General features: G+C 38.5%; 49 protein-coding genes, 1 long non-coding RNA gene and 4 other non-coding genes across 78 annotated transcripts; 25 read left to right on the top strand and 29 right to left on the bottom strand.

Moving 5' to 3' along the window:
• The first annotated feature begins 5,622 nt into the window (after positions 1-5,622).
• LOC6650688 (titin homolog) lies at positions 5,623-42,224 on the top strand. Its single transcript, XM_023179874.2, has 7 exons — positions 5,623-5,981; positions 21,293-21,397; positions 32,308-32,346; positions 33,390-33,587; positions 33,650-33,904; positions 33,965-41,657; positions 41,756-42,224. Exons 2-7 carry the CDS (start codon positions 21,301-21,303, stop codon positions 41,856-41,858), a joined length of 8,385 nt encoding a protein of 2,794 aa, XP_023035642.1. The 5' UTR covers positions 5,623-5,981; positions 21,293-21,300; the 3' UTR covers positions 41,859-42,224.
• Positions 42,225-43,881: 1,657 nt separating this feature from the next.
• On the top strand, positions 43,882-46,181 carry LOC6650687 (FAST kinase domain-containing protein 4). 3 transcript variants are annotated; one of them, XM_023180325.2, is made up of 7 exons: positions 43,882-43,952; positions 44,135-44,343; positions 44,403-45,125; positions 45,182-45,431; positions 45,489-45,763; positions 45,824-45,893; positions 45,948-46,181. In XM_023180325.2, the coding sequence occupies exons 2-7, from the start codon at positions 44,160-44,162 to the stop codon at positions 46,156-46,158; spliced, it is 1,713 nt and encodes a 570-aa protein (XP_023036093.1). In that variant the 5' UTR covers positions 43,882-43,952; positions 44,135-44,159; the 3' UTR covers positions 46,159-46,181. The 3 variants fall into 3 exon arrangements, with proteins under 3 accessions (XP_023036093.1, XP_002073740.2, XP_046867667.1); XM_002073704.4 differs by having other exon boundaries at positions 44,397-45,125; XM_047011711.1 differs by lacking the exon at positions 43,882-43,952 and having other exon boundaries at positions 44,047-44,343; positions 44,397-45,125.
• Positions 46,182-46,350: 169 nt separating this feature from the next.
• On the bottom strand, positions 46,351-49,000 carry LOC6650686 (IQ and ubiquitin-like domain-containing protein). Its single transcript, XM_002073703.4, has 7 exons — positions 48,477-49,000; positions 48,161-48,416; positions 47,373-48,101; positions 47,184-47,316; positions 47,009-47,121; positions 46,766-46,950; positions 46,351-46,702 (listed from the first exon to the last, which is right to left on the bottom strand). Exons 1-7 carry the CDS (start codon positions 48,935-48,937, stop codon positions 46,438-46,440), a joined length of 2,142 nt encoding a protein of 713 aa, XP_002073739.1. The 5' UTR covers positions 48,938-49,000; the 3' UTR covers positions 46,351-46,437.
• A 1,344-nt stretch (positions 49,001-50,344) lies between these two features.
• On the bottom strand, positions 50,345-50,927 carry LOC6650685. The gene has a single exon (XM_002073702.3). The coding sequence runs from the start codon at positions 50,894-50,896 to the stop codon at positions 50,345-50,347; it is 552 nt and encodes a 183-aa protein (XP_002073738.2). The 5' UTR covers positions 50,897-50,927.
• A 5,773-nt stretch (positions 50,928-56,700) lies between these two features.
• Positions 56,701-56,782, bottom strand: Trnas-gcu. Its single transcript has one exon. It is a non-coding gene; the product is annotated as a tRNA-Ser (tRNA).
• A 469-nt stretch (positions 56,783-57,251) lies between these two features.
• Positions 57,252-57,333, top strand: Trnas-gcu. The gene has a single exon. It is a non-coding gene; the product is annotated as a tRNA-Ser (tRNA).
• A 1,391-nt stretch (positions 57,334-58,724) lies between these two features.
• Positions 58,725-58,806, top strand: Trnas-gcu. Its single transcript has one exon. It is a non-coding gene; the product is annotated as a tRNA-Ser (tRNA).
• Positions 58,807-59,438: 632 nt separating this feature from the next.
• Trnas-gcu lies at positions 59,439-59,520 on the bottom strand. Its single transcript has one exon. It is a non-coding gene; the product is annotated as a tRNA-Ser (tRNA).
• Positions 59,521-63,763: 4,243 nt separating this feature from the next.
• LOC6650680 (histone-lysine N-methyltransferase 2D) lies at positions 63,764-64,876 on the top strand. The gene has a single exon (XM_002073701.2). The coding sequence runs from the start codon at positions 63,764-63,766 to the stop codon at positions 64,823-64,825; it is 1,062 nt and encodes a 353-aa protein (XP_002073737.1). The 3' UTR covers positions 64,826-64,876.
• A 1,102-nt stretch (positions 64,877-65,978) lies between these two features.
• LOC6650679 (phosphoglycerate mutase 2) lies at positions 65,979-69,170 on the bottom strand. Of its 2 annotated transcripts, none has more exons than XM_023180279.2 (4): positions 68,647-69,170; positions 66,839-66,951; positions 66,288-66,782; positions 65,979-66,218 (listed from the first exon to the last, which is right to left on the bottom strand). In XM_023180279.2, exons 1-4 carry the CDS (start codon positions 68,676-68,678, stop codon positions 66,055-66,057), a joined length of 804 nt encoding a protein of 267 aa, XP_023036047.1. In that variant the 5' UTR covers positions 68,679-69,170; the 3' UTR covers positions 65,979-66,054. The 2 variants fall into 2 exon arrangements, with proteins under 2 accessions (XP_023036047.1, XP_002073736.2); XM_002073700.3 differs by lacking the exon at positions 68,647-69,170 and adding an exon at positions 68,494-68,563.
• A 1,442-nt stretch (positions 69,171-70,612) lies between these two features.
• LOC6650678 (carbonic anhydrase 2) lies at positions 70,613-72,494 on the top strand. Its single transcript, XM_002073699.3, has 4 exons — positions 70,613-70,676; positions 71,491-71,694; positions 71,754-72,016; positions 72,080-72,494. Exons 1-4 carry the CDS (start codon positions 70,613-70,615, stop codon positions 72,440-72,442), a joined length of 894 nt encoding a protein of 297 aa, XP_002073735.1. The 3' UTR covers positions 72,443-72,494.
• A 19-nt stretch (positions 72,495-72,513) lies between these two features.
• Positions 72,514-84,828, bottom strand: LOC6650859. Its single transcript, XM_047009431.1, has 12 exons — positions 84,639-84,828; positions 83,631-84,035; positions 82,582-83,566; positions 82,358-82,514; positions 78,907-79,063; positions 78,162-78,855; positions 77,767-77,962; positions 77,522-77,696; positions 76,882-77,461; positions 76,674-76,827; positions 76,519-76,611; positions 72,514-76,461 (listed from the first exon to the last, which is right to left on the bottom strand). Exons 1-12 carry the CDS (start codon positions 84,678-84,680, stop codon positions 72,564-72,566), a joined length of 7,536 nt encoding a protein of 2,511 aa, XP_046865387.1. The 5' UTR covers positions 84,681-84,828; the 3' UTR covers positions 72,514-72,563.
• LOC6650858 (protein suppressor of variegation 3-7) lies at positions 77,799-79,343 on the bottom strand. The gene is made up of 2 exons (XM_002073697.4): positions 79,122-79,343; positions 77,799-79,063 (listed from the first exon to the last, which is right to left on the bottom strand). Exons 1-2 carry the CDS (start codon positions 79,154-79,156, stop codon positions 78,148-78,150), a joined length of 951 nt encoding a protein of 316 aa, XP_002073733.2. The 5' UTR covers positions 79,157-79,343; the 3' UTR covers positions 77,799-78,147.
• On the top strand, positions 80,177-81,982 carry LOC6650857 (fatty acyl-CoA reductase wat). The gene is made up of 5 exons (XM_002073696.4): positions 80,177-80,267; positions 80,333-80,445; positions 80,514-81,027; positions 81,094-81,793; positions 81,858-81,982. Exons 1-5 carry the CDS (start codon positions 80,192-80,194, stop codon positions 81,940-81,942), a joined length of 1,488 nt encoding a protein of 495 aa, XP_002073732.2. The 5' UTR covers positions 80,177-80,191; the 3' UTR covers positions 81,943-81,982.
• A 2,042-nt stretch (positions 84,829-86,870) lies between the features above and the next one.
• Positions 86,871-88,736, top strand: LOC6650855 (tryptophan--tRNA ligase, cytoplasmic). The gene is made up of 4 exons (XM_002073694.4): positions 86,871-87,130; positions 87,209-87,620; positions 87,685-88,264; positions 88,332-88,736. Exons 1-4 carry the CDS (start codon positions 86,947-86,949, stop codon positions 88,434-88,436), a joined length of 1,281 nt encoding a protein of 426 aa, XP_002073730.1. The 5' UTR covers positions 86,871-86,946; the 3' UTR covers positions 88,437-88,736.
• A 644-nt stretch (positions 88,737-89,380) lies between these two features.
• On the top strand, positions 89,381-91,248 carry LOC6650854. The gene is made up of 2 exons (XM_023180431.2): positions 89,381-90,727; positions 90,790-91,248. The coding sequence occupies exons 1-2, from the start codon at positions 90,063-90,065 to the stop codon at positions 91,073-91,075; spliced, it is 951 nt and encodes a 316-aa protein (XP_023036199.1). The 5' UTR covers positions 89,381-90,062; the 3' UTR covers positions 91,076-91,248.
• Positions 91,249-91,616: 368 nt separating this feature from the next.
• LOC6650853 (ATPase H(+)-transporting accessory protein 2) lies at positions 91,617-93,408 on the bottom strand. The gene is made up of 3 exons (XM_002073692.4): positions 93,290-93,408; positions 92,712-93,064; positions 91,617-92,648 (listed from the first exon to the last, which is right to left on the bottom strand). The coding sequence occupies exons 1-3, from the start codon at positions 93,354-93,356 to the stop codon at positions 92,076-92,078; spliced, it is 993 nt and encodes a 330-aa protein (XP_002073728.2). The 5' UTR covers positions 93,357-93,408; the 3' UTR covers positions 91,617-92,075.
• A 16,412-nt stretch (positions 93,409-109,820) lies between these two features.
• LOC124459759 lies at positions 109,821-116,675 on the bottom strand. Its single transcript, XR_006953778.1, has 3 exons — positions 116,478-116,675; positions 116,130-116,388; positions 109,821-110,015 (listed from the first exon to the last, which is right to left on the bottom strand). It is a non-coding gene; the product is annotated as an uncharacterized LOC124459759 (long non-coding RNA).
• Positions 116,676-117,918: 1,243 nt separating this feature from the next.
• Positions 117,919-163,148, top strand: LOC111519519. 2 transcript variants are annotated; one of them, XM_047011659.1, is made up of 3 exons: positions 117,919-118,120; positions 161,824-162,260; positions 162,322-163,148. In XM_047011659.1, exons 1-3 carry the CDS (start codon positions 118,085-118,087, stop codon positions 163,025-163,027), a joined length of 1,179 nt encoding a protein of 392 aa, XP_046867615.1. In that variant the 5' UTR covers positions 117,919-118,084; the 3' UTR covers positions 163,028-163,148. The 2 variants fall into 2 exon arrangements, with proteins under 2 accessions (XP_046867615.1, XP_023036561.1); XM_023180793.2 differs by lacking the exons at positions 161,824-162,260; positions 162,322-163,148 and adding exons at positions 118,177-118,613; positions 118,675-119,501 and having other exon boundaries at positions 118,016-118,120.
• LOC111519518 lies at positions 120,162-121,455 on the top strand. The gene is made up of 3 exons (XM_023180792.2): positions 120,162-120,185; positions 120,242-120,663; positions 120,725-121,455. Exons 1-3 carry the CDS (start codon positions 120,171-120,173, stop codon positions 121,428-121,430), a joined length of 1,143 nt encoding a protein of 380 aa, XP_023036560.2. The 5' UTR covers positions 120,162-120,170; the 3' UTR covers positions 121,431-121,455.
• LOC6650851 (homeobox protein slou) lies at positions 124,240-134,516 on the bottom strand. The gene is made up of 4 exons (XM_023180511.2): positions 132,885-134,516; positions 132,276-132,546; positions 124,676-124,965; positions 124,240-124,612 (listed from the first exon to the last, which is right to left on the bottom strand). Exons 1-4 carry the CDS (start codon positions 134,223-134,225, stop codon positions 124,397-124,399), a joined length of 2,118 nt encoding a protein of 705 aa, XP_023036279.1. The 5' UTR covers positions 134,226-134,516; the 3' UTR covers positions 124,240-124,396.
• On the bottom strand, positions 143,444-186,808 carry LOC111519517. Of its 5 annotated transcripts, none has more exons than XM_047011667.1 (3): positions 186,630-186,794; positions 146,301-146,722; positions 143,444-144,186 (listed from the first exon to the last, which is right to left on the bottom strand). In XM_047011667.1, exons 1-3 carry the CDS (start codon positions 186,663-186,665, stop codon positions 143,481-143,483), a joined length of 1,164 nt encoding a protein of 387 aa, XP_046867623.1. In that variant the 5' UTR covers positions 186,666-186,794; the 3' UTR covers positions 143,444-143,480. The 5 variants fall into 5 exon arrangements, with proteins under 5 accessions (XP_046867623.1, XP_023036559.1, XP_046867618.1 ...); XM_023180791.2 differs by lacking the exons at positions 146,301-146,722; positions 186,630-186,794 and adding exons at positions 144,248-144,669; positions 144,726-144,805 and having other exon boundaries at positions 143,445-144,186; XM_047011662.1 differs by lacking the exon at positions 146,301-146,722 and adding an exon at positions 144,248-144,669 and having other exon boundaries at positions 143,446-144,186; positions 186,630-186,793.
• LOC6650808 (cilia- and flagella-associated protein 161) lies at positions 155,593-156,871 on the bottom strand. 2 transcript variants are annotated; one of them, XM_002073689.4, is made up of 5 exons: positions 156,798-156,871; positions 156,647-156,737; positions 156,069-156,593; positions 155,912-156,013; positions 155,593-155,853 (listed from the first exon to the last, which is right to left on the bottom strand). In XM_002073689.4, the coding sequence occupies exons 2-5, from the start codon at positions 156,713-156,715 to the stop codon at positions 155,677-155,679; spliced, it is 873 nt and encodes a 290-aa protein (XP_002073725.1). In that variant the 5' UTR covers positions 156,716-156,737; positions 156,798-156,871; the 3' UTR covers positions 155,593-155,676. The 2 variants fall into 2 exon arrangements, with proteins under 2 accessions (XP_002073725.1, XP_046867650.1); XM_047011694.1 differs by having other exon boundaries at positions 156,647-156,740; positions 156,798-156,869.
• On the top strand, positions 163,660-165,230 carry LOC111519516. Of its 3 annotated transcripts, none has more exons than XM_023180790.2 (3): positions 163,660-163,831; positions 163,888-164,157; positions 164,396-165,230. In XM_023180790.2, the coding sequence occupies exons 1-3, from the start codon at positions 163,796-163,798 to the stop codon at positions 165,089-165,091; spliced, it is 1,002 nt and encodes a 333-aa protein (XP_023036558.1). In that variant the 5' UTR covers positions 163,660-163,795; the 3' UTR covers positions 165,092-165,230. The 3 variants fall into 3 exon arrangements, with proteins under 3 accessions (XP_023036558.1, XP_046867645.1, XP_046867644.1); XM_047011689.1 differs by having other exon boundaries at positions 163,888-164,324; positions 164,386-164,463; XM_047011688.1 differs by lacking the exon at positions 163,660-163,831 and having other exon boundaries at positions 164,095-164,324; positions 164,386-165,230.
• Positions 174,911-178,691, top strand: LOC26529392. Of its 3 annotated transcripts, none has more exons than XM_047011657.1 (3): positions 174,911-174,987; positions 175,044-175,465; positions 175,527-176,269. In XM_047011657.1, exons 1-3 carry the CDS (start codon positions 174,952-174,954, stop codon positions 176,230-176,232), a joined length of 1,164 nt encoding a protein of 387 aa, XP_046867613.1. In that variant the 5' UTR covers positions 174,911-174,951; the 3' UTR covers positions 176,233-176,269. The 3 variants fall into 3 exon arrangements, with proteins under 3 accessions (XP_046867613.1, XP_046867608.1, XP_023036557.2); XM_047011652.1 differs by lacking the exons at positions 175,044-175,465; positions 175,527-176,269 and adding exons at positions 177,360-177,796; positions 177,858-178,691 and having other exon boundaries at positions 174,930-174,987; XM_023180789.2 differs by lacking the exons at positions 174,911-174,987; positions 175,044-175,465; positions 175,527-176,269 and adding exons at positions 177,280-177,303; positions 177,360-177,796; positions 177,858-178,691.
• Positions 186,809-191,404: 4,596 nt separating the features above from the next.
• On the top strand, positions 191,405-192,598 carry LOC111519515. Its single transcript, XM_023180788.2, has 2 exons — positions 191,405-191,428; positions 191,485-192,598. Exons 1-2 carry the CDS (start codon positions 191,414-191,416, stop codon positions 192,448-192,450), a joined length of 981 nt encoding a protein of 326 aa, XP_023036556.2. The 5' UTR covers positions 191,405-191,413; the 3' UTR covers positions 192,451-192,598.
• A 29,610-nt stretch (positions 192,599-222,208) lies between these two features.
• On the bottom strand, positions 222,209-223,524 carry LOC111519425. Its single transcript, XM_023180344.2, has 3 exons — positions 223,502-223,524; positions 223,024-223,445; positions 222,209-222,962 (listed from the first exon to the last, which is right to left on the bottom strand). Exons 1-3 carry the CDS (start codon positions 223,514-223,516, stop codon positions 222,257-222,259), a joined length of 1,143 nt encoding a protein of 380 aa, XP_023036112.2. The 5' UTR covers positions 223,517-223,524; the 3' UTR covers positions 222,209-222,256.
• A 1,188-nt stretch (positions 223,525-224,712) lies between these two features.
• On the bottom strand, positions 224,713-234,514 carry LOC6650805 (homeobox protein Hmx). Its single transcript, XM_023180345.2, is given in 3 exon segments — positions 224,713-226,343; positions 227,594-227,703; positions 233,321-234,514. Coding segments are annotated over 3 exon segments (2,202 nt in total). The 5' UTR covers positions 234,202-234,514; the 3' UTR covers positions 224,713-225,132.
• Positions 234,515-243,751: 9,237 nt separating this feature from the next.
• LOC111519514 lies at positions 243,752-245,205 on the top strand. Its single transcript, XM_023180786.2, has 3 exons — positions 243,752-243,831; positions 243,888-244,309; positions 244,371-245,205. Exons 1-3 carry the CDS (start codon positions 243,796-243,798, stop codon positions 245,074-245,076), a joined length of 1,164 nt encoding a protein of 387 aa, XP_023036554.1. The 5' UTR covers positions 243,752-243,795; the 3' UTR covers positions 245,077-245,205.
• Positions 245,206-249,259: 4,054 nt separating this feature from the next.
• Positions 249,260-250,478, bottom strand: LOC111519469. The gene is made up of 3 exons (XM_023180521.2): positions 250,455-250,478; positions 250,028-250,398; positions 249,260-249,966 (listed from the first exon to the last, which is right to left on the bottom strand). The coding sequence occupies exons 1-3, from the start codon at positions 250,467-250,469 to the stop codon at positions 249,261-249,263; spliced, it is 1,092 nt and encodes a 363-aa protein (XP_023036289.2). The 5' UTR covers positions 250,470-250,478; the 3' UTR covers position 249,260.
• A 7,887-nt stretch (positions 250,479-258,365) lies between these two features.
• Positions 258,366-259,654, top strand: LOC6650804 (peroxiredoxin-2). The gene is made up of 4 exons (XM_002073685.4): positions 258,366-258,520; positions 258,656-258,719; positions 258,782-258,923; positions 258,985-259,654. The coding sequence occupies exons 1-4, from the start codon at positions 258,488-258,490 to the stop codon at positions 259,445-259,447; spliced, it is 702 nt and encodes a 233-aa protein (XP_002073721.1). The 5' UTR covers positions 258,366-258,487; the 3' UTR covers positions 259,448-259,654.
• An 8-nt stretch (positions 259,655-259,662) lies between these two features.
• LOC26529164 (splicing factor 1) lies at positions 259,663-264,252 on the bottom strand. Of its 2 annotated transcripts, XM_015176710.3 has the most exons (6): positions 263,957-264,250; positions 263,252-263,877; positions 263,058-263,192; positions 262,347-262,422; positions 261,122-261,274; positions 259,663-261,053 (listed from the first exon to the last, which is right to left on the bottom strand). In XM_015176710.3, the coding sequence occupies exons 1-6, from the start codon at positions 264,082-264,084 to the stop codon at positions 259,844-259,846; spliced, it is 2,328 nt and encodes a 775-aa protein (XP_015032196.1). In that variant the 5' UTR covers positions 264,085-264,250; the 3' UTR covers positions 259,663-259,843. The 2 variants fall into 2 exon arrangements, with proteins under 2 accessions (XP_015032196.1, XP_023036656.1); XM_023180888.2 differs by lacking the exons at positions 259,663-261,053; positions 262,347-262,422 and having other exon boundaries at positions 261,169-261,274; positions 263,957-264,252.
• Positions 264,253-264,514: 262 nt separating this feature from the next.
• Positions 264,515-267,410, top strand: LOC6650803 (nucleolar protein 14 homolog). Its single transcript, XM_002073684.4, has 3 exons — positions 264,515-265,125; positions 265,196-267,176; positions 267,238-267,410. Exons 1-3 carry the CDS (start codon positions 264,615-264,617, stop codon positions 267,341-267,343), a joined length of 2,598 nt encoding a protein of 865 aa, XP_002073720.1. The 5' UTR covers positions 264,515-264,614; the 3' UTR covers positions 267,344-267,410.
• A 114-nt stretch (positions 267,411-267,524) lies between these two features.
• Positions 267,525-268,260, top strand: LOC6650802 (28S ribosomal protein S24, mitochondrial). The gene is made up of 3 exons (XM_002073683.4): positions 267,525-267,604; positions 267,659-267,848; positions 267,909-268,260. Exons 1-3 carry the CDS (start codon positions 267,587-267,589, stop codon positions 268,196-268,198), a joined length of 498 nt encoding a protein of 165 aa, XP_002073719.1. The 5' UTR covers positions 267,525-267,586; the 3' UTR covers positions 268,199-268,260.
• On the bottom strand, positions 267,850-269,290 carry LOC6650801 (TBC1 domain family member 7). The gene is made up of 2 exons (XM_002073682.4): positions 268,406-269,290; positions 267,850-268,344 (listed from the first exon to the last, which is right to left on the bottom strand). Exons 1-2 carry the CDS (start codon positions 269,210-269,212, stop codon positions 268,261-268,263), a joined length of 891 nt encoding a protein of 296 aa, XP_002073718.3. The 5' UTR covers positions 269,213-269,290; the 3' UTR covers positions 267,850-268,260.
• A 2,405-nt stretch (positions 269,291-271,695) lies between these two features.
• On the top strand, positions 271,696-276,440 carry LOC6650800 (zinc finger protein 629). Its single transcript, XM_002073681.4, has 3 exons — positions 271,696-272,727; positions 272,812-273,295; positions 273,362-276,440. Exons 1-3 carry the CDS (start codon positions 271,967-271,969, stop codon positions 275,930-275,932), a joined length of 3,816 nt encoding a protein of 1,271 aa, XP_002073717.1. The 5' UTR covers positions 271,696-271,966; the 3' UTR covers positions 275,933-276,440.
• Positions 276,441-277,064: 624 nt separating this feature from the next.
• On the bottom strand, positions 277,065-281,297 carry LOC6650799 (TBC1 domain family member whacked). Its single transcript, XM_002073680.4, has 4 exons — positions 281,089-281,297; positions 278,926-279,162; positions 278,508-278,872; positions 277,065-278,447 (listed from the first exon to the last, which is right to left on the bottom strand). Exons 2-4 carry the CDS (start codon positions 279,130-279,132, stop codon positions 277,925-277,927), a joined length of 1,095 nt encoding a protein of 364 aa, XP_002073716.1. The 5' UTR covers positions 279,133-279,162; positions 281,089-281,297; the 3' UTR covers positions 277,065-277,924.
• Positions 281,298-281,403: 106 nt separating this feature from the next.
• LOC6650936 (bifunctional arginine demethylase and lysyl-hydroxylase PSR) lies at positions 281,404-283,028 on the bottom strand. Its single transcript, XM_002073679.4, has one exon. It carries the CDS (start codon positions 282,926-282,928, stop codon positions 281,726-281,728), a length of 1,203 nt encoding a protein of 400 aa, XP_002073715.1. The 5' UTR covers positions 282,929-283,028; the 3' UTR covers positions 281,404-281,725.
• A 243-nt stretch (positions 283,029-283,271) lies between these two features.
• Positions 283,272-283,912, top strand: LOC6650935 (biogenesis of lysosome-related organelles complex 1 subunit 5). Of its 2 annotated transcripts, none has more exons than XM_047011630.1 (3): positions 283,272-283,350; positions 283,412-283,672; positions 283,742-283,867. In XM_047011630.1, the coding sequence occupies exons 1-3, from the start codon at positions 283,329-283,331 to the stop codon at positions 283,768-283,770; spliced, it is 312 nt and encodes a 103-aa protein (XP_046867586.1). In that variant the 5' UTR covers positions 283,272-283,328; the 3' UTR covers positions 283,771-283,867. The 2 variants fall into 2 exon arrangements, with proteins under 2 accessions (XP_046867586.1, XP_002073714.2); XM_002073678.4 differs by having other exon boundaries at positions 283,273-283,350; positions 283,412-283,683; positions 283,742-283,912.
• A 14-nt stretch (positions 283,913-283,926) lies between these two features.
• On the top strand, positions 283,927-284,988 carry LOC6650934. Its single transcript, XM_002073677.4, has 2 exons — positions 283,927-284,539; positions 284,601-284,988. The coding sequence occupies exons 1-2, from the start codon at positions 283,927-283,929 to the stop codon at positions 284,897-284,899; spliced, it is 912 nt and encodes a 303-aa protein (XP_002073713.1). The 3' UTR covers positions 284,900-284,988.
• Positions 284,912-286,409, bottom strand: LOC6650933 (zinc finger protein-like 1 homolog). The gene is made up of 4 exons (XM_002073676.4): positions 285,969-286,409; positions 285,714-285,907; positions 285,449-285,647; positions 284,912-285,390 (listed from the first exon to the last, which is right to left on the bottom strand). The coding sequence occupies exons 1-4, from the start codon at positions 286,180-286,182 to the stop codon at positions 285,092-285,094; spliced, it is 906 nt and encodes a 301-aa protein (XP_002073712.1). The 5' UTR covers positions 286,183-286,409; the 3' UTR covers positions 284,912-285,091.
• An 877-nt stretch (positions 286,410-287,286) lies between these two features.
• LOC6650932 (GTP-binding protein SAR1b) lies at positions 287,287-290,223 on the bottom strand. The gene is made up of 6 exons (XM_002073675.4): positions 290,166-290,223; positions 289,114-289,265; positions 288,694-288,813; positions 288,554-288,619; positions 287,715-287,950; positions 287,287-287,615 (listed from the first exon to the last, which is right to left on the bottom strand). Exons 2-6 carry the CDS (start codon positions 289,154-289,156, stop codon positions 287,499-287,501), a joined length of 582 nt encoding a protein of 193 aa, XP_002073711.1. The 5' UTR covers positions 289,157-289,265; positions 290,166-290,223; the 3' UTR covers positions 287,287-287,498.
• A 597-nt stretch (positions 290,224-290,820) lies between these two features.
• Positions 290,821-295,250, bottom strand: LOC6650931 (farnesol dehydrogenase). The gene is made up of 5 exons (XM_002073674.4): positions 295,024-295,250; positions 294,805-294,970; positions 294,559-294,685; positions 291,211-291,346; positions 290,821-291,105 (listed from the first exon to the last, which is right to left on the bottom strand). Exons 1-5 carry the CDS (start codon positions 295,159-295,161, stop codon positions 290,929-290,931), a joined length of 744 nt encoding a protein of 247 aa, XP_002073710.1. The 5' UTR covers positions 295,162-295,250; the 3' UTR covers positions 290,821-290,928.
• A 9,094-nt stretch (positions 295,251-304,344) lies between these two features.
• On the top strand, positions 304,345-305,353 carry LOC6650930 (RNA polymerase II degradation factor 1). The gene is made up of 3 exons (XM_023180785.1): positions 304,345-304,433; positions 304,504-305,031; positions 305,128-305,353. The coding sequence occupies exons 1-3, from the start codon at positions 304,345-304,347 to the stop codon at positions 305,309-305,311; spliced, it is 801 nt and encodes a 266-aa protein (XP_023036553.1). The 3' UTR covers positions 305,312-305,353.
• A 1,416-nt stretch (positions 305,354-306,769) lies between these two features.
• Positions 306,770-310,415, top strand: LOC6650929. Its single transcript, XM_002073672.4, has 2 exons — positions 306,770-306,985; positions 309,831-310,415. The coding sequence occupies exon 2, from the start codon at positions 309,831-309,833 to the stop codon at positions 310,308-310,310; it is 480 nt and encodes a 159-aa protein (XP_002073708.1). The 5' UTR covers positions 306,770-306,985; the 3' UTR covers positions 310,311-310,415.
• A 4,147-nt stretch (positions 310,416-314,562) lies between these two features.
• LOC6650928 lies at positions 314,563-315,202 on the top strand. Its single transcript, XM_002073671.2, has 2 exons — positions 314,563-314,589; positions 314,652-315,202. Exons 1-2 carry the CDS (start codon positions 314,563-314,565, stop codon positions 315,147-315,149), a joined length of 525 nt encoding a protein of 174 aa, XP_002073707.1. The 3' UTR covers positions 315,150-315,202.
• A 274-nt stretch (positions 315,203-315,476) lies between these two features.
• LOC6650927 lies at positions 315,477-315,782 on the bottom strand. The gene has a single exon (XM_002073670.1). The coding sequence runs from the start codon at positions 315,780-315,782 to the stop codon at positions 315,477-315,479; it is 306 nt and encodes a 101-aa protein (XP_002073706.1).
• Positions 315,783-316,604: 822 nt separating this feature from the next.
• Positions 316,605-317,815, bottom strand: LOC6650492. The gene is made up of 3 exons (XM_002073669.3): positions 317,792-317,815; positions 317,531-317,722; positions 316,605-317,386 (listed from the first exon to the last, which is right to left on the bottom strand). The coding sequence occupies exons 1-3, from the start codon at positions 317,813-317,815 to the stop codon at positions 316,607-316,609; spliced, it is 996 nt and encodes a 331-aa protein (XP_002073705.2). The 3' UTR covers positions 316,605-316,606.
• Positions 317,816-324,318: 6,503 nt separating this feature from the next.
• LOC6650490 lies at positions 324,319-338,782 on the top strand. 2 transcript variants are annotated; one of them, XR_006954467.1, is made up of 8 exons: positions 324,319-324,853; positions 330,355-330,899; positions 333,919-334,197; positions 334,353-334,530; positions 334,742-334,848; positions 338,195-338,272; positions 338,333-338,533; positions 338,591-338,782. XR_006954467.1 is itself a non-coding variant. In XM_002073667.4 (7 exons), the coding sequence occupies exons 2-7, from the start codon at positions 330,528-330,530 to the stop codon at positions 338,468-338,470; spliced, it is 1,152 nt and encodes a 383-aa protein (XP_002073703.3). In that variant the 5' UTR covers positions 324,319-324,853; positions 330,355-330,527; the 3' UTR covers positions 338,471-338,782. The 2 variants fall into 2 exon arrangements, 1 of the variants encoding a protein (XP_002073703.3); XM_002073667.4 differs by having other exon boundaries at positions 338,333-338,782.
• Positions 338,783-347,401: 8,619 nt separating this feature from the next.
• LOC6650488 (carcinine transporter) lies at positions 347,402-350,485 on the bottom strand. Its single transcript, XM_023180106.2, has 9 exons — positions 350,063-350,485; positions 349,877-349,995; positions 349,514-349,676; positions 349,218-349,394; positions 348,972-349,121; positions 348,651-348,875; positions 348,380-348,507; positions 347,879-348,300; positions 347,402-347,640 (listed from the first exon to the last, which is right to left on the bottom strand). Exons 1-9 carry the CDS (start codon positions 350,371-350,373, stop codon positions 347,530-347,532), a joined length of 1,806 nt encoding a protein of 601 aa, XP_023035874.1. The 5' UTR covers positions 350,374-350,485; the 3' UTR covers positions 347,402-347,529.
• Positions 350,486-357,089: 6,604 nt separating this feature from the next.
• LOC6650487 (homeotic protein female sterile) lies at positions 357,090-518,653 on the bottom strand. Of its 8 annotated transcripts, none has more exons than XM_047011603.1 (18): positions 517,640-518,646; positions 473,796-474,638; positions 375,642-375,932; positions 374,719-375,038; positions 374,417-374,466; positions 374,220-374,326; positions 372,433-372,519; positions 371,676-371,732; positions 368,338-368,395; positions 367,627-367,847; positions 365,561-365,724; positions 363,106-363,187; positions 362,384-362,596; positions 361,170-361,362; positions 360,000-360,142; positions 359,642-359,922; positions 359,445-359,566; positions 357,090-359,301 (listed from the first exon to the last, which is right to left on the bottom strand). In XM_047011603.1, exons 2-18 carry the CDS (start codon positions 474,153-474,155, stop codon positions 358,865-358,867), a joined length of 3,186 nt encoding a protein of 1,061 aa, XP_046867559.1. In that variant the 5' UTR covers positions 474,156-474,638; positions 517,640-518,646; the 3' UTR covers positions 357,090-358,864. The 8 variants fall into 8 exon arrangements, with proteins under 8 accessions (XP_046867559.1, XP_023035780.1, XP_023035781.1 ...); XM_023180012.2 differs by having other exon boundaries at positions 367,627-367,832; XM_023180013.2 differs by lacking the exon at positions 375,642-375,932 and having other exon boundaries at positions 367,627-367,832; positions 517,640-518,645.
• Positions 430,261-435,367, bottom strand: LOC6650843 (poly(A) RNA polymerase gld-2 homolog A). Its single transcript, XM_023180011.2, has 3 exons — positions 432,198-435,367; positions 431,869-432,129; positions 430,261-431,800 (listed from the first exon to the last, which is right to left on the bottom strand). The coding sequence occupies exons 1-3, from the start codon at positions 435,009-435,011 to the stop codon at positions 430,427-430,429; spliced, it is 4,449 nt and encodes a 1,482-aa protein (XP_023035779.1). The 5' UTR covers positions 435,012-435,367; the 3' UTR covers positions 430,261-430,426.
• A 1,537-nt stretch (positions 518,654-520,190) lies between the features above and the next one.
• On the bottom strand, positions 520,191-530,327 carry LOC6650842. 2 transcript variants are annotated; one of them, XM_002073661.4, is made up of 12 exons: positions 527,619-530,325; positions 523,904-524,055; positions 523,508-523,642; positions 523,191-523,448; positions 522,854-523,132; positions 522,730-522,790; positions 522,581-522,667; positions 522,365-522,515; positions 522,001-522,310; positions 521,847-521,946; positions 521,014-521,157; positions 520,191-520,874 (listed from the first exon to the last, which is right to left on the bottom strand). In XM_002073661.4, the coding sequence occupies exons 1-12, from the start codon at positions 530,303-530,305 to the stop codon at positions 520,424-520,426; spliced, it is 4,815 nt and encodes a 1,604-aa protein (XP_002073697.1). In that variant the 5' UTR covers positions 530,306-530,325; the 3' UTR covers positions 520,191-520,423. The 2 variants fall into 2 exon arrangements, with proteins under 2 accessions (XP_002073697.1, XP_023036476.1); XM_023180708.2 differs by lacking the exon at positions 521,014-521,157 and having other exon boundaries at positions 527,619-530,327.
• A 21,830-nt stretch (positions 530,328-552,157) lies between these two features.
• LOC6650840 lies at positions 552,158-553,719 on the bottom strand. The gene is made up of 2 exons (XM_023180784.2): positions 553,464-553,719; positions 552,158-553,398 (listed from the first exon to the last, which is right to left on the bottom strand). The coding sequence occupies exons 1-2, from the start codon at positions 553,688-553,690 to the stop codon at positions 552,258-552,260; spliced, it is 1,368 nt and encodes a 455-aa protein (XP_023036552.2). The 5' UTR covers positions 553,691-553,719; the 3' UTR covers positions 552,158-552,257.
• Between the last annotated feature and the right edge of the window lie 19,162 nt (positions 553,720-572,881).

Raw genomic sequence — 572,881 nt, 5'->3', positions numbered from 1 at the left:
TGTGTGTGTGTGTAAGTGAGATCATGGGGGTGGGAAAATTAGCATTTTTTGCAAAAATGATATATGGCCCTGCATATGCATGAGGAGTTTTCCTGACTGGCGCCAAAACTAAATCCATGGCCAAGTCCTTTTCAGCTCAGTTCAGCTCAGTCATTCATTAAAACTCTGACTGGGTGCTCATTTCATATGCGAAATGCATTTTTAGATTTGCAACTGCAACTGCAACTGGCTTATCCCCATCAATTTTTGTTGTTAACTAATTCGTAGCACATTCAAGGCGATGAAACAAACTTGGCTAACATGGCGCCGCCAAAAGTTGTGTGTGTGTTTGTGTGTGTATGGAAGAATTAGTTCTAGCAAATGTAATTATGAATGAAAATTAAATCAATGGTAACATAATTATTTAATGTTCGACTGCAAATGTACTAAGTTTCATATAAATATAAGTTCTCTACTTTAATTTTGTATATACAGAGCTTGAAAATTGTTAATATTAGTCCAAATTGTTCCCGACTTTCAATGGTTTATTATGTTTTAATAAAACTTGCCATTCATCGAGAAGACTTGAAAGTTACCAAGAACATTAAGATGCAGTCAAGAGTATGTATTCCTGATTTCTTGTTAACATTTGGCCATATGCAGATGATTATGGCCAATGGTCGCTGGTAGTTGGTGGGGTATTCAGACTGATGACTTGATTGAATTTCGTATAGAGCAGGCGCTAGAACAGGCCCTTTCTCATAAGCAATGCAATTGGCGTAGGAGAGTTACATAGTACATAGATGATGGCAACGATGCGCCGACTATGGGGACTAGCCTCTTGTTATGCACGAGCTGCGTTCTTGTCTGGGGCACATTAAAGACACATGAATGGCCTGGCCATAAATATTATTAAATAAAAAAATAAAAAACAAATGCTTGCCTTTATGGCATTCTAAACAAGTCAGCAGCAGCAGCAGCAACAACAACAACCATTGACAACAATTGCGACACTAAGCCACCATAAGCCTATTATTTAATTTGCCAAAAGGAAGAACAATTGTAATGGAATGGGATGGATGGATGGAGGATGGGGTAAGGGCAAAGCAAATGAACTTTTAAAGCAAAGGAAAAGTAGACAACAAAAAGTTTTTGCCACCAAAAACTGCAGACAGAGACCGACAGCGATGCCGATGCCGATGCTGACGCCGACGTCGAGAACATTGGAGACGCGACGGCATCATCATCAGTCATCACCCTCGCTGCCTAGCTCTAAGGCATTTTTCGCCATTTTCCGAGGGTTGCAAAAAGGGAAAACGACAACAAAAATGCAGAGAGAGAGAACGAGCGATAGCAGAGCAGAAGATACTTTTCTTTCTTTCTTTATTTTGTTTTTTTGGCAAACAAAAGCGAAACAGACGCAATTCGTTACGGTCAACTTCAGATACATACGTATAGATAGATGGCTAGATAGATGGATGAATGGATGGATGGATGGATGGAGATGGAGGATATGTATCATATAGATAGATACATCATGCCTCTGATACTAGCCCTACTATGAATCCGGTCACTTGGCAGCAGCATAAAACTTTGATGACCTCGCAACTGGTCAGAGATAGAACAGAGTTCGTTTCAAGTATATTCTCGAAATCAATTTACCGAGCTACACTTTCATGTTCACGTTAAATCAATTGAACTCAGGCGTGCGTGGACTGTCATTCATTTGGAATTGTTGTTCGACCATTCCTTCTCATCCTGTTGTTGTTTGTTGTTGATGTGACACACACACACACAGAAGAGAGATGAAAATTGAGATAGTAAATGTGAATTGCTACCGCTTGTGGGCTTGTGGGCTGGCCCACAGTTTATCCCACTAACAAGGCTAATTGGTCATGAAGCCTCGACTTGACTCTGGCTTCTTGTGTTCCTGTTTCCTGTGTCCATGTCCATGTCCACCCACTCTCTGTGACACCTGTCACATCACACAATGAAAATCACTTGACATTGTCGCTTGGCTTTAACCTCCTACAACAATTTACTTGGCAGGGGTAAAACACACAACACACACTCGCACACAATAAATAAATGAAAATAGGAAAAGCCAAGCCAAAAACAGGAAAAAAGAAAGACAAAAAAAACCTGAAAACTGTCGCTGGCTATTTATTTAGTCAAGCGTTTTGCCTTGTTGTCCTGGTTTCTGCCTTTGCTCTTGGCCTGCTCTTGGACCCTGATGGATGGCACTTAGTTTGCTGGTCAGTTTTCGGTTCGTCCGCAATGGATGTGAATGTGGTTCAAGATTTCGTCCAATATTATTTTAGTTGAAACAGGGTGAAGTATAGCGAAAATGATCAGAGTAGTTGTAAGAGATGTTAAAACAAGAAACTAATAAATTAAATAAATTTACTACCTTGGCATTTAATAAAACGTTCTATTATTCTAAATATGTAGCTAAATTGAATGAATGAACATATTTCAATGTTAAGCCAACAAAAATACAACTCCAGCTGGGCACTATAACCAAATAAGTTTAGTTAAGGTTTTTTATTTCACCTTGATATTGAACTAGTTTAAAAAAGTAAGCCACTTAAAGATGATTTAATTAAACTCCTAGAAAGATTTGTAGATGGAGAATAAGTATTAGATAAAATTTTCATAAAGCCAAAAGAATCCTAGACAGAACAAAATTTAACAGTCAACTTAATTTCCATTTATATTGCATAAAATTGTTTTTGGTTTTAATCTTAATGTTTCCAGAGAAGTTCCAAATGATTCAAAACAAGATTCTCTATATGTAGAGAGAATTTACATGAATCACACTTCATACAAGTGTCGCAGTCTGGAAATTCTGATTGCATTTAATTATCAACCACAAAAGTGGGAATTGGCAACGAAAAAAAAAACAACCTTTATTCTCATATGGTTCAGGGAACATATCTTTGCCGTTGAGTAAGTTTTGTCTTATAGTTTCTTTGGCAGCTTTCCACAAATTGCACCCTGTACAATAAATGTTAGAAATAGAAGCCCGGCAACTCAATTCAACTAACAGCAACTCTGACACTAACCGAGCGACCAACCAGTTAACCACCCAAAAAAAAAAAAAAGAAAAAGAAAACGAAAAACTCCCACACAATGGCAGAAAGTTTTTGGCTTCTGGTCCTGCTCCTGGCAAGCGATTTTGTTGCTGCTGCTGCTGCTGTTGCTGCTGTCATTCCATTCAATGCTCTCTTTGCATGTCCGGCATTTCGCACCAATTGTTGCCATAAAATTTGCACGTATAAAGCGAAAATGCCAAAAATATTTCATGACAACGAGCAACTAGCAACCAGCAAAGACCAGTGACCAGAGTCGGAGAATGGAAACAACGGAGACGGAGACGTAGTCGGAGTCAGGAACAGAAATACAGAACAACAAAAAAAGAAAAGCACACACACACACAATCAGAAAACAAGAACGACAAGCGACAAATGCCGGCAACACGTAGCCGGCAATTGCTGGGATTGGGATTCGGGCTCAAAAGAGTTTGGAATGATGCTAGGCTAGGTTGTGGGTAGATGATTGTGCGGGTGGGTTTTTGTTTTTGCTTTGCTCTTTGCTTTTATTTAATGGCAATGCGACAAATTTCACGCTCAAATGTTTGACACGCGCCGGCGCATTTGCAGCATCCACCAGCAACTGGCAACCAGCAACTTGGCAACTTGGCAACGAGCCACAAGGCAACCAAAGCCGATGCTGAAACTGAAAGGAACGACACATTCATCCAAGAAGCAAGCCAAAAACGGTCCAAAGGATGCCGGCAAAGCGGAAATGTTCAGTTCATTAGCGAAACGTGCGTATCGTGCAATGGACGTGCTGGCCCAGAGAGCTCTTCGAATCGAAATCGACTAGTCCACGTCTTGTTGTCTGATGTTGCCCAAAGTCAAAGTGTGAGTGAGTGAGACAGTGAGTGAGTGAGTGAGTGAGTGAGTGAGGAGAGCGCGCGCGCAACTTCTATTCAATCCAAGTGCGAAATTGCCAACTTCAAGCGTAATTAAATAATTAATTAAATCAAACAAAAGAATTTTTTGCAAACAATTAACGACGACCAACCGATTTGATGGTAAACTAAGGTGGCAAAAGGAGGAAGAAAAGGTCAATAATCACACGCACAATACACAATATTGTGGGTACACTTGGGGCAAAAAAAAATCCCAAATGCTGGAAATGGCTTAAACCGGTTGACCATCTTTATGCCTTATTTGTCATCATCATCATTATCACCATCATCATCATCATCATCCTCATCATCATCGGTACCAGCCAACGTAGTTGTTCGTCATTGTTTTTGTTTTTGTTGCTGCTGCTGCTGCTGATGTTGTAGTCAAGTGCGTGTGCGAGTCTTGGAGTCAGAAACAACTAGCTTTGTTTAATTAGAAGCGGCGCTGTTCCAACACCTGTACACGAAAACATTGTTGAGAGCAACAGCAACAGCAACAGCAACATGAGCCGCAGAAGCAACTTCAACAGCTGAAATAGAAACCGCAAAGCGCCGCTCGATGGCCAACTGACTGACTGACTCTGACTCTGACTTTGACTATGACTTGTGGCCACAAGAAGATGCTGCAGCATCATCATCATTTCTATCCTCATCATCATCATCATCATCCTCATCAGCAATAGCAACAGCAGCAGCAGCAACATCAGCAGCAGCAGCAGCATCAATGCGAGCCGAATGATTTTCTTCTTTGTGGCCATGGCCAAGACCAAGACCAAGAACTTGCCGATGTCTCTGCCAACATAAACGAACATTGGCCAAAGAGAGTTGAGGCCGATTGTGAGAGTGTTGCTTGTTGAGTTGGCCAAAGTCGAGTTGGTTACATGGTCTCAGTTAGCGTCTCGGTCGCGTCTCAGTTGCCGGCTTGCGCTCTTCTCTCGCCAAAGCGACGCGTCGCTGCTCCCAATGTGTGTATGTGTGTGTGAGTGTTTGCGTGTGTGTGTGTGTGTTAGGGGGACATGCCAACTTGCTATTGCTTCTGCGAAATTTCAGTTTTTAAGCTTGGGGAATTCTTGCAATGCATTGAAAATGCCAGCGCTTACTCATTGAATGCAGCGCAGTTGCCATTGACGTCAAAGTCAACGTTGACGCCAGCGTCGCAGCTTAGTTGCTGGTGTTGCTGTTGGCAGAACCAGCGGCAGCATAGCGAGATCCAAATGATGAGCAACTGAGCATTTGAGTGTGTTTGCTTTGTCTGTCTGTGTTTGCGCGAACGTGTGAGCGTGACTGTATGTGAGTGTGTATCTGTGTGTGTGTCTGCGGTTCACGTGTTGTGCGTATGTGTGAAGTTCTTTGGCGCTCTCAGTCGCTGTCGCGTTGCTGCTGCCGCTGCCGCCACTCTCTGCGCTGCGCTGCGCTGTTCTGCTCTGCTCTGCTCTGTTGCTGTTTGTTCGTTTGATTTTCTCCAAATCGCCGCTCGACGTAGGCTATATAAATAAGCGCTGAGAAGCTATTGGGTCCGAGTCTCTTTGAATTTTATGAAGCGGTTGTATCTTGGTGGTGCCAACCAGCCGAGGAACAACGGGCCAACAGAACTTAAGTTGGTCTTGCCACACCAGCAGCAACAGCCATCAGCAACAGCAGCAGAAAACACCAGCAACATCAGCTATACAGCAACAGCAACAGCCATCAGCAACATATTGAGCTTCTTTTGAAATTTCTTAGCATTTCTTCGAAGCTAACGAACCATTTTTAACACAGTGTGGATTATTTCTAATGCCAATTTTTGTTGTGAATTATAAATGAACCGAAAGTTTAAAAAGCAACATTTAATATCAAATCAAATTTTGTGCGTGGAAAAAAAATATATAAAAAAAAATATATTAAAGGATCAAAATATATTGTGCTAAAAAGCAAAGGACTGCTAAACGTGTGGACGAAAAAAAATCAAAGTGCAAATACAGGAATTTCAAAGAATTCCAAACGATAATAATAATCTTTCATTTGTGCGGTTACTTAAGTGAAAAAGGTGAGTTATAAAAAAATAAATAAATAAAGATAAAATATCCTGAATGAGAAAAGTAAATGAGAGTTTTCCAAAATATTTTCATTAGTCTAATAAATTTAATCTTTGAAAAAAGAATATAAAATTTCCCTAAATTCAAAATTTAAATAAATGATTTTGGTTATTCCCTTGACTAAGTTAATAGATGAAAACCAATTTTGTAAAAAGAAAAAAACCGATAAGCAATTTATTGATTTGCAATGTAAACTTGGGCCAGTTATTGCGCAATGGCTTAAACTTGATTCTAGAAATATTATACATTTCCTTAACAAGTTTTTCCATTCCAAAACCCTCCCGAACCCCCCGCCCTCTAAGTAAACTGTTTGAAGTCAAGTCTTTGTAAGGTTAGAGAAAACCAGACCCGATTTTAATTTAGTAATCGCACGTCTGGTATATTTCAATTAATTTTCACCATACTCTTTAATCTTAATGGCTGGCAATAACTGCAAAAAAAATTAATTTAAAATAAATAAGCCAAAAAGTTAACGGGCCGTTAAAACGGTCGCAAATTTATTCATTCATGAAAAGTAAAAAAGAAAAATGGAAAAAAGCAACAAAGAAGCTTCGGCTCGATGGTTGTTGGTGCAAATTGCAACGATTCATTCATTCATTCATTTACAACTGGCTGACTTAACGGTTGCACAACTAAACCTTCCTGTCCCCTCGCAACCGTCTTTAGCCTTTGGGCTTGAGTCTGGCGGAAAATAGTTTTTCCATGCATTTGGAATTTATGTACGGTAAGGCAGGCCAGTCTGGAGTCCTAGGAGGCTGTTTGCCTACTACTAACTAATTAGAACTTACGACCACCTTGTTCACCCTCTTTGCCTGTGCCTGTGTGTGTGTGTGTGTGTGTGGACCTTTTAAAGCGTTGCCGACATTTGCCAGACTCGTAAAAAAACTAAAATTCCTTGCATGTAAAAGCTTTTAGTTTGTCATAAATAATACAAACTTTTGCAGGACTATAGAAATAGTTGCCAGATGAAATAAAAGGCCAAAACGATATATTTATAGTAGTTACAACTGCCTTATGGCATTCCCCCCTGATTCTGTGTGTGTGTGTCGGGTGAGCCAATAAAAAATGCAAATAAAAGCTGCAATATGTGGCCACATATTCCTCCCTCCCTTCCAAAACTCCAGTCCATGGTCTGCCTGGCAAATATTACCAAACCTAAAATGACTTTGAGTGTTATTTGGTTTGCCAGTGATTTCATTGGCAGCTAGCCAGGATGAATCTGGGAGAAAGAGAAAGGACAATCATGGTCAGGGCCACTGGCCAGCAGCAGGTGTCCCTTTGGTTCTCTCCTGGCAGACACAAAAATAGTGTGTGTGATTTATAGACACCACCCCCCAAAAAAAACCAAGGGATACCCAACAAATTTTTGACAGAATTTGTCTGCCATGGGCGCCACTGGCCATACAGATTTATTGATGAGCCAACACACACACACATATACATAGGAAACATGGCAAATACGAAAATCGGAAATAGGAAATAGGATACAGAATCTAGTTGTCCCCCCATACCACAATATTTTTTTGGATAGATAGATTTTGTGGTTTCAGCATTTCTTTTTCTATTTTTTTTTCTTATTTTGCACACATCTGCTGCAGCAATTTAATTAAAAATTCTCGAAATGTCTTTGACTTCTTTCTGGCTTTGGCAATGTCAATAATCGCCATAAACGTTTCGACTTAAAGCACTTTAAAGCATTGCGGTTACTGCGGTAAGAGATTGAATACAAAACGAATTAAAGCTAAGTACAATTTGCCTTAACTATGCTTACATCCGCACTGGCAAGCAGCAGAGGTAAAACTTTGTTTGGAACTTCATCTGGGCTAAAAGATTCTCACAAGTTTCGACAGTTTGCTTGGCAGTTTTCGTTTATCACTTGCCCCTTTACAGATATGTGTCTGTTGTGTGTGTGTGTGTGTGTGAGAGAGTACATGTTAGTTATGTGGCCCTTATGGGGCTTTAAGATAACATGGCGTATGCTTAACACGTGCTAGCCACAGCATAATGTTGATGAAGTTAGATCTGAATTTCAGGAACTTTCTATACGAAATTGATTCATTTCGGTATGTCGTTTTGTTGGCCAAGGCTGAATTATTTATTATCTTTAATGGTCATTCTATAGAGTGTGTATTTGAGTTGTGTGTGTGTGATCAGCTTTAATTTTATGCCTTTCAGTAACGCACTTGGTTTCCTTTTCTTTCTTGGCTTCTCTTTTATTTTTGGCAAAACCAACATAAAACAAAATTATCATAACAATTAAAAGGCGGCTGCAATCAACAAGGCCAGGCCAACAGCAGCAGTTAGAACAATGATATGCTGGGTTTCTTTCTCTCTATCGTTTTGATGTTGGTTTTTTTTTTTTCGTTTTTAATTGTACATTATGTTAATTTCATGTTAATTTTCATGTTTTTAGAAAGAAAGAAAAGAAGAAGTATAAATTTACCTCTACCTCTCTTTCTCCACATACGAATGTGCCTTATGTTATGCGCAAAAATAAAGAAAAAGAAAGAAGACAAGAAAAGAATTCTTTAAAATATTTAATTGGCTGCGACTATTTTAAGTTATGATGATGCGGGCACCATCTAAGCGGTAGCTGGGTGACTGCGATCTGGGTTCTGACATCAGCACCCAGAAAGGAACCCTATAAGCCTAACCTGCCATTGAGAACCTCTGACAGATTACATAATTATGGGCTGGCCAAGCTAAATGTCTCATTGTTGGTGGGGTTCTTCCGTTAGAAAAGATACATTTTATATATATTATTAGACGACCATTATGCAAATGATATGCTACGATAATTGACTAAAATGAGGTGGCATGAGATAAAACCATATGGCCAAAGATCAGGCAACTTTCATGGGGGAACCTTCTGTTTGGCTTTTCCTTGATCGGCAAATGTTTTTGTGGTGGAGCTATAAATAGTTGATATCTATTAGATACAGATAGTGGCAGCAAATGCATGTTCAAGCGTTCAAAATTTTTTTTTTTGGCGATAAGATGCCAAAATAATTCATTTGTGACGTTTCCAGCTTTTGTGTTTTTACTTTTTTCTTGTTGATTTTTATTTACTTACCTTGGACATTTTGGAAAAAAAAATGATTTGGCTTTTTCGGCACCCACACAATGCAAAGACACTTGAAGCAAAAGCAAAATCTAGCAAAAGGCGTTTCTTTTTTTTTGTATTTTGTGTGTGATTTTTATGTTTAATTGAGTAAATCGGTTTATGTGTAGCATTAGCATTGTTGTTGCTTTTGTTTGTATTGGAGAGGCAAAGAAAGTAAGCGCAACTAAGCACATTACGACTAAGCGGCGACACTTGCCTCTCGCATTACGCCCAACCGAAGCCAAGGTTAAAACTTGGTCTAGAACCCATGGAACATGCCACAGAAAAACAAGACTCTACTTCATGCCATGGCATTGGCTAAGGCTAAGTGTGTCGCGGGGCGCGAAAAATTTCTCCAACCCAAATTGTGGTTGTCTTTGGTTTTTGTTGCTGCTGTTGCTGTTGCTGCTGGTGTTTCGGGGCAGCGATCTGGTTTGCTGGCTGTGCTGATGCCTTTTGAGTTCAATAGCCAAAGAAAGTGTCGAATGGCCAATAGAAAGAAAAAGTGTGCAAAATCAAGCCAATCATCTAATGGGCCAACGACACAGATTTTATTGCCTAGGCCATTAATGAGTCAGATGAGAAAGATGGGTCGTAATGTATATTATCAGTTTAAAAATGCATTCGCATTTTATCTCAAGTGCCTGTTAATGGCATTTCAATTTGGCCAGCAACCCCCCCGAAAAAGTGTTAATGCAATGATAGTCATTTGGCATAAAATGCATTTTACGAGGCCCGCAAGGAATGGCAGGGCGGTTTAGCCAAATGGTGCCATAATTTTATCATAGACCATTAAAGTGGTTCGAGCACTCCACTTAAAGGAAGTTTATAATACGTTTTGATTTGACTTAAATGAGCGCATATAATGACCAATAAGGCCAATATCAATAGTCAAAAGGCAATAATGCAATTTAATGCGTCAATTCGGTCAAGGTACCAGCAATTTCTGTTTGTTTAGTGTAATTTTATATGATTTGACCAAAAAAACAGAAACACAGAAACACACACAAGCCAAGCCAAGCTAACAGCGAACAACTAATGTGGTCCAAACGAAACGGGTTCGAATAGTTCGAAACAGTTATAAGGCTAGCACAATTAAAGCAACGGTGTCTCGGATACCAAAACTCACCAAAGCCCATAAATTAATTCCAATCGTCAGCCAGTCAACCAGTCAACCAGCCAACCAGTCAGTCAGTCAGTTAGCCCATTCAGCCATCATCTGCAATTGCCCTCCAGTCATAATGGCAAACAAATTCAATCTTTCCAAACGTGTTTGGCCATCTATCGATTCTATCGCCAATCGGAACAAAGATCAGCCAAAAAAAAACCAAACTTCAAATGAGAAATTCTTTTGTGAGAAAATACGCGAAAAGCGTTCATTCGATGCCTCTGGCATTTGGCCATCTCTTGAGCTAAATAACTAAAAGAAATTGGTCAGAAAAAAAGAACCAAAAAATAACGAAACAATATCTCGACGATTCGTGAATGAAATTAATTTCCATTGTATGGCAAATAATAAATATAAAATAACTACAGTTATGTATGAATATATGTAGAATTGTAAATTTCACTAACTAACTAAATAACTTAGCTTAGGACACGCCAAGTTAATGGATTGCTTTGCTATAATGTTAAGGGGTGTACTCATACATGTATCCGTTAATAAATCTCAAAGTCAATTGTTCCAAATAAAAAAAAAAAAAAACAGAGCAAAATATACACAAAGAATCAAATTAAATTAGCAACCAGTTTTGTTGATTGTTTGAAAAAGTAAATTTCTCCTCGGTTAGTCACTGGCTAAATAAAATGAAACAGATAAATATGTACATAAATCAGTTCAATTAAATAAAATCACATATTAAATATTATGCATACAACAACAGCAACAACAACGCATTTATGACGTATATACTTATTAACCAGTGAGAGGGCCAATGGGCTCATTTCCAATTAGCATATGTAAATGTTTTGCCAAAGATAACTTTGCTATTTAGTTAGCCAAAATGAAACCTAAAATTTCTAAAAAAAAGAGTTACTTCTTTTCCAGAGAAATATACTTTTCATAGAAAATAATTTTCAGAAAAGTTAATTAATCAAATGTGATGGGAACTCAAAACGAAAGTATTTGAAAATGAATGAAAGTATTGCAATATTTGGAATGGTTTTTAGCCCGCATAACTATATAGACCTATATCGAGACGTCTTGGGGGGTGTTCGAATTGCCCCCCTTCCCCCCACCAACCAACCGTCTCTGTTCTTTTTTGAGGCACACGTTTAACTTGAATTGTTGTTGAATTTTTGTTGTCTGTTGACCCAAATTCGTGGACTTGACTCTTGTTTTCGGTGGCATGAGTTAGTTTTTTTAAGGTCTCTCTGGGGTTTTTAGCATTTTCTTCATGTAGATTTCAATTGATTAACTTTAGATTATTATCATTCAGATGGTATAACTTTTCTCATTCAGATTGTTAAGCGATTAAAGTCAACTAATGACTTTGCATAATTATGTTATATAGATACACTATAGATATATGTATTTTTAATCAATTCCCTTTATTTCTCTTGTCTTTTTTGCAGGTATGTAAATTGAGACATCAAAAACTTGTGCCCCCCACAGTATGCAATGATAAATTAGCCAACCAGAGTAGCTGCTGACTGCACTTTTTGTCGTTTGTCGTTGCTGCTGCTGCTGCTGTGATTTAACTGCTTCAATTTGCATAAATAAATAATTTAGCAGTGCATTCGTTTTGCGCTGAAACAATAAAAGTCAGCAAATTGAGTCGCATACAGAGCAAAAAGGGATATAAAGACGAAAAAGAAGCAGAAGTAAACAGGAGAATTGTAGAAGAAACGAAGGGGGACAAAGGGTATATGATGTGTCCATGACACGGGGAACTTTTTCTGCATCTAATTTATTCAGCATGAAACAAGCAATGGAAGCAAGTGATTTGGCACGGGACAAAAGTGGTTGGGTAGGAAGGTGAGGGGTGGGGAGGGGAGGGGTGACAGTGCGTGCCTGTGCTCAAATGCCTGCAATCTGCAACAAACAACAACTCGACACAAAACACTGACTGGTAGACGCAGCTTCAGCTTTGTGTTCCTTATGAGGTAATAAAAAGTGGCGTGGCACAGCTTTCATCGCCCCCAGACGCCCCGCCCTTTCCGATAGACAAAGACCACAGCCATAGCCATAGCCATAGCCGGGGCGTTCATTATTGAAGTCTGCACCAGATCACAAACACACAGGTGCAGAAGCAAAAAAAACACACAACACACACAAACACACTCTGACATCCAAACGCATCCTTGTCATATCTTATCTTCCTTGTGGAAATTCCGACGCTTTTGCATTGTTTGCATACTTGACTTCATTGCCTTCAAGTGCTCTTCCCCCATTCAAGCCATCTACTGCTCATGTAGCTGAGTTTTCTTTTTCCTTGTGCTCTACTCCATTCTATGTTCTATGTTGGTTTTTTTCTTCATCTCCCCCCCAAACTCTTTATGTCGAATCTTAAAGCTTAATTAAGCTTTAATCGAGACTGAGTCAAACCGAGAATTCATTAATCTGATTTCGAGATGAAAATGCAATATAAATGTTTTGCCATTTTCAATTGGACAGCTCGCTATGTAGCGACAGTTGGGCAGATGGCCAATAAAAATTGATGGCAAAGTTAAGTTTCATGTTTTAAATGCCATTGCATAAATTATACATACATATACATACCAACTAACTGAAATGCCAGTCGAAAATATTTCGAGAAGTCAATTTAAATTCTCTCCTCCTCTCTCTCTCTCTCATCCTTGTTGGCCATGTCAATTACCTAGGCATTTATTTTTTTTTGGTAGTGGGGGAGGTCGTTCGTATGGCAAAATCAAATTTAAAGCCAATTTGCAGGCGCTAATAAATTACATTAGACGAAAAATTTTCCAAAAATAAATTCCTTTTTGATATGCCAAAGTAATTTTTACGTTTTTGCCAACCCTCTGTCGAAAATGGCCTTGCTCTAGCTCCTGCTGCTTGGCTTTGGCATTTCATCCATCATTCTACTCATCACATTTTATACATATAAACTTCTGATTCATCCGGTCGTTTTTATATTTTTTTTTTTTTGTTTTTTGGGTGCTTATTTCGCATATTACTTAAATGAGGTATTATGGCCAACTATTTATACTAGGTACATCTCATAAATTGAGATATTGTAGTCATAATGCGGAAACTCTTATTTGGTTCTAAGAATCCCGACATCTTTAATAGTCACAAAGAAACAAAAAACTGGTTTTTATTACCCCTCCCCACCTCCCCAAAAAGACCACATAAGAGGGAGAGAGATGAGCCAGCGTAATAATGTTCATTTCATATTGTTTAATTTCATTTTTGTTTTTACCCCAAAAACATTCTCGGAAGTGCGCAGCAAATTTTAAGTATAAAACTTCAAAAGTGTAAAGTGCAATGAACAGCGTTCAACTGTCGGTCTAACCGTTAAATGAAAGGTTTCCCCTCTAGGTCTAGAACCCTTTTTTCGGGTTTTAGTACTTAAGGCATTACCCTTTGTGGCTGAGACTAAACTTAAAACGGCCAACTTGACCACTTTCCATTCGACGGCCCTTTTGGAGTGCCTATTATAGTATTTATACACGAATCATTTTTCGTTTTTTGTGTTTTTTTTTTCTTTTTTTGAGGAACACTTTCCTTTGCTTACAAAACCAAAAAAAAAGACAGAAAATGTAAACTTGTTTGGCCAAATAAAAGTGAAATTTGTCTTGACAAGAAGCCGTGTAAACCCTGCTGGGGCGAGGGGACAGGGGTATTTATACTTTCTTGACTTTATAAATCTCACGTTCATCTCTTAATGATGGAACATCATTTTAATTACTTTCGTGCACGTGTAAAAATTTCATAAACCGTGCAATGAAAAGAAATATGTCTATGGTCTATGCATAATTAAGTATTTTATGCAGGTTCTCTGTACTAGCATACCTAGTATTAGTATCTAGGCATTTGATTAATGCAATCAACTTGGGGCATAGACAAACACACACACACACACACACACACACACACCTGTGATCTGATGAGATTTTAGTAAGGATAGATGAAGACGAGGACGAGCACCTAGGAGGAGATGTGGTTTTTGGTGAATCTTTGGTGGCTGAATCTGATTTAATGCTGCCTTGGGCGCCGTTCGATAGTTTCTCAAGTGGGAATCAGGCGGCCAGGCATCGATTGGGTTGGCTTGGATTTCATCGGATTTTGGGATTTATTTGTGTGGAAATGAGCAACTAACGGTATATGAATCATGACTTTGGCAGGCAGCATGATTTAAAACACTCACTCATATGAGCGGCTGCTCGGTGCTTGCTGATGGTGGTGGTGAATTGTGGCGGCGACTTCTACGACTGTGACTAGAGTTCTCTATGGTGTGAGTGGCATGACTTTCTGAGTCTATGCCCGGCCTAGCCAGGGCCAAGCAAAGGCTAGACTAGGCCGGGCCTATCTGCTATTTGCGCATATTTTAGCACATTTTGCGGCATTCGTTGCCTGGGCCATGGGCTGCCACCCTCGGCATCTTCTTCTTCTTCAGCTCCTGCTCCTCCTTCGACTTACTACCATAGGCTGGTTGTCGATCGGCGACGCGACTTTGTAGCGCGTAGAAAAACGTGCGATTTCAAGTTGACAGCACAGCTAAGAACCCTGCCCAGTGACTCCGTCTCCAACTCCAGCAACGACCCCGTCTGACTTACTCTTACTCCCAGGCCTAAAATCAGCTGAAAAAGGCAACGTTTTTCATTTTCTACATTTTAATGCAATTTTTTAATTTATTTGTTTTGTTATGGCATAGACATAGTCAAAGACTCCCTCTCTCTCTCCCCCTCACCATCTCTTTTTCACTCTCTAGCCAAAACGCATGTATTCCTCATTGATTGGCATTTCCTGGTTGCTGGCAGCACCAGCAGCAGCAGCAGCAGCAGGCCAAGTTAAGCGAATTCCTCGAAGCCGCAGTGTCGGCTACGACTTGACCAAGGACCAGACTTGTACGCATTGGTTCTGGCTGGTCTATGTCGGCTGCCTGGGGGACAATTTGTTGCATTAATTTAAAGTTAGTTCCTGTTTGCCTAACTGACATTTGTATAATTATCTGGCCAATGAGTCATTGAAGAATTTCAAATACATTTGAAGACGATCTGACAAACGGCACTGACTTGCAGAAATCAAAAGAGAAGCTAAATCCGAATCCCATGACATCATATCTCTCAAAATAAGCAAACACACACACACACACACAAACTCTGACATATATGCATAATGGTAGTAGTAGCTAGCTAGCTATCAGATCCGGGCATTTCCCATGCCAGACCATGGTTAGCATCCCCAATAAAATATTTTGGCAAATTACATGGCCATGAGTAATCATATTAATGAGACTCAATTGACGACTGGGGCCATCAAGTAGTAGCCAGGCCAAAAAAAAAGCGAGCTCATTGATCCACTTTTCAAAAAATTCTACTCGCAAATCACGTAGTTTGAGAAACGTTTACGAATTGGCTAACTGTATATGGGCCTGGTCGGTCTATTCAAATTGCGTTTTATTTGGTATTTTGTTTGCCAGCATAATGAGAACCAGTTTCATTTGATAGACAATCAGACACTTTGCATACCCTTTAACGGTTTCTTCTTTCACTTTGATTGATTTTATTAGAAAGGGTATTGAATTTAGACTTGATTTGAATTTCATGTTTTGTGTCTTCTCCTTTTGTTTTATAGCCACAGAAATTTGCAAAACAGACTTGAACATTGTATAACATTGTTCGAGTGACACGTGTGGGCGCAAAAAAAAAGTTAATGATTGCAAAAATTGGGGGGGTTATTCGCATAGATTTTTATTGGTATTACTACTCCCACAGGGTGTTTCAAATTCATCATCACGTACATATGTACATACTTGAAGATTTGCAGAAAATTTGAACCCACAAAGAATAACTAATTGAAAATGACCCCAAAAGTTGAAAAGTCCAAATCCTATTTGTATTGCGGAGGGGTGAGGTTTTCTGTTATTTTCTATTTTTAATTAAGAAAACAAAAAATGGAGAAAAAGTTGAAAAGCTCATTAGTCAGTTTTGTTGTCGTTGTTGCTGTTTTTTTTTTTTTTTTTTTTGGAAAAACTAGAATAAAATGCAACTTAGTTGCATGCAGCTGCAACGAGTGAAATCAGAACGCTTCTTCTTCTGCTTCTTCTTCGGCTTGGTAACAAACTTGACCCCAAGAAAAAGAGAAATTTGTGGCAAGCCAAAAGAGCAATAGAGAAAAAAATGGAAGCTGAAACAAAATCAGCTCACGATCTGCTCTTGCTCTTGCTGCTGGTGTTGGGTCAGTCTCACCAGCACAAGGCACATCCATTTCCACATATATGGCATTGCATGCTGCAGGCGAGGCAAGCACACGGTAGCCCGCATCATCAAGATTTGTCACAAATCAAAGCGGGCAGGCAACTAATCCAGTTCAAGTGGTTGGCCAAGTTGCATCCAGCATAGGCACAGCCACAGTCATGGCAAATTGCCGTCAAGTTGCACTTGGTCTTGGTTTCTTTTGGGTTTTGGTGTTGTGAGCGTTGGCGTAGCAGATGAAGTTGGAGCTGGAGCTGAAGCTGTAGCTGGAGTCGTGCTGGGCAGCTCAGCTTCCGCATTGCCGCCGACAAGTGACTCAGTTTCAGAGAGTCGGTAGTCCAAAAAAGAAGAAGAAGAAGTTTTTTTTTTTAATGCCTAGTTAACATTTGGCGCACCGTTAGGCTGGCGAATCGTGCTGGGGGCTCAGCTGCCTGAGCTTTATTAATTTCAAACAAACTCCTTCAACATTTGGCTCAAGTAAGTGGAGTGGCCCCCCTCCTGGCACTTGATGATGATTATCATAAAGTTGCCGCCGCTTCTTACAAGGTCAGACATTAAATCAACCGAAAATTTCGATGAATTTTTTGGCTTATATTCTAAGTGTATAAATTTCTAAATTCATGTCAATTTCAATGTTGTATTTGGCCAAGTTCGATTACAAAAACTCAATAATTTAGCCTCTGGTTTGTAGTTATCACCTTACTGAATGGGTCTTTTGCAAATTGCAAGGTCGAACATTCCTAAGGCCAACTTCAAATTGCCTGAACTTCAGCCATCTTCAGGTTCAAGCCGCAACAATTTAGCCAACAATTGGCCACAACTATGCACGATAGATAGCTGGATGGATGGATTTTGAGTTGGCTAAGGCGTTAGTTAGCCATACACACACACGTGTGAGGGCCCCGCGGCTCAGTTAGATTTATGAGAATGACGTGCTCTAACCAGGCCTGAAAGGTTGCCAATTGTAAAACCAAAAAGAAAGAGAGACAGAAAGAGAAAGAAAAAGAACAACCAATTGCAATTTGCAATTGCTGCCACTGCACCGTTAAATGTGTGGCAGTGGCAATTGAAGAAATACAAAACCAAATTAACGCCAAATAGCAAGAACAACAACAAACAATAGAAATTGCAATGCCATAATGTGATATCGAAATTGGCTACAGAATCCAATAGATTCTGATTCTCCCGTATACCATCTTATGCTCGATCAACGCATGAGGTTAGGGTCATCGTTGGCATTCTAATGGCATTTCTAGAGAGACAGAAGGCTACTTATGGAGAATGGATATCGGGTTTGGTTCGCTTTTGGTTTGGTTTGGTTTGGTTGTGTGCTAAATGTCAATTTGATACCAGGCCTGAATCTGAATCCAATTAAATCTCCTGCTCCAACAGCAGCAGCAAATTGCCATCGATCGCCTAGGTCATCGAGACTGTCTGTCGTTTCCAACGATTGCCATGCGTACGATGCACCGATGGACCGATGCACTGATGCCGATGTCGATGCCAAAAGCTGATGTCGATACAATGTATATTTGTGGGTCATGGTACAAATTTGAAAGAAGGCAACTGAGACAGAGACACGACTGGGGCCGACATAAGACAGCTAGCTGCTATCCCTCTCTCTGACAAGAGACACCTTTTGATATGCTAACGAAGGCTGAGATCTTCTCTCTCTGTCTGCCTGTCTGTTCCTTCTCCACTATGGGCATCTCTTCTTCGTGCCTTGACTGTCAAAATGCTGGCCCGTTGGAGGCAGCATGTGAAATTTTCCCACCCTCCATTGAGGAGGCCTCGACTGCCTTTTGGAAAAATGTAAATTTTCCTTCTTCTTTTTTTTTTTTTGTTTTTTTTGTTGCTCCCTCATTCTGTCGTACATTTATATTAGAGCTGCTGCATCTGTTGCAGCTGCCCCACAATTGTGACTTGCTCGTAGGGGAGGGGCTGGGTTTGGGGCGGTGCAACCTACACGCATGCGTTATGGATATGTGCAACAAGGGGCAGGGCCAGCAGCAACAACAGGCACAGCCTTTGCAATTTTTCAAACTAAAACAGTTGCCTGTCCAGTGCTTACCCTTTCTGTATGTAGGTAAATGAACACAGAGAAATAGAATAGCAAGAAGGAGAATGAGAATGAGGAGGAGCTGGCCACCATGGCGGTTCATTGCAAATATTTGCATTTTGTTGCTGTCAGCAGCTCTTCACGCATGCTTGGACATAGACCTATATGCATTTATCATAACGCATTGTTGTATGACAATGAGATGGGAAAGAGACGAGAATGGATATGGAAATGGAGTTGGAGTTGGAGATAGAGATGGAGATGCCTGGCCCTTGCCAGAGAGAGGTTTTCCCCCAAAAATCTTGCAAATTTCCCATGACCGATATACATTTCTTTGTGCCGTATTTTGGCCATTATGGTGACCGACTGATGGTCAACAGTTGCTAGCAGCCATAGAAGAAGAAGAAGTTTTGGCTGTTTCATTCACAATCTGAATTTGTGTCACACACACACACACATGCACACATACAGAGAGCAACATACACTGGCCAGCTGGTTGGTGACCACCCCTTTATTTGGTCTTAACCCAAATACTGAAAAGAAATAAAAATTGTTTACCATTTAGCCTCGACAACAGCAGCATCAACAGCAACAGCAACAACAACAACAACAACATTGGCATCTACTCTTACAACAAACAGGAGAATAATTACCGCAACAAGTTGCCAGTTGGCAGCAACATGTTGCTAGCTGTTTGCGTAGTTTTGTGTGTTGCTAATAGCTTTAGAACAAGTGCCATTTTGGCCAACAACTAATAGCCAGTTTGTGTCGCTTCCGTTGTCACTCACGGACAGACGACCATCAGCATCAGCATCAGCCTCAGATTTAGCTTCAGTTGAAGCCAGTCCGTCAGTATCATCATCATCATCATCATCGCCGTTGTATGAGATTATCATTATTGTTATTGTCGCTCGTCATGTCAACTCGTCATCAACATGCCGCACAACTACGAATCGGCATCAACATCAGCATCTGCAACAACAGCTACAGCATCTTGCCGGAGCAATCTTTCAACTATATAACCAAGGCGGCGGCTTGTTCTTACTTGCCACAGCACGATGCAATGCAATTTGTGGGATCCCGAGGCGCGGCTCCTTGGTCTTCCTCCATTTGGCTGCATTTTAATGAGCACATTTCGCGCATTTATGATGAGCACAGTGTACAGAGATGGGGCAAGGTGGGGAGGAATGTGGTGGGGGCATTAGCTGATTTTTATTTGCTTGTTTCGTTAGCGAACAAACGACACTGTTGCCTAAGGGGGCCAATGGAATGGGGGGGGGAGAGGAGGGGAGGAGAAACAGCTAATATGGGAAGCGGGAGGTGTAACAGAAACCACTCAGATTTCAGATTTCAAACGAAGGGAGCACCCAACTCGACAAAGATGGAAAGCTGAAAGTAAGAAATGTGTCTTCCATTCAACAAAGCAACACTCAGGAGCTAACCAGAATGCCATTTTATTAGACAGTGGTTGTCATTCCCCTTTTTTCGTTTAAATATAATCACATATCATATAAATTTCACTATATCAATCGGAAATGTACTTATTTTTAAAGCAAAATGAGTTTTTATGTGGAATGCCATTCATGTTTTAGCCCACTGTATGAAAGACCAGAAATTTTATTGCTTTTTGAAATGTATGAAATTGTATAACTTACGCACTCACCGCCCCACCCATCCACCACCACCTCCGCCTCCGCCGCCACCTCCTGCCAAAATGTTGTAAGCAACCCCTCAATGAGTATGGTCTGGCCATTACACTCACGTGTTGCATCTCTTGGGACTTGATTAAAGGACCATAAAGCAAATAAAACCAACAAAAAAAAAAGGGAAATAAAGCGAAACTTGGCTAATAAATGAAAATATGAAACGTATGCCAATTTACGACCATATATATACCACGTATATATGCGAGTATATAAGACCCATAGAGAGCACCTTTGGTTTCGCTTAGGATTTGATATGTGGCTGCTAATTATAACGATTGCCTTGCGTCGCCTCGACTCCAGGACTCGATTCAGGATGTAAGTTTTTCTTTTCGTGGGCGTGTTGCTGACATTTTCAATCAGCGAGACAAAACTTCAGAGAAACTTTTACCAATGGTTTTTGTGTATAGTATAAGGATTTTTGACCTTTGCGTGAGGTCTGCGGGTCCTGAGTCCTCAGTCCAGAGCAACAATTGAGCCCTGCGAGCATGTCAGAGAAAATTGCACATCTGTCAAATCAGCAAACAAGTGATTTCCGCAAACAATTGAAGAAAAACAGCCAGTCAGGCCAGTCAGGACATCATTTTGGAGGGGTGCGGCTCAGTGGTTGTTGGCGATGGTGACGGTGACGGTGGTGGCTACGGTTCACATGTCAACAGACCAAACTCACCCACCCACCCATCCATTTCTTTTGCTCTCCTCTTGCTGTTTGTGCACGTAAATTGCTTTTGAAAAAAAACACAAAAATTTGTTCTCAAAAAAAGAAAGTAAAAGGAATGGAATGGAAACCAAACACAATGAGAATGAGAAAGATGACGGCGGCATGCGCCATGTCATGCTTTTTTAATGAAGTGATGTCGTTTAAGAAACATATTGTGGCTCGATTTGATTGTTATTTAAGGGTTAAATGAGCGCTCAGGGTAAAAACATACTCATACTATATTTAAGTACTTATCACGTACCAAACATAACTTCAATTTCTCATTCTCCAACTCTTTGTTTTTTTTCTTTTTGCAGTAACCAAGATGACAAGAAAACGTTCGAGTCCATTGGGACTCGAGGAGTTAGTGTCTCTGACACTAGTCCTGATGGCCATGATACTGATGCCAATAACACAAGCTGGTAAGTGGTTTATTATGTCAACATAAATTAGGTTTAAGCTGGCCAAATATATCTTGAATATAAAAGAAAAATTCTCACATATGCCCTGAGATTGGATCAATGATGATTATTTTGCCATAAATAGAAATGACTGACCTCATGTTTAAATATTTTGGGTATTTACCACCAAAATGTTGCTGCTGCTGCTAATTAAAGCCATTGTGACAAATTACCATCAGCTGGCAACAGCTGTCCGAATGACTCTTGTCCGGGGTCAGGGGTCGATTCTGTTGCATTTGAGTGTTTCGGGGCACAAAATTCAATTAAGAACAATGTTCCGCACCCATGAGAGGGTGTCCAAATGTTCCAATTGAATCATCTGCACAAGCCAAAAGCCTGAACATAATTAAAACCCACGAGTGCTAATGGTATTCACTATCTTTATGGGGTTCCCCCCTCCCACCACCACCACCTTTCGGCCTGAGGAGAGTTAGTTGCATCTGTAGCTGCATGTGTTAACTTTCACATTTCCCTTATGGCAATCTAACAAAGGCGAATATGGCCTAACGGGGTCTGTATTTTGGGGCGTGTACAATTTAACGACTTGTTTAAACAAAACTTCAAAAGCAAATAAACCTAAAAAGACTAAACAATTTTCCATACTGCTGCGGTATATCGGTCAAAAGAATGAGGCAATGTGCTTTTGGACCATTGTTTAATGGTCTTTCAATAAATGGGCAACAGCTTCGACAGCTGCATACCTGGGCTCTAGCTCCGCCTTCTGCCTCCATCCTAGGTCTGTGACTGATTTGGCTTAGTCAGACTTACATATGTATGTGTGTACGTTGGGCGACAATAGTCGTAGAGATGGGGAATCCATGTACCTACATATGTATGTCTGTCAGTCAGAGAGATACAGACAGATTCAAAGTCGGTTCTGACTTGCCTTGTTGACCCACATTTGGCTGCACTTCATGCTCAATGATTGCATTCTGGATTCTAGGAATTTTCATTAACACATCTCCAAACCAAACCAAAGTCAAGATGGAGTATGGAAATGTGGCCAAAAAAGAAAAAAAAAAACGAATCGAATAAAATTGAAAAGAAGAATTTTTTTGTGAATGGCAGAGACCGAGACAGAAAGAGAGAGAGAGAGAGAGACAGAAGTGGAGGTTCCCCGCCAGTTTTTCTCACCTATTTATTGATTATTACATACAGGCACAAATCTGTTACACTAACAAGCCAACAAAACGGCCTAATGGATGTCCAAACCAATATCCAACTGTGAGTCTTGCTCTCTGCGTGTGCGAGAGTGTTTTTCTGCAGAGGGGGAGGTGAGGAGGGCTCCTCCACTTGAGTTTGATGAACTTCGGCTTCGGCTCATAAGTATTTCTCAGCTGGCTCTGGGTAATTGAATTGTTCCATTATAGACTACATACATATACATATGTATGTATGTATATATAGAAATCAAGTATGAGATGGCATGACTCAACAGTTGGCAGGAACCATCATCATCCTCTCCTCTCTAAGTCTATTGACAGCCGCTAGTAATAAATCAATAACGCAAATATTGGACATGATTAATATCTATATGGCGAAAAACAAAAAAATTTACTAACAAAATTGAAACATGTTGAGATATCTACTTCACAACAAGTGGCTTTTGCGTCATAACAAAAGCTTACCCCCCCACCCAACCCCCCAAAATCACAATCCATGTGAATTTGTTTGCTTAGCCATTTAAAAAACTATCTATGAAGTACACTATCGCATTATGGCCAACTCTTTTGATATCGTGCCAATAGTTTACAGTTAAATTGCACTTGCTTTTACTCCCCCCCCGAAAAACAAAACGAGTTCAAGTCTTATTTCAAGCTCAAGGTCGGTCAACGGAGCCAAAAGTCGGTAGCCACAAGACATTATCATTATTTTATAAGCCATACACACACATAAGAGAGAAGAAGAAGTCAATTTCAATTCGTGTGTTGGCCACTTTTTCTACTTTTAGCTGGTTTTTGCCTTTCCTCTTGATTCGCTTATGTTCATTTTTTTTGCTGTTTTGTTGTTTTGTTCATGGGGCGTTTTCATCAATCAATTTTTGAGCATGAGTTCGTTTCTGCCATTTTCTCATGCTTATTATAGGTATATCATCTTTTTTTTTGTTTTTGTTTTTGTTTTTGCTTTAACAAGAAGAACATCAACAGCATCACCTGTTTCTCTACCTTCATGGCTGGATTTCTGTAATGTTTGACACCTACTATGGGCTACTACTGGCCAAAGTAGAAGTCACTGCTAAGTCAGTGAACTTTGATTCCTTAAAAAATTTTATTTTATACTTAAATACACGCAACAACATGTACACTGTGAGAAATCTAAGAAGGTGTAAAGTATCTAAATTTGATCTTCGGTCTTTTGAGCTTAATATGTTTATATTTCGATGAGCCGTACAAGTGTTATGTTTTCTTGATTTCCAGTTTTTGTTTTTTTTTGGTTAAGGCTTCTTAATTTATAGCCAATTACAAAAGCATTAGTCGGGCAATGTGGAGATGTTCAATATTTTTGTTTATTGCGCATATATTTATACATATATGGCATATAGTTAGATAAATCGCCTGTTGGCAATTTGCGGAAGTAACGATCACTACTCACTCACTCACTCACTCACTGTTTGGCTGACTGACTGACTGTGCCTAATTAACTTGTATTAGCAGCCTGACGAGTCAGAGGCATACACAGAGTTAACCATCTATCGATGGCTTAAAAGTGTTGTGCGTGCCAGATGAGGAGAAGAACTTTCTGGCCAGGCTCACATCATTATTGTTAGGTATTAATTGCATGGCTTGGCTGATGTCATCAGCATCAGCTTCAACGTCGTCGTCGTCGTCATCATCACTGGCAACAGGCCCTGGGCAGAACTTAAAGGCAGCAGCGTTAATCAAGATTTGATGTTGGCCAGTCATCAGCTTAGCCACGCGCATATAATTAACATTTTTAGCCAACAGCAGGCGAAGCAGTCGCAACCGCAGCAGAAGCAACATCATCTTGGCATCAACATCGGCATCAGAGCCAGGTTCAATGTCAAGTGGCAAGGCGGATTTGCTTATCAGGCAGCAGTTGCCATTCCCCATCGCCATTCCCCATCGCCTTCGTGTTGATAGGCAACGGTTTGGGTTTGGTAGTCTCCTGCCAGGTGATCGTAAATATTTCGTATGTAAATAGACACAGAACTGAAAACTGGGTAGAGATGGCCATCCCATTCCATCCCCATAGCATCCATCCATACATTGTATGTGGTATGCAAACAAACTGGACAAAGTCCGCTGACCACGCTATCGAAGACGCTGTGTGTGTGTGACTGTGGAATTTCATAGCCACTTAGAGAACAAGTACGCAAGTTAGAGATCACGAACTTGCGGGTTAAGCAGCCCGCACGAAGCCACCAAAATAAAAACCGCCATCAAACGTGAGACTGGGCGTACTGCGTATCTGTGTTCCTTTTTGGCCAGATTTTGGCCAATGAGGCGGAGAAAACTTTCCACGGGTGACACAATTAGATGCCGCCCAAAAACACATAGCACATGACCGTGAAGTTTACCTCCACCTTCTTTCATTCTTTGGCCATAAATAAACGTTTTATGCTAAGCGGTTCGACGACTTTCCTTTCCTTTACTTCTCTCTGGGCCCACCAGCATTGGCCTCCTAGTCGCTTGTTAGATGTACATAGATGTACATCAATTTGTCAAAATCGGCTTTTTGTTTGAGGCCAAATCTGAAAATGTGTGACTCTGTCTGTGACTTTAACTGAGAGAAAGATCAGGCAGATAGATGTATCTACAACAGATAGACATATAATATGATAAATTGACCATGAATTTGAGAGATACTCGTAAAGCGGGGCATTTTGTATTGCTTAAAGGCCCCCAGAGATGGCGGGGCACTTAATTTGTTTTGATTTCACCCACGCAAAAGCCCAATTTTTACTCTGTACTGTAGTGTGGGGGCGAGGCCAATGACCAGACATGGATAGATCCACAAGATACCTACACAGACATACATTTATATATGTGTGTATTTGTATGTGTGTGTGTACATACATTTGGATTTAGGGCCAAAGCGGTGCACTTGATTCAACTCCAATTTAATGGTTAGCAGAGAACGAGTCTGCGGCGTGTGAACCCAAGAATTGGAGGCGGAAATTCAGACAAGTCAGAGGCAGAGATAGGTTTGATTTTTATCAGCATTAAATTTTCAACTTCCTGCGACAAGGTCGGCGGGGGCTAATTTCATTAAGAAGAGTAAATAAGCTTTCGGTTAACCAGTCGGCAATTTAAAATGTAACGGTACACATAAAGAGCCACATCAAAACCCCCGAAAATGAAAAAAAACCAAAAACCGAAGCCCACAAATAAAATGAAAACAAAATAACAATTACAATTACACAATTTGCCCATTAACGCCTTGACTCTCTCTCTCTCTCTCTCTCTCTCTCTCTCTCTCTCTCTCTTTATCCCCCTCGACGACCCTCGTGGCCATCTCATTTTGGTGATGGCTAATGCAGTGCACTGCCCTGCCCCCTTTTCACCTTGACAATGAAATGGTTTTCAATGAAATTGCAGTAATTTACCACTGTCAAAGAGCTTGGGGGGAGAGGGAATGAGAGGTAACCCAAACCTAACCAAACACTGTCCGTCTCTTTCAAGCTCTCTCTCTATCTAATATGCAGGTTAAAATGCAAATGAATTTTGGGTTCAGTAGAGTAAAACGACAGCGCTAAAGTTAAGTAATACAAAACATAATAATCTCCGATTTCTCATACTGATATGCAAAATGACAGAGAGACAAAGCAACAACAACAACAACAAACGCAAGAGTAAAGCGGGGCCAACACCTGTTACAGGTATCATCCAGGGACGGATTTAGGAGAGGGCCAAAGACAAAACTAAAACGTGGTTACTAGGCGGGCAACATCAAACCATATTTAAAAAAATAATCACTCCGACCCTCATTTTTTCGTAAATCCAGCACTGGCCTTACTTTAGTAGCTATAGCTCATACATAATATTTATGTATGTATGTGTGTTGTCTGCTACCATTTCCCTATTATTGTTTTGATGTCATTGAACTTGAACTTGTCTCTGTTTTTACCAGATACCCCACATACCATATACCTACATATGTATATAAATATGTATACACAAGTTAGATATATCAATTTCGGTATTTCGGCATTTTATGCAATTTCTTTGGCTTTGGCGTGAATATGCTAATTTTGATTTGTCTAACACGTTATTGTCGTCTTACCAAAAAAATAACCAAAGGAAAAAACGTGTTCAAAATGTTAATTGAATGACAAACATTTCCAGCTGGTTTTTTAGTCACATTTATGGCAATTAGCAGACTGGCTGACCCAAATTTGGAGCAAGTTTAGCTAAATTTTTTGCTAATTAGAGTTCATGATAGACTGAGGCCCTTTTAATTGAAAGACATTGGCAAAAAATATACATAAATGCATTAATATGCAATTCTTGACATTCACAAGATTCCATTTAAATGCATTTTCATTGACTTTCGAATATTGTGAATATATGAATACATGAATTCCTATGATGAGAATAATCTCATATCAAATTGAATTTTCTTTGAGTGTATACTAATCGTTTTAAGCTAGCACGCTAACAAGATTTGGCTCGATCATCTGACCAGTAGAAAAGGTTTTTTGCGGTTCGTTGAGTATCAGGGAGCAGGCAACTGGAACTTGGACTTTTTGTTGGCGTGTTAGAATTCATTTTGACACTATTAAGATGAAAGCTCTCTCGGTGGGTAAAGAATGGTAATTAGCAATGGCTTGCGCTTCCTCATTTTTCACAGAGATCGCTATCACAGGTGCAATGACTTATGTGCGAGTGAGTGACTAAGTCAGTGAGTAAGTCTTTCAATTGTGTAACTTTAGTACGTCGACTATATCAAGCAGTTCTTTGGGTTCAGTCAACTCAATTCTGTGGTGGCCTGGCTGGCACCTTTACGCATGGCAACCACAGACAGTGTCTCTTATGTGTCCCCCATACAACGAACGAGCAAAAGGCGGCTGGGGTGGGGGGGTAATGCCAAGTCAGACTTGATCTAATATCTTTGTTTAATTATCGCTCTTTGCTCAATCTCCTTGCGTCCGTCATCATCATCATCACATCGTCATGATGTAGCAAGTCGACTTGGAGTCATTGAATTTTATGATTCTCTTATAGTTTTCTATGTTTTGTCCTGGGCAACACGCAAGTTTAGAGTCATAAGATACAAATCGCAATGGGAAAGAAACCAAACAACCGACTTGCAATTAATTCTTAACTAATTGAAATGAAAATTTTGCCTAAAGGCTTTTAAATGTGAGAATTTGTCATGAAAATGGTCATCTTTCTCTGGCTGGAGTTAAAAAGGCACGCGCTTTGATAGCCCAAAGTAACATCAGCAACATAATGATTCAGGAATCTCCAGCAACATCTACTTCAACTCAAATTAATAAACAGTTACGCATGCGCAATTGAAAACTTGTTGCCGCTGATTGCCGGCCATGGCCGTGGCACGTTGGTTGGATAGATAGATGGATGGATGCATCAATCACTTGTCAGAGGAGAGGCAGAGCCAACGTACAATCTGTATCTGAATCTGCCGTTGGTTGATCATGACTCTTACCTGTTATTTCGGCAATTGCTGTAATCAATGCGGCGCTGTTATCAATAGCAGCTAGCGGTGTAATAATTGAATGCAGAGCAAGGAGAAGCCACATTCAAAAGCCAGTTCGGTTTTGGGGCCATAAGAATTTGTCGGAAATTGCGCAAACAAAAATTATGATACATCCCCAACAACATTCATCCACCCATCCACTCCATATAGGAGCTGTAAAATCTAAAGAGCTAAATGCCACAGACTGTGTAGATATGTGTTTATGTTTATGTGATTAGCCAAGACTCGAGACATAGGCAGACAGACAGACGGACAGACTGACTGATTGATTGCTAGTTGAAGGACTCATTATAGCCACGCTAAGCCATCAAAACAAATCAAAGCCAGGATACATTAAAGTGAGCAAAACTCTAGGATTTACTTAAACTGTGGGAAACTATTCCTCTGGAGACTCCGCCTTTAACTGCTTAATTACAGCGCCCCAAGGCCAACTCGGTAGAGTCATTATTATCTATTAAGCAGTCAGGAGGAGTCCCAGTCGGACTCGAACTTGGATACGGACACGGGCAAAAACAAAAGCAAAAGTTGACTGACTGACTGTCTAATGACATTGCCACAAGACCAAAACCAAGGAGCCCCCATTTTGGTCGAGCAATTACAATGTCCACGTCCTATCCTACATACATACATACATATAAGTATGTATAGACAGGCAAGATTGTTGTGGTCTAGCTCTTTGGTAATTGTTTCATATGCACGGCAGCAACATTGCTCCATTGCAGCAATTTAAAGGCATCCACGTCATGACCATCGGGCATAATTTACTTAGAACGAATCATGAGTCTATGGGGCTAGGGCATCGCATCAGCTAGGTAATAAAACACAGTGTTCTAGCTAAGGTAACGTCCTAGCCTTGCGCAACTGCATCCAATTTGGTTTGTTTGCCTGGCTCTAGGAGATGCTGCCGATGTCTACATTGCTGCCTGATGCTGCTTCTGCTACCTTGTCGCCGACATAATCATGTTAAATTACTCGCAAATTCATTTGCCGTGCGGCAGCCCCTGTTGCAGTTGCAGTTGTTGCATTGTTAGGGCGCCTCTCCATATTATGCCCCATGTTTCTTAGGTTTCTGCAGTGGCTGCCGGCGGCAACTTTCAGCACTGATGCATGGACATGATATGCCGCAGAAGTCTAGGTCTTGGTTCTGGGTCTGGCACTGGGTTTGGGTTTGAGTCCGACTCTGCGGCTTGGGCTGGGTTGTTAGCTTGTCGCTCATTCCATATTGATCGACTCTCGGCATTATGGAAATTATGTGATCAAGGCCATAGAAAATGGAAATTGTTTTTCGCAAGCAAAGTCCATTAAAAGCATTTGCATGCTTCTGCATATTCTTCTTCGACTACTACTTCCTTTTCATCTGGGATAATTTTCGTTTCTTTTGCTGTGAGATGGCAATTATAAATCGATTTATAGCCATTCCCCTGGAAGACATCAAACGGAGTAAAGAACTTAATATTGATTAAATTTACATAGCTCAACAATAAAAAGTGAGAAAATCCGAGCTAAGGAAACCTCAAATAGCTTTTTCATTAAGAAACCCCCCACTGAACTTAATCCGTCCCTGCCCATCATATGGGGGCGAAAGCGATAAAAATGTAAAGAACTTTTCTATTGCTGGTGAGAATCAGCTCGATCAGACTTTGTTATTGTGGGTGTGGTCTTTGTCGTCGTCGTCGTCGTTGCAGCTGCAAGTAGCGGTAAAATACACACGCATACATCACACACACACACCTCACACACACAATCAACTGAAGAAGATTTGTGTTTATTTTGTAATCTGTGAAATATTTGTGGCATGGCAAATATTTTCACTTCTGCCTTTTGCGCGTTTCCGCATAGAGTCCCGAAATGGAAAAGTCAAAGATTAAGCTACAGAACGAGAAGGAGTAGTATATATAAAAACAATTGCCATCAACCAAATATTTTGAAAAACTTCTACTTTTTTTCACAATTGCTTGGGAAGGTCCCCCAACCGACCATAGTATTGGGTCCACCTACATCACTAAATAATAAAGCGTAACCAGCAAAAGGCGTGCCTGCGCCTTGGCCTGTGACTATGTGACTCTGGACTCTGAATTCTGTTTCTATCCATTCTGGACAATATAAGCTCTAGCTAGCCAGCTCCAGCTCTAGCTCCAGCTCTGGCAACTACCACTAACTAACCAGCTACGGCACCTAGGCCTACTTATGCTGCTTGTGTTTGTGGCTTGTATTTTATGGTTTGTGTACACATTTTTGCACACATGCGCGCCCGGGTCATTCAACTTGGTGGCAGCATCAGTTTTGGCCCAGACCATCCAGCCATGGCCACGTTTAGATGGAGATGGTGAAGAGATGGGTTGGGGTGGGATGGGATCGGATGGGATGGGATGGGATGGCACGGTGGAAGAGTCGATGAGGAGGCGATGTGAGCGCGCTTTCCTAGAATAAACTAAATGCACGACTCGCGCGACCAAACCAAGACCGCGAGCAACAACCAACGCCGCCGCCAACAACTTTGGCTGCAGCTTAAGTACACGATGCAGAGTAGAGAGTAGAAGAAGTCGATGGAGAAGAAGAAGAAGAAGAAGTTGTGCCATGTTGCTGGAGCCGCACTAGCTTCTTTGACTAACTGACTAGCTGACTGACTAACTGACTGACTTCTGTTTGTTGGACCGACACGACCATGTTTGATGTGTACCATCAACTTCATCATGATCATCATCATCCTTGTCGCCGTCGCCGTCGTTGTAGTCGTCAACCAGCCGCCGTCTCTTGGTCATCATGATGATGTATGTTGCCTTGTTTTAGTTGTTGCACTTGCACAGCAGAAAATTGTTGCATAAGTTTGCATTACAACAAGATTGCAGGGTGGGTAAATGTGGTAGGCTCTGTGGAGGGGTGGAGAAGAGAGGGCGACTGCGAACCGGCTACATGATTGACTCCCATTGCCTTCTCCTCCTACTCCGCCAAAAATTCTTCACACTGCCAGAGCCAGAGCCAGAGCCAGTCAAGTGGCGAATATCTCTTCCTTCTCGAGCTCCTCCATCTTCCTCTTCATGTCTGGCAATCCTTAACAGTTAATGTGTGAATTTTTATGCGTTGCCAGGTTCGTTCGGTCGGTCGGTCGGTTGGTTGGTCGGTCGGTCGTGTTGTTGTTCTTACCGCATAAAATGTAATTTACATCCGTTAGTTTTGTACTCTGATGGAGCCCAAGAGTTAGAGAGAGAAAGCAATTGCTACTTCTATTTGTAACTTGATGACTTGGTCATAAGTTGGTCTCATACACGTCCATATACTAAACATAATTTGCCGTTCACATTGTTGCCAAACAAAATTCTAAAGGGTTTGCATTTCTATTAAATGTAAACTAGAGACCCGCTCTCATCTTCATCTCCATCCTCCTCTTAGGATGCGGAAATTAAATCACTCCTATGAAATATGTGTTAAATTGTCCACTCTTCAACTGCAGGCAATTAATCATCGCTATGGTGTAGACCACAGGGAACAACAACAACAACAGCAGCAGCAACAAACTGCAATTCATAAAAATGCAATTTGTCAAATCATTTTTACCTCTGGACACCAGCAACAGCAAGTTGACCAAAGAGGCTAACTGTCAGCTTAAACAATTTGTTTCAGCCATTTTTCAGAGGCTCTCGCCTCTTGGCCCAGTGTGGGACACACGCAGGTTAACTATGTTTAGAACCAGCTACATGTATGTGCCATTATTTCTGGGATATTCTGTTGTTGTTGTTGCAGGCAGACAGCAACAGCAGCAGCAGCTTGGCTACATTTTGATTATGTGGTAATAACACGTTGCACGCACACAAAGCCAACCTTGGGGCAATGCAATTTCATTGCTACCGGCAACCAGCGGCATCTGGTGGCCCTGTTATCAGGCCAAGGCACAGAGAGTTGCATTCTGCCATTCTGCTCAACAGGAGCTGGAGCCTGTTGCTGCTGTTACTGCTGTTGGCCTACGCAAGTTTGGCCAAAGCCATGTCCAAAGTCTAATTTCAATTGCATGCAGCCACAATTAGAGTTTGGCATTTGCTGCAATAGATAAATGAATTTATTATGGCCATGGCTAACGGATATGGCCATCATAAAATTCTATCGTAATAGAGGCAAAAATAACTATGGCATTTCATAAAATAACAATAAAACAACAACAACAACTACAACAATTTCCTTTCTTCTATTTACAGCACCGTTGCAGGAATACACAGAGATCCAACAGTATTCGGGTAAGAAAACAAGGGAATTTTTTTTCAATCTCATACAACAAAACTGGAGGGACACTTTAATTAGGGCCTAAAAGCACTTAGCCTTAAATTTTAAATCTTCTTGTAATTAGTTAATAACCAGGAAATATCCTACTTAAAGCATTTAAATAATTAAACAGTTAAAACGCAAAAAAAAACGCTTGCCATCTAATGTTTCCAAAAGGCTGAAAAATTATAAACAAATATTAAGATTTTTTCCATTTAAATGGCTAATTAAATAAATAAACTGCTTAGCATTTTGTCCGATTGACATTAATTTTGAAATATTAAAACGCGTTAAGCCGCTAATCAGGCTCAAATCAAATCAAATCGAGCGCTGACCATTCTCAATCACAGAGCTGTCATAAGCCCTGACCGCAGCGCCATTAACCAGTTAGATGAGGTGTGAAAAGTAGACACGGAGCAACAAATTGAAACATAAAGATCTAAGCATAGCTGTTTCTGTTTTTTTTTTTTACGAGTTATGTGGAAAACGTGAGCGCCAGACAGACAAAAGACGCCAAAAGATTTCAATCAAAAAAATGGTCTAGCCATGCCGTGAGACAGGTTGTCGGAGCTTAACGTGTTAATGATGAGTGGATGTGAAATTTATTGCGGGTGGACGTCACTAAATTAGGTAGTCAGAGAGACAGACAGACAGACAGGCAGACCGACAGACCGAGTGTGCATATGTTAAATCGCGTTAAACTTGGTGGAATTTGCGTTTTTGTTTAACGACATTGATGAGCAATAAAAAATTGTCGACTACTTGGCTTGGCACGTTTAATGGAGTTATGACAGTTGATGGCGCTAAGTTTAATTTATAGGCTCATTTGACATAGTAGCCCACATGAATGGGAGTGTAAGTTGGCCCGTTTGCATGGCTAATATATAGAATCTATTAACTAGGCAAAGACCCAGCCATTGTTTTGGAGAGGGGCTAAATCTTCCCAGGCTCTGGTCTAGTTAGAGGCATGCATCATGCAGTTCATAATGTGAGATTGTATTTTCTGAATTACTTGCAGAAGGCTGCTACTATAACTATGCCCACTATAACGAGGGCGATCGCATCATGACCAATGAGCCGTGTCTTAACTGCACCTGCCACAATCGTATGCTCATGTGCTATCTCCGCGTCTGCCCGTTCACAAAACCGATTGGGCACGATTGCATTGTTGAGAAACGGGAGGACCAATGTTGCCCCATTATAACTTGTCCAGAGGGTAAGTTGTGACCGGATTTGGGGGCTACTGAAATACTCATCGTTATTTCTAATCTTATGCAGTTCCTGTTGATGTACCTTATCATGTGCCCGAACCGGGTACTGAATTGAGCATACCCGAGAAATTTGGTTGCAGTATTGAGGAGAAATTCTATCCAGAAGGCGCCCAAGTCCCATCGAATCCAAATAAACCATGTGAGCTATGCTATTGCATTAATAATCAGACGAAATGTGTCATGCAAGAGTGCACACTGCATGTGGAGGGCTGCACACCCATCTACAATAAGGGCTCTTGTTGTCCAGTGCGTTATAGCTGCGGTAAGTTATTGAATCGTGTTGGTGCGATTAGCAATATGCTCATTAATATCGAAATTGCAGATCACGAAAACGATGTACTGGAACTGGAGGATCATTCCACCACAACGACTACTGTGCGTCCTACACCTGGTTTTATACTAACATCGACCATGACGCCTGCCGTCTCCACCGATTGTGTACACAATGGTGATGTCTTTGCCGATGGAGCTTCGATTAAGGGCAAAAACCCATGCGAGCATTGCTATTGCATGCGTGGCGATATTGTTTGTGCCGTCCAGCAATGTGAAATGCCCATGGTGGCCTCATTCGGCAAGTCCTGCAAGGCTATGCCAGCAGCCGAAGGCGAGTGCTGTCCAAGCAATTATATTTGTGAGGATGACAGTGCAACTACAGAAATCATTGCGGTTACTTTCGTGCCAAAGGATACTGAGGAGGATGAGGCTGAAATCACAACTTCAGCTCCTGCTAAGGACATACACGGTGAGATACCCAAGGAGGATCTTGATCTGCAAGAACACATCGATGACGAAGAAAAGGAGAAAGATAAGGAAAGCGCCACTGACATACCATCTGAGGATTTGGGTAGCGGTGAAGCTGAAGAGGATAATGATACTACCACATCCACCAGCACAACAACAAGCGCTCCAATTCGGGCAACCGATGAGAAGGACTTCACCTTTGAACCAGAGTCTTCAACTGTTGTCGCTAATAGCAGAATTGATGTTCCAAGCTCAACCGAAAAGGCGCCTTCAGTACCAGTTGAAGATGCCAGCGGAGAAGGAGAAACTGAAGAGGAAGATATGGTCAAGACAACACCACCTGCTGAATCAAGTGAGAAGGAAGATGAGTCCCAACCATCTAAGGCTGATGAAGTTGGTAGTGGCGAGAAGGAAATTGTTCCACCCACAACACCTGCTTCCACAGAAAAGGTTAGTTCTGACGAGGAATTGGTTAAACCCACAACATCAGCATCCGTTGAGGAAGGAAGTGGTGAAGACGACGAAGAAGCCAGTGGTGAAAAGAAACCAGACGAAACCGTCAAGGCTACAACTCCCTCTGTCGCACAAGATGAAACGGTCAAGGAAACAACTTCCTCTGCTGAGGAGGATGATATCGTCAAGGAAACAACACCTGAAACAGAACAGTCTAGTAGTGAAGCTGAAGAAGACGAAATTAAGACATCAACACCCGCTGGTGATAGCAAAAAGGACCTGGCTAAACCTACAATTGCCTCAGATCTGGGTAGCGGTGAACGTGAAGATGAAATTGTTACAACTGCATCGCCCATATTTGCAGATGAGGAAGTTGTTAAGGAAACTACTCCTGCCGGCCAAGTGTCCGATTCAAGCGAAGATGACATTGCCAAGCCTACAACTCCAGCTACTAGCAGTGACGAAGATGAGTCTGCTAAGCCAACCACACCGAAATCTGTGGAGCAACAAACAGACAAAATTGAGAGTACAACTGACTTGTCCGCAGAACAGGAAGATGAAGATGACACAAAGGATAAGGAAGAAGACTCAACAACTATTGGCTCTCCGGTCGCCTCATCTACCGAAGGTATTAGCACCGAAGAAGTTCCCAAAAAAGATGAACCTGTCACAGGAAGCACTACAAGTGCACCGGTCTATGCTGATGATAAAGAAACAGCGACATTGCCCACCGAGACTGACAAACAGGAAACCGATAAAGAATCATCCCATGAAGAGGAACAAACTGAAGCACCTAAGGATACTGAGGAATCCACAGAGCGTTTGCCTGAAAGTGACGATTCTTTGGCGACATCAACTGAGAAACCTAAGGATGGCACATCAACAACTTCAGCAGAGAAAGAAGATGAAGAAATTGTACCATCCACAGATGCACCACTCGACAAACACGAGCAACCCACTGTGGAAGAAGAAGAAAGCACACAACAAATTCCCACTAAATCCGAGATTGCGCCATCGGTCCTTGAAACTGAAGACACCACTGCAGTTCCAGAGCAAGATGAGGCTGTCTCAACCGATAAACCAAAGGGAGTTTATCTACCACCTGCTGGTGAGTCAGATTCAACTGAAGTCCCAGAGGCTGTTCCTAGCACCGATGCTCCTAAGCTTGATACTGAGGAGGCCAGTACAGAGGCATCAGCTGAAGAAATCCCATCGAAACCGTCAAAGACTACCACCAGCGATGTGGAGGGCGAACCAAGTAGTACTGCTCAGCCAACCGTTGCTTCAATCGACAACCGTGATGACTTTGTGCCTGAGAAAACTACTGTGGAGCCAAGCACTGAAGAAGAAAGTTCATCCGAAGAACTTCCTGACATGCACCTACCTGCTGTCATACCCGGAGAAGGTGACTGTTTGGTTGAAGGTAAAACGTATGCCAATAACACAAGCGTACCCACAACAACACCCTGTGATGTGTCCTGCAAGTGCGTCAGCAGCATTGTTTCTTGCCAGCCAATGGAATGCAAAATTCCCGAAAACAGAGAGAAGTGCATCCTGGCTACTGACCTTCTTGATGGTTGCTGCCCAACTTACATTTGCGAGGATGAGAAGGAGGAAGCCACAACTGCTAAGCCTATCGATGACACTGAATTGGATATTAGCACAGAAGAAATTCCCAAGGATGTTATTATGCCTTCTGGCATAACTGAGAAACCAATGTCTCATGTCAAGCCCGATGAGGAAGTACCAGAAGCAACCACAGTTGCTGTAGACGAAAAACCATCTGATGAGAAGCCAGAAGATAAGAAAACAATTAAACCAGATATTCAACAGAAGGTTCATAAGCCTGTTGAAACGAAGCCTGAGCACAAACCTGAGGCGGATGGAGAAACTGAAGAGCCAACTATTGATGAAGTTACCAAAAAGACTCCAGAAGAGCCTTCTGCTCAGACTCCACCTCCATCCACAGATCAAAAGCCAACTGAAGAGGAGGCGCCGAAGAAAGAAGAGGAAACAATTGCACCAACTACCGTTAGCCCCGTATCTGAGGAAGATAAAACAGAGTCTGCCACAGATAAGCTTGACGAAAAACCAGAAGGAGAAGTTCCAATTGATGAAAAGATTCCAGAGCCATCTACCAGCGAACCAATTGAATCTCAAGATTCGGACAAACCCACGACAATCGCTCCATCGACATCTGAAGAGATACCAAAGGCTACAACGCTTTCACCTGAAATTGAAGATGATGACAGCGCCAAGAAATCTAAGCCCCTTCCACCATTGCCTACTACGGCTGCTCCTGCTAAATCAGAGGATGATAGTACGAAACCCATTGAAGAAGAATCCGCTACTGAAACTGGTATCGAAGAGAAACCATCCGAGAAAGAGCCGTCTAGAACAACTGTATCACCTCCTGAAGAAGGTAAAGAAAAACCTGTCGAAACATCGACCCCGTTGCCTGCAGAGTCCGATAATGAAATCAACGATGATGAAGGCGATACAGTGGGCGCTACGGCTGTTCCTGTACCTTCTACTGATAAGACTTCCACTGATGCACCATCGTCTGAAGCAGAAGAATCTGCTGAGGTTACCAATGTACCACAAGCAGCAGACAAAGATGTATCGCCAACCACTGCTTCCTCAATCTCAGAAGAAAGCTCACCGGCAGCCTCTGCTGAAAACGAAGTCGAACCAGAAACAGAGCGGGCAACAACCGTTTCTCCAGCTCATGTTGACAAGTATGTTCCATCAACTGATGAACGCAAAGAATACCCAGACAAGGAATTGGACGCCACAACATCTGCTCCAGTTTCGGACGAAATCGCCACTAAGAAACCTTATGACGAGGAAGCTCCGACATCTACTGAAGAAAGTGAAAAGGACAAGGATGATAAATTGGACGTCACTCCTGGCTTGCCTTCTGAAGAAGAAGATGAGATATCCTCAACGGAAGAAATTTCTGCAGAGAAACCTGACAAGAGGACACATGTACCATCTAAACCAACAGAAGAAGATGCTTTGGACATCACAACTGCATCGCCATCTGTTGATATTAAAATTCCCGAACTTCCTGTCTTTGAGGAAATTATACCTTCTTCAACTGAGCAAGAAACTAAGCCTGAGATTGAAACAACTAGAGCTCCAATTGACAAAAAACCAGAATCTACTTCAGGACCAGCACAAGATGACAAAATGGATGTTTCTACGGATATTCCAACCATTGTCGATAAGCTATCTGAAGATTCGGACAAGACTCCTGAAGAAAAGGTTGAAGCCACAACGGTATCCCCAATATATGAAGAGAAACCATCTAAGGTGCCAGATGATTTTGCTGAAGATTCTGACAAGCCTACAACTACATCTCCTGTTTCTGAAGAAGATACTTCGAAGCCAACGGATGAAAAGGCGTCATCTGAAGAAAAGGAAGAAAGCTCAGAAGAAGCCTCGACAACCATTACACCTCACGATAGTAAGATATTTGTTCCATTACCCACAACTGCATCTCCAGAGGATAAACCTGCATCAGAGATTGATACTGAAGAGAAACCAGGCAAGCAAGATGAAGCCACAACTGTGCCATCTACTTCAGAAGAAGAGGGTGAAGATTCTTCATCAACGTCTCGTGCTCCAGCAGCTGATGAGAAAGACGAAAAAGTACAACCCACAGTTGCAACCCTTCCAGAATCGGAAGAGAAACCATATGAGAAGGAACCCTCTAAGGAAGAACCAGAATCCGCTACTGTCCTGCCTGCTGAAGATGACAAGAAGACAGTTGAAGTTGAAGAAGCTACAACTATTCCATCCACTGAAGAATCTGACACGAAACCTGAAGAAGACAAAAAACCGTTTGAGAAAGAGCCCTCTAAGGAAGAACACGAAGCGACAACGGTTCCATCCGCTGAGGAGTCTGACGAAGAGCGCGACGATGACATGCAGACAGCTGAAAAGGAGCCTTCTAAGGATGAACAAGAAGTTACAACTGTTAGTCCCGCAGAAAGTGACAAGGAGCCATCCGATGACAAGAAGTCAGTTGAGCCAGAGATTTCCAAAGGAGAGCAAGAAGCAACAACAGCTATCCCAGCTGAAGAGAGTGAAGAGAAGCCAGCTGGTGATAAGAAACCAGTTGAAAAAGAGCCATCCAAGGAAGAAGCTGAAGCAACAACTGTATCATCAGCTGAAGAATCTGACGAAGAACATGACGATGACAAGAAGACTGTCGAAAAGGAGCCTGCCAAGGAAGAGCAAGAAGCAACAACTGTTCCATCACCTGAAGAATCTGACGAAGAACGCGACGATGACAAGAAGACCGTTGAAAAGGAGCCTTCTAAGGATGAACAAGAAGCAACAACTGTTAGTCCCGCAGAAGAAAGTGACAAGGAGCCATCCGATGACAAGAAACCAGTTCAGCCAGAGATTTCCAAAGGAGAGCAAGAAGCAACAACAACGATCCCAGATGAAGAGAGTGAAGCTGGTGATAAAAAACCAGTTGACCAGGAGACACCCAAAGAGGAGCATGAAGCAACAACTGTTCCATCAGCTGAAGAATCTGACGAAGAACGCGACGATGACAAGAAGACTGTCGAAAAGGAGCCTGCCAAGGAAGAGCAAGAAGCAACAACTGTTCGATCACCTGAAGAATCTGACGAAGAACGCGACGATGACAAGAAGACCGTTGAAAAGGAGCCTTCTAAGGATGAACAAGAAGCAACAACTGTTAGTACCGCAGAGGAAAGTGACAAGGAGCCATCCGATGACAAGAAATCAGTTCAGCCAGAGATTTCCAAAGGAGAACAAGAAGCAACAACAGCGATCCCAGCTGAAGAGAGTGAAGAGAAGCCAGCTGGTGATAAGAAACCAGTTAAAAAAGAGCCATCCAAGGAAGAACAAGAAGCAACAACTGTTTCTCCAGCTGAAGAATCTGATGAGGAACGCGATGATGACACAAAGACTAATGAAAAGAAGCCTTCCGAGCAAGAACCTGAAGCAACAACTGTTCCATCGACTGAGGAGTCTGACAAGAAGCCAACTGATGATAAGAAGACCTCTGAAAAGGAACCATCCAAAGATGAACAGGAACCAACAACTGTACAACCAGGACAAGAAGTTCACCATGTGCCTTCGGACGAAAAAGAACCCTCTGAAGAAGGACAAGAACAAGAAACAACTTCTGCACCCAGTCCATCTGTACCAATCGCTAGTGATGATGATGATTCTGATTCTGATGATCAGAAGCCCACAACAGTGTCACCCATTGATGACAAGAAAGAAGCTGGTGTCACAGAATCAAGCACCTCAGCAGCTCCCTCAGAGAAGGATGAAGAAAGCAAAGATGGTGCGCCCATTGTTCCTACAACTGAGTCACCTGTCGCCATTGAAACTGGCTCCACTGTTGCTCCATTTGATACTCCATCTGCTGAAGAATTCGACAAGAAGCCAATGGATGACGTCATGTCACAGACTGTGGCTCCTCACTCTGGAGAGGAAGAATATCCTACTGTTCAGCCTGAGGCTGCCACAAGTTCTTCCGAAGACTCTGAAAAGACTCCAGTCACAGTGGCTCCTGTTGATGATGCCATTAAAGTAACAAGCAAACCTAGTCAACAACCTCAACCATCAGAAGATGTGGGCGAAGAGAGTACCGAATCAGGCGATGTTGAATCTGAAGACACAACTGAGAAGGCTCCAGGCGGAAAACACAGGCCTCCAGTCCAAGAGCAAACCACAGACAAAATTCCAGAAGCTCCAGTCAAGGCAGATGAGTTCGAGTCATCAACAGCTAGCCCCGCATCCGAGTTTGAAAAGTCAACCGAAATACCCGAAACGGAAATTCACACCATCAAGCCATCACACAAGGAGGATAAGACCACCGAAGCTTCAGTTGGAGTTCAGCCTAGCCTTGACTCCACCGAAGACGGGGGTGAATCGGTCGAATCCGAAGAGGAAAAGGTTCCAGCCACTGAACCCACACACAAGGATGAAGATAGCGACGATTCTGCAGAATCTGAAGAGCCAGTCACCGAAACCGGTGAGAAGAAACCCGAAGATCATGAGCCTGAAGTGCCCGCTGTGGTTTCCGAGATTCCTCAGACTACAGCAGCGCCCGCAGCCCATGATGAAACATCTGCCGAAACCTCAAGTGAAGAAGTTGCCACAGAACATGTCGAAACGCCTCTTGTTTCGACAGTGCATCCACTGTTCCAATTGCCCAGTACCACAAAGATCCCAGCCATTGACGATAGAGTCGGTGAAGAAGGCGAAACTGAGACCGCTCCTACCAAGCAGATCACAGAAGAGCCAACAACCGCATCGACTACAAGCACCACAACAGAGGAACCACACAGTACCACGACTGCAACGTCTAGTCCACACCACGAGCCCATTACGCCACCAAGCTATGGAAATCCACCACAATACGAGGACGAATATGATGAAGAAGAAGTATTCGGTCCAGGCACCTGCCGATATGCTGGCAAACTTTACGTGTCCGCCCAGCAAATACCACGCGACGATCCCTGCGACTTCTGTTTCTGCTTCAGAAGTGATATCATCTGCCTGCAACAATCTTGCCCACCTCCAATTGCCGGCTGTCACGAAGAACCAATCTCTGGATTCTGCTGTCCTCGCTACGAATGTCCCGTTTCGATGGCGGCTGTGCTCAACATAACGACGAGCACGACAACCACAAGCACCACACTGCCCCCGCATTTCCTGAACTACTCCCACGGTGATGCTGTGAAGCACACCGGTTGCCTCATCAACGGCCGTTCCTACAGGGTGGGCGAGCCCATCGAGTCGACGAGTGGTCCCTGCATCAGCTGCACGTGAGTATAACTCTCAACAATTGCTGTGCCCCCCATCCCCAAAAGTCGAAATATGTTATTAATTATCCATTCTTCCCAACCCCTCTAACTATTTTCAGTTGCGGCGGCGATGGCAAGATGAAGTGCGACCCACAACAATGTGTCCCTGAGCCAACAATGCAGCAAGTGATGGCAGCCGTGGCATCGGGACGCAAAAGATGAACCACCAGCCATGCTCACTAAATATAATTTTAACTAATTTTTAAGCCCTGCAGACAAACAATCACAAACCAACCCAATATAATGCACACACACAAAAAGACCCCCCTCAAAAAAAAAACCAGGCAATAGAAAACCGATTTAGAACCAGAACAGAAGATACAGAATAACTTAGGTGCCAAAACTAATGGAATAATGGGAAAAAAAAAATATCGCATGACCCCCTTCGTCGATATCATCCGCACTCGTTCAATTGAGTTACGCCAATTTGTTTCGGATTAGGTTACGTTGACGAAGCAACCAGTGATATTGTACTGTATACTTAGTATAGGTGCAATTAATTTAGAATGCGCTCACTAACATAACAAAGGAAAGAAAAATATGATGATAAAAATGATGAATTACTTAATGTATTTGTAAACCAATAGCAACGTCGCGCATGCCTTGTAAGGCCGTTCATTGTGCAATCGCCCAATCGCTTTCAGGAGACTCTCAAATATCAAATCAAATATATTACCATCATCCGATCAGGTGCAATCAATGGCGTTACGAAGCTAAATAGGCGCGCCGTTTGGCTACTGGCAAATCGTTTCTATTTTTTTGTTTGTTTTTTAATAGCAATATCTTTTCTTCAAATGCGCTTTTGTAGTATTTTAGTCACTATATTTTTTAAACATTATTAATTTTTTTTGTGTATAATTGTTGCTTCTAGTCTTCTTTTGTTGTAAGAGCAACGAGATCCGCCTAACGAACATACGCATCAGATTTGAATTGAAAAATTTAGTTGAAGTTTAGGACGTGGAAACAATCTTCTATTTAACTTTTCCAAGCTTTTATACTTTTATATACAAAATATATAATGTGTACGTGTATAATGGAGAAACGAACGAAACTAGTTTTTATAGCAATTTTACAAAAAAAAAAAAAGAATTGAAAACGAATCACGAACAATTGCATAGTTTTTAAAGGATTGATTTTAAAATTCGCTTGAAAGCATTTGAGCTGAATTCTGCACAAATGCCATTTTTTGGTAGTGAATGAAGAATGGTAGTTTACATAATAGAACTTTTTTTAGATCAACTGATAAAAACTAAAAACGTAAAATATGCAAATACAAAAATTGTAAGCTATGGCTATTGCTCGACTGACTGAAAACCCTTAGTTGAGAACACAATTTTTTTTTAAACTATCAGCAAGCCGCGTTGATATTAAAAAAAAAATTAATAAATATTAATCGTAGAGACATATTAAATTGAACGATTTTCAGTCACTTGAGCTTTAGAAATGCGCTATAAATTCATGAATAAATATGAACAAACCCCCTTTAGATATATATTATCTCCTAAATATAGTTATAGCTCTTAAGTATTTAATTTAATAAAAACAGAAGAAAAAAAATGAATAAAAATAAATAAATAAATTTTAATTTAGATCTTATTTATTTCGTATGTCTTTTAAGAACAGCTCTTGTGTTTCCATACCTTATGATAATTTATATGCAATCTTTTCATTGTAATCTTATAAATAAATACAACGCTTTTTATTGAAATGTATGAAACATTGTTCTGATTTACCGTTAAAATTGAACTGATTAATCATTTGGAAACTCATTAACTCACACTCTTAAACGGTTTAAATGAAAATTTGATCAGGATAAAGACAATCAATTCAGGATAATCAATCATCTCTGAGTTAAGGAGTCATTAAAACTTGCATCACACAGCTTACTCGATAGTTTTTTTTCTACTTCTGTTATATTCCCAAAGTGGAATAGCCAATTTTGCTGGTATTCTTCACTTTTTAAATACCTCATTGGTATTGATTTATTTATTTAAAGACAAAGGTCCATCGAATATAATAATCATAAGAGCTTCAGTGGCTTACGCTGAACATTTGAAAAGTTCGCCATTACCGGCAACTAGCTATCGGTATCGAAGCAAAGCGTGGATATGTTATCGGGACGAAATCGTTGCCTACTTTTGGAGTCAAAATGGTGTGGTGACACTGTTAGAGCTAGTGGTGGCACCATTGTTGTTGTTTCGCCCTCGCCGTGCAATCAGCTGAGCCGCAAAAAATAATTCTTTTTTCTAACAGGAGGCAAGTTTTTAAAATTATTGTTAAAATCGTGAATTATTAAATGAAACCCGCGATATAATTTGAAGATTGGTCTGTAATTGAGCAATTGGTGTCAACTGCATCCTGCCTCGATGGGCGATTTTGGACTGTGAAAAAAACGTAAACAAAAAGGTTATGTAAACTTATTGCTCTTGGTCTTGCAGCGTAAAGTGGAATTTCGAATTGAACATGTGGGGGCTCCAACGCTTTGCCGGTCGCATATCTACGCAACTATATAGACATGCCGCATACAGCAGCAACGCCCGGACGGCTGCGAGTGCTTCACTGGCGCCTACCGGTGGTCAGGAACAGGAGCAGGGCGCAGAAACACGTTCCAACACGCCGGCACCGGACAATGATAGGAAACCAAAAGGTGACGTATAGTGAGCGAAATTGACGCCTGATCTGTTCTGATTAGTATTATAGTTGCAGGTCAAATGGTAGCCGCCGCCTTCGAGTCCCTGCGCAATGAGAAGAATGACAAGGCTAGCCCCGCCGCCGTTGCCGCCTCTAATAACATTGACGAACGAATTGTGAAAGCAAAAACAGTTAATGGACTCCTGGGCATAACCGAGAACAACAGTGGCTTTTCCCGCAAGCATGCCCTAAGGATTGTGTCCATTCTGGCCGAATGGAGCACAGTAAATCGTGTAAAAATATCCGAGTTTGAGAATGACACGAGATTTCTGCGTATCTGCCGAATGCTGGGACGAACAGTGCCGAAGAATGGAAGCGGCAACAAGGCGGCTGCAGGCGATGGCACTGGAAATGGGTCTAAGCGCATTTCTGGCTTTCGTACAGATGATCTAAATACAGTTCTCGGCGTAGCCGGAGACGATGAGGCTGCCAAACTGATAGCCAGCATAAGCCTGCCTCAAATGGTTAAAGTTATGAGCACTCTGGCCCAGCGAAAACGTCGTAGTACACCACTCCTACGATCCTTGGCGTTCAATATAAGCAGTTCCTCTGAACAATTGGATCTGAAACAATCAGCGGATGTGCTCTATGCCATGTCCACCCTCAATTTCCAGGACTCTGTATTGGGCGCTAAAGTATGTGCCGATGTGCAGACAGCTTTGCCCAAAAATCTGGATAAGTCGGCAGTTGTTGGATCCATTTTAACAAGTCTTGGAATTCTACGTTATCGTGATTTGGGTAGGTTTTTTCAGTTTATTACAAAATTCTATTTTTATAACGAATTCGAATTTCAGACATTTTGGAGTCCCTGACACAATGGCTCTTGAAAAACAGCGAAATCTGTCGACCTCAAGATCTCAGCGCGTATTTCCTTACATCGGCTCTCCTGAATTTTAAGAGCTCACAAATCGAGGAGGTGAGCAAGAGTCTTGTGAAATCGATTGTACGAGACGATTTCACAAAACAATCGGATTGGTTAAATTATATCTGGTCGCTGACAATGCTCGGTATAGTCGACCACAGCCAATTGGAATCCGTTCTAAAGTAGGTTTATATATATATTATAAAACATCGATTTAATTGATTTATTTTTACATTTAGCGAGGAATTCTTGCAGAAACTGGAAAAGGACAAGAGCGGCCTAACGCCTACATCCAAAATGAGGCTTTTGAATTTGAATAGTTATGCCCATTTATTAACTAAAGATTATAAAGGTGGACTCCTACCAGCTGACAGTCCTGTCTACAATGTACCCATGGCGCATACCAAATCCAAACAGATTCTGGTCAATGGCATGTTAGATGCGCTTAAGAGTTTGCTGCCGGCCAGCAATTATGTCCAGAGTTCGGTGGACAGCAAAATGGGATTTCTGATAGGCAAGCCAATTGCTTAATCGTTTCCTAGTTTCTTTGATGCTAATGAAATGTATTTTACAGATGCCCTTTGTCAGTTTGATGCAAATAGAAATCCCCTGCCTTTGGACAAGGAAAATGCCCAAGCTATTCGGTATGTTGGTATACTTAATATCTGAAACTTGTATTAATTTTCTTTTGCTTTCAGAGTCGCTTTAATGGTGGTCGATTTCCATGACATTTGCCATGGTGCCCATCGCAGTGCCAGCGGAATAACGAATCTAGCATTTGATTTGCTGGAGAAGAGTGGATATCATGTTATACCAGTGCCCTATAATGAATTCAACACTAGTGACAAATTACTGAAGCGTGTCCAGTATTTGGAGGCAAAGTTTAAGGCCATTGTTAGTAGCAAATAAATGAGTGCAGATTTTTAATTTTATCTATTTTTCGTAATGTTTTTCTCTATAAAATGAACTTGTTTAAACAACATTTGTTTTGTAAATTAATAATTAGGCGAGTGAATTCTAAACTAAACAAGCAGATTGTTTTTTTTTTTCCTCAAATTTAAATTAATATTTTAGCATTGTCAAAGAGAAGATTAATCGAGATAGCAAATGATCACTAATTAAAGTGTCGTTTATCTTTGATATTAGAACATAAAATTTATATATTTTATGGTAAAATTCTGTTAATATTTATTCCTCATCCAAGTTACTCGAACGCTGTTTATTCATGCCCACTCTCCACCATTGGCCAGTTTCCTGGAATTCAGTGGCCACGGCAGCCAGTGTATGGAATAAACTGCGGGCCAGCATATGGCAATTACTTATATGGAGAATAAACTTGGGATCATATATCTTTTCGATGTCGTCGATCTTGTAATGATCGCGAGTCTCTCGTTCGGTAAGACAAATGCAATTCCAGGGGGCCCAATCATCGCTTTTAATCCAACGAGGTAATCTAAACATTTGATAAATGTCTTAAACATGTCTATATTAATTTATTTCATTCTATAGAACTTACCTTAACTCACTGAGATTCTCTGATTTACTGACTGCCGAATGGCCATGCCAGATCTTATCAATGATATGTCGCACATCGTCCGGCTGAAGCACAAAGGCAAAGGATGTGGCGCACTTTCGTTTACGCTCATCACGCTGAATGCAACGTAGAATCGCCTGATACACCGTATTCTCCGTGGCAGTCAACTACTGGGACAAGAGCCTCATCAAAGAAAATTGTTGACAATCTGTATACTCTACTCACCTTAAGGTAGTAGCAACTCTTGCAAGTGTCCACATGACTCTGCCGAGTGCGTATAGCAAAATCGCTATAAGATTTTACCTTCTTACACACAATGCACATGCGCGAAGGAACCTCTGCCATAAACGAGGGAGAGAGTAAGGATTAGAAACTGTGGCAATAGTTTCCTTCTACTTACTTTTAGTTCGTTCGCGCTTCTGAAACTTTATCAATTCAAAGAAGAGAATATTTTGACGTTTGCGCAATATTTCAACATCACTTGACTTTGCATAGAGAAGTAAATTCTTCTCGCGATCGAACAAATCAAACAGCTGAAACAGTAAAATATTGAATGGAAAATCTTCAAGTAATTGACTGATGACCGAACCTCGGGAAATTTGGGAAAACATGTTTCCTCCATTAGCAGCTCCATGACGCGTCGTAGAAGCTGCAATCGTTCGTCTTTCTTTAATGGTTTTCTCAAATCTTTGTAGACTTCTGTGAGAAACCGCACACGCTGTGTGCTTAGCAAATCTAAATGTATCTTGCAATCTTTATAGCCTATCCATTCAATGGGTTTGCCCATTTGCTTCAGCAATTGATCTTTGCGGAAATCCTCCATGGCCAGATAGACCAATCGACGCTGACGATCTACACCATTGAGCATTTGAATTTCCTTATCCAGCAGAATGTTCACCTCCGCAATGCGAGCTGGTCCATCATATTGGGACACTATGCGTTTTAGTTCTGCCCGCTTCCAACGACCAACTTCTGCATAAAGGAGATCAAAGTCGTCCTTGGTGCGAGGGAATTGCTTTATGGCCTGATGGCGCTCAACACGCTGTTCCACACACTGTTCATAGCGTTTTTGTTCGTCCTCCCGATTGCTTACCAAGCGACGATATTCCTGGGCACGTAGGTGTATATATTTCCACAATATCCAGCGACGCCAATTTCGCTGTATGAGCAGAATCTTTTGAAGTTTGCGTTCGGCGCGTTCCTTTTGGGCAAAACTTTGATATTTGCCTGGGACAATGGTAAAGTCTGTGGCAGCGGATACATATAGAACATTGACACCATCGAGAAAACATTGCACAGATTGCTCATGTGCCGTATTCTAAATTAAAGACGTTTGACTTTAATCACCTCAAAATTATTGGTTTTATTTTTGCTTACCAAAGTCTTTTCTTTGTGCTCCCAGGTTTGGGTATCTCGAGATCTATAGCGTCTGTACTTCAGTTTATCAAAATATGGTCCAGTTTGGGTGAATGCATCTAGATACTCCTTACCGCTGACCTTGTCCCGGTAACCACAAAGAAAAGGCTTCACAATGGCAGCATTTTCAATCTCAACCAGCACATGCCTAGCCTGGCCATCCTCGGTGTCTTCTCCAGGTATATGCACGGTAATGAAATCCGGCAAACGATGTTTGCTGGCAAATCAATTTACGAATTCAAAAATGGGTCTTTCAATCACTCACTGTTCTACTCACTCGTAATACACATTTAGATCCAATTTGGGAATCGAAATTGCACTGTCCTCGCCAGCTTTTGTATCCCCTTCTCCACGCATCTCCAAATTGAATTCGTGTATACCGAAACTATCAAATTTAGTTGAGTTTATGGCCAGAGAATCGCATAGAATGCGTCCAGATTGCTTAAGCACTAATGATTCGGGTGACACTTCAAATTTGCGAGCCATGTCTTGCTTAACCTCCGACATGGTCATACAATTGGGATAAACCTGGGCAACAATCTGTGACTCGGAAATGTGAAACTTGACCGTCACATTCTCCAATTCCACGCAACATTCCTCAGTATCATGAGGCTCGGATTCAGTACTGCGTCCATCATATGCCGGTCCACAACCCGCTTCCACCTTTGGCCGTTCCGACGGATCCACATTTAGCTGGACATTGCACACATGAGATGGTGGGCATTCCTGCAGACTCATTTTGTCTGTCTTATCAAAATATGATTTCTCACTAGGTTAATAGATCTCTTATGTAGAAGTAAAAGTTACCAACTGCCTACTATGTCAGCCTTGTCTTGTCAGCGGGTGAAGTCTATCAACGCGTTTAATTTGTTCAATAAATTTGTTATTTTACTGCTGCTAGGCACCCTGTTGTGACAACAGGCTCCCCCTTTCCCTCCCCCACCATTTATTGGCCGCAAAAAAAGGCCATAAAAAAGCTTCAGTTTTTGTTTTTTTCTTCCAAATTAAAGAGAGATGTTTGTCTAGATTGGCTAATTGCCAAAGGAGACAAAGATTAAATTGACATGGTGAAGGAAGATTTCAATGATAAAAGAAACCTGAGGAAACCCTTAACTGTCTAGATACATATGTTTCTATCTAACTTTTTATAAAACTTACAAACATTTCTTTCTTTTTTTTTCTCACGCACAATTGTTTGCTTATATTTTTTCTTCTTTTTTTTTGGCAGTGAAAGCCGCCACTCATCTAATGAGACCATAAATTTGCATAGAAATTTTTCTTTTTCCCCCATTTTTAATTGCCCCAAATTTCATTTTCTTCTTCACAAATGTACACCCAAGTGTAAATAGACGAGAGTTATTTGCTAAAGTTGGTTTGTAATTAAATGTTGTTTATTATTTATTGCATAAGACTTTTGTTTTGAAATTTGTAGGAGAATGGCAAATGTCATGGCAGCGGTGACAGTTAATTACTTTTACTAAATACTCAAATAGTTAACAAAGAGATTGGCCATAGACACACGTGAAGATGATTAACCAAAAATTAAAAAGAAAAAACGGAAGCTACGATCGTAATCATTGTTAATTTCAACTCTTATATCATGATCTTTTTTGATCATCAAAATTAATGGTTTTAATGGCTTAACAAGAGCTTTCTTTATATGTTGACCCAATTTATGATGAAAAAGAAGAGAAGAAAAACATTGACATTATTAGGAAATCGAATACATTTAAGAAGATTGCCAACAGAAATTCAAGTCTAGTCTTTTTGAGGTGGAGCACTTTAGCAATAAGAATTCTAAGAAATCGGCTTATGCGGTTGGTAAGACACGAAAGCTTTATATAAACAGATATTAAAGTTAAGTCTTTTAACGGATATGAAAAGGCTATAGCAATTGCAAAACAATTATTCATATTGCAACATTTACATTTTATCTTTAAGTTATTCATATTCAACAAGTTATTCTCAGCAAATGGCATTCTTCAATTGTTTATACTTTATAAGAGTTATTTATTTAAAGAACCAATCAAACAATTTCATAGAGATAGAATCTTTTATCACCCAAATGACTCTCTAAACAGGAAGAATATAAAATTAAGCAGCCTCAACTCAAATAAAATGTATTTAAATTTTCGTTTTAATTGATTAATGAATAATATTTTTATTATAATAGAAATTTGACTTTAGATTTAGAGGTGTCAGTGCAGTGTGACGATTGGCATGGGCCACCTGCAATCGATATGGATGGCCATTGAAGTAGTAATCCTTAATATGTTGGACTCGAAACAGTTTACTCTCCAAATTCTGGACAGCATGGTCTGGCAGATGAGGTCGTGTTGGTGGTGCTGGAGTTGTGGTTGTGCTGGTTGCCTCCTGTGTTAACAAGGGTTTAATCTTCATGGGCTGATAGTCCAAACCGATGCCGGGTATATGACGAAAAGGCAGTGGTGGTATAGGTATATAATAGATTTTCGAATCCTTTTTCGTTTTCTTAGTCTTACTGCCGTTTTTGTTGTATTTGCGTAGATGCAATGGTTTTGATGTGACTACATAATCCATATAGATATTATGATCCAGAGCCGGTGATTGCAATATTAATTTATGATGCGGCGATGTGGCCTCTTCCAAAGGACTGGACAGTGTGGGAATTATCATTTTATAGCCATAGGGATGGGCAGGAATCAATTGGACTAGCATTAGCAGGACAAGTATATTTAAAAGGCAAGACATCGTGCTGTAAAGAGAGAGAGGGAGAGCTACAAATATAGATATAGATATATGGATAGAAGGGAAAGTGTCCAATGTATTGAGCTAAAAAAAACAATTGTCAAGGTAAACACAAAAGTTCCACTTCCACTCCCAAATTTGCGATTATTCTTTCTTTCAAGCATTTTTCATTTGATTGATGTGTTTTGCTCAAATATAATCCATAATAAAATGGCAAACAATCAAATAAATGCAAGTCACCAGCATGCCCAAAATCCGAATAATTTAATAACAAAAAATAATTCGTCTGGGGCGCATCAAAGCGCAAAATACTTTGCCTTTACATTGTAAAGTTTCTCACGTTCCCAGACAAAAAAAAAAACACAAAAAATTACTATAGCAGACAAAAAATTTAATTCAATTTCGTTGAGCGTTTCGATTTGATTTAAATGAAAGCATTTAATGCACGCTAATCAAAAACGTCGACAGCGACGGCGATGACGCTGACGCAGACGCCGACCGAGCAATTACGCTAATGAGCGCAGATTTCAACGCTTGAGTGATTAATGAGCAAGTAAAACATATAGATACATAAACTGATCGAAAAAATGATCGCCACAAAGTCAAAGTAAGAGAGAAAAAGCCAAAACATACGTGGGACCATACTGAGGCGGTTGGAATCAACTGCGAAAAAAAAATCTGCAGACAATCTAACATAGGCGATAAATGTTTAACATGACTTTTTTTTATTTGTTCTTCTTTGTTTTCCTTTTTGGGGGGGCGTAGTGTTTTAGCCTCGCCCACCCCACCAATTCTTTTTGAACAGGTTGTTCAAATATGCAAATATTTAACAAAATTCTGTTTGTCTGCCTAAAGGCAAATTCAAAAATTTGGCGCAAATGAAAAGAATCTAAGCAAAATTGATTATTCTAATAAATTGTCGAAAGTTTTGTTTTATCAGCCCGCATGATAAATGTATACACATAGTACAAATACAAATATATAAAGTTAGTTTTTTTTATCTGTTTCAAAACGTGGAAACTTAAGAGAAGAAACAAAATTGACTTGTAATCGCTGTGGCACTTTATTCCGGTAGGCATTTCAGAGATTATAGAGATTCATTTGTCCACTCACTGACTTCAATTATCTTCTCTGTTGTTTTCTGGTTTTCCTTTCCAAGGTCAAGTTAAATATGATTAATTGACCCGTGGGCACACGGGTGAAAACGAAAGACTTAGGCAACAAACTTGCCACTTGCCAAATGGCAATGATAATATTATTTTTTTTTATTATTTGCATAGATGAATTTCAAATTGTTTATTTAAATTGCACTCACTGTAAATGGCAATAACTTGCAGCTGGCTGGTTTGTTAATTAAATAAATATAATTGTTTTAAAGTGTCCTCTAAATGTTTATTTGTTGTATAATTTAAGCACGTTTCTTTAAATAGATTTTGGTTTGTGGTATGTCTTAATGATATTTTCTAATGTGTGTTTTTTTTTATATATTTCACAAAATATTTGCACTGCTTAGCCGACAATTTAGTGTTAACCGTTTCGGAGGAGCTCTCTTTTTAAAGACGTTGTGAACGCGCCAAAGAGCGGCAAATAAATGAGATCTTCGAGCTGTTTGTAATATGTTTTTTTTTTTTTGATATGCTTCTCAGCCTCAGTCTCAGCCTCAGCTCAGCCGGCTACCGTAGATAGGCGTCGACGTCATCAACAACAACAGCAACATTCACTTGCTGCCCCTCACAACTTTTATTGTTGTGTGTGAGGTCTCCTCTAACTGAACCGGCCGCCGACAGATCAACACAGACGAATCCACCAACCAGTTGACTCAATGGAAATGATGAGTGAGGCATAAATTTGCTTAGTTTATTGTTGGTCTTGGCATCCACTTGCATTTTACCAACCAGCCACTTACTGTTACACTTTGCTGTGTGTGTGTGTGTTTGCTTTTTTCCCATTTGCTCGACAAATTCAACAGGCCGGCCCAATTGATTCATCACCTCAACAGAGTGGCATCTAAGGCAGACATGGAAATTCAATATCGCCTCAACGGTCAGTTTAAATTACATCTTAACGATGCCACTGTCGTGCCTTTTGTCTTTCCGATTTTGTGCACAAATTAGTTACAAATGAACCTACGACAACAAAACATCTACTTTACTTCTTGCTTGGTAACACGAAGCGGCCTGTTGAGGCAGGGCTTACATACATAGGTTTACCTATACAAAAGGTAGTTTTTTTCTTTTAGCTTCTTTTTTTTATTGACAGACCAAAGCACGCCATTTCCACACATTAAGAGAGGGTCCATGCGTGTGGCGCTTGAAGGGATTTGATAGAGTATCTTGCCTCCTCACACTCTTTCTCTCTCTCTCTCTCTCTCTCCCTCTCTCTCTATCTCTATCTCTGTCGTGTCGTTAATTTAATTGGCTCTTACAGGCGTTGTTAAGGCAATTTTCTAAATATCAATTTGCGTGATTTGTTGTAGAGTTGTTTGGTTTTTTGTATTTTTTCATATTTCTTGACCTTCACCCAAGCCGAAATGGTTGACCCAATAAACTAAACTAACTAAATAAATTATGAAAATATTATTAAATTATTACAAAGTTGAACTTTGATGAATGAAAAGAAAAAATACTTAACATTAAATGCATTATAATTCTTCAAAAGTTCAAATTTCTAAACTGTTTTGGAATAGAAGTCATTTACTACACTATATTCTATTTCAAAATAAAGTTTTTGACTTAGTTGGCCTTTAAATTGATAAGAACAATTATAATGATTCCAATTTATAAATAATTTATAGATGGTTAATTCTAAAGTTAAATTCAAAAAGATTTTAGGGCCTTCAACTTAATGCAAAGCCAATTCATTAACTTAATTCAAAACCAATTCATTCCCATTAATTCATGCCAAGGAATCTTTAATTAAAGTGAAATTAAGTGGATTTTAAATTAAAAGCAAGTGATATAAATTACTTTCAATTGCTAAAGGAAGTCATAAAGCTTTGAGCCGGCATTATGTAAAACCAAGCCAAGATACTTTCCCATCCTGATCTTTCACCAACTTGAAGCCAAAATGAAAATTAACTACTAGAGTGAAAAGAAAGAGAGTTTAATGTGTAATTACTCAGACGATCTAGCCAAATGACGAATGACATAACCGCAAATTGTATCCGACAGACTGAGTACAGATATTTATTCAGACAGCAATAGCTATTAAAACACCTTTAAATATTAATTAGGCATGACAGGCAATTAGGCCCAAGCAGAAGTGTGTGTTGAAGCGCGTAAACTCTCTGACAGACACTTATGCCTACCAATCTCAAATATGTACAAACAAAGCTGTATAAATATATAGGTATACATATATAGATGGAAAAAACTGCACGCATCATCTATATCTTACAAGAACCTGGACATAATTGTTAACGATTAGACAACACAAATCACGAACACAGCTGTAAACGAGACAAGTATCTCAGCTCTTGTATTTTTGAAATTATAACGAGTAATATGTTTAATGCTGACGGAAGCAAAGATATTTACATACATATGTATTTATGTAGGTAGGTAGATCTTCTCTTAGCACGGGGCAACGAATCATTGCCATTACTGACTGGCGCTTGGCACTTGGCGCTTGCGTGTTTGACTACTGAATTTTTCAACTTCTTCTTTATAAGTCTGAACTGAGTCCATCCATTTACATGGCTAACGTTTTAATTAGCTGCTTAGATTTCAGATTCAGTTAGATTAATGACAGTGGAGTTGGAACTGGAGTCGAGGAACACCCACAGTTCAGTTTAGGTGGTTTCTATACGTCACTTTTAATGCCGGATGGCCAATCGGTTAGTTTAAATTATTTTATCATTTTATATACACACACAAGAGACACCGCACACACACTGACACACCGACTAATTATAGCAAATCTTTTATTGTCGATAAATTCACAAGTTCATTAAACTCGTTTGCCATAAAGTGGACGCAAATGAGTAGCCGCAGTTTGCTGGGAATTTCAAATCTGGATTTTTGGCATGTGGGCATAGCCTTTTGCATTTCTCTGATATGAACTTTTGACGGCTCTGTCTCTGTGTCTCTTATGCAATGTGACTAATCGGAAATATTTTTCCAGCTAAATGCCGTTAAAATATTGGTATTGAGGTCATTGCAGCAGACTTTCATCGAAAGTAAACTATTTGCAGATCAATTCAAAAGAAAATCTGTAACGAAAGGAAAAAAAAAATAAAGACTGGCCACAAAAATTCAATATTTACTCATCGAAGCTTTTGTGAAAGTGTAAAGAAAAAGAAGCAGCGAAAACTTTATACTCTTGCAAGCCAATTTATTAAATATTTGATAATAACATTTAATCCCTTTCAAGGATATTCATTCAAAGATCATATGGCCTTGAGCTTCTAAAGAGATTCAAACTGTTTGCCAATCGCTTGCCAAAGTGTTTAGATCCTTATGGAAGAAGAAAGTGTATTAAAAAAGTAAACTCAAGTGACCGCAAGAAGAAAAGGTTAAACTTGACCAAAATTTTGATTGGGGGCGTTTTTTTGGCTTATTAACTGGAATCGTTATTGATGTCAAGAGATTGCAAAGAGAACTTCTTGTCTCTAACTTGGTTGGCAAATAAGTATTTTGCCATGGCCAGAGTGGGGTAAACCCCGTCAGACACCCAAACACACAATTTCTAGTTTTAGTTAATGATCTGCAGATCATATAACTGCTAATATACTAAGTTTATAAACCACAACCATCACCCCCTAAAGTAATATAAAAACTTTCCAAATGCCGATAAATAGAGCAGACAATTGTATTGCCTGTTAATGATTGCTTTTTATGGTCAAAACAAAAACCAAATACCAAAAATGAAAGAAAATGCAGGACAAAAATTCTTTCAAACATTTGTAAGTAAGAATTATGGGTTATTAATTGAAAACCAGTTAGGAAAGAGAAAGACTCAATGTAATTGAGTCAAATACGAAATATAAACAATTAAAATGAAAGAAAATAAATATTTTTTTGAGGTATTCAAAAGGCAATTGTATTAAACGCATTAATTAGTTGGCAAAATGATTGAAAAAAGAAAAGAAATCTTTATTTGAAATGAAGTTAATTACTCTGATGACTGGTTTTTATTGTGCCTGTCGGTATTGTAGTGTCTCTGGCTCTGGTTATATGGCCAGCTATTATTTCAATTGACTATTCATTTGGCAAATGATTATTATTTGTTTTTGTTTTACGCCTGTGGTCACAGATTTACCAATAATATTATTGGCCATTAGTTTGCTCGACCTTGAAATGCAGATGTCTTTAAAGGAAGAGCTGAGTCCCCTCACTTCTTCCATCCCTCCATGCTACAGCAATGTCACCTCTTCTACTTGGTTGGTCATGTCAATAAACTTTTATTCCGTAGAATTTGTTTAACTTAAACGCAGCATGCAATGGCCCGAAGTCAGCAGCCAAGTTAACAGCAGTTTTTTACAGGCGTGGCGCAACACTTAACTTGTTATCAATGTATCTATTTTCATTTCATTTATATTGCCTCTTCGTCGGGCCAAGGCCATTATCTCGTCGGGTAATAAAAATTTAATTTCAATTGAAATTAGATACGCATCCATTCTCTTCTTTCGAAAGCGAATGCGATCTGTGTAGCATTCTAGCGTTACTCTCTTTTTTATAAGGCTAAACTATATAAATGCTAAGGTAAATTGTGCCATCATTAAATTATTAAGAATAAAAAAATATACAATTTAAGCGGCAAAAAAAAAATCATCTCGACGAGGATGGGATTCGAACCCACGCGTGCAGAGCACATTGGATTAGCAGTCCAACGCCTTAACCTCTCGGCCACCTCGTCGTTGGGCAACGCCAGCTCAATGTTCATTCTCGTTGTTAGTGCCTATGCACATTGTTAACGACAGCAAGCAGTTAAAGCAGTTTTAACCACATCAGCCAACAATTGATAAATTATTAATAAGGTAAGTCCAACTCTTTTGTTAACTGATTTCTTATTTTTAATTAAAAAAGCAGTGTTTTTTTAATGAATGAGTCTACTATATTTTGGACAGAATTCAACAACATACAATTTTATTTTATCTTATCTTATCAGTAACAACAAAGAACAACAATGCACAACGAACTAGTTCCCTAAGTACACTGCTGTCAGGATTGCGACTAAACCTTTTATTTTATTACTTTTTTTTTATTGATTTCATTTAATTATTTATTTATTTAGTGAGCAAATTTATGACATTTGCAAAAAGAACAACTAGTAGAACATTTCACGAAAGCCTCACCAAGGTCATTTGGTCCATGATGATACAGAAGACGAGGTGGCCGAGTGGTTATGGCGTTGGACTGCTAATCCAATGTGCTCTGCACGCGTGGGTTCGAATCCCATCCTCGTCGGAGGTTTTTTTTGTTTGTAAAATTATTGATTTTATTTTTTCTAGATCAAAATGATTTGGTTCACATGCAACAAAATATAAAGTTGATAATTATGCAGATAAGATATGATAATAATTCCAGAATTGTATGTATATTAATTGCACTCCTGTTTTAATGGTCTAATAATTAAACTCTAATTCCAAATAAAGTAAGAATAAAATACTCAAGTCTCTCATTCTGCCTTAGTCTACTAAATATTAAAAAGTAAATACGTCGGTATTTATCTCTATTTTCTTTTCAACATCTTAATTGGTATTATTAATCGATAGCTAATTTTGCAAATCTGATGATAACTATAGTTGAAATTTGCATAAATTTGGTTAAAGTTAGTTGTATTAACGTTTTGATATCACCTCTAAATATGGAAAATAAGCTTGAATTATGCAAAAACTGCAAAAAATGGCAAAGCTTGTACCGAAAGAGAAAATGAATTTTGTACAAAGTTCGTAAATTAATAAAAATTAAGGAAATTTTTTTTAAATATTAACAAATGACAGAAATAAATGCTTTAAATTCAATCCTTATATAAGCGTGTGTCTTTTAAACAAGTTCGTGAAGGGTTCATCACAAATTGTCTTCCCCTGTCTCAACATATTCGCATCCCTTAAGGATAAGGATATAATTTCTTTTCCATTACATTGCGCGACAACCAATCGAAAATGTCGAAATATGTAGAAAAATGGGATTCGAAGCGCATCACAAAATTTTTTATTGTTAATTCAATCTGTTTTTACTGTTTTGCCACCACGGCTAAATATGACTTCATACATCCTTTTGGGTAAAGAGTCATATGTTCAGGCATTTTTAATACCTTCTATTAGCTCTATTTCATTTGTATATTGCCTTCCTGATTTGTATATTTTACGTGCCAGCCATCCCCAAACACTTTCAGTAATGTTCAGATCAAGCGAGTAGCAAAGGTACGTTTTGACGTACAATCCACGACTTTATGACTTTGCACGTATGAATAGGTGCGTTATCCTGCTGCAACTTCCGCTTCAAGGATCCAAAAATTTCCTTTATTTCAGGAAAAACCGTTTGCAATACCCCATTGTATGCTGTGGCATTCATTCGTATGTATGTACATATGTATGTACTTATACATATATACGCATACATGTTTTAGTCTAAGGTCGAGTCAAATCCCACTATTAATTATATGATAATGTTGAGAAGAAATTTTTTGATTAACTGATTGGCAATTAAAGATTATTTAAAGAACTTTTGAATTTTTAACTGACTAATCAAATGTTCTTATGTTTATTTGGGCACTGCTTTAACTGCTTGTCGTCGATAACAGTGTGAAAAACATACATATAACTAGGATGAGTTCTGCTCAGCCGGCACACAACGACGAGGTGGCCGAGAGGTTAAGGCGTTGGACTGCTAATCCAATGTGCTCTGCACGCGTGGGTTCGAATCCCATCCTCGTCGAGGATTTTTTTTTTCCTAATATTTATTTTATGATATATATTTTTGGGTGTATCTACACTTTAATTGGTACCAGCGATTAAAAAATTAATAGACTTATAAGTCTACACAATTTATAGTTCTTCACTTTCTAGGAAAAGGTTTTCATTTAAACAGCAGAAAACACATTAATTTTAGGCCAGTATAAAAATGTTTAATTATTAAGTAGGCCACATGAGATTGCTCTTATCATATTTATTGTTAAATATAGAAATACAATATATAAAATAAATACACATATATCATTAAGATAAGAAGAAACTGGAGTAGGCACCATCTGATGATTAGGCATTTTTTATTGGCCTAAAATTAATAAAATTTGAAGAAATATAAAATATTACTCAGCAGCAAGACTGTCTTATGTAACTAATAACCCATCGTTTTCAAGAAGTAATACCCAAACACAGCAATTCAGTTCAGTTCGTTGGAATTGCCTCTATTATGCCCCCTCCGAGAGAGAAGAAGAATTGCAATGCAACATCTTGAAGCTTGGCTTTTTTGTTTGATGGGTTCGATAATATTTAAAATTTAAATATTGATCTTTAACAAATAACGGTTAAAGCTAACAAAACAAACAAAATATCAGAGAAAGTTCTCGACGAGGATGGGATTCGAACCCACGCGTGCAGAGCACATTGGATTAGCAGTCCAACGCCTTAACCACTCGGCCACCTCGTCATGTTTTCAAGCTGGGACCAAAACGACCTTCGTCAGAGTTTCCGGAAGTGTTCTACCTCTTGTTGTTGTTGTTGTTTGACAAACATCATTAAAATTGTGTTTATATAATAACTATGTCAATGAAATTGGCGAAAATAATAAAACAAATAAATACACAACAAATAGAACTCACTTCACATTGCCTATTTGCGATTAAAGAAAGTAGCCAAGTAGCGATGCGTGCTGTGCCGTCTCTCTTAAGTGTAACTTGAGTTCTTAACCGCAAGTTATGGTTAATAATATAAAGATGATCATATTGGGTCTCTCTTTGGTGTGTGTGTGTTTGTGTGTGGGACTTCAAATGTAATTCTAATGCTTCAAATTCACTTAATTTTGGCTAGGAAAAGTACAATTTAGGGTACTTTAATATTCGAGAATACATTTTGTGAGAAAGTATTTGTAAATATTTATAGAATATTTTATTTATTTACCCATTACCCATTTTTAATAATTTCATATTCAAGTCGCCGTCGTGCCATTGCTGACCTAGTTTTTTTTCATAGCCTGCATAAAGTAAAAACCAAAAGTGGTTTACTTTACATTTTCTTGAAATATTGCTCATTAGCTTCTTTTGGGATGAATATGAATATGAAAGATCGTCGTGACTACTTTGTTGTAGTATGTAGTAGTAGTAGGGACCAACAACAGGCAACAGTAGCTGACAATCATCTCAAAGTTAATGAACTCTTGTAGCACACACGTTCCAAATGCCGACAACGACATGGACACCAACACCCAATATCATCGTCTTCGTTAGGGAAGTGACCAAACTCGGTTTTGATGATCCAAAGGCACGCGCGTTTTATATTTAGCCCCTACAAGTGGTTAAGCTGGCCCAAAAGGGGGCGGGGGACGAGGCGACAAACGGCAACTCACTGCACAAGGACATTCCAAGGCTAATTACGTTGGCATCGGCCAAAAAGAATCTTGGTTGCATTTGTTCCCTGCTTTGGCTTTATTATAACACCAACCGTTCATTATTGTCGCCGCCGTCGTCGTCGTCGTCTTCGTCTTCGTGTTGCTGATCGTTGTTGCTGCTGTTGCTGTTGCTGCTGCTGCTGCTCCTCTTTATTCTGGCTGGCAATCTGCTGCATGTATCTGTATCTTTTGCATCTGCGTGGTAGCATTTGTAGCAGTAGTTGATGTTGCCAGTTGCAGAGGGCCGACGCTTAATTAGCTGCGTAATTTATTATTGCCCTAATCTGAACGCCGGCGCCAACGCCCGTTGGGCTTTGACAAATAAACAAATTATTTATATTAGGAATTATTAATAACGCCTGGGAGCGGCTGCCTCACATGTTTCATATGTATGTACATAGTTTATCTCTTCGTCTATAAAATCAACATAATTACCCAAGCCCCCCGTCATGTTGATCTCGTCTAGGGATTGTATTGACTACGAGCAACATTTACAGTAGATCCTGGCTATAGTTTGTTTTCCATTAAATCAAAGAGATTTCTAATTACTTAAGTATGAATTAGTAGTAGAAGCCTCGAAGTTTCGTTTGGAAGGTTCGAATTCATCTTTTTCTAATAATAATATTATATTATTGATTTATCTTATCTTATACAAATCTTTTTCGAACCATCTTTCTGCATAAAAAAGTCTTATAGGATCTTATATTTTTGTCATAAGTGGCACCTTTGTCAGGTGTATCCTATAATAATAATAATAATAGAGGTGTCTACACCTCTTGATAATCATGATATGATATGCTTTTTATCGGTTTCGACTCCTTTTTGAGTCCCTCGTTTTACAATTATTCTTTTATGAGTTGTACTTTAATGAAATATGAGAATAAAAACGAAAAAAACAAAGTAAATCACCTGTTAAAGCTATATTCTTATAGCTGTGTGGGATGTACATATAATATAGTTCGTATTTGGCATCGAGAATTACTCACTAATCACAACACTCTATGACAAACGATTTTGCTGATGACGAGAGTTAACCCTAATTTTTGGCCGGCTAAATCTGTCATCTAAATCTGGAATCGATCATTTTGGCGGAAGAATTGTGTTTCTATAACGAAATTTGACTAAGGGTTAAATCTGGGATTTAAAGTAAACATTTTCTTCATTTTCGTCTCCGAGTAACTGCCACAATTTGCTAGGTAGTTATTATTCAATAACTAGTTTTAGTTTCCTAAATTTAGTTTCCTTTTGGACGACTATATCGATGGACAACTGTTGATCTTGATCACATAAATAAAGATGCACACTTAGAATGCATGAATGTATGTATGTAGATGAAATCGCACAATTACGACCAATTATGTGGGCAGGGTTGAATCTAAGTTACAGGTGCTGGCCACAGATTGTTATAGTGGATGATATCATTGACTAATGAGGCCAATTCCTGACTCTGTTGCTTACATAACAATTAAAATGCCTAATCGCGGGAGGAACATTCATATGTACTCCATATGTATGTGTGTTCATGGCTCGTTATGAGGAGAGACCCTCTAAGATACTTGAGGGTAATTAACATTGCTCGCTTTTTTTGTGGTGTTGCTGCAACATTTGCAACAATTGCATGTGCATGTCGAAAATGTGATATTGCCACTTGCACCTATGGATATGCAACTGGCTGGGCCATTGACATTTAAGGCTAATTAAGCTGACGTTTAGGCTGCCAGCAATTAGCCGATTTATCACTTTTGTCTCCTAAACCAAAGCCTCAAAATCTTTCTGCACACTCTTCCCGGAATGGAGAAATAATGAGAAATGCTTCGACTAATGCAAACAAAGCAGCGAATACAAAAGCAGACAACAAACAAAGTTTTTGTTTTCATTTTCCCACTTTACTTTGCTTTGGTTTGGTTCATTTTTTTTTATTTATTTTTTTTGTTCTTCTGCTCTTCAAGTTCTTTAGATTCGCGACTGGCTGCCGGCAACGTCAACAGGTCTTTCTTTTCTTAGACTCTTGGCCAATATATAAAGCCTAGATTCTTGGCGCGCTTACAGTCATTTTCAGTTGATCTTCAGCGCGTGTTGTCGTCCGTGTGTATAAAGTCATTGTTAGACATTGGATCCTGCATATAGAATTTGTAACCATTAAAGGAAAAGAAACTCAAAAGTAAGCAAAATATGTTGTATTAAAAAATTATCTTTGAATTAAGTGTCTACACATGAATTCTATTAATATTCAAATGCACTTCTCAATATTTCTCAATAGTCATATTGTGAAAGTTATGAATACCTGTAGCTCATTGAAGTCAATTGATTATTTAAACATTTTTTTTTAAGAAAATAAATAAAACAAGATAAGTTTCATTAACTAAAATCAAGTGCTTAAAAATTTGTCTACTTTAATTATTCAATAAATTACATTAGAAGTGCTCACAGAACGGATCCATCTTAAATTGTTTGATATATTTGTGCATAAAAGTATTTAATATAACAAATTTATTGAAGTAAATCCCTAATTTGTCTTCAATCATAATTATTCTCTGATATTTTATTCTAATTCTATTATGTTAATTATAGTTAGAAGTGTACTTTCTTATTTAACACATTTATTGACGACCTTTTTTGAAATGTGTTAAATAAAAAAGTACACTTGATTTAGTTTCAGAAATTGGCATCAAAGACAAGAAATTTGAGCAAAATATCTAAATTTCCGAATTCCTTTAGCTATATTTTTAACGCCTATAAAAGGGTTAAAACCTATATTGACCAAAAATCTAAATTTCCGAGTTATCTTAGCAGTTGCTGTGCCACCTATTGGTATTCCTATACCTATAAAAGGCATGCATGTATGCTGGGGTGTTATTTCCTCTAACCAAACCAAAAATAAAATATTAGATCAAGGATTTTCAAGATAGGACTTAATATTTGCATGAATTTCTTTAAAACGTGCTTTGTCTCTAGAAGGATATAGAAGGAATGACAACTTCGACTACACAGTTATTCTTATTTTTATCATACCTTCGAAATCCCTTAGGTTTTTGAATAATTTAGAAAAACTTTCTCACTGTGTTATTCAAAACCTGCTTAAATTTATGTGCAATTTCTTCACATGTCTAAATTAAATAGTCATAGATCTAATTTTATAGTTGTTAGATCATCTCTATATCGACTAGTCTGCTATTAAACTAATGCTAAGCAGCTTGAACAAGATCTCATTGCCTAGTTAAGAATTAGCAGGTCATTTGGCTAGTTTAGTAGTTAACTTATAATTTCCATGTTTTTTTAGACGGTCATGCATATTTGGAGCATAATTGCGACGCTGCTCTTGTTGGAGCAGTTGCTGGTGATTTCCGAGGCGGCAAATCTCTCACAGATGGTGAAGAAACAAGCTCAGCAGCAGCAGCAACAACAACAAAAGGCAGGTCAAGCGTTGACGACAGCACAGCAACAACAACAACAGCAACAACAGCAACCCCAGCAAGGTCAAACACAAGGTTATGTCCATGAGGCGGAGATTTTAACCGATCAGCAGCAGGAATTAAAAAGCGAAGAAGATGAGGAGCATGATGCCTATCAAATGTTGCAGGAACTCAAACAGGATTCACGCCTGCCAGCCTGGAATCCATTTGTGGCATCCGTTAATCCCTATGAGAGCATGCCCCAGCAGCGGGTACCTCCACCGCCTGCACTGCCAATGCCCAAGATGCTACCCTTTATTGGCTATGCTCAGCCTCTTCTCATCCCAGTGCCGCTCTACATAGCTCCAGATATGTTCTATCCCGCCTATCCTGGCGCCAGCAATGACCTGGACGATGTCGTCATGTCACGGGCAGCTGGTGATCGACGTCCAAGCGTGCAAGGTCATCCCTCCCAGTCCCGCAATTCACCCATTTACTATGTTCGCCTGCCGCCCACACCATATATGTTTGTGCCGAACATGGCTCCAGGCGCCTTCGGCAGTGGCTTCTCACCATTGCTCACCTACCAGCCCATGCCATCGTTTTCCACATTCGGCTCTGTGTTCAATTTACCCGTCAATTTTCTGTCCAATGGCAAGCCCTCGGGTATTTATCAAATGAATGATATGACACAGTTCACGCCTGGTCTTGGCGGAGGCTCATTTGGTATGCGTCCGCCAACTCCAAGCAATCCTTTTAGACATCCGATGACCCAATCGTCGCCCAGCTATGGACACACTCAGCAAACTTTTGGCCTAGCTTCGCTGCCTTCACCCCAGCAGGACTCCAAGTTGACCTCTCTCAAACGTCCATTTGTATTCAATGGCCGTCCAGAGGATATATATATACTGCCCAACAGTCTGAGTCCGATCTACAATGATCAAAGCTATTATTGAGTTTCAATAACACGTTTAGCAGAATTCCAACGGAAAGTATTACGAAACGCATTTATCATAGACTAAAAGTATTTTAAACCACTTAATAATCATTAAGGTCTTATTTCCACGATTTACATCTACATATAAGCTTTTAAGTGTATGAATAAATATTAACTATATTTAATGTTTCTACTGCAAATGTAATCCATATTTCCTGATCAAAACTGGGTTTTAGCCGGCTTGGGGTCAATAATTCTAATGAAATTCTTAGATTTTAAATAATATTCCACAGAAAAGGTGAACAAGTTGCATGTATACTTGATTTTTGAAATAACTTTGCGCTTCCTAGGATTTAAAATCCTATATGTTGGTATATTCATTAGATTCAATGACCTTAAGCCGGCTAAAACTCAGTATTGATTAACTTTAAAAAGTTTGAAATCTAGCAGCTTAATCTTTTATTTTCCTAAACATAATGTTTCTTCAGCAAATGAAGTCAATCGAATATCTCGAGGATCTTATTCTTAATCTGTAACTGTTCACTTATTCATTCCAAAACTCAATTTTTTGAGTAATACAAAATTCATACGGATTATGATCCTTTTTCCACTGATTTTCTGACATATTTTTACATTTTTACTTTGAAATCTTTTATCACTACAGAATTTTTTTCAAGCTATTAGAGAAAATACATGATTTTTCAGTCAAAATGTTGAATTTGGTTCAACGCATAACGACAATGAAATAGGTATTAAATTTATACTAAATTTTCTTAGATTTCAGAATACAAAACCCCAAAATTCTCTATCTAATAAAAATAAAACTGCAAATAATTTATAGAAAATAATAATTAAAAAATGGAACTTTTACTCATAATCAGTTAAGTGAATTATATGAAACTTTTTTTTAGAAATATTCAGAGAATCAAGGCCATACTCTGCCTTAATCCAGCACCGTCTTCTAGGGAGTTTAAAATTAAATTCGTTCAAACTGCTAATAGGATTCTTTATATTCTGTTGACATAAATTAATCCGTGAGATAACTATTCACTTTATTTTTACAATTTCGCACTTATTCTTTTGACATTTTTTTTTTGGTCCAAAATAATGTTGTATAAATATATGTATATGTACCTATTGGTAGGTAGGTAGGTTTGTATATGTATGTGTAAAACTTAAATGTATTATATGTATAGGTATAGTGTGTAAATTTATAGAAAAATCTAATTGTCCAAATATTTGGTAAAGTTATTTGCCAATAGATGCCACCTGAGCAGTCATTTTCTTGATATACTCGGGATCTCCAAGGTATATGCCTCCTCCTATTAATTTGCCAGTCTTAAGATCATACTCATACACACGAGGCACGCTATTCGGTATATTAACATGCTGGATGTCCTCATCGGATAGTCCTGTAAACAGAAAAATCTTACCAATTAGCAAGGAGTGGGGAATAGGGAGCGAATAGTAGGTATCATTACCTTCAATGTGCTTAATAAGGGCACGAGCCACTGTGCCATGGATGCAGATCATCACACGATTACCCTTTAGCACCTCATCGAGGATATCATCCCAGGCTGGTTTGACACGCTCCACACACATGTGCAGGGATTCGGTTAATGGAAATTGCCCGGCAGGTACATCGCTAAAGACGGGATTGTTGCAAATGGCATAGTAATAGCGATTATCCGGCTGAATTGGTGGCGGTAATCCATCGTAGCCGCGTCGCCAATATTGCACTTGCTCCTCCCCATAACGATCGGCTATGAAACGTTTATTATAGCCCGTTAGATTGCCATAATGTCGTTCGCACAATCGCCAATCGGCCTTAATGGGCACATACGATGAATTCATTTTGGCCAATATAATATCAGCAGTATCTCGAGAACGTCTCAATACCGATGTATAGCAAACATCGAATTGCATTTTAGCCTTGATCAAGGCATCGGCCGCTATATCACATGCCTCACTGGCCCCTGGAATATCAACTATAATTAGTTAGTTCTTCAATTCCTTTTTCAGTAACACTTACCGTTTGGACTGAGGGAAACATCGTGCCAGCCACAGAATTTGTTCTCCAAATTAAATTCACTCTCACCGTGACGAATCACAACCAATCGATTCGTTTTCATCATGAATTGGGAGCTGTTGGTAAGAGAAAGAGATGAGAATTATAGATCCCAAGTTCTTGCTAAGACTGTTAGGTATTTATTATTGACAAGTTTTCAATGGAAGTGTTGAAATGTTACTACAAACTAATCCAAATATTTTGTAATTTAATCTAGTTACATAAGTGTTTTCTTTTTAAAACCTCTAACGGTTTTTGTTTTTCAGTTAATTAACTGCCTTCATATAGAATTTTTCGTTCGTGTTTACCTTCACCTTTCGACTGTCCATATATGATTTGCGGGTGTATGGTTTTTGATTTTGGGTTCCATTTTAAAGTCAGCCCAGACACATTAGACATGAATTATGTCGATTTTTTTTTTTATTTTTTTTCAAAACGCACATTCCACACATATTTTTTGGTAGTGTAACAAACAAAAATGCGCGCTCACATAGCAAAACAAAAACGAATTATAATTGTATCTTTGTGTATGGACATACACATAAACAAATGTATCTATCTATGTGTAAGTTTTTGTATCTGTGTGTCATATGCAGACGGTAAGCACACGTTTTGACTCTCTTTCATTCTTTGTTTTGGGCTTAGGTTTCAGTCTCTCTCTCTCTCGCTCTCTCTTTCTCTCTGTGTTTTGCTCGGCTCATTCGTCCCCAAAGCTTGAAAAACGTTGTGGTCAAAAGTATCTTATACTCTACTATAGAGATCTATATACATTTTCAGCAACAGTTTGACAAAGTATTTCACTTGGCTTAACCAAAGATGAAAATGTATATTCTTACCAGTACAGTTGATAAGGTATTAGGCCAAAGAAATTGAAAGGACTTCAAAAATGTTCAACATGTAAAAATTGTATGTATGAATAGGAACCTTTTGAAGTTCATCACGAACAATAAAATTTAAAAATATATATTATAGAAACTATAACTATTATAATTTTGTTTCATATTTGTATTTGTGACACGTTTATGTACACTATAAAAATCTTTTCGAATAAATTTCCAGTAAAAACGAAAGGAAAATCGGTTTAGATATTACAGAGGATTATACAAAAATATTAAGAACAAAGTATTTTTTAAGTCCAGAAGGATCAGAACACAGAACACACGGAAATTATTAACTGACGTTTATGTGTGTTAAAGTATTTAGGGGTGAAATAATTCGAAAATTAAATGAAATTTATTTTTTTTTAACTTTGACTTATTTCCAATAATTTTAAATTTACAACTATATATCTACATACAATGTAATTATAGGATTCGTTTACAGTTTTTTAAGTTTTCCACACTTATATAGTTTCATTTTTAAAGTTTACTCGATATTTTGTCAATTTGTGTTTAAAAATTGGCCAAAAAATAGGGTAATGCAACTTCGGCTTTGTTTTTAGTATACCAGAAATGTCTGGTTATAGCTATTATTGTTGTTATTGCATTTGTTATTACTTAATCGTATTAATGTTAAATTCTTTGCACATTCATTGAGCCAAAAACGGAACGAAAGGGAAGGAAGACTTGACCAGGTTCCCCCCTCCCTTGCTATTTTCTCTACTCCCCTATAGTACTTACGTCTTCCTAAGCTCACGCATTGTTGCTGTTGTTGTTGTTGTTGTTGTTGTTGGTGGTGGTGGTGTTGTTTTCGTTGTTGTTGTTGTTGCTGATGTGTAGCGTTGTTTTGTTGTAGTTGTAGTTCGTCGCCAAAAGTGTATTTCTATACATTACAGTTTGCTTTTTAGCAGCCTTATGAAAACCATTGTCTCCTGATGCTCTTGAATATGTTTTTTTTCTGATTTAAATTCGGGATGAATTTGGTTGCCACTGCATTCAGGGGCAGCAGCAGCAGCTAGAGAGATTTGTGTGTGTTTGCCTTCCTCTTTTGCCTGACACTACGACAAACTGCGCAAAATTCTTATAGGCAAAAACTGTATCGTTTTGTTTACGACGGCTACAACTCGCCACCCGCTCTGCTCCGCTCACTCCGCGCTTGGCTCTCTCTCTTGGCTCGACTCCACGGCACCCACGATATTTCCGTCTCAGCTGACATCCGATGCTCAGCCGGCTGCTCAGCGGCGACTTCGGCAGCGGTGAATGTTTCTGTTGTCGTTGTTATTGTTATTATTCAACGTTTCAAGGGGAAAATCAATATTAAAATCAAAGACTGCAATTTTGAATTTTATTGGTTTCTGAATACAAACAAACTACGGAAAATTGTATACATTTAATTTGTTGTTGTCAATGTATGTAGCTGCAGCCAACTGAGAGTATTTAAGAAAAAAGAGATCTGTATCGTAGCTCAATCTATGTCCGACTGAAATGGAATATTACAAAATATGAAAGAAATTACTTTCCTATCATTGCAACAGCTGAGATTGAACAGCTTTCAGCTGTCCCATCTGTAAAATTAAAAAAGAAAAACATTTTGGCCCTAAAATTTTAATGAAATTTACTTTATATAAACATATAAATCTATAGTGAAATGCTTGGACAAAAAAACACACGATTAAAAAGCATATAGAATAACATCATCAATGATCAGTTTTATAATGTTTTTATAATGAAGGATGTTGAATCTGTAAAATTAAATCTAAAATAAAAAGTTTGTTAGTTTAATTAACTTATTGTGGTATTAAGTTGGACTATTTTTAATGGAGGAATAATCCAGAAAAACTATGTGGATTTGCATGAAAATGGCACAGATTTCTATACTTTTTCGAATGTTTTTGAACATTTTTCAAACAAAAACAACTTCCAAACTGCTTTTTGATTAATAAGGTAAGGTTCTTTATGGTGATTTATAATTTGCTTACATTAAAAAGTTAACTTTTAAAGATTTATAAATACAAAAAAGCGTTGATTGATTTTTATTTTTAATAGTGAAAAACTTTGAAACTTCTTTGTTTTGTGGCAAACAAAAGAGTCATTGGCTAACTATAATATTCTAAGCTTAAGATCATTAAAATTAAATAACAAGTGAAGATTTTATGAAAAATGCCACCAATTTTCGAATTTTGTCAAATATTAACAAATAGGATTTAGATATCTCGTTTTTAGGATAGGTTTTTGAAATATCCCATTTATATAATTTAAGTTTGGATATATTCGTTGATATAATACTTTTACTTATTTTTGGCATTTCAACAAAGCCTGGAGAACCGATTGCGTCTAAGCTGAGGGCTAAGGGCATATGTAAATGTTTGAATCACTTCTTTTTTTTGTTTTGATGTTAAACCATTTGAATGACATCTTGACTCAAGGACCTACAGCTGCAAAATACCCAAAAAGAAGAAAGAAAAAAAAAACCAGCTCCAATTGCAGTTTGAACCCAACCGCAGATGTTGCCATGTTGTAATGGAAAAACTATGTCAGTAGAAAAGATCAAATTAAATAGAAACATTTAACAGCGATTGCCAGTGGTAAACGCATTCAGTTGGCAGTTCTTTTTCCTTTAAATAAAGGGGGAAACATTTCGGTAGGTAAAGTTAGATATTATTTAATACAATGATTAAATCTACGCCGAACTAATGCTGCTTCGTGGAGCGTTCGACAATTGAATGGAGCGCAGGGGGCCCTTTGGGCTTCGTTGGAGTTCAAGCCATGGCTATAAAGGTTTGAGCCAAAGATGCTTTTTGCTTAGTCTGCAGAGCAACGTGCGTGGAACTCTTTCGTGGATTTTTGTGACAGGTGGAAAATGCATTTTCCGGTATTTGATGACTTCTATCAGCGTTTTCTATTTCTGTTGCCGTTCGTTACAAGTGGGTATTAGTGCTACAAACAACAACAACAATACAACATATACAAAATTAAATATGTTTAATACATAGATACAAATGTATCTGCAAATCAACCAAGTGTATCGGTAGAATCCATATGTAAGCAATTGTCAATCAAGTTTCGAATATATCTCCTTGATATTGGTGACACAGTGATCAACAAAAAAAAAACAAAAAGATGCGCTGGAGCATTGAGGAATACGATTGCGTACTTTACTTTATTTCATTGTATTTCATTTGTGGTTTTCTTTTTTTGGAGAATTTATGAACCATCTCCAAATTCGAACTCTCATATGTACATATGTCACCCTAGACGCCCCATAAAACTGTCAAAAATAGGCTCAACATTGTCGCTGTCGTCTTGTCGTCGTCGTCTTCGTCTAATGGAAAGCAAACATATTTCAGTGGCTTGTAAATAATAACATTAATTAAATTTGCATGCACAAATGCTCCATGAAACTCAATGAGCGCGTCAATGTTTTAAGTCTGAGATGAATATGATGCCGCATTTATGGTAATTGCCCATTGGCCGTTATACAAGAGTCTCTGTGGACTCCTGGCGCACAATGTAAATAGCAATTATTTATCAATTATTGTGATGAGTGAAAGAGAGTTGACGTTGGGAATGGGAATGGGAGCCGGCACATTGCAAAAAAAAATTGGTCTAATCTAAATCACAAAACAACCATTGTCACTTAAACTGAAACAATGGGGGGAGACATTGCGTATACGCACCATGTGGTTAAGTCTATGTTAAGTTTTTGACCATTACATAATAATGACTGTATTATCTTAGATTTTTCGCCTCAAGATCGTCGTTTTACATACGATGCACCAGATCAGTGGCAATTTGATTTCCCACAATGTGGAGGACCCGAACAATCGCCAATTGCCATTACGGCCCACAAGGTGATACCAATTGGCTTGCCCCCGTTGTATTTCGGTTTATACGATGAGCCATTCGATCAGCTATTGAGCATTAAGAATAATGGACACACAAGTAAGCCACCACCACAAAATTATAAACTAAAAGATTCTAAACTATACGAAATTGATCAGTTGAATTCAGTGTGCCCACAACGGTATTTGGCGAACGACCCTACATCACGGGAGGTCTATTGCGGGGTTTCTATGAGACGATGGCCGTTCATTTTCACTGGGGTTCATCACAGTCCAAGGGCTCCGAGCACTTGATCAATGGTCGTCGTTATGATCTGGAAGTGCATATCGTTCATCGAAATATAAAGTATTCAACTGTTGAGGAGGCTCGCAATTACAATGATGGTTTGGCCGTGTTGGCTGTGCTTTTTAAAGTGGTTCGAGTAAGTCTGACAATCAGATATTTCCATTATCCCTGATCTTGTGATTAATTTGATTATTTTCAGACAAGTCACTCGTTTTATCAGCCTGGTTTGAATGAAGTCTTTGGCTCGTTGCTGCATCTGACAGAATTTAATAGCACGTACACGCCGGCGGCTCTATTAACTCTGGGCTCCCTGCTGGGCACCTTGGATAGAGGTAATTTCTATGCCTACAAGGGTTCATTAACCACGCCGCCGTGTTCACCGGCTGTACTGTGGCATGTGTTTGCCGAGGTATTGCCTATTTCCCATCAGGAACTGCCCAAGTTCTGGCAACTACGAGACCGACGTGGCCGTCCGTTGGTCAATAATTTTCGACCACTTCAATCACTGGAAGCGAGACAAATATTTCAGCGAAGCCCATTTCATGAGTATCTCTGGATTTAGCCAACAGAGGAGAGGTTCTTTAGAATAAATCGCTAGTTTAATATTAAGTAAGAGGGAGTAAGCTAAAGATGTAAATTTTAAAGAGAAACTTTATTAATTTGAAGGAGAATCATTTTAGAAACTATTTGTCATTCTGCTTGCGGCGTGCCAAAAATGATACCAATAGTCCCAGATGAATAGCAGAAGCTATTTTGGCCAACGAAGGGGATCGTAAAAGGCCCTTTGGTATTTGAAACGACGGACTCCGAGTTTGAGATGATTTCGGCAGATTAACGGTGGACAAATATTTCGATTGCGGCTTAGGGGCTAAAGCAACCATGGAGGACCGTGGCTGTTGCATGTTCGTCAATGAATGCAATCGCGACAGATCTGGTGGTGTACGATAGCTCCTTGCCAGGGTGTGGTACTCATGATCCCGGGCATCAAAAGGCGGATGTGGTGTGCGCACACGGGGATTAAGCGGCGGTAGGAATTGTGGCCTTGTTGGTGCCCTGCGACGATGACTTGATCCCGCTGCCTCTCTCAATTTTGGGAATTGCGGTAATTCCCTGGCAGACCCATCCAGTGGTTTCGTACGAGTTCTAGTCTCCTTGGATGATACCTTTTTCTCCACGGCTTGTACCTGACCTTTGCGCATGATGGTTTGAAACTTTTTACTGAGACGATTTATGGGGTTCTCCCTACGCTTGATGGGTGGTCTAGCTGTTAGCTGTGGTTCCTCAGCAATTGGCAGGGCTGGGCGCTTAGCAGGCGGAATGGATTTGTTAAGAGCATAAGGACTTTCATTTAGTGCCTCTGCACCTTTTACCAATAGATCATTCGATTTTCTATCATTATCAAAGTCTAGTTCTGCAGCCTCTGTATATGCAGCTTTTCTTTCAACCCGCAAGTTCTGAGTTCTCACTTTTCGACGTTCAAAACGATTTCTTTCTTCGTATTCTTGCCACTTATCACTTGGTCTGTCGTCATTAGCTGTTTCTGCTTTCATTACTTCTTCGGTGGCTGCACCAGAAGCATTCGATGTAATTGGCAACTCCTTACGCATGGGTTGCTGCTTTTGTGGATTCAATGGCTTGGTTTGTGGCAATGGCGTAGGAGTAAAATGAATAGGGACTGCCGGCTTGATAACGGGTGCAGCAGGGGTTCCCGGCGCTATAACATTACGCTTTGTCATTTCATGAACAGGACTTGGTAGTTGCTTTTCTTCATTCAGGACAGATTCCTCGGAATTTTGAGACATTTGAATGGCCGCTTGGCGGCTTTCCAATTGTTCTTCAGCTTCCTGAAGTTTATTTTTCTCCGTATTAGATGCGTCCTTCTGCATTTGGATGGCCGCTTGGCGGCTTTCCAATTGTTCTTCAGCTTCCTGAAGTTTATTTTCCTCAGTATTAGATGCATCCTTCTGCATTTGGATGGCCGCTTGACGGCTTTCCAATTGTTCTTCAGCTTCCTGAAGTTTATTTTCCTCCGTATCAGATGCATCCTTCTGCATTTGGATGGTCGCTTGGCGGTTTTCCACTTGTTCTTCAGCTTCCTGAAGTTTATTGTCCTCCGTATTAGATGCATCCTTCTGCATTGGCGCTTGGCGGCTTTCCACTTGTTCTTCAGCTTCCTGAAGTTTATTTTCCTCCGTATTAGATGCATCTTTCTGCATTGGGATGGCCGCTTGGCGGCTTTCCACTTGTTCTTTATTTTCCTCCGTATTAGATGCATCCTTCTCGCTACTATAGAACTCCTTTCGACGATCATCCTTAATGGTTTCATCATCATCGATAGTCACTTTATTAAGCAGCCAGCCCCATCCGTGATCCTCCTTCTTCTCAAGTTTAGATGGTTGAGTTTCCTTGTCAGTATAATTTCGCAGCCAATTAATCAACTGATCGTCGTCCTTAAGGTCAGCCACTAATCGTTGATTTGGCGCCTCCTTTGCATCCGGTAACTTATCATTCAAGTAAGCCTCTATGGGTTCAAACTTTTTAACGTCATCGTGGATTTTTCCTGATTCATCCTTTGCTTCTATCTGTTGAACATCTTCAACATTAGTTGTATTGATGAAGTTTCTTAATGAATTCTCTTCGAATAGTTTTACTTTTACTTCTTCGGGTTGAAGATCTTCAAAATTAGTTGAATTGATGAATTTTCTCAATGAATTCTCATCGAATAGTTTTACCTCCTGAGATTCGGGTTGAACATCTTCAAGATTAGTTGAATTGATGAAGTTTTTTAATGAATTCTCATCGAATAGTTTTTCTTGTTCTGTATTCTGTGTTGACTCTTCTTCGAACTGCACCTCATTCGCCTGATTCATGTTTTCCAGCTCTGTTGACAAATGTTTATCTTCAAATTTATTTGTGCTTTCTTCTAGATCTTTCAGCCTTTGGGACTCCAATTTAAAGGCTTCAGCATTTGCCAAAGCTGACTTTAAGAAAAATTGGTCCTTTAGGGGTTTCAACATGTTATTATCAAGGTAGAGTAAGTATTCCTGATCGGATTTATCAGTCGATGTGTCTTTGAGCTGGATCTTCTCGACTTTAGGCTCTGATGATTCGGTTGTATTCGAGTTGTCTTCCAATTGGGTGTGGTTTTGCGACTCGGTTCCAGATTCAGCAAGAGGCTTGAGCAACTCATCCTGGAAAGTTCGTTCCTCTGTAGATTCCGCAGAATTTGATAATCCAAGTTCAGTTTGAACTTTATTTTCCTGTTCTGATTGCTCCATTAACACATCCATGTTTATAGATTTGGAGCCGGAATTGTTCTCATGCAGTTTAGCCAATTCCTGTTGCAGAAACTCTGTCTCCTTTAGGTGCATTGTATTGGATAAATTGGTAATCTCTAGTTCGAGGTCTTTTAAGTCCGTCCCGAGCATGGCATCTTTATCATAGATCATTTGCATATCATTAGAAATGCTCGCGGCTGACTCTGGAAGTGCAGTTGAGTCATTATCTTTTAAATGATTGAGTTCCAGCTCTGCAATCTCTGCTTGAAGTGCCTTAAGTGTGGCTGCATCTGATTTTGATTCCTCTGGTCCGTAATTGTGGATGCCTTCGAATGCTGCAAACGGATCCTCTTCATTTGTCACCTCTGATTTAGCAGATATTTCGCTGTCTTCGAAAGCTATAATGGAATCATATAATGCTGCTGACGTTTCTGTTCCTTGAGGTGGTGAAGTCTTGGCCTTAACATTTAAAGTTTGGAATTGGTTTTCTTTGGGTTTCAAATGCTTTTCAATGCGTTGCGCCGCGCTACTCTTTTCCTGTTCATCTTGTTTGGATTCAGACTCATTCGTCGTGGGCTCAAAATCTGTCGTGGTTTCTCCCGTTAGGTTATCTTTCTTGCTTCCCAAAAGTGTTGGTGGCAATTGATCCGATAACCAGGCATTGTCTATTATAAACTCATCCATCTTGGTCTCGGAACTTAAGTCCAATGCATCCACATGATCAAGTTTTTGAGAACTAGTCTCTTCAGTACCGGAATGTGAAGTACTTTCAGAATGGCTAGAAGGTTCATTTGGAGGTCCTTCTTTGTTTTCGGTGCTTAAACTCTTTCTAACAATACGAAAATCGTTGTTTACAGATAAATTTTTGGCATTTTGAGTTTTCCCTGCGATTGTGCCCGAGGCAACAATAGGCTTCAACATAGCATCTTGAGCAGGTTTCTCTGAAAGCAAACTGATTTTTTGCTCATCATCCATACATTTAATTTTGAATGGATCTGATTCAAATGCAGCTGCCTTCTGCTCCAAGGGATAGGGTTCCTCAAATGGTGCTGAATTCATCATCGCTTGGGTTATTCGATTGGCTTCACTGGCCGTAAAGTACTGATAGAATGGACTCCAATCTTCTTGCATTTCTGAAAATGTAAGACATTCCTTTTCGGTGGACCCAGCCTCAGACATCATCTGCTCGAAAGAAAAGCTAGGCACCGATTCCATGTCGGCTTCATTGCCAAGCATGAGTTCAGTGGCATTCTTAAGTGCCATATGATGTTCCTCATCCAGAAGCTCAGAGATTGACGATGTGCTGGCGATAAGATGATTGATAATTACATATAGGCAGGGAGATATGTATGTATCTTACCTTAAGTCTGGATGATTGCGTAAGGCTTCCACAATTTCCATTGGTTGTACTTTGTTTTCACAGATCTTGTGTATAGTTGCAAACAGGGGGAATCTATAATGGGTAAAAAAGGATAAGATTTTATTTTGTACAGTGTTTAATCAATCATCACTTACTTGTCTAACATATTCCTTTTAATCAGGACGTCATTTACCTGTTGCGCCACCACTGGACCCAAAAGTTTCCGACCATTTAGGAGATTTGCCTCAATTTCTTGAATAGTCTTTCCTGATGTAACGAAGTTCTTGGCAAGGGTTACATTTTTATCAACTGTGCAAAACAATTATAAGAATATATTTTAATCTAGCTTATTTTGAAACCCACCATAGGAAGAAGCCACTGAATTTGCCACACCGCAGCTCTCGAAGAAGGTGGACATCTTCGCAGTTGGGTAGAAGGTCTTGACGAAACGCATCATTTCCTTCAGTCCCAAATGGAGGGCAGCCACACGAGCATTGTCACCCAAACGCAGGCCATCTATAAAACCAGCACCCAAAGCAATAATGTCCTTGAGTGTGCCGCACAACTCCACTCCATGCACATCGTTGGTGGCCACCACCTTGCAGTTGTCTGTCTGAAAAACTGTGGTCATCACGCGAGCGTGTTCGGCATTGTTACAGCCAATGGTAATCTCGCAGAGTTTACCCTGTGCCATTTCCATTGCGCTGTTGGCACACATCATGGAGTAGCAGGGTATTTTCAGTTGCTTGCTGATAGCTTGTGAGTAGAGTTCGATTTCGCCATTCTTATTGTGATTCAGGCCCTTGATCATTGAGACTGCGAATGCCGTACTCTTGATTTTTCCTTCCAAAATGTTGCAATAAGATTTCACAAAGGTCTGGGGTGTGGCAAATATCAATATATCGGCATTTTCTGCAGCTTCCAATAAATCATTAACCGCAATCTACAAAGGCATAGATCATGTTTAGTCAAAGGACAATACACCGTGCCCCAAAGAGCTTACCAAATTCTTAGGCAGCTGAATACCAGGTAAATATTTAATATTCTCATGCTGATCATTCATAACCTCGGACAGATAATTGTGGCGAACCAATTCGTCATAGACGTATATGTGAACGCGAGCATCGAAGTCACCCTTCAGGGCATTATTGCCAACAGCAGTTGCTATCGCAGATCCCCTAAAAGTGTCAGCCCACCAAAAACAAATATATATTATCCTAAATTAAATAAACCATTTGCTTGACCTACCATGCTTCTGCTCCAATAATGCATATTTTAGCATTCTTCATCTCCTCTACTGCTAATTTAGAGCCGAAATCGAATTTTTTGGTTTTTGGCCAAAAAATAAGTGTATGTAATTTTGATTTCCAAAAATTGTGTAGTAATTGATTTTCTAGGCCAGCACACACATCATTCTGAGGCTTGACAAGTGTGACTGATCGTCAGCTAATGCCTAGCCTGCTTCTGATGTTTCTGGATGAAACGAATAGATTTTATTATGGTTATCTCTGGATGGCATGTCCTCCAATCCTTTTTGAGTCAATGTAGGACGCTTAACTAGCTAAATTCAAGATACATTCCATCGTTTTGGTTTGATCTAATTTTATTATTTTCCAATTTATCTAAACTTTAGCTTGGTCCACCATAATGGGGTTGGAGTTGCTTGGTTATGGTTACACCAGTCTTGAACACGGGCACCTCAATAATGTCCTCATTTGTACTATTGTTTTCGGTCAAAGAGCGCAGCTCCAGCTCACATATTAGCTGAGAGACTCGCATCTTGGCTTCTGCTATCAATTTGGGCGTAAGAGCTTTGACACTAGAACTAACGCTCTCGAAGAAGAGATCCACATGGTTCTTGTCTCTAGTAGAGGTGGGCGGATGATATGTTGATTGGCTGCCCATTAGTTCGCGAAAGGATTCCATTAGCTCGTTTTTGTCCTGGTGAATTTGCTTAAGCATTTTGATTCCATCCTGGCTCGATTTAGTTGCAGTTACTTGTAGGACAGGTGCAGTTGTTTGCTTTAGTCCAGTATCTTTTTGGGGCAGGAGAGGTGTAACAGCTTCCGAATCTGCTTCCAAGTGTGAATCGTCTAGCTGATGGTTAACTTCGGACACCAACAAGTCGTAGTGCTCTTCAGGAGTTGGAAGTTCCAATTTTTCCTCTATCACTTTATTTTCTACAGATGCCTTCGCTTCCTTTTTCACCTTATGCAAGGTCCGTTTGCGTTGTTGATAGTATTTACTTCGTTCCTGCCGTACACGCAGTTCCTTCCGAACAGCTCCTTCCCCATTACCAAGGAATGCATCCAAGTTCCGTTTGTGCTTGGTCGTACTCTGGTGGCGAACTAGGTGACAGCGGTTACAGTCGAGTCTACATACACATACTTTGCAGAAAGGCTTGTCGGGATCATCGCTTGAACGCTGGAGCCACGGATCGAATACACTTAGCCACTTTTCACAAAATCTTTGATTGTATTTCGGTTTATTTTTGCTGCTGTTCTTGATGCTAGAGCGTCGATCAGCTGACCCCTTGGCATTTTTCCTGCAAATAGTAAAAGATATAGTAAGATTTATTCCAGAAAGACTTCTTCTTTACTTACCAATCCGAATCGGATGTGTTTTCAGAGAAACTCATTTCATCAAACCGTCATGCATTGTTATTACTATATTAACTATGTAAACGTTTACAAACAATGTTGGAAGATTTATTTGGCCTCGCCGTCGAAAGGATTACGCCCCAGCACATTAGTGTAATTCGAATTCCAGGATATCCTTATTATTTTTATTGTTAAAACAAAAATAAATCGCCTTTTCACTGAAAGTAATAGTTAAACAGTGACCGTGACCGCATCACGCTTAGTGTGGCCAGAAAACGAACCACGAAAGCACGGGCACACTGAAAGAGCGCGCGCTCTCTTTGAAATGCATCGGCTATCCAATTTTGAAAAATTAGAGAGATTGCCATTAAAAATATTGACTTTAAGCGGAAATAAGGGGATTCAAGGCATAAATACAAGCTCTCGCTCGAACAGCAGCACCAGCTGGATATCAACGCATATATTCGATTTTGTTTGTTCCCCAAACGTTTTCTGCCAGTGTACTTTTGGTTGGAGTTGCACCCATTAAAATGGGGTCGCTCGTCTAAAATGAGCATGCAAATGAAGCGGGGAAACTTTTGTATTGAAAAAGTTTATGTTTTAATCAGCTGAAACACGCTTCTAGTAAATCACATTGTTTTTAAGGTCAGAAATTACAGAATGACGTCTGCTAGTCTAACTAGTACGCACTATTCTAAATTCAACATTTGTATCTTAATATATGGTATTTTAGTTAGGTCTATTGAAAATTTCGGAGCTTTTTAAATTTTGTTTTACCGATTAAACTATTTTATTTTTGTTTTTATGTATCTGTCTGTTTCTAATTAACATTGCAAATTGGTATTATTATATAAATATATATTTGTATATAAATATATTCTATTGGAATAATGGCTCTCCGTCATCGCGCATTAGGAATATTTTATACAATTCTTTTAAGTAACAAGGTGTACAATGACATTTGCACTCAATTTCCATGTGCAATGCTTTTGCTATAAATATTGGAACCGAATAGTCCAAGCTTTAAGAACACAATTGATAGCAGAGAAGCAGACAACGGATTTAATAAGAAAATGGATACCGAAATTCAAAAATTTTACAAAAACAAAACTCTGTTTATAACCGGAGGAACTGGATTTTTGGGAAAAGGTAATGCAAAATACACCAAATGTCCTAGCAATGACATTTAAATCCTTCCTAATTTTAACAATTAGTTATCATTGCGAAACTGTTGCTATCCACGGACGTAAATCGTATATATATGCTAATCAGGAACAAACGTGGTCGTGAATTGCAAGAACGTATTGAAACTTGGGGCAAAGATCCAGTAAGTAGTTATACAAAAAAAAACATAATCAAAAATTTGAAGACTAATGTGTAAATTGTTTTTAAAAGGTGTTTAATGTATTGTTGGAAACCAAACCTAATGCCTTAGACCGCATATGCCCCATTGCTGGAGATTGTCTAGAATCGGAAAACTTGGGAATTTCTGAAAAGGATCGTCAGACTTTGGCTAGTAATGTTCAAATTGTCATACATTCCGCTGCCACTGTTAGATTTGATGAAAAACTCAGTTATGCACTGGCTATCAATGTGAGAGGCACCGAACAAATGCTAAGGATTGCCAAAACAATGCCACACCTGGAGTCCTTTTTACACATATCCACGGCGTTCTCCAACTGTGTACAGTTACACACGGAGGAGAAATTCTATCCGGATAATTTAACATGCAGTGCCAAAAGTGTTCTCAATTTAAGTAAACAGATAAGTGATGAACTATTGGACAACATGACATCCACATTGATGGGTGGGTATCCGAATACATATGCCTATACCAAGGGATTGGCAGAAAATTTGATCTTAGACGAGGCTGGCCAATTACCAATGTCAGTCCTTCGACCAACCTTTAGTAAGCTATAACCGATATTTTCTTAATATTCTAAACCCATAATGCTAATCTAAAATGATTTATTAGTTATGCCAGCTTATAAGGAACCGCTCCCTGGATATATTGATAACTTCTACGGTCCCATTGGATATATCTATGGCGTTGGCATGGGTGTTTTACGCGTAGCCCTGCACGATGTAAATGTCCGCTGTTCTTTCACCCCAGTTGATTATTCTGCCAACCTAGCTTTGACAGCGATCTGGGAAACAGCCAAAAATCCGATTCAATCCACTCCAAAAATTTATAATTTAACACCCAGTGATAATAATTATATACTTGCTGGTAAATTTAATTATCTTCTCCGTAAGCATGGCTACTCGTATCCTACTACGAAGATGATTTGGTACCCGTTCTGTCATTCCATTGCGACTCCTTGGCTTTTCCAATTGATATGTTTGTTTTATCACACAATTCCTGGGTTTATCATTGACACGGGACTTCGCTTCAGTGGGCGGAAACCGCGATTGGGCAATGTGTATAAAAGGATTCATGCAACCATGTTGTCGCTCTCTACGTTCCTATCAACATTTTGGCGTTTCGGCAGTGTTAATACAAATACTCTGTGGAAATCGTTGTCGGTTGAGGATCAGCGCTTGTTTAACTTTGATTTACCGTCCCTTGACTGGGACGATTTCACGGACACATCTCTACGCGGTATGCGCACATATTTAGCAAAGGAACCACCAACGGCTCAGTCCCTAGATAAGGCTCTGAAATTATTGGACCGGTGAGCACTTTAATAGAAGCCATTAAACTTGATATAATCTCAATAATCTCTTTTCATCTAACAGCTATCTCATCTTGCATCGACTATTGCAACTATTCTTTTGCAGTATTCTTGGTTACACTTTGTGGTTTCTGTATAAGTTGTTTTAAACTAATTAAATAATTAATTATTCTTGTGGTGACGACAAAACGTTTGGTTTTCTTTTTTTAACACTTTTGATAATTTAATACGATTCGAGATTATGACTTTATAAGTATATGGTTTTTATTATTTATTCTGCAGAACTCTATATTTAACAATGATAAATTATATTTGTGTGTTTTGTGTGTGCGGTTTCGTGTTCGGCGAACCGATTACGGGATTCCACATATCCAATTTCGATTTCCGATATATATTTTAATAAATTAACTTTTAATAACAGTATTCAACGCGTCTCAGCAAATGCTGCGACACAGAGGTACTTCACATAGCGGCAATATTTATTCAACGGTCCTATAACAAAAAAATAATTCAAAGGGATTAAATTCAATTCGTTGCTAGTTCACTTTATTCATTTATACTTACACAATGCGAATGGTGTTGGTGAAGCCGGAACCCTGCTTCCAGCCAGTCACAATGACCACGGAATCTCCGGTCTTGATGAAGCCATTCTTCTTACCAACCTGCAGACCGAATTGGACGCGAACATCGACATCCTTCAGCCAATCGGCAAGAGCGGGTTCTACAATCGACAATTATTTGATTTTAATTAGCAATTAAAATGGGTAAAGTAGAGTCAAATCGCTTACCCTTGTAGATAAGCGGCACCAGTCCGCGGTAGAGATGAGCCTGACGAGCGGTCTGAGGGAAACGAGTCACCGCAATGATGGGGCAACGTGGGCGGTATTTGCTCACTTGGAAAGCAGACTTGCCACTGGTAGTGATGACCACAATGGCGGCAGCCTTAGCCTTGTTGGCAGCCTCAACAGCAGCAATGGCGGCAGCATGGGCAGCATCCAAAGTGCTGGCACTGCGGACCAAATCGGCAAACAAGTTCTGATGCCAGAGAGCTGCCTCGGCCTCCTTGCAAGTCTTGGCCATTGTCAAGACACACTCCAAGGGGTACTCGCCCTTGGCTGTCTCACCAGACAACATGACACAATCAGCGCCATCCAGCACGGCGTTAGCCACATCAGAGATTTCGGCACGTGTGGGACGTGGCTTCTTCACCATGGACTCCAACATTTGGGTAGCGCAAATAACAGGCTTGCCGGCCTTGTTGCAACGAGCGATCATTGCCTTTTGGGCGAGGAACACCTTTTCAGCGGGAATCTCGATACCCAAGTCACCGCGAGCCACCATAATACCATCACCAGCTTCAATAATTTCATCCAAATTGTGCATGCCCTGTTGGTTCTCGATTTTCGAGATGATCTTGATGTTCTTGCCCTTCTCGCCCAACACCTTACGGATCTCAGTAAGAGCAGCAGCATTGCGGATGAAAGAAGCAAAGATCATATCGACATCCTGCTCCACACCGAACTGCAAATCGGACTTATCCTTCTCAGATACAGCGGGCAAGTCGACGGGGACACCGGGCAAATTGACACCCTTGCGGGAACCCAAAGAACCGCCGTTTTCGACCTCGCAAGTGATGGTGTCCTTGGACACTTCACGCACAACCAAAGAGATGAGACCATCATCAACGAAGACACGGTTACCGGGCTTAACGACATTCACAATGTTTTCGTAATCTACATAGACAACTTCCAGAGATCCCTTCTCTAGGAAATCCTAAAAAGAATTAAGATTAAGATTTCATTATTAGGAATTGAGATTTTGCATTTGGTATATCTACCTTGTTGGTTGACAATTTGATGGACTCTCCCTTCTTCAACTCAATTTCAGCTGTGCCACTTCCTCCAATTAGACCAGTACGGATCTCGGGTCCCTTGGTGTCGAGGGCAATGGCCACTGGATGTTCGTAGCCCAATTTGGCAGAATAGTTCTTAACGGCCTGACGGACATTGGCAACGGTTTCGGCGTGATATTCATGGGATCCATGAGAGAAATTCATGCGGGCAATATTCATGCCGGTGGCCATCATCTTCTCCAACATCTCGACGCTGCGCGAGGCAGGTCCAATGGTGCACACAATGCCGGATAGACGGACATGGGGCACTGGCGAATCGAACTGAAGGCGGCACATATGCTCCAGTTGGCTATCTGCTCCGGCTGCCATATTTTGCGGTACTTCGTTGGGCTAAAATACGGCGGAAGAAAAGGGAGTGAGAATACATATGTATGTATGTATGTGTATATGTACAAACATAATTAAAACAACGTCGCCAAGGAGCCAGAAGCCCCATAAACAAATTAATGCCGACATCAGCGACAGAAAGGTTTATTGTTGTATCGATAATTGAGCTATGAATAAACAATTGTGGGTAGAAAATTGAGAGCATTTCATAACGTGGGTGAAAATGAGAGAGAGAGAGACCCCGTTATGTACTTGCAGCCGGAATAGATTTTCTGCATCGGCTAAACTGCAACGCGAACGAAAACGAAGGTCAGTTCTACCAAACCGAAACCGAGACCGTCGAGAGGACGTCGGAAGAACTTTTGCAGCTGCATCTCTACACAGCGTAAGCGAAAAAGTTGCATAATTTTTATTTTATGAACGTATATTTTTTCCTTTTTATTTTACAACCCTCCGTCTTTACGCTGATACGGCATTCAGTCATTTGTTAATAATTCGCATACGTCTATATATATCTTTATGGTCCAGCTACGTCAGTGACATTGACACTGGATTCAGGGGTTACTTGCGGGGGCTTAATTGGAGGTGAGTTAACCACACTCATACCTTTAGTTTAGGTGCCTCATCATAAATGGATACGTTAACCATTTTGTTGCTTCGATATTCACCGGTTTGTAATCGTCGAAAATTAGTTAATCTATAAACAAACACTAAACGAGAAGCCGAATAACGTTGAATCGCCAAAATTGTTGGTTATTTGTACAAATTTTCTGCGATTTTCTTTGCCCTCTTTGCTTTTAAACAAAACCCACGAGAACGACGCAATGTCAGCGACTGACAGTGGAAAATTTGGCGAGCCGAATGTCAGTAGAAAAAAGCAGCCAACGGCTATACAAAGGCACTACTCTCTCTCCTCTCTGAGCCAAGTGAGTGAGAGAGAGAGCCATCAGCAACAGGCCACCCCTAAAGAGCTAACCGAAAAAAAAAGTTTTATCCCAAAGCTTTGAAATCTATATATTAGCCGGCTGCATAGAGAAAAATCAGCTGCGAGAGTTCAATGAATTCTCAAGGGTGGGGAATATAAACAAAATACATACGATCATCAGCTGTTGGCAAATCAAAATTTCTCTTATCAGCCGGCTAAATAAAAAAAAAAAAACAAAAAAACAGATGGTTTGATCACCACTATATACACTTTCCAGGTTCCCGTGTTACCCGCTCAGATTGGTATTATTAAATAGTTAAAATTAATAAAAAATAAGGAAGGCGAATCGCATCGCGATCTTGTTAAAATTCAACATCTTGTTTCGGAAGGGTAGTTATTTGAGGAAGGCAAATCTCTCTGCGTTTGCAGCTGACCTTGACAAAAAAGCACGCTCTTTTCCTGTTATCTCTCACATGTTCCATTATGCAAGCGCGTGAGAGAGCCGAAGATTGAGGGGTGCGTGGGGCACGCATTGAAAGCATGCGTTTGACGAAATTAGAGATGGAATTAAGAAAGAAATTTTTTAAACATTTAATTATTTTAGAAACTATGTATTCTAACCTACTAGGAGTTTGCTTGCATCTTTTTCTTTGAACTCTCTCTCCCAAAATCCCGTTACTGACGCTCATCTCTAGTAGAAAGGTTTCTGCTCTTTAGAGAAAGCTTTTATCGGATAAGCAAAAGATAAAAAGAGGGGAAATGTTCTGTTGGTATTATATACACCCGCACATACATTCTTAGATATATACAAACATGCATACATATGTACGAGTGTGTATTTGTATGTCAGTGGTTTTTGCAGCGAAAGTGAAAGCGCTTTTCACATAGCCGGCCAAAGAACCTTTGCCCTTGAACCAACTTCAACAAGGACATTTGTGTTATCATGAATTCTGAAGGTGATGTTTACCTAGAGAACCTTTGCGAAAACGACGCAATCAACAATGAAGAAATGCCGGCAACAATTATCACCTAATGAGCTCTCAGATTACTCATCATAGCCGCAATTCCGCGCCAACCCCAATTCACGCATTCACAATATTATATATGTATATACACACGTACATACATATTATACATGTATGCTAATATATTTTTTTTTTGCGATAAGACTCGCTCAGTTCGATTGGAAGGTTTACAACAATTAGAACCTTTAAAGATTATTGCTGCATTTCCCAGCGGCGTGTTTCACTTGATGTGTTGGTGTGTGCCTAAGCATCGTGGTGTGCGTGAACATGGAATGACTTCTATTTCACCTTTACAGTTTTTTTTTTTGCGTTTTGTCTTGTTTGCCTATCGTACGATTTAACTGTATGCGGCAAATCATTTCATTTTCACTCAATTTAATTTCAGCACAATGTGGAGAAATTGCTTGCATCATCACAGAAATAACAACAACAACATTATGAACAATTTATCGTCGCAAAAAGATTAATTTATTCATAAGGAAGGAGCGATAGAAAATTTATGGCATTTATGTGTCACAAATCGCTCTGAGGTCACTGCTAATTCTTAGTTATTTTTTTTTTTTTTTTACTGATTTACCTGTTACAAAAAAGGTGAAAAATTTGTAGAAAGATGTATTTGCTCTTCCTGTTTTGGAATTACTTCAATTTAAATGCACAGGCTACGAATACACCAAACAAACTTTAGCTGACTCGTGCTTCTTTAGCGGCTTGCGGGCGACTGAAAAAGCTGATTTTGTTTAGATCGGGCGACTATATAACATATGCACATACGTACATATATAATTTCAAAAAAGTCAGTGTGACCCATCTCACAAAAGTGATGTGCTTTAGTGTGGCCGTGCTTTTGGAAAGCTTCTCGAATTGCGCAATATGGGCTCAAATTGAGTTAGAAGCTTATTTCGTTGCACATGTGAAAGGCAACCAGTATTATTGTTAGCATTTTATTACAAAATTAAAAACAATTATGGCTGATACTAAGGAAATAGTTGTTGAAGGCGTCGAGGCACTGACACTGAATGGCAAAACCGAAGAGGCAAAAGAGGCGGGAGCAGCAACCACAACCGGTGCCGCCACGGATGATGATGTGGTGGATCCGTGGACTGTCACTAGTACCAACGATGGTGGCGTCGACTACGAGAAGCTAATAAGTAGGCAGTGAGAAAATTCTGCACTCTTATACGATAGAGATAAACATTAACTAATTTCATTTGTTGACACGTTTGCAGAACGCTTCGGTTCAAGCAAAATCGATGATGAGCTAATCGCACGCTTTGAAAAAATCACGGGCAAACCCGTACATCACCTTATCAAACGTGGCTTGTTCTTTTCACATCGCGATCTCCACAGCATTCTAACTCTTAAGGAGCAGGGCAAATCCTTCTATTTGTATACGGGACGGGGCCCAAGTTCCGGTTCGTTGCATGTAGGCCACCTGGTGCCTTTCTTTATAACAAAGTGGCTGCAGGATACATTCGATGTGCCGCTGGTTATTCAATTGACTGACGATGAGAAAGTATTGTGGAAGGATCTTAAAATCGAAGACGCCATCAAAATGGGACGCGAAAACGCGAAGGATATTGTAGCCCTCGGTTTTGATGTGAATAAAACATTTATATTCAACAATTTGGAGTTTATGGGGTGAGTCTAAAAGATTGCATCCATAATTTTTGAATCGGCATCTTCTATATTTTCTACACTCCAGTAAATGTCCGGCCATGTACCAGAACATTATACGCATACAGAGATGCGTAACTTTCAACCAGGTGAAGGGCATTTTCGGTTTTGGTGATTCGGATATTATTGGCAAAATTGGCTTCCCAGCAGCCCAGGCAGCACCCGCTCTGTCCAGCACGTTTCCGTTTATCTTTGGCAATAGAAAGACGGCTTGTCTTATACCCTGTGCCATTGATCAGGATCCCTATTTCCGTATGACACGCGATGTGGCACCTCGTTTGGGTTTCCCCAAGTGTGCGCTGCTCCATTCCACCTTCTTTCCGGCTCTGCAGGGTGCCAAGACAAAGATGTCGGCCAGTGATCAGAATTCAGCTGTCTTTCTAACCGATACTCCCAAACAGATCAAGAACAAGATAAATAAATATGCCTTCTCTGGCGGACGTACGACAGTAGAAGAGCATCGCGAATTTGGTGGTAACCCAGAGGTTGATGTCGCCTATCAACTACTTCGATTCTTCCTCGAAGACGATGCCAAGTTGGAGGAAGTACGCGTAGCCTACACAAAGGGAGAAATGTTGACTGGCGAAATCAAGAAACTGGCCGTCGAGGTGAGTTAACCAAGCAATGAGCAAATGGTAAAAAGGTGCTTTAATCATATTCTTTTCTCAATATTAGACCCTTACACCGATTGTGGAACAGCATCAGGCTGCCCGTAAATTGATCACCGACGAAATGCTGGATAAATACTATGAAATTCGTCCACTGAAATTTGGCAGTTAGAACTATTTGACGCAAACTCTTATTTCCTAAAGCAGGTACTTTATAATTGGACATCATTTCTGTAGTAAATCTATCTATGCGATATTGAATATATCGATTCAATCTTTTTGGCAATACTCGGCACAATTCCGATTATAAAGTAACTACCATTATGTATAAATGGAACAAGTCAAGCTTGAAGCTTCGATGAACTCGCTATATGTAAATTTAAATATTTATTTTTTTTACCATGCAAAAATGTACAATTTTGTTTACTATCACAGGCTGCAAAAAAATAAATGTTTTGGCTTCAATTTTCAATTGTAACGACTGACCCAGTTTTCCCAGTTTGCCCCTTTTTTGCTGGGCGGCCAAAGCTGTAAACCTTTAAAGCAATTCGATACCCGAGATCCATACCCCCCTGTTCGAATTGCTCTACTGGGAATAATACGACTATTAATTTCGTTATTCCTAGGCAATCCTCTGGCAAAGCAGCTAACAAAATAACTTTGTAGCTACACAAAAATGTAAATACCTTATAAAATGTGAGGTAATACGAGATGGTACAATTGCGTTTGGCAGTGGAGTTTAGTTTAATAATTCCCATCGATAAGAGGTGTGTGCTAGCTGCAGCTATCGAGTGACTACTGTAATTGTCTTAATTTAAACGGAAAATGATGATTTAGGCTGAAAATTAAATTGGTATTATATTTGGAGTACCTATACCAAGTATATAATGTGTTTATAAATATAGCTATAGGTATAGTTACCTCTCTAGATATGGATACATAAACGTAGTATGTATGAATTTTGTTTTTTTTTTTTTTTTAATTAACTCAAAACACTTGTGTTTACATGCGTCGAAAATATATACATATATGTATATATATATACGTATATGGATATTATGTATATACATATAGCTTATAGCCTGGCCTGCATGTGTGTGTGTTTGTGCATAACGATCAAAAGAAAAACTCAAAGTGAAGTTGTGGCGACAATCCAAGTCAGTCAGTCAGTCAAGTCCCAGTCACATTCCCAATTTCATTCTCCAGACTACAGACATAAGTGAAACGCGTCTTTAGCTTGGCACACGCGCTCTCGCCGCTCTCTGCCAGCGCTGTACGATCTTGATCTCGTTGTGGACACAATAGGAAGGAAATTAAGTAGCTTCATTGTTGTCACTTCGACAGGTACCTCCCGCTCAACGCATCCTAGACAACAAGTTGTTCTTTTTGTTGTTGTTGTGCATACACACTCACACACACACGGAGACACACACACAGCATCATTGTTTATCCTATTGACACACGTACAAATCATCAACTAAGGAGTAGAGTATATGGTGACGCCATAGAAGCCCTCTGACCGTTTGGTCCTAAGATGAATGACCAAAACGTTGAGGGGGGAAAAATCTTTGGATGAGCCATTCATCAGCCATCATTTAGCCAGTTTCTAATGTACTTCAAAACATAGTAGTGAAGGTGGTCCACGTAGTGACGCGACGGTAAAGCTGAAAGTATTCCACTTTTATTATATTCTTTCGTTTTTGCTCTGAAACTGAGCTCACCACAACGATCGGGTTCATTGCCGCTATCAGACGTGGATGAAAGACGTTCGCGCATCAAAATCGGCTTAGACTTAACGATGACGGATCAATTGTTGAGTGCAACGGCATCTTCAGTGTCACATAGTGAGCCACCTGCGCTGGTGCCGGTGCCAGTATCCACTAGTGGTTCCTATTTGGATGAATCTGAGCCAACGGAGCAGCCTGTGCTGCTGGAATTGGGACCAGCACAGCCAGCAGCTCCGGTAACCAGCATCAATTACACACTTTTGCCAGATGGAGGTGGCCTATTGACGTATGGATCGCCAACAACCCATTCCAATGGCCTCTCCTATTCGACAGATGGCAGTGGATTGAGTTTAATGACCAATTCCGGATACGGTGTTATACCGCAGCCGGTAACCATGTGGCCATTACCCCAACACACTACTTCGCAACCACCCCCCGTTTCCAGCATTGACAGCAAATCCAGTGAGCTAGTTCCTCCGCCCATGTATATGACCTACGGCGGATCTATGGGCGGCGGAACTAATATCACCAACAGCACAGAGGTTGAAATTACCAAAGAACATAATCCCGCCTGGCGGGAGAAAGCTTTGCAAATGGAGAAGGACTATAGACGGACTGCCTGCGATAGAGAGCGCACCAGAATGAGGGATATGAACAGAGCCTTTGATCTGTTACGCTCCAAGTTGCCCATCTCGAAGCCGAATGGGAAAAAGTACTCAAAAATTGAAAGCCTACGGTAGGTCCCAATATTCAATAATATGTTAATATCGGTTTATACATTTGGATATACATTTTCAGAATTGCCATCAACTATATAAATCATCTGCAGGCCATGCTACGTGAGAGTCATTTGCCCGATTCCGAAATGGTATCCTTTAGACATACCTCACGAGGCATGAGTGGTGGCAGTTCGTCTCTCCACTATGATAGTCAGTCGCATGGCAATGCGAACTCCTCGTCCTCCGCCTTTGATTACGAGAACGGAACGTCAACATCTCAAAATGGTAACGGTTGCTGTGGCTGGAGTGGCGGCAGTAGCTCCTCCCCCACTTATGATAATGGCAAGGACCATTGGGGATCGTAACTCTAATTGGTTTCAAATGTTATAAGTTTTGCCAAAGAATTTTTAAATTCCGATTTTTGTTAATAGTTTTTATGACAAGTAATCGGACTATGTATATATTTATATATATATTGTGAAAGTCGCATAGAAATTTAAATCGTATGCCATTTAATAAAGATTAATTGATTTTTAAATTTTTCGACCGTTATTTAACATTTGCCCCTATATTTATGCAACTTTTTTTGTTCTAATTTGGCTCTAAACTATTTATTTGCTTTGGGTTTCTATTTTCTTGGCTTTTACTAAATCGTTATTAGTTCTATTTAAGTATATACTATATAGACTAAACCAGACGCAATTTATGTGGAATGTAGGAATTCTTCCTAGTTTTGAACAGTGACAAGTAACTCTTGCCAACGGTTGAGGGTTTAAAATTTGATAGCCCGGAATGGACTGTGAACGAATTTGAGATGCAATTTAGAGAAACTAGTTAGTTTCTTAGTTAAAAACTGGAGGGCGATTAACAAAACATGCCAATTTAATGTAATAAAATCAAATGGACTGGTCTTTTTAGGTTATATATATTTAACGTGACGTTTAAATTTGTCTAACATTATACACTCTTGACAATTTACATATGATGCTTTTGAATAAAGACGAAACTGACTGACGTGAAGGTAGTTGTATGTATGTAATTAATATATAAGCCTAAAAAGTACAAACAAAACGAAAATATTTAACAAATTAATATGGAATTACTTTTTCTTTTTTGCTGCTAAACACTTCCAACTGCAACAGCAATGCACAAACTGAAAAGATGTTGTATAGTAATACTTATTATTATATTGAGCCAACAAACATTTGGCTGCACACACGCACACACAATTTGTCCTCTAATTTGAATAGAATTTGCTTGGTTGGTTTGCTTTTCTTTTTTGTTGGTGGTAAGGGGGGAAACTTAAAAGGAAAAGAGCAAATAACAAATGACTTGTTTTTGTTTTGGATTGTAAATGTGCTCCACTTAGTTGTCCTTCTTGATTCTGGTGGAGGTCATGCGGTAGATGATGGAATCTCTGCCGGGATCCATGGCAGCAATGGCATAGCATATGGCCAAAAGGGACAGACCAAAGATGACCATGAACCAAAGAATGATGTTGAAGATGACTGGATAGTCGTCATTGTAGGTGGTGGCCAAGTTGTAGGGATTGCTTGCATCAGCCTTCAAGACTTCGCGCCTGGCACGAGAAAGATTGGATGACGCATCCTTATCGGTAGACTGGACGAAGAGCACAGAGTCGCTGGACTTTTGAGCAGCGGCAAGCAAACGACCAATGGCAGCGGAGAGCAATTTGTTGGCCTCATCGACAGCAACTGACTTCTCGCCATGAGCCTTGGCAATACCATCGACGGACAGACGAATAATCAGCACATTCGAGGGCTTCAGCATCTCAGCCAAATTCTCGGCGGCAGCATTGATATAACCAATTTCCTGCAGGAACTGTTTGTCAGCGTTGTGGAGAGCAGGATTCAGGTTCTTGGTGGGGTTTGCAGCAACAGCCTCGGAGTTACCGAAACACGATTTGAATGACTGCACCTAAAAACGAAAATAGAAAATGTTATTTCTTGTATTTTACATAATACACAAAATGAAACTTACTCCACTATCGTATTGCTCGAAATTGATGTCGCAAACGGGCTCATTGGCTGCCTCCAACTCAGCTGCCAAGGCATTGAGTGAGGTGTGAGTGTTGGAGCCAACCAGTTCATAGGTTTTCGCATTGCCTGATGTCGTCACATGGCTTGCACCTTGCACATGAATGGCAATCACGCCCTTGGCTAGATCAAAGGGATCGTTGATTCTCATGCCACCCCATTTTGAGTCACCAGTGACGGCATTGCCCATGGCAGCGTAGAGTACATCGCCAACGTAGGCGCTCTCCAGTGCATCGCTGCCCTTGAAGCTGATTGCTTTGGGGCTGTTCAGCACGGTGAATTCGCCAGTGGCTTGAACTGAAAATAAATAAGTTATACTTAGTGAAAACACAATTTTCTCTACAAAAGTCGAAAATTGTGGATTCTGCGCATGCAGGTTACGCTTATCCACTTGACAGAATTTTTCTTTATCAAACACAACCACATCACTGCAGATGAAAAGTTCCAGTTGTCTTTGATGTTTTAACAGTTAATTTCTTGCAAATACTTTTGCCACACTTTGTTTAAATTGTTTTTACTTACTGGCTGCAATAAACAGCGAGAAAATTAGGCAACTTTGTAACATTTTAACTTTTCTGCTTTTAATCATATGACAACTGCGAAAAGAAAACGTCTCCACTCCCCGAACGGCCCGATGATATCTGTCATGTGACAGTCTCAGTGTGGCCAAACTTTGAGAATAGTATTTTTAGTATTTTTATTCTGTGGCAAAAATCATTTGCGAGCAGTTCAAAATAGGGGGGAAAATACTGGGCAGCATTAAATTGGCGCGTAAAGATTGGTCATATTATTTTTCGAACCAAAATAGTATATCAATAAAATGTGTTTTTTCCAATATATGTTTTTTATTTACAATCTATCCTTGGACAATAAATAAATTTGGAGATACATAAAACATAACAGGAATAGTCGGCTCCACTGAGTCAACTATTATAAATAAAATTTCATTTTATTTGATATTTATATTTATGTATATGTACATATATAAAACAGACGTTAACTTATACGGAAGATCTAATGTATGTAACCTTTTTAGCCTTCTTGTTGTTATATTATCGAGTAAATAAAGTGTACCCTAAAAATTTTCATATTTCTTGGCTCAACCAAGATTTTTACTGCCATTACAATTTGCTTACCGAACTCTTTTTAAATACGTTGATTAAGTTTTTCTATACATAGTTGACGCCATTTGAACGTCTTCCGATCGGAAAGCTGTATTTTATCCACTAACCATCATTCTAACAATTAGTCATCAAAACTTCTAGTTACGCCTAATGAAAAATTAGCCTCAAATTGCACAAATTTGATATCATATAGATTTTATCCACTTGAAAACAATCCAAATCGAAGAAAATAAAGACAACTAGTTTATGTAAAAACCGTTAAATAAATACAAGTTAAGTTTTTATTTAATATATAACAGTTTTTAATTAATAAAAATCCAGAGTTCCTCATCGTGGGAAATATGTATGTACCTTTATCTATATTAAATTATTGTTATTATTATCCCATCGGCAACACAACTTGTCAATGTCAAGTGGTGTTTTCTGACCTGATGATGCTTGTTTACATAAGTGATGAAAAAGGAAAATACAACAATAAAAAAATATGATAACCATTGAACTTCAACCCCCACACGTCGTGGACGTGGTGGAAATCAAAAATCCATTAAAACGCTACCGACATGGACCCTGCGATGATGTTGATGATGATGATGATGATGATGTTGATGATGAGAATCGGTTTATACATACATACATCAATTTTTTTGTGGAGTGTGTGTATTTCATAATATTGGACCTTTATTTATGCGAACTTTGGCCGAACTCTTCGTCCAGGTCCTCTTCTGTGTGAGTGCTGAACTTTTGCCTGATAAGAGCCACGCGTTGATTGCTGCTGCCCGTGTTGTTGTTGTTGTTGTTCTTGTTGCTGCTGATTCCTTTTCTGACCAAGCGTCCCAATATCATGCTAATGTTGGCGCACAGTTGCATCAATTGTTTTTCAATCAAAGTGTCATCAATCTTATTGGCTGTTTGTTTAATTAACGTACTGAACCCCCATCCATTCACCCTCAATACTTTGTCTACCTTTTGGGATCCATTATGGGGATGGACCAAAGAGACAGAGAGAGAGAGAGAGAGAGAGAGAGAGAGAGAGAGAGAGAGCGAAGAGCTCAACGTAAATACGTAAGAATATTTCATGCCAATCCATTTGACCCCCGGTCACGCCTGATTGCCAGGCATCCGAAAGGCACCACACCGCACCACCCCGCCACGCCCCACATCGCACCGTTGCAGTTTTATTTCCCTTCCATACTTCCACTTTGCCATTTTTCTTTCGCATTTCACTTCTTAACTTTGTCCATGTCTGTTATGTCCATTAAGTGTGTCTGTGCTAAGACTTGGAAATTGTCTTTTGAATGTTTCAATTACACGCCTTCTTAAGCACAGCTTCTCTCCTCAAATTGAACCGACTGACGCCCCAGAGTCAGGGACGATTTTCAGGGGTATTCGCTCTCGTTTCGTCTCTTCTTGGATGGATTGGAATGACTGCTGAACGGACGGACTTTATTTTTTTTGGTTGGCTCAGGAATTTCTGTTTTTTCTTTGCTTTGGTTTTTTCCGTTCGGTTTTTATGCGGCAATAAAGTGAAATATACAGATAGTCGATGAATTTACTGCCTTAAGAGTAGAGTATACTCTAGGTTACATGGTTTATCGTGTGTGTGTGTGTGTGTGTGTATGCTTAAACCGAATCCTTCTTCCTGGCTGCTCCTCATCCTCTCCTCTGGTTCACATTTAGCCAATTTCGTTAAACACTCTTTTGCCTTAAACCATTAATTTCCTATATGTTCGAGTTGTACGTGCTGCTGGAGCCAGCAGCATCATCCATACCGATGCCTGGGTCTATGGTAAGTTAATTTTATTGCTAAAAGAGGGTTAAGTGCTTGATGCACAGCTGAGTGGCTCCATTCTATGGCTCCATGGGGTGGTGGTAGTTCGCCTGGTGATAGAAATCAAATTTGCTTTATCGTATATATGCTAATTTGGTGTCTGCCTTTGGCTCGAAGTATGTAAATGATTTGAACTACATTTCGTTTGATGGGCATTTAATTTTGCATTGATCCAACAGATCGATAAAGATAAGGATTCGAGTATAATTCAATTTTTTTTTATTTTTGTTTATTATATTCTCCATTTGAACCAAAAGTGTTTAACCTCATGGCAAATAAATCAATTGAAATGACCGCAAAATCAAATGATGCATAAATAAGTTTCAAAAATTGTGCTGAAAAATATTTGTATAGACTTGAGGTCAAAGTGCATGTATGTATGTATATGTATTGTATATGTGCATTTTAGTAGATTAGATATCTTGCCAAAGATTAACCGAACTGACACTTGAAAGCAAATTAAATAGAAAATTGCGTTTTTGCCATAAAAGTCACAACGCAAAAATTTGTATTGTGTTTGTTATTTGGAAATTTTATACATAATCGAATTTTTGGTCAATCTGTGCATACAATTACCCAAAACATATAGACAGCTGAGGTCAAGGAAGGCAGGAATGGAGGGATGGAGAGAGAGAGAGAGAGATAGCGTTTCGTCCTGTGGCTATTGCACCGCATGCCAAACAATTGGAAACCGAATGTCATCTTCAATTTCAAATTCAATTATAAAACAAATTGGTTTGAGAGTGCAAATATAAATACGTATATCTATACATACATACATACATACTGCAGACTCATATCATAGTGGGAGTGGGCGTGGCAGGGTGATCCAGAGAGATGGAATGACACACTTGAGGCAACATCAAACGGCAAATCCATTCATCCACTTTGCAATTGTGTCCAGTGAAATAAATGTAATGAAATGTTAACAAATGACAACAGGCTGGCAAACAAGCAGGAAAAACCACAAGAGGGTGGCACATCCTTGTTGACCAGCCAAACACACACACACATAGAGAGAGAGAGAGTGAGAGAGAGACAGAGCTGAGAGGTCTCCACGTATCGAATTAGTTTGATGAGATTTATTGGCTCAAGTCCCACTTGACCAACGGCCAGACAATTATGGATTAGTGCCATTTGTTTGTGGCCTGACTGGGATTTGATATTTCACATGACTTGGACTACTTGAATCAAGGACTTCGATTAGGCCATGGCCGATGATGATGATGATGATGATAACGATGATTATGCTCCGAAAGTAATGTAGATTCGATTCGTCACTCCTTTAATGCAAACTCTCGATTACCTAAAACGCATCGGATTACCATGGTGGATGGACGAAGGATCCAAACGCAAACCCATACCCAATTCCAACTCACATCCAACTCACGCATGTCATCGCCAGTGTTAGGCCAGTGTCAGTCCCTTGCTGGTCCTTTGGGGAAATTTGTCAGAGCATCAGTGGCGTTAAGGTGCCAATTAAGGGCTTTTTAGTATCAATTACAAAATCGCACGTTTCCGCACCTTTATCAATGTGCGAACCTTTCCAGGATGGGCGTGAAATCTGCAATGTGATTGTGAATCGGGGGACAGTATGGAATGGCTGATGTCCTGATGAGCCTGCTAGAGAGACAAGGGGGCAGAAGCTGTGACATGTTGGTCAGCATGTGGATGAGTTTGGTTTACTCTCTCTCTCTCTCACTTTTTCTTTGTTTTTCTGTTGTTTTTTTTTCGGTAGATTTCTTGTGAAATTGTTTTGTGGCTTTGTTTTTATTGTCCTGATTGCTGTAGGTTTTGACAGTGTCATTTTGCCAGTGATTTATTGTCCTGACAATGGTAAATTGGATTTGTCATTAAAATAACTAGATGGATTTCGGTCATTGAATAATCCAGAGAATATTCTATTTGATTCGACATTTATTGAGAAGTCCTAATACTTGCAAAGTGAAGATAAGATTACGAGTTATTGAATATCAACAAAATAGAAAAGGAAGAAGAAAGGAAATAGGAAGGAAAATGAAGACTTAGTAAAACATTTTTAACAGTTTAAAATCTTCTTAACTCCTTGCAAAATCGTTCACTTGGTTTTAGACCCTTTCAAATCAATGTTATATATAGAATATTTGGAAAACCATGACCCACCATAACGAATGCTTCAAAAATAATAATTTCCAAATGTTTTTAAGGATCATTCCTTTTGGCGGTTTCTCATCAACATTTGACAAGTTTAGTCACACTTTTACATATTGTCTCTGCAAGTATGTATTTCGTCGTCTCCAACTTCAATTTTATTCACACCACTCCAGCGTGGAGTTTCAATACGCTTCTAGCTAGTTTTTGCTGTAATCCACACCTAAAATCCACGACAGCGTGTCTAAGTTACACCCAATTTCGACTCGTATTACAAATTAAAATGTGCCGCAACCCACATAGACGCACACAGCCACACACAGAAACACACACACACACACACACACGCAGGCATCCTGTGGCCCTTATCCATTGAATATTCAGAGAACAAGAGGCGTGAAAGGGAAATCCACAAACAGACAGTGGCATGACAGGATTTTAAACTGATTAGCTAGCACCTAGACGCCTCTCGTCTCTAGTCTCTTTGCGGCTGCCACGGGTCAATGAGATGCTAAGAGTATGACAGGCATTGAAAGGGTGTTTGGGTCAACCTACCGACAAAAAGAAAGATTGCTTAATTTTTAACAATATCAAAAAAAAAAAACGAAAAAGTCGAGAACACAAAGGGGAAAAACTAAAAGAAGTCGTTCAAGGATTTACGGGAATTTGTCAGACATTGCTTTGTGGCTTTGACATTTCAAGGGATTGATGGGATTGATTCAGTGCCTCTCTCCGGTGCAGGCGTTACCCACCGATACACACACACACACAGTTCAGTGAGCATATCCTGCCATCCCATTGATTTATTTGCTAGAATTTGTAATTGAGTTTTTTAAAGTTCTACCCCTCCAACCGCCCCCCTCTAGAAAACGCCCTTAAACTGTCAACAGCCAGTTTCTGACACCCAACTAGATTTAGTGTATATGATTAATCGCTGGTAATTATGTTGATTAATTGCCATATTAGAGGCATTTTCCTGAAGCGTGTGAATCCCCATGTAATCCTCATGCGTTGTTATAGATCATATTTTTGGTTGCTTGTTGTGATTTTCGGTTTAAAATAGAACTGACTTTCTCCATGGCGTCGGTCTGTCTGTCTAACTGTCTGCCTTTATCTGTTTCCCCCCCCTTTAATTACCAAAATGCCATTTGCTATATAAAACGGCGCCCCCTTTTCTTAGGTAAACAAGGCCAAAGAGAGGACCAAGAATGTGGCGAAGTTTGAATGCTCTCACAGAATACATAGAAACGAGGAAGAGAGAGAGAAAGAGAATCAGAAGTCATTTGTATTTCAAAAGTTATTATTCAGTGTGTCGAAAACTTGGGAGGGCAGTTTTAAATATAATCTACTATTGGTTACAGTCTAAAAACATCAAAAAAATTCTTGAAATAATGAAAGTATTCTGTTTTATGCTAATACAATTTCGGGTTGCCTTACAGAGAATCCCATTTTAAATAGTTTGGGGACTAAAGAATAAATGTCACTTGAGAAAGCATAAAAACTTGTGCTTTATAATTCAATTGGAAATTTGTATTCAAAGAACACATAACAATATGCATGGGCTTAGAGAAGATTTTAAACTTAATCCAAATATACTCATATTAGCCATAAATGGTTTTAAATATAACCTTCAAATCTAAAATCTACTTAGTTAAACCTTACGGAAGAAGCTAAGGAGCGAAAGAGATAGAGATTATTTATTCTATTTATTTACATCTTTTTGCATTAGAACAATACACAAGCCTTTTAATATTTAATCAAAAATATATATAAAATATCTCAAAATACTGTTTAAGTGGAAGAAGTCAGAAAAGACAAAAAAAAAACTACTCAAAGCTTTTTTAACTGCTATTTCAAAAAGACATATTTTATTCCCTGTAATTCGGTAGGGAATTAAAGATGGTATTAATAATTGATCCATACAAACTAAATTGCTTTAATAGAGACTACATAGAGACTATATAAAAGAATATAAGAAGCATCTAAAATAGTCAAAAAAGTCATAAAATTCGACATGATTTCAAAGATTTTGGAGTTAGGAGCTAATTCAAAATTTAGGACCCATTTTTAATTGGGTTTCTCCTAAAATCGATTGGGAAATAAATTTTATAAAGCTTCCTGGAAGTTTAAGTCGGCAGCTATGTATATGTTAAATCGCGTCCAAAGTCGTCCAAAGTCGCGTCCTTAAAAGTCAAAGTGAAATGCGTTATTGGTCAAAAGTATTGGTTTTGGCACTTTTCTGCAATTGGTATATAATTTTCTTAAAGTTGACGTAAGATTTTTGCCCCCCTGAGGTAAAATTTTCTTGGTCGGGGGACAGGACTTACGAAACTCAATAATAGACATTGAAATTGTAAACAAATTGTTCCGTAATATCACTCTTTAAGAAATAGGCTTTTGGATGAAACTTGATTTAAATTATTTTAGTAACTTCAAAAATTGTTGCACCAATATCCCCCCATATGCTGTGTCCATCAAACTGTAATATTCTAACGACAAAATAAACTATTAATTATTTTAAATTTATTGTGAGATTATTGCATTCGGATGAACTTTGTGAGTTATGGGTTTTGATATTTAGGCGTTGATGCAATTGTCTATGTATTTTTTTGATAGAAACTAATTTGCAAGTCTAAGAAGTTTGTGTATCATTTATAGAGTTAAAAATACGTTTGTTTGCCGCGTTTTAAAATTATTTGACAATCGTATAGACCCATTTTTAGACCAGAGTATAGAACGTAAATTGCTTTGGTCCTGCTTGACCAGAAAAAGTAATAATATTTCATTACAAGCAGCGGCACTGCTTTGTCTTTTTTTGATTCGCTTTTTGGTTGGTGGGCTTCTCACTTTTTGTTTTTTTTTTGTTCTTTGCCATTTCGACGAGGCACTTAAAATTAAGCGTGCTCAAATCCCCAAAGACCACAAGCCCAACATAAACAAACTAACCGAATGAATGCAACTTCCATTCTCCCCAAGGATTTGACAGGGTAGCGCGAGAGCAGGGCAGCAAGAAAAGGGGGTGGGCAACCGCAATCAGAAAAATAATAACCACATTATTGTGTTTAATAATGAAAAATATCATTTTCGGCATAACTTTTGGCTTCTGTTTGTGCAGGGGGTTGTGCCTGGGCCTGCCCCACTCCACTCCACTCCACTCCGCATCCATTCGACCAAGAGAGACGCCCGCATTTTGGTTGGCCATTCTGAGGTTGAACAACCCTTAAACCGGGTCTAAGCATATTTTCTAAATTATGTTCATTTACTTGCTGTTGCTGCTGGTTGTTCCTGTTTATTTTTACGGGGGAGTCTTCAGATTGAGTGGCTTTTACTTAATTTGTGGGCGCCACAACTGCCACGCCCGTCTCATCTTTGCCTCAACTTGGCCTCAACTTTGCCTCTGGCAGCCATCAAAAGGGGTGCGTCTTGAATTGGAGTACCAGTTTACCAGTTTACTGGTATACCACCCTCTAGTCAGACATTGTTTTGTTATTATTGGCATGTTGACTTTTGAAATTACTTTTTAATATGCGCAAATACTTTGCATATTTGCTGCTCAACAATTTCGAGTCCACAATTGCGCCATATGCCCTTATCGGTTGTACATACAAGTACATGCACGTTTAATGGGCGTAGGGGAAGGGGGTTTAAACAAATCCATAACGAGCTTATAAGTATATTGGGACGAACTCTTCTGTCTAGACTTCAATTCGAAAGAGTGAGTTATCACATTGCGATTCTTTAACACCAAAACTAAAAGCATACAAAAAATTCATTCATTCTTAAATCGAAAATGGTTTTTGTTGATTTTGTTTTGTTAAGTGCATATATTTAAAATCTATCCAGACTTGGACAATGATTGAATTCAATGAAAAACATATAAAGCATGGAATGATTATATTCTTAAAAAAATTGCATCAATCGATAAATTATTTTAAGAGATATAGCCACTCAATTAAATATTTTTTCAAAGCATGTGATCCTGATTTTTAAATAAAATAACCTGCAAAAATTAAGTTGCTTGTTTTAATTTAGCAAAAAATCTGGGTATACCTTTTAAAAAGATTTTAAAAGATTTTAAAATTAGCAAGAATGCTCAAAGATTTATTCAGAAATCCACATATGTATGTTATTAAAAAGATAAATATTTCCAAATATTCCAAATAAGGACTATTATATAATACTGAAGAATTCAATGTTAAGGAAAGTAATAAATGATTCCTATTCTAAGAACCTGAGTTATTACTTCTAAATAAATAACTCCATCAAATTTAATTACTAATGGCTAAATATTAATCCTAAGAATTAAAAGATTATTAGAAAAATATCAGAAAAATGCAAAACTAATTGCAATAATGAAAAAAATCATAATTACAATCTCAATCCAATTGCTTAAAATCGAAGTGCAAATGATTTAAGGGGATAAATCACTTGAAAATTTTGAGATAATCAATTTTGAGCTTCTTACATTTTTGGAGTGTATATACATACATATATTTAAATATATTTCTTTCAAAATGCAACGTCAGAGTTTTTCTCAAAATTATTGTTTTGAAATCGCTAAACAGAATTTCTCAAAAGCTAAGTTAATATTGAGATATTCACTTTTTGTCATAGGTCTTTTTTTTCGTTGGTTTGTTTTTTTTATAAGCGAAGTGTTTTAAAAATATGGGTTTAAAAACAGAGTTATAATTATATTATTAATTTTATTTTAAGCGAAATTACCAATTACCTTGTTAATTTTAATCTCAAGTTATATGTATATATTTAAGTATTAATTAAATGTACTTACATATGGGTAAGTAATGCATGAAAGGCATAAGGAAATACCTATTCCCAATTAATTAATGGACCCTCTAACTGAACCTCTGAAGTTCCGACCATGTATAAGTACTCAAAACTATTTGTACACAAATACCCGACGTGTTCTCCTCCTCTCCCCTCACGCTACAAAAAGAAAACAACAAAAAAAAATCTCTGCATATTGACATCAATTAAAGTGCATCAAGTCGACACTCAAACAAACAACGTAATTTACAACAAATGTGTTTGAAAATTGCTCAACTCGGAAATCGGAAAGCAACAACAACAACTATTCATTAGCTACCCCTGGGGATATAACAAAAATATACGTGTACAAAAAAAAAAAAAGAAGTGAAAAAGGTTGAACAACTGCACATAGAGAGGACACAGAGGACAGGCCACAGTTCCACAGTCCAGGGGGTCCTGGCAAGGGTTCTATGGAATCTGGAGTTTTACCCTTGTTTCGGCAACTTTATGCGGCTAGATAGCCGAAGGCGACAGGCGGCGGTAGCATTTGAGTGCGTTGATTTGAGCCTTTGGCTATTTTCTTGAAGCGGGCAATCGGGGGGAGTAGAGGTCAAACGGAAATAGTTCCATAATGAACAAAACACATTGTAAATTGTCCTGCTGGCAATGGTAAATGGGGGTACAAGTGTTTGACGGGTACAAGAACCCTTGGTTTGGATTACACTGCGCGAAAATGTTAATAAAATGTAGTAGGATGTTAGATTTTGAATAGTAATTTGCTTACAAGAAGCTAAGATGAAGCTTAAATTAAGGACTGATTGCTTCTTTTGACGAAAGTAAAACTATATTTAGTGAGGATAAATTTAGGTTAAAATAATAATAAGAATCTTGATTTGCTTTAAGTCGATTGGAGCGCCTTTAATAGACAGAAATTGTTTAGGTCTGATTAAGAGAAGTAAACTTTTAGATACTATGTTAAATTCTGTTGTAGATTGTTTATTCTCTCAGTGTACATTGCGACAAGTTTTATGCAGAATTCGATACGAAACTTGCTGCCAGTCTAATGTAAAAGGCAAATTAGCAAAAACCAGCCCGACAATTTAAAATAAAATGAGCCAACCAAGAGCATTAGCATCCTTTGCTGGCATCCTTAACTGCCTTTCTACTCTATTACAAAACATTGTCCCCAGACAATTCAATTTAACTACCACTACAGGCAAAAAGGCATTCGACTGTATGGAATGCACTCGAAATGCCATATTTGGTCCTCTTTCGGTGCCTTCAACCACCAAGAGAGGGTGGGGAGGGGAGGGGGAAGCATGCAAAACTGCTGCCGCAGTTAATTTAATAATTTATCATTTGGCTGCAAGGCAAGGCAACAAAAGATTATTTAAATTCGCCTGATATAGATCAGAGATCGCAAAAGGATCGAAATGGGAATGAGGGGGGTTGGGTTATGCAGTGGCAATAAATGACGTGTCAACCCGGTGGCAATGCAGCGCCATAATTTAAAAATTTCCACACCCCTTAGACAGAGGCTGAGAGAGATGCTAAAAAGGGGTGTGCATCATTTGTTAAATTATTTTAAATTAAATGATGTGGCAGAATTCAAATTTTTTTTGGTGTTCAAGAATGACAAGTCTCACACGCACACACACAGATGGACACACACTCACTTTCTAATTGCCGCATCGAATAGCAAAATGCAACGAATTGTAAAGCAAATTGCCAACAATAGGATTCGATAGAGAAGAAAAAGTTGTACAAAAAAAGCACTTGAAACAAATTTGTTTACCCAAAGTTGTGAAATATTTTGATTTATATATAGATAGCAAGTCCTAAGAAAGGGAAGGGGTGAAAGGGGCCACAAATTCTGGGCTTAGATTCAGTCCTAGACACCATGTGTAATCCTTTCGTGCCCATTTCAATTGTTCGATTTGACAAATTGATTTCCACTTTTACCGGCTCGTCCTGATTGCTTTGGCTTTGGTTTGTTTGCTTTGGAAATTGGCATTTTTTGTTGTTGCTGTTGTTGTCGTTGCCTGCCTCCTGCCTTTTGCTGATCCTGGCTCTTCTTTCCTTCTTTTATTTTTTTGCTCCTCACTTTGGCCACATGTGCGTAAATATTTATTTAGTTCTAGGCACATCAAATTTTTAGTTACACATTCTCGCCCAACCGCATTGTCACCCAGCCATTCAACCATCAGTTCGCCAGTCCACCAGTCATCCAGTCAGCCATCCACCCAACCCATTCCATCGTTTAAATGCATGCAAATTGTTCCTTGGCTTTGGCGCCCAATCTGAAAAGTTGGTTGAAATTTATGTGCCATTGGGCGACCACCAAGAGGAACAAAAAAAAAAAAGAAAGCAAAATTAAATTGCTTTTCCAAATAGAGTTCGTGGCGGTGTGTGTGTGTGTGTGTCTGTATGAGTGTGTGTGTGATGTGGCAACGCGACACTAAGATTGGCCGCCGACTAACAGAAAACGTTGTAACTTGACCCTTTTGGCCATATAAAGTAGGATTTTTCGTGCTCGTTTTGTTATTTCATAATGCACTGCGAGTCAAACTCAGAAGCTAATTGCTAATCATTCAAAGTTTGTAGGCAAGAAAACATTCATTCTTTACTCTCAATTATAAACTGAAAATATAAAAGATAATCTTCAGATGGATCAATGGAAAGCTTTAAAGAAAAGTTGATATATTGCTGAGGGGATAGAGAATATAAATATTGCCTTTGTTTGAGCTTTCTTAGGATCCAATTTATGAAAAACTCTACCCCAAAAAAGAAAGGATGGATTCCCTGACGATGATATTTAAAGTGATATAAATATATTGGCAGTGAGATCAAGCGATTTTTATATATTCAATGTACAGTCGATTGCAATAAAAGTTGGTAGAAGATTTTCAGATGATTATAATCATTTACAGATTTATTAAACCAAATCATGGATCTATGAATTAAGTAAAAGAAATTGGTATCTATCTAGATCAAAGATCTACCTTATATAGGGAATTGGTTTCAGAGTTCCTAGGATCCTTAGTGTAAAGGAGTTGGTATATCTAAATATGATGGGCCTAAGAAATAGGTAAAAATAAGTTTAAGTAATAAGAGTGGAAAAAGTAATTAAGTTAGAATAAGTAAAAAGAAGCTTGAGCTTTTTGCGGGAAAAACTAGTTTTGTGTTGGAAAAAGACATGGTAGTAAAAAAAGGTGGATAATGTTTTATCCCGTGAGATTCTCCACTATTAATTATTGTCCTTAAAAAACTATACTATTCCCAAGATAAAAGGGATCTGTTCTATTTTAACAAGGACTGTGGAGCGGTATAAGTATATAGGCTGTACTTTCTTAGATATCAGAATTTGAGCTGTTTCATCTGAAACTTTATATCTATAAGGTATGGAAAATTTCCCTAATTTGTCTCCCGATGACTTTACAATACAATATCCTGTATATTGTTTTTAAGGGTTTCAATATATATTAGATATGATTTTGGGATTGATATTTGTAATTCAATCCTTCAGACAATGTTTAACTCTTTCTTTCTATATCATTTCAGATATCTGGGATATCAAAACAATAATATTTCAAAGGTAAAAAGCCTAAATCCGAAATGAAATAGAAAGAAAGGTTAAACATTAAACATTAATCCCATTTCATCAATAACCTTGTAGTAATCAGTTTAAATTCAAAACTTGTCATGTGTAATATAGGACTCATATATTTCTATAATGGCTTAAAGTTACTCCAAAGATCTATGTAAATCTGATCATACTGACATGAACATGGTTTACTTAATACTACTGCGCTGATTTTGTCCACATATAAATTCGTACAGTGTAGTAATTGAGCTTAGCATATTTTTTTCGCCATCACGTATCTAAAAAAAAAGGACAGAAAAAAGATCGCCATCCATTGTTCTCGTAAACTAAACCGGGCAATTGCAGATTGCTTTCACAACTAGCTGCTCTTCTCCTCTTCCGCTGCCCCCCCTCTGTAGGACCATCACCTGCATATCGCCCGGACACGTCTGCGAATATAAATTGCGGCTTTTTCAAAGCGCACGTCAAATCTCGTTTAAATTAATGAGTTTGAGCATTTTTTTTCTTCAGTTCGTTTTGGCACTCGAGCGCCTCTAGTTCGAAATTCAGTTTATTTATGCGTCATAAATTGCAAAAACGACTAAAAACAAGAAAAAAGTAGACCTTGAAATGCAGCCAGGATGCGGTAGGATAGATCCTTGAATATGGCAAACACTGAAGCCGCCGGGCAAAGCGTTAAAATTATGAAACATTGTTTGGCACTTTGTGTTGAAAGCTGAAATCGATTACAGTGGGAAGGCCGTGAGGGGGAGGAGATGGAGGTTGACTGTCAGAATTTGAGGCAAGTGGCAAGTGGCAAGTTCCATGAGCCCGAGAGGCAAGTGTGAAATGAGCAGCAGTTAAGTAGTCATAAACCAACCAAAGGAATGAAGCCGGAAGTTAATTAAAATGTTTAGCCTGCTTGCCGAAGTGTCTTAATAATGGCAATCTATAAACAGGAGCGCCAACACGGCAAGGGGGGGGGGGGGGGGGGCCGAGGGACGAGTGACGATTTGAGACTAACTGCAAAGTTATTAAAGTTATTGTGGCGTGTAATTAACTGACGAGCTGTCAACAATATAAGAGGCTTTTCCTAACCTCCGACCACCTTTGCGCCTCTCTCTCTCTGCCGTCTTCTCATTGTCAGTCAGTAAGAAAATTGTGGCCTGAAGGCAGATCACTTTACAGGCATCCCGTTCTTGGTTTCACAAATTGTCCTATTGATAAATCAATTGCTGGCGGATGAGTAATTCTTTGGTTACTTTTCAGGATGCCTTTTGGGTGCCTCCAGTTGCCTCCAGTTGTTGTTTGTTTAATTGACTTGTGAGCATCGTGTCTGCCGGTTGTTTTCCCATCCTCCCCATGCCCTTTGTGTGCCGCATAACGAATTTGATGTTTTTTTCTCTCTTTTTGGTAATTTGCCATGCTTGGGCGTAAATTACGAGTCCAATTACAAGGCGCCAGGATATGCGGCATAACAAATGACAGCACAATTATGTCACATAGACGGCAGGCGGCATTTTCTCTTTATTTTGTTCATCATCATGCCATATCGATTTTATGCGCTTCATTTTACATTCTACCTTTTGATTAGTTATGAGTGCCACAAGCAATTCTCCACGGCGTCTCGAATGTCGTTTCCTATTTCCTACGATTGGACCAAAGTTGTGTGTTTCGTCTTAATTGAAATATTCGGCTAAGCTCTGGCTAATTAGCATAAGCAAAAAGTAATTTTTGTCTGGCCATTTTTGCAATTAGCAGTATAAATGTTTCAATTACTCATACTTGAGGCGTGAAATGGAAAGTTTCTCGAGTGGATCCCAAAAATAGAAAGTAACAGAAAGTTGTGTCCTTTAAATGACCGCTGTTGCAGTTCACAATTGGACACAATTATCCTGGGGTAGCATTGCTTGAGTCCAATCCTTTTTTAGTTCAAAAGTCTTTTAAGTTTACATTTACTTCATATGAATGCAGTTGATAAAAGTTGTTCTATAAATGGTGAAAATGGTTTGAAATTTGTATCTTAGGATGTATGAAGTGCCTCTTTAAGGGTATTAAAAAGTCGTCTCTACCCAAATTTCTTGCCTTACATCACTAACGTATGTATGGACGGATTTTTCGGTCATCTCCTGCCCAAAATGCTCTCACACACTCAATTAAAACTCAAGACCCATCATAATGCATGTGCCTTTTAGTCTTGATGTTTTTTAACCTTTTTTCCCCGATTTATTTGGGACGTTTTTTTTTTCTTTCAGCTGGACACAATTTGCTCGTTCGGTTTTGTCCTGTTGCCACGTTTTTCTCATCTAAAAGTGTGTAAAGTTTAAAGAGCCTTAAGGGATTATGTGCGCAAATGTGTTGAAATTCGGGTTTTTAATAAAAGAGAAGGACTCTGGAAAAAATAAAAGAAAAATGTTTTGTGGGTGGGGGGGTCAAAGCAAAAAAAATCAGAGAAAAAATATAAAGAAAAAGGGACAAACATTTTGGGCCGTGGTTTATGGCTATTTATAGATAAGATTGAAGTAGTCCGGTAAAATTGCCAAGGCTTACCATCGATTCACTGGCTGCTTATTAGTTGTCTGTCTCTGTTGGCTGGCTGTGTCCTTTCTTGGTCTCTGCCAGCTGTGACAAGGCTAAGTGGACCTAATCCATGAAGGACGAGTATACCAATTTTCTTTTAATATTTTGTCGTAATTTCACTTTATTTACATTTATGTATGTTTGTGTTTGCTCAGCATTGACTCGGTGACATTCATGAGCGTTTGAGAACAAAATCTGTCAACTTGTCATTGGAAATTCAAGTGGCGACTCAAGTAGTGGCAACTCGTGTACAAATATTATTGTTTATGCAGCTTGGAAATGAGATTAAGAATGGACAGAAGTCAGATATATGTACATATATATATATAAATCGATGGTCGGCATATTATTACAGCACACAACAGATTGAGAAGAGAAAAGGATACCAATTGGGATATGATATGAGTGTTGAACGAGGGAAGTGAATCATTTTAAAGCATATTATATATTTTGAAGAAGGAAACACTGATTCGTTTGGACTACTAATCAAGCAAATGTTTAAGACTGACTTAAAAAGAGTATATGTAAAGTATATATAAAAGTATATGTTAATTTGTTTTCAGAAGAAAGCATCTAGGCCACAACTTTGCCTCCATATAAGCTCTTGTTTAGCATTAAAAAATAAGTTCAGATGACTTTGAAGACTTGAATTAATACCAAATAGAAATAAAGTGATTCGTTTCGAGATTTTGATGGTGATTTAGAATATTTTGCATAAAGATTTTTAATACCTTTGTTGGAACATTGAAAAGGTGTAAACAGTTTTTTTGCAAACATCAATAAAAATTGTTTAATTACAATCTGGAAAATCTAAAAGATTCTTTAAATTTGCTGCCTAATCGGGTATTATGTACAAAATGGTTCCTAATCATAGTTCCTGAATAGTCAAAGGAAAACGAATAGAATAGAGTTTAATTTATACGTAAAAGAAACCCAATGGACCTCCTAGTTGTATTTGCTAATTGATCTAATATCTTTTTTTTGTTTAAATATCTTTGTATTTTAGCAAAAAATTGATTCACAAATGATCTTAACAAAGCTTTTAAATTAACATAATGTAATAAGCCAAACAGTTACTATGTACAATGAATTTTTAATCTTATTTACATAAATCTATATTTATAGTGGTTGTATGTTTTATATTTATTTATTTAAGTCAGTCAGCAACTTAGCGTATCATTGTAAGATATTGCCTTCTCTTTAGCCTGTGGATGGTCCTTTGGCTCGCAAGGGGATCTAATATCTCAGATTAAAAGACATTGGGAATCCAGAAAAGAAAGCAATTAATGATATGAAATGAAATAAGTAATTAAGTAATACATATTTTTAACTTCAAATATTTTGACAGAAAAAGGAGAGGCAATGTGATTTATTCCAATCATAAATTGTTATTTAAAAAGTTTTCGATATAATTGCTTATATTCATTATCGACTAGTAAAAAAGTCGATTGAGGTCCTCAAGAAATGTCTGTCAGATTTTGCTCAACTCATTTAAGACATGGACTAAGTTATTAATAAAGAATTTCAAATGCTAACAAAGTAATTATTCGATACAGTGCGTATAATTTAAAATACTAGTTAGTTTAGACATTTTCATTCCAATTTTGAAACGAATTTTTAAGTAAAGGTAAACCACTCTCTTTTCGGTCTGTTTCTGCTTTCTGTTTTTCCCTTCATGCTTTTATCAGCCCTCGCATTAAAGTAACACCCATTATGGACAACAACAAGAAACAGAAAAACAAAAAAAAAAAAAGGCAATCAAGGACAAAATAAAAAAGGCACAGGAGCTAAGACGAATAAAATACAAAATAGAAATACTTGCAGCCAAGTGTACACTTTTTATTGGACTTCTGTGCTATTGCTGCTTCTGTAAGTGTGTGTGTGTGTGTGTGTGTGTGTGTTTGAGGGTAAATTATACTGTGTGAGTGCACATGGTGAAATTCCCAAACTCTACTTAGTAGTCCTTGCTCCTGGAGCCTCATCAGCGGCAACAAACACCATGTGGCTGCTTCCTTCCGGTGGTGTGTAACCGTCATCAGATATAGAATACATTTAAAAAAGTAAACTTGTTGGTATTAAGTGGCAGCAGCAGAGTGAGCAGCAGAGAGAGAGAGAGAGAAGGACTGAAAAGACAATGCCAAGTATATAACTAAGTAGCTGAATAAAACGATGCAAAGGAGCCACTAAGTAGCAAATATCGACAAATGCAACTGACTCTTTGCCAAGTGGCTTACACATCGACCAAATGCCCCGCCCTATGCTACTATGTTAATTTTGGTTGTTACACAAACGAGATTGATTTCGGCATCCGCACACTTGACTTGAGTCGATTTAAGAATTTTTTTGCACCACAACAACATGAAATATTCAAATAGCATTCGGATTCGTATTCAGATTCAGTCATCGTCCACAGTTCGATTTTGTTTCGAGTGGATGGATGGATGGATAGAGGGAGGGCATGTTGGCAATGGCAATGGAAATCGAAAAGTAGAATCAGGCAACAGAACCAGAATCAAAAGTTGAAGGCAAGCAATGTATGTGGGGGGCAAATTGGGGGGTGGGGCGAGCAGAGTCATCTCTTCGCACTTAAGTGCGGTTGCAAATGTCAATTGGCCGAAGCACCGGTAACCGATTGCATTTTAATTTTCTTCTGCCAGCTTGGGAGCTGCTTCTCCTTTCTTTCTCTCTCTCTCTCTCTCTCTCCTTGACTATCTCTGTCTGTTTCTTCCTGAATGGCATCGATCTCGTTTTCTTATTTACATTAAAAGCTGTTTGCATTCACTTAAAAGGATAAGCAATGTCCTTTTAATGGGTTTCAAATTGAATAAAGGATTAAGTTGTTAGTTTAAAATTGAATTGCGTGCGCTCGTGTGTAAGAACTTTCTAAAAGGGGTTAGTTTTCCGCAATTCTTCCAACTTCACAATACTGGACAATAATCGTATATGTATATCGGAAATTGTATTTAATTGTATTGAAGCAAGTAAAAACCAATAGATATAACGACCAAAAACCCATGTTCTAATTAGCAACGGTTTGCACATTAGCGACGACAGTATAATAGTCCTGGCTATGGGTCCTGCTATGGGTCCTGCTACTGGTCCTGGCAACGCAAACTACAAAACAACGGCCAAACAGCCTCTGGCTGGCGAATCTGCCCTGTTTGAATGGATGGATGGCTGAGCGACATCGTCATCATTCATTAGGGGGTTGCCAGCGACAATTATTTGGCAATTTTGGCAAATCAAATTGATGCGCAACATTGTCATAACGACCACATGCGTGGATTTTCTCTCCCCTCTTGGCAGGTGACACAACCAACCAGCCAACAAACAACAGAGAATATCCTTTTTGCTCACTTCCTTTTCACCGTAAAACTTTAACGAGCACATTAACAAAAAGCGCTGCTCACAACAACTGTCCATTTATCAAGTGTGCCAGCTTAACCTCATGCTGGGCCATCTCACAATTAACTAGTATCATTCTTTTGCTTCTTCTGTTGCTCATTTTAAAACTGTTGCCAAGTTGAGGGAACTCCAATGCCAGCTTCTGCGCTTTGTATGTATGTATATTAAAACAAATCTGCTCATTATACTTTTTGGTAGATAATGCCCAAAAGTATGGTAGAGAAACCATTGCCATTTGCAAATGTCCAGACTCTTGAGGTTGTCGAGATGAGTCTATTTATTTGCGTCTCTAGCTGTGTGGTTCATTTCAAGTGCGACCCTAGGTAAACAGCAAAAACTGGGGGGAAAAACGAGCAAAAAAGATATATCCTTTGCTTTGTTTGTGAAATTGAACTAGTTTTGTTTGCTTCACTGACATCCATCCCCTTGGGGTTAGAGACTCTGTCTCTGTTGCCATCGTATGTGATTGAGAAAAATCTAGCGCAACAAATGAGACCGAGACATGAAAGGTGTAATCTTTAAGCCTCATTGAGAGCAAAGGAATTGTCTCATTTACACTCAGACAAACTTTATTGCATGGCCAACAATCTATGTTAATCGAAGAGGAAAAGTAAACTTAACTTGGAAGAAAAAATGTAGTAGAGAGAAATGGCAACATTTCTGCTGCTTTTCAACTAATTTTCATCAAGGATGTCAATTTTGGCATTAATGCTTGATGATTGACTCCTAAAACTTAATTGCGATTGCAGAAAATATTCAAATATTCAACTTAAGGATCTTTAGATTTAGATTGTTAATAGAAAGTTTATTAAGGAACTTCGCCTACATTCACATTTTCTTCAGTGTAGCCAACTGAGAGACCTGAATGAGTTTGGTTGTAAGACTAAAACGAATAAATTAAATAAATTGATGGAGGAATAAAGTGAATGGGGTAGCCAAAGATGAAGCAGCTGCCTCAATATAAGCGAAAACATTTGTTAGCCATCTTCTCAAGGATAATTCAAACAAATTTCTTCATCAAAGTTATATAGAAAATTGGTGGCTGGAGTTGTTTTTTGTGTTGACATTGTCCCCTCTGTCTGTGACTTTGCTGCGGTGTCTTTTATAAGTAATTGCTGTTTCTAGTTCTTTGGCCTTATGCTATTCACATGGCCAACTGCCTGATAGAGTGTCTGTGTTTGCTTTTACTGGTTGTTTTGTCTTAAATATGAGCTAACATCTAAGCGGATTTTGATCAAAAAACGATAGAAAAAAAGTAAAGGGTGACATTGAAACAAATAATCAAACAGCTTTTGATTTAAATTTTCCAATTGATAGTTTTAGGACAAGCGGAGAGAGAGAGAGAGGAAAACAGAGAGTTGTTTGTCTCGGCCAACACTTGCCCAAAAATTTGTGAACAATGATTTGGGCCGCGTGGCAGTTTGTGGCTTCAAAACAATGGCAACTATTGTGGCAAATGATTTGCCAACGGCGCGCACATAAGTATGCTACACCAACAACAACTAGCGCTCTGCGTCCCCGATGACCCATCGGAAAAGACCCGCCACACGCCCACAGTATAAACAACTCAATTTGAATGCATTTAACCGCGTAATTGAGCCACGTGTTAGAGAGTTACGCGTGCGCTATGTTTGTGGCCAACCCCCCCGTCTATATGTATAGGTATATGCCCTCCTCATCCCTTCACCCCCTACCGATGTGTGAGTCAAGCGAAGCAAATTGCAAACCAATTGGCATGCAACTGGTTTCGGTTGTTGGTCTGGTAATGCTTCGGGAATAGCCAGAAATTAGTGCGTAAATGTTTTCTCACCAAATAAAACGGATGAACTCTGTCTCTGGGCTTTGTGCCTCATTTCGTTACGCATGCTGGAAAATTAACTGCGAATTATTTGCCCAGTCATGGCCACACGTTCAATTCAGTTAAATTTTCAATGCATCTCACTGCTTGACAGGTGACTTGGTGCCTATGACATCATTGAGGAAGATGAATTGTTGGCTCATGTTCTCATTGACCAAAAAAATGGGGGAAAAAATTACCGATTACCCTCTTCAATTTACATAAAAAGCCTTTCCAAATGTGGGAAACTGATTTTCTTTATGTACCAAACATGTTTAGCCTAATGAGTCTAGTCAGATTTCTCTTTTAAAGTGCTCTTTGAGAGCTTTTAATGTATTTACACTAGAAGTAACAATAATAACTTGATTTTAAATTTATAGTTTTACTATATTTAATATTTTATTGACTTTTGTATGCATTATTAGATAATTGAAATACTTTGACTTAAGTCTTTTTCTAAAGCAAAATGCATCTACAAGAACTTGTACCTTATATTCTTTTCCTACTTTAAGAGACCTTTGGATTTGGGGTGAAAATTAGCCATATTTTTAATCTCATTAAAACAGCAACCTATTAAAGCATCTCTTGACACATTTTACTTACTTATACATTAACTGCTGAGGCGGGTTTAATAATAAATAGATGTTAGCATGCTTCTGTACTATTTTTCCTTACAGAAAGGAATCAAGCGGAAAAACATTTCCATAGAATATGTATTTGGTTAAAGATGCTTTTTTTTGCAATGGTGTAATCTGTAACTAGTTACGATGATACTAAAAAAATATGTGCCACATATGTAAAGTTGATCAAAATTAATTTACCCGCATTCTTCCCTTTATAATCACAAGAGGCTGTAAAATTCTAGTTCTTTGTTTTATGCTCAATGTTAATGCTGCAGAGCTATAACTAAAGCCTATCATGATGATTTATATATTAAAATCAGCATAGAACTTGGAATCTTCAGAAAAATTTTCAAACTTCAAAAATGTGTCTAGATAGAGCTTCATATAAACTCAAAACTTTTACAAAAAATTAGCATATAATTTACTTTCACTCAAAATGAACGGATCTAGAAAGTATTTTTAGGGGAGGGTCCGATTACCACTTCAAGGACTCATGATTTCTGGCTATAAAGTGACAAACTGGCATTTCGGGAGTTGCCCAACCGCCAGGACTTCCCCATTGATCCTTTCATGTAACTACATAAAGACTGGGTTACATTCATTCCCCCAAATACTTAAATACCTTATACCTTAATGAACTACCATAACTACTGTAATCGTTTGATCAACATATGTATCCTTATAGCTGCCATAATTTAATCTTTTTATGTGCGAACTGCAAACTGCACAATTGCAAAGGGTGTAAATCCTTTGCAACTTGTGGATAACGAATTCTTCCATCTATTTATACTTATATGTAACTAGCTCATACGCAATTTAAAAAAGTTTACAACAAAAAGAGCTATATACACTAACAGGTCATGGCTCTCGCTCTTGCTTTGGTGTTACATGAGCACAAATTGCAATTTAATCCACAGATGTCAGCATTGCGATCAGTGTACTCAGCCCTTTTGCACGTGCCTCTCTGCCACGCCCCCCCACCCACCAACAGCAGCCTCTGTGTCAAGTTGAAAAATGGCATTAAAGTCACATTGACAATCATCAAAATGTGATTCGGTTGGAAAGCAACCCTTAGCCCTAGCCAAGTTATGGCCATAGCTAGCGAGTCTAATACAAGACACATGTGCCAGGGCCAGAGGACTCTGAACCGCTCCCCTGTGACACTTTAGCGTTGCCTGCGCCCCTCACCCCAACCAACCAACCTCACCCCAAAGCGACTCTTCATCAAATTCTCTAAGCAAATCTGTCATATAACTTTGGCAAAAGGACTCTTGGGAGCTTGTTTATGTCAACTTCTGGTCATAATTTATATATGCACAGGACAGACATATACATTTGTACATGCATATATGTACATAGCCGAAAAGTGGGGCGTGGCTAACTGATTAAATTTTAATTGTCAGACGAGTTTGCTAGTAAATGGCAAAAAAAAAAAGAAGGAAACTAAATGAAGTAAACTAAGTCACAACTTTATCTACCACTCACAATTAGACATACTCCACCCATCCTTAGGAGCTGCTTGGCACTCTTGAGAGTTTCGCAATGGATTTATCTATGAGCTCCGGCAGAGCTTTTTAGAGTTCACTCAAACGCGAAATTGTCGTCGGCGTCGTCGCAATCCAAATTCAATTAAACAAACACAATAAGTTTCGATAAAGCTGCACTGATAAGACGGCAAACTAAATATTCGCATAAAATTTACTAGCACCAAGGGCGAGCACCAGCTTCCCAGTCGATGAGTATTCTGTGGGTTGCAGAGAAGTCAATGGTGCAGATTAAATGTTGCTCACACCAAACACACACCAACACACACACACACACACACTTACTTACTCGACATAAAGCAATTCAGGCGCAAAAAAAGGTCCTCGTAAAATGCGTAAACAGAAAAGAATTCAAATCCAAAATAAGTCCCATTGAAATAAAATTCAAAGTAGTTTACGTCAAAGACCCAGAAAATTCAGGCCGGATAGACAACACAACAACAACAACAACAACAAAAAATACAGCTTAATTGCGTGAGTATCGCGTTTTGATTCTACAACGAGTTTCCTTACCAACCTTACAATGGAATGAGGTGGAGTGGAGTGGAATCGTGTGATCCAGAATGAAATCCAACTGCTTGTCGGTGGTTGTGACACAGCAGGATTTCCCTTTCCTTTTGCCCTGTCTCTCTTACTCTCTCACATTGAAAAGCAATTGTCTTGGATTTGGCATTTAGGCGTTAGTCTTTATTGCCTGTTAAGGGTAGCCGAGCTCTGTTAATTTATCGTTTCACTGAATTGTATGGCTAAGCGAATGATATCGATGAGTGTGGGGTGGCGTGTGGGTGTGATTTGTGGCATTAGTTAAATTATAGCAAAAAATTTGTAAAAAAATTACCAAAGAAAATATCTTGAAATTTTTGAAAATCTATATTTGAAATTGTGTAATTCTTATCTTTTACCCTTTATATTAAGAACGCATTTTAAATTTAACATCGTTCAGTTGGGTTTTAATTTCTTTAAGCCTTAAATGTATGTACATATGTTTTAACTATGATGATGCCAATTAGTTGTTTAAAATGGAAGAGTGTTCTATAACAAATTATGACTTAATAAAACTTTTATTTGGAAAAAAGTTTAAGGAAATGCAGACTATAGATTGCAGATACTTCGATACTTGTAGTAACTAAATATGAAAGTGTTATATCAGAAGTCTTCAACTTGTCTTTATACCCGTGCAGAGTTTATTATAATTTTAGTCAGATGTTTGTATGAGAAGCCGGGTCTATATAGCCATATCCGTCTATCACAATTTCCTAATTTCCCGTCCTGTCCTACAACTTTACCTATTATATGAGGTATTTTCGATTAAAATCTAATAAAAATTCAACAATTGAACAATTTTGTTGTGCAATCAACTTAAAACCAGAGGGCCGGGGATAACTTCGACCGCGTCAAAGTTTGTATACCTTTGCAAGTTTTTATTACTCTTTCCTTACCTAAAGCCTTCGAAGTGGATAAACGTTTATAGATCAAAGTCACTGCTTACCACCAATTGTTCCTATGGGAGCTATATGATATAGTCGCCCGATCTTAGTTTAATTCGGCACAGTCATTAATGGTTATATTAAACTGGGTTATATTCAAAAATTTCTTTTTTTTTCAACTATTTTAACGAAAATTCTTAATAATTCACTTATTAAAAAGAGACAGAAAGATTTGGCAATTGCTTACTGCTTAGTTTATTTTCGAAAGTATCTAGTACTCTCAGCTGGACGGAAGTGATTCACACATTTTTGAGATCCAAGAAGGCCTGGGATGTTTGTAAAATTCGACCTGGTCAAGGGGGTACAGTACTTCAATCATTCTAATTCGTGAACTCATACAGTCAACATCAAAAATAAAACAAAAAGTTTACTTCTGAAAATCAAAAAAGAGAAAAACAAAAGTGAAAACATGTTGACTGTTCAATTGATCATGCAATCCGGAAAGGTTAGTAAACGTGAGGATATAACTTTTCATAATCGTGACCAAGTGGTCTTTTCCAGCAATTGGCTTTGAAGCTCCCAATCTCAGCTACCGTATACGAGCTAAAGACTGAGCTTCAGAGTCTTCTCGATATTCAGGCGGAAACATTGGAGATTTCTCCTTCTGATGTAACGTTTGCCGATTCAGATCTATTAACAGAAGTTGCTGGTCTAGGCAAAACCAAACAAATTAAGCCGGTTGTGTCTTGCTATGAAGGCAACAATTTTGTGGGCTTGATACTATTCTCTCTTCAAGCCGAGGATATTGCGGTTCCATTGGTCGATAATTCGGTGTCAGACCCAAGTATTGACGTTGTGTCGCTCGAAGGAAGTGAATCTTCCGGCAGTGAGCTATCCTCGGGATCTAGTGGCGAATCCGTCCTGCCATCCACTATTGATTGCAAGCGAGGTATTAAACGAAAAGCCCAAGGACATGAAAAACCCAAAGAGACTAAACGGTAAGTATTAGGAATAGGAAATCAGAATTCAGTGACTGAATATTCCGTCTTTTGAAAATAGGTTCAAACAGGTTCTAGCATCGAGTGAGGAGAGTCTAGAAAGCCCCTCGTATGGAGATATGCAGGAGGCATGCGGCATGGGAGGCTGCGGGATTAAGTCCCGACCATGCTCGGTTAAATCTGAGATGGAAATGGAACTAGATGTTATAAATGGTCAGCGGCCCCCGTACGTTAACATTCTCCCAGAAAACAGGCCGTTTGTTGTGGTTATATCTTCCTCAGAATGTGACAAAAATTTTTGCGATCTGTTGGAAGAGTTCTTTGGGATTTTTATGAATTTCAGAAATGTTCGCTGCTTGGATTTCAATGAGGTGACTCCGGTGATCGAATACAATGGCCGGCTTTACATTGCAGCGTCTAACGAAGATACTATGGACTGGGTGGGGCGCAACGTATGCGCCATGGAGTCGTATCAGGCCACCAGTCTCATAGACTTCCTACACTTGACACCGGCCAGAGTTACATGGCCAAAGGTCGAGAAGTGTTTGCAGTCAATTTTCGAGCTTCTGGAACTGCAGAATGCTGATATTTCGACGGAGAAGTGGGCTATGGTAAGCCGCGAAGATGCACCCCCCATAGTGACGAATATTTGCCCCAATGAACAGGTGGAGATCTGGATAGATGCTGAGAGTGTAAATATCATCAAGGGGAGATGCAATCAACTTAAACTATCTTTTTGGATTATCAAGTTTGAGTTCTGCGATTAGATGCTTATATATTTTTATTTAATGCAATTTATATATTTTGAAACGTTAAAAAAAAGGTTACGGTCAAACGATAGTTTATCGTAATAGAAAAATAATAAAACATAACAATTTATGGACGCAACTTTTTTGGTAACTTTCCTTACCTATAGCCAATCAAAGTCATCAAAGTGGGAAACGTTTTATCTAAAAAGGCGAAAGAACGGCCTTTAATCTTAGCATAGGAAATAACGAAGATATTGATCAAAGTCACTGTTCACCACCGATTGTTCCTATGCGAGCTATATGACATAGTCGCCCGATCTTAGTTTAATTCGGCACAGTCATTAATAGTTGTACTAAACTAAGAAATATAAATTTTTATGACATTTGCGTAGAAAGTAAAGAAGTTATTGACAAAAGTCACTGTTTTCGACCGATCGTCGAAAAATAAAACAGGATTTAGTCATTGGGTTCTATTCAATAATCTCTTAATTTTTCAACTATTTTAACGAAAATTCTTAATAATTCACTTATTAAAAAGAGACAGGAAGATTTGGCAATTGCATACTACTCAGTTTATTTTCGAAAGTATCTAGTACTTTCGGTTAGACAGCAGCAATTCACACATTTTTGAGATCCAAGAAGGCCTGGGATGTTTGTAAAATTCGACCTGGTCAAGGGGGTACAGTACTTCAATCATTCTACTTCGTAAACTCAAACAGTCAACATCAAAAATAAAACAAAAAGTTTACTTCTGAAAATCAAAAAAGAAAAAAACAAAAGTGAAAATATGTTGACTGTTCAATTGATCATGCAATCCGGAAAGGTTAGTAAACGTGAGGATATAACTTTTCATAATCGTGACCAAGTGTTCTTTTCCAGCAATTGGCTTTGAAGCTCCCAATCTCAGCTACCGTATACGAGCTAAAGATAGAGCTTCAAAATCTGCTCGATATTCAGCCGAAAACATTGGAGATTTCTGCATCTGATGTAACGTGTGCCGATTCAGATCTTTTAGTAGAAGTTGCTGGTCTTGCCAACAACAAACAAATTAAGCCGGTTGTGTCTTGCTATGAAGGCAACAATTTTGTGGGCTTGATACTATTTTCCCTTGGGGGCGAGGATTTCGCCGATCCATTAGTCGATAATTCGGTGTCAGACTCAAGTATCGAAGAAAGTGAATCTTCCGTCATTGAGCTATTCTCGGGATCTAGTGGCGAATCCGTCCAGCCATCAACTATTGATTGCAAGCGAGGTATTAAACGGAAAGCCCAAGAGCATGAAAAAACCATAGAGACTAAACGGTAAGTGTTAGGAATAGGAAATCAAAATTCAGTTACTGAATATTCCGTCATTTGAAAATAGGTTCAAATATGTTCTCGAATCGAGTGAGGAGAGTATAGAAAGCCCCTCGTATGGAGATATGCAGGAGGCATGCGATATGGGAGGCTGCGGAATAAAGTCCCGACCACGCCCGGTTAAATCTGAAATCGAAATGGAACCTGATGTTATAAATGGTCAGCGGCCCCCGTACGTTAACATTCTCCCAGAGAACAGGCCGTTTGTCGTGGTTATATCTTCCTCAGAATGTGAGAAAAATTTTTGCGACCTGTTGGAAGAGTTCTTTGGGATTTTAAAGCGTTTCAGAAATGTTCGCTGCTTGGATTTCAATGAGGTGACTCCAGTCACTGTCTACAATGGGCGGCTTTACATTGCAGCGGCAAACGAGGATACGATGGACTGGGTGGCGGGCAACGTATGCTCCATGGAGACATATCAGGCCACCAGTCTTATAGACTTTCTACACTTGACACCGGCCAGAGTTACATGGCCAAAGGTCGAGAAGTGTTGCCAAGCAATTTTCGAGCTTCTGGAACAGCAGAATGCTGATATTACCACGGATAAGTGGGCCGTGGTGAGCCGCGAAGATGCACCCCCCATAGTGACAGATATTTGCCCGAATGAACAGCTTGAGATCTGGATGGATGGTGAGAGTGTCGATATCATCAAGGAAAGATGCAACAGCCTCAAATTTTGTTTTTGGATAATCAAATTTGAGTTCTGCGAATAGAATACGATTATATATTTTGATTTTATGCAAATTATATTTTGAAATGTTAAAAAAAAGGTTACAATTGCTGCAGACTCATTTGTCCGCCGATTATTCTGACTGGCAACGGTCAAACGATAGTTTATCGTAATAGAAAAATATTGTTGCTTTACTAACGAAACGTTGATTGGTGGATTTTGTCATCAAAGTTTATTATGCCAAAAGTATCCATGTCCTTGTTTCACATCTACTTTGTATCGGCACTCTTTTGACTTGGTTAAGGCTGGAACAGGAATACGTAAACAGGGATTAACAAAACTTCCCAATAATCAATATTGCGCGATCTAAAATATTACGTTTCGAATTAGATTCATATATAAACCAGAGGGATGGGGCAAACTTCGACCGCGTCAAAGTTTGTATACCCTTTCAACTTTTTTTGGTAACTCTTTCCTTACCTATACCAAATCAAAGTTATCAAGGCGGAAAAACGTTTTATCAAAAAAGGCGAATGAACTCTAATAGCGAAGTTATCGAACAAAGTCACTGTTTTACACCGATTGTCCCTATGGGAGCTATATGATATAGTCGCCCGATCTTGATCAAATTTGGCACAGTCGTTTATACATAAGTGTAATAAACTCACTATTATTAAATTTTACGACAATAGTTCGGAAAATAACAAAGTTATTAAGCTATATGATATAGTGGTCCGATTCGGCTGAATCCGAGATATACAACGCCTGCAGTATATACAACAAGCCTACATGCAAAATTTCAACTCTGTAGCACCAACGGTCTAGGAGGAGTTTTCGTTGATCCAGACGGACGGACGCACGGATAGACAGACATGGTTATATGAATTTTTCTCGTCATGCTGATCAAGAATATATATCGGTACTTTATATGGTAGGAAATGCTTCCTTCTATGCGTTGCACACTTCTGACCAAAATTAATATACCCTTTTTGCAAGGGTATAAATATTTTAACTATTTTTTCTAACTGCAGCTCGTACAAAGACGTAAGGATCTCAACCAGTTTCTCTCTTTTTCTTTTTATAAAAGATACGACTCTGAATAATTCTCACATATAAATTTTGGAATTATGTGTTGCCCATTTGAAAGTGTTTTTATTTCGACTGAATTAGTTTTGTTTCTTGTAATTACAATACAAATTAATCTATATTTATTCTTCGTTGGATCACTAAAGATCTTCTCCAGAGTGCAATGTGGTCTTTTGTTTGTTCTGACAGATTTTTAGGGTTTGATGCATGTACAATTAATTAATTAATATCTAAATGGAATTCTGGTACATGTGCACTCGAAAATTTATGCAACTAAAATTGGCATTTAATTTTATGCAAATTAAACAGAATTGCTTAACACTCCCCCCGCCGACACAACCTACCGATCCCTCTCCCTCTCTCCCTCTCTCTCTCTCTGTGTGTGGCGCATTTACTCACATGTCTGCAACTGAATAATTTAGCGACTTACATTTACAGAAATTAACGCAGGCCAACTTGCAACACACACACACACAGAGACACACACACACTCACACAGTCATGCATATATGCATGTGTGGGTGCGCGGCAAATAGGATTTGTGCGACTAATTGCAAAGTACTTAAGCAAAGCTTTAAACAAATGTAAACGGGAAATTCTTTTTATTTTATAATAAATTATTTATGCAAATGGCAAACTGGGCAGCTAAAGAAAGGGAGAGAGAGATGGGGAGAGGAGATGGGGGGGAGAGAGAAAGAAACGATTTTCTCTATTATTTTCTTTTTTTTTCTGTTTTGTATGGCTTATTGCCGCCTTGCTTGCTGGGCGCAAAAGGTGTTTCATTTGGTATCCTTGTTCAGTGACTCGATTGTTTTTGTTTATTTTGCCACCGCCAACGCTGTCAATGGCATGCGACGCAGTCAATCCGCATCCGAGCTGGCCATGCATGGATTTCTGTTTCAATTATACGCACATCTTGGTCCAATGTTTTTTGTCTCGCTCACTTCGCATTCGCATATTATAATATCAATGGGTGAGAGCGAGGTGTGCACACGTGAATTTATTCATTTGCTTGTCTCTGTTTTGACAACCTCTCCCAGCAATCCATTCAGCAGACAGGCAAAATATCCCCTCTATATATGGCCAGAAATCGGCATTGTATCACACAAATCGGATTAAGAAATTTCGTATTCGTTTGCCACATAATTGAATTGAGCGGGCGAATGAGACACACACGCACAGAGATACACTCTGAGAATCAGTGTGAAAGAGATGGATAATGAAAAGGTAGAGATTGAGAGAGAGTGAAAAAAAAAAGTTATGTGGCGTGTGAGTGATTTGAGCCGCTCAAAGCAAATGAGAAGCAAATTTAAAATTTTACACTTGACTTGGCATTGTTGTCCTGTCATTTCACACGCCTCTTTCACATTCTGAGTCCTGTTTTTGCCTCATCCTTTTCGACTCCTGTCACCCTATTTGTCTGTGTCTGTGTGCGTCACTGCGATAAATTGTTTTTTGCCCTCTCTCTCTCTCTCTCTCACACATGACCAAAAAAAGAAAAGAAAGGTAGAAAAAAATACACTTTCCCCTTGTCGCTTGTTTTTTTTGGTAATTTTTAAAATGTTTATTTTTTTCCACTTGACATTTATGCAATTGTTTGTATATTTTTTTTTTGATTCTGCTTGCCGACTTAAGTGCTAAAAGTAATTGTATAATTTAATTCTAGATATGGCATAGTTTCAGATATTATTATTATTATTATTATAGGTATATAAAGCGCTAACATTGATTATACATTATACAGTTTTACTTACTATTTATCTCTCTACACAAACTATTTACAGCCAAAGAAAACATTACAAAATCAACTGAACTCAACTGATAACATTTACAGAAAGCATTTTAAGCTGCAGTCTTGGATGCTGCCGCCGTCTTGTCACGCTTTTCGAACAATTGCAACAATCTCTGTTGCATCTTGCAATTTTATGAATGCGAATGACTGAGATGATGTGCACCCAGGGGATGGAAATATGGTCCATAGGGTGGATAGGGCACAGCATGTGGATAGAGGAGACTGCTGGCATAGGCACCGGGTCCAAAAGAGCCGCCACCTGGCGGTGGAATTGTCGGACTATTGACATCCATGCCGGGATTCTGTTTTTTCCATTTGGTACGCCGATTCTGAAACCAGATTTTCACCTGCAAAACCATACATTGAGTTAGTATTGATTTCAATGCATTTCCTGACCAGTCACGACTCACCTGCGTCTCAGTTAGACTCAAGCTGAGGGCCAAATTCAAACGTTCACATACGCTCAGATAGCGCGTGGTCTTGAATTTATTCTCCAGTGACACCAACTGCTCATAGGTGAAGGCAGTGCGTGCTCGACGTGGCTTGGAGCCACCACCGCCGCCGCCACCGCCACCGCCTTGGGATTTGCCATCGCCATTGCGACTGCCACCCTTCTTGGAGTCGGTCTCACTGCTGGGATCATCAATGTCGCTGCCATCATCACACATATCATCCTGATCCATATCATTGAGATCCTGGGCTGCAATTGAAAACAGAAAAAGAGACACAACAGAGAATGAGTAAGAGTTTTGCATAAGCCTTCACAATACCAATTCGTTCATCAATCAAATGGTCAAAACCGAATGGGGGGGCCAATGGTCAACTGGTAAGGGTCAACGCTGGATATCAATCAAGTCGAATCATCATTGTGGATTAATTGGAATTTCACGCACATGTTGTTGCACATGTGATTGGTGGGCGTTCCAGCTATTGATTTCAGCCGAATTGATTGAAAAGATGTCGCTATCAAATATCAATTAAGGACGGCCACTCTTTGACCAACTGTTTCCTTCTCTAGGTGAGTGAAATTTAATATCTTATCCAATCGATTACATAGTGTAAATGTATATATGAAGTAATTCTATGTATTATTCGACGTGGCCTTTCATCTGCTCGTCAAATCTTTGTCCTATCCCAACCGTTAGCTAAGAGTACTGAAAAATTCATAGAGCCAGGTAATTGGTCCACACGATTGGCGGCCAATGTTTGCTTGTAATTAGCCAATGCGCCTAAAAGTGCTCCACCGCTCGCCGCTCACAGACGGTGCGCCAATTAAACCGAAAATTAACGTGAACGCTTCATTTAATATTTAACGAATTTTCCAAACAATCATCGTGGTTGTCGTTGTCGTTGTCGCTGTCCTTGCCCACTGGTAATGGTCTGTGGAGTGTTTGCAGCCACTTTGATATGCATTAATGGCACATTAGATACTGATGCTATGGCCAACCTTCAGTCTTAGTCTCACTGTCTCTCTCTCTCTCTATCTGTTCTCATCCTCTTGCTCAACATCAACAACATTGCAGCTAACCACAATCGACTGACCCTGAGACCACACAAAATTGGTTTGAGTCAATTGAATTAACAGCATCAAATAGAACATGAAAGGGGCAGCAATCAGACGTTCAATGCGTTTGCAAATAAACTCGTCGCGATAAACGTCACCCGAAAAAGGGGAGACACAGTTGGTTAATAAGCAATAAGCAAGCGTAAATTACAGACAAATCGATACCAGATGAGACTGCAGCTTGCCGGTCATACACATGGCGTATACGTAATATAATGGCAATAAATTAACTCTAATTATGTATTCAAAATGTGATTATGTTCACTTCGCTTGACAGCATTCATTCCGTAAGCTATTTACTGACTACAGCGATTGCTATTTAAGCTCAGAACGTTATATCCCTATATCTTGATTTACTTTTCAATTTAAGATATAAATATATATAGACATTTATTAGAGGATTTTAAAGCCATGGTAAAAATAAGAAAAGTTGTAAAGTGCAAAATGCAAAGGCAACTCTCAATAACAAAGGCAAAACTCTTTTTTTTTTGGAGAGGTTGTTATTAAGTTTTAGTCATAAATCAAAGTTGCTGATTTAAGTATCAGCATTTCTTATGGGTTGGATGGAGAAAATGTCACCCTATCAAACGATATCTTTTTTTTTCGTCCAAACCAAAAACTGACGAAACTACAGCTAACAAAATTGCATTTTTAGATTTTTCAAATTCAAATTCTAAATGAAATTCTTTGCTATTGATGACATTTTATCAAAATAAATCGCTCTCGCGACCATCTTTAATTAAAGTGTAAATAAAGAAAGAACAATTTCGTTTCCGTGTGTTTATATCTAATAAGAATTGCTTTTTATTAGTTTTGTATTTTTGTAGAAGTCCAAAAATGTTCATTATATTTTCTCAAAAAGTATCTCTTAGATAATGTAAAGTGGCACAGTGATTTTTAAGATATGACTAAATTTTAATATCATAGTCTTGAAAATGAAAGTTTTCTTCTAAAAGAATATTTAAGAATGTCCTGATCATATTTCGCTTAGTTTTAACACACTTTCAAAATGATTTGGGTCTTGAAACAATTTTCTCGTTCTATATGTGTCATAGAAATCAGAAATTTATGAAGAAAATGTTGTAAATATGGTGTAGCTTTTTTCTAATTGATAAGTCTAATGACTTGTAGAAGAAACTTGAAGGTTTTAATACGAAAAAGTATTAAAAGATCTAAGATCTATGCAGTTCAGTATCAAGTATCAAGTAGTCCTATAATTGTGAACTAAAATATATTAGGAAAATCAAGAGTATTCGGAAAATATATTTGTAGATTCATTAAATTAATAGCGAATAGGATACTTAAGTTGATTTTCTTCTATAGTAACCAAAAGTGTAATAAATTTTAATTGACGTCTAACTAAAGAGTGAACTAAAGAGATTATATAAAGAGATATTAAGACTTTTTCATTTTGTTTCAAGCATGTTTAAATAAAATACCTGAAAAATCTAGCTTACTTTTAAAATCATTGGTTTAAACCTCTTTACGATTTCTAGATTGTGGATTTTATTGTTGCAGCGTTTAGCCACTTGGCTCATAAAGCACCTTATCGTCATTATTTTGTGGCCTGTCTGTTTCTCATCTGCCACTGCATCTCAGTGAGCGATGGAGTGCCACAGAAGCCTATTATTATTCTTATCGTGTGACTGGGCATTGTATGCCATTTGTAAAATGACTGGTCTTAATTATAATTATGCCGAAAGCACTTCATAAGCAATTTTGATGATATGGCAAAATACAAAGGCTCAGACAAGGCTCATTTGCCGACACACAGAAGAGGATGCTCAATGGTGCAATTTAAAAAGCCAGAATTCAGTCTCCCACCGGGATTACCGACAACAATTTAAATTGAAGCGTATGAGTGACACACACACACACAGAGAATCTGATATATGTATATGTAGGTATATAGCCAATTTAAACTTAATTATGAAATTCGAGTGTTAATTACCACAAACTGTCGCATAATTTACCCACACACACATACACACACACAACCCGAATGAAAGTAAGGGAAAACGATGGAAATTTTACAAAATGGCTTATAAATTTTCAGTTCTTTTTTTGACAATGTCAGCAGGAGGTGGGAGTGGGTGGGGGTGGTAAAAGGATCTGTGGGTTGGAGGCTTCATTGTCGCAATCATTATAATCGCATACGCCGCTCCAATGCGACCCCGGGGAGCGTTTCTCGTCTCATTTTGCCATTTTCATAAAATAATAAATGAGTTGCTGATGGACGGATATAAAAACTCGAGCTCTGCTGCTTTTGCTCTTGGAAAATTGTCGCTTAACTTTACCAGAAAAGCAAAAAACCGAAAAAAAAGAAAAAAGAGAAAAACCAAAGAAGCAAAAGGCAAAGACGAAAACTTCCATTCAGAGACTTCTCTTCTCTGTATATATATGGGCATTTTAGTGAGTGGAAGCGAGAGCGCAAGAGTGCGCGCCAAATTGAGTGCTGAAAAGAATAAAAGTTTTTCGCAGCCATTTTACATTTTTGTTTGGGGGTTGCTCGGTCTGCCTGCCCGGCTGCCTGCCTGTCGGTCGTACGGTCTGCTGGTGGGTCGGTCGGTTGGTTGGTTGGACATGGCCGCCCCCATTTAAATGTTGCCACATAACCATTTTTTTTTTTGCTCTCTGCCCTTTTGGTTTTTGCAGCAGCAACTCTGCCTGCAATTTAGTTATCGCATGTTTTTTCATATGACTTTTGGGGAGCATTCTCTCAGTCTCTCGGATTATGGCTGGACTGGGGCTCTATATACAAAGTCATGTGGTGGAGAAGGAGTGGAGTTCCTGGTCTTGCTCTTGCTCTTGTCGTGGCAAATAGACGAAATTTCCTTTTTGGCCTATGTATCTGTTTATGTGTGTGTCTGGGTGTGTGTGTGTGTGTGTTATTGCCTAGTTTGTTAGTTTTATGTTTTGGGTTTTGTTTTGCAATTTAAATGAAATGCAAATTGGTATTGCGCCTAACAACATTAACAACAGCAAGAATGACTGAATGAATGTTGCCTTGGAGAATTGATGCACATATACATACATATGCTGCACCATGGCGTATGCGTGATATTTATGAAATATTAAATGCATCGTCATGACAAAGCCATAGAGAGAGAGAGAGAGAGAGAGAGAGAGAGAGTGAGAGACATAAAATCTAATTAGTCGCATTAACAAAAGGCTGCATAATTACGATAATCTAAGCTGAAGCTATCGCATTAGCACCTCCCAGCAGCAACTCGAAACAGGTCATAAAATTACACATTGGGCGGTCTTAATTTCCGCATTCGCCAACCATGTCTTTTACTCCTTTTCTCTTTAGGTATCTGTCTGTCTCTCTTTCCCTTTGTGTGTGTGCTTGTGTGTGTGTCTGTGTGTGACAGAGCCATTGAAGCGTCTAATGAATGTGCGGTAATTAAGTACCTTGCTAATTAATGACTACAGCAACACCAAGCGGTAATGGCAAGCCCACAAATAGGGTGTATATGCAAAGCATTTGTCTGGCTGTAAACTTGAACTGATAGAACGACAGTACACACACACACCCACACACATACCCACACAGAAATATATATATATATAATTATTTCGTATCTCTATCTCTCTCACTCTCTCTCTCTCTGCTGGTGTGTGTCTATTCATTCGCCCACATTTGTGTGTTGTTTGCCTGTCTGCCCACCTAACCCAAACGCTTTCATTTCCATTCCGTTTGGGGGTCGTTGGCGCGGCCATTCAGTTTGGTTTTATTAGCAGTTATGTTCGTAGAGCTCTTGCCCGCCATTGATGAAGTTAATTGTGTTTTATTAACACAAACACAAATGCACAAACACAAACCCAGCCGACGGACAACGGGCAACGGACAAGGGACATTGGCCAACAGACAGACGACACAAAAACCAGCAATGGCCGATAATGATGTGTTTGTTGTGGTTGTTCTTGTTGTTCCTACTCTTGTGTGTTTATAATTTCGTACATAAGCGCTTAACGAAGTGGCCAATTATATGGATGGAAATGCCATTACGCTTCGGGAAATAAATATCAGTCAATCAGTAAATAAAGTAATCTTTTACACGTAAATCTGCACTCTTTTCTTAAGTAATCCTTTGGACTATCAAAATAAAGAAATCTTTTCAATATGCACATTATACACAAGCTATATCTATAATAATTGTCACTAAGTGATGAAATTTCCAAGGTTTGAAATTTCTAAAACAAATTTCCGTGTAAAAATTTCCAAGGTTTGAAATTTCTAAAACAAATTTCCGTTTTTGAAGTAACGATAGGTCATAATATAAAAGTTCTTTATCGGCTTTGAATTATTTTCTTGGGTTTTCGAGTAGATAATAGACGAACAATGTATTATAAATCTAAAAAGGTTATAGTTATCTTTATAATTGTGTGCGGTAAATAATGAATGCTGAAAATCCATTCAATAGAAGCAGCAATATAAATTTAGAGGAGAACAATAGAATCATTTAAAGGTGGGAATATTCTTTGCCTCTCCAAACATTCGCGTTCTCTACATTAACTTTTGTAAATTAAGTCCAGACTACCCAATATCAACTTGCCCAAGAGCCCAAGGCTAATTCTAATTCAATAATATGTATACCTAAGTATATTTTCTGTATATGTATGTGAAGAGGTGTTGTACAGATCAGAATGGTTATGCCCGTCCCGTGTAAATTAAGTACAGACTACCCAATATCAACTTGCCCAAGAGCCCAAGGCTAATTCTAATTCAATAATATGTATACCTAAGTATATTTTCTGTATATGTATGTGAAGAGGTGTTGTACAGATCAGAATGGTTATGCCCGTCCCTGGCAATTGAGAGAGCGAATTGGAGCGAAAGTCGTAGTCGTCAGTTGTCAGTCGAAAGTCGTAGAGAATCTCAATCAAAGTTGTTCTCAGTTGTCTTTTATATAACCAATGTACTGTAACCTAACCACTCAGAATCATTCATGGTACTATTTTTAATAAACATAATCATTATAATAAATTTTACATGTATTTAGAGGTGGCAAAAGATTTGAGACATATATTTTCTTTAATTCTGATTCTATGCGGTTTTAAAAATGTGTTAGTTAACAATTGAAATGTTTTCGTTTATAGTTTTGAGCTAAACATTCTATTGAGATGGTAAGTTTTAACAACATAACTTAAGCCGCTTACTTTTTCAGGTGAGTTTAAAGGGAAACAAAAAATTTGACATGAAATTTTTGATTTTTGATTGACAATGAATCGGAAATAATCCATTCAACATTTGTAAAATTGCATAGAATAAGAATTAAAGAACGAATTAAAATTCTTGCCTCAAAAAAAAATAATAAAACTGTTCCCAACAATTTCCAAAGTCAATCTATAATGATTCATTATTTCATTTTCTAAAGGATGACCCATTTTGTAAGTTTTAATTTTTTCTCTTTCTTAGTATTCATATCAATTTAGCAATTTAATTGAACCTTTCAAACTTTTCTCATAATCAGATCATGAGCAGCGTTCAAACAAACCGCTGCAGCAATTCGATGAGAAAAAAAAACTTGACTTAATCTGCATCCTTTTCGCTCAAACATAACTTTTTTTCCCCCCTAACCCCCATAACTGGAACTTCAATCAAATTTGCAAATTTTTATTTGAGCAATTTCTTTGCAGCGAGCCAAGCATGAAAATCAATTAATTTTCAGGAACAATTTTTAGCCAGCTTACGAAAAGAAAACAAAAAGTACTAAAACCTGATCCAAAGGAAGTCAAAAAAAAAAAAAGAAAAGGCGGCAAACAGAAAAATATGTTGTATATGTAGCTTTCCATCCTGGGCTGCCATTTCCCCAATTAAAACATCAATCAATCAATTAAAAGGAAATTCTATTGAAAATCTAGAATGTATCCAAAAATTTTTTTTCTTGTTTCATCTAAATAAGTTTATGTACCTCTCTCAAAAATTGGTGCGCATTTGTTTGGTTTTTGGAAAGCATTTGAGGGGGGGGAGGAAAAAAAACAACATAAATGCTTTCATGGCTAACAGCACACACACACACACACATAGACATGGTGTACGTGACTTGCGCCTGAAAGCAGGCAACAAGAAAAAATCTTCCCATTCTCCATTTCCTATTGCCTTCCAAATGGCAACTTGCTATTCAAAAACAAGGGCGGCAAAGGTATAAAATGCGTAAAAAAGGAAGCAAATTTTTGAAATCAAAACATACCAAATGGTTGTATAAATATACCGTACGCATACACACACACAAATACATACACACACACACACACGAGACAGGAAACGAAAAAATGTTGGCAGACATGGCATATACAAAAGATTGCCAAAAGGAACATTATGATTGCAGGTGATGCTAGAAATCCTTGGCTGATGGCTTCTTTTTTTTTAGTTTTTGGTGCAATGAATAAAACGCCCGCCCATACATATATGTAGGTAGATATTTTAAGCTAAAACTCACCAGACATGTCCTCGCTTTGATCATCATCTAAACGCTCATGCATTTCCTCATCCCGCCCATCATAGCCCCATTGACGTGGATGGCCAAATGGTACAGACATGGTTGGCATTTTGTTGCCAGTAAACTTATTGGGATCGAGTATATTTTCCACCGAGAAGGCCAAACGCTTTGTGGCAGCCTCCCGTTCGCTTGAGCCACTCGTTGATGCCGAGCTGCCGCCATTATGATTGGAATTGGTGGGCACCGAACGGGTTAGGTCCACAGGACATACCTGAAAATGTGGACAGTGGAAAATATGTTTTAGAGTCACTTAAATACTTGTATTTAGGGTTATTTAAATACTTTTACCCTACTTAAAGTTTTCCAGTCTCTTAAAAAGTAATTATACAACTTTATTTAGAAGTAATGTACTTAAATTATTAATGCTTATAAGTTTATTCTTTGGTATGGCAAAGAAGCTTTAGAGGGGTTATTAAGGCCAATATTGGTGAGTGAATTAGTTAAGGACAAGAAAATGGAAAATGTAAGTAGCTAAAACATTTATATTCAAATTGAGACTTCTAAAATTGCATAATTTCACTTGATCCTCTTTTAATTGTGCTCACTTACCGACGGCGTACTGTGGGATCCATCGTTGCTCTCCTCATCATTGCCATCGACATTTAATTCCTCGCTGGTATCACTTCGTGCATAATTAGCGGCCGCAATTTGCCGCGATGTGGCCGCCGCCGCAGCTGCCGCTGCCGCCAGTCCGCCCAATTGTATTCTGAAGCCATAGTCACTTAAATCCCGGCCTGCTGGCGAGGCCATGGCTGAGGCAGACGACGAATTGGAGGTGGTGGTGGCAGTGGCTGAGGTTGAGGCGGAAGATGTGCCCGGTGCTTGATTGGTCTGGGAACGAGCCGCAACCGCAGCCACCAGCTTAATGCGCTCCAGATCCATGTCACTGGCCGACAATGGACTCACTGGATGCGTAGATGGAGTGGCTGGTGTTAGATGGAGTGGCGTTGATGGCGACGATTCCAGCGGTTGATGCTGTGAGGAATGTAATGGATTTGCTGGTCCAGCGGCGGGAGAATTTAGATGCTGTTCGGAATGTGTCGCTGGCGATGTGGGTGGCGAGAGTGGAGAGGCGGCTGGCGAAGGTGGAGCTGTGCTGTTGCTGCTACTGGCACTGGGTATGACAGTTGGAGCCCTTAAGTGGAAGACTGTTGCTCCTGGCAGGGAATGGGGATGCGCATGAGGATGAGGATGCGAATGAGGATGAGTGAGAGGGTGTGAATGCGGATGATTGTGTTGTTGATGATGATGAAGTTGTTGTTGTTGCTGCTGTTGTTGCATGTGCTGGGCAGCTGCTAGGAATTGTGGATTTTGCAATAGATGCGGATGTTGTTGCAACAATGCTGCATGTGGATGCTGCAATGGTTCCGGTCTTGCCAAATGACGTACTGCATTGAGATCGAGTAGTTTACGCTGTTGGGCGGGTGTTGGAAAATTGCTGACTGTTGTTGGCGGCGATTGTGATCGTCGCGTATTGTTGTTGGTTACGTTGCTATTGTTATTATTACTATTATTATTGTTGTTGTTGTTGTTCATATGGGGTTTATCCTTTTCCTTATCCCCATCATCCTGATGACTGGGACTGAGACGACTTAGTATGCCTGATTCGGTGCTCATTTGCTTTAAACGCTCCATGGCAGCAGCCTGGCCATTGGCATTGATTATGAATTTGGGTATTTTTGGTGGGATTGCAACATTTATGTTGCCACTGGCAGAACTAGGACCATTGGTGGTTACCTCATTTGCCGCATTATTGGCCACTTCCGGTGAGGTATTCGATTTAGGTGAATCGGGATTGGAATTAGGACTCATTAGACCACCGACGGCAGTTGCTGGTTGTTGGCCAATATTCTCGCTGGCCTTTTGGGCCGGTGATTGCAACATCACCATAATTGATATGGTTCGATATATTGTTTTCACTTGTGTGTTTATGCGTGTGTGTGTGTGTTTGTGTGAGTTCGTTCACTTGTATAGTTCACTTGCTTTTCCGCGTTATGTAGTTGTCACCTTGATGGCAGCCAATCGACTGTCACTGATGCCGGCGCGTTTCTCGCAATGCGATGATTCCGTTTGCTGCTTATCCCAGAGAGCGTAATCCAAACGCGCGCGACCCACAACACTCTCGGAAGAACTGTTCGCTGTTACAGCTAAAACCGTAATGCTCTCCGTCGGAGAGTTTGAGGGTTGCTAGTCAGTTCTTTTTTTGCTTGTCTCTGTCTGTGTGTGTGTGTGTATGTGTGTGTGTTAATCCAACAGATGCTGTGCCTTGTGCCCTGTTCTTGGCTGGCCTGTGGCAAGTCAACTAAATGGAAAGTGAACAAATCTGTTTGCTGCTGCTGATTCTGATGCTGCTGCTGTTTCTGTTGGTGATGTTGGTGTTGGTGGTGGTGCTCTTGGTTTTAGTGGTGGTGTTACACAAAAATTTTTGAGTGAATATTCTCTTATTCTTTCCTTTATCTAACTCTCTCGTTCTTGCACTCGCACTCGCACTTTGTGTTCTCTGCCCGTCCCCCATTTTGAGTGAGATTATTGAGTTTTGAGTGGCTTGGCTCCTCCTTTTTGTAATCTCTACTAGCATCTAATGATTTAATTTGCCTTGCACTCGTTAGCAAATGTAATGGTCTGTTCCAAAGACTTAGCCACAAAGCAGACCATGGAGAGGAGCGGAGCAAAGCAGCAGGAAGGGAATTTTGGGGAGTCATGGGGAAGAAAAAGTCGACTCACTGTTTTACATAGTTCTTCACTCAGTTGACAAAATGGTAACCTCTCTCCAGTCCCAGGACCAGACCCAGGCAAAACTCTCTCCTCAACCTCACTCAACTGTAAAAAAATAATATCTCCTCGAGGATGTGAGTAATTGTCAAATTATTTAGCGCAAAATTTGTTTGCTTATGCGCTTGGCTGACTTTGGAATGGTTTCTACTTCTACTTCTTGTGGGGTGTGTGTGTGTGTCTCCCTCTGTGTGTGTGTGTGTGTGTGTGTTCTTGTTTTTAGGTTATTTTTGCTTCTGTTTTCATTTTTCTTTCTTTTGTGGGTGCCTTATGCCTGGTTTGTTCTTACTCATATATGCATGAATGCTTTGTTCTTGTGTGTTGGTCAAGCTACATTGAAATTGTTTATTTTTGTTTGCATTTGTTGTTTTTGTTTTGTTTTTTTTTTGCTCAAATTTTGTTGTATGTTTCGCTAATTATGTTACTAATTAGCTGTAATGTTGAATTAAATATGCCTAGTACCAAGTTCTAGTAGACTTTATACTAGACTAAAAGTAAAACTCGAAAAATTGTTCGAAGGGTGAGCAAACCACCCACTTTATCACTCTCTCTCTCTCTCTCTCTGCCTTGTTTTTTCTCCCCCTGTCGCATGTGTAGCTTTCTCTCTTTCACACTATATGTTTGAGTCAAACCTGCGCTCTTGTCCTTTATATACATTTATATCTACTCTATATATCTCTCTCTTGCTCTTGCACCTTAGCTCAACTATCTCTTCATATCTTGTTCTCTATCATACTCGTTGAAGTTTATGCTTTCTTTTTTTTTTTAAATTGAACAAAAATTTATATGCGCTTTGGCACAGACAATTTAATATCGCATCCAATTTGCGGTTTATACGCATCAGAGCAATCTGGCCGAGGAGTTTGGGCTAAGTGAATAGAGGCTACCAGAGCAGCAACCGTCCCCCCACATCCCCGCAGATTTGGAGCCAGACTATGGTTCGGGTTTGAGAGCGCACAATGGGGCGTATAAGTGACATCGTTAAGTGGACGCAGGACGGCAAGGATACGGTTGCCTCTTCTGCTGCTGCTTAATGAACTTCAACGACAGCTCGAGTGCGGTTAGATTGGGATAGAGAATGTCATCTTCTCTTTCTCTCTCTCCTTTCCCCATTTTCCTTGTTGTTGTTCTTGACTTTTTTGTTTTTTACTTGCTCGTTTTATTGTTTTGCCGCCGCCACTGCCGCTGCTCGTTAACGGTGCTCGGCTTCGCTTTTCTATAATTAACCACAACATTGAGTGGGAGACGAGATGCTTAATGAGCAGCTTGTTATGCCTTCGTTTTAATTAGTTTTAAGTTCCTTGCCACCAACACAAATGCACCACATTCTCCTCTTCTATGCTGTAGGGGCACTCGTTTTAATTGGTCCATTGATGAAAATAAAGTAAATGCGTTTGTCTTAGTATATATGACTACACGGTGGCAAATATGGCTAGCATTATGCTTTAAGCATTATCCACATTGACAGGCAAATTTCTTGCAGTGTAATAAGTGCTTAACTCTTTTACATGCAAAATTAAATGATGCGCATACGCACGGTAAAACCGCAAATTATTTTAATTGCTTGTCTCGTCATTATTCATTATTTAAGTGCGCTCAAACAGTCGATATATACGGAATATGGGAGTGGTATATACAAACATGAATGTGTGTGTGTGTGTGTGCGTATATATGTATAATCACATATGCTTCCTCTGTATATAAGAGGTTTTCATGCTGGCAGGCAAATTGGCAGTCGGCCAGACTCGCACACACACACACACACACACAACAACAAGGAAAGCCGCTGTTTACATAGACATCAAAACTTTTTGCGCTGCGGAAAAGCGGAAAATTGCTGTCGCATGTCCCGTTGCCGCCGCTGCTGTTGCTGTCACTATTGCTATCTCATTTACTCCACCATTTAATTAGTGAAAATAAGTATTAAATGAGCAGCTCTTGTTAAAATAAATAGTGCATGCAATGGCAGCTTTTCTACCTCCCTCTCCTTCTCCTCTTGCCCACCACATACTCCTCCTTGCCATCAGTTTTTCCGTTTTCTCCTTCCTCTCTTTTTCTGTGGGCATCTCGTGCTTTTATGTCTGTTGGCTTTCAACAGGCTGCGCAATATTTACAGCTAATTAAAAGCTAATTTCTACTTAGCACAACAAAAAAATCGATCGATAAATTATCACAAGTTTTAAGGTTGTTTTTTGTTTTTTTTGGTTACCAGGCGACAACATGCAATTAAAACTGCGGTCATAATCTGCATAATTATGCGCTAATTAAATTATTTTCCATTAATTTATAACATTTCGACCATTCGAGTGCGATGAGAGTGCAAATGAGATGGCATGCACTCGACCATCTCGCTTGTTATGTTGATTCGGCCATTTTGTTGTTTGCACTCCACTTACCGTGAGCCTCACGTTAATTTGTTTGACTAATTAAACTAATGAGCGTTCAAAGTTAATACATAAATTAGTCACACAATCGTCCAATGGTCAGAGTGCCGAATGGGCGGGGCAGGGCGCCCATGGAATGCTCTGAATAGAAATGAATGAATGATTATGTTTACATATATCCCATGGCTTCTTTCTAAGCTCATTTTAATAATTGCTGATTGCACTTTTATTTTAAATAATTTATGAAATTATATTTCGAATTAAATTTTAGTAATTAGATAAAAAATGGGAGCAATTTAAATTTTGTAATTAGACAAAATGATTAGTAAAAAGATGAAAGAAATTGTGATGGAACCTTTGATGTATATATTTGGTTAGCTTAATTTAGAAATCTTGGCCTATTACTGGATGGAATAGTCTAGTCTATAATATAGTTTTGCCATTAATTTGAATAAGACTAGTTTTTAATATAATCCAGCTTTGATAGTATTTAATACATATACATACATATTTGTTTAGATTATGACCTTTTGAAAATTTAAATCAAACCTTATACAGTGATGGTCAGTAGGTTAGCCCCTTTTTTTATACCCTTGCAAAAAGGGTATATTAATTTTGGTCAGAAGTGTGCAACGCATAGAAGGAAGCATCTCCGACCATATAAAGTATATATATTCTTGATCAGCATGACGAGACGAGTTCATATAGCCATGTCCGTCCGTCCGTCCGTCCGTCTGTCCGTCCGTCTGGATCAACGCAAACTCCTCCTAGACCGTTAGAGCTACAGAGTTGAAATTTTGCATGAAGGCTTGTATATACTGCAGGCGTTGTATATCTTGGATTCAGCCGGATCGGACCACTATATCATATAGCTCCCATACAAATGGCAAAGTCACGAACAGTGACTTTTCTCAATATCTTCCTTATTTTCTGAGCTATTGTCGGGAAATTTAATATTGGTGAGTTAATTACACATATAAATGACTATGCCAAATTTGATCAAGATCGGGTGACTATATCATATAGCTCCCATAGGAACGATGGGTCGAAAACAGTGACTTTTGTCAATACCTTCGTTATTTTTAAAGTGATTGCTTTTAAATTAAATATTTGTTAGTTTTATATATCTATTAATGTCTGTGCCGAATTTGATAAAGATCGGGTAACTATATCTATATGGGAGCTACCCATAGGAACGATCGGTGGAAAACAGTGACTTTGATCAATATCGTCGTTATTTGCTATGCTAAGATTGTAGGCCGTTCTTTCGGAAACAGCTTTTTTAGATAAAACGTTTTTCCACTTTGATGGCTGTAGGTTAGGAAAGAGTTACCAAAAAAATTGCAAGGGTATACAAACTTTGACGCGGTCGAAGTTAGCCCCGGCCCTCTGGTTTAACTTTGAATTTGATTTTCTCGTCTCCCAAGAAATTTAATGAAGAAATTTTTTCAGTAATTTGTTGGTTATTGTATTTAGATGATTATTCGTAATTATTGTCATGTCAGCGTTCGACGTTTTTTTTACAGGTGCGTTTGAACAAAAAGCCCCCACCCAATAATCGGTCAATAGTTTAGCCCGGTCTTTCCAAAATCTTTAATATTATAGTTAGACATGTGTATTCTTTGAAGAAGTTGCAGATCTTTATGTTAACTAAGATAAACTGCATACCAAAAATGTTCAATTTGGCCTCAGTATTTATTTCGGGGCTCATCGAAATTTCTGGTTTTTCTATGTAATTCTTGAGGTCTCTGGGTTTGACGCCGTTTTACGATACCAATTTAAACTATACATATACATACATATGTATATACAAATTTGGTCTATTTACGGTTTCCTTAATCGTCAAGGGTGGGAAATTAAAGGAAATTTTTCCACTAGGACCGAGAATTTATCCCTGAGACTGTTTACAGATAATTTTATTCAAGAACGATTTCACTACGACGATTACCCGCACCAAAATTAAGAGTAAGATCCGCCACTGCTTTTCCTTCAAACTTTTACTACAAATTACTGCCCAATCTAGAGTACCTTTTGGAAATTTTGACTTTGAATATAAATAATCTATATAATATTTATTAGAATACCTTTATAAATATAAATTTTTTTAACAATTTGGTTGCCATTTACTTTAAAACTTGCACTTTTTTAAGAATTAACAAAAATGGAAACATTATGAAAAAACTTTCATCGTTATAACAAAAAGTAAATGGTCAAAAATGTAATTTTAAACTGGCCTTCAGGAACTTCAATCCAGGGCTTTCTCCATTTAAAATTCGGACCTGAATCAACTTGAATTAATTCATTAATGCAAGCAAAACTATTATAAAGTTTACACTAATAAATCAAGTAGCTAAAACCTTGCAGTAATTTCATCTGCCTCACCTCACCTGATATCACCAAGGAAGCGCATTTACTTTAAATGAGAAATCCCCAAAATCTAATGCCAACTTTCCATCTTGGGCTTTGTGGTCATTGGATCCATTGGAAGCTTTGGAGCGTGGCATTGATTGGCCAAACAGTTGGCTGGCAAAAAAAAAAAAACATTAAATATGCCGCGCTAATTCCTCCATCAATTTTCAGCTCATTTCATATGCCAACCAACCCATTTTGCAGGCCATCATAATCATCGGCCAGAACGCACGTGCAAAATGCCGACAGGCAAGGTCCAAGATGGCCTAAAGCTGTTTAGACCAAAAGCCAGCAAATGGCTGCTGGGCCACGCGGCGAGGCTAAAACTAGTTTGTATTCTCGGGTACACGTAATTAGAAAATTTCCATGACGAGCAGCGGGGGGGCGGGGCGTAAATGGAGGGCAGATGGAGTGTGGATGGTACGCGAGCAAAGTTGGTGAAATGAAAACAAAAACAGAAACGTGCTAATTGCAAATTAATTATGCACGATATTGAATTTGCACTAAACGCAAAAGCGGAAACGGAAACATTAAAACGGCCAGAACCAGCGGCAGCAGCAGCAATTGCCCGACGGGTCCTAAATATGGCAGCCGAAAAAAAGGAAAGAATAAAAGGAATGAACGTGATTTGCATGAAATGCAATTTTAGATTCTAGTCGAAATGAATGGAGGTAGACGATGGCCAGTTGGCCAGGCTCTCTGTTATGCGGTTAGCTGCCTCTAATGGCCGACACGATTAAGCGTCCACATCAGCAACAGCAACAACAACAACAACAGCAACAGAAACTGCGCAGCTACAACAACAAGAACAACGGCAACATCAGCGTATAAAGAGCTAAAGTGTTAATTGCCATAAATGCTTGTCATTGTAGCGGTAAACGACAGTTGCTATTTGCCACGTTGCCAGTGCGCCAGCGCCCACACACACACACACACACACACACAGAGACACAGTGTTACGCATACATAAGCAAATACTCGGAGAGACAACTCGCCATTATCAAGGAGGCAAAGCCATTAGGCGACATAAGACAAGGAGCGCACATCTCTGAGCATTGCACTCAAATGAATGAAATGAACTGCTAAATTATGCACGCGATTTAACCCTCATTTCGTTAGCCACAACCGGACGTACATATGACTTTAGACACCCACACTCACACTCACACCCTTCTCTCTCGCTCTGTCACTCTGTCGTCTCTCCTTCTCTGTCTCTCTCACCCTTTTGTGCTCTCACTACGCAAGCGTTCTGTTGGCAAGAAGAAAAACTCAACTCATAAACTAAACGCTTAAATGGCCACGCCTTGTCAGGACAACCAATAGAAAACACTCAAAACTGGCACTCACTCAAAACTCATTGATAATTTCAATATGGCTGCCAGGCGGAGGAGTTTCACTCACTCACACAAACCCACACAGAGAGCATCAGTTGGGATAAAGGTGAGTAAATGAGTGAAATGATTTCCCCTGCAACTTATTCTACGCTGCTTTCAACATTTGTGGGGGGAGGGTGGGGCGTTTGGGTTGGCATTTGCACCTTTTCTTTCTTACTTTCTTTTTCTCTCTCTTTTTTTTTGCTTTTTGTGTCATTTGTGTGTAATTTCGAAAAATGTTGGCGACATTATGCCGCCCCAAACGCATGACATAGCTGAGGGTTTTTGGGTTTGGGTTTGGGTTGGGTCGCACGCTTAAGTGTCCTCTGGGGTACTTACTTCGTTAGCAGAAGTTTTTCGTTTCGTCCTTCCCATTGTTGTTGTTGTTGCTGTTATTGTTGTTGCTTGTGTTGTGGCAGAGCCGACTGCTGTGCTTGTCGTTTTGCGGATATGTCTCTTATTTTCATAACTGTAAATTGCTTTAGATATTAAGTCTGCTGTACTCTCCTGGTTGTTGAATATGAGTTTCTCAGTTATCCCCTCGACCCACCCCCGCCGTCTACGTCCTGGTGAGATGGCATTTTGGTAATAAAGCTCATGTTGCTAGGATATTATGACAAGTGCAAGCGAGACTGCAAGAATTCCATTTTTTAAGTATGCGTGTGTGTGTGAGTGTGTGTGTGTGTGTGTTGTTGTTGTCTGTGCCATGGCTCCTGTGTAGCACTATATAAATAGTTTCAATGCTAAAGTCATTAGCAGGTAACAATATCTGGCTTACACCTGCAAATCTCGCATCATATCCTTATGAATTATTATCCTAATTGATGTAAGGACTAATTGAAGATTAAATAAGTAAAATATTAATATTAATATTCTGGATGCGTTCATATTTATAATTCATTTGATTAAATATAGTCTAACATAACAATGATTAATGATTTTATAAGCTAAAAAAATGTTCAATATTATTTTTTGATATTGACCCTCTAAGTGAATAACTTATGGCAACAAACTATTAAACTAAACTAATATAAACTATTCTACTTTTATTTTTCGAAAGTTCAACTCATTTTTAAAATTGTTATAAACTTGTTTATAGAAATATTTGTGACTGCATTTCGCAAATGTTCAATTTAGCCCCAGCATTCGCGTTGGCCTCATTCAAACTTTTCAATTTTGGGGATCTTTTGGCCTTACGCCGTTTTGAAGTCACTTGTTTGTAATATAGTCCTTTTTATACCCTTTAAGTAAAATAAAGGGTATATTAATTTTGGTCAGAAGTGTGCAACGCATAGAAGGAAGCATTTCCGACCGTATAAAGCATATATATTCTTGATCAGCACGAGTTCATATAGCCATGTCCGTGCGTCCGTCCGTCTGGATCAACACAAACTGCTCCTAGACCGTTGGAGCTACAGACTGGAAATTTTGCATGTAGGCTTGTATATACTGCAGGGGTTATATATCTCGGATTCACTATATCATATAGCTTCCATACAAATGGCAAAGTCACGAACAGTGACTTTTCTTAATAGTTTCGTTATTTTATGAGCTATTGTGAAATTTAATATTAGTCAGTTTATTACACCTATAAACGACTGTGCCAAATTTGATAAAGATTGGGTAACTATATCATATAGCTCCCATAGGAACAATCGGTGGTAAACAGTGACTTTGATCAATATCTTAGTTTTTTCCTATGCTAAGATTGTAGGCCGTTCTTTCGCAAACTTTAGCCTTTTTAGATAAAACGTTTTTCCATTTTGATGGCTATAGGTAAGGAAAGAGTTACCAAAAAAGTTGCAAGGGTATACAAACTTTGACGCGGTCGAAGTTTGCCCCATCCCTCTGGTTTATATATGGATTTAATTCGAAACGTAATATTTTAGATCGTGCAATATTGATTATTGGGAAGTTTTGTTTATCCCTGTTTACGTATTCCTGTTCCAGCCTTAACCAAGTCAAAAGAATGCCGATACAAAGTAGATGTGAAACAAGGACATGGATACTTTTGGCATAATAAACTTTGATGACAAAATCCACCAACGTTTCGTTAGTAAAGCAACAATATTTTTCTATTACGATAAACTATCTTTTGACCGTTGCCAGTCAGAATAATCGGCAGACAAATGAGACTGCCGCAATTGTAACCTTTTTTTAACATTTCAAAATATATATTGCATAAAATAAAAATATAAAGTCCTATTCTAATCGCAGAACTCAAATTTGATTATCCAAAAACAAAATTTGAGGCTGTTGCATCTTTCCTTGATGATATCGACACTCTCACCATCCATCCAGATCTCAAGCTGTTCATTTGGACAAATATCTGTCACTATAGGGGGTGCATCTTCGCGGCTCACCACAGCCCACTTATCCGTCGTAATATTAGCATTCTGCTGTTCCAGAAGCTCGAAAATTGCTTGGCAACACTTCTCGACCTTTGGCCATGTAACTCTGGCCGGTGTCAAGTGTAGAAAGTCTATAAGACTGGTGGCCTGATATGTCTCCATGGAGCATACGTTGCCCGCCACCCAGTCCATCGTATCCTCGTTTGCCGCTGCAATGTAAAGCCGTCCATTGTACTCAGTGTCTGGAGTCACCTCATTGAAATCCAAACAGCGAACATTTCTGAAATCCTTAAAAATTCCAAAGAACTCTTCCAACAGGTCGCAAAAATTTTTCTCACATTCTGAGGAAGATATAACCACGACAAACGGCCTGTTCTCTGGGAGAATGTTAACGTACGGGGGCCGCTGACCATTTATAACATCAGGTTCCATTTCGATTTCAGATTTAACCGGGCGTGGTCGGGACTTTATTCCGCAGCCTCCCATATCGCATGCCTCCTGCATATCTCCATACGAGGGGCTTTCTATACTCTCCTCACTCGATTCGAGAACATATTTGAACCTATTTTCAAATGACGGAATATTCAGTAACTGAATTTTGATTTCCTATTCCTAATACTTACCGTTTAGTCTCTATGGTTATTTCATGTCCTTGGGCTTTCCGTTTAATACCTCGCTTGCAATCAATAGTTGATGGCTGGACGGATTCGCCACTAGATCCCGAGAATAGCTCAATGACGGAAGATTCACTTTCTTCGATACTTGAGTCTGACACCGAATTATCGACTAATGGATCGGCGAAATCCTCGCCCCCAAGGGAAAATAGTATCAAGCCCACAAAATTGTTGCCTTCATAGCAAGACACAACCGGCTTAATTTGTTTGTTGTTGGCAAGACCAGCAACTTCTGTTAATAGATCTGAATCGGCAAACGTTACATCAGAAGCACAAATCTCCAATGTTTCCGCCTGAATATCGAGCAGATTTTGAAGCTCTATCTTTAGCTCGTATACGGTAGCTGAGATTGGGAGCTTCAAAGCCAATTGCTGGAAAAGAACACTTGGTCACGATTATGAAAAGTTATATCCTCACGTTTACTAACCTTTCCGGATTGAATGATCAATTGAACAGTCAACATATTTTCACTTTTGTTTTTTTCTTTTTTGATTTTCAGAAGTAAACTTTTTGTTTTATTTTTGATGTTGACTGTTTGAGTTTACGAAGTAGAATGATTGAAGTACTGTATCCCCTTGACCAGGTCGATTTTTACAAACATCCCAGGCCTTCTTGGATCTCAAAAATGTGTGAATTGCTGCTGTCTAACCGAAAGTACTAGATACTTTCGAAAATAAACTGAGTAGTATGCAATTGCCAAATCTTCCTGTCTCTTTTTAATAAGTGAATTATTAAGAATTTTCGTTAAAATAGTTGAAAAATTAAGAGATTATTGAATAGAACCCAATGACTAAATCCTGTTTTATTTTTCGACGATCGGTCGAAAACAGTGACTTTTGTCAATAACTTCTTTACTTTCTACGCAAATGTCATAAAAATTTATATTTCTTAGTTTAGTACAACTATTAATGACTGTGGCGAATTAAACTAAGATCGGGTGACTATATCATATAGCTCGCATAGGAACAATCGGTGGTGAACAGTGACTTTGATCAATATCTTCGTTATTTCCTATGCTAAGATTAAAGGCCGTTCTTTCGCCTTTTTAGATAAAACGTTTCCCACTTTGATGACTTTGATTGGCTATAGGTAAAAAAAGTTACCAAAAAAGTTGCGTCCATAAATTGTTATGTTTTATTATTTTTCTATTACGATAAACTATCGTTTGACCGTAACCTTTTTTTTAACATTTCAAAATATATAAATTGCATTAAATAAAAATATATAAGCATCTAGTCGCAGAACTCAAACTTGATAATCCAAAATGATAGTTTAAGTTGATTGCATCTCCCCTTGATGATATTTACACTCTCAGCATCTATCCAGATCTCCACCTGTTCATTGGGGCATATATTCGTCACTATGGGGGGTGCATCTTCGCGGCTCACCACGGCCCACTTATCCGTCGTAATATCAGCATTCTGCAGTTCCAGAAGCTCGAAAATTGACTGCAAACACTTCTCGACCTTTGGCCATGTAACTCTGGCCGGTGTCAAGTGTAGGAAGTCTATGAGACTGGTGGCCAGATACGACTCCATGGCGCATACGTTGCGCCCCACCCAGTCCATAGTATCTTCGTTAGACGCTGCAATGTAAAGCCGGCCATTGTATTCGATCACCGGAGTCACCTCATTGAAATCCAAGCAGCGAACATTTCTGAAATTCATAAAAATCCCAAAGAACTCTTCCAACAGGCCGCAAAAGTTTTTGTCGCATTCTGAGGAAGATATAACCACAACAAACGGCCTGTTCTCTGGCAGAATGTTAACGTACGGGGGCCGCTGACCATTTATAACATCAGGTTCCATTTCGATTTCATGTTTAACAGGGCGTGGTCGGGATTTCATTCCGCAGGCTCCCATATCGCATGCCTCCTGCATATCTCCATACGAGGGGCTTTTTTCTACACTCTCCTCACTCGATTGGAGAACATATTTGAACCTATTTTCAAAAGACGGAATATTCAGTCACTGAATTTTGATTTCCTATTCCTAACACTTACCGTTTAGTCTCTATGGTTTTTTCATGCTCTTGGGCTTTTCGTTTAATACCTCGCTTGCAATCAATAGTGGTTGGCTGGACGGATTCGCCACTAGATCCCGAGGATAGCTCAATGACGGAAGATTCACTTTCTTCGATACTTGAGTCTGACACCGAATTATCGACTAATGGATCGGCGAAATCCTCGCCCCCAAGGGAAAATAGTATCAAGCCCACAAAATTGTTGCCTTCATAGCAAGACACAACCGGCTTAATTTGTTTGTTTTTGCCTAGACCAGCAACTTCTGTTAATAGATCTGAATCGGCAAACGTTACATCAGAAGCACAAATCTCCAATGTTTCCGCCTGAATATCGAGAAGACTCTGAAGCTCAGTCTTAAGCTCGTGTACGGTAGCTGAGATTGGGAGCTTCATAACCAATTGCTGGAAAAGAACACTTGGTCACGATTATGAAAAGTTATATCCTCACGTTTACTAACCTTTCCGGATTGCATGATCAATTGAACAGTCAACATGTTTTCACTTTTGTTTTTCTCTTTTTTGATTTTCAGAAGTAAACTTTTTATTTTATTTTTGATGTTGACTGTATGAGTTCACGAATTAGAATGATTCAAGTACTGTACCCCCTTGACCAGGTCGAATTTTACAAACATCCCCGGCCTTCTTGGATCTCAAAAATGTGTGAATTGCTTCCGTCCAGCTGAGAGTACTAGATATTTTCGAAAATAAACTGAGCAGTATGAAATTGCCAAATCTTTCTGTCTCTTTTTAATCAGTGAATTATTAAGAATTTTCGTTAAAATAGTTGAAAAACTAAGAGATTATTGAATAGAACCCAAGTAAATTCGTTACTTTCTACGCAAATGTCATGCAAATTTGTTATTTCTCAGTTTAATATAACCATTAATGACTGTGCCGAATTAAACTAAGATCCGGTGACTATATCATATAGCTCCCATAGGAACAATCGGTGGTAAACAGTGACTTTGATCAATAACTTCGTTATTTCCTATGCTAAAATTGTAGGCCGTTCTTTCCCAAACGTTTTTCCACTTTGATGGATATAGGTAAGGAAAGAGAAACAAAAAAGTTGCAAGGGTATACAAACTTTGACACGGTCGAAGTTAGCTCCGGCCCTCTGGTTTCTCTTAAACTACACAAAAGAATCGAATTTTCAGTCGAATGATACAAGTTTTTTTAAAACCCGAAAAAATTAGATGGTTTCGCTTTACTTAATTAGATATTAAACAGAAGCAAAAGCAGATATTCAGAATTCCAATCTATATTTTCACATTGCGAAATCATTGTCAAGCTTATATGCAAAAAGTAAATAAAGATCAAACTTTTTGAAATCGGCGAGAAATCATCTGAATTAGAGGTTTAAAAAATATGTTTTTAATAGGAATTTGTCTAAAAAAAACGCCATATAATTTATTACAAAGAATTGCTAGTCGCTTAACAAATCAGAGGAGAAACGCAAAATTCATTGTTATATCTTATGATTTTATTTTCTTTGCTTTTTTTAAGAGACTTGCCAGGAAATTTGTTATTTGGAGTTTTTTATTACAACGAAGTTTGTTACTTTGAAGTTTTAATGTATTAATGTCAAAATGAAAAGTACTCAAATCGTTTCTCTCTAATTTTAAATGTAAAGGAAGCAAAATTTTCTAACTATAATAATAATAAACTTTGAAAAAGATAACTTGAACATTCGATTTTTGATTAAAAATCTCTTCCCTTGTAAGTATCTTGTAATTAATTTTTGGCAAATTAATCTGCCAATAGATTTATGTTGTAGTAATAATGAACAGAAATGATTAAGTTGTTTTTTTCTTTTCTTTTGGTTTTGCTTGTTGTTGCGCACCCTCAAAACCAAATTCAGTTGAAAATCACAAAATAAAGATTTTAATATGCGCAAAATTGAGACATAAATTAAACGCACATAATGCTCATTAAAAGGCCGTAAACGAGGCACACACAAAGAGGGCCAACAACAAAGAGTAAACCGAATTAGCGGTCAGTCATAAAAACAAAAAACAAAATGAAAAGAAATGTATACAAAAGATACATATGTATGTATGTATCTCGCAGATACAATTTGGCTGGCAGATCAAAGAGCAACAACATTTTGCTCATAATTTAATAGTTTCATAATACCAAAAGATATATAAGCATTAACTATATATATATTTTTGAAGCTGTCTGCTTAAGCAAATCAAAATAAACGAAGCGTAAAAAAAAGACACACACACGAACACACACACACACAGAGAGAGAATGCTAATTGGCAAAGTCTGATTGAAGAGAAGAAACTGAGGGGATCAGCCACCCAACTAGTGGGCGGCGCCAGTTGATTTCTTTTTTGCTTTTCTCTGCCGGGGCTAGGGTCTGGGCCCTGAGGCCCCTCAGCATGCGATTTTCATTTTCATTTCCATTTTTTTGTGTGTGTTTTTGTGTTTTGTTCATTGCGCGCGCAATTTAAGTTGAAATTTATGCGCATTAAATATGGAATAACCCCGAAATGCCCAGCTCAATGTGTTAAATGGCATATGCTATTTAAAAAAATAACAAGAACTTTGCTTAATGCTTTTATTATTATACTCGTATTTGTCATAACAATATCCGATGGGGTGGGGGAGGGGAAGGGGTGACATTTAGTTGCTACATACATATGACTCAGGCCATTTGTCTTCGCTGGGGCATGGAATATTTGCAGTGGCATAAAAAATTTGTTAATTTGTTTGTCTGTCTCTTATTAATGATTTCGCCACAAAAAAAAAAAAAAAAAAAAACCAGAGAGATGGAGGGGAGAAAAGAAAACAAGACAATAAACTAAACAAAATATACATACATACATATACATATAATTATTATATATGTATATATTTATGTACAAAACATATCCCTAAATGTGTATGTGTGTGTGTGTGTGTGTGTGTGTTTTGGTGTTGTGCAATACATGTGCATAAAATATTTAGCAACGCTCACACGAGCTTAGATTGCATAATGCATATTTTATGAATGTTGTTTTCTGTTCTCTTTCTCTCTCTGTGTGTGTGTGTGTGTTTTCTTCTCCTTTTTTTCGCACTCGAGTGTGGGAAATAAAAATAAAGTGCGCTATGACACAAAACAACAACAAAAAGAATGGTGGAGCAGCATCAGGAGAAGGAGAAGGAAACATCAGCGGAATAACACATTTTAAAGGCAATGCGGCAACAAAAGAATCAGCAGCAGCAGCAACAATAACAACAACACAAAACAAAAAATACAATTGTTGTTGTTGCTGTTGTTGTTGTACAATGTGACGTTGCCCTTCATTGTTGCCTGGCAGGATTTAGGATTTTCAGCGGTGTTTGGCTTGCTGGCTGACTAGTTGAGTGGGTTTTTGGTATTGGCCCTTTGGCTGCTTGCCTCCACCACCAACAACGTGATTCTGGGATGTGTGTGTGCTGGTTGTGTGTTGTTGTTGTTGGCTGTGGATTGATGTCAATCCATCATTTGTTTCAACACTGCCATTTCTTTATTTCCACAAACGATCATAAATATATAATTTTCTAATCAGACAGTATTAATGAAGGGCCATCAAAATGGATAGTGATTGCTATACACTTCAAAAAATATGTATTGGATTTCGTTTATTTACATGTAACGCGTTGGCAAAATTATGTAACATGGTTTATAGGGAACATACTTAATATATTTGGTAATCTTCCATATTGTCAAAAATAAAGATTAAAACACTGATAAGTTAAAATATTATAACTGGTTAGATTACGACTTATTTGAAATTTAAATCAAACTTTGCAATTTAGCCGGAAAAAACTACTTTATCCTGAAAAACATCATTCAGCAATTTAGCAAGAAAGCATTTATAAGGCTTTTATAAAAAATACAGTGAAACCTGTGTAAAAGAGCTTCGTTTTAAAAAAAAAATTCGATATATAATGAATTTTATGTTAAGTCCCTTGAAAATACTTATAAGTAAGAATAGCGAATCCATGGAAATAACAAAGAATTTTGTAATTCCCCTCTGATTTGTTGTCGTATATTTTCAAAACAAAATTAGCGTCATTATAGTAAATTTAGAAAATTAAATATTTAAAATTGAGAGCTTGTTAGTCTTCAAAAATAAGAAAAAGGCAGAAATTTATTTCAAAAAACTCTTTACTGTAGAATTTTTGGAACCATTCATTAAACAAGTGCAAGGGTAGTTGGTTTGAGAAAACATTTCTAAGGAGTAATCGGTATTAAAGTTATTAAAAACATCCTAGAAAATAAATTATACTTTTGAGGTATTTGTTTTGGTTTTTTTAATATTTTTTCTTCTTTACGTGCGAAAAATTAGATAATAATAAGATCCTATGCATTAAGGCGGTAACTGAATAGAATAGAACCCAAGTATAAGTATTCCGTAAAAAAGAAATAAAGAAAGGTCTCTGAGCTGATTACAGGATGAAGAATGTTTTAAATATAAAATCCACTTCATCAGCTCACAAATCTCTAACAAAACTCTCTACTCTGTTTAAAAATATGAGGAATACCGAATTAGACAGGGAATTTTATTCATTTTTTCGTAGTTCAAAAGAAATAATAATGTTGAATAAATTATTTTTGTAAGACCAAGGCAAATCTAACAATATATGGAAAATGATTACTTTAATTGTCCCCAAAAAGACAATCAGGCATAAATTAAACCTTTCATATATATATATTCTTTTTTTATTCGTTTGATTTGATTAGACTTAAAAACTTAAGAACATTATTTGGAAGTAAAAAACATGCAGATAGTTTTGCTTTCATATTTTTTGTTAAGAAATAAAGTTTTTTAAGCTAAAAAAATGTATTCTGTCTGACTGATTGGCCTGATTATTTCTGGAACACATAACATACTTAATATCACTTTCATCTCATTGCTAAGCGAAGAGACACCTGAATGTTTGAAATAAAATCAAATTGAATTTATACTCTAGTTGGGTTTTTTTTTTTATTTGTGGTTGTCTTTCTTTTTTCTTTTTTTGTTGTCAGGTCCATAAAAGCAAACAACTTCCTTTAATAAGTTCATAAAGTAACAGCCACTTAAAACTTGTTGTCAATAAGCCGTGAATGAGTTCCAACCCTCACGCCCACGCCTACACCCCATCGCCCCATCCCCCCTTGCCCCTTAACCATGGTGCTGGCACCACATAAACGTCAGTGCCACATCATAAGACGTTGTTGTTGCCTTCCCCTGAAGTGACTCTTCCTGCGCCTTTTTATAGAAATTAAATGCATTCAAAGCAAAATATGAAACGAAACATAAACTCAACACTTCAATGTTGGGGTAAAGGAAATAACGGGAACAATGTGTCATCCACCCCCCCTGGCAGAACAACAACAACAACAACTCATCATAAATCCCAGGCCACATTTGGTGGCAAGGGCTTTTTAACACTTTCGTTGCGACAATGCGACAGACGGCATCGGCATCGGCGTCGGCGTCGGCAGCCAAAGTTGTTAACATATTTTTAGTGTCATTTTAAAAATTTAAATTGTCGTAATCGTAAATTAATTTCATGGCACATAAAAATGCAACAACCATGCCCGAAACAATGTCTTCGTACGGTTTCCGTGGCAACAAAATTCAAACCAAAAACCACATCTCATTGTGTTTTATATGTCAATAGATACAAAATATTGTCATATATTTCTACATTTGTATCTTCTTCCGCTCAAATATATTGTGTATTTTTTGGGGGGTTTTTTTTATTTCTCTGATTGAGTGTGCTCAGTTGTTTCGTATGTGCATTTTTTTGTTGTTGTTGTTTATTTGTCTCTCTGTCTTATGGGATTGTGACCAAGACCATTTGGTCTTGTCTAATTGGCTGCTCAAAAATGCATGTAAAATTTAGAAAGTACATTAAAAAGTCATAAAAACATTATTTTCAACTGTATCTTAATTATGTAGATGTGCAAATTATTTTTGTTTTCGCTGCCATTTCATTGCACACGAGTCGCCTGCATACGATATTTATGTCATCGCTTCATAATCATTAAAAAAACGCAACACAAAGATACATACATATACCAGAAATGGCTCAAATGTGTTACAAATCAGTAAAAATTTATTAAATGATTTAACGAATAAGTAAATACACTAACTAAATCTTTTTTCTATGGGATATAATTATAAGCAAACCGTGAAAACCTTTTAAAAATCCTCTTTCTGATTAAAGTAGTCACAAATGATCTCAATTTCAGATCTTAAAAGAAGCCACGACTCCTCTAAATAGAGTTGCTTTTACTTCATAGTCTAGTCATATTTAGTATGATAAGCTACTTAATTTTCAGTCTTTTTTTTCATTTTTGGCTTAGGGTAAATTTATGTTATATAAATTAGATTTTGAGCATCTGAAAAAGTAATTTTCGATTCTTCCTTAAAAAATATGATAACCGATCCGGAAAACATGAAACTGGATCGGGTATAAGAGAAAGAAAATTAAATGAAAATAAACATTTTTAATTAACAAAATAGATTAATCAAGTTAAAATCTATTATTATCATTTAAATATTATCATATATAAATACAAATTCTGGAAAAACTAAAATATTATTTAATTAGTAAAAGTTTAAAACAATTCTACAGAGTCTTTAAAAAATTGGAATCCAGGAAAAGGCCGATTCGCCAGGATTCGTATCAGAGATGCAGCCATATTTGTTAATTAATTTATTAAATACATGTTAATCTAAATCGCTAAAAATAACTAACATGCAATTTATTGTTTGAATGAATTTTTATTATTATTAAAGTATAGGATATAGTTATAAACTATCAACCTAACTATATTTTAGAATGACTAGCAACTAAGGCCTTCGGCTTAGACGAAAACTACATCCGTACACTAGCCTGGGATTCGAACCCGGATCCTCTTTGTTCAGTTGACTAATGAATGAACTTAAACTAAATAAATTATTGAAAGCAAATATCTAAAAAAAATTCATATTAAATTCAATAAGCAGCTGCCCAGCCTTGGTCATACTTAGCTACGTTTTTTGTGGAATTCATTTCGTTGATGCCTTTTGAAATGTCTATTTCCAAATACCATTTAATTTCGGAAAACTAAGTATTAGAACATTCTTGCGCAATTGTTTTAACAAAAGTTTCATTATTTTTGATCTAAACCTAAATTAAGTAGAGCAACGAGTGATGCGACTTTTTGGAATCGACTGTTATAGCTTATATAGGGGGGAGTTATGACCCGGGATTTGAAAAACCTCAAAATTTTGTCCTCAGTTCCGGGAAATGAAAAATTAAGACGTTTAACATTTAAATATTAACCAAACGCAACTTTTTTCCAAAGAATGTATGTTTATTTGAGTTACTCAACAAATTTTGGAACAGATTTAATTTGGATAACTTTTTTTAGGCCGAAAAAAAAGTGGCCCAGTTATGAGTCACCTTAAGAAATTCACTGAAAATAAGAAAATCTGTAAGGAATGTCACACGAATTGTTGTGATTTAATGGTTTATTTATTATAAAGGCCTTCAATGCAAAAACAATGAAAAACACAAAGGAAACTTTCCTCCAATGGTCATAAATGACAACGATTTTAATTCCTCGTCGTCCATGTCACTTTCGCAGTTTTTCAACACGATGTTTGGTACGCGTATTTACAATGCGATTATTAACGTTGGTGTCTGTCCAAAAACTGCAGAACGTCTAACGAACAAGATTTACAGGGCTCAAACTCTCATTCAGTACCGCATTTCAAAAATATTTGAGAATGTCATAACTGATCCAGAGGCACAACTGGGCCCCCTTTCCTACATATTGTAGATTTTGTTAATATAACAAGATTTCAGAAAAGAATCTTTATAGGAAAAGAAAGGGTCAATCGATTGCGGATTTTTCCACCAAGATAAACAAATGGTATTTCGATTAACGTAATATAAGAAAGTTTATAATAAACTTGAAAGTCTTTAATTTAAAACAATCCAACTAAAATAGAGAGCATTTTAAGATCTAAACCAATATATAAAGATGCAATTTCAGCTCTAATGATGTGGCAGGTGTGAAAGAATACGTGGCACGTGAGAGAACAGGAAAAAGAATCAACTTGAACTTGCCTCTTTTAGAAACGGAAGTTTTTTTTTTGGCATTTTCAAAAATTATGTCTTTTTTCTAATAATTCCCCAAATGTCTTTTAACGATATTTATGATAAATTAATGTAGTAAATGCAACTTGTAAATCTGTCACGCGTCACAGTAAATCATTCTGCATAAGTAACATGCAGCTCGGAGACTCTAAGAAATAAGATACAAAAGATGAAAACGAAACACGCGCAGACACTTGAAGGACAAGAGGAGGGATACACAGAAGGAGAAGGAGGAGGAGGACTCAACAGATGCTCAACCAACAAAACGGTGGCAAGAGGCGGCACTTGAAGAGGGGCAGTGTGAAATTATGTGCGCTGCCTTGAGAGTGAAAACACGCCCAAAAAAAGAGGCTGTGCCGCGGTTAATCTATTACAGAAAACATGTAACCGGATCGGTTATAGGAGAAAGAGAGAGAGATCAGTGTCCAAAAATAAAAAATGGGGAAATTACATTTGAACTTTATTCAGCTTATTCCCAAAGGACTACCACAAAATCATAGCCATTTGGGTGGCGACCCTTGCCCTCAATTAATGCAGCATTTTACAATGAGATTTGTAGAAATTAATTATACTTAGTACATTGTACATGTGGTAAGGCAATGCCATGTGCGGCAGATCCCCAATTCTCAGCAGACTTTCTTCCTGAGATTACAAGGAGGAACACTGCGTCTTTAGTTTTTTCTTGCCTCTTATGTCTGCCGACGAATAAGTGAAGCGTGAACTAATTGAAATTTGTTGCGCTGACATGTTCGACAAGATGATGTCTACAGAGTTGGGATCTCTTGTCGATCGTCTCCAGCTAATTAGTATGCTTTCTCTAGCAGTTATTGTCTAATTTTAATTAATTTATCACAAACATAAAATGGCGCAACTTCTGACATTTCCCTCTGGTCCACCACTCGCCCCTCTCTTAGTCATTCAACAAATCACTCACATGGCTCGTTGACTCCACAAACTATATTATGGCATAGGCATAAATTTCCACTTTAGATTCTTGGCATTGCCACACTGGCAGGGCGACAATCAAATAAAATTTACGATGAGTTTCCTTGTGGATTCACCACGAAAGTAGAGTCTGTGTTTTGACATTGTCAACGGACAAGCAAACAGACAATATAGTCAGTTTTATGACACTCAAAACATATGTATGTATATATATCAGGTAGCATATGTGGAAGGTTTATTCTAAATTGAATTCCTATAAATATATAGAAGTACCCTAAATGTAAATGATTCATTTAACTAGTTAGCCATGTAGGTAAATTGCCAATGATTTTTCCAGGTTTCGCGTTTGAATATATTTCGATAATTCTGCACAGAAACCATTAACTCTGGTCCAAAAAGTGTATTAAGAACAACATTCTCAGAGGCCAGATTTCGATTGGTTACGGCATGAACAATAACCAGTGGAGTATCAATCTAAAAATTAAGAGAGTAATTCCATCAAGTTGAAAATAAACAAAAAGTGTAAACCTACAGGAATGGGAAGTCCTTCGCTCTCGATGCGGCGAGTCAAATCGTAGTGAATGCAAAAGAAATTGGCATTGGCGCCAGGTACTAGAGCATTTACTCCACAGTTCTGCAAAAGATATATTTAAATTTATGAAAGTTGAATAAGTTTCTGCTGCACTTACCTTGCCAGCTATAATACCAAGTGGCAGACTTTCTTCACCATTCTTCGATGTGGAATAACATCTATTGACGGCTGGCGTCAGATTGCATAGTTTCTGAGCACTATATAGATACATTGGATCATCGATTGGTTCCATGCATTGTAAACGAAACTTTTCGCCATAGGTTACATAATTCCCTGTCGGACGTTCGAGTCCATTGGCTGGACTGACAATGCGAAAGGAGTTACGTAAACAGGGATTCGGAGCTGGAGCTAAACTCAATTCGCAGAGTTCATTGATTGTCTGACTGTGTTTGTGCAGCATTTGCTGATTGATGACCAGCGAGAGGGCAAGTTTAATGTCCGACATGTGGGTATCGGTAAGATTTATTCGTACCGGTATCAATTGCATTACCCCGCCAAAGACCACATATTCCTGGGGTGGGCCCAAAATTGTCCTAAGACGAAAACGATCGTACAATGAGCGAGTTTCATCCAAAAGCAGCTTCTTGTGGCCACGTTGCTTTTGCATGTCGTTAACTTTCAACTGCAAATTAAATCGTATAGATATAATATCCTCTGATATCCTTTTCGACTTACCTCTTTAGCTCGCGCAGTTTCGAACCAGTTGCCAATAAGGACACCGGGACTATATTTCTTTAAATTCATCTTGGTTACTGGTATTTGATTACTACTAAAGAAGTGAATATTAACCAACTGGAAAGCGTTTAATGCAATTTACTAATCTTACCTTGGTGTGATTATGTTTTTTATAAATCTATATGTGTTCTATTTTCAAACTGGGGGCAAAATGTTAGTGAGATATATGTATGCCACACACATGGCCTACTCATTCGCTAGAAAATGCTTCGATTTGTCAGCTAACTGGGCATTAAATTTGCATACACCGACCGTTTTATAGGAGACTCTTTCGGCTTCTGTCTTTGATCCTGTCAGAGTCAAAGAGGCGAAAATAAATTGCTCAATTATGAAATATTAACTGCACACGAAGATGGCAATGAGGAGGAGAGAAGTTGGCTCCATCTTTAGCTCCCAGGCGCAAGTTAATTACTCATTTCTTGATTGTCGGCTGTGGTTAATGAAGTATCCAGCTAATTAGATTTCGGAGACAGGGCCAGAGCAAAGAGTTCGTACGAATGTCGTCAAGTGTTCTCCAAGGAATTTGTCGCATTCGTATTGACAAAAAGCCGACACCGCCGCCGCGGAAATGGGAAATGCACGCAGCATAAGAACCATAGCTCCGCCAGCTGTCCGCATCGGCGTAGTTAGCTCAGCTGAGTATCTGTTGACTTGGGAGATGCTATTTATTACCTTTCCCTTTGACATTTTGACATAGTGTCAATGTGTTTTCCTCCCTCTTTTAGTTGGTTTAGTTTCATTTGGGGCGTTGAAATTAGACGCATTCGTCTTTTGACAGCGAAAACTCATCTTACTAGCGGCTAATTAGATTATTTGTCAATCTCTATCTTTTCGTGGCATTTAACCTTTTGTCTGTATCGTTTGCTACTTATTGCCGCTTTAGTGTTCGTGTTCCCTAAGGTAAACACAACCAACGCAATGAGGCGTATACGTAATAAAAATAGTTAGAGAAACTTAAAATTTGTATTAACTTTTGTCTGATTTTAACTTATATTAGGTTTATATATGTGAGAGAGCGAGGGAGATCTCCTTCTGCAATCAGTCCGAGGGTGGACAAACAGCAGATTATAAAAGTTAGACGTGACATTTAAAAGGGCCGGAAACATATTTCTCTGTTGACTTGGGAGATGCTATTTATTAGAGAAACTTACAATTTGTATTAAAGTAATTATAAACTGAATGTTTAATACAAAAACATTTTATCGACTTTATAGAAACTATGTTTCACACAGCAGTCCTCGGTAGATGAGTTGTCTAAGTGGCCCAGTCATTTAGTCAACTGAACAACGAGGATCCGGGTTCGAATCCCAGGCTAGTGTATGGATGTAGTTTTCGTCTAAGCCGAAGGCCTTAGTTGCCAGTGCTTATAAAATATAGTTAGGTTGATAGTTTATAACTATATCCTATATTTTAATAATAATAACAATAATTTTTCATACAAGTACAAAAAACTTTTGCCTGATTTTAATTCATTTTAGGTTTATTTATATGAGATTGGGAGGGATTTTTTAAAATTACCGCCACTATCCGAGTAACATTCATCATTTTCCAACATTAATCTCGTCGCACTTCCCAACACTGTATTCGGGTCCAAAGAAGAATACAAATAATAACCCACTGTATTCTTGCTAGAGCGACATTTATTTGAATTCTTTAAAGGACCATCTACCTTTCATTCCAGCATTAACACGAACACTAGAGGCGCTGTTGTGTATTTCGAATGAAATACCAAAAAGCGCTGCTGTGCGGCGAATACAGTTCGAAGATCTGAGTCGAACCGATGACGATTTAATCTGAATGTTGCTAGTTTTGCTAGTTTGTCGAAATTGAAAGGATTGAAAATTTACTAAAATAGCAAAGAAAAGAAAGAACCTTATACTATTTGCTATCTGCTTATCACTTTCTAAAAATTTTTAACTTTTATCCTAAATGTACAATAAGCAGATATTGTCAAAGATAATCGTTAAATGGGGGTGGAATCACCAGTCCGTCTCTGGTCTAAATGGCAGATGAAGTGGGTGACTTGTCTTCAGACGTCTAATCCGCAGGATTAGTGCCAGTGCATTATCATTGGAGAGGTAACGAATGCCACATCTGCGGATCTTGCACTTAATTAACTGGATGTTAGGGTCTCTGTGGATGACTGAGTTACGCACGTAAGGACGCGCTTTAAGAATTCTGCGTAAAAACTTGTTCTGGAAATGCTGCATTTTGCAGAATTTTAAGTTTAGCTGAGTTCTCCAGACCTTTAGGTTGAACGCCTGTCAAGCGGAGAAGCGTTCAATTGAGGTTGACTGGGGGACAATTGCGCCTCCGAGTAGCAAAAGTCATATGCTGCGACTTATTCGTGTTGCCTGAGACATTCAATTTGCGAGGCCATGGTTTCAAAAGTTAGCGTTGATCCTGGATGATTTCCGATGCCACCGAGGAGTCTGGATAAGTGGCAATCAGGAGCAGCTCATCCTGCTGGTTGGCGGTGTATGAGGTATAATTGGGGGCCAAGTCGCTATCTCTAGGGACGCCTGATTTTAAGGGCTCAGTGCTGGAACAATCCTTAAATATAAAACAAAAAAATTTTTTTTTCAATGTATTCCGAAAATAAGTGTAAATAAACTGGGTTTATTTTAAAATTGAAAAATAATTTGGTGTTACATACTATGTTAAAAAAAAATATTCTCTTGGTTTTTTCAATTATTCAAAATATAAACCTATAGAATATAAAAATTATTTATAAATTTAATTAAAAAAAACTAATTAAATTATTATTTAATTAGAATTTATTAGTAAATTCCTACATATTCAAATTTGAAGTCCAAAAGAATATAAGTACAAAAAGTAAACTAGCAAAGAGTGTTAAACAAGTTTTAGGCACAAGAATCTTTAATGAAATATCACCTAATACATTAGTTTTATAACTATCCCACATTAAAATTGTAAAAGTTTCAAACATTTTAGGTATAAAAAAAAACACCTCTTCATTTAGTATTGTTAGCCAGAGCAACAGTTGACCAAATAAAATGGGACAAGGCATTCAAAAAGACACTTCAATCTACAGTCAAACGAAAGGAAATTCCATTTGAAGTTTTGTAAGCGGCGCACAGAAGGCACAGCACGCGATGGCATCGCATTCCAATGCGCGTCATCCGTGAGAGTCGCTGAAAAATGTTGGCATCGAAAGCGAAAGTCTCTCATTGTGCGAGGGGTGTGTTCGCATTGAAATGTCCTCTGTGTTTTAAGGGTGAGTTTTCAGAGCAGAGACGTGGTCGTTGCCTGAAACGAAACAACCACTGGCCACGTCAAAAGATGGGTGACGCCACTGCTTGCGAGTATAAGTGCCAGCTGACTCGCGGACTGGCAGACTGCCCGCCCAAGTGGGTGGGTCAGATGCGTAACCTTCATCAGGTCCAATAATGCTTAGTGCGGGGCGTCTCAATTAGCGCATTGCGGGCGTTGGGTGGCGTCAAAACCTTACCTAGCTGACCCGACTGGTTCTTTGGGTTTTTTGCCAAGAACCCGAGCACGAACCTCTGCAACAGCAGCAGCACTGCGGCAGCACATTAAAATAGACACGTGTCCATCAGCGGTTTAACCCTTCTTAAGGTAACGCCCAAGGATGAACAGGCGAACAGGAGGGACAGCACGTTCTGTTGCCTTGGCAAAGCCATTGCGCATGCCTCTGGCTTCATGCCCGTACGACAAGGGCGTGTACGATTGCGATTGCCTGCCCGCCCACCAGCTGGGCCGGGTTTTGACGTTACCACTGACGCTGACGCTGACATCTGGGTGGTGGTTGTGGGTCGATTACATAACGGCCAACGGGCGAGAGTAGTGCAGCTGTGCATGACAGTTACGTCGTAACTAGGAGCAACCTTAGTCTAACAGGCACTCAGAATGCCGAGACCAGAAGCTCATTACTACGTTGTTACAAAGAGCACCAAAGGTGGTGGTGGTTTTTTTTTTTAAACTCCGGAGTTAGGGTTGAATCCTCCTTTTACTCAAGGTCGCAGTACACTCACACATCCTGGCCTTGCATGTGTATTGCTAGTCACATACTCGTACACATTCTTTCATGGTAGATTTTTGATCAGGCGAGCATAAATTTCAGTTGGCATTTGCCCTGCGAGTCGTGAGTACATCAGCATAATTTCCACACGCACACGCACACCCCGATCTGTGTGTGAATAAGACACACACACACACATACACTTTTTCACATATGCAGAGAATTTGACATTTTTGGGGGTGGTTATGTGCCCTTCTACCCTAAAGTAAACGCAAAAGCTCTGAACTCAGAGCTCAAAAGCTCAGCGAAGACTCCAACCCCGGTTGGTGAAAAGGATAGCCTGCTAGGAAGTTGGAAACATTACTTATAGATAAGTATAAGGACCTTTTGATCTGTCCTATATACATTATTTTTTCTGTCCTATGCACTATTATACAAATTTTCTGTTTAGATGAAGATAGAACAACAAATTTTTTATTTTGTTTTACCGAACAAGAAGAATACAAAATTTGTTCAATGGAACGGCTTAGGAAATAACGAAGATATTGATCAAAGTCACTGTTCACCACCGATTGTTCCTATGGGAGCTATATGATATAGTCGCCCGATCTTAGTTTAATTCGGCACAGTCATTAATAGTTGTATTAAACTAAGAAATATAAATTTTTATGACATTTGCGTAGAAAGTAACGAATTTACTTGGGTTCTATTAAAAAATCTCTTAGTTTTTCAACTATTTTAACGAAAATTCTTAATAATTCACTTATTAAAAAGAGACAGAAAGATTTGGCAATTGCATACTACTCAGTTTATTTTCCAAAGTATCTAGTACTTTCAGATAGACGAAGTCAATTCACACTTTTTGAGATCCAAGAAGGCCTGGGATGTTTGTAAAATTCGACCTGGTCAAGGGGGTACAGTACTTGAATCATTCTAATTCGTGAAGTCATACAGTCAACATCAAAAATAAAACAAAAAGTTTACTTCTGAAAATCAAAAAAGAGAAAAACAAAAGTAAAAACATGTTGACTGTTCAATTGATCATGCAATCCGGAAAGGTTAGTAAACGTGAGGATATAACTTTTCATAATCGTGACCAAGTGTTCTTTTCCAGCCATTGGTTATGAAGCTCCCAATCTCAGCTACCGTACACGAGCTAAAGACTGAGCTTCAGAGCCTTCTCGATATTCAGGTGGAAACATTGGAGATTTGTGCTTCTGATGTAACGTGGTCCGATTCAGATCTATTAACAGAAGTTGCTGGTCTAGGCAAAACCAAACAAATTAAGCCGGTTGTGTCTTGCTATGAAGGCAACAATTTTGTGGGCTTGATACTATTCTCTCTTCAAGCCGAGGATATTGCGGTTCCATTGGTCGATAATTCGGTGTCAGACCCAAGTATTGACGTTGTGTCGCTCGAAGGAAGTGAATCTTCCGGCAGTGAGCTATCCTCGGGATCTAGTGGCAAATCCATCCAGCCATCCCCTATTGATTGCAAGCGAGGTATTAAACGAAAAGCCCAAGAGCATGAAAAAACCATTGAGACTAAACGGTAAGTATTAGGAATAGGAAATCAAAATTCAGTGACTGAATATTCCGTCTTTTGAAAATAGGTTCAAAAAGGTTCTTGAATCGAGTGAGGAGAGTGTAGAAAACCCCTCGTATGGAGATATGCAGGAGGCATGCGGTATGGGAGGGTGCGGAATAAAGTCCCGACCACGCCCGGTTAAATCTGAAATCGAAATGGAACCTGATGTTATGAATGGTCAGCGGCCCCCGTACGTTAACATTCTCCCAGAGAACAGGCCGTTTGTCGTGGTTATATCTTCCTCAGAATGTGAGAAAAACTTCTGCGATTTGTTGGAAGAGTTCTTTGGGATTTTTTTGGACTTCAGAAATGTTCGCTGCTTGGATTTCAATGAGGTGACTCCGGTTATCGAATACAATGGGCGGCTTTACATTGCAGCGGCAAACGAGGATACGATGGACTGGGTGGGGCGCAACGTATGCGCCATGGAGTCGTATCAGGCCACCAGTCTCATAGACTTCCTACACTTGACACCGGCCAGAGTTACATGGCCAAAGGTCGAGAAGTGTTTGCAGTCAATTTTCGAGCTTCTGGAACTGCAGAATGCTGATATTACGACGGATAAGTGGGCCGTGGTGAGCCGCGAAGATGCACCCCCCATAGTGACGAATATATGCCCCAATGAACAGGTGGAGATCTGGATAGATGCTGAGAGTGTAAATATCATCAAGGGGAGATGCAATCAACTTAAACTATCATTTTGGATTATCAAGTTTGAGTTCTGCGACTAGATGCTTATATATTTTTATTTAATGCAATTTATATATTTTGAAATGTTAAAAAAAAGGTTACGGTCAAACGATAGTTTATCGTAATAGAAAAATAATAAAACATAACAATTTATGGACGCAACTTTTTTGGTAACTTTCCTTACCTATAGCCAATCAAAGTCATCAAAGTGGGAAACGTTTTATCTAAAAAGGCGAAAGAACGGCCTTTAATCTTAGCATAGGAAATAACGAAGTTATTGATCAAAGTCACTGTTCACCACCGATTGTTCCTATGCGAGCTATATGACATAGTCGCCCGATCTTAGTTTAATTCGGCACAGTCATTAATAGTTGTACTAAACTAAGAAATATAAATTTTTATGACATTTGCGTAGAAAGTAAAGAAGTTATTGACAAAAGTCACTGTTTTCGACCGATCGTCGAAAAATAAAACAGGATTTAGTCATTGGGTTCTATTCAATAATCTCTTAATTTTTCAACTATTTTAACGAAAATTCTTAATAATTCACTTATTAAAAAGAGACAGGAAGATTTGGCAATTGCATACTACTCAGTTTATTTTCGAAAGTATCTAGTACTTTCGGTTAGACAGCAGCAATTCACACATTTTTGAGATCCAAGAAGGCCTGGGATGTTTGTAAAATTCGACCTGGTCAAGGGGGTACAGTACTTCAATCATTCTACTTCGTAAACTCATACAGTCAACATCAAAAATAAAATAAAAAGTTTACTTCTGAAAATCAAAAAAGAAAAAACAAAAGTGAAAATATGTTGACTGTTCAATTGATCATTCAATCCGGAAAGGTTAGTAAACGTGAGGATATAACTTTTCATAATCGTGACCAAGTGTTCTTTTCCAGCCATTGGTTATGAAGCTCCCAATCTCAGCTACCGTACACGAGCTAAAGACTGAGCTTCAGAGCCTTCTCGATATTCAGGTGGAAACATTGGAGATTTGTGCTTCTGATGTAACGTTTGCCGATTCAGATCTATTAACAGAAGTTGCTGGTCTAGGCAAAAACAAAAAAATTAAGCCGGTTGTGTCTTGCTATGAAGGCAACAATTTTGTGGGCTTGATACTATTCTCTCTTCAAGCCGAGGATATTGCGGTTCCATTGGTCGATAATTCGGTGTCAGACCCAAGTATTGACGTTGTGTCGCTCGAAGGAAGTGAATCTTCCGGCAGTGAGCTATCCTCGGGATCTAGTGGCGAATCCGTCCTGCCATCCACTATTGATTGCAAGCGAGGTATTAAATGAAAAGCCCAAGGACATGAAAAACCCAAAGAGACTAAACGGTAAGTATTAGGAATAGGAAATCAGAATTCAGTGACTGAATATTCCGTCTTTTGAAAATAGGTTCAAACAGGTTCTAGAATCGAGTGAGGAGAGTCTAGAAAGCCCCTCGTATGGAGATATGCAGGAGGCATGCGGCATGGGAGGCTGCGGGATTAAGTCCCGACCATGCTCGGTTAAATCTGAGATGGAAATGGAACCAGATGTTATAAATGGTCAGCGGCCCCCGTACGTTAACATTCTCCCAGAAAACAGGCCGTTTGTTGTGGTTATATCTTCCTCAGAATGCGACAAAAATTTTTGCGATCTGTTGGAAGAGTTCTTTGGGATTTTTATGAATTTCAGAAATGTTCGCTGCTTGGATTTCAATGAGGTGACTCCAGTCACTGAGTACTATGGGCGGCTTTACATTGCAGCGGCAAACGAGGATACGATGGACTGGGTGGGGGGCAACGTATGCGCCATGGAGTCGTATCAGGCCACCAGTCTTATAGACTTTCTACACTTGACACCGGTCAGAGTTACATGGCCAAAGGTCGAGAAGTGTTTGCAGTCAATTTTCAACCTTCTGGAACTGCAGAATGCTAATATTACGACGGAGAAGTGGGCTGTGGTAAGCCGCGAAGATGCACCCCCCATAGTGACGAAAATTTGCCCCAATGAACAGGTGGAGATCTGGATGGATGCCGAAAGTGTGGATATCATCAAGGGCAGATGCAACCAACTTAAACTATCTTTTTGGATGATCAAGTTTGAGTTCTGCGACTAGAAAACGCCATTATATTTTTATTTTATGCAATATATATTTTGAAATGTTACGATTGCTGCAGACTCGTTTGTCTGCCGATTATTCGGACTGGCAACGGTCAAACGATAGTTTATCGTAATAAAAAAATAATAAAATATAATAATTTATGGACGTTGCTTTACTAACGAAACGTTGATCTTAGCATAGGAAATAGCGAAGTTATTGATCAAAGTCACTGTTTTCCACCGATTGGGAGTCATATGATATAGTCTCCCGATCTTGATCGAATTTGTCACAGTCGTCTATAAGTGTAATAAACTCACTATTATAAAATTTTAATAAAAAAAATTTTGAGAAAAGTCACTGTTCGTTACTTTGCCGTTTTTATGGGAGCTATATGATATAGTTTTCTGATCCGGCTGAATCCGAGATATGCAAACTGTGCAGTATATACAAGCCTACATGCAAAATTTCACCTCTTTAGCTCTTATAGATGGACGATAAGTATAGCATCAAAAAAGTAATAGATTGTTGATAACTCTGTCTCGAGGATATTAAGCTTTTTTAAGGCTTTTAAAGACCCTTTTAAAAATCACTTTAATAATTTAAAATGGATTACCACTTAAACTCCACGTATTAGAATTATTAGTATGAACTATTTTCAATCTATTGCGTTTTGCCAAAGTTTTAGTTTAGATAATTAGTAATTATATACGTATGTTGTATCTTTTATACTATTTCTGGTAAAGTTAGTAAGAGAAATAGGGATTACACACAAAGGCGACATAATAATTGATTCCTAATATCATTAACTAATATTTGTCCTCTATTCCAAACAATGTCCTTAGTGCACAGTCGTCTATTGTGTTTTCTTGATTGATTAGGGCAATCTAGTAGGTAATGCTACGAATTTTCCCCTAATCCAATAATTATTAAATGATTTCCGGTAAAATCTTCAGTTTAATCTCATGTGTGTTAAAATTTAGCTGTGATTCCTTGTACCTAGGCAAAGTACAAGCTTTTGACTTAATAGATCCAATATAACTCGGCTAAAATGGAATAATTACAATCGTTTTATTTCAATAAGTCTTAATTGAACCAAAGGAATTCATTTTAAAATTATCCCCTTCCATGATACATGTCCATTCTTCTTAGTCACTTGTTTCGCTTAGTTATTGGCAATAATGAATTCTGGGCTCGCATTATCAAATGACAATAATAAAAGCCATTTGTTAAATTGTTTTGCACGATATAAATCGCAGCCAAGTAGAGATACATTTGAAGCCCAAGACATTCGCAACAATTGTGTGCCGGGCAACACTTTAAACAAAAACGAATCCCGGACTTGGGAGCTTGCCAAACTGTGTGTTTGGGCTGTTTAAAATTGCTTTTCATATAATCAGACAAAGCCATATACAAGAGCATAAAGACAACTTCATATATATGTATGTATGTAGGTGGTAGATTCAGCATTGGCTAAAGTTGTTGTTGCGTGTTTGCGACAAACTGGGCGACAAAGCTTATCTCCGATGGACACACACAAAGGCTGAATGAAGAGCCCGGAGAGTCAGTCAGTCAATGAGTAGGAATACATGACAAAGGAAGGAAGGATACATACATAGATAGATGACGATGACGATGATGATCTCGACAACACTCGACCAGATGTTTAAGTTTTGAAGCAGTTTTAAAACATTTTCTACTCGTTTTCTTTTCTCCCTTCCCCTATGTTGGGTATAATTAAACTTTGCAAGTGGCTTTCAAGTATCTGTATTTGTATCTGAGTGGTTTGGCTCGTCTTCAACTGCAGGTCATAAATTTTATTGTCCTTTCGCTTAGCGCGTCGCGTCTATCACGGCATACCCATGGCCCATGCCTATGTCCATGCCCAAGCCTTCTAGATGCCATGTGATGTGCCCCACCCACTTGACTTTGACTTTGCCCAGTTGTCGCTTATCTAAAGTCAAAACAATTTTCATATATTTTCCAACCAGCAACAACAACAACAACAACAACAACAAGAGCCCCAGTAATAGTAACAAGTTAGGAAAAAACGTTAGGAGAGCTTTTCATTGTTCGCTGACATGCTATTTTGCAATTAGCATTGGCGTACAAACTAATTTGCGCTGCGGGATGCGTCGAATTGTCTGTCCAGCTTATGTCCTGTCAGTCCTTCTGCACCCACATGTTAATTAACAGCTACGACGAACGACCAGGACACAGGTCCTGGGCTAACTGGGCGACGTCTGCCATCATTTGTAGTTAAGTTGAATTTTATTTTGTGAACAATTATGCTAATTTGTTAAATAAATAGGCACGCACTGCTGTGGCCCACAAAATGGCCGACATTCAAGTTAAGTTTTATTAAAACTTTTCTTTTATTTTATTACACTCGAACTCGCATTCGCAAATGTCCATTTGAATGGGGGGAGGAGGAGGCATTTCCAATTAACTATGCATTTGCTATTTAATTACTCTAACTAATATGCCAAATAGCCTTAAACGAACCAAAACGTATACCCAATTTCTTCCTCGCCTGCCACCCCCGTTCTAATCATTTTCCTTGTATTTGTACGCGTGCCAAGCATGAAAATTAGTTGGCTTTCTCTCTATTGCCAGCAGGCCAGGCCATGTCACGCCAATCCAATCCAATCCAGGCCAGGCCAGAACAGGCCACACCTTCAAATTGACGTTGGCCATTTGTTTAAAAAGCAACGCCACCGCCATTGCTTGTTACTTATCAAAGCTGTTTGACACCCCCACCAGTTTATCCATTTGTCAAGCTGTCGTCCCCACCAAATACAAATTACAAATCCAAATCCGACCATCCCACCCAACTGAATCTCTGCGAAAATGATGAAAAGCAACTTTGCTATAAGGCACATTTAATTAGTTTTAACCTTGCGCATTTGTATGCAAAGCAAGAACAAAAATTGTAAATTAAAAACTTTTTTACAACCCACACACACACACACACACACAACCAAAACCATCCAAAGAGATGAAACTTTCACCAAGTTGATCATAATAAAAATCATAAATATGTTAATTTTCCCTTCTCTGACACGTACAAGAAAACATAACGAAGAAACCAATCAGAGTTTTTATCAATTGAAATTGACTGACAAAATGTGAAATAAGACAAACAAAGCATAAAGATTCAAAACAACAAAAAAAAACACACACAAATACACTGGAAAGAACGAAAGTTTCGAATTAGTCTGCCTTAAATAATTTTTAAAGCTTTGTCATGGTAATTATAATTTTTAGGAAAATTCAAGATTTCGATCTATAAATATTAACCAAATTTTCCTTATTACTGTAATTTAGCATGTATCTTCATATTATCGATCAAATTAGTAATCATCAACAAATATCTTTATTGTTGTACTCACCATAAGCTGATCGAAAGACTTGATTATATTCCTGTTATAATTAGTTGTAATATAAGAGATAAGCCTGAAAAAAGTTAATTTTGTTTCTTTAGACTAGATTATAATTCGCTTAATGATAATGTAGGCAATTACTATGCTATTTATGAGATATTGATTCGAACTTATCAAATTATAATTTATAAACAATAAGCGCGATTAAATCCAATTTCTATATCTTTACCTCTCACTCTCTCATCTACTAATGTATCTCTTTAACTGCCACACACAATCTCCCTCTCCACAACTCCCACTCTCTCGATCAGAAATTATACGCACTCTGTTACGCCACCTCACACTCCGTATTTCTCCCATAGAAATTGTTCTTCCTACCAATTTGCACTCTCCCGATCAGCAAGTGCACGCATACTCTCACGCTACCTCACGCTCAGACGCTGCAACTCGCTCCCTCCCACAAACATGCTTATGCCAGAGAGGGCAAGCAAGTGGGAGAGGGAGCATTGCATTGGGAGAGGTACTCTTGTATTTTCTCCCGCTCGTTGCGTTCGCTGGGGCTATAAAAGAGCTTGCAGCTGAGGGGGCGCGCATCAGTTGTTGGGGCTGCATTGCCCCGTTCATTTGCGGCCGTCCCTGGTGCCATTTGCGTAAAGTAATTAATCGTGGAGATTACTGGGTTAGTAAATAATTACAATATTTGTATATTTCCATTATTACAATTTTACTACTAGAACTTAAAATAAATTAATCTTTTCAATATATTATTTTCAGTGGCGTAAAAATAACTTTTAACTTTTAATCAGATGGAGGATTTCGGTAAAAGAAAAGGATAGCTATATACACTCAACCAATCGAACCAAAGGAACTTCTCTGAGCATAGGATACACATTCTAATTGAATCTTTGTGGGTCTCCAATATCATTGCTTCAGATAGGTATTCCACGTCTTATTCTTTAACTCAATCGATCAATCTGTTGATTGCAATAAAGTTCGATAACTTAGTTTTTGTGTCAACTTAAGGAGCTGCAAATAAATGTGAAAACTTGTTCAATTTTTCTTTACAGAAAGCATAAATTTAAATAATCAAAGTGCAAATTATAATCAAAAATTCAACAAATTTTTGCAAGTGTACGAAGCATATGTGTGTTTGTGTGTTTCTATGTATGGGTTTGCATGTGACCGACTATAATGTCCTCGTCAGGATGAGAAACAAAAAAAAAAAAGCAAGAGGGAAATGCTGACAAGTAGCAAGTAGCAAAGTAGCAGCATCAAAAGTTTTTGCCTTTGGCCCACCGCAGTGTGTCGACAGTTTTGCCTTTCATCTTTTCAGCTGGACTAGAGGAGGAGAAGGAGGGAAAGAAGGTCGAGGCTTGGCAAATGCAGAGGTTTGGGTTTGGGTTTGGTTGGTAGCCAATTTTTGATTGCAACATTTCGCACCAAAGGCAAAATGAATGCACAGAAACGAATGAGAAATGTTAATGCTAATTTTAATATTTTTCGTGACATGGCGTTCACTTTGAATTCACACACACACACAAACACAACACTCAAGTCTATCTCTCTTTAGCTCACTCTGTCTATCTCTGTCTTGTTCTCTTTCAGTCATTTTGTGTTTTCTGTTTTCCTTTTTTGTGTGTTTTTCTCTCAAATGTAGTGGACTTACGCGTCAGTCATTTGCCTGAAGCGACAAGTAATTTTACTTGGCAAAATAAATTGCACAAAGTTTGTTCTGCTTTTTATCCTCATCAGCTTGTATGTGTGGGTACATTTGTGTATGTGTGTGTGAGTGTGTATTCTCTATTATATTGGTCACAATTCTAGCTACGTTTCGTATAATTCTGCCAGCGCTCGTAAGTATGCTACATATTTTTGCATTTTTTTCCCTTCGTAGAGATTGAATCAAATAAAAAAGTTTCTAATTTAGCTCTATAGAAGCCTGTTAATTTGAAAACAAAAAACCGAGAACCAATGTAATTCTAAATTCTATACAAAGTACAGCTTTGCATTTGAAATGAGAATAGAATAATGGCAAGGGGAAAAAATTATAAATCCATGAGAGTCAAAAGTCTCCAAGTTGCGTGCGATGAGTGACAAAACAAATAAACTTGCTACTTCTTTTCACCTGTAACCGTGTACCTGTACCTGCGCTGTCTGTTGTGTACACCTGAAGGTGCTTTCCATTTTGTATGCATAAGCAGCAGTCGCACACACATTATCTGGCAAAACAGACATTTTTCCATATTTCACACAACAAAAAGCAATGCCAGACACAACTTTTACCGCAACTTGCTGTGACATTTGCCTGTTTTTTTTCTTCGTTCTTTCGTTCGGTCTTAGCCTCCATCCATTCACCAACAAGAGAGCCCGCAATTTCAAATTTAATTCGCCATTTTCCAGGCCGAAGACAAAATCACCCACCAAGGCAACCACCCACATAGATACACACACACACCCATACACACACGTTCGCCATCTTGTGGTTTTCTTTGCTTTTTATTATTACATTTGCTGCTGCCTTCTTTTTGCCTTTCCTGCATAAAAATGTTGAAGTTCCTGAAGACATTTTACTTTGCAATTTCCTTACGAGTCGTTAAACATTTCCAGGCTATGCTGTGTGATAGAGACGGGGAAAGAGAGAGAGAGAGAGAAAGAGAAGGACAGACATAACGAGAATAAGAAAGAGACAGAATAAGATACAGAGTTGGGGAGAAAGAGCAAAAAGTTAACAAAACTAATTTAAAAATTCAAATTTTCTTTCCGTTTTTTATATGCATCGCAAACTGTGCATTTATATGGTTGACTAAGTGTGTGTGAGTGCTCTATATGTATATATGTGAGTACTGTCTGTATGTATGTGTGTGTGCTGTATGCTGTGTGTATTGCTTTCCTGTCTACCCCATTTTTTGACTTGGTAATTTGTATTCTTGTGGCTTTATTGTTGATCTTCTTGTTACATTTTATCTTGTGTGGATTTTCTGTTTCTCATTTTCCAGAATAAAATGTCGGCAAATTCTTTATAATTTACACACACCAACACACACACACATGTCGGAAAAAAGGAAAGTTGTTTTAAATTGAACTTCCTTTTATTTAGAAACAGTCTCCTCTACCCCCCACCCTCAATTTACATTTCACATTCATTCGAAAGCAAAGTCTTGTCAGAGAAATTTAATTACCCTTGTAATTTATGCAAACATTTTGGCAAATCTATCTAAGCACATGCTGTATGCAAATTTTGTGCTCATTAATATCAATCAAATGATTGATAACAACAACAACAACAAAGACAACAGCAACAATAACACTTTAATGCCCTTTATACCAGGAAACATCCCCCGTACAACTTTGATATTAATAAATCCTTTGACAATTGCTACATTAATGTCAATAAGCCGCACGCACAACAATATTCATGAGGCATTTACATTTGTTATCTCTATCCTTGTATCCCTGTATCTGTATCTGTATCTCATTTTCTCTGACTTAACCACAACCCCTTTTCATTTTTGTGGTTGATAAAGTGTCACAATATTTGACTCGTGGCTCCGTTTGGTGTTGGTGTTTGACACTTTTGCTGTGCCGACTGTTGTAAAATTTCATTTGACTTCATTTCCTCATGCAGTCTCTCCCCTTGCCCCTCTCCACTTCTCACACTCCACTCTCCTGCAATCTGTCAAAGTTTCCCTGATACACACTCTATTTTGTGGCCTGTCTCATCAATCAATTTGACTGAACAAACAAACAACTCATTGTCACTCCACTCAATGTTTGGCATAGCAAAAGTTAATGAAAATTCGCTTAAATTTAACTTTGATTTTTATTTTGATAATTTCATTTTTTTTTTCTCTTGTTGATTTTTCATTCACATACAATTCTCATCTATTAATCCAATTAAATTATTATTAACATTGAATAGGGATTCCCGGAGAGAAGGAAAATAACCCAATCTTCATTCGTTGAATTCAAAATATGAACTGATTTTATTTACTAAAGTACGGAGTTTATATAGGAAATCTTAGGCTCTAGGAGGTAACAATTGTTCTTAAGGAGATCTTATTCTAGTACAACTCACACCCACGCATTCGGGGGTTGAAAAATTATTATTATTTTGGGCACGGCATCGGCCACTTGACATCCTGCCGTCGTGATCATTTGGGTTAGTTTACAATTACAAGTGTTTTTCCCACAACGCGTGTGGCTGATTGTAATTCTAGTCATATGCTAGGTTAGTTGTTTGTGCCAAAGTACAGTTGTATTACATTTTCTTTAGTGCATCTGATTTGGTGAAGCCGCTTCAGATGAACACGATGTTTATTCTTAAACATTCTGCGAAGGGCAGCCAAATGGGACGTTTTGGAATTTATTTGTGTAGTATGTAATTAGTTTTTTATTTAAGCGACCTTTAAATTGTTAGAAAACCATGCTTTGCCTCCGCTCGCCTCTCCTTAAACTCGTTCGAACTCCGCTCGCCTCTCCGATCTGCTCCTGCGTCAACCTGGCACCATCCTTTTCGTCTCTGAAACTATGTTGTTGCTCTTCTGCTATCCTTTGTTGGCTAATTGCAACTGTTTCATTGCTCTGCTGCTGATCTTTGTTGCCTACTTGCAACTACATACAGCGTTTGCAACGATATTAGTGTACATACACACTGCCGAAATTACTACAGTTGCTCCACTAGCCAAACTGCCTTTAAGATCGGTTAAAAACTCTCCCGCCGCTGAAGATACTACAGTTGCTCCACTAGCCAAACTGCCTTTAAATTCAGACGCACGCATTTTTTATTTATTAAGCAATAATATTTTGCTTTAATTTTATACTCTGTCTCTTACCACTGGTGGGGGAAAACAAGAGTTTTTTATTTTGCTACCTTTATCTGATCTTATCATAAGAATTCAGACCTTAAGGAGCTGATTGAACCTCTGAGTCTCTTACCACTGGTGGGGGAAAACTACAGAGTTCTTTTTTATCGAAGGACCAAACATGATCCATCCGGCTCGAAGGACCAAACATGATCCATCCGGCTCGAAGGACCAAAATGATCCATCCGGCTCGAAGGACCAAAATGAATAGGGATTCCGGGAGAAGGAAAATAACCCAATCTTCATTCGTTGAATTCAAAATATGAACTGATTTTATTTACTAAAGTACGGAGTTTATATAGGAAATCTTAGGCTCTAGTAGGTAACAATTGTTCTTAAGTAGATCTTATTCTAGTACGACTCACCCCACGCATTCGGGGGTTGTAAAATTATTATTATTTTGGGCACGGCGTCGGCCACTTGACATCCTGCCGTTGTGATCGTTTGGGTTAGTTTACAATTACAAGTGTTTGTTCCCACAACATGTGTGGCTGATTGTATTTCTAGTCATATGCTAGGTTAGTTGTTTTGTGACAAAGTACAGTTGTATTATATTTTCTTTAGTGCATCTGATTTGGTGAAGCCGCTTCAGATGAACCCGATGTTTATTCTTAAACAAACATCTAATCTGGAAAATTGTCAGTTCAGTCTACAGTTCAATTACGTTGCCAATGAACATGCATAAATTATGAAATTTAATGATTTATATTCATAAACATGATTTCATTTCATATAATCATACATATAATGTTTGTAATCATACATTAAAGTTTCGTTTAAAGTCACGACTTATTTCAATATTTAAACCAATGATTCTTTTATTTTTATTTTCGTTTCAAGTACCAAATCAATTCGTGATCCACAAAATACAAATTCACTCAACAACTTTTATAAATTTTGCGTATTTTTTTAGTTATTGCAAGACCGTCTTAAGAATTTAACATAATAAATAACCAGAGGGCCGGGGCTAACTTCAACCGCCACAAAGTTTGTATACCCTTGCAACTTTTTTGGTAACTCTTTCCTTACCTACAGCCATCAAAGTGGAAAACCCTTTTTATCTAAAAAGTCTAATGTTTGCAAAAGAACGGCCTAAAATCTTAGTATAGGAAATACTGAAGTTATTGATCGAAGTCACTGTTTTCTATAGATCGTTCCTTTGGGACTATATGATATAGTCGTCCAATCTTAGTTGAATTCCGCACAGTCATTAATAGTTATATTAAACTGAGAAATATAGAAAGAAACGAAGTTATTGACAAAAGTCACTGTTTTCGACCGATCGTCGAAAAATAAAACAGGATTTAGTCATTGGGTTCTATTCAATAATCTCTTAATTTTTCAACTATTTTAACGAAAATTCTTAATAATTCACTTATTAAAAAGAAACAGAAAGATTTGGCATTTGCATACTACTCAGTTTATTTTCGAAAGTATCTAGTACTTTCAGATAGACGAAGTCAATTCACACTTTTTGAGATCCAAGAAGGCCTGGGATGTTTGTAAAATTCGACCTGGTCAAGGGGGTACAGTACTTGAATCATTCTAATTCGTGAACTCATACAGTCAACATCAAAAATAAAACAAAAAGTTTACTTCTGAAAATCAAAAAAAAAAAAACAAAAGTGAAAACATGTTGACTGTTCAATTGATCATGCAATCCGGAAAGGTTAGTAAACGTGAGGACATTACTTTTCATAATCGTGACCAAGTGTTCTTTTCCAGCCATTGGTTATGAAGCTCCCAATCTCAGCTACCGTATACGAGCTAAAGATAGAGCTTCAAAATCTGCTCGATATTCAGCCGAAAACATTGGAGATTTCTGCATCTGATGTAACGTGTGCCGATTCAGATCTTTTAGTAGAAGTTGCTGGTCTTGCCAACAACAAACAAATTAAGCCGGTTGTGTCTTGCTATGAAGGCAACAATTTTGTGGGCTTGATACTATTTTCCCTTGGGGGCGAGGATTTCGCCGATCCATTAGTCGATAATTCGGTGTCAGACTCAAGTATCGAAGGAAGTGAATCTTCCGTCATTGAGCTATCCTCGGGATCTAGTGGCGAATCCGTCCAGCCAACCACTATTGATTGCAAGCGAGGTATTAAACGGAAAGCCCAAGGACATGAAATAACCATAGAGACTAAACGGTAAGTATTAGGAATAGGAAATCAAAATTCAGTGACTGAATATTCCGTCTTTTGAAAATAGGATCAAATATGTTCTCGAATCCAGTGAGGAGAGTCTAGAAAACCCCTCGTATGGAGATATGCAGGAGGCATGCGATATGGGAGGCTGCGGAATAAAGTCCCGACCACGCCCGGTTAAATCTGAAATCGAAATGGAACCTGATGTTATAAATGGTCAGCGGCCCCCGTACGTTAACATTCTCCCAGAAAACAGGCCGTTTGTCGTGGTTATATCTTCCTCAGAATGTGAGAAAAATTTTTGCGACCTGTTGGAAGAGTTCTTTGGAATTTTTAAGGATTTCAGAAATGTTCGCTGTTTGGATTTCAATGAGGTGACTCCAGACACTGAGTATAATGGGCGACTTTACATTGCAGCGGCCAATGAGGATACGATGGACTGGGTGGCGGGCAACGTATGCTCCATGGAGACATATCAGGCCACCAGTCTCATAGACTTCCTACACCTGACACCGGCCAGAGTTACGTGGCCAAAGGTCGAGAAGTGTTTGGAGTCAATTTTCGAGCTTCTGGAACAGCAGAATGCTGATATTACGACGGATAAGTGGGCTGTGGTGAGCCGCGAAGATGCACCCCCCATAGTGACAGATATTTGTCCCAACGAACAGGTTGAAATCTGGATGGATGCAGATAGTGTGGACACCATCAAGGAAAGATGCAACAGCCTCAAATTTTGTTTTTGGGTTATCAAATTTGAGTTCTGCGATTAGAATAGGCCTTTATATTTTTATTTTATGCAATATATATTTTGAAATGTTAAAAAAAGGTTACAATTGCGGCAGTCTCATTTGTCTGCCGATTATTCTGACTGGCAACGGTCAAACGATAGTTTATCGTAATAGAAAAATATTGTTGCTTTACTAACGAAACGTTGGTGGATTTTGTCATCAAAGTTTATTATGCCAAAAGTATCCATGTCCTTGTTTCACATCTACTTTGTATCGGCATTCTTTTGACTTGGTTAAGGCTGGAACAGGAATACGTAAACAGGGATAAACAAAACTTCCCAATAATCAATATTGCACGATCTAAAATATTACGTTTCGAATTAAATCCATATATAAACCAGAGGGATGGGGCAAACTTCGACCGCGTCAAAGTTTGTATACCCTTGCAACTTTTTTGGTAACTCTTTCCTTACCTACAGCCATCAAAGTGGAAAACCGTTTTATCTAAAAAGTCTAATGTTTGCAAAACAACGGTTTAAAATCTTAGTATAGGAAATACTGAAGTTATTGATCGAAGTCACTGTTTTCTATAGATCGTTCCTTTGGGACTATATGATATAGTCGTCCAATCTTAGTTGAATTCCGCACAGTCATTAATAGTTATATTAAACTGAGAAATATAGAAAGAAACGAAGTTATTGACAAAAGTCACTGTTTTCGACCGATCGTCGAAAAATAAAACAGGATTTAGTCATTGGGTTCTATTCAATAATCTCTTAATTTTTCAACTATTTTAACGAAAATTCTTAATAATTCACTTATTAAAAAGAAACAGAAAGATTTGGCATTTGCATACTACTCAGTTTATTTTCGAAAGTATCTAGTACTTTCAGATAGACGAAGTCAATTCACACTTTTTGAGATCCAAGAAGGCCTGGGATGTTTGTAAAATTCGACCTGGTCAAGGGGGTACAGTACTTGAATCATTCTAATTCGTAAACTCATACAGTCAACATCAAAAATAAAACAAAAAGTTTACTTCTGAAAATCAAAAAAGAGAAAAACAAAAGTGAAAACATGTTGACTGTTCAATTGATCATGCAATCCGGAAAGGTTAGTAAACGTGAGGATATAACTTTTCATAATCGTGACCAAGTGTTCTTTTCCAGCCATTGGTTATGAAGCTCCCAATCTCAGCTACCGTACACGAGCTAAAGACTGAGCTTCAGAGCCTTCTCGATATTCAGGTGGAAACATTGGAGATTTGTGCTTCTGATGTAACGTGGTCCGATTCAGATCTATTAACAGAAGTTGCTGGTCTAGGCAAAACCAAACAAATTAAGCCGGTTGTGTCTTGCTATGAAGGCAACAATTTTGTGGGCTTGATACTATTCTCTCTTCAAGCCGAGGATATTGCGGTTCCATTGGTCGATAATTCGGTGTCAGACCCAAGTATTGACGTTGTGTCGCTCGAAGGAAGTGAATCTTCCGGCAGTGAGCTATCCTCGGGATCTAGTGGCGAATCCGTCCAGCCATCCACTATTGGTTGCAAGCGAGTTATTAAACGAAAAGCCCAAGAGCATGAAATAACCATAGAGACTAAACGGTAAGTATTAGGAATAGGAAATCAAAATTCAGTGACTGAATATTCAGTCTTTTGAAAATAGGATCAAATATGTTCTCGAATCCAGTGAGGAGAGTCTAGAAAACCCCTCGTATGGAGATATGCAGGAGGCATGCGGTATGGGAGGGTGCGGAATAAAGTCCCGACCATGCTCGGTTAAATCTGAGATGGAAATGGAACCTGATGTTATGAATGGTCAGCGGCCCCCGTACGTTAACATTCTCCCAGAAAACAGGCCGTTTGTCGTGGTTATATCTTCCTCAGAATGTGAGAAAAACTTCTGCGATTTGTTGGAAGAGTTCTTTGGGATTTTTTTGGACTTCAGAAATGTTCGCTGCTTGGATTTCAATGGATTTCATGAGGTGACTCCGGTGATCGAATACAATGAACGGCTTTACATTGCAGCGGCAAACGAGGATACGATGGACTGGGTGGGGCGCAACGTATGCTCCATGGAGACATATCAGGCCACCAGTCTTATAGACTTTCTACACTTGACACCGGTCAGAGTTACATGGCCAAAGGTCGAGAAGTGTTTGGAGTCAATTTTCGAGCTTCTGGAACTACAGAATGCTGATATTACGACGGAGAAGTGGGCCGTGGTGAGCCGCGAAGATGCACCCCCCATAGTGACGAATATTTGCCCCAATGAACAGGTTGAGATCTGGATAGATGCTGAGAGTGTAAATATCATCAAGGGGAGATGCAATCAACTTAAACTATCTTTTTGGATTATCAAGTTTGAGTTCTGCGACTAGATGCTTATATATTTTTATTTAGTGCAATTTATATTTTGAAACGTTAAAAAAAAGGTTACGGTCAAACGATAGTTTATCGTAATAGAAAAATAATAAAACATAACAATTTATGGACGCAACTTTTTTGGTAACTTTCCTTACCTATAGCCAATCAAAGTCATCAAAGTGGGAAACGTTTTATCTAAAAAGGCGAAAGAACGGCCTTTAACCTTAGCATAGGAAATAACGAAGTTATTGATCAAAGTCACTGTACTTTACTCGGGTCGGAAATTTCCATATTTTATGTTATAGTAACTTGTGATAAAAAAAAAATTAAACAAGTATTTCAAAAGAAAAAGAAGTACTAACTTACTTGATTTAAAATTTGATTGGAAAGATAGAAAATAAATTGCACAGAGGTAGCATAGATTCCGAAGAAAATTACAAGCTCTTTCAAGTGTTATTACTTAACTTACGAAAAAGTTTTATCCCAACAAGTCATAAGTTCATTTATCTGAACCGTAGTATAAGCTCATCAAAGGGCTTCAGTAGATAGTTGTAACAGGGGAGAAACCTGTCCCTCATTATTCTCACTCCTAGATATGTGGTATATGTTTCCCTTTATGACTTTGCAAATACTTTGTGCATATGTTTAACAAATTTACAACAATTAAGCCATCAGTTGACTGACTGCACACGCAATTGTAATTATCAAATTAGCCTCAATTCGAGAAAACAAATAAATGAAGTTTTTTTTTAAATTCCAAGTATATCTATATACAATATAAATATGATAATTGTAGACATTGGTATGATTGGTTACCTATAATTAAGTTGCTTGTGACTAACTGGAGGCAATGGCAGTCAGTGGCTGTGTCCTCTGACAGGCGCATAGGCTTGTTGTCAGTTTAATTAATATGTTTGCATTGCAAGATGCAATGGAATTATATTTTGTATGTGTCCAGGCACACCCAAAAGTGGTCATTCTCTCTCTCTCTCTCTGAAAATGCACTTAATTTTCCAGTGATATGAGAGGTACACCCTGGACTACTCCTAATGCATGTGTGCCTGCTTCTAGACCGTCATAGCTTATTAAACACACACAGCCAGTTGCCAGTCAAATCCTCCCTCGTTTACCTGAGTTTTCCCCAAATAAAAAAACACAAAACACAAAAGACTAAAAGGAAACAGAAACATATTTATGCGGTTTGAAGCATTCGTGACGTTTTTATAGTTTAATTAAATTGCTCTAATTTCGTAAGTTATAAAACTGGCCACGAGTTTGGCACTCTCCATCTATTCATCAAGCGTTCATCGGTCAATGAACCAAAGGACGACTCAAAAAACTCAAAAAAGGACGACACACATGCGTGTTAATCTCTAATTTGCTAGACGATCATTGTCATTGGCTTGGACTGAACTGACTTTTACCATATACATATTCATCAGCCATATGGGGGCAAAATGTCGGCGGGACACAGCGGGAGGAAACAGTTAAGAGAACCTTTTTAATTGCCAAAACTCGGCATGTTTCGAATTTTTGGTATCTAAAGTTGTTTTTCTCATTTTAATGGTGCTATTTTCATTAGGCAAATGTATGTTCTCTTCTTTATTTTTTTTTTTTCGTATTTTTTTCAGGCCTTTTTAGATAAAAAATGTTTCTTTTTGGTGTGTGTGTGTGTGTGTGCTACTCATTAGCATATAAACTGTTTGTATTGGGTTATGGCAACGAAACGAAACAAAAATTATCCTCTCACTCTCTGTCTCTCTCTCTCTCTCTCTCATTCTAGCATAAATAATACAATACAAACATTTTATATTGCATATTCATCATTTTAATTGCTTGTTTTCCGTACTAAGTAACTCGATAAGGCTTTTAGGGTTATTAAATAATATCATGTGGTGGCTTCTGTCCTTAAAATATACCAAATAAAAACTAAACTGTGACTCCAATAACACACAAAAAATTCTTCACAAAACTCTTCAATAATGGAAAACAATTGATGTAGAAAAATGCACAGTGAATGAATCATGGATCAGACTGGCAAGGACCAAAGGGCCGACTTGAGTGGGAGGTATATGATTACTTTTTTGTGTTTTTTGTGTGCTTTATGCTTTTGTCTTTTGTTTTAGACATAAAGAGGCAGAGAAATTACTTTGCCATCGAGTGAATGGATATGAATAAAAAAGTGATCAATGCAATGAAAATGATTGTCTGTGCATTGTAGCATATCACGGCTTTACAATTGAGTGCACAAAGTAATACAAAACAAGATGAATGAAACGTTCAAAGGATGCAACACTTTAATAAAACAACAGCAACAACAACAACAACAACCACCAAGTCTATTGATGGCAAACAATTTCGGATACGTACTCAAAGATTGCATTTGAATCCTGTTGCCAAGTATCCATTTCGTTTCAATTTAGAGGCCAACAGCAATTGCAGCATCGACAGACGCAGTTGCATCTTGGCCTACAGCCACATATTGGTTGGCTTTCATCGGTTACGACTCCTCCACAATCCGTTGGCGGACTTTGTCTCGGCCTGCAGCACCTACAGCAGTTGCAGCAAGGCGTTCCCTCGGGATCGCATGGATTCACACACGGCTGGCTCAGGCAACTGGACACTGCCACAGTGACCAGGATAAACAATTTCAGGCTAAACATGGCAATCCAATCGAATTCAGCTCAAGTGTCAGTCAAAACAGCCGTTGCAGTTGCTCGGCCAAGACATTTTATACAACAATTAGCATTGTTTGACCAGTTGATAATTTGGGTTCATCGATAGCAGATAAATTTTATAAGTAAATACTTAACCTTTTGCTATAGCGAGCGCAAATATTTGCACTTGTCGAATTGAGTTGTTTATTTGTGGATTTCATTGTTCGTAGCCAAGTTATTGACTTGACTTGAAGTTCACAATATATTTATTACGATACGATTTATCGGTATTGTAGGCTTCGCCAGCTTTTTTCGCTTCATTTAGTTGGCAATGTAATTCCCAACTAGTTTTAGCGTTGAAGACATGGTATGGCTATTGCAATTCTGGAGTTCTTTAGCAAAGTCTGCTGATGATAGAACTTGGTAGTTCTTGAAATAGCTATACAGACAACCTGCTCACCTTTTTGTGTGTTACCTTTGAAATAATCTTCTTTTGTAAGATTGACCTCGAGCCGGTTTAAATTCAATTTAAATTTCAATAGGTCGCAATCTCTAACCAGATAACACTAACGGAAGGCACGCCGTTATTTTTGGAATTTTATTCCAAAAAAACCCTTTTTCTATATGGTACAATATACCGTGTATAAAAAGAAACAGGTCTTGAATTTAGTTTGTTAAGGGCGAAGCTCTTACACTAATATTTCATAGCGCCTAAGGGTAATGCACAAAAGGTGGTCTTCGGTATTGTAGGCTTCGCCAGCTTTTTTCGCTTCATTTAGTTGGCAATGTAATTCCCAACTAGTTTTAGCGTTGAAGACATGGTATGGCTATTGCAATTCTGGAGTTCTTTAGCAAAGTCTGCTGATGATAGAACTTGGTAGTTCTTGAAATAGCTATACAGACAACCTGCTCACCTTTTTGTGTGTTACCTTTGAAATAATCTTCTTTTGTAAGATTGACCTCGAGCCGGTTTAAATTCAATTTAAATTTCAATAGGTCGCAATCTCTAACCAGATAACACTAACGGAAGGCACGCCGTTATTTTTGGAATTTTATTCCAAAAAAACCCTTTTTCTATATGGTACAATATACCGTGTATAAAAAGAAACAGGTCTTGAATTTAGTTTGTTAAGGGCGAAGCTCTTACACTAATATTTCATAGCGCCTAAGGGTAATGCACAAAAGGTGGTCTTCGGTATTGTAGGCTTCGCCAGCTTTTTTCGCTTCATTTAGTTGGCAATGTAATTCCCAACTAGTTTTAGCGTTGAAGACATGGTATGGCTATTGCAATTCTGGAGTTCTTTAGCAAAGTCTGCTGATGATAGAACTTGGTAGTTCTTGAAATAGCTATACAGACAACCTGCTCACCTTTTTGTGTGTTACCTTTGAAATAATCTTCTTTTGTAAGATTGACCTCGAGCCGGTTTAAATTCAATTTAAATTTCAATAGGTCGCAATCTCTAACCAGATAACACTAACGGAAGGCACGCCGTTATTTTTGGAATTTTATTCCAAAAAAACCCTTTTTCTATATGGTACAATATACCGTGTATAAAAAGAAACAGGTCTTGAATTTAGTTTGTTAAGGGCGAAGCTCTTACACTAATATTTCATAGCGCCTAAGGGTAATGCACAAAAGGTGGTCTTCGGTATTGTAGGCTTCGCCAGCTTTTTTCGCTTCATTTAGTTGGCAATGTAATTCCCAACTAGTTTTAGCGTTGAAGACATGGTATGGCTATTGCAATTCTGGAGTTCTTTAGCAAAGTCTGCTGATGATAGAACTTGGTAGTTCTTGAAATAGCTATACAGACAACCTGCTCACCTTTTTGTGTGTTACCTTTGAAATAATCTTCTTTTGTAAGATTGACCTCGAGCCGGTTTAAATTCAATTTAAATTTCAATAGGTCGCAATCTCTAACCAGATAACACTAACGGAAGGCACGCCGTTATTTTTGGAATTTTATTCCAAAAAAACCCTTTTTCTATATGGTACAATATACCGTGTATAAAAAGAAACAGGTCTTGAATTTAGTTTGTTAAGGGCGAAGCTCTTACACTAATATTTCATAGCGCCTAAGGGTAATGCACAAAAGGTGGTCTTCGGTATTGTAGGCTTCGCCAGCTTTTTTCGCTTCATTTAGTTGGCAATGTAATTCCCAACTAGTTTTAGCGTTGAAGACATGGTATGGCTATTGCAATTCTGGAGTTCTTTAGCAAAGTCTGCTGATGATAGAACTTGGTAGTTCTTGAAATAGCTATACAGACAACCTGCTCACCTTTTTGTGTGTTACCTTTGAAATAATCTTCTTTTGTAAGATTGACCTCGAGCCGGTTTAAATTCAATTTAAATTTCAATAGGTCGCAATCTCTAACCAGATAACACTAACGGAAGGCACGCCGTTATTTTTGGAATTTTATTCCAAAAAAACCCTTTTTCTATATGGTACAATATACCGTGTATAAAAAGAAACAGGTCTTGAATTTAGTTTGTTAAGGGCGAAGCTCTTACACTAATATTTCATAGCGCCTAAGGGTAATGCACAAAAGGTGGTCTTCGGTATTGTAGGCTTCGCCAGCTTTTTTCGCTTCATTTAGTTGGCAATGTAATTCCCAACTAGTTTTAGCGTTGAAGACATGGTATGGCTATTGCAATTCTGGAGTTCTTTAGCAAAGTCTGCTGATGATAGAACTTGGTAGTTCTTGAAATAGCTATACAGACAACCTGCTCACCTTTTTGTGTGTTACCTTTGAAATAATCTTCTTTTGTAAGATTGACCTCGAGCCGGTTTAAATTCAATTTAAATTTCAATAGGTCGCAATCTCTAACCAGATAACACTAACGGAAGGCACGCCGTTATTTTTGGAATTTTATTCCAAAAAAACCCTTTTTCTATATGGTACAATATACCGTGTATAAAAAGAAACAGGTCTTGAATTTAGTTTGTTAAGGGCGAAGCTCTTACACTAATATTTCATAGCGCCTAAGGGTAATGCACAAAAGGTGGTCTTCGGTATTGTAGGCTTCGCCAGCTTTTTTCGCTTCATTTAGTTGGCAATGTAATTCCCAACTAGTTTTAGCGTTGAAGACATGGTATGGCTATTGCAATTCTGGAGTTCTTTAGCAAAGTCTGCTGATGATAGAACTTGGTAGTTCTTGAAATAGCTATACAGACAACCTGCTCACCTTTTTGTGTGTTACCTTTGAAATAATCTTCTTTTGTAAGATTGACCTCGAGCCGGTTTAAATTCAATTTAAATTTCAATAGGTCGCAATCTCTAACCAGATAACACTAACGGAAGGCACGCCGTTATTTTTGGAATTTTATTCCAAAAAAACCCTTTTTCTATATGGTACAATATACCGTGTATAAAAAGAAACAGGTCTTGAATTTAGTTTGTTAAGGGCGAAGCTCTTACACTAATATTTCATAGCGCCTAAGGGTAATGCACAAAAGGTGGTCTTCGGTATTGTAGGCTTCGCCAGCTTTTTTCGCTTCATTTAGTTGGCAATGTAATTCCCAACTAGTTTTAGCGTTGAAGACATGGTATGGCTATTGCAATTCTGGAGTTCTTTAGCAAAGTCTGCTGATGATAGAACTTGGTAGTTCTTGAAATAGCTATACAGACAACCTGCTCACCTTTTTGTGTGTTACCTTTGAAATAATCTTCTTTTGTAAGATTGACCTCGAGCCGGTTTAAATTCAATTTATTACGAAAATTAATTCATTATACATTGAAACTTGAATGCTATAAAGCATATATCAGAAATTTTAAGATGAGCATTCTGTTGGCTTTATAAGAAGTGGACTGAAATATTAAATATAAAATCTAAATCTCTATATTTTCATACCATACACCCATAGGGTGAAATGGTATATTAAAGTCGCCAAAATGTATGTAATAGGCAGAAGGAAGCTTCTCCCCATAAAGTATATATCTTATTGATCAGCATCAACAGCCGAGACGATCTAGTCATGTCCGTCTGTCCGTCTGGATCGACGGGATCTCCACCTAGACCGTAAGAGCCAAAGAGCTGAAAGGCTGCATGTAGGCTTGTATATAGTGTAAAGGTTGTACATCTCGGATACAGCCGGATCGGACCACTATATCATATAGCTCCCATAGGAACAATCGGTGGTAAACAGTGACTTTGATCAATAACTTCGTTATTTCCTATGCTAAGGTTAAAGGCCGTTCTTTCGCCTTTTTAGATAAAACGTTTCCCACTTTGATGACTTTGATTGGCTATAGGTAAGGAAAGTTACCAAAAAAGTTGCGTCCATAAATTGTTATGTTTTATTATTTTTCTATTACGATAAACTATCGTTTGACCGTAACCTTTTTTTTAATATTTCAAAATACAAATTGCATCAAATAAAAATATATAAGCATCTAGTCGCAGAACTCAAACTTGATAACCCAAAAACAAAATTTGAGACTGTTGCATCTTTCCTTGATGATGTCGATACTCTCACCATCCATCCAGATTTCAACCTGTTCGTTGGAACAAATATCTGTCACTATAGGGGGTGCATCTTTGCGGCTCACCACAGCCCACTTATCCGTCGTAATATTAGCATTCTGCTGTTCCAGAAGCTCGAAAATTGACTCCAAACACTTCTCGACCTTTGGCCATGTAACTCTGACCGCTGTTAAATGGAGGAAGTCTATAAGACTGGTGGCCTGATACGACTCCATGGCGCATACGTTGCGCCCCACCCAGTCCATCGAATCCTCGTTGGCCGCTGCAATGTAAAGCCGCCCATTGTATTCGATAACCGGAGTCACCTCATTGAAATCCAAGCAGCGAACTTTTCTGAAATCCTTAAAAATCCCAAAGAACTCTTCCAACAGGTCGCAAAAATTTTTCTCACATTCTGAGGAAGATATAACCACGACAAACGGCCTGTTTTCTGGGAGAATGTTAACGTACGGGGGCCGCTGACCATTCATAACATCAGGTTCCATTTCCATCTCAGATTTAACCGAGCATGGTCGGGACTTTATTCCGCACCCTCCCATACCGCATGCCTCCTGCATATCTCCATACGAGGGGCTTTCTACACTCTCCTCACTCGATTCTAGAACCGAATTATCGACCAATGGAACCGCAATATCCTCGGCTTGAAGAGAGAATAGTATTAAGCCCACAAAATTGTTGCCTTCATAGCAAGACACAACCGGCTTAATTTGTTTGTTGTTGGCAAGACCAGCAACTTCTACTAAAAGATCTGAATCGGCACACGTTACATCAGATGCAGAAATCTCCAATGTTTTCGGCTGAATATCGAGCAGATTTTGAAGCTCTATCTTTAGCTCGTATACGGTAGCTGAGATTGGGAGCTTTATAACCAATGGCTGGAAAAGAACACTTGGTCAGAGCTATGAAAAGTTATATCCTCACGTTTACTAACCTTTCCGGATTGCATGATCAATTGAACAGTCAACATGTTTTCACTTTTGTTTTTCTCTTTTTTGATTTTCAGAAGTAAACTTTTTGTTTTATTTTTGATGTTGACTGTATGAGTTCACGAATTAGAATGATTCAAGTACTGTACCCCCTTGACCAGGTCGAATTTTACAAACATCCCAGGCCTTCTTGGATCTCAAAAAAATTGCCTCCGTCTAGCTGAGAGTACTAGATACTTTCGAAAATAAACTGAGCAGTTTGCAATTGCCAAATCTTTCTGTCTCTTTTTAATAAGTGAATTATTAGGAATTTTCGTTAAAATAGTTGAAAAACTAAGAGATTATTGAATAGAACCCAAGTAAATTTGTTACTTTCTACGCAAATGTCATAAAAATTTGTTATTTCTCAGTTTAATATAACCATTAATGAGTGTGCCGAATTAAACTAAGATCAGGCGACTATATCATATAGCTCCCATAGGAACAATCGGCAGTAAACAGTCGAACAGTTCGATCAATAACTTCGTTATTTCCTATACTAAGATTTTAGGCCGTTCTTTCGCAAACATTAGACTTTTTAGATAAAAAGGGTTTTCCACTTTGATGGCTGTAGGTAAGGAAAGAGTTACCAAAAAAGTTTTAAGGGTATACAAACTTTGACGCGGTCGAAGTTTGCCCCATCCCTCTGGTTTTTTATGTGGATTTGTTAAGTATGTCTGCAGTATTCCTTATTTAACATTTTTAATAAGCCAATTTCCGGCAGAGTATTCCAACAAATATCTCTTACAGCTTTTAAACTCTCGAAATTAAATCTAATATTCATTCTTTCATTTATTTACTCACACAATACAAACACACATAGTCGTTTTTATTATAAATAAAGAAAAGTATTTTCCAGTAAGATAGATATTCTAATTATATAATTTATAAAATAACTATATAGCTCATGGAAATAATCAAATGAAATTCACTAATTGCAGTCATTAATACTAATCGATCTACCTAACTTTAGTAAATAATATAAAGCAAAGTATAAACAGCCAAATTAAAGGTAAAATCATTATAAATTTTATAATAAATATAGCAAAAAGTAATCAGATGATAAATTGACTTAAACGACGTATCTTCAAAAAAAACATTTGGGATCAAGTTTTGATAAATTTTCTTTCCTTGACCAATGAATCATATGTATATACCACTTGATTTGGTTTGAAGCATGTCCTTTTTTTTTGTTAATATATTCATATGCTGGTGGCAATTATGAGTTGAGGACTCTTTTATGCAGCATGCAGAAACCGGTTTGATGGAAATGCATAGAAAAACCACATAAAATGTAAGTATGACACCTTTTTCTATTTTTGGGTTTGTTTTTGTATATATTTTTGTCTGCTTTGGCTCCTTTGTGTGCGGTGTCGTTAAATAATTACATGCAGTTGGCATTAGCTCATTAGAAGGATGCCGCAGAATAAACAGAAGCCAAAACAACTCAATTAACCCCTTTTTTTCGAAAAGCGAAACCAGGTTGACGACTGCTTAGTATGTATGTGTGTATGTACACACACACACATATACGAGGATAATAAAATAAAATAATAAACAAAAAGTGTCATCATTTTACAACTGAAGCTGAAGCTGCTAAGAGCAGGGGCAAATCCAGACGGATTTCGCATGTAATTACTTCAATTAAACCATCTGTGACAATTGCCGCAGCCGAACATGAAATTCAACTTTACTTTTGAAATTCCCAATTGAGTTGAGGCGCATTATCCTGGCAAACAAGGGCCCAAGTAGCAAGTAGTCAAAACGAGCTGCTGATGCCACGGCAACCAACCACCTCCCCTCTCACACTCCTTCTGGGAGCGGTACGCCAAGTCAACGGAAATTTTTACCTTTACCTTTACCATTTGTGGCGGATGCTCACGTTGTTTTAATGGGGTGACATTTATGGCACTTTATCAACTCAAAAGTCAATAATGCCAACCAAGTATCTTAAATGTGGCTTATGACGAAAAAGGAAAAACCCACGCACACACACGCACACGCACACACACAAACACATACATTCATCCACCCATATAAGAGAAAAAGGAAAAGACCAACAACAACGAGAGGACAGAAAAGAAAAACGGGCGAGATACTGTTAAGGAAAATTGCAATGCGATAAAAATGAAATTTTAAAATTTATGCCGCTTATTGTCAATTTTTTTATATTTTTTTGCTTTCCTTCTTATTTCTGTAACTTAAGACTTGGGATGATGCGGCTAATGCGCTTGCTCCATTCCAAAGAACCAGCCCCATGTCCTTAGTCCCCATTGGACTACTCCTCAGCAAAGTTGCTTATGACAACTCGTGAGACATTTGAAATGAGCAAAAGCCATTGGAGACGCCTCAAAAATTGTAGCAGAGGCATTAGGCAAATGGATCCCAATGGATTAGACCATCTTAAGCAGCCATTTGTTGACAGTTTGGGGAATTGTGAAGCAAAAAAAAAACAACAACAAACTTTTGCGTAATTAGAGGTATAATATGCAATGCTAGAGAGAGAGAGAGAGAGAGATTCAGAACCTCTTCATTGCTGACAACTTGATTACGCTTTCAACAACATTGTAAAAGTTAATTGCCAGTCGCTGCCTTAAAGGCTGATGAGCATTTATCACCCTACCAGAAACACGGTTTCGGTTTGCGTGTCGTGTAACGTCTAGGGAGGGAGGGGGTGAGAGGCTCATGCGCCTACCAAAAACAAAAAAATGCCAAATGGCCAGCAGGAAAAAAAGCGGCGCATTCATTAGCACCGCCACGGAGAGTCTTGTTACCACATTTTTCAATTATAGCACATTTCCTTCCCAGTTCCCTTTCTTACTTACTTGCTTGCTTTATTTCCTTGGGCAAATACAAATGAAGAATTATTGCATTTTAATTTGGCAGCCGTTGTATGCCAAAAAAGAAAACCAGCAAGAGCAACAACAACAACTTCTCTGTGAGACCGCAGGTGGCATGCCACAGTAATCGACTTACCAATGTGCAACATCTTATCGGCACAACAAATTCCTGCTCTAATGAAGCACAGTTCAAAGTTCAAACCGCAGCAACTAATTAGTGGTCACTTCATTAAAATAAGTGCCACCAAAAAAAAAGCAGAAAGAAAAACCAAATGCTAAAACCACAAAACCGTCTTCAGGTGAAAATGTTTGTGTGTGTGTGTGTGTGTGTGTCGGTCAGTCAGGAGGTCATTTAATTCAACCAACAAAAATTTATTGTTAAAAGCCGCTAATGAATTATTTACTGACCATTTTGCTGTCCTTTTTTATGCTGATGTCCTGACAGTCAGGCCATTGGGGCTTGGGGGTAAACAGAAAGTCAAGGGTTGATACGCATATGAATGTAGATGTCCATTCCAGAGTCCCCCTCCAGTCCCCTCCTCTTCGGCAGGCATAACTCAACCAGTTCACACCCTTAATTAACTGCCTGCGTGCGTGCGGATTGCCACATCCACTAGAGGACGAAAAAAAAAAATACAACCTGAAGACTAAATTAACTCTGGAGCACACGAAATCATGTAGTACCCTAACCATCTGTGTTGCCGACTCTACATAAAGTATAATAATTGGTTTAAGAATTTAATATCTGTATGAATTTGAATAGCAATTTCTTGTTTAACAATGAAAAATGAGATACAACTCTTTGATTTTGTTAAAACTTTTTCAATTTAAAGACTCACGATGTGGAATCTGTATAATATATATCTCATCGACAATATTTTAAAATATGTACATATATTTCTTCAATATGCCAATTTCAATTTCCTTATAATTTTGATACTTTAACCTCTAATTAGTACAACTCCCTTTTGTTAGGGTATAAAAACAACTAGCCCATTTGGTTAACTCTTGTTTAAGGTGGCCAAAATGTGCGTGCGTGTTTTCTTGTGGTACCGGAAGGAATTGCTTAAGCAAAATAATTATCTTTAATAAGCATTTAAAAAGCGTGACAAAGACACGAAACTATAAGCTAAAACTCTTAGGCCAAACTTATGGGCCATCAAAGTGAAACATTGCATTAAAAAAGAATAAAAGCAAATACTTGTCTTTGAAATTTTCATTTACAATGCAAACAGAAAGCAAAACAAATGAGTTGCCAATTTAAAATTATGTTAATAATTAATAATAATAATTAATTAGTAATAGGAACAAACAAGTTATTTGTAAAGCAAATTAAAGAAAATGCTTGTCCATTAAAGATTGAGTTGATTAGAGTGAACTTTTTATGAAAAAGTCATCTGTGGGGAAAACCAGAGGGCCGGGGCTAACTTCGACCGCGTCAAAGTTTGTACATCCTTGCACCTTTTTTGGTAACTCTTTCCTTACCTATAGCCATCAAAGTGGAGAAAGGTTTTATCTAAAAATGCGAAGCAACGGCCTTCAATCTTAGCATACGGACGGACATTGCTATTTGAATTCGTCTCAATAATCTTTTAGTTTTTTAACTATTTTAACGAAAATTCTTAATAATTCACTTATTAAAAAGAGACAGAAAGATTTGGCAATTGCAAACTACTCAGTTTATTTTCGAAAGTATCTAGTACGTTCAGCTAGACGAAGGCAATTTTTTTTGAGATCCAAGAAGGCCTGGGATGTTTGTAAAATTCGACCTGGTCAAGGGGGTACAGTACTTGAATCATTCTAATTCGTGAACTCATACAGTCAACATCAAAAATAAAACAAAAAGTTTACTTCTGAAAATCAAAAAAGAGAAAAACAAAAGTGAAAACATGTTGACTGTTCAATTGATCATGCAATCCGGAAAGGTTAGTAAACGTGAGGATATAACTTTTCATAATCGTGACCAAGTGTTCTTTTCCAGCCATTGGTTATGAAGCTCCCAATCTCAGCTACCGTACACGAGCTAAAGACTGAGCTTCAGAGCCTTCTCGATATTCAGGTGGAAACATTGGAGATTTGTGCTTCTGATGTAACGTTTGCCGATTCAGATCTATTAACAGAAGTTGCTGGTCTAGGCAAAACCAAACAAATTAAGCCGGTTGTGTCTTGCTATGAAGGCAACAATTTTGTGGGCTTGATACTATTCTCTCTTCAAGCCGAGGATATTGCGGTTCCATTGGTCGATAATTCGGTTCTAGAATCGAGTGAGGAGAGTGTAGAAAGCCCCTCGTATGGAGATATGCAGGAGGCATGCGGTATGGGAGGGTGCGGAATAAAGTCCCGACCATGCTCGGTTAAATCTGAGATGGAAATGGAACCTGATGTTATGAATGGTCAGCGGCCCCCGTACGTTAACATTTTGCCAGAGAACAGGCCGTTTGTCGTGGTTATATCTTCCTCAGAATGTGAGAAAAATTTTTGCGACCTGTTGGAAGAGTTCTTTGGGATTTTTTTGGACTTCAGAAATGTTCGCTGCTTGGATTTCAATGAGGTGACTCCGGTTATCGAATACAATGAACGGCTTTACATTGCAGCGGCAAACGAGGATACGATGGACTGGGTGGGGCGCAACGTATGCGCCATGGAGTCGTATCAGGCCACCAGTCTCATAGACTTCCTACACTTGACACCGGCCAGAGTTACATGGCCAAAGGTCGAGAAGTGTTTGGAGTCAATTTTCGAGCTCTTGGAACTGCAGAATGCTGATATTACGACGGAGAAGTGGGCTGTGGTAAGCCGCGAAGATGCACCCCCCATAGTGACGAATATTTGCCCCAATGAACAGGTTGAGATCTGGATGGATGTTGAGAGTGTAAATATCATCAAGGGAAGATGCAATCAACTTAAACTATCTTTTTGGATCATCAAGTTTGAGTTCTGCGATTAGATGATGCTAATATATTTTGATTTTATGCAATTTATATTTTGAAATGTTTAAAAAAAGGTTACGATTGCTGCAGACTCGTTTGTCTGCCGATTATTCAGACTGGTCAAACGATAGTTGATCGTAATAAATAAATAACAAAATATAATAATTTATGGACATTGCTTTACTAACGAAACGTTGATTGGTGGATTTTGTCATCAAAGTTTATTATGCCAAAAGTATCCATGTCCTTGTTTTACATCTACTTTGTATCGTAGTTCTTTTGACTCTTTTGACTTGGTTACGGCTGAAACAGGAATACGTAAACAGATATTCAATATATGTTGTCAGGGATAACGATAATGAAATTGCAGGAAAGATGCTTGCCCAAACAAAAATGAAGTAAGTCGTCTCGCCGACTTAGGTATACCATACACCAGTAAAGCAAATATTTCAACTTTATTAAACAAATGCATTTTCATATGCTTTTTACAAGCATATCTTAGTAGCTCGCTCACTCAATCATACGAGCACCCTTGCGGGGGCCGAAAGGGGCGTTGCAAAAATTTGAAATAAACTTGATCACTCTACATACTGCACGAGTCTACATACCAAATTTGGTGGCTCTAGCTCTTACAGTCTCCGAGATCTAGGTGTTCATACGGACAGACAGACGGACGGACGGACAGACGGACATAGCTAGATCGACTCGGTTGTTGATCCTGATCAAGAATATATATACTTTGTGGGGTCGGAGATGCTTCCTTCTGCCTGTTACATACATTTTGGCGACTTTAATATACCATTTCACCCTATGGGTGTATGGTATAAAAAAACCAACACTTCCCAATAATCAATAATTTAATGAGTTGATAAACATTTTGCACGATCTAAATTAATACTTAATATTAATATTAATACTTATGTATTACGTTTCTTTCCTTACCTATAGCCAATCAAAGTCACAAGGTGGAAAAATGTTTTATCTAAAAAGGCGAAAGAACTTTAATAGGAAGCGTTGGAAATAGCGAAGTTATTGATCAAAGTTACTGTTTTCCACCGATTGTTCCTATGGGAGCTATATGATATAGTCGCCCGATCCGGCTGAATCCGAGATATACAAACTGTGCAGTATACAAGCCTACATGCAAAATTTCAACTCTGTAGCTCTAATGGTCTAGGAGGAGTTTGCGTTGATCTAGACGGACGGACAGACGGACGGACGTACGGACATGGCTATATGAACTCGTCTTATCATGCTGATCAAGAATATATATACTTTATATGGTCGGAAATGCTTCCTTCTATGCGTTGCACACTTCTGACCAAAATTAATATACCCTTTTTGGCAAGGGTATAAATATAAAGAGTTGATTAGAGTATTAATAAGTTATATGAAAGAAACCAAGGGAATTCATAAAAAATGCCAATCTGGTATAAAGTTTTAAAACTATCAACCCAACTGTTTTTTACAGGCACTAGCAACTTATGGCTTTTGGCCTTAGTCGAAAACTCCTTTTAGCCTGGAATTCGAACCTAGATCCTCCTCGTTTGTTAAGTTGTCTATTTAACTAGGCCACTTACAATTAGACAACTCATCTACCTACACCTATTGTGTTTACATTATGTGCTTTAATTATGCAATTGATATTATTTCAAAGTTAACAACTAGAATAGTTGTGAATTGAATTTTAAATGAAAAGTTAAGATATAATTCAAAAACTTTATGTTCATTCAATGAATATGAAAAACCACACAGGGAAATCATTCTCAATTGAACGATTATATTCCCAACTCTCATCCATCAATCAAACATGCATATGAATAACATTTTTAATCATTCCACATTACCCATCAGAGTGCACATGATGAATTGCATATACATATATATATATAAAGGATAGCTATCCATCCACCGATACCTGCTATAGATAGAGTGAGTACTGTCGGTTAGAGGGAGTGGCGCATTCACTTGACAATCACTTTCGTTTTATTGTAAAGTCGGAAGCTGAAGCTGAAGCAGAGAAGCAAACACATAGAACAACTGAAAAATTTCCACATGGGATAACTTGTGAGCAATTGCAATTGCGAAGGCCAAAGACAATGAGTTAGCTGAAGGCAGCCAAAGCCAAATTGTTGTGGTGCAAAAATGCGGGCATATGTATGCACCACACAAACAGGGGAAGTGGCAGAGACAGGAGCAGCAAGTGCAACAGCAACAGAGAAAGAAAATGAAAATTTATTGTCAGAAAGTGAAAGAAAGCTCTTGACAGGCATTTAGCCAGAGAACATCTCTGGCAGAAGGCAAAGGCAAAGGCAATCAAGGTGTTTCATTGTGGCCTAAGGCAACTATCACTATATACAACCAACTTGCATGTGGTTTCCTTAGACTCGAGATTTCTTTCTACTCGAAAGCCAACAATTGCAGCCACAGTTTGCATTGTCATTGGAATCGCTTTCGATTTGTAGCTCAATAGACGCTGGGGACATCAAAGTGAAGCCATCTCAAACCAAATGAAACCAAACCAAACCAAAGCAACTAACATAACTTTTCCATAGAACTGCCGGAGAGTTTGTAAGCAAAAGGCAAAGCCATTGCTTTGCTAATGGAGACGATGGCCAAAAATAATAATGGCCCCCCTCAAACATTTAATGCACGTTATTGTTGAAGGAGCCAAAAAGCAATTTGCCGTAACGCGAGCAAGGATTTAGGCCAGCCAGCCAGCCAGCCAGCCAGCCAGCCAGCTGCTAATGCAGTGAAATATTTATTGAAATTGTACGATACCCAGGGGGCCAATGGGACAAAGATAGCAACTGCTGCCGCTGTTTGCTGCTATTAGGCGGGGTCTTTAGCCAAAAACTTGTGGCAGAGAGAATTGGATTCGTTGCTACAAAATGGCGGCAACCCTGGTCCAAGAGGAAGGGTGCTGGAGATAGGGAGTCGGTGGAGGAGGTTGGCCGCAATTTACGAGTCTCTGTTTGGCACTTTCCGGCATTATTGTCCGGGCCCGAAATGTTGGACTACTAGCATAAATATCCCAGCCACAGTTCACACAGTTTGGACCACTACAACCCAACTCCGTCCCCTTGATCCTCATTTGATTACATAAATTACATACATTAATGCAATTAGCAAACAAAATGGCAAGCAAACTGGCATATTATTCACCTGAAAGTGAACCACGTTCTCACGAGTTGTTCGTTACGTTACCCCACTTCACTTGAGTGGCACTTCAGTTTGTTTTTCGAAAAACATATTTATATTCTGGCCTGGCAAAATCTGGGCCACAATTATATCAAGGCGAAAGTCGATATGGTTATGGATACTTCTGAGAGTCCTTCAACGAGAGAGAGAGAGAAAGACAGGGAAAGAGCGAGCGAGTCCTGTTTTCTGGAGTCACGTGCCGCAAATGTGTTTGTATGGCAACATAACATAATTATCACACGCTCATCGTGGGTGCACGTTGCACGCACGCTAACCCACTTGAGTTCTTCCCTTTTTGAACAAATTGTTGCAATATAATAATGAGTGGGCGTGGCCAGGCCTGCGCAATACGCTTGATTGCATTTTCGGCAAACACAACACGCGTCAAAAAGCCGTTGATTATAGCATTTGGCTCCTAATTGCTGTTGTAGTTGTAGGGTTTTAAGCCCTTAATGGGCCACTTGAGGTTTAAGGTGAAGTGCCCATCCATAGAGCGCACTCCAGAGCATCTCCATTGCGGGAAAAGAGGGAGTAATGTCCCTTTTTTTCAGTTGAATTGTTTACGAACCAATTCCAATATTCACTTTAATTAAAATTGACACAAAACAAAAACAAACAAAAAAAACAGATTTAACGGCATGACAACCAGGCAGAAAATGTCATTTAATACCTATGACAGGTAAACAAACAAGTCCATCTGACTTTGATATCAATCCATATACCCCATCAGTTCATCACATCATTCCTATTGCCTTTCCGTTAGCATAGAAATGGGCAAACTCCATGAATGTTAAATATTATTGGTTCGTCAAGCAAGTCGCAGTTATTGTAAAAAATTCGAAATATTTTCAAAATGGTAAACCAACAAAAAATCAAAAAACAACAACCAAGAATTGTATACCCTTAACTCAGGCGGTATGTTTCATATAAGTTAAGGTTTGTCGGTTCAATTAATAATAAACTTTTAAGGTTGATGATATTTGAGAAACCTTATTTTTTAATCGGATAATTTTTTGTAGATAAATATACTTAAAATTGAAATCAATTTAGCATAAGCAGATGCGGACAAAATTCTTTCAAAAAGAATAGAATAAAGTCTTATTAATTTTAAACGAAAATATAATTAATTAGGTTTTCGAAATATAATTAATTAGGTAAAATGAAATCAAATTTCGGGTACTATCCGACGGGAGGTCAATCTTACCTTGACCATCTTGACCATCTTGACCATTATACAAATGTAAACCGAAAAAGTTTGTAACTCATTTTGTGCCATTTGAAAAATCGGACATTATACATATATTTAATGTTATAATGAAATGTTTAGTTATTCCCAGAGTAATTTTAACTGAAGCAATTAAATTTAAAATAACTAGGTTACTTAATAAAATCTAATGAAACAAATTTCGGACGAAACAGTGTTATAGAGCCATAAATTTATAGCATCAGCAGATATAGCCAAAGACCCCCAGGATTGCACAAAGTAGAATAACAATTTTTTGCTAATACTGTAGCAGGAGAGACGGTCACACTTGCGCTTTTGCTACTCTTTGATTCCAGTATTTTAATTGACTCTGAGAGAGAGGTTAGTTTAGCGCGTCTGTCGTGTGGGTCAGTCGTTGCTGAGCGTTGAGGTGTGTGAGACAGATAATAAATATAATAAACAATAACTACATAAATAATAATAATTACATTACGAAATAAAATAAACTACTATTAATCTAAAGCAAATAAAACTCGAATCTCCTAAACACTCTGACATCGGTTAATTCATCCACCGCCCACAATACTTTAATTAGATCTATAGGGAAACATTTTTTAGTTATTGCACTTTTAAAGATCAGAGATTTTTATCTGGTATCGATTCCGAATCCAAATGATTTTATCAGTTTTCGAATTTTAGATCTGTTTTCTTTTTCGTTTCTAAATCAAATTACTCCGAAAATTATTGACAATTTTTTTCTAAATGTTTACACAGCACCTTTTAAATATGTTGAGAGCATTATAAGCCATAAGTTTTGGAATTGGCTGAAAGCATTAATTTACCAGAATTTTTCTTAAAAAGCAACTAGAAAATTAAGTTGGCAAGATATATGACAGCAATCGAAACGACTCGCCCAAGAAGGACAGACCTGATAGGCGGATCTATGTATCATTTACATGTATTTTTAATATCAATTAATTTCGGGTTTCCTGGATATTCACCTAGAAAAGTAGAAAGGTTTCGGACTGCTCTAGTCAGAACAGAGATTCTAGTTTCGCTTTTTCTTACAGAAGTTTATAACAGATCAACCTTATATTAGCTCTTGTCTTCTGGACGTTTACCTTAGAGTTTTAGTATAGTACAGACCATAGTCTGTAGTTCCCCATTTACAATTTATACCCTTAAAAGTCTTTTTCTGCTTGAATATGTTTGAATATGTCTGACATTATTGAATAAAGCTAAATTAAAGTCGATTTCGCTGTTTGGGTTTAAAATTGCATTGCTTGGCTTTCTAAAAGAAGAGGAAAAAAAAGAGTGTACAGTCTGCACTCCAGATTTTAGTCTACTGTCCGGAGTTCTGAATTTTTTTTTTCGGGTATCAGAGGTTTTTCACTTTTTAAGTTTTTTTTCTGTTTTTTTTTTTTGCTTTTCTGTCACATCATGTCAACGAACCGCCAACTAAATGAATATGGAATGCTGTGTGCATAGAGTAGAATGCGGTAGAATGGTGAAGAAGGATTTTCTAAATAATTTGTGAATGCCACCGAGATTGGTTCTTTGGCATTGCCGCATTGCAGCTGCTTTATCATCGTCTCGCACGTATCCATTTGCCTTTCCCTCCCCCTATCCCCATTCCCATCCCCATCCTAAGCTGCAACCACCAACAGTGTCACTGAGTGAGCACAGGTACGTACATAAATCAAATCCATTTCCCGAGCCCATCCTGGGCTACGGCTTTGGCCAATTCTTTTGCTAGGGTTTTTTTTTCCACTTCGTTTTCGTCCCCCCCTCCTCCTTGTTCTTCTTCTTCTTCTGCTGCTACTCTCGTTTGTGGCGATATTATGGCATTTTCAGTCTACCATTTTTTTCCTTATACATGTATGAAATTTCCTTGCCGATTTTTGTTGGTTTTTTCAGCATTTGGTTTTGCACCCAGCTGTCAGCGAAAATGTTGAAAAATGGCAAAATACCATTGATGGAAAATAAGAAGAAAAACTGAAAGCAGCCAACAGTCAGGTTAAGGTGTGCATCTCTATACGGCAAAGTGAAAAGCAATGTTAGGCAATGTTTTTTTCACCTTTTTTTTTGTTCTTGTGTGCCTCATGTGAATTAATTGAGAAATGTGCCTGACAGCCAACGAGATAGGGTGAAAAAAAGAGCCAACATGAACAAGCCAATGAAATGAAATACTAGTTAAATCTAATCAGCATACACGGCGTATGCGTAACAACGATGGAGGGCTCACAATTACACAAGGGCCAAAGGCATGGTTGGCATGTTTTAGCCTTTTTATTTGTTGTTTCTTGGTTTTTAATGCCGTTGCTTGTCTTGTCAGTTTCTTTGTCTATTATTGTGTGCCATTATGCGGCAACTGCATTGTTTATACAGCCTCTGGGCTACCTGCTCGACAACTTGGTGCATTTTTTTAATGGATTTTCAGTCAACAGACCCACACACACAAACACACACTCATTCTTGTACACAAAAGCACAACACGGCCGCATTGAAGTGAAGAATTCGCACTCGCGTTTTAAGCGCACTGCTTTTTTTTCTTCCTTTTCTTTTTTTTTTTTGCTGTAACGCATGGGAAATGCTTTTGGGGGGGGAGCGACGACAAGAACAGGGCTTTGAATGTCTGTCAAGGCTATTATTGTCAGGGAAAATGTTGTTACCAGGACTTTTTGCCGTTCTGTCTCTGTTGTCAATTTGGCCAAAGTGGTTTTTCAGTTGCTTTAGCGCGAAAAAAGGCGCACAATTTGCTAGATGGGGCAATAAGATCACGGATCATGGAGATGGAGATGGTGTTTCGCTCTCTCTCTCTCTCTAAATTGCACTTGTGCGGCATTTTAATCACTTAGGCTATGACGCCCCCTACATTGGCCCTATCTAGATAGGGCGTTACTCATTCTATTTACTTAATGACAGCGAAAAGTGGCAGCCAAGGAAACGCCTACGAAAAATCTCTGTACGGCTCAACGCGTTTTGCTGGCAAGTGTTTCTTGTCCTTGGCATCCTCGGATGGTTTATGTAGTTGCTGTTGTTGTTGTTGTTGCTGTTGCTGCTGTTGCGGTGGTTCAAGGTAGTTTCATTAGACTAAAATGTTCAACCCACACACGCTCCACATACGTCTGTCCTTTCCATCTCTCTCTCTCTCACTCCCCTTCGGTGTGCGTTGGGCTTTTGTTTAACGAATTTTTGCTTTTAACAAAAAAGAAAAATTTGCATTTGCCTGTTGCCATTGAAGCGGGAACAATTGATTCTCCTGCCCAGTTATGTATGTACATAGTCCCAGCTGTTCCCTTTTCTTTAGTTTATTTTCTGGTGCTTTTGTGCGCCTTTTTTTGTTTTGTTTAAGCCGTGCGCCCAAAAGGCGCGCAAATATCTTTTGATTTCGTTTTTCCTTTTGCTGGGCTTATGCGGAGGCGGAGGCGTGATTCTTCCAATCAAACAAAAAAGACGCACACTTTTTCCATAGCATTTTATTTATGATTTTGTATGTACCTTAAAGATGTATAAATGTATGTGGAATGCTGCTGCTTGTCATCAATCAAAAAGTGCGCAAAATCAAAATGTCATTCACTGTGTGTGTGTGTGTCTGTGTGTGTGCGACCCACCCACCAGGCAGACAGAGAGAGAGAGAGAGAGACGCTTTATCCTTATTGTATTGTTTGATGATCTGAATGGTGAATTGCTTTTTGAATATAATTGAACCACCCTTATTTCGATTAACTGAAGGTCAGGCAGGTGCTTTCAAATAGATCAAACTTTCTGAGGCTTCAACCAAAGTTTCCCCTCTTTCTTAAAAAAGGGGCTTAGTAAAAGTCTTGTTTTAGTTGTAGTAAAGTTGAATTAAATTCACACTTCTTTTTGTAGTTTATGGTCTAAAATGAACTTAATTGATGTGTTTTTGAACTTCAATTCTGATTTTCGCCCAAGTAAACTTAATGTCATCGTTCTTTCCTGCAGCTAGGACAGCTTCCTCCTCATTTTGGCTTAGGAAATTGTTTACAATCTTTAATATTATAAATACACTAAAGTTGCCTTTGAAAAAATTGTAGATCTGGGAACCCTAAGATAATCTACACTTGACCGTTTTCACGATACAATTTTTCTTGTACCGCTCTCCAGAAAATCGGCGTACGTACGGCAAGTTATCGGCGCACTGCAGGTTCAATCGGCTTTCTTCCGACCATAAAACATTTCGCCATTGCTCTACTGTCCAATCTTTATAGTGTTTCGCCCATTTAAGACGCATTTTCCTCATTTTTTCAGTGAGCATCGGCTTTTTTGCAGGACGTCTTCACTTCTCGCAATCTGTGACGCACTGCTTCGACACTTAACTTTTCTCCATAATATGTCTCCAGGTCTGCCCTAATAGTAACTGCACTTTTAAACCGATCTTTAAGGCTTAACATCTTTATTAGGCCAAAACGCACTATCACTAACCATAGAACACATAGATGGGACAAACTCATGATTTTTTGATTGCAAACGCTAGCCTAGTCATGGAACCCCAGAGAACTTCGGGAAAACCCGAACGCTCTCACTCTCAATGAGAGTGAGTAAAATGGGGAGAGGGCAAAGCAGCTACGAAAAAATTTCAGTCTAGCACAGACTACCGAACGACGAAGGCAGGCCTACGTCGCTTGTGATTTCGTTCTGTCTATGTATGTGTACACTCGTCGGTACATGCTCAGGCTTCGTAGTGTGTGTGTGACGTGAAGTTGTACAACATCGCATTTCAATAGGTCGCTCGACCAAAATTTTTAATTTTCGACAAAACAGCGACAATGCGAATAAGAAGTGCCCCTGTGGAAAGAATATCAAGAAATATTGCCATCTTCTTCGTATGTAGGTGGCTGTAACGATAGAGTGCTCGCTTCGTGATGTGAGTTGGGGAATGTCCCTGGTTCGATTCCCAACTCAAAATCGTTGGCTTAAATAAGGTTTTTCTCTATTTTAAAATTTTGTTTTGTTTTCGTTGATTTACATATTTGTTTCTTTATTTTTTGCTTAATTTACTTTTTTATTATAGAATATATAAAATTAGTTTTATTAAAAAATATAAAAAAAGCTTATGGTCGGTTTCGAAATGGGAATCGAACCATGGACATTCCTATTTGAAAGCGAACACTCTATCAGCACAGCCACCGGGATACATATGAATCTGATGCCAATATTTCTTGATATTCTTTCGACAGGGGCATATCCTATTCGCATTGCCGCTGTTTTGTCGAAAATGAAAAATTTTCGTCGAGCGAGCTATTGAAATGCGATGTTGTACAACTTCACGACACACACACACTACGAAGCCTGAGCATGTACCGACGAGTGTACACATACATAGACAGAACGAAATCACAAGCGACGTAGGCCTGCCTTCGTCGTTCGGTAGTCTGTGCTAGACTGAAATTTTTTCGTAGCTGCTTTGCCCTCTCCCCATTTTACTCACTCTCATTGAGAGTGAGAGCGTTCGGGTTTTCCCGAAGTTCTCTGGGGTTCCATGACTAGGCTAGCGTTTGCAATCAAAAAATCATGAGTTTGTCCCATCTATGTGTTCTATGGTTAGTGGCACTATGGTCGAATGAGAGCATCCTATTCTATCAGCAATTTGCCTATAAGTCAGACCTTCTTTCACCAATGTGTCGACAATGATTTTCTTTTCACTGCTCAATTGCTTATATTTTGACACCATTTCGATATTAACTCTAAATGAAGTAAGTAAGTCGTCTCGCCGACTTTGGTATACCATACACCAGTAAAGCAAATATTTCAAGCATTTTCACATGCTTCTTACAAGCATATCTTAGTATCTCGCTCACTCAATCATACGAGCACCCTAGCGCCCCCACCAGCCAACGGCCAACTCCGGCCTTATGGAAAAACGTTTATATGCATAACTCGACTGTTTTTTGTCCGATTTTGATCAAACTTGGTATTTTGCTAGATATTAGTATTAAATTTAAGTGTGCCAAATTTGATTGCATAAGGTAAAAAAAAACGGGAGATAATCAAGTTTTTCAAATTACGGGGGCGGAAAAGGGCGTGGCAAAATTTTTATACATACAAAATGTGTGCACTTACTAAGCGAATATACATACCAAATATGGTGTCTCTAGCTAGAATAGTTTTTGAGATAAACGCTTTTTTTAAATTGCGGGGGCGGAAAGGGGCGTGGCAAAAATTTGAAATAAACTTGATCACTCTACATACTACACGAGTCTACATAAAAAATTTGGTGGCTCTAGCTCTTATAGTCTCCGAGATCTAGGTGTTCATACGGACAGACGGACAGACGGACGGACGGACGGACGGACGGACAGACGGACATGGCTAGATCGACTCGGTTGTTGATCCTGATCAAGAATATATATACTTTGTGGGGTCGGAGATGCTTCCTTCTGCCTGTTACATACATTTTGGCGACTTTAATATACCATTTCACCCTATGGGTGTATGGTATAAAAACAAATGTCTTTCTGGTTAATCACTCGCAAATGACGAAATCTCGATGCCAGCACATCGACAATACCCTAACGAGTGAAACCCCCTTTATTTAATTGAAAACCCATCATGGGTTTTCCATAAATTTCAAATTATTTGGCAGTGACTTTTTCATGACCGCCAGTGTATATATTCGATTCAGCATTCTTTTTGTAGTCAATCGAAATATTATGTATGTAATTTTTGGGTCCTTTGTCCTGAACCGATTCACGTCACTACTTTTTGTTAAAGTTCTGTTTTTTAACTATCAATGAAAGTAAATTAAATTCCCCATTGAATGAAACATTTTTCAATAAAATCCCATAAAAATTAGATAGATAGTTTTAAAGGCCTCACAAAATATTTACTCATTGTATTTATCACAAAATACCCAAGGACAAAGGGGCAAAGCCAAAACCCTTTGACTTTAAAATGTAATACAATGCTTAAGTTAATTGTTACTATACAAAATAGTTAATTACGAATGACAAGCAATATCTAGTAACTAAGAGTCAAATGTGATTTATAAGTAGGAATTAAACATTGTAATCAACATAGATTAATTTTTTAGATGACAAAGGACTAACCCAAAATGCAGTCATTGTTCTATCAAGGAAATCCCTGCAAATTAATTGAACAAATGCAGACAACCCTCTCAATGACTCGATGTCGAATCCAAGTGAATCAAACCACATGCACAATGTCCAACAGGAGAAGGAGAAGGAGGAGGGGGAGGAGGAGGAATGCACTTTAAAACTGAAATTTATTGCATGTGGAGATGTAGAGACACATTGGCAACCACAGGAATTATAACAATTTTACACGTTATAGCGACATAAGTCAACCCAGTCAGCTCAGCCAGGCAACCAACCAACCAGCAAACCAGTCTGCCAGTTTGTCGGATGTTGCCAACATATGTCGCTAACTTTCATTGGGGTTGCTCATCCTCAAGTAGCTGCAGGAACAGCAAACCGCCCACGCAATCAAATGATTCTGAATCATTAGGTTTTTTTTTTTACCAAGGGGGTGGCTCTTTTCAATCCAAATGCCCCGCTCCCCGCACCCATCTTCTATATATCCATTCGATTCGACGTCTATTGAGACATTTACCTCAACTGAATGTTCATTATAATCCACTCTGAGCCCTGCATAAATACCTTCTGGCCACTGAATGTTGCATGTATTGAGTGTGTGCTATGTAAGTAAACGAGCGAGTATTCCCGGAGGCCACTAAAGAACTCACTCACCGAACCACCCACCCATCGAACCACCGCCTGCTGCCTGCCCCACTTTCCATTCGACGAGCAGTTCTCTCTATTATTAAATGCACTTTTAATCTTGGCTACCTCGCACTCTTTCCCTTTATCTCCACCTCCCAACCTTCCTATTCCCTTCCCCCTGATGTCTGAAGTTTGCTTTCAATGATTTTTTTCCATTCCATTCTGCACCCTCAAATGGCGAACGATTATCACCCTTAAATGGTACTTTACACACACAAAGAAATCCCTGGCCCAGGCATTGTATAGAATTGGAATGGCAAAATGTACTACGAGTACTTCGAGTAACCAAACTTGAAACAAAGTATTCATACATACATGAGTACCTCCTGTGTTTGTGTGTGTGAGTGTGCTGGGTGTGTTTATCCTTTGGATTAGTATGCAATGTTTACTTAACTTTTGGTAGTGATTTGTTAGCCATGGTTGAGGAGAAGCGGTTAAAGCAAATTAATTACTTCACAGAGATTGCGGACATAACAAAGTGAACGTAATGAACTCTTTCCTTTTTGTTAACTTTCAATTAGGGGGAAAAGGAGTTTTTAATTTGCCTTGACTTAAACTTTTTATTTGCTTTTTTTAATATTATGATAATAAACATTAAATATTTAATTTATATAAAAATACGAACAAGTTCTATTGGACTACAAAAATCTCTATACTTCTTACAGGGTGTTCATGCTTTATACAGGGTGTATTTAAAGTAGTCTTAAAATGATGACTGTTTAATTATAATTAGTAGGGAAGAGGGCCGAGTTGTGCCCCAGGCCCAGTTATGACATTCTCAAATATATTTGAAATGCGGTACTGAATGAGAGTTTGAGCCCTGTAAATACGCGTACCAAACATCGTGTTGAAAAACTGCGAAAGTGACATGAACGACGAGGAATAAAAATCGTTGTCATTTATGGCCATTGGAGGCCACTTTCTTTTGTGTTTTTCATTGTTTTGACTTGAAGGCCTTCATGATAAATAAACCATTAAATCACAACAATTCGTGTGACATTCCTTTCATATTTTCTTATTTTCAGTGAATTTCTTAAGGTGAGTCATAACTTTTTTTCGGCCTAAAAAAAGATATCCAGATTTAATCTGTTCTAAAATTTGTTGAGTAACTCAATTAAACATACTTTCTTTGGAAAAAAGTTGCTTTAGGTTAATATTTAAATGTTAAACTTCTTAATTTTTCATTTCCCGGAACTGAGGAAAAAATTTTGAGGTTTTTCAAAACCCGGCTCATAACTGGGCCCTCTCCCCTATATATTTTATTTTACTAAGTTGGTTGATTATTTAATACACAATCAATTAGAAGCGGCTCATACTTTTGTATACTTTTGGGAGTAACGAACTGCAAATTACCAAGCATTATTTTATGAAATTTCAATTCATATTTATTTAATTTTTAAGTCCTTTATTATAGTTATATTAAAGTTATATACATTTTTTGTATTTATTCAAAGAATAACAAAGAAGGACAAAGTTTTAGACAAACAAAAAAAAATTCATAAACAGTCTAAAAAAAATTTAATTTATATTTTAAAAAGCCTATGTTCCCACTCCGAGTCCCGATCCTTTTGAGAGCTTTCTGTCCAGAACAAAGACTCTCCGATGATCTCTTATCTCTCCAGCCTATTGACCAGCATAAAAATTTCTTTACTATATTCATTTTTATTCTCCATCTCAATCTTCTAAGAACTTTTGTTAAAAATCAGTTTTCACATCACAATTTTACAATTTTTATTGCTTTTCTTGTACAATTTATTAAAACCAAGTTCATAATTTCCTTTAATCCTGAGTAGAGAGTTCTAAGAAGTTATATTAGCATTCTCCTCGTATTACCACAAATTTCTGGAGGGGGTTAAAGGAACTTTTGGAGTAACCTATTCTTAATAAGTTTCTATTTTAGTGAGTATCCTCATATATGAAATTTACTTCTTAACAGCCTGTCGTTTCGCATTTATCCTGTGAGGACAAACTTTCTGATGCCATTAAATGGTAAAGTAACTCACTCGTCTCACTTTGTCCTGTGCGTGTGTGTGTGCTCTTTGGTGTCGATTAAATGAACTCAGTCCAATCAAAGCAGCCTCCCATTCCCCTGTAGCAACATCGATCGACCTTCCTTCTACTTGAACCACCTTTACCCCCCGAATTGCCTGCCCAGCAGCAGTAGCAGCAGGCACAATTACATGCCGCAGTCCTTAATACATAGTACACAAACACACTGAACGAGGGAGAGAGAGGAGAGGAGAGGAGAGGAGAGGAGAGAAGAGCAGAGAGCAGAGTTAACACACAAAATTGTGCCTGATGGCCATACAGAGATGGATGAGGAGTATACGAAGGATGCGGATGACGAGTAACCGTAAAGGGGGAAAACAAACAGAGGAAGCACCAAATTTTCTCCCCTGCTGTCAGTGCTTTCAGTAACGGACAGGGGCAAGGGGCAGGGGCAGGGGGTTCTCGTAAAGAGCACATAATTGGTCTGTAATCTATTTTTGACAGATTGAATTTCGCTTTTATCTTGATTTTGTTTTGACTGACTTGGTTGCTGCTTTCCTGTAGTCGTAATTGGGTTGTATGTACGACACCAGCCACCCCACCAGGACAGCCAGCACCACCAGCCGCCAGTTGTGGTGCACAACCATCCAAAACGACCCATTTACAGGTTGCTGGGGGTTGTTTGTCTCATGGTTTCTTGTTTTTTTTTTTTGGTTTTTTGGATTGAAGTGAAGATTTGCTAAATGGTTGCTGGTTTTGTCTATAGTTTAATATGATAAGTGGGTTGTGCTGCTTTCCTATCTCAGGTTCGTTCGACGCTTGGGGAGTCTGATACAGGAGATACTGAAGGACAAGATTGGGATGGATGTTTCGCAATTGGTTAAATGCCAATTTATGCTTTCGAAAATTGGTAATTCAAAACCGCAAAAGATTTTCACAGTCAGATAGGCTAGAACCCAGAAAACCTTTGTCAGAAGTTTTCAAAATGTGTTGGCATCTTGTCATTTGCCACTGTTTAGCATTTATCATTTTTACAGTTCAAGTGTTTTGCATACACATTTTTTTTTCTTATGGTTTTTAAAATTTGTATTTGTTGTTGGAAAGGACTCATGGGATTTAGCTATCTAAATATCATTTGTTGTCTATTGTTAATGTAAAGCAGATTAGCCCATATTATTGGATTTACGACTGTTTAATTTCACACTTGAACGCGTTTGGTCCTTCTGACGTAGGTTCCTTTTTTTTTGGAGGGATGTTGGAGGGAGTTGTCAATCGGTTCATCCCCCTTCATATGTTTTATTTTGTCCCTTCCCCGTTTAACCCCTTTGATACAAAAGTCAATTATCGAAAATTGTTTGACATGTTGCATAACCTGTAATTTTCACACCATATTCGCCCCATTTTAAGTTTGCTTTTTTTCTTTTAACATGTCGCTTATTTATTTGCAATTCCATTCACAACCTTTTTGCTTTTTTTTTTGAATGGGCGTGATCTGAAACGTGCGCTTGCGGCAATTTTATATAAATATGTTTTTCTACTTTTTAATTTTTTCTCGCTTTTGTATGTTGTTCCTTGCTGAAATGGGGTCGACCATTACCATCCGGCCATGATACCCACTTGCTGTTAACCATAGTCCACGACACAATCAAAAAGGGAGAAGGGAAAGCAACCAACCAACCAACCAACCAAACGAGGCAAACAGCAAACAATCGTCAACTGGGCAACGGCTGCGGCACACAACTTTGTTCAATTTTTTGCAATTAAAATGATTTTGTTCACATGGCATCCAGCTAAGAGAAAGGATATAGCCTCCACGACTGTAGACTCAGCTGCAAAGACAATGCACTCGTTGCCAGCAAAGAAAAAAAGGGTGACTTCTGATAAATATTGCTTTATTCTCTGATCAGCTGTACTGTCGTTTCTTTGCTTTTAGACTGCTTCACTTGATTTACAGATGAGAAATATTATAATTTATAGCCAAACAAACAGAGAAATGTAGAACAGTGATCAAACTACGCTTTTTATCAGTTTTTTTAATGACTTTTAATCGATTTCAAAGTCTTACATTTTAAGTTTTAAATTTTATAAAGATACTCGAATTTTTTCACAAATTTTTCTTATAGGACTATATGATATAGTAGTCGATTCCGGACGATTTTGTACTTTATCTCACACAGGTAATAAATAGCTTAAACCCCAAGTTTCTATAGCTTAATCTGGCAGCATTATGTTGATTTGCACCGACGAACAGACGGACTGACAAGGCTATATCGACTCAGCTTCTCGTGCTAATCTAGAATATATATACATACTAGAAACCCTGCCACGCTTCGCTGTGCCAGCTTTTGAAAAATTAAAATTCCGACTATAATTTAAGATTTAAACTATCCTGTGCGACTTTTATTATAATCGGTTTAGTGGTTTAGGAGTCCATCGAGGACAAACATTGTGACACGAGGTTTATATATATTAAGATGTACTTTATGGGGTCGAAAACGTCTTTATATCTGCGTTCTGAAATTTTGTTTCTGAATAGTTGAAAAAGGTCAATGTGGAATATATTTTAAATATGATTTTGGACAGAATATTATTTTACCAAGGTTTTCATGAAAATGTATAATAAAAAAATTAAGTAAACAATTTCCAAATTCGGCTAAAAATGGTCAGAATTACAGATTCGCAATGTTATGTGTTTTTGGGAATTTTTTACAATCTCAGGAATATTTCTTGTTGATATTACCTATTTTCTTCGAGCCCATTTTTATTCAGTTTAACCGATTTCATATCGTGGTATGACAGTTCAATTGGAATTTGTTAGAATTTTTTCAAAATATATTTTGGTAAAACACCTATGTATATAATTTCAAAATGATATTAAAAAGTTACATCGTTATTTTCTAAGTAAAATAATTGTTACATTTTATTTCGATGCGATTTTTGAAACATGTGTACGTGTTTTTAATTAATATTCATTGTAGCCGTCTTAAAAATGCGAATTACTCACAACGATTGAAGAACTTTTTAAATGAAAACGTTTATTTTATAACATTTTATAAAAAAAGGATAATCTGGTTTATGCATAAGCCTTTAAGAAAGAGCAGAGATTTGTTCACAAAGTGGATAAAAGAATTTGAGTTGCTCTGTATACTAACTATATAAATAACTCCTTTTTGTATTTGAATGTTAAGGAAGTACATTAGCGGCAGCAACGTAATTCACATGGGCAACTACCATAGCAACATGGGACATTTGTACAATGTTTTTCTTTGGCCGCAGGCTAAATGACATTAAATTACAAAATGGCATTGAATCAGAAACAGGAGGAGGCAGAGAAAGAAATCAGAAAGGAGTATGAGAGTGAGCATAAGCAACAATCATCACCAGTCTGGGGTCTAGGAAAACGTTCAAAAACCATTTACACACTGCATCCTGAACACATCCTGCCAAGTGAGAGCGAGAGAGAGTACAGTGCAGTAACTCGTTGTTGGTTCATAGCCATTGTTGACTTCCTGTTACGTAACGTTGGATTTGCACGGAGAATTGCTACGGCCTACATAATTTGTAGGTACACACGGAAAGACGGCGATGACGACTAACACCAACAATGACATGGCATCAAATAACATTTACCAGGAGCAGGACCAGGAGCAAGACATCAGAGAGTCTCCTCTCTCTCAAATGTCGACAGTCAGCAGTTGAGTGCAAAATTTTTATTGTTATTCAATTGGATTCGAATTTAGTTAACGAGAGGCCAAGGGTCTCGTCTCGTCTCTTTTGGTTTTTTGTTTTTTTTTCCTTTTTGGTCTATGTGTGTGTGTGTGTGTGTGTGTGTTTGTGTGTGACAATTGACGCCTTACAAACAGGAAGCTTCCGGTTCACTCAGTTGATAGGCGTTGAAATTTGATCATTGAATGAATGCATTTAATTAGCCAGCGATGATTCATGAATGCGTATTTGAGTCCTTTTATCGCCAAATGGATTACAAATGTAAGTACACACTCACTTGTATGTGTTTGTAAGTGTGTGTGTGTGCGCGACAGTTTCTCTGTGTGCATTTCAGAATGTTGTGTAATTCGAGTTTGCTGTTTTGTGTACATTGTTTGTGTTATTGCATTAATTTATAACAATATGGAGCGTAATGAGATGGAATTTGATTATACCATTGAGTGTGTATGAGTGTCTCTGTCTCTGTCTGTGACTGTATGAGTGTGTGTGTATGTGTGTCTATAATGGAAAATGGCTTAATTATATGCCAAGGACTTATTGAAAGTTCGTGTTACAGGTTAAACGACTCAGTTACTCGTATTTCAAACACCCAAACAATGACAAGAAGATGCAATTTCAAATTTGATTTGACAGTTTTTCTTAATTTTAGATTTATATAGCTTAACTTTAATTGTAAACATATGGCGAACATAGAGATACTTAAATGTTATTTAGAGAATCCTAACAGACTAATTGAGATTTTCATACATTTTGTTTCACTTTTTGATTTGGATCTACTTCTTAATCTGTCATATTTCAGATTAAATTATTAATAATATTTAACAAGACTCGTAAATTTCGACTAATTTGAAACAACAAACTCATTTTTGTTATCTTTAACTTCTTTCAATACTTATTTACCTAATTTGAGACCTAAAAAATGAAATAAATTAAAACAAAACTACGACTCATATTTAATAATTTAATCAATAAAAACTGCATAAAATCTATAACAAATAACAAATTTTCTGAATTATCTAACAGCAAATACTAATGCTGAGATTAACTAAGTATTTAAATCAGAGAAATATTCAAAAAAGGTTAAAATCTTTCCGTTTTATCTGCAAAGCAGACATTTTAAAGAGAAAACGGAGATTCAAAGGGTTTCCAGTTGAAACCACCTCAAATGAAATGACTCCATCAAAATACATGACATCAACTGCAGGGACTTTAGTTTTAGTGAATTTCTATTGCCAGTGGGTAATGCCCATTAGCGATTATATCACAGTCCTTGATAAACTGCCGCTACAAGTCATAAAAAAGTGGACCTAGTCTGCCATTTGAAGTCGGAACTGGTAACAAATGTCGCTTGATTAATGTACACAAAAAATAAAAACAATAAATGAAAACGCTGATGAGCCCATTATGAGCAATTCCAAGGATCATCTCAACCTGAAGTACAACAACTACCTAACCCCCTGTTCGACCAACCACCGCATCTGTCCCCTCCCTTTTCCCTTGTTAGGCCACGCACTGCGAATGGCTTGTCATAAACATAAAAAACCGCAACTGGCGAAAAAAAAACCAAACAAAAAACTAAAGTGCACAAAAAACAGACATCAAAAAATAAAAATAAAGGACAAAGCGAAAAATTGCCAACATTTTCGGCTGACCAATACACACAGACACACACACACACACATATTCGCTGTGGGCCGCAATGACAAGAGCCTGAAATAAAAATAAATGTGCTAAATGGATAATAAAATACAAAAAGCGACAGGCATAATGGCCAATCTGACACAAAAGGCAACAAAAAAAAAAAAACGGTGAAACAACTTTCAGGCCTTTCCTATGTCTTCCTTTTTTTTTAAGTGTAATTTAACTGCCATGGCTATTGTACTTAATTGAACTGTCAGCCCAAAGAGAGAGATGGACATTATAGCAGCAACAGAGTCCAAAATCTGTGAGGACAGATAGTGATTTTTTATGCTGAAAAGAAAATAGTTACTTTAAATATTCATGTGGCAAATCAGAGAGAAAGTCAATTACAGGAAATGCCAAAAATAATTATATATCGACATTTGCTGATACCATTCGACCACCATTGAATATGGTTAAGTGAGTTAGCTATCAGACAAAAGTGGATCTAGTGCTATGAAATGGATGGAACTTTGCCCCTTAAAGCAAGCAACAAGCTATCATTGGGTAAATATTTATCACGACCTCAGGCCTTGGCCTTGGCGATTTATTATGTAGTTTTTGCGTAATTAGCAAAAGAAAAATTATGTTTTTATTATTATTATAGCCAAGAGTAGCTATTTCCGGCTAAAAGAAGCTGTCAAATTTTGATATAGTGTGTCAGATGCCAAATTTCGGATACTCGAATAGGCGGTCTTTTTGAAACTTTTGTTCGCACTATTCTCAACAAACGAAAATATTGTTAAGTTTACATTATTTCTTGATTTTAGAGAACAAATATAGTTCAAAATACAATATTCGGCTGTCAGAGAAGTCGCATATTCCATAATTCAATAATTCAGAGTAAAATATTTGTCTGCCAGGGCGGTCAAACAACGCGCCATATAAAAACTAGCATTTACCAACACTGAAATCTAGCTTTAGCCGATTTTTTGTCTTTGCAACACTGAAATCTCGAGTAGCTTAAGTATGGACTACTTATTGCATACTTCAGGGAGCAAAGTGCCCCAGTTTTAAGACTAGTTTTGCCACTTTTGCTACATACCATCTGCGAAAATACTAGGAACCTATTTATACTAATGTATTTAGGTTGTTGAATTGGGATTTATTTAATTTTAATTTGAATATTTAAAGAAATCATGTACTAGATCCACTACTGTACGAATTTAGCATCGAAATTTCTTTTAAATTATCGTAATATTAAGTCAAGTCAAGTAAATTTTTCCTGTCAACGGATGCAACAGATTCAAGAGAATTGTTAGCATCACCCATTAAACAAAGCCAACTTGGATACATTTTTGACAATTTTATTTGAAACATTTCTTGTTCTTAATGTTCTGTGAGTTGGAAATAAAAGTAAACTTTGTGATAAGCTGCAGCACTTCAGAAACCAAAAAGCTTGCAATTAAAATAAGTACCCCGCCGGTTGGCTTATACAAAAAATAACCTGCCTCCCCACCTACATAGGCTGATAGATACTAACAAAAAATAAAGTTGGCAAACTGTGCTCAGACCCAAACCCACTCACACACACATACACGGAGCAATCCATTTAAGTATATATATGTATACATATAAGCACATTGCACATCGCGAGCTAATTAAGAAATTACTGCAGGCAAAACAACATCTCCATAGCCACCCAAACACATTCGGGCCCGGCCCAATCCAGTACCAACAAATTGGGCATGTTAAGAGGCGAGCCCCAAAGTAGACTCCCGAAAGCCATTTCATATATGGCTACAGAAAAAGAAATTATCAAAAAAAGAAAAAAAACGAACAAGTATGTTGGTTAATGACTTTCATATACTCTATATTTAAAATTAATACATAATTTTTCCAGAAATTTTAACTGTAGATTCTATCTTTTTGGACTAGATTTGACATTTAATATATTAAAATTTAAATAGAAAACTAAAAAACTCAACAAAGAACTTGGCAAATATGTGAAATAAATTTGATGACCCGACAAAGTCCTTTGTTGAGTGTATCAAATGGTTAGTCTATAAAAGGATACAGGGCTATAAGAAGTGCTCCTTAAAGTATGCAATAGACTGGAAAAGTAATTATGATTTTCAATAAATTTATATTTTTCGTTCTCGTAAAAGTGATAAATTTTCCATGAATAATGTTCGTTTTGAAAATATTTTTCTTATCTAGAAAAGATTTTATGACTGTTTTTTGCATACATTTGGGAGCAAAATTGCCCCTATTTAGTAGTCCGCCTTTGGCTTTAATAAAAATCTTTAGAAAATTGTTTGTTAGTAGTATTTGTGTTTAAGTTCTTATTCAAGTCGAAATACTTGTCCTAAAAATTACCCTTTTAAAAACGGCTTTTGGAATTCGCCAACCAGTACACATACACAGCACAGCCGACGCCCACACCACCCACCATACACACACACACACACACACACACATTTATGTATACAGACTCATTCCTAGTCTGAACCACCCAAAACAATTCACTTTACATATGAGCAAATGTGGCCAAAAAGAAGCAATAAGCAAAAATTCTGAAAAGCAGCCAAAAAAAAGGGTTTTTTTATTTCCCTCATCTTTTTTTTTTTTTTTTTTTTCGAATGAAGCCACCCAAAGTGCTCGTCATCTGGCAGACAATTTTTATAATTTCGCTACAATTTTCAAGCATTTTACAAAATGAATTGAAATACTTTTTGCCGTCTTTTTTTATTTCGGGACTCCATTTCCTTGGCTGGCCCAAAATAGACAACAAACCGAAGGGAGAAGGGAGATGGCAAGAAAAACCATTAAATCCATTCATACGCTTAAATAAAATGCTCAAGCACTTGACTGCATCCATACAAAAAATGTTGGCAAAAAACGAGAAAGAACCGAAAAGCGGAAGAAATGAAAATGAAATACTATAATATGCAGGCATAAGCCATGGCCAGGGGCCGAAAAGGGAGGATGGCTCAAGGGGGCGGTAGGGGCGGCATGCCACACAAAAAGGCAGCCTAATTTGTTCAGTTAGCTTATGCCCCACACTGCCCCCTTAGATTTCCACCCGCTTTTCCAAAAGCGATGAGATTGCTTTCGCTCTATTGTTAATAAAATTCATTCTCAAATGCGCAAAAAATAAATAAAAGAAGAGTAAAACGTATCTGCAGAAAGCTGATTCAAATATATTAAATGCTTAATATTTCGTTTTTCCAATAAAATCCTTAAAAGTGTTGCTAATATCAGCCTACAGTTAATTCAATCAATTTAAGTAAATAAATACAAAAATTATTAACATAAATACTATGAAAAACTGAAGATTAAAGAAACTACAAAAATGAGACTATTTACAAATACCCTTCAAAATTAGTTTAAACTAGCAATTTATTAGACTGAATCTATAAATCTGAATCGTTATTAATTTAAAATCTTAGAGTTATTTGTACTAATCTACAAAACTTGTAAATCGTGTTAAAAGCTAGAGAGAAATATTCTTCATTTGGATTAAAATTTGCTTTTAAGTGACAACAATTTTTCCTACTATCAACGAATCAATCAAAGTATTAAGAGAAACTTTACAAGGTAGAACTGACAGTTAAAATTACTACTTCAATTAAGTGTCCGAACTTATCTGTAGAATCTAGGTAAGGCACGATGGAGAGTTACAGAGGTTTAACAGCAGCAATCGGACAGATGATCATGAACAGCAGAGTTTAACAGTAGAAAAACAGAGATTACAGCAGACAGCAGAATAGAAGAGCACAGGAGAGAGACACAGTTGAAGTTGCAGAGTCGACGAAGCACCAGTGAGAGAGAAAACAAGAGAACCGAAGCAATAATCGTAACTTTTTCAAACTACTTTTTAATTTAAAATAATCAATAAACTTAGTAAACCCTCAGTAAAATAAATGAGTAAACCCACTCAACTCACATCTATATAAGGAAAATTATTTGTTTGCATATTTATGTAAACTTTTTTACTCGAGTTGTAACTATCTTCATATGACTTTTAACCTACCAAGCATTTTTGAAAAATTTACACAAATGAATCTTTCTCTTGCTGATTAAAATTGACAGAAATGAGCCCCATTTTTATTCATAAATGACTCGATTGACGAAAAAAAAGATACCTTACCACGATTTCCTTAGATTAGTTGCCTATAATCTCGTTCCTTAGTCAATTTCATCTTCTTTTAGAGTCATATTTTTTAATCACAATCATTTTAGAAAGAAAATGCTTCTTAAAAATCCGAATTTGACCAGACTCTTGGGTAAAATATCTCTCCCGACTAGCCATACATTCTCTTATTACACCTTATATAAATCAGTTGTTGAGAGTCTTTTGTCTCTTTGAAAATTTCTCATTGTTTAATCAACAAGAGGACTGAAAATGGACTCATCTGAAGATTTCTGCTAAAGAGAACTCAAAATAGACTCGACCAGGTGATTTCTGTTAAAATAATCTTTTAAATGCTGGATGGGGGGAACCAATTTCTATTTCTGCTAATTCTTTCTTTTACCCAATTGAATTATAATTAATAAAATTGAGAACTTGAGTGTATACACTTTCATAGTACTTTATCATACTTAACTCTGTAATTCCAGATAAGCTTACAATTAAAATGCTTAAATTTTACATTTTATTTTGTTTTTATTTCCCAAATTCTAAATGCTCTAGTGTAATTGTTTAAATTGCTTTATTTGTTTTATCCAGCAGGGATTGCCCTATTTATTCCACATAAAACCGAGTTCAATCTTTTTGCAATATTATACAAATACCAGTGAAAACAATTGAGAGCACAAAACATTATATGCAAAGAGTGTGAAATGCAACACTCTGATCAATCGGCCATAATTTTTTACATGCCACACAATATATGTACATATATATAGAAATGTGTCTATATACAATTGTGGAAAACATGTAATTATTGTATTTGGTAATTCAAAACCAGCAATCGCTTATTTTTGCATAACTGCAAACACTTTTGCCCCATTTCGATTTTCGCTTTTTTTCCCCCCCTCTTTTTTATTGGTATTATTCGCTCAGTGCGCACAATTCGCAATTTATTTTTGCAATTTAACACGCGATAGGAAAAGCTGGCCTAAAGGATAAATATACATATAGATACATATATGTGTTTTTATGTATGTATGCCACACACAATAAAGCTCAGAGGCAAAAATATAATATATATGTATGTATGTATGTATTTCTGTCTGTATAGTCAGTCGACATTCAACGCGTGCATCGTGACTAAATTGCAACAAACTGCACAATAAAATGTGCAACTTAAAACGCCTCTGCCAGCAACAATAATAACAGGCAATTGGCATTGTTTGCCAGCGAATGCCAACATTTTACAGTTTTATCTCTCAATGTGCCACATGCATATCCACTCATACTCACACACATGCACACACACTTACATATATTGGATACATGTGTTTATATACAAGTATTTGTACTTCGCGTTGGCAATTAAACCTAAATAAATGCTTCTGCCACTTTGGAAAGGGCTTTCATTTTCATCCTCCCCGTTGACATTCCCCCATGTCAATTACAAAACTTGTTCAAATGTAAGCGGCACATTTTATTTCAAGCACTCATGATCATTTCAATTAGTTTCCATTTAACTAACTTCTTACCTAAGAGTTGCAACTTTAAGTACATTATTTGAAGACTTTTCATTTATGAATGGCATACAGTATTTTCAAAAAATATCAATATATAAATCTTCCTCTTATTTGGAACTTTGCCTAAGAATCGCTTGAGTATAAATTGAAAACTTGGAATTCAAAAAGAATCCTTTAACCTAATTTGGATGCCGGATCATCCATATATAAGACATAAAAAATTTTAAAGAGTTTTAGTTCAACTTTTTGACAATAAATCGGGAATGCAAGAATAATTTATATCTGAACTAAAGGTGGGCACGGGCCAAAATTTTGCACACAATCCGAAATTAGATTTTCCAGCCCATACCCACGGCTACCCAATGAAAAACTAGCCCATGGTATACCTCTAATCTGAACCTTACTGTGTGTTCTAGTTAGGTTTATTTTCGATCAAATTTATTTTTAAATGGAAATGCCAAATATCGTACTTGAAAGTAAAAATAGAAACAGCAAAGCGTCAAAAAAATTATATAAACCTGTATAAAACCACGATAATATTTATATATTTCTTTTCACACAACTACTTAAATATTTTGTTGTTTTCTGTAACTTCTTTATAAAGATGATTCGTGGGTCGATCTGTTAGAAGTTCAATAGGAAAAACTAGAAGAAAAATAACTAAATATGACTTTGTTTTTAAATTTTAAAGAGTCGACATAACATTTATACCCTTACAAAAAGATTATATTTACTTTAATGTTTTTTTAATGTTGGTGTGCTTACACCTATAAACGACTCTGCCAAATTTGATTAAGATCGGGTCACTATATCATATAGCTAGGAAAGATCGGTCGAAAACAGTGACTTTGATCAACATCTTCGTTATTTCCTATGCTAAGATTGTAGCACTAACCATAGAATACATAGATGCGTCAAACTCAAGTTTTTTTGATTACAAATGCTAGCCTGAGTCTGGAACCCCAGAGAACTTCGGCAAAAGCCGAACAGCGTAGAACCCCAGAGAGCGGTCGCAGCGAGAGCGAAAAACGTTCGCTCGCAGCACTGTCGCTACGCATCGAAAATAATTCAGTCTGCCACAGATCGCAGAACGATGAACACATGTCTGTGTCGCTGTGTTCTCGTTCTGCATATGTATGCGTAGGCTGAGTTAAGCAAGCGAAGATGTGACCGTAGCTTTTTCAGTCGCTGGCTCGCAGACTTTTTGAGTTTTCGACGAGCTAGCGAAAATGAGATGCGACGATGCCAATTTTCTTTTTACATACATATTTTATTAATACATTTTTATTTACTTTTTTTTTTAAATATATTTACTCTTTTAATTTATAATAATTATTAATTTATTTACTTTTTTTAATTATATTTTCTTTATATGTATACTTAATAATACATATATTAATGAAATTTAAATTTTATATGCTATAAACAATTTTAATAATAAGAACATGGCAACAATAAACAAGCAATTGAGGAGTGTGATCGGTTTTGTTTTGGTTTTAGTCGTGCCCCCTCTTTTTTTTTCTCTTCCTGCTTCCTGCACTATTCTTGACCGCGCTTTTTTTCATTCTTCTTTATTGCTTATCTTATAACTATTTATACTGAAAACCTGCATAATAAAGGTCGCCGCTCGAATTCGTTACCGATTGCAATGTACAGTATGTACAGTCGGTATCCAGGGAACACCACGAGGAGGCCATTGCAATAGCAATGGGGTCATTTACGAATGACCTTCGAGTCGACTTGAGATGATTAAATTCACATTAAATCTTCTCCATGTTCCCCACCTAAAAAAAAACTAATAAATAAATCCTGAGCAAATCTATATTTTAAAAAATTACCCATGACGGACGGACTTTCCCAGAATACCGACTCTGTAGCTTATCGACCTTTTTTTTTAAGACTCTAAAATTTCTATTTTCCTTTTGCTTTTGTGCTTTTCAGAAGCACCGCATAAACTATCCATCAGCCATTTGCTATTTTTCTTTAGCAAAACGAGTAGAAAATAATTTAGAATAAATTTTCGATGCTCGCTGCATTCATGCAATTCACTGTACCAATCTCGGTAATTCGGGTCCTCAATATTCGAAAGGCATTCATTAATAATTTTTTCTTTTATTTTTCGCGCATGTGGGAAATTTTTAAAGAACTGATGGAAAATCTTATAATGCTGCTTCATCAGGTTAAATAAATGATTTTGTGGGGCTTTAAGCTTTAGGTTGTTGTTTATAGTTTTAAAATGTTTGTTATTGATAAAAAATTCCGATCCCTCATAATTTGCGATCTCTTCTTTCAAAAGTTCTTTGCATTTATCGCAATTGAACTTTTGTTGGGCTTTATGCATAACAAATCCTACGAAATATCTCAATGAATTCTCAGTGGCTATACTGATTTCAGTTGGCTGTTCTTCATCAGACTCGGATACTTCCATATTTTCATCTAAGATTATGTTAAAATCTTCGTAATACACCTGATCTTGGTCATTTACGTTTTCAATTGCCAGTTCATGCTTTGTTTCTTCAATAACATTTATTAGCATATCTTCATCTGGCTCGCAATTACCTGTTGTCGTTTTTGAAGTTATTAATTTCATTGATAACATTTTTGATATTATTGCATTGAATTCGAATAACATAGGATTATTGTTTGTGCCACCCCTATTTCTTATTAGGTAAAATAGATGTTCTAGCGCATCTTGGTTTAGACGTGACAACATTAAAAAAAATACTCCGTGCCCTTCCGTCATGGGTAATTTTTTAAAATATAGATTTGCTCAGGATTTATTTATTAGTTTTTTTTTAGGTGGGGAACATGGAGAAGATTTAATGTGAATTTAATCATCTCAAGTCGACTCGAAGGTCATTCGTAAATGACCCCATTGCTATTGCAATGGCCTCCTCGTGGTGTTCCCTGGATACCGACTGTACATACTGTACATTGCAATCGGTAACGAATTCGAGCGGCGACCTTTATTATGCAGGTTTTCAGTATAAATAGTTATAAGATAAGCAATAAAGAAGAATGAAAAAAAGCGCGGTCAAGAATAGTGCAGGAAGCAGGAAGAGAAAAAAAAGAGGGGGCACGACTAAAACCAAAACAAAACCGATCACACTCCTCAATTGCTTGTTTATTGTTGCCATGTTCTTATTATTAAAATTGTTTATAGCATATAAAATTTAAATTTCATTAATATATGTATTATTAAGTATACATATAAAGAAAATATAATTAAAAAAAGTAAATAAATTAATAATTATTATAAATTAAAAGAGTAAATATATTTAAAAAAAAAAAGTAAATAAAAATGTATTAATAAAATATGTATGTAAAAAGAAAATTGGCATCGTCGCATCTCATTTTCGCTAGCTCGTCGAAAACTCAAAAAGTCTGCGAGCCAGCGACTGAAAAAGCTACGGTCACATCTTCGCTTGCTTAACTCAGCCTACGCATACATATGCAGAACGAGAACACAGCGACACAGACATGTGTTCATCGTTCTGCGATCTGTGGCAGACTGAATTATTTTCGATGCGTAGCGACAGTGCTGCGAGCGAACGTTTTTCGCTCTCGCTGCGACCGCTCTCTGGGGTTCTACGCTGTTCGGCTTTTGCCGAAGTTCTCTGGGGTTCCAGACTCAGGCTAGCATTTGTAATCAAAAAAACTTGAGTTTGACGCATCTATGTATTCTATGGTTAGTGATTGTAGGCCGTTCTTTCGCCTTTTTAGATAAAACGATTTTCCACCTTGATGACTTTGATTGGCTAAAGATAAGGAAAGAGTTACCGGAAAAGTATACAAACTTTGAGGCGGTTAAAGTTAGCCCCATCCCTCTGGTTTATTTAATTCGAAACGTAATGTTTTAGATCGTGTAAAGTGTTTATAAACTCATTAAATTATTGATTATTGGGAAGTTTTGGTTTTTTGTGCTTTGGCGAGCATCCTTCTGCAATTTCATAATCGTTATCCCTGACAACATATATTTATCTGTTTACATATTCCTGTTCCAGGTCAAAAGTGCCGATACAAAATAGATGTCAAACAAGAACGTGGATATTTTTGGCATAATAAACTTTGATGACAAAATTCACTTGGCAACGTTTAATTAGTAAAGCAACGTCCATAAATTATTATTATATTTTATTATTTTTCTAGTACCATAAACTATCGTTTGACTGTTGCCAGTCAAAATAATAAGTAGACAAATGAGTCTGCCGCAATCTTAACGTTTTTTTTAACATTTTGTTTAAGAATAAACATCGTGTTCATCTGAAGCGGCTTCACCAAATCAAATGCACTGAAGAAAATATAATACAACTGTACTTTGGCACAAACAACTAACCTAGCATATGACTAGAATTACAATCAGCCACACGCGTTGTGGGCAAAACACTTGTAATTGTAAACTAACCCAAAACGATCACGTGCCCAAAATAATAATAATTTTTTAATCCCCGAATGCGTGGGTGTGAGTCGTACTAGAATAAGATCTCCTTAACAATTGTTACCTCCTAGAGCCTAAGATTTCCTATATAAACTCCGTACTTTTGTAAATAAAATCAGTTCATATTTTGAATTCAACGAATGAAGATTGAGTTATTTTCCTTCTCTCCGGGAATCCCTATTCACATTTCAAAATATAAATTGCATTAAATAAAAATATATAAGCATCTAGTCGCAGAACTCAAACTTGATCATCCAAAAAGATAGTTTAAGTTGGTTGCATCTCCCGTTGATGATATCTACACTCTCCGCATCCATCCAGATATCAACCTGTTCATTGGGGCAAATATTCGTCACAATGGGGGGTGCATCTTCGCGGCTCACCACAGCCCACTTCTCCGTAGTAATATCAGCATTCTGCAGTTCCAGAAGCTCGAAAATTGACTGCAAACACTTCTCGACCTTTGGCCATGTAACTCTGGCCGGTGTCAAGTGTAGGAAGTCTATGAGACTGGTGGCCTGATACGACTCCATGGCGCATACATTGCGCCCCACCCAGTCCATCGTATCCTCGTTTGCCGCTGCAATGTAAAGCCGTTCATTGTATTCGATAACCGGAGTCACCTCATTGAAATCCAAGCAGCGAACATTTCTGAAGTCCTTAAAAATCCCAAAGAACTCTTCCAACAGGTCGCAAAAATTTTTCTCACATTCTGAGGAAGATATAACCACAACAAACGGCCTGTTCTCTGGGAGAATGTTAACGTACGGGGGCCGCTGACCATTAATAACATCTGGTTCCATTTCCATCTCAGATTTAACCGAGCATGGTCGGGACTTTATTCCGCACCCTCCCATACCGCATGCCTCCTGCATATCTCCATACGAGGGGCTTTCTACACTCTCCTCACTCGATTGGAGAACATATTTGATCCTATTTTCAAAAGACGGAATATTCAGTCACTGAATTTTGATTTCCTATTCCTAACACTTACCGTTTAGTCTCTATGGTTTTTTCATGCTCTTGGGCTTTCCGTTTAATACCTGGCTTGCCATCAATAGTTGATGGCTGGACGGATTCGCCACTAGATCCCGAGGATAGCTCAATGACGGAAGATTCACTTTCTTCGATACTTGAGTCTGACACCGAATTATCGACTAATGGATCGGCGAAATCCTCGCCCCCAAGGGAAAATAGTATCAAGCCCACAAAATTGTTGCCTTCATAGCAAGACACAACCGGCTTAATTTGTTTGGTTTTGCCTAGACCAGCAACTTCTGTTAATAGATCTGAATCGGCAAACGTTACATCAGAAGCACAAATCTCCAATGTTTCCGGCTGAATATCGAGAAGACTCTGAAGCTCTATCTTTAGCTCATATACGGTAGATGAGATTGGGAGCTTCATAACCAATGGCTGGAAAAGAACACTTGGTCACGATTATGAAAAGTTATATCCTCACGTTTACTAACCTTTCCGGATTGCATGATCAATTGAACAGTCAACATGTTTTCACTTTTGTTTTTCTCTTTTTTGATTTTCAGAAGTAAACTTTTTGTTTTATTTTTGATGTTGACTGTTTGAGTTTACGAAGTAGAATGATTGAAGTACTGTACCCCCTTGACCAGGTCGAATTTTACAAACATCCCAGGCCTTCTTGGATCTCAAAAAAATTGCCTCCGTCTAGCTGAACGTACTAGATACTTTCGAAAATAAACTGAGCAGTATGGAATTGACAAATCTTTCTGTCTCTTCTTAATTAGTGAATTATTAAGAATTTTCGTTAAAATAGTTGAAAAACTAAGAGATTATTGAATAGAACCCAATGACTAAATCCTGTTTTATGTTTCGACAATCGGTCGAAAACAGTGACTTTTGTCAATAACTTCTACTTTCTAAGCAAATGTCATAAAAATTTATATTTCTCAGTTTAATATAACTATTAATGACTGTGCCGAAATAAACTAAGATCGGGCGGCTAAATCATATAGCTCCCATAGGAACAATCGGTGGTAAGCAGTGACTTTGATCTATAACTTCGTTATTTTCTAATGTATACAAACTTTGATGCGGTCAAAGTTAGCCCTGGTCCTCTGGTTTTTTAAAGATATCGATCTGCAGTTATCCAACTTTATCATAAGAAGAGAAAATAATGTCAAGACTGATTTACATTATATAACATTGTGACTACCAAATAAAATACTAATAAAATACTAATAAAAGACATTTGAAATTAAAGGAATGCGTTTGATACCAGTTTATATTTCATAAATTAACCGTTAGCTACCAAGTTTATTAACAAATTTCCCTGCTCAGATCCTTCTGCACGAGTCAACGCGGAATTCGCCCAAAAAGAAAACAATTTTGTTGAGTTTTTCTGTTTTGCCATTTGTATAATAAGTATATATTTTATTAATAAGTATTTTATTATATTTGATTTTTATTTTGTCATATTTTCTTGTGTTTTGGTTTAATTTGATATTGTTAACGATTTCGTTTGGATTATGTCAACATTGAATTTATTTGTTAAAAATAATTTAACTAATTATTTGGTAATTGCTTTGACTTATGTTTGTTTTTGTTGTTGTTATTCTTAGTTGCTTTACTGTTGTTGTTGTTGTTGTTGGCTTAATTAATTAGTTTAAGCTTAAATATTAGAATTGAATTTCATTTGCTTTACATGTGTGTGTTTGTGTGTGTAAGTGTAAATCGAAAGCTAAATTAAGAAACTAAATTTTGACCAGCAATTAAATAATTTTAAAGCATAATTTTCTCATGTACAAATTCTTTTGAGTAAATTATATTGTACATAGAAGATGTCTTTCGACACAGATATATATATGTATATAGGATACAACTGATTGAGCAATTTGCTGACCACCCACCAAGTCGTTAAGTAAGAATTTCTATATATAGAGTTATATATTTACAAAAGCTTTAGGAACAAACTATCCAAAACAAAGAAAACAAATCCTTTTAAGCTAACTCTCTTTGTGGGCAGGGGAGGAGTGGGGCTTGGGGGTGGAGTGGTGGAGAGTTGTTAGCATTGAAACCAATTGATTGACACTACTCCTGGTCAGTGGAACCGAGAATGGATAGAAACTTAACCACCTCCACAATCCACGCTCTCTTTGCGTTCCAGGCAATTGTTGTGGTTTGTGCGCAGCTCTGGAGGTGCCTCCACAGGCATCTGTTCGGCATCGGGCTCTTCATCGGCTTCCACATCGATGGCCGAATCGTCCTCATCCTCCATTGTTCCGTTGTGAAGAGCGGGGAGACGTTCTTGTTCCGCATCTGAGTCCCCATCTCCATCTCCATCTGAGCTTTTAAGCGGCGGGCGCAATGATGGGGGCGGCGGCAGAGGCAGAGGCGGCGGCGGTGGCAACGACATCATCATTGACGTTGGCGTTGGCGGCTTCAGCAGCGACATGGGTGCCGCCAGGCACCCCACTCCCTATACCAGCGACGACAACGGCGGACGCGGTGGGCTTGTGTTGCGTGCCGCTGCCGCTGCATAATATTGCATGGGATGATGATGCGGCGGCGGCGGTGGAACAAAGCCAGCTGTTGTACCATCATGATAGAGCACCGGAACACGGACCAAACGCTGAGCCGCATGTGCCATATTGGCCATGTTGGCGGCCTCCAGTTCGGCGGCTAATTGACGTTTCCATTTGTTGCGCCGGTTTTGAAACCAAATTTTCACCTGCGTCTCGGTCAAGCGTAACGATGCGGCCAAACCGGCACGTTCCGAGGAGCTGAGATAACGCTTCATGTCGAACGTGGACTCCAGCTGAAAGACCTGGGCACGGGAGAATACAGTGCGTGTTTTCTTTTTTCGCTTCGATCCATTGCCATCGGCGTGCGGTGATGAACTATCCGAAGGACCATCCGTGCCATCATCTTCCTCGATGATTTCTTCGCCATCGTCGTCGGATTCATTGGAGCTGGTGGGCAGCAAATAGCTGGCATGAGAATGATGTGAGCCACTCAAATGATGAGGATGAACCACAGGGAGGACGCCTCCGCCTCCGCCGTTGCTGCTGGTGCTGCTTGTCGGTGTGCTGGGCTGAAGTGGATGCTGTGGATGCTGTTGTACATGTGGATGCTGTTGCTGTGGCTGGTATAATGCATGATGTGAGGGTGATTTACTCATGTTGTTGTTGTTGTTATTATTGTTGTTGTTGGCATTGGCAGTGTTGCTACTGTTGTTGTTGTTGTTGTTGCTATTAGTGTTGTTGTTGCCGCTACTGTTGTTGGGACTCAACGATGTGGGTGATGGTGGATTCTCCGTTGTATTTGTCGAGGAACTGTCTGCAAAAGAGAGAGAGAAAGCGAGAGAACAAAAGAGAGAGAGAGAGAGAGAAACAATTTTATTAGTTGATTTGTCAGTTTCTGTGCCACCCACCCACTTACTCACTCACTCACACTCTCTTTCTCTCTCTCTCACTTTCAGTGCGAGAGTTTATGTGTGTGTATGTGAATGCGGGAAAGTGGGTGGGTGGGTGGGTTGGTGGCCGAGTGGGTGGTGTCTCTTCATCAGGGGTTGCTACATGCACAGATTTAAGCTGCAACACTTAACCTCACACTTGTCTTCGTCTTTTTCGTTCTGTGTGTTTTTATTTTGTCTAGTTTACTGTTATGTCCTTGCCCTCTTAAGGAGCTTACGGCGCAAACGCGGAGAGCGTCCAACTCTACACTTACCTACATACATATATGTATAGGACTGTGTGTGTGTTTGTGAGTGTGTGTGTGTGTGTTGGTGAACGTTAAATTACCATTTAAAATGGCTGTCAGTCAGTGTTGGTCGATTTTGTTTTTATCGGGCTTTTAGTATTGATCTCATTTGAAAAAGTTTTAAATGGCCGTAATTTGCTTGAAAAGCATTTGATGTGGCACATGAAAAGCTTTTCTAAGTTCTCATCAACTTGCCTTCTCCCCCCTCCATCACCATCCCCTCACACACACACACACACAATGAAGTTGGTTGGTCGGTTGATTGCTTGAAAATTTTCCTTGCCTTTGTTTTTGGGGGAATGAGAGTGCAAAACTTAAGGGCAATTTACATGAACAAATGCAATTGCAATGGCCCCTAATGCCGATAGGGCCAATTAAATAGGATTACAGTTCCAATTGTATGTGGTGCAAACATATGTACCCATACATACACACATATATACATATATAGACGCTTTAGGGCGTAACTCAATACTCGATTACAAATTGCCATTAATTGAAAATGGCTATTAATGCAATACAGACACAATGCAATGCAATGGGTAAGGTGAAAGAAAATTCTTTGAAGCATTAGAGACGACTATAGACATTCAAAGAATGTCTAATCTTTTACTAAGCAGAGCTGCCCAGTATATATATGTATGTGTAGGAGGTGGTGCTGCCTAATCTGCAACAAAAATGTGGCAAATGTGAACACTCGACATTCCAGAGTGACGGGTCTTAATTCAATGGTAATTCAATTAGATCAACTATTTGGTTAATTGCAAGTAAGGAGTACCAGGGAGTTAATGTAAATCAATTTAGTTTCGTTTTTTGTCTTTACTTACCATGCGTTGGACTATGGAATGGATTACGTTGTGGCGCCCAAGGCCAGCCGGGCGGACATAGGGCAGCATAACGGCCAGCCAAGGCTCCCCATTGTGAGATGAAACCCAATCTGAAATTTAACAGTTTTCAATTAATAACATAATTTATGCATCATCAGTATTGCAATTATGTAAAGTCAAATGGATAAAATCTTTGGGTCAATGGAGTGAGAGAGAGAGTAAACCAACTTATGGCCATTAAAAGCTGAAACAAAAGCAACCCCAACAAAAGTAGCGCCATAACTGGCAACATCTGCTGTGAATTACCCAAAGCCCAACTTCTTGCCCCTTCCCCCGAACTTTTCCCCACAAAGAAACCCTCTTTATAAATGTGTGTGTCTGTATATGTGTGTGTGTGTGTGTATCTATATAACCTTGTTAAGTTGCTAGCTTAAAAGCATCTTTATAAATACATTTTATTTATTTATGTAGATAGAGGCAAAGTTTTATTTTCAAGACGAAACACTTTTTGTTTGCCTTTTTCTCCATTATAATGTGCCCCATATACATACATACCTAGATCTATATAGCACCATATATATATATATTTTTTATTTTTTTTGGGGTGGTAAACGTTGGGAGTATGAGTCGTAAGTGTCTGAGGGTTTTTCTGGGCTTAATAGAGCAAGTTAACAAATCAAAAGGCAAATATTTTCTTAAGATTCAAAACCGAATTTCATAAAATTCTCAAGGATTTTCAGGAAACTTTGAAAATATCAACTAAAATGTTTAATTGCTTGAGGGAAAAGATGGCAAATTTGTACGATTTTGGTATATCTCATTGTTCTTAGTCCAGAGAGAAATTTTGCACTTGTTTTGTATAAATGAAATTGGCATAGAAATCGATTGATTTTGTGTTTATTGTGCTGGGTGGATGGAATTGATTTCGTGCTTCCCACGCACTCAATGAACTTTGAGGTTTAAGCATGCTGAACGAAAGCAAAATGCATTTCTCACCGGTCTAGAATACCAATGTCAGGCATTAAACTAACAACAACCCCCTTTGAATTGGCTTTTTGGGAGCCGTTTTGCCTTTCATTCATTTCGTTTTTGTTTAGTGTTGTTAACCCCCATTTTGACCCTTGACCAGAGTGGGACAGACAGACAGAAAGACGGAGAGGCAGAATGAGAACTGTGGTGGACTGTGATTTCTTGTGAGTCGTGCACCCACTTTACCAGACAGACACAACAAATGCGCCCAACTTGGCCATGTGTGTGTGTGTGTGACATTAACATTTTGCTGACCTCTTTCGTTGCGGCCAAGGTACATACAGGTGTGGAAATCAATATCCAAGTGGTCTTTCCCCTTTCCCTCTGAGTAATACTTAATGCTTTTCGATTAGTTTTACTTGCAGTCAGGTAAATTATGAGTCGCCCTCTTTTCAATAGACTTTTTCTGGCTAGAAAGCCGTTCAAAGGCTTCCCCAAACGTGGAGCTCAAATCACTTCTAATGGGCTTCATGTTTACAGCGTCAATTGAGAGAAAGCCGCTTGGCTAGTTTGGCTGAAGCCGGCTAAAAAAATAAATAAATAAACCAACAACAAAAAAAGATGCCAAAAAGGCAAAAACTCAGCTCCCTATGTCTCAGATTACACGGAGACAAGAAACAAAAGAAATTACCTCAATTACTACGCTAATTTTTCCGCTGTCAGAAGGGGAATTTGCTAAACAGCTTGTAGCTATTTGCTCAACTAATTATTCAAATCAAACAAAAAATGTTACAGGAAAAGGTCCTCCCCCAACTGTCCGACCACTAATGAAATAAATACGAAATTACTTTGCCCAAGGCATCGAGATCCGCAAATCGCGGGCAGCCACCACAACGGCCGTGTATTCATTTACATTGGTGTCATTTTGTGGCGGAAGTGGACGGCCATGTTTAAAAAACCGTGAAGCATGGGTGCGGCCCCTCATCATCAGAGTCAGAGTCCACCCCCCCGACCGACCATTTCCGCTTCTCTCCTCTGTCAGAAGTCAACAAAACGGGTGGAGCGGTGGGTCTAGGCATTTCTTGCCGTCCTTGTTGATGCATGGCTGTTATTTTCCTTTAATGAATTGTTTTTGCGAATCCTCATGCCCTTTGCTTTTCATTCATTTTTCTTTTGCCTGCTGTCATAATTTGTCTTGGGGGCCCTTTTGTGCCATGATAAAAGTGTGCTATGCAATTGAGTTGTTTAACATGGCGTTCAACATGGGTTTTGCTTTGCTTTCGCCATGCAAAAACGCTTTGAAGTCCTCAATCTTACCGCATTCCACACAGACTGAAGTTGCTATTCAAGTGAAGATCTAAGTGAAAGTGAAATTCAAATCGTTGAGGGCAAATCTTACAAATAGCTTAAACATTTCACAAAGGGGAATTTCATGAGATCTAGAGGAGGGGAAAATTAACTTTATTTACTTCATCACCAAATAAACTAAATTATATTAAAAAATTAATGAAAAGTCAAAAGAAAATGAAAACCAATACATCAATTTATGGATAAGAAAAGAAGTTAAGAGTTATTAAACGTAACTAAAATCTTTAAATAATTTAAATAAATCTTTTAGCTAATTTTAAGAGAGTAACCTTAATCAAGACGCTAAAGTGATCTAGTGAAAAAATATTCACAGAAAAACAAAAAAAATATATACAGTGGATCACATTAATATTGAGTTTTTTCTTTTTTCAACTTTTAACCCAAGTAACTTTATTAAAATTAGGTAAAATAAGAAAACAAAAAATGGTAAATTATAGTTGGATTTATTACAAAATTTATTGTAAAACAAAAAAGGAAAATTAACAAAAACAAAATAGTGGGCAAAATTCGTGCCACATTAATATTCGTTTTTTTTTTGGGAAGTCGGTTTTGTAATAAAATATCATCAAAATATGAAAATGTTTAGAATGTTAATTCTCAATAATTTTTTGAAAAACATCTTAATGGTTAAAGAGACAATACACTGAATATTTGTTACTATCAGAAACAGGGACAGATCCAAGGGGTGGTCTAGGGAGTGCGTCCTTGGTAAAAAGTATTTGCATACCTTTCTGAAACTCTTACATTTACAGTCCTCACCGATCTTTCAAATAATACATATTTTTTGAAAGAAAATTTGCACTTAATATATAACTATGTAAATTTATTTTAAGCCTATTGACTCTTTAGTCAAATGTGATTCTTCCTATAAACCTCTTCAATTGCTTCCAGCGTCTTGATTAACCCGCACAAGTTCAATCCAATTGAATTGAATCATTAAAAGGCAGCTGTGACTGATTCTCTAACAGAAAAATTATTAATTTAAATAAAAGAATTTAGAACATGGAACGGAAATTTTAATATACATATACCCGCCAGGCGTAAACCGCTTAAAAATCGTTCATGTAAAAGAGATTTGCACACACTAATTGGACCTCATCTGGCCCCGATTGGCCCCTTTTTTTTTCTGCTAACTGCATTAGTTGTAAATTGTTGGTGACATTTTGAACGGATGGAAGGACATAGGTATAAATATATGTATATGAGTGCCCGCACTATAGGACACTCGACTCAGGCCACAAAGTAGCCAAAATATTGAACATTGTGCCAAATGGCTTACACTTGAATAAGCAGGAACAGTGAGAATATGCGATGGGATTAACGAACACATAATATATATGTACATACATATATAGCTTAATAATCTTATTCATAGAGTGAGAGAAAAAGAGGCTTAGCCCTCTCATGGACCAGAGTACAATAGTCCTTGAAAAATTGTGACATTTGTGAGGGATATAATATTAGTTTTTGGTTGCTCCACAGGAAGCCGAGCAAATGACACGCGTGTTCCAGGCAGGCAAAGTCAAATCTGAGATTTGGACATTAGATTTGTCAATTGTAATACAGAATATGCTTGATATTAAACGGGGGAACCCACAGCCACACCCAATTGCAATCATCTAGATAAGAGTGGGTAGAAATCAAAGGCAGAAATCATCAACCACTAAATGCCTCAACAAACTAATTCCCATTGTGAGAGATAAGATTCATTATCCTTGGACCCGACGCAATGCAATGGGACTGCAATTGTATTGTAATTACAGTCGTATATAATAATTATATCTGTATGTACTTTTGCGTCATCCTTTTTTATTTTGCAGGAAGAAAAGAACAATAAGCTTACAATATCCTGGAGGAGCACCCTTTTTGTTGTCGCATTGTTAACCATTTCACTCACAAGCGTATTGAGTTACAGCTCTAAAGAAAGAGAAGACAAAACAACTCCGACCATAATTAAGCAACCGCAATTGCAGAGAGAGAGAGACGAGAGTGAGCGGGAGAGAGCGAACCTTTGGCTAATTAAAAATACTGTCAAAATAAGTTAGTTAAGTGGCAAGAAGCCCAGGTGAAAGTTGTTATACAAAAATTTTAAACGATCACTCAGCGGACTTTTCAATGGACTTGAATTAAGCATTTGAATAAAAATGAGTTGAGTCGTCCCGTCCAATGCTGATGATTAAACGATAAGCCAGTCATTCAGTCAGTCAGTCAGTCAGACGGTCAGGCATTCAGTCACACGTCAGCTGTAAGCGCCAAACAGCAGGAGTCAACACTTGGTCGAGGGCGATCCTTTTTTTCCTTGGCATGCGCGACCCTCGCCTTATCGCCAACGATCAGTGGTGCGAGCACGCGTAAATGAAATGAAAATGATCATTATTTACCAGAAAAAAAAACAGCAACTACTGAAGGGAGTCCTTTTAGTCCTGCATAAAATAAAAGTGCACTTCTCTATCTCGCTCTCTCTCTCTCTTACTCTTTCTCTCCATTTAATTCATCGAACATGCGTTAATCGACCAATTTGAAATTTGATCTCTTTCGTTTGTTAAATGTCGACTAAGTTGGGTCTGCCTTTATTTTATTATTAATCAACTTTTATACTACACATTTATGTAGGTCAGTTTCATACATCGAAGAGGGTTCCAGGACTCTACTAAATTCTGCTTCACTTTTTTTTTTGCTTTGCATTCATTCATACAGCAATTGCATTGAATTTCATAAGCAAATGTTGTGTAATATGATATTAGAGGCCATAATTTGAGGGTCATGCCATCTTGTCTTTATACAGTGGGCCAAATATATGTAAAGTATGAGTAAAAAAGAATGCTAATACTAACTGCTTTTCCTAGAAGTAGTCTATTTTCCCATAGTACTCAAAAGAATTAAAGTTCTGTACCCACTTAAATAAAATTTGCCTGTCATTCTCAGTACGTAATATTATAAATACTTTGAATTTTATCTCAATAGTCTCCTATTGCTAACAGATCAATTTAACAATAACTACTCAAAACATTTCGTAAACTATCTAAAGTTCAATCAAAATTGTCCAACTGTCTAATATTTCATTTGTTTTTTTGTAAATTTACCTATCATATTACTCTAATCTATTTGAAATATCAGGATATTACTTAACTGTCCTTCACATTTAGTCGATTTCTTTTTATTGGACCCAAAAGGAACCTGTTTGAATATTTCTAGTTTCCTGCGAAGGGATTTGTGTCACCTGAAGAAAACCTTTTAGCCTTCTCTTTTGTCTTTCATTTCTCGAATGGATTATTTAAAAATTGTGCTGAATGCACTAGGAAACAAGTATCTAGACATTTGACTTTTTGGTTTCGGGTTGATATCCTAATCTGTCTGGCAGATCAAGGGACTAGTTTTTGGAGGACTTACCTTGAAAGCATTGCAGCATCCTGCGGTCCACCCGGACCGGGTTGCGGCAATTGTGGAATGGGCGTTATCAGTGTGGAGGAGCCATTCTTTTTCGGTGGCTCGCTGCGACTCAGGATGCTGGAGATGGAGAAGCTGGTGAAGCCATTGGAGCCAGTTGTTGCCTTATTGCCATTACTACTCCCATTGCTGTCGTTATCGTTGCTATTTTGGCCAACAGAAGCGGCTGCTGCTGCCACTGCCACTGCCGCTGCAGCTGCCACCGATGCCGCCGATGGGCTGGTATTATTGTGATTCAAAACCTTGGAGTTATTATTATTCAGGCTATGGCCACTCAATTCCTCGCTATCTGTGCGTTCTGGTGACTTGGGCGCTAAGGCAGGTGGCGGACTCAATCTGTCGCTGTGGTGCGGTTGTTGGTGTTGCTGTTGTTGCTGCTGTTGCGTGGGCACCATGGCATGTTGCAACAATGCTGCTGGATGCGGCGCCCCGTGAGCGCCGGCATGATGCAGATGACCAAAACTATGCAGGGCATGATGCAGAGCCACAGGATGTCCGCCCAGTGTGCTCAAGTGATGCTGCAAATGATGATGCAACACAGCCGGCGGCACTGCTCCGGTCGGACTATGATGATAGTGGGTTGCAGCCGAAACATTTGCCATCGATGATGAGGATAGAGTGGGCGTGCCGGCGGTTGTGTTGGGCGTGGAACGGTGTGTTGGTGTTGCCGGTGGAGTACTCCCGTCGGCCGAACGAGCCGGCGAACGTGCCGCCATCAATGGACTATCGCGGCCATTGGTTATGCTTAGGCCGACGGCGCCTAAAGGACTTGGCTCTGGACTCGATACCACACTAATATCAACTTCAGCTTCAGAGGAAGACATTGCACTTTTCTACGTATGTATTTCTATAAATATGTATGGGTATATATTTGTCCTGATTTTTATTGTTAAAATCTTTATACACTCGTTATATTCTTCACACTAAATTGCCAAAAATGCACAATTTTCCGTAAAAACAGTTTTGCCGTATATTCGTTTCACCGCGAGACGTCTGCACCGTTTGATCAACGTTTCGCATTTAAATTCAAATGTTTCTGTTAACAGACTCAAAGGTCCTGGTCCTGAGTTCTGAGTCCTTGCCGGCAAACCGACCTAGCTTCTGTGTGTGAGTGTCTGTGGTGTGAGTACTGTGTCTGTGTGTGTGTGCTTGTGAAAACGATCGTTAAGTATTTTTATTGTTTCAGTCTCTAGATTTTTAACCCCCGGTCGTGTCCGGAGAGCGTTCGTTCTAGCCCTGCTACCTCATGCGGCGCTCAACTGAAACTGAAACCAACTAAGGTGGTTGGTTGGTTAGTTGGTTGGTTGGTGGCCGTTGAAAAATTCTTTTGGTCTTTGGCACTAAATGCTTTTTGCACACACACACACACACACACACACGCACACGCACAGGGAGAGAATTATTCCTGCCTAACCCTCCCTGGGAGGGTGTGCTTGTGTAGTCTCTCATCGTATGCTCTCTCTCTCTCTCCATCTCTCTCTCGCGTTCTAAGAGGGTTGGCTTGTGCTCTGCTTTGCTTTTCCCACTTCCATACTATTTGCAGTTGAATTCCTTTTCGTTTATTTCGACAATTGCGCTGCAACCGCATCGACAGACACTTTCTTCTGTCGCAACCTGAACGGAAGCGACAACAACACAAAAAACACCAAAAAATATAAGTTAAAAAAGAAAAAAAAAAACGCATCGTCTAAATTGTGCGAAAAAAGCGACTCTTAAGCTGAGAGCCAGAGAAACACTTGGTATTTGGAACATGTCTCAAGTGGGGGCGATAACGGTATGTCTGCTCTGCCTTTGCCGAACCGACTCTGCTGCTGCTGTGTTTGTGCGTTTGGCCAAAGTCTATTGAAATGCCAATATAAAATCAATCAATTGCCACCTACCAGAGGTCAAGTGTTGCTCTGTGAGCTATTCAAATATTCCTTCTACTTCAACTACTGTTTGCTGTTGTTGTTGTTGTTGTTGTTGTTGCTGGTGTTGCTGGTGTTGCTGCTGTTGCAGCTGATGTCTTGCGTAGATAGAAAGTTTTTGGCCAAAAGTGTTTGGAATATATTTTAATTGATTTGCAGTTGTGGTTAAATGTTGTGTACACGGGTCAATCAATTTAAAAGAGGATTAACTTAAATGTCTGCATATTATTATATGTTGATTGAGCATAAAGGTTTAAGTTCTATCACAGAATCTACAGAGAGTAATTAATAATGCATTGAAATAATCCCTATTTGAATTTGGGGAGTTTACTTTGACCGATTTCAGTAAAATATTGATTTGAAATGAAATAAATGATTTTTCATAAAGTGACTTTAGAATTTAACAAATATTACTAAAATAACAGATAGATATAATTAACATTATTTTTAAATCAATTCTAAAAGGTATTTAGTTAGTTAGTAAATATAAAATCAGGTTTAATAAAAGAATATCTCTTAAAATGGTATGTATTAGAAAGCTTTGAAAGAATATTCCATATTACTCATACGACATGTTGTTCGAATCTTGACTTTCCCAAAGATAAGTGAACAGTTTACTCCAAAATAGTCATCAGAACTTAATAAAACTATTTTTAGAAACGGTTTTTTTTATCTGAATAGGAATATAGACTCAATAAGTCCCTATGGAGTGTTTCGATTCCATAACGTTTCAACAAAAACCTCCCTCATGCGCAATACTGTCGGCCATTTTTACAATTGAGCTCTGCAAAGAACTTTTTGCAGACAAGCCGAGAGAGAGTGAGAGAGAGAGAGAGAGAGAAATGACAAAGAGAGCAAATAGTGAAGAGAGCATTTGCACAGGCAAGTGCGAAAGAGTGAGAGTATGGCAGTAGAGGAAGAAATTGAATTTTTAAATGCTTTTGCTTTGAGTTGAGACATCAACAACAGCAACAACAACCACGAAGCATTCAAAGAGTGTTGCAAACAATTTGCTCAAAACAAAACAACCGTTATGGGAGTCAATTAGACTCACAAGCAAACACACCGAGAGAGAGCATGAGCGATTCCTTTTCTTTTCTCTCTTCCTCTTGCTAGTGAAACCGTGTGGGCGTGTCCCAATGCTTTGATGTTGAGCCAATCGGAGGTCTGGCCTCACAGTTGACCGCTAAAATGCTGCTAGTCTCAGGTCTTGGTCTGGGCTCTCTCTCTCTCTCTCTCCCGCCGACGGTAAAAAAAAGGTAAACTAAAAAGCAACGAAAATAAAATCTTTTCAAACAGAGACTACAACGGCTACGAGGACGACTACGAAATATGCGTAGAAATTCATGCGCAATTACATTTATCCTGTTTAGAAGATTGCTTTGGCCAAAGTGCGTCTCAAAGTGCTGACAGCCACCGCAATATTTGAAGTGAGGCTCCCTCCAAAAAGAGTGGGCGAACTCTGGTTGTGTGTGTGTGTCTGTGTGTGTGTGGGAGCTGCTCACCTCACCTGTATGTAACACATTTTTCTATAATTTCCCTGTGCGCATTTCTTGTTTTTGATTCGTTCTCATGTAAGATATTTCCACAGCCTCTCCCCACGGGGGAGAGTGGGCAAATGAAAAGGGAGATAGACATACAGTTGAGAACGAAGTTCAAAAGGTCCTGACACATTGGCGTTGCCCCACTTTAATTTAAACGGAACGCACAAATGGAAATTGCATTACGAATCGGTTTTTGTTGTTCAGCTAAGGTGGGTGGGGTATAAAGGGGAAGAAGCCGTCTCCTTTGCATTGTTCTACTTGTTTGACTGCACTCATTCATTTTGCAAATTGAAAATGCATAGACAAAAGACCTGACAAAGCCTCGCCTGGCTTCCTTCCCTACCTATTACTCTGCCAATCCCCACTGGACGCCCAAAACAAGAAAGAGATTGTCTCCACCTATCTAAGAATGCATTCCTCTCTCTCTCACACGCTCTCTCTCCTTCTCTCTCTCCCTCTCTTTCACCCTTTCTCACTTGTGTGCCCTGACCGTTGGCCAGAGTAGAAAATTCCAAAAGCTCTTACTTGGAACATTTAAAAGAAATAACAAACTGTTCAACTGTCGGACAAAACGATTCTACAACAAATTGCACTGCAATAAAAAGGCTACGTATGTATGTATGTATCTCTATAAATGTGTGTGTGTGTGTGAGAGGGGAAGAAAGAGAGAGCAAGAAAGAGACCGAGAATGAGCGAGTGAGAGAGAAAACCCAAGCTATGCAGACAATTTTCATGGAGATGGAGAATGTTTGGCCCATTGTGGGTCGGTGTGGTTAAGCAGAAAACGTTACCTAATTGACGTACGAGCAAAGTGGGAGTTGCAATTTTCATTGACTCCACTTTAGCTAGCTGAGTGGCGCTAGACTGAAGTCGAATACACACACACACACATTGTATTAATACATATGCACATGGCTAAGGGGAACAAGTGCAAATGTATCAGAAAGTTCCCTCAACTTAACTGCAATTAGTTTGCCAATTGAAGTTCTTGAATTTATTATATATTCACGATAATCTCTCAATCAATCTGAACTTGAAACTTCAGATGACCCAAAAGTATGCAATGGCAATGGTGAGATTGTGCGTTTGTCACTCGCTAATCCCAATCAAAGAATCTCTATTAATCCTTATACCTTTAAGTCCTTAAAACATGCGATCGTAAACTACTTTTTTATGTGACCATTAAATCACTTTGAAATATCCAGAAAGAAATTTTAGTTCCTACATTGAAACTTTAATAGAAATTCTAGATTACTGTGAGTTTTTTTTGGTGAAAATTATAACAAATTGTGGCTATTCAGTTGTATTTATGACACATGTTCTTGGCACTTCATATCAATTTCGATGTAAAATACTCACACACACAAACACACTCGCACACATTAAACAAATGGCCATTGTTTGTTTGGTTTCTGTTTATTTCAATTTGCATAATAGGCTAAAAGCATGCTTAACAATAAACGTGAATGAACGGCCATTAAAAACCAAAATGGAGTTTTACCACAATAGTTTTAGTCATCTCATCTTTTCGGCTATTTTGATGTCTATTAGTCAGCGAAATATTTGGACGCCAGTTCAGTAGTCGCTCCATTAGAAGAGTGGGTTGTCGGGAGGAGGGGGTTTTGTTTTTTTTTTTGGGCTTGGCTTTTGTCTTCTTTTGAAATGCAAAATTCACAATGGCATAAAATGAAAATGTGGGCAAGGGATACCAGGCACGCAATCCCTTGCTCCTGCTCCTGTTCCTGTTCCTCACCCATTTCAACCACCACAATTCGTGATACTCCACACACACTCACACACAGTGAACATAAATAACGCTTTAGACTTTGATTTAAATAAATTGTATATTGAGAATGGCCATATATTATGATTTTCGATTTACTTTTTCCACATTCAAACTGATTGAGGGTATGCACATAAATTTTCGTAAGTTTAACTCTTTGGAATTGCATTTGCTCGGTTTGTAACTGTCTTTCTTGTATTTGTATTTCAATTCCAGGAGGTTGTTAATCAAAAGAATATAAACCAACACACACACAGACAATGGCAAAACATTTACGATTTTTATTTTTAACAATTATTTTCTATTCTAACCATTTGGTCAGCAACAAAAGGTAGCAAATAACACCGTCAACAGTATAAAATTACCAATTTATAGCCACAATCTAAGAGTAAGTAAAAAAGGGAAATGCGAAAATATTACTAAAATATAACAAAAGGGCGAACAATAGCCCCTCTCCACCCCAAACACACATACACACACACACACACACATACCAATATATAGAAAGAAAAAAGCAAACCGACAGTGATTCCTTGTCCAGCGTTTTCTGAATGAAATCCTTTTCATTGGAGTTGCAGGAGGGGGGAAAAACTGACTGTTCTGAACCGAAAATTTGATATGTCTGTGTGGGTAGCGCAGCGTTAATAAAATTAACAACTAAAATATTATTTTATTTTTTCAATAGACGAGTTAATGTTAGAACTGACTATATAGACTATATAGAACCAGCAGCGGATCTACGGGGGGTGAACAAGGGTAAATTTCCCTCCCAAACGACCTCCGAGTCGTTTAGATAATTAGAGTTTGGTTAGGAAATTTTCAAACAAATTTTTGACTTCGATTTCCCCCCCAAAATCTAGCGCACGATCCGCCACTGTATAGAACACTTTATAAGATTCGAAAAAAAAATTATTACAAAAAAAGAATCATCTATTTTGTTTAGTTTTCCCAGCAGCAGGGGGACAAATATCTGTTTTAAAAATTTTATAACTCAAAAGATTAATTTATAATGATTTCTAATACCAATTACTTACATTCTTGGTGTTAAATGAAATCTTTAGTCTTGTAACTCAAATTTCAGACGTTTTGAAACATTTGATAAAGTGTTCAAATTGAATAAAAATATTTTCCCTATCAGTTTTTATATTTGATTTTTAATATCTCAAGAATACGTAAACTAAAACTGAAAATTTTATTTTTAATACACATTTTAAAATCTTGAATTCCTTTAAAAAATATTCTTGTTAAAAGTTTCGTTTTTCAAATTATTTTCTATTGCAAATGTTTTTTCTAAATTATGAGAAAGCCTGAACTTTAATAACATTTTTGGGCAGCCCTTTAGACTACTTCTGATGGCACCCAAGGGTATGCACATAAAAAAGGTGGAATCTGCAGTTGCAAGCTTTGCCGTTATTTTCTCGCTTCATGTAGTTTGAATTCCCAACTACTTTTAGCGTTGAAGATATGATATGGCCATTACAACTGTGGATTCTTTAGCGAAGTCTGCTGATGATAGAACTTGGTGCTTCATGAAATAGCTATACAGACAACCTGCAGCACAGAGGCTGCCTATGATTTTAAATCTTATAAATTATTAAGATTTATTGACCTGAAGCAAAGCTAAAACCCAGTTTTGATTAACTTCAATAAGGTCGAAATCTAGACGAACAATTTTTTATATTTTTACTGAGATATTTTCATATAAAGTATGTTTTTCGATCGATTGAGTTTATGGCAGCTATGTATATGTTATAAGTAGTGGTCCGATCTGATGAACATGACTAAATATATTCCTACACTAATCAAGAATATATATAGTTAATGGGCTAGGGCAAACGTATCCTACAAACTTAAACAACTGAAATTTTGAAAACCCAAACCGATTTCCTCCCTAAAATTAGCATTTTCACCTCAAAAAAACTTACCTAGATCCGCCACTGATAACGGTTCATATCATAAAGATACATTTAAAGAATATTCTTTTAAATTCAAGTCATAGGGACGATTAAAACTTAAGATTTCATGACTTTTGTCTCAAAAACAATCAAATTTAAGAAAGAATCTGTAATTTAAAAAAAATCACCACATATTCCAGTTATAGATGTTAGTTTGAATTAAGAATCGAGAATCCATATACATATGCTCATTTGCAATTTCTCCCATTATGACCACCGAACAAATGTATTAACAAGATTTTTGGTGAGTTTCCATAGAGATGGCCCACAATTTCGTTTCATATTTCTATGTCAAAAAGTGAGTAGCAGATTTTTGCAATGTGAAACCCTCTCACCCTTCCTATTCGGGTTTGGGTAAATTTTTACAATTGAATTCATTGCAGCAAAAGATTTTGCCGGGAGTCCACTTGAAAAATGATCATGGATTAATGGGATTAACTTACAGTTGATTTCAGCGTAATGAAAGAGCAAAATGAAAGATAAAATTGTTGAATTTCATCAAGCGGAGCCTGTACATGGGATTCTTGGATCCTTGCCGTGTCAATGGGATACAAAGGAAGCCGCTGCGAAAGCGAAAATCGCGCTAAAGTCCTTAATACCGCTAGGATGCGCACGCACAAGGAGAGATAACAATGAAACAGCAACAACAACAACAGCAACAATCAACCAGCAAGCAAACAAACAAACAAAACAGGCCGACAACAAGAAACGCACAGAGGCAACTTGGACTTAATTATTTTATAAGGCGACTCTGACAATAAGGACTCGGCAGGAGGCAAGAAGGCGGCTTCACTTGGACCGCCCAGTGTGATTGGTGTATCCTGCGGTTTACTCTCCTCTGTTAGTGTGTGTAAATTGCCTTTGCCCCCGCCTTCTCTTGGCTGGCTGGAAATATCAATTTGTCGCCACATCATAAAAAGCAGTGCAATAAAATTACCCAACACCCCCGGACACAATTTTGGCCCCGCACTCGTCGTCTATCTTCTCTACCAAATCCCACATTCAATTTCGCAATGCTTTGTGCGCAAAATCCCCAAAGGAATCAGCTGAAATCCGTTTTTCTCTTACCCCCCCACACACACACAGAGATAGATGAATATGTATATGTATACACACTACAAAGAGAAAAGAGAATCACATCGTAAATGGTAAATGCAATTCGCGTATTTTATGACGCGTCGTTTTGATGGCACAAAAGTGCTTCTCATCCACAAACATACGGATACAAGGGAGGACCACGACCAGGACCACAACCCCACTCACTCTCTGAATGCGAATCTCAGTCTGGTTTGGTGTAGTAAAAACAATGGCGCCTAGAGCAGTCTCTGGGATAATAGTGTATGGCCAAAGTAAGTTGGACAATAATAAGAGACAAGCAAAATAATAAAATAAATAATGAAAAACAATTCAATTATATTTTGTGGCGAATCTTAAAAGCCACCTAATCATAGACCAGAGAGTGTCGAGAGACACACAGAAGATTGTCTCTAATTTGGGGTTTTCTTCTTCTTTCCTTAAGCACAATGAAACATTTGTTGTTAAATTTATCTAATAAAGTATTTGCTCATATGGCAAAGAACTCCGATCCAAGTGGTTCCTGACAAATGTGGACTATAGAAGCAATAGTTTTCCACATTAAAGTATTCATCTCCACATTAAAGTATTCGTCATCTTTGCGATAAGAAAAATATCGCGGCCCAGCATTTTATAAAGTTTCCGATCATATATGAATATTTTTGGAGTCCCATTTTTGATTAAAATGGTCATAAGTCAGCTCATTTTCTGATCACAAATGACTCGTAACTCGGAAGAAAACGGTATCATAATCCTTTTAAGAGTATGCTTTTTAATTATACATGGCAAAAGGCTTTCAGTTTGTTATTATACTTTATATAAATCAGATTTTTACCATATGGACAATTCTTTTTCATGACTTGATTAATCAAAGTCAGACAATCCAAAAAAAAAAGTATCAAATTTCATTGATTAAGTTTATTTCTTATAAAATAATTGTCCAATTGCTGAGTGAGTAATTACTAAAACAAAGTTTAAAATTCAAAATTGCATTAATATTTATTTTTTTAAAAAACTAATAATTAATTGGTAATATTTATTTATTTGGTAAGTTAAAAACTCTTTTAAATATGACCATTTAAAATATTCAGTCTTTTGTTCATTGCTAATTTGGTAACTATTCTTTATCATCTAATTTGGTTTTTAAAGGTGTATTGTAGAAATCAAGTTGACTTTGTCTTTGAAATTTAAAAATTATTACTGATAGAAATAGAATGAATTACAATTTTTAATTGCAATGATAATTGATACTTAACAAATTTGATGTTTTACAAAATGTAACTTAATTCTGCCGTTAAAAGAGCGAGTTCATAGATATGATAATGTATGGGAGAGTGCCCAATTGCGGCCCGGGTTTTGATTGGCAACATTAAAAAATAGGCCAAATGTGAAATAAAATATATATATTGAAAGCTAGCTTCATTATGCAACTATTTTGCATAGATGGCATATTAAATTTAGCTATCTAGCAATATTTATTACCAATTATGTCTACACACTTTTGCATAATACGTAAAAATCAGTGCAAAATACACAACAACTTTTAACTTTCTGCAAAATTTAAAAACAATGAATCACCAATGATAAAACAAATAGCTCTATATCATCTTCTAGTTTTAAAGAATAAACTTTACTTTTATACATTGCACTAAAGAATTTTTATGGCTTAGACATTCAAATCGAGGGCTAATTTATATTATATGTAAAAATTTTATATACATATTTATATATGGACATATGTAGGGTATATTTATACATATTCATATTAACGAAAAATACGGAAAATATGAAAACAAATGTCCAACAAATATCCACTTAAGAAACAAGCCCATAGCATATTCCATATTCATACATATTTTTATAACTTATACCCAAGCATAACATATTTTAAGTAACATATAGTAAAACTACAGACAGAAAGATTTGGCAATTGCAAACTACTCAGTTTATTTTCGAAAGTATCTAGTACGTTCAGCTAGACGAAGGCAATTTTTTTTGAGATCCAAGAAGGCCTGGGATGTTTGTAAAATTCGACCTGGTCAAGGGGGTACAATACTTCAATCATTCTACTTCGTAAACTCAAACAGTCAACATCAAAAATAAAACAAAAAGTTTACTTCTGAAAATCAAAAAAGAGAAAAACAAAAGTGAAAACATGTTGACTGTTCAATTGATCATGCAATCCGGAAAGGTTAGTAAACGTGAGGATATAACTTTTCATAATCGTGACCAAGTGGTCTTTTCCAGCAATTGGCTTTGAAGCTCCCAATCTCAGCTACCGTATACGAGCTAAAGATCGAGCTTCAAAATCTGCTCGATATTCAGCCGAAAACATTGGACATTTCTGCATCTGATGTAACGTGTGCCGATTCAGATCTTTTAGTAGAAGTTGCTGGTCTTGCCAACAACAAACAAATTAAGCCGGTTGTGTCTTGCTATGAAGGCAACAATTTTGTGGGCTTGATACTATTTTCCCTTGGGGGCGAGGATTTCGCCGATCCATTAGTCGATAATTCGGTGTCAGACTCAAGTATCGAAGAAAGTGAATCTTCCGTCATTGACCTATTCTCGGGATCTAGTGGCGAATCCGTCCAGCCATCAACTATTGATTGCAAGCGAGGTATTAAACGGAAAGCCCAAGAGCATGAAAAAACCATAGAGACTAAACGGTAAGTATTAGGAATAGGAAATCAAAATTCAGTGACTGAATATTCCGTCTTTTGAAAATAGGATCAAATATGTTCTCGAATCCAGTGAGGAGAGTCTAGAAAACCCCTCGTATGGAGATATGCAGGAGGCATGCGATATGGGAGGTTGCGGAATAAAGTCCCGACCACGCCCGGTTAAATCTGAAATCGAAATGGAACCTGATGTTATAAATGGTCAGCGGCCCCCGTACGTTAACATTCTCCCAGAGAACAGGCCGTTTGTCGTGGTTATATCTTCCTCAGAATGTGAGAAAAATTTTTGCGACCTGTTGGAAGAGTTCTTTTGGATTTTAAAGCATTTCAGAAATGTTCGCAGTTTGGATTTCAATGAGGTGACTCCAGTCACTGTCTACAATGGGCGGCTTTACATTGCAGCGGCAAACGAGGATACGATGGACTGGGTGGCGGGCAACGTATGCTCCATGGAGACATATCAGGCCACCAGTCTCATAGACTTCCTACACCTGACACCGGCCAGAGTTACATGGCCAAAGGTCGAGAAGTGTTGCCAAGCAATTTTCGAGCTTCTGGAACAGCAGAATGCTAATATTACGACGGATAAGTGGGCTGTGGTGAGCCGCGAAGATGCACCCCCTATAGTGACAGATATTTGCCCGAATGAAGAGGTTGAGATTTGGATGGATGCAGAGAGTGTGGACACCATCAGGGAAAGCTGCAACAGCCTCAAATTTTGTTTTTGGGTTATCAAGTTTGAGTTTTGCGAGTAGATGACGTTAATATATTTTGATTTTATCGAATTTACATTTTGAAATGTTGAAAAAAAGGTTAAGATTGCTGCAGACTCGTTTGTCTGCCGATTATTCAGACGGGCAACGGTCAAACGATAGTTGATCGTAATAAATAAATAACAGAATTTAATAATTTATGGACGTTGCTTTACTAACGAAACGCAACTTTATTGGTAACTCTTTCCTTACCTATAGCCATCAAAGTGGAAAAACCTTTTAGCTAAAAAGTCTAATGTTTACGAAAGAACGGCCTACAATCTTAGTATAGGAAATAACGAAGTTATTAATCGAAGTCACTGGTTTCTACCGATCGTTCCTTTGGGAGCTATATGATATAGTCGCCCGATCTTGATCAAATTTGGCAATTCGTTTATAGGTGTAATAAACTCACTATTATTAAATTTTACGACAATAGTTCGGAAAACAACGAAGTTAATAAGAAAAGTCACTGTTTGTGACTTTGACGTTTGTATGGGAGCTATATGATATAGTGATCCGATCCGGCTGAATCCGAGATATTCAAACTGTGCAGTATATACAAACCTACATTCAAAATTTTAGCTCTTTAGCTGTTACGGTCGAGGAGGAGATCGCGTCGATCCAGACGGACCGTCGGACATGGCTTTTTGAACTCGTCTCGTCGTGCTGATCAAGAATATATATGCTATATGGTCGGAGATGCTTCCTTCTATGCGTTGCACACTTCATACCAAAATTAATATACGCTTTTTGCAAGGTTATAAAAATTCTTTTCAGAGACAACATATTTTTTGTATTGTTCATGTGACAACTTAGCCATAACTTGGATATTTTTAATATCATATTAATTTGATAGAAAAGGGATTGTTCCTATCTTAAAAAGGAATGAATGCAAGAAACATGCAAATTTTTTAAATTTTTATTTCCCTTTGCAACACTAATTAATACTGAAGTCTCTTCGTTGAAGAAAACAAAGTTAAAATCCCCTGGAATAAAGCAACATTTGTGTATCACAGCCAAATATTTTAGTTTACAAGGGTTTGTAAATCATTTAGAAACAGATTTTCATATTTATGTTCTTGAACAACCGCCATGAATTATATAAGTATCATAATGTATCAATTAAATTAGAAATGCACTCAGCGGGATATGCAATGGATGAGTATGGGTCATATCAAAAATGTAAAATATTTAATTGAGGCCCAGCAGCAAATAAATACCAAACAGACAGACAGACAGTCAGTTAGACAGACAGACGTAAAGGAACAAAGGCAAGCGGTATATTTTTGTATATATATGTAAATACAATTTAATTGTAATCCAATTTGTTGCCAACACAACGAACATCAGGAGCTAGAAAACAGTAGCCGCGATACCTGGACCCTGGATTGGCATTAGATCGGCTTAAGATATGTGCGCGCGCACACCCTTTTTTGTGTATTTGCATGGCAAAAAGGTAAACGAAGGGATGTTTGGTTGATGCTAGAGAGGCAAGAGGCATAAGGCCAAAAAATTATTATTAAAATGGTCAAGAATCACGGGAGTAGTCTGAGTAGACTGGCGCCGGTCTAAGCCAAGATCAGAATCACAAGCCAAGACCCAGACGTAGCTCAATTATGTGCTCAATATTTTAGTATGCCACCGAGAGAGGGATCCCTTAAGTGAGCAATTGATATAGGCTACTGATAGATACATCTACTTTCCATAGATCTTAAATCTTAGTGCAGTTTTAAGTGAGCAATACAAAACTTGGCCTGCTTCGATTTATGTTTAAGTAGATTCAATTATGTAGTGCAGAACAGAAGCAACAGCGGCAGCAGGGGCACTTCCAAGGGCCGACCGTGAGATTATTATCAATCAGCGTTTTTGTAATCAGGCGTAAAATTAACGACAAACAAGCGGTGAAATTCAAATCAAAGTGGTTGAAAGCCTTGCCGTCACGTGCGCGCACTCCTAATGTCAAGGATATAAGGTACACACACACTTACATATACATTCAATCCATTGAGCTAAAGGACATGAAAGGAGTGCTCTAGCTTTGGCCTGAACTAGCCTGGCCTGGTCTGGCATGGGTAAGGGTAAGGGTAAATAGTTGATACATCGTATTTATACACTTTATGGTTTCTGACATGACGTGATTCCATTCCCGATCCCTCAATGCAAATGCCCACATTACCCCCTTTTGCTCTCTCTCTCTGTCTCTGTCTCTCTATTAAAATGAGCCTCGACACTGATTCTAGTTTCTGTGTGTTTGCCCTACAACCTTCTCGCAGCCCCGCGTAGCTCATTGTGGTAATAAAATTGTTCAAGTGTGTTTAAGAGGCATATGCTTGAATCAGGGAGTCTTGGGAACAGAAATGGGCAGGGAAATCATGGGTGATAGAGCCAGAGCCGGAGCCGGAGCCAGAGCTTCTAACTGTGTGCGTGTCTGGCTTTTGTTATATCACACAGGATTTGCCATAATGAAGTGTTTTAATGCGTTTAGGCACACACACACACACCTGCCAGCACACACACACACACACATCCTTATAAACTTGCCGTGTAACTATAAATAACTTGAATTTAATTAAAATGTAAACATTTTACACCTTTTAACGGTTTTTTTTATAATTTATTCAAATTGTTTGCTGTAAATGAATAATTTTTAGTCGGATGAGCTGTCAATATAATTTGCTCATATCAATATGATCCGTCATAATGTCTAAGTAATCTCTTTTTTTTTTTTTAATTTTAATTTCTACATAATATATCATAAATTCTTCAATAAACAAAATGGTTAATGGAAACTTAAGGGCTACGCTCTGCCTCCACATGAGCTCTCTAGCGTTTATGTTTTTAAATTTTATCCCATTTTTGGTGATCAAATATAAATATATTAACAATTTTATTTATATTTGTGACGAAAAAATATTCAAAACACGTTACTTATATATATCTATTAAGGTAAACGTAGAGGGAAAAGAAAGGGAAAAAATAAACTCAGAAACCAACGTAGCCATCGGAAATGTTTGGAGATAGCGCTGATGTCTATTATTGATATAGATTTGTCGAATCTCCAGTTCTCATCTTGAAGAAGAGTTTCTGGAATTGTTTTATTTGTTGCGCCTATGTAGAGGTAATAAAGCACTGGTATTCCACTGCTGTTCTGGATGAATCCTTTTCTATCCAGCAGTAAAAATGCTACTGGTGGAACAAGGCCTGATAGCAGCGTGTTTTTAATATATTGATCATTTTCATAATACGGCGCCATTATAAGAGTTTTCTCGAAGAATGCTGTACTTCGAATATGATTATGGATTAGTTGTATAACACATCTATCTATTCTTTGTATGTTTCCCGCATTATATAGCATTTTGTTGCTAACATATTTAAGATAGTTGCTTTCCGGGGACCTATACAAGGATGTACACGATCTCAGACATTTTCGAAATATTAAACCAAATGTTGCATGCATAAGTGAGTATTGGTCTTATAAATGCCTGATATGTTAGTACTTTAACTCTAGGGCAGAGATATGTAGAATAAAAGTAATCTAACTATTAAAGGTTGAATAAATTAGGGTGGATGTTTAGATATTTACGGCCGAACAAGATATATATGTAGTTACAGATTCATAAAGTTGGAAAGTTGGGCTATATTTTGTTTAATTTCTAATTGCTTTCAAAAAGTTATGTACCAAGCCTATTTAAAAATCGTATCAATAACTGAAATGGTATACAAAAATTTAATTTGTTCGTCCCAATTTTTGAAAAAAATCATGATATATCACAATTTTTGTGTGAAATTTGGCACAAAATTTAGAATTTAGTGCCTCAGTACCATCTCCATAAACAAATTGATATATATATTTGGAAAGTTGGACAAAAATTAATACACTTACAAATTCGTAGGATCTTTTTAAGATTGTAGGCCGTTCTTTCGCAAACATAAGCCTTTTTAGCTAAAACGTTTTTCCACTTTGATGGCTATAGGTAAGGAAAGAGTAACCAATAAAGTTGCGTTTCGTTAGTAAAGCAACGTCCACAAATTATTATATTTTGTTATTTATTTATTACGATCAACTATCGTTTGACCGTTGCCCGTCTGAATAATCGGCAGACAAACGAGTCTGCAGCAATCGTAACGTTTTTTTCAACATTTCAAAATATAAATTCGATAAAATCAAAATATAAAAACGTCATCTACTCGCAAAACTCAAATTTGAGAATCCAAAAACAAAATTTGAGGCGGTTGCATCTCCCCTTGATGATATTTACACTGTCCGCATCCATCCAGATTTCAACCTGTTCGTTGGGACAAATATCTGTCACTATAGGGGGTGCATCTTCGCGGCTCACCACAGCCCACTTATCCGTCGTAATATTAGCATTCTGCTGTTCCAGAAGCTCGAAAATTGACTGCAAACACTTCTCGACCTTTGGCCACGTAACTCTGGCCGGTGTCAGGTGTAGAAAGTCTATGAGACTGACGGCCTGATACGACTCCATGGAGCATACTTTGCGCCCCACCCAGTCCATCGAATCCTCGTTGGCCGCTGCAATGTAAAGCCGCCCATTGTATTCGATAACCGGAGTCACCTCATTGAAATCCAAGCAGCTAACGTTTCTAAAGTCCCGAAAAATCCCAAAGAACTCTTCCAACAGGTCGCAAAAATTTTTCTCACATTCTAAGGAAGATATAACCACGACAAACGGCCTGTTCTCTGGCAAAATGTTAACGTACGGGGGCCGCTGACCATTCATAACATCTGGTTCCATTTCCATCTCAGATTTAACCGGGCGTGGTCGGGACTTTATTCCGCACCCTCCCATATCGCATGCCTCCTGCATATCTCCATACGAGGGGCTTTCTACACTCTCCTCACTCGATTGGAGAACATGTTTGAACCTATTTTCAAAAGACTGAATATTCAGTCACTGAATTTTGATTTCCTATTCCTAATACTTACCGTTTAGTCTCTATGGTTTTTTCGCCACTAGATCCCGAGGATAGATTCCCGGAAGATTCACTTCCTTCGAGCGACACAACGTCAATACTTGGGTCTGACACCGAATTATCGACCAATGGAACCGCAATATCCTCGGCTTGAAGAGAGAATAGTATCAAGCCCACAAAATTGTTGCCTTCATAGCAAGACACAACCGGCTTAATTTGTTTGTTTTTGCCTAGACCAGCAACTTCAGTTAAAAGATCAGAATCGGCACACGTTACATCAGAAGGAGAAATCTCCAATGTTTCCGCCTGAATATCGAGAAGACTCTGAAGCTCAGTCTTAAGCTCGTGTACGGTAGCTGAGATTGGGAGCTTCATAACCAATGGCTGGAAAAGAACACTTGGTCACGATTATGAAAAGTTATATCCTCACGTTTACTAACCTTTCCGGATTGCATGATCAATTGAACAGTCAACATGTTTTCACTTTTGTTTTTCTCTTTTTTGATTTTCAGAAGTAAACTTTTTGTTTTATTTTTGATGTTGACTGTTTGAGTTTACGAAGTAGAATGATTGAAGTACTGTACCCCCTTGACCAGGTCGAATTTTACAAACATCCCAGGGCTTCTTGGATCTCAAAAAGTGTGAATTGACTTCGTCTAGCTGAAAGTACTAGATACTTTCGAAAATAAGCTGAGCAGTATGCAAATGCCAAATCTTTCTGTCTCTTCTTAATAAGTGAGTTATTAGGAATTTTCGTTAAAATAGTTGGAAAACAAAAAGATTATTGAGATGAGTTCAAAAAGCCATGTCCGTCCGTCCGTCTGGATCAGCGTAAACTCCTCCTAGGCCGTAAGAGCTGCAGAGCTGCGTAAGAGCTGCTGAAATTTTGCATATAGACTTGTATATACTGCAGGGGTTGTATATCTCGGATTCAGCCGGATCGGATCACTATATCATATAGCTCCCATACAAACGGTAAAGTCACGAACAGTGACTTCTGTCAATAACTTCGTTATTTCCTATGCTAAGATTGTAGGCCGTTCTTTCGGAAACATAAGCCTTTTTAGCTTAAACGTTTTTCCACTTTGATGGCTATAGGTAAGGAAAGAGTTACCAAAAATGTTGCAAGGGTATATAAACTTCGGCATTGCTGAAATTAGCTTCTTTGATATTTCATATATAAAAAATAACTCACAATTACTTAAAATCTCTTATTACAATATTTCAGAGTCAGAAATTATGTTTTTAAGTTATAGCTTTTTTTTTCATCATAATAATAGTAAGTGAAGGCTGTAAATGTGTGTATTTATTGTAGATATTGATTCAGTTTTAAACCAAATTAATGGTAATCAAAAGATTAATGTATAAAAGTAATTTTCTGATTTTGTGAAAAATTCTGTGTGAAAATCTGTGCGTGAAAATTAAATGACCATTGAATTCTGCAGTTGATGTTGTTTTTGCTATCTGTGTTGTTGTTGTTGTTGTTGTTGCTTTGGTTTGGTTTTAAAAGGTTTCGGATTGCATTTTAACAGCTTCGCACAATTTGCGGCAATTTGAATACATTTATAAAAAGCGCTTTCGCCCATTAATAATAATTGCTCTGATTTAAATTTTTAATGGCAATTGTTGGTAAACAAATGCGCCACAACAGACGCAAGTGGAAAGGGGCGTGGTGGGTGGTTGTCTGTGTGTGTGTGTGTCTGTGTTTGTGTGTGTGTATGCGAGTGCATAAAAGGAGTTTATGTTGCATTTAATTTAAATTTACTTGCGGTCAATAATGGCAAAATTGCCAACAACAACAACAATCAGAATGGCACTAGCAAAAATGCGTCTGACCAGTCGACAAATTGTAGCTCAGAATGCCTCAGTCTGCTCAATTGATGAGCAATGATGAAGCATCTTATATACCCTAACATACACATCGACAAATGGCACTTTTAATTTAATTTATATATAAATTTTGCTTTTATAAATAGACCCCCTCTTACCCTTCACACGTTATTTTGCCACACCTTCCTCTTTCTCACTCTTTCGCTCTCTCGCTCTTCATGTGGGGGAACCCCATTTGCCTTTGAATGTTTCAAAAGCAATCGCAACAACTCAATCACTTTGATGTTTGCTGCCCACAAAACAAGCGCCTGGCTGCATGCCACGCCCCCCCCCGCATCTAACAACCACCCTAATACAGGCCATGTCTGACATTTAAGTGCTCTCTGTAGTCATCGGATTTGACACTCTTGCAGAGATTATTATGCAACATTCTGTCATCTGCTGATATGTATACACATACAACTGTGTAAACACATACTATATTTATATATTCTCGTTCAGCATGACTTGTCGACTCGTCGATGATGGTGGGATAATTTCATAATATAACGAAAGTCCATTGGATACCCTGTTTAAAATCCATTAAAAGATAGTGTATAAAAACTTGGAGACTAAATTTCATTAAGTTCAGAAAACTTTTATTTAGTTATATTTTTTTAAGATCATGATTTAAAAAAATGTATTGAACATATCTTATTAATATTATGTCTAAATTTCAAAGTGAAGAAATATTAAACTGCATCTTCCTTTTTCGCATCCTTTCATTTCATTATGTTCTATTCCCCGTCAATGTAGGCAATTTAATAATTGTCCAATTAAGGACAGATCTTAAATACAGAATACAAACCAAAAAAAACATATAAATACAATATACCTATATATAAATATACAAATAAGTATCTTTTACTGTTATGTCTGAATATTGGCAAATGTGTAGAATTCGTCGTCCTTACAAGATGGCAAATTTGCAACCTTCTTTCCTTTAACTCATCATAATTCTCATTCTCAACCCCAATCTCACACTATGTAATAAAAAAATACTTTTGGTTTTCATAGAAAATAGTCTATAGATACAAAGTGAAATTCTTTATAAAAATATAATTTGCCCCTTTAGTCAGTTGTGAATGATTTGAAGCTCAGACAATCGATGACATAAACGATTTTTTGGAATATCTATACCTGATTCTTCGACGAGATATTTAAAAAGAACTTTCTGGCAATAAACCTATAAATACGAAGTCAAATTGAACTAATAGAAGAGTAAAATTCGACCAATGAAAAGACAACTTTAGTCTCTGTAAAAGTTTTGAAAGGTAACCCCATATTTTGTATGAACAATACGGATTTGTTTAACACGATGTTTCCCAGTTTAGTTGAGCTGCAAGGGAATACAAACTTCGGTGTATGGGACACTGCATTTGGCCATCCATATAACCGACACCCCCCACACCACCAAAAGAGAATCTGCGGATAGCAACAACATGTAATTTCTTTAATGGTTTTCCCTGTGCCAACAAAACGAAACAGCAAAAAAAAAATACGAAAAAAGGGGCAGGACGCTTGCAAAAATCAAATTGTGAATAGAGCAAGGTGCAAAAAGGAGGCATCAAATATTGCATTTTTGGCAATTAAAGCCTGTTGAAAGCAAAATTCTGTTTGAAAAGTACTTGTGAAAAATCTAGAGAAATTAAAAAACACAAAACTAATTCTTTAACTATGAGAAATAACAATTTTCCAACCATTTTCATTTTTAAACTCTCTTTCTTTCTCTCTCTCTCTCTCTCTTTTCTAAATATTCCAACAATTCTTTGATTTTTTAGATATCACACCTGCTTTCTGGCAAAGACATTTCACACGATCATCTTAAAGATATTAGCAAAAGATAAAATGGATAGAAGAAAAAGTGAAATATACACCACACACTTTCTTAATTAACTTGCGCTCTATTTCTCGAATTTCAGCACAAAAGTGTTAAGTCTTGGACAAAAAATGGAAAAAGAACATCGGAACTGAAAGGCGAGTAATGGGTGAGGTATGTAGGAAAAGACTACTCTTTCTTCTCACAAAAAGAAGGACGGAAAAAAACACGATATGAATCACATTAGCAAAGATTTTGCATCAGGATTACGCTTTCGGCCTCGAGCTCACATCATCATCACCTCACCTCACCTCAGTTCAGGTCACCTCAAGCCTTAAGCCATACTTCATTGTGACAATTGTCACAATTCGAAAATCTGGGCCAAACGTTCGGCATTCTTGTAAGTACTTGAAGGGCAAAGAGAAAAGGTAAGCAGATTTCTTCTAATATGACGGCATCTGTTTGACAATAAAGTACAAAATGCGGCACCTGAGCAGAGGACAATGCATTGCAGGAATGCGTGTGAATGGCGGCAACGCCTCTTAAGAGAAGTTCTTGTATTTGGGTCACCCACTCCACATATAGCCATTGGGCATAGGGCAAATCCCTATTCGTAAGATAAACACACTCTCAATGGCAGAGATTCAAGTGCTCTGTTTGTTTTAAATTATGTAAATCTACGCAAATCCTGCGGGCGGTTCCAGTGGGTCTATGAGATTGGGTGAAAACGATATATGTATGTACATACATGCGTAGTGGACAAAAGCAGACAAACCGACGTGGGCTTTAATTGGTAAACGTAGTCCAGCAGTCTATGGTTTATGGAATTAGAGCACTGCCCATGGATTTTCAGTACGCGTGCACACAAAATTCCCTGGAATTTGAAAATGGTCATGGGTACCTGGTCTCAGGTCGACTTGAAATCGGAGTTTATCAATTACCCACATCAGATTACTCTCTAAATGTTTAAACAATTGGGAACTGAAATGCATTTTTCCCCAAAAAGGCTAAGTTGTCATTATTAAAGTTCCCTTTTAATTTATATTAGTAGTTCTCTCTAATTCATGCGACATGTTAAAAACGTTATTGTAAACCGAAATTATTTAGTGACCTGCATACATATATTTGTGTATTTCAACTTTGTTTTCCATTCAAAACAACTGTTTTAAGGCAGAGTTCACAGGTGAATGACCAAATAACTTGAATTTTAAACTCAATATATTTGTTCAATGTAAACATATTGATCGGATCGTGCTTCAAAGTCAAAAATTGTTTTCGACCAAGTACAATTTCTTAACTAAACTCTGATTTTCTATGCAGTTTAGATCTTTTGGGGGGGAAATTACACCCGTAGATCCGCCACTGTTGTAGATCTATTAGCTCATTCTGAAATTAGAAAAATATTCCTACTCTTAGTATTATTAACATAACCCATCTATATTTAAAATTTTTCTGTATTTTATAATTAAGTATGTTCCATAAAAAATGGGTGACTTCTGAAATGTTAATTCTTGGCATTTCAAATATGTATATAAATGCAAATTGAGAGCGCACTAAACCTTCTTATAATAAGAAATTTTTGTAGTTTTGGATTCCATGTCTGGTTTAAACATTTTCATACAAGTCTAATTATCTGAAATATTTTCTGCTCTTGAAATGAAGTAAATAATCCATGCTATTTTCAGTACAGTTCATCAATTAAATTCTAAAAAGTCATCAAACTCATAAGAATAAATGATTCAATATGGATCCCATATGCTGTAGTAAATATGATATTTTTGAGGAGTTTTTTTTACCCTACATCCTTTGGGAGTATAGTAAAATTACCAAAAAGTCTGTGTGTGTGTGTGTGTTGTTTTTTTTTTTTGTGTTTGCGTTTGAGATGTTTTTTGTTCTGTTCCATGGTGTATTGTATTCGTTCACCTGGGTTGGTTGCTACAAAAGTTGAACATAATTACTTAGCGTTGCCTTTTAACGCACTTCGTACTGGCCCCCGCGCCCCTCGCCAAACATTTGGCCGACCCATCCTTTTTCCCCTGCCCCAAAAGCCCCCATCAAAATGGGCGCTTACTCGCACACATAAACAAAGTTAACGGTGAAGAACCTGCTGGCAAAAGAATGGGTGTAGGTGTTGGTTGGAGCGCAGGGTGGGAGGGGGAGGTGGACAGACAGACGGGCAGACACTTGGAGTGCGCGTAATTTGCGCCAAATTACAGATGAAAAGCAGCGAAAATTGTAAAAAGCCGGCAAATGAGCGCGCAGGGAGCAAAAGAAAAGCATGGAAAATGGGGGAATGAAGCTGCAATGGCCGCACACCCACACACACATACTCACACACACACACACAAACACACAAAAGGGGAACGTGAGGCGTAATTGCAAACATGGGAATTGACTAATTGCGGGAAAGGAAAGTGCCCCTGTTACATTCACCCCACCTCCCCCCACCCACCATTTATTGGCCCAACTCGTTTCCCGTCTAATGGTTGGGCTTGGATGCAGATGCAAAGTGTGTTTTGCCAATACAAAAGTAAGTTGTCGTATGGAAAACACATACAAATAGAAAAGACCATTGTTTTCATGATGGATCTCGCTCTTTCTCTCTCTCTGCACACAAAAGGAGGAGAAATTTCTATCGAGATCGGGGATACGGATATAAATATTGTTGTTGTTTGTGCCGCCGCAAGAACCAAGAAAGATGTTCCTTTGTTGCCATTACAAATCTTTTCAAACAGCCATGTGAGTTCTAGCCCAAGATGAGCCGCTTTTGGGCATTACTAGATTACGAATCCCAGAAACAAAGGACATGCATGTATGCATGTTGTAGGTGCAACAGTAAGTAGCTCATTACCATTGTGCCGCGTGTGCAGTGTGTGTTAAATATGCATAAATATTTTGCTACACTTTTCGCCTAATCTTCTTGGGTGGACTTAGGAAGAGGCTAGCCGAAGACCGACATCCTACACATGGAAAAAGAACAATTTGATTCATCAAAATTATGAAGCAGAAGAAAGAGTATAAAAAAGAAAAATCTTTCATTTAATTACTATGATTTACTTATTGTTTTAGTTCTCAAATATTTATAACTAATTAACAGTGGATCTAATTATGAAATCGTGTTCTAATAAAATGTTGAAAATGTTTTTCGAAAAGGTACTTTAACATTTAAAATAACTTGAAAAATGTGTTTTAAAATGCAAATATTGTTTTTTTTTTTGTTGGGGTTTCTTAAGCTAATCACATTTTCTTGCCTTTGGCTAACAAAGTTTGGCTTTCTCTAACATATTTAAGCATTTATCGTTTAATATTTAAACATTTCAATACTAATTTTAAGATGAAATTTCTAAAAACCAACCCCCCATACATATTTTTCTTTGGTATGGCTATGTATGGTTGATTTTTGAAATAAAACCGTATTATAATGGTTTTTAAATTTAATTACAATTATTCGCCTCAAAATCCAGATTTCTTAAATTATATAAGTAAATAGTAATTAATCTTATATACAAATATTTTATTGACTTAAACCTAATTTCGCTTAATTGGTGGGATTATGGGGAATTTGTAAGCTACAAAACTTTAAGATTGGCATGGACTCATGCAATCTAACTGTCGGATATCTTCTGGACAAAATTTATTCATTCATTCTAAATGAAACGTTCATTCTGAATGAAGGTGGAATCAACCCATATCCTAGGAAATACATATATAGCAAAACAAAAACATACTTTTTCCTCTTATTGGTCCAATTGGTCAACCTGTAAAACCCGGGTATTGGATGTGGTTGTCGGCTAAGTTCGAAAAAAATAATTATGTTGATAGTTTTACATTTGTATTTTTCACTAAATGATAATAATAATTAATAGCAATAATAAATGAATAACAAGTGCCCAAATGCTTCCAAAAGTCAATTTTTCCTGCGATACCCTACCTCCACGCTATGTATTTTGGGATGGGCGAGGGCAAGGACAACGAAAACGACTTCGTGACACTACAGACCAGACTAAGGGCAATCAAGAAAAGATCAATTTCGACCACATTTTATTTATGAAATATTTCAAAAATTCTTTGAATATCTTCCAAAATTCGACTTGATTTACAATACTTATGATGTTCAGCCCAAATTATGCTCTCAATCCAGGAGTTAATCAAGTGAATTTTGGTATAGACACTGGTAAACCTTTTTCACCACATAGCAGACCATAGCACAGCATTTTGTGCGTACATCAATATTATATTGGATTCTCTCTTGTAATATGGGATAGGTGAAACGTTCCAAGCTCACATTGAGAAGATTCATGGACTGATGATGATGATGAACATCGTCTGCGCTTTTTGTAATCTTTTTAATCTATCTCTAAGCATTTTATTCTTGAATTAAAAAAGAAAACTCATATCTTTCATTGTTTACTGTTTAAGAACAAGTATCGCAATATTAAAAAATATTTTATTTAATTTTATTCCGGCTGCACTCCCTGGGCAACAAAAACTATTTTTCTTTTTAAATGTGCCCGCCCAGCCAAGTCGATAAGCTTGTTCCGATAATGTCCTTTTTTAGCCCTTAGCACTTTTACTCAGACTTATTGATGTGGCGGCGCCACTGAGAAGGAACTGGTTCTTCGCCAATATTTATTTTGTTCCGGCGAATATTCACTGAAGAAAGTCGAGGCGAAAACATATGTTGAAATCTTATGTTTATTGACACATTGTGCCGGTTTAGAATTATAATTAATTCTTGAGATATTAACAATTTTGTTGACCATATATATAAATAAATCAAGAGACATGTCTTTTATTGGACGCGCTATTTTACGCCAAGTAAGTGACACATGGAAATAAAGTCATGGGAGCATCAACAAGATGAATTTGCTTCATATGCAAATCGCAATGAATTGCGATTACATAATTTACCGATCGGCAATGGTATTAATTGTATGATAATGACTATTTTAGGTGCCGTTGTTGGGCAAAAATGTTGCTCGTCAGTCAAAGCAATTCGAACGTCTGTTGCATCAGAGTAAGTAGAATTGTGGCATTAGCAATTTTTCATGGACTAACTCTCTGTGTTCTCCCCTGAAGCGGCCCCAGTTTGCGCTGTACGCGTCCAACAGCCAGCTCCAGACTTTAAAGGTTTGGCCGTTGTGGGCAATAACTTTCAGGAGATTAAACTGGAGGACTATAGGGGAAAGTATTTAGTTCTCTTTTTCTACCCGTTGGACTTGTAAGTACAATCGATTTCGTGGCGAGTTATTGATTAATATTCATTTGTTCTCTTTCTGAAGCACATTTGTTTGTCCAACGGAAATTGTTGCATTTAGCGAACGCATTAAGGAGTTCCAAGACATCAATACCGAGGTGGTTGGAGTCTCGGTCGATTCGCATTTCAGTCACTTGTCTTGGTGCAATGTGGATCGCAAGAACGGAGGCGTTGGTCAACTCAATTATCCACTGCTCTCCGATCTAACCAAGAAAATATCTACCGACTATGATGTTCTCTTGGACAAAGAAGGCATCTCCTTGCGAGGCACATTCATCATTGATCCCAATGGCATTCTACGCCAGTATTCCGTCAATGATTTGCCAGTTGGCCGATCGGTTGATGAAGTTCTACGTCTTATCAAGGCTTTCCAATTTGTTGAACAGCACGGCGAAGTGTGCCCGGCCAATTGGAATCCAAAGTCCAATCCAGCTACCATTAAACCAGATGTAGATGAGTCCAAGCAATACTTTGCCAAGCATGGTTGAAAATAATGAATTATCCACATTACACCACATACATTTTGAAAGAACCTAAAACATTCACATCCAAATCCTCCATACGTAAATGTATATACAAAAAGACATAAAAATAAACCGATCCTGAGTGGGAAATAACATTTGTTTGAAGGGGAAGTACGGAAGTATTACCCTAATCTACAAAGATGTAGTCCAGGACAGATCAACAAATGGAAACGAATGTGTTTGATTTACTTGTTTAATAGTAATTTGCATTTTAGTTTACTGAAGCAGCAGTATAGAATACGAATTAGTTATTTAGATTATATAATAATAGTTAAGTGAATAGTCAAAGGTTACTAAATTGATTGCAGGGCCAGTCGCATATGGGTTGAGCACTGTGGTCATATTAAAAGTGAAGCATGCTTAATTGGATGGTGGAGGAGGGGGTGGCGGTTGGGCTAGAGATAAGGATGGTGGAGGCGGAGCACAAGGCGGTGGCGGTGGGAGCGGTGCACTCATCCACGGCGGTAGTGTGCCCGGGATGGGTGGATTCATAGGCTCGGTAGCCGGCGGCGGTGGAAGCGGTGCACTCATCCATGGCGGCAATGTGCCTGGGATGGGTGGATTTATGGGCTCTGTAGCCGGTGGCGGTGGAAGTGGTGCGCTCATCCAGGGCATCAGTGGTGGAGGCATTGGCGGCGGAGCCTGAGCCACTGGTGGTGGTGCTGGCACAAATGGCGACATGCCATGATCCATGCCCATACCCATACCGTGATCCAAGCCCAAACCATGCTGCTCCATTCCCATGCCATGTTGATCCATTCCCACGTTGCTATGCTCATGGCCACTGGGTACTGATCCCCAGCTGTTCATATCGCGTTGATGGTCACGGGATGAATTCCCTGGTGGGGATTGGATGGCCTGCATCTGCGATGGTTTCTTGTCAAAGATGCTGTAGCTTGCACGATGCAGCTGTGGAGCAGCAGGCGGTGCTTCTGTTTTGGGCGCAGCCGGTGGCGGACCCTCACCCAGTTCAGCCATTAAGCTCAAGTATTCTTCATCGATCTTGGCCTGTGAATCTTCATTGGTCATGCCAGGGGCTCCTGCACCGGGACGCTTATTACGACAATCTTTGGTCAAGTGGCCAGTTCCACCGCACGAGGTGCACACAATGGTATTGGTGATAATCGGTTTGTCGGGACACTGCCACGATTTGTGATCGGTGGACCCGCAAGTGCAACGCTGTATATCGTTCTCTCGCAGAGTTCCATTCAATTGGGCCAACTCACGCAATTGCATGCGACGGAGATCGTTATGTCCCTCTGGTACCTCGATTCCCTGACGTATGACATCCTTAATCTTGTCCACAGCCTTTCGCACAGCCTCCGGATTGGGAGCAGTGATAAAGGCATGCAACGGCTCATCCTCCCCGGGCAGGGGTTGTCCATCTTTACGACCCACTTTACCCTCCTTCACAGAACCCTTGCCACGTATAATTATTTTCGCTCCTGTGTCCTTTTCCATGGCTTTTAATGTGTTGCCACGTGGTCCAATCAGTAGACCCACAAAATTGATGTCAGGATGTTGCTCCTGGGGTATCAAGACTTTATCACTCACTCGAGTAACTGGCGGCCTGAAAAGGAATTGAAAGGTATCAATGATTTAACCCAAAAAGGAGCATATGATTTTGAAAAAACTTACTTATAATCCGCTGGTGGCTTGAACTCTGGATTCACTGCCTGCATCTTGACAATCAACTGATGACGCTGCTCTTCCAGGCGTTTTCGATACCGAAACTCTCGGGTATTCAAACGTTTACCATCAGAACTATAGATAGGCTCCGGGGACGGTGATCTGCGGATGATCAGAGCAAAATAATACGCAGACATTTTGTGAAACTATTTTTTGGACTATGCAAAATCAAAATATTGTCTTCAATATTATATAACTGGTCTTCCGCTTTGTTTTTGTCTCTAAATTTTACTAGACATAAAGGACACTTATCGTACTAAAAATAATATCGTATATCGTATGCTGTAAGTTTGCAAATCAAATTCATTAATCAAGTTCATTAGCAAAAGGTTATGGATTAGCAGAAGAATAATAAACAAAAAAAACATAAGTGAAAGAAGAACCAACACAAGATTCGCTGGGGAATTGAGAAAAGAAGAATTTTGATTAATTCGTTCGATTTGTTTTTTCTGTGTTTCTGCCCGTGTCTATTGAAGAGAGTCTGGACCTTGGGACGCGTTCTTCTGCAAAATGTATCCCAATAATACCGATAGATATTCTTTTCTTGTTGGAAGAGAGAAGAAATGTGACATTATTAGAATAATGTTGAATCGAATCTTTTTCGATTGATGTTGTGGTTTGTTTTTGGTTCCAGGCGCTTACATTATAATCGTGCTTTTAGTTATTTTGGTTAACTTAATCGCTGCCATGAAATGGAATGGAATTAGTTTAGTGTTTTAAATTAATTGAAATTTTGGCCCTTTAGCCAAGCCCCACCCCTTGGGAAGTCGCAACTGGTTTCCATTATGTTTAGGACCTTTGTAAAACCTTCACCGGGAAGAAATTGTTTTATATTATTTATGCTAGGTTTCTTTTTAAAGGATTTACATGGGTTTTTCTATTCCTTCTTATTCTTGGCTGTCAAAATTATGAAATATTACGTTTGGCGTTCTTTTAGTGTCTGAAAACCCATGTAACACCTCTTTTTGCAAAGGGTATTTTGTTTTACCCTATTTCACATTTTAAACCTGTACAAATCAGATATATTAGCATTAGTATATCCTCCGTTGCATCCATCGATCGCTCGGTCTAGGCTATTCGTGCTGTGATGTGTAGTTTCAAAATAGATATAGAATGGGAAATGTAGGACATTGGGGATTGGGATTCGGGTGGGTATTGGAACTTTTTTGCAAACCTTTCTTCCGGATTCTGTGTGATGCCCAAATCACCTGTGCGCAGCTTGCGGCTAATCTCCTCGATTTGAAATTGAACTGCAATTAGAAGGCGTTAGAAAAGAAGGAAGAAAATCGAGAGCAATCTCGACATTAGTAAACGTTAATTGCTGATTACGATCTAGAAAAGAAAACAATATGCAAAAATTATGTTGACAAGTTTGTTCTCTGTGTATATATCTGAATGAATCATTCTCACATTCATTCCGTTGCCTAATAACCTAACTGAAAATATGATTATTGAATTGAATTGGAATTGAATTGAATGTTAAGTTAATGTACACGTAATATTGAAGTTAGATAGTAATTGAATTATGTTAGGACCGTAATTATTTTTGGAACTCGTGTCTTGGGTATCGTGTCATGTCGCACGGCCGGAATCCCTTCAAAAAGAGAACGAGAGATTATAATTATAGTTGTCTCAATGCAATTTTTAGTTTGTCTTAATTTTTGATTGTGTGTGTTTACGTTCTCGATCTTCTGAGCTCTGCTCTGTCTGCTGTGCCATTCCGCCTGGATCTGCATCTGATCTGATCGCAACTATCTGTGCTAATGTGGCTAATTAGTTAGACTTACATTTCTAAAGATCACTTACAAATTTAAACAACACTTAGCTGGTGACTTAAACTAAAACAAAAGAGTTCTTGTAGAACAAAATGGGGACATAGTATTACCTAAGTAAGCCTCCTGTTGGGCCGGATCCAAAGTGGAGGGCAAAATGGTGGGCATGCCGGGTATAAATGTTTTGTCATTTTCGCTACCACCCCAACGTGATTTGCGTTTCCGTTTCCTATCAGCCGCACTTTCCACTATAAATATAATAAATTGATTATTTAATTCTTAAGAGCTGTGAGATTTGACGACTTACTAAAACTGTCCAATGCTCCATTGCTTGTTGAATCGTTGCTATTTTGACTGTTGAAGAACGATGCAAATCCCTTGGCTACTCCAGCATTGCCCATTAACTCTTGAATTGTTTGTGAGAGATCAAAACGAGATTCGCGGGGCTCCTCACGTATGGTTTCCAAAGCCGTTGGCATTTGGGCCTGGCGATCGAATAGCGATGGTAAACGTATCTCCTGATCAAGCAAGGATATGCGGTTATTGGACGACGTATCGAATGGATTGACATGACTGCGTTCCGCAGTTCGATCCCTGTCCCGGCTGCTTCTATCACGATCGCTGCGATGGCGTTCGTAACTGCGGCTACGCGTCCGACGCCGGCGACTGCGCTCATAATCGCCACCTCGTGAGCTGCTGCGTCTCGATCGTGAGTCACGATCACGTTTACGATCTCGATCGCGGTCTCGACTCCGCGAACGCTTGGAGCGCCTTCTGTCGTAGTCGTCGTGATTACGTGACCGGCTACGATTCGATCGTGAGTCACGATCACGGTCTCGCTCTCGATCCCTATCCCGGTCCCGTTCTCGACTGTCCCGGTCTCGACGACGACTACTACCACCGTCTCTGTCCCTACTATCACGGTCTCGATCTCTGCAAAGCAAAAGCCAAATGTAATTTGTTGCATAACAGTTTGATTGACTCAAAGTGCCAATTCATAACCAATTCTTACCTTCTCTTCTTGTCTCGGTCCTTATCCTTGTCCCTGTCACCTCGGCTGCGGTCTTTCGAGCGGGAGCGTTCTTTTTCCTTGCCACCGCCATTGCTTGACAATAGCATACTTGGGGGTGTTCCACTCATTACAGTGGACAATCGACACACACTAGAAACTTAAGCGTTAAATCAATTTCAGCAAAATTGATATAATGTATAGCACAATTTGTATTTTTAACAAATGTACGTTTATTTTTTTCTCGCAAAAATGGCGACACGACGTCGCTTCAATATAAGCCGGTGTTACCAGATGCCGTAAGTATTTCAGTGTTGCCAGAGTGTTGTTATATAAGAGGTGAGTGGGGTAACTGTTATCGCTACAGACCACTGAGTTTTGAAAATTGTTGTAGTCTTAGAAGCAACAAAGTAAATTGTCTAAAAATAAAATGTAAGGAACTTGGTTTTTCTGCAGAGACAATACCGCTTTCAAATATTATAAGATCTTTCGATTGGTTGATTAATATTGTGGCACCCTGTAAAAGTCACAGTTACAGTTTTGCCATCTCTAGCAGTATGGTCATTGGTCACACTTAAACCTACCGCCTCGCACGTGTAGTCTATTTTGTTGTTAAATGCATTTTTATTAAATTTGTTTTAATCACATTCAATTTCGAAATATGGGAGCCAAGAATAAACGGACAAACTCTGATGCGGTATATGCGAAGAAGTCAGCTAAATCCGGCAACAAAAATCCGTTTGAAACAAGCAAAGAGCAAACAGCAACAAAAGGCCAAAATGCCTTTGATATCCATGTCAACAAGGAAAAGTTTCAGATTCTGGGTAGGATTTGCAAGCATGATCGCGGAATGCCTGGAGTGTCACGTGCTAAAGCTCTACAGAAACGTGCTCAGACCATTGGAAAACAATATGCTGTAAAGAACAAGACAAACAAATTCGTAGATCGCCGAATTGGGAAACATCTGAGCGGGGATCAACTCACCGAGTCGGTGATGAACGCCCGTTTCCTGGCAGAGAAGATGTCCCAGGTGCGTGCCTCGAACAAAGCTGAAAGATACAACCTCAACGACGATGAATTGTTGACACATCGTGGCCAAACACTGGAGGAGATTGAACAGTATCGAGACGAGCGTTCTGATGATGAAGAATTGGACGATGAAGGATTGGATGGTAAATAAAAAACTACAACAATTCCAGTTTGGCGGTCAGCATGTCATTGATAAATTATATTTTCTTCTAGCCGACTTTACATCTGCTGCAAATTTTGGAGGTGGCGACGAGGAAACGGCCCAGGATCGTCAAACGGCAATTGACAAGATGATACTGGAGCAAAAGCGACGCAAGAATGAAATTGCCAAGGAAAAGGATGAAGTTTATGATCTTACGGAAAAATTGGATGCCAACTATAAACTGCTCTTGCCTTTGGTGGCTAAGGCCACAAAGGACGACCAAGCGCCAAAACCACCACCAGATGCCTATGATAAATTGCTGAAGGAGATGATATTCGAGCCGCGTGGCAGTGTCTCGGACAAATTGATAAATGTCGAAGAGCTGGCAAAACAGGAGGCCGAGCGTCTGGAGAAAATGGAAAATGAAAGATTGCGTCGCATGAAAGCCGATGGCGAAGAGGACGAAAAAGACGCCAAGGCAAGACCGAAACATCGTTCAGCGGATGATTTGGATGATGGATATTTCGTGGCCGGAGACGACGATGAACCAGATGATACCTTAGCTTATGATTTGGATGGCAATTTGGGTACTCATCTTAATGGAAAAACGAATAAAGTTCAAAGCGACAAACCTGGAGATGACGAGGAAGATGATGATGAAGAGGACGGTGAGGAAGAAGAAGAAGAGGAGGAAGACAGCGATGATGACTCTGAAGTAGATAACTTAAGTGATCTCAAGGAATCGGACAGTGAATCTGACGCAGAAGCGGCGCCAGAGCAATCGGCCACAAAATCACCCAAGAAAAAGTCCTCAACTTCAATAGAGTCTAAAATAGAAGATACTACCATACCTTTTACTCTTAAGATGCCCAAAACCTATGAAGACTTTACGCAACTCTTTGACCAATATCCTCAGCCTGGCCAGCAAGCAACCATTGTCGAGCGTCTAATTAAATGCCACCATCCAAAGCTCGAGGGGGTCAACCGTGAGCATGTGGTCAAACTGTATTCTTATCTGTTGCAGTATATAAAGGATCGCTTTGAGGATGCAAGCGAACAGGATATTGGTAAAAATTTCAAATTGATATCAGGCCTTATGCCTCATTTGTATGACCTCACCCAACTAAATCCGCTACGCATGTCCAGCACTTTGCTGGAAGTGATCAAGGAGAAGTATGCGGCCTATCGAAAGAATCACAAAATATATCCAACCCTGGATACATTTATATATTTCAAATTGGTGGCCAATATATATTCAACCTCTGATTTTCGACATCCGCTGGCCACGCCCACATACATCTTTATACAGCACATCCTTAGTCGAGCGAGAGTACGGACACGGCAGGACATTGGAATGGGACTATTTCTTGTTACCATTGCATTGGAATTTGGATCGCTATCAAAACGTTTGCTGCCATGTGTTTTTAATTTCTTGCAAGGAGTTGTCCACATGTCTATACCCAAGCGAGATGTGGAACAAGTTGAGATCCCGCCACCGTTTGAGACTATTGGACCTCTGAGCAAACTATTGGCCATCTCATCGTCAACAGCAAAAGAGAGTACAAGTCTGGACGGGCAGAAGCTTCAGGCTGAGGATCTGGTAACCCAGACAGTTACACTAGATTTTAGGGTGCGAGCCCTAGACACATCCCTCTGTTTGATAAGAGAAACCATGGAATTGGTAGCTGAGCATCCTGGGGCATGCTATTTGGCAACGCCTTTCCTGCCACTTCTTAACCGTCTTCCCCTGAAGCTGTACCCCGTTCATGTCCATCAACACCACAAGGAGGCGAAGGAATTGTTATCACAGTTGGCGGAGCAGAAGCAAAAGCGTCTAGCCCCAGCTGAAAGAAAACCCAAGGCCTTACGTCTCCTGGAGCCGCGCTTCGAAGCTGTCTACGATGACAAGCGAAGACCAAAGATGTCAAAGGCCAAGGAGGAGCGAGCTAAATTAGTTCACAAGATTAGGCGTGAGAAGAAGGGAGCCATTCGTGAAATTCGTCGGGACACGGCCTTTGTGCAAGAGCTTAAACTTAAGCAAATACTCCAAAGGTAAATATTTCAATTGTTTTATTTTTAATAAGAGATTGTAATAAATTTGTTTTCATTTCAGTGATAAGGAAAGGCATGAAAAGGTCAAGCGGATCTACCAGGAGGCCTCTATGCAGCAAGGCGAGCTCAATGAATTGGCTCGTGCCAAGAAGCGCAAAAAGTTTTAGTTTTCTACAAACGAATATACTTGTAAATGTTAGTTATGCGATAAATATAGAAAATGTTACAAATGAACTAAATTATTTTTAAAAATGGTAGATGCAAAGAAAACTTAAATTTTCTATTTTAACGGTTGGAAATCGGGAATTCAGTCAGTTATCGGATATTGGTCGATGCTCACCTCTAGTTTCTCGTTACGTCACGTCAATCAGCTGTTGAGCGCAGTGTTTTGTGGTCTTGACAAAAGCAAAATGAGTTTTTTAACAAAGGTATTAACTATAAATAATAAAGTAAACTATAATGCAACACGACTATTTTTTCAGCTAACACCGCAGTTGGCCCTCGTCCAGTCACAGGTTAGCAAAGCGGCCTTACACACTAGTGCCGTTTGCTGTCGCGTGCAATCCGGTCGCTATCGCATAACCACAAAGCGAGACAGACCGCTTACCTACGAAATGGCAAACCCTCCTCATTTCATTGGGCACCGCAAGTCCTGGAACTCGTGGAATACATGTATGTGATTAATTGAATATTTATTTAATTCATAAACTAATTGGTTTATCAACTCAACAGCCACATTAAAGGATGGTCTGCGCCCATCACAAACCGCTATTGAGGATGTTTTTATAAGGAAATTTATAACTGGAACATGGCATGCGTTGGTCTGCTCCGAGGTGATTATTAAGCGTCAGCATAACACAATACGCATTGCCGGCATCATTCGTCAGGCGATAAGTCCGCGCAAGGTATACTTTTTAGTCGGTTACACGGAAGAATTACTCTCCTATTGGCTACAATGCCCCGTCACCCTAGAATTGCAGACAGTAGCGGACAAGAAGGATGTGGTTTTCAAGTACATTTAGTTGTTTGTAATCTTAGCTGCCTTATAATATACATAAATCGTAAATTTCTTAAAATGTTGTAACTAGTGAGTGTACTCTACTTCGCTGTTATTGCTTTGTAAAGATTTAATGGCCTTGTTCACGATTACTCCATCGAGATCTTTAACCTGCAATCAAAACATTAAGTAAATCTATGAAATTTCTTTATAGAGACATGAGTCCACTTACTGTTTCAATTAGAGCTTTGAGCTCTGCTAATGAGTTGAGATCAAAAATCAACGATTTGATATCCTTAACCAGTTCCAGAAATAGAAAAATCACTATTTTACGCGATCCACCGCACACCTTGTCCCAGATTTTAACCAACATCATTTCACAAATAACGCCGGCAAAGCATGTAATGTACCAATTGTCCAGGAGCTTTGTGTTTTCTTCAAATAGGCCCAATTTCTCCAATCGATAGAATAGCGCTATGTCCTCGCGCTTCAAGAGTGTTTGGGTCATTTCCTTTAGCTTGCCGCATTCTCGCTTCAGCTCGCGTGTATATTGATAGAATCCTTTGGCCATCCAATAGGTATCCACATCGTCATTGAATATCTGAAGCAGAGTGCGTACTATATCTATGAACTGCGTGTCATCCTCTTGGATACCGGAACTGCTATTGCTGCTCTGCAATCGATTCGTTTCAACAAGCCACATAGTGTGCATTACAAGCTCTTTGGGTTTTGTCTGGTCGATGGCACGCATTACAGTCACAGCTCGAAGTAAATCCTCGTAGACCTCGCGTCTTTGATCTCTTATGAAAGATGTGGACGACTTGTGGAGAGGCATTATGTCCATCACAAGAGACCACAGCAGAGTTCTCTGGGCATTGGGAACTGTGTAATTCATGCAGAATTGCTTCAATTTGGAACGATTTCGAACCTCATCCTGTAAGAGTTTATTGAGGGACTTTTTTTCCTCGACGCTGTTTATTAAACATTTGTCATAATAGCTCGAACGAAAATTACGTAGATCTGGTGAAAAGCTACTCATATTGGCAAAAGAAAACACTCTGTTTTAATTCATTGCAATGGTATAAAATTGTATTTAATCAACAACAGCTGATAGAGCAAATCGTGAAAAGTAGTGTTGGAAGTTTCACAAACTGCATATTAAGGTAAAAGTTTAAAAAAAATAACAGGCAAATTAAAGAATATTAGACTAATTATCGAAACCTTTCTTAGTCAAAGTAAGCAGGATTTAAATAAAAACCTTACAATTTGAAATTAAAACACCAAATTCAAATAAGTGATTTTTAGCTTATGGTATTTCACAGACCTGCGACTTATCACAAACATTTTGCGTTTATCAACACTCCATTAATATAAACAATAAAATTATTTTTTGACATTTATTAAAATCGAAAGAGGACCTGTACGAGACTGAATAAATCTAAACCTGCGCCTCAAGAAGGACAAGGGACTATATATGGACATACACGAAGGACATTATTTAACGAAGGACATTATGTTGAAGGTGGCTAATGTCGACGGAGCTGATGTGACAAGACTTGGACAGATTGGTAATAACGATGATTTCTATGAGCCCCACATCGACTACCTTTGTCCGCAGTGCGGCAAAGAGTTCACAGAGAAGAAATATTGGCGTGCACATGTCTCCCAAGAGCACGGATTAAACCATATAGCGTTTCTAGCTCATTCGCGATTTAAAAACTATTTACAAAATTTACCATATAAGTTCTACACCAGATGTCGCAAATGCCAAAAGTGCTATGCGCATCGCAAGCAATTGATCAGCCATTTGGTCACTGTTCATCGCATTCTACAAATGCCGCATCCACAACCCAAACAACAGCAGCATCCTAGCAAACAAACTGTTACCGTCGCTAATGAAACCTTCGAGATTACATTTTTGGATAACGAACCGAAAAGCATTCAGAGTAGTTTTCAAAGCCGCAGGATTAAAGCGAAAGCATTAAATGATCGTTCATGCTCTCCACCACCACCTCCACCCAATTCTCCTACTTCCCATTGCTACAAATGCAAAGAATGTAAGTCACTTCACAACTCTCTCGTAGCTCTTAAGATGCACATCCGGCGGAGACACTTCCTACATGGCAATTATACCACCAGGAAGTATATCACTTCCGAGTCTACAAACTCTAACATAAGAGAAGGAAATTTAGTTCGTAAGATAGATCACAAGGATTCAAGGGAATCTATAATTCCGACAAAGAAACTTCTAAATGTGGAGTCTACAATTGGAAAAACAACAGAAAGGACTCCAATTGGATCATGTTCTGCAAAAAAAGTGGTCCCGGCACCTACTGCAAAAAGCAACATAAAGGACGAAAAAATAGTTCCTACGAAGCCAGACAATGAAGATTTTAGCCTAAAAGAACCCATGCATCCTGCAAAGAAAATTAAACATGATAATCTAATCCAAAAAACAGTAAATAAGGCGGTACAACGAAAGGAAGACCATAGCTCAGCGGGACTTATACAACCCACGAAGAATGTTGGGATTATAAAAGAGATCATAGAGAAGGAAAAAATGGTTCCGAGAAACGAAAGCACTAAGGATCCCGCAAATAAACTTAGTAATGACTTGTCCAAAACAAAGCCGAGTCCAGCAGAATCTTCTGAAACCACATCTACGTTATTGGCTGCCAACAATATTCACGATAATTTTCTATATATGTGCCCCGCATGTGGTCTAATATACAAGAAGGAGTTGGATTGGCGTCGCCACATCAACGATGTTCACCACTTTAATAAATTTCCGTATTTGAAAATGCGAATACGAGACAAGAACCTTTATCAATGCTTAATGTGCAGGGGTTCCCTATTGGCAACGCAAATAAAACCTCTTCAGGAACATCACTTTCGGCATCTGCCCCATCGTTTGTATATAAAATGTTCGGTCTGTGACACTAGCTACAACTATAAGCCCGATTTGTTAACTCATAGCGTGCAATGTCCTATAATCGCTAAGAAACGCAAGGTGAATGTAACAAGTCAAATAAAAGGTTTTCTAAACAAACCGCGGCCACCATCTTCATAGATACAATTGATGAATTAAGGAGAAATATTAGCCATTAGAATCTAAACACAAAATTAAAATTAAGTTTATTTTGTAAATATTTGAATAAATAAACTTGTGATGAGTTTAAACTGACTAAAGTACTATCTTTGATATTGATTAAATATGAATGAGAATCAAATAATTTGAGATTGACTCGGTTTTTTTAAAATTCTTTTAAATCACTTTTTAGTTTAACGTTTAGATTCATTGCAAATTTAATATTTTTATTACAAATATTCATTTACACGAACATCGTGATTTTTAATCCACACACATTTTTCACATTTAAATGTAACAGTTTTCTGAAAGCGCTAAGTTGTGACTGCCTGGGAACTGTGATCTCAGTATTGACAAATCACGGGCACATTTTTCAACACAGTAAATCGCCGCAAACAAAAAAAAATGGCATTTGTGCAGACTTTTTTTAGTTGATTTAATTTTGTTTTAATTGGCTTGAAAAGAGAATGAGTGAAACGCGATTGCAATCGGACCGCTTGCAGTTAAAAGTGCCGTAAAGATGAAGCGAAATCAAATAAACAGCAAGGATATACCCAAACAATTATATTGACAAACGCTGTGCGTAGGATAAAAACTAGTTCTTCAACATCTTGTCTTCTTCTTATTCTTTGTGTTAAACCTTGACGCACACACAAACATACACAAACACACACACAGAGCCACATAAGCGCGAGCAGGTCAGAAATGGAAGGCATGGACCTGTGGACGTCAATGTTCTCCAATGATTTTGAGGAGGGTGAGGAGAGCGAACAATATGGCAATGGAACGGGAACGGGTGTCAAGCCATCGGCGGACACAGACGATATAATGGCCGAGGCTTACGATGGCGATGAGGGCGTTGATGATGATGATGACCTTATGGAGATGGAGGATAATGGCGAAATGGAGGCCACTGAGGAGGAAGGTAGAAATGGCAAGCAAAAGGGACCTGAACCTGATGATGATGCCATATTTGATTTTGAACTTGAACCGATTGTAAGCATAGCAGAGCATCCAACCACTCCACTGGGACCAGCTGGCCCTACTTCAGCTTCAGTGCGTCCGATGCATCGAAATTCATTGCCAGCAGGTGGTTCGATTTCCGGCCGGCCTAAAGAAATGCGGTTATCTGGCGTTCAAATGCGCCCAACCACCTCCCAAATAAATGCCACCGACGAACATGGTGTTCCCATTAACTACGAGCTGGGCGTAATCTACATTTGCCCCGCATGTGGAGCGGAATTTCGGCAACAGGACCAATGGAAGCGTCATATGAACCAAATGCATCAATTCAACACACGACGAGGTCTCAATTTTGTGGCCATGGATAAGCTATATCAGCGCTGTCTCGAATGCAACAAGCGCATTGCTATGCACAGTCGTGAGAATCTTCTCAAGCACAAGTTCACCCATTTGCCATATCGTTGCACAAAGTGCTACCTATGCAAAAGGGAGTACAAATATAGGTAGGGACACAGTCACCACAAACCAAGCAACTTTTAATTAAGATTGAGTCTAATATATTTTCATTTATCCCAATTTAAAAACAGACAAGATTTGATGGTTCACCTGCGAATGGTGCATTGTGAGGAGATAGTGAACATGATGCGGGGTGGTTACTCTGCGGCGGGACGTAAGACACGTGTAAGAGAGCCACGTACTGAGCGAAAAGAGTTCTGTCCCGAAGATGACGATGCCATTGAAGTGAGGAATGAAGTGCTCGAACCTGATCTGGATGACTCTAGTTTCGTTGTATCGTCCACTTCATTAGTGGAAGAAGAGCAACCACAAAACTCAACTCCTCAGCCTTTGTCTGCCAAGCGAAAGCGCAGTCATCCTTCGGGAAATGGAAGTGGGGGCGCCACCGAACTGTGTGAGGATTATATACATTATATGTGTCCCGATTGTGGGACAGAGTGCGAAAATCATGCCCAATGGAGCCAGCACATTGAGTTTGTGCATGATTATGTTAGTCGTCGGGGACTCAACTTTAGGAGCGTCGACATGCAGATGCAATGCTTGGAATGCAAACAGGTGAGAGGCAATTAAATGAATGGAATTCAACCATTAACCATGCGTTCCTTCCCATCCTGCATTTAGATTGTTACTCCCAACACGATTAAAACTCTGAGAGCTCACAAATTCAGCCATCTTCCGCAGCCCGAGTGGCTGCGTTGCAAGCTTTGCTACAAGAGCTATACGGAGCACCATGAGTTGGTGACTCATTTATTGAAACATCACAATCTGGAGACCCTGATACCAGCCGATGGACAAGATGAACAATTGCTGTGTGCACCAGATGACGACGGAGGAGATGGCGGTGAGATGATCTTCGATGATGCCGATGAGGTCCGTAGACGTGGTGGAAGGATAAGTAGCGATGATATCTATGAGCCGCACATCGATTACCTTTGTCCGCAGTGCGGCAAAGAGTTCATGGAGAAAAAACATTGGCGTACCCATGTGGTTCAAGTGCACGGCATGAATGACATTGCAAAGCTGAACTTTGAGATTATATCGGAACGGCAGTTGAAGTGCACGGAATGCGAGAAGATCATCACGAATGCCTATGGCATACAGAATGCCCAACAGCATAGGATAACGCATTTACCATTTAAAGCCTATGCCAGGTGTCGCAAGTGCCACAAGACCTATACGGATCGCAAGGGATTGGTTAAACATTTGGCCACATATCATCGTGTGGGCTGGGAGACTGGTCGAAAGTCCGGCGTAAGTGGTGATGCTCCTCTGGCGCCAAAGCAACCGCGTAAACAAATTGTGACCGTGGCTAATGAGACATATGAGATTATATATTTAGATGAGGAGCCAAGCAACGTTGAGGAGAATGATTTTGGTGAGCAAATGCAGGCGGATGACGATGAGTATGCGCCTGCTCCACCTCCTCCGCCAGTACCGCCACCTAATCCTCCTCCCACTCGCTTCAAGTGCTCGGATTGTGGTTCAATACACACTACTCAAATGGCTCTCAAGATGCACATTAGGGAGGAGCATGGCTTAAGGGAATCCAAAAATATTTCAAAGAAAAACACCGAGTCTAAGGATGAAAAGAAAAGGAGCAGTGCATCTTCAGCTTCTTCCACACACACTCCAAACGCCACCTCCATGCGTTCTCCAGGCACCACAATTGAGCAGAATTACATCTTCCTATGCCCATCTTGCGGTGAGGAGTACAAGACGCAATTCGAGTGGCGTCGTCACATCAACGAATCCCACAATTTTGATAAACGGGAGTACTTGAATATGCGGCAATTGGACAAATATCGATATCAGTGTACCCAGTGCAAGGATATCGTCTGCAACTCGAAATTGAAGGGACTTCAAGACCATCACTTTCGGCATTTGCCCTACCGTTTGTATCTCAAGTGCTTAGTCTGTGGCACTTGCTACAACCACAAGCCGAATATAGCAGCTCATCTCCGGACACGTCATAATATTTTTGAGCGGGAAACGCCTTGGCGAGAGCAACGCAATAAACCGCAATATGCATACGTTCAATCAAAGGATTCGGCCGATAAGGAAAAAAGAAGCCAGCGGGCAGAGTCACCAGTTGCTTCTTCATCGTCGTCATCGGTTTCGGCTATGGGGAGCAGCCGCACGTTGAAGCCCCAACCAGGCGGATTGCCGACGCGGCCCGCCGGTCTAAACACGCTGGAGGATAGCATTTCGTATCACAATGCTGTCGATCTGGATTTCATCACGTACTACTGCCCAAAATGCAATCAGAACTTCGATTCGCATGCATTCTGGCGCAAACACATTGTGGAGCAGCATAATTTCAATTGCCGTGAGGGGCTTAACTTTCGACAGATTGACAACCATCATTACCTATGCCTGGAATGTTATAAGCGGGTTACGGTCACCCACACTAAGGGAGCCATTGGCCAGCTTCAGTCGCACAAATTCCGTCATCTGCCGTATCGCTCTTTCAAGTGCTTGACCTGCAATGGAGAGTTTGTGCGCAAACAAATGTTCTTTAAGCACTTGAACAGGGATACCAATAGATGCGATAATCGACCCAGCGGACCAGATGCCCCAGTCATCGATGACGATGATCAGGAGGGGGCACCTGGCGCAGGTGGTGAAGTGGTGACTGTGGAAGATGAGGAAGTAGATCCTTCTGCCTATCGTTTAATGTGCCCGCAATGTGGCGACAATATCGACACAAGCAGCAAAGCCGTTTGGCGGGAGCACATTAACATCTACCATGGCCTGGGCAAGAAGGAACTCCTACATATGCGAAAAATTGGCGACGATCTCTATCGTTGTTATGACTGCGATGAGGAGCTGCAGACGAAGAAGCTTCGTGTGCTTCAGCAGCATCGTTTCCGACATCTGCCTTATGCCGCGTACATACGTTGCTTGCTCTGCGAAAATCCAGAGGGCGATGATGCCATTGATGCTGCAGCCGGCCTGCATAGTATGCGAGAATTGCAGCAGCATATACGGGAACATCATCCGGCCATCGAGGACAACGATGAGCAAATGCAGAATGTGCGTCAACAGGCAGCCGAAGAGGAGGGTGACGAGGACAGTCATTTGGAAACCGAGACCGCGGCCAGTACGGGTTCAGGTAATGGTCCATACATGCCGCTGCCACCGCATTTGTTGGATGATGCTGATGATTTTGAGGAACAATATTTACTTGGATAGTAGGCCACAAACAACACAAATTTTGAAATCAAGTAGACAACTGAATCTTTAAATCTCTCTAAAAAGATGGACAAAAACTCTTAATTAAATTATAAGTAATTATTGAAAATGATTTATTGCCCCCCACAGAGACATCATTCTACTTTGACTCATAATCCTATTTTTACCATAGAACTGACATTTTTAATAGTTATTAAGAACAAACAATCTCAGACTATTTATTTCCACATTGTACTCAATCCTCCAACCCCTCATTCATGCATCATCACAGCTCTCAGACATTCTCCTTTAATCCCTTCCACCCAGTATGACAAAGAATGATTTTTTGAAATTATAATCGTAATTGATAAGTATAAAAAATAATTATATATATATATGTTTAGATGATTTCTTTGAGATTTAGTTATACTCTTAATTTAGATCTGAACAAACTTGTTTCCAATCCAAGTTATACCCGATTTTTTTGGTCAAATATAATGTTAATAAATAAGCAATTTAAATCAACAAATTATCAAATTATTATCATTCCCCTTAGACATTTCGAACAAGGGGTTCTACTTTATTTTGTGATTTCTGTTAAATGTCTTAGACTCAGTCAAAACTCTTTATCATCAGGATTTAAATGCTGTTCAATGATTTTCATTCTATGAACTTTCGAATAGAACAACGCTCTATTGTTATTGATCCTCTAAGTCCTGTTTACCAGTCTTTTTGGTATGCCTTTGTGAAGAATGTGGAAGAAATGTCTGGAAACTATAATAGAAATCGAAGCAGGAAAAGTCGTTTAACTTTTTCCAACAAAGAGATTAAATAAAAACTAATTACACGTGATTCAGTTGTATGTCATTTAATCGTAATAAATTTTCGTAATATTAGTAATAATAATATTTCATTTCATTTCAATTTTGTCTAAAAACAAACAAAACAAAAAACATCTCCATCAGAAGCTGCCAAAATTATTTCAGTTATTTGTGTATGTATGTATACATATGTAACTATGTATGTATATAACGACATTATATATTATATATGTACGCGTGTGTGTGTGTGTGTATGTGTGTTTTTTCATTTTGTTAATCGCATTTCATTTGATTGTTTTACACAATAATAAGAAACAGAGAGGAGGAGTTCGCAGTTTGTTTATAAACAAATACTTTGATTTGAGCTTAGAGTTAAATATAATAATTCCACTTTCCGTTGCTCCTATCAAATGTCGGTTCATAATAATAATACGATGATAATACGATATGTACGATGTACTCCACAATATCTAATACTAAAAGAAATTTGTTTTTACTGTAAATATAATAAATATGCTATAAATAAATACTTTTGAAAAGCATAAACAATTGCACTCACATTGAAAACAAAATAGAACAAAGTTGAATATGTTTAACAAAAGTTTAAAACTTCAAAATAAATTAAATCTGATAGAATGGAATGATAGGAATTCTTTAGAGAAAAAAAAACCACAGTTAATAATATTGCAAAATTCATTCTCAATTGTTGCTTGATTATTGCAACATATCCCTTTTGCATATAAAACTTGAAAAATGGTCAAAAACCTATCTTTGGCTGGGCCAAAGGATTTCTTATATCCTTGCAAAGATCGCTTGAAAAGTTTGACCTATTAAAAAAAAAAAACTAAAATCTCTTTGTGCCCGATCAGAGAAATATACATATATATCAAAGGTTTACTTAATAAACGGATATATCTTTTTAGGTATTATAAACTCCGCGACAAAGTTAATGCAATTTTTCACAAGGATATAATATCAGAGGAACAGTATTTCTTAATTAATTAACTGCTCAACTTAATGATTTCTAGTCACTTTTCTCCAAATTTGTGCACGACGCTTTCTATTCGACTTTACGTACAAAAATCTTGTGTGTGTGTGTGTATAATAACAATTTGTTTGCTGCCTGTTGTAGTTTTAGTTATAGTTAGTTAGTTATTATTATTATAATTAATATTATTGCTCTAGGCCCGCCTCACAGCGTTGGAATATTGCGTCGCCCATTGCTAGAACTCGATTCGCCTGATCCTGCCTCATGTTGAGCCTTCTGCTTGGCCCGACGCGCCTTCTGACGCGTATGCTCAATCTGAAAATCTTCGACGCGCAAATTAAGACGCATCATATTGTTAATGATAAACTCCTCCTCAAGAATGTGATCGGGCGGGGAGCGTAGCACTGCCAAAGTTTCGCATAGCCCAGTACAGGTTTTTCGCACCTTATGCCGACTGAGCGAGGCACCAATGATGACCAAGGCCACTTTAAATATAACCCTTATACCTTCGGCTAAAAAGCAATCCCATACACGCAACAAAGTCTCCCAGGGCAATGTGCGGGTCATGGCACATAGGAACCAATCGGTCATATAGAGTAGCGGCTCAACTTTGTGCTTCTGCAGATGACGATAGACGGGTGGGCAGGTTTTCTTGAGCAGACCCTCCAATATGCCAGCATCGTTTTGTATTACCTCGAGTCCAGGTATAAAATAATCCTGCAGGTAGCTGTACAATAATAAATTGTAGAGATAATTAACAAACAATTAATCAATGGAGGTTACTTACACATCACATACGCTTACAAATACCCAGAAGGCATCCTCAGCGGGCAGATGCATCAATAGAAAAGCAGCTATCGGTGCCTGCGCTTGACAGAAGCCCACTTTAGGATTATATATCGAATAGGCCTTTAGCACGTTAAACAATTCGATTTGGCCCACTTTCTCCTCGTCCAGGAACATTTCGTGAAATGGAAACTGACGATGTTTATCCTTTTTGATCTCCTCAATTGTAGCCGGATTGCCCGGTTTCTCCAGCAGTTCACTGTACACATTTGGATTCTTCTTTTTAAGAAGATAAGCACCGGATAGATAGAACCAAGCTTTGGGGCGCACTGACTTCGGTATGCCCTTACGACAACGATCACGTATCTATGGAAAAGATTAGTGAATGGGGCAAATATATTGAAATAATTCAGACTTACCTTCTTGTAGTTTTTGGACATGTATATTGACCAATTCTCAATCATGTAGAGCCATTTCTTTTCACGTGCTATTATCTGGGCCTTGGACAAGGGCTCTTTGGGTTTGTCTGTTCGCTGAAATCCACCATAGAAGCCATTGCGATCAGGGCAACTCGAGACGGTGGAGCACAGTGAGATGGTGTCCAGGGCACGCGGTGCTGTGGCCATCGCCAACTGTGCTGGCAATATGATAATAAACTAATTCCGCAAATTATTACACAAGAGAAACGCCCACAAAAAGACACAGAAAGAAAGAGAGAGAATGTATGAGTGAGAGGTCTAAAGCCAATTTGCATTAATAATATTATGGATATGAACCTATATACATAGATAATCGTAAAGTGCGCAATTTAAGTGCATTACGTTTTCTATCCTATAATTGGCAACACTGACTACTTTTTATTTTATTTATTTGTGTTTTAGTTTTTTTTTTTGGTATCATTACTCACAGCCAAAATCAAAACAACTACAAAAATTTCGTCCGTATATATACACACTCTAATAACTACTACTCTACTCTTCTATATTTAACTACATGTGTCTCTTTTAACAACTAGAACTGGGTTAGATTGGGTATATTAGTTTCTTAGTCCGTCGAAGTAAATGTAAAGAAAAGATATCTTTACGATTGCCATATGACAATGAAGATAATAAAAATAGCCTGTTTACAAATATATAAACAGTACGCTCTTTTTTTTACAGGGTATTGAAAAGTCTATGTCACTTTTGAAGATCCTAACTATAATTCATTATCGTGTCGTAGGCTTTATCATTTGATACATTTTAATCATGTCACAAAGATAACTATTCCTTTTCTTGGGCTTTTTATTGTTTTGAATAAACTTGGCCTTGGGGGGTGGTTGGGTGATGAGGGCGGCCCCATTTCCTCTACATACTTAATGCCCACCTTTTCATTTCTATCAAGTAAATGCAACAAACTGTCGCTGCTGCTGCTGTTGAAGTATTTCGTGAACTGCGAGAAAACCATGATGAAAAACTAAATGGAACTAATTGAATATTTGTTTGCACACTTGGAGTATACGAAAGAAAATAGGAAAAACAGCAATTTGGAGAGGGATACAACTGTTTTTTGATCATTGCCAAGAAGCAGCATTAGTCAACATTGGCGATAGAAAGAACTTTGCCCAGAGTAAAATACTTACTTAAAGTTTTTCCTTCAATTTGTTTGATCGATTGCAATGATTGATAGTGAAAAGCCTTGAGGTGCCTATCTCTCCCCCAGGTGAGGTAGGTCTTTGGGGGGCTTACTTACAAACTAGGCCGGATATTCAACTTGACTTAATGTCTGACTGCCCAGTCAAGTCATTTCCAGTGAACGACTAATTGAGGCGCAGCTACTACTTACGACCGAGAAGCAAACTAATGACTGACTGCACAATACGGGGGCAAAGGGTGAGGGTAAGTTCGGATAATTTTGGTAATTTGCAATAATGTTTGCTATTAAAAAATTCTGAATTGATCTTTCTTATGCAAATGCGGTGAGAAGATGAATGAAAGGCCAGAATTACCCCACTTGAGGAAGAGTATGTACATATAACAAGGGCAAACAAAAAACTAGAGAAAATGGCAAAATTGCAATCTGGGCTGAAGAAAGTCAAGAAAGCAGCACAATAATGAGAAAAATTTGCCTGGGGCATTGGACCCAACTATAAGATCTCGCAGATCTTCATTACAGGCAGAGCAATTCACTATTTGTTATTGATGAATGGATGGTCGCCTCTTCTTATCAATGTGGCAATTCACATAAATAAAATAGTTGCCTCAATTACGAACTATTTAATCAAAGAGTTTCCATTGAGTAATAATGAAAACACGTCACGGCTAACCGTAGACAACGAAAGGGGAAGGGGTGGGGGGCTCAGGTGGAGGCGGCGGCGGCCACCCACCCGAAGTGCTAACGTTTCTTAATTTTCGACTGCCATTTTGCCTACGCGATCCAAAAAAAAAAACAAGTTAACTGCTTTGATTCTCTTTCATATACACACAAACACAGATGCACAAAACGGGCTTTGTGTGAGTGTGTACAATTGTTATTATTAACAGCGCCAGCGCCGCCCGCCCCCACACACTTTATCATGTAAACTTTTTTTCCTGTTGCCTTACCTTCGCTTTTGCTCTGTGCTCTGACGCCGTGGAATGCGCAATAAACGTTTTTACATATATTTGTAATGTTAATCTATTAAGTTTATTTGCAAATCGCGGTGTGCCTATTCAACTAACACTTTGCGCCCGCACAAATGTGTAGAATTTGAGCTTTTTTTGTTTATTTTTTACAAAAGGGAAAGGGAGACCAGTGTTGCCAGATGTGTAAATGTGGCCAGACATCTGAACTGTGGAAACAACAAGCTGAAAGTATTGCCAGATTGTTAAAGCTTATCAATGGGGATCCAGTATTTTTTTTCAAAAATAATTTAGAGGTTTTTTTTTACAAATATATTTATTTCTCTGGCATTTAAATATAAGCTAATGAGTCACCTTAGAGCAGATATTGAAACTAATTTGAAGGGCAACGTAATGATATTAACGAGCTACCTTGTGCCAGCCTGCGTTGGCCGGTCACTTACACAATTACATATTTTCTTTTCGTTAGGTTGTCTATATAAAAATATTACAAAATTTGCAAATCGATCTACTACTGTTAACTGCGACGGTCATTGCGACGTGGTAAACGGCGACAAAGAATCAATTGCCGGTAAAAGAGTCGCATGAGTAAGCTATTTTGCTTCACCCTCTCCCGACATCAAGAGCGCGTGGAACCCATAGATCCTTCTCCACTGCCGCCCAATCGTCGCTTCTTTTTTTTCTTGGCCGTGAGACTCTCTTGGCCACTGTCCGTATTGGAATCGCTTTCTGAAGACGATGAGGAACTGCTGGACGATGAGGATGAACTTGAATTGCTGGAGCTATCCGAGGCAAAACCTGTGCTCTCGTTGATATTAATACTATCGGCCACTGCTGCCAGATCTGGACGTTGTTCACGCAACACACGCAGCCACTTGCGGGACAATTTGGGTCGACCGCGCACAGTCTTGTGCCAGACACAAGGGAAGTTGGTTTGCGAGCTAAAGTTTTGCGTTATGGCCACAGTATCGTCCAGATTGAGCACCACATGCCACCAGCCGCCAGGAACAAAGACCGTTTCACCTTCGCCCTGTAGAACCTCGATGGGTTTGTACTGCTCCGGCCAGGAGGGTAGTTTGGTGCGAGGATAAATGGTGCTGAACCATGTTATAGCCTCATCACGCTGTTTGCCACCCATAGCGCTCGTGACCTTAAGAAGATCCTTAGGCGTCTGGGTGGGAAAAAGGCACCAACGTTTGTGGCCATGTATCAGTGTATTCCAGGCGCTGGTACCCAGCGGATCGATATGTATGCCCGTGCCAGAGCGTCCGGGTCCCATAACAAACCACCGATACGGTGGCCTTCTGTTCTCCCCACAAAACTTAAAGAGGTCGTCCCGAAAATATTTCGGCACCGTGTAATCCTCTAAAAGCTTGCGACGTCGGTGATGCTCACCAAAGCTGCTGTCGAATATGTACAACGGACTATCGTCGCGCGTCGATTGCATGTACTCCACATAATACTTCATCTTCATTTTGACACTGTAGCCTTCGTTGTCCTCTCCACACTTGAATTTCTGATTCCGATATTTCTTCTGAAGACGAGACAATGTCCACTTTTCCAATGCCGACCAACCTTCAGTGCATCCGGTAATCACAACCGGCTTGTAGGGTCTCTCGAAGCGTTCAATAAATTCCTCGCAGGAGACCTGTGCACTATTGATTCGTTCGAGATTATCCGTAAAGTCCCAGAATTTGTCGAAATTCTCATGGTACTTCATGGCCACCCACGCGTTCTCGCCATCCAGCTCCGGTCGGGCTTTCCTTTTGACATCGCGTGTACGTTTGCGTGAGCGTTTCGGCAGCTTAAATTCCTCGCTCATTTTGATTGTTGGATGAATTGTTATATTATTCTAAATTCGACTAAAATTCTGCTTAATGCAGAAGCAGCAGCAAGGTAATGGGAAATGTGACCGCATAAGCACTTGCACTATCTGGTCACACTTAAATATGTCTAGTTATGAGACAATGGCCAGAAAAATTGCCAGAAAGAGCTGAATGTCTTCTTCAATTAATATATAAAATATTTTATTGGATAACAAGTGCTTAAAATTATTTAACAATAAATTAATGTGGATTTCTCCTAAAAACCTCTTTTGAGAGTGAATTAAACAAAATCGATGTTTAGCCATAAAGCTAACTTGATTCTGATTTGGCCAAATGAGCATCACTGCTCATGTGATGTGCCGTGACTAGCAGGAGTAGGAGGAGGAGTTTGTTGAAATGATAAGTCAAGTTGGACGAGGTAGTAGCCATTGAAAAAACTGTCCCAAAGTTGTGTCAATAATTCTTGCGTCTTTTCTCAGAGCTGTACAAGGTGCCGCTTCGCATTTTAGATCACCGAGTCTTTGTCAACGGCGAAATCGAATCATTTCTTGACAATTTTGAGGTGAGACGCAACGATAGTGAAGTTGAGAAACTTTTCCAGGTCACCGAGACAGTTGGATCACTAAAATACGATCTATCCGAGCGGGGCATAGCCTTAGGTAACGAAAATCTCTCCAACCTAAACACTGAGGTGAATAGTTTGTTAAACGGTGTGAACATCTTGCTCCATAAAGCCAAAGGTGAAAGAACAGTGAGTTGACTAAAAAGACTGAAAACTCCGGTATTTAAATATGAATATACATTTTTAGGTAAGCAACAAACTTCAAGAGGCACGTAAAGCTCGTGAAGAACGCAAAGCTGAATTCCTGATCAATCTACAGCACGGCTATCAACGCATTGATAACTCATTTGAGGAAAAGGAGGAGGAAATAGCCGAACTATATTCTGATCTTCAATTGAAACTCAATATAACCAAGTGATTCTATCTAAAATCATGCTAAAGTCAACAATTATAGACAATCGGGTGCGAATTCGCCCATCCAAGAAGGTATTGGACTTTTTGGCCAATCAAAAAGAACATTTTACACAAGTGACTGACAATGTGGCCAAGTTAATGAAAACAAATGGGTATGACCTACCAGAGAACATTGTTATTCTTAAGGATGACGGTGAAATCATAGCTAGACCAAAAATTGATAATGTCCTTTTGAAAAAACTAATTGGCGATGTCCCCGATCCCGTGATTAAGAAGGGGAAGTCACACAAGCAGAATGAGAAGCCGAAGCAGGAAGAAGACGGTGTGGATGTGGAAGAGGATGAATTAAAGCCAGTTAAGGGGCATTTTCTATATTTAAAAGATTGCCATTGGCTTAATAATACTTTGTCCGATCTACGCAAGCGTAAAATTTGCGAGATCTTTCTTTATGAGCTTATTGAATCATCAGAACTCATTTTGCCAGAAAATGAGTTGAAACCACGTAACCCAGAACTGGAGAAACGCTGCCAGCGGCTTCGGGAAGAGCAGCACAATCGCGAATACCACAAGATGACCAAAAGTGTCGACGCCGGCCTAAAATATTATCCTGAAGATACCATATCTTATCAAAGTAATTACATTACTAAAAATATTCCCCTACCCCTATTTTCATTTGAATTCTTTCGTTGCAGTCAAGAGTCTTAATAAACAAATTATTGCCGTGGCGCAGTTCATTTTTTCGGTGGCAGCCGGTTTTACTTTTGGATTCTTTGGCGTAAATCTAATGGTTGGTCCTCTTCCTTTTGGATTTCGCATTCTTCTCGGTGTAATGGCAGCTTTGGTCATTGCCCTGGCTGAAATGTACTTCCTGGCTAAGAAATTGCACGAGTATGATGAAGTCTTAGATGCACCCAAGCGTAAAAAAGAGGAAAGACCAAGAACTGCTGCCTCCACAAGCCGGGTGGAAGCTCTTAAGCCACATTCTGATTAATCTTAGACCGGATTTCTCGGATTTTCGCCTAAATTGTATTTAGTTGCAGTTGCACTCTTAATATATATATATATATTTATATAAATAACTGTAAAAAGATTAATTTTTCTCCTGGGTGAGGAAACTAAGGAGAATAGGTTTACTAGCAGAGACTTTTTCGAATATGTTAATCATTTTGATGGGCTTCTCCTGTTACTCGTAGTGATTGGGCTGTGGATTCGGATTGTTCCAGGTATCATCAACACCATCGTTGGATCCGCCGCCACCACGTCCCAACCAAGCCATTAAATAAATAAAAACAATAAAGGCCATTATGCCGCTGACCACCAGAAACCATGTACGACGCCAAGGAGGTCGTGAAGAAGGAGCATAGAAGCGTCTCGTCCAACGCGAGAACATCTCGACTGGTGTGCGACGTTGGTATTTATTGTCATCGCGATCTGTGCCACCAATCGGTGACTGTCGTGGGAGCAAGGGACGCCGGCTACTGGCTGTTTGGATAAAACATAGTGATAAAACCCAACAGACTCTTCCTGTATCTATACACACCATTGAAATCGCCTGAACTGGGCGGATTAAATGCATCCATCAGGAGCACGGAATGGGGACTGATGGCATCGCCACTACCGTTTGGCTTCGTGCGTTCCCGCTCGCCTCCTCCGGAATGGTGATGGACTTTGGTCATATTGCTGACAGCAGCCTGATTAATTGCCCTGGCTGCCTTAAGGCTGCTCTGATCCTCTGAGAGCTGAAAATAAATAGAACAAGTCCGATAAGTCCTGATACTATGATTTTGTAAACCATTAGCCATTACCAATGCCAGGCCAAGGCCATTGCGTCCCCAGTTTACTTGAGCTAGATAGTTTTTCAATGCGTCCGCTACAGGTGATACCAGATTGGAAGTGGGAAATATTTCCACGTTACAGCTGGGGCACTGGTGTCCGCGTGGCGCAGTGTTGGCGGGCAGAGCAGCTTGACGGGCGTTTAAACAGTCCCAGTGATACACATCTAAGAAATTTGGAAGTCAGTCAAGATACACATGAATACATTGGTAGATCTAGCTGCTTACGATAGCAAACAAGGCGAACACATTCGCCTTGCTCCAGTGTGGTTCCGCACAAGGTGCAATTGGAAATGTAGTCGCTGTCGCGCAGCCATTGAAGATACGATTGCACTATGCACTTGGGATGACTCTGGACCATACAATGCTCACAGACGTTGACGCGATGTTCAAAACAGAATTGATTGGTCACCAATCTTTTCGGACATTTGCAAAGACCCATTCTTAAGGCGGTGACTTGTCACGAGCCGGCGCTTGGATAAGATGTTTGAGTCTTTGTTCAAATGTATTGCACCTTGGAGCTTTTTCTGCACGCTCACCAATGCCTTACGAAATTTATAAAATATATATTTATTGCATCGTTTAATTAAATGTACTTATAAAGAATCGAAATTTAATGGAATTTTTGTTCGCTTTAGCCACGTATTTATTTGCAGTGTGACCAAAGGCAGCTGCAACAGTGCTGACGCAAAGCTGAAATAAGTTTTAACCGCTAAAACGTCTCTAAAATTCGGCTAGTTTCAAAAAGTGAAATATTTGAAATTATAGAAATTGATTTTTAATATTAGGCCAAAAATATTAACTGTTTCGTAAAATATTGGAAACGGTATATAGGAGCATAGATCCAGCTTGTTTAAACTATCTAACAAATAAGTCACAATTATTGTTTATTTTACAAAATTACTTTCCTTTGTTTTATTTTTAGAATTTTTTTTTTTGCGAACAAAAAATGCGTTATAAATTGATATCCCATCGTATTGTGTGTATATTGGTATAAAAATCAAAGTACATTGATGACATGCAACTTAAAAAAAGGTCCTATAATTTGTAAGCTAAAATAAACCAAGTTAAAACCATCAATCGATTGTGATAAGGAGCGGTAAGGGGAGATGTGATCAATTTATAAAAAATATTTCATGAAATGAAGATACAACTTCAATTCGAAATTTGAAAGTTTTTTTTTGGTGAAAGGTTCTAAATAAAAGGTAGATATTTAAATTTTATTTATGGAACAGCGTCGTTTGCCCTTAAATAAATCACCTTTAATTTGCTACAATTTGTTATTCATAATAATTATTATTAAAAAACGTTTTCCATCGCGCACTTCTTTTTCAACCAAGTTCTTTGCCCCTCAATTTTTGTAATTATTTATTATCATTTGTTGAATTGTTTTTTTTTTCTTTTGCGACTTGAAGTTGATAGAAAGATTTTTGCACTTTGTTGTTCTTCTTGTTGTTGTTTTTGGGGGCGTAAATGTTGTTTTTGTTTAATTACAAATGTGTTTTCTTGTCGCATTTTGTTTCCTCCGTTTTCTTTTATATTTGTATTTATTATTAAATCTTGTTATTTATTTTGTTGTAAATGTGTTTAAATTAGAAATTGCGCACGCAGCTTCGTTTTGCTTAACTTTTGAGGTTTTTGAATGATTTTTGGAGCGGGGGAGTTCTATCGTCTGTTTATTTATTTGTTTTTGTTGTTTTTTTGTAGCCAAGTTTTTGCAGTTGTGTGTTGTTGTTTGGATTCTAAATTTGCTGGTACTTAATCAATATACTGCGCTAACCAACGGAAACCCTCGCCATAACCCTGTCGCTTCAACACGGAGCACATGAACAATTCCAAAGGACGGCCAGGCAATTCGGCGCGTGCTACTTTGCCCTGAAAATTGGAGAAAATACAAATAAATATAAATAAACTGAGACATTGGAGATATGGCAAGCTTCTAAATTTTAGGTTTGAAGTGTTGTGTTTGTTTACCTTGCCGGTTGTTAACTGATACAGTCCAAACACATTCCTCAGCTCATCTTCACTGGCCGCACCGGGCTTATCAATTTTGTTGCCCAATATGAGCACGGGGCAGTTGGAGAGTGCCTCATCTGTGAGCAGCGAATCCAGTTCGTTTTTGCTCTCCTGGAAACGGCCACGATCCCAGGCGTCTATTAAGAAAACAATGGCATCCACAGCTGGGAAGTAATCCTTCCAGACACGACGTGCTGCAAGACACAATGTATATCACATTTTACACAATTAGTTCAACAACTTAAATGACAACTGTTTAAATAAAACTCAATCTATCTTACACTACAAAACAGACCCAAATATGTATAACCTCTCTTATCACGTAATCATTATCTTGATATCTAGCCTAGAACGTGTCGATGTCTTGGTCTCACCCATTCGTTGCCCCACACCCCACCCCCTTCCTCTCTATACATTTCACTTTAAAATCTATACGTAATGCTGACAATAGTATAATTTATTTATACTCATACATAAGAGAGCTTTATCAATACCTGCTGTTTCATGCTTGACTTGACTTGTGTTGATTGAAAGCAACAAATGTCAAAAAGTACAACGCTTTAGCTTTGTATGAGTGAGCGCCTTATACTTGAACAATCAACAAATATGTATATGTAATATTTGTTGATTGTTGTTTTTTTCTACTCTATATATTTTATGTATATGCATATATATGTTTGTATTTGTGATATATGCAATCTAAGTTGCTATATTTAGACATTTTTGCACGTTTAACCATGCAAATTATTTATGAATTTTGCAAAACTTATGATTGAGGAAAGTCTCAATTAACTTACCTTGAGTATGGCCACCCAAGTCGAATGTAGTGAAGCGCATATTGCCAATGGACAGCTCTTCGGATGCTGGACAATAAGTATGCAAAAGGGAGAGTATTTAAAATGCATTCTCATCATTGAATCTAATAATTTCTACTTACTTGGATGCAATGTGGGCACATGCTGCGCCAGCTTATCATCTTTGAGCATATGCAATAATGTGGTTTTACCAGCATTATCCAAGCCAAGGAACAATAATTTGCCCGATTTTTTCCATAAACCTGCAGAAACAAAAAGGTCGAAAAACTTATGACTTTGGCCCAGATTGTTAAGTAATTAATACATGGGACTAATGTTTAAATTTTAGTCTCCACATACGCACAGCTGTAAATTTTGTATATCTTTGTCTGTCTTTCTTTTGTTTCATCTTTTTGTGCTTGTTTTTTGTTTTAATTTCTTGGTTTTTGCTTTGTTGGCAAACGCTCAAGAAAATTTAACCCAGCCGAAAGCAATGTCAAATGCCAATCGTTTAATGGCACGAAGAGAGGGGGTATAGAGATGGGTATGAGATGATCGCTTACCTAAGTATCCTAAAACACCGGTGAACCAGTCCCAGATGAACATCTTGACTTATATTTGTTGTCGATTGCGGGAGTTGGTGGCAAAAGCTGTGTGTGTATGTGTGTGTGTTAAGGGGGGAAGAGAAGTGCTGCTGCTGCTGCGCTAGACTGGACTGTAAAAGAGAAACATTTAATTAATTACATACTTATAAACAAATTAAATCGCAATTCTAACAAGTTCAATGTCCATTTTATAAATTTCCACATTATCCAGGTATTTTAGAGCAACAGGGCAGCAGCGACAACAACAACAACAACAAAGGCAACACTAAACGACCATAATAAATCGGCCTTTGTGGTTATAGGATTGAAAATCAATCGGATGGCAATGCGGGCTTGCCATGCGACTTCCGGGTTAGAGGGGCCTTGACACAAATACACATGCATACATACACAATGTCCGTTCTACATTAAAAATGCAGTTAATGTCGCTTTTTTCTTCTCATTTTCCGAGCAATTATAATTAGGTTAAAAACCTGTTCTTTGTCAACTTTCAGCACTTTCTTTCTTTTCGTTATGTATCGTGTCTCTTTCTCTCTGTCTGCCTATCATCATTTACGTACTGTATAAATGTTTGTATGTGTGCCCCTGAGTCGGTGTGTTTATGTGTGTGTGTGTGAGTGTCTGTGTGCGTTGAACTACGTGGTAACACGCATTAAACTTGGTAATTTCATTCAAATTTTCCAGCATTTCATAATCTCGCACTTTGGAGCCAGGCACACAGAGCGCCCGGACAACTCCAATTGCCGCACCCTTGGCCATCGGACAGTTTTAGGGACGTTTATATATACATATATATGTGTGTAGAAAACAGCAGACATTTTTTGACAATTTGCACTACGTGGACGCCTTTCGCATAGCGCGCTCTCGTTTCATTGCTTATCCTTGTGTTGCTGCTGCCATGTTGTTCTTCTGGATTGCGTACTTTGATTCACTGAACGTTTCTAGACACTGTACATGTGCATAAAATGCATATTTTGTTTATTATTAATCGTTAATTCTTAATTTTCTACCTCGCGTTTAGTGGAGTCAGTACGGAACCGATTACAGATAGAGATGGGAGTTTGTTCGACTCATCGAACTGGAAGATGTTGTACCCAGTAAACATTCATCCAGAGACAGAGATTATTATTATGCAGATTATTACGCCAGATATTATTTATTTATTTATTTGATATTTATTATATATTTGATTTGTATTTGTATATGATGTTGTACTCAAAGAGGGCCCAGATTATTACGCCAGATATTATATGATATTTATATAAATACCAACACCAAGGGATGATATCGATAAGTCGATGCTGCCGCCCTGAATCTGAGCAAAAAGTGCTAAGGGCTGAGTAAAAGTCCTAAGAGTGAGGAATAGTCCTAAGGTCTGAGTAGAGCAAGGCGCCAAGAATTCAAATTATTTGAAAATAAATTTTTAGTCATACAATTTGGTTTTTATCTGACAGCTGAATAAAAATAGGTTTACAAACCTAAAAAAATATCAAACAAAATATAATATTTCTCAAATTTTGTATATATAGCTGAAATCATTTACCTTTAGATGCTCTCATAATAATTATTATTGCGCGCTATTAATGTTTCTCTAAACAACGCATATTAATTAAATATTTATAATACAATATTTTAATAATTTTTTTGATTAATATTGTAACATTATTTGAAAATATCGAAAATTATATTTTATTGCAATTGCACAGTTGTAAATAAAGTAGAAATTAATAAAGTTTAGAATAGTTCATTTGTCTGTGCGTTTGTTAAATTGCTTTAATTATTTTTTCGCATTTGCTGTAGAATTATATCCTCCACTTGAACTCCATCGGGCGTATCAAGTGCATACAAAACCGCCTTGGCCACATCTAAAGGCTGGAGTTTGGGCAATTCGGCCACTGCCTGTGAGTAAACATTCAGAAAATCCGTATCCACCATACCGGGACAGATGCTCTGCAAATGGAAAGGGGAAAATATTCAGGTGGCAGAATACCTGCAACATGCATTTGTGTCCGAGTGTGTCTGTGTGTGTGTGTGTGTACATTGCATTTAACTTACCGTTAATTTAATATTTAATTTGAGAAAATGTATTTCCTGACGAACCGTTTGGCAAAGTGCAGTAATTGCATGCTTCGTGGCTGGATAAACGCTGAATAAGGGTACCGGCACTTCCGGTATACGATGACCAAGTACGCTGCATTGTCAAATGTCACAAGAACCAATGAATGACAGAAAGAGATAGACATGGTGGGGTAGAAAGAGAGATAAGTCTGTGTGTGTATGGTGAATGGGTAAATAAAGTCAACGTAACGGTTTTAAGTACTTAAAACAGCAAGTGCAACAGCAACAACAGCAACAACAATAAGAAAATTGCCGCCATCGCGGCACTCACGACCAAAAATGACGGTCAACAGCTGCCACCCGCATCGGCATCCTTATCCTGATTCGCATCGGCATCTGGAATTTCTCCACTTTGCATTCTCATTCTTTGTTTTTTTCTGGGGTTTTTTCATTTTTTTTATTTTTGCATACATATGATAAAGAATGTCCTGTCGTTGTGCATTTTATGCAAACATTGCGTAAACTTCTTTTAATTTACCTGCCCAGATGGCTGGTGCATTAAGTGCAAACAGATGCCGGACTTCTGGCCAGGACCACCAACAGCAACACGGTGTTGCCTGTCTGCATCTCCTCATGGTGTCTCTTTTTTTCCCCTTTTTTCTTTAAATTAATTACGTCTTAATAATATTGCATTGACGTTAAGCGAAATTCATATTGATGAATATGCCAACGCACCTACAAAACCCAGCGGACATCGTCCATCATCCTACCCACCACGCCCACTTTACGCATTCATTAGCAACGCCTGCGCTTTGTCTTCGAGAATTGAAAATTTACGCTCATCAAATAAATTTTTCGCATTAATTACCGTTTGGATTGTGGAAAAACTGAAGTTTACTTTTGTTGACTCCCAACCCACAATCCCCCTTTCTCCATTCCCCATTATTTTAGACTGCTCAATTGTATTTGGTTGCCGCGAATATGTACGGCTGTTCATTAAATGGCGCAATTATGGACATTAATTGAATATTTTTATGCGCATCTGAAAAACCGCATTGATTTTTATGAGACTCTTAAGTCAAGTCACACTGTTTTATTCATACATATTTCTTCAAGGGAATTTCTAGATGAACACCTTTAGAGAATTGTCATCTATAGATGGTCGGTTTGATATGGCTTAGTCATTATAAAGAAAGTATTTAAAGGAGATACCAATAATGCAAGCAAAGTGTAAGGTACTTCATATAGCTCTTACTGACTATCTCCAAGAACCTGTTTAAATAATTGTAAGATAAACTTTTATAGTTGACTTTTCCTTTTAAACATAATCTTTCGACCAAGTTATGTGTAGGAGAACGCTTCGATATGAAATGTGAGATAAAAAGTATAGAGGAAAGTTTAAGGGTATCACAATGTCGTTTTGTTATTCAATTTGTTGTTGTTAAAATTTACCATACAGTTTATTGTACAACATGTACAGTGCGTATACGTAATTATTCAATTTGCATTTGCTCATGTGCAAACGGCAATAATTGGTATTTCTGTACATACATATACAAATGTATATACATATGTATGTACATATACACATAAGTGTATCGGTATCTCTGTGGCACTCAAGTAAATTTCATTAAAATTAAATCAATGCAATTTGAAATTAAAGCCACAGCGCAAATCAAACATGCGGCTTAATGCGCAACATTTTTGATTTTAAATGCATCGCGCATTGGAATTCATGAAATAAAAATCAGCACACACGCACAAAAAAACACACACACACACACATGGAGAGGGTAGAAGAGAGAGAGACAGGGGTAGATATAGATTTGTATGTATGGGGAAAATGCAAATGCAATACGCAAGCAACTTAATGCAAAATACTTAATTATGTTGAATAATAGAGTTGTTGTTGTTGTTGTTTGCGCAAACACATTGGTCATGCAAAGCTTTTAATGCACCCCCACACCGCAAAAACAACAACAACAACAACAGCCACAACAGCAACAACAACTAGAGTAACAGCAACATGATTGAACATGAAGAACAGTCGCCGCGACGCTTTCAACATTTAAATATCAATAAATGTTTGTGTTCTTGTTGTTGTTCGAATGCCGCATGGCTTTTAATTTAATTTAAATAACGCGCAGTCGTTTTAATTCCCCTACCATTGCTTTCTACACCACACCATAAAACCACACCCCACTCCTGCCCCTACCATGGGCCACTATCTTCAACGGCCACCAGTATATTCGCCTCATGCAAAATGCATGCACACATTGACCAACACTGAAAATGCCAATAGACCCACAGCCATTGCGTCTACCACGCCTCCCTCTCTCTGTTCATATTGTTTGCACTTTCATTAAGCCCCCGATCAACAAATGCATACAAGAGATGAGGAGTGTGACTATGTGTGTTTGTGTGTGTGTTTATGCCAAAATGCAACGACATACATAAATTTGGCAAATATTTTGCCACTCAAGGCTGTAAAATTTTGGTCTCTTGTTATGTCTATTGTAAGCAAAATTATAAAATAACTAAAGGCAAATGCTAACACATTCATTCTATACCCTTATAAAATTACAGTATCAACAATATTGGGACGATTTTGATTAGCTATATACAATGTCTATTGAAATGGTTCTATCATTTAGAACTAATAATTTTTTAGGAAACCCAAAAAAGTATGCTATGAAAACAAAGGGTTTTTGCTTTGAACCATTTCTCTTTTGAATGTGTTTAAGAAAAGAGTAAAAGAATGTTACTAGTTAAAACTCCGTTTTATCCCGATAAACATATAGATATGTTGGCGCTCATTGTTTGCTAGTCTCCAAACAAAACGAATATACCCTTTGCTACGTTTTCCTCTGCACTAAGTACATATTAACGCTCTATAATAGGAATATGTATATACATATATATATGCGTATGCATGTAGTGGGCATTGTTTTGTGTGCTGTAGTATTACATAATTGTGTCACTATGTTGAATCTGCTCTAATATTCCTAATTTAGCTCAGCAAACGTAATTTGGAAAATGATAACAATTACTTAGCATTCTCCTGATTGATTGATTGCTGATACGAACTATTCATGTATTGGCATTTGCATTAATACAGCTCTACAAAGAAAATCATTTTAATGAATAGATACAGTGGAAATTGTTTACCTTTCAAATTGTAAAAGTTTAAAAACTTTTGCATATTATTTGGGAAAATGACTAAATCGACATAACAAGTAGATGGAACTTTAGTTTGAAGTTTAAGTCTAGGCTGACTAAAGATTAATTAAAAAATGTGTAAGACAAAATGAACAACTGCAAAAGAAGTATATCAGATAGTCATACCTATTCATAACGATAATATGTCCACGAACTTTAGATTCCGCCATATGTTTAAGAGCCTCACGCAAACAGCTGGCAGTGGCTACAACATTTGTATCGAACAGTTCCTTAATATCCTTTGTGGGTGATTCTATAGAAAATTAATGGGTTTAATTTTAGGTATATGCAAAATAAGCTACTGATTAACCATTTTTCTTTTAAATATATTAAAGAAACATTTGTTTAGGTCTCTACTTGGATGAGTCTTACCTTTTAGAAAGTTGGCTTTTAATATGCCAGCATTGCATATGAGCACATGAATGCATTGAAAGCGTTCACGTATCCAATTGAATGCGCTTTTTAAGTCCTCATCATTGCATAGATTACATTGTCGTCCAATGATTTTACCCTCACCATTAACTTGTGCATTCAGAGCCTGTAAAACTGAACAGGTGAATGCAATTGTAGAAGAAGCCCTCTCGATCTCACCTCAATGAGTTCCACACGCCTGGCCAGGCCAACTACAACCATTCCCGCATTGGCCAGAGTAACTGCGGTGCTGGCGCCGATGCCCACCGAAGCGCCGGTAACCACAGCTACCTTATTGCGCCAGTAAAATGATTCCATTTGAGAGAGATAACCTCGCAGCTTCGTGTGTCAGAAGCAACTAGCTGTGGAAGCTGGTCTCGATCTATGCTGAAGCTATTGTCAGTTCGAGTGATGCACTGTGGTCTAAAGCTCTTGCCAGAGAGACATCGCTCAGCTTGCGAACGGCGTTTTTGATGTCTTTGGCATTTCAAATCCCATTTAATTACTTGCAATTTACTTTCTGTCATATTGTGACTGCTGTCTAGTTGCACTTTGCTCCACAAGTTGCGCCAGTTGTCGCCCTTTTCTATGTTCTGTATTCTCGGTGCATTGCACTTGCTCCCTGGACTTTGCATTTCACCCGCTACACAACTCTCTCTCTCTCTCTCTCCCCCTTTTGCTGTTCATCTCTCTGTTTTGTTTCTCCTCTAGATTTTCCGCATTTTCTCATTGTTCGTTCTTTCGCATAGTTTTGCAAACTTGAGTGTCATGGAAATTTGATACGAAATGAAAAATCTTTTTCCGTTTTGTGGCTTTGGTTTGTTGTCACTAATCTTACGGGTTGGCACTTGCGGATTATTTTCATATTATTTTCATTTCTATAGCTAAGCCAAGTGGACAATATAAAGAAAAGAGAAATAGTATTTTATTACATAGGGCATATCTGATATTACCAGCTTAAGGTTCTTAACTAACAATTGGAAAAAAACCTAACATTAACATTATTTTACATAAGTTTATGCACAAATATTTAATTATTTGCAAAGAATTTTCTATGAAAATTAAAATTATCAATGTGGTTTGTTTTTAAGAAAATTTTTCTCTATTTATCATAGACAATTTTAACTAGAAAACATTTAAATGCCAATACAAATCCAATTTAATGCTCACATATTTTTGCAGTACAGATTTAATTGTATATCTAACATAGATAACTTGTCATGTTGTCATAGATTTTTGTATTTTGATAGTTTTATTGACATTTGCAAATTCCTGTATGCAATAATCTTTTCAATACTCTCTACCCCCCGCCCCCCCGTGTTCCCCACTGTTCAACTTGACCAAATCTTTTTGCCTATTCATTCATCATGGTCTTATCATACTGAGTAATTACTTAACATCGGCTTTGATTTCAATTGCCTAACGCATTTCAAAGGTTTCTCCAACTGCCATCCTATAGCCACCACACAACCACAACTAGTTTCCATGCCTCGATGAGTTCATAGGTAAATCAAAAATGAAATTTATCTCAAAAATATATATGTCTAAATGTATGTATGTATATATAGATGAAAAATGTTGCATGAAAACGGCAAAAGAAACTCAAGCGGCAAATGCAAAATGCAAATTTATAAAGTGCATCTAAAAATGCACTTGACTCGGTCGATGTCATAGTCATATAGTAGAAGAGTTTAGAGATTGCCCAGACCAAAAGAGACCAGAGCAGAGCAGAGTCAGTTGCAATTGCAATTGACAGCCATAAAATGCAGGTGCAGCAGGCATGGGGAAAGTAGAGTTCGTTAGCTGATTTGGATTGGAGAATAAGAGTTGGCAAAAAAGGTAATTGAATTTGTCAATTGCTTCTGGGTGTACAGTACAAACGTCCTGTTAACTAACAGGAGCTCAATAGGCTCAACAGATTGCCTGCCCAATAATAAAATCAATTTCGGACCAACAAAAATAATAAAAACTTTTATGCCTGGCCCAAAAATATAGAAAAGAGAGCGGCTAAACAGATTTATGGTCAGGCGGCAATAAAGTCAAAATGGCCCCAGTTCAGTCCAAGTTCCGTTCAAGAATTGGCCACATAAAAGAACAATTGATAGAAAATTGGCAGGCAAAGCGGTTTTTTAGTTTTGCAACAATTTATTTGCATTTCTCTCTCTCTTGTGTTGGTTGGGTGAGACAAGGGACGATAGAGGAAAGGCTTTGCATGCCAGGCGGCAAAATAAATGAAAAGCGTGCGTCGTGGTGAAATTTATTGTTGCATACTTTTCAGCTCAGCGCGCGCGAGCTCAAAATAAAAGTGTACAGTGCATCAAAAAAAAAGAGGGAACAAAAAAGAAACAACCTCTGTCGACTGCAGCAATGCCTTTGCCTTGTTTATTTTTCGGTTAAACCCAAATATGCATTTTTCATGGCCTCGCTGCGCTTTTTCTCTTCAATTTTTCGTTTTTGGATGATGAAATATATGTACGAACATACATATGTACATACATATGTGCGTGTGTATGTATGTATGTATGGCTTTTCCTTTTTAATTGTTATAACATTTGTTTGCCGGCTGCATCGTGGGGTGTGGGCAGGGGTTAAAACTTTAATTGCATTTATGGTGTTTTTTTTTTTTGTTATTGGCAATTAGTGTACGGGCCAAATAGTCATATGTATATGGAGTCTGTGCCTTTCAGTCAACAACAGGATATCGTTTTCTAAATCGAATCAAACCCGCTCTGCCTGCTCGACAAAGTAAATTGAAACAATCCTTACACCCACACACACACACAGAAACACTCACATAGCTGGGCCAACTACTCGCGGCAGTTTCTAAAAAAAAAGGATGAAATAAACATTTAAATTAAATTAAAAACTTTTCTTTTAAGCCAAAACATTTAATTGGTTGGTTCAAAAAAATAAAATTTGCTTAATTTGCCCAACAAAAATGAATATAGTAAATGATAGGATTGAAAACTATAGCCATTAAATCTAAGGATAGAATTTAGCTTACAAACTAATATATACATAAATTACATAGATATGTTTATTGTCCTTGGGCGTATCCACGAGGTAGAGCTGAGATAGAGTCCACTCCAAAAATTAATGAATTAATTAAATCTGAAAATCAACCAGTTTCGTCCAATTTCCACCTAAAATGTTCTCTGAATTCGTCCTGTGAAATATATGTACATAATTTTAATTTAATGGCAATTAATTTTGGCTTCCAAACACCAAAAATCGTTGGTAAAAATTACTTTTAAAGGTGCTGAGCGGATGGAAACAAATCAAATTAAACTAGTCACAATTTAAAATTGCAAAGTAAGTGAGATCTTACTTAATGCCATTAATGATTTACTCATTAATTCAATTTAAAAAACATTAAAACAAAAGTTTAACAAAAACAATTTCGGTGATGTTGAAAAATTTGTCAATTTTCTTAAATAAGAAACTACATAAGAATGTTAAGTGAAATGATTTAATTAAGTGCCCTTCTGTGACACCTGAATATCAGAGCTCTTTGTCTGTCTCTCTCTCTCTCTCTCTCTTTCGTTCCCTCTCTCTTTCTATCTTAATAAAGGTAAATACTCTAACATGTTGCAAACTTTCAGTTTGTTGGAATTTTAAAGCATGTGACAGTTGTTGCTAGGGCAACTTAAACAAAAAGCCATTGAAAAACTATGCCAACAATTTTAATGTAAAATACCAAACGGTGTTAGTTGCTGTTGTTGTTGTTGCACGCACACACACACACACATTTATGCCCACAAAGGGAGTTTTTGATTAAATTAAAATTTATTTTAATTAAACAAGCGTCGCAAATGTCTCACTTACGCTTCAATGACATGACAAGCAGATGAGCAAAAAAGACAAGAGAGGAAAGTGTCTGATGAAGGGGAAGAAAGAATTGGCAGTTGGATAGAAGGGGAAAATAGCAACAGCAACAACAACAACAACAACAACAATAACAATGGCCACATGTTTTGTGGCCCAGTGGCAATTTGTGTTGTCTGTTCGTTAATTTTAAAGTTGCCACCCTCAAAAATGTTTTTGGTAAGAGTTTTTCGTTTTATATCTAGTAACAACAACAACAACAACAACTGCAATTACATACATTTAATGCTTGTCCGCCCGAAAGTATGCTAACCATTTTGTGGTTGGAAGACAAGCATTTGGTCAAGGGAGGCAACTATTTATATAGCAAGCGGATTGTTGCTGTTGTTGCTGCTGCTGCTGCTGTTGCAAGCCCCATTAAGTGGCACACATAAGCCGCGCTTAAACCCAACTAATTAGCCTACATTTTCAAGCTAACTACGCTGCCACCTGATAAGTATGCAACACTAAAAACTTTTCATGTATCCGCATTAGCAAAGGGTAGTAATTGGGGTATATATTTACATAACTCCTACTGTTCACTTTAATTAATAAATTATGTATGTAAAAATTACTTGGAAATTCTTCATTTAGTTATTTGTCATTCTGTAAGTAAACCAAAAGTGCCTTTTGTAGCATATGGTAAAGGGTATCTCTTAGTTGTCTTACCTTTATTTTAGAGTGGGTTTCTAAATCGTTAACTATGCTGCATTTACCTCTAAGCTGGATGCAGGGCGCCACCACATTACACCACAGAACTGGCAACTTTTTTGGTGGGCGCCAGATTGTTAAATGCAGCGGTAAGTTTTGTGTTGTTATTTTGTTAGTTGTTGTTGTTGTTTTTAGGCACTTTATTAGCAAGAATTCTCCTGTGAAGCAGTTAGCTATTATTTTGATGTTATTTATGAAGAAACATAAATGTTAGTTTTGGTCTTCTTGCACCTGCTTCATGGCCCATAAGAAGCTCGTGTAATGTAATTTTCATTTGTATGAAGTTGTAATGTGGGCGAAACGCAGCAGCAGTTGTAAGTTGTAAGTGTGTGGCAATTAGACGAAAGTGTTAAGAATACCGAGAGTTTCATTAGAAACTTTTCATTGAAGAAGACGACCATCAGAGATCCTGATGAGCTGCCATTAAAATGCGCCACGTTGAACGAAATCTAAATGTGCATTAAGCCCAACGAAGAAAATGGCAACTTTGTTGAATTTTTCTTTGTTGGATTCACATCTTCTTAAGCTGGACCAAGTCAAGTTTGTTTTTTTCTTCTCTTTTTTCGTACTACGATTCGCTCGTGCATGTCGCCGGCGATCGTCGGGCTTTTACTTCTGCATCTGGTTCTCCTGCCCCATCTTGGTCCTCCTGCTGCAGGCATAAATCACGTGCATGCCGCACAAGAAAGTTTTGATTTGTGAAATCAAAAGCTATTTGCTGTGCTGTGCTGTGCAATCAGCACAAACATTGTATGCAACGGCAGCCAAGGAAAAACTTTTGCTTTTTGGCACTCGTCAGATATGGATGCCACTGGCAGTAGAAGCCGGAGTAAGTCTTGGTCCTGCTAAAAGTTTTTCTTGTTGTAAAGTTTTTAATAGTTTGTTGGCGCTTTCGCTGATTTGCAGCAAAAGTAAAGTTTCCTTTTTTTTTCCCCCCCATTGCCAGTCACTGGGGAGTGGCCAGTCGGTTGGTCTCTTTAAGTAATGCAATGCTAAATTTCAATGCAAGCACTAATGAAGAGCTGCTGCCGCTGCTGCTGCTGCTTCTACACAGGACTCTGTCCCCAATACCTAAGTAGTTTGCGTCAACATGTCTCAGTCCTTTGTGAGCAACATAGGTTTTTTTTTCTTCGCTTTGTCTTTTTTTCCTTTTTTTTTTTATCTCCAAGAGCATACGACGTGTTTGCCATAATTTGGCTCCACTGCGCTGTGCTCTAAAACTATGCTAAAAAGAAATTAAATATGTGTCACGCATGGCAAGAGGCAAGACACAGAGAGAATGAGATAGAAGATATATATATATGCCGTAAAAGACTAGAATTTGTCACATTTTGTAGGCAGAACAAAAAAAAAATAGTGCAAAAAAATAATCAACTGCGACAAAGTGTGCACATCAAATGAAGAAAGTTTTTCTTTGGCTTTGTGTGTACTCACTTTTTTTATGCCATATTCTTTTGCTCAAGAAAATAGACAAAAAGTCATAGAAAAGTAGTTAAACTTAAACTTTTAGCCGCTATGCCTGACATAATTTCCGCGGTGCTATGCTAAATGATATATATATATATATGTATATACATACAAATTGCAGTAATAAATTTTCGCCAAGTATGCTAAAAGTTATATTTCCTTTTGGCCCTTTGTACAGGACCACATACATATGCCGCTCAGTAGGGAGTAAAGAACAAAGGAAAACTTTAGAAACTGAGCGGCCAACGTGACGTATGCGTATTAAAGTTGCATTTTCATATCACCATGTAAAGTTTAAAGTCTTTGAAGGCATCAGCAAATATAATCAAATTGGTTTGAAAACATTTATTTTAGACCAACAACAAACCAGTTAGTGCCTTAAATTTTGATCAGAATTCACTGTTAACCATGGGAAATAAAGTCAATTGTATTTGTATCTTTTAGCAGTTCTTCAACAAGCTATTGTTCATTTTTCTGTTTGACTTTTGATCCTGTCTTATAAGGAGTTGAAATAGATTATAGCATAGCATTCTTTACCATTTAATTTAGAGACCAAAAGCAAACCAGACATATGTATGTACATCGAACAAGCAAGCAAACTCCATATAACTAGCCAAGGTTCAAGCTATCGTCTGGCAATGTCTCAGCACGTGCTGCCCAGATTCATCTCAGTCAGTGGCAGCAGCGTTGGTTGCTCCGTCATTCATTCACTCACTCACTCACTTACTCACTAACTCACAATTTCTTCTTCCATTTAAATGAGAAAAAATTGTGGAAAATTTGTAAGCGAGGCGTTTTGTTTGCTTGTGTTTGTTGGTCACGAGCAAGCTGAGTTTTTCCAACCCGGCTTTGCCAGTCAAGTCAAGTAAACATGACGTGCGGTGTCTAATTTTTTTTCCTTTCTTTCTCTTCCCCTCTTCCCGTCGTGTCTGCCTCCATTGTGGGGAGACTGCTCTGTGTGTGTGTATAGTATGTGTATGTATGTATATGGTTGCACAATATTTTACATTTTCATGCATGACGCGTTTAATCACGTGATGCATATGATTTTAGCCCTGGCTGCCAACTCTTACTCATACTACTACCAGCCCTTTCTCCCTAACTCCGCTTCACACACACTTACATGTGCATATGTATTCCATCAGCATGAATTATGTTTTGCATACTTTCAGGCTAGCTTGTCTGTGTGCATCTGTGTATGTAGATGCGTGTATGAGTGTATGAAGAGTATATCCTTTGCTTGTTTTGCGTTTAGGTCTTTGCCGCTGTCTGGCAAATTCTTGCAGCCCTTGAAAAGCCCTAGGCACTGCTTGCTGAAATGTCGCCTTTCATCTCTATATGTGATGGGTTTTCCATCTTCTATTTGGATTCTTTCTTTCTTTTTTTTCGGCCCACTCAAAAGTTGTGGATTAGAGCGTGTAATTTTACTAAAAAGCGCTGCCGCTCTGCCACCATTCTGCCTCTAGTTCTGCTCTACCGATGCACTTCACACACTCGAGCTCTCCCAAGCGAGCGGTTGCCATATATTAAGTGTTTTTTTTTTATTTTTGGGTTTTTTTGGTTCTGGCAATGTGCTTTTAATTTCTCTCGCCCGAATTTCAAAAATTCGCATGTAATTTATGTGCTTAACTTTCACACTCTGCTTGGTTGTGTTGGCCAGCTTGTTGCTTGTTGTTGTTGTTGCTAGTCACCAAAAAATGGTCATAAAAATACTCAACATTTTCACACTATTGCGCCTTTTGCCTAAAACTGAAAATGAAAGCGACCAACAGGCTACAAAACTCTCTCGATCTCTCTCTCTCTCTTTTTCCCACTCAGACCCTAACAAAATCCTTAACCAAATGTAGATGTATGTATGTGTGTGTGTGTGTATATACAAAAGTGAATATTTATGAGGAACAAAAGTAGCATTTGTAGCTTTTGCATTTTGCCATTCAAAATGGCGCTTTCTGTTTATGTTGTGTAGTATTGTTGTTGTTGTAGTTGTTGTAGTTGTTGTAGTTGTTGTAGTTGTTGTTCTATACGAAAGCTGTGAGCAACAATCCTCGGCCATCGTTAGCTTTGTTCGTCCTTGTGTTGGCTTTTAGTTTTCGCCATCTTTGTTGCTGTCCTCCCGCTGTCAGCATTTCCGACGCTGATGAGTTTATGCTTTTGGGCCATATTACTTACTTTATACTCCAACCACTGAATGTGATGTGATGTGTGTGAGTGTGTGTTCATGTGGTGTGGCTGTGTGGCTGTGGGTGAGTGTATGCCATCTAACTCTGCGGTTTTCTACCCCACACACACACAATGGCCCATTCATGACTGTCATGAGTGTTCCGCAATTGATGGTCTAATTATGCCGCCAACACTAAATTTCATGACTTTCGTGGTCGAGCCAAAAGCGCAGACCTATGATAAAGGGATTGCTGTTAAAAGAGTGGGAGTAATAGAAAAAAAAGAAATTATGCAGAGAGAGAGAGAAAGAGAGAGTGGGAAAAGGAAAGGGAGAGTTAAGTGTTGACCTGAGAACGATTACCTCAAACTTGGTTAAATATTTTATAAATCTGCAAACTTCAATTGAAAGGGTTGAAGCAATTTACATTTATTAAAAACATGTTTTGTTAAAAATCTATTTAAAACCAAAGAAAATCTTAAACCACATTTTGAGGAAACTAAAACTAATGATAATAGTTACAAACAGATGGCTTTTCTGAGAATATCATCGATGACTAAAAGGTCTATCCTCAATCTTTCAGCTTCTGTTCATTTTCGAAGTTTTTTGTAGATAGATATGAAGCGGGAAAAGATCTTAAGTCAGCTTTTGTTTTATTTAAAAGGTAACTATACAATAATTATTATATAAATTATTGTTGTAAATGAAATCCATATGATATACTGAATGATAGAAATCTACTTGTTCCTGTCAGCTATATTTGTAATGATAAATTTGGTTTAATTTGCCACATTCAAAATGAAATAATTTTACACAATAACTCTAAAACGTTTTCTAGATCGCTTCATTTTTTTGAAAATAATAAAATAACAAGAGAAATTATAAGCATTAATTAAATATTATGTATAGCGTTTATTGTATTTGTATTTGTAGCTCAAATCATGCATATTCAATTGTTCACACTTAATAATATTTGCATAATTATGTGAATAAATAATTAACTAAAATAACAAATGAATCTCTGAAATAAAAACAAAAACAATAATTAAATTGCCGAAACAAACACACACACAGAGAGACTCACACACACAAACACACACACACACACAGACACCTGCATTACCTATACTAATTAATTGTCAGTAGATAATCTTGACGTTTATGAATGGCTTATCGAAAAGGCGGCTTATTGTGAGTGTGCTGTTCTTTTTAAACTTTTAGTTCATATTCGGAGTTCCGTGTAGACGGAGGTACTCCCTATAGAAACGTTAGCAATTTAACTAACTTATTTATAAATGAATATGTCTGTTGATTTGCAAAGTTTACTGAATTTGATGTGGTTTGCTGTGTGCTTGGCTGAGGCTCAGTTGTTTGAACAGCCGTTGACAAAGTAGGTCGCTGGAAGGCTGGAGGCAAGCAGGTCAATCTATTGAGCAAACTATGCATTTATTTACTTTCAGTTTGGTATACACAACCCATATACAAAGAGGTTCAGCAGGTCGAAATGGGAAAACTGCGGTGGATGTTCAGCGGGCACCAATACAAATTATTGAGCCAGCTCAGTTGCATCAGCAGCTGAAACAAATCACAGGGAGCGAAACTTTGGCGCCATTGTTGTACAATTTGTTGGGCCAAACTGTGCCAAATTGGCAAACGCCGACGAATCAACCACAGCAGCCGCAGCAACAGCAATTTCAGCAACCTCAGCGACAGCAGCAGCAGCAACGGCAACACTTTTTTGTTTATGAAAGCCCACAGCCTGTAAGGTTGGTGAGTCAACAACCTCAAATATTGCCAGGGTTCAATGGCGTCAATGTGCATCTACAACAACAACAACAGCCATTGAGTCTGCCAAAGCCAATTCAGGCTCAACAACAATATCCACAAACAGAGCCAAAAATCGTTAAGGCGCCGCCTGCAATAGCCTTGCCGGCGCCAAACGTTGAATATTCTGCCTATGCCCCCGCAGAAGGCACTCAACTGTTGGCGTAAGTAAACACTTGAAACTACCGTCTATATATATATATATATATACTTCTATATGTATAATCCATTATTTGCATTAAACAATGCATTTTAATTAGCTCATCCCAAGTAAATGCAACGGAAGCAGTTCCAGAAGGAGTAGCAGCAGCTTGCATTCCCTGTTGCAGCAAACCATCGAATGCAACAGCAACCTCCTCCCCCTCCTCCTGCTCGTGGGACATCGGCTGTTGTGGCACAACGCCATTGCTGAGTGCAACAGCTCTAAAGGCGGCTGTCGGTTAAGCTAAGTTTTTAATTAAACTGCCTGGCATAATGATTAATAAAAGATGCTTGCATAGACAGCAAGGAACTGTAGCATACTTTTTGGCTGCCCATATAACAGATACTAGAAACATCCATTTTCAATGCTCATCGCTCTTGCCAGCACTTTACACTGAAATTGAGGCACTAAAAATTTCAGAATCACTACAAAATGGATTCCTCTCCTTATCCTTTTTTCGCTATACTCCCTAAGGAGAACATCTGGCGCTTCAATGCAGAATAAAATAGATTTATGAGGCTCGACTAAACTCGTGGATATGTTCGAATTTGATTTCTAATTAAATACAATGATATGCAAAGAATGTATGCCACCATATTGATCAAGTTGTAATATTAAATACATATATTATACAACAATCCGGATCAACAAGTCCTCCAAGTGATAAGCCAGATTAACACCTTCTGTTTGGATTCCCCCCAAAAAACGTTTATATAAATATTTAACGATCGATTCATTGAACGTTAAATCGTTTAATGGCCAAGCTTGATACAAACAAATATTTTCTCATTTTAATTAAAGCATTTATAAACTCTTATTGAATTTGAAAATAAATTAAGTAATTTTTGGCAGTAACTAAATAATAAATTTTACAGAAGTTGAAGTGAATTAAATTAAATAGCATTCCAGGCATTTGTAAATGTTCTTTGACTTTAAAATCCTTTTTTAAAGATCAAAAGTTTTTTGGTTAAAATATTAAAATTTGAGATTTTCTTTTAATTTCAATTCTAAAACTATTTCTCAAAATTTGTTTAAGCTGTTTATATGAAGTATAAATGTTACATATAACGAATTAGTTCATCGAGTTAGTAAAAACATAAACTGTTGATGGATAATCAACAGAATAAAGAACAGAATATTTCATTTACAACTTGCCACCAAAGAGCTGGAATATAAAACAAAAAGCGACTGTCAGAAAATGTGTCTTATCTGTCATTCCTTGTGCCACATCTTGTTCTTTCAGTTTTCATAGCTTTCATCAGAAACTTTTACATAAAAAAGTATGTTGACAAAACATGCAAACTACAAACAAAATTCTAAAAATATATGAAACACCACACACACACACACACACATAATGAAAAGAATACTCAAACACTTCACATTGAGTGTGAATGTGTTGACGACTTAGCTGGCTGGCCGCAAATTGTTTCGTCGTCGTATTTTTGTGTGTTAACAATAAACAAAAAAAAAACAAGAAAACAATAAATGAAAAATCTACAAAAAAGTACGAGTATATACTACTACTACTACAACTATGTATAATAACATAGCTACATATATGTGGAGTGATGTTTGGTGGAGGTGCTGAAGTGTTGGCCATTGTTTGCCTCAATGGAGCAGACGACTCGATCGCAGCAAGCCTTGGATTAGAAAATCGAATACCCCTAGAGAACAAAGGGGTTTGAGCTTTATACGTCTAGTTTGATTTCTCATAGAAACACATCATCACAGTTTTCAAATCACTTTCATTACATTTTCCACTGGATACATACATATTTGAACTAAGCACGAAAAATACCATCCAATTATATAAAGTTAGTTTTTTCTTGTTTAAATTTACGTTTGAGAAAATTACTGCAATATCCCAGCTGGAAATTTGGTCTCTTGGTTAGACCCACTTATTTATAAAGATTGTAAGTATATATTATGTATGTAGTTTATTGTATACCTCTTCTTTCGGTTGTTGTTGTTGTTGTTGCTGTTGTATTGTATCATTTGCAATTTTGTTGCCATTTTTATGGCCTTCAATTCGACGGAAAAGCCAACTCTAATTTCATGCACACTGCTCGAAAATGTTGGCATAATCAGAGAGCGTTGCTAATTAAATTTTAAACAATTGCCAGCATTTCTTAAAGCAAACGACTGTACTTCTCCTGCGAGTGTGTACGTATAAAAGCATTAAAAAATGTTTTATATGACGAAAGGGAGATAGAGTGAGGCAATCTAGCATTAAACGCTCCCCCCCCCCACACACCAAGAAAGTGAAATAATTGCAGATCCCGTGAATGGCATAGCACAAACCCCATGCAAATGGCAGAGAAAAGAGCCTTGCAGAAAGCTACGAGACTCAACCGGCATCCTTTTGCTTTCTCATTTGGCGTTGACGGCTTTTGAACTGCCGTTTCGTTTGTTGTTGTTTTTCTGTTGTCATAGTCTAAATTAACCGTTTCGTTATATGTATGTATCAGAGCTTGGTTGTCTTTGTGCGTTGACAGTTGTTGTCCCATCGTATCGTTGCTGCTCCTCACTCAGATGCGGACAAGACTTGTTTAGTTTTAACTTTGTATAAGGCACTCGTGCGTGCTTGGGCGCTTGGCAATTGGAGCAATCAGAGGCAGCTCAACCCAATCCGCCCCATACGAGAGCAGCCAGACTGGCAAGCATCTTGCATCTCAACTTGAGGCCAAGTTGGTTGTTGGTTGGCTTTGTCTTCTATGGGGTGGGGGGAGAGTTGGTCCGGGCAACGCCCTGATTGGCATTTGCAATTAGCGTACGGGTAAACAGAAAATCGCATGGCCCTGCCACCGGGTTAAAATGTGACTCTAATGAACATGCCGCCTCAAAGTATGCAACGCGTTAAAGACAGACACACACACACACACACACATGCATTTCGGCGTCTTTATGTGTATGCAAATCTGTGGAATTGGAATAATGTACTCTTAATTTGATATGCATGGTGATTAATGAGCCTTGTTGAACAATAACTTTGACTCATTATATTTGCTGATTTATCGCTGTCAACAGGCGGTCCACATACACACACACACACACACACACACACACACACACACACACACACACACACAAAGGCATACGAATTTTGATTTTGAGAATTGTGCAACTTTCGCTTAATCATTTTGCCATTAACTGGCCTTTTGCTTTGATTTATTTGATGCCTTTGCAATTTCCATAAGATTTGGATTAAATATTTTCCATTACATCAGCGTCAGATCGACAGGCAAAGCCTGTAATTGTCATTGGCACTTTCATTTCGATTGTTGTTTGCTTTTGGCCATTTCAACCTCTCTGCCTGACATCAAAGTCTGTTGCAAGCTGTTGTGAAAATATGCAATTAATTATACTTCAGTTGTTGTTATTGTTGATGTTGCTGCTGCTGCTTGCAGCCTATTCTTCTTTGCCACTTGGATTTTTATTGCCTCACCTTTTTCGGGCAAGACCGTTGCAAGCACAAGTGAAGATTAAAAGGCATCGATGAAATGCAAGTAATTAACGACAATTAAGCAGGCGGGCCAACAGCTGCCCCCAATGCAACGCTCGTTTGCACTAATGACCCACACAACAAGATGTTTCTGTGCGTAAGTCCATACGCCCCCTTCCCTCTCTCTGCCTTTCTGTTAATTAAGGGCTTAAAAAATGGCATACAACAACCTGATGGAAGTAAAAGCAAATTATATTAACTGTAAGTGCAGCCCAAATCTTCAGTATGTTGCAAGGAAAGCATCTTACATGCAGCTTCAAACGAGTATCATGCCAAAAAAGTTACCAAGAATCTTAAATAACTGGCAAAAGAATTGCCTTTAAGTATAGCCATAAATTTCATTTGCCTGATTTTAGACAATAAATCTTTGACAGTTTTTATGGGACCAAGTATTCCCCTAATTAAACTATTTTTTGGTCCATGAAGCAACCAATTTATAGAATCCAATATTAAGTTTTAACTCTCATCCGTGAATGGCTATTGCTTTACGGCATATAAATTTGTATTTGCCACTCACTGAAATATTCAATGATTATATACGTAAGCAGGAAGGAATTAAGAGAAATGGAGGCTCTTGAGAATAAGGGACATAGACATCCTTCTGTTCTCTTAATTGAATCTTAAAGGTTAGTCAAAGAAAGTATTGCTCAATGAAACTTATGAATATTAAAATCGATTATTTGGTGAATTTAGAAAGTAATTTAAAAAAATGTTACTAAAAAATCTAGCACTTACAAAAATTTAACATTACTCTTCATATTTCAAAGATAAAACTGGTAACATTTTATTAAAACTTAGTCTACATAGTGTCAGAGGTTTTAAGAAGTTCTATGTGTGTGTATGAAACTGAAACGGGCCCTTAACCTTTACCATGCTGGGGATTGTTGGGGAGTCTGAATATTTTAGCCTATACTTAAGCGAAATGCTTTACCAGGTAATAAGTTGAGTTCCTTAAGATATGGAACGATTTCCTGAGTTGTAAACTTGTCTTTCTAAACAATCCCTAACATTTTTTTTTTGAATGTTTAAGTCGGCTGATTCTGGGAACCAGTACGGGGAGTAAATCCGCCGTTTTGGCACTCAATCCAAACTTTCACATCTTAAGCAGCAGGAATAAAGTAATTTACCTGGTAGATTACACATATAAAAAGTCCATAGCTAAGTAATTCGGTTAGGAGGAAATTATCACTTGATGATGCTTTTTATCGAAGATCACTATATTTTTCATTGCATAAATTTCGAATTCTTTATTCCAGATGGCACTATCAGCTCGTCATGGATTTGCAGGTGTATTACTCTACATAATTCTTGTGTTGGCTCTGATTCATCCGAAAATGCATATTACCTTAACGGTAGAATCGTATTTCTTCAATCCAAACTACCTTGCCACCTTTCACCTGAGCTACAAACTGGATGGATATATGTTATTCGCTGCTCTGCCACTGACTGCCTTAGTGGTGATTGCATGGAGTCGCTGGGATTCAGAATCTGAAAAACCACTTGGAGAACGTATTTTGATAATTTCCTTCCTGTGTCTCTATGTGGTAATTGTTCTATCAAATGTCATCGCGAATGGACTAGTTATTCAGCATGTTATGTCGACGTTTAATCAGAATCAATTGCTGGCTTGGCGCATGTATTTCGAAATGCAAATATCCTTTTTGAAGGCCATCTTTTGGAGCTGCATCACCAGAAAGCCTTTGTATGTCCATAAACAAGTCTATGCCATGCAATAAGAGACAAGAGAGAACAGAGAAAAATATTTTACCAATTAATATCAATTTAGAAATTATAGATTTTGACCAACAAGAGTAATATATACATCTATTTTCACCCCCAAACTCTATATGCTTACAATAATAATTCAAAATTTGTGGTTTAATTGTTAAATATGGGCCCCAGACTCGAACTCGAACTCTCGAAGATTGTCAAATGGTGCGTCTGGGTTTATTGTGGTCAATGTGCATATTAAATTTGATGAGATTTGCATTTGCTTTCGCATGGATATTGATTCGATAATAATGCGCTCAGTCTCTGTGGGTAGGGGAAGAGGGAGAGGGATGTGAGGTGGTGGCATCAAGGAGACAACCGCATAGGGACCTCCAGCAGCTGGATTGTGTCTGGCGTGCAAGTAATGTTGCGGTTCGATTTTGAGGCACGTTGCTTTGAGGCTTTTTGGCCAGAGCTTGGCAAATAGTTGTTAGCAAGCAAACAGTTTGAAACAGTTTGTTTTTGAACCCTCTGCTAAATAATTGAAATTTACGTTAAGCAAAATGTGTAAAATGTAATTTTTTCCTTTTTTTTTTTGCATTTTATTCTGAGCTGTCTGTTCCGACGTAAATTCCCAGCGAAAATGTTTTACATACAAAAAAAATACATGTATATACATATATAATATATATGTATTTGTTTGCTAAAGCATGTCTTTGATCTCAAAAACATGCGCGTAATAATAAAAAAACAATAAAAACTTTTTCGAAAAAAAACAACAACAAAACAAAACAAAACGGGCCAATTTACACGAAACCCAGGAGAAAGAAAAAAGCAAATCAGAAAAATTATACAAATGAATTGTAAGTGCTTAAAACAAAGCAAATTCGAATCAATCTGGACTTTGTGTGTATACGAACATATTGCCCGGAGTTGTTTTAAAATATATTGTAAGTAAATATTTACATTGCATATAACAAAAATTCAGAGAGACTTTGTTAGGTTCCTGAATAAAGTTGTTATTATCAACAGGGGGGATAAGGGCAGGGACCAGTAGCAATCAATGACAACGGGTTTCCCCTCCGAGACACTAAAACTTATTTATGCCTTTTAAATGCGTGTGATGTTGATTTTTATATATTTAACAAATCGAAAAACATTTTGGGACATGCAAATTATTTTTTCGTTTTTTTTTTTAGGGTGGGGTAAAAACAAAGCGAAAGCAACCCATTTATAACTCAAATTTTTTGTTCTAGATAAAGCTATGAAATGGTCAAAAGCAAAAGTCACTACACATAGACAACATTTTGAGACGAGTTTACTTTTCAGGTAAACATACATATATATCTTCTTTTTTTGGGAAACTCCCAAAGAATGTTAGTGACTAAGCTTGAAAAATTGCCGAAGATTTGTTAAAAAATTGACAAATGGATGTGAATTTGAGCGTAGCTTGGGGTATTTGATAGGCAATCTCTTACTACTAATTTTGTTGTTTAACTTAAATTTAAAATCACTTCTTAAATATCACAATAAAAAGGAAATATATCTTGAATTGAATACCTACATTGTTCTTATTTGAATCTACATTACATGGATGGAGCTCTTATTTTGAAGCTCTTTAGAGGTGGCTAAAAGTGCAAATTAGATAGCTTAAAAATATCTTTCTAAGAACGATGCAATTTTTATTCAATTTTAATGAAAAATGTATTATTTGATAGAGAATTTAATTTACTTTCTTTTGGCGTTTATGCACAAAAGTACTTTAGTATAAATTAGTGAGGCCAAAAGACCCTAAAATTTAAATAGAACCAGAAAAAAAACAACTTTGGTTGCACAGAATAGTTGTTTTATACTTTGACCCGAACATTAGTCATTTCAATTCATGGTTTTTATGACAGCTATTTGTTAGTTGTTACAATAAATTGTTTTATAAAAGGCTGAGAAACTTAATCCTTTAAAGTATTTATCCTGTATTTACCAGAAATGGGCAAGATCACAACAATTTGTTTACTTTTCTTGCATACAAGAGCGTAGCCAGATATAAGCAAAGGAGGTCAAAACAGGGCCCCTAGACGGATAAATTTTTTCAAAAAATTCATTCAATCTAGAATGAAAATCTCAAAATTTTTGTTCTTAACCATTTCAGGACTGAAATTACAATGGGAAGACTAAACAAATATTTGATTGCATATTACGATTAATATGGCCACGAATATTGAACAAAATCCATATTTTAGTCCTACGTATCCTGGTTCGTCCTCACCGAAATGTTGCCTATAGGCAACAGTGGATCTGAAAGGGTTAATAAAGCAGTACTAGATAGATTTATTAGACTGACAAGTAACTATAATGAAAGATGTAGATACTCAACCTATTCCCACATAAATGAATTGATATTGTAAATATAGATATGAGTAGAAATAAGTTTTATCTTAAGTAGGTCCGGGGGGATAAGTTTTCCCCAAATATGATGTAATAATACTAAAATGTAATAATAATATACATACCCAAAATGTTATATAGTAGAAAAGGTCATTAGCCCTGAACTCTAAAGTAATTATATATAAGAAGCGTACCAGTATTATAACAATCAGATGTATAAATTTATTTGAATAATATATATAGTTGAATTTATTTAATGGTAATGTTCTATTTTACTTATTTAGAATTTCAAATGAAAATGTATTACAAAAAATCAGTTTACTAATTGCTGTCCTTACTAATTTAAATCCTGACTATGGTCTTGTATAAATTCATAAATGCTGATTGACTCTTGTTTGGTATATAGACTTATTCACTTTGTTTATGTTGAATGAGTTTAACTCAACAATACTTAGTCGAGCCCCTTTCATTTAAAAAGATGTAGAGTTAAAGCAAAGCTTCCTGTATTTTTGCAATTTAATTGAAATTTCACAAAAAAAAACAAAAAATTGTAGATACTTTCTTATCTGTATTTGTATCTCTTTCTTTAAATTAAGTGCCCATTAAAACACACACTCACACATATACACACACACACAGTTTTAATTAAAAAGTTAACCTCAATGTGTGCTCCAATTTAATTTAGCTTTTGGGTGTTGATTTTTTTTTTTGTTTTTTACACACAATTCAATCAGCTTGAAGCTGCTTTTAGTTCTCATATTGTTGTAAATAAATAAATACTTATGTGTATATTATACATATTTGAAATATGTGAATTTAATTAACAAAATCCAATTCTGATTACGCAAAACAAAATATATGAATACGCGTTTTCTTCTCAGATCGAAAATTTGATTTTTGTTTTACTTTTTTTTTGTTGTTGTGGGATTTTCATGCAGTTAATAACTGATTTGCCTGTAGTCATTATTTTGTTAATGTGATCTGCAATTTTAAAATGTTATTGAACCGACCAACTAAAAGGGATGACCAGCATCATCCACCACCCATGGCGACCAACTGACAAAGATTGTAAAGCCAAATTGTACAAACATTTGATTGATATGCCAACTTGTAAATATGTTTATTAACATGTCAGTCAGTCTGTCTCTCTCTATCTCTCTCTCTCGCAATCGTCTGGTTAATTACACAAAAGTTCAGTGGTACAAAGCGTGCTTGATTAATAATTTTATTAACATTTAATTTGGATTAATTGCCCAATAAAAAAATTGCATCGTCTGCGTCACAGCAGCAGCAACAAAGCCAACTCAATCAAATTGTCTCCGTTTTCATTTTAACAAAATGTGTGTCAAAATGAGTTTCATAGTTGAAAGGCGACAACAAATTGAGGAAAAATGTCAAATGATTTGCATTTCTTTTGTCTGACTGTTGTTGCGGCTGCTTTTCGCTGCTGCTGCTGCTGCTGCCGTTTGACGCGTTGAACTTGACGGGACACAATTTGACTTGGCTTGGATGGGTAGCCCCGGTTGGTGGGTTCAGTCTTCAGTGTTTTTGTGCCTGACCTGCACTGACGTTTGCTGCGTGTGTCACTCACATCTCCACGGTTGTCAGTCAGTCAACGGCAGCTGGCCAAAAGCAGCCCGCTTGGCTCGGAGTTTTTTGTAAACCGGATTTCCAAAATGAAATTCTTTCGGCTTTCGCTCTTGACGCTCTTGCTTTAAATATAAAATCGCAATGCTCAGAACATTAGACAGGTTTAAGAGCTCGAATTAAACGCAACATCCAAGCAAGCACAAGAAGGAAAAAATAAAAAATAAACTGAAGCAGAAAAAGTGTGAAACATTTTCAAGAGCAAAAACAAATATTAACAACCAATTCACGTAATAAAATTTCTATACAATGGCTGTCAAATATTATACAAAAGTCGTAAGTAAAAGAAAATATCAAAGAAAATTCAAGTGCTAATTTATTTTCCCAATTATCCTTAGTTACTGTTCACCTGTTGTTTGGTCCTCAGTCAGGCTCTGCCCCGCTATAGCTACAGTCGTCCATTGAATGGAGCCGGCAGTGCATCCAGTTCCGCCTATGCCCCAAGACCCCAACAGCCAATGACATTGACAGGGAACTACAATCTGATAATGCCCGACTATTATGATCATCATCCGGCTGCCTCAATGCAGTTGCAGAACTTTGCCAATTTCTATGATGCCCAAATGAGTCCGGGCAATGATTTGGGCATGGACGAGTCACGATTCCTTGAGAGCAGCACTCCAGTTCGTGGACCACAGCCTCTTACAGCACACGAGCGAAAGGTACGACAAAAGTTGCCAGTTCTGGATGTGGCCCAAGAGAAGAAGTCGTCACTCAAGCTGAAGAAAGGCAACACAAAGCCACGAGGCGCAGATTACCAGCAATGGGATCAGTTCGATTACGATTTATATAGCGTCTATCCGGGAGAGAGCAAAAAGTATAAGAATGATGCATAGAACGGCTACTTTTATGGTTTGAGCGATTTATGAGTTTGTTTTTTTGTTTGTTAAGCGCGCTAAAATAAATTATTTATTTATTATAAAAAAAAAAAAAATGCACTTGTTTTCTTTTTTAAATTTAATGGTTTCTGGCTAATTTGGCAGCATCCCATTTGGTCTGGAATGCGGTTTCGGAGCAACTTTTTATCTTTGGCCAAGTATTAGCTAATGTCTGGAATAATTTGTTTAATTGCCTTAGCCATGGGCACTGAATTAATGACAGATCGCAAACAAACAAACAAATTTTTGGGGTGGAATTTCCCAAAAGTATTTATTGATTCTTTATTATTGTTCCAGCAAAATGCGTTTCAGTTCCTCAACTCTCTCGGCCGATGGCTCAAAGAAGTCTCTGTTTACCACCACTTCCCTGTGGTGTATGAAACGTCGCGGCGGGGGATGAGCTGCACGATACCTTTCCGTCGTTTCACCACTTCCCAGCTCATTATTGCAATAATTTATGGATGGCTTGAGACGATGTTTCAGTGGACGATGCACCTGGTGAACTGTGGGCTCTATTAACTGATCTCCAACTGGATTTTCATAGGCATAACCAGTGTCCAAGGCGGCTAACGACACTGTCATCGCACTCATTATCTGTGTAGAAGGGGAATTTTAGCCATTTCACGTCATCCATCGTAAACAAAACTTGTTTATGAGTTAATAAACATTTACCAAAAATAGTAGGCAACACGAATTCATTTCTATATACATGTGGTGTCTCACTTGCGTTCTAAACACTGACTAAGCTCAAGAATCAACAGCTGCCGGCTATTGAGGCTCACTAGAACTTATTGTATATGAAAATTATGTATGCTGACATAAGTTGGCATAAAAAACAGGAGCGGTTATCAACTAGGCCCTTGAATTGGGGCCAAGAACATCTTCCAATCATTTCTCAACTAGCTTCTAAATATAGCTAATGGAAATATTATTAAATCTATTGCATGACTTACGTTTTCAAAGGTTTATAACTTTATTTATTTACCTAATTTTATCTTGAACCCATCTTGTTGTCTTATTGTTAGCCAAACAAACCTGATATTGATATAATGTTACATAATTTCTGTTCATCGTCATTGATTTATATATTTTAGTTTTTTAGCTAATTAGCATAAGAGATACCAAACATCGAATTGTTTATTGGGCAACACGTTGAAGTTGAGCAACATTTCGGTTTGTGCCCACATAAAAAATAGCAACAAATGTTGCGAAACAATGTTTACGATCAATCGTTAATAAGTTGTTTGTGTAAATCATTGCATATTTTGAGGCGAACACTTTTAATTAAATCTTAAGTTAGTGTTTATTTTTATATTTTTTATTAACAATTTGTTTAACAATTTTTTGAAACTTAATAAACACACTAATAAATTCGTTTTGTATTATTTAACATAATGGGTGGGTTAGGGCTTTGTTTAGTTATAAGGATGCCTGTCAAACTGTTGCTCCTTGCGTTCGAATTGGCGTCTGCCCTTGGGACGCAATTGACCTTGGTTATTCAACTGTGCTCCAACAGGAACATAGATTGCCTCACTCTTTGTGCAGCCTTCAATGCGTGGCTGGGTACTGGCACGTGCCTGCTGCAATAGTTGCTGATGGCTTGGATCGATTTGTCCGGGACTCAAATTGAACTGTTGACACTGGCCATTCGCAGCGCAGTTGTTGACAAAGCGTTGATATTCACGTGTATCGTCGGGTACGGCTTGTTTATACTTGAAGGCATCCAAGGAAGAGCTCTGTGATTGGCCGACGTGATCTCCCACGCGTGGAGCTGTCGACTGAGAACCTGTGCTAGCCAACAGTTTGTATTGCACTTCGTTTGGAGCGAATCCTGAGCCATGACCGGCATCGAGAGTCTTCTGACCATTGGGCAGCGTAACCACAGCATATGGCTGTGGGTTTTTGAAATACAGCCTCTGTGGCAGCTGCTGTTGCTGCACCGCAACGCCATAGACAGGAGCTGGTGGTGGCGGCGCTGGTGGAGCTTGGTAGCTAACCAATTGCTGAGGTTGCGCGTAATAACTAATGGGTTGCGCCGGTGGGGCAGGTGCCGGGGGCGACACTAGAGTGGGAGTTTGTTGCTGATAGGTAGCAGCGTTGATCAACAAAGGGTTTGCATAGGATGTGGTATGCAATTGCTGCGGGGGTGCTTGCAACTGTTGCTGATAGGCATACTGCTGCTGCTGTTGCACTTGCTGTTGTACATGCTGCTGAATTTGATGCTGGACTTGTTGCTGGTGTACAAATTGCTGTTGCACTTGCTGTTGCTGCGGTTGACTATAGATAATTTGCGGTTGCTGCGGTGCTGACTGCTGATATGATATCTGTTGCTGCTGTGCTACAACTTGTGTTTGATGATTCTCATAAACAGTCGGCGCCCTATGCGACTCTACGTCGTAGGTGCGACTATTAGGGCCCAATGTCTGTACCACAAATTTAGCCGGTAGCTTTGCTTGACTCTCCACATTGAATGCAACATGCGGGCGTTGATAATTATAGTTTGGATTTTGAGCTAAAGTCAGCCCGACCAGCTAAAAGGATAATTAATATGATTAATTGATGAAAATCCCATCAACACACAAAAAAAATGTGTAACCTACCATTGACAGAAGTAGCAGCAACATTTTTAGATAATAAATCTTCGTGTTCCCTTTATCGATGCTTTGTGTTGTTCACGCTTTGCCCGCTGACAACGGAGTGAATCTTATGCTTCGAGCAGAGACAAAACAGTATGTCTTTAGAGCAGAAGATCTGAATCGACTTGCACCAGGCCTTTGAACAGAAAACTTGTTTCCCAGTTTTTGTGATTGCTTGGCTAGCTGGCGGACTGGCTGGCTGGCTGGCTGGCTGGTTAGCTGCTTGATTTGTTGTAACAGTTTGAAATTTCATAATTTCTTTTTCTATTCATGTATATTTATTTGTTTTTTTCCGTTTTCGTTTTGCCACTTCAACGTTCATTTGCTTGTGGCATCATTTGGCTATCACTCACGCAAAATTTGTCATAATAAAAGTGCAAAATTTGTAGAAAAAGCATATTCATTATGATCGAATCTTTGTAACCGAATAACCACAAAAGGTTAATGCATTTTCTAGGAAATAAAATCAATGGAAAGAGTACACTAGGTGTAGGTGCTTACAATCGTAAGGAATAGTAAATACGAATGATTATGGAAAAAAACATGATAGGAAGAGACGTAAATGATAGTGTAAATGATGTTTAACTTTTGCTATTACATGGGAAAAATATCAAAGACGTCTATGAGTCGATGTATACCAGCAATTAACCAGCATTTTTTATAGAAGACTCCCTGCAGACTCTCTAATGAAGACATCAAACAGACAAGATCGTGGGTGGACAATGCAATGACAGAAATTAAAGTCACTTACATTTTAGATACAAAAGGGTAAGGGTATTATGACTTCGTTAATCTACTGATTTCAACCTTGTCCCTCTGGTTTTAAGTTTCGGCTTTATTTTGTTTTAAGATTTGTCTTAATGGCAACGCATCTCGAAGGGGCCGTGAAAATTTTGTATGTTGTCTTGTTTGTTATTGTTGTTTTTCGTTTTGCTGCTTTTACCTTACCGCTTTTACCCACTTCAGGTCAGTTTTATTTAATTTGCTTTGCATGATTTCGTATATATGTATATATCCAACTCTATATACACGTGCACGTGTATGTATATGTGTGTAGATTTGGTTGTAAATTAAAGTTTGTCTATACAAAGAGGGAAAAAAAAGAAGCAAAGAAAAAAGTAAAAGTACGACGTCTGCGTTGGCGTTTCCCATATGTATGAGTGGATTTGCATATGACTTGCTTAACGATTTTAATAGCCATAAGCATGATATATATGTCTATATGTGTGCACATATATTTTGATTAATTCCTTGTGTGAAGCATCGTATTAATTTGATAGATATTCAATGCGGCGCTTATCGTTTTACTGGGACCCTTTTGTTTGACCACATTGATATATATATATTTCATTATATTTCCTACCTTGTAATATTGCAATTAAGTGCCTATTGAAATTGCAACACATAACTGGGTGTGTAGCTCTCCCAATTTTTCAAGATAGATTGACATAAGAGAGAGAGAGAGAGAGAGGGGGGCACTTACAATCATCGTAGTTATAACCAATTTATCCAAGATTGGTTAATGCTCGTTTGATTACTTAGGTAATAAAGTGGAGCAGGTGGAGAGATTATGTAAGAACTGATTTGATTTTCATTTGGTAGTAATTCAAGTCCAAAATTTACATATGCAAATGTCACATCTCATCGATCTTGCGTAAATATCTGCAATTTAAATTGGCAATACAAGATAAAGATTAAATGATCCATGAAATATGTTACCAAAAAAAAATAATTCATGTTCGCAATTTTATTGTGAGAAGTAATCTATCTAATCTATCTATCCCTATGTTTGGTTTAGATAATCATTACATGATCTATGTATGAAAAAGCTCTTTTTAACCAAAGTTGTTAGCATAGTTTAAACCGTGTTAATTGAAATGTATTAACCTGATATCACACCTGAACGATCTTATAAAGAAAACTGTCATGAAACGAACAAATTATGTAGGCTATATTTAACAGTTATCGTTATAAGTTATAACATAATGATCTATATTAATTACTTTCTTTTGGAAATTCATAATGGGAAATGGAATATTTTAAGCATTTTAGTCAAATATTATATACAATCTAAAGGTTTTGCGATTTTTCAAAATAAAAAGGTGCTTTGAAGTATTGCCTACCTGCTTATTCTTTTTTAAGTATGTAAAATGATAACTTTTCTAAGGAATGAGAAAAAATTAGTTGTCATATTCTTCAAATAGAAGCAAAAGAGAAAAAGGAAATCAGCATATAATTCTTTCATATCCTAGCTGAATTTCCTATGATAAATGCTAGTTAGTTGACATTTTCATCTTTGTCTTCATTGCAATATGACTCTTCATAAAGAGAGAGAGAGAGAGTCAGAGGGAGCAATGCAAGCTAATGCCAATCAAAGACGCGCCATGTAAAATGCACTTGAATTCCACTTGACACAGCAAATGTCGACGTCGTCGTCGTCTTTGTCGTTTTCGTTGTAGTTGTTGTTGTTGTTGTCATTGCTGCTCAGGCGTCAAACAAAACCATCTTGGGAAGCCAACTGCCAACACTTGACATTCACAATGAATGAAACAGGGCACACACGCATTGCACGCGTTCCCCACAATTCGCTAAGGCTAAAGCGGGAAATGCAGTTGCACAGTTGCACAGATGAATATGCAGATGTGGACTGCGACGGAGACTGGAGACGGAGCCAAGTTGTTGAGGCTTATCACAGCACACGACACAAACAGACGCTTAATAATGCAAGTGGCCAATGTTGCGTATACGCAATCTGACTCAGCTCTATAACGCGAAAGGGGAAGCTAAGAGAATCGGCTTACATAAACATATACAAACATACATAAATGTATGTGTAATTGGAGTATAGAGGTGTGGGTGTGTCTGTGAGTTGTCTGTCTTTATGTTGCAGCTGCATTCATTGCAGCATTGCATTCAGGGTTAAAAGCCGCGCCGCGTTGCGCCTCATTGTATGCAACATGAAATGAGATAGGGCACGCGTTACGTGATGCATAGAAACTGCCTGCAGTTGGTTGAGCGAGCGAGTGTTTGTGTGTCTGTGTGTGTGTGTATTTTTCCCATTTTCCATGCCATATAAAGCGTCACTTTAGACACCTTTCTGATGTTGGCTTTTCAACGCCTTGGTCCACATAACTTTCAGTCTTTTAGTTGGGGCTTTCTAATTAGGCGTAACCTGCAGCCAGTTGCAAATTAGTCTGCCCCCAAGTTGAATGACCTATGGCCCCTTCAGCTCGACTTATCCAAAAAAAAAAAAAACAAAAAAAATATCAAGTAAAAATGAAAATGAAAAAGTAAAGCTTTAAGTACTTACCTAGCATGGCAACAGCAACAACAACAACAATGCTAAACACTCCAGAACAACAACAACAAACAAAAAATGAGAAAAAATCAATTGCATAATGGCGCATGTGTTGCGCAGAACAACGACAACAGGCAACGGCAGCGGCAGCAGCAGCAGCAGCAGCGTCTGAAATTTGCAACTCTTTTTTTTCATTTGCACGTTGCAAGACACAGAAGGAGGCAGCTAAATACAGCAAAAACAAAAAGAAATAACAACAACCAACATTCAACCACCGCTACGACTTATAGCTGCGATTTTTTTGCTATATTCTTTTTTTTTTTTAACTGTCACAGACAAACCAACACACACACACACAAACATATGCAGAATTTCTTAGATATGTGTGCGTGTGTGTGGCTGCTGCTTTTGTTTAGCACCCGCATAGGAAGCCATTTAAGTGCGGCTTCTTGAGAAAATTGCAGTCATAGCAGCATATAGAGAGGAAGGCAGACCGAAATAAAGACACAGCATAAACCCGAGAGCTAAAGCGAGAGAAAGAGAACTAGAACGAGAAAGAGAAAGGAGTAAACTCAGTACCGAGAACAGAACAGCGGGAATAAGAGTGAATAAGAACGTCGAGAACTTCACTAACGAGCACCTCCTGATAATTAACAGCCGCACAGAGCAACAAGAGCTTAGCTCCCTTGTGTTTTGGGGCCTATCATTTGCCCCAAAAGGCGTGGGGGGCGGAGAGACACAAAACAAGAGAAAAAATAAAACAGAAAACAAAAAATAGAAAACACTAAACCTAAACCTGAGCTGAGCATGGAAACCCGCCCAATGCAAAGTCCTTGGCTAGTTGTGCAACTCAAGCGACTTTAATAGGCTTAGGCAAGGAGTCAACTATCAAAACAAAACTGATAAAACTTTTGCTAAAGGCACCAGCCCAGATTGCATACACTAGAGTCCACTACAATGATATATATCAACTATAGATAGGACTCTGTGTGTGTCTCTGTGTGTGTGTGTGTGTGTGTGTCTGTGTGTGTGTGTTTGTGTAGACAGGTTGTCTATATAATATGCTCACGCTCCAAATGTCAGGCAGAAAGCTTTGACAACTCAAGGGACATATTCGTATGTGGCTACACAGAGAGAAAAATATCTAGAAATAATATTCATTTTAATTGGAATTAAGTCACATACAAATTAATTAAATTTAGATGAACATTACAAAAATTTCTATTTAGAAAATATAAACAAACTAATATTATTTAAAGGATCTGTCCGTGATATAAATATATTTTCGATTTCTTTGTAATAGGATGAAATTTGAAATATGAACAGGAAAAGTTATAATTACTTATGTAGAGATAATTTAGTGTGATTTTGCTTAGTTATCTACTAGGCTACAGTTTAAAGCACGTTTATGCTGAAACCTTCCTTTTTAATTCGTATGTGCATGCGAACCCTAAGTACATACGTGCTCCGCGCCTATAAGTATGCCATGCTTTTTGTTTTTAGTCTCAACTCGTCTCGAGTTGAGCTTCAGCTTGTTCACTCGTTTGTTGCTTTTGTTTTGTAATTTTCTTTTGATTAATTTTTGTATATACATACTAAAAATAGATACACATGTATCTATACATATGTTTATATTTAGTCACAGAGACTAAATACAGTTCATAGGCTAAAATACAGGGTGAGAATTATCAAATTCCTTTGGTTGAAATTATGTCGCAACTGTTGTGCAAAATGTAATTAAAGTTTTGACTTGAAATTGTGTAATAGTTTCGTAAATAAGTTTTGGTATTTGGAAACTTTTAAATGCTTTCTGTTGTAAACTACTCAAGGTCGCTGCTTGTGGTGGAAACCCTTTATGAGTTGCATCAAACTACAGTTAGTTGCCACTCAACTTCAGTTTTGATGCTACTGTAAAATTTGCTACCATCAGCAACATTTTGCTGCAGCCTGTGGGTGGCAACAGAAGCAGAATAAGTAAAACATTCACCAAGTAGGCGACCATTTGCCTCACAACCTCTTTCCCTCCACCTCCCTCCCCCATCACCCATCCCATATTTATTTGCAGTCATTCGCATGTGTCATCATCCATGGCTAAGAGATGATGATGATGATGATGTAGCACAAAATATGCCCAGTCGCAGTCGAAACTAAACTGCCTGTCAGTCGTCTGCCAGTTTGTCTGTCTCGCTGTCTGCAATAAAACACAAAAACGAAAAAAGAAAAGAAATTAAAGTAAAACAAAACAAAAAAAAAAAAAAACCTTGCAGCAAACAGACAAATGAGGACGGCAGCGGTGACATGATAGCCTGTGAACGTCTGCTGCACGTTGGTCGATGTCGGTTGCTGCTGCTGCTGCGGATGTTGCTGCTGTTGCTGCAGAGTTGTGTTGCCGGCGTCTCTTGCTGGGATGCATTTTTATGCCACTTTTTATTCTCAGCTATATATTTATAAATACGCTGCGGGTTGCACTCGGCTCGACTGACGAGTCGTAGCACTTCATTTGCTTCACAACTCATTCATGTTTTGTATGCCTGAGCCTACGCCAGAGCCATAGCCAGAGACGGAGCCGCAGACGCAGCCAGAGAGCCAGACTGTCTGACAGAGCGTCAGCTCTAAGCTGAGGTAAACACTCTTCGTCTGGTCGCTTTGCCTGCCTCATGTGGCTGCCTCACCTACTTTCTGCACTTAGGCTTCGGGGTGGCTGCCTGCCTGGTTCAACAAAAAAAAAAAAGAAAAAAAACCCTCCCCAGCTGTGCTCTGCGCTGTGCTGTGGGTTCCCTCCCGGCCTGCGTCCTGGGTATCGCTTACAACAAACACTTGCAACGTTTGCAAAAGCTTCTGCTGCCGCTCCCCAATCCTTTCACGCTCTCGCTCTCTCTTTCACACTCACTCACTGGCTCTTCGAGAGGCAGAGGTAGTGGCATAGGCAGACTGGCATTAACGTTAACGGTGCGGCGGCGGCGGCGGCAGCGGCGGCGGCGGCCTTCCTCGAGAAGTTCGCCGTGTTCTCTTCTCGACTGAGCTATGGGCTATGGGCTGCATTTGCTGGCAGTACGTTCGCGTGCTTTGCATACTTTGGTTGCATTTTTTCCTACTGCTGCCGATACGCGCACGCCTTCTTTTTGGCCAAGGCAGAGCAAGAAAACGTGCGAGTAAAATTTTAGTTTGCTTTCATTTCTTTCTTTTTTAGTTGCGTTTTTCGGTTTTTCGTTTTTGTGTTAAACACCCCGGCAATCAATGTGTATGGCTAACAAACGGCTGCGTTTACTTTTTTGTCCCGCCAGTTTGCTGCAATCGCTGGCAATTTGCTAGCCATTTTTGTGGCGCATAGTTTCCGCGTTTTTTGCCGGCCATTTTCGCGCGCCACTTTTTTCGGATCCGTTCGCTATTGTTTTGGCGGCGTCGCGAAACGCCGCTAAGCCGAACCAAATGCCACATAAATCAAATGGCATAATTGTGCGTGTGTGACCATCGTCCAGTTGCGTGTGTTCTGGTCGTGTTCTCATCTACGGTCTCTGGAACATTCGAACAAGTGGCCAGCCATGCGATAATTATCTTCATCGGCTTAGCGAAATCTTAATAAATGAAGTGCCAAACCATTTGATTACAACGTTTGCCGCTTAATTCTTACGTTTACTCAGTTGAAGTTCTTACTTGAACAAACGAAGGGAAATAAGTCACGAAGATAATAGAATTTTCACTAACAGGATATCAAACAAAAATATAGCGTAAGAATAAGGATAATAATACATTTGTTTCTAAAAAAATATTATATATTTAAAAGCATACAAATCTAAACTCTAAATATAAAGCGTATGCCCTTTTTATATCCCTTCAATAAGGATATAAAATATTTAATTGAGAATTCAAGGATCCGTGCTCGAGACCCTGGCTAATGTATGAATGTAGTTATTGTCTAAGCCGATGGCCAGTCCTTGTAAAAAGTAGTATAATAGCTATATCCCATAAAATTGAATCCTATCGTAAATAATAAAAGTAATTATTTTTTTTGATATAATTAACTTTAAAATTTCATTGAAATTTACTTTAGAAACTCATTGGAATTTCCAATTTAAAAGAAATACAAATATTGAAAAACCAAAATGAGTCATTCGAGATTTCAAAGATCTCACGTCACACTTTTCAGGTATTAGCTACATAAATTTTTTAACTTTATACTCAATTTTAACAACATACATGTGTATGTACAATTTAAATAAAGGTAAAGCTTGTTAAATATAAATTGCAGCGCAAATCCGCTCCTGTTCAGCACTGTCCAATTAGATTCTTCGTTTGGATTCATTTACAATATCTTTGCTTCTGTGAATATATCCCCCCTTAGACGAGAGACTAACTAACAAAGTGTTTTATTTAAATTGTAAACTAAAATAGAAGGATTTCAAATTGCTAGAGAAATTGAGTTGAATAGTTTTTACCTAATGACTAGTTTCATTTTTAATCTGATGCAGCTCACAAAAAGCTTCCTTTCACCTCATCTCACAATACTCCTTTTATGCATCAGAAACCACAAACCGCAGCCACACAAAAAAAAGGGGGAGACTAAAATAAAAATAAATATCTCGAAAATAATCTTTAACTGCACATACCATGCTGACTTCTCTTTAAGTCCTTGACTTGACTTTTATGTTATTTTAAACAAATTGCAATTATGTGCAAACAAACGCAGCAAATGCAATTTCAATTAAGTCATTGCGAAAGAAAAAACGCATGCGGCACACGGCACGGCATGGGCCATGGGTAGGGAGGGAAAGGGTATGGTTAAAAAGAAGTGAAATCGAAGCCGTTAACATCACACGCTTTGTTAAGCAGACCATCATCAACATCCAACATGAGGGTGCGCATCCACATCCACATCCACTCGAGTCGCTTGCAAGGCTTCCATCAACAACCGCAAGTGCGTAGCATTGCTGCGGGTCTTGGGAATGGGAATTGCAATGAGAGTGCGACTCTTGCCAGTGCAGCGTCAGGTGCAGTGACATTGCCACACGTATTAAAATACAAAAAAAAACACACACACACACCACACCAACTTCAGCCCATGTCCCAAACTCAAATCCATACCCCAACCCAAAACCCAAACAACTCCCAATGCCAATGCCAATGCCAGCTGTTCAAAGTGCCTCTAGCTGCTTGCAATTTTGTTGGCAACCTTGAGTATTCGCCTACCAGTTGCTGCTGCGCCCCTGTTATTCAATGGCCAAGGCTGCAAACGGCTTTCCATGGAGTGTTCAAAACTTGCCGGCTTCTTTTTAACGCTTTCCATATACACTTGCGGCAAGTACTTGGGGCTTTTCTAGTGGTTTGTAACACTAGCTGTTTTTTGTTTCAAATCTAAAATTCTAAGCCATTAGAATAAATTATAATACCTATAGTGAACACTTACTTTTTCAGAGTCATACGGATTAAAGATAATATAACTTACTAAACTAATCTGCTAACTAAAAGCTAAAGAAACAAACTTAATTTTTGCATGTTTACTTCTTTATAAAAAAGGTTAAAAACTATTTGAAAGATGCCAAATTTGCTGTTCGAGAAGTTTAGCAGTCGAGAACCATATCATATATTTTTGTTCAAGTTATTAACTATTTTTTAAATATTCAAAATGAAAATTCATTGGGTCAATATTTAAGGTTCTGCTACCACCAACTAAAAGTCCCATTCTTAAATAAATATACTGAAATTAAACTTATTGAGCTACAAATTAGGGATACTTTGCTCTTTAAAGTATAAAATATTATGGAAAAGTATTCAATGTGTTCAATATTATTAAAAACATTTCATTTGCTTTGTATGTAACTTAAAAAATTACAATGATTACTTCGTAGTACATTCAAAAATTTCTATAAATGTTTCCAAAAGCAAATTCTATGGTTGCTGATTGCATAATTTTAGGGGCCCCATTTGAGATTCACCACAGGACAAAAGGAAAATATCTATTTAAATAGTTTTATATACATAATTTTTTTTTTTAGTTTTTTAATTAAGCCTACCTTGGGGATCGACCTTAGGGCCCACCTTTATTCTATGCGGTCCTGAATATGTCCTTGCAATAACTATCTCTTTGGTAAATATCTTCTTTATTGTCTCTGATATATGTATACAGAGTATATAGCTTTCGGTATCCAATTTTTGAGTCCTTTTAATGTATTTTTTCTGTTGCATTCTGTTTTAGCGTGCTGTGTCAACATGGCAGTCAGCCAGTTTTGAATCCAGCTCTGCCTCAAACTTCCTTGCATTATGAGCCTTTTTTTGTGTGCGAGTGTGTGTGTGAATGTGTGTGCATTGTTGTTTTTTTCTGGCTTTGGGGGCCTTTGCAGTTAATTGAAAATACTAAATTTCCACTGTCTAGACGGCAAATTATATGACAATTGTTAGAGCGCATGTTTGGCTTTCATATTAAAATTAATTACTTGGCCTAGCTTAAATACATATATGAAAACAAAATTATTTTTGAAAAAAAAACCATAGTATTAGATAGTATAAACATTTGCTTAATATGAGGATTATTAAGCAAAGAATTTATTAGATTTTAATATAGTTTTTTGTTGTTAAGGTGGCACAATTAGTTGCAATACATAAATTTATAATGTGCAAAATATTGTGAAAATGAGCGTTGAAAATTTATGAAATTTTACACCTCAAAGGCGTTGGGCTAAACCCTAATCACAAATCATAAGCTTGCCACACAATGAATGCTTTAATTGCATATGCAATAAAGTGGAGGAAATCTCATAAGCTTGCGGCCAAGTGGGAAGTGGCAAGGGACACTTGTTAGGGGGAGTGCATTACAGGAAATTGTATAAAATTTGCACAATAATTACAAACGGAAATCGTGCGAGAATGAAACGCCTTTGATCATTATTCCGCCTTGTCCCTGTCCTCTCTTCTCTTTAATTTTGTTTCTATCTTTATATATATGTGTATATGTATGTATGTGTGTCTCTTTTTGTCTTTATGGCTGCTTGTCTCTTTCTATTATGCACGTGCACATAAACAATTATTTAGCACTTAATAAACAATGAAATTGAAAATTTAAGACGCTTATCGGAGAGTCAGATTGTGGCATATGCAAATTTCGATTTAACATTCATGTAATTACATTGAGCGCCTGAGCGTATGCTATACTATATTCATTTGATATGAATATATACGAGGGTTAGTCAAAAAATAGCAAATAAATATCGATCTATAGATTTTAAGTGCATTTTTCATGTATTTCAAGTTAAAGTGACTATAAGAAGTGTGTTCAGGAGGAGTCATATGCCCATTTAAAATATCTTTGCTTATTATCTACTCTATACTCTGCCTTATTTGAGATATTCTTTATAGTTAATCTCTATTTCATACACCTGCTAGTTGAATATAGCTATTTATTATGCTCAATAACTAATCTTTATTAATTTTATGAAAATAAAGTTTTCTCTAGGATTGTTTTTAAGAAAAAGCTTGATATTACTCTATTATGAGTCATAATATTTGTATTTGTGATTACTTTTAATATGACCCTTGTATTTATTCAAATTTTTGACAAACTCTTATGCATCTATGTGTGAGTATGCACTTATATTTAATCTATCTTTTGTACATGCGACACATTCATTAAGTAGCCTTTTCGACCTGCATTTTGGCCTGGCTCACTTGGCTTGGCTCGTAAATAAACTTTCCAATGGCCACGGAACGGCTGCGTATGCAAAACATCTTGAAAATTGACTTTACTGATTTTGCCTTTTCGCATTTTATTATGTGTTTATTATGCTAACAATGTGCAGAAAGTTTTTGGTTGGCAAAATATTTCCAGCTGCCGAGTTGCAGCAGTTGGCCAACAATTGCCAGTGGCGTAGTAAAAGTTTTAGATAGTTTCAAGCAGTCAATACTATGTAAAGATATGGAAATAGCTCATCCCAATTTCATTTAAATATGGGTTAAGTCTAGGAATAATGTGACGAGTGAATAAAGTTAATTTTTAAATCCAAAAAAAGAAATTTCTTGTGAAGATATTAATTTAAAAACAGATCTTTAATGAAACTGAATCAACAGATTGTTCACAAGGTGATGACATTAATGACCATTGTTGGCATTCTAAATATGTGTTGATATCATCATTTTGATCCCTCTCAATTAGCTTGTTTTCTACGCTCCATTCATTGTGTTTTAAGAACGTTATGAAATGCTTTTGAATTTGGTATTTTGTTTCGCATGTGTTTATCAATATGGAGCAAAGCAAAGTCAATTAGAGTTCTCTCACTTGCACCCAGAGCAAACATAAAGGCAAACAGACAAGGCGAAATATAAATTCCCCCAGATATATGTATGTATATAAATCATTGTGCCGGACATTGTCACCAGACCACACTCCACTTAATGACAGCTGCAGCAATGTGAGAGGAAAACTGTAGCCACATTATTTTCATTATGCTTATGTGTTAGGTTTCTTGACCGAGAATTTACTTTAATTTCATTTCGGAATCCGTTGAGAGGCAAGAGGCAATCACAGTTGTTTCTCTTGAAGGATGAGGGATGTCTGGTACGAGTGGACTATCCACCTGGTCTAAGCCAGACGAGTGTTTATGGCAATTGGGTATGGGCGGGTAGAAATGGCATGACAATATTTCTACAGCCAGCAGCCATTTGCATTTCATTTTTCGACAAGCAAAAATATTTTTGCAGGCACAACAGGACAACAGGACAAACTGTCCATCCAAAAAGAGAAGGAGCATTGTAAATAGTTGGATGATGACGATGACGACGACTTCCTTTTGTCTTTTGTCTGTGACCTGGGGCGATGCTCAGCCTCTTAGAGCTTTCTCTCTCTGTCTCTCTATGTGTGTGTGTTCTTAGTCCATCTGTCATTTTAAGTGGCTTATTCATATGCAAGTGAGTGGCTTCCGGGGCTAAACATATTCAAGTGTTTTAGTGGCCCGTGTACATGACCGAGCATTATCATTAAGTGCTTATAGGCTGGCCGTCTTTCAACCTGTCCATCCTTCCTATTTATGAGAGTGAACAATGACTGCTATTAACACAAATTGATATGATAACTCCCATTCTTCAGCCCAAAACTGCTAGGCGAGTGCCTTGCCAAGATATAGCATACTTTAATGGGCAACGGAAGTTTAGACTTTGTATTTCTGTGTTGTCCTTCAAGAATCTAAACTAATCTAATTGAAACTCCTCTTTTCTCTCTCTCTCTCTCTTTCTCTGTTTGCAGTGGCTATGAAGGCAACATCTAGCAGTAGTTGCAGCAGTGCCGCCAGCAGCAGCAATCATCCCGAACCCCTGGGTGGATTTGGTGCTAGCACCTCAAAGCCACGCCACACGCTCAAAGTCTCATTCGCACCGCTGGATATTGCCGGCCCGGCTGTAGCCACGTGATACGCGAATATGCCGCACCACAACATCGTCTGCGAGTGGTTGCGCACCATCGGTCTGGTGCAGTATGGCGAAAGTTTCCTGGAGAATGGCTACGATGAGCTGGAGATCTGCAAGCAGATTGGCGAAATCGATCTGGATGCCATTGGTGTGGATAATCTTTCGCATCGCGGCAAACTCCTGAAAAGTGTGCGCATGCTACGCGAGAAGGGTGCGGCAATTGTCTATGTCCTGATCAATGATCCGAAGGCTCTGAGCAACAGCAATGAGATCCTTGCCTCGGATTGTGACTCTCCGGTGACAATGAAAGAGCTGGAAGCTGTAATGAAGAGGCATCTCGAAGCGGATGGCATTCGACTTACCGCACATCCTTATTCCACACCGGTGAGTGAGTGAGTGACCAGCATAGGTTTATCTTGCCATCTTTTATTTTGGATCCGGCAATTTGCATGCTTCTCCACGGGGAGCTCTCGCCACTAGTTGTTTGTTCTTATTGTTGTTGTTGTTGTTGCTGCAACTTCATGTGACAGTCACAGCCACAGCTTTTGTTGTAATGGCCACGTCGCAATGGGGGCAGGCAGCAACTAACTAACGCTTGGCACTGTGTGCGCTCTAATGTGAAATTAACACGATTTTAATTTAGTTAAACCGAGTGGCCAACCAACTGACTGCCCGCCGGGTGGCTGCCATTTGGTTTTCGGCTCAGTTCCCGTTTATTTTGTGTATGTGTGTCGCTTTCTGGTCTGGCAAATAACTTTGCATTGCATTAATTTTGTTTATTTTTTTGCGGTTGTTTTATACAATTTTTTTTTCTGTTTTTGTTTTTGGTTTATATGTTCGTTATGCTGGCAGTTTAGAGATAAAATTGTACATTTGCCATGTGCCATGACAGTGAGCATTCAGTCCCACTGGGTTTTCTACCACAAAAATGATCGACAAAGTTGCAATTCCAGCAACATTTTTGTCATTATGTGGCATTATCTATATGAATTTTTGGTTGGAATTTGCTAGAAAATATTTTTTGATTAAATTTTTTGGTTGCAGATCACCGAAATAGAGGAACGTGGCCCGAAGGTATGCCATATGCTAAAAAAGTATTCATTGTTTTAAATGAATTTGTAACTTTTCATCTGCTTTGTAACTTAAATCGCGTCTAATAATTATTTTTAAACCACAGTCCATAGAAATGTTTAAAAAATCAATGTCTAGATTTGCTTATTGCATACTTTAGGGGTTTCGTCCCAGGGTCTTGAACTGCTTATAGTTTGGTGTTAAATTTTCCCCTTTTCACAACACTAGATTCGCCACAAAGGGTGCTGTATTATATAAATAAAATGCGAATGATTTCTTAAATATATTAAATCTTATTGTTATCAATTCATAAAAAGCTCTTTCAACTATTGAGAATATATACATATGTATTATCTATCTATCCTCCTGTTGAAGCAATACTAAAAGGTTTTCCGTCGGGGATTATGGAAACGATTGTGGATAACGAATAATTTTTTCTATTCAAAATACAAAATGAGTCATTTGGTCTTCTGAAAGGTCTGACAATGCACTTAACTTTCTTGAGAGAATTCATAAAAAAAGTGTTTGATATTTCAAATAAACTTACGTCTTGGTTTTGCTAGGACTGAGACACATATTACGTATAGTTCACGAAAAATATTCTTCTCAAAAATTGACATCCAAGTCCATCAAATGCGTTCTACAAATTAAAAATCGAACCCCCCCTTTGCGACTACTTTGTTGGAAAGGAAGGTGACCTAATTTATCGATTGCAATTGTGTTTGAATGGCAAATTCCTAGGGCTAAGCCCTGCTATCTGTATATTCCCCACTTATAACTACGATTATGCGTAAATCCATGACATTAATGCATATAGAATGACGTTTTTATGGCCACATATTTTTGCATTTGCTGCAACTGCTAAGCCAGTGTGTCAAGCGGTGCTTTTTTTAGCCAACATTTTTATCCATGCAATCTGGCTTTTGCTTTTAATAGTGCCTGATGGAAACATGCAACTGGTTCATGGCCGCTTTGGACGCTTTTGTAAGAAATGCCATGTAAATATAAAGTAAACTTAAATTGTCAAAGAGCAAAAATCCTATTGCATTGCATTGCAGATGCATTAAAGCAAATGAGATGAGAAATGTCCTAAAAAATGGGAGTAGGTAGGAGTGTAGGCATGGCAGTTGTGCCTATTGAGCACGCATAATGTTGTGCCGAGTTTGCCAGAGTCTTCTTTGGCACTTTGGCACTCATCAGCAGTTTATTATGCAGGCAGGCAGGCATCCTGGCAAGACGAGCGTGCCGCTCCTGTAGTCATCAGCAGGCTCGGCTAGAAACAGAAGTGTGCATTCTGATGATAAAGCAGGAAACGTTGTTGATACCTTGTACCGAAGTGTCTTTCTGTGGGCATGTGTGAAAACTTTTTGCATAGACGGTGCCAGTGGAGGAACAGTGGCTGGCTTTGCATTTTAATTAGCAATTGTCTTTTTATTTGGTTGTTGTCTACATTCTGGGCCGTATCTCTGAAAGTTTTGCTATCCTGCACTTAACATACATAGTTTGTTTGGCCAAAATGTAGTCAAATATTTGCAATTGTTGGCAACAGTTTTTTGTGGCAAACGTGTCGTATGCGTTATTTCATGTTGCGTATGTGCAAATTGAAATGTAACTTTAATGTGCAAACAAAATAACACATAAGAAACGAAACGAAATGAAAATGCAGTCAAGTAAAGATGCATACAAATGCCCGACAGGTGTCTGCGCTCCATGTGGGACTCTGAAGAGAGAGAGAGAGAGATAGAGAGAGAGGATGGGCCAAGAGACATTTGCCAAGGGGGGATTTGGCAGACTGAGACTTGTTAGCTTCTGGGTGCTTTGCCTCTGTCTGGGCCATGTTGACGCGAGCGCCAACTTCAACTAATTGCACTTTGCGCTGATGAGACAGACGTGTCTGTGTGTGCAATTGTGTATATGTCTACGAGTGAGTGTGTGTGTGTGTGTATGTGTTTGTAGTTATCTTGAATCTCAACTGACTGACAGCTGCAGACAAGTTGCATTTCAGCACAAATGTTTGCATGCGCATTACATGAATGTGAAGCTAAATGAATTTGCCGGGCCAAAAAGAGATGCAACATGCAATAGATACGCGCTCTCTCTCTCTCTCACTCGGCTCCTGGTGGGACTAGTATGTCGCTTCAGTGACCGCTTTGAATGTCAAGCAGGACACATATTTAAGTGGCAACCTTACGTTAATTACCGGAAGATATTAACACTTGTGTGTGCGTCTCTCAAATGGGAGGAGTGGAGCACCCATTTGACCCTGGCCTTAGTTCAAATGATTTCAAATGATTAAAATAGTTAGTATTACTCTTATATTTTCATCTGGCAGGAGGGCAAACGTGGCTACTTGGAAGGACTTGCCGCACACTACAGCAAACAGATCAATATGCCATACGAGGATGTTCTCGATGCCATCGAACAGGTGCGGCTATCCAAATGGAAGGAGCGTCATGTGCGCATCTCAACGGGGCATACGCTAACACGTCGTATGGGTGGAGGCTCCAGCGGATCAAGTGCTACTAGTTCTGGTAGTGGTGGTGGTCTTGTTAGCTCTTCGGTAATGCCAACCAGCCACAGTCAGCCACTTTATGTGCCTGGCAAGTATTTGGTAAGCAAAGTGAACTTTGACTTTTTACGGCCGAGTGTGTTTTTACGACTCGAGCTAATCAGTGAGCAGCTCTTTTGCCTGCTTGGTAGTAGCAACTGAAACGTAATGTAATCGTAGTCGGGCTCTAATTCATTTCGTTTATTATGCATGTGCAGCCATCGAGTTGTCTGTCGAATCGCGAGGAGAACGAGATATACAGCTACACGCAGAACGATTTGGCCAATCGTATGGCTCGCAATGCCATCGACTCCAAGTCGGCATTGAATCTGAATGGCATGCAGCACAGTTATCCGGGAGCGCGAACCAATTTCTTTTACGACTTTTCGGCAACAGGTAAGAGAGGGGAACTCCAAGGGATGCATATGGTGGAATGGTGGGTAACATGTGGTCGGCTCTTTGGTTTTTATGGCTTTTAATTCAATTAAATGTTTGTTTCTTGTTTTTGTTTTTTTTTTGGTTTTTTGCTTAAACCGATTGAGAGACACGATTTGATGTTCTATTTGCTTAAGCTTGGTTTGATTTCCTCTCCTCCTCCTCCTTTCAGAGGGTCGAAATAAACACAAACAGAGGCGCACGGTATTTGCCCGTTTCCTGCAGGGATTGAGGCAAAGTGGCGACGAGCTCAACGCAACTGAAGGCATGCAATTGAAGGTGAGTGTGTAGTGTTTGTTTATCTCAAAGCGATTAGACAGTTGAGTGGCTAATAAATGTAAGCAGCTTATCACAAGAATGGATTTCATTTTGAAGGGATACTTCACAAAGGATACTAGCCTATCAAATTAATTTGGCTTTTCTCTCCCACTCTTGCGTATCTCTGTTTTTTTTTTGTTGCCAAATAATTTTTCGTTTACCAAAAACTTCTATAATTCCAATGCAAACAATTTGAAAGTATTTTCATCTACATTCAAAACAAAAACTTTTTCAACGCTCTGTTTAATGTTTCATTTTTGCAATGGACAACTTTTCAAAGTCCTTTTTGTCCTGGAACCATGATTGTCTACGTGGTTAGTAGGTGGCTGGTTGGCCAACAGGGTGAGATGGTGGTTACTTATAAAATTAAATTAAAATATAAAAACCGCGTAAACCTACACAAAATAACAGCAGCAGCAGAGGGGAACAGAGGGAAACAGAGAGAGAGAGCGAACTACTAGAAAAGTTGACTAGCTGAAACAAACAACTACCGGCCAAATAGAAGGGAATGGGCCAAAACGGAGAATGCAAAAAAAAGGAGACAAGAATGAAAGAAAAACCTTATCAAGGCTAAGCCGATAAAAGGCAATTACCATTAATTGCGTTGACTTGGCCAGCCCAGAGGCTGGTGAGGCAAGAGAGATCAGAGGGACAATAATAGTGTGAGAATCAGAGCAAAAAAAGCAAAAGGGAATGAGTAAAGGACTGCAAATGGCTGGATGCTAGGACATGTGCTGCTGCTGCTGCAGGATGCAAATGTCTGGCTCTCTGCTCAGATGCCCAGCAAGATATGTATGAACTGTCGATGTCAAATTGCAGTTGGTCGACAGGGCAGGACAGGACAGGAGTTGAGGTCCTGAGCACGTCCAGGTCTTGGTTATTTTGGTCTGGGAGTTTCGTTCATTTGCACCTTGACGCGTTTGCTCTTTGCGGTTTGCCATCCGGGGGGCATACGATTGTCCTTTTATTTTGTAGGGTTTCGTTTTTTTTTTGCCAGTCTTATTTGTATTTGTTTTTATTATTTCAGGCGTGGCAAAGTGTTTTGTGATTCAGTTTCGTTGTTTTTTCTCTTTTTGGCCTTTTTTGTGTATGTGTTTCGTCCAGGTCCAAAGAGAGTTTATAACTTTTCGTGTTTTTACGGTTGTTGTACGGTTGTCCATTGTCGTAGCTTTTATTTTTTTTTGTTTTTTGTGTCTTCAACCTTATTCGGGCTTCTGTTCATTTAATATTTAAGCACAATTTGCCGCTATCCTGTGAATTCTGAGTCAGCCAGAGCCACCGAACAAACTCTCCGGCAAAACTCGTCTCATTCCCTTTAGCTCTTTCTCTCTCTCTTTTTCTACGTATTCTGTGGTCAATTTACAAAATGACTTGGGCTAAGCACTGGCGACAATTGTGCACCGTGTTTGGGACAACTTCTTTTGTGTTTGTCCTTTGGCACTCATTACCTTTTTACCATGGTCTTATTCGCCTTTCGATGTGGCAACAGCTGCCGGCTTCTGGCTTCTGGCTCCTGGCTCTGTCCATGGTTCCGGCTGTGGGTTCTATCTCTGTCTCTCCCCCGTTGATTCTGATTGTGACTCCATCTCTGATACAGACTTTCGAATGGAGTTGGCCCGGCCTGGCCTGAAGCTAGCCGGCAACATGGAAAGCAAAAGGTCACAAAACGCGTATGTATAATTCTAAACTCTGTTTTGCTCTCATTATGCGGTCTATGGCGGAAATGTTGCTTTAGGGAAATTTTGCTGTTGGTCTTTCATTATACTTATTTGGCTGGCCTGCGTTTTTCATTTGACATTTTCATTTTCATTTTAACCGGGGTCTATCTCATGCTGCTAGCTCGATATTCTTTTTTTCTCCTTATTTGTTTTTGTTGTTGTCAAGCATTTGGTCTGCGGTTTTGCTCAGTGCTTTTGTTTAAAGGTGTCGATTTGTTTTATGCCCATCTACTTGAGACTCGTCCAACCAGCCAACCATTCAGCTATGTTAATGAAGTAATCATGGGCTACAATTTGTCCGTAAATAAAGACACTGGGGAATCCTGAGTGCTAAATTTTGGGGAGCTGTCATTCAAATTACACACAGAAATTTATTAATTTTCAAAATAAAAGTGGCAAACGCAATTATTTTTAGTTTAGTTTACCTTTAAGATGAAACTCTAATTAGCTGGGCGAGTTGAAACTGATGTAAAAAACAAAAGAAAGCATTTTATTTACTTAAATATTGAATAAACGCAATAACTCAATCAAAAGATTATTTCTGAAGTAGTGAATTATTTTTCTTAAGTAGTTATAACTCCCTTTTTTTTACCGAATTCCAAATTTCACAAACCAACTTCCACTATTCAAAAAGTTTTTATTTCACCACTGGAAATGCAGGTGCTAATAAAATAATAATAACAAATTAATAATGTCGAAAATGTGTCCGGCTTGAGATCCAACTATTTGCCAATAAACAAATTGGTCGTTAATTCCAACAATTAAAAATGAATCTAGAAGAAATAAAATAAAATTATTTACTTAACCAGTGAAAAACTTCACGAACAGGTGCGTAGTTCGGACTACGTAACTTGCAAGAGGGACGCCGGCAAACGAACGGGGCAATGCTGCCCCCACAACTGATGAGCGGTGTTGTGCCCGCACCCCCTCAGCTGCGAATTCTTTTATACGCCCAGCGACTGCAATGCGCGGTAAAAGTGCAAGAATTACTCTCTCCCTATCACTCTCTCAGTTAGTGACGGTCGCATATGCATGCATGCGGAAGTGAGGCAGCTGCAGCGGGAGAGAGTGACTGCGCTTTCTGATCGGGAGAGTGCAAAATGGGAAGAGGAAGCATGTGTGAGTGTGAGAGCTGCAGCGTAAGAGTGGGAGGTAGCGTGGGAGAGTACATTCTGATCGGGAGAGTGCAAAATGGGAAGAGGAAGCATGTGTGTGGGAGTCTGGCTACAGCGAAGAAGTGAGAGGTAGCGTGAGAGAGTGCTTGCACTTTTTGTTTGGGAGAGCGCAAAACGGAAAGAGGAAGATTTTGAGTGGGAGTGCAAGAGTTGAGAAAGAAAAAGAGAGAGCAGAATACATGGGAAATCGGTTCACTTGATAACTCTTAGAAACTTCTGGACAAAAAACATGAAAATTCCCAATTATTATTTGTTTAACAACTAAATTTGAGATTTCCAACTGAATATATAATCGAATTTAACAATCAACAAGTATATAAGTAATTCTTAGGAAAATTACGCACTATTGAAATACTATCAAGGCAATTTTTGCATTCAACTTGTCTGAATAACTGTATATTCTTGTCCTTACAGACCAACGAACGTTTGAGGGGTTGCAGTACTATGAAACGACCAGAACCACATCAAGACTTTGAAAAGACAATTCAAAGGGTAAGTGTGAGAAATTATATGCCAAAAAGACCAAGAATTGATTACTTTTGCCCTTTGTAGCTTAAGACCCAGAAAGCTGCCGCCCAAAAGAAACCAGCTAGTGCACCCATGGACATTGCCATACACGAACGTGCCAAGGAAGTGGCCCACACCCATGTCAACGAGATGCCATTGAACAATTATACAAAGCATCCCTAGGATACGGCCATCAGCATTGATGCTGCATAAGATTTACACATTTAAGACAACGATTAAGTCTAAGTACATTATTCTATACACATGCATATATATACATACATATATCTAAATATTATATAGTTCTAGGATCGCGTGATACACATGTTAAAGCAAGCAAAACGAATTTACTTAAGAGATGAAGCGCAGTTATAACAAACAAAAGTAGTAGTTTATAGGTTTAAAAGTGATATCTTACATAAATTACATGAATATAAAAATGAAAATAAGCCAAACCAATACAACCAATGCAACAGTCCACAATACAAATAGCAATTATGGCCTTGTCCCTTTCTTTTTCGTTTCAAAGGATGCGAGGTGCATTAACATATATACAACCTACTGCTGTACCATGATCTTAACCAAATTTAATCAGCCTTAAGCCAAACACCTCGCATTCTTTTGAAAAGTATCAGCAAATTTTATCAAACCAAATCAATCAAAACTACAAAAACAAAACAAATCGTAAAAATTTTCGAATGTGTACCCAGTCACAGGTTTATTTTCGTTATTTTTTTTTTTTTTTTGGAAAACTGAAAACAGTCGAAACTTTGCCAAGAATGTTGACAAAATGCAAAAAAAGAAAGCAAACAAACAAACGGCTTAACGCTAAATCAACACTCGCACGCACACACACACAACAACACACACAAAAATGGCGACTGCTAAAGTTGCTCTAACCGCAGACGTTGCACAGACAACCGCCGGACAGACGGGCGGACAGGCAGACGGATGGCTAGAGGGGTCGATGGGGTCTGGTATTTCCGTTTCAACTTTGCATTGCATCGATTTTGGTCTTTTGGTTTTGGTTGGGCAAGCTGCAGGCTCCGCCAGTCTATGGCCTTTTTTGCATTTTAATTGCATGTTGCGCCCGAAAGTATGCAGCGCACACTTGGCCACGGCCAATTCTCTTGAGGGACCCAGAGGGGGGTGAGAGTGAGGGTGAGTTGTGGGTAATGTGGGTGGTGGAGTGTCTGTCCTGTGTGCCAGCAAATGCGATTTGCATTTTTGAGCTGTCCAAAAGCATTTGAAATTCGTTTTTAATTTTGTTTGCTTTTTGGCCAAAAGGCATAAAAATATTTGATAGCAAAGCCAAAGCGGTTGTCTTTGCAATTTCACAAACTCGCACACCCACACACCTACACACACCCACTCACACACACGAAAAGGCATTTGAAAAATTTTCGTGTAGATAAAACACTTTGGAAAACAACAAGAGCCAAGAGCTGCGTTTGCCATTAAACGTCTGCATTGCCTTATTGAGCTGCCAGAATTGAAACATTTAGCGTCTACGTGCAAACGGAAAATGGCCATAAAATTGAGGAGGAGAGCACAGGAGGCGTGCGTGGCAACATTTCCGTTTCCGGGTGTCGCCACCACACACATAAGCAATTAGCTGGCAAAAGTTGTTGTCTCCAATGCACATTGCACAACTTTTGCGTGGCGTTAACATTCTGGCAAAGAATTAAATTGGCCACAACATTAAACAAATAACAAGCAACTTGCAACAACTTGCCAGTTTGGCAATTTGAAATACTTAATTCAATTCAATGGATTTCTTTTTCTCTCTTATAATTTTTTATTGCATTTGCATTTAATTTCGATATTAACGTACAATTAACTCTGCCTGTTCATGCAGCAGGCTTCAATAATCATTTTATTTAAATTTAATTAAATGCAATAGGGGGATATATACATATTCGAAAAATCAACCAGCAATAGTGAAAATAGTATAGACAAACAAAATGCAAACAGTGAAAAAAGGTGAAATTAAATATAGGCAATGTGAAAGAAACAACAAAATAAAAAAACACAAAAAATCAACACAGAACAAATGAAAATACACACACACACACACATACATACAGCAACTGAAACAGGCAGTCAAGTGTAAAATTGTGCGCCAGTTTAATATACATAATTGTTTAACTACATATATAAACTACAATACATACATATACATATAACATACTACAGATAACAATAAGAACAATCAACACATTCCCATACCAACACACACTTTTATACATATATACATACAGGGATCCAGTTTTATTATAACTATATAGATATATATTTGTACGGCAATATTTAAACAATAACAGACACAGATGGCCAAAACCATTAAAATTGTAAAATATATGAGCGAATTCATTGCATGCTTATTTTAATTTCAGCATAGTATAAAAAATATATTACGTATACGCATCTTTACACAATCTATATTAAAATTGTTTGGTAATCAAGCGAGAAATATTTTATACACACACACACACACACATGTAGAAAGTATATGTATTGATATAACTATTTATCTATGCATAGGAAAAGCGCCAGGCCGTTTTAATTTATGCAAAATTTCAATTTCATTGCGAAAACTTTTAAAAACACATTGTTAAACCTTATTTCGTGAATTGCCCTTGCAGAAAATAATATTTTCGGAAAATTTGAAAAGCAAACACAAAATACGCCGATTAAAATAATGGAAAGGACTTGTCAAATATATATCAAATGTCTGTCTGTTTTCCGAAATTTTTAGCAAAAAAAGTTTCTAAAATGTACAACTAATATTGAATTTGATCTATGCTTAAAATTTAAACAAAATTTCTTAAGGCTTGTTCTTAAAATGGTTAAAATTTTTAGGTAATTTCTAAAAGCCTGCCCCATTTCACCATTTATTACTCTCTACAAGGGCGCAAATATCTTAAATGATGTACATTTTATCCATTAACAAATACAAAGAAAATAAAAAGAAAACAAAATCTTTAAAATGGAGTTGGAGAAAGTTATATATTCCAGAATGTCTAGAATGACAAAATTTATATGGCAAAATGCATATTTAACCACAACAAATCATCATCATAACTTATTAAGCCCCCCTCCCCCCTATACTAACTCCCTAAAACTGTCAATGTCTATTCCAAATGTGTTCAGCAATTAGGAACAAAAAAAAAAATCAATATATATATTTAAATTAGTTTATCATGAATATTGATGATTCAATACATACATACATACATACCTAAACATATATAGACATATATTTACAATTAAAATATTCAACAAATAAAAAAATGAGCAAAACAGAAACATATTTCAATTTACATATGTAAGTGTTTAAGCAAAATGCCAAAAGCATTTCAAATGCGCCAACGAAAGAGAGATTACAAAAAACAAGCAAAGGATAAAATTATTTATCAAAATAGAACACGCGTGAAAGCGTGTCAAAAATAATTGACTTTTATATACAAATATATATATATATATATATATATATACATAATGCTCTACAGTATACCAAAATTTATTTGAAATAAATTTGAACCAAAAACGTATGGCAAATTGACCTTTTTTTCTCGGCTATATCGTTGGGCATTTTGTTTATGGCCAATCGCAAATTGTAAGCAAAATGTATGGAAAAAGTAAAGCAAAAATTATTTGCATATGTATTTTATATGAAATGAAAACTTTTGCAGCAAATTGAATCAAAATTCTTAAATAAAAATGTATATTGAAATCAATAAATATATTCTACAAAATTGCAATAATTTTGAAATGTAAATTTCTTCTTATGTGTGTGAGTTAAATGAACTTAAACTAGATGGTCGGGCTAACTTTGAATGTGTTGTAGATTATATAGTCCCAACATGGATAAGTCTGGGCCGTTAGGACACCTTCCAAAATGTCAATATTTGGAAAATGATTGTTCTTTTTTCATCTCTTTATACCCCAACTCAGAAAATTTCGAAGTCATCGAAAAGAAAATTTTAATTATTTGATCGGACACCCGCCGAAAATATAATCTAGATTCTTTTATGACCCTTATACACATTATCAATTAGTTGTACCAATTTAGTTTTGAACGTTTGTAAGTATTTCCCAGTCTTTAAGACTAGTTTAAAAGTTTTGACATTTCATTTGAAAACAGAATGGGTTTAAATATTTTAACTTTCAAAGAGAGTAGTCCTCGGTAGATGAGTTGTCTAAGTGGCCCAGTCATTTAGTCAACTGAAAAGCGAAGATCTCGGTTCGAATCCCAGGCTAGTGTATGTATTTTTGTCTAAGCCGAAAGCCTTAGTTGCCAGTGCTTGTAAAATATAGTTAGGTTGATAGTTTTTAACTATATCCTATATACTTTAATAATAATAATAATAAACTTTCGAAGAGTTAATCACATTTTAACCGTTTGGCTTTGGTTATGTAATATATATAATATATATATATTATATTATATTCTACCTATTAGCATAACTAATTTATTTTTTGACACCGCCAAATTGTATGTAAAAACTTATTAAAAGAGATTTTTAAACCAAAAGTTTGTATTATCCTCCTTCTAACCTCATGGCTTTGATTTTATTTATTCTATAAATACTTGATTTCTAAACTATTTGCTGATTGCAGAGTCCAGGATGAAGCAAACCGTGATGAAAAATCTCTGATAGCTAGAATCTGTAAGGCCGTTCGATTAAAAGTAATGAAAACAATTTGTTAAGCTGCAAAAAAAGAAAATGCAATGCCTGAATTGTGCATATTTTTTGTATGCATAGTAGAAATGTCTCCAACAAATATGCATAGGTCTTTGTTGAGAGTTCAAATGTGTGAATGTAAGTTCAAGTGTAGCCGAGGAGTGGGAGATGCAGCAGCTTTCCCTGTGGAGTCCATATCGAGTATATGGAGTACTCCATTGAAGGGGAACGAGTTTGATATGATGGCTGATATGGGTTTGGGTTGAGGACGACTTTTGCGCTTGGACTGATGATGATGATGATGATGGTTGTGTGATGGGCACAAAAGCCAACGCCTCATGAAATATGGATGGATATCCCTCATATGTTTTATGGCTTGTTGAATTTCGTTGCTGTTGTAGTTCAAGTTGTAGTCAAAGGCGCAGGCCGTAGCGTAGCCTGTTAAATTAATAAAGGACAGGCACAGTCCGATGGCCATGAGAAGGACAACAGGACATTTTTTTATGTATGCGACCAAAGTTGAGGTTTGTTTTTCAACAGCTGTGCAGGAGACGACCAACAGACAGTCTGAGGGCTGTCAAAACTGTCAGTTGGTATAATATGTTTAATTTTCTTTTACATATTTTCTTCCTGTTTTTTTACCTCCTTCCATTTTTTTTTGATTTTTTTTTATATTTGTGGGGTTGTCTTTTCATTTTTTTTTTGGGTTTTTGCTTTGTTTTATTTGATTTCCTACTTGTGCCTCCCATCCAGCGCGCATTTGTCTAACGAAGTGTAAATTTTTGTTGTAGCTTAGTTGGGCGAACCGTGTGGGTTTTGTGCACACTCACACACACACACACACTACCTCTCTGTATGTGTGTGGTTTGGGAGTTTCATCTGTTTTATATATTTTTTTTTATAAATTTTAATTTCCGTTTGCATTTTGCACGTTTTTCATAATTCATGCTCTCAAGTAACTAGATTGATGAGCACTGCTTTGCTCTGGCATGAGGCACAGGCCAGTAGAAATAGCTGAAGTTGGGATTTGGTTGTCCACTGGGCTTATCCCCCCCTTATAGCCAAAGCAATCCACCACCACCACCCAACACCCAACAGCCCAGCCAACACTCACATGCATAATCGTGCGGAAATGCCAGACACACTAAGCTGACCGAGGCCAGTTGCCGAGTCTTACTTATATACATATATATATATACCTATATATAAGTAAATCCCAATGACTGAGGCATCAGCAATCACCATCACCCATTGCCATCGCCATCACCCATCGCCATAGCCATCTCTATCTCTCCATCGTTCTCAACCCTTGCCAAACAGCTGCCTTGGCATTGCATTCTCATGCCAACCCGATCCCATACCATCCCCATAGGGCCATTGACTAATAGGATTTGAAGAGCGTAAAATTGGTTCGTTGTGAACATGAAATATGCAGTAAATCCTTTTGCCAGCACTCTCTGATCCCCCTCTGTCGGGCACCTCCCTTTCTCCCTCCGTCATCGTCCTTACCATGTTTCTTCTTATGTTTTCCTTTAATATTTGCTGCTGCTGCTGCTGTTGCTGTTACTGCAGCAGCTTAAATATTCTTTGCAACTTGCCATATTTTGCACCAAGGCACAGACCTGACTTTTGCCGTCATCCTGCCCCCCAATGCACATTCCTCCTGTTTGGCTCCTGAGAGGCCAATGCACGCGCAGTTTGTTACAATTTCGCGGTTCGATTTCGCCATTGCCATCGTCGTCGTCGACATCGCCCATTTTCGTTGTTGTTGTTGTTGTTGTCGTCGTCGTCACTGCGCGATGGTGTGTTTTATTATCGCAAATAAAGCGCAATCACTGTTGTGGCACTCTCCGCCCCTTTCTGACCCCTCTTACACCCACTACCACCTCTTGCAACTCGCATCCACTCAAGCAGTCAGTGCATTTTTCATGTCTGGATTTTGTTCATGTGGCAGCTCGATGCAGCTACATGAAATATTGCAAATAGTTTTATTCATACTCAATTGCATGAAATTCTCTTCAAAGAAAATTGCAAGGAAGTGTATCTGAGGCGCCGCTGAAATGTAAATCAGATTTGTTTCGCATTTCACTGAACTTCCTTCTCAGAATCTGCTTACACCCAGAGCATGTTTGATTCTTTAATTGTGGACAAGCATTTGTTTTGATTACATGAGGCTATCAGGCTATTCTTATTTAAAATGGCCCCAGACAAAGATAATTGCCAACAATATATATTCTAGTTACTTTGAAAGGATTCCCATGGAAATCCCTTGTAAATCTTTAAAGCGAATTGCCAAGGACTTGACTGGGCAATCTTGAGGTTAAGCCGATTCAAGACTTTGTATAGTTTCTTGCTTGACGTTCATTCAACTACAGTTTGGCTTGACTTCCGGCGTTGCCTTTTATGATAAATTGAAACAAATAGCCACCAGTATACTCCCACACCCACACCAACACACACACACACACACACTCCTTACACAGGACTTGGCTTATCAGAAAATTGCGCTCAGCTGTTTATGAAAGCATAACAATGTTAGCTTCAGCTCGTAGCTGATGCTGTTGCTGTAGCTAAAGCAGGAGCCAACATCAACATGATCATCAAACTGAATGGCCTCGCTGGCTGCCTGCCCGTCTGCCCATCTGTCCGCGCCCCGGCTTGGCCCTTGTCTGCCCCGTCGCAGCACATAATTCACAAGTAGGATAAACAATTTACTTATCGCCCATTGCTGCAGTACGACCAGCATGACAAAGAACGGGCAGGGAAGACAGGGAGGGCAACACTGTGCCAGACTCAAGACGTTGCTACATCAGCGCGCCACATTGGCAAATAAATCATAATAAATAACTTGAAAAACGAAACACCTTTGCCCATAAAAGTTTCCACGTCTTCGTCTTGGTCGACGTCGTCATCGTCGCCTTTGTTGCCTGTCTTTTGCCTTGGTACAACTTTTTATGCCATGAAACTTACTAAGCTTCTCTATTTACAGTCCAGGTACATCAACAAATGCATAAGGTTTTCTTAATTTTCAGAAAGAAAGTAAAAGAAAGGTAACTTTCCCTATGCTTGCTTTTATTCGTGTTTTATTTTTTCTCAATCTATTGTAATCTCTTGCACTGTATCTGAAAAGTAACTAAAACATGGCCTAGACAGAGCTAAAAAATTAGAAGAAGTAAGCTATATTTAAGCAGCTTAATACTGAATGTTGCTAGAAAGAGATTTGTTTAAAAATCTCAAGACAAGATGCATGGAAGTCATTTTATATAAAATCGAAACAATTTTAGAAATTTTAGAAAAATTTTCTTTTTCTATAGTTATTACGAGATGTCATTTAGTTTTTTTAAACCCTTAGGTTCAGGAATTGTTTAACTTTACATAAAATTTCTCAACTAATCGTCTCAATGTTTTACATAATTAATTTTGTATACCTTATAATTTGTTTCAGAAGTTTGTAAAGCAGACATTGAAACGGTACCGACCCCAAAAACTAAATGCATTCTTGATCAGAGTAAGATGTCGAGTCGATATAGGCAATATGTGCTTATTATCCTAATGCCTTCAATTGGGAGTTAAAATTTTGGTATTAAAACTTATTATTGCCAAATTAAGACCAAGTTTGACAATTCGTCAGATCGGACAACTATAACATATAATTCCAACAATCGACTAGCCTACTTTATAGAGGGATATCTCTTTTTATAATAACAAATAATAATATAATAATAAATACTTTTTAGATGAAGCTTAATGAGAAACTGGTCATAAAAAAGGGAAAAGAAAAAAATCATTCGGAGAAATCAATTGAAAAAATAACCGACTTTAAAATGACACTACAAGGATATCTCAATAACGTCGCAGAGTTCACTTCTTTCCTGTTTATTCTTAATCATAAAATTGGTAAGAGTATCAACGTTTCGACTTTTGCGTTGGCTTAGAACTCATTATGTTAGCTCCTGTAGCCCGGTGTTAGTGTCTGCTTACTGTTTAACACTTTTCCAACTCGCCGAGCGTTGAAAATAAAGTGAGGAAAACGGAAGCCGAAACAACTTGGTATTATTTTTGCAACTGATGATAAAAATTGATACATAACTTGCATAAATCAGGTGGCAACGGCGGCTTGGTTGGAGGCTCAAAGGCACACACACACACACGCACATGGGATGGTTGTGGGTGTTTTGCCGATGATGATGCCAGCGTCATTTATTAAATTAGCCACAGCAATAGCTACTTAACCATATCCCTCCCACCACACATCCATCCACAGCCATCACACACATTGTGAGCCAAGGGCGGCAGGTAATTTGTAAATTTCTGACAGATACGCTGATAAACTCATTGCAGAGATTTCTTTAGCTGCCACCGTATTGTACATTGTACATGTACCTCATATGGGTGTGTGTGTGTGTTTGATTTATGTTGCGACTTATTACAGTTACCTACATAACAATACTTTATTCCTAATACTTTGGGCCACACTTAAATATATATATAAATGTATATATGTTACATCACACAAAAGGGAAAGGCAGCGGGAATCAATTGCTATTATTCGCTTCAAGGCGCAAACTCCGCCTGATTCAGTTTGGTTAACTCCGGCTGGGATGGCATCTTCATATTCTCATCTGCCACTGAAGCCAGCGGCGGTTTTGGCAGACTGAAGAATTTCTGTAAATTAAATTTGTTCAAAAAAAAAAAAAATTAAATTAGGCTACGGCTGCTTTGCATAATTTAAATTATAAATTAGATCCGCCTGCTGGCATTAGAGTTGAGCAATTCAGGTTCATTTTTCCGAAAAGGCTTCGTACTCTCAAGATGATGGAATACTTTGCATATCATGAAAAGATGGAACTAGCTCCCATTGAAACAGATTTAGCCAACTCCAATTTGGAGTCCATGTACTTACATCGTGTCTGCCAAAGTGATTGGCCTCCTCCATGGTGTCTGGCAATTTCTTGTGCAGAGTTTCGGGCAAAAATGTAGCACCAATACCGCCTAGCAGGAAGAGGGTACCCAATATATAGTAAGGTGCCCGTATATCAACTGTAGTCCCCAGATAAACAAGATAGGGGGCCAAGACGCCAATCGCATTGGCCAAAATGGTGCCCAATGCGATGCCCGTTTGCCGCATACATGTCGGATAGATCTCCAGGCACTGCAAATTGACTGTGAAGAAGGTCAGGGCATTGAGAAACTTAATAAAGGTGGCCAGGTAGATCATCATGCTCTCGTAACGCTCATCCGTGGCATAGGCAATAATGGGCAGGCAGGCAATGAAGGATATGATAAAGGAAACCGAATTGGTGAAACGGCGTCCGTATGTATCGCCTGGAGAAACAAGAAAATGGCAAAAGCGATTGTCAATCAGCAGAGAGACTTTTTGTTTTGTTTGTCCTCTCCCACTCACCTAGATAACGACCCACTACATAGGCAGGAATTTCCACAATGCTCTGATACAAAAAGTTCAAAAACGGATTGCCCGCCATGCGGGAACTAAAGAGAACCAATGTGAAATAGGAAACGGCCACTACGCACCTAAAAGCGCAGAGACAATAGAGTCGAATGTATGATGGGGAGAGGGACGAAGAGGAGGTAGGAAAAAACGCCAAAATGGCCAACGGTTAGAAATGCAAATTGCTTTTTGTTTCCAACAGCAGCAGCAGCAGCCACCAACTCACCAGCTGAAGCCCATGATGATGGTATTCCGGGCCAGACGCCAACCACCAAATAGCGAGGCAATGCCATAGGTCACATCCTGCTTCTCCTGTCTATAGATTTCCGCCAGCTCTTTCTCGGTCACATCAAAGTTGCGTCCATTAATTTTGGCAATCTTCTTCATCTGGACAATGGCGTCGCGGAAACGGCGTTTGCTAATCAACCAGCGTGGCGATTCGATGACGTATCTGCTCGAAAGAATCCGTTGGTCAATCAATTGAGTTTGTCATGGGAGAGACCTGGGAGACCCAGCCATTTCAATGGAATTGTCCTCCGTGACTTACTTGGAGAAAATTAAAGCCAGCGCTGTGGGCACCGATGTTACCCACATAAAGGATTTCCATTGGCGCAACCACCAGAACATCAAAGGCATGAATGTGGTGCCAACGGACCAGCCGACGCTCTGAAAGAAGGCAATGCGACTGCGATCCTCTCTGTGTTTTGGATGTGCATGGGAAATGGTCAATGAATGGCCAGAAAAAGTTAGTTAAACAAGAATGAAGAGAAACTTTTTGCCTTGTCAAACTTACTCCCGTGAGATTTCCATGCCAATAATTTGGGGCGACTGAAATAGACTGTTCACAGTGAGTCCCACAATGCCGGACATAATAAGAAACCATGTATACGAGCTCGTACACACTATGGAGACCATACGGCCCACCGAGCAGAAGACCAAGCTAATGAAGAACACCAATCGCCGTCCATAGCTGTAGGAAGAGGGTTGGTTGGTTGGAATGGAAAAAGGAGAACAAATTCAATTACTAGTTCGTTTCTATTTAGTTTTCAGGACATTCATAACTTAGTTTCGACTTCGACTTGTACTTACGAATCGCCCATTTGTCCAAATATAAATGAACCAACCACCTCCGTCACACGACCCACAACGAACACATTTGTCACGAACAAATCCTTGGCACAGACCCAGTTGTGGTCCGTTGGTATGGTGTTATCATACCAGGTCTGGTCATAGCTCCAGCCATTCTGGCAAACTGAAAATGGAAAATGCTCATAAAGTGCATTCAAGTGCAAAGTTGCCAGAAAAAAAAAAATTTATATAAGACAATCGAGACAGCGTAGAAATGTCGAGTAACTTTTCCACTAAGCCAAGTGAATCTCATCATTACACACACACACACTCACGCACGGGGGATTTCCCGTCATGAAAATCTTATGCTTTTACCAATTTTACCTGTAGTTTCAGTTGTTCGCTGACTCACATTCCAAGTTGACCAGTCTGTAATCTCTGTGAAATTCATATCATACATATTGCAAGTACTAAACGTTTCTTTGCCACGATTATCTGTTTGTCTAAACAAAAGAAGAAGAAAATAAATAATAAACAACAACACTGTGTTTTTTTTTTTTGGCAACTTACTTTGGTAATGTCAAATTACGCCATTCACTTAGAGTAAAATTTGTGTTCTCTATGCCTGGCACAGTGCACCAATGATCGGGAATATTTAATGCCAATATTATGTTCATATAGGTCAATGCTCCGCTGAAAGCCAAACCGGCCACAAACACATAATTGTAGAGTGTCTGATAGCGGCCATGGTTGCCAGCCTTCTCCATGAGTGCCTGGAAGGGATCGTTCAGTTCCGATTCCTCTAAATCCATCTCATGAACTTTCGTTGAAGTCTTTGAGGCCTTTCTGCTGGACACATTGTGCTCCTGCTTTTCCGTCATTTTGATTGCCCTTTTTGTTTTGTGTTGTAGTTTAAGAGCTTAGCCCGTTGCTAGGTCTGGCAATGGGATTTAATCTTTATAACTAAAACCAAATATCCAAATGACAAGTAAAGTCTGCTGGCAACAAAAATAAAGAAAACAATGAGATATTCTCCTAATCGGATAAACGTTCCTATTGGCGCCTAACATTTATAAAAATCTCTAAATTATGCTAATAAAAAACGTGCTGGAGCCTACTTGCATATGAAATGATTGTAAAAAGATTAGATTTGATTGTTTGGCAATTAAACCCCCAAAGTGAGAGATAAATAAAAACTTTTTATTGGCCCAATTATTTGAAGAATCAAATTTGATAATTTCATTGACTCAAAATTTCGCTATTCCATCATGTTTTAAGGTAATTTAAATTTATATATTGAAACTTCTTATCTCTTTTCAATGGTTAAATTTATAATTTCTAAAAGTTATTTCACTATAAATTGGTTGAAATGAAGTTTGTCAACAAAATTATACAACCAAAAGTTATTAAATTTGTTAAGTAGACTTGTCTACTGCGTGTACGCTGACTGAATAGGTTTATCTTAATTAAAGCTACTATCTTTTTATACCAAGCACTTGCTACATAGAAGTCCATGCTCTCGAAACTTAAGTGGGTAATTTACAAGGGGCTATAAGGCATCTACTATGCTATAAGTTATTGATTGATAAAACTTGAGAATTGCCACTTTATAGAACCTATTTGTAATATATATTGCAATAAATTGGCTTTGAAATTTACAAAACCTTTTACGAAATTAGTTAATGTGATCGAATTTCATGAATTTTATTATTTTTGGATCTTGGCATTTTATGAAAACCAAGAACTGCTTGAAAATTGCAAGAAATATAGTGAAGATTACAACATTTTTTATCAAATCAGAGAGTGTTGTAACGGGTCTGCCTCTTAATTCCTATTAAAATTAGGATACAGATCGACATTTTTGAGGTCATGAAAAAGTGTTTTAAGTTCAATAGGTCTCTTATAGTAATTTGAGGGTGCTGATCACGTTCCTGTACTTTGTTTTTATACATCACGTCAGGATTTCGAAAAAAATGACCACATTTGCACTATTTTATATATATTTTATATTTTATATTCGCCTTGGACACACAAACCTCACCCATTCCTACCTCCTCAACCCCACCACCACCGCCTTATGCCAACATTGTAACTCTGTTTCTTCTGTTAACCACATCCTACAAGATTGTCCAAACATCTTAAACCTTAGAAAATCCCTTTTCCCATCCTCCAACCCACTCTCAGCCATATTTAACCCAACCTTAGAAAACCTATCCAAAGTCGAGCTCATCTAAATAATTACCTATATACATATTACCTCACATTGTAAATATATACATACATACTTATTTGTAATTTTCCTTTTTTCCTCAATATAAACATGTTATAAGGCCTTTGCAGCCACTAAGCTAAGTTTACTATTAATTTTACATTTACAACAAAAACAAATTTTTATACTAAAAACATTATTATTGTAAGCTATTAATATATTAGGTATGATTAAGAAGCAATTTAGAGAATATCAAAAAGGCTTTTCTTTGTTATATTGCATAATATCTTACACATTTTGGATATGGTCCTAAAATGAGTAAAATTTAAAACAAAAAGTATGCTATAGGGATTCTAAGAATTTGCGTCTTTTTAATTTTTAAGAATTATTGGAATCTTATGCTTCTAAGAAATTGTTCATTAGTAATGTTTGCAAACAAAAGCTATTTTTCTTGAATAGGAAAATCTAAAATCTGTTAAAAATGCGGAAAAACAATTTTTAACTTTCTATACTATACTTTTGGGTGTCTATTTTTCAATCCTAGATCCCCTGATTTCACAAAATCTGGATGTCATGGGCAAAAACCGAGTATGCATTCGGAATCAGCGTACCCGAATTAGTTAAGAAGACCTCTCAAGTTAACGTCACCAAAAATCATGTCGGCCTGTGTAATTTTCGTGCATTTTGGATATCCTTACTGCTATATAGACTCAAAGGCAGATTACTACATACATTAATATAGGATTTTAGAGCTGCCCATATAAAAATAATCAGTTTTACTTAACTAAACTTTAGGTTTTTGATTTTAAAACTCAAATTGAACCTCTCTTATGAGTTACATATTTGAATTTCACAAATTTAGTCAAATCAGAATTAAGCACTTACCGAACAGTTTTATTTGTTTACTTTTATGGCCTAATGGCCCACTTTAATTATTTTATTGACTGTAACAACCGCAAAGAAGAAGAAGAAGAAGAAAAACGTCATGTATTCAGTTTTATAGACTGACTTAAAGTTGAGCACTTGTTAGAATTAATTTTGAAATACACGTCAGCCAAGTCTTAGAGAAATTTGAAAATAGTTTTGAGTTGTGATAATTCTTTTGCACTTTTCATATTCACATTCTGCACGAAAAACGAAATTGATATACACATTCAGTGGACGCTTGGAAGAGCTCATCAACCGTAACCAACACACGGCCAGGGGCTCTCGAGTTCTGAATGACACTACGACTGGGAAATGTAGTTAAAAACGACGAACGTATCACAGTTGCCGGCTTATCAAGTCCAGAAGACGTAGTGCATGAGGCATTATAAAATTAATTGCTGATAAGCGGAATGTCTTTCTAATTTACGCTTCTATACAAGTAAGAAAAAACAAAAAAAAATATATAAACAATTATGAAATTCAAAAATTAAACACCTTATTTTTTTGTTACTAATTGTGATGTCAAGACGACGCCTGGCAAAAGGGCCTCAATTATTTTGACTTGTTTGTTGAGTATATTGAGCAGGTTAAGTTTTGCTATTATTATTATTATTTCTGTCTCTGTCTGTGTAGATAAGGGAGTCTATCTTTAATGAGCCAACATGCTAATCAGCAAAATTGTAGGGTATTTGCAACCACAGAATTGTTATTTGAGCTTGTATTTTGATTTGCTTCACTTCACAACAATTGATTTCATAATTGATAAACTTTGGAGATGTCATTTAAAGTTCAGTTTTATCCATAGGTTTTTAATAGTTTAACCTTTTCTTCTATTGAGCTACGTGTACTTGAAACTAGATAAGATAGTCCATATTTTCATTTATTTGTATTGCATATTATTCTTGAGCCGCCAGAGCAAAAGTAAATATAATTAAGATCATCATCATCATCAGGGCAATAACCGTAGCTCGAATCCGTAAGATTTTCTAACTGAGAAGTCTCTTATGTGTGTGAGTGTGTGGGTGTTGGGGGAATTGTACTGCACTTGTGTGTTGGCTTAGTGCATTTATCAAGATTTTTGGTCTGTTTGCTTTTTTTTGCTGGAGAATCTTTTTAAGATTAAATATGGTTTTTACTCCGTTGTGGGATGCTGCACTGTTCGGGCTTAAGCGACAATTGACACTGAAAACCTAAAATAAATGAGATGAGGCCTACTGTAGGTAGCTTAGTTCTGTGTGTGTGTGTGTGTGCAAATACAAGAATATCAATTTTCATATTTTCATTTATTTGTGCCTGAGCGTAAGACAAAAAGCAATTTAACAATTTACTAAGCCACTTAAGTGCAAATTTAGTTGCTAGCCTAGAGAAAATGGCAGAATAAAAATGGAAAAAAATGTATAAAAAAAGTTTTACATAGATACATAGATACATAGATATGTATCTGAATGTATATCAGTATCTGTATATCCATATCTGTGTCTGTATTTGTGTCATTTAAACTTGCCATGACAGTTGTTCTATTTATGAATAAACATTGTCACACAAGTTCATAATGCGCAATTTAATCTGGTTTAAGAAGTGAAAAATCTCTGCCACAAAAGCTGTAAATTTAATCAGTCTAGATTATGGCGGGGGGCCGCGGCGCCGTTGTCACCACCATAGACGCCTTATTATTATTATTGACCGACAACCATTTCTCTCAATGGTGTCGGCGATCGTCCATGCATATCAGCATCTTGTTGTCTCTGCTGATAGTTCCTGGTTTTTTCCCAGTAATTTCACAAATATATTTAACTATGCAGTGCGTACACGTTTAACTAAGCGGGGCATCTTGAAATGTATCTGTTGTCGTGCCATCAGCATGCTTGCCAATATTCAATTGTTCTATTTATGTTGGAAGTAAGTAAGTAAGCTCTGCTATGCAGAATTTGGTATACTCTTGCAACGATTTATTTACTTTTCTTTTGATTTGTTAAGGTTTAATGATCATGGGAGCAGCATTTTGTAGACAAATTTAAAAAAGAAAAAGTATTTTGTTTCTAAAGCGTATCGTTGGAGTGAAAATGAAGTAAATTTTACCCCAAACAAAAATTCTACCTCTGAAAATGGTCAAATTTTAATATCCAATAAAAATTAAACCTCTAAAATGACATATTTTTCTAGGTCTCGGTCTGGTAAATGTAAAAGAATTAAGTCAATATACAGTAGAGTCCGAATATAACGACGCTTAAAGGACCGCCGATTTTCGTCGTTATATCCGGAAGACGTTCTAACCGGAGGCCCTGTTATATAAGTTTGTATTGGGACCAACCAATCACTCGTCGAACTTTAGTCGCTATAACCGGACGGACGTTATAAGTGGAGTCGTTATAGCCGGATTCTACTGTATGTAATTCGTTTATTTCAAAATGATTTTGAGGCTTATAAAAGTCAAGAAAATTAACATACATATCTAAAATTTATTATGGAAAAGTTATTGCAAAAAACAGTGCTTCCTATTGTAAAATATGCGAAATTTTCATTTTCAATGTTTTTTTAACAAAAACGAAAGGGGATAGTTATTTTTTGTTTCAAAACTATCTAATACATTTGAAAAAATTTGTTAGAACATAGTTTTTTAGGATCATTAGAAGGGAAAAGTTTTTTAGGATCATTAGAAGGGAAACTATGATCTTCGTTCAAGGATCTCTAATATTTTTCCAAAAATATATAATAAAAAAAAGTAAGTGAAAAAGTGGGTATCCTTTGGCCACTAACGTATCCACGGGTAAGCAGATAAGTCATTTTTACTTCCTTAAGTTCGATATCTTAGCTCTTAAAGTACTAAATTTTCAATATTGAAACCAATTTTGCGCCTAAAATTACCAACATCATCCCGAAAAACATAAACAAATATCCGCCAAATTATTTGGCCAAATTAGAGACCTTGTTAATTGGCAATATCTATAAAGTCCTTAAAATAAACTGATACCAAAATCTATTTCGCCCAGCCTAGTCGGTTTAAATGAAATACAAACCTTTGTGCATTGTCTATAGTAGAAAAAGAAATCAACCCCTTTTGTTAATTTTTGTTTGGTTTTTCGCAATATATTTCGATCTTCTTTGGAGATTATCTTTAGGGAAATATTTTGCACGTTTGTCCATCGTGGAGTTTCAAAAGAGCTTGATAACAACAAAGTTTGACATCAATCCAAAAGGTCTCCAAAAACAATCAAATGCAAAACATTTTTCACAACTATGTAAATTCCAAATCTCATACATATCTTAGCTGAGAATCATCCCCTATTGAATACACTTTCATGTTGCTGGCGAAACTTAAATGCTCGAGTAAATTTCTTAAGTAGGTGATTCACATTAGTTGACAAGGCCAACTTCGGTTCATTGCTTTAGGCAATTGGCGGCATTTCAAGATACTTATTCAATGCCAACGAAATTATATTCTTTTGATGTGAAAAAAAAAATAATGACCCTTTCACAAATTGACTAAAAGAGAGGACTTGAAAAAAGATATATACAAATTCAAAATTATATCCATATTTATTTATTTTGTATTCAATTTTTACCCTTGCCCAATGCCCCATGAAGAAAATAGCACGATTATTGTTAATTATTTTTTAGATATGTTCATTTTTATTTGAAGAGTTTTACTTTGATTTATGCATAAACATTAATCATTGTTGTTTTCTTTTAGTTTTATTTCGAAAATTTCTCCTAGAATTTACTGAACTTTTGAATAATTTAAGTTGCGCTCACTGCTTTGTAATGTGTACTAGTGAAATTTTACTGCTTTTACTTTGCTTGCCGGCAAATTACATATATATACATATATATGTAATATGTTGTATATATATATGTACATATATTGTGATGTCTTAAATTTCATTTGTTGACCTTTTTAAATGGTTAAACTTTAATATTGCTTATTTAATTCAATTTTAAATTACATCATTTTACAGTGATAATTCGAAAATGCTAACACATGCTTCATGTTGTGGTTGTTTTTCTTTTTGTTTTGTTTTTTGAATTTGTCGTTCAGTTTTGTTTTTTGTTTTATTACAATTTACAGTTGAAACACTTATGAGTAATTGGAATAATTAAATTTAAAAAAACGCCTACTTTAGTATAGAATAGAATGCCATTTAGTTTCCTGGCCATTTTTATTTTAACACGTGCGTTGTTTCTGTTTCTGTTTCTGTTTTTTAATATGATTTAAATATTTGGATTAGTTTTAATTTTATTTATTTCTATGATTATTATTTATACTTATTATATACGAAATATATGTATATATATATATATGTTCAGGTTTTAGTTCAGAGGGTTAAAAGATGAAAGGTTTTCTCTTTATTTTTTGTTTGGTTGGTGTTGTTGTTGGGATGGTAAAAGCATTTTTTCAAAATTATCCTTTACACATAGTCAATTTTTTTACGATATTTATATATAGATATATAAGCTTTAATATGCGTTTAATTTTATTATATTTGTATATTCATCTTGTGCATTTTTCTTGCCTTTGATTAGTGTTAAATACAATATTCTTTTTTGTAGATATTCATTTAACTAATTTGCATATTTTGTTTTTTTTTGGGGGTGGGATTGGGGATGTGGGAGGAGGAGGAGTATGGAAAAACTGACTAACTTCATTAACTGCCCGTTTTTTTTCCAATTTGTTCTTTTTTTTGTTTTCTCTTTTGATTATCGCTAATAAATAGCTTGCAAGTAGCTAATAGTTATTATATTATACATATACATACTAACTTAATAAATGGCATTTAACATAGACATTTCGTTATCGCAGTTTTATATATACAGTTGATTTGCATATAGCAAAGCTTTTTTTTTACACGATTCGCCGACGTTCTACAGAATATTGCTTAGCATACATAATTTGCTTGATTTTAGCTTTTGTCTCTTTTTTTTTTGTTTTGTATCTTTTTCTTTTATTTTACAATAGAATTTTGACGGATTTCCATGATGTGTGTTTGTTTTGTGTGTTAAAAGTCTATTTCATTGATATACAATAATAATAATAATAATAATAATATATTATTAACATAATTAAAATTAGTTACAAATGGCAGTTCGATGTGTATGTTATTGAGTGTCAGTGTGTGTGTGTGTGTTTGTATGTGTTTCGTTGCTTTTGTTTTACGTAATTGGTCTATTGCTTGTGGGTGTATTTATGTTTTAAAATAGGAATCAATTTCATCATGTTTGGAAAATGAATTTGAAATGCAATTCAAGTTGGACGTTTTACAGTATCACGTTGAGAAATACACAAAGCAATGGATGAACAATAGAAACGAATGGCAAATAATTAAAGTCTCATTCGTACATACCTACAAATGTATGTGTGTATATCAGGCTAACTAAAATTAGTTAAAAGATTTTTATTTATATTACTAATTAGGTATGTATATATATAGATATTTCTCTTTACAAGTATATATATATATATATTCAATATAAATATACTAAAATGCTTCTTTTTTTTTGTAAATGCCAACATTATCGGAGGAAGGATTGATTGACTGACTAAACTGACTGCTTTGTGTGCTCTCTATTCATTTCGTTTTCATTTCTCTTCATTATCCTCTTAACTCTCACTCATTTGCCTTCTCTTGCTCTACATATATCTATCTCTTTCCCTCTCTCTTTCTCTCTCTGTCTCTGTCTATACACTATACATTTGAACTGATAGACGCATCTTGGCCTTTTTTCACTATCGAATCACAGCAATTGAAATATATACTTAAATCAAATACAGTTTTATTTGTTGGGGGGCGGGGGCGGGGCAAGGTAAATCTAAATTAAACTAAAAACTTTATATAGTAAATGGGTTGTTATTGATCATTGTCATGATCCTGCTCATGATCTGGCAACAATTGCGCTGTATGTCCTTGTCCAGCATTGTTGTTGCTTGTATTCTTGCGCAAATGATTTCGCAGCATGACCAGATTTCGATTAAGGGGCAAATTGTTGCACAGCCCCAACGAAGAGCCGCCGGTGTTGCTGGCCGTCGAGCATGGGGCATGAGGCAAGGTGTTGCACACATTACCCAACGGGGCAGTGACATTAATGCTGCTCATGCCACCACCACTCCCGCTGCTGCCGCCAACCAGGCTGGCCGAGGCCACTGAGGTGGTTGGCGATGTGGCACCCCCCGGGGTAAGGCCAACGCCCATGCCCACGCCCACGCCAAGGAGCAGCTCGTGGGCGAGTATGGTTGGCAAATGTTAAGTGCTGCTCTTCAACGGACCCGACGATAGCGAACTGCTACTGACGCCCGAATCGCTTGACTTCTCACTGAGTCCGCCACGTGTGAGCGTATCGTCGCCCATAAGTCCGCCGCCGCCAAGAAAGGACTTCTTGCCCACTCGCGCCGGCAATGTGGCCTTGAATGGATTGTCCTTGCAGCGACGTGCGCTCTCCACACGTTTCATAATCTCGCTGGAGCATTTAGAGACCACATCATCCAGACTGTTGGACTCATCCGTAGAGTTTACCGCCTGAGTGGGCGTCTGGGAGCTGGGTAATGGTGAGCCCTCATAACAGCCAGAATCGCGTGGGAAATGCCTTCGTCCAAATGGTGAGGCGCCGTGCTTCTTGTTGATATTATTCAAGCGTGCCTCATCGTTCTCGGAGCTGGAGCCGGCGATATCCACGTCGGAGCCTGTACGGGTGAAATTTGTAGCTGTGAGTTTTGTGTGGTGCGTGTGTTTGTTTGTTGTTTGTATTTGTTTTGGGAATGAGGTTTTTAGGTTGCAGTTGATAGAAAACTATGCGGAGAGAAGGTCAAGGGGTAATTTCACTTACTTTCAATGTCATGCAGCAGCTGCACAGCCGTTAACAACTTGGCACGATGCTCCTGATTCAGTATACCCAAATAGTCGAGGTCAGCGGGTTCCAGTTCTTTGAACAGCTCGAGATCCTCGTATCTGCAAATGGAACGATAGGTGAAACAATCCAACAAAAAATATTGTTGGTAAATTTGTTTCATCTACACCACTTACCCGTTGAGCACGAATACGGATGTGTATTCCTTGAGACCGATGCGTATCAGCAGATCCTCCACAGAGCTGGGTCCACTATTGCCACTGCAATTGTTGCCACTGGCATTGCCAAGCCTTGAAGATGAGTTGGGCATGGCCAAAGTTTTGCTACTCGAGTTTTTCATACGCTGCTCTGGCAGAACTTCCACATTGATGAACTTGAAGTGACCCACACGTCCGTGGCAACGACCCTTCCAAATCCCAGAAGCATTCATCGACAACACATCGATGAGTTCGCCCTTCTGCAAGAAGCCACATAAACATGATGATGATGATGATGATGGTGATGAGATTGAGGTTGGATGGCTGTTGGGCTTACCTTAAATTTGAGAGCATCCTTATCGTAGGGATTAGGCAAACTGTCGACAAGTGCTTTAGCCTTGCAAATGCTGGCCACCGATGTGCGATCCTCGGCCGAAATCGAACTATGTGGACTGCCAGGACGAACCAGTGCCTGTGTGCCTGTTGTCGGGGAGGGGCGGATGGTAAAGATGAAATTTGTTAAATATTTATCTAGACAACATTTTTTCAGAATCAGTTTTTTTTTTGTTGCCCACTAAAATTTCCAATTTATGCAACCATGGCCAATTAGCCAAGAGCACGAGGAAGAGTTTACTCAACAAACACTCGCAAGACTCGCTCACACACACACACACACCGAGACACAACAAACACACATAATTGGTTTGGTTAATTAAAAACTTTTCAAATATTTTTACACACACACACACAGACAAAGGACTTGGCCCAAAAAATATTCAAATATCCACTTGAAGTTTTTCTATTTTGTTCATTTTTTTCTCTCCTGTGTTTGTGTGTGTGTTGGTTTCCTATAAAAACATTTGGCTAATCCTTGCTTTGTGTCCTGTGGCCGCATAATAAAAAAAAAATGAAAACGTAAAGTATTTTTCCTTGCACTTTTCAAAGTTGCCTCCTCGGTAGCTCAGTCCCATGTTGCTGTTTGTTGTTGTTTTTGTTGCTGGCCAAAGTTTTGTTCATTAAAAACGATGCGGTTGCCCTTCACTTAACCACGCCCCAAACATTGCTTAGCCGCCCGCCTTCATGCACTTTGCCGCTTGCCACTTGCCACTTGGCTCTCTGTTGCGCAAGTGCATTAAAAATTCATTAAGTTTGCAAATTTTGAAGAAGCAACAAAAAACCGCAGCAACAACTACAACTGTTAATAGACCAATATTCAGCCAGGCAGTCAGGGAGTCGCATAGACCAAGAACAAGAAGAAGGCAAAGTAAGGATAGGGACAGAGGAGTAGACAAGCAAAAGTAGGGAGGGAAGGTGCAAGTCCATGGCAAGGCAAGTCTGGGATTTTTTTTTGATAAACAAAGCATGCAACCGGCTAAGGCAGACATTGCAACAAAAGCAAAATGGAGAATCAAACCCAAAAACTCTAAATTGCAAGTACACACACACACTTAGTTACACACACACACACACACACACAGAAGATAAAGCTGAACATTTTTATACTTACTCGAACCGGAAGCGCTGGGCAAACTTTCAACTGAGCTGGCGGAACATGCAAACGCCTGATCACTCATGCTGCCACGGTCGGTATTATCTTGGGAATTGCTAAAATCCCTTGATGTATCCTTTGTGGCAACAAAGTTTCGTCCATTCTCATTAAATGCGCCAATTTCCTTCGGTGAGCTACGCATTTCGCTAGACTGCCGCCATCCGAATCCGCAAAAGCCGCACAAGCCGCACACACACGACCCACACAGAGAGAGAGAGAGAGAGTATCACAAGCCGCAGGCAGTGAAAAAACCCGATACAAGTCAGAGTGAAAGTTATTTTCGTTGCATTTTTTTATCGTCATCATCATCATCATTGCAATTGTTGTAGTTGTTGTGCAATAAATTGCATGTTGAAGTCAAAATAAAACAAAAGAAGAATGAGCATGAGAACAAGGCGAAAGTTTTGTTAGTTAAATCATTAAAAAGTTTAATACTAGAACCCCAATATATCCTTCAAGAGAGGGAGAGGAGAGAGCAAGAGGGAGAGGGAGAGAGATGACAGCAGACTTGCAGTTGCAGTTGTCTGTGTCTGTGTTTGGTTGGGATATTTTTCGGCTGCATTACTTCCGTTTTGACTTTTAAGGGATGATTACGGAATTAGAAATTGAGAGCTTTGGCCGCAAAAACTTTGCTCATATTTTTTCTATGCTTGAGCCTAGACAAATGCAACAAGAACAAAACCAAAAGGCAAACCAAAACAAAACAAAAACAAAATGCAATACACTCAAAAGAGAAGTCAAAATGAACTTTCACTTGTTTGATACTTTTTTGTTTGTTGACTTGGAGATGGCTTGGCTTGGATTGCCATGTTGCATGTGCCCCCACATTCACGCGAGCATAAAAACTCATTAAACTGGCATTTGCATTTAGAGTGCATGTCCTTCGAGTGGACAACATGCAAAAGAGTTTAAGCACCATCATAGTAGGCAAATTGCAGAGAGAGAGGAAGAGGGAGAGGGATAGACTGAGATAGCCAATTGCATATGCAAATCGCCAATGGTCAGCTTAGGCTAATTACATTTTGCTGGCCACAGAATGTGTCAACAAAAATTTTCTAAAATGCATTGCCATTCGTTTCTTTCTCTCCCTCGTCCTCTTCCTTTTCCTCTTCCTCTTGAGCTTAGCTATTCCCTGTCCCTGTCCAAGTGGCATCATTGATTAATTAACTTACATGATGCACCGTGGCCTTCTGGCAGATTGTATTCGCCTTGTGGGGTAAACCATTCTTTTTGGCCTTCGCCGCGAGGAGACTCGGCGCCAATCCATGCCGGGCCATGGCTCCAATATCCTCGTAATCGGATGAGGGGCTGGGCGACAGTGATGGCGATTCACCAATTCCGCCGCTTAGCGTCCGATATCGGGCCGTGCAATTGTTGGTGCCAATCTGTGTAAAGAGAGAAATAAAGAGAGAGAGAGAGAGCGGGTGAAAAACCAAATCGGATTTAGTGCGTTTCCATATTAGCCAAGTTAAGTCAAGTCAACTTTGCAAATGAAATGTACCCCCTCCCTTCTCACCACCAAAACAACCACCATGTTGGCCAACTCTGAGTTGGCATTCCCGGGCATCGTTTAGCTTGGCTTAAGTGCCACACCCAACCATAGCAGACCATCTCCCGCATAGGAATAAAAACGACAACAAGAAAAACTTGGCTAAAAAGCTTTTCAAGTTTTTATGCGCACCCGTCTACGTGCATTTTGTTTTTCCTTCTTCTTTTGCCAGACGTTGGCACAAAAATTCGAACTTTGTTTGTCACAAAGAGCACTTAATCAATTTAGACGCATTCAGATGCAGCACACTCACACACATACATCCACAACCCTCACTCACACACACACACATTGCAACTTAAATGAGCTGCTAGATGAAAGAAAAACCTTTAAATAAACACTCACCGAAACAGCACTGAGTCTGGAGGTAACACTTTGTAAATCCGATATTGAACCCGCATAGTCTCCACTTTCACGATCATGGGATCTGAAATAGAAATAAATGGAAAACAAATTAAATTAGTTTCGACTCGATCAATAATAACTAATTATATTGATTTTATTTTAAATCAATCAATTATAATCCCACAAAACAATAGTTTCTAATGACTTTTTGTAGATAAATTATAACTTTCTGTTTATATTTATCACATGTAGATAAAGATTTATATAATGAAAGGATTTAGGGCAGATTTTGGTTAGATATTTTTAATCATTTTTTACTTTCTTCGCTTGTCCTTACGCCAAACTACTGAATCTTGGAATTGGTTGGTCAGTTTTGATAAGTCCTTAAACTGACAAATTTACTAAATTATCTAAGCCTAAAATCTTAATTTTGTGATCGGATTCCCCCCGAAAATATATACTAGCTGATATTTGATCCAAGATTTGTATTGAGAGTGTTTTATATTAAAATTTAATTGATGGCAAATTGTCAAACTTCCAAACTGGCAAAAAATAATCAAACCTATTATCAAATGAACAAAATTTGGTCAATTTTATAAATGACTTAAAAGTAAGAAACCAAGAAAATTACCCTGTTTCTTCTTCTACTCTGTAATACCATTTATTTATACCTGTCCAACCGAATGGTCCGGTTATGTACCAACCAAATTAGCCAACTCAGCATGATAAAGGCACTGAAAGTTTGAAATCCCGTTTGGCAAACAGTTTTGATTGCAAATAATATTTTCTTGGCTGCAAAACAAATATATACACAAGGTATACTACAAACAGTCAACACACACACACACACACACAAACACACACACTCAACACATATAGCCAAAATAAGAATAACACTCGACACTGAGAGTTCTTTTGGGTTCTCCGGGTTCAGTCCGGAGGCAAACAAAGCTCATATAAATAAATATTTTATACCTTTTTTTTTTTTTGTTATTTTTGTTGAAGCTTGTCTTTGTTGTTGCTCCTCACAGTGTTCTGTGTTTGGCCATTTGACTTTAACACTGTTGAGATTTTAACTTTTTGCTGTTATTCTTTTTCGTTCGTTTTTTTCTTTTTCGTTCGTTTTCTGTTTCTTTTGGCAAGCGGAGAAAAAAGTTTTTGCCAATGCCCCAAAGGCTCACAGGGCGTATAAGTTATTTCAACAGCAAGCCAAGTCCTTTTGTATGGAACGACGCGGTGCGTACGTGTGGAAAACGGTTGCCGACACGACGGACGCTCCCCCCTCCCCTTCTCGCTCTATCCATCTTGCTCTATCTCACTGATTGACACAGAAGAACGACCTGGCGTTGAAGTAGCAATAATGCCATTTCATTCAAGTGTCGTGCCATCGTCTGCCATCATTGGCCTGACCGTTTGTGCCTCTTGCCCACCCATCATCAGCATCTAGCAACGTCTTCTTCTTATTATTAGTTTTGGCTTTCACCTGGTATTCCTTTTTCTTCTGCTTCTTCTACTGCTCCTTTTTTTTTTTTTTGTCTGCCTCCATCAGAGTTCGGTTTGTTGCCTCTTTGTGGCATGCGTAACAATATGAAATTGATGACTTTCGCTTCAATGCGTTTCGATATGTTTGCCAGCAGCCAGTTAGTCAGTTCAATCATTCATTCATTCGTTCATTCATTCATTCATTCATACGTTTGTTTGACTGATTCATTCGTGTGGCTGCTGCAAAACGTTGATAACCACACTAATGAAGTGGGGATACCTTTCTTTATCCAACTGTCTCTGCTACCTACCCGCTTCCTTTCATTGGTAAAAGTTCAATCCTTTTGCGTACCTTTTCAGAAATTGACAAATAAATTCGAAGCAAAGCTGAGCGAGCTATTTTGATTGCTTCGCTTTGGTCTGGTTTGGTTAACGTTTTGTGCTTTGCTTTCGATCCCTTCGTTTTGGTCAGCTATTAGTGTGTATTTGGTGCTTGCTTCTCTGTTTGTTGGACTAAATGTTTGGCCTTTTCATGCCAGAGTGCACACATTTGTGGCACAGTTTTATGGTTCAATGGACTGTTTTTTTTTCTTTTCCTTTTTCTTTCTTTTTTGTCGATCCATCCTTTGAAGTGTCAGCTAAGAAGGGTTAAAGCAATCGCTGTTTGCCATATCATAACTGACCAACACCAGACCATCCTCTCAATCCCACCCACTACCCCTAAACTGGTTAAAGTTTAAGGCCTGATTTTACTTAAATTTTGTTTTCATATATAATTTTTTTTGTCGTGTTCTAGAGGGTTGGAGCGTATTTATTATTAATGTGAAAGCGTCGCCCTTTGGCCATACACTCAACTGCAAATAATAATGGCAATCAACAAGCAGTCCATTCCCAATCCCAATCCCCACTACTTGGCCTTACTTGAGCCGTTCCCCTTGGGCTCTCCCCCTCTTTCTCCCTCTCTTCTACTTACCTGGCATGCGTTAAAGGTATTATTGTCGGTGGATTTGGTGGCTGCTGTGGAACGATAAGACCTCGTCGCGGCGGTCCACGTTGGGGCAATGAAATATCTCCGGCGGATCTTAATGAAATTACGCCCGTACTCTCGCGGTTATTCGAGAAACGAACTCGGCCACCCTGCAAAATCAAAAAAAAAATGAAAAGAGAAAGCATGAGAATGAGAAATGTGAGCTAAACATGGGGATTAGCGTTCAAGTAGAATTTGTTGGCCGCTGTAGAGCAACAAAATTATGAAAAATTAACAAAGTTGTAAAAGTTTATACGCAGAGCAGTGGCTTTATATATACATATACATATATATAGATATATATTTGTTGTTTGCTTTTTGCTTATGCTTTAGCCGTTGCTGTTGCGGCTTTTGTTTTACGTTTTTCTGCTGCTTTTGTTGTGGCAGTGATTTGCCAATGCTGTTGTTGTTGTTGTAGTTGTTGTTGTTTGCTGGTTTTTTTTTCATGGAATTTTAAATTTAGTTTTTAAAAGCGGAAATGGTAAAGTTTTTTGTGTTTTTAATTTAGTCAACTTTTGGTGTATGGCAAAATTTTCAACAAAAAACAAAAAAAAACATTGCTTTATTCTTCTATCGAGGTGAATTTGAGGTGATTTCAATTTGTGGAACAAACTCGAAAATGGTTTCGCTGTTATCCTGATGGGTGTGGGTGGGTGGGGTTGGAAAAAAAGTTTTCACATACTTTTTACTTTGTGGATTTGGCTTTGGTTATTTAATTTTTTTCTTTCTTTCTTTTTCGTAGCATACAAATCAGGGCCGCTTAAAAATTCCTTTATTTTCATAGCATATCTTTTTGGGCACATTGGCATATCGTACATAAAAACATTTAATTGTGAACAATGATCAAAGACTGACTGCGGGTTCTTTCCTCTCTGCCTTCCTTTTTTTGGGCATTTCCCCCCTCTCCCCCATTCTCTGCTGTGCATTATCAATGACAACAAATGCGGTCCGTTAAACAAATACAACAAACCGCGCTTAACCTTTTTAATGGTCCTTGTCAAAGTGCTGAGTAAACCGCAAAACTTTTTTCCAAACAATTTTCGTTCGTTTCTACTCTGTGGCTGCCACATCAAAGCGAAACATAAAATCGAAAGGCCACAAAAGGCGGCCCAGAAATATCGAGTCGCCACTGAGTGATTTCAATTGACTAAGAAAACAAATTTATTTCCCTTACCCCCTCCCACCACAACTACACAGTTTTATTCCTAATGCTCCTTCGCAGCGAAAAGCGCAATTCCAGAAATAAGTATGACAAAAAAAAACAGCAAAAGAATTATGCAAAGGCAAAAGAAAGAAAAAGTCTCAAGACGTTGCTCTCAAAACCGAGAATCCCAGACCCAAGACCCACCATCAGTGTGGGATGAGAGAGTGACTGAGTCCTGGAAGTCAACAAGAATTATGCACTTTTTGGCTGTCAATAAAAATAAAGTGACTTCGACTTGGAAGCCTTCTCTCTCTCTCTTTTTCTGTGTGGGGCTTGAAGAAAAGAAAAATGCCAAAGGACATACAAATCGAAGTTGGAAATCAATGCGCAAGCAAAATATATTCAGCGTATAATTTAATAAAGCAAATAAAAAGGCACAATGCTTGGAATGGGAATCAAAGTCGATGCCGAAATCGAAATCGAGGGGCGGAAAGGACACAACATTGTGGCTGGCAAATCCATAGAGAAATCAAAGACTGGGGCCACAGCCAGCGGGACCGCACGGCGTCGGCAACAGAGCTCAACGAGCCATGGAGCTACTAGTAGATCGAATAGTCAGTCTGCTGCTTGTAGGATTAAATCCATAGATGAATGTGGCGCATAAATTCAAAATGTGATTGCAATGCTGGAGCGCGACATTATTGGGTTGGGTTGGGTTGGGTGGTTTCCTCTTTCTATCTTTCGTGGCCGGGCAAAGTGCATGCCAATAAGTGGGAGGTAAGTGCTTGGTAAACCGCAAAGCATAAATCACAATTGCTGAGACTAGCTAACAGATACTTGGTGACTACTTCTTCTCGCACACACTTACCTGTATGGTAGCAGCTGGTCCACAATTCAAGCCGGCCATAAGAAAATCATCTGGATCGCTTTCATAGGGAGGCTCATCGTACCAATGGCCTTGATGATGCAGTGCACTGACCGCATAGTGTGCACCACCACCGCCAACTCCTACTCCTACGCCTCCTCCACCTCCAACTCCGGTTCTCAGAGCCTCATCGTACATGTATGTATCGTCTGCAAAGGGATAGACTGTGTATAGCCGCAAAAACCAAGTGGCAAGGGTAAACGGGTGGTTAGACATTGGGTTCTCGTTTTTTTTTTTGTTTGTTTGCTTTTTAAAGGGAACATAGGGAAACTTTTCAAGCGCCCCAAAATACAAAAAAAAAGAAAACAAAATGTGCAACGCCAACAAAATGGCAACACAATATTATTATACGCAACGTTGCACACACACACGCACACACACACACACACACAGAAAACTTGAAATGCCATTTGCCACATACGACGACAAAAATGCAGGCAGAATAAGTTTTTTGGAGTTGTTGCAACCGGAAACGGACATAAGATTTTATGCTCGCTTATGCATGTGACGCTAGCCAGACTGTGCCACGCCTCCAGTTGCAACATTTCGAGTGTAAATTTGTTTGCTCTTTTGGGTGTGCTTGTCTAAGGATTCCTTAAAGGGAAGGAGGCCAAGTTTTATGTGAAATGTTTGTTGGCCATTAGCTAAACTTACCCATGCGTCCCTCGCCTCGACTCATTTGCAGCAGCCCTTGGCGTATGTCACGCAAGATCTGAAAGAATAATTAGGATTGCGAGGATATTGTAAGATTCGTTAGTGAACAAAGTTGTTAAAGGACCATTCAATTGTTGCATTTTGTTCAATTTAAAACTGTACGGGGGCCAACATCAAATAAGAGCTAAACTTGGTTAAAGTCATCATCAAAAGTACACACACACACAGAAATTTTGTATATTTTTGGGTGCACTTTGTGTCTATTTGTCTGTCTGTGTCTCAGTCTATCTGTCTGTCTGTCTGTCTGTCTGCATGCCAAACGTGACTGCTGTTTAAAATGAAGGAAAATAAGAGGAAAAAGTCGCAGCAAAAAGGACATGGATGAGATGATGTCAACTTTGGCAGGCGGCGGCGACGAGATCCTCATCTTATTAGCTATCCAAGAAGTCATTGGAGAAAGCAGTGTAAAAAACAGAAAGAGACAAGCAAAGACTGAGATGGCAAAGGCAAGGCGTTAAAATTACAAAATTCCATTTGAAAACTAAAACAATTTTCCAAGCTCAAGCAAAACTAGAATGCTTTTGGTTCCTGCAATGCTTTTGGCATCCTGCCGCCATCACCGCCTTCGCCCTATCCTGCAACATAATAGCGCAATGTGTGCTGCATACTAATTTTACAAGGAAAAATAAGAAGAAAAAAAAACTAAAAGCGGCATGTATGAGAATGTTTGGAATGCCTCTGTGTGCGTCCCTCTCTGTCTGTGTTTTTTTTTGGAAAAAAGGATGCCAGGGCCGAGCCAAAAAGAAACAGCGTGAAAAGCAATGCTGAAAAATTAGCTAAAAGCTTTTTTCGGCAGCTGCATTAAAAATGCATTCAAATAGTATCCATGCATTGCAAAAACATCCCCACCCCACCCCCTCTTATCATGTAGTATGTCTACCCACCACCTCTCTGTCCTTGTTTCGCCTGGTTCAACAATTGACTTGCTGTGCCCATTTCATGTAACAAATTGAAATTTACGTCGCCAAGACACAAGAGTTTTCTTCTTATATATGTATGAGAAGCAAGGACTAGGTGTAGGAATGGGCGTGGCATGCAGTAGGGTGGCCTGCTTAATTGCCTGGCCAAATGTAAACCGAAAACTATGAGGCGGCTAGAGTAAACATTTATATCCCACTTCTCCTCGTCCTCCTCCTGCTCCTTCCACTACTCTCACATCATAAATATTTCATGTGCATAGTAAATTTCGTTTTTTTTTTTTTTGCGTTACTAAGTTGCCAAATGGAAAATAAGCATTCTGGCCCGAGAATTCAGCATCCATGTCCATGACCATGTCGAGGCAACAAAAACAGCAATTACAATTAGACAAACAGAAAGTTGTTTGCCCAAGTTAAGCAGCAGTAGCAGCAGGAGCTGTAGTAGCATCCAAAAGCACTAACAACAATAACAACAACATCTCTCTATCTCTCTCATACTCTACACCTTGTGTTTGTGTGTGTGTGTGTACTTTTCATTTATGCACAAAAATTATTGCCATTGCTTAGGCGCACACGTTGTTGTGAGGACATCGTGCAAACAGACAAATTGTCGTCGTGCGCCAACGCAATTTGTGTGCCAAAGAGTGACTTAGTATGCTTTTATGTGTGTGTGTGTGTGTGTGTGTGTGTGTGTGTGTGTGTGTATTAAGGGCCAAAGTATTCACTACAGTCTGATGAAGCAGCTGATAACTATGCTAATTAACTACAGATGTTAGGCAGAGCTTTGCTCTTTGTAACCAATTTCACAAAATCCTAAAAACCAAACACAATGAAGGATTCAACAATTTTTGCAAGTGGCCAAAATTGATTAAGAGAATTGGTTTGAAACCAGTCAAAGAATTTTTTGTTACAGCTGAGAGACTTGTTATTTTGGGTATTCCATTTCTTCTTTTATTTCGTTTATTCTTCGTTTTTTTTTAGTGAGGTTGGAAAATAAATTTTGATATGTAAACAAATTTCTTAACATTTCTTTATGTTAAAATTTAACCAAGGTTTAATTTGTCTACTTGCATATTTGAAACGTCTTTGATCATCAATAACAAGAAATATATTCTATTATATAATAAACAAAATGTAAAACATTTGCCACATGGTAGTTGCATGGACGGATCTAGAAAATATTTTCGGGGGTGTCTTATAAAAAAATTAAGATTTTCGACCTAGAAAATTCATTAAGAATTTATTAAAATTGACCGACCATTTGGAAGATTCGTTAATGGGAGTTAAAAAGAGTTGGAAAAAGTTAAAAATTATTGCAAATATTGACATTTCAGAGTGTTTCCAGTTTCACTCAGACTCCCTTCTGGAACCGTCCATGTTTATAGCAAAAGCAAACTTCTAATTGGCTCGAAATCATTTTCCATTTGCCAGTTATATGTAGGTCCTTTCATATGCATTTTGTGTGTACACCTTGTTTATGGAATTCTTGCAACTATTTTATGTGGCATGAGAGACACTTTAAGGCTAAATAAAAGGCTGTGCAGCATTTACATAACACTAGCCATGACCATTCATTTACACTTGCAAACCAAAAATAAATCCACACACACACACACACAGAGACTTTTGAGAGGGTTGCATATCCTTCAACATCCTTCCACACAAGCTCTTAACGGTGTGTGTGTGTGAAAGAAGTAATTTTTGTGTGTTTTTAAAAGTTTATCATTTGCCATGTTCAAGTTGATTGTTTTTTTTTCCTGTTGTTGTTTTAGTATGTCTGTTTTGTATGTTGTTTTTGCATGTTTCTTGTATGTGTTTGTTGGTGTCTTTGTTTGTTTGTTTGTTTATACAGATGCTTTAGCCCAGAAGGAATAATTGCTATTTTTCTATAAAATATTTTTAATAGCTTTTTTAATTGGCTTGTGGTGTTTTGTTTTGGCCATCATCTCAACAGGACTGTCCTACCTAGCCAAGTTATGTATATGTTCGTTTAATAAAGGGAAAGTGAAATATCTACTACTAGTTTCTCTCTTTGAGTTTTATTTATTTATGCAAATAAAATGCTATTTGCCTCCATGAAATTAATAGTCTTTGAGTGTCTATGTATGTGTTGCTATGTTTGTTTGTTTAGTTTCCTGTTGTTTTTGTTCTTTTTTTTTGTTTTTGGTCTTTGTGAAAATGTTTTATGTTTATTTAATTTGTGAAAAATGGCCAAAACAAATATGCTTGATTTATTTTTACAATTGCAATTTCACAATTTAAATGCCCGCAGCGAAGTCCATATGAGTAATTGAAACTTGAGACAGACGAAAATGGATTCTTGTGAATTTGCTTTTTGTGGTTGTTTTTTGTATTACTCACCTCTTCATGCTCACGTTGAAATTTCTCCTTTTTTCGCATTGCTTCTTGAACTTTTAACTGTAAAGAAGGATGGACAAATACATGAATTATTGTCAGATAAATTGCAATTGATTAATATTTATTTCTTGATTGAAATTTGACAAAGTCTACTTTTAGGTGTTTATGCATTGTTCCTTTTTGTCGGGTGGATATGGGGTATAAGGACATCATTGCTGTATGCATTATGCAGCTGTTACTTCTGCTTTTGTTGTTGCAGGTGTCTGTATATGTGTTTGTTGTTGTTGCTGTTGCCGCCGTGTTGATTGCATTTTTGTTGTGCTTGTTTTTAGTTGACGTTGTGTACGCTGTCATTAATAATGAATGTTGACGGCAATGAACTTTTAAATGTTGCATGCATCTACAGTCGGTCGTTGGTGTTGCCGCTGTTGTTTTTGTTGTTGTCGTTGGCATGCCATTACAGGTAAACGTGCTCAAAAGCAACAACCGCAGCTTTCGTGTTGAAATTGCATTGCAAATGCAGTCAACAACAACAAAAGCAACATAATGGTGAAAGGATATTCCTAGTGTCAGAATTGTTGTAGTTTCTGCTGCTGCTGCCGTTGTGCAAATTTTTCCAAGTAATTTGCTCGGCTGCTGCAGCTGTCACCGTGCAGCAGCAGCTTGTTAAATTTTGTTGCATAAATATTTATGCTGGCATTCGCATGATGTTACCTTGGAATACATATACATACATATTTATTTATCTATGCATACTCACCCTATGGATTGTCTCTTCGAAACTGTGCTGTTGTCCTCCAGCTCCGCCGTTTATCATTTGGAAATGCCTCAGACGATCGTTGGCCGCCTAAAAAAGAAAAATTATAAGAACAGGTGTGTAAAGAAAAAGAAAATTGTAAAATTAATTTAAAGAAGTATTTGGAAATTCAATTTGGGCAAAAAGTTTCGGCCGTTTGGCTTATTAACTTTGGGAACTTGACATCAAATATGCACAAAGAGCATCTCTCTCCCTCCATCTCTCTCTTTGACCCTAGCAGTCGCCACATAACGGCCACTCATAAATCAAAGACTCCTTTTCACTTCTTCGTCCTGATGGCGGGAGTTGTTGCTGTTGTTGCTGCTGTTGTTGTTGGTGGGAGCACGTGCTTTATCGTGCCATTACGACGCCATTTTGTATTTCACACCTTTCAGCTGGGTTTTAATTTTTAATTAATAACGAGTTCATGGGGCAAACATGGGTCGCCTCGGATCAGTTCAGTGCCGTTACGTTCCATTCGTTTAGGGTCGCGACCCTTGGACCCTAGACCCCAATTCACGGCTCTCTCTCTCTCTCTCGCTCTGTCTCTAATGCGTTTGTTTTCTTATCATAAATACCAAATCAACTGGCTGGGGTTCAAACACATGGCCATGGCCATATTCAGGGTTAACTTTGGAGTAGTCGAGCAGCATCTCGAGCCAGGTGAGTGGCTGTTTAATTATATTTTGAAAGGCCATGCCATAGACGAGCTGGCAAGGATGCTGCTACTTAGGCACATATCCTTAGTCATTTCCTGCGCTTATCTGTTGCAGGTCGTCCTTCTTGTGCTGTTACCTCTCCACCGGGTTATTATTTATTTTCTTTTTTTTTTTTGCTCTCTCTCCTTTCTTTGGTGTTTGTATGTGTGTGTTTGTATTATTTTTTTTTCGCCAAGCAGCTTCTTTTATTTATTCTTACTTGTTTCGTTGGTTGCTTTTGAAAAATTTATGCATGTCCTTGCTTATTTATGAGCGGCGTCGCCTGACTTGTCCCGGCTACGTTATCTTTGGCCACAGTTTCATTGCCAGGCTGCTGCTGCTGCTGCTGCTGCTGCTGCTGTTGCTACTTCTTCCCGCTGATGCTTTTGCTATTGTGCTCGCCGCCCTCAAGAATAGTAGTGCTCCGTGCAGGAGCAGACTGCTCCCCAAAGGTCTGCCTGGGCTCTAATCAAAGGCGCTCGGCACTGAATGAATCCTTTGTGAAAAACAGAGAGAGAGAGAGAGCTGCCAGCAGATAAAGTGAGCGAATGGAGTAAGTACAGCTCACGATGCTGGGTGGAAGCAGCGCCAAGAAAGAGAAGTGGCAATGTAGACATGGCCGTTGGCAAAACATTTTTAACCTTTTCAGTTTGGCACACAGACAGAAGACGAAACTGGCAAAAGTAGAAGCAGAACCAGTAGCAAAAGCAGAAGCAGTGCGCATAAAAATTTACATGTCCCCAGGGCCAAGATTAAGTACGGCAGCGCGCAACCAAGACGCAGAAAGTCATAAAATGCCAGGCCAAGAAATGGAAAACGCAGCGGCAAAGCGGCAAGCAAATAAATTGAAAGAATTACCGCAGTTGATTTAAATGAAAGGCAAGGACAAACAATTTGCTTGCGGTCATAAAACGAAGCGCGAAAATGAGTTCCCCAGCATACATCCCCCCCACCCTCCTCCCATTCCCCATTCATCGTTCATTCTTTCATTCCCTTTCCCCAATGGGTTTGCTGTGGGTATTGGAAAAAAAAAGAAACTTGACAAAAACTTACTCTAGCCTGAGCGCCATTTTGTTGATTGTTGCGATCCCGTCGATTGACAGTTTTTAAGCCCTTCAGCAGTCGGGCCAATGTTGTACGTTTCTTAGTTTCGCGTCCCTCTGTGTATGTGAGATATGGAAAGAGAATTGGATTAGCAAAAGGGAATTGAAAGTTGCATACTGATTTTCTCTCTTCCATTTTGACATTACCTGCTGTCGGTGGAAATTCATAAAAATACGCGGAACGTGGACTCAGGCAACTATAGGAAAAAAGAAAGAAAAAAGCAAATAGGAAATTGTATGGGTCAGAAGGTTTTAAAGGACTTTAAGAATCAGCAGTAATAAATTTAAAGGTTAATAAGAACAAAAGTTTCTGATAAAGATAGTTTCTAAAGAGAGCCATAACTAATTTCAGATGCATTCCTAATTCATCTAATTATTTTCTTTGTGTTCTGTATGTGGCTCACTAAATGACTTTTAATGAAAATGTAATGAATCCTTTTTTAACTCACTTTTGTTGCACAAAATTCAAGTGGGCTACATTTGGCGGGAGGGTCTGATGTTGCTGTGGTCCAACTCCGGGCTGTCCTGCCGCCTGTTGGCCTGGCACAATTGGTAATTGTTGTTGTTGCTGCTGCTGCTGTTGCTGTTGCAACTGCTGTTGCTGCAGTTGTTGCTGTTGCTGATGAATGCTCTGTTGCGTTTGTAACGTTTGCTGTTGCAACAAATGCTGCTGTTGCGTCAATCCGCCGCGTGCAACACGTGGCGCAAACACACCATAACCGAAACCATAGATCTCATCTTCTTCCTTGTCGGACAAACAACTCGAGGGCTGTGAAAATTATAGTTTTGAAATATTAGTCTTAAATTTTAAGAAAGTTAGTTGGATATACGAGTTAATATATAGTAGGTATATTTTTCGTGTAGTTACGTGCAACATGCAGCACACAATAAAAATGATGAAAATGAAAATTATTTCAGGCACAACAAAAATTCAATTCAAATATCTACAAATTGCTTGTGATAATATTTTTTCGGTTTTTTTTCTGCATAGAATTATTTACAAAATTTTCAATAAATTTTTGGGTTTTTGTTTTCTAATTTTTGGTTTTTATAGCCAACGCCAACATCAATCAGATTTTTTTCATAATATTTTTGTGGTCAATTTCAATTGATTTCAAGTATTTATTCTGTAAATATTTTCTATAACCATTTGATTATTATTATAATTTTTTTGGTGGGCCTAATGCTGCTAATGGTGGGTGGTGGTGGTGGGCGGTGGGTGTTGTCTGTGTGCTTTTTATTATTATTCATCTTATATTGGTTGCTTTGAGTGGTTGTTGTGTGGGTGATAGGGAGCTGAGTGGATTTTTGTTGGTGGAGGAAGGGAGCGGGGGGGAGCGAAGGATATGGGGCAGCATATGTATATACATACCGAATATTTTCCTGGCACATAAATTGGCTGACTATGACTATTGGGCAGGCCGGCGCCGTGCATTGAATGGCCACGATGGCCATGTTGCTGACGGAGTTGAATACCGCTGCGACCACTGCCCCCGCTTCCACTGGCGCCGCCGCTGCTACCGCCAGCTGGATGTAGCGGACTCCGCTCCGCCCAAGCTGCTTGTCTAGCATTCTCTAAAGCACTTAAAATATCTCCAAAGGGAGCCATTAACAATTCACAATAGACGGATGCAAGACCCTCTAAATGACCGCGTTGTCCATCCTGGAAACGAGAATAGCACCAGAAGAAGAAGAAGAAGATAATAGTTACGTACATACGGCGCAGCCAGAACGATAGTGTGAGGAGAGAGAGATAGAGAGAGAGAGAGAGAGATAGAGAATAAGGTAGTAGTGAGTGACTGAGCGACAGAGAGATAGAGTTTTTGTATGAGTGTTAACTGCTAATGATTAAATGGGCTAACAAAAAAATTTGTGGTATTTATTTCGGGTTTTCGATTTAGTTTTGGATTTGGCGAGCGAGGGTTAATGTTATTGATGTTGGCGTTGGATGATGATGGTGGGCGTGATTGTTGGTTTAGTTGCATTAATAATTCAATTAGTTTGTTCGTTTAGTTGGGTTAGTAAACAGGCATTCGGTTAACAAGGCTTTGTTGTATTAATCTAGATGTGTGTGTGTGTGTGTGCGTGTGGGTGTTTACTTATTTGGGCAGGCGCTTAACTCAAATTAGTTTGCCACATGACGCCAATTGCCACAAATTATTAAGTCAACATTTAGCCGCAGGGCACTAAAAGCAACTGCCTAATGCACTTAGGGTATATCATTTGTCTTGGCATAAATTATGTTCCAAGTCTGGCTAAAAGCCCTTGGCTTTCAATCCAAAGCCAAGGCCATACATACATACATACACACATACATATACACAAAACATACACGTAAAGAATGAAAGAAAAGAAAGCCTGATAAAATTGTTAACAAAACAGAGAGTTAAATTACACAACACATGCACACGCATACAAAGACATTTACGCCCACATACAGACATACAGAGAGGGAGAGAAAAAAGAATTCACACATACATAGACATTGTGTCGCAACCCCCTCTATATGTATACAGTTTACGCACTTTTTCATTGCATACCTGAAGGGGCAATTTTTGCATAGATGGGAGAAATGAAAGGTAAAACGAGCAGCAGCAGCGGCAGCGGCAGCGACGAGGCCAAAACCGTGACACTTTGAGTGCCGCTCGGGGCAAAGTTAAACTCTTGACATTGTTCCACGGTTAATGCCACCAACGACAACAACAACATCCAATCCTGCACGATGGCATCAATCAAATATGACACGCATTAAACAACGCAGACTGCGTGTGTGTGTGTGTGTATGAGAGGGAAAAATTGACAGCCTTCCCACCTGCTCAAGCGATATCTAGGCGTCTATATATATGTATATTGGACGCGTTGCGCATTATAAAAAGTCTGCTTTGGTGCTTTATGCCTTATTTATAGTTGATTTTCATGCTGCCACCTCCAAGAAAATCAGCTAACAATATACATATACAATGTAAGTTGTGTGTGTGTGTGTGAGCGCGGCGCAATTTTCCAGGAAATTGCTGCGTTTAGCGTAATTTTTGCTACTTATTGCCTCTTTGCGACGCCTAGGACCGTAGAACGTCTTTTCATTTATAGCCTTTGGCTGCCTGTTCAGAGTTCCATTCCAAGTTTTTTTTTTGTTAGCCTCATTTCATTTTTTTCTTTTCCATCTACTTTACTTTCTTTCTTTTCTTTGCAGCGGGTAATTTCACAATGAGCCCTTGAGGCGCCAAAGGTGTTGGTTGTTGTTCTTGTTGTTGTTGGGTTGTTTGGCCTTTCTATTAAGTGGGCTTAACAGACTAAGGGGTAGGTAAGGTGTAAAAGTTTTGATGAGCCTGAGACCAAGTGTTTCGGCATTAATAAACGCCCAAAAATTCAGTTTAATGGTCAATTGAAATGAATGTTTAAGACCAAAACCTAGAACCTATGCCAAGTGATATTGAAAATTATGTCCCAACATAAATGTTGTGATGCGAATTTATTTATTTGTATACTATTAAAAAATTCAAATATAGTTTTAGCTTTATGTTTGTTTATTATTATTGTGATTTTCATTCAATTTATATGGAACGTTTGCCATTTCGCAACTAATCAATATTTCAGTTACTTACTATACAAGTCTTTCAATTTTCCTATTTGACATAGAAATGCTTATGGCTTATGGAATTATTCAACATTTCTATGGACTCATAAAACACATATATGTATGTATGTATATGTGTGTATTTGTATCTATATATAAATACATGTATGTATGCAATTGCTCATTATGCGTTGTGTAGAAATTTATTATGCAATTTCAAGTTTATGTCATCGTGTGCGGAATCAATTTCATTGCACGATGGTTCGAATGATTATGCCCTCTCCCTTCCCTTTTATTCTCTGTCTGTCTGTCTGTCTTTCTGTCTGGCACTCATATGGCAAAGGAGTCATAACAACAAATTCATAAAGTCATTTGCAATTTGCTGCAAAAAGGAAAAAGAATACAAAAATAAAAGAAAGGGGAGAGAAAAACCAAAAGCAAATGCGATGCGACAGCAAATGTTGGAAAAGTTTCCATCATGATGATGATGATGATGATGATGATGGCTGATGAGGATGGCGGAGATGGATATGCTGGCTGATACTTATAGTTATACTTATACTAGTTATGTTTGTTCAGTGGATGCTTGAACAAATTCATAAAAGGCAACAGCCAGAAGAATAACAAGAGCAAAGCAAGCAAAATAACTGTCGCAATAAAATAATTTATTGAAGTTTTGCAATGCCAGCGACAAATGCAATAAACTTGTGAACCTTTCCACACTCGCTCACACACACACAACATGACGTATGCGTTATAAATTTATTTTCAATAGCGTTGGCTTGGCTAGAATATTGGCAACTCTTGACACATATCCGTGCCACTTTGAAAGAGATAGAAAGAGAAAAACAGAGGGAGAGCGCGCGAAAGAAAGAAATGTGCAAACTGCGGACCAAGACAAACAGCATGCAAGGCAGTTAGTTAGAAGCACTGGGAAACTGGGAGCTAAAGCAACAGCAGCTAGAAACATCAGCAGGATAAAGTGATGTATGAGTTTAACGCCCTTACGTATCAGACAGCGACAGCGACAGGAACCTCCTGAACTTAAGGCAAAAGTTGTCTAAGCGCAGAAAACAAAAAACGCAAAACACAAAAAGTAGAGAAAAAAAACTCTTGTAATATTTTCTATATAAAACTAAGGAAAAATATTAAACGAGTGAATATGTTGCTGGGATATTGACAGCATAATTCGTAGCGTATAGCCCAGAGCCGTGCCAGGATTTAGCAATGACAGCCGCAGCAGCACGAGCAGGAGCAGTAGACAAACTTTTTGGCAGCCAAAAATTTTGTTATTTCAGCTCTCTGCTTAGAGCAGCTAAACTGAAGAAGCTGGCCAAATGACTTTGTTTATTTGTTTTATGTATTTAGTAATCAGCTTCTTGGCAAAACAAATTATTTTTCTTTTTCTTCATTTGCGTTGGGGAGGCAAATGCAGCCAGGACCAAGCACCAGCCAGAACAACAGGCTAATAACTTTTGACATGGGCTTGTAAGTGGCATTAAGCAGCATACATACATATTATTGGGGGGTGGGAGGAGGAGGTGTGGCACATTATGGATATGCCCTGCAGTTGCTACATTTTTCGTTTGCTCATTAGTCTGGTCATGGAATGAAATGAAACTCATTCGAGTCTGTCAATGGTTTTCTCTTTTGCCCGAAACTTGACACTCGACTTGACTTGAGTCCTGCTAATTGATGACATTGCGAAAGATGTTGTTAATAAGAAGAACATGACAGAATGAAAGGGTATGTGGAATTTATCACTGAAGTAGGTAAACAAATAATATAGGTAAAAGAATATTATATAGAACCGAATACTTTAATTGAAATCTGTTTGTCTAATTTTGATCTAAGGCAACTTTCTTTATCTCAAGTGTTAATTTTAGGATTATTATAGGGGAAATCTATTCTGAAATAGCTTTTAAAATGTTTAAAACTTCGCTTAAATGATATGGGAAATCTGTGGATAATCATCCAATGGATAAATTTCTGGCCTGTTAGATAAGGTTTAAAGTATTTCAAGGCAGATAGAGTATAGAAATATCGGTATTGATATTTATTCGCCTGGACTTAAATGCCGGCAAGCCGTTTAATGAGCAAACACAACGCACGCAAAATTACAAAAGGAGAGGAGAAGAGTAGCAAAACAAAACGAAAGAAAGAAAAAAAAACGAGAAAACGAGAATAAACAAAAGCTCGCCTGTTGGTCAGTTCCAGAATATTTGCACAAGGCTTCGAGCCACATGCAAACACCAATTAGACTGACCACAAAGCAAATAAAAAAGGTATCAATTAAGGGGCGGCCCTCTTTAAGCGACTTTCGTTTATGGAAGTTTTTGCTTGTTGTTGTTGTTGTTGCTGCCGCTCATCCATTGAATCGTTCAACCATCCAACCATCTCTACTATTCCTCTAACCATTTGTTAAGAGCAAAATCTATTTGCGTTTCACAAAAAGTCAGTCACAACAATCATTCAGATGCTGCTGCATCCGTTTCCTTTAGACGGTTGATGCGCGTAATCAGCTAAAAGAAATCAAAATCCAAATCAAGTTGATTCAAGACGGGGAAGTCAGATGGCAATGCCAATGCTATTTTATGTTATATTGTGTTCAGTTCCGTTCCGTTTCGTTTCGTTTCGATTCGTTGTTGCTCACTGAAGCGTCGATGTCTATGTCAGAGAGCACTTAAGGGTTAATTTCATAAATTGTAGATCAAAGCATTTCCCTTAGCAAATTGTTGATGGCGCGTCCGCCCAGGCATTTGCCCTGCAGTTGACAATTTTTGAAAGTCAGTGATTTGTAAATAATCCTTTTATAAGCACAATGGCTGCTCGTTAACGGCAAATGAGTTTTAGCATGGCCAGTGGACAAGCACGGCCGTTCTGCCACCTCCAACTCTCCCCAACCATTACACACACGCCTCCCTTTGCTTCCCACCCTACACTCACTTTGCTGCTTATCGCTGTGACAATCTGAGAATGAGGCACTGAATAATGCGTGGCCATTAACACAGCCATCATCGTCAGTAACAGCAGCAACAACAACAGCAACAACAATATCAAACGTCCTTGTCCATATCCTTTGCTAGCCTCTTGCCGGCAATTCCAGCCAACACATTTGATGTTGTTGCTCATTGTTCATGGTCGTTGTTAGTTTTTCGGTGTTAATATGCCGCATACATGCAAAGTTTTAGCCAGAAAACTAGCTATGTAAAACCTACCATTACGGAAAATGGTATTTTGTATTACATCCTTTTCCATACATGAAAACAAACTTGAGAGCGAACGCCAAAACGCGAAAGGCAAACTCAAACGCGATCTCGACTATGTTAAGTTGTTAAAAAGCGCAAAACCTTGTGTGTGTGTGTGTGTGTGTATCTGGGTGTGTGTGTGTTAGCTGGTGAAATTCATTAGCAAGGCGCACATGTAAGTATCGACAGGGCAGCAGGACCATGGCAGGAGGTAGGTAAAAACAGGGATATACTGCTCTTGCCTGAAAGTATTTTCTAATTAAATACTCATGTTTTACAATATGACGCTGACATTTTGCGGAAATGCCTTTTAATTTCACATTTCAGATGCGCTTACACATGTGCCACAAAAGCCTTTGCCATCTCGTTTAGTCTTCCTCCCTCTGCCTCTCACAGGTCCAACCCTTCCTTTTAGCAGCTTTTAACTCATTTTGCTTGGCATCTTTCAACGTAGATGGCTGGCACATTTAAGTTTAATTTGCCAGAAATGAGTTTTAGTTTTGTAAAACATACGGCGCACAAATTCGAGAAGCATTTGCTGTGTGTCTCAGTGTGTGTGAGCCAGTTCCGCCTGCTGTTCTTTACATTTGCTGTGTCATTTCCGCTCTTACCGCCCATCCCTTCCTCTCACTCGTACTCGCACATTAGCAGCAAATAATTTAATTTCTCATTTGAAAGTGATGGAAAAATCATATAAAAAACTGAATGAAAGAGAAAAAAAAGGGTTGCTCATAAAAATTACGCATACGCAACGTTTGACATAAAATTGCGCATGATGACGACAACAACGAGGATGATGATGATGAAATAAAGAAGAGAAGATGGTAAAAAGTCAGACAGAGTCAGCTTCACTTCACTTCAATGACAGCCGTTGCCTCGAGACTCAAACGCATGACAAAAAGCGTGGAGGAAAAGTGGCCACCTTCCCCCTCATCAACTGCCATTCGCCCCTCCCCATATCTATTTGACTGCCTTGCATTACATTTCAATTTCCATTTTTCCTGCCATTTAATTTTAATTCATTTGCATTGTCTCGCTCTCTTTCTCCATCTCTGTGCCTTGTGTCTGTGCCGTGTTCTTTGTTCGTCTTTGTCATCAAATGAAATGAAATGAAATCAGCCATAATTAGCATAATATTTCATACTTAATGTAATTTAAGTTGGCAAAAAAACAACAACAACAACAACAACTGCAATGCATGACAGAGTCGGTCGAGCCATTCGAGTGACAGCCATGCAATGCCCTCGACAATGCATGCAGTCATTTCAAAAAAGAACCAAAGGACGCAAGAAAGGGTGTGGCCCGTGTTGGATATGGTTTGAATGTGAATGATTGTCCCCGTTTGACATATGCACACACACGCCAAGTGCACCGTTTGATTGTTACCGCCCTAAAGCTTTTGAGGCCATTTCTATATGGCTTCACCTCCGCATCTCCCCTCCCCTCCCCACCATAAGTGAACCTTTCTCTCTCTTATCCTCCGTCTCTGTCTTTCTCGTTGGCTTCACGCACGTGCCCGCGGGCTGCTTGTCTTTTGCCAATTTATGCGCTCGCCTGACGCAATTATGCGATATTTTCGCACAGGGGCGCACCACACTATGGGCGTGGCAATAAACCGTTGTGGCGAGGGCGTTTTAAGTTTTGCTCGAGTTTTTGGTTTTGTTGCGTAATTTAATTACTTTTTTGTGGCATGGTCTGAGGGCTGAAACTGTTGAGGAGAACGAACCGTGTGGGTTCGGGGTGGGGGAGGGGCTGGACAATGCTGCTGCGTCTGCCACTTGTGTGGCAATTTAAATTTTGTAAGGAAAATGCTTGAGGTCATATTAGAGGAAAATTAATGTTGTTTTAATTGTAAATGAGTTTGCAAATGGACAAGGCAAAACCGAGAATCGGGATTTGCTCCGTTTCCAATTGTGTCTAGACAATAATGAATGAGAGTTTTAAGGTCCTGGAGAATGAATGTTTTTGGGTAACTTTAATTTTAGGTAGAATTCTACTTTTCTCTTTTCTCTCTGCATATATGGCTAATTATTATAACCAATAATTAGTTCAAGCCAATGTTAAGCCTCTTTTCTATATCTGTTGTCAATGATTGATTTCATTATTTCTTTTCATTTCTTTTGCACAAACATTAGTCATCTGAAAATGGGGGAAAAAATGTGTTTGCTGCTTGCTCTTGGTAGCAAATTGACATTAAATGCACAATCAAACAACATACGCAAGCGACAGAGAGGGAGAGAGTGGACGAGAGGAGACAAAATACAATTACAACAAAAATAACAAGTAGGAAAATGTACATACACTAATCTGCCATAGAGAGCAGAAGCAGGGCGAAATTGGAAAAAAGTAGGCGTTGCTGTGTGAATGAGTAAAAGGCAAAACGAGTGACAGCATGAGAAAGTGCCAAAATGACTAACGCATGAAGCATGGATGGCAGGATGTATCGGGGTAGAAGAAGAAGAAGAAACTTTGAATGTCTGGTAGACACTAACCATGCCCCATACCCCATTCGCAAATAAATGGGTGATGAGAAGTAGCATGACTGGCAGTCAGACAGATTGAGTTTCATTTGGGTGGAAGAGTTTCTTTCTTTTTTTTTTTTGGGAACCAAAGGCAGTGCAGAAATATTTTGCCAAATTACATTTCAACAGCCTTTTGCTGTTACAGTTTTTTTTCTTTCTCTATCTCTCTCTCTCTCTCTCTCTCTCTGTCGTTCGTTCGCACAGTGACTTCCATTTTCCATGTCGTGTTGGTCAGTGAAAGAAAAATTTCCACATTTGGCACATCAATGTCAAATTGAGGCATCGGCCAGACAGCCAGCAGCAGGCAACAGTAGAAGTAAAATACAGAAAACGAATGGAGAAAGCCAGGAAATTGCCAAAAATGTGTAGCCATGTGTGTATGTGGGTGTGCGTGGGTGTGTATGGGTGTGTGTGTGTGGGTGGCTGCAGCAAAGTAGACAAACTCGTAAAATGAAATGAACAAAAAAGATTTCTATCTTGACCATACCGGACCGAACGTTCGTTTTTGGCCACTCGAATGACCAAAGTTGCTTAATATGACAGCTGCCCCAGCTCCACACAGCGACCAGATGAAGGGGCCAAAACAAATGAGTGTGTAATAAACGTGGCCCATGGCCCATGGATGAGTCAAAGTTGAGGCATAAACTGCAATTGCCGGCAAACTTCTTAAGTAAAAGTAACACAGAGAGAAAGAGAGTGGGCGAGAGAGAGAGAGACTGAGGAAAACTATTTAAGGAAGCCACATGGAGACGAAATGCTTGTTAAGGCGCAAAGTTCTTTATCATTTACTCCCACCCCATAAGCACCGGTAAGTCCGATGCTAATCCGTAGCAGCAGCTCTGAATGCTTAAAACAATTTACTTTGATGCCCACACAACCATAAAGACACACACACACACACACACGTCACAATCCAATTGACTTCATTTGTCCAACTGAAAAGAAATAGACAAAATGATAAAGCTTTAGGGTCACCGCCGCACCCCCCCTTCCTCTAGAGCTTCTGCTTAATTCATTGTTCTCTCTGTCTGGGATCTAGAATTCAGAGTCCATTTCCACATGCATTCATAAGTCGCACCCTCGAGTCAGTTAACCTAAGCGCACACACAACAATGGACAACGGCAGCATTTTGATGGATTCACCCAATCCTACTCACTCCCATTCCCTTCTGTTTGGTTGGGTGGGCGTAGGCATATGAATTGATTTGCTGTCAGATGCTACGGCAGGCAGCTGCATGCACGACTTGCCTTGACAACGTCCTCATTATGCCGCACATATGGGCATGGCTTTGGTCTTCCACCACGTGCCACTTAGTATGCGCAGGCATGTGGTAAGATTTGGCTGCCAGCCTGCCAAGCTTCTAGCCTTCCAGCATCATCAACTCCCCCTCGAATTCATTTCAATTTTACGTATTTCCTATATACATTTTTCTTGGCAACAATATTTCTACTATATTCCCTCATGCAGATGAGTTTATTGCCCATACGGTAATCTAATATTATAATATTTATCAAAGCAATCTTCGATAATTGTATTGGAACAAAACATTTATTCGTTACCAAGAAACAAGCTGTCAACATTTTCATAAATTACAGAATGTAAAAATAATATTTTGGTATTAAAATTAAAAAGGCAAATGGACTTAAAAGTCCGCTGTTTGAAACTTTCTTCATCAAGTCAGCACTCCAGCACTTGGCCTGATCAGGGCGTTGGCGTTGGCGGCGCCTAAAACTATGCTTAATTTTTTATCAACTTGCAAGTCACGCCGAAAACCGTCAACAACGACGACCCAAAGACCAACTTTGAGCCAACCTTGGCATTGGGCCAAGGCGAATGACAACTTAAGGTGATGGCGGGGCGTGACATCACAGATTGTGCTGCTGCTGCCGCCGCTTAAAAGCCATGAAAATGAAAAGAAATGCTGCAAAGCTTAAGCTCAAGCAAATGGCAACGTTTGTGTGGCCTAAAACGCCTAAAAAGCACAAGACAGGCAAAACAAAAGCGCGCTCTGAGAACATTGAACTTTTCAACTAAGAATAAAGCCATGTAAAAGCAAAAAAGTGGCCAAGTGGCTGTTGGGATTGCGAGGGGTAAATAGTTTGTGCAACCGGGCGAATGGCAAACAGCAAACAGCAAAAAGACAGCAGCCAGTTGGCACTTTGGCAGACAACAGACAACAACAACAACAACCGACCAAAGTGTGCACCCTCTCCTAATGAAGCCAGCCAAAAACCTAGCAGACACAATGTCTACCAATGTTTTTGCTGCCGAAAAGTGCATGCATATGGGTCTGTCCTCACCGTCTGTCTGCCTATTGTCGGGCCCATGCAATCTGCCAGCCATCTGTGAGGCGTACACACTTGTCAGACATTGCTGACAGGACGACGACGCCTACCTGGCCGCTTGACAACTGTTCCCAGTTTGCTTCTGTCTTTGTCTGACTGTCTGTTTGTCTTTTCGTGGGGCTGCCGTTTAGCTTTTAGTGCACTTGTCAATTGCCTGACCTAGAGAGTGCCACCCTAAAACGACAACAACAACAACAACAACAGCACCAACAGCCCCAACAATACTGACTCATTGTCTCCTTTTAGTGCATTTTTTTTGGCGCGCTATTTACTTTTTTTTGTTGCTTTCGTTGTTGGGTATTTATGGCTTTGGCTTTTGTGAGCTGTAAATCTGTTAAGCTCTCAAGTGCCTTGTGTACTGGGCAAATTAATAAAACTTTATGAAGCTCTCACGCTTGCGTTTATTATGCTAATTTCCAGTTTGAATTACCCAAAGCCCGTCTACCTCCCCCCTACTCTGCATCCATCGACGAGCCCAACCCGTTTGGTTAGCTCTAGCCAAGCCATACCCATAGTGAAATGTTGATTAGGGCTTATCAAAGCTATTGGCGCTTTGGCTATGGTAATTTCATTTTATGTGAGAAATGGGCATTAAAAATGCAAAAGTGATTATCTCTAATGGCAACACACACAGACACACACACACGCACACAAACACACTCACCATACAGTTATGCAAACCCACAATGCATTTTGCATACCATTGTAGATATTGAAGGGGCGTAAAACTTGGGGGTGGTACTTAAAATGAGTTTATTATGAATTGCATATGTATTTGTGTCTGTGTGTATTTGTGAATGCAATTTGATGGTGTTCATAATGGCGTTCTGATTGAAGTGATTAGCTTGCTTGGAGGACATCAATTACCAATTGCAAATTTCTTTTATACATTATCAATACATATGGGGAAATGGGCTTAATGAATTGGCATGCATATGAATTCCTTTTATCAATTTGAGTTTTGCCTTTTAATTTAAACATTTTAATTTAATATATTGCCGTGAAAAGAAAATACACCTACATAACAGCCTTTAGTTGGTCTGATTTCGAAGCGTGAAATTTAATTAATGTTGTGTAAATTTTTTATTTTTATGCATATTTTCACACAATTGAAATCAATTTCATATCTTTGTCGTGAACCAAATGGAACTCATTCCATTATTTTAGCCGCAGACAGACAAAAGCATCGAGCGGTGGTCGCATCAATGCAAATCCGCACAATGTAAATTAATATAGCATACTTAACAGCGCACAGCGGCACCCATTTTGTGGCTAACAAATGGGAATTTTCTTTTTTTTTTTGCACTTTTTGCTTTGGCAGATTGACACTTTTCATCAAAGCAACAGCCGCAACACTTGCACATTTGACAGTCCACAGTTGTCGTTGTTGTTGTTGTTGTTGCTGTTGGTTGGCAGGCGGCAGTGGCGGCTGTTTGTTTGTTTGCCAGGGGTAGAGTGTCAGCCCCTGACCCGGAGCCATACACGAACCAATCAGTGAAAATTTTACCACAGGCAGACACACACACACACACACATGCTCAAATACACATATACTGAATGCATGACGCGTCGCGTTTGGCTGGCTTTAGCATTGTTGTTTATCAACGTTGACAAATCTTTATGTTGCCTGCATTTTTTGTTTTTTTTTTTCTGTTGTCGTGTTGTTGGCTCGACTGGCACTCTAGCTATTTTTCATTAGAGGAGCGCTCGCATGTGGTTAGGTAGAACGCACAGGATGCGGGCAGGCAAGCAGAGGGTGCATAGGAGAAAGAGGATTTAATTTATTTAAATGCTTATCGCGAAAGGCTTAAATGTTGTTTTGCTTGTTTGGGCGGCGGTTTAAAGCGGCTTATGAAAAGACCAAACAAAAAAAAAAACACAGGACAACAAAAAAAATCACAAATATTAATAGGAATGGACTGAGAGACAGAGAGGCAAGGCAATGTTTTGGGTGTGGAGTTAAGGCAAAGCACTGCAACGTGTCTGATTGTAGATATTGTGTAGAAGGCTTACAATTTTTATGCGCCAAGGATAAGAGAGAGAGAGAGAGAGAGAGAGAGAGAAAGAGAGAGAGAGAGAACTGGCAAAGCGTAGGACTTAGAGTATGGAAGAAAATGAACGACAACAGCATCAAGCAGCAGATGGGCTGGTGATGAGACCGCAAGTTGAAGGGAAATTGAGTTGGAGCCGGTTAAAATGAAGAGCCTGGTTTGTTACCGCAACAAGACAAAATAGACACGAGACACGAGTTTAGATTGAAAGGGTCGAGTACCCAGCTCACACAAACACACCACACAACTGTCCGTTCAATTAATTATTCAAGTGAAAATTTTCATATCCTGCGATACATACGAAATAAGTTCGTTCGGGTTGACTTCGACAATCGACAGCTGTTGACCTTACCTCAAAGTGCCTGCTCAAGGCACTAAAAGCAAGGAATGAGGTGTGGGGAATGGGAAGGGGAATGAGTTTGGGACACCGTCTTGTTTGCTGTGGCAAATTTATGGTTGCAAATTGTTTTGCACCCAAACCAGGCAAGATGAGGCAAAAAAGGTTAACATGCTGCGGATGAGTAACATATTTTGTAGCTCGTTGAAAAGTCAACATTTGGCAAATACCAGGGTTTTCGTACGGTGATGCCCTGAAAGAGCGTCATTCAATGATCCAAAGGCCCGAGGTCCAGGTCCAGGATCGAGTCCAGCTTCCTGCTTTGCATGCCAGTGAGCAGAGACGACGACTACGAGGACGACACCCGACTTGGAGCCGCAAAAAGGTTCAAGGCGACTCTTTACTACCAAATGTTGTTGATGATGATGATTGTAATCCGGTTTGTAAGTTATGTGCTGCTTAATTGAGTTCACATGCACATGACCTGAATTCTTGATTGCCAGCGGGCGGGCCTACACGTCCTACATACAACAGTCAGTCTCCGGATAGGGCAAGGATTCTAATACAAAAAACAAGGCATCTGCTGCTGCTGCTTTTACTCCCCAATGTGGTTAAAAGCATGTGTATGAGTTTGTGTGTGTGTGGGTGGGTGTTGAGGTCGCGTCAGGTGTGCTTCTGACTGCTGATGAGCACACAAAATGAAAGCACAGCACGTGCTGCTTCTAGCTCAACTCTGGAGGATGAGCATACCAGTTTAACCCGCAAGTTGATTTCGCTTATCCTTTATCTTTCTTTACATTTGCTTTTATTGTGTAATTTCTAGTTTGTTTCTCTATCTCTCCCACTTTGTCTCTCTCTCTCTCTCTCAATCTGTCTCCGTTGGTTCTTCATTCGCTGTGAAGAAAAACAATCTCTTAATTTTCGTAAATCTGCACATCATAATTTATTTTAATTGCCACTAAGACCCCGAGAAGCTTGCACCCAGACGAACAAAGTCTGTGTGGCATAAAAAATGACCCGGATTGCCGTTCGAGAGGAAAGCGAGAAACTGTGGAGGAAAAAGCAATTTATGATAGCCTTCTCATATATTGTTTATGATGTCTGGCCATGAAATTTACGTGAGTTGGTTGGTCGGTTGGATGGTTGGTTGGTTGGCTGAAAATCTCATCCGATTTCAAGCTAAGCAAGCAAACTTTTCATTGCTGGGCTCCAACAAAATAAATGAAACTAATTTAGTGAGCAGCAGCAGCTTAAAACGTATATACACACACACACACACACACACACATACGGGAGAGGGAGAGGGGGAGGGGGAGTTGCAGAAAGGAAGGCTTAAAATCATTTACCCACAAAAATCTCCAAAACGTTCCCCTTGGGTGCGGGCAAGGTGAAGTTGCCAGCATATAAAAATTGCACAGAAAAATATGTAAATATGCACCTGCTTCTGATCCCATTGTTCCGTAACTTCCAGTTCCTCCTCCCTCTCTTGTATCCTACAATGTATAACCCTACTGAAAACCCCCAACTCTCTCGCTTTTCTGGGACCTCTCCATCTATGCATTGTTTTTGTAACCGAAATACACTTAAACTTCTGTAAAACACACACATTTAGAAGAGAAGGAGCCAACAGAATGATGATGGGGGCAACAGAAGTTACGACTGGGGGGTGGGCGTGGCGGCTTGGTTCGTGGTAAGTTTTTGGCTGTAAAAGTTTTGAGGCCTGACTCCACATACCCCCGTCTTTACCCCTTTTTTCGGATGCCACAAAGAAAAACTGTTGCTATTTTGCCAGGCAACTTTTCAGTCGGTGCTGAAGCCTTGCAACATTTGACAAATGTTAGCGAGACAGGATACGGCATACACAGGATTCAGTGGTGATGGTGGGGACGGCTTGTGGCCATGGCGATGCCCTAGAGGCTTTTCTCTATGAGGCTTTTAATAGTTTGATGTATGAGTGAGTCTACCAGCTTCGCCCACCTTTCGCTTACCCCCGCGCCTTACTCTTATGTATCTGAATGTGTGTGGTGTAGCAGCCGCACATATGCAAATTTCGAAAAGGGTTGAGAGCAGCCATCACACACAACTACAACTACGGTTGATGTGTGTGATGGTCGTGTATATGTGTGTGTGTGAGTGCGAGTGAAAATTAACACAAATGTATTTAGTTTCGGCACAAAATGTTTTAGTTAAATTAATGGTATGCGGGCAAAAGGCTTATTAAAGGTGCCTAATGGTTATTTCTCACACTACATACTGTCTCTATAGCTTTCTCTCTCTCTCTCTATCTCCATCTGTCTGTCTTCTCTTTAAATCCATTAAAATCTTTTATCCTTTAAGTTCTGACACTGAAAATTGTGACATTAAATGGCAGACTTACGCGTTATCTCCTTAAAATTATGCAAAAATATTTTGCTCCTTTCTGCCTTTTGGTTTCGGCTGCTTCTCTGTTAGCCAAATAATGAACACAAGTTCAAAGCAAACATAAATAAAATTGTTAACATTTTGTACTCCATTCTTTCCCCCTCACCACCCCATCTCCAGTGCACGCCCCAACAATTGAATTTGCTAAAAGGAGAAGGAGAGGAACAAAAAAAGGAACCGAACAGTACAGAAATGTATCTAAAAATACAAAATAAAAGAGGAAAAACAGCAGTGGAAACTTTTTCCTTTTCGTTGGTTTGGCAAATGAAATTCGCCCGTTTGATGTGAACACGCTCCTCTCGTTGTATTTCTTTCACTTTTCTTTTCCTTTTGCTCGCTTTTTTTTTTGTTTCCTTTCGTTTGTTTTTTTTTTTTTTGTTTTTCTGGTTCTATCTGCTTTCACTTGGGCGTCGCCTTGTGCAATTGTTTGAATACTTTTGCAGCGCATTAAATTAGTTTCGTTTGAGTTAACGTGCCAGGGCAGCGATATATAGCCAAAATGGCTGGAACAGGGGGCAGACATAGACACAGACAAACTTATAATCATGTCAGTCAAAGGCAACATAAGAAAATTTTATATATTTCTTGCTCTTTCTCCCATGCTCGATCCTCTTTGTCCCTCGTTTTGTTTTGCTGTCAAAAAGTTTGTGCAGTCAGACGACTGACTGACTGGCTGACTAACTGACTGACTGACTGGTTGGGCGTGGCATTCGCCTAACTATATACCAAAAGTACGTGCCCCAAAGCAATGCAGCCACCACAAAGAGCAAAAAGAATTAACAAGCCAAGCAATATTGAAAGACAATCAAAAAAAACAAAAAAAGTACACGAAAATGAAAACAAAACTCTACAAGAAGCTGCAGAAATGATAAGAAAATGGGAAATGCCATCAACTTTAATGCGTTGGTTGGCTGTTAGTGCCACGGCAATTTGGCAATAAAAGTGTCGAACAGAATCAGAAATATATGTTCATAATTCTTGGCACTCCGCTTTAGACTGGCTAATGCCTTAATGCTCAACAACAATAAATGTCGAAATGTCGAATTGTTCAATGAAGTCGAAAGCTCCTAAAACGAATGCTGCAGCAGAGCTGCAACCAGAGTCAAAATATTGGCAACTTCGTCTAGTCGCTTGCTTGTTATTGCTGAGTTGGCCAAAATCAAACGAGGTGAGACGAAAGGAGGTAGCAAATCGAAATCTATATACTCTTTTTGAAGGAAAAACATATGACTTTAGCGGAAAAAGATTGAGAAAAATAATGGCAAGAGCTAGCTATCGGTTTTTCTCTATCTACTAAAAATAATTCACGTGACTTCAAGGAATCTAATTTCTAAGCCAATTTTTATAAACTATAAACTTTACAATACCAGAGCTCAACATAAATGGAAATAAATAGTATTAAGTTAATTGTTTATGCATTTTCCACTATTTCTAAATTCTTGGAACTTTTTACTACATTTCTGTTCTTTCAGTTTCCTGGAAAATTCATGTTGACCTTAGAGCCAAAGAGAACCAAACTCTGACTTTTTGAACCAACTAATATGCCCTTGCCACAAGGTTAAATTAACTGCAACTTTGTATTTTTACTTTTTTGTTGGCTTGTCAAATAAGAAGCCATTCGAAGCTGGACAGGCTATGAAAGGCGGTATTAAAAGCTGTTGATATTTGAAAGGCAACTTGAAGATGGCTAAACTTGTTACAATTCCTGTGATTGTTGCTGTTGTTGTTGTTGTTATTAATATTATTGTTGTTGTTGCTGTCCATATATCTCGATTAAGTGAAAGAAAACTGTATGTTTGCATTTTACCCGTAGTCCTTGCTGCTTACTTGCTCCTTGCTTTCTTGTTTATTCATATTTGTTTTTATTTGCTCAACTCTAATTGAAGTGGCATTGTGGGACAAACAAGACAACCCTTACAGGAAAAATTATGCAATTTTCATAATGCTTGCCATGATTGAGATCATTTGTTGAAGATACAGAGCAGAGAGCAGGAGACAATGAGGACCGAGGACCGACCCCTTGTGACTTGGCACGCGGCAGCTTCTGCGTTTTGTGGTTTCAATATTTTCTCCTTTTTTTTTTTGTCTTTCTTTTTTCGTTCTAGTTGAAGGCGGCTGCTGAGCAAATTTTCATAACTTCATTTGCATTTAATAGAGGGCTAGGGTGAGGATGAGGTCTAGGGCCAGGGTGGGCGTGAAAGGGGTTGCAAATAGAAATAACAAAAATTAAGCAAAAACCATTCTTTTTTTTCTGTTGCTGCTGCTGCTGCTGCTGCTCTGTGTCATGACAACGACGCATGTCAGCATGAAATAAATCACTAAACGCTGTGACAGTGTCAAATGTCAGGAAAACGGTGAGGAGTGAAGAGGGCGAACTGTTGTCTCACTTGGTAGGCCCACTCACACACACACACAGACACACATTTAAACTGCTAGCAGGGACAATGACCGCTCCACCCGTCTGCGTTACGGTTCCTCTTCCCTGTCCCAAAATCCCTCACACTTGCCAACGTAACATTTTGTGCCGTTGCCGTGCTGCGTCACTTCATTGTTGACATTTAACGTGTTCGTGTTTGGCGTGACAAGTGACATGCTGTGCGCGACCTGACGGTTGGGCGACCAACTGTTGAGGTAGACGGCTTCCGATGGGGGTAGCCAGCCAGGCAGAGTAGACCAGACCAGACCTGGCTATGGAACCTTAAGCACCCAAAAAACAAGAGAGGAAAAAAAGGGTTGCCGGCAGTGGATGGAACAAAAGGTAGCGTATAATTGCATAAATATGCAAATTAGCGTGCGACAACGGAGGGCCAGGGGAAAGGGGGCAATGAGAAAGCGGGTGGCAGCGGGGGCCTTGACGCATTGTCGCCCCAATGTCAACGAGTGTCACCTCACACACACATATTCACACACGCACACCTACCTATTCAGAACACACACGCAGGATGTGCCAGGCGCGCTCAAGCAAAAATCTATAGCATACTTTGCAGCTGCTGTCTATGCATTTGTGCATTGGCATATCAATGGAATGGAAGTATTTGCAGCCGTTGGCATTTTGCATGAACGGAAATGTGTCTAATTTCAATACAAAGTGACTTTGTCGAAGGACATAGAAGAGGGTGTAAGTGAGAGAGGACAAGAGAGGGAGTAAGTGAGAGAGAAGGAGAGAAAAAGGATAGAACTGAAGGTAGTGGGAAACAATATTTCGTTTGTCTTTGTGCAATTGCACTAACAAGCTCACACACACACACAGATAACTATGTAGATATTCCTACATATGCATTACCTTCATTTGGCAACAGTTTTCATTTCCATTTCAATGCACAAAGTGCTCTTAGGTTGTTATAGCTTTGCCCCACACCCCTTTCGTTTCGAACTCGTTGCCATTGCTCCTTTTTGGTTAACTTGTAAGGGTATTTGGTTATTTTTTTTTTACTCTCTTTCTTTTTTGAATACATACATTCTTTTTTGTTGGTGTTTTTCTTGTTTCTTTTTGGGAAATGTTATTTATTGAAAATTGTTATAGACTCGTCTGAGTCAGAAAAGAATCTTAATTTTGCTCAAAGTTTTTTGCTTTTGCTTCTTATGGAAATTCCTTGGGGCTAGGTCCTTCTTGGCATCAACATCCACAAGCAGCAGCATTATGACAAAATGTGCATTTAAGTGCAACATTTATGTAAAATGTGCGTCTGGTAAGTTTCGCCTTTAAAATATGCAGGCAACATTGTTGAATGCCAGAAGGATAGAGAAGAGGAACTCCTCCCAACCAATTCAACTACCTCTACGACGAGACGACAAGCAAGGGTAGTTGCAGCTGAGCATTTTGTAAGCACCGAATTGGGCTCCCATTTGCTTTTGGCTCGACGGGCGGAAAGTTCAGAAATTAAGTTTGCTGACAAACGTTTGTTCGCTACGGAGTAGGATAGGAAGGAGTTCCCTGCTTGTTAGTGGGTTGGTGGGGGGTAACTTTTCCAAGGCATTTCTAAACTTAAATAAGCGCAGCAAGTTGCCTGCCTGCCTGCCAGCCTGCCTGCCATCTCTGGCACCCTGGCACATGTGCGACTCTGTGCAACTTTTCTAATGCAATTAATTTCTGCACTCAACGATGAGAGGAGGCGGCGTCACAATGTCTGCGACGTTGGGCAAAAGTTTTCGCTTTGCTTGCTGCAGAACTTGACGGCGTTTTGTTTTTCGCACCCAAGTTGGCAACGCACAAATTAGTGTGGCAGCATGTGGCCTCGCCCTTGTCCTCCAAGCAGCGTCTGTGTCCTGTTCTACTGGTCGGTCATAATGCATGTCATAATGGCAGCCTTTTGCCTCACTTTGCCGTAAATTTGTCACATGCACAAATTGTTAGTCCACCTTCAACAGGAAACTCTATTCCCTTTTGCCTCACTTCACATTCAGTTTACTGTGTACCCTTCTTTTTTGCCATCTATTTGATGTAATTTAAATTTTTAATTAAGCACACAAATTGTTTTCAGCGGTTTTACAAATCTCTGACAGATTTGTGTTGTCAACGTTGGCATAAATTTCTATCTATGTATGTATGTATGTTTGTATGTGCGAAACGAAAATGATAATGAAAATGTTTAAATATTTACCACAATTTGTAACGACAAACAAAACACACGCACACACGACCCACACACACACACACAACAAATAGATGAAAGAGATAAAGAGTAAACGAGAAAGAAACATCATGTAGACACACACACACACGCACACAAGCATACAGGATTAGTTTTTAGTTGAGGAATGAGAAATATACAAGTCATATATATAAACTAAACTACAGAAAATGATGAAAATTATGCATGAATATGAATCGAGTTATACTTATATCATATGATTGTGTGCAACGTAGAGAGAAATACATTGATGAAACATTTAAAATTTGATGCATTTGGTCTTGTTTTGGGTATTATGCAATCAATCGGTTGACATCACTTACCTAGAAAGAGAAGAACGAAAATATAATTACAATTAGTAAGGAATATATAAAAGTTTACATATATTTATCAACTTTAAATTGCTTTTTCTTTGATAAAAAAATACATTTTTGGCAATTTAGTTACTAGAAAAGTTAGGAAATTGCACAACGAGTTAATCTCGTTTAGCAAACAATGAAAGTATATAAATTGCAGTAGATTAAAATTGCTTTTTGCTATCTTTTATTAACCATTCATCTCCATATAAATATGTACATACATATGGAAAAAGAGTTTACATTATTTGAGTATAAAAACAATTGCACACACAGCATATTTGCCACAATTATCTGCATTTTAAATTTGTCATCAATCAAACATATATTTTTGGTTTTGTTTTTTCTGAGAGAACTTTCATATGTTTGCTTAAAATTATGAAACCAAAAACTAAAAATATATGACAGAACATATATGAAATATTTTCGTGTTAAATGAAAAACAAGCAAAATCACAGTAGACAAAAGTGCCAAACCGAACCGAGTGAATCTAGACAAAAATATTTGCCTTGCATTGGTAGCGTTTAATTTTTGTTAGGGTTTTTTTTTGTTAAACGTTTTTTATTCGTTTTTCTGTCTCCTTCTTGCTCACTATGTGAGCCTTTGCGGTGTGTCTCTGTGTGTGTGTGTATGTTTGTTATTTGTTTGTGGTTTGCGCGGGCAGACGATATCAGTTCTTCTCGTGTTCTTTTTTTTAATATTTTGTGTCATGGAGTTGTTGCAGGAAATGCGCTTGCGGCGATACAGAGTTTCAATTCGTGAATGTTAATATTTATGTTTTGATTTCAAACAACGCCACCTCTGAAATATTAATGAAATACAAACAAAATGTTAGCGTGCTACCTCTTTACCCCCTTTCACACACACACACACACACACACATACATAGTTGCTATGCAAATAGCGAGACGATTGCGAGACTTTGACTAAGCGTTTGGTTTGGGGTGGGAGAAGGAGTTTTTTCCTTTTTTCCTTTTTTATTTGGGGTGTGACAAGAGTAGACGATACACCTGGGCCCGAAGAGAAGCCCCAAAATGTATTTCCTGGAACTTCTTAGTCAAGAAAAGCGGCACAAAAAAAAAAGGGAAAAGAAACGTACAAACTGAAGTTCTTTGTCAATTTGCAAGAGCTTAGAAGTGTGTAGACTAAGTAAAAGATATACCGAACGTACTTTCTCTCCCTCTCTCTGTGTATCTGTGTGTGTCTCATCTCTATCTGTCTCTGTTTTTCTCGCATTTTGGGCTAAAATTTATGCAAAGTCTATGGAAAGTCGCTTTGCGCTCCAAAGATAATCAAAAAATTGCCGAGCATGGCTTGCTGCGCTCATAAGTATGCCATACATTTTTGGTGGTTGAATGTCGCCTAACCCGGCTTTGCCCTCTGCTGATTGTCTGTCTGGTTTGCCTGCCTGACTGACTGACTGACTGACTGTCCTCGCTATTTGGTACAACAAATATTTTATTTCGAGATTAACGCTTGTCAGCCCAGCAGCTCTTAGGTCTGTGTTCCCTGTGTGAGCTGTGGAGCTTTTCCGTGGGTTGGATTGGTTGGGTGAACCGCCTGACTGGTCCCTTTTAGAAAAATGCAAAAATTCTGAGTGGCGGAGCACATTTTCAATTCGGTTTGTTGCACTTTGTAGCCGCCAACAGTTGAAACAGCTGTCATGTGCCACACCTAAGTCCCGGCATGTGTATGCAAAAAAGGCAAGAGAGACATGGGAGAGTGGTAGAGAGCCAGAGAAAGGGAAAAGAGGGGAGCAAAAAAGACATAGAGACAGACAGGCAAATTTAGCTGCCGGCCAAACAAATGACAAAGCGATGGCGTCGGCGGCGGCGGCGGCGGCAACAACGACATCGGAAACTGCTTGTCCTGCCAGCCGTCGCATCTAGTGAGCTGCGGGAAAAGTAAAAGTGGCAAGCCAAGCCAAAGCAAACCAAGCAGCCAGCAGCCACCGCCGTCGCATCCTCGCACGTTTTATTGATTTTCCTTCTTGGCACATGCACATGCGTCGACGTCCATGGCCGCCATGGGCTTCTCATTCCCAGGATGATTTCTTTCTCCTGGTTTTTTTTTTTCTTTTGCAATTTGGGTTTTTGTGTACTTCCGGCGATTAAGGCAGAGCAGCACCAAGGCATCGTCAACTGGCGCGCCATTTGTTGGTAAATTATTTAATGTAACGCTTAAATTTTCCGGCTCAGCCACATGGCAGCAGCTAACTGAGTCAGTCTTTTAAACAGAGACCGGATTGCAGCTTCAGCAACAGCTTCAGAACATGTCATCCTCACCCCGTCGTTAAAAAATGTTGCCTTGGCCATGTCTTTGAACTTTTGTTTCGGTTTTATGTGTCTGACTGGACGTTGGGTGTTGGCTGTTGGATGTTTTGGTTGCTAGTGCTTTCAGTTTCGTTTTTCTCTACTCGCATTCCCATTCACATTCACATTCAGAGGCAGCCTCTGTGTGTATGTCCTTTGCTGGTGTCCTTTTAACTGCTGTTGGTGTCCTGCCAGCCACTGGAGCGCTTATGTCTTTTGTTGTTTCATGGATTTGCTGCTTCCTTTTGCCGTCGCTTGCTGCTACAGCCACTGCTCGAGTGGTATTTAACATTATCTGCTTGAGTACATGTTGCGGTATTTGCAGCAGACAACAGGCAACCCCGCAGGACGACAAGGACACGCCGACATTTGCACTACCATTGCCCAATGACTGAAAGCGAGGCTGGGCAGGCGTGGGTATTCATTCTTTGGCTTCTTTTTTGCCTCGTGTCTCCGCCATTCTTTCAGTTTTTTTTTCTTCCATGTCTGTGTTTCCGTTTACAACAACGTTATGACGGTCGTCCTTGTTGGTGTCCTCCATACAAACATACACACTCACACACCTCCATCCAACCAAATGTGCTCTGTCGCCATCTTTTTTGCTTGAGCCGCTTATCTTTGGTTATGTTTTCTTACATTTTTGTTCATTGTTTGCTTTTGATTTGATTGTTGGCAGTGCTTTTCCTCCTCTGGCAGCTAACTTTTAACGAAATGTCTACAAAGGATCAAGCATTATGGTTCTACAACCTAAAGTGGGCGTGTGGGCGTGTGTGTGCTGCTGCCGCTGCTGCTGCTGTGCTCCGTGATTGTCTGGCTGGCTTGTCACAATCACAACGCTGCATTCGACTTGGCATTCTCCATCTTGGCTTAGCATTCCCCAGCATCATTTTCCGTTTGACTAAATGCACTCAAACTGCCAACGGCATTCTCAGTGCCATCTCTCTCTTGTCATCTCCATTTTCAACCTTCTTACTCTCGCACTCCTTTTGCATCCTCTGTCTACTACTACTAATACTACTACAACTCTGTCTTTGTAGCTCACTCGCCGTTGGCAGCATTAAAAGCTAATTAATTATGTTTTCAGCTAGTCAGGGTGCCAGTTAGTCAAGTCGACATTGTCCCTGATTTATGTTCGTCTACCCGAAAGACAGCAACAGTTTGCTGATTGAAAACTCTCTTTTTACTTTCATCATTCTCTCTCTTTTTGGTCGTTTTCTCTGATTTACCGTCAAAGTGTTCAGTTACACCAAAATAAAAAAAAAAACAAAACATAATTTACGATTATGTATTTTGTTTAAAGTCGAACAACATTTGACAACTAGGCGACGTAATAAGCAAAAGAATTTATTTGGTTTTTCTTTCTTTTCTTCCTCCCCGCCTCATCTCATGCTATGATACACAATAAATCTTCTTCGGTTTCAGTTGAAATGCAGACAGATTGCTAGGATTTTGAATATATCAAAGGGGAGTGACAATGGAGCGAAAAAAGTATCGAATGAATATTCTGTGTAGGTGTGGAAAAAAGCAGGCAGCAGATAAATAGACGAAAATGTTATTAAGGGTGGCGACTTAGAGGGATTTGCATAATGCCAGCATAAAAGGGGATCAATCAGTGGCAAATAACACTGCAACAAAAAAAGGAAAAACCAATTTAAAGAGTTTATAATTTTCTTTTTTTTTTTGGTTACTCTACCAACACAAGAAAAATCAATTATGCTCAAGTTAAAAACTCAATCAATGGCATAGTTTAATAATAGAAAATATGGGCATTGTGAATTCCTTATGGATTTTTCATGCTTAACATGAATTTGGTTTTAAAATTTGTTTATCCTAACCCCGAAAAGCATGCAACATAAAATGCATTTAAAAAGGAAAATGAATAATATATATATGTATGTATTTCCTCACTGAAAATAAATCACGAGTCAAAGTTATGTGTCAGAGTGGCTTAAACAATTCTGCACATTTTGGTTTTAGCTGAGTTTTTATGTTACTTAACGTTGCATGGCGAGGCCACGATACTTGGGCTTGAGCTAGATTGAATTGGGTTGGTGTTGAGTTTTTTTTTGCTACGATTTCCTTTTGGGTTTTTATTACTTTATTTGCAGTCACACAACAACAAAAACAGCAAACGGGCATAACATGAGAAAAACGAAAGCATAAAAACTGGCAACAACAAAATGGCAATTTCATGTCAATTGTCAATAAGCTGCAAATGAAATGAAAATATTATTTTTTGTCATTCTGGTCGGCAATAGCGGCAACAGCAGCAACATTTTTGTACTTCCTTCCATTTCAACATAACTTGGATATTTTGCTTTGTTCGCTGTTTTTCTATCCTCCTTTTCCCTTTTTTTGTTGTTGTTTTTGTTGTTTTGTGTTGCGTTTTTATGACACAAAGGAAGACAAGAAGGAATGAAACGAACGAACACACGGCAAGCATGTTGGAATTTATACATATTTTATGTTGTCGTTGGCAAAGGACATGTAACACGCATTCGACACGTGTGACTGACTACAAACGACAACAGCAACAACAACAACTGGCGACCGGCGACAACGTTTCCAAAAACTCCAACTCCAATTCCATCTTTAGCTTTATCCGGGTCCATGTGAAAGGTTTAGACAAGACGAGTGCAAAAGCGAACGTCAAGTGCGTGAGCAAATATCAACAATAAATTGTTCGAGTATCTCATAACTGAGCGAAAGACAATAATGACTCCAAATGATGAAAACCGTCGAAACGAGATGTGTTTTTTTGCTTTGTTTTATTTTTGGTATTTAGTAGTTTAAATAAAAATCACAACATGCCACACTTGAAGCTCAAGACAAACACTTCATTTAAACCTGGTCTAGAGCAAAGTAGAAAACAACAGAAAAAAAAGAGTTGAAACAACACTTGAATTGAAGCCAAGGGCCCACCAGACAGACAGAATGGTAAGAGAGATAGATAGAGAGAGAGAGAGAGGGGTTAGTATATATGATGGGTTTCGCTTCATGCGCCATTTGGCAGACAACAAGAGAACCAGCTGCACTTGAGCCGCACATGTTTTAGTCTCGTTTCGCTCTATCCCACATCTTTCTCTGTCTCTCCCTCTCTCTCTGTGTGTCTCTCAACGACTTTCTGTTGCACTAATGAAGTCTCAAAGGCGCGATTAAAAATGTAACTTGTGCAAAAGAAAAAATACATAAAACGTAAAAGACTTCTCCTCAACTTTGGAGCCACATGCAAAACGCAGATAAAAAGCAAATATGCCGTGGGCCAAGACTGGTGGTGGGGGGAGGGCAAACGTTTTGCGAGGAATGGTTGCTTGTTGGCGTTGATGCGCTGCCAAAGTGCTGCTTCAACACTTTCCAAACTAGGCAAAAAGGAGAAAGAAGCAGAAAAAAAACACACTAAAATGGGAGGAGCAGGACTTTGCTGCTGCTGCTGCTGGCCAAGCGAACTTCAATGAAGTAAAGACAAAAAGCTGTAGCACATTTATCACAAAGTCGGCAGAAGAGGCAGGAGAAAGATTTGGAGTAAGAGTAGTAAGGTGGTTAGTTGGTAGAAGGTGGTGTTGCCTGACTTGGGTCTGATTGGAAGTTTGTTTTGCTGTTGGGTGCTTAGTGGTCGGCACAGGGGGAATTGCAAAACGAGTGGCAAGGGCTGAAACCGGGCGACGATGTGCGATTGCTTTGTAATACTTTCATCGTTGTTGTTGCCCTTGATGTTGTCGTTGTTGCTGTTGTTGCTGTTGTTTTATATAGATTGCGCGCACGAGACGCATGACATTGAAAAATTTATTGCACGCTTGTGAGTTGCGAGCTAAAACTTGTGCGGGAGAGATGAGCCAGAGAAAGAGCTAGAAGAACAAAAAAAAAAAAACACAAAGCTAGCAAAAGAAATACTGAATCTAGGGGTTGTGTCAATGTCAATGTGTAGATGCCCTGGCTGACATCTATCGCCCTACCCCACCCCACCCGCATGGGTTTTAGGCTTAGAGGGTTGTCTAACATCTATGTATGTATGTACACCCTTGCTTCAATGGGGCAATGCTTTAACTGTTTGCTTGCTGGATAGATAAACGCTCGAAATGGTCGTGTAACATTTAAGTTTCATTTAACACCTCAAAAGGCAATGACCAAGCACTTGACTGTCATTTGAAATGCAATTAAAAAAGCATTTTGAGTACTTTGCCTCATCTTGACATTTGCTTGATAAATGAGAAAAACGCCAGAACAAAAGTAAAGCAGAAAAAAACAAAAAAAACTGCAGATGAGAGAGATTTTGCGTCTGGTTCTTCTTCCTTTCCCACTCTTCTATGTAGACTCTTGCGTTGAGTTTTCCCGCCGTTAAATTACATGTTTTCCTTTCCCTTTTTTTACCTACACCTATAAATGCATTGACTGTGAAATTTGCAATCCTTTTACCCACACACACACACTTATAAATACACGCATATATATTTCACGCGCCAACGCAATTTGAAAGTGAAATTCCTACCCTTTCTCTATCAGGAGTCGGTCGTCGTTTGGTCGTCCTTTATTGTTGTCTATTTTTCGGCATTTAAATGTTTTACGGTGTCCTTGCTGTCTGCTCGTTCATTTTATTTGCTGGCTACCGTTCCTGCCACTCTACGTTCTGTTCTCTCTCTGTTGCTTGCGCCTCTTTAGCGTGTTTTAATTGCGTTTGTATTACACACTGGCAAGGCTGGATCTGGCTGGCTGGCTGGCTGGAATGGAAATTTAAAGCATTTCACAACACAGCAACCACCCTAGGATTGGACTCAGTGGAGGACACCATCATCTCAGGCACCAGTACCAGTCAGCCATTTGCCTTTTGCAAAGTTTATTATATTTCATTTGCCTGATTTTTCTGCCTGTATTGCGATTTTGCGGACTCCACATTTTGCTTCCTTCGTGTCTTGTCTCAGTGCTCCTTTTCTGCCTGTTTCTGTCTCTCTGTTGTTGCCTTTTGCTAAATTAACTTAATTGTTTTTGCATGAAATTAATTTCGTTGCATAAATTTCACCTTCAGTGGCAGCAAAAGAACGCTTGGCCAGGATTTTCACTCCCTTCAATTTACATCTTCTACCCTCTCCTTTGTCAGCTGTCAGCTTAAAGTGTGAAATGCGGCACCTTTCGCATAATTTACAGAATTTTTGGCTCAGCCACTTGAAACAAAACAATTAATTATTATGTGCCCAGTCACTGTATAAATATTTTACTCATGAAATTAATGAAAAACAAAATATCTCAAATAACAAATGCCTCCAAATATTATCTTAGGCCAATGGGGGAAGTTTGGTTTCTGCATTTTTTTTGGTTATAATAATTTTTTTTGTCATTATAATGAGTTCATTTATATGCCGCAGTTGTGGGACTTTGTCTTTCAAGAGAAATGAAAATAGATACAAAGAAAATGAAAGAGAATTGCAGTGCCAACTCTGACAGTTGTCATTTAATCCCTTGGGCATGGTTGCTAACTATTTTTTAATGCCATTCATTTTACATTTTTTGTCCCGTCTGAATGAAATTGAAGTTCTTAAGCTTTTGCTAATTTGCATAGATTTGGTTACTTAAGACTGTGTGTGTTCTTTTTTTTGGTTGGTTGAAGGATTATATGGCCTATAACTAGATTCTATTGTCTATCACATTTGAAGCTTATCTATTTACCCTCCAACAAAAAGCTCTTTGGGAATTTTCACATATTTCTTATACTAGAGGAAAAACGATTTACATTTTCATTTAAAATGAAAGGCATCATCTCATGACGATGCCTTACAATCAGCATAATTTCATTTTATTTATGTATACATAAATATAACAACAAATACAGCAGAAGGAGCAAAAAATCATTTCAAATGCTTTCCAATTTATTTTCTCTTTAGCTGCTGCTGCTGCTGATGACATAAAGCGCCCACGAGCCATATGCATACATAAATATACATATAAACATACGAATATATACAGATATAGCAGAAAAAAAAAATGAGAATAAGAATGAAAGAACGAAAAAAAAAATAAAATTGAATGAGCGCCAAAAACCTGCGCATTTAGAAAAGTTAACAAGGATTTAAAAGGTTTTCCCTGTCAAACACACACGCAACGAGACAACAAGAACCAAAACGAAGTGCTGCAATGCAGCTGACAATAAAAAATATTGTATAAAAAAAAAAAAGAAATAATCATAAAAAATACATACATACAACAACAACAACAACAAAAAAGAAGCCGCGCAAATTGTCAGCAAGACTTAAGCATCAAGTGAAGCCCTCCACATAGGGCCAGAAACACATATGATTAAAATCCTAAACGTTAAAGCATTCCATGGAGACCGACTTTGAATTACCTTTCACTTGAAAATGTCACAATTTAATGACAAATAAATTTGACATTATTCGAATTTTCCATTCACTTCTAAGCGTCCTTAAAAAGCATTGCATTACATTAAAGTTTAAATCAAACCTTTCTTTGGTTTATTATATCTAATCTTTTCATTTCTCTTACAACAACTTGACCGACTTGTATATGTCTTATGTTTTGAAGGGTATATAAAGCTGTATAAATATTTTTATCAGCATGTTATATGCTTAACATTTTACCAGCTGCTTTTTTTTTATATATCGCCCCCTCTTACTAAATTTTCATTTTCTAAATGAAATTTCAGCGTCAGCCGCCAACAAGGGCGAAGCCTTCCAACTTTGTCATTTACAATTTTCTAGTTTATCTTAATTTTTGTTTTTTTTTTATGTTTTGTCTGTACATTTTTGTACTTTTTTTCCTGTTTTTTGTTGTTGCCAACACATGTCCTTGGCAGCTGACAGAGGCGGCAGTTTAATTTCATTTCAATCACGCTAAAAGCTAAATATAATAATTTATAAACTGTGTCTGATATAACAACAGACTGAATTCGGGAATGTGTGAATTAATAAAGTTACTCAGGCAAAATATACATAAATCACCGGACCAGGACCACCCCGACAGGATGAGAAACAAAACCAGGGACCAGTGGATAACCAGAAAATTTCTTCATTCTGTCTAAAGTCTGAGTAGAAACTTTCATTTGGTTGAGTCGTTTCGTTTTACCTTTTTTTTTTTGGTTTTGTTGTATCTATGCCTAGAAGGGAATCGCATCTAAGAAATATTGTTTTACATATATGTATCCTGAAATGTATACACACACACAGGCACATATGCAACATTTTGCTATTGATGATAGCCAACAGAATAACAACAAAAAATTGTATGTATATGTATGTATGGAAAGGTTGCCCCATGCTGACTCTTGTTGAATTATTAATGAAGCGGCTGACTGGCCTGACTGGAAACGTGTAGGCCAACATATGGCATTGTTAAATCAGAGAAAGAGAGAGATACAAACCAACAGCAGCAACAATCAGCAACCCATATACAACACTTTGTTGCTTGTGTGCTGAAATTTGACACTTGGGATTGGAGCATAGCAAAATGGCCGCCGTTTTTATAATCCTGCCAAAAAGGGTACATTAATTTTATCTCCAAAAATAGCAGTACATACTAGCATATCATATCTAATCCGATTAGATAGTTTGATTTTCAATATTTCTTAAGGCTATTCAAGAAGGGTAGCTCATTTTTGAAAGATCCTTGGATTAAATACCCAAACAATACTTATAACCTTTTGAATGTTTATACAGTCTCAATTTATTAGATACGTAATCCATTGCTCATCTAGTAAATTTCGAATAACTTTTACAGATACACAAATTATAATTATATGTTTCCTTTAATATTGCTTTAAGTCTTCAGAATATGATATCAAAGTCGGAGCACCGAAAATTGTTGAGAAATATATTAAGTGAGATACTTAACTCAATTCTGTTGGTGTTGCAGTTTTTTTTTTTATCGCAATAAGTGAGAGCTCTAATTAAATTAACACAACAGACCGCATATACACACACAACCTTTGGGCGTGTTTGCGGGCAGCAAAGTAAGCAATTTTTTTGTTGTTTTCGTTTTTTGTTTAATCCTGTTGCCTGCTGATTTTTATATGTGTGTATATATAATTGCATGTCGTTCAGGGGCAGATTGCCGTGTTGCTGTTGTTGCTGCTGCTGCTGTTGATGTTGATGTTGCTGCTGTGCATTAAAAAGCCACTTTGCGGCTTCCTGTGGATACCGCCTCTTGGCGTGCCAGTTTGTGTAAATTTGTGGGCGTAGCACTTTAAATCGCTCATTGCAAGCATTTTTATTAAAGCCTAGCCACACACACACTCACAAACACACAAACAAGAAAAGTGAGAGAGCGTAAAAAAGAGTTTTTCTTTAGAGTTTTTAATAGCCAAAGCACAGAACGACAAGTGCATTGGCATAAAAAGTAAGACGAAACGGAGGTAGGAGCCAGCAGATGTAGGCGAAGGCTTTATGCCTCTTATCTAATCCTTTGCAGCAGCAGCAAACTCAGTTTTCTACCTTTTTGGGACCCGGACCGGTGTTTTTGGAATGGTCTTGGCCAGTTGTTGTTTGGTTGGCTTTTATGATGGGGGCTATCGTAAAAACTTTTGTGGCTGGCTTCTCTAAACAAACACGAAAACGACAAACGACTGTAGACGTGCGCGCCTAGAAATATGCTATACAATTTTAATACTCACCCCAAAAAAAAAAGAAAAAACCTAACCGAAATACGAAAAATAAGCCCAAGGTAAAGTTTATATTGTCGACGTTTTTATTGATATCGTAAAATTGCGACGACCAACACGAAACTGTCGTCCATATACATCCCGCTCGTCCCTAATACTACCTACCTACCCATATTGTGTGCCTAGTGCTCTTTCTATTGGCTCTGCTCTCTGCCTCTTGTCTGCTTGAGTTCGTTTCGTTTCGGCCCATGCCTCACAATTTGCATAGTAAATTTATGAGACAATTACTGAGCATTTTTGATTTAATGACAATTATTGTCATAATTTTCATAAAATTGCCTGCTGTGGCTTGCCAGTTGCTGCTGCTGCTGCTGTTTAGCCTAAGCTTATGCTATATACTTTTGCGCCATATTCGTGCCCAAAAAGAGCGAAAACGAAACAAAACAGTGAGAAAGAAGCCAACAAAAAAAAACGAAAAAGTTTTATATTTATGCGTTTTTGTGGCTCATGAATTTTGGAGCATGCTTCACTCAGTCAGACTTATTCCATTTGCCGTTTTTAGGCTTTGCATGTGCCCGTAAAATGTCTGCACACACACACACACACACACCTTCTTTCTCTGTGTGTGTGTGCGTATTCTTATTATTCGTCTACTTTAAGTGGCCGCATGGAAGTTCTCCTTTGCATATTATTGCTTTGGCGCTTGCCTCAATTTCAATTAATCAGTCAGTCACGCAATTTCCTTATAAAGTTGTCTGCCCTTAGATCATAAATCAACAATTTTCACTATCTTTAGAACACAATTCAATTGCTATAGCCTGAAATTAAAAACGAAAATAGGTTGAACTAACTGAGACTGCATTCAAAGTTTTGAGCTCTAAGCTCTTTATAATAATTGTGAGATTAAAAACTCACAAGTCTAGACAGAAAACAATTTATCTTTAAGAAACTAAGGCAATTTTACAAAAGAAAGTAGATACCTCTTTTTATTAAAGAGTATTTTCTAACTAATCGTGAAAACTTGTTCTGGGGAGCGCTAAATAGTTTTTATTGTTATTCCAAATCGATCAAAAAGGGTTCCTAAATCAACATGGCAGTACCTGGCTCTTGGTCTCTTTCTATAAATATTTCATCGAACCATAAGCCTTGAGTAAATAAAACTTGTGAAATCCATTTCATCAACTTGTAGGCAAAAGTGAAACATTAATTAACAAAATCCGCGCTTTGTGCAAACATATTTGCATTGCAAATGACTTTTGTATATTTAAGCTTTATTATTATTAAAACAATTGTCGCCCCGTCAATATGCCACAGGCATTCAAACAACCTCACCACACTGAGAACCAAAAGTCAACCCCTTTGAGTTGAGTCTTTTTCTAGAATGGCATTCTCTGTTCAAGTTGTCTGTGTTTCTGTTTACCGTTTTGTGGTTATTCCCGTCTGGCATCAATAAAACCGAAACGATGCTTATAAAAATGCAAACAAATTTCATTCAAATATACACACACACACACATACACACACACCGAGTACTCACCAATAGGAGTTGCATAGGTGTCTGTCCAGGTGCCTGCCTGCCTGCCTGCCTGATCCAGAACTCTGTCATCCAGTCTGTTGGGCACTCAATTTGTCACATTTGAAATACGATGACAAACAAAAGCGAGGCGAATTGAAACAAAACATCAGCGAGATGCACCAACAGCAGCAACGGCAACAACAAAACGAAATCAAATTGCATTTTTATTTACAAATGTTTTGCACTTCAACAGAATGCGAAATGTTTTTAGAAATATTCCCTGTTTTTCCGAGGGATGCAACTGCAATGGCAGCCAAACAAAAATTGAATGACAACGATTGCCTGCAGCAGCCCGTTGAAACGCGAAACTGCTGACGGTAACGAAAAGAATTCGCAATTCAATGCGGAGTTCGGGGGGCGGGAGTGGGTGGCATCTCATTCCAGTAGCAACCCTTGGTCGCTCATCCCCAACAAACAAAACGAAACGAAAATTCCCATTCACGCCTCCAACGAAAAACTGACAACGGAGAAAAAAAATCGCCCCTCAGCAATGTTATACAAGAAAATCAACTTAGAAATTATGACTCCTCGGTGGTGCACAAAACGAAAATTAAACAAAAACAAAAAAACCAAAAAGCACAAAATCATAAAAAACATAAAATAAATGTAATAAAAAACGAGAAAGAAAAAAAACCGAAAAAGAAAACACTGAAAGAACAAGAAGAAGCAAACAATGCAATTTTCGGGGCGTATGTGTAACAGGCCACAAAGGTCATAAAACCATATCAACGCCATTAAATGTACAACGCGTGGGTCTCTTAACGTGGCAGGGATCAGAGAAAAAGGAAAAGGAAATGGAGGATTTTGCCCACAACATGTGAGCATGTGTGCATGTATGTATGTAAGTGTGTGAGGGTGTATAAACACCTATGAGCGAAGGAGAGACGAGGAGTCTGCAGGATGGGAGAACTGAAACTGAAAATCATAAAAAAGTGCGCAACAAAAAAGTTTACCCCGCCCCCGCCTCTTGAAAGATGAGACCAAGGGAGTATAGAAGGAGGACAAGGAAGCGGAACACACCAAGGGTAGCACACAAACTAGAATAACTGAGAGCAAGGAGGCAGGAACGTAACGTATGATACACCTTTTGGCAGCCAAATAAGACCCGTACACTTGTTGGGTGTTTGGCCTTGCCCGGGCGTTTAGACAATGTAAATGTCGGCCGCAAAAAAAAACTAAACAAAGTGAAACTGGGATCCAGACGGAGTCGGTTCGGAGATTGGTGTAACGCTAGGCTAGATGGACGGATGCTATGAGGCTGACGTTGTGGATATGGATGGGTTGTGGCTGTGGCTGGCACTCAAGTGTGAGCACAAACAATTTTTTGTGTGGTTGTGTGAGTGTGTGCATAGGAGTTGAGAGTTTTGTGGTCATACTGGCAAATATGAAAGCGTCAATCTTATTAAGGTGGTCTAGAAACCAGAGGGCCGGGGCTAACTTTGACCGCGTCAAAGTTTGTATACCCTTGCAAGTTTTTTGTGTAAAAGGTATAATATTTGCGAAAGAACGGCTTAGGAAATAACGAACATATTGATCAAAGTCACTGTTCACCACCGATTGTTCCTATAGGAGCTATATGATATAGTCGCCCGATCTTAATCAAATTTGGCACAGTCATTAATAGTTATGCTAAACTGAGAAATATAAATTTTTATGACAATTGCTTCAAAAGTAACGAAGTAATTGACAAAAGCACTGTTTTCGAAAGATCGTTCCTATGGGAGCTATATGATATAGACACCCGATCTTGATCAAATTTGGCGTAGTCGTTTATATGTGTAATTAACTCACCAATATTAAATTTCACGACAATAGCTCAAAAAATAACGAAGTTATTAAGAAAAGTCACTGTTCGTGACTTTGGTGTTTGTATGGGAGCTATATGATATAGTGATCCGATCCGGCTGAATCCGAGATATACAACGCCTGCAGCATATACAAGCCTACATGCAAAATTTCAGCTCTGTAGCTCTTACGGTCTAGGAGGAGTTTGCGTTGATCCAGACGGACGGACGGACGGACGGACGGACGGACATAGCTATTTGAACTCGTCTCGTCGTGCTGATCAAGAATATATATACTTTATATGGTCGGAGATGCTTCCTTCTATGCGTTGCACACTTCTGACCAAAATTAATATACCCTTTTTGCAAGGGTATAAAAAGAGGAGACATACATTTGATCCCATACAAGCTTTGCAACCTGATGAGCGAAGTACTACTGATATTGGTCAAACTTGGTAGAAACGATTAAGGAAATAGCAAGATTGAACTTATTATAATTATTCACTCCTACTTTTGGGTTTAAACTTTATAACAATTTAGTTATTGTCATACAAAAGACTTCATTACAAACAAAAACTAGAGTAAAAGCTGAAAACAAAGATCTAACATTGTCGGGGTTCTGTCAGTCAAAGATTCACTACAAAGTAAACTGAGTATTTTCCAATTCTCAAAGACATTTCCTTAAAATTTTCATCCAAAATTCCAATATTAAATTTTTAAAGCAATTGAAAATGGCTCAATTTGTAGTGTCAGCCGGCACTTTTATATTTAACCAAGCACAACGTAATGGCCATCATGTAACGTAACGTAACGTAATGGTAATGCTAACGGTAACGATAACGATAACGATGCCAGCAATTAGTTTTTAATGTACTTTCGTTTGGCATTTGCAACTTAATTAACTTTTAACAGAATACAAAACACAAAAACAGGCAAAAAACGAAAAACAAAAAAAAAAAAAAACAACAACTTTTTTGAGCTTATTGCAAATGCACAATGGCAAGAGGCAACAACAAAATAATGACCCTTACGTGCAGCAAAATGGTAAACACACACTAATAGAAAGTCCAGAAAGGGCACAATTTAGTACAAAATATATACACTTGTTCAGTTGTCTAGATTTCTATATATGTATATGTATATGTACATGTGCATTACATGGTGGGGCATTTTATCATTTTAATAAGCGTATTAAAAATGCAATTTCAATGCGCTAGTTTCTCACATAAACAACAACAACAAAAACAAAACAACATATAAGAAAATGTCTGCCATATGCCAAGTACAGGTTATAAAGCCTCACATGCATATGTATGTGTGTGTGTTTCTGTGTGTGTGTGAGTTTGTTTAACGCTTAAGCACAGCGGGTTGGCAAACAGCAAACGCCATAATTTATGCTTTATGTCGGCACAAATTTTAAATGGCCACCCAAAAAGTTCCAACGAGCTTAAAGCGCATTAACCTCATAGAAACCAACAGAGAGAGAAAGGCAAAGAGAGAGGGAGAGAAACGGGAAGTAGGGTGAAAAGTAAGGCAATTTCATTTTGCACTTAATAAAAATTTAATGGACCCCACACACACACACACACACACATACACAGACAGACACAAACACATTGAAAAATGCCCAGGAAAGGATATGGTGGCATGGCCCCCATTTAATGCTGCAATATTCTTGCCGTAAGTGGCTTTAACTAAATGAAAATGAATATTTTAAAACAAATGCAAAAACATCTAGTTCTTAAACATGTTTTACAAGCCAAAAATTTGGTAATTTACTTGTTGATCCATTAAATAAAGCCAATAAATCAATCCAACAGGATGGATCATAAATTTTTACAACTAGCATAAAAACTTCAACGACAGCAAAGTGAATGATTGCTAAGACGAAGTTTTTATACCCTCACAATTACAAAATAAGCAGATTATATTGAAAATATTATGTATTAGGCCAAAGTCCTTTCTGTTATCCTCGATGGAACTACTTTTCACTATTGCTTCATCAGAGGGAAAAGAGAGAAAAGCAATTTAATAGATGAAGGTTTACATTTATTAAATGCTAATGCCTAATTTAACTTCATTTCTTTAAAAATGTTGCAAAAAAGTACTTAAAAATGCTTTGATTTTGTATAAACGTATAACAGTTGTAAAGAGCACAAAGGTCACAAATTGAATGACTTTATCACCAAATGCATAGGCCAATAAGAATGCTATTACTTATTTAACTTAAAAAGACTTATAAAGCTTTAAAATTACTGTCTTTATAAACTTCCTGGTTATTTAGCTATTCGCAGATCAAGTTTATATATCTTTTAAATAGTTGGTTAACAAATTAATATAGCCTATAAAGCAAACGAATACGCAAAATGTGTCAAAAGGCTAAAATACAAAAAAAAAAAAAAAACTTTAGTAAGCAGTCATAAAGCCAGCGAAACACACAACACAAAATGTTAAGAACTATGTGAAATCATAAAAAATATTGCTTCAAATCAAAGTTGAAGGCGAAAAACAAAAAGTTATGGTCGTCGTTGTTGTCGTTGGCGTCTTTTGCCACGCCCACAAATGAACATTAAACGTTTATTAAAGCGCCAGATGACAGATTACAGGTGTGCATTGTCGGGACAGCCCCCAAGCACCCACACACTCACTCACTCACACACACACGCATACTTTGTGGTGCTATGGTAGACAGTCTCGAAGGGGCAAAGGCAAAGTCAACAAATTGACACATTAAAACAAATGAGGCCACTGCGACCGTTGCCAGCTGTCGAACCGGTCGACTCTAACTAATGGAGCTTGTTATAGTTTTTGTTCGTCCTCTTACTCTCTCTCTCTCCCTCTCTCCTCGTTCTTGTTCGTTCGTCTGTCCAGCAGTTTTTTGGTTGATATTCCACCAGAGAGAAGGCGGCAAGTAGCATACTTTTTTGGGAGGGGCGTTCCATGAACATCGGTTCAAGTTAGTGCCAAGAAATTAACGCCTGCAAATGTTCGCCTTTCTTTGGCGCTGTTGTTGTTGTTGTTTCTGATGTTGTCCACAATGAGTTGGCTCTTTTTACGAGTTGTTTTCTTTTCCTTTTCTTGTTCGTTTCTTTTTTCTGTTCTTTTTTTTGAAGTTTCATTTCTGGCACCTGGCTGTCAAGAGGGCAGAGAAAAAGTGTGAGCGCTATTTCGGGCGTGGCCAAGTTGGAAAGTTTGTCGCCACACGCATAAATCAAGTTAATCATTTGGCGCAAAATAACAAAAAAAAGAAGAAAAAAAATATAACCAAGTTCTCTGCCAGACGATGCCGTTGGCTGCGCAAATTGGACATTTATATTTCTTGCTCTAAGGCCAGAAAGAAAATAACAACAGCAACACTTGGCTGGCAGGTTAAATTATGACGCTTCCGAAAGAATTTTCTGTGTATTATATTTTGTGTTTTGAAGTTGTCGAGATTTATGATTCCGTGGCCTTGTACTTGACGTTTTTAGGTGCCATTTTTTAAAATGCCTCACATTCTTCACGAGTGTATTAGCAAAAAAATACCAAAAAAAATATGACTAGGCATTAGTTTTACACAACAACACGAAAAAAGCAAACCTGATGTTAATAACTTCTGGGAAAAAAAGTCTTACCTGCAATGAGAAAAAGAGAGAGAGAAAAAACAAAATAGATTAGAAATCAAACGAAATTTTGATTAAAATTGACAAATATTGGAAAATTTGAATATGAACAATAAATGGAAATTAAATTATGCATTTTCAACTAAGCAAACTTGATAATTTCTCTAGAGACACAAAGAGCAAAAGAGCTAGAGCAAGAGAGAGAGAGAGAGAGAGAGAGAGAGAGAGAGGGAGAGAGAAATGCACAAGTTTTAGTTTATAAATATATGCCATTGATAGATATACATATAAAATGAAATTTCTTCTTAAATAACTGAAAAGTCAGTAGAAAAGAAATCAATAAGAGTGAGCGGGGAATCTGTAGAGAACAACTTGGATAAACTTTGCCCAGAGTTAAAAGTACATGGGCAAAGATTGACAGAGAGACAAAGAGACGGAGAGAGAGAGAGAAAGCTAGTGATGTAAGTGGGGGGGAAGTGAGGGGAGGACAACTATAGAACTAAAATTGAAATGTAAAAGAGTTGCCTGCTTGACTTTGCTTATGTTTTCAGGTGCTGTGTATGTGAAAATTGTGCAAGGCTACCTGCCAAATGTGGGCGGTAACTGTCGCTTTGACGAGCAAACGAGTCCAAGTGCACAAGTGCGTGACACGCGACATTCTGGACAGGGCAAGCAGCAGGACGAGCACCAGGATAGCCGTACAGAGTACAGAAGCTGTTGGTAGTTAGAGTAGTAGACGGAGTCAGATTCCGGCTCTGACTATGTGACAGGAACAAGCAAAAGCGCAGGTAATCCTTTGGGGACTACAACTGGCCAGACACGCCCTTAAAACCAGCAAGACCCATAGAAAGGACATTGCAAATTGAACAAAAATTTCATTGTTGGTCAAGCTGATCAATCCGTAAACTCTCCTTCTCTCTATCTCACTGGCTCTGTCTCTCTTTCTCTATGCATGTTTGTGTACAACCGGCAGGTTTGCCTCTTAGTTTTTTTGGGCCAAGTATTCCATGCAAAACTCTGCACTCTGCTGCATCATCATGATGGTACGAGTGAGTGAGTCAGTGAGAGTAAGAGGAGTAGAGAGAAGAAAAACATGGCCACTGTCCTGCTGGGTAAGTATTTTTGTGGTCAGGCTGGGTCCTGTGTGCCTCGCTTGTTTGCAATTTGCGTGCCTGCGTTTGTTTGTCAGCCTCAAGCTATGCTTCATTATTTTTGCAAACTTTTTACTTAAATGTGAGCCACACGTACATATGCATGTGAGCGTGTGTGTGTATGTGTGTGTGTGTGTGTGTTAAGCCAACACTTGGCCATTTATGTTTCAACCAAAGCAATTTTCTATACCTTTTGCTTTCCCTTTGCTCCAACTTCCACCTTCTCTTTATATGACTCTTATGTTTTATTGATAAATTAGTTTTGGACATTTGTTGACAGCTTTCAGTATTTCTTTTTTTTTAACTAGCATATGGAAATGCAATTATTGTTAATAAATATGTGTGAGTTTTGTGAGTGTGTGTTTGTGCATAGAGAATTCAATTAAAATGCAGACAATGGCCTGTCAATTGCCGCAATGGTTACCCTTCCTCCCTACAATTAAATGTCAAAGGGCGGTACGAACGCCTAATGGTAGGTTTTCTATGACAAACTGTCACGCCCAGGCACAAAAAGAGAAAGAGAGTCAAATATGGACAGCAGCAGCCATAAACAAATCCGCTTAGCTCTGCATTTCCAAGCAATTCAATTCTAGGTTTAAGAGTGTGTGTGTGTGTGTGTGCCAGAAACTAATTTTCCAATGTCTGGGCAGCAAGTGAAAGAACCCTCACTTATATATGTATCTATGTATGTATATATATGTAGTATCTGCTTGCGTGTTGCAGCACTTTTCCAAACGATAGAAAAGCAATTCACTTTGAAATTTGCACCTGTAAACATTGTCAAACAACTAACGCGAACGGTCCAAGAAGGGGGGGCAGCAACGGGCACAAAGAGGAAGTCTTAGGACAATGGCATAACAGCACTTGAGTGCAGGCCACCACCTGATGTTGGCTGTATTTTGTGCAAATCGCCTTAGCCGGTAATTGTGTATATGAACAAACAAGCCCAAGCCCCAAGTCTCCGCCTTCATGTACATACATATAACCCAAGACAGAGACAAGACAGACACAGAACAGGACAAGACCTCATAGTCTTGGCCAGGCATTGACAGCATAGCGAAATCGTTCGTTCCTTGGTTTGTTTGTACGTTCGTCCGTTCGTTCAGCTCGTTAGTAACGCCTTTTTTCCTCCTTCTGGCCACTAAGGAGGACAATGTGCTGACTTTGCTTTTCCAACCGACCCACCGACGTATTCGAGCGCCTCCTGGTCTAGCTTGCAGCATGACCAACTTTTTATGCCCCATCGCTTGCTACGTGAGATTGACCAGCTGCAGTTTGAAAACAAACGATGATGGCACCTAAGTAGTAGCAGAGAAGTCTAGCAAGCAAATGCAATCATAAAATGTGTCATTATATTACACTCACTGCTCCTCCTGCTACATACCACCTTTTCTTGCTTACTTTATGCTTATTGAAAAAAGCCTGCAAGTATGCAACTTATTTTCTGCTTTCAGAGCACTATTAAAGTTGCAAGAACTTTTTGTTATTCCCTCTCAGGAGTTTACTTCAATTAAAGTTCACTTAACAATAGCCAAACGACCAGAAAGGAAAAGAAAATCAAAATAAAAATCATGGGCAAAAACGTAAATTGAAAATCGAAAGTTGTAAAATTTTACGAGTTTGTCGCTTTAAAAAGATGCTGCCGTTGCCGTTGCCGTTGCCCCTGCTGACTGGGGGCGCGTTTTCAATTTGGCCACATCTAATGGTTGCAATTGTCAGCGGATATTGCCGCAAAAGCTCTAGAGGGCAACAATTGGCAGCAGCAGCAACATCATTTAGCATATTCACTTTCATTTTTCCATTTCGATTCTGTTTTCTCTTCCTCCGTCTCTCTTTCTCTTTGCTTTGTAATTGATTTTCAACATTCATTAGTCTTTTGCTTACTTTGTCCTGGCTCCAGTTGCTGACCCACTCATCCCATCCATCGTGCTCTACAATGTGAAAAAAAATAGGATCCCCGCCTCTTGTATTACTGTTTTACCTCGTCTTTTGTTTCGCATTTTCATTTTCCACAGTGGCAAATAACATTTGCTTTGCCGCCCTTTTGTTGGACCGCTCTGGTTCCGCACCTTCCCCCCCTGCAAACTTTCCCTGTCTTCTAGTACATATAACAAAAATGCCCTGGGTTAAATGTTGCAGAATTTCACTTTAAATATGCTGCGAGGTTTCTATAGTATTGCTAGCTTTTTCTTTCTTCTCTCTCCTACTTACTCTCACTCTCTACTTACTTCCATCTCTCTTTCTATTTCCCATTCAGCGAACTCTCACAATTGTTTGAATTTTTACTTTCGCATGTGCGACTTGATTTCCGTTGCAAATGGCTACGCGGTTAAAAAGCAGCTGGATCGGAGAGCAAAGGCAAAGAGAAATGTCAGGAATATGTGCGGGCGGAAAGGGCGTGGCATTATAAGTGATATTGAAAGCATTGCGTTTATGTGCCAGCCAGTCAGCCAAGCCATTGTATTGGGGAATGGCAAGTGGATTGCCACAGCTTTTTATTGTTAAATGGTGCGTATGATATACATTTTATTTTTATTTTTTCCAAAGCGTTTCATGGGTTTTTCGCTTCATCTTTTTCTCCCTCTCATTTTTGGGATAGGAAATTTTTTTGCTTTTTTTATAAAAGGCCAATACAAAAAATGTAAATGAGTCGCAATTAAATCCACATTTTGCTCACTTGACCAAACAAATTGTATAAATACATAAAATGATAATAACAATTCAACGGACTATATAAATTATGTCAACTTTTGTGGTAAAAGACAATCCTCTACTTGAGATAATGCACATAAAGCATGTCAAAAATGTTTAGAAAACATGGCTAAAACGAAAACAAAAACCGGCAACAACAAACCAAAAAAAGAAAAAGATGAGAAAGCAAAGAATGTTTGCATGTTGGGGCCAAATAAACCGAATGAATTTGGCTTTTTACATTTTTTCTGTTTCGCTTCTTTTTTTTTGGTGTGAGGGGGGGAAGGGAAAAGAAAAAGAGCCCAACAAAGTAATAAACCCAAAAGGAATGCGCCCGCCATAAAAAAAGGAAAAAATCAAGACACAACAACAACAACTGCAAAATGCCTGAAAAGCAAATGTGGCCAAGCAGCAAACAAGCTAGAGCCTGGCTTTCAATAACTAGGCCGAAGTTCCAATACCCTGGCAGGAAATTAAAATGATAAACCAACTTTATGGCCGAGTTTTTCTATCAATAAGTTTTTGCTTTATGTGCCCAATAATTCTAAATGAAATGCAAAGGGAATTGCATGGGCTAAGCTCAAACCACTCATAGATTCTTTTAGATGGATGAGCTCCATTCATTCTGTTCAGACTTTACCTTTTCTATAATCTTACTAGTATAATGCTCAAACCTTTAGTTAGAGTATCAAAAGAAGAACCCGTAAAATGGGTAAGAAAAAGGAAGAAAACAAAAACAAATTGTTTTTAGCCAAGCATTTGGCATTGCTGAAAGACAACAACCAATTGGGATAAGGCCAGAAATGTCTAGCGTTGCAGAAATAATAAAAAATACAAATAGATTTTAAGCAATTTCACTTGTGAGCGAACGCAATAAAAATCAAGAATATTTGCCGCTAAAGAAACGAAAGCACAAAAACCAAAAAGAAAACACCAGCAAAAAAACACCAAGTTACTCCTGTGCCCACTGTGTGTGGTGTGTGGGGGGGGCTGGCAGAAAAGCGGAAAAGTAAATCGGCGGCAGCGATGGCGTCTACAGATAAGGGAAACAGCCATTGAAAGGCTCACGAAAGGATAACACAAAACGTTAGAAAAAAACGATTAAACTACATTCTACATTTCGTTTGGCTTCCTTGCCATATCGTTTCTTTTGCTGGCCCAATATATGTCTGTACATGGATCTATATGCATGGCAAAATGAAGTTGTGAAACGGTCTTTCCTCAGTCTACACAGGATAAGAAAGAGGCAGAGAAGTAGAACCAACCGAAAGCGAACTCGAGGACAGGTAGTATGTGTGGCAAATGGGAAATTGAATTTCACGCAAAACGAAAACAAATCCAAGCGAAGGCAAAGAAGGCAACTACCGGCAAGTTGCTTGTGACTCTGCCACTGTCTCTGCCTGGAAATATGTAATAAAATAATGCTTAAAAGGAAAATTTACGCCGTCGAACTGGAAAGTTTAGGGCTGCTCTCGCAACTTCTTCTTTCTCGACTGATTTTGTCGTCCGTTGCACGTGCGAGCAGTCAAAATGAAAATCGAAAGCAATAAAAATCCAGCAACACAGCATGGCGTATACGTAATATGGAGCGTAATGTCAGGTAAGCATTGCGGCAGTAGCTATACCAAGAAACTTGACAATGGCCACAAAATGTGAGCTGTGCTTGTTCTTCTCATTGTTGTTGCATACTTATTGGGATTGAAACCGTGCAGCAGCCAGCAATCTCACTCACAGGCTGACACAGGCAGTTAAGCTATTTTGGTAAAAAAAAAATCAAAAATGAAATGTTGAAAATATGAAAACTGATAGATTGACAGCAAGTCATGGATATAAGGGAGTCACGGGACAGCATCCAGTGGGGTAGATGGGCGGGACAAGCCCTAGTAGGGTCGAATGCGTTTACTCTGCTCTACCCTGAGCTACCACAAAAACCAAAGGCATTTTTCAATTTATTTTCATGTGCATTTTCATGCGTATAAATGACAACAACAATGACAGAAATCACATGAATAAACTCAAAAGCAGCTCAAGCGAATATAGAATGCGCAGGCGTGAGTCAGGCGAATGAAAGTAATAATGTTCAAGAAGCAGAAACATCTTAAAGTTATTCAAGTCGATGTCAAAGTTACTCTTGGCACCTTAAACTATAAATAATATTAATTTTTGAAATAAATGTATTATGAGAAAGAGACTCTCTCTCATTTTAGCTAAGAATCTTTAAAGATTTAATAAATAATTTACACAAAGAAAAAGATTTAGGGGTTTAAGGATTAATAAAACTTTGATGGCTTAAGAAAGAAATCAGACCAATCTAGTTTATTTGAATTCTTGTTAACGCTTAACGCTTTATACTTCAGTTTAGGCCATAACGTACAATTATATAGTAAATTAGTCTTGTTTGAAAGAAACTGTCAGTGATGCTCAATTTGAATATAAAAAACTTTGTTGTCTACATCCTTGTTGCTTAGCTAAACCAGTTTAATGAATCTCACTTGCTATTACCATTTCAAAGAGCATGCCAAATAGAGAGAAATGACAGAAGAGTACACACATTTCAGAACACACTCCTGCTTCGTCCTTGAGACCAATTCAAGCATTAACAGTATAAAACTCAAGTGTATTAAAGACAGGCCAAAACAAGCTGAAGATATTCGTCTTTGGACCATGCCAGCTAAGGCTGTCGGCTGTTGCCTGTTGGCTGTCGGCAGTTGGCTGTCAGTTCTGACTTGATTAGTTGTTGGCGAACTTTATGGTGGCCAGGCAAGAGAAGCAAAGCCAAGCGAAGCCAAGCCAAGCAACTGAATGTGGCCTGTGTGGCATGGCAACAATTGTTGATAGCATTCTCTTCTAGGTTTGCGAGGGAGGGGTGAGGGATTTGCTTGGATTGCTGCTGGACGGAGATGGAGAATAAAAATTTGCATTTTTAATTCGCATTTTGCCATTTTTGCATAATTCGCCGTCAACGTGTGTCAGTTGGGGGCCAAAGAAACTTGTTGTGGCGCTGCCTGTCAGCTGCAAAAAAAAAAGCAAAGAAAAAAAACAAAAAGGGTCCCCGGTAAGTTTTTGGGGTAAAAGTTGCTAAAGCGAAACCCCAGCGAAATTGTCTTGTCAGTTAGCATTTGTCGCTGGTCTCAACTTTTTGCTGGGTATTAATATACAATTGCATAGCTGAAGGCGCATTTAAATAAACAAATAAATAAAGCAAACCAAAACGAAAACCAAACCGAAACGTAACGAAACAGGAAGCACGTGACTGTCACAAGACTTTTGCAGAAACTTTTCCCTACATTCATAAATATTCATAAATTCACATTCATTCATTGGTTATGTGGCAGATAGGTAGTATACAATAGAGACACAAGTAAGAGGAAACATATTTTCCATTTGATTGCCCGGCCAAGTTTTACACAATTTAGCAAACGCTTGCGGCTCCCTTTTAGAAGTGGCAGTCAATTTTGTCTTGTCAAACTGCTGCCGCTGTCCCGCCGACCTGATAAAACTCATTAAAAATGGGGAACTTCCCAAAAAATGATAAGCAATGTGAGCAATGAAGAAGAAAGGCAAAGGCAAAGCGACCAAAACAGCGAAAAGGAAGAAGTTATAGCAAATATAATATCAAGTGAAAGAAATGTCATCCAAATGCTTTACAAGTCAGTTCCGTTCATTTCTCTTTTGTTGTTCTTAATGAAGCCCATCGCTCGCTGATCTCTATCAAAGTTTGAGTTTTTTTTTGTTGCCCTCTGTTTTTTTTTTTCTTTCAGTTTTTGGCTTTGATGATGAGCCAACTTGGCTGGCCACTCCCACTCAGTTTTATGGGTGGGCGGAGGACCCGTCACAGATGTGCGGGCGGGCGCACAAGCAACAACTAAATTAAAATTTACAGCACTTAAAATGGAAACGTGCCTGTTTTATTAAATCAATTTTACGATGCGAGGAAAGGGCAATGGAAAATGGAAAATCTTGTTGTAAAAGTGAATTCTGTTTCTGTTTTTGTTGTTGCTGTTGATTCTGCTCCTGCTGCTGCTGCTGTTGCTTCTGCTGCTGATGTTGCTGGTGTTGTTTTAAAATAAATTAGACATTTAATGATGACCGCAGGCTGTTTGTTGATTGCTCTGCTCTGGACTGGACAGGACAGTCCAAATCAGGCCACGCCATGCCATGCCATGCCAGTGGGGCTCTTGGTCTCTCTCTCCTCTGTAAAGGAGAGTGAGAAAGTTGCGCATTTTTGCTGAGATTTATTTAATTTAATTGAAGTTTTATTGGACTCAAACTCAACGTTGTGGAATTGAGCAATACAAATAAAAGAGACTGATTACACTTTCAATTGAGTTAAAGAAATGCAGCGCAAAATTATTTGTAGGATTGTCGTAAATCTCACAAAAAGGACGATTACTAGAAATAGAAAATAGGAAAAACAACAGCAACAAAAAAAAAGGGATGAGATGGTTTTTCAATTTTCTTTGCTTAAACCATCTGTGGCATTCATTTATCTCTCAGTCTCTCTACTTCTTTAGTCTTGCATGCGGGTAATTGAATTAGAAAACATTTAGAGAGATGAAAAACAAACTAAGAAAACGATTTTATCCCCTCTCTCGTTGAGTATCTTTCTCCCATGAAGTCTATTTTTTTTTCTTCTTCTTTGCCATAAAGGCGATTACTTTCACTTGAGCGCCTTTAAAGCTTTCGACACTTCTCAGGACGTGCACAACTGCAAAGAAGGACATCAAATGTCCAACGTTTGCTAATGAAAATTAGAAGGAAACTGCGTCCCTAATGCAGGCAAAAAGAACAATGGCACACCAACATAATCACACACACACACACACACTTGCACTGGGGAAATGTAGACAGTAAAAAGAAAAAGTCAAGTAATAGTATGAAGAAAGCCCAAGTGGGAGAAAGAGAGAGCGAGAGAGATAAAGCCCACATACATTTGGAATATGAATTTCAATTTATGCCGCCTTTGCCTGCACATGTTTAAGAGGTACACCCCAAGGACACATACCCCCTCCGTACATGAACACTTTAGGGGTCGACTGGCTTGGCTGGCTGGCTGGCTGTCTATCTGTCTGTCTATGCCAACAAATTGCAGCCAAGTCAACAACCTTTATAGCCAAGTTTAAGGTAAGGTAATAAGCTGCAGAAGGCAGTCAAGAATAAAAGAAAACATTGTCCTTACACTTGAAAATAAAATGGTATGCATATATCAAGAGGTTTATTTAAAGAAAAAAAAAGAACCAAATAAGGGAAAACATCAAAAGTCTGGAATATAATGAAATTGAATAATTTAAATTTAAATCTTAAATATTCCTAATAAATTAGGCTAATGAAATAGTTTTTCTTCAAGTGCATAAACTACTCGAAAGAGAAGGAAACACACCACATGTTGTGTGCCCAGTCTGAGGTCCTTTTGAATGGATTCCTTAAGGCCAAGATGCATATGCATAAAATATGTGGATACACGGTAAAGTTGAATGAAACTTGGCAGTCTTAACGTGGCTTTAATATGTCCTCTCTGGCTCTCTCTTTAATTATTTCAGCGACAGCAAATGCAATGTCTGGTCTGACTCAAATCATATTAAAAGTTTTTTTTTTCTCATTCTCACCAAAAGACAAAAGTGGAAAGGGAGGAGGAAAAAAAATTAAGAAACTTTTTGTACGCCGCAAAATGAACTGAGAGATCTCACTCTGTCTCTCTCTCTCTCTCTTTCTCTCTGCCTCCATTTCCTCCTAGCTAAGCTGGCCGAGTGCCTTTGTTTGACTAAGTCTCGCATTAACGGACCAGGATGTCTGCAGGACACCCCCTAATTATTATGCTATATGCGTACGGGGCGCAAAACAAACGCACAGTTGGAATGGCAACCAGACGACTGCAAAGAGAGAGAGGGGGAGGGAGGGAGAGAGTGCAGAAAAAAAGAAAATATAATAATAAGACGAACTTAAAGGCAAAAGGGACTTGGTCCTGGACATGAAGCAAAAGCGCCAACTGGAACGGGCAACTCTCTTTCTATCTCTCTCCTTATGACTTGCTCTGTCTCTGTTCGTTTCTTTTGTTGGAGTATTCCCTGGCTACGCATTTTCGATTTCAATACAAATAAACCAACTGGCCAGAGAAAGCTAGAAAATTGGCAATGGCAGCCGCAGAATGTGATGGAAAAAAAACTTTTGCTTTTGCTTTCAGCAACCAGCACTTAAAAGCCACACAACGAGCCAGAACGGCTAACAACAACAAGCAGCAAACTACTACAGCAGCAACAGAATTGGCAGCAACTTCAAATGCAATTAAGTCTCTGGGCCAGAAATCTCAGCTGGGCAAAAAGGAGCTTGCTTGCCTTGGAGTGGCCCCACAACAATTTCATGCGTTTGGCCAAAGCTCAGCTCAATAAAAATTTTCAAAGGACTTGGGTTAATGCCACACACACACACCGATACACACGCACTCTATGCATTCCATCCTTCTCTCCCACTGCATTCTGCACTCAACTCAGAATGGTATTAAAAAAAAAGAAGGCAAGAAAAAGGGAATACGGCAAGGGCAAAAAGAATGAGTAAGAAAAATTATTATTTCACATTTAGCACGTAACGCACATAAATCCTTTTAAATAAACGTTTGGCACGTTTTTTGTAAAATATTTTTTTATTTCATTCTGCGAACGCGCCAAACCCAATCCTCAACTCGGTGAGAATAAAGACCATGTCCACCAGGTAGTCCGCGACGAGTAGACACTTAAGCCTTATCCTTGCCAGCGCCCAACTGGGCAGGAAAAACCTGAATTTCTTTTTTTTTTGTTTTTTAATTCTTTCGCAAAAAAAAAGAGAGATGGAAGCGAAACATTACTTGAACAGAGAGCGAGAGAAGGACACGAGCAAGGATTATGGCATCAAGACTATCCAGAAGCATGCCAATGGGCATTGAAATTAATCACGCTGCATTATTGCAAACTGCTTGCTGCTAGCTGCTGGCTGGATGCTGGATGCTGGACGCTGATGTTAATGTTAATGGTGACACACTCCCCAGTGGGTGTGGCAATTGCCGGCCCTTTAAGTTGCTTTTAATTGAGCAGAACCAAAGTGAAACAAAACGAGCAGAAAGAAACTGTAGCATACTTTTCAGTAGGCGGCGGCGCAGCTCTTTTCCACTTGTCTGCCACTAATTGCAGACGTTTGCTCGCCTGCCGCATTCATCATTCCCCAAAAACAGTATGAAAAGAATATAAAAAATATAACAAATTCATAATCGCCACGAAGAATATGCAAATGAAATGCAAGACTGTGTGGCAAGTTATCTTTTCTTCTGCTGCATTGCAGATATAAAACGACTGAGACTGAGACAGCGAGACTCTGACAGAGACTGAGAATGCGACTAGGTCTCTGTCTGGACCATAACGACTGACACGTGAAAAGTTTTTAACACGTACACATAAAAATTTACGAGTTGCTGCTGTTGCTGTGGCCTGGCTGGTTTCTTTTTCTTTCTGCCTTCATACTTTGTGATTTATTTGCCCTATACTTAAGGTCTAGAATTTACTTGCTGAGGCCCCTTTGCTTTAATTTTTATCACTTGGTTGACTGGTTGGTGGGTTTTTGCTGGCTACTCTCACCCTCCTGGCCCTAAAGGTGCGAGACTACGTAGCACGCGATAAGGCCACCACTTGAAACCGGCAACCGCAAAGTGGAAGAAGCATAAACCTAGAGTGGAGGCGAAGGAAAAAAATTGAAAGCAATGCACAAGGAAATGCAAAAAATGACACGAAATCGTTAAGCGAGTTGTACTACGAGCTCTCTGTGCCTGCAACTCAGACCAAATAACAAGCGTGCCCAGGCAACGGAAATGCTTGGCCCCTGCAAGTAGGCAGCATGGAAGAAAAAACAGCGGCAAGTGCGGCGGCGATAAGCGGCCGCCAGGACAGGTCTTTCACTCCTTCACACTCTTTTTTAAATGATATGCAAAGAAATATATAAAAGTGTGTGTGTGTGTGTGTGTCTTTGTGTGTGCATGGATACTTGGCAACCCTTTTCGAAAAGGTAAACAAACGATACTTTTCAAGTCTAGTTGATGATTTACGGGCGCTTTTCGAAAACGACAATTGAAATTTATGAATTTGTCTCGGGGAAAAAAAGCGTTGAACAAAAATCGATAAGGCAAAAGTGTAAAACCCCTTATCGCTGCCATATTAGGATATATCACAAGAACAACCAGCAACAACAACAACAACAACAACCAACAAGCAGCGATGACAGCGATATGACAGGGATCACAGGCTCTATTCATAGGAAGGCATGGATATGGATGATGTTGCATAAATTTCAATTTTCAATGACAAAAAAAAAACTCGTAAAAAATGCGGGTAATTTGCGTTTTTCTCTTTACGCTTTTTACATATTTTTTGGCACTCACATATTCTCTCTATCTCCCTCTCTCTCTCTCTCTCTCTTTTGCTTGCAGCATCAGTCAGTCATGTGTAGACACAAAGAGGCCAGCTACCTATACCTTACTCCTGAATGACTTTTCTGCGGTTGATTTTAAATTGTCTACTTTTTTTCGGTTCAAAATTGTCATATATATGAAAAATGCATAAAAAATACCCTTGATGTGAAACAAGTGAAGTGAATTGGGAGCTAAAGGCGGGGGAAGGGGGCGATGGCGGTGGCAGTGTCGTTTTTTTGGAATGTGAGGTTGCATGTTTGTTTTCTGTGGCATGTTCACATGCCTTAAAGCTCCATTTATACACTCTTTTTTTTCTGCTTTGCCATTTCTCCGAATTGAATTTACCATTTTCTTTATTTTTCAGCTGATTGATTTTTTTTCTTTCAAGCAATTGCTGGGGCGTGTCTCTTTTCGGAATATCTAAAAACTGTCTAGGGACATTCGAAATTGAAAGGCTAATATGTATACCTTGGCGGTTTCTTTGAAGATAAAGAAATGTATATGAAAAGCTTTCATGTTGAAATAAAATTATTAAAAATAATTACCTTTTCCCATGTGAGCATTTGTTCTATGATCTTTTATTTCTATTACCCTTTCATTAGGTTAGAGCATTCAAAATCCGCTGCGACGAACATTATACCGTGAAGAAAAACATTTTAAATATTTAATGCAATTCTAATTGCGCGGGAATTCATAAACATATACACACACACACTTTCCAAAAGACTCCTGAACGCCCAAAATTATGCAAAATATTGTGCATGTCATTTATCACGACTTGCCCATGATTTATTGTATTGAAAATTAAAATTGAATGCATGTCCTTGTGTCGTTGTTTGTCGGTGGGGAGGATAGAAGTTAAATTATGCTAAGTGCAGCAGCTGGCTAACCAAAACATGCCACACATGGCAACAACTAACAAACCATTAAAAAACTAAAATAGCAACAAAACAAAACTGGAAAAAAAAACTACAACAAAAAACACGGAGACCCGAGCAGATTAAAGCTGCACATTATATACCCTTGCAAATTGGATTTATTTATGATATTTCATAACTATCTTTTGCCAATATTTAACTTATACCTCGCCATATTTATATCGGTTACTTTGACCACCTCCAAGTCGATGAAGTTTTATTGGCAGCCTGCTAAAAACTAATATGCCCATGGTGTAAGGGTGTTGAAATACAAATACAACAAACAAAAATGCATTAAATTCCATTTAAAACTAATTAAAATTGTAGACAAGCACTTACGCTAAAATTGTTTATTGTTGTTAGGGCTTTTTTTCTATGGCACTTGAATTATGTTTTATGTTGTGTAATGAGCTTACCTGCAATTAGAAGAATAAATAGAATAATGATTAGTTTTATGGTCAAGTAGTCAATAGTTATAAATCAACTCCCAAATCACCCAACTGCCTATAAGTTTCCGGCCCTTCTCTAGAAGAAAACAAGCACAAGTGGCAGATGAACTCACCGTATCGGTCATTTACTTAGGGCCCAAAGCTGTCAACACTTTTGCAGTTTTTCACATGCCGCAGGTAATTTGTTACTCATGGCCAACAAACTGAATGTCCCAGAGAGAGAGGGAGAGAGAGAGAGAGAGAGAGAGAGATGGATGACAACCAATATACAGCTTGGGAAATTCTAACAACAATAAACAACAATCTCATCATGAACAGGAAAACAGGGAGTGGGACTGCGACTGGGACTTGGACTGGGACTGTGACGGGCCACTGCCTGGTCTGGGACCTGGAACATCAACAAAAGTCCCAAAGGCAAAAACCGTACTATAAAAAAAAGAAAGGCAAACTCGGCCTATAGTCATAGCATTTGTTGTTGCATCTTTCAATTTAAACCTTTTTTTCCGTTCAATTCATTTTCGTTGCGTCTATAAAAAGCAAAAAAAAAATGTGTAAAAGAAGAGTAAAAACCGGCAGGCAGGAAAATTGAAATGACATAAAATGAAAATTCCAGTACGTGCCACAGACAATATAACAATCTCAAACCCAATCCCAAAAGCAAACCCCAAACTCCAGACTCTAAACCAATAATATCCATGGGGAGTAATCGGTCCTTCTTTGGCCACCTCTCTCTCTCTCACTTACTCAGTCTCTTTGTTTGTTTCTCGTTTTCCCTAGCTCATGTGAGAAAATAATAATGAAAAAAGTGTCCAAGCAATAAGTAATCGAGCAAGCATCCAAACCGATGGCACAGGCAGACAACACACTGGCTCCTGGTTTCTCTCTCTCCATTTCTGGGAGGGGAAGCTCCACAAATAATCGAGTTACAAAAGGCAAGCAAATGTCACAAGTTGTCAAAACTTTCTACCTTTACTCTTTCTACCCATCACATCTCTCACTCTTTCTTCCTTCAGATCTTTCCCTTTATGTTTGCCCGATTCCATTTAGCGCCCGCACGCCAATTACAATGACAATGAATAATTATTATACGAGGTCCAAAGACCGAACCAGACAGAAACCGGACAAAGTTGAATAGGAATTTTAATGGCAGCTGCAGCTGCTACTGCAACAGGGCAAAAAAAGGGGCGCAAATTGTTGGCAGATTAATTTTCGTGATATTTTAATGAAGACCTCAACCAACACCCAGTCATCTCCTAAGCAATTCTCTTTCCCTTTTGATTCAACGTGCAACGTTTAAGGCGGCTTTTGTTGTGCAAATTTTTCTTTTTAGAACAATTAATGGAATTTGCTTTGATTTGGCATGCCAAAATGCAAATGCAAATTCGCAAAATTATATTAACAATGGCTTTAATTACATTCCCAATGCCCCAAATGAAAAGGAGCTCATTGACCAGTTTAATTGCCAAAAATTTTCCCATATGCACAAATTAATGTGACAATTGTGCAACATTGTCGCCCCAAAATGTGAATGATGATAATGATGAGAGAGACGATTATGGCAATGCCATGATATTACATTGCAGCACGTTCTAAGGCCTTATCCGAAATCCCCCGTGTTGTTTAGGGTTGGTGGGTGAATGGAAATGGCAAATGGCAGTGGGAGGATGGTGATTGAGGTGCTTGCTTTCTGACATTATATCAATTACTCAACATGAAGCAGTGCCACCACCATCAGACCATCAGCACCAATCAACCAACCACCGATGCCACTGAAATCGAGCATTGCAATTGATGAAATAATTTGCTGCACTGACATTTTTGGTTGCCACTGATACCATCATTGATGATGGCTCTCTCCTGGCATTGCCTCAACAGATGCAGACAACAAATTGCCATTGATGTAATGCGGCACGGTAACGCCTCTCCTCACCCACCATTCCCACCCATCCCTCGATGGTCAATAACACAGCTGCTGTGTGTGTGCGTACGTATTGCATATGCAATTTGTGATTTGATTTCTTTAGATAATTTTGGTTTTAACATGTGCCAGAATTTTCGGCATTCCCCAGAGTGTTATTTTGAGAGCATCACACACACACTTCAAACCTAAAACAGTAAATCCTGTTAGTTAGTTTGTCATTTGATATTCAATTCAAACAATAACGAAATTTCTCTTATCTTTTCTGATATTTGCAGATTTTCATTTATTTTTTTCATATTTTGGCGCTGTCTTCTAGTTGTCAAAGGAAAAAACTTTTCTCTGTTCTTGGACTGCAATTAGTCTTGGTCACTTTGAATTATTTCTGTGAAGACAAATAGCGCACTTTTTTTGTAGTTTTTCTAGGATTTTTGTTATAAAATTGTGTTTGTGTTTTCATTAAAGGGTTTTACTTTTTTTTCAGATTTAGTGTTGTGTATGAGAGTAAAAAAGTTCGTAGAAAATTGTATCAAGTTGAGGTGGCATTGAAAAAGTGTGTGTTTGTGTGTGTGTTGGTTTGTTTTGGGTGTGTGTATGCATGTGGTTATGGCCCCTGCTTTCTGCTTTCTTTTTGCTGTGCTATATTAATTTTTTTTTTTTTACGTTTTTCACATTTTATAATTTTTTTTACTTTTAGGAATTTTTAATATTTTTTTTTTTTTTTTTTTAATTATTATTTTTTAATTTTTTGTGTGCTTTGCATTTGATTTTTGCTTTTATTTTTTTCCGGTTTTTTAATTTTTATTATTTTTTTTTTTTTAGTTTTTAAATTTTTTACTTATTTTATTGTGGTTTGCTCAAAACTTGAAGCTATTTTTTGGCTAATTTTAATGTTTTTTTTGCGACCAATTTTTTTCCGTCTTTGAAGTGAAAATGAAGAGAGAAAAGTGAAGAATTGGGTTTTGTATTTTTGATTTTCTTTGGTCTGCTATTTTGATTGGTTGCTTTTCGCGAAATCTTTTCAACTGTGAAGAGAAGAGAATCTAAATGTAAATTTCCTATTTAATTATATCCAACGTAAAATTTAAAGGTGTAAATGCGTTGTGCCAATATCAGCAGCTACGCTCTTCGAACTACATAAAAACATGACAACCTTAAATTTTTTTTTTCATTTTTGAGGCTCTTCAGCAGGAATCTACAATGATAGTTCTGAGAGTGCTGCCTTGAAAAGAAGACCTATGCTAAGCTAGTGGTGGCACGGAGGCCACATGGTCATCAGCCAGTTGATTTTTTGTTGTACCCGTAGTGATGGAGGTAGTCGTAGCTGGGATGTTGTCAGTGGTTATAGTGTTGGTAGTAGTATCGATGATATTGGTAGTTTCGGTGGTGTCGGAGTCGGTGGTGGTGGTGGTGGTGTTGGTCGTGGTCGTGGTGGTAAGGATTGTGGTAGTGTTGGTAGTGGTGTTGTTTGTTGTATTGGTGTTGCCGCTCACAGATTTCTCAATCGATCCGCTGGTGGTGTCCTTCTCCAGCAGCAAGCTAGATTTCTGCTCATCTCCAGTCGTTTCCCTCCAAACCAGAGTAGAGGCCTTTTCCAACATATGAATGGACTCCTTTGGCGAGGGTATTAATAATTCATTAGTTGAACCCGATCTTGATGACAACTTCACATAATGGCCATCGAAATCATGTTCCGAGTCACCAGCAGTCGGCTGCATACCAATAGTTGGTCCATCGTAGTGCTCGAATATGGAACTAAGATTGCGTGTGGATTCCAAACGTCTGTAGCTGGCCAAAAAGATGGTACGAATGCGATCAAAGGTAATTGGGTCATAGACCGAGCGTGCCGTATTCGTTTGATCGAAGGGCTCCTCGATGCACAACTCGTTCCATTGATGGATATCGTTTTTGGCCGCCTTCGAGCTGCGGCATACATCCACAGGCAGGACTCCGCCCACACGTATCGATATAACATATTTGCTATACTCGAACACGCTGTAATAGTGCAAAAAACCAAGCAAGAGCTCACCCAATGGCTGACGATTATCCGATTGATAGGGTCCAATTATTTCATTCATGTCCACATAACCAAAATCATTTGGCTGCAATAGACCAAATTTCTCCGGATACAACTTGTGCAGGCAGGGCAGAACCGGTGGACTAACACCGGCCTGGAGATAGTGTATAACCATCAACATAAGGGAATAACTAGAAATGGTCATATTTTTGGCATTATTGATATTATGATATTGAGCCCATTGTTTGACTGTCAGAGCAATGGGACGAACACGCCATTCCAACTGCGAATAGCAGTAGAGCAGATGAGTATTGCGAATGCCCACCGAGTTGTTGAAATTAATGTCCACCTCGACTTTGTGACGGCGATCGGTAAAACGAAGAATAGGCACACGTGCTTCGATTAAATTGAAATCTTGAAACATATCCGTGCTGCTCAATAGCTCTCGCATTAATTGTAAATGATATACTGCCTCCATGCGTGGATCAATATTTGGATTGGTGCAAGCCAACATACAGATATCCATGTCGGAACATTTCGAACCGAAATACGAGATGGACGACCCCACCAAATAGAGCCCATACCTTGGATAGGTGTCCTGTTTGGCAATGGAATACAAGAATTTATTGTCTCCACCGCAATTCTCCAATTGATTTTTCAACTTACCATGGTCACAGAGTAAATGGAACGCCACAAACGCATTTTGGTCTTGTACAGTTGACAGGTTTGCTGTGCATCGACAAATTTGTGCCATATACCCAACGATAAGTGATCCCATTTGGCACGACTGGGCACTGTGCGTGGCGGACGCTTCATTTCGATTAATTTGGCCCTCAATAGGAAACGATCAGCGGGCGTGTAGCCAAAGAATTCGCGCCAATAGCGATTGTGCATAATGATGGGCAAATCGCTATCAGGCGATTCGTCCTGCATGTTGTTGGTGAGGCAAAGTTTGAGTTTTATATTATCAAAAATTGTTTATTTAAATAACCTACCATTATTATGTTTGCCTTGGCAGCGACAGCAACACTGCCCATTGTACTTTTGCTAGAGCAGGCCGAGGGACTACAGGAGAGGGCCGAAGCCTCTGACGAGTCGTCATCCGCATCTTCACTAACCGAGGGTTGGGCTTTATGATCCTCCTCCAATTCCACTGGAAAGACAACATTCAGCATATCACCACAGCAATTGAGAGTACTTGGGGTATTTATGCATTTATAGCCATTACTGAGAGCCATTTGGCTTTTGCGCTCCAGCTCTTTAAGATTCTGCATATCGCCATAGGGCACCAGATTGGGACCATTCAAATCCGGTAATTGTGCACTCATTGCCTTGGCAAGACAATCGACTGTTATGTGTCGCACCAGGGACTCCACCGATGTATCACTCAGTTCGCTTTCGGAATCGCCACTATCGGAACTGGCCATGAGACTTGCATAGGACTGGCCGTCATCAATCTCGAGTCCACCACACAGAGAGCTATCTTGTGACAATTGACAGCAGTTATCCATATCGGATATATCTTGTTTGTAGGCATTCGGGTGGTAGACACCATTTTGTACATCCATGGCAAAGTGATGATTATGAAAGTCCATATCAAGCGGCTGCTCACCCTCGGGAGTGGCGTTACTGTCCATCAATGGATTGCCATTGCCATCAGTTCCCATATTTACATGTCCCTGAACGGAATACATCATATAGTGATGATGATGATGATGATGATGTGGACCAACCGGCTGATAGCCGTAGCCGTCCATGTGACGGGATTGATAGTAGCGCGAATGCTGGCGGTTCTGTTGCTTCATATAGTCCATGGTTGCAGTTTGCTGAAAACTACTTGACGGATACTTTGGCACACGATTATTTGCGATATGTGGTTGATACGTAGGCGTTTGGCTTTTTCTCTCTACTTCGGGAGCGGGACCGTACCGAAAGCGATTGCGATAGCTCCGTTGACGATGCTTGTGCGGCGATAAGGACGTATTGGAGCTAGCACCATCGGCACGTCGATCCAATTGGGACTTTGACGATGATGTGGACAGTGAGCCCGATGAATTGGAGTTCGTTTCTTTGCCCTGTAAATTATATTTACCACGTTTTATGCTCTGACGTTCGCGTCCGCGTGGCTTAAAGTCTGACGGCTGATAGCTATTGTTTACTTTAGAATTATTATTATTATTCATATTACCATTGTTGTTGTTGTTGTTGTTGCTATTGTTGCTACTATTATTATTATTATTCGCGTTGTTACTGTTGGATTGATAGCTGCTGCTACTACAATTGTTCGTATTTAAGCTCTGAGTTTGATCGCTGGTATTAGTATTTCCATTCGAAGTAACCGTACTTTGCTGATTGCTACGTTGTTGGCCAGATCTCTGGTCAAAAGATTGCTTAAAACGAACTCCACTTCCGTTGGCATCATTCAGAAGCCCGCTATTGTAAAAAGATTTGGACGCAGTATGACCTGGAGCAGATTGCTGGCGTCCGCCCATTCCATAGTGATCACGTGATCCAGAAGTTGAAGTACGGTCAAAGCTATGGGGGCGCCATGGTGGCACATGATGTCCATTTCCATTGCCAGTGTGATTGGACTGTTCTGATACTGCTTCCGTTTGTGGCATCTCTCTATCGTTTTCAGAATGTTGCTGCGGTGATTGTTGCTGTTGCTGCGGTGATTGTTGCTGCTGCTGCTGTTGTTGATTGCCGTTGACTGTTGGCGATGTCGACAAAGAATTTGGTGATGGATGACGACTGCCACGGGAAGTAGTTGGTGAAGTTGCCTGATTATAGTAACCCGGATAGACGAAACGTTGTCCACCATATGCATGCTCGAAACCCATTGGCATCATAGGGAACCCATACTGTGAGGAATAGCCCTGGTTGTACGGATAGTTGCGATCGAATTGCCAAACCGCATTGTCTCCATGCCACAGACGCCGTTGTGGACCGCTGGGTATATAGCCCGGATAGATATATTGTGTGGGTGATACATTACTGTTGCCAGGAGATGATGTTCCCGTGTTTAATCCTCCGGCTGCAGAGCTGCCGCCTCCAACAAAACGATTATCCGGCGGAGTGCCTCCAGAACGTAGCGGCCTTGGCGAAACGCCACCCATTGCCATGCCCATATTCATTCCCATTGCCATTGTATTCTGCAGCAGTGGTAGGTGAGCCAGCGGCTGTGGCGGCGGGGTGGTACGCATTGAACGCGGTGTAATCGATGCAGGCGTCGGAATGTTCAGGGTCATGCCAGCCATGGTGGATCCAATACTGTAGAGAAACTCAATTGAGTATTTATAGCCACCTGGAGGACGGGGAAAGGTGTGGGCAGCGGCGGTTTGCGTTTGCTTGGATTCACCCCCGACTGAGGGATCTTGAATTGGTTTTTCTTCGTTACTCGTGATTTCGTGCTTTTCCGTTTGGAACTTTGGCTCGACTTTTGCTTTCAAATTCTTTTGTAGAACTCCAACCGATGATGCTTGGCTATTTGAACTCACACTCTTCTCATTGCCATTGATATCGACAAGATGATGACTTACTACAGATACTGACTGCTGTTGCTGTTGTTGCTCCACAAGATTCGAGGGCATTCTACCTGTCACTTCCGCCTTCTCTGGGGAAACGCCTAACAGTCCTGACACTGATTTTATTGGGATAGTGGTTGTAGTAGTGGCGGCAGTAATAGTAGTCGTAGTAGTTGAACTAGTATTGGAGGTGCTTGTCGTAGCCGTAGCCGTAGCCGAAAGCAGAGCTGGAGTCGTCGTTGCTGTGCTAGCTGCACTTGCCGTCGCTGCTAGCGCAGTGGACATTGCTACCAATGCGGCGTATTACGACCCAAACGACATATAGTTCTGCGTACTATATACGCAAATACAAATTGTGTGTTCTTTCTGTGCCCTCCAAGAAAGCAAAAGCAAAAAGTTGACAGCAAACTGAAAGCCTGTCGTCAGGCCAAACGCCAACTTCGTTTATAATTTTCTTTTTCTTATTTTCCTTCCTTTATTGTATTTTTTGCTCTCTTACGAAGTGGCGAGACGAAAAGAGCGAGAGAGCGTCAGACAGAGGGACGGGGGGAGAAATGGAAATGTTGGAGAAACCTTTAGTGTGCCGCACTCGACCAATTCATTATGCAGCCTTTTTGTCTTTTTTGTTTCTGCTCACACGACTTTACCAAATATTTTGTGTGTGTATGAATTAAATTTGGTTTTCTGTTACTGTTCTTGTTCTTTTAAATAATAATTCTTTTTCACAATTAAAACAAAAATTTAACACAATTTTCACTAGGAGCACAAGCACACTACACGTCCGGAAAAGAAAATGCCTGTCAAATGAAATGACAACAACAACAATAACAGTGTTGAAAGCCTCTCTCTCTCTACCTTTTGACAGCAGTGAAAGTTGAGCAAATTTATCGATAACTTTTTGAATAAGCTTTGACATAATGTGTCAATTAAATAAATATATGTACATGTGTATGTAATTAAATGGAATTTTTGTGCAAAAATCAAAAGAATTCTTTAGTGTCTTTGAAGAAATGTTTTTAACTCTTTCTAGAATTTTCCCAAAGGTAAGTACATGCATACATACGCACATTAAGAAAGGTGTGTGTGTGTGTGTGTGTAAATGTGTGGGCTTCTTACTACCCACACTTGAGCCAAATTCTTTGACGCATCACCCACAAACACACACACACACACAGAGAGACTACATAATAGCAAAACACAAAAGACGCACAAAATGGAATTCTCTAGCCAAAAGGTTGACACAATTTCCAACCGAGCAACAAAAAAAAAAAAAAGGAGAAGCTTCAATCTACGCCATCCACTCAACATAGTTCCATTCTGTGTGACATAAAAGCCATAGGAGAAAAGACATCGGCAGTCAGTCAGTCAATCCCCCCTGAAAATTACATTTACAATTTGATTTGCTTATGTAAATTATGAAAATTGCCCACAAAGAGTAACCACAAGTAAGATTCGATTTGGCGGCTTAACGAATAATGCCAAATGCAGCCAAATACAAAAAATAAAAAAAGAAGTAACAAAAAAGAGCCCAAAAGAAGAGAGAGAGAGAAAGATTGTTCATTGCTTTTTTGTACTGTAATTTGAAACAAATCAAATTTATTGCCCAGACGCACAGGCGCCGCCCGCCAATGGCAATTTTCAGATGCGGGCAGATGCGGCAAGCATATGAAATGAGAATGAAATCCTGGCCAGACCAAAAATTCAGAGATGGAGTTAAAGAGGAGTACGAAAAGTACGAAAGGGAATATGCTATTTGTACGTGCATATTCAAAAACGGGGCGCGGGCACATATTCTAATTAGATTTATAACGCAACAATAACTGTGTGTCTCTGTGTGTGTGTTTGTGTGTGACTGGCAAAAGATTTTTCCAAAAATTTAAAATTTTTGAATTATGGTCAGGAGAAGGAATGGCAGAAGGGGTGGACCATTCAAAAAATAAAGATAAGCGCAACGTGAAAAATCAGTGAGTCATGCTGTATTAGTGGATTGCCAGCGATCCCTATACGGTCCAGAGACCATGCCATGGATTTCAGGCAAAAAAAAAATAATGGAAATAGGATGGAATGAGGTTGCGAGACGCGTGTTTCAGATTTTCGATTTAGCACACACACCGTTTTTTGTCCTCTCCTTTTCTGACTCACTGGGAAACTAATAAAAAAAAAAAAGGAAAAAAATTAGCCCGACAACGACGACAAAGTAAAGTTTCATATTACATGCAAGCAATTTGGCAAATAAACTGTCAGCAATTGGGTCGAGCAAGTAAGAGAGATGCCAATGAAGAAGAAGATGCCAATGGTTCAGTTTGGCGGCTCAATCGATGCCAGCTCTCTGAATAATTCACAGAGAGACACAAACTCGCCTTGAAAGAAAATGGCAAAATATGTGTGCAGCTTGACTGTCCCCAGGGCACAACGCACAATAAATAAAGCTGGGCAGGACACGGCAATGGCAGGGGGATTCGGAGTAGTCTGTGTGGGTCTTGGTTCTCTGGTATGGTATGTCCTCAGGGTTGGTTAGTCCACACACACACATATACAAAAGAAAAGGGGCTACCAGACTCACATTACCTATTCCTCAGGCTCTTAGTGGTTGCTGATGGGATGGTGGAGGAAATGGAGAAAAATCGAGGCAGCTGAAATTATCACAAGGCATTGCCGATCCAACTTTACTATTCGCTACGCAATGAAATTCGAAATTCGAAGCAAATAATGCGTGACAGGTAATTAGATTATACTAATTTTGCCTTTTATTAGGCAGCCGGGTAGAAATGTTACGCTTAGCGCATTTCCTCAATTTTTGGTTAATAATTTTATTAGTGAGTTGTATCGTTGTCGTCCCCTCTCTCTCTCTCTCTCTCTCTCTCTCAAGGGAATGCTGTCGACGCAGTGTTGCAAAGCGCCTGTCAAAATCATGCCTGACAGGCGACACACAATCCAATGTCGCAATGCAACACTGTGTAAGTATGTCAAAGTTATCTGATTGCTACACATGTACCGTGTTCTCTTTTCCTATCCCGTGTCTCTCTCTTGCCTGCTGTATGTGTGTGTGTGTGTGAAGGAAATATAATTAATAATTCATAGAATACATACGATTGACAGCAATTCGCCCAGCAGGTTGAACTCTTTTTTTTTTGGGCTCCTGTTTCGTTTTATTTATTTATTTTTCTGTCCTCTGAGTTGGTTTCGGTTTTTTTTTTATACTTTTTATTTGCACTCATAAATTTTCAATTACATATGCGAGAGAGTTTGCACGGCGGTCGCGCGCTCTCTCACTCTCTTTTTATATCTTTGTGTCTTTCTACCTCTTTGGTCTTTGTTTTTTAATTTAATAAATTAATAAAACACCAAACGTGACAACACTGGCAACAGCCACGCGACAGCCCATCAAAGTGGCAAAGTGTTATTTGCATTTTTAATGCACCTTTGCTGCGTTTCGCGTAAAAATAATTATCAACTGAATTGATGATGAGGGAGAAGAGCGAGAAAGAGAGGTGATAGGTACCAAAAACACACAGATCTGGCAAAGGAAAAAGTCCATTACATTCTCCATAACCATTAGCCCAACACCCATGTTAATTGAATTTTCTTAAATTTTCAATCAAAAAAACTGAAATTTTTCTTTAAATTTCACTTTCAGTTTGCCGTTAATTGCAATGGTTAAAGACTAACAATTTGCAAAGGACGGCGACGGCATGTAGATTTAAGGGAGGAAGGGGGGAAAACTCGAAAAAAAATGTTTACTTTTCCTTTTGGCACACTTTGCAACAATGGGCTGAGCGTTTCCTGGCGCATCTGGACGCAGTTAACCTCAATTATGTGCACAAAGAACAGGCGAACCAGCTACCAGACACTCAGTCAGACAAACAGGTAGTATAACCCAACCCCAAGTACCAACTACTAGTACTAGTAGAAGCCCTCTCTTGCCTCTCTCGTCCTACCTTTTGTGCAGTAGTTAAAATATTTAAGGAATAACAGCAACAAAAAGACTGAAAAAATGCCATGAAAATTCTTTAAAAAACTCAAAAACGAAAAGCGAAAAAAGAAAAACGAATGAAAGAAATAGGGAAATATGAAGGGAAAAGTAAGTAAGATGAAATGTTGCCGCAGGCATTAAAATAATAAGGATAAGGAAGCGGTTGTTAACCACGAAACCGCTCAAAAATGAATGAAAGCCAGTCAGTGTTGGATATAAAGAGTCGGATTCGGTGTTGGAGTTGGAGTCGCAGTCACAGTCAGAATGGGAGTGTGACTCCGGGAATGGCCTGTGGTTCATTATGCGTTTCCTGTTTGCATAAGCCAACCTCAACCAACCAACCCAACCAACCATCCATACAGCCATCCATGCCAGCTCTTGCCCGGGGAGTTGCTAGTTGTAATTGTTATACGGCTTGTTGTTGCTACTGCACCAGAAAAAATATACTCCTATCCGTGTCCCATTGTGTCGAGCGTTAAATTTGGAAAGTTTGCCCTGCAATGCCCCGCGGCTATTGACAAAAAAAGAAAGGAAAAGTCCACCAAAAAAAAAAAACGAAAAAGTAAAATGTAAATTACAATGCAGTCATAGGCGGCAAGAATTTTCATTATACTTAGTTGCGACTTGAATAAATATTGAAAAACATCGCCCACCCAATATTAACCATTAGCCAAAACTCTTTGACCCAATCAGATAGGAAGGCGGCAAGGAAGGCAAAAATAATGGCATAATTATGACTGGCAACAAAAATTTTCCATATGAATGAATTTCGCACAATTATGCTCGCGTAGGCAAGCCAGCCAGTCAGTTAGTCAGTCAGCCAGTCAAAGACTCTCAGATCCCGTCGTGGCACATGTCAGCACATGGCATAGACGACGATGAGGTTGATGAGAATGATGATGACGATGATGATGATAATGATGCGGACGACGACGACGTCGGCGACGATGATGATGGGTGGCAAGCAAGCAAAGAGGAAAAGCAACTTCATTCACAATTAAGCTAAAAATATGCCAAAGACAGCCGTTGCGACAATTTGTGTCGTCTGCGTAGGTACAATAAAATTTATTGTCAAGTGCAGTCACAACATTCAAACAAATAGGACATAAGAAATTGTAGAAGCGGGTGTTGGAGATGATGCCGGTGGTTAGGTGTATCACCAAGATTCATGGATGGGAAAAACCTGGGAACCTGGTGAAGCAATGGGATTGAAAATGGGAAAGGCGGAGTCATGCTGTCGCTCACTCTCTGTGCAACTGGCAGCAGCAGGCTGTGACGGGGCAGAGGAGAAGCGAGGAAAAAAAAACCCAAGAGAGAGAAGAATAACGAAATCAACAACGCAATCTTAATGAAGGCAATAATTCAAACAAAATGCAAAATTCCCTTAACAAACTGTAGGAAGTCGTCAGCCAAGTCACTCACTCACTCACTCACTCACTCACTCGCTTGCTGTGTGAGTGGCTGATGCCTCATTCATTTCGTTTTCCAGCTACATCAGACTTGAAGACCTCCGCGAGACACAACATTGAGAAATTGCCGCCTAGTGTCGACATGCTAAGAAAAATTCCTTGTCGAAATTAAATTTTTACAAAATCAAATAAAATTCAATGCGTGCCAACGGCATCCACATCCACCCATCCACCTTTTCCTACGTACTCCTACTCCAGCTACTGCTACTTCTCCTCCTCCTCCTGATCCTCCTCCTTCTTCTTCTTATTCGCGCTCTGCCTATTTTACCTCCTCGCGTTGGCAGCAATTCCCCTGACATTTCTCATATTAATTAGTTTGTATTTTTGGCATACAAAATAAAACACAAAATTGTTTAACATTTGCCCTGTAGCACATTAAGTGGCAACATTTGTCAATTTGCGTTTTGGGTCAACTGTGAATCTCTCTTTTACCCTCCTCTTCCTCCTCATCTGCGGCATTACCACCGCTTGGGCTCTGAGCCCAATCCCAAGGCCCAAAATGTTGTTCGGACCGTTGTGTAGTTAATGGCAACACATTTGCCTAAATAATGAGGCACCGGTGTATTGCTTTGAATTCGATTTGGCTTGATTAAAAATATATTTCATTGTTCAAGTTGCTAGTGGATGTTGTAGTGGTGCTTGCTACGGTGGGTGGGTGGTTTTAGGCATCTGTTTGCTGAAGCAGCTGAGAAGCTAATCAGGCAAATGTGGCACAGTTATGGTAAGGTGTACATTGGTTAGATGGCAGACGGCAGACGGCAGCATTAGTTAGTCCAATGACAGAGACAGATGATGGAATTATGTTAGGGTCAACTGTAAATTATCTGCACCGTAACGAAAATGTCGGACCTTAATCTGATTTAATGTGTTCTGGGAGACACAACGACTAACCGATTGACAAATGATCAGAATGCAACAAAACGAGCAAATGCTAATATTCTATATTGATGCTGATTGTCATTTGGAAACTGACGGCCAAAATCTGACGCCATTTTAAATGAGTTTTGCTTTAATTTTAGACTTTACCTTTGGAATTGCATCAGTTCTTAAGTATAGTTGGTCATAAATCTTTACAATTAAACTAAACTAAATTAAGATATTAATCTTATTATTTGCTATGACTTAAAGTTCGATTTTTGTGAGACTTGCTTTCCTTACTTTGAGTAGGGCTCAATAGTGAGAAATATATTCTTTATCAGTAATTAGTTTATTTAGCTTTCAACTAAATTAGTTATCATGACAATTATTCTCAGTCTTTAATTGAAAAAAATCACTTATTCCCATAGGACAATGATCTTTAATATCGTTTAGTTGGAAATGCCGATGGACAGGTTCTTAAGCTTTTCCGTTTTGTATACTCAGTCTTTGCTAAACTATTGCATTACACATTCTAAGCAGCTTAGAGAGTAATCCCCTTTCTCTCCTCACTAGCCAAAACTTTCTTAAAATCAACCAAGCCGAACGAACAAAGAAAAAGATTCTAGTAGCAGCAGTAGTGTTAGTAGTAGTTTCTTGCTTACAAAGAGTGAGTGTCCCATTAAACCACTCATAACCCAGATACTTTGCAGCACTTCAAAAGGAGGAGAAAAAGGAAAAAAAAAATGTATATAAAGAAAAACAATAAGTAAAAATGTCAAGGAACGAGAGGGGATGGGGCAAGGCAAGGCAAGGCAACGGGTTGGGAGCGACAGCTTGTTTGGCCGGTACTTATGCCAAATGCGTTTGCGATTTGTGTCAATAAACGCAGCGGCAGTTGCAACTGAGGAGCAGCAGCAGCAGAAGCAGCAGCAGCAACCGAGATAGAAAGAAAGAAATTTCTATTATCTGTGCAAAGTGTGCGCGAAATTGAAATTTGCAGGCTGTGTCGTCCTTTTGGCTAGAGAGCAAGCAGTTGGGGATAGAAAGAGCGAGCGGTGGCAGTGCTCTAAATTTTCATAGCTATCCCAGTTGATAAACTCTAATATGACATTATGGGGTAGCAGGAGCAGCAAGTTTTGCCTTTGCCTTTGGCTTCCTGTGCAGCAGTTCGTCCTCCATTGTGGAGAGGGGAGACGCCTGGGCTTATGCTAGCATTTTGTGAAATTGCATTCGAGTTTGCTTGCTTGCTTGCTTTCCTGCTCGTCGCGTTATTGCACTGGGGAACAGCATCAACATCAGCAGCAGCAACAACAACAGCAACAGCAACAACATGCATAGGAAAACATGGCAACAAGTTTACAAACACATTGCGGTTTCGCGTAAAAGTCAATTACCATTTTAACTGGCTGTCGCTACTATGACTACCCCCAACTCCTACTATACTAGAGAGTTGATCCACCTGCTTCCCCCACCCCATCTCCAATTCAAACCAATTGAAACTCAAACCAAGCCAAGCCATTGAGTCAATCAGTTGGTAATCGATTTTGTCTGGGAAATCGAAATCGCAATGGAAATCGGTCTGGTCTGTTGCTTGAGGTTAACAAATATGCCGATGCTTTTTACGCACAATTTTCCTTTGGCAAGTTGGCGCGTTTGCGAAATTGAATGCAAATATTTATTTTTTATTTGCAGCCGCAACACACAGTCAGTCACAATTTCCAATGGTTGAATGTTATTTGCCACCCAACCCCACACCCCACACCCCTCTCTCTATCTCTCTCTTGATTCCGACATAATTAGACGACGATGTAAATATGTCTGTCTGTCTGTCGTTTGTTGAGTTCTTCCGTCTGTCTATCTGCGGATTCCAATTGCAAATGGAACTCGACTCGACTCATCATAGATTTGTTATAATATTTGCCCATGTAAATTGCCTTGAGCCACAGACTTGGCCAACCGTCGTCGTCGTCGACGTTGTTGCTGTTGCCGTCCAATTCTACAACACATTCATTTATTGCTGGGGCGTCAACCTTTTCAAGTATTATTCATAATTGAATTTTCATGTTTGCCACTAACATTTATGAGTTAGTTTTAAAAAAAATTATAGAGAGGGAATAACAAAAAATATGTATAGTAGAAAAAAAAGCCAACAACAAGTGTTTCAACACACAAAACACGCAACGTTACGGAAATGCCAGGCTAGTATTTTAGTGGGCAAAAGTTCTTCTGGGGCTCTGTTTTAATAACATAATTGAAAAGTGGCTGAGCAAGGTAAATGGAATGCAGCCGGCAGCTGGCTTTGATTACACACACACACACACACACACACACACACACACACACACGTACACCACATAGAGCACAAGGGATTGGAATTGAGGGTTGAATGTTGTTTTGCTAGTGTTTTGGAGGATGGTCGCGTGTTACGACGCCTTGTTAACATGCGTTTGTCCTTTGGGTGCCTCGGTTGATATTAAGCAGTTACATAGCAGTTATAACAATGCATTTCAAAACTGGGGAGTTGTCCTTATTACCGTAAATCAATAAGCAAACACACACGGCCACAGCTCCTAGACAATAAAGCCGATTGACAGAGGAAGGAGAACCGGCGGAGTCTTATAATTAACTGCAGTTTTACTCATCGTTGAATCAGAATGATGCTGATGCTGATGACAAGAGGACCAGAGCATACACAGTTGAATGAGTTTTGGCCATCAACATAAGCGAGATATTGATTCGTTTCTCATTGCATTCTGCTGTAAAATTTGCTGACTGTCACCAGAGGATATTTCTCTTCTTTTTTACTTTTTCCCCTGAAATTATCATGCGTTGACTTTGCTGCCCTACCATATCGGAAGGAGGGAAGCGGAAGCATCACATCCAGATGAATAATGAGCATTCCGCGTTCGCTTGGCGCAAAATTGCAACTATTTTGCATACCATTTGAAGCATTTTAATTTGAATTTTCTTTTACAAGTGATCAGTGCTGGACAGGAGCCAGAAGAGCCAAAAGAGCGCCCCAGCTAAGTTGGATGGCTCCTTCACCTAATGGCGTTTGCTGTAGTTGTTGGCAACATTAAGGATAATTGTTGTAGTTAGCATGTACTCTGGCATTTATAATGTGCTTCATTTATTTCTCAAACAGCTTTTTCTCTCTCTCTCTCTCTTTCACTCTCTATCGCTGTGGAATTTTATATTTTCTTCTTTTGGAATTACTTCACTTTGCATATTTTGCTTTCATATTATTTAAGGAAAAAATGTTGATTATGCATTCTATTACTGTGGTCGAAGTCCTGGTAGGAGAAGCTATAACAGTATTGGGTATTAAATTCTCATTGACGTAAGTGAAGTTTTCTCAAAATGAAGCATTTACCTGTAATCTTTACCTTTCATCAACTAAAAATGAACAACTCCAGCCAACACTTGGCCAATAATAGATTTCTGAGCTCGTTAATTGCACAGCAATGAGTTCACAAAAGCACAATAGCTTTTGGTTCATAACTAGATTGAATATCTCTACCAAACGCCTCCTCTGCATATCATAATTTCAACAGTGCCAGTCAGCAGACAAACTCAAAAACTCAACTAACAGACAAACAAATTGACGTGCCGACACATAGACTAATGGTCATGAGACTACATTTCACTACACCAAACGGTAGCAACATTCACACAAGAGCGAGGGTAGTATCACAATTTGCTTTAATTTCCAAATTACCAAACTATATTTTCCAAAAACCAAATTCCATATTCACTCTTTGTTTAGTTTTCTTCTGAATAAAAGTTGTTCTATTCCAAAACTTTGTGTCACAACCCTCGTAGATTGCATTGGATGCTGGATCTCCTGCCTTTTAAACAACAAATTGCCAGCTCGTAGCAAAATGATAGACAAATGCCAATAGATAGACAAAATGGGCAATGGGGAAAGAGAGGGAGCAGCAAAGAGGGGAGAAAAACCAAAAAAGAAACTGAATAGAGAGACAGAGCATGCACGAGAATAGCGCGCTTTTATGGTAAAAATTGCATAAATAAATCATGTTCTAATATTGCACTTGCCCTTGCAACAATCTGTCAAAATGGGAGCAAGCTTCGCTCTCACCCATATCACTGGATGCTACCGCTGGATGCTGGTGCAAGTGCACAGACAATGCCATCAGAGTGAGCAACATACTGAGTGACGGAGGATTGAGGGACTGAGGTCCTGGCATGGCGTGAATGAGCGCGCACAAAATGGCGTTTAAGGCCATAAACAGCGCCATCAGCGCAACAGCAAACTGGCAACGCAATGCAACGCAGGAGGAATGAATCTATGTGGATGATGTTGATAAAGAAGAGACGAGCTGTGCGAACATAGAGGACAGATGGGCAAACCAATCGATCCGTGGACATAGATAGCACCCAGAGTTATCCCATACATATATATACATATATATAGGATGAAAAGGCGGCGCGACCTGCTCCTGTGCACTTGCTGCACTTGACAATGCCCAACGGCCGACGGGGCCAAACATCCTACTATGGAACCAAGGGATGGACGGTCCTCTCTCTGTGTGTGTGTGTGTGTGTCGACCGCTTCTCTGACTAACTGATTCGGCTGTCTGTTTTGGCGCTTAATTCGTCACTAAATGAGATTTTTTGCTGTATCTGTTGTTGTTGCTGCTGGCTCCGGGTGCAGACCATTGTTGTGCGCTGTCGAAATTGCTATTTTGGAAGTTTTGGCATGGTCGAAAGGAAGGGTTTTTGGTTGCTGGTACCGCTGATGCTGATGCTGATGCCGTGCGGTGGATTTCGGCATCGTTGAATATATGTGAATGTACGTGGCCGTGGCCATTGCTCGTTGCCGTTGCCGTTGCCTGGCGCCGACAGTTGCAGCCACTTTGCAATAACACAGCGTGAAATTGCAACGCCAAATCGAATCAGTCCGCACGGGAAATTCGATTTTTCTCCTCTCTCTTTCGCTCTTTGTCTCTCTGTCTCTTTCTCCTATTTTTTGTCTTTTATTTTTCTCATGTTTGTTGCCTTCTTTTTTTTTTTTGGATGCTACTCCTCTTTGCGGGCAATCAGACAGCAACAAATGCTTGTCGAATTTGAAGTGAAACCGAAACAGAAACCTGACCATAGCCATACACTCTTTGGAGCAGGAGCAGCAATTTAAGGAACACAAGTTTTTCGGTCAAACAGTTGTTAAAGGCAAACAGACTACAGGATAACAGCAGCAATACGTGATAGTCTCATTCAATGGGGCCATTCATCAGCACCAGCTCTAGCTCTAGTGCATAATGAAATGAAATTACAAAATGGATGGTTGATGTTGCTGCTAAATGTCTGTATACTATGTCTGAATGTGTATGTGTTGTTGCATGTGTTTTGTAGCAATTTTTGCATAGTCTGTTGCTTACACTTGCGCGCTATCAATCAGGCACACCCGTTGTTGTTGTTATTCTCCTTCTAACTCATCATATATTCAGTTTCGTACTCTTTTGTTGCATAAATTGCTTATTTATTGTTTAATGGGCAAATACGAAAAGTAGATGACGTGTCTGCGGTGTTTGTTAACAACATTTCAAATTTGTTGTCCTGGGGCCACATTGTTCCGAATATTTCGATGTGCAATTGCTAAACAGGTGAAAATTCAAATTCAATTCAGATTCGAGTGTCTATTGTTTGGCAGATAGTTTTCGTCCAAAATGGAAAAGCAAATGAAATGCTAAACGTATTGTGCTTGATGAAGCGGTAAATGAATTATGCAATTTGCAAATGAAATTCATGTAATTTTGTGCTTTTGAAAAAGTATTTTGATTTACATTTGAATAGAGAAAAACTCTTGAAAGAAATTAACTAAAATTTCAAATTTTGTAAAGCATAAAAAATAGGTTAAACTAGCTAAGCAAGGTCAACAAAAATTCGGAAAAGTTAGAGCTTTAAGATCATAAATTTTTCTAATTAAGTTGACTTGAAATGGGTTTGAATAACATTTAAGAGAGGAAAACACTTGAAGCCAATTAAATAATAATAAATGACAGAAATATGTTACGATTTTATTTGATTTTTATTTAGAATAACTTTTGAGATTTATTTACTTCTTCCTTGTGTTTTAATGGCAAAGTAATAGATTTCCTGCCTGTCATTTCACAGTTGATTTTCCAATCTACATAGTGTCATTTGCATATACAAGTCTGAGGGGAAACCGTTAAGTCAATAACTATGCCACAAAAGTGGCATCATCCTCAACTTCCATCCCATTGCCATAATCATCTTCATCATCACCATCATCATCATCATCATTATCCAATTTTGGTCAATCCTTATGCCAATCAACAATAACAGTAACAACAAACACACACATTCATCTCTCACAGGTAAGTGGGGCTTGCCAATCAAATGAAAACCAAGTCCAACTGCATCTTTAAACTGAAAGACAACTGCAGCTAAAGGAGACGACATCGGCAGGCAATATATACATACATATAAACGATATGCAAAATATGCAACAGATGCCATCGTTGGCAGACTTCTGACTCCTGTGGCAGCCTCCTGTCGCTTTGCGCCCAATTACGCCTTCAAATTGAGTGATAAATGTCTTGAAGATGGCACATAAATAAACTTGAGTTAAATTTATTACACAACCCACACAAAGACTTCATAAAAATGCAAACTAAATGAACTATTAAAAGGCCGCAGCAGCGGCAAAACATGAGAAACAAACGAATAAAATCGAATAAGTAAACAAACCAAAGCCAAAAGCCCACGAAAAACAAAAAAACAGAAAAGGAATTCAAGCGCAGACAATTGAATTGCATTGCAGAACAAACAACAAGATGTGGCAGGGGCAGATAGAGGCACAGGGACTGGGACAGAATAAGGGAGGAGGCCCAAAAAGAAAGAGAGACAAACGCGAATGCGGTGTGAGAAAAAATGCAAATAAATGCGCAAATAAAATGTGCAATCAACTTGGCGGCCGATGGGGTCTGCGAGATGTGGCGGGCAAGTATCCAAGACGAAAGTGTGAATGTTGCGCATGCGCAGCCGCCGCAAGGAAGAACACAGTGCGCATCAATTAGGCCGCCAGGAACGGCCATCGCAAACGGCAAACAGCAAACAGCAACAGCAACAGCTACAGAAACAGCAGCACGAACTGCCCCAAAAGATAAAGCAATGCAATGGACAACTGGCAACAGAATACACGGAGGCTGCAGCAGCCAGCCACACAAATGAATAAAACGTTTAGATAAACAAATACAGAAGAATGCTGAAATGCTGTTAAAAGCTACAAAATGAAGTGGCCGTTGGCGGCAATGGGATGAGAGCATTGGGGATTGCCTCCAAAATGGGGGAACTGCGACTGGGCGACTGCGACTGCGACTGGGATTGGAAATCAGTTTTGGGCTGCTGCCCCTCGTCTCCTTTGCCTGCTGACAGCAAACCGGCAACAATTTCAATGAACATGCGCGCACACAGTTGAAGAGCAAACAAATTTATTACGCGCCGTTTGAACAGCGCATAAATTTAAGAGCTATCCCTGGTCCACTACACCAAGTCTCCCTCCCAAGTCACGCCGAGCAAGATTAACATACTTGTGGCCAAGAGAGAGAGAGAGAGAGTGACTTTGACTTCGACTCTGACTCTGACTCCGTCGCTGATTCTGATTCTGTGTGTCTGTTTCCGACTCCTTTTCGAAACAAGATGGAGGAGAGCGAACTGGCATCCCAATCGTCCCGATCGGCCAGCTTTGCGTGCAACGTGCAACGTGCGTGATTTACAAACAGCGCCACATTTGGCAAACATTTACGGGAACTTGTCTCTGAAAACTACGTAAAACGATTTAAAGCTGAACACGAGCAATTTGTGGATAGGCTGGGCAATGGCAACTCGTTTGGCTTTACTTTGAATTGAATTGAATTGAAGATTGCCTTTTTTACCCCCCCTTTCTCTCCCTTTTGGCTCTTGGTTCTTTTTGTTTTTTGGGTGAAGATTTGGGTTACCTACCTACCTAACTGCCCACCCGCTGCTCGGCACGATGCTGAAAATTTATGTGGCCCCATCGACAATTGATTGTTGATTTCTTGAATTTGAAATGATTCTCCGTTTCTTTCGTCAGTACAAAATATTTCTTTTTAGTTTAAAGTAATTCAATATCTTTAAGATACAACTAATTTTCAAAATGTTGTGAAATTAATTTATGATAAGTAGACAATGTGAGTGTGAGAGACAGAGAAAGAAATGGATGTGTAGGCTGGTGATTTCCTTAGAATTTTGAGCTGTCCGCAATGTCATTTACAGGTATTTCTTTACATTTTGTTGTAGCTGCGGGACCTCACACTTTTTTGGGTATTGATTTTTTCTTTTGCTTGAAAAATACTGTGACATTTCGATTTATTTTTATTGATTCTCCAAGGGCGACGACGACGACGACGACGAAGAGATGATGCTCTAAAATGCAAGTCAGGCGCCTCTGGCACGCAAGTGATCATCACACCTTGATAAACACAGAAAGGGAGAGAGAGAGAGAGAGAGAAAGAGAATTCTTCCTCACACTTCTTCTCACTCCAAAAAGTTGGAGAATCAGAGTCAGAGTATCAGAGACACAGCGGCCAGTGCAGTTGGGGCCAAAAAACGTATCGAATTTTATTGAAATTCAGTACCACATTCACATGCATGTTATGAATGTATGTGTATGTGTGTGTAACTGTGTGTGTGTGTGTGTATTTGGGTGCGTGTTATCTGTTAGCTGCCTGTGCATTTGTTACTTTTATGCTTGATTTATTGACTTTATTTTATGGCCGCTTGATTGGACACTAAATGAGTTTTTAAACTCCATACGAAACGGGGCGGACCTTATCAATTTTTTTTATTCCCCCTCCCCCCCCACTTGAAGTTTTGTTATGGAATGTTTTCTGGTTGGGAAGTTAAAGGCACTTACGTTTACAATTTAACCCACGTTTGATTTAAAGTCTGACAAAACGTTTCGATTTTAATGCGGATATGAAATGGCATCCGCCTTCGCTCCCTTTATCTCCCTCACCACCATTTACCATGCAAGCATGTGTCTTGTATTCTGATGGAAACTTACCTGAAACGAAAGAAAGGTGAAAAGAAAGAAATGTTAATTAAATTGTATTTTATTTTAAGGTAAATGTTTGTAATGCAATTAAAGATATAAAATGAACAATCAGTTTAACTCGTCCACTGAAGGAAAATTTAACAACTTTTACAAGGCAAAATATTCAGTGCAAGTACAAGAAATTCATTTAATTGGGCTCATGTAAATACATTGAATTTAAATAACAATAAAAGAGATTTACAATTTTATATGGATTGCACACATTTAAAGTGAAAGCAAATGCTGAAATTTGAATTCTTTGTTCAGTTCGAATTGTAAATCGGCTTCTTAAGGCTTCTTTGTGAAGTTAACTTAATTTCTTCACAAGTAAATCAAACTGATTATAAATTAGAGCAACTCATCAGAATTTTCTAGTATGAACTAGAACTTGTGAAAACAGAGACAAACCAAGAAGAGATCACCTTGTGCTTGATCTATTTGGAATTCTTAAATGATAACAAAAGTCAGAATTAACAAAACAAACTGACGAAGAATTGATATGTCATCGATTGATTTATAGATAGGTATGAAAGTTTGCTTTGATTTTCCATTTTGATTTAGTTTGTTGTCACTCAACATCATTTTTATCACCATCTTGCTGGGCTCTCTTTTACTTAATGATGTCGGGCAATATGTAGTCAATTATTTTACAGCCCACTTCATTCTCAGATTCTCAGATTCTCAGGCCGAAGCTGAAGCTGGAGCTTCAAGCCATCAATTCAATCTGGTTATTCGAATACTCCAGACCAAGTATCTAAGGTTTATGGCTCATGTCAGACTGATTTGAATAAGAAGACCCACGCAATGTACATAATTACAAACGAACATCAAAGTCGTGCACAGACATGGACATAAAAACATGTTAACTATAATTAAACATAAATATCGCAACGGGAAGAACAACAACAGCAACAACAAGAAATAAAACAACAATCGACAAAAGAGCACGTGAATAGCAAAAGTGTCCATCAAAACCTAGGCATTTGTTGTTGCTACAAGCAAATGACGCAGAATTCTTTTTAATTAAACATGAAATTACTTTGTCGTTGCCGGACGGGCAGACAGACAAACTGACAGACAGTCAGACAGACCGAGAGACTAGATGGAGAGAAAGACAGATCGGCAAAAACTACAAGTTTATATACATATATGTACACCTACTTTGTATATAGTTCTTAGAGTGGAATAGAAAAATCAAACAACTTTACTGCACTAAATCATTTAATTTAAGTTTCAAAAAAAACTTTATAGAATAAGCCAGGAAACAAGGAGGTAGAGGGAAGGTGGAGGTGGCAGGGGGGCAATATCGGCACGTAATAATCATTTACATGAACACTCGCATAAATGTCACGTTGCTGCGATTATAAAAATAACTTGAAACTCCAAACTCAACTAATGGAGTGCTGCCCCTCAAGGCTGCGGCTGCGGCTGAGGCTGTGGCCACAGCAGATACCTGATTCTCCTATACAAATACTTATATAAGTATATATATGTATCTACATAAATGTATGTATGTATGTCAGTCTGCCCCGTTGGCAGTCATAAATTAATGAATTTTTATTTGCTTATGCAATGGGAAAAATTGCAGACCGTCGCCCCGTCTATCTGCTACAATAATGAAAGCATCATATCCTGCTTAAAATGAACAACTACAACAACAACAACAGCAGCAACTGAGCGAGAGCAAAAAAAAAGCTAGAAAATAATCAGAAAAAGATGGAAAGAAGCAAAAAAAAAAATAGCAGTGAGCCAGCCAGGGAGCTAGAGAGCTTCTAGCTAGGCCAGGTGGAAAAATTCAATTTCCAGGCATACCCGTGCTTCTGCCGCTGCTGCTGGAAAACAAGTTGCATCCGCAATTAAGTCATCAAGTTGCAATTATTGCCATAAAAACGAACAAAACGCAGGCACAAAAAAATGTGGCCACGCATGAACGTGATGCTGGAAGCTCAGGCTGGCCACACTGTGATGTTGAGTGGGTCGGTTGGTCGGTCGGTTGGTTGGCCGGTCGATTGGTTGGCTCCGTGGATACTATATGTTGTTGGGGTGTTGCCGGCACAGCGGGGCATACAGCTTTTGAGAGCCTTAAACAAACAAAGCAACAAAGCAACAACAACAACAACAACAACAACAACTGAGGGGCAGGGCAAGACAAGGCGCGATACATATTGCCAGTTACAGATACAGATATGGATACGTATACTGATACACAGATATAGATATAGATACAGATACATATATGTACATACGTATACGCGGCTTACTAGCAGATAAATTATTTTTTTTCATTCTTTTCTTTTTTGGGTTTTTTATTTTACTCTCAACATCGAAGACATTGGCAACCAGTTGCTCTTTGGCTTAATTAAAAGCTGCAGCGTCGGATTGTTCCACGGATTGGGCCAGGCAAACGCACAGTGGGCCACAACTAATCAAAGTTTGGGAGGGAGCGACTAATTCAATCTATACCATAATTTGGAATTTTTGCTATAAATAGATCTTTAATATTTAAAATATTTTCTCCATCAAGACTTTGATGTCTAAAAACTTTTTTTAATCAACTGAAAATTTCCTAAAAATAAAACCATCAACTTCTCATTTTTGTTGTAGATTAGTGAAATTCTTTACAATTTCTTTTGATCTTTACTAGACTAAAACACAGGAATTCCTTTGCCATTGGGAATAAAATTAGAAATTATATTTCAAACCAATGTGCAATGGGCAAGAATCGGAGCATTGCAATGCGATGCGATTCGATGCGACGCATTGTAGCTTTTTATTTACTTTTCATGCTGCGGTCGGTTGGACAAGTCGTCGTTGAAATGACACTACAATGTCTTGAAAATGAAAATAAATACGTACAATGAGGAGCGGCATAGCGAGAGTGAAGAAGGAACAACCGCGACATCAACAAAAGCAACATTCATACATACATACATACATATAGTATAAGCCCCATGCGAACAGCTAGCCAAGCCATGTGGTAACCTGGCTACATGTTACACATTAAAGCCGCGGCCAATACCAATCCCAAGACCCGACCGGGTCCAGTCCATTTCAGTCCAGTTCAGTTCAGTTCAGTCCAGGCCATGGCAGGCCAGACCACATCACATCATCCAAACGACCTGGTAGACCCTTTTGTTTTGTTTGCTTTTCTGATTTTGCAGCCAAGCGCAACGCGCTGACAATGACTTTGCGTTTTGCCCTCCTCATGGAGGTTACACTCTGCGCTGTTTTATAAATCTCATTTCAAGAGGATTTGTGTGCCTGTCAAAATGTTGATGTTTCACAAAACACTCGGAATGGAATCAAAATCAGAATGGGGAATCAAGAGTTGCAAGTTGGTCGGGTTGTCTGTCTGTTGGCAAGTGGAAGTTGCAGACTCTGCTCGATTTCAATCATGATCGATTTCATTTTATTCTCTGTCTTCTGTGTTTATTTTTATTTTTTTCCTTTTCGTTTGTTTGTTGTCTTTCATTCTTGTTGTTTCACTTTGCGTTACTTTTGATCTCTATACTTGGCTGGGAATTAAAGTTAAAGATTTATACGATTTCATTGGGCATTGAATTACCGTCAGATGAAAAGAGAGCTTTGAAATATTTGAGTGACTTGTGGTGAAGTGTGTTTTTTTTTCTTATTCTTCTCTGTATTCTCTGTTATTAAATTCGTCCTCTTCTTCTTCTTCTTGTGCACACAGTGTTGAGGGAAGAGAAGGGAGAGAATTGTCTGTCCTCTTTATTGTCTGTCGGCAAATTACAACAATTTGTTTGCCTTATAAAGATAATGCCAGAACAAAGGCATAACACACAAACAATCATCATTATCGAAATGTCATAAAAGCAAATGAGCGGGCATTATTCAATTTTAAACAACGAATATAAGAGGCAACATCAGCAACAACAGCAGCAGCAGCAGCAGCAGCAGCAGCAACAGCTGCCAAACAACTTAATACTGGCAACAAAAGCTAAAGGGAAACCAGCAGCTAAACGGCAGCCCAAAGCATCATCATCATCATCATCATCGCCGCCATAGCCATCCCAATCATCATCATCCCAATCATTATCATCATCATCATCCATAGAAGAATGCGTTGCGATTCCTGGCCAGGCAAATAAATGTTTCAACTGCCTCAAATGCCCTTTCACTTGAGAGCGCCAGGGAAAAGAGTAAAAGAAACTACAGAACAAACAGCCAAAAAATTAAGCATAATTACTGACAGCAATCGGGGCGGCCACACAGACTCGACTCCAATCGACTCGACTCAACTCCATTCCGCCGACAACTGGAGCCAAAATAAAAATACGTGAAGGCAATCCAAGTAGTTGGAGTTGGAGTTTCGAATCGCTGGCAGGAGAAGAAGAGGAACAGCGTTTTCATTAAAATTGCTGGGCCAATCTTTTCGGCAAGCTGGACTGGACTGCAATTTGCCTGGTTTCGGTTTCGGAGTGAGACAATTATAAGCATGACAAATGAATTTCGCATTGAAAACGGTCTGAGCATACCAAAAACCTGTCAGTCAGTCAATTGCAAGCAAAGAACTTTAGCTAGCCAGCAAAGATGATACTGAGAGGAGGTAGAAAGATGGATTGAAGCAGCTGTTGTTGCCTTGGGGCACACCTTCACCACAAATCTTTTGTGTGTATGTATGTGTGTGTAGTATATGAATAATTGCATCAAGATTTTTCTTTGCTGTGTTTAATATTTCGTTTTTTTTTCTGCTGTTTCTTTTTTTTTACTTTTTTTTTTTGACGAGCCTTGTTCAAGGTGAATTTTATGGCCGAAACAAAAAAACCGCAGTCGGCGTGACAAGCGACGACCACCATGAATGCAACCGGGCCAGTAACAGCAACAACATAATTTAATTTTTGTATTTTAAGCGTCTTAAAGTCAAGATCCGTAGCGGAATTGCTTACAGTTTTAAAGCAATTTGTGTTGTTTGCACATCATCAGCAGCAGCAGCAGCAACAGTAGCAACAACATCAGAGCAGCAGAAATGTTTATGAAATTTTTCAAGTATTCATAAAAAACCAATACCACAGTTTTACGATCTGCCCCCTCTCTCTCTCTCTTTGTCGCTTTCTCTCTTTCTTTTTCTCTGTGTGGCCTTCTAAAACCGTGAAACAAATACCAATGTTGCAAGTGTTGCTGTTGTTATTACGTTTTATCCTCTGCAATAGCATTTGTTTGACGTTGCGTATACTTGATTTTCACTTTATTTTTCATGTGGTTTCTTTTTTAAATTTTAAAAAATTTTGTCTTTCGCTTTGCACTGCGGACTTCCCTTTACAGGCAACAGTCCTTGTTGTTTTTTGTTTTTTTCTTATTTATTTTTTTGCATCTTTTTATGATGAAACAATTTGATGTTGCTGGTGTGCCATGTCGGGGTTGGGGTAGATTTTTTACATATTTTTGGCATTGAATGCAACCAGTCCAAGACACACAAACAGTAAGGGACAGAGACCAACAGAGAGGCGCGAGCTAGCATTAACCCTTTTATGTGTGTGTGTGTGTGTGTGTGTGTGCTTATGTTTACACTGTGTATTAGTAGGGTGTCCTACGAAAACATTTTCCTTTTTTCAATGCTAGAGTTCAATTCAAAAAGGTTTCAATAAGATTTTTAAGACTTATCCCCATTTGGAATGAAATTTCTAATCTTGACCCAATAAAAGGCACTAGAAAATATGGCTTAAAGAATTTTTAAATCAGAAAATCTCTTATATCGCCTAAATGTATCTTTTAATCCTTATTATATTTTTTCTAATCCTTATGAACTTTTAATCCAAACATTTTTGAAAACTACTTTTCTACCTAATCATTTAGGACAAACCAATATCAAAGATCTATATATTTTTGCTGCAATTTATTTCGACAATTGGATAACCCTGTTGAGGTTATGACTTTGTTTTTTTGCTTTTCGTATATGTATCAACTTGTGTACACGCATATTTTTGGCAGCCACAAAATTTTGCACCAGCAACTAAAGAGCTACAACAACAATAAAAGAGCAACAACAAAAAGGGTCGAGCAAGCCGAGCACATGAAATTGTTTTCAACATAACGACAGCAAACCAACAAACAAACAAACATTGAAACGATGAGAGCCAAAAGAAAGTAAGAAAAGGACTATCCGTAAAAAAAGCATAACTGAAAATATCTTACCAAATAAAACAAACAGTCATAAAAAAGTACAAAATATCCATACATATGTATGTATATACATATAGGCATATAATATATATCTATATGAAAAATCAGCAGAAAAAATTGCACAGAGCCTCGTAAAATCTAGCGGCCTTTCAGTTTAAAATGTGTCTTTTTTTTCCTCCATTTTAATTTTCTTTCTTTTTTTCTTCCCTCTTCTTTAAGCTAAAATTTTTGTTAATGTAATGAAAATGTTTCTTTGCTTAAAAGGATTGAATTCACATGGCAGACAAATTGTATTTAAATTGTGATGTAAGCCATCCATTTTAATACCCTGCAGCAAGTCAGTGCCATTTGTAGCTGTTTGGTTAAAACCGAGCATAGCCATTTAATCTATATTCATATTTCTACAGCGTATCCAACAAAAAATAACAATATACATAAGAGAACAAACAAAATATAAAGAAATTGTTTAAGTTAAATGGCATAGCGAAATTTGAAATGAAATGAAATGATATCATAGCGTTGCGGCATTGCCAGGACTTTGACAGGAACAGGACACCCTGATGAATATTTTATACGTTTTGCACGTGTTTGTGTTTTAATTAACAAAAGGGCAAGTAGCACAACAATAAAAACGGCATATTAAATGGCTATGTGTGTGGGTGTGAGTGTGAGTGTGTGTGAGTGAGTGTGTGTACGTATGTGTGCAAGTTGTTAAAAGTTGTTTCATTAATTGTATGTGGAGTGGCTCGGCAGGTCTCCTTTTTAGATGTTGCGCCTTCACCTTGGCGCTCGTAAAAGTGTAACAAAATGTTTACCAATTAAGTTAACAAAAAAAGAAAAGAACCAAAAAAGCAAGAAACTCAGAAATGAACCAAAACATGTACGAATAAGAGTATAGTACAGTAAAGTGAGGCACAAACGTTGAATTAATTGCGTGGGAACATTTTACTGCGTTTTTATGCATTACGAGCAATGAGCGAAAGAAAACGTTGCCTAAGACGAGGCGGCCCAAGACAGGGCGTAAGAGGGGTGGCGGTCCGCGTTAGGCATACATTAAATCTTATAGTTTATGCCTTGCATATAAAAAGCCCAGCAACAGCCTCAGCCACAGCAATGAAAACAGCAGCATATCACCCAATGGCAGAAGTGGCAGCAAGTTTATTTGGCTGCAGATTTGACAGGCCGGCGGCATTTTGGACTGAGGCTGTGGTTTAGGTATATGAGCCCGCTCTCCCGTTACTAAATACCTCATAAATCAAGTTGTGTAGGTGTTGCGCTGTAGACATGTTAACTACTCGTCTCTCTCACACACACACACACACACACAAACGTACTTCCTGCATGCGTGTAGAAGGAAATTAAAATTTTCACAAAAGTGTTGCCTACTTTTTTGTTGACGCCATTAAGGCTCATTAGCACATAGTTTTCCACTTCCCCTGCCCAGTTTGATGAATAGGTTTTAAGACAGCTTCGGCATTTCATTAATTTATCTTTCATTGAATCTTAACTCACAATAATTAATGCAAACCATAACTGAAAATAAACCAAATAGTTGGAAAGGAAACTCAAAGTCCTTTGGGCCGAGGACAAATCAATAAAATTAATTATTAGTTCACAAGTGGGGATTAGATTATGCTGATATCATTAACATATTATAATGCTTAATCACATTGTTATGCGCCAGCACAGTTTCATGCAAACAGAAAGTAGAGTGAGTAAGGCGATAGAAAGATAGATTGTATGAGATAAAAGATAATATCGATGCTTAAAGGCTAACTAATAGATTTCACCCTTATATGTGTGTGTGAGTGTGTGTTTATTAGTTTGGAATATTTTTCATCTTTATTAATTTGCCATTTTATAATTAGCGAAAAAAAAAAACCTGTGCTAAGCCTTTGCTCAATTTTCACATTTCTATTAATCAGCTTATGCAAAAAAGCTATCGATTTCCCCTCCTTAATGCTACCAATAAGTACTTACTATATACTATATGCCATGTCCGGTATGTTAATGCAAAATTTGCGGTCTCATGCATGCTTAATTACAATAAAGCCCGCTTCAACTATTTATAATTGCTCTGTAATATTTGGCAATGGCAAAAAATGTGCAATTTTTTGTTGTTTTTTTTGTAAGTGCTTACTAATATTAAAACAAATACCATAGGAAAAAAGTGTAAAACAGCAAACAAAAAATACAAAAATTCATAACAATCAATAGTTAATTAGCCTTCATATACGGGCTTTCATTTTGTGTTGTGTTTTTTTTCGTTCTCTTGTTGTTTAATTGCAATTGAAAGTTTTCTATATACTGAGTAATTAAGTTGAAATATTCCGATTATCCATAACATAATCTTAAAATAAAATAAAAACACAATATCAATATAAAAACAATTGTCTAGTGAAGTTTATATACTCTTATAAATGGTGTTATTTAAAGGGGAAATGAATTGGCAAGGGAAAACTGAGAATCCTCTAATTGGATTTACTTTTGAAATTTTCATTAAATTATAAGAATTTGTAGATAGCAATCTTATAGCAATTATAATTATATTTCTATAACTATTGAAATCATAGGAAAATCTCATTCAAATTGATATACACTTACACAAAAGTGTTGAAAAATAAATTCTCTATATGCAAACTAGAAGCTGTCATTAAGCTGTAAAGTTTAATTAACATTTGATACGAATGTTCTTGTTTTGCTCGCTTTTTCTCTGGGTATCGCTCTTTTCGACAACTTCATTTAGCTGGGTGCCGGCGGGCCACTTGACTTTTTTTTTTATGTAATTTGGTGCATTTTCATATTGATTTTCATTTTCCCTGCACACACAACAGCAGCAACTCAAACAATTTTCAATTAAGTCAAATTCACTTGAAATTGAAAAATTTGCAACTAAAATGCAATACAAAGCAATGAAGCATCGACAGTAGGTACTCGAATCGGTAAACGAAATCTAACAATTTAAATTGATTTAAAACCCATTGACAGTGGTCTATAGATAAAAGTAATTCACATTTTAATCTAAATTAAATACAGTTAGCAATATGGAGTGCTTACTGTAGTTAATATTAATCAACACATTGGCCACAAAAATCCTAAAAATTTGCCTTGTCGATCTCAATATGCCTCAATACCACCTGCCCCTATCCTTCCTTTCGTTCTTCCTTGAATTTCAGGCAGAAAGAGAGAGAGAGTCAAACATTTTACCATTCGCTTCATTGGCGCTCATCATTTTGTTTGTTTAGGCCATTGACTGTGTAAATCGATATGAAATTTTATGATTTTGCTTTTTATTTGGCAATTTATTTTATACAATTCTCGGTTTTTTTCATACTCCCTCTCCCCTCCCCCATGCTATGCTGACTTCTGGCTTGCCACTCATAATGAAAATGATTTTTACAAGTGGCCTTGGTTAAGTACCGGGGTGTGCAACACAAAAAAAAAGTGAAAAGGAATATTTTTTAAATTGAAATAAAATTTTGGGCTATTTGCACACATAATATGGCAATGCACGCTTCACCTTAACGCTCAAATACTCTCTCAATTGGCCGAAATTCTTCTTTTACTTTTTTTGGCTAACGTAAAAAAATATTTCACAATGGCCCATTGAAGTGCACTGTGGTCTGCAATGGGCGTGGCAGATAAGTGGCTACCGTTCGGTAGAAATAAAAATTGTTATACAATATAAATAGAATGAGAGAATCCTTTTTGTTTTGGTGATGGAGGGTGAGTGGTTATTTTCTCGAAAGTTTTTTTTTTTTTTGTTAGTTGGCAAATTTTAATTTACTGAATCTGCACATACAGACGAAGCGGAGTGGAGTAGCAAGTCAGGCAGAGGAATGGAAGTAGAGCAGTGGGAGGAGGTTAATGAATGGAAACACAAAAGACAAGACTCAGAGCTTGGAAAGGAAGTCGCGAAATGGCTTTTGAAATGCCGACAGCAGCATTGTTGTGGGAGTTTCTTTATGAGCCATAATTATGTCATTTAAATGCAACAAGCTACAGTCCACCAACATCAGACAGACAGACAGACAGACAGACAGTCAGTCAGTCAGTCAGGCAGTCAGTCAGTCAGTCATTTGGTACGATAATTCATAATTAAAAACATGCAACTCGCTCATCTCGAGATGAGCCAGCAACCAGCAACAACGGCCAAGAGAATGGTAGGGCAAAAAACGCGAATAAAAAATCATTGCAGCACGCCTTAAGCCCAGCCTCCAAGTTGTGTTGGCCTCCTCCTTGACTGTGGCAATGGATCTGGGACTGGTTAGCTGGCTGGCTGGGATGGCGTGGCGCGCGACTGTTAATTAAATGAGCGAGCAAGCAAACGAGCAAACGACTGATGGAAGTGAATATTCCTATCGCGCATAGTCGAGTCGACTCGAGTCGGGATGGGCAGGCAATGAGTGGGTGTGCGACTAAATTGCTAAATGAGATTTGTGAGAGGACACCCGCATCACACACACACACACATGGAGGCACACATATGTAGAAGTGAGCACAAAGGGTTAATAGTGCATACTGCCAGCCAACTGCATATAGTGCAAAAAGTCTACTAACCTAACCTAACCAAGTTAGAACAGGCAGCGAGCTGCTAGCCTTCTAATTAAGGCTCCGACTAGAACGAGTTGCATGTGCCCAAGTGTGAATGTGCCACAGTGGGTCTCTCTATCTGTTCGTCTATCTGTAGGTCCCTCTGTCTATCTGTCTGTATCCGTGTCTGGGTCTTTTGCATTTTGTCGCTCATTAGTTTATTGCCGAAAAAACACAAAAGCCCCCCAACCAGGTGAGTTCAACTACCCCACTGACTACATACATACATACATACGTAGGACTAACTAACTAAGCATTGCAGGTTAATTGCCAGCGAACTCCTTTCTCTTCTTTACTCTATCTATTCTGTTCTGTACGCTGTATGCTCAACTCAAACCCTCTTTCTGTCAATTAGCAGCAGCAGGAGAACATGCGGAAGTTACCACTTAGAAAGGTTGTCGTCGTTGTGGCATTTAATGCGATTGCAGCAGCAACTTGAAGGCTTGTCAAATTACGCATACGCCGCGTGATGTCTTCCATTTGCCAATCAAACACTGTATTGTCAGCATAAATTTCTTCTCCATCTACGTTTGTGTCTGTCTCTCTTTCTCACTTTTCTGTTTTCCCTATCTATCAATGGGTGTCTCATTGGGCGCGTTGACAGCCTCTGTCTTGGTCGCCGACTCCTACTCCAACTCCAACTCCAACTCCAACTCCAACTCTGATTCGGTCTGTATTTCAGTTTCTGTGTATTGAGCCAAACATGGGGCGTTGATGCACATATGTCACATGATAACAACATGCGGTCTGGTCCGTTGAAGCTGCCAAAACCACAAAAACTTGCCCCACTCTCTCTTTCTCTCCATGTCTCACTCTCTTTGTCTTCTGTCTCTCACAAGTAATATAAATTTTGCAAAAATCAGCAAAGCTGTGTAGGCGGTCGAAAGCCAGACCAAGTTGCTGTGGCTGTGGCTGTTGCTGCTGCTGCTGCTGATGATGATGATGATGGAGACAATGGGCAACCACAACAACACGGCCACAATCGAATCGATGCTGCCAGGCCAGGCCATGACTGACGCCCCTGACTGACTGAAAGGTGTTGCCAACTGAAATGGAAGGCATGTCCATGTAATGCAATGGCAGCAAACCAAAAAAAAAAAAAAAAGAAAAGAAAAAAAATCGAAGAAAAAACACAAAACAGGAGAGAAAAAAAAAGCTGTCTCATAGTTTGCCTGTTTTGGCATGTGTCAAGGCTTGAACGAGCTCCGCTCAGTTAGCACAGCAAGCAACATGTCCATCAATTGAGGCTGAGGCGCCTCATCATCATCTCTGCCACAACGTCATTGTCGCAGCATTTGTGTGTGTCCTAGTGTGTGTGTGTTTGGTTTGTCTGTGTATATTTCGGTTTTGTTTTTCCTTTTACCCTTCCTTTTTCCTTGATTTTCCTCACTGTCGCTCCCTGTTTGCGATTATTTTCTAATTAAAGACGTGCCCTGCAAGACGAAGCCACACATCAAACAACAGACCCTCTCAAGGGGTGGGGCTAGATTAACATGAAATGGTCTGGGCGGGGTCGTCGCATTTCTAGAGTTTAAAGAGCGTCCTGATGAAATGGGTCAAAAAGGCGCCCTCAAAGTGGATGCCAAAAAAAGAAAACAACAACAAAAAAATGGAAAAAGGCAAAATGAAAATGAAAACTTATCCAGAAGAGCAAAAAAAAGCACCAGAAACTGTTACATGTACCATGGCATGATTAGCATGCTGCCTCACTGTCTCTGCCTGCCTTCTTAAGCATTCCACAGTGAGTACCCAATAGTGTGGACAACCTCACTAAACGTTAGCCCTCTATTTAAATGAGTTTTTAAACACTTTGAAGTTCATTTGAAAAGACCTCGTCAGGCTTAGCTGCCTCTGATAATAACAATTTCTTCTGTAGTTTGATTTTCCTACTTTTTACAATAATAAGTACTTTCCATTTTATTCATTTTATTTGGAGCTTGCTGTACATTTGCTGCTTCTTATGTATATATATATATATATATATATAGACATTTTTTTTGGTTTGTTTGTTTGCAAAGCAACAACAAAACTGCAACACAGCACTTCATTAAATATTTAAATGAGCATCCTGTTTTTTTGTAGCAAGCACCAGCACCTACACCAGACACAGCAGAAGAAGATAGTGGATAGTAAAGTGAAGTGAAAGAGGAGGATGGAATGGAACGAGGACTGCATATGCAGATTCATAAGCAGTTAATTAAGGCCGAACTGGGGTCGGCAACAAACTACAGCTACAACTACACACAAACTACAATCAGCAAGCAACACAAAACAGAAAAGTGAAAACCATATAAAAATGCCTTTGACTTCGACTCTCTTTCTGTCCCTCGATATACATCCATATATACATATGTACATATATAAGCCAAGTTAGTTTCGTAGGAAAAGAGGTTTGCTAACCAACCGAGCAACCATCCAAACAGCCTCCTGCTGGCTGGTTGCTTCCACAGCCGTTCAACATATTTTACACATTTCATTTTCGCTGCTGCACGAATTTATTTGGCAATAAGAGCAGACGGAACAGACAGCAAGACAGACAGACAAGACACACAGTCAGACAGATGGAAGAACTAGGAGGACTAGGCAAAAGTCGGGCAAGAGTCAAGAAAATGTATTTGCCTTATGAATACGAATGTTGCAAGGGGGAAAAAACGAAATAAGTCTGATATTCCCATATTCATATGTATGTATATATATCTCATTCCCATATTCATATGCGTGGGGCTTCGCTGTTGCGCTCTCTGGTAATTTCGTACAAGTGAAATATTATTTATAATTTTTAGCGATGTCAGTTGGGTGGGCGTAACGGGTGCTTTGGGGTCGGGGTGCCATACACACATACATGTACACTGCTCTATGCCGTAAATTATGTCATTTTAGACAAGTGCGCCACGGCGAATTCGTTTCAACATTTGTACAAAACTGCGGATATACATATACTTAGTAGTAGTAGCATACCACCCGCCCCCTTTCCATTAACCAAACCGACAGATAGACGGACCAAACTGATCCCCATTGCGAGTTTTGTCGCGTTATATGAAATTGGGTTGAGCATCAGCATATATATGTATACACTGGGCACTGAGCACTGAGCACTTGTGGGGGTTATTATGCATTTTGTCTGTCTTGTCTGGACTGGTCTGGTCTGAGGTTGGGGGCTTGGGAATGAAGTGCTGCTGCTTGCCACGGCATGCGAAATTAGTTAACGCTGAGTGTTGGGAATGTGTGACGACGACGACGACGATGACGACGATGAGAGGGAGGGGTGAAAATGGGCGGCATGGAAATTGATATGAATTGGGTTGAGCGGCTCAGACAGCTGTGAAAGGGACAACTCTTTGATAGGCCATGACAGATGAGAAATACATATATATATACATATATAGAAATGCATATGTAAAATCAGCGTTAATTGCCTCACATGTAAAACTGTGGATGAGTTAATTAGGAACTTTTTTTTTTTTTTTGGTAATGAATTACATGATGTTTACATGAAATTTTTTTAATTTTTTCAAGCACATCAATTTTATTTGACTTTGCCTAGATTAATTTAAATTTAATTAAAACATTTAAACTTTTTATGCATATGTTGGGTTTAAAGTTTATCTAAAAAGCATGTTTTCCCTATATAATTTAATTCGTTTTCATCGTTCACACTCATTCGATTGCACTCCTTCTTATCTTTTATAACATTCGCACCTTAAGCTTATGGTTTTTTAAAGGTTTCGCTGTTTCGCCATATCAATTCGCATTTAAACAATCCGACATATATACCCATTAAAGGCAGCTAAGACCCCAACGTTGTCTCAATCCTCACGCCTTTGGTTCGACCTCCTTTTGCTGTATTTCTCCTCCCTCTGCCTCTGCCTCTGGGCAGTTATCGGGTCCTCTTCCATGTATATACATAATTTTAGCTGCAAGAGTCTTTCCCTCTCTCTCTCTCTCTCTCTAGGCTGTAAAATGTAATGCATAAAGAACCACAGGAACAACAACTAGTCGTATGCTTACTAATGTCAACCAATTCATTTCATTGAGTGCAATGCGTTGGTTGGTTGCTTAGGCCGACAACGACCAGACGAAGCGTCGTTGCTGTATGTTGTATGTTGTACGTTGTCCGTTTGGTATGGGATCGCCGGGTATTTAAGGCGCATGTTCTGCATTGGCTTAGCCCCAGGGTCAAGTTCAACAGCAACAGCAACGACTACGACGACGACGATGACTACTTCTCAGATGGAGATGGAAAAAAATAAAAATGAAAACGACGAGAGAGAACAGAAAGAGGAGAAGCTGTAAAGCGTAGCCAAAGCTTTGCATATCGCATATCTAAATGAGGTGATGATGCTGCACATATCAGCAGAGATACAAACACAACACAGAAATACATACAACACATTGCTTTAGCAGCGGCAGCGGCAGCAGCAGCAGCAGCAGCACAACCAATGGACAGACATTGCGACGTCCAAAGGAGGCTCAAATGTCCACTTGAGTGGGATGCATGAACATGAAATGTTTGCCCAGCAATAACAGCAACAACAACAGCAACAACAACTGGAACGAAGATGACCAGGTTGGTCCAGGACTGGCAGTGCCAATTATGAAAACTGATATGCTTGCGAAAACCCGTTGATGAGCGCGCTTCAAAGCATTGCCCAAGGAGAAAGAGCCAGATAAGAGCCAAATGACGACGACGAGGAGAAGAGCGAGGAGCAAGGAGGATGTTTGGTGATCTCTGGCTAAATGAATGGATGGATGGATGCATGTCCTGCTCTCCACTGGCCATTGGCGCCGCTTAAGCACGCACTATACTACACTACCACAGTTGGGGTTACAGTTTTGATTGCATGCGGATATTGGACACTCATCACGCGTGGCATACGCAAAATTAATTAAACCGAATACCCCCACTGAATGCAGCATGCAATTGAGATTAGCCAAAAGACAAGGCAGATTGTATGTGGAAGGAAGGGGGAAGGAAAGGGAGATGCATACTTACTTACTGGCGTGGGCTAATTAAAATGTAATATTCCAAAGACCTGCCACAGACTGATGATATTCCCCAATAATTAGATTGAAATGCAAGTGAATGACATTTATGATGGAATTGCTTCCCACTTGGTGTGTGTGTGTGTGTGTCTGTGTGTGTTTGTGTATGTGTGTTGGGTTTGTAGTAAGTAATTAACCGGCAAAATGTTCAATACTAATAAATAAAGGGCCAAGACGCATGGCATTGCATTGCATTGCATTGCTGTTGCGTCTGTAAAACATAATTCACCTGAAGCAACTAACCAGCCAGCCAGCCAACCAACCAACATGCAGGAAAAATGCCCAAATGTCGCCCAGTTGAAATTTATGACCCAAAACTGCGAGTGGTCGGGGTCTGTTTAACAGGGAGAAAGAGCAAAAGCGAAAAAATGGGGAGCAGCAGCAGGAGCAGCATTCGCCACCGCAACAAAGAACAGCAAGAATAACTGCAGCGACAGTTGTTGCAACAACGGATGCAACGTATATTTGCAACAATGTCAAAGGCAAGGCACGACAACCACGACGATTGAGGTTGTTCTTGCTGTTGTTGCTGCTGCTGCTGTTGCTGCCTGATGTTGCTGCTGCGGCTGTTTCTTTGTATGACGACAGCAATTTATGCACAGAAATATTGTGGAAATTGTTTGACTTTAACAACTAAATTTCCATTGCTCTCTCCGTCTAGCTGGGTGTGTGTGTGTTGTGGGTGCTCCAAATTGCTTTTGCTAGGTGATAAAATGTTGCAGGTGTTGCAATTTACAGACTCTCTTTTGCCATTGGCTAATGTTGCATGTTTAAGCATTGATTTGTGTGCTTGTTGCATGGATGATGATGACTTTAGGTGTGGCAGGCTACCATCATGAATTGGTACACTACGGTTTATGGCCCCAACGTGTCATATGAATGGCTCTGTCGTCTTAACAAAATGAGTTTCTGCTTTTTGCCAGCGCAAATCCTGCACAGTCAATCGCTCAAATCCCCAACTCTTTCCAACATTTTAGAGTCAACATTTATATCAAATGTCGCATGTCTCAAATTGCCAAATGAATCATACAAATGTACACATTGCAAGGACCACACATAAAACAGGAAATAAGCACAACTACACCTACCCAAAAAAAAAATGAAATGCTAAAAAAGAAATGAAGAAAATCCAAAATAAAAATCTACGCCTACGGTTAAGACCTCCAGATCACAGAGTAAACCAGAGGGCAGCGGTGCAGCGCGTCTGCTTATGCAAAATCTGAGAAAAAGGCAAGATGAAGAAGGGGAGAAACCTGGAGCACCCACGACTTGCAGCACTCAAACTCCAGGCGGTTGACCAACATAAATGGCGCAAAGTTGAAATGTTGACAGGGCACATTCGTTATGACTGACTGACTGACTGACTGGCAGACAGACTCTGGGTGACTGACTGACTGCGTGCCTGCATGTGTGTATAGAGTCCACGAAGTAAGTAAGTAAATCAAGTTGTAGGTAAGTGAGATTTATGCTCGTGTCGTTTAGTCCTACTCCACAGCATGAATGCAAAATATGACAACATGGCCAAGGCAAATCAAAGCAACCAAAAAAAGAATAAAAAGAACAAACGAAATCTCAACTCAACAGCAATCAGATCTTCTCCAGCTGAGGATGCTGGCTACGATATATTTCTCCCTGGCCCTGAGGCAACATTTGCACCATTTGCCTATGTCTATTTGCATAATGTTTGCAACCAAAACTACAAACTCCTCTTTTGTCTCACTTTTACCCTATTTTTTGAGGTCATAAGATACATTAGGCTAGAAGTGACTCATCTAAAATTTATATAAAACTTAAATTTCCATTAAAGTTATATTTTTAAATTTTGGCTATTGACATTTTTTTCAGAGTGTTTGATGTAGAATCTGATTTTCTCTTTTTGGATTTAGCTTCTTTTTTTTGGGGAGGGGGAGTAACTTGTTTCTAATCGCAGCAGTTGGTTTGTTAATTACGGCAAACATGGAACAACTACCATCCGCCCTTGTCCCACTCTTTTTGCCTCTCCTGTCAACGTCATCGTGTTGATGATGCACTTGTGTAATGTTTGATTTATACACGAAGACCCCGTTGGCTGCTCTAATTAGCTGTTGCTGCTGCTGCTGCTGTCCAGGTTTTGACCAAAAACTAGAGCAACTGCAGCCAGAGCAACGCATTTGAAAAGGACTCAATGGTTTGGGAAAAATGTGTCAGCAGCTGCTTGTAAAGTAAACAACTTTCACTAACTGCCACTGACTGAATGATGCCTCATGCTGCAGATGTTCCTCAAAAGAAATCAGTTCACAAATTGAAACTGGAAATGTAGAGTTGGTTTTTCAATGAAAAGAGAATTGAGCACTGAGAGGGAAAAGAAGAGACAGAAAAAGAGAGGCAGAGAAATTAGCACAGACTTAGAGAAGTCAAGAGCAGAAGGGAAGCTATTGACCAACGCCCACAACAACCATTCCACCAACCAATGGGCTTGGAAGTTAGGGGAGTCCAATAGGGGGGAGGGCGATCTAGGCGGGTTAGTCAAAACGCCAATTAAAAGCGAAAACGTTGCAAAAATGGTTGATGACATTAATTGACATTTAGCAGCGACGGGCCATATCAATAGGCCGGACAGCACAATCACCCTAACAAGAGTTGAGTCGACTAGAGTCAGTGGGTTGCGAGGGGGGATTGGGAAAGGATTGGTGGCTAAGAGGACAGAAGAGCCAGTCAGTCTCTAGGCCGGGCCGCCTTTCACTGACTATCCACAACGCAATTGTACAATTGGCTAATGTCAGAAAATCTCCAGGCAGTTGTCAGCGGCGCTTTCGGACGTGGGACTCCCATCATTAGCGTGGCACAATTGTGAAATGTGTAATTGCTGCAACAACAAAAACAAAACCAACAACACAACAACAACAACGAAGCAGCAGCAACATCAACAACTATGAGACATGCAGACGACACATTGACAGCGAGTTATGTCAACTCGAATGCGATTTGTTTAGCTATCCCAGTTCTCCCACTGCCCAGGAACTTTAGCAACATAAATATTAAGCAAAAAGGCCAACAAATTGAAAGAGTGAAAAACTAAAGGGACAGAGACAGGCAGGCCGAGAGCAGAGAGCAAGGACTAAGCTCTACTTGTCTCTCTTCCTCTTTTGCAGTTTCTGTAATTGGTTACACGACGATACGATGCGATGCGATGCAACAACGCACAAGTGGCCCTCTAGAGCAGCAGCAGCAGCAACTACGCGATTGGCAAAGAAGTGCGCGACAAGATTTATAAGCGCCTGTCAACGAGCTGCAAGTTGCCGCCGTGGCCACTTTTTGATTTATAAGCAAAATGTTGCCGAGCTGCGCAAGTATTTATGAAACATTTCAAGGCAGTGGACACATGGCGGCACATGGTGGCAGCTTCAGCTTCCTTGCCCAGGGTCCATGCTCCGAGACCAAGACCAAGTCCAGGTTCCAAGTCCACATCCACAAGAGAAGGAGGCCCATACTCACTACTTGTGTAGGCAGTTGACACTGGGCAACGAGTTGTAATAGTGCAATGCTAAAGGAACTAAAGTTGCAAGTTGAATCCGCCAGTAAGTAGCCACTGTGGCGGCAGTAATTGCGGCGGCATGTGAAATATGAGATAAACTCCAAGTAAGGCCAAGTCCAAGCTTCCCATCTCAAGCTCTGGCAGTTAGCGGAAACTTTTTCAAGCATGTGGCAAGTTGTTTAGAATCCCAACTAGCCGACCAAGAAGACGACGACGACGACGACATGCGACAGGAAGACAGGCGACGACAGCATTTTGGTGCCACTTCGCGGCATGCGAAATAACTTCGCACAATTGAGCATGCCGACAAAAAACTACAGCAACAACAACCACAAGACGACCGATGACTCCCAACTTGGGCATTCTATTAAATTAATCGTCAATTATCAACGGACTGCAAATACTAACAAACAAACTAACTAACTAACTACTTCAACTCCTTGAAAAGGAACTCTTCCCAATCCATCTAACGGCAAATCAATTAGTGTTGTTTGATGGTGGAGTCGGCCAAAGAACTGCATGTCTAATTAAGCCACAATTGTTGCCGAAACTATTTTCAATTTTTTATTTCAGTATATCCTTGTTTACCCTCATTCATTTTCGGCTTGGCAAAAAGTTTTGCATGCTAGAAGTCCTGGCCTGACCGACCTGGCCGCCTGCCTTTTGGTTGACTCGTTAGCTTGTTCACTTTTGCCAATGTGTTTAATTAAATAGCAAGCGTAATTAAATTGCAATTAAATTAATTAAAAAGCACGCGTCCTCCTCTGTTGCTGTGTGTGTGTATGTGTGTATATTTTGAAGAGGGTTTTGCCCTTGTGCGCCTGACTTTGCCAGTTTAGTTTAGGGTCCTTGTTGTTGATTGGTGAACGGACATGAACGGGAAATCCACGAAGGACGAACAAATGAACAAAATGTTGAGCCGCGACTATGTTTTGGGGTCTACCTTTACCGTTCTCCCCCTTACAATTAGACTTTAATTTTTTATGAGCAATGAATGGTTTCACAGTATTTTCCCCCTTTTTTTGTGTTTTTACTTTACTTCCTGCCGTTTTTTTTTTTTTGTTGTTGGTGTTAAATACCTGATTAAGTTTAATGGCTAAATGAAAGCAATTGCTAAACTATGCAAATTGTTGCCATTGGTTTTTGTTTTGGAAAATTAGCTTGGAAAGTAGAGAATTGTCAATGTGTTCATTAGGCAACTTTATTTTTTGCTTTGCAATATTTTTTATTGATTAAAATGAGTTACTACCACAATATGAAAGAATAATGACCAGAAGGCAGAAATTGAACTAATTGAATTGCGGCAATTACTACTCCTTTGTCGGAGGCTACGCATAAAACGGGCCAAAAATGGACCAAGAAATCGAAATGAAAATGCGCAAAAGTCAAGTTCATAAAAATGAAATCATGCCACAGCTCAGGCAGAAGATCAAAGAGGACAAATCAATAAAACCAAGCGGAGAAATAACTTAAAGTCAGTCAGTCAGACAGGCCACAGTCAGTCAGGTCCAGGCACAGAGTCAAATCTAGACCCCAAGACCCGATGTTGATGCCGTTGCCGGTGCCATGGCAGGGAGAGACCAAGACGACCCCAAAACAACTTGACCTGGTCAAGGCTAAAGGCACATAAAATAAAATTATACAACTTCGGGGAAGGAGAGAGAGGTAGGTAGAGTAAAACTAAAGCAAACTGTCTTTTGATCTATGGCAACGACGATGCTAAAGTTGATGATGATGATGAGGCCAGCCACAACGGATGAGCCGGCTATGTGGAGCAACGGCAACAGCAGCAACAACAACAACAACAATAACAACAACGATGAAGTCTCACAGTAAATTGGCATAAGAAATCAGAAATCACAGAAGTTTGCTCTTGTATGTGTGTGTGTGTGTCCAACGTTCCGCGGACTATACAGACACATACATATACAGGCGGAGATAAATGGCAGCATCATGGATACGTTCGTTCGATGCTGGACACTCGCTCACAGACCATTGCAATATTAAGTAAATATACAAAACGTTGTCGGCACGGCGCACAAAACTAATGATGTCGAGATGCTAGAGGGGACTGCCGACATCAAGAAGAGTGGGATGAAAGGCATGAAAAGAACTGCTAGCTAGCTGGCTGGCCGGTTGTCTGGCTGGTTGGCTGGCTGGCTGCCTGGCAAGACAGTAAGACTCAAACTGCCAACTGCCGACGGAGAGTATACGACTTGCGGACGGACTGCAGAACTGATAATGATGCGGCAGCAAAAGTTTTAGGACTCGTCCGTAAGTCCATTCCTCGTTGTCCGTTGGCTCTTTGGCACTGGAGCGCTGGCCATTGGGCTGCGACTGGCGATATACACACGCCAGGTAATAAATTTCATTTCTCAGCTGATATGGGCAATTAAGGAACAATTTTGCAGCTGAATGAGTAATAAATAAAAATTGTATGCCAAGCGATACGCAAGCGATACAAAACTGCAAGAAGTCGTCGTCAGTCGGCAGCCAAGATAGTTTTTCGGATAAAAATACACAAAACGTACGCAGAGACCAGTAAACGAAGGAAGGAGTGCGGACAGGGCAATGCGAATGAATGAATGAATGAGCGAGTGAGTGAGTGAGTCTGTGAGGGAAGTGAGTGAGTAAGGCAGACAGCCAGAAGACTGCATCATCTCGTCATTCTCATCATCATCATCAAGAAGCATATGGGGAAACAGTTTCCCTAACCCTTCCTAAGATTCTGTGTCGTCTTTTTTTTTCGTCTCGATGCTTGCCCTTTTGATGAAAACAACTCAATGACGTGATTTGTGCTCAACCCTCGTGCTTTGCCGCCAACGAAGTTGGACAGGATGCTGTTGATCCTCCAATGTTGTGTTGCTTACGGCCCGAATCCTGTCTCCATATATAAATCACATTTTGCTGAATTGATGTGCTAAATTCCTTTGGGTCACTTGGGTTGGGTTCTTCGTCTTCTACTTTGGTTTTTAGTAATAATTTTAGCTGCGAAATATTTTTGCATAATAAATCAACGCAAGCTTTAAGCCTGATGCTCTGCCACTCTTTGCCTTCATCTTTCTCTTTCCCTTGGTTGGTTGTTTGTTGTCCATCAAATGTAGCCAGTTTTTCATGTCTTCTTTGGGTTTTTTGTATTCTTTTTTTTTTGCATTTCGGGTAGCTTGTCTGCTCTTTGGCATTATTTTAATTACACTGAAGCTGCAAAAGATGCGCAGAGATGGCAGAGGGCAAGGCAAAAGGCAAAGGCATTCTTTTTAAATGCTGCTCGTTGCTCGAGTGGATTTGCAGGAATTGCGAGCCGGAACCAGGCATGAGGCGTCGGTGCCTTTTGGTAACAAACACACACTAAAACACACACACACACACCGTCACTCACATGCATAATGGCACATGATATGTCGCCTACCTGGGAGAGAACTCTCTGAACACCAAACACACTGGGCACTTGGTGCTGGGGTGCTGGAACAATGGAAGCCCGGCAGCAACGTGACACTCGAGACGGCACCAAAGCTAAAGCCAAAGCCCCAAAAGCTGCTATATACTCTATCTCCTCATATATAAAAGCCGTTTGGCCAGTGGTCAAAAGAGTTTTTGCAGTTTGGAGAGTTGGAGCTGAATTTGGAATAAGGAGTTGGAGCTGGAGTTGGAGTTGGCGTTGGGAGTTGAAGCTGCCGCCGTTTAAATGTACTCCATTTTACTGTCAAGTGTGTGGACCGGGGTTGACATTTGGCAATGGTCGGTCTGTCCTTTGCCCCTTTATCTCCCCTAATGCCCTTGCTTTATCTCCCCCCCTCTCACTCTCTCTCTCTCTATCTTTCTCTCCCTTTTCGTTTTAACTATGTGTGTGCCTCGCATGTCGAGAATTTTAATTTAAGTATGTAAACTGACATTGAATGCGACGAGAGGCAAGGAGCAGCTCCTGAGTCTTCTCCCCGTTTTGTGTTGTGGGTGGCTGCTTTGGGATGAATTGCAGCAGCCGAGTGTTAAGAATGAGAGAATGCGAGTGCAATTTTAGTTTTGTTTGCAATTGGATTTTGTAATAAAAAGCTTGCTAAACTTGGAAACTTGTCTCTGTTGGCAAGTGTGTGAATGTGTGTGTGTGTTGAAGTGAGTGTTGAAATACGTTTAATGAAAGTTAAGATTGCTTTAAAAATATCTGCTAATGGCATTCTCTACCATGATTTTGGCCCCAATCTTCTTCTGCCTTTCGAATTCCCCCCATTCCCATTCCCATTCTCAATCCCAATCAGTGCAAATTACAATCACAGCGGGTGACACTGGTACTCATTAAATCTTTCGGTTTGGTTAACAACACCCAATCAAAATCATCTACTTCAGAGTGTATACAAGTGTGTATAAAGTGACATGGACTTACCGGTGTTGAATATGGATGCGCTGTCAATCGCACTCCATCCGTCTCCAGCTGTTCGCGCAGCACTAACTCCAGCTCATTGCTGGGCGGCGTTTCACAAAGTATTTCCATGCTCCCGGACAATGAGTTTGGATCGTTTAACATAAAGTATACAGAGGCAGCACCCTTCTCTCTTAGCGAACGTATGCTTTTCAAGAGCTTATGTCGATGGGCAGGATTCTCCACACCAATGGCATCCAGATCAGGATCACCGACCTGTTTGCATATCTCCAAATCATCATAGCCATTGTCAAGAAAACTTTCGGCATATTGTGCCAAGCCCAAGGCACGAAGCCATTCACAGACAATGTTGCTAACGGCCATCGTTATGATTGGTTAACTTTCAGGCTGTGCGGGGGGGGGACGATGTAGGGGCGTGCCCACTCTTATTCACTTGTTCACGTGTGCAAGGCCAATTACCGTTACAAAATGGCGTCGATTACCAAGAAACGGAATGGGGGTAGCGTCACGTGTTTAGAACGTTTGCCCAAGCTGCTACTAGTGTGCTCCTCCACCCTTTGCAATTTCCTCTAGTCGTCGTCGGTGTTTAAGCTCTGTCTTTTCTCTCTCTCTCTCTACTGTCTTTTCCTTTTTTTCAGTTTGTTTTGTATTTTTCTCTTTATTGTTTTAAACTGCCTTTCTTTTCCGAAGCGTATGGTATTATATACACTCGTAAAAATTCAATGCCAGTGCGTAACGATGTACACTCGTAAAAATTTATAACGTTTCATTTTTAAGCGGCCAATCCTCTACACGCCGCTGCTCCTTCGCATTGTTGTTCCTCTCAGGTCGGCAACTGGCAGCATTCTGAAAATACACAAGAGAAAAGAGATAATGAAGAATAAGTCAGTGAAAATGTATATTTTAAATAATTGAACATTGCATAAATTTCAATTGTTAAGAAAAAAGCAAAACCATTTCATCACCCACCCGCATAGGGCAAACAGAAAAGTTGTTCCCACACAGAATAATTCTCGGATTTGAATCTAAAATCAGTATCTGAACAAATCAATGTGTGAATGTGAATGGAGAAAACAAACCCGCGGGGCCCCGAGTGCAACTCAGTCAAGATTCAAATCAAATTCAAAATGCTAGAAAATTAATTAAACCCAACAGCAGCTACTGCGGTTGCTCACACACACACACACACACACACACGCACATTCACATTCCTAGTTCTCATCAATAGACCAACTGGCTGAGTAACAGGGAGAGGGTGGGCAAATGGGGAAATTCCTTATCATAGGGGGTAGTAGGTAAGGGTTTGCGGTTTGCCGAAAAGCGGATAATGCGTGCACGCACACACACACACACACATGAAAGCATTCATATCACTTTATCATAGACATCTTTGAAGTGTTCCCATGTGGGAGCCGCCTTCTACAGTACCCCAGCGACCCCTTCTCTCTCATCATTTGACTTGACGCTTTAGAGAATCTATGAGGCGTTAAACGCAAACTAAAAGCTTCTATACACAAATACACACACACACACACACACCCACCCACTCATACACATGCATTGATGCATGGGGAACATAACAGTGCACCGTGCAGTTTATGGGCGTGTGGCATATAGCGTTGCTTTTCCTCATTGATAAATGATTGATTATCAGCTTGTGGGTGCTGCCTGCCTTCCGCGTTTGTCTTCGCGTTCGCGTTTCTCTCGCGCTGCGGTTTTTCCTTGGCTTAGCACAAAAGTTTAGTGTTTGCTTTTAGTTTATCTTTAATGGATTATTTTAGTGGTTGCTTGATTGGTTAGTCGAACGAAATCATTGAAAATGCCTTAGCCTCGCCCTCGTCATACCTCCAACAGCCATCCTCAGCCCCACCCGCCTCCCATCTATCCATCTACGACTATTTCATATAATTTATGTGCTTTGTGCTGACTGACTGCCCGCCTGCCCGTCTGTCTGTCTATTTGGCCTGCCAGCCGTGTGACTAAGCTGATTTTTTTTTTCTCTCTTCACTTCTTCATTTGCTGTTGCCGCTTCTGTCTACTGTCCATTGTCTGATTGTCCGTTGTCTATTGTCTGACTGGCAGCTGTTTTGTTTCATTTTCATTTTGATATTGAATAGATCAATCATTTGGATGGTCTTGAACAAATGCCGTACAAAATGGTTTAATGATTAGCAATTATTCACCAATAAAACTGTCAATGAATGGAGCTTTTTTTCTCTCCACTGAAGGGTGCATCTTTTTGTTAAATACGAGTGGTTAGAGAAAGTGATTTAACTAGCTAGTGCAAAGCAATTGCATTTGCATTTAAAAGCTGAATTAAATAATAATTTAGACATCAAATTATACAACAGAAGAATTAGTAAGAAACCCTTCTTAATGAAAACTCTTTTATACTTATAAATCGAAAAGTAATAACAAAAATTGTAAGAACTAATGGCTTAAGAAAAAAACCATGTCTTATAACATGGAGTCTAAAAAATCTTCTTTTATGATAACCTATTTATTAGTTATCAATTTTGAAAAATAATCAAAATTGCTTCAATTCATGACATGACTTTGCTCTAAATGTAATAATTTCGTTTAAGGTAGTTAGTTACCTTATATAGCACATTTTATAGAAAAAATTGCATTTATTTGATTGCTACTCTCAAAAAAATAATAACTGAAATAGACATTAAAGGTTGCCAAAGGTTTTTTATGAGTAATTTATTGATATATCGTTTTATTATACACGATTTTTGGGCAATTTCATATTTTGATTTATCCAAATTATGTGTGTGTGTGTGTGTTGGAAAGCTCTCAAAAAATCTATGTGATTTGGGTTAACCACTTCAGGCGCACCTTTATATTAAACCATGTGCAGTGCAGCAAATGCCACAAGGAAGACACATGACAAGCGTCCCCCTTTTCCCTTCTTGGCACATTTCCGTGCGAACAAATAGTAATGAAGCAATGGATGAAATCCAAAATAGAAACCCTTTCACTTATAAATCTATTGGTTTTGAATTTTTCTTTCGTTTTTTTTTCTTTTGGGGTCAAAGTTTGTTTTTACGCCAACACAGCAAACGCGCAGCAGGGGCAACAATTTAATGCAACATCATTTGACAGCGACCACAACAACAACAACAACAACAACTTGAACTTCAACAACAACAATGATGATGATAATTTGTTGACTTTTGTTGCTTTTGCAGTTGTTGCCTTCATTTCAAATTCAAGAGATTTCGTGGGCGTTGTCGGAACGCATTAAGTTTAAACATTTTCGATTTGTGTTTTTTTGTTCGTCGATGTTGTTTTTGTTGTTGTTGTTGTTGGACAAGTTTAATTTGTTTATGGCGCGTCGTTTGTTTTAAACGGTGTCATTTGAACACAATTTGAGAACGAACACAAACGTTGCCCTGCACACCTTCTTTTTTCCTTTTCATTTTTTATTATTTCTGTTTTTTTTGTTTTTGTCTTTAGCGGTTATTATATAAAGGCCGATCGTGTTGACTCTTGGCCTTAGCCAAAAAGTTGTGGCAACAATTTGGTGAGAGGTGGACAATCATTGAGGCGGCAGTAAAACCATTCAGCCAGCCAAATCAAATTGAGCGTCAATAAATGACGGGCAAGCAAATTACGATTGTGATTTGGTCGTGTTGTTGCTGGTGTCGCTATTTGGCTCTCGGTTATTGCAACACGCCAACAGCTGTCAGCTGGCACTTTATCTGCCATCTGTGTGGCTCGCTCGCACACATGGCGTATGAAGGCAATTGGCATTTAATTAAAATTATTTGCACAGCGTCTTAGCCATTTACTTTACGTTTTTTATCTTGCAATTCATTTATCATTTTTCGACTTTGCCAAGCGCACAGGTGCACAGTGAAAAGGAAATGACAAAAATTTGTTCACACGCTGCTGCTGCTGCCGCTGCTGCTCAGCGCTGGTCAGCGGTAATTAACATGGCTAATTCTAATTCCCTCGTTATACGCACTTGATTATATCAAACAATTGAACACAACAGCCGGAAGGAAGAGAGGCACGCAATATTTGCCAATGGAAATTATAATTAAGAAGAATCACAAGGCAAATAAAATCATAATGAGCAAGATAATAAAGACAACTGGGGAGCACAGCAGCAGGACAAAAAACAATATATGTATGTAGGTACAGGTAAAAACACATTTGAAAAAAAAAAATGGAATTTCTATTTTAGCCAACTGACGTTGCCGCTGCTTCTTCTGCTGCTGCCGTATGTGCCCGCTGAGGGGGCATTAATACCAATGGCTAATTAACTTGTTGTTGAGCTCGTAAAATAGTTTGGGCGCTCATCAAGATAATAATAAAGGCCAAGTCGCGGTTACCTTTTTGGGTTCTTTATGTGTTGCCTTGCTGGCTCTTTAATTGAGCAAAGTTGCCGTCAGCTGCAAGTGGCAAGTGGTAAGTCGGTGAGGTTTAGGTCACATATTGCTGCTGCTGCTGCCTCACTGACTACTGTCACCTCAAAAGCAAATAGCACCACCATCAACAGTCAACACAGCTCACCTACAGAGTCCACAGAGTCTCGAGACTTTGCAGCAGTCTACACTTTTGGTAATTAGATTTTCAAGTCAAGATAATGAAATGGACATTAAAATTTTACAACCTCAGGGCACACACACACACACATAAACACACATGGGTATGGGTTGAAATTGAAAGCATTGAAGCCAACGACGAGCGAGTATTCAATAAATTAATTACAATTCAAATTAAATGTCAAACTAACTATGTATGTAGGCCTCTTTTTAGGTTGGAGGTGTGCCCTGGCCTGACATAAGTTCAATCCATTCTATCCTCTGAATTTATCAGCAACATTTTGACTACAAGACACATAAAAATAAATCTGTCTGCTAGTTTTGTTCACATGACTCTAATTAAACCACAATTGTTAAATAAATTCTAAAGGCATTCTAATTGGCAAACAGTACAAGCCACTTTGATTGCAAAAAGCAAAATGGATATCATTGCTGGCTAATGCATATATTGGACATGTGCACAACACATTTTTGGGCCAATAACAATTAGCAATTAATTGCATTATATCAAATTTCCAAATATCAATACATACATACATCCATGCATACATATATATTTGGCTATTTTTGAGCCAAACAAACAACTCTGACCTCAATTTATTGCAGCATTGCAATAAATCGCTTAAGTGACAAGAGAAAAGATATTTTAAATCGTGTTCGTGTCTAGTTTTGTAATGGCCAATGAAAGGCATATTCATAGAAATTGTTAAAACAGTAAAAATGTATATACAATACTGCCAATTAAATTAAAGGCAACTAACTAACCGAACTTGGTAAGTTGTATTGCATTTTCTTCTATGGTAACCATCAAACGAGTGGCAAAATATCAATATTCATTATCTGTTATCAATCTTTCTATTAGCATCCAATTAACAGGCCACACAAATATTCTTTCTTTGGATTTTATTTATAAATTTTGTTCTCAATTGGCATTAATTGAAATTGAAGTCAATCTGATTGACGATATTTCTTTTTGATAGGTCATTGTATCATTTAGTTTCACCTGAATTTTTAACTAGAAAATGCTCTCACAGCCAAGCCCAAGTTGGGTATTGCACAATTTTCAACTGTCTCTCGCTCACACTGTCAAAATGCTACATGCTGGGCCGACGACCTTTTGGCATTTTGCATTTTTGAGCCAATATATATGGGCAATGCTCCAGGCTGTACATACAAATATCTACTTATATACCACACATTTATTTATATCAATTTTTCTTGGGTTTTTGTTTTTTTTTTTTGTGGGGCATATTTAAGCTTGGCTAAAACGCAGCGGGTGGCCCGCACACATCAGAGCTAGAGCGCAGGTGGCTTCAGCAACAATAGGTTAAAGGAGAGAGTTTTAAGCATGTTTTCTGCTTAAATGTTTAATGTCTGATAATTTAACATTTGTATGGTTTGTTGGTTATGCAAACAAATGGCGCTACAGTTTGCCTAACAGACGCTTATAAATCATCATCATCACAATCATCATCAGACGCATCATTATCGTCATAATAATGAGAGAAGAACGAGCATAACCCATCGATATGATCGAACGACCAACAAGACCAACCCGACCCGGCCCATTCATCCATTGTCTCGAACAAAAAAAAAAAACAACAATGAAAAATGTTTTGGTGTGATATGCCCTCATAATATTTGGCAGCTTAAGCAAGCGTCATACATCGAATCATCAAATCATCATCGAATGTATGTATATGAGGGTATGAGGGGCCAAAATGTAGCATTGATTTTGATCCAAATTTTTTGTGGGGCTTCATCAATGGAAATTATTGATTTGATTTGGTTGGTGTGTGTGTGTGTGTGTTTCCTATAAGTTCTCTTACTTGGGGTCTCATTAGGTATAAAGAAGGGCGGTTGTTGGTCGGCAAAATGCAATAAATTCACATTAAGCTGCTCACATAAAACGCCTGATTGCACACAGCGTTCGTTCAAGCTTCGAAACGCGCTGAAGCCAACATCCTGTTGACAGTCGCTGTAGTAGTAGTAGTAGTAGTAGTAGTAATAGTGGCAACAGCGGCAGCATCGGCAGCAGCAGCAGCAGCAACAGCTATCAATATTAAAAGCGCTTATTTGACAGAAATATGACAAATGCCTGACAGCAAAGCTGGCAATAAGGCGGGGCCCGTAACGCACAGGTTGTCAGTTGGCAGTTGCCTGCCAGCCTGTCCGCCTGCCTGCCTGCCTGTCCTCTTGTCCTTCTGTCCTCCGAGAAGTGCCAAGTCATTAGTAACAGGCGAGAGATTGAGTGAAAAAGTAAAGAGAGGGCAACAAGGCGAGATGCGCAGAGTGCGGAAGGCAGCAAGTGTCAGAAATGCTTTTTGGATTAGTCAATTCAAATTGCGTGCGAGTATTGAATTGCAGGCACCGACAACGACAACACGGACTGTTGGACTGCCTCCATCTCTCTTTACCTCTCTGTGCTGTGCAAGTGTGAAATTTTTGCTGCCGAGAGCTGTTGACTCCGGTTTCTCGATTCTCTGACTCTGACTCCGGCTGACTGCAGGTTTAGGTCCAGGTCCTGGTCCTGGCTCTGACTTTGATTCTGGTTGATGCTGCCGCCGCATTGCTGCTGCTGGTCTCATGCTGAGTTCAGGCTTTTAGATTGCTGTCGTTGGTGTTGCCATTGACAACGCCCAACAACACGACACGTGCAACACTCACGCAATTTTCTTTCCCTCTGTCGCAACCGCTTCCTTCCTCATATCTCGCTTATTCTGTATTTGTGTCAAAAATGCGTTCAACTGTCAAAGCCGTAACATGAATATATGCAGTAGAGACGCCGACGACGACCCTTCTTACTTATTGCCCGGAATGCAATGAAGCGTGAGCCAGTTGCAATCGTAAAATGGTCATAGCCAAATTGGAGGTTAGCTTACTTTGATTTCGGCAACAGAAAATTCAATTTAGCCAACATCAAAACCAATGGTGGGGGATGTAATGGTATTCCAATTTCAAAGATGAAATAACTTGCTCTTTGTGTATTAATGGATGAATAATTCACTTTCAAATGTACATTTTTTATTAAATTTGTTAAGTACCTACATTTATTGAACATTAATACACTTAGTTTGTTAGTTTTTTATCCTACCTCAAGTCGCATAGTTAAGTACAGTCTATTCCCACGATTTCATTAAGTCATTTAACATTTTAAATTGTTAAATCTATTATGGCATGATTATAACATATTAATTGTGGTTTTTAAATGAAATCTGTGTACTTTATCTAAACGATCTTTTGGTCATTTCCGTTTTAAACTATCTCGAAATAAATTGCATTATCATTTGCATATTTTGTATAATTTTCGCATTATTTTTTTTTTAAATGCACAAACGGGCAAACAATAAACACGACTCTTTGCGCCAACAACAATTTCATAAATATTTTTATGGCGTTTAATAAAATTTTATTGGCAGGGGGTTGCCGCTTGCTTGCCTCTGCCTCTGACGATGATGTTGCTGCTGTTCTTGTTGTTGCAGTTGCATATTTTATGGGGTCTTAACTCTCTTCCTCTCGCTCAGTTAAGCGTACTTCAATTTGTCGCCGTTGCTGCTACAGCAGCAGTTTATATTATATATGAGAATTCCCTCGATCTGCTGGCTCCCTTCTGTTTTTACTGCTGCTGTTGCTGCAGTTGCTGCTGTCTGCATGCATCTCCCTCCTCTCCCTCTCTCTCTCTCTCGTTATTTTTCTCGCATATTGTCAATGCAAGTGACAGGCAAGCGAGCCAAAATGCGACGTTGTCATCAGTTGCAACAATTACTTAAATGCAGCTATCCATATAAACGTTCATGTCTACACTGCGCAAAATCCAAAATAAGTTTAAGCGAATCCTTTGATACAAAAGGATCTCTTTAAAAAACAATTAATTTAGTATTTCATCAATAAATTTGGATTATTGTCTATCTCAATTGGCCAAGAGGACAATAATTACTATTGGGGAAAATGAAAGGATCATAAAAGTAAACGGATCTTTTAAAAGATCAATTTGTTTAGTATTTCACCAATAAAGTTTGATTAATTATTGTCTGTTTGCCAAGTTTAAGCTCAAATCAAATGGGCACATGAGAGAAACTTAACAATCAATACAAGATACAAGATTGAAATAAAACAAAATAATCAAGACAAATCAATCGAATATAATTGACTAAGATAGTAGAAAAGGCTCCCACAAGTATCTTTAAAAGTTTAGATTCGAGTTAATTATGATTATCTGGGAATGTTTAAAGAATAAAAACAATTTTATTTCGTTTTAATGCAGTACTAAAGTCCTATTCTATTAATTGTACTGCTAAGAAATTAAAATGGGGCTTAAATTCAATTTTTACTGTGTATAAACGCCTTTATATACATACATATAGGTACATACATATGTATGCATAAACGTATGTACATAAGTATGTACTACGTAATGTATGTATGGTATAATTTTCATACAGACGAACAGACAGCAATTTACTCGGCCAGTCAGTCAGTCAGTCAGGCAGGAAAGCGAGTGAGTAGGTTGGTTGAATGGCTGGCTGGCTGATGATGGCTTATGGCTATTTTCACAATTTTATTATTATTATTATTACAACTCGAAACTATTATTATTATGATTATTACGCTTTAAAAAACGCATCCTCGGTGTGTGATAAAATAATTGCATTATTGCCTTTCATGACATCGCTGATGTTCCCCGTTGCCAGCTTTCAAATGACAGACGAAAAATGTAAGAAGAGGAAAAAAATTAAACAAAAAAAAAAAAATATATCGAACACGAAACGCATATTTGTGGTCCATTAACTTTTGGCATTGTTTTAATGCCGTTCTTTTATTTTTTTTAATTCCCTTCTGAAATACATACAATTTCATATTGAAATATGTATATTGAGTGACTGTTTGAGAATTTTCATTCATTAATTAAGCTTCAGATGGGCCAACACAACCCAAGAAGAACAACAACAACACAACGTGCCCATAAATATTAATTTGGCATTCAATTTAACTGAGCATTTCCATTGATTAATATCCAATTTAACATTTTCTCAATGTATTGTCATATTGTCGTTGTAGTCCTTTAGGTTCTTTTGAATTTCATTTGATTGGCTCTTTAACAATTTCCTTGTCTACTGCCAATATGAATTACGACAGGAAAGGTCTTAAAAATGTTTTTTCGTTTCTTTATTTTTTTTTTCTCCCTCTCACTCTCTTTTGGCTTTTTGGCATTTGGCTTTGATTGCCAAACAATGGCAATTAACCCATAAAACTGAAAATGCCCACATTTACGAGTAACTTTGGTCGCAGCAGACCCTGAGAGCCAGAGCCAGAGCCAGAGCTAAGCCATCAGTCCTCAAGTCCATCAGTCAGTCAGCCATTCAGTCAAATTAATTGAAATTCAAAGCTCTTTGGCTTTGATTTTGCCTCAGTTTTATGGCGGCTGCGTTTTTCTTTTCTGTTTAATTTTACTGACTGCACACAGTACTACTAGGGCCGTCTTCCTCCTCCACCATCGACATCATCATTATCATCTCGACATCATCGTCATCATCATCATCATCATCTCGCGCCCATTCGACTTGTGTTTCCAATGAATAATAAAGTAGAGTGAAGTACGCCAAGTTGCCGCCGCTGCCGACGATGCTGCAGATATAAATCAATTCCAGAGAAGCGACAAAAATTTACATGCCGATTTGTGTGTGTGTGTGTGTGGGGGAAGAGATCTGGATCTACGGATGGGGACACTCCATCTCGTTTACTCTTCCTGTGGGGCTTCAGTCTCTTATTCATTTATTATTGAGATTTCATCGGAAGTTTTGTTCGCATTGTGTCACAGGAGGCGGCGCATGCGTGTGAGAGTTTATTTTTTGTTATTGTAAATTTATGGGAACGGTAAATACAAACGGCATTGTATTAATATTAATAAAAAATAATAAATAATACTGAAATCGTTATCGTTGAAAATCGTGCAAGGCGATACAATTCGTAAGCGTTTTAAATTTAAGTGGGTCTTGATTAATGATTTTCAAAGTGCGTGTTTGTGGTCGTCGCACTACTGCGCCACGGGAGATTGGCAGTTAGTTGAGATCACCAAAAAAACAAAAACCAAAAACAAGAAAACCAACAAAAACATTTAAAATGAAAAGGAAAAAAAGCTCGCATCAGTGGGGAGCATGAAACACGGCATCCATAAACATTCGAACATGATTCAATTGAAAGTACATACATACACACACACAATCTGAATGGAAGGCGTGACGATGACAAAAAAGAGGCGTTATGATATTGGCCTTGATCATTGAAGAGATCGTTAATAAGAACACGATGATCTAACAAATTTCTAACCCATAGAGGCACAGCTAGGATGGATCGCAACCAAAAAGCGGATCAAAGTTCATAGTTTCAAATATTTTTTAATCTAAATCTTAATAAGACTCTATATAATGAATTGCAATTTGTCAAACATACATATCAATAATGATATCTTAGGAATGATGTTGCCTGCCCTTTCCTCAACTAAACACCTTTGCTATTCGTTGCCCTGGGCTGTCACAATCTTTTAGAAAATCTAAAATATTCCAATCAGTGTCAATGTCCATTACCCTAAAAACCCATCAACAAAATGACTCAAATTTCTAAATTCTAAAAAAAAAAGCAAACCCCAAACCAACAAAATTCAAATAAAAAACGAACAAAACAAAGATGAAAAAATAAAAAACTGAAATTTCATCATTCTGATTAGCCGGTCGCCATCAATATTGTTGTCGTCTAGAATTATTTTTATACGTATTTATATACATATATATCTTGGTGTGCCAGCGCAGATGCCATAAAACTAAAAGAAGAGAACTCCAAGCCAAACATTAATGAAAATTACAATACAATATTTCAAAAAAGAAAAAAAAAAGGAGCTACGAAAATTTTCCAAATGACTGCGAACGCAACGCGACGTCCGATCAGATAAAGAACTTTGAGAATGTCATGTCAAAATGTGGCGCTGCTGCCTAGGTTCTCAATTCAAACAATATGACAGCGGCGATCTCACAGGCAAGAAGGCATAAGAAGGACAAGGCACTCTTTAAGGTATGTATAGTATGTCTGTATGTATGTAGGTAGGCAGAAAATGAACCAAAATGTGTTGAATACCCACGCGACTGTTGCCCAGAGCCGAGAGCCATAGGGCCCTCAAGGCGGAACCTTGTCGTTCGTCTCTCTGGCTGGCCCTGGCTGGTCCCTGGCTATGTAAACTGATCCCCCCCTGACTTGAGACAATGAAATTTCAGTTGAAATGAAAAATTGAAAAAGGAAAGTGAAGCAGCAGCAGCACACACACACACAGGACGAACGACATCAAATGACAACGGCAATGAGAGAAGGTTGACGATGAGGATGAGGACAAGAAACGTCGCACAATTACACAACTAAAATGAACAATATTAAACGAAATTATACTCTATACTTGCCCCAGCCAAAAATACACACACACACTCATACTTATACTCATACATTTATATATATCGCTATCAACTGACAGACAGAACCGACAAAACAAAGGCCAGCGGCGGCATAAAACAAAAGGGCCCAAAAGGCATAAGGCAGACAAGGCTCTCGGGCTGGCTGACTGGCTGCCTGGCAGTCTCGCAGCTGCCCCTACCTCGCCAAATATCCTCTTTCCACAATTCTTCCTACTTTATGTGTGTGTGTACATTGAGTGAATTTTGTGTATCATTTTTCATGACACACACATATACATATACTCTCCTTATATCCGCTTGGTTTGACAGTTGCATTGTTGGCAGCCACTTCAAAGTCTAATTGCTGCTGCTAATTAGTCCTTTAATATATTTTCTAGCACTTGTGTTATTTGGGCTCTTCATTTGTGTGGTTAGTCGAAGTAGAGACATTAATCAACACATGAGCTGTCCGTAAAACCATAAAAACAAAAAACTAACAACAAGTTTACAACAAAATTAGGTAAGCAATAGATGATGGGAATGTGAAAGCGCCTGTTCATTAATAACCTAATTAAATTTTGTCTATCTTTGACCTCTTTTCCCCAGCAATTACATAGAAGAATTTCTACTGCTATTACTGATCCTTTATTCAGTAATAAATAAAAGAAATTTCCTTTCCTTTAAAGAAAAAATTAAAAGTAGAACTTCTTTTAGTGCTTGCAAACAGATTTATTTGTCTATTTTATAGTGAATTTGATTCTTTGGCTTTAATTTCAAAATAAAACTTCTTAAATTTGGTGTGAAATATCTTTACCCATCAAATTTCGTTCTTTTCTACACATTTACTGTCAACCATGTCTATAAATTTGTTAATGTTAATTGACATAATTCATAAAATTCATAAATTTTAAATTGGTTAGTTAATCAATATGCTGATCTGTTAATCTCAATTTTGAGGTTCTTTTGTTTTTTTTTCGCCAAAACCATTAACAAGACGAGCATGCGGCTCATGTTAATAAAGACAGAAAGATAACTTCTGCTGAATCGTCGTCGTCTTCATAAATTGTTGATTTAATGAAGCCACCCAAAAAATGTGCCCAAAAACACATAAGTCATTATTTTTGAAAGGCAGCACGAGTTCATCTGTAGTATGCAATGTCCTTGCGAGAAGACTTCATCATTTTACGATTATTTCTAGCAATTTCAATGCACTCAGTCAAACCAACCCGATGCTGTTGGTTCGTTTGTTCCCCTCCTGCCTACCAAATACGTATGTATGTATGTATAGTCTCTAGTGTGACTCCTTCCCTCCCTGTGTCCTGTGTCCTGTCCCTGCAGCAGCAACAGCAATGTGGCGAAAATTTACGATGCCTGTGACACAGTTAACTCATGCTCGACACCAAAACATATATCAAATGTATGGCACGACTTGGAATGGCACAGACAGACTGAATGGACAGGCACCGAAGGAGGGTAAAGGCTGCAGCGTTACCTGCTAGCCAGCCAGAACCAGGCATTGGGAATGGAAATGGAAATGGCAATGGCAATGGGAAGGAATGAGAACCTTACCAAACAATAACGTGAAATATGTGTGCGGTGTTTTTACAATTCATACGCAAAAATGGTTGAGCAGCGGCATTTGAATCGTTTGTGGAGGGAGTGAGACATATAAAAAGGGGTTCTAGGGGGGGCGCGTTACGGTAGCCACCCGAAAAAAGAAACCCATAAGCATGGATGGGATACACATATTGCCGCAATACAATGCAACACATTGTATGTATGTTTTGGGGCGGCAAATAACACAAAACATAAAATTAAAGTGGATATAAAGGTGGTGTGTGGGGGCTGATCTGGCCCTGGAGCTGGTGGCAAATGGAAATGCAAGTGCCAGACTGGCCAGAGACACTACGACGGACGGTTTGGGGCGGGGGTAGAGAAATTGGAGGTGTCTGGATCATGGGCCAGACTTCGTGTGGAGTGAGAGCTTGCATTTAATCTTCCAATTGAGTGCGTACCACTGCGCTGACATAGATAAACTGTCATATCCTGGCTGTTGACAACAACGGCGTGTCCTTTTTTTTCCTATTCTTTTACTTTTCGTTTTTGTATATCTGGCACTGGCTCCTGCATTGTCAACATTTTTGCTTTTAAAAAACAATTTATCTTTATTAGTCCATCGACTCAAAAGCCAATTAAAAGTGCTTTGCGTTTACTCTCTCTCACAATCACGCCCCGTCCGATTGCTTGGGGTAATTAATCATTTCTTTTTGCGTTTTTCCTCATTCTATTATTTTTGCCAGTTGCCTCTTTAACAGGAGCCCGAACAGCAAAAGTCAAACAAAAAAGAAAGAGAAAAAAAAACAAAATTGTGCAATATCCGTAAAATGCGCAAAACTTGCCATCAATATGCTACGCTCGGATACGTCCATCAAAAATGCACTGAAGCGTAGATCCTTTCGTGTTGTTGTTGTTACCGATGTCGTTGCCGCTTCTACTTTGGCAAAAGGATTCGTTACGGATTTATTGGCAACACTGCCGCCGTCTTGGCCCGAGCCATGGCTTGGGTTCCATATACATACATACATATACCTTTTGTTGCTTCTTGGAGGCTCGTGCTGTAAATTGACTTTACATACCCTGCAGTTATTGCGCTGACCAAAAAAATGAGCATATCAAAGTCAAAATTCATCAACATTAATAACAATGAAGTACATATTGCCAAATTCATCTAGAACTATATACACATTGGGTAGATATAGACTATATTTATTTGATATCAATTGGCAAGACAACGAAAAAACGGAAAAATACTTTTATTGATGCCATATAAATGAAAAAGAAGCTCCAATTTGTAGACGTTATTCAAAATTTACTTTCCAAAGGGTATCCCAAAGTCGTATACAACCAACTGGGTACGGTTACTGGTTCTCTGGGTGTGTGTGTGTTGTGATTGTATTTGGGCGGTCTGCATAGAAATTGCTTTTTGGGTTTCTTTAAAATTGTTTTTCTTTTTTTTTTGTAAAATTTTTCTTTTTTAAAAAATTTTTTGGGTTCGTTAAGAAAAAGTTTTCTGGGCAATCTATAGACTTGGTCAGTTCTTAGACAAAAGAGGGCTTTGGCTTTAAAAATGAATTAAACAACTGCCTTTTGACATCAAATTAATCCTTAAACAAATCAGCAAAATCGGCAAGCGAACACAATGTTATTAGAGGCCTAAAAAGGACTCGAAAGGCATTAACTGACAAGTGAGAGAAACAGAGAGAGAGAGAGATGGAGAGCGAGAAGAGGGGAAAAGAAACACATTCTATTGCAGACAATAAATTATTAACCCTCTTTTATTTTTTGGATTTTTTTTGGGGTGCGTGCAAAACTGGAATCGAGCAATAAGACAAATGCATGGAAAATCCCTAAATGCTGTTAAACAGAAAATAAATGAAGCTCACTGATGAAGGCCCAACCATGGCCATGGTCATGGACAGGGTGGTGGTGGTGGTGAGAATGGTGGTAGTAGTGGTGGTGGTGCAAAGTCTCAGAGAGATTTTAAGCGACAAGTATTGATGGCTGGACAGATGGAATGGAAAGCAAAAGAAAATCACCACATTCAATGGAACTGTGCGGGGGTAGGGGGAAGGGTGTGTAAAAACTAATAAACGCCGGGACTATATGGGCTCTAATGAAAACATGCAATGTCAATGGGCAGCAAATTTCACTTGGTGGTTGTTGTTGTTGTTCTTTCCCCTCTCACTCTGACTCGCTCCTCATTTGGATTTTCTCTCAAAAACTGCATGTTTTGTGTCAACATTTTACATTGTTGTTCTTCTTGTATTTGTTTATTTACATGCTATTGGAAATCCCAGAAAATTAGCAAACCTCTCACCCCCCCTTCATCAGCCATCAGCTTATGTGACGAAAAATCAGTTGAACCAAAAAATATTTACCCAAATACTTAGTTTGAACATATCCCAAAATATTGTTGACACTTCTTCTATTTATTTAGGTCTACAAACCCAGCAAGAGGAAGAGGCCAAAGCAGAGAGCGTAAAGGAGGAAAAAAAAATCATCATTTTGATTGGGTTATTGTTATGTATTTGGTTGGAAATTCTGTTCTGAAATTGCATAAAATGGTAAAACTCAATTTCGGCACTGATCAAATTTTGAACAAAACAACATGCCAAATATGCAAAAGTTTACAACACGCACAAAATGCAAAATTGCATCAAACTAAAAACCAAAAAACCACAACCAAAAAATGGGAGAAATAAAAAAACAAGGAATTGGGTCAGCTGGACATGTGTAAAAGGCATGTAACTATTGTACAACATGTAGACCAACAATGCCCACAAGTTGTTAAAACAAAACATAAAAAAAAAATGCAATGAAACAACCGACCGCATTCAGAGAGCAGAGAGAGAAAGAGAAAGAGAGCATGGGCACGCAGCCTGCGAACACGCCATCCCATTTGGTGGTCAAAGGCAGCCGGCAAAAACTGACAAACCAAAAAAACAAACTACACAAAACCAACGCCAAGTGCATTGGCCAAGACAATGGCAAGAAACACAGAACCAGTTGGACCAACACAAAACATGGCACGGCTCTAGTTCAGATTCAAGTCCAGGCCTCAGTTCAGTTAACTTTGAATTTTTAGGCTTTTCCTTTGATCATATTTGGACTTCATTTGCCATTTTTGCCTAGCATTTCCAGGTGGTTTATTTGAATAGATGAGAACATATAACTGAATTATCACTTTTAGAGCAGCACAAACTATAAATGGTAATGCAAGTTATTTAATTGGAAAGAATTTCTTTAACTCAACTTGCTTCAATTTAGTCGATTTTGTGCTTTTTATATATTTATCTGTTATATATTTTCTTATATAGAGTCAGGTCTTTATCTCCTTAGATTCATTACATTGAGCTTTGAAACTATTTTCTACTAAAGGGTATTTGTCGTTCGAACATTTTTAAAACTCTAATGCTCCTATTGCCAACAATTTTGATGTTGTTAATATTTTTGATTTTTTATGTGGCACAACCTCCCTGTGAACCCTGAAGGCTGAACAGGGAAACAACCAAACCAAAGTTTATTCAACTATTTTTTTTTTATCTGCATGCAATTTTTTTTCGCCTGGTTGTTTTTTGCTTTTTATACCATACACCCATAGGGTGAAATGGTATATTAAAGTCGCCAAAATGTATGTAACAGGCAGAAGGAAGCATCTCCGACCCCACAAAGTATATATATTCTTGATCAGGATCAACAACCGAGTCGATCTAGCCATGTCGGTCTGTCCGTCCGTCTGTCCGTCTGTCCGTCCGTCCGTATGAACACCTAGATCTCGGAGACTGTAAGAGCTAGAGCCACCAAATTTGGTATGTAGACTCGTGTAGTATGTAGAGTGATCAAGTTTATTTCAAATTTTTGCCACGCCCCTTTCCGCCCCCGCAATTTAAAAAAAGCGTTTATCTCAAAAGCTATTACAGCTAGCGACACCATATTTGGTATGTATATTCGCTTAGTAAATGCACACATTTTGTATGTGTAAAAATTTTGCCACGCCCTTTTCCGCCCCCGTAATTTGAAAAACTTGATTATCTCCCGTATTTTTTTACCTTATGCAATCAAATTTGGCACACTTAAATTTAATACTAATATCTAGCAAAATACCAAATTTGATCAAAATCGGACCAAAAACAGTCGAGTTGTGCATATAAACGTTTTTCCATAGGGCCGGAGTTGGCCGTTGGCTGGTGGGGGCGCTAGGGTGCTCGTATGATTGAGTGAGCGAGATACTAAGATATGCTTGTAAAAAGCCTGTGAAAATGCATTTGTTTAATAAAGTTGAAATATTTGCTTTACTGGTGTATGGTATACCTAAGTCGGCGAGACGACTTACTTACTTCATTTTTTTTTTGTTTTGTATATTTGCTGTAAGCCTTTTTCGATTTCGCTCTATGCATACAAACCAGTTGCATAAAAAAGGGGTAAAAAACAACAACAAAAAAGTGCAGCCAAATAGTAGCTTTTCTCTTATTTGAGTGGCAAAATGCATTGAGGCATGGTAAATATGAAACTCTGGAAGGGATGGTCGCCATTTTTCAGTGAAATGCATAATGCATTGCCACAGAAACGAATAGAAATGCAGAAATCTATGCCATAAAACTAACTTGAAATGAAATATAGGCGATTCGCTTTCTGGGAACAAAACATATGGACTTTTGAATATTTAGAAAGCCACGCCTATACAACTAGATTCCTGTCCTCTTTGGTTAAACAATTTTCTTTAATATTACTCATCAGTTGTTAGGTTTTTTTAAAAGACACATAATAATATGGTATAAAATTGCATTTGGTTTGAAAGTGTATACAAATTTCGCCTGCTCTCTAAATTATTTCTGCAAAAATTGTGTCAAAATCATTCGCTTTAGGGCAAATGCAGTCGTCCAGGTAGGCTGCAATGCAGGAGGAGTTAGTTTTTGGGATCAATTTCAAAGGTAGAAGCTCTCTTGGCTATCAACTTTAAAATGTACACAAAAACCTGTAGTAAAAATTTATGAACTTTGTTGTTGTCTGTGCAATTTTCTAACGTACCTGGCAATTTAACGGTAAAGTGTAAATTTCATTTAATTTGACAGCGCACACAGATTGCAACCTCTAGCGCGGTTAATAAAGCTGTGCAGCAGCAACCGTCGTGGCCAGAGCAATAGCAATGGCAAACGCCCCAAACAAACTAATTAGTCCAGGGCACAGTTCCTCAATGGTTGAATCAGAAGGAAAACAGAAAAAAACTTACCTAAAAAGAGAAAAGAAAAGGAGGAGATGAGAAAATGATTTAATAAGCAATTAAATTATTTTAATAACGGCAGCAGCAGCAGCAACAGCACCAGCATCTCCGTCCAACTAGCAAAAAAGGGAGGCAACAAGAAATTACTTATAAAATTGCAATTTTCCAGCAAATTCATAACACAAAAAATTAAAAGAAAAAGCAAAAAAAAAAATTGAAAGAGAGAACAAAAATTATACAAAAACAGGCCGCAGGCGTTTGGCAACACAAACTGGCATTAAACAAAAATTAAGGCTACAAAATAAAGAGAAGAAAAAAAATTTTAGAAGAAGAATCTGAAGAAGGCAAAGTAACAGAATCAACAGCTGCCAAGACCAAGTCCATTCTATGTCGTCGTCGACGTCGTCATAGTCATCGTCATCGTCGTCCCTCATCATCATCATCAGCTGAGATAGCAACAACTCAAGTAGCATCCCCAGCAGTCCAACTAATGCCATCAAGCTGATGCATATAGTGATTAGAGTGGACGCATTCGGTCTTCACTACTGCTGTTGATGCTGCTGCTGCAGATGACGACGATAAGTGCAGTTTGCAGCGTAATAGAAAAGTTGCCACAACGTATGGTGTGTGTGTGTGTGTGTTTGTGTGTGTGTGTACTGATGATAATGATAGATAAGTGTGCGCCAAGTGTACTACGTAACTTAGTCTAACTTCAAAAGCTATCAGCAGTTAAATCGAAAAGCAGTAAGCCATCCCCAGCCAACGGGCAAGAACTGTAAATGTTGTGCAGCTTAATGACAAGAGCGCCAAGTAGTAGAAGTGGAAGTCGAAGTAGCAGCAGACGCCCCATATAGTCAGTCTGGGGACCTATGCAATGTTTCCACTCCAAGCTCCACTAGCTCACAATTCCCTGCTCCTGATGCTGCATCATTAGCAATTGTGGGCAGGCAAAGGCGGTCGTGGGCCTGCTCTCTTGGACCTAAGCATGGGCATGGGAAATATGTATTTGCTATAAATGCATGCAACATTAAGTAGAACGCATTTTTGCTATAGCAGGAGCAGCAGCAACCTGACGACGCCAACGCCACATGCCACTTCACTTGGCTGCCTCTTACTGCCGCCGCAGCTCCTTTTCACAGCTCAACGCTTGCTCGCATTTGGCAGCTTGAGAGAAAAGGGTTTTTGGGGGGGTTCAACTTACGTCTTCGCCGTCGTCGTCGTCGTGTGCTTTATTTTTTCCAAGAATCTCTGACGGCTATTAAGAAAAAGCCAAGGCAGCCGCCCCAGACCCCAGACCCTAGTCCCCAGACCCTAGTCCCCAGACCCAAGCTGCCCAGGCTTTTGGCACTTCAGGCTCACTGTTGCTGCTGTTTCTGCTGATGTTGCCTCTGCTGTAGTTGCTGCTGCTGCTGTTGTAAAATGAAATTATTATTTTCTTTTCGTGCTCATAATTTTGCTCGATTTTTCCCCCCTCTCTTGCTCACTCTCTCTCTGTCTATCTTCTAGTTTTTGCTGCCGCTTTTGGCCTCAATTAGTAAAAGTCTTTGCCTTATTACTTTTTTAGCCTTGGTTTTTGCTTTTTCTAGCATTTTTTGTTGCCTCTTGCTTTTTATATTTTATCTCGTTCTCTCATTCCTCTTCTTATGCAACAATTTCAGTTAGCATCAGTGGTTTAATTCTTTTTTGATTCTATGATACATTTATGCATGCATTAAGGTTAAAAATATTGTATTTTTTATGCAAAAACCATTTGACTCAAGTATAAGATAGTCCAATTAGCAAAACTTTTAAAAAGTATCTACACTTGCATAGAAATTATTTCATAAGAGTGATTTCTGTCACTAAACTTTAGATTTTACTCAAGTAGTCCTTACTAAAAATCAAGTATACGTCTAGTGTCATTTCACACTTCTCTTCGGGTCACTTTATTTCCATTGAAATATCTTTTTAGCTATAATCAAATTCAATCCATGAGTTTGGTAATTGTAATTCTTTGATATTTTGCCACTTATCCACAATTTGATTGGCCATTTTAGTACCTAATTTTATATTATTGCAATTTCAAGAAATTTCTTTTTGCTATAAAGACTTGAGCATTTAATTTCTCTCTACATTTCGTTTACTTTTCATGCTTGATTCATGCATCGTTTTTATGACTTTGCTGAAAGTCCAATTTATTATATGGCCACTTATTTGGAATGGCCCAATTGTTGGCCTTAATATGCCGACGCCGACGTCGACGCCGCCCACTGCAAGTTGATTTTTATTTATTGACTATTTATTTTATTTAACAAAAAACCACCACAAAAAGGGCAAAATGTAGAAAAAAAGAAAATAATATCAAAACGCTGAGCATTTTGCGGCCATTTAGATGCGATAAAAACCCAAAATTTATGCAACTAAATCTTTTTTTCATTTCACTAACAACAAAAAATGCAGCAAAAGCAGCAACAAAACAAAATTCTATTTTCTCAGGCAATAAAAATGTCAACAACGTCGCCACAGCAGACCGGCAATTGCAATTGGAAGCTGCTGGGCGAACTAGTCTTGGGTTCACTTTCGCATTCCCCGCCCCCTTCATCTATATATGTAGCTCTTTGCCTTTGCCTTGGCTTTTGTGTGATTTATGCATTCTGCATGCAAAACGCTAATCAGTGGACCCAAGGAGAGACCCTAATAAAATAAAGGCAGGCGTAGGGAGGAGGATAGAGTAATACAAAACTCAAACAGCGTTTAGCCAAAGATGACTAATGGAGGGGCGAGACGACTACGACTACGGCAACGACGACGACGACGAAGATGATGATGATGTTGATGGAGAAGGGGATAATGATATTGGTCAAGTGCTGTCGGGTTGAAAGTAGAGGAAGCACAAGTCGGCCAACAATTGTTGTTTTGTATATACAAAATATTCCATAAATTTGCATGTCCAATTGCTAAGTGTTGAGATTGACAAGCCCAACTTCAGTTACAAATTGCAAGTGCAAATACAAACACACACACATATACACAAACATATATGTATACACATGTATGGGTCATTGTATTGCATTTGTAGTGGTTCTCAATTAATTTTACTTTTTACGCTCAACAACAAAACGAAACAAAACTGCTGAGCATTTTGCGCTTCAATAAGTTTTAACCCCAATTGAGAATCCATTTGCCTTCAATCTTGAGGGTGGGTTAACTTGCATATTGAAAAGTTGATGAAATACGCCCATATGCCACGCATAATTACTGAACAGAGTGAGAGAGAGAGTGAGAGAAAGCATACGTCAAGGAGTAAAAGAGAGAGATAGGCGTATTATAAAATTTGTAACTTTCCGCTACAACTGCTTCAATAAGTAATGAGTGGGCTTATTCAAGTGGCAACTTAACATTTTGGCCTGATTTTTCGTTTGTTCATTTTAATGAAAATGCGCAAAAAAAAATAACCAATCTAATATAATTTAAAGAGATTATGAACTATTTAGAAAAACACAATTTATAGACAAACAAATTCAAGCCAAGTTTTAAGTATCTTTAAGTCTACATTATTTCATATCTTTTGTATGAATTTCTATAGTTTACAGACAAAAGCCTGCTAAAAGTTTACTTAAACATTTGAAGTATAAATTACTATAATATAAAGGACTATTTACTTTGATTTGTTTTATTAGTTTCTGCATTCAATTTGTTAACTTCACCAGCAACTGGCCACAGAATCGATAATGAATAATAATATTCATTAATCAGGTGCATTGACTAGAATTCACATAGTTGCATGCAGCAAAATATTCAATCTAATTTGGATTATGGGGAAAAAGGAAAAGCCACAATTTTCAATTATATTCAAATGATGTTTAATGTTGTTGCCCATGTAATGCAGACTTTACTAGACCTCAGCATTCTCTACAGACACTGGCAACATATCAAATAATTTAATGTCGAGTTTTAAGCTTCAAGCATTTGGTCTCCCCCCACATAAGAAAGAGAGAGGGGGGGGGCAATCTGCTGGAGACCCTTACTCAAAAGGCAATTAATAGAACATTGCATAGACATCACTTGCCAATCAAAGTCATATGCATATTCCATCGAAGATATCTTTCTCTCTCTCCGTCTGTATGTGTGTAGATAGAATGTTCAGACAATTTGCTTGCACTTAACCACAAAATTAATTAACTAAAATATGCTAAAGAGGGAGAAAGAGAGATCCACATACATATATAGAGTGTAGCGGGGGAGGAAGACAAATTGAATGCGTAACAAGTGCAGTGGCAAAAAGCCCATTCCTAAGAGAGCGATCAAAAACCGACATAACAACAACTGCGGCAAATGTCCTTTGCTTTCCTGTCCGGTTCTTTACAATCCTCTTGCCAAGCCTAGGCCTCGCCTTGGCCCCAAATTTGTCCACAACTAGTTTAGTTCTGTGTGTGTGTGTGTGACTGTCAAAAGGAGGCTTAGTTATTGTGCTTGGCCAAAATGTTCATGTCCTGCTGCCACAATTAACTAAAAGCGCGCATCAAATTACAAAACCAACCGAGAGCAAGAGCAACAACAAAAGCAATAAGGACAAGGACAAGGACACCATGAGTGACAACGACATGAAACGGAAGCAACAACTGTTGTATAGGATATACTTATACATACATATATAAGAAGGTGGGTGGGGGTGAAGAGGGGGTAGGAGTTAGGTATATTATTGTTATTTCAGTTGTAGTCGAATTGCTTGCTAGATTTGTAGGCAACAGCTGTGCTTTTGCTTGGCCATTTCAATTTGGCCTACCTCCCTCTCACTTTTTGTCTCTCTCTGTCTCTTTATGTATACATTTCCTGCTGTCCCTTTCTTTCTCTCTATTTATGTTCATATGCAAGGCTGCAATTTATGTATCCTTTGGCTTACAAGGATAGATGGTCATTGCGCTTGTAGTCAAGTATGTATCGTTTGCCCACTCCCTCGACCGACTGTCCCTCTTGTTCCTTTTGCCGTGTCCATGCCTGGAAGCGAAGCCAAGCGAACGCCCCTCATTGTAAGCTACTTAAGATTTTGCACAGATTATATTATATATGCTAAAATAGACGGCGCAAATTGAGTGTGAGTTTTCCATAGATAATCTTTACAAGCAATTTAAAGCTAGACAAGTGCTAATATAACAAGAGAGCGAGATACACAAAGAGTCAAAGAGATGAGGGCATGAGGGCGGGGAGGGAGTGCTACACAAGATTTACAATACAGGTAAGAAGAGTTGCAGGCAGCAGCAGCAGCAGCAAATTAAAGTCCCAACCATTTGCTACTCGACCTGCGGGCCATATCACGTGCGATCAACTAATTAAGGCAAAATCCGTATAAACAGGAAGCCTCACATTAGGCCCAGAGAATGGAAAAAAAACTCGACATTTCTGTTTCTCGAAACTAGAAAACTGGCTTCGCTTGACTGACTGATTGTGGTGCTTTTTGGATTTTTGAGTTACGAGTTTTTCCTGCAACATTAATGAGAGAGGGCCAAGAGAAAAAAGCAACAGTTTCCTGGCCCTTTTACCTTATTCAATTATAAATGAGCTTACAAATTACAGTTACAAACCCATCTATTGCCAAGTAGCAACAAAAATGTCTTGGACAACTCCCACAAAAAGAAAAACTTTATCGGAGGGCGTGGCAAAAAGGTAAAGTGGCTGGGCCTCTCTGAGTTTGTGTGTGGCAGCGACAATGATGACGACAGCGGCGGCAGCGACGGCGTCGGCGGCGGCAATAAAAGATACAAAGGGGCAAGTTAAAGATGACGATGAATAAAAGTGGCCAACAAGTTGAAAATTCCTAACTGCTGGTGGCTTGGCTCGGTTGGGATGACTGGATACTGGGTAGCTGCTGCTGCCGCCTGTTATGCGTAGATAAATTGAGTTGAATGAAGCGCTACTGATTGGAATTTCCAGTTAGCTATCTATATATACACTAACCCAACTCTATTGCTAACCTGCCCATCTACCTGTCAGTTCCTCTTAATGTTCGGCTCTCTGTTTCCCTCTCTCTTACATTTTCAATTATGGTTAATCATGCAAATGTTTGTCGCCTGTGAAAATGTTTTACATAATGCAAAGTGAAATGCTTCCGTTGAAGAACTCTGAACAAACAGATAGATAGATAGAAGGGGAGAGAGAGGCGGATATACAAAGAGTAAAAGAGAGAGAAAGATACAGCATTATAGTCCATGCATACATGAATAATTGTCTTTTTGTGCCAGCAGCTGCTGGTTGGGTACAGGTCGGTTGGTTGTTCGGTCCACAGGTAAGCCGAGCAATATTTGCTGCCTGATTTCACAACAACAACAAGAACAGCAACGACATCGAGGCCAGAATGGAATGTAATGGAAAATTCTTGGCTTATGTGTGTGTATGAGTGTGCCTTTTGCTACATTTTGGGATTAGAAACAACCCTGCAATGTGTCGCATTATATTTTGTGTTCAAGGAGCAAGGAGCTACAAGGTAAAATTGTGTCCTTTTTTTTCTACCATTTTTGGTCAACTGGTTTTTGGGCACGGACTTACCAACTCATTAAGTAAATGCAAAACCAAATTCCATAGAGATTTAAAATGTAGAAACTAATTACCAAAAGTAAGAAGCAGAGCAAAGCAAAACTCTCCTCTTATAATCAGGTGGATCTATTTTTATCCCAATTTCAAAGGAAAATACATAACAATTGTCAACTCAATTTGCTTATCCTTAAATGATCTTCATATATGAATAACATTAAGTATATCTATAGCATATTTTCAGGACTTTTTTATAGCATTTTGAAATTGAATATGGATAACTATTTTTATGATGTTTTGGCGTGACTTTATAATTAAAATTTTTTACTACATTTAATTTAAGATCTTTGTGCATATGTAACCACACATAAGTATATATAATTCTATATAAAGAAAATGGTTTCTCTTCTATTGTTCATCCAGGCAAAAACTAGGCAATTTATCAACTTTTAACTAAATATGCCTTACCCTGTGAGATGCTTTATAATAATATATGCTCATTTCTCATGCCATTACGTGTCCTACCCACATAATTCCCACTCAGTTACGCACCACCCCATGGCCATTGGCCTCCATCCCCTCTATTCCTCCTCTCCATCGACCAGTCAGTCTCTTGTATTACTTTTATTCCCAAGAGCATTTCATCTGTCTGTGTGTGGGTGTTGTGTATGTGTGTGTGTGCCATTTGGTCATAAATTCAAAAAGCTGCCCAGCTTAAATTTTGGTTTTTCAATTTTTGAATGCCAGACCTTATTCTCTCTCTCTTACACACTTGCCCTCTTGCTGGAGAGGATTCATCGTTGTTCTCCATTCCATGGAATAGTCCAGTTTCAGTTTTAGCATCGCATAGTTGTGCGTGTAACTGTAAAACGTGCTACAAGGAGTCAATGTTCACAAAAAAAAAAACCTACCAACCCGAAAGGCAGAGAGAGAGGATGAACACACAGATGAACAAACCCGAATCAGGAAGAGATGACCCTCCCTTTCCCCATTCCCAGTTCCGGTCCAGTCCCCGCCATCACATCACAAAAACCATGAGATTTCATTTAATTAAAGCATTTAGAGAGAGTCCAAATGAAATCCTTGCATGTTAAATTTTTGACGCCATATGTGTGTGTGCATTGAATATATTAAATATACAAACATGGAATCCTTTAAAGGATCACTCATTTAGTTTTCGTTACATATTTTTCCTAAACAAATATAAAATCCTATGACTGACCGGAAAAGAATGGTTGGTTGGTTTTGGATTATATATGATTAGCTGGATGCTGGAAGGAAAGGCCTAAAAGAAAACTTTTCAAAAGGTTCATGAGAAGGTTAAGCTATGGGCCAAAGAATTAAGCCAAGTCGTCAAAGTTATTTAGTTTAAATTAGTGCTGTCGAGTATGTCTTTTCTATAAGGTAAGGGCCCAAAGAGTCAAAGCCAAAGCCAAAAAGACAGAGAGACAACAATGTCGACCACCACGACGACGAAGCCCAACAGTGCCTTAGGGTGCCTGTGGCAAAGGATAACGAAGTTGACGACGACGATGTCTACGACGACAACGACCAAGAACAATGTTGATGTTGTGTGGCTGCTGCTGTTGCTGACAAGTGCGATGACAATGTCAAAGGCTACTGGCTTCAAGGCAACTTTGGTTTGAGAAAAACCCCAAAAAAGAAATCTCAAAAATGGCAGAGAAAACGTTTCTCTCTGGTGCTGGAAAATCAAGTTAGGACACCCAGGGAAACAGTAGCGAACCGCAAATCATAAAATAAACTCTCTAATTACGCCTCACGACTTACAGGCACGCAACATAGACAGAAGGAGATCCAAAAACTACCAAATGGAAAATTATGCAAAATGCAATAGCAACTTCAAGATGAAGGAACGGCAAACTACCGACGAAAAATTTAAGTAAAAATTATAAAATCTTTGGCACGACGACGACAAAACTGCAAATTACCAAATTATAAACAAAAAGCTCACAGAGGCAAAGAAAACGAATGATGATGATGAGGAAGAAAATGATAATGATGATGATGATAATGATGATGGCGATGACGACGACAAGATGTTGCTGCTTGGGTTAGCCATTAAAGCCCGAGGATGCTGCAGCAGCAGCTCTAAAAGTGCAGCCAGGGCGGTCATATACACACACACTCACAGCTTGATACCACCATAGACATGGATGAATGCTGGATCCAAAAACGCAAAAGTGAAACCCCCCGCTGGAAGCGCATTTAAACAACCTGCCTCACCTTCTACCTTTTTTGCTCTTCCTTCTCCTTTCCATCTCCTAACTCATTCTTGCCGCTCTTGGCACCCACTCGATTATCACCGAAAAACGATTGACCTCACGAATTCGTAATTAATTTTCACAAAAGTTTTCCATTCGAAGACAAACTTCAAACAAAGGCTAAAATACATACACACACCCATCTATACACACACACACACACACACACAAGGAAAATGTGAACGTGAACAACGACGTGCAGTGAATTGGTTGGGTTTTTGGTTCGGTTCGGTTTGGTTTGGTTTGGTTTTTGGATTGCTTTTGCTCTGCTCTCTGGCTCTGCCACAATGTTCAAACATTCGACACTGTGGGGGGCAAAGTGAATGCAGCCTCATCTCGTTTGTGTCTCCTCCTTCTTCATCTTTAGGTCCTCCGCCCCTAACTTTCATACACTTTGGGAATGTAGTGGTGCGCATGATGTCGCTTAAGTGCTGAAACAATGTTCCAAGTTGTAAGTGCAACAATAGCAGCAGCAGCAGCAGCAGCAGCAACTGTCTGACAGTCTACCAGTCGTTGCACCAAAAATAAAGTGTGTAAAAATGAGCAACTTTTTCAAGTGAGAAGCAACTACACACATACACACACACACACAGAGTAGATTGTGCACCATCAGGCGACAACAACGAATACGACGACGACAATGAGGAGTAGGAGGAGGAGGAGGATGATGCCGATGCCGATGCTGCTGATGCGGATGCTGATGGTGACGGTGCGCAAACTCCCAAAGATACAACACAAATTTCACCAAGTCTCAAGCTGTCGCATCTCTCTCTATCTCCCTCTCTCTCTCTCTCATTCGCTTGGTTCGCAAATTGCAATTGTAGCTGGTCGCGAGAATCAGGACAAGAGCTTAAGAAGACCCAACCAAGTGGGCATCTAATATGTGAGTTGAAGAGTGTACACAGCGAGCTTTAAGGACCCAACAAACCCAACAAAAGGGGGAGAGAGGAAAACTCTTAGACCAAAGATTATTAAAGATGTAAATGTAAGAAATCGTATATTAATTGAATTAATGGATTATGAAATAGTAGTAATGAATATATTCTAAAACTATTATTTAAGAAAAGTTCAACTAACAACTAGTAATGTAATAAAAATCGATAAAATAATTGAAAAGTTCTCTTGTTAAATGTTTAAGAAAGTTTTCCTAATGTTTTCTAATACTTTTGGTTAATTGAAAAAATCATCAATGAATCAAAATATAGAATTATACTCTTCTATTCAACTTTATAGTTAGGCAATAAATTTTGGAGTCTTTTTGGACATCCATAAATCTCATATCAGGCTCAGCTTTCAAAGAGTAACAGACCAAGGTAGTTAGGATGAGGAGAGTGAGAGAGATTAGCATGTTTGGCATCATCTACAAAGAACCCATACTCAACCCAAAAATGTTCATCCTCTTGTATTCAGTTAAGAACTACAGGCAAAGAGGGACCAACATCCTCTTCTTCTCTTCCTTTTTTTTTTTGGGTGCAAAAGTTCAAAACCAGTGTCTATGCCACTCCATCTCCATCTCAATGTACACATTGACACTTTGATATGATTTCCAGCAAATTGGAAGAAGGAGTTTGCCTCTTATGCCAGCTATACCGATCTGTGGTTACACATACCCCAACCCCTTTTTCCTCTCGCTATTTCCCCGTGTCTCTGATGGCATTCAACAGTCTGACCAAACCATCTTTTCTCTCTACTCAAAACTTGCCCAACTTTAATTTAAGCCTTTTTTGTGTGGCATTTTTGGCATGATTGAACTGCAGCAGCAGTTTACAACTTCTGGTCAGTTCGTGCTTGATGCCAGTCTTGTGGTTTGGTTTGGTTTTCGTTGCCTTGCCAAAAACCCAATCCAGCCCAGCCCAGCCGAGTTGAGCTCAGCTCAGGCCCAGGGACCAGAATGATGACATGACATTGCACAAAAATTTGTAGATACTTTTCTCATCTCTCCAGAGTTAATGGGTGGCAGAGTGTTTGTTACTATATATCAAGTGCGTTAAGGTGAGATGTCTAGAAATATATAATTTCTGCAAAAAGGTGCAAAACTTTAAGTGGAGCAGAAGCGTCAAACTTAAACTTGACAATGTTTCCTTTTTGTTTTTATTGTTTTCATCCTCTCTTGTTTTATTTTTAGCTCCTTTCCTTGTCGTAGTTAAATTAATTTTTGGAAGCCGCTGGCCAAAAAAAAACCAGCAACATTCAACATCAACACGATGACAACCGAGAACAATATCCCCCACCACACCACTACCAACCTCACCCTCATCCTACGGTCCAATGCCAAATGCCTGCCTTGGTTGTTGGTTTTGTTTTGTGTGACTTGTAACTTTTTTTGGGCTGTCTGACTGGCACTTGAAGAAGAGAAGCGTTTTGCTCTAAAGTTTAATTTCAACGCTTGACTTGGAAAGTTTGCTTCCTTCTTATTTTTTTTTTTTGTGCCAAAGCCAAGTGACAGAGTCGAACTTACAAGTTCGAAGGCGACAACATTGTCGACGGCGTCGTCGGCAGCCTTTTCGACGGCAATGTAAATTGCTTCAAGTTGCCTGCCTTTTTCTTTTCGTAGTATTGTTCAAGTGTTTTAGTGTGTCTCGGGAGTTGTCTTTGGCAAAGTGTGAATGTGAGCTGAGGCCATGAATTAATCAAAGAGCAGCTGCAAACTGCAGCTTTGTGTGGCATTAAGTATCTTGTAGTGGCCAGAAGAGCGGGCAACCGCAAATGGTGGAGGCGCCGCCAATAGACAAGCTCAACTTAATCAATTTAAAGTGCTTACCGCAAAGTCAACAGTTCAAACTAACCGCAAAGGGGGTAAATATCCCACAACCTCGGACCCAGTTATTAGGCAAATTGTCGCACAAACACACACACACACACACTCACAGAGACACGCTCGCCCACACACAGCAGGTTGTTATAATGACCAACTATACCCACACACAGACATACACACACACACGTACAGTTAGAAGGGCCCAGTCCAGTTAAGTCAATGTATTTTACCCCCCATTGTCCTTTGGCACGTAAAGTATCCTTTTCACTTGACGCTTTTTGTTTCGTTTTCTATTTTTTCTTCCTTCTTCTTCCTCGTTTTAAGTCAGTTTTGTCCCTTTCCCATTTCCCCGTGTTCTGTTTGCTTATGTGTATTTATATTTACCCTGCTGTCAACATTGGAAAATTATGAAAATTAATATGAAAATTGTTCTTATTTATAGAGAGTTTACTTTGTGTGTGTGTGTGTGTGTGTGTGAGTCGAGGCTTCTTTGCTTACAAGAGGCCATTGTTAGTTTTAGATTTAATTACTTGAGTCAACTTCAACATTAATTTGATTGAGTATTATGTGACATTGAGCCCGAGGCAATTATTTGGGGTTAATATTCCATAGAGATTGTCCTTCCTGCCGTACGCACTTACACAATTAGACCCATTTCCCATGCCTCAAGCTTTGAAATCATTTGTCAAAGAAATCAGTTTTCCTTTTTGTCTGGTCAATATGGAAACAACATAAAAAAACAAATAAATGAACCCTTAGTAGCCTTAGCAGCAAATCGATGGCAAACACACACTCGACATTTGCATCTTTTTTCCCAGCTGACAGCTCAATTGTTGTTGTTGTTGTTGTTGTTGTTGTGCTGCAACAACTCGCTGCTTCATTTGCATTATGCAACATGAGGGAGAATAAAAATATGCAAAGCCAAAGCAATCAGGCAATGAGCTAAGGCAAAAGGATCAAATCGAGTTTATAAAGTTTAGCCACGAAATTTGCATACACTTACTAAGGAAAAGTTAAAAAAAAAACCATAGAGAACTCGTTTTTGACTAACAGTATAATCCGAAATATTAAAATTAAAAAAATATTGACATAATAATTCATTCAAAGGACTCATGAAGTCTCTTTTGTCGCAAAGTAATCTGTAAAGTTGATATGCCTTAAGGACAAAGATAATCAAAGAGATAATCATAAAATTTGCTTATCTAAAAACAGGAAAACAAAAACAAAAGCTACAAATTATAAGATTTGCCATATAATAATTTAGTATTTTATTTTATTTATCTCAATTGTTAAACGAAAGTTGGTTTAACAACATTTTCACTGGCATCTAATCCGTTGTCAATGACAATTTTAAGCGCCACTTTAATAGGCAGATTATGGTTATATAGATGTCAGGCGTTCCCCTCATGCTTGGCAAGCCATACTTCAAAATCAATTAACAGTCGTCTATAGATGAAGTTAAAGTACAGTTAGATGCTGCCATAAAATGGCCTATTCATAATGACAATTGACGGGTTACAATAAAACCAAATTGCCCGAATAACGTGCCTAACCAGCTGCAAAAAGAGCTCAATCCCCTCTTACACTCTTTCCCCTTCCTCCTGCCTTCTTCAGTCAACGAATTGAATCTATGTATGTATGTATGTTGGTAAAAATTATGTCGACATAATTTATATGCATTTATGAGATGCGGCAATGCCATGACAGTTTTTATGACACTTTTATTTCCTGTAGGCAAATAAAGCAACTGAACCCAGAGCCCGTTCGCAGTTGCAGTTAAACTTCAACTTCATTATCGCTTTGCCATGGTTCTTCTCTCTCCCTTTCCCTCCTCACACTATCTCTTCCACTCTCTCTCTATCTCTCTCTCTCTCTCTCTGTGTGCGTTTCTGTTTTTGTCTCTCTCCTCGTCTCGTTTCATTTTCATTTCGATTGCTGTAGTAAATGCTTTTTATTTATTATTATTTACAAATGCATTAAACACCATATTTAATTGCGCTATAAAAAAAAAAACAAGAAAAAAATGCAGTGACTGAACGACCGAAGCGACAGAATGTCTAGCCAATAAACTGGCCTACCCAAATGCAGCCCTTTGCCCCCTCAGCTCTAGCACTCTTGGACTCCAATTGAACTGTGACTGAAATAACTATATAAGGAGATACCTACACGTACTCCCCCAAACAGTGAGTCAATAAAGTTTTAGCACAAAAGTAAAACTTATGTAGGAAGAAACTTAGCATGAAACTTTAGAAATAGTTTTAAAAATGGGACTTATTATGAATATCTTTTCAAGAATTACTAGAAGAAAACGTTTTTAGTAAATACTAAGGACTTAACTGGAATTCAATCAGTACTTTTAGAAGCAAACTGAGAAATCAATAGAAATCGATTAGAAATATGAATTTACTTATTATTCCCTAATAAATTGACAGAAACTAATACCCATTTAGAAGGGTTTACTACTAAATACTCTATAAAACTGAAAGGATAGAGTAATAATAGTTTTGCTAATGTGTTTTATGGCTAATGTAGCTAAACTTTATTGATTCAGTGTGCCATGCACATACATATATATGTGTATAGGCACACATATTCACACAGTGGTAAATACATAAATGTGTTTGTACCTATTTGTGTATTTGTATTGGTTTATTTATATAATGCAATGCTTATCGCAATGCATGTTTTTCCTATATGCGTGTGATATTTTTATGAGTTTTTCGATTTTGGACTGCCCACCAACGGCAACAACAACAACATGTTTACCCTTTGTTGACGCTGTTCACAGTTTTTCGTTATTATTTACACAATTGACCCTTTCACACCAAAAACTCATTGAACTTCATCAGCAACAGCAACGGCAGCAGCAGCAACAGCAGCAGCAGCAGCAGCAACAAACAGCGGCAGCAACTCACGTACATGCAGAGTTCAGTTGAGGTTCGGTTTTTGGTTGGTCTTGGGCTCAAACTGTAAATAGTCATAAATGTTTTGTTTATGTTAACAATATATGTAGCTGCTAGCTGCTGCTGCCGCTGCCGCTGCCACTACCGCCGATGTTGCATGTAGGTAAGTTTATATACATCTATCTCTATAAATGTTTTTTCTATGTATGTATGTATTTGTGGTATGTTGTTGCTCTGTTGCAGTTCGTGACTTCTCTAATGTTGTCGACGTGGTTGTTGCAGCAGCATGTTTCCCTGTTGCTGTTGCTGTTGTTGTTGTTGCTATTGCTGCCAAGATTTCTGAATTGGTAATGGAGCAGCATGTGCAGCAGTTTAAGAAGAGAGAGGTGAACTAGCCCCGCATTTTATTGCTATCTAAATCGCTGTCTTCAGCGGTCATGTATGCACTCTAAACAGTGTGTCTTACGTCTGGTCTGTTGTCTGGTTGTCTTTTTGGATTTTTATTTGGTTTTAATTTGACTTGCAACGAGCTTAAATGTCAGAGTTTCGAGAGTTATTTGTGGTGGTGCCTCTAATCTGCATATGTGAATTGGCTATAAATCAGTTGGTTGGCCGCATTAAATATTTTGTATTGTTCACATGATTGTTATTGCATTCAATTAACTCTACGCAACAGTTAAACTCATTATGTGCACATAAAAATTTAACCAAAATAGTCAAAAAATACAAAAAGTCCTCACTAAACATATTATTATAACAAAAACCAGTTTATGCTTTTTTTGTTATTGTTTTGTCAATACATAATTATAGCGAAAGACCCCAACATAAAAACCAAAAAACGAAAAAAAAGGCAAACACAGCAAAACCACCATATTAAAAGCATCATTAAATAAATTACAACAAAACAATTTACATAAATTTGTAGTGAACTCAATAATTTTAATAGGTACTATAATGACTACTATAGTTTTTGATGCTTATAAATTTCAGAGCTTTCTATTATAATAAATCATGGGCTCAATATATGAAAATTGATTAAACCGAAAGCAAATTTTAAAGACTTCTTTTCAGTCGAATAAAAGAAAAGAAAAGATGCAATACCTAAAAATAAAATTATTGGTTACGAATTTGTCTTGAAAATTTGTTTTCTTCTTTAATGCCACTTAACAGCCACTTCAGAGACTAGACTAAGCTAATTTAATTTCAAATAAATCTGTATATCTTGCTTCTGCATTTTCGTAGCTTATCATAATGAATTAGATACATATACATATGTATGTATATAGGGTAGATCCTGGAAAGTTCTTTATTAAAACAAAAGAATCCTCTTTGGTTTGGCAAAAACAGCGACAAACTTGAGAGTCTTTAGGGGGATTGCGAGAAAAGTCTGGAGTGAGTCAACAGATGTAAGGACTACTAACTCCTTGAAGGACATCCAAAAAGGTCTCCGGGCAGCTTATATATCATTTACTTTTTCTGGCTTTTTTGGTGAAATTTTTAAACCTCTCTACCACAAAGATCTCATAAATTTATATGACCAATTATAACTTAAAGTTACTTGCCTAGTCTAATAATAAGAAGCTCTTTCCAATTCATTATGAATACATTTACATAAATGAAATATTGTCTCATAAGAAAGTTCAAAAGTTTTGTTTGCTTAAATTGAAAATACAATGAATTTTTATGTTTGAAAAAATGATTAGCGTGACAAAAAACAACTCCCATCACATCACATCATCTAATTCTGAATCACCTTTGAACCAGTTCTCTGAAGGCACTAATCCGAAACTAAGCCGCTGCTCAGAATTTATCAATTGTCATCCATCTTAAATACTTTGAAATGTTGCGCGCTACTCAAATTTAACATTTCAAGAACCCCACAGAACAAAAAAACCGGTCTACTACTTAAGAAGAAGAAGACGAAGAGCCATAGGACCGACACTATGTAAAATTCGAGTTAAAGCCAATCAGATGAACACAACGACTAAATTAGATTAAAGCAAATTAATTTGTTTGGAGAAAGAAACAAGAGTTGAGCCTGCTTAGACTCAACTGTGAGAGAGTGAGGTAACTAATTCCCATAGAATAACTACAACGAAATATATTTTGCTTCAAAAGCTTCAAAACACAATTAATTATTCAAACGAATAACAAAACAAACACCAACAACAAAAACAACACAAACAATCGGCAGACTACATATATAAATCGTTCAGTTCAACATTTTAAAAATCATTTATCATCGCTGCTGATGAGCGATGAGGGGCAACATTTTGAATCGCATAGTTTGTCTCTTTTTTTTTCCAGAAACAATGTGGAGGAATGATATCAAATAAAATACAATTTAGCATAAATTATGCAAAAGACCAAATTAAATATAATGTGAAATCACATTGCCCAAAAATGCAAAATTAACTTAATTATTTAATTTATGTGACCAAAAATTTCTGTTGTTGTTGTTGCACACTTCGACAGACAGATGTCGAGTGGGCGGGCGGGCGGTGAGGTTAGTTTCTCTCTCTCAACTGCAATTAAAAATGTGCATAAATTACAATTGTATGACATAGGCGACAATATTAGTTTTTAATTGCAATATAAATTATAAATAAATGCGACAAACAACAACCAAAAAAAAAAGAGAAAAAAACGCAAACACATGCAACTCTAATGCGAATAGTTTGCATAAATTATTTGCGGCAGGAACGAAATGAAAACGCTTTTCCACCAGACGCACCTAGAAAAATCCCAAATTCAAACAATGTAAATTAATTAAAATATTCATAAGGCATGCCACGGAAAATGAGGGCGTTATCTAATTGACAGTTAAATGTCAAATGAAGGTGAGAAAGTGGCAGCAGCTACACACAAACGACTGATGAATAGAATGATGGATTGTAATGTCAAAGTCACAGCAAAATACAAGAGAAATTAATGAATTGATTTCTTGAAATATTTATGAAACATTTTCCATAACTTAACTTTTAACTAAATTATTAATAAACTAAATAATTTAAGGGGTTCTTTTTTACACTTAGTAAAAAAAAACACATTTGGTTTCACTTTCATTGTGTTTGGCGTTTCTTGCTCTAATTTAACCCTTCTAAGGGTTAAAATTTATGGGGGGTATGATAATAAATAAGAATTCTTAGACGTCGCGTCGTGTGAACAACAGACATTAGTTTTCTAATTAATATAACGAATACGAGAAAACTAACACCAAGTGAGCAAAAGAGGGTCGTGCTTGTTGGTTATAAAGGAGAGGGAAGGAGGGACGTAGGAATGGAAAGATGGTTGCTATATTTGGTGTTTGGCATTTCCTGTAATTTGTCGAGAGAGAGAAAGAGCAAAGGAAATTGCTGCCTTCCAGAGACTGTTGGTTCTGTTGTTGTTGTTGGCTTGTTGCATATTAATTTAAATATAATTATGATAATTTTTATTGTCAAGTCAATGTCGGCGACGATGATGATGATGACGACGAAAGAAGACAAAGACCTCTTGCCACATGTTGGCCCAATGTTTGGTATGCCAACCGCCCAGAGGCAAGGGAGCAACCCTTTTATTTTTTGTTTTTTGCCTTAGTTTACACTCAAAAAGGATTAGTTATTGAGTTATTTTCAAAGAGACAGAGAGAGAGAAAGAGCCACCAACTGACGCGGTTCACTGAGTCAGCCCAACCATCTTGTGACTGACATTTGTGCGTCAAATTAAGTGAACTCTTATTTTTTGTTGCAACCTTCTTCTTTTCGGAGAAGGAGTTGGCAAAGCGAGAGGCACATGGTCAAGTCGGCTTCCTGCCATTTGGATGGGCCTGCCTGGACGCAGACCGTTTGCCCGGCCTGAGTGACTGTTGTTGTCTTCGGCCTGTCCCCTGCATTGCGTAAACTATAATTAATAACAAAACATGTTATGGTTATGGCTCTTGGATGTGGCTGTTGTTGCTGCCTGAAAATTGTTTCTTTTACCCGCGGCCTGCGGCATGAGGCCACAGCTACACAGCCACAATAAAGCCGTTCTCTCTTTCTCTCTCTCTCTCTTGCCATTGACTCTGACTTTGGAGTCTAACTTTTTGACTGCGGGTCTCGTCTCATCTGGATTGTTGCAGCAGCAGCAGCAGCCTGTGCAACATATGTTATGCATTTTTTAGCTGTCTTCGGCATTCGAAAAATTATGTAGCATTTAATTAGCGCATAATTGTAGCAGCATTGGCTGCCTTTTCATTTCCATCTTGTTATTTCAATAAAATAACAATCTCAATCTTTTATAAGAAGGAAACATCATTTTTAGATTACCCCCAAATCCATTCATATATATACCCTCTATTATTGTATGATTGAATTGGGTATACTAGAATTAGTAAAAATAATTTCATTTTAGCTAAAATAGGGTATCTAGAAGACATCATCTTTAAGTGGGAATATATATTTAGTCTTATTCTGTATCTGTCATTGTCTAAGGATGCAACGGAGGACGACGAGGTTTTGAAGACGACGCACAAGTTCAAAAGCAGTCAACAGAGAGTTCCTGTCTGAAACTCAGACTCTCTCGTCAGCAACATCATCATCATCATCATCATCATTGTAAGCACATCATTATCATGAAGAACATCATCCTCAGCGATTTTCATGCCTCGTCGTTATCGCCGTGGCTGTTGCCTGTTTTCTGGAGTTTCTTGTGGCTTGGCAAATACTCAACAAACCATGAAAGTAAATAAATGTTTTGCAACGTTGCAGAAATAAAATGCAATTTAAGTCACACAAAAATGGCCAACAAAAAGTAGTGCAAAAAAAAGTATCTAGAGCGGAGTGTTCCTTCTCCTACTTTTCCTTTTCCGCCGCATCCTCCTGTAGATGCTGAATGCATTTTTGCTGCTTTTTTTGTTAGATTTTTACCGCAATTTTTGTTAGAAACGCCTCGTTCCCTTTTTTTTTTGGTTTTTGTTTTTTATTTTTTTGCTTTCCAGGGGGCTTCGAACTTTGCATTTTGCACAAAGAAAAGTGAAATGTTTTTTTCGGGTGGGTGAGAAGTTTACTGGAATGTGGCAAGGTGGCCGGGTGGCAGTTGCAATTGCAACCAGACATTCAACCATGAGGCAAAGAGTGAGGGAGAGACAGGGAGAGAAAGAACAACATGGTTTAATGCAAAAACAAAAAATGCTTTCAAATAATTACATGCGAACATTTTTCTCTCTCAAATGCAACAGCAACAAGAAAACAAAACGAATGGCAAGGACTAATCCAACAAATCATTCACAATGCAAGAATCAAAACAATTTATCATTAGCAGGATATAAAAACTAAATAGTTTCATTGGATTCCTTTAACTAATTGTTAACTTTCAATGCTAACCACTTTAAAGTTAACCAATTTATGGTTTTGCCATTAACTAACTTAACGACTTAAAAATCGATAATCGAATAGTCAATTGGTTAACTCTGCATGTAAATGATTTCCCTAGGTTGGTAGGCCTATTGTATTAACATGAAAAACAAATGCTGAAAAACAAAATCAAAACAAAAACGAAGAAAAGTGCAGCGAAAAGCCAGACGAAACGGAACAATAATTAAAGCAATGGCAATGCAAAAACAAAAAAAAAAAAAGAAAACAAAAATGGGAAAAATAACAAAAACAGAAAACAAAAGTAAAACAACAAGAACAGGAAGAGGAAGAGCAACAAGGGACCAGCAGAAAAGCAACAGCAACAGCAGAGGAAGAACCTTGACGCAAAAACTGCAGCAGCAGAAGTAGCAGCAGGTCGCCAAAAGATTGAATAGGATGTTTTTTGAGCTCCTGGTAAATGGATAGCTAGATGGATGGTTGTTCAGATGGATGGATGGATGGATGGATGGATGGAAGGCTTTTGCTCTATAAAACCATGTCGTCGTCGTCGGTTGTTGTCGTTTGCTGTTTCTGGTTGTCTGTCATTGAGGTAACCCCACATTACTCAAACCCCCTGTTGTTGTTGTTGTTGTTGTTGTTCTTACTGATGAGCGGCTGGCTAAGGCAGAAATCAGTGCAAAAAGATGACGATGACGCTGATGATGAGTGCCAGCCAAACGGGTGGAGAGCTGCAAATAGGGAAGGATGCCAACGTTGTGTGTCTTTGCGACGACTACTTGAGAGAGAGAGAGAGAGAGAGAGAGAGAGAGAGAGAGAGAGATGATGGTAAGCAGGGGCAAGAGGCAAGCTGGCATCGTGTTTGGCTCCTCCTGTTCGTATATTGACAGTCACGTCATTTAACCTGCGGAACACACACGCAGCAACAGCAGCAGCAGCATCCATCCAACAGATTTCCCAGACAAGCAGGTGGCAAAATCTGCATGCTGTTGTAACAACAACAACAACAACAACAGCAATTCAAGTGATGTGTGGTGGCCCCGAAGTAGTTGTTGTTGCAGTAGTAGCAACGGTAATTGCTGCCCAGGCCATGCAAATTTTCGTTATTCCTCTGTCTAGGCTCAAGTCTCCTATTCCCCCTCTATCCCTCTCTGTCTCCCTCTTTCTCTTTGCCTCACTCAAACATTCCCAGGTAAATGCTCATGACTTGCTCTTGAAATTATGTTGTTCTTGCCGGGAATGGGTTTCAGCTTTGGCTGTGCTTTGAATTCCGCTAGGAGGAATGATTTCAATTAGTGATAAATCACAGAAAATGCACTAAAATCGTAGAGAATAGACAAAGCATATCACAAAAATTGCAAACATCCATGTCCATAAGGGCCAATAGTTACATATTCTTCAAAATTTACATTAGGAGTGACTATTTCAGTTTTTTACCAAGAGAGGAGGGGAGGGTATTTAAATGCATTCGCTGGAACGGAAAAAACAAACAGAAGAAGAAGAAAAAAGTAAACCCCCTCTAGCAGAAAGATTTATTGCATTAACAAATTTATTTATACCACAAATTAAATAAGTTAGTCAGGATTCACTGGACTGGGCTACTAAATTCGTTGCGCTGCGCTGGCAAATGCAATTTGCAGATTTCATTCCCCTTCCCCTCGCCTGCCTCACCCACCACATAGCTCACTCCTCCTCACTCCTCCTAGAAGATGAGCGGCACACGTGACTGACTGACTGAACTGGACTGAACTAAACTGGACTGAGTTGAGTGACTGCGGGGATTCGGAAACAAACTTCTCTCTGACTCTGATTTGGATTCTGCTGTTCATCTCGGAGGCTTAGAGAAAATTGCAATTGCAATTACCCAATGGGTTGAAGCCACGAGTAAAACAACTAAACAACGCCAAGCGACGACAGTTTGACTTGCAATTTTACTGGGGCCTGGGCCTCTCGATCTGGGGCTTGGGCTTGGGCATCATCATCATCATCAAAACCGCGACGAGAGCGAGCATAAGCGCGCGCGAGCCTCGGCCATATCCATTACACACTGCGGGTAAATGGCAGTAGTAGGGAGACAGAGGAGGAGGAAGAGGAGCCCTGCGGCTGGGCTGGGTTGGGTTGGGATGGCAGCGACGACGGCGGCGGGATGGCAGGCTGGCCAAGTTTGCAAGAAAATCGATTTCTGCTGCTGCTGCTGCTGCTATGCCGGGCGGGCGGCCTTTTGGGTTTTGTGCACGTCCAGAGAGTCCAGAGTCTCATTCCCTGTCCCTGTCCACAGATTTTGCCCAGTTACCAGTGCAATTCCACGCAGAGTGTGTTCCCCGAGTCCTGCTCTACGTACATACGTTTGTTTTGCTGGTTGGGTTCGTTTCGTTCGTTCGTTCGTTTTGTTTGTTTGTCGCTTTTAATGCTCGCCCGACTCTTGACTGATTTTTATGCTTTTGCCCCAATTGCCCTGCAGTAGCAGCCCTGCAAAAGGCTTGGGTCGACCGGTTTCGGCTCTGGCGCTGATCTCACCGTCAACAGGAACAGCAAAAGCAACTGCTGCAGCAGCAGCAGCAGCATCATCTCTGAGCTTCACCCGTCTCGCTTTCATCCCATTTCGTTGCTCTCAACTATTAGCGGCCCTTTGTTTGACTTGCAGTTGCAATATAAGGTCATTCCCTTTGCTCTTGTTGTTGTTGCTGCTGCTGTTGTTGTTGCCGCGCCTGCACGCTTTTCGTTTCGTTTGATGGCCGCGCCGCGTACACGCGGTCTTTTGTTAGTTTTTCCATGCAACATTTTTTATGTTGCTTTCCTGTTTTTATTTATATATTTAATTTTTGTTTTTCCTTTCCCTACATTCTCTTTTTATTTTCTGTAAATATTATTACTTACTACTCCTGTGTAAAAAACAAAGCAATTTTTATGACACGTACTAAGATAAATTTTGCAAAGAAAAAACTAATAATATTTTTTTTAAATATTTAAACTAAGAAATTGCATTTTCAGAGGTTTTTATAGCACATTTTTATGTGTTGTGAATAAGTTACAGCCTAATCCTACAATAATTAGCAAGTAAATTATATTTCTTTTTCAAATTTAAGTGCTAAAATATTGTAAAACAAACATTAGGGTGAATTTAAGGTTACTTTTTAATGTTAAAAACCTTTAAAGTTTTGTTTTTTTGTTTTTTGTTTTGCTTTCTTAAAGGTTCAACTTTAAAACGTCGACAGACGAAAGGACGGAGTGCGGCGAGGGGAAAGTGAGAAAGATGAGGGGGCTACTTCAACTGCTTATCGCATAATTGGTAGCAATGTTGGCTGCCAGTTTTTGCGCTCTGCGGCTTCTGGTGATGGCGATGGCGATGGTGATGGTGGTTGGTGGCTCTGGTCTCTGCATTCCGGACATGCCGGCAAAACACTTGTCAGCGACTTAAATGGCGCGCAGCTGTGCGACGGCATTAGCTGTTTTCCGAGAGTTCTGACGGCTACGCGCGGCGTTCTGGACACACCTCTTAAGGAGAGGTGTTGCCTCCTCACTGGAGACTGGAGACTGTAGACTGTGGATGATATTGTGGCTGAAGAGGAGACACATTTGATGTGATTATTGAGTTATGCCCACGGGTGCAGGTGCCTTGAATATTTTGCTTAATTTCTTGATAAAGTTATTTTACGAGCAAACGATTTCTATCTTCCTTTTGTGTTTGTTTTTTTCTTATCTCTCTCTCTCTCATTCTTCCTTTCTCGCTCTTTCATTCTTGTGTAGGCATTTTAATTACAATTTGCAATTGGCATCAAAAAAAAAAAAATACAAAGTTATAAGTTTGTACCTATCCAACGTACATAAATCCAGGACAAAGTCGAAACACGAAACGTAAGAGAAGAAGTTCGCAAAGGGAAGATAAAAAACAAATCAAAAAACAAAAAAAAAAGTAAAGGAAGAAGAAAAACAGCAGGCAGACAGTCACACAAATTTATAACAACAACCCCAATGCCAGAGCCAAAATGAAAATGAGAATAAGAAGTAGTAAAAACATAAAATAAAAAAAAAACGAAAAAAAACAAAAGAACCGGATAAACTTTCATTTTACCGTTTGTTCTATACCCTTACATCTATCTAATTTAAATTAAAGCGGGATACTAGTTAATCATTCTTGAAATTTTCAATTCTGACTGTCTAATCTCAGTTAAAATATTTCAATAAATACGTTTAAAAACCTTTCAAAAATTAACAATTTATTAAATTTAGCACATTTTTGTCCCTTTAAAATTTTTTTTTAAATTAAACTAATAAATACAACTGTGAAAACAGCAAGTACAATTAAAAAAGATGTTTTTAAGTTTAATCTATGTAATTATAATAATATTATTACTAATATCGGGGTTTCTTGTTAAATCCTGCAATATTCTCTTTTCTTCAATCAACTTTAATTTAAATACCTTTTAATATTAAAAATGAGAAATTTCATAACGAATATTAAGCTATTAGTAATTTTTCCACGATTTATTTAATAAGAAAACTAAAAAATACCAAAATTGTGAGCACTTTATATTGAACTTTGTTGAAATTTAGCAGGAATCACATAGAAATGGATTTTATTTCCAAAGATGTAATATATGATAAAACTGTATAGAAATAGTAAAAATTAAAAAAAAAAACTTGACTACTACACGTAGGATTTAGAATTATTAGTTTTATATATTTGTTTGTAAAAACCACCTTAAATTCAATTAATTAGTAATTTATGTAAACTGTTCCTAAAAAGTCTTTTGACAGTCAAATAATAAACCAATATATAAGATTATTATTTATTAGACTTAAGCAATAACTACAAAGTTTTGGACAAAATCGGAGGTAAGAGAAAATATTTAAACTATTAATTTGCCCTAATCTCGGATATTTTTGTTTTTAGAGCAAACAGCAGCTAAAAATGCATATGCTTTTGGTCCACAGTGTATAAAAAGCGGCACAGATTGCCGGAGAACAACAAGAACAACTAAACACAGGCACACATACACACACACACACACACACACACACACACACACACTAAATCACACACACACTGAGAAACGGTCTTTCAGCTCTCCAGCTGTGCTGGCCTGCAATCAATAAAACGGATTAGGAATATCCTTTAAATGCGGCGCTTGGTGGATGCTGCAACATTTTTAGATGAAGAAGAAGAGACGGCAGAGAAAAATCAAAAAGGTGACGCTTACTTAATGCTGGACTGGCTGCAAATCTTCTTCTTCAATCTACATTTAACTCAAAATGTAGAAGGACATAAAAAAATAGTAAATAACACTTACGTTCATTTAGGCGGTCCTTTTAAATGCTTCAATGTAATGCGTTGGTTATAAGTAATTGTTGTTGTATTTGTTGTTTCTGCTGTTGTTGTTTTTGTTGCGGCATTTGGGATTGGTTTTCAGCTGCTGCGCACTTTAACGGCAAAATACGAAATAAGAAAAAAACACAATATAACACACACACATAGACACACCGACACGCACGCAATGGGCAATAATTTACCGTTAGAACGGAGAGGTAGAATTAAAAGAACGCGAGGCGCAGCAGCACCAGCACCTGGATACTTGATTGTATTTTGTCACTTGCAACATAAGACCTAATAGATGACCTTAGTTTCAACGCCAATGACCTTTGATGTCCTGCTCCCGCTCCTCCTCCTACAGGTTCTTGCCGCCACCACTTTATTTGCCGGCAAACACAGCCACAAATTGTAGTTTATTTTTGTTTATAAGATTATAATAATTTATGCATATATACAAGACAACATATATGCATGTATTGTTGCCTCTTAATTGCACAGCAGATGCAGCTTCTTCTTTTTTGTTGTTGTTTTTATTTAAGAGCACATAATTGCCGCTGGTTGGTTAAAAAGGAGGTGGAAAGAACAGGAACCACACACGACGAAGGGCGGCAAAGAAACAAGAAGACAAAACGAGGTCTTCGTTCAAAAGAAAACGGTGAACACAAGAAAAAGGGAAGAGACAAAACAACAACTTAAACAAAAAAAAAACAAGCAGAACAACTTAATGTTTATGCTGCTATCGCGTTAGACTATTTTTAGGATTTAATATTTTGTTTTAACAATTTCGTTTTTTGATCTCTGGCTCTATATATGTAAATTATTTGTTTCTGTTATCAAATTCAATTCGCACTTAATCATTAGCCAGCCCGAAAAACGCACTTTATTATTTGCCGGCTTCTCGTTTTAGTCCGCGGCACACAACCGCCGTTTTTTGCGTTCAGATTCTTAATAATTTCAAATTTCCCGCAAAGCGAACACGTCCGCTCAAGTCGAAAACAACAATGCGAACTCAAACATGTTCGCCTCGACTCTCTCAGAGCGCTATCTCAAATTCAACCACCCGCAGCACACCAGTATTTTCCCATTATATCGGATCCCTATATATTGATGGCGTAACCCAACAAACATTTCGTGCGTAACGGAACTCTTTGTGCCTCTTAAGGGGGTTTTCTACCTTGTGTAATAAAAAAAATTCGATTTTTTTTTTTTGCATTTTCGGGTAGATATATGTTTCAAGATTTTCAAACGCGTTTTTCTCAAAACTACATTTTTGGAGGGCGCAAAAATTAACCAATCCCTATGAAATTTTTTACACATGTTCTTTAGGAACATAACTGCAATAAATTAACAGAAATAATGTTCAAATTTCGAAATATTTGTTCAACAACTAAATTATAATTTAAATTACATGGAAAGTCTGTTACGAATTTGACATTATGCCATGTCTTGGGACATTAATAAGATTTTAATATCCTAATATGTAAAGTTTCAAATAGTTGTTAAACAAATATTTCGAAATTCGAACACTATTTCTGTTAATTTATTGCAGTTATACGGTTTCCATAAAGTTTATTATTTCCGTCCTAGACTACTTTTTAATCCGAGAAATTACGGTATAAGAATTTCCATTTAAAAATTCCTTAGTTAAACTTTAAACCATATTTGTTCAACAACTAAATTATAATTTAAATTACATGGAAAGTCTGTTACAAATTTTACATTATGCCATGTCTTGGGACATTAATAAGATTTTAATATCCTAATATGTAAAGTTTCGAATAGTTGTTAAACAAATATTTCGAAATTCGAACACTATTTCTGTTAATTTATTGCAGTTATACGGTTTCCATAAAGTTTATTATTTCCGTCCTAGACTACTTTTCGAGAAATTACGGTATAAGAATTCCCATTTAAAAATTCCTTAGTTAAACGTTAAACCAGAAATGGATTTATTCTATTAGTTCCTATAAAAAGTTAAGTTTAAAACGAGTGGAGGATCCATCCTCCATTATGGGCGACAATAAATAATTTTCAAGAAAAATTATTTTTGGATATCGATATTTGCCATTATTTATAAGTTTTAATTTTTAGAAAGGAAATTTCCCATATTTTGTGGTAATTTACTACAACATTTTTCAAGATCTTTCAAACACTTGTGATTTTTTTTACATCCTTTTTTAGAACATTTATTAGATTGAATAGGCGAAATTAGCCTCAGCATTTAATTCTGTCTTTTATATCTCCGAATCTTTGAATCCCTAACTTTTTTTCATTTTTTATCTGAATATTTTGAAAATTTATTCATTAAATTTTGAGTTTTCATTTCGAATTATATATATCATTTCGATTTTTTAACTCCAAATAATACTTATTCCGACTCTGTTGTCGTGATTTTCTCTTATTTCCACTAAATTATTTTTTGGCGGGCTGTGGAATGAGAGTTTGAATTGCAAAATTCAGTAAAGAGTTTCGTTTGTTAAAAATATTTACATTTATTTCGTTTTAATTGCTTGTTTTTTTTTTCAGTGGTTTTATAAACCAATTATTTGTTTTTCTCTTTTTTATGGGTTTTTAGGCGTTTTGTGCATGTTTCAAAAACTGTGTTCATATCGACAGAGAACAGCCAAAGAGCTGTGGTACAGAGGTTCCTCGAAATTAGCTCCTTGGGTGCTGAGAACTTTGCGAGTATGTGTTATATTTGGGGATTCCATATATTGAGAAAAAGGATACAGCCAAGTTTTGTTCAATAGTTTTGATAGTATCATCACACTGCTGTGATCATATGGGCATCATCTTCGTTGATATGATCAACACATTTGCCATTCACTTCGATTGTGTGATTGGATTCGGTGTCACTTGGTTCATGTTCGTTTTCATCTCCCTCAGATGAGTTATCATCATTATTTTGGACACGGGATTCCTGTTCCGGGGATTCCCGCTCCTCGTTTTCCTCATAAATCACATCACAGCTGGTGGGTATCGTTTTTGGTGGCGGCTTTTTAATGGCCTTTCCATTGACTTTGCGTGACTGCGCATCGTCCGCATCTCCATTCTGTTGTAATTCTGCCATTTGATTTTGCATTTCTCGCAGGCGATCGGTAAGGACATATAAATCTCTCTCCTGACTCTCGCAGCGAGTACGCAATTCGGAAATTTCTCGAAGATCCTCCGGGCGTGGGTCTCTCCTTTCATAACGCATGCGCATCTCCTCGAATCTGCAAGAGAACGGAAATTTTTATAGCATAGTTTATGGCGATGATTCTTAGCACACAATAGCCACAACACGGCCAAGCAAGATATAGAGAGAAGGAGAGATAGAAAGAGAGATAGCAAGAGATAGAGTCAATCACTTACAGATTGGTCAGACAGCGACATTTACGATGAAGTTGCTCGATCTCATTGGCATTGCTTATATCACGTTTATCCAACGCCGCCTTCTCCGCATCGTAGGCAGCTTTCAGGTCCTTGAGATTGCGCTGATGCCGAAGCTCTGTATCACTGTGTAGAGTTAGGTGAAGAGGATGGGATCACAAATACATAGACACGCAAGCATAGACACAGTTTGGATAGGTTTTTTTGGGATAGCGAAAAATATAGAGAAATTAAAGAGTTATAGTTATATTCATCAAACTCATATATGTATAGCTCAATTCTGGAGCATGCCCAAGTAGAAAGTTTCGAGGTTAAATGTAAAATGCATATATATTATCAAAAAAAAAAATGTAAATCTATGAAATTTAAAACGTTTTCAATGGCGCAACAGAAGATGACGATATTTGATATAGAGCACAGCAACAATATTGAACACTAAACATGCTAGGGCAATCAATGGTGACATGGTCAGATATAGCACATAGAGTGTTGGCATATATGGACACGCCCCTTTTGCAAGCACACACAAGGCGGTGGTAACTAGATGCGTTGATGTTGAACAATCTAAATCAATGCTGTTGATCGTAAATGAGAGAAAAAAAAAACCAAAAGACAAGTATATGAAAATGTATGGAAAAGATGAAAAACAACCGAGGATACAGAGAAATAGAGATAGCAATAGAGAGAGAGAGATGTGTATAGATCTTTTCATACTATCAAAGCCAAGGTTAGTTAGGCTCTAGCAATGATAATCAGTAAAACTTAATCAACTAGGGGCACACATTTTACATAACACTTTGTTGCATGCAACTCACTTCATTCGTTCGTCGGCAGCGGTAATTTTGGCGCGGTGTCGTTCAACAAGTTCCTGCATTGCTTCATCCTTTTCGGCTTGCAATTTGGCCTTTTGAGTCTCTGTATAGAAAATCATCATTAAGAGCGTCTAATAAAGACTTTTGATATATATACCCAGCTCCTTGCGATGTGAGTCTACCATATCCTGTGTGGACAATTGCAATTCTTTGGCAAATTCATCTTTAACTTGACCCAAACGTTCACGAAATTTCTCCTCCATTTCCTGTTTCTCCGTTTCGAATTCCTTTTTAAGTTTCTCCTCGAGATCTGCGCGTCGATCTTCCTCTCGACACATGGCGTTTTGATACTCACGATCGGCACGATCCAAATGCATGCGAGTCTGGAGCAAAGCATTGTCGGAACGTTCACGTAGGGCAAGAAAATCCTGCTTTTTCAATTCCAAATTCTCGTGCAGTTCACTTATCTGAAAGTCAACATTTTTAGAACTCTTCTTAAATTTGCTTTCCTTTTCGTATACCTCTGCACGTAATTCCTCCTCATTGAGCGTATAGCGATTGGTCAATGCTCTGAGCTCTTCAACATGCTCATCTTGCAGTTTGTCCAAAGCTTCACGACGTTCGTCCACATATACAGATTCCAGTTCATTTGTCAGTCTTGTCATCTCTGTGCTGTAGGAATATTCGATTAGTTATTAATTAAAGTGTCTATATTGAGCAAATAACTTTCAACTTACTAAAGTTTATTTTCCCAAAAGGCGGCAGCATCATTGCGTACCTCATCTATTTTGTAGATCATTTGGCGCTCTTTATCATAGATGGCACTAGAAAAGAAAAGCCAAACATTAATATAATTTAGTTATTTATTTAAAATTCTATTACTCACTTATCACACTGATATTTAATTTTATGTACCGCTTCAATTTGAGCCTCTAGATTTTCATTGGCTAGAAATCACAGATTGTTATAAGTTTAAATGAAATTAAAGAGAATATAAAGACTATATATACCCGATTGCAGTTCATATTTAAGATTCTCAATGCGATCCATCAGCGTCTGTATGGACTGTTCCTGTTCACTGACCACGCCACGCAGTGAATTCACCTGAGCCTGACATATGCGCAAATGCTCGGTCTCCTTGCGACGCGATTGCAACTCCTGTTCAAGTTCATCAGCCTTGGCTGAAGCCTGTTTCCTTTCGTAATTGCATTTGTCGACTTTATCTTTGCATTGACGCTGCATCTGCCTTAACTGCCATTCGCAATCCGTCATCAAAGTTTCCTCACGCTCTGAAAAACAAAACAATTTTTTAATTTTTTTCCATTTCAAATTAGTTTTAAATCTTACCCTTATTGTGTGTTCTTAGCATTTCAAACTCCTTTTGCCATTTATCCTCACAGATTTTGCGTTCCGCCTCAGAATTATCGAATGCATTTTTGAGTATGCGTATTTGTTCTTCCAATTCAGTTCGAATTTTGTTCACCTCATTGCGCCACTCTTCCACTTCGTCTGTGGCATTGGCCAATTGTGTTTGTAGGCTGCCAGCCAGACTCTGTGTTTCTTTGTACTTCTGGTTAAGTTCGTTATACTGAGCTTCAAGTTCGTCTAAATAATGGAAATTGATAATTAATACAACTCTATAAATTTCATTTGATATAACTTACTATATTTGCGTTGGAATTCATCTTCATCCTCACAGTATTTGTGTCGCAAATGCACTTTCTCATCTTCCAGCAATTTAAGTTTCTTACGCACATATTCATCATCCTTATGAGCGGCAGTAAGTTCACTCTGTAGTCCTAGAAAGCAGAAATTGCCAATAAATTAACATAGATCTTATAAAAAATGCACTTTACGTTTTGAATAAACTTAAATTCTCTATTTAAAATATAATAAATATCCAGTAAACAAATCAAAATGATATTGAACTTTGTGTACTTTTCGAAACAAGAAAAACATTAATGTTTCTCAAAGATTTTCTAAAAAGTTCCTGTATATTCTATATTAACTTGGGATTCTTTTGAGGTATCTAAGGTTATTTCGAACTATTTTCCACTTACTTTCCACATTCCATTGCTTCAGCGATAGTTCCTGTTCCAAAGTTTGTATCTTAACTTGCATATCACCAACTTTTGTTTCCAGATTTTGAACATTTCTGTGGGCATCGTCCAATTGTGTACTGAAGCGTGCCTTCTGAAGCTTCAGTTCCCTTCTGCAAAAATAAATTTGAACTCAATTTACTTTTCTGTGACTAATACAGGGACCACCACCACCACGAATCACAAGTCTGGGTAGATTAAGTGTTGGGCACAAATAACAGATAATTAGTCAAAATGAAAATTTTGTTTGTAGAAAATCCTCAAAATAAGAAAACAAAATGAATCACTCAACGTCAGCACAGAACACGCAGCGGATGTCTTTTAACATGAATAAATAGATAAAATAAAATAAAATAAAAGCGCAAAAAAAAAAAACAAGTTAATAATACTAATAAATATATACAAAACACACCTACTAAAGATTGGCATATATATAAATTCTTTTGACGCACTTGAATGGGGAAAATGGAAAAACTCGTTAAATGAAAATGAGGTGTAAAAACACACTGAGGAAATGTCTTTCTCACAACAAGAGATACATACGTACATATAGTAAGTAGAATCATAATTTTTGTTGCTATACAAAAACTGATCGAAAGAGAGAGATACATTTATATAATATTTGTTTTGTTTTGGCTTTAAACGCAAAATAAAATACGTTTTAATTGAATTTAACGTATTCAATTTTTCTTTTTTTTTTCCCCCGCTGCTTGAACGAAAAGCAATGCGAAAATGCGCAAAGTTATTTTTAAAGATACAAATGTATCTACTACGAAAATATATACACTTTATGTATATATATTTTGTGTCTGTCTATGTATATGCAGACAATGGGCAGCGGATTTATCAAAATTGTGACACGCGGTTTTCTGTTTGTGTCAAGAGAAACATAGACATAGAGACACAAAGGCTGAGAGATAGTAGCAGGAAGGCATAGAGAGGATGTATAGAGAGACGATGATGCTTTCTCGAAAGTTATTTCAATTATTTTGGCAACAAATTTGTTGCCTTTCTCTATGCGTTGGACTTTTTGTTTAAAGAATTTATAGAATTGTATACATTATGGCCAAGTTTCTCATTAAAACTGTTGAACTAAACTAATCTAAACAAAAGAACTGGCTACCAAAGCATATGCAGAAGATTCAATACCCTTGAAAAAGAGGAATTACTTCTACCAGAATTGATTAGTTCTATAATAAATGCAACTCTTAGATATTGGAACTAAAATATCATAAATATTGTCTAAGCCATTTGACAGCGATTGAAATAAGTTAACACTGATTTTAGAAAAAAAAAATATCCCCCTTCTGCAAGAGTATTCTAAATTGTAAGCCCATAAGTTAAGGGAAATTACGCATACGCCACATATGCAGGCACTTGTGTTAGTATAAACATAATCTTTCAATGCTAAGTTATGGCTCCAAGTTGATGTGTATATATATATCTCTCTATCACTTCCAGTGGGGGGCCAGCTGTTAAATGGATTAACCAAAATCAAGAACAATCTAAATTAAATTCCACAAGTGCCAGTTTGCTCTAATTATTGCCATGTGCACAAATTACATTTTCACATTATATTTTTAGTGAAATTTATTTTGCACGTCCGGCGTGCGAAAAACTAAAATAAGCCGGAAAAACTAGAGCAAACAGATCGCATTCGCCTTTTGCGTCCGTCCTATGCACATTTGACGTAGTCATTTTTTGCAAATATGAAAACAAAATTATCGAAGAAAAAAAATACGAGCGTGGGAATTGCCAACATGTTGCCAAAAGCAAAAAAAAAAGAAAAGAAAAACCTCAATCTAAAGAAAAATTATTCGCATGCATTTTCACAGGAAAAGACAAATACGAAAATGTTTCTCACTCTCTCTCTCTCTCTTTCTCTATGTGTGTTTATATATGGCAAATATTAAATAATTTATATAAATATTTATGAATAATTAGTGGCCTGGCATGTATGTATTGCGATATTTTATGGCTTAGACACTTGTCGCACGGCTGTCACAATCTGTCATACAGCCAGAAGGCCAAACAATGGTCTGCCTATGAATTTGTTATGCTTTCTTTTTCGAAACCGAAAAAAAAACAATATCACTTATACGTAATGGGAGAAATCTATCAAGAACAAGTGTGTCTTTCCTTCAACATACAAACATATATTTTATTTTGAGAACTATTCAAGAGAATGAACTTGAACCCATAATACATGAAGAACAACTGCAAAATGATTTTGCGTCTATATTGCAAAAATTATATATACATATATTGATTTTTTTTAGAAGTTGCCAAATATATGATCTGCATCATATAACTTTTGAATATTATATGGCTAGCTTGTTTGAAAATTTGGGGTTGAAACCACTAAATCACTTAAATGTCATAAATATAATCAATCAAAATATTAACACATAGTTTCTAATAATTTTGGCAAGATTGTTTGTACCTAATTTTAAGCTAACTAAAAACTTCATAAATTTTAAATGAAAATTTTATATTTTTACACAAAACATTGTGTTAATTTTAAAGCAATGATATTCTAGAATATATTTTGGCCATGTTTAACTAACTTTTAACCAATCAACTGTTAATTTTTAGACACTTAGAACAACGATCACAACAGCTTTAATATGAAATTAAGATTCGGGTTAGGAATCTGAAATAAAAGACTAATAACTATAATAAACAGTTTTCTGTTTTTCCTATATTTACTCTAGAATTAGATGTTTAATTAATCTAATTTAATTTCAACATACTATTAAACATTTTGTATTTGATCATCTTTCCCCAATTCATAAATTTGAATGTAGTAATGTAATGTTGGTGTAGATTATTATGTATTTTTAATATATATTTTCCTTGAATTGTTAATTAAAAACATAATTGATTTTGAAGATGTTAATGGTGTAATTCTCATATCATAAAAAGCTTTTGGGATAAATTAATAAAAAGAAGATTAACTATTAATATTTAAGTGATAAAATTGTCCAAGAAATTGTTAAAAAATTACTGAAATTACTGGCTATAATTTCTAGATATTTGAAATAAAAACAAAAACACTTAAGGACTGCTTATCTTTAAGAAACTTCAAAGTGCTGAAAATGTAGATATTTTTGCTCTAAACATTCTATGCCAAAATCAAGGCGGCCTCCTTTTTTCTATTAAAAATGATTGGCAGATGCCAAAACTATATATACATATATACGTAGGAACATGGCCTGCATATAGAAAACATAAGACATATACGTATATTATGTATCTTTGGCTGGAAATAAGACAAATCAAAGCATTTGCCGTGCCAAGATCAAGATGAATGGGCTACAAAGCAACAAGATGCCTTGACAGATAAAATGGAGAAGGAAAATGGAAAATTGGATGACATGTGATTCAATTAATTAATGCCTTATGTCTCATTTGACACGATGGCACAAAGGAAACTTCAGTTGCAGTTGCAAATGCAGCTGCAAAACAAAACAAAACACAAACAAAGACATGGACTTGCACTCAGAATTTGTTGGCTGAGGAAAATGTATAAAGTATACGCCATGTTGACAATTGAAATAAACAAAAGAAGCTGGAAACTGACTCATTTAGATTTAGACAAAAGCATATACATATACACACACAGACACACACTTTGAATTTAGATTACGTTTTTTGGCATTAGATCATCGCTTACTTGAGCTCCTGGGTATCGCGTCCGTGTTGTTGATGTGGTAGTGGCGCATTTAGTATACTGCTATCTTCAATTATTTCCACACTGGGCGGCATATTGTGGCCAAGACAAGTGTCGTCGAAACTGCGTTGTTTGGGGCTATTGCTGCGACTGCGTACCGAGTTGCTGCCTTCGATGTGAATGGGTATAAAATGCACATTGCCCAGACTGTTGCCGCCGGCTCCATTGGCAATATTTATATTGATGTGACCATCATGGTCATTGCTGCTGCTGCTGCTGCCATTTGTAGCCGCTGCTGCCGATGTTGTTGTTGTTGCTGCTGCTGTCGATGTTGTTGTGGCAGAGGTTGTTGACTCTACTACCACATCCGGCAGGCTAATGCTCTCAATGCATACCAAACGCTCGCTAAAATGCTCATCGTCGAGTTCGTCGCACTGCAAAAGCGTCTCCTCGCAATCCGTTGAGTTGCCATCACGTATAAAGGGCGAACGTAGCGGTAAAGTTGCCGTCGTTGTCGACGAGCTGCGGGGCGGAGGTTGTGGCGGTTGCTGCTGCTGCTGCGCCGGCGGCTGCGTTTGCTGTGACTCGACCCCTATGCCTATGCCGGAGTCCGCATAGCTGCTGCTCAGATTGGAATCACTTTTAAGGGCGCTGCGTTCACTGCTGGCCGATTGCCTAGACATATTGGGCGTGGCATGTTCGTCGCATTCCATGTCCACAGCCTCATCCAGATCATCATCATCATCATCGGCCTCTAGATCATCCTCTTCGGCCTCCTCTTGGACATTCTCGAGCTTGACATGACTCAAACGCGTCCAGGGCCGGCCATTGCCATTCTGATAGATCGTTGTGGGTATATCTGTGGCAAATACTTCATCCTCCAGCGTTTCGATATGCGCCTCGTTTAGCTCTTCAATATTAATTGCCGACGAATTGTGATTTTGTGCCTCGAAATCGTAAAAGACTTCCTCACCCATCGATGGATGCGGACTACTAGTTTGATCCTCATTGCTGCTGACACTTTCGAAACTACAATCGACCACGGTAATTTTGGGCAATTCCTGTGACTTCTGTGAATGAAGACGCGGTGGAGCAATAGGGACATTTCCAGCTATTGTCGATTCACGAAACTCACGAGGCGTACTGGCTCGAGAGCTGTGTGCAGATGATGTTCCCTCATTGGGTTTGGCACTGGTTTGTCCCATAGTTATGTCACTAAATTGATGTTGCTCTTGTTGTTCTTGTTCTTGTAGTTGTTGGCCAATGCAAGGCAATGTTGCATTGCCTGCCGCCCGTTGATAGTGATATTGTTGTTGTTGTTGTTGCTTCTTGAGTTCTTCCGCGTTGTAGCCACTTGCGTTTTGCTCAACGTTTGCCGCTTGAATAAAATCTCTATGTGTATCTCCATCATCTCTGGCATCTCTTCTTGGCTCGGCGCTAAGTGAACGAGTTGTTCGCCAGCTGACACTTGGATCGTTGTTTCTCTTCTCTTTGGAAAGTGAGTGTTCTCTTCTTGCTTCTGTCGCTTCTGACTCTTTTCTATGCTGATGCTCCGCGGATGCTGCTCCAGCTGAATTACTGCGACGCTCGCGATGGCTCTCATGCTCTTTCAGATTGAGATCGATTCTCTCGGGTCTATTATTAGACATAGTCATTTGATAACTATTTGTGGATACGGCGGGGTCGGAGTTCGTTTCAAGGTGTGTTGGGGCTGATGCTAATGTTGCTGGCCGTTTGGCCACCGCCTGACCGATTACGTCGACAACTTTGTGGGGGATGTTAACTGCTTTAATTGAGGAGGAGGAGGAGGAGGATTGTTGTTGTCGTTGTTGTTGTCGCTGATGATTACGTCCTCGCGCCATGAAAATCTCACTGAAAAACTCGCGACTCTTTTGTAATGGCTTGCGTTTCTTACTGCTCTCAATAACTTTCTCACTTTCTTTAACACTGTCCTTGTGACTGTCCCTGTCCTTGCCCAATTGTAGGGCAAAACTGCCAATAGATAAACGCGATTGTCGTTTCTGTTCGTTCGATTGGGATTGCGATTGTTGACGATATGCGACAGCCTCAATTACCGTGCCATCATGGCCACCGCCATCACCGTTATTACCGTCGATTAGTGGGCCAATATTGTGGCTATATCTATTGCCAATTAGCTGACCGTCGTTGGCGTTGTTGGCTTTTGCTTTTGCGTTCACGCTGGCTGCCTCGTTTTGACTGTCCGTGCCATGCCCAACAGCAACAGCAACAGCCGCAGCATTTCGATCTTCATCAACATCTACAGCATCATCATCATCATGATCATCTTTAGCTTCTGCGTCGGCCACAGTCGTTGTCCTCGACGTAGTCGTTGTCGTCGTGGCCCCACTGCCTTTGCCCATGTTATTTATATTCAAATTGTCGGAGCGCCAAAAAGAGATGGCTGAATGGCCATTAGCAGCTGTTTTTGCTAATTTTACACACGGCAACTCTTCGTCGTCGTCGCTGGGGAAATCCTCCAGCTCTTCGATCACGGCACGTCTTGGTTCTCTATCGTTCTCTGACTTTCTCTGCTGAGAGCTGAATCTCTGAGGCTGCTCTCTCTTCTCATTACTGGCGCTCCTGGCAATTGCTGGCGGCGTTGTCTCTTCATCATCCTCATCACTTTTGTGCGTCTTTCTCTGACGTTTGCGTCGCAGCAAATTAAACATTTTTAATTGTTGTTGACTTTCTCTCTCACACACTCACTTTTCTCTTAGTATTCTTCTTATTTAATTATAATTATTGTGTATCCATTTAAGCTATGTATTTTTCTTTTACTTGTCGTTTAGTTTGTAGTATTTATGTTTTTCGTTTATAAACAAATCGTTTTTAAAATATTTTTAAAATATATGTTTTCCTCTTGTTCTTCGTTTAACCTGTTGAAAGAAGGCATATAAACAAATGTGTAAATAATTTACATTAATTAATAATAATATGTACATGGGTACTTACAAACTCAGCCTACGCTATGACTTCGATCAGTTTCGACTTGGCTGGTGGCTGATTTGCGACTGTTCTTGGCTCAATGGAAACCCAGGCGAATAGTCAACGCTCCATGAAATGATGATCATGTTCATGTTGATGATGATGACAACGCTGGACAAATATGAGCAGCACACTTCGAGTACACTTGACAAAAAGACACATGGCATAATTAATTTTAATTATTATACATATATAAAGCGTTTTGTATTTAACGCCTCACAATGATGATGATGATGATAATGATGATGATGATTATGATTAACAACATATTGCTTATGAATATTAATTGGTGGTTAGAAAGCTAAATGCTGCCTCTTGAATGTTTTTTAGTGTATTACTATGCGTCATTATATACAAGTCCTATTATATACCTTATATTTATATATGTGTGTCATCCATCGAAATACTCATTCAGGTTTTAATTGAGCCAGAATTGTAAATGAATTAAACAATCAATAAAAGATAATATATTTTATATCAAAAAAGTATTAAATTTCTGTTCAGTTCACTGAGTAAAAGTAATAATGGAAATAAGCCAATGACCATAATTACAACTACATCTTCTTTAATAATTATAATAGTAATAATAATAATGGTAATAAAGCAAATTTTCAACTATTTATTGTAGAAATAGAAATAAAATCTGCCTTAATTAAATGCAAGAAATTCAAAATGAAGTTTCGTTTTAATGTAATTAAATTTTATATAATGTTTTCACAAATTCGGAATATTTTTTAGATTGGCGATGCGGATTTTAAAGGAAGATCAACCATGAGACTTGTTTTTAACACATTGTCTAAGAAGATTTATCTGAATTCTCTTTTTATAGTCGTACAATAAAAAGTTTTAAATAAATATTTATCTGGGAAATGTATTATTGTTTAATTGAGCTACAAAGCTACAAAATGTTGTGGTTTATTTTATTTGTCTGCTCGTTGTAAATATATAATATATCTTTAAATAAGTGTGTATATAAACCAGACCTTTTAGATGCTGTTTTTTAATGAAATCTTGGCATAGAACTACATATTGTCATAAATATCACAGCCTTACTGAGTTTGGCTATGCGTCTATTGGCATGAAAAGTGTTTTTTCTGGTCTTTTCACGAGGACTCGTGAGGATGTTTTAATTTTTCATAAAAGGCAATGGCATTGCTGACTTTGTCATGGAAAAAATTAAATTTTTTAGAAATTTGCTAAATGTTTGTGGTCTTTTCGTGATATTCCCCACATTAACCTAGTGGCAGTGGCTTAAGTACATGAGCACCATTGTATATGATTTGAGAACTTTTAATACAATGGCTTTGTTTTAGAACAAAATCGTATTTAAAAAGAATCTGGGAGGATCACCTGAGAGTTATATCAGTAACAAATGCCTTATTTCCATGTATTTTTAATACAAAAGTGTTCTATGACAACTTATTGCTAGATTTTGTTCAGTGTTGTAGTGAGTCAGCCACTCCATTTCCACTTTGCTGTGTTGCCCTTTCTCATTTCCAAACTCTCCCAACGAACCAAAGTTCAAATTGTAGAAAACGTGCCAAAAATAAACTAATCACAGCGCCAGGCCCCAGAGCTGCGTACAACATCATAATCCGATGCAAGAGTGCGTACTCTTATATATGTATATAATTGTATATATAGATACATATAGTCAACTACGAGTAAAAGACAAGCCATAGCCCCCATGAGTTTGCCTCGTTTTGCTTCACAACGTTTTCCTGTGGCAACCACATCAAATGGATTCAAGTTCAGGGCGCCATTTCGCCATCTCTTTGCACACATAAACGAACCAATTATAGGCAGCAATAAAAATGAAAGAAACAGAAGCAAAAAAATCGCAGAAATTTCTCCAAAAGCAGGCCGCAACGTAAAACTATCTGAGGTACATAGTCTAAAAATACGATAAAAAAAAATTCGTTATACGTTTGACGTCATCATTAGAATGAAAGACAATGCTAAAAAAGGCGACGTGTGCTTAGAAGTGGATACATTGGATGCTTTGGATACTTTGCTGATCCAAAAAACAATCAACATTCTCGTTGCAATCGATTGTTTAGCCAATTTTAAACGAAATTTTCCCATGGGGATTTACTCAAAAGCTTGCGGCGCAATTTCCATTGAATTGTATTTATGTGTTTTCAAAATAGATAAACGCTAAATGCAAAAAAACTCACACAAGCACAAGCACACGCAGATAGACAGGAGGACAGAAAGACTGACTGACAACATCAGACAGAGGCAAAATGCCCAACACATAAAAATTGCACGAAATATTTCTGCTAAAATTTGGAAAACGTCAGTCAGGCAGGGTATAAAGACCAAGAGATTGGCAGCAAACAGGGTGAAAGGAAGGTGAGTGAATTCTTGGCAAAACTGAAACGGAAATGATGCAGCCAAATAAAAAAAAAATACCAACAAAGATCAAGATCAATTTATGAATGGATTAATATGAAATATGACTGAAAATGGTGACGAAAATTGCTTAAATTTAGCATTTCTCTTTGCATTAAAATTCGTGACAATAATACACACTAAATTATAGAGTGTAAAGAGTTAAGTAACTAGTTTTAATATGTCTGCACATTTTGAGAGTATTATGGGGATAATAATAAATTTTCCTTTCATTATTTCTTCTCTTTTAAGTAAGTATTTTGACTTGATTTAGGAGACATTGAAGGACAAAAACAATTTTCCTATACAAAAGTAACTTAAACCATTAGCAAATAGAAATGTTTCAAATATTTGGCCATTGAAAATTAAGTAAATATTTGCCGTACTGGATTTTAAAGAGTTTTTAGATTCTGTATTGTTCAATTTGCCATCTGACTGACTGACTGACCCACTTAAAATGTCGTTCAAGTTTACAACCTTGACCAGATGCTATCATTGGTCATATATTATACCATTGTATACAACATTAAGTTGGATTTATATTGTATATGATGCCAATTATTGCACAAGTTCAACAAAATTTATAAGCATAAACTTGAAAAAAGAAAGAAAAACAAGTTGAATTTATTTTACGAGTTGAAAAAGTCCAGAGCACATACTGTAATATTTGAAATGATTAATGAAATAATAAATTCAGCACTTGGCGGCCATTGCCTGGCTGACCTAAAGGCATATATATGTATACGATATCTGAACTTTTCAATGGAATTCATTAAAAAACATTTAATACATAGAAAAATTATTTTCATTTGTTTTTTTTTTATTTGCAAAATATTTGGCATGCCTTGTTGTCGTCTAACATATGTTTGCAATCGAGTGAATAGATATATGACTTTGCATATATGTATATGCTGAAAATATATGGAAATTTATGAAAATCTATATGTTAGACCCACTTGTAGATGGCTAGAACAATACTTGAGATTTTGTAAAGTGTGGGATAACGAGAGTTAAGTAAAAAAGAAAACAAAAAATAATACTTGAAAGCATCCTGAAATTGTGACTGTAGTGTATATGAAGTCAACCACTGACTGCCGCACACTTTCCCTTTTTGTGTTTTTTTATTATTTGTCTAGTAAAACGCCATGTCGACCTCCTGGCACTTGGCCAACTGACATTGACTGATGCCAGAGAGCCAGCCAGCCAGCTAGCCAGGCAGTATTAGTTTTAGCTGTTTTATTCCATCCAAATGTCTGCGTGTGTTTGTATGAGTGGGTTAATGTTTTGCTTTTTGACTCTTGTTAAGCTTTTTGTGCTTAGCTGTGATTTTTATAAACAATTTGATGATGCTTTGCTCTGTTTTACATATCATTCATAGCACATTTCCTCCTCGCCTTCTCCTTGCCCTGATTGAGGTGATAAAAATTTCTTTCACTCGAATTATTTATGCGTATAAAACAGATTTGTAAAACGTTATAGAGCACCGCCCATTGCGGCGGTGTATTAGAGAGGGTTGGGGGAGAGGTGACTTGGTTGGGGTAGGGCAATAAATTTTGAAATTACTATAGAAAATTTGAAACTATTTGAGGCATGTGACAGGCAAACTAAATGATTGCGACATTCTTCAAGGTGTTGATAAAATTAATTGAGCATTTGCTAAAGTTATTCAAGCACCGCAAAGTGTTTAATAGCCTAATTATGTAATAATGATCCAGATTTTACTTACTGCTTGCTAAAATTAATTGATTAGCTACACACACAGGCACAAATATGTGGCAAACATAGACACATACAAACAGTTGAAATATACTAAGTAATTAATTTTTTTTCTTCTTTTTTTTTGGTATTTGTAGAAATTTGTTATTTCCGTTTTAGCTGATCACGCCTACGATACTCAGTTTACACACACAATTTACACAACACACAAAAGCGAACAGTTCCATTTGTCGCTTGTTAGTTGCTGACAAGTGGCACATGCGGCGTATACGCAACAAATGCCAAAAACACATTCATTTTTACTGAAATTTTTTTATTCCTAACACAATGAAGCGGTGAGCGCACGTTCCAAACGGCGCAACAAACTTTTCACGACTGCTGCTGCTGCTGCTGCTGTCTCGTCTCGTCGTTGTTGTGGAAATTGTCGTGCAGCCAACAACAATTCGATGATCAACTATCGATAGGCCTACAGGCTGCTGCTAAGATTCATCCATCCAATGATATCCATCTGCCAACAGAGCCAAGTGGAATGCTCAGTTGTTGGACAAATAAATAGATAAATAGGCAATGAAAGCAAATGCTCAGCCATAAATACGAAATGGATAAACATTTACAGAGACAGTGAGTTTCCTTTTTCATTACACTAGACAGCAAATGTTGAGGAAAATTATAGCAAAGCATGGAGTAAACTTACCAATAGCTTACGTAGATCTTTAAATAACTAAGTTATTGTATGTTAGAAAATATAATTCCATTTTCTGTGACAAAGGGCTACATAAGTTTTAGTTAAAGATTTAACTAAAACGAAACAAATTTGATCCTAATCAAGTAATCTAATCTAAGACAATATTTATGAACAATATATAGACAGCTTGAGAACAGCAGTCACAGTAAAGCAGTACTAATGTTAACTAAGGCAAAGTAATTGTTGGTAAACACAAATTTTTTTTAAAACATACTTGATCAATTTTGCTGTATACATCATTGAAGTACTTTCTTCAGGGATCCCATATGTATATGTATACCTGATCTGCCCTATCGATTGGTATATCACTTTCCCACATCGGCGAATAGTCGCACCTTGGGTATTTCCCTTCTTAGGTGGAAGTAAAATGAATCTTCTCAGAGCTTGTTTCTGTGGAGCCTTCGAGTTAATATTTATATAAGCAAATCTAGAAACCGATCATCAAGTAGCTAACAAATACAAAATGAAAATAACTTAAACAGACGTCAAGATGTAAAAATAATCCCCAGAAATTATTAACATGTATTTAAATATGTAGGGAGGCAAAAAGTTAACCAAAAATCGTTGTGTTTTTAATTCTTTAACCGGCAAACACAAAGGATTCATAAAAATCAGAAAGTTTGCTGTAAACATCAATACTTATTAGCAAAAAACAGGAATTCATTAATCATTTTTATCAAATTTAATTAATGAGAACTTAAAGAGAATATTTCATTTGCTCAACATCAAGAATTGTTTATTAAAGATTACAATTAGTAAGTGGTTAACAAAATGAAGTGCTGAATAATTCTATAATGATATATAATCAAGTTAATTACGAGAACTATAGATTGGTTAAAATCCTCTCATTTTAGGTAAGGAAAATTCGCTTTTTTCCAACAGATCAAACTTCATTGTTGGAAGGATATTTTCCTTTGTTAACGTTATTTTAAGGTAAAGTCACGACTCTTCTTTGCCTACGTCCCAAACAAATTTCGAATAGGAAAATGCACATCGATAATATGTAACCAATTGCCAATAAATACCATGCCCATTTCAGACATTGTAGATCGAGAGGTAGTACATGATCTGTTGGTATATAACGAATAGATGCTTTTTCTTTTTCCAGACTGTTTTCAAACCAATATTTAAAAAGGCCCACACTCATTGTCCAGGAGATATATTTTCGATGTAGTTCACTGCAATGTCCCTCAAAATTAGCAAATAAAGCTGCATTTTCGACAATTCGCAGTTCTGGGGTAGTGCAAAAGATGCGATGTTTTTGATTAATATCCTTTAAAGTTAGCCATGGCTCTGAGTAGATTTGATAGGCATAACTGGTATTTAACGAATATATCATTTCGATGCGTTCCTTGGGCGTAACAATCCATGAATTGGGTAGGGTTTTTTGAAAGAACTCTGCATCAATATTATTTCGTGTATAAATGGCGGTAAAGATATCAAAGACAACAGTTAAATTCTCATCTCGCAGTTCTTTGAAATTTTTAATGTGTTCGCTTTTGGGATAAACTGTTAATAATGTGCTTAGTTTACTGCCAAAAAAACTACTAAAAATCATACCAAATACACTGATTGCAATCATTAGGTGTTTTAAGGAGAAACTTGCCCGCCGACCGAATGGAAACGATTGTCCAAGTATGGCACGAAGAAAACGAAAATTTGTGAAAACATTGAAACGCATTGAAAATGTTAGTCTTTTTGATCTTCGATTCGATATATATAGTATTAATATTTCCATCATTGAAACGGCCACATAGCTAGCAAGTATATATATGGACCATGTTTTTATTGCCAGCATCTTGTAAAGATCCGAAATGGTTATATCTTTACCACATGGGACGATTATAAAAATCGATGATTGTGTAAAAGGTTGTGAGAAGTAGCCATTTCTAGTATCAATTTTTTCTACTTTTTGCGTTTTTGAAATCGAATCCATTGTTAGAGAATTTTCGTCAAGCTCTCGTGGATCAAGTACCAAAGTTATATTATATTTTCGTGAAAATTCAAATATTATTTTACGATTTAATCTTTCCATAATCAAATTTCCACTTCCTGGATTATGTTGCAGAAAACTCTCAGCCAATAGATAGCCCGAGAAGAAAATACGCCTCCCGTAAAAGTTGACTTTATCGAAAAATATTGGTTTTGTCATTGCAGTTATATTCATGATTGTAGTAAAATGTCGCAGCACGCGATAGCCAATTTCCGTTTCAACATTAAAGACAAATAATCTAACATACTTTGAGTCATACGCTTGTTTCATTATCAACGGGAGAAGATCTTTCGAATTGGGGGCATCCATCCAGATTACAATTCTCTCGTATCGCCTTCGTTTAACAATATCGGCTATAATCGGCAATAGTTTGATGTCTGTAATATCGTTTATGCAAATCAGGGCTAGAACTTCATGATTTGTGAATATTCTTGAACTAACGTTGTTCAGGTGATCGAAACGAATTATTGGAAAATTTGGGGGACTTAATTGATCCACAACACATCTCACATTCTGGTGACGTTTTAGGATTAAAATCGCTCCTATAGCTCTTTCCTTTTGTATATTTTCAATAAGTCGATTTAGAATATTTAGCTGCGTATCTTTAGTTTCTACCGTCGAAAGTTTAGTTTGGCTTAATTGGCCAAAAATAAGCAATATTAACCAAATTGCTAACATTTTGAACTGAGAAAGTTTACGATGATGATAATTCGTCTAAAATACTTAAAGAACTGAATTGTGAAATGCAACCAATACTTTTATTATTTCTAATCTTTCAATCGAAGTAAGCACTCAAAACTCAATTGACAGTGAAAAATTAAAAAACGTTCAATGGTTGCTGTCAGTTTTTTTTTTTTTGTTTGGCTGTAGCTAAGCTAAGTAAGAGCCATTATAAAATTAATTTCAACTAAATCATTAGGTTAAGTATCGTAACTATAACTGTATATTACAATTATTTATGGGTTTAAATTCAATTACTCATATATGTTGGGTCTGTTGATTGTTAAACGGAACAAGGCAGGAACCCCAAAATACTGTAAACCAATGTGAAAGAACTTGGTCTTAAAAAAAAATCTTCTCTCTCTCTTTCGGTGGGACAGTTGCTCTTCAAAGTATTTTCACTGATGGTCTTATTTTTGGAGGGAACTCGGAGAGAAATAAAGTAAAAAATCACAAACGCTTATAAAAAATTACTTTAAAATGACTGTATTGACACTCTAATTGTTAATAAAAAGGGAAACAGCATTGCCATATACATATCTTAACCATGATTCATTGCTTCAATAATATATAAAAAAAATTATTTGGTAATCAATGGCCATAAAAAACTATGTAAAGCTTAATTTAAACGGAAATAAACAAAAAGTTTGCTCTAATGAGCCAAATAAACTATAAGCGAAGAGGTGTTAATTGATTTGATCAATAGAACAAGAAAAACTGAAATCATCCTCAGTTTAAAATACTGAGAAAAAGTTTGTGGTATAAAATAGATTTTTGGTTCGCTGATGTGCCTTGATGTCGATCAAATTCGATTGCGAATTTGAATTCTGGTCAAACAAACAAACGAAAAATAATCATGTGTATCTAAATACATATCATATAGACAGATGTTGAATCATAAATATCTAGCTCAAGTTCATTTGTGCATAAGTATATATGTTTGTGTGTGTGTATTATTTTGTTAACCATTTCAATACTGAGAAAATTGCGTTAAATTGATGATGGTTTATTTTGGCCAATATTATGGTATATAATAATACAATTTGTGTCTGTCTGGGCAAAAAGAACCACAGACTGTCATTAATCAGGCGGTAAATTGTCACAATTTGTTGTCGCATTGTTTGCCTCGCCCATTCCAATAGGTCTGTGTTATCGTTGTTGTTGTTGTTGTTGTTGTTGTTGTTGTAATTACGATAATTTGTTTTTGCAGCCTAATTGTTTTTGCTTATGTCCATCAGTCATTTTCGTAATCCTTTTTTTGTTGTTGTTTTTGTTTTTTCATGTTACTTGTTCTTCTTCTTCGTGGCATTTACATTTCATAATTTGGCTTAACGATACTAATTTGTATGAATGTCCTGATATCCTTAATACATACCACAAAAGAAGCGAATTAGCCGCCGTCACACATGTCGTATGCTTAATGTGCATAATGTGCGATCAAACAGTTTATGAAACGTTAATTAGTCCATTTAATTGTCAGCTGAGAATGTTAATTGAAGTCGAGCCTTTTCATTATGCCGATTGAGCAAACAGTTCTCTATACATATATACACACACGTATACAAGGGAATGTCTAATACATATGTGTGCTGTGTGCATGTGTGTGAGCACAGTTATATTATTAGTTAGTGCAGATTTGCTTTATCAGATTACTTACACAAAGTTCTGCTTGACAGACTTTAAATTGTTAAATAGCCTGAAATTTAAACTAATACAAATGGATTCTATATAAATTATTGTTTATATTATTAAAGAATCTCGAAATCATTGAGGGATATTTTGACTTAATGTCTGAAAAGAAATAAAATCTTCAGCACATCTGTTAAAAATTGTCTTTGATCTCCTTTTGTAGTATTTAAAATGAAAACATAAATTTAAATCTTAAATTATTATAAAATTTATATGAGATATATTGCCCAAACAGTTACATTTTTATAACCCCCGACTCATATGTCGAAAGCATTCAATAATTTTCTGACCTCAAAACCGCAAAAGCGTCCACTAAACAAAATAAAAGTAGAAAAAAACAAAAACAAAAATTAAAATCATGTGAAATGCACAAGAATTTTAATAAACAAATCTGATTATGCGTCGCTTTCAGAAGCTCTGCTCAATTTAGAAACCGCAATTTGTATTGTGTGAGTAGCATTTTCCTGCCGATATCCATATATGTATATATATATACATATTTTTTCCAATTTCCATTGCTGACAGCTGCAATACCCGCGTATGCTCTAAATGTTATTTATAATAGAATTTATGCCTAGTTGCCAAGCCATTCATTTTGACCCAGACCCATGCAAATGGCATTTCTGTCGCATGCGTTCCAATTTCGCCATGTATCAGTTTTATAAAGCGAGGAAGAGCTGGCCATGAGGATGGGTAGGGCAGGGGGTTTTGGCTGGGTTTTCAGGAACAACGATGACCGCAAAATTCAACAACAGCGACGACCGGCGAGTATAATGAACCATTTTGTGGCTTGAACAAAAAATGTTTTGCAGATTTCTCAGTTCAGTGTAGCAAATGGAAAACGAAATTGAAAATACCATTGGGTAAACAATATTTGACATTATATTAAAATTAAGTCATAAATTGGGTAAAGTTTATGTGATTGTATTTACTCTCCCTCCCTCTCTGTCTCTCTCTGTGTGTGTGTGTGTGTGTAAGCGTGTGATTCTGCGACCTGAGGCGTTAAAATTGCATGGCTCAAATCTCAATGGCATGCATGCACATTACGGGGTGTGAGTGTGTTGGTGTGGGTGTGGCTATTGTCAGCGCTGGTGTCGGCAATAGCAACAAAATGGCCGCTGGCGGCATATGTCAACATCTGTTGCAGTTGCATAATTTTTGGCATTTGGTTTCGTGCACACAAAACATTAAAAAAGACAAAAGCCAGTCGGGATAAAAGTCAATTTAATTACAACATGCGCATTTAAATTTAAATCAACTGGTCAGTGGCATATTGTGTCTTTTTTTTTTTTTTTTTAATTCATTTATTAAGTGATAGAAATATATACAAAGAAGGAAAGGAAATTTGGAAAAAAGTTTGCGAGGGGAAGTAGCTTGTGTGGTACTGCCAGCGAGGGTAATGCTTCACACAGGCGTGCTTCCACCCGCTTCCTGCTCTCAGGTCATTCGACTCGACTCAGCTGCTCCACTCTGCGGAGCTCAGTCATGGCGATAGCCGCGAACTCGTTGAATGCCTCCCAGTTTTCCCTGCGACGAATCATCATTGGGACCAAGTTGGATACCGTGATTTGCTCCCCGAGTTCCGCCTCGAGGTGTTCTCTCTCGGTTTCGAAGCGTCCGCACTTGAAGAGGACATGTTCGGCCGTCTCGTCTTCTCCATTGGCGCACCATGCGCACTCTGGGCTTGATGCGTGTCTAAACCGGTGTAGGTAGCCACGGAAGCACCCGTGACCGCTCAGAAGTTGCGTCGAGAAGAAGTTGACTTCTCCATGGGCCCTGGCCAACCAGTCTTTTAGGCTTGGGATTAGCCGATGGGTCCATCTGCCTTTTTGCGACATATCCCATAGCGATTGCCACCTTGCTATACTTATTTCGCGCGCCTGGACCCGTAGCAATTCTTTTTCGGTTGGCACTAAGTTTGGCTCTTTTAGTGCCCAAAAGAGTCTTTTGGATTCATCGGCCAGGATTCCGACTGGGATTGCGCTTGCTAGTACCATGGCTGCGATACCTGAAATCGTACGAAATCCGCAGCAGACCCTTAGTGCGCTGATTCTAAATATTGAGTCCAATTCTCTGGCGTACGATTTTGTGGACATTGCTTCTGCCCAAACGGGCGCGCCGTAAAGCATGGTTGCCTTGATTACGCCATGCCACAGCGTTTTTCGGCTCTGGCTTGGTCCTCTTGTGTTGGGCATCAAGCGTGATAAGGCAGAGCAAGTTATTCTGGCCTTTTTGGCCGTTGCCGAGAGGTGATCTTTGAAGTTGAGCCTTGTATCGATGAGTACTCCAAGGTACTTTATTGCCTTTTTTGTTTTAATCTGCGTGCCGCCGACCTGTATACTTGCTGTCTCCACCTTTTTCCTACTGCTTACAAGAACAGCTTCTGTTTTATTTTCGGCCAGAAGAAGGCCCGTTGTAGCCAGCCATTGTTGCACTCGAGCGATCCCGTTCGAGCACATTGTCTCTACTTCGCTCAGATTTTTTGCCACACTTACTACGGCTACGTCATCAGCAAAGCCTACAATCTCGACCCCAGCAGGCAATTCCAAATTTAGGACGCCGTTGTACATAGCATTCCAAAGCAGGGGTCCCAGAACCGAACCCTGTGGGACACCTCCAGTGATGTTGTATATTTTCTCTCCTTCAAGTGTGTCTGCGTGTAGACTTCTATTGGAAAAGTAACTACTTATTACCTTCCATAGATAGTGTGGTATGCCGAAATTTCGCAGGGCATCTAGAATGCAAGGCCACCTTGCCGAATTAAATGCATTTTTCACATCTAAAGTGGCTATAATGCAATACTTCTTGGCACCTCCTTTCCATCGATCACCGGCTATTGCATTGCGTGCTATGCTCACCACTTTTTGGATAGCGTCGATAGTAGATCGCCCCTTTCGGAAGCCAAATTGGTTATCCGACAGTGCGTTGGCAGAATGTAGTGCCTCATCTAGTCTATCCGCTAGGATTCTTTCAAGCACTTTGCCTGTCGTGTCCAGAAGGCATATAGGTCTGTATGCTGTGGCTTCGCCGGCTTGCTTTCTTGGCTTTGGTAGCAGCACAAGCTTTTGTCTCTTGTACAGATCTGGGAAGACTCCGTCATTAATGCATTTGTTGAATACAGACGCGAATATATCCGGATGCTGGTACGCCGCAATTTTTAAAGCTTCGTTGGGGATGCAATCGAGGCCCGGGGACGACCTGACTCTGGTTCGCGCAACAGCTGCCAGTAACTCCCGTACACTTATTGGAGGTATAGTTTCCACATCCATTGGTGCTGCGGGGCTATTGGTGGGTGGCTGGGGGGGGAAAAGTTCTCCTACTATGCGGTCCATGTCATCAACAGAGTGGGGCTCTGTCCTTTGGTTGGTTTTTAGCCTCTTCATCACGATTTTGTACGGTCTGCCCCATACATCGTTTTCCGCTTCTACAAGAAGGTCATTGAAGCATCTCCTTTTGCTGCGGCGAATTGCCAGTTTGAGGTCCCTGCGCTTCTGCTCGAATTCTATGCGGAGAGTTTCGCAATCATCGCTAACTCGATTCCGTTGGTGTCTCCTTCTGGCTATATGACATTCCTTGCGAAGGTTGGCGATCTCATCATTCCACCAGTATGTCGGTATGTGTTCCCTTGGGCAGGTATTTTTACGCGGCATGCTGGACTCGCATGCGTTACGCAGCCATTCGAATAGTCCTCTTGCCGATGTGGCGGTGTTGACATTCTGAACTAGTGTGCTGGTGAAGTTTTGCATGTCCATGCGTTTTGTGTTGTACCGCTGGGGTCTCGCTGTTGGTCTGTCGTATCTACGCCGGCCCTCGATAGTGCATAGGATTGCCTTGTGATCACTGGCCATGTAGGCATCGCTCACTTCCCACCGTGCGTAAGGGCATAGTGCATTGCTTACAAAAGTAAGGTCAATCGTCGAGCCGATATTGCCCCGTTGAAATGTGTATTCCTCGCCTGTGTTTAGAAGTGCCAGATCAAGTGTGGCAAAAGCTTCTAGTAGAGTTTGGCCTCTTGCATTGGTTGATGCACTACCCCATTCTGATGCCCAGGCGTTAAAATCTCCGGCAACAATTGCCGGCCTGTGGCTGCGAATCTGGTCTGCCAATTCGTCTATCACGGCGCTAAACTCTCCGAGGCTATAAGAGGGAGGGAGGTAGCAGCTGAAGATCCAGTAATTGGATACTTTGGCTATCACAAAACCATTGAAAGACTCTGGAGATTGTACTTGTGCCGGTGTAGGCCCGCACGACCAAATCGCAGACTTTCCAGAGTTGTTTTGGACCCATTGGGAAGACGATAAGTTTCTATAAGGCTCGCTTATGATGGCAATGTCTGTGCGTAGGTCTCTGACGGTTTGGACTAGTAAGTCCTGCGCCGCCTCGCAGTGATTGAGGTTTATTTGGATTAATCTAATCATGGCGAGACGAAATCCCTCCTCTTGGGCCATGAACACATTTCTGGCTGCCTGCTATGTGGCCGATGTTCTGCTCGCCGCTGGCGATACATAGACAGCATGAGGGGCTGTTGACGCACTCACTTATTTTGTGCCCGCTTTTGCCGCACTTTAGACAGAGTCCCGTTCTGTCGATTTTGCTGGAGCATTTCGACGCAATATGGCCGTACTCTAGGCATCTGAGGCATCTTTTTGGAGCGTTATTGATGCTAATTGGGCAAACGTTCCAGCGAACTTTAATTTTGCTGACTTTGAGCATTTCCTTGGCTGTCAATGCTGGGACGCTCACTGTGGCCCGCTGGTAGCCTGAGTACATTGGGCGGAGGCTTTTTATTGACTGAGGTTGTATTTGAATCTGGCGTTCTGCCCAAAATGCCGATATAATGTCGTCTCTGGTTACCTCCTCGTCGAGATCCTTGATATCGAGTCTGATCTCCTCAGTTAGGGGTTTGGCCTCAAACTGGCTTCCAAGCGCCGCGCCGATGTCTACGCTCATTTGCTGGAGATTGTTACCCATGGGTTTTTCTATCTCAAGCAAGAGATCGCCTTTTGCGGTGCGTCGTACCTTTTTTACGTTCGCTCCGATAGCCTTTAGATTCTCATCCTCGCTACGAGTGACAATTTTTAGCATTTCGCTGTACGTTAGGCTGCCCTTGTTTGCTATTAGAATAGCGTCTGACCTGTGTCTTGGTAGTTTTTGCCTTGGCGCGGGCGTCCGTTTGGCCCTTCTGACCGTGACTTGCTGCCAGTCTGCACTGTTATCCTCTGGCTTGTTGGAATCGGCATGTTGGGAGCTGGCTACCCGCTCTTCATGAAACTGAGGGGCTCCTCGCTTTTTCTTTGGCGGCGTCTTTCGTTGCGTTGCCGCGTCCTCTCGTGGGCGTTTTGGTGTGTCTCTGCGCTCTGGCTCTGCTGTTTGCTTGCCCAGGAGTATTGCCGCTGGAGAGGTTTGCGTATTCCTTTCCTGAACATCCCTGGGTTTTTGGAACATACCCGCCAACGCTTTCTGGCAGAGCAACTCTTGGAGTTCTTTCAGCCTTACTATGGCTTGTTTTGTGCTCATATTGATATGTCGCACTGGCTTTTTGTTGTCGTCCCGCTTGTTAAACAAGTGATCTAACTGCCATACTAACACGCCAAGTTCGTCCAGCTCAGCTATGCGAGAGATCACTGGGGGACTGGGAGCTAAAGACGTTACGTCTGGGCTGTTAAGCACTGCTTGTGCACACGCTAAGGGTGTTTTGGCTGCGTTGCCATGTACTGGAGGAGGAGATATTCCGATCAACGGACGTCGGCCAAATACGGCTTCCTCGCTCATGTTGCCCAATGGGTCACTCTCTGGCTGGGAATGGTGATCCAACGATGCCACAAATTTATCCATTGGTTCAAGAAACCCAGTTCGGAGGCAGTATCCAAACACAAAATTGCGGTAATGGTTACAATTTTGAATTTGAATTCAAATCCGGGCGGTTAATCAGAGGCGCCACCTGCCGATTTTATGGCTAGGGGCTCCCCTTGTCTTTCTTCGTTATTCAACACTGGGGCGATCAGATGTTTGTGCCGGTGTGAAGAAGAGGAAGAAATTGTGCAACAACAATGAAAATTTGCATAAAACTGGAAAACTGGATAAAAATTCTCACCCACACCACGAAAAAACGGGGCCAATACTGAGAGGCGGTAAAAGTAAATGGAGAGGTGACTGGCTCCTCCCCTCGCCCCCGTCCGCCACAGTGGGCCAACCGGCTGGGTTATAAACTGGAGTAGGATCGGCAGTGGTTGCGGCCGACGAATCCCAGAAGCGTGGTATGTAACCAAGTTTGCAGAGGTCCTCCTTGACTAAAATTTTTTGATCTACAGGCCTTTTGTATGCCCGAATTTGGAGTTAACAACGGAGCACCCGCGGACAAAGATACGTTCTCTCGCAAGGTACAAGGTCTTATTGTGTCTGTGTGTGTGTGTGTGTGTGTGTGTGTGTGTGTGTGTGTGTGTGTGCAATTGGTGATTTACAATGCCATTGGGAGGAGGAGTGAGGTAGGATGGAGGCTCGTTTGGGAAGCCTTAAAAATGTCACTTTAAAAATCTGTTTGTTAAATAGTTCACACGGCCAAGTCAGCTAAACGGGAAACCACACAGATGCACACACAACTATGTGTGTATATGTGCCTGTGTTAGTATGCCAATGCAATGCAGACGCTGCAAAGTATGCTATAGAAATATTTTCAGTTTCATACCAACTGCTGGTCCATGCATTTATTGTATGTTGCTGTACGTTCGTGTGTGTGTGTGTGTTCCTGTGTGTCCTTGCCACGCCTCCTTCAACAAGAAAAATAGAATTGTTTATTTGCTTTCGCCTTTCTTATTTAAAACTATTTTATGTGCCGCTTCTCACAGCGTAAACTTTGCCAACAATATACACAGAGGAAGATTGGGAGAGAGAGAGAGAGAGAGAGAGAGAGAGAAAAGGGGAACGAGGGGTGATGCTAGCTGGTAAGCAATTGGAGTGTGAAACGTTTTCACTTCCGTGTGTTGGCCAAAACGTTGACTATGGCCAGCTCTATAGCTATAGATGTAGCAAAAACTCCTCTAGCACTTTTCTTAACATGCACATAAAGTTTAGTCGATTCCGTGAAGTTGTTGCTATTGCTGTTGGTGTTGCTGTTGGTTTTGTTAGCCCAAAATCCCATTTGGCACTGAATTGTGTGCGCACATTGAATTTGTAGCAAGCTTAAAGCCCTAGCAATATATGGGTATTAATAGATATTTTGTGCCCCAAGTGTGTTTGTGTGTGTGCAAGTTGAGTGTGTGCAGGCGATAATATTTATTTTTCCCTCTATTTTTCTCTCTTTTTCTTTTTCTTTCTTTTTTTAAGAGTTTTATGCAATGTAATTGAATTGCATGATGGGCAAATGTTGCACAGTTTTAGAAGAAGGCTTTTGTGGCATGGAGTTGGGCGGCTTATGACGTATTTATTAACCACTGAATTGCGACACAATTGTGCCACATGCAGTGACATTTATGTGACCAAAAGCAACCAACTCACGAGTGGTGTTGTCTTTGAGTTATGACCCTTCAAGCAGAAGCCAAGCCAAAAGGCAGTTGCAGTTGGCCATGCTGCCAACAACAATAACAACAACAACAACAACAACTGCTGCAACAAAAATGCATGCGAAATGTTTGCACATTTAAATTGTGTGATAAATGATGCATGCCAAAGAAGAAAACCATTGCCAAGAGACGTGACTCTCTTTTTGAGTTTTTGGATTGCATAAATTGGCTTTTAAATTTTTAACCAGTAAAACAAATTGCTGACAAATTCGTTACAAATAAATGCAAATTCAACAAATCAATCAAACTAATTAAAACTATTTGAAAACAATTAGTTTTTAATACTAAAACTAGTAAAACTTATGCCAAACACTCGAAATATTCATAGGTTTGTTTAAAATTGACTTTGTAAATACATAATAAGAATTTCAACAGAAAGAGTTCAATTACTTTGATAAAGCATTAAAAATTAAAAAGTAATTGAAATGTTAAATAAATTCTCCTTCTTTCTTAATGTAGATGAAGATTATTTTTTGGTTTAAATTTTCATCCATTTGCTGCTTCTTTTTTGCCAATTTAACAATAATGTCATAATACTCTTTTAGTGTTCTTAGAAAGCGTATAAAAGGCTCACAGCTAAATGAAATAAAATGCAATAAAATAACAACTTAACACCTTTGGCGCAAAATAGACAGAGCGAACATAAAGGGGAACTATACACTACACACACACACACACCAACACCAACACACATACAATCAGGGTACGGCATGGCTCTTACCATACACAAATGCGCAGGCAATGCAAAAAGCAAACCGTAAACGTAGACTAAGCCGATTATAACACGAAAAGCAAAAGAAAGTAACGAATCATGGCCAGGGCAAGGGCAAGGACGAGATGTAAAGTGGTAGGTAAGACACTCAGTGTGAGGATTGAGAGGATTGTTAGGGCTGAGGCGGACTTGGAATAGCAGGAAGTGCGTGGCAAGCAGGCAAACAGTCAGCCAGATAGGCAGACAGACAGACAGAAGGACAGAGAGAGAAAGACAAGACAGAGACACACACAGACAGGCAATGAATTATCGCACTAGCTGCGCCAGCAGTTGAGACAAAAGTGTTGTAAAAAATGTAGTACTATTAATTTCCCTTGCATATCTTATTGTATCTTCATAAACAGACACGCACAGGCAACAAAAACAACAACAACAACGAACAGCCAAGTTATAGACCAACATAGTAAGGTTGTAGGTGTGTGTGTGTGGGTGTCGTCTCTGCCCCTTTCTTCTTTCGAAACTGGCTTAGTGCTAAAGAGATTTCTAATTCAGTTGAGCAGAAATAAATTACTTACCGTAATTGTTTGCCATATAAAACTGTAGCTATAGCAAAAAGGCATTGAGCTTTCTCTAGAGATAAATATAGAGAAAGAGCAAGAGCTACAAGCAGAATAAACAAGAGAGTCCTTGTTGTTATTGCCAGCTGCCGTTTTTTTTGTTTTAAGAATTTCTGGCTCCGCTTCATGCGTAAATGAAAACTTAAATCTGTTTGCCTCATTCTGCTCGAAAAATTAAATAGTTCATATTTTTCTCATTTAAATACACTTTTATTTTTTACCCTTTTCTCTCCTCTATTGGGTGGAAAAATTTATATTTACTTGTTTGTTTTTAATTTATCTACTGAACACTTATAGTCTGACATGAGCAAATTAATGCCTTTTAATTTTGTGCTTTATGTAAGCAGCATAAATAATTGTGCAAAGGCAGGCAGAAATTTGCGTCGATTACAATTTTTAATTATTTTTTAATGAAGTACAAGAAACAAAAAAATAAAAAATAAAAAAACAAAAAAAAAATAATAACCAAATGCAGACCAACAACATGTATGTAGTTTTCGCTATGAATTTATGCATGTTTTAAGTAAATTTATTGCATGTATAATATTGTATAATGTGTCAGGTGGACAGAAACATAGCCAAAGGGAGACAGAGATAAATAGGGGGAGAGAGAGAGAGAGAGATCGAGAGAGATTGTGGTAAGAGCAGCAAATGAACAATTTCACTTTCAGCCAGTTTAGGCTGACAGTTAAGCTCAATTGAAATTCATGCAAAAGCCAATAAATTAGATAAATTTCATATCATATATGTAGATGATCTGCATGCATACATATTTATGCAATTTTGATAACACAACAACAATGTCGAATAGAGCGTTAACATATAACTGTCTTAAAGTTTTAAATAAACAACTGAAATTTATGTAGTCCGAAAGCTGGAAAGGGAATATGATATGAATATGATAGCCCTAGGCAATGCCCAACTATAGTTTTCTCACTATATTGACTACTTAAATTGCGCAGATATAGATTCATAATTTAAAAAATACTTAACTTTTTCCTCAACTTGAGTTTATCTATTTTGATTTAACCTACAGAAGGCATGATTTGATTTAAATGTTCACTGGCTAGAGAAGACAATTTTCTCTCTCTCTCTAAAAAAACCTTTACGGGATCAATACCTTTCGCGACTGTTTTCCATTATTTCAAAGTAATTTTTAAAACTTTTGCATTTTTTATAATTTTTGAGCAACTGCCAACAATTTCACGATTTAAACAAAAAAAAAGCAGAGTAGATAGTGCAAAAAGAGTCTTAAACCATTTTGACAATTGTTTCCTTTGCAACAATTGTACAAATCATAAAAGATCAGTAGAACTGTCTTGTATATATTAAAATTTTAAGAAGTTTTTGAGTATGGAAGCAAGTAAAATATGTGTTAAAGTATTAATTATATAGATTCGATTGATATCAGGACTATAACTCCTTTAAAAATACTGTTGTCAGACGAAAAGAATACAGAGAACAAAGAGTTCTAGATAAAACAAGTTTATAACCAAATAATGTAATCAAAACTTAGCTAATTAAGAGCTGACAATAGGAGTGCCATTTTTTTCCCATTTAATATATCTCGCAATGGTTTAAAATAATTAGAAGTCACCAAAATTAGAATTATAAATATTTATAATATGCTTTCTATGTTTATTGTCTTAAAACTAAAAACTATTCTGTTTATTTATTATCTTCTCTTGAGATAAGCTGGCTAACACTCTTCTCTAGTAGAAAAGAACGTGGATTAATAAAGGCAGATTTACTTAGAGAGAGATTTCCACCTGTTTGGCCCCGTTTCCTGGATAATAGAGTCTGCTAGCATTAAACTGACTGCATTTGGCAACCACAAGTCACGTGCGTCTCTGTTGGACGTTGTTGCCTCGTTAAAACTCCAAAAATCACGCATTAGCTGCCAGTTTGCACTTAAAGTCATAAATTTATTTAAATATATGGGCAGACGCACACACACACACACACACATCCATAGAGGCTTCTGTGTGGCGTAAAGCAAATTTATATTAACTTCATTTTGTGCTGGCTGCCACGCAGCCGTTGCATAACTCATACGCACGGTGTGCGACCACAGTTACGTAGCGACCAGGATCATGAGTCGTTGTGCGTGTTGGTAGCTAGTAGCTGGGAGCAGGCAGCGTGCAGCAGGCATATCACCGACACAAAGTGAAGAAATGTAGGTACAGAGAGACAGGGTGGACCTGAATGGCAGCCAAGAGAATTTTAAATTACACTTTTAAGTGGTGACGACGACGATGACTGCGATAACGATGACTACGAAGCCGAAATGCAACTGCATTGGCAATGCCAACTACAGCAAACTGCAGCAACTGCTATTACAGCTGCTGCAGCAGACGCCGTGTATTCACTTCTTTGCATGCATTTAATTGCAAATGAAGCAGTGGGCAACAAAAAAAAAATACACAGACGCCGCCAAAGCGCTGACAATGCCAATTGCCAAGGCCCAATCCAACTCTCAATGCACAAAACTCCATCCATCCTCAACTCGAACTTCCATTTCCAGACTCTGTCTCTCTCTCTCTCTCTCTCTCTCAACAGCTGCAAAACTGTAAATGACGTTTAATCAAAGTTGTTGAAATTGATAGCATTGTTTGCGGCGCTGAAATTGCATAATGCATTTTAAAGTGAGCTAAATGTGTTAATTAAAGTTCTTCTGAGGGTGTGGGGGCAGCGCGGACTGTGACTCTTTTAACATGAGTTTGCTTTTCTTCAGCGTTAGTTAATTGCAAGTTCCTCAACCTCTTTTTCAAAAACAAAGCACCAAAGTAAAAACCTTTAAATAAATAAGCAGGCGAAACACCGCTAAAAATGCAACAGTTTTTGAATTTGAATGGATGGTTGGAATATGCAGGGTCTGAAGTAAAGCTTGGGAGAAAAGACCCACCAAAAAAAAGAAGAGTGGGGTAAAAGGTAAACGAAACACAAATTGCAACATAGTTGTGGCAGGCAATAAAATAAAGTCTTAGTTTCTGCTTCTGGTTTCTATCCTTTCTTACACACACACACATACAAATGCCACACCGTGTGCCTGAGCTCATTTAATTTGTTGTGCAACAAAATTAGCATTTATTTTCATTAGGATTTCAACTTGCTGCCACTGCCGCTGCTTCTTCTGTCGCTTCTGCATTTCGTCTGTCGCTTTGCTCTTTTTCGTTTTATTCTGTTTTGTTTGTCTGCTGTTCTGTGCATTGTTTGCTTTTAATTATAAATGCATGTGAGCCAAGCAACATTAACCCATTATGAAGGCAAAAGATATTCAACTTTCATGAGCAAAATTTTTAGTAGTAAAGGAGGGCAAAAAAAAAAATAAAACAACGAATCTCAATTGAGACCAAAGAAAATATTCATCAAATCATTTGTTATTTTGTTTTTTTTTTTTGGTGGGGTGGGGCATCAACATTCAATGGGTTAACTTCGAGCATTGACTATAAAATTCTATAGCATACAATTGTGCGCTGCGCTTTCTGTATTCAATTAGTGCGTGTGTGGGTGTGTGTGCGTGTGTAGAAAGCATCGGCTCGTCGCCGACGCTGGTCATCGTCATCGGCATTCACATCGACATCGACATCGAAATCATCATCATCATCATCACCTTGCCGCCTGCTCCGCACATTATCCAAGTAAGAGCTCACGCCCGACTGAGCGCCCAACGAAGCTGAAGACCATGGTGCGGATGAGTAACGTTGCTGGTTGCCTGCATGCGAGTTGGCGCCATAAGACCAAGGATGATGCCGATGGCCGTAACTGGAAATAGAACCCGAGTCAGAGTCAGAATCAGAATCAAAACCACCGGAGTCGTAGCCAGCGTCCGTGTAATGATGCCTGTCCGGGTAGTAGTGATGCTGATAGTAATCAGAATTTGAGTTGGAGTTGGAGTGGCTGGTTGGTCTCGGAGACTGGTATTGGTCAATGTGTGTGCGATTAGGATAGAAATCAGCTGAGTACGAATATGGGGCAGTTTGAGGGGCGGGAGTACGATGGCCGTAATTATAATCATCGTCATTGTATTGCTGATAATGCTGAGTATGAGGGCCATAGGATTGAGCTGGTAACGGTGGCTTATGGTGGTGGTGGACGGCGGGCTTATTAGTCACCAGACCGCTACTGTATGGCGATTGGAGCACCACAGTTGGCGTAACAATGACGGGGCCCGAACTGACCGCTGACTGCTGGTGATGCTGCCAAGAGGATGCCGCCGCCTCAGACTGAGCTGCCGATGCTGTGGTAGATGCTGGCGATGAGGTTTGTTCGCGTGAGTTCATTTCAGCTAATTTATTGAAGCGATTGCGACTACCGCTTGCCGTGAGCACCATAACGGTGGGATTCATATCAGCCATATGATCCTTAATGCAGTTTTGCAGCATATTCACAAAGAAGAAGAACGAGAGGAGCGTCAGAGCGGACATCACAGAGCCAGAGCCCTTTTTTGTCTTGCTTTTACCCGAACTTGAAGATGACGACTTGGGTTTATGGGGCGGCGACGGTGGTTGATGATGATGATGATGGTGTGGCGGCGGATATGCGGGTGCACTGCCCGCGGATGGATGATATGATGAGTAGCTACCCGATGGTGGTGTATCCTGTATCTCATATTCCACGGAAGGCTCTATGCTGCTAATTTAAACTTGCATTAGTAAAAGCCAAAACCAATGCTGGCCAATGTTACTCTTCCTTACCCATAACCCGAATGGGGACTGGCATAAGCACTGTTGTAACTGCTGCCGGCGGCAATCAGCGGACGTCCATGATGGTAATGGTAATGGGGTTGTTGTTGCTGTTGTTGCTGATAATAATGTTGGTAGGGATAATGCACGCGTTGCGTTTGACTGCCAAGTAAAAAGGAGAATGAGTGAGGAGTGTAAGGAACGGTAAGGTAAGTGCAACAAAATGCAAACTGAGCCATTTCCTCTGGCCCATATAAACATCATGACATTGGCAATGGCCCACGGACTAAGGCCGCGTCTAAGTGCTTCAGGTACATATAGTTGCCATGCCAAAGTGTCATAGAGTCATTCGCATAAATTTCTCTCTCTCTCTCTGTTATTTTTGCTTACGCATAATTATGTCCGGAAATGGCTGACAGCAACGGATGTGGATGCGGATATTGTTGTTCTGTTGCCAGCTGCTGTGATTGTTGTTGTTGTTGCTGTTGAAAATTTCGCTGATATTGCATAATTCCCAAAGGACATTGGCAAATGTTTGATTTCCAATTTTATTGCTAATTGATTTCCGTTTCAATATTTGAAGAAATATTTATTGTTTTTTTAGCGTACACACACTCTATGTCACTTGTTATAGAGAAAGAGCAGCAGGTGGTAAAGACCTTAAAGTGAATCACGCAAGAGGGAGCAATGGTGACTGCAGCAGCAGCAGCAGCAGGCACCAACCGCAAGTGACAATGTCGCTTAGGCAACTGCCTGCAAAGCCTTTCCCAGACACTTGGCAGGCAGCTATTAACGCCAGCCAAGTACGTTTGGTTTTGGGGGCTGTGGCTGTCATTGTCAGCTGGCGATGCTGCTTGCTTTTGCTGCTGCTGCTGCTGCTGCTGCTACTGCTAAGTGAGTTTCGGGCAGCAACAAAAAGTAACAAGCACAACAACAATAACAACGACCTTAACACCTAACTAACTATCTGATGCCTGCAAACGGCAAGCGGCAAGCGACAAACTCAAACTCAAGCTCAAACTGCAAAACTGACAATTGCCTGTAAAGTGTTTTGCGGTAAATGCCGACCAACTGACATACACCTGAATTGGAGCGTTGCATGCATGCGCTGCACACTTTGGTCAGACAATTAGTGCACGACAAAGGTGGCACACCCTTCCCCTTCCGCTCCTCCCACACCTTTGCCCACCATCAAGCAAGCCTTCTAGCCTGCCTGCCTGTCAGTGTTAATGACGCTGCAGTCGCTGGTTTATTGCATTAAAAGCTCTATGGATGCAACGTTATGCATCAGAAATTGTCATAATTGTGCCATGTCTGGCCCCAAATGGAGCTCAGTTCTTGTGGTATGCTCTCTATACATATGTGTTTGCCTATATGTATACATATATTTGTGAGTTGGGGGAAAAATGTATATAGTTTAAAGATTTATGGCTTAGACTAATAGTTTTCATTGCCAATAAAAGTAGTTGGAAAGCTTTTATATCGTAATTTCTTGGGGTATATTAGTATTAAACAAAGAGATTTTTTCCTATATGTATTTGGATAAAACTTCAAAAATCTGATCCAGAAACAAAAGTATAATTTACTAATGGATTATAGTGACAAATATAAATATTTTCGGTGAACTTAAGGGTATTTTAAAAAACAAAAGTCAGTCTGATACCACAAAACCTCAAATTAGCCAAGAATCACTTAATAGAGATATTAAGCTATATATAATCTGAACATTTGGGCTTCGGTTTTGGATAAATCACACCCCTAATTAATAAGAATAGCTTACTCTGGTTTCTAAGTCTGATGATAGGCCTGTTTAGAGATTGACGTATATATATCTTTTAGCAATATTGGATAAATAGAAATAAATAAAACTTTTTCTTAGTCTCAAGTCAACTTTTAATCTTGATCGTCGACATGGAAATTTAAAAAAAACCAGACATGACATGACAAATCTGAAATGAAGGAAACTTAATGATACAAATCAACCTGAACGTTTTTTGTGATATTTTTCACTACTAGCATGCCCTTAAAAATATTTATTTAAATTTAAATCATTTCTGGTTTTAGCAATTAACCCACTTACGATCGATGATTATGCAAAAGATTACTTGATAATTCAATTCATAATCCAATGTATCAACTTTGATTTTCATTTTCTCTCATATAGGGCAAAATTGAGTCTATACTGTCTTTTGTTATAGTCATTTTGCCTACTTGTTGTCTTATGTGAGGAAGGAACAGGAAAGCATTAGACTGCAATAACAAATATTTAACATTTCCGCCATCACACACACACACACACACACACACACACACAAACACATTTGCCGCGTCGAATCAAAAGCGTATAATAAATTGTCAAATGTTGCATTGCAACTTTTCCACACTTTGCTAGCTTTGTAACGCTTTGATTTGTTGCCCCCCGGAAATGGCAAGCAAAAGAAAAAAATGAAAACAACAAAAAATCTTGCAACTTTTGCTGATGCCCTCAAATAAAAACAACGAACAAAAAAAATCGAAATTTATGAATCTAAATTGCTAAAGTCGAACTAGAAATGCTCTTAATAAATTTTGGAAAGAGGTTTGGAATACAAAAGATTAAAAGTCAATTTTTGACTTCTATATGGAAATCATTTAAAAATTATCTAGAAAATAGAAATCTATATATTATATATATCAAAAAAATTTAAATGACTTTTAAAGTCAATAAAATTTATGCAGAATTATTTATTTTAACCTAAGTAAAAGTTAGTCAAATATTTAAGTAAGAAAATAACATTTGTTTTTTATACTTAACACTCTATTCATTCTAGATTTAGAGTAAATCCACCTAGTAAGTTACTTTTTTCGTATAGTACCCAGACAAGGTTAGATTATTGAGTCTACTAATGTTGATTTAGAGATGAACTTATTTGTTTTGAGTTTATATAGTTTTAGCGTAAGGCGGCTATGCTTCCGACTTGGCAAGGGTATGAACAAAATAAAAACCCAAAAAAAAAAAATGTGAAGACAAACAAAAAACCAAAAAAAAAAGTAGCATAGAGCAAATCAAAAAGTCAAATGCCGCTAGGGGTGAAAAACAGGCCAAAGACGTCTATAATTTTGTGGGAAGGGGGAGGGCCAAAGATTGAGAAAGAGAAAGAGAAAGGGCTGTCAGAGGGTGTGGATGATAGTAATGGTTACTATCCATAGAGCTTTTGTTGCTGGCGCCATTGTCAACATATTTCAAACCGCCTTAGACCCAATAATAAGTCGACTGCCACATATTGTATACTATATTTTCTACCATGGTCGGAGAAATCGGTCAGCCAAATTTAATGACTGGAAAATGAGGCATTTAAGCAGAGTGCCAAAAAAAAAAAAAGCAAAAGAGAGAGAGAGAGAGCAAAGTTTTCCTTTGGATGAATGTTGAAACGTGCCTGCAAGTATTTGATATTTATGGGTCTGACTGTCTGCTTGGGGTAAATGTATATCTCTTGTATCTCTTGTGAAGAAACGTGTCAGTTGAGCAGGTCATACATTAATTGCCGTGATTAACACGTAGGCGCATTAAATTATGCACTAAAGAAAAAGTGTGCAAAATGAAGAAGAAGGAGAAGGAGAAACCAAGTTGAGCCTAGGATTGCTACATCAATTATGGCATATGAAGGGACCAATGCATGTATATATCGGTGATGCAGCCTTCCCTTCCTTGGTCACTTCCTGGCTGGTCACTCTCTGCCCCACCGTTCCACACCATTCAGCATCTTTTGTGTGGCAACATTAATCATTTGGGTACATTAAGAACGAAACGAAGAAACAGAAAATAGAAAAAAAAACATCATTCGTTTGGGTTCAGAGTAAACTTTTCGGTCAGCAATGAAACAAAATAAAAACTCGTTAGCAGTCCCAACATTCGCCCACCCCCAAAAGTCCAAATGGTCCTAATACCAGTCCAAGTCCTGCCCTGTCTTGTCCTGTTCTGTTCTTTTCTGTCTACGTGCCTGGACTTTGACTCCAAGTTGATATCACTACTACGACTACAACTAGGAGTTGTTCTCTCTGCACAGTGTCAAGTGTAAAGAAGAACTACTAATCAGCAGTTAATTCTTATCTTTAATTAAGTGCACGTTCCGCGCCACCCGAAGGAGTCTGCTGCGTCCTTCAAAGAAGCCCACCTCTACTTGCCCGAGCCGTTTATGGCATGAACCAGTCGAGTCTTGGCCAGTTGTCTCAACACTTTTGTTTGCCCTTACTTTTGGCATTGTCCGCGGCAACAAAGGAAATGGGCCCGGACCAGGACCCGCCTTTTGTCGCCCGGTCAATTTAATGAAATAATCTAAGCAAACACTCTTGAAAATTAAGCAGTTTTCCTTTCTCTCTGCTGCTGTCTGTTGCTTTGAAATTAAAAATGTAATGCATTTTTGCACATAATTAAATGTGGATTTTGGGCCAGCATATCCGGCCAATTAAAAAGGCCACGCAACAATGGTCAAGGCGCCCAAGCATGCCTTATCAGTTTGCCCTTTAAAGAGACCAAACAACAAAAAAAATTAAACCAAAAGGGTTGATAATGAGCTCGATTTGAGGGTTTAGTTTGTCATACAAGCCCGAAAAATGTGAAGAAAAAAAAGTGGTTTGTTCTTAAGAAACTCTCGAGTGTTCAGTCAACTCGGAATCGACCTCGTACCTCCTTCTCCCCATATGGTGGCCATAAGTCATTACCCCCATTCAAAACGCCCACAGGTAAAGTGTATGAGTATGAGGACAGTAAACTTTGCTGCAGCTTTCTTTTTTTTATTTGGCTTTTCTTTTTTCGTAGGTTCTCAAGTTGTTTGACAAACAATACACAACGCAACTCTACCCTCCATCTATCTGAGAGTAGGATCTGACTGGCAGGGGGAAAGGGGCATAGGGGCAGTCGGCAGTCAAGCATGCCTGTTACATTTTTTTGCGCTTTTCTCGCACTTCCTTCTCCTCTCCTCCCAACTCAAAAAAAAAACAACCAAAAAGTTACATCAGATACATGAAAACATTTCCCCATTTTCGTTTTCAAAAAGCTCCACTAAAAATAAAATAAAAGATCTTTTTTTTTTTGACTAAAGTGCCAACAAGAAAAAGGGTTACCAGATGTATATGCATGTTGGGATGAAAGTCACCACACAGATTAATTATGCATCGCTAAAATGCTAAGCCAGGTAGCAGCGACAACTCCAACACCAACAACACATGCAACACACAACTCGGCAGCGCCCACATGGAATGCCCAAAAGGCAGACACACACTCGCACACATACACACCCCATGTAAAAGCCAAGTACAAGCCACATCAAAAAACAACAACATAAAATAAAAATACAAAAAAATATTAAAAGATAAAATAAAAACATTAACCAAATAAAAAAAATCTCTAATATCTCTGTCACAAATTGAAAATGAAATTTATAGAAACTATCAGATGTTCTACCTATAAACGAAATAGTTAACAACTTTACTTGTAAATCATTTGAAGCATCTGAAATCATGCTTTGAGGGAAGAGATTAAGTTGGGTCTATAACACATTACAAAGGACTTTTCGAAAAATTTGAATTAGAATCTATAAAAGTAGAACATTTTTTAATCAAGTGACCTTTGTGCAAAGCTTATTAAAGATCCTTTTCATAGCCGTTGTGCATTTTTTAGAATGCCTAAGAGAAATTACAATGTTATACAGATGTTGAATTAGAAAAAACACTTAAATATTTTGTTTTGTTCGCAAAACATATACACCTGACTTGGACGAATATAGAAAATATTTTCGTGGAGAGGCAGATCAAAAAATCGAGGCTTTTGGCTTAGTAATTTTCACACTATAAGGATTTAGCGGCATTGCTTGACCACCACGAAAACTCACTAGTTGAGGATGTAAAGGAACAAAAGAAAGGTAATTACTAACATTTCGGGGGATGGCCAGACCCCTTAAACTCCCCCACTTGTTCCGTCCATGGCGCCTGACCCTTGCTTAACATGGCCTCTACTTGGGCCTTACACGATTCGGATTCGGATTCGGAAACCTAAATGTTGCACGATTGATTGAAATTTTATATGTTATATTTTTGATTCTATAATAACAATCAACGCAACGAATGAAATGCCAGATCTATTGTTGGAAGATCTGTTCTGCCTTCTAGGACGACATTTTAAAAAAATTTGCTGACAATAAATATTTCAATTCAAAATAATATACAACTTTTGGAATAACAGTTGGAATCACCTTAACAAATAGTTTGAAATCGTCTTCAAGCTCTGAGGATGTCTTGACTATAAAAGTAATTGACTATATAATTAACTATAATTAAATTAGTTTAATATCTATTGAAAACGATTCCGAAACGAGAACAAACATGAACATTTTAGTTTTGACTATCTAGAAAATCTGTTCACCATGGTGAAGTGTATTAAAACTTAGGGTGTTAGCTCAAGTCAAGTCGAAAAAAGGTAAATTTAAGAACCAATAGGTTTATTTATTAAACATCAGAAATGAAGTGCTAAAACTAATTGAGAATTACAAGCGATAATCGAATAACAAATATCTCCTTTGCCACCATCACATATTTTTCTTTGGCACATTTCTACAACTAAGTAGAATGACTAACATGTGATCAGATGCAACGATTTTCAATGGTTAAACAGCTGTCACAGACAGATTTAATAAGTCTACATGCTGCATGACATAAATAGAGTGCAAATAAAAATATTTACATATATATAACCGTGTGTTGATGTGTGTGAAAAAGGAAAAGAAAGAAAAAAAAAATTAAAATAAAAATTAAAAGCTTCAGCTAAAAATCAAGCGTCAAAGCCAAAAGCGCTGAAGCTGTCGTCGTTGCTGTCGTCGTGTCACTGCACCCGCCTCCATGGCCAGATTGAGGTGAGGGATTGTGGGGGATACACCCAAACACACACACACCCAAAAGGTGTTGTAAGCCATGCGACACACACACACGCGAGAGAGAGAGACTCACATGCCCACTAGAGACACATAGACCTCCAACCACACCGACAACGACGACGACGATGTCGACGATGAATCCTGCGACAACGCCAACGACATCATAGTACCCACTTGAAGCGCTTTTAACAAAAATTCTTTTAATTTTTTTTCTTTTATTTTTTTTGGCAAGAGCAAAAATAAAAAAAAAGGAAGAAAACCAAAAACAAAATGAAAACGACAACAACAACATGAAATAAGGCAGAAGATGAGGAGGGGGAAAAAAATTAAGAAAAATCTGGTAGCTGCCGCTACAAGAAGCAACGAGATGCGGCAAGGCTCATGCCTTTATTTGCGCAACCCTCACAGAAAATGAAATTTTTCCATACAAGATGCATGCTGGGAGGCCAAAAAGGAGACAAAGGTGGATTGAGGGAAGGTGGGGAGGGGAGGGGAGGGGAACGGGGAAACTGGATGGAACTGCATTGTTGATGAACAAGCAGCAAGCTAACAAGTTGCTCTCTGCTCTCCCGTGCACCCCCCCGCACATTGTGCCCATCGGCGTCTGGATTGCACCTTTTTAGCGCTGGCGTTGGTACGTGGGCGCTTACATTGTTGTTCCCTCTGTAGTTGTTGTTGTTGTTGCTCTGGGACATACACATGCCACGCCCCTAGATGAGGTGCCTATGAAAATTATGATGTTTGAGTTGTTTCTCGTTAGCTGCGCTCATTTTAATTTTAATTTTTTTTTTCTTCTATTTTGTTAGTTTTTTTTTTGGCCTTCGAAAATTACAACAAAACGAAAAAAAACACGGAACGCTTAAAACAGTTAGAGAAAAATAGGAAAATTCAAGTGCAATTTTCATTTCACTTTACGGTGCATTCACATTTCCGTTGCAGTAAACCAAAAAAAAAAAACAGAAAAAACGGAGCATGCTACGGATTTTTGCAATTTGTCGTCCTGGTGAGATGGCTAGCACTAGGAATGGAAGGGGAGACATTCTGTCCTTTGTTGGTTATGCTCAGACCAGCAGTCGTCTCCTCCCATCTCATTCCGCCCCTTCCCCAGCTCAAAAATTAAACAGAGCGCCCCCCACCCCCAAAACCAAAAGCTTTAAGATATTTTTGTACCTATGCAATTTTGTTTGTTTTCATTCTCGTTTCGGGTTTTTTTTTTCATTTTTTTTTTTGTCATTGTCATCGTTTTGTTGGCTGCGTTTTGGAGACGTTCGAGGTTTGGGGTCAGTCTACCCTGTCCTTTTGCATTTTTCGTTGCCTGCTTTTAGGCGTTGTGCAAGAGTTGCACTTTTTTGCGGCCAACGTTGAAGGCACACCACTCGTTGCACTCTGTTTGTTGTTGCGTTAAAAAAAAAAAAATCATCCTTTTTTTTTTTGTTGTGTTTTAATAAAATTTGCATGCAAAGTGCATTTTGCATTTTGCTTTATTTTTTGGCCATTTCGTTTATTTTTTTATTTTAATTTCTTAATTAGTTGCTTTTGTGTGGGCTCGTTACCAGTGAATGAGTGAGAGTGAGTGAGTCAAGAGGTTTTTGGCTTATGAAAGCAAAAGTCGGACTCCAAAATGCATTTAGGGGTTGCTTGCAATGGGTATGCTGACTTTAAGCCAGTCAGTCAGTCAGATACCCATTACTGTTATTAATGGCAGAGTATATCAAAGACATCTTGAAGTAGCTTTCACCTCAAAGTCGAATCTCTTCTATTTAATCTTAGTACAGGGCATTTTAAAAGTCAACATTTTGACTTACAACGTTCGGTAAGTTTTTATTTCTTATTCTTCAAATTAGTCAAATTGAAATGGCATTAGGCTTTTGATCTATGGCAGTTCGTTCCAGTCGGCAATCAAACCAAAAACTATTTAAAATCTAATTTGCATTTCAGCTTGCCATGCCGACAACAAACAATGTGCATAGAACTTTAGGAGTTTTCTTTGCCCAACTTCAATGTGAGCCACCCACCGGTTCGGTCCAAGTCAATCCCATAGGTCACCCATTCTACACGCTGTTCTCTATGCTGGATGCATAATCACAAAAATTTGTCATAAAACTTTGGCAGACGAAAAGTTTTTGGGCACAAAGTCATCGTCGTCGTCGTCGTCATCGTTGTCGTCTTTGCTGCAAAGGAATGGAAAAACTCTATGGGAAATTAGCCAAATATCAAGCACATAGACAGCTGACAATTAAAACTTAGACCCCTTTCTCTGCATCCAGCCAATAGAGAGATGGGTGGAGAGGGGAGGGGGTAGGGGTAATGCCTCCTTTGCAAATAGAACAAACTTAATGTGTCTTATTTATGCCTGGCCTGATGCATGGCTGTCGATTTGGTTCTCCCCCTTCATTTATTACGATTACGGGGACATCATCTCAACCGATTTGGCTGCACTTTTTGGTTTTATTTGGCGTTAAGAGTTGTGGCGTGGCGAAGGCGGGGGCGGGGGCGGGGGGTCTTGTGGTGGGGCTGATGTCTAAAACTTTTTAATTACCCTCATCAGCTAAAATGCAAGACGCACTTGAAGGGTAACATGGGATGGGGGAGAAAGAGAGGGATAGAGTACGCTGGGAATTTGCTTTGTGGCATCGAAAAAGTTCTCGCCCCTCTCTTAACTATGAGGCGTGGTGCATGGATTTGTATGAATTTTTGTTTATTTTATGATAATTAGATTTCAAAAAACTCTATGCCATATACTCGTATGGAAGGCATTCACCTAAGTGCAACTAATTAATATTAATGCTTTAAAGAGTTCACTGACCTTGCCACTTCCTGTTGATTTTGGCCAAATGATTTCGGGATGGCGATAACTTCTTGCGCTGGAAATATATGTAGTTTGTGAGGGGTTTATGAGGAAGATGGCCAATTCATTTGGCAATCTGTGTCACTGTGCAAACGGAAAGCGAAACTGAATACATGGCCGATGGTTATCTGAAAGGCAAAGATCTAGTGGAAAGTGTGAAAAGCGAAATTCTCAACACTTGGCAAACAACTTGCACCCAAATGAGGCGATCTTATCTGTAATTGCTTTTTTCTCAACCTCTCACTCTCTCTCTACAAGAGAGAGGTTCTCAAGTCCTCTGCACTTTAAGGAAATGACCCAAATTAAGTCTACAACGAAAGTTTTCACATTAGCATGCGGCATGCAGCATGTGGCATGTGGCATAACGAACGAACGAACGATGCGGCCTGCCACTTTGTCTTTAGTTATGTAGTTTTTTGTAGAAAACTTGAAGGAATTGACATATACTTCAAACTCGACTCCATCTTTTCATTCTGTATTTTATTTGTGAACTAGTGTCGTCAAGGAATCACGTAGCCAAAGACGACACCCACCAGGTGGCATGCAACTTGCACATCCTTATGTCTTATCTGTCTATCTATCTGCAAACATACATATCTGGCTTCTAACATACCTTCAAGCAACTTATATCCAGTTCCTCCCAGTTGCCGCACAAATATCATGAGAGCAGCAGCTGAATTTCAACGTACTTCCTGTTTCCCAGTGCCCTTTCCATGCCTTTATTTTGCCGCAGGCTAGAAAATCTCCCTATCTCTATCTCTTCTCTGTTTTTTTTTTACTTTTGTTTTTGTCTCTCTGCTGATTTGTCGCACGACTTGAATTCCTGATTATGCCGCCAGCTGAGCATGAATATGCGAACAAAAAAATTACGATTTCTCTTCTGTATATCACAAAAAAAAAGGGAAATAATTTGAAAAAAAAACCCACACGCTAAAGTGGCATTAATTATGCGTAAATGAGTTTAATGCATCAATTAATCAAATCAAAGGCGGCACTAGGAAATGGTCATTGCAGAATTTCTGTTCATTTTTCCGTTTTCCCTTTCCCTTGCATCTGCGTGCTTTTGTTGTATCCTACAAAAGCGCGAACTCGCGCTCTGTGAAAAATAAAAAGCCCAACCAACTCTCCATTAGCTCCAACTGTGGTCAACTCGCGTATGAATCCTGCCCCATAGCAAAGCCCCCCTCCCCGTGCTCTATCCCCTACAACACAAGAAGGGGCAGTTTACTGCGAATAGCTTAAGGACGTTAAATGAAACGATCTAATTTAAATTAAGGACAAGGTAATTTAAAAAAGAATCGATCTGGCCACATACCTTTTTAGCAAGTGTATAAAAAACAGGGCCAAAAATATGTACCTATTATGATGTTGCTGGCAATGAGTTAAAAATATTAGTCCTAATTTGGGATAGTTGATGGTGTTTAGAAATAAAATATAATATTCAATAAATATGTACCTTTGTTATCAAAAAAAAACGCACACACACTTTGACGTCACAAACACAGCCAAACGGTGATCTCTCAACTTTTGAGACTTCTGCGGCGGCGGCTTGCCCAGCGGAGCCCCCTTAAAAATTTCCTCATGTCTTCTTTTTCGTACAATAAAACCAAATATTGCACGGAAATAAATGCCAATTTGAATACCGTTTTCTTAATTTTATGTCTGTCTTATTTATTTACACTTTTAATAACACACAAAAACAATTTGCAGTCCAAATGCAGCGAGTAACAAAAACAAATTGACAGTGTTGCCAGATTGTAAGACGAATCCAGCGTGCCTCATCCATTGAATACCCGCTAAATTTTGGCTTTGGCTTTAGACATTCAGTTTAGAAAATAATCTTTTCCTTGGTATTATAAAATTAATAACTGCATTATTCATTTAATTTATTAATTTTTTTTGGCAACATTTCTAAAGATTTTGCTAGGTGAAGCGAAAGCTCGATCAAATCCACACTCTTTCTCTCCCCTCGCCATTTACTCTTTTGCTGCACTCTCACATGCTACAGCTTTCTCACTCCCACACACTCATGCATATGTCAGTGAGCGCAAGCAAGTGTGAGAGAAAGCAGTTCAGTGGGAGAGTAATTCTTGCGCTTTCTTTCGCTCCTATAAAAGAGTGTGATGCTGAGGGGGCGCGCATCAGTTTTAGCGGCTGCGTAGCCCCGTTAGTTTCTCCGCGTTCCCCTTGCATTGGATTTGACTAGCTAGTAAAAAGTTAAGATGCTGTGTAAGTAAATAATTATTATATATTTTTGAATAACTATTTTAACTACCATTATTATTGTCATTAACAGGACGTCAATAATCAAACAGAATCTATAGATAAATCGCTCCAAAAAACCGACTTCTTCAGATCTGCATTATGGTATATCGCATCAACATATTATTGGCGCCTTTAACCCAAGTCAATAAATATTATAGGTAAGTAATAATATTTATAGTTTATATGCACATTTTATCTTGGTGGTAAACTTATTTGTCTTTGAATTTGCTATGGAATGTGATTTTATGTTTTTGTAATTTGCTTAAATTTATGTATTTGATTTCTTTATTTCATTTACTTTCTATTCGTTTTTATGTTTATTTCTCACAAAAAACCCCTCAAATGAAGTTCTAACGTATTTACAAGTTGACAACTACGAAACATAGATGGCGCCACCTAGAAAAATGACACCTGTTGGACTATTACTCGCACCCTTAGGACTATTACTCGCACCCTTAGGACTATTACTCGCACCCTTAGCACTATTACTCGCACCCTTAGGACTATTACTCGCACCCTTAGCACTATTACTCGCACCCTTAGGACTATTACTTAAATATATCGGGAATTTAATCGATTATTTTTTGAATATATTGGGAATTTTATCGAAGCCCTTAGCACTTTCTGGCCTTAGCACTGGTAGGGTATCGCGGGCTGTTTTGACTCTTTGACGCATTTCAGCACTTGTTATTAATATTTCTATTTATTATTGTTATTATTAGTTAGTGTTATTATCAAAATGCAATTACCAGCAAGTAGTTTTTCTTATCCTAGCTCTATATCTTTTCAGCTACATCAAAATCAGAAGGAAGGCTCTTTGAATAATGACTACATGGCATTTCTTTTGTTGTAGGAGTATATTGAAAAGACAAAGGAAAGCACTTGCCTTAAGCTCGTCTATTAATTGGCAACAGGCCCACTTAATGTGATTTGGCTATTCCTTTTGTGCTTCAAATTGTTCATGTGCATTCAACAAGTGAAAACTAAAAATAGTGGTGCATGCTGCTCCATCACCACAATGGGTTCTCGTATGTGACAGGCCATGACTGTTTGACAACTCTCTAGTCCAAGACTAAATTGATTGAGGTTCCTCTGTGCGTTGCCATCACCAAAAGACACGTTTGGAAATATCTGTAAATAGAACAAAACAGAAAGACATAGCGATACAGACATACAGACAGATATGCCTATGGAATTTAAATAAGAGTTGAAGGCAGATAAAAGACTCTTTTCCATTTAAAACAACTGAGGCTTAAATAAATTGAATTGACGCTTCTTTAATTTCTCGATAAAAAAAGAGTGAATGTAAATATGTTTGCATAATAAGATATAAAAAAAATAAACATTTAAAACAAATATTTATATAAAATGCAAAACTCAGTGGATGGTAAAACTTTAATTGGGCTAATTACATTTAAATATTAATAATTACTATTTATTCTTATCTTATCACACAGCTCACAGCTGCGACTAGCAATAGAAAACTGACAAACTGTCGTCTGGTAGTAAGAATTGTTTCAAACATTACCACACACATGTCCCTGGACTCCGCAGCTGATCCTGCAATAGCGAGAGTATCCTGCAGTCATAGCCATTACTATTGGCCCTCAGAGCCCACAGAGCAGCGTTTCATAAAGTTCATCGTTTTATGATTTAACTTTAATTATGGCCAAGTATTTATGTATAGGGGTAATGGATAAGCATATTTGGGCTTCAATGGGGCTACCAATTATCGGCCAGTTGGCCATGGCATGTCTGGCGAAAGGTAATTCTGTCGACACCTAGCAACAGGGTTTGGTTTTTTTTTTTGTTTTCTTTTTGCTCCTGCTTTTGGCCTACTACCTGTTCTTATTGACACGTGCTTGAGTTGGCTTTAATTTGACTTTTAGAGTGGCAATTGATGGCTATTTTTATACTTTTGCCTGATTTTGACAGCCGACAAATTGCATTACAACATGTTTTGAATATCTTACGAGTTGATGTTGACTTTAATTTCAATTTAAGCTCTTAAAACCAATATCGTTTGCAAATACAAAATTAATCACTTTAAGTAAGGCATTTCATTTGGTTGATTACCGAGTTCTTATTAGCAGAATGAAGTACTTTTTGTTGCAAAATTTCTTTGAATGCTGAAGAGGTGTCAACAGCTAACCAGGTGAAAGTCCTTTCATTTAATTGCAATGCAAAGAAACGCCTTTATTTTTGGGGCCAACGCATTGTTGACATCAAAGTGAAACTTTTGATTATATGCCCAGAGAACAGTTTTAGTTCCTTTAAAGCTTGAATTCATCTATTGCCCTTTTTTCACTTCCTCTCTCTCTCTCTCCCTCTCTCTCTCGTCTCTCATTGTATTTGTCGCTAGTGTAAACACTCAGACAGAGCAAAACAAATTGTCTCCTGTTTGTTACCCTTTGTTTTTTCCTCTACCTCCCCCGTATAGTGTAAGCATTCAGACCGTCTGACTGAGAGAGAGAGTCAAACATTGTTTGCAATTCTAGGAAGTCAACACGAAGGGCTCACAATGTGAGCCTTCTGCAGGGCAACCTGTAGAGAGGAAAACTCATTTCATATTGTACTAATGCTATTAATACAAGGAACATAACACTGACTGGCTCTGACTCGTGCCTTGAATATAAGCACCTACTACTTATATTGCATTATATATTTAAAATCTAATAAACATATGGCAAACAAAGTAACTCTGTTGATTTTATTGATGCAAATATGTGTGTGTGTGCGTGTACATATGTATATCAAAATTTGTTAGGCATATGTCTAAGCCATAAACACTAAGGACAATCTCTATTTGTGCCCAGTGTTGTTGAGGCCATAAAACTCATGGTCCTAAGCCATATACATACTCACATACATACATATATATATATCTCCAAGTGGGTAGGAGGTTAATATATAAAGAAGGCAGTGTTTTATGTTCAAAATGGCTTCTGTTGACCCGCGAGTCCTAAAAACCCAAACCCATTTCTGGCCCAAGCTTTATTTTAAGAAGAGTAGGATTTAGTCTCCCACATTTTGACATCGCATCGTTAACGTTGTTCCTTTCCAAGCCAGGAGTAATTTACACGATTAGTCAGTTGGGTGTCATTTTGGCTGAAGTGGGCGTCTTGGCTAGAAAACTGTTATAAAAATAACCAAAATTTAGCCACAATAAATGTAAGTTTGGTCAACAAATGATTTAGTTTTGATCTAGGCATGTGAAATCTATTCTATAGTTAATAGCGGAATTAGAGCTGTGTGAAAAGGGGACCTTTGCCCCCTAAAGTATGCAATTAGCAGTCTACGAAGTCGTTTTTTGAAATATACATGAAGAAATTTTTGAAATCTCAATTGACAATAAATAATTTAACTCCATACGTGCATAAAATAGTAGCTTAAGAACACAATTTATTTATATAAAAAATGAACCAAAACTCATTCAAGTATATTCAAGAGGACTACAAATATTATTATTATTTAGCGCAAAGCTTTATAGCTGCTATCAACTACTGCCTTAAGCATATGTACTTATTTTCTTACTCAAAAATACATTACGGTTCATGTCATTATTTAAATTTGTATATATTATCAACTATATTAGGTGGTCGATTTGTGTAGCCTTTTGAAATTCAATGCTTTCTTCTATGTTTCGGAATGAGATTATTTCTTCTTCTTTCTTTTCTGGTTTGAGGAATTTTAATATTTCTCGTTTGAATAGTGAACAATTAATACGAAATGTTGAGAGTTGTGTTACAGTAAGTACAGATTGTGTCAGTCAGTTTGGGGAGTTGTTAAATTGTAGGTGATTTGTCTTGGCTATTGTTGATATTGGTTAGCCTATATTTTATGCGAAGACCATTCTTTTTAGCCGTCTAAATGGCCTGGCCTAAGCGTCTAGAAAGATTACTAGGGTGTCTCTTCAGCCAGCCGCTATATCTGTTGGTGTGTCTACCGATCTGCTCCTTCCCTGTATGCAGTTTGAGATCTTCGTGTATTCGGAAGCAGCTGTTTGCGCTTGTAGTTTGACTTCGCAGCAATTCCCCAGATCTGCACACCACAAAGCCAGATTGGAGCAATGTAGTGTACATAAACTGCTCTTTTGGCCATAACCGAGAACTTGGTGCTTTTCATGTTGATTAGCCACCTTAATTGCTGCATCCTTTGCCTGCATTCTTATGACATAGATTTAAGATGGTGACCAAATGGGCATCTTTGCCCTCTATGGTATGCAATGGTATTCGCTTTTTAAAAAGTATATTAACCCCGAAGGGAATTTAAATATAGTGGCAGGGAAAAAAGAATAAGAACTTTGTTTTTTCTTTTTATTTATATATAAATAAATTTATTGGGAATCTCCAATGGATAACAAATAATAGACTAATTTTAAATTATAAGGCTAACATTTCATACTTAATACATATTAAAGCCTGCCAAAACTTCATGGTATTTAAAACACTTTTGTATATACGTCGTTTAACAATTAATAATAATGATTTGATAAACATTTCTTATTCACAGCCCATGTCATTAGTGTTTCGTTTTTTATTTCAATAAGCGAATGCTTTAAATACCTATTGCATACTTTAGGGATCCATTTCCAACAATTCGAATTCCCTTAACTAATAAAACTAATCAATTAGAAAGCAAAAATACGTAATGAAGCCAACGATTAAGAAAGCTAATATTGAATGAATTTTCTTAAAACCACAATTAATTATTTGTATTTCCTAATTTTAAATTCGTTATAACTATGGCTCATTTTACACAGAATATAAAATACCAAGGTAAATGGCAAATTTATAAGAGTTTGCATTAATTGTGCTCTTGTTTTTATGCAGAATTACCACATAATTCCAGTGAATTGTGTAGCTCAAAGTTGAAATGCATTCATTTAAACACTTTTCTAAAGTACAATGACATCAGCACCCACAGGAAAGTTTCAATAATTCAACGTTAAACAGCTCACATGGCCAAAACTAAATCAAATAAAACACGTGCAGACATTTACACTTACCTGGCTAACCAAAATTGGAGCATAAGGGTAAAGAAGACAAAGTCCAGGGACAACTTGACGACCCGAAAGTAAATTATCCTAGAATTCTCGTATTTGGATAAAGCATTGACAGCAGTTCACTGGACCAACCATTGAGACAGAAACAAAATGAACGGGAAAGGTATATAACAATTGAATAAATGGACCTACTTCATAATATATATATATATAGTCACAGGTGAGCAGAGTTCAAAAGAAACATACATTTGCGGTGTCTCTCCCAAAGACTCAGACAAAATTTATTCAAAAAAAATCTTTCTCAACGACTCTCCACGACAAAACGAACATTTCTTGCCTGTAAAGACTCTAATTGCATTGTGAATGCATGCATAATTGGATTACTGGTAACCAATGGAATAGAAGACCGGCATAGGCAAAGGTCAGACAGTCTATCAGCATGAACCAGTTCATATGTACAAATGTCAAGGTATAAGTAAAAAATTTCTCTTACTAATTCACTAGATTGGACAGACAATTCATGTGAATTAAAGCCCAACTAAATGTGAATGACAAATCAGTAGATCTTAAGTGTTAATAAAGCAGCTACTAATGTGACCAATTCAACTACAATGAGCAGCTAACAGAACATGCCAAGATGCCGCAAATAATTCTTTGTCACACATTACGTATACGCCACATTGTCCTTGATGTTACCACTAGCAACAGGGTAAAGAGGAAAACTGGTCAACTGGACCATCATCAGCACACAACAAATGACTCTGAACATCACAGACAACTGAAGAAAAACTGTTGGCGGCAGTTGACTATGGTGCGGGGGTGGCGAAGGGTGGGGAGGTGCTACCGACGGCAGCTGAAATAATTCTCAGCGAAAAGTTGCAAAAGGAGTTGAAAAAGAAACGAAAACTGTTGCATATACATATATACATACATATATGTATATATTTTGGGCATGGCCAAATGGACATAAACCTGAACAAATTTATATACCTTTGCGAATAAATATATATGTATGTATATAGTTTTTTGGGGCCTGGGTTCATAAAATTGGCTTTCCTCTCTTACAATTCCAGGCTTTTAAAAGGATTTCGTTGAGAAGTTGCCTTTTGCTTAAAAGGACATTTTCAACAGAAGAATAAAAAAATACAGAAAGAAATGACATTAATGGTGTTTCCTTAATATTTATTGCCAACAAATTTAAGTGCAGTCAAAAGTTAATTGTAAAACTAACCGAAATGTGATAAAAATAAGTAAATGTTAAAATTAAAGCGAATTACGCTTAGACTCACTTTAAGAGGCCAAAAAGTCTTGACCTAGGTCTTCAAATATTTGGTTAATTATTGCTTGTCATTCGCATTAATTGCTGTCTTGGCTTAATGATTAATGACACATAAATCTTCAATTAGCTGGCCAGTTGATTGCGTCTATTTGGCCTCTTTGGGCAACAGTTTTGAGATGCATTTAATTAAGTGCCACTTGGGTGGCTGCATTTTAAGTAAATTCTTTGACATTTTTCATTGGCCATTGGCCCTGTCTGAGAATTTTAAGTTTCTTTAAGTAAAAACTTTTCGTTTGCAAAAATATTTCAATTAGAATTCTGTGTTTTTTTTTTCCTACTCATTCTTTCTATGCACAGAAAGTTTTGTGCACAAGAAAACTTTTTTTCACCTGGAAAATGTTTGCCAGGTTAACTCAAGAAAAAGTTCTGCAACAAATTAAGCATTAGTCGGCAAATTTGTAGAAATAGTTTGCAGAATAACTATGTACATAAATTCGATTTAGAAATAATCTGACATTTTCAGTCGTTGTGACTAATCTTTTCCATTTTGCCATTGTTGCATATTTTTTGTGTGTTTTGAATGGAAGCAAAATAAATTCATAATTACTTTGAGATTGGCATGTGCAGTTCATATATGTATATCTCTTAATCTAAATTCCCCCTCCCCCTCCCCCTGCCACTCCCTCTTATCAACCCATACGACATCTCTAGGTATGTCAGTGAGTGCTCTGTGTGTCAGTTGTACTCAACGTTCCATTCGATTCCCTTGTCACATATTTCTAGCCATTCGTGCATGCAGTTTAATTATGATTCAGCATAAATTTGTATTAGCCAAACACATAAAACTCATATTTGCATTTATCCACAAGACACAGAGACAACGTTGAAACATTAACTATATTCCCTCTTGATAATCATATAATTATAATTTAAATTTAATCGATTGGCCACATCACAAACTAAGTCCCTTAATTGAACATATGTATAATGTAAATTCTGTGGCCAAATACAATATCCAAAATCAGCACGTGACCGTCTTAGAGCAATTGAGAGATGCTCCAAAGGGACAAAGTAAAAATCTAATAAATCAATGTTTACTCTCGACCACAAAAGCAAAGGAAAAAA

The sequence above is a fragment of the Drosophila willistoni genome, chromosome 3R, assembly GCF_018902025.1.
Source record: "Drosophila willistoni isolate 14030-0811.24 chromosome 3R, UCI_dwil_1.1, whole genome shotgun sequence".
Classification (NCBI taxonomy): domain Eukaryota; kingdom Metazoa; phylum Arthropoda; class Insecta; order Diptera; family Drosophilidae; genus Drosophila; species Drosophila willistoni.
The sequence above is the reverse complement of the archived record's forward strand: the minus strand, read 5'-3'. Positions and strand labels throughout refer to the sequence as shown.

Coding starts and splice junctions, on each gene's coding strand:
- LOC111519517 (XM_047011661.1), bottom strand. CDS start 186,665: ATGTTGACTGTTCAATTGATCATGCAATCCGGAAAG. Junction 146,723..186,629: donor TGATCATGCAATCCGGAAAG/GTTAGTAAACGT, acceptor GTTCTTTTCCAG/CAATTGGTTATGAAGCTCCC. Junction 146,240..146,300: donor AAAACCATAGAGACTAAACG/GTAAGTGTTAGG, acceptor TTTTGAAAATAG/GTTCAAATATGTTCTCCAAT.
- LOC6650927 (XM_002073670.1), bottom strand. CDS start 315,782: ATGAGTGCGATGACAGTGTCGTTAGCCGCCTTGGACACTGGTTATGCC.
- LOC6650490 (XM_002073667.4), top strand. CDS start 330,528: ATGCCGCACCACAACATCGTCTGCGAGTGGTTGCGCACCATCGGTCTG. Junction 330,900..333,918: donor CACATCCTTATTCCACACCG/GTGAGTGAGTGA, acceptor TTCATCTGGCAG/GAGGGCAAACGTGGCTACTT. Junction 334,531..334,741: donor TTACGACTTTTCGGCAACAG/GTAAGAGAGGGG, acceptor TCCTCCTTTCAG/AGGGTCGAAATAAACACAAA.
- LOC6650933 (XM_002073676.4), bottom strand. CDS start 286,182: ATGGGTCTTTGCAAATGTCCGAAAAGATTGGTGACCAATCAATTCTGT. Junction 285,648..285,713: donor ATGGCCTTGGCCTGGCATTG/GTAATGGCTAAT, acceptor ATTTATTTTCAG/CTCTCAGAGGATCAGAGCAG. Junction 285,391..285,448: donor CAGTTCAGGCGATTTCAATG/GTGTGTATAGAT, acceptor TTATCCAAACAG/CCAGTAGCCGGCGTCCCTTG.
- LOC6650801 (XM_002073682.4), bottom strand. CDS start 269,212: ATGAGTAGCTTTTCACCAGATCTACGTAATTTTCGTTCGAGCTATTAT. Junction 268,345..268,405: donor TCAAAGCTCTAATTGAAACA/GTAAGTGGACTC, acceptor TTTTGATTGCAG/GTTAAAGATCTCGATGGAGT.
- LOC6650842 (XM_002073661.4), bottom strand. CDS start 530,305: ATGTTTAATTTGCTGCGACGCAAACGTCAGAGAAAGACGCACAAAAGT. Junction 522,311..522,364: donor AGGAGGAATTACGTGCAGAG/GTATACGAAAAG, acceptor GTTGACTTTCAG/ATAAGTGAACTGCACGAGAA. Junction 520,875..521,013: donor TGTCGCTGTCTGACCAATCT/GTAAGTGATTGA, acceptor GTTCTCTTGCAG/ATTCGAGGAGATGCGCATGC.
- LOC6650686 (XM_002073703.4), bottom strand. CDS start 48,937: ATGAGTCTGCAGGAATGCCCACCATCTCATGTGTGCAATGTCCAGCTA. Junction 47,317..47,372: donor GTTTTCCCAAATTTCCCGAG/GTTCGGTCATCA, acceptor TTACTGTTTCAG/CTGTTTGATTTGTTCGATCG. Junction 46,951..47,008: donor AGAGTTGCTACTACCTTAAG/GTGAGTAGAGTA, acceptor TTGTCCCAGTAG/TTGACTGCCACGGAGAATAC.
- LOC6650804 (XM_002073685.4), top strand. CDS start 258,488: ATGTCTTTTATTGGACGCGCTATTTTACGCCAA. Junction 258,720..258,781: donor CGAACGTCTGTTGCATCAGA/GTAAGTAGAATT, acceptor TCTCCCCTGAAG/CGGCCCCAGTTTGCGCTGTA. Junction 258,924..258,984: donor TTTTTCTACCCGTTGGACTT/GTAAGTACAATC, acceptor CTCTTTCTGAAG/CACATTTGTTTGTCCAACGG.
- LOC6650930 (XM_023180785.1), top strand. CDS start 304,345: ATGTCTGTTGATTTGCAAAGTTTACTGAATTTGATGTGGTTTGCTGTG. Junction 304,434..304,503: donor TTTGAACAGCCGTTGACAAA/GTAGGTCGCTGG, acceptor ATTTACTTTCAG/TTTGGTATACACAACCCATA. Junction 305,032..305,127: donor GAAGGCACTCAACTGTTGGC/GTAAGTAAACAC, acceptor CATTTTAATTAG/CTCATCCCAAGTAAATGCAA.
- LOC6650492 (XM_002073669.3), bottom strand. CDS start 317,815: ATGTTGCTGCTACTTCTGTCAATG. Junction 317,723..317,791: donor TGCTGCTACTTCTGTCAATG/GTAGGTTACACA, acceptor TTATCCTTTTAG/CTGGTCGGGCTGACTTTAGC. Junction 317,387..317,530: donor ATCATCAAACACAAGTTGTA/GCACAGCAGCAA, acceptor CATGTACAACAG/CAAGTGCAACAGCAGCAGCA.
- LOC6650843 (XM_023180011.2), bottom strand. CDS start 435,011: ATGTCCACTGCGCTAGCAGCGACGGCAAGTGCAGCTAGCACAGCAACG. Junction 432,130..432,197: donor CCAAGGCAAACATAATAATG/GTAGGTTATTTA, acceptor AACAACATGCAG/GACGAATCGCCTGATAGCGA. Junction 431,801..431,868: donor CCATTTACTCTGTGACCATG/GTAAGTTGAAAA, acceptor ATTGCCAAACAG/GACACCTATCCAAGGTATGG.
- LOC6650799 (XM_002073680.4), bottom strand. CDS start 279,132: ATGGCCACAGCACCGCGTGCCCTGGACACCATCTCACTGTGCTCCACC. Junction 278,873..278,925: donor TGTCCAAAAACTACAAGAAG/GTAAGTCTGAAT, acceptor TCTTTTCCATAG/ATACGTGATCGTTGTCGTAA. Junction 278,448..278,507: donor TTTGTAAGCGTATGTGATGT/GTAAGTAACCTC, acceptor ATTATTGTACAG/CTACCTGCAGGATTATTTTA.
- LOC6650679 (XM_023180279.2), bottom strand. CDS start 68,678: ATGGTTTTCATAAGGCTGCTAAAAAGCAAACT. Junction 66,952..68,646: donor AGGCTGCTAAAAAGCAAACT/GTAATGTATAGA, acceptor TCTTACCAACAG/CTCCCAATTCATGATGAAAA. Junction 66,783..66,838: donor TGTTTCCCTCAGTCCAAACG/GTAAGTGTTACT, acceptor TTGATATTCCAG/GGGCCAGTGAGGCATGTGAT.
- LOC6650931 (XM_002073674.4), bottom strand. CDS start 295,161: ATGGAATCATTTTACTGGCGCAATAAGGTAGCTGTGGTTACCGGCGCT. Junction 294,686..294,804: donor AAAAGCCAACTTTCTAAAAG/GTAAGACTCATC, acceptor AATTTTCTATAG/AATCACCCACAAAGGATATT. Junction 291,347..294,558: donor CATATTATCGTTATGAATAG/GTATGACTATCT, acceptor TTGACAATGCAG/CGTACTTGGTCATCGTATAC.
- LOC6650840 (XM_023180784.2), bottom strand. CDS start 553,690: ATGGCTCAGTTTGCATTTTGTTGCACTTACCTTACCGTTCCTTACACT. Junction 553,399..553,463: donor AGTCCCCATTCGGGTTATGG/GTAAGGAAGAGT, acceptor TTAAATTAGCAG/CATAGAGCCTTCCGTGGAAT.
- LOC6650680 (XM_002073701.2), top strand. CDS start 63,764: ATGCATATTTGGAGCATAATTGCGACGCTGCTCTTGTTGGAGCAGTTG.
- LOC6650936 (XM_002073679.4), bottom strand. CDS start 282,928: ATGAGCGAGGAATTTAAGCTGCCGAAACGCTCACGCAAACGTACACGC.
- LOC6650802 (XM_002073683.4), top strand. Junction 267,849..267,908: donor CTGGAACTCGTGGAATACAT/GTATGTGATTAA, acceptor TCAACTCAACAG/CCACATTAAAGGATGGTCTG.
- LOC6650935 (XM_002073678.4), top strand. CDS start 283,329: ATGATAAGTCAAGTTGGACGAG. Junction 283,351..283,411: donor GATAAGTCAAGTTGGACGAG/GTAGTAGCCATT, acceptor GTCTTTTCTCAG/AGCTGTACAAGGTGCCGCTT. Junction 283,684..283,741: donor AAGCCAAAGGTGAAAGAACA/GTGAGTTGACTA, acceptor ATACATTTTTAG/GTAAGCAACAAACTTCAAGA.
- LOC111519469 (XM_023180521.2), bottom strand. Junction 249,967..250,027: donor AAAACCATAGAGACTAAACG/GTAAGTATTAGG, acceptor TTTTGAAAATAG/GTTCAAACATGTTCTCCAAT.
- LOC6650932 (XM_002073675.4), bottom strand. CDS start 289,156: ATGTTCATCTGGGACTGGTTCACCGGTGTTTTAGGATACTTAG. Junction 288,814..289,113: donor CGGTGTTTTAGGATACTTAG/GTAAGCGATCAT, acceptor TTGTTTCTGCAG/GTTTATGGAAAAAATCGGGC. Junction 288,620..288,693: donor TGTGCCCACATTGCATCCAA/GTAAGTAGAAAT, acceptor CTTATTGTCCAG/CATCCGAAGAGCTGTCCATT.
- LOC6650808 (XM_002073689.4), bottom strand. CDS start 156,715: ATGAATTTAAAGAAATATAGTCCCGGTGTCCTTATTGGCAACTGGTTC. Junction 156,594..156,646: donor AAACTGCGCGAGCTAAAGAG/GTAAGTCGAAAA, acceptor TTTAATTTGCAG/TTGAAAGTTAACGACATGCA. Junction 156,014..156,068: donor TTGGTATTATAGCTGGCAAG/GTAAGTGCAGCA, acceptor TATCTTTTGCAG/AACTGTGGAGTAAATGCTCT.
- LOC6650487 (XM_047011603.1), bottom strand. CDS start 474,155: ATGGCCGTTAGCAACATTGTCTGTGAATGGCTTCGTGCCTTGGGCTTG. Junction 375,933..473,795: donor CGCATCCATATTCAACACCG/GTAAGTCCATGT, acceptor TCTCGTTTCCAG/GATGGACAACGCGGTCATTT. Junction 374,327..374,416: donor TGAATTTCCACCGACAGCAG/GTAATGTCAAAA, acceptor TCACATACACAG/AGGGACGCGAAACTAAGAAA.
- LOC6650854 (XM_023180431.2), top strand. CDS start 90,063: ATGACGGATCAATTGTTGAGTGCAACGGCATCTTCAGTGTCACATAGT. Junction 90,728..90,789: donor TCAAAAATTGAAAGCCTACG/GTAGGTCCCAAT, acceptor ATACATTTTCAG/AATTGCCATCAACTATATAA.
- LOC111519516 (XM_023180790.2), top strand. CDS start 163,796: ATGTTGACTGTTCAATTGATCATTCAATCCGGAAAG. Junction 163,832..163,887: donor TGATCATTCAATCCGGAAAG/GTTAGTAAACGT, acceptor GTTCTTTTCCAG/CCATTGGTTATGAAGCTCCC. Junction 164,158..164,395: donor TTCCATTGGTCGATAATTCG/GTGTCAGACCCA, acceptor AGGTTCAAACAG/GTTCTAGAATCGAGTGAGGA.
- LOC6650858 (XM_002073697.4), bottom strand. CDS start 79,156: ATGAGTTTCTCTGAAAACACATCCGATTCGGATTG. Junction 79,064..79,121: donor AACACATCCGATTCGGATTG/GTAAGTAAAGAA, acceptor TACTATTTGCAG/GAAAAATGCCAAGGGGTCAG.
- LOC111519514 (XM_023180786.2), top strand. CDS start 243,796: ATGTTGACTGTTCAATTGATCATGCAATCCGGAAAG. Junction 243,832..243,887: donor TGATCATGCAATCCGGAAAG/GTTAGTAAACGT, acceptor GGTCTTTTCCAG/CAATTGGCTTTGAAGCTCCC. Junction 244,310..244,370: donor AAAACCATAGAGACTAAACG/GTAAGTATTAGG, acceptor TTTTGAAAATAG/GATCAAATATGTTCTCGAAT.
- LOC6650859 (XM_047009431.1), bottom strand. CDS start 84,680: ATGGTTAACGTATCCATTTATGATGAGGCACCTAAACTAAAG. Junction 77,462..77,521: donor TTCAGCTGCCTAAGAATTTG/GTAAGCTCTTTG, acceptor ATGCCTTTGTAG/ATTGCGGTTAATGATTTATT. Junction 76,612..76,673: donor AAAAGGAATATGTTAGACAA/GTAAGTGATGAT, acceptor TACCCATTATAG/ATTCCCCCTGTTTGCAACTA.
- LOC6650488 (XM_023180106.2), bottom strand. CDS start 350,373: ATGACGGAAAAGCAGGAGCACAATGTGTCCAGCAGAAAGGCCTCAAAG. Junction 348,301..348,379: donor TGTAGTGGGTCGTTATCTAG/GTGAGTGGGAGA, acceptor TTGTTTCTCCAG/GCGATACATACGGACGCCGT. Junction 347,641..347,878: donor ATCACTTTGGCAGACACGAT/GTAAGTACATGG, acceptor TTTAATTTACAG/AAATTCTTCAGTCTGCCAAA.
- LOC6650687 (XM_002073704.4), top strand. CDS start 44,160: ATGTGGGGGCTCCAACGCTTTGCCGGTCGCATATCTACGCAACTATAT. Junction 44,344..44,396: donor CAATGATAGGAAACCAAAAG/GTGACGTATAGT, acceptor TTAGTATTATAG/TTGCAGGTCAAATGGTAGCC. Junction 45,764..45,823: donor CAAAATGGGATTTCTGATAG/GCAAGCCAATTG, acceptor TGTATTTTACAG/ATGCCCTTTGTCAGTTTGAT.
- LOC6650855 (XM_002073694.4), top strand. CDS start 86,947: ATGGCTGATACTAAGGAAATAGTTGTTGAAGGCGTCGAGGCACTGACA. Junction 87,621..87,684: donor AACAATTTGGAGTTTATGGG/GTGAGTCTAAAA, acceptor TCTACACTCCAG/TAAATGTCCGGCCATGTACC. Junction 88,265..88,331: donor TCAAGAAACTGGCCGTCGAG/GTGAGTTAACCA, acceptor TCTCAATATTAG/ACCCTTACACCGATTGTGGA.
- LOC6650853 (XM_002073692.4), bottom strand. CDS start 93,356: ATGATTAAAAGCAGAAAAGTTAAAATGTTACAAAGTTGCCTAATTTTC. Junction 93,065..93,289: donor CTCGCTGTTTATTGCAGCCA/GTAAGTAAAAAC, acceptor ATTTATTTTCAG/TTCAAGCCACTGGCGAATTC. Junction 92,649..92,711: donor TCGAGCAATACGATAGTGGA/GTAAGTTTCATT, acceptor TTTCGTTTTTAG/GTGCAGTCATTCAAATCGTG.
- LOC26529392 (XM_047011652.1), top strand. CDS start 174,952: ATGTTGACTGTTCAATTGATCATGCAATCCGGAAAG. Junction 174,988..177,359: donor TGATCATGCAATCCGGAAAG/GTTAGTAAACGT, acceptor GTTCTTTTCCAG/CCATTGGTTATGAAGCTCCC. Junction 177,797..177,857: donor ATAACCATAGAGACTAAACG/GTAAGTATTAGG, acceptor TTTTGAAAATAG/GATCAAATATGTTCTCGAAT.
- LOC6650688 (XM_023179874.2), top strand. CDS start 21,301: ATGACAAGAAAACGTTCGAGTCCATTGGGACTCGAGGAGTTAGTGTCT. Junction 21,398..32,307: donor GATGCCAATAACACAAGCTG/GTAAGTGGTTTA, acceptor TTCTATTTACAG/CACCGTTGCAGGAATACACA. Junction 33,588..33,649: donor CATTATAACTTGTCCAGAGG/GTAAGTTGTGAC, acceptor AATCTTATGCAG/TTCCTGTTGATGTACCTTAT.
- LOC26529164 (XM_015176710.3), bottom strand. CDS start 264,084: ATGAGTGGAACACCCCCAAGTATGCTATTGTCAAGCAATGGCGGTGGC. Junction 263,878..263,956: donor GACCGAGACAAGAAGAGAAG/GTAAGAATTGGT, acceptor TTTGCTTTGCAG/AGATCGAGACCGTGATAGTA. Junction 263,193..263,251: donor TGGAGCATTGGACAGTTTTA/GTAAGTCGTCAA, acceptor TTATATTTATAG/TGGAAAGTGCGGCTGATAGG.
- LOC6650800 (XM_002073681.4), top strand. CDS start 271,967: ATGGAAGGCATGGACCTGTGGACGTCAATGTTCTCCAATGATTTTGAG. Junction 272,728..272,811: donor AAAAGGGAGTACAAATATAG/GTAGGGACACAG, acceptor ATTTAAAAACAG/ACAAGATTTGATGGTTCACC. Junction 273,296..273,361: donor AATGCTTGGAATGCAAACAG/GTGAGAGGCAAT, acceptor TCCTGCATTTAG/ATTGTTACTCCCAACACGAT.
- LOC6650929 (XM_002073672.4), top strand. CDS start 309,831: ATGGCACTATCAGCTCGTCATGGATTTGCAGGTGTATTACTCTACATA.
- LOC6650857 (XM_002073696.4), top strand. CDS start 80,192: ATGGATACCGAAATTCAAAAATTTTACAAAAACAAAACTCTGTTTATA. Junction 81,028..81,093: donor AGTCCTTCGACCAACCTTTA/GTAAGCTATAAC, acceptor ATGATTTATTAG/TTATGCCAGCTTATAAGGAA. Junction 81,794..81,857: donor GCTCTGAAATTATTGGACCG/GTGAGCACTTTA, acceptor TTCATCTAACAG/CTATCTCATCTTGCATCGAC.
- LOC6650803 (XM_002073684.4), top strand. CDS start 264,615: ATGGGAGCCAAGAATAAACGGACAAACTCTGATGCGGTATATGCGAAG. Junction 265,126..265,195: donor GGACGATGAAGGATTGGATG/GTAAATAAAAAA, acceptor ATTTTCTTCTAG/CCGACTTTACATCTGCTGCA. Junction 267,177..267,237: donor CTTAAGCAAATACTCCAAAG/GTAAATATTTCA, acceptor TTTTCATTTCAG/TGATAAGGAAAGGCATGAAA.
- LOC6650685 (XM_002073702.3), bottom strand. CDS start 50,896: ATGCTAGTCCAATTGATTCCTGCCCATCCCTATGGCTATAAAATGATA.
- LOC6650928 (XM_002073671.2), top strand. CDS start 314,563: ATGGCTGTCAAATATTATACAAAAGTC. Junction 314,590..314,651: donor TCAAATATTATACAAAAGTC/GTAAGTAAAAGA, acceptor AATTATCCTTAG/TTACTGTTCACCTGTTGTTT.
- LOC6650934 (XM_002073677.4), top strand. CDS start 283,927: ATGCTAAAGTCAACAATTATAGACAATCGGGTGCGAATTCGCCCATCC. Junction 284,540..284,600: donor AGATACCATATCTTATCAAA/GTAATTACATTA, acceptor CTTTCGTTGCAG/TCAAGAGTCTTAATAAACAA.
- LOC6650678 (XM_002073699.3), top strand. CDS start 70,613: ATGCATTTTCCGGTATTTGATGACTTCTATCAGCGTTTTCTATTTCTG. Junction 70,677..71,490: donor TCTGTTGCCGTTCGTTACAA/GTGGGTATTAGT, acceptor GTATTATCTTAG/ATTTTTCGCCTCAAGATCGT. Junction 71,695..71,753: donor TAAGAATAATGGACACACAA/GTAAGCCACCAC, acceptor GAAATTGATCAG/TTGAATTCAGTGTGCCCACA.
- LOC111519519 (XM_047011659.1), top strand. CDS start 118,085: ATGTTGACTGTTCAATTGATCATGCAATCCGGAAAG. Junction 118,121..161,823: donor TGATCATGCAATCCGGAAAG/GTTAGTAAACGT, acceptor GTTCTTTTCCAG/CCATTGGTTATGAAGCTCCC. Junction 162,261..162,321: donor AAAACCATTGAGACTAAACG/GTAAGTATTAGG, acceptor TTTTGAAAATAG/GTTCAAAAAGGTTCTTGAAT.
- LOC111519425 (XM_023180344.2), bottom strand. Junction 222,963..223,023: donor AAAACCATAGAGACTAAACG/GTAAGTGTTAGG, acceptor TTTTGAAAATAG/GATCAAATATGTTCTCCAAT.
- LOC111519518 (XM_023180792.2), top strand. Junction 120,664..120,724: donor AAAACCATAGAGACTAAACG/GTAAGTGTTAGG, acceptor ATTTGAAAATAG/GTTCAAATATGTTCTCGAAT.
- LOC6650851 (XM_023180511.2), bottom strand. CDS start 134,225: ATGGTGATGTTGCAATCACCGGCCCAAAAGGCCAGCGAGAATATTGGC. Junction 124,966..132,275: donor TCAAAGCGAGGACATGTCTG/GTGAGTTTTAGC, acceptor TTTCAATTGCAG/CCCAGGATCTCAATGATATG. Junction 124,613..124,675: donor TGAGTCTAACTGAGACGCAG/GTGAGTCGTGAC, acceptor ATGGTTTTGCAG/GTGAAAATCTGGTTTCAGAA.